The sequence below is a fragment of the Narcine bancroftii genome, chromosome 6 (genome assembly GCF_036971445.1).
Source record: "Narcine bancroftii isolate sNarBan1 chromosome 6, sNarBan1.hap1, whole genome shotgun sequence".
Lineage (NCBI taxonomy): Eukaryota > Metazoa > Chordata > Chondrichthyes > Torpediniformes > Narcinidae > Narcine > Narcine bancroftii.
The window spans coordinates 246,825,887-247,315,707 of NC_091474.1; the positions used below are offsets into that span (position 1 = coordinate 246,825,887).

At 41.4% G+C, this 489,821-nt stretch overlaps 1 protein-coding gene and 1 long non-coding RNA gene across 2 annotated transcripts; one reads left to right on the forward strand and one right to left on the reverse strand.

Moving 5' to 3' along the window:
* Positions 1 to 32,740: 32,740 nt before the first annotated feature.
* On the reverse strand, positions 32,741 to 40,021 carry LOC138735576 (uncharacterized). The gene is made up of 3 exons (XR_011339785.1): positions 39,873 to 40,021; positions 38,331 to 38,628; positions 32,741 to 33,739 (listed from the first exon to the last, which is right to left on the reverse strand). It is a non-coding gene; the product is annotated as an uncharacterized lncRNA (long non-coding RNA).
* Positions 40,022 to 40,893: 872 nt separating this feature from the next.
* On the forward strand, positions 40,894 to 487,228 carry LOC138737386 (dynein axonemal heavy chain 8-like). The gene is made up of 47 exons (XM_069888133.1): positions 40,894 to 40,934; positions 41,930 to 42,043; positions 87,487 to 87,653; positions 116,489 to 116,623; positions 124,304 to 124,388; positions 142,795 to 142,946; positions 145,024 to 145,213; positions 159,649 to 159,809; positions 191,403 to 191,579; positions 201,581 to 201,694; positions 222,480 to 222,587; positions 224,681 to 224,782; positions 244,810 to 244,956; positions 251,963 to 252,160; positions 266,323 to 266,399; positions 276,879 to 276,978; positions 287,674 to 287,793; positions 292,981 to 293,116; positions 299,862 to 300,049; positions 319,605 to 319,685; positions 325,619 to 325,735; positions 326,882 to 327,001; positions 331,915 to 332,050; positions 332,946 to 333,055; positions 340,147 to 340,247; positions 346,989 to 347,085; positions 379,276 to 379,417; positions 389,998 to 390,185; positions 400,115 to 400,241; positions 403,067 to 403,302; positions 406,693 to 406,797; positions 415,564 to 415,677; positions 422,371 to 422,433; positions 425,426 to 425,526; positions 427,460 to 427,597; positions 427,813 to 428,053; positions 431,963 to 432,162; positions 433,809 to 433,962; positions 441,136 to 441,299; positions 442,944 to 443,046; positions 450,827 to 450,931; positions 451,834 to 451,995; positions 457,849 to 458,073; positions 464,746 to 464,918; positions 468,860 to 469,038; positions 470,584 to 470,771; positions 487,115 to 487,228. Exons 3-47 carry the CDS (start codon positions 87,495 to 87,497, stop codon positions 487,226 to 487,228), a joined length of 6,333 nt encoding a protein of 2,110 aa, XP_069744234.1. The 5' UTR covers positions 40,894 to 40,934; positions 41,930 to 42,043; positions 87,487 to 87,494.
* Positions 487,229 to 489,821: the final 2,593 nt, after the last annotated feature.

Below are 489,821 nucleotides of genomic sequence, written 5' to 3' on the forward strand. Positions count from 1 at the left end.
CTTAAAAACGTTGTTATTGTCTGTATTTTGTATGATTACCAATAATTTTTCAAATAAATAAAGTTTGAAAAAACACTTTATCTATCCCTCTCATTATCTTAAACACCTCAATCAAATCCCCTCTCAGCCTTCTACGTTCCAAGGAATAAAGACCTAATTTGCTCAATCTCTGCTTGTATTCCAGATGCTGAAACCCAGGCAAGATTTTTGTAAATCTTCTCTGCACTCTCTCTATCTTGTTAATATCCTTCCTATAAATCGGTGACCAGAGCTGCAAACAGTACTCTAAATTTGGCCTCACCAATGCCTTGTACAGTTTCATCATTACTTCCCAACTCCTATATTTTATGCACTGATTTATATAGGCAAGCATACTAAAGGCCTTCTTCACCACCCTATTCACATGACCTTCAGGGAACAATGCACCATTATTCCTAGATCTTTCTGCACCACTGCATTCTTCAATGCCCTCCCATTTACCACATATGTCTTGCTTTGATTCTTTCCAAAATGAATCACCTCATACTTATCAGCATTAAACTCCATCTGCCATCTTTCTTCCCACTCCTCTAAGCAGTTTAAATCCCTCTGCAATCTTTGAAAACCCTTTTCATCATCCACAATTCTCCCTATTTTAGTATTATCTGCATATTTACTAATCTAATTTACTGCCCCATCCTCCAGATCATTAATATATATGACAAACAGCAATGGCCCCAATACTGAACCCTGAGGTACACCGCTTGTCACCGGCCTCCATCCTGACAAAACAATGATCTACTATTACTCTCTGGCACCTTCGTTCCAGCCACTGTTGAATCCATTTGACTATCTCCAAATTAATACCCAAGGACTTAGCCTTCCTAACTAACCTCCCATGCGGAACCTTATTGAAGGTCTTACTGAAGTGCATATAGACAACATCCACTGCTCTACCCTCATCAACATTCCTAAACACCACTTCAAAAAATTCCACAAGATTGGTCAAGCACGCCTGACACCAGGGCACTCAGCTGGAGGATGAGGAAGGCGGCAGGGGAGGGAGCGAGGAAACAGACGAGGGAGAAAGATGGAGTGACTGACAAGAGGATCAATGATAGGAGGCCTGACAGATGAGCAGCCCAGGAAGGGAGGACCAACAGCAAGAGGCCCAGCAAGAGGAGGCCCGACAAAGAGATACAAGCAGCTCATCAGGAAATACAGAAGAGACACAAACATAAAAAAGAAGAGACAAACACAGGTACTGACACAAAAGAAGAGGAAGAAGATGACCAAGATCTTCACAGAGAAATAGAAGGTAAAACTGATGGACAGAATATAGATGAAACTTTTTTTGAAGAACAAATGAGATAATTGAAAGAATGGTTGTCATTAGAATTTAGTGCAATTAAAAGGAAAATGAAAAGAGCAGAAGATAAAATGCAAAGTTTAAAGCTGGTCATGACAGAAATAGGAAAAAGACTAGAGAACATGGAAGAGCAGGAAATGGCTATAAAAATGGAAATAAATGATGTAAGAGAAAAATTGGAAGAAAGTGACAAAAAAAATTAAAGAGACACAAGAGTTGTTATTCTCAGAAAATCTGATAGGTTGGAAAATTATAGTAGGTGAAACAACATAAAAATAATGGGCCTGAAGGAGGGTGAAGAAGCCACAGACATGAAGGAATTTATAAAAGGATGGATTCCAAAGGTCCTGGGAATGACAGAAATGCAGGAAGAAATGGAAATAGAAAGGGCACACAGAGCACTAGCTCCGAAACCACAGGCACATCAAAACCCAAGATCCATCTTAGTAAAATTTTTGAGATATACGACATGAGAAAATATACTAGACCGGGCAAGGAATAAAGTTAGAGAAGATAATAAACCATTGGAATACAAGGGTCAAAAAATATTTTTTTACCCAGACATAAGTTTTGAACTCTTAAAGAGGAGGAAGGAGTTTAATACAGTGAAAACAATTTTATGGAAAAAAGGTTACAAATTCATGTTAAAACATCCAGCCATGCTTAAAATATTTATACCCGGGGAGCAAAACAGACTTCTCGGATTTGGAGGAAGCTCAAGAATTTGTAGAATATTTGCAGGACAGATGAAGAGATGTAACAAGAATGAAGAATGGTGATAAAGTATATATAAAAATGTAAAAACAATATATATGTAAAGAACTAAAGAGGGAAAAGAGAAGGGAAGGAAGGAAGTAAGGGGAATAAAGGGAGAGAGAGTTTTGTTATATGTGTTAAAAAAGTGTTTTCTGGGGGGCGAGGGAATAACCGTCACTGCAAAATCAGTTGATGCTTGCGAGCAAGATTGCAATCCAAATGGAAAGGGGAGTTGTGGTTGGCCAGCAAGGGATAAGGGGCAACTCAGAGAGGGGGGGGGGAGCATTTGGGGTTAAGGTATTATTGGGTGTGGGAATTGTTGGGTTATTTTATGTTTTTAATGTGTTGTCGTACATTGAGTTTAATATGAAAATGGGAAAAAGGGGGTTGGAGGTGGCGAGGAGGTGAAAAGAGGTGTAAGCAAGATATAAGATGGCCATGTTGAACTATATGACTATAAACATTAATGGAATACATAATCAAATTAAAAGGAAGAGGCTACTAAATTTATTGAAGAAGGAAAAAATATGTCTGTCTGTCTGTCTCTCTCTCCAACTGCCAGAAAGCCCATGTGGCTCTCTCACTTGCAAAATTCCTGTCCTTCTCCAGCAAACAATAGGAGTTAGACTTCTTGGTCAAGCTGTGGTCTTTAGGTAAACAAAAACCCAGGAGTTACTTTTCTGTACACTATGGCAAAACCCTTGCAAAGAGCTTTTAACAGCCAGAGCATCTCCTGCTTGTGATTTTAATGACGTCATTTCTACTTGTGAAATGTGCGCAGCATTCTCCATAGTTTCTGTAAAGTTACTGAATATGAATTATTCAATATTTCAAATGATCTTTTTTGTAAAATGTATGTATGTATGGAACCTACTCTAATTTTTACCAATTTATCTCCCAAATACATTTACCACATATTCTATTACAGAAACGCCGGCCTCGGATTGGTTGGCATTCCCACTGTTGCTCGTTGTTTTCCCGCCATGTGGGTTGTCACCTGGGATGAAGGTCATTGGCTCTTGTGGGGTCTGCATTGACTGGATTTGTCAGCCATCTTTTTTTTTAATTTTTTTATTTTTCACACCATAAACCACATTGACCAAGATACATACATTTTCCTTTTCAAATATATACAGTGTCATTTTCTCCCCCCCTCCTCCCATCCCACCCTCCCTACCTCCCCCTCCCATTCATTTAAAATACAAAATCTAAGATACATTAAGCCAGTCAAACAATGTGGTCATTCAATAAAAATAAACAAGAAATTCCACTGAGTCAATTCTTTTCATTTCCTTCCCCTTTCGTTATTTTAGGTGGTAGATGTCCCCGGTAGGTTTTCTCTATTGTGTTTCATGTATGGCTCCCATATTTGTTCAAATATTTCAATATTATTTCTTAAATTATATGTTATTTTTTCTAATGGAATACATTTATTCATTTCTATATACATTGTTGTATTCTCAAATTATCTTCTAATTTCCAGGTTGACATAATACATTTTTTTGCATTGCATCCCATAGTATAAACTTATCTTTCATTGATTCCGTATTTATTTCAAAGTACATTTTAATTTGTCTTTCAATGAATTCTCTAAAATCCTGCCTTTTAAGTAGCATGGTGTTTAATCTCCATCTATACATTCTTGGAGGGATGTCCTCTATCTCTATTGTCAAAATCAAGGGTGAATGATCCGATAATATTCTAGCTTTATATTCTGTTTTTCTTACTCTATCTTGCATATGAGCTGATAACAGAAATAGCTGTATTCTTGAGTATGTTTTATGTCTACCCGAATAATATGAATATTCCTTTTCCTTTGGGTGTTGTTTCCTCCATATATCCAAAAGTTGTATTTCTTCCATCGATTTAATTATAAATTTGGTTACTTTGTTCTTTCTGTTAATTTTTTTTCCCAGTTTTGTCCATATTTGAATCCAAATTAAGGTTGAAATGCCCTCCTATTAATATGTTCGCTTGCATATCTGCTATCTTCAAAAAAATATCTTGCATAACTTTTGATCTTCTTCGTTAGGTGAATATACATTGAATAGATTCCAAAACTCCGAATATATCTGACATTTTATCATTACATATCTCCTTGCTGGATCTATTATTTCTTCTTCTATTTTAATTGGCACATTTTTACTGATTAATATAACTACTCCTCTTGCTTTTGAATTATACGACGTTGCTGTTACATGTCCTACCCAATCTCTCTTTAATTTCTTGTGCTCCATTTCAGTTAAATGTGTTTCTTGCCCAAATGCTATATCAATTTTTTCTTTTTTCAGTAAATTTAACAGTTTCTTCCTTTTGATTTGGTTATGTATTCCGTTAATATTTAAAGTCATATAGTTCAACGTAGCCATTTCATACTTTGTTTATCTTTCCTTTCCGTTTCCTCATCATCACCTTTCCTTCTTATCCATTTCTGCTTTCTTGTTTTGAACACTTTATAAGACAATATTTCTAAAACATCAAACATTTTCCTTATTCTCGTATTTAAAACTTCTTTAACCCCATTCTCCCCTCCCCCTCCTGAGTTGCCCTTTATCCCTTGTCGGGCAATCACATCTCCCCTCTCCATTTGGATTTGCGAATTCACTCGCAAGCGTCAACTGATTTTGCAGTGACCGTAACTCCTCCCCACCCAGCCCCCCCGGAAAAGATTTCAATTTTCATATATAACAAAGGTCACTCTTTTAATTCCCTCCTTATTCCCTCTATTCCCTTTCATTCCCTTATTAATTCTTATTTATACTCTATATATTTTCCTCTAAATACGGATACACTCATCTATACACATATATACATACACATCTATCTATATATATATATATATATATATATATATTATACACACACATATACCCCTTTACACACATACATATAGTTCGTGGTCATTTTTACTCTCATTATATGTCTTCATCTCTCTGCTTGTTTTGTAGTTGTTCTGCAAATTTTCGTGCTTCCTCTGGATCCGAGAATAGTCTGTTTTGTTGCCCTGGAATAACTATTTTAAGTACCGCTGGGTACTTGAACATAAATTTATATCCTTTTTTCCATAGGATCGTTTTTGCTGTATTGAACTCCTTCCTCTTCTTCAGGAGTTCAAAATTTGTGTCTGGATAGAAAATTTTTTTTTGACCTTTGTATTCCAGTGGCTTTTTGTCTTCTCTTATTTTCTTCACTGCTTTCTCCAATATATTTTCTCTTGTTGTATATCTTAAGAATTTTACTAAAATGGATCTTGGTTTTTGTTGCGGTTGTGGTTTTGGGGCTAGTGTTCTATGTGCCCTTTCTATTTCCATTTCTTCCTGTAATTCTGGTCTTCCTTGGACCCTGGGGATTAAATCTTTTATAAATTCTCTCATATTCTTGCCTTCTTTATCTTCCTTAGGGCCCACTATCTTTATATTATTTCTTCTATTATAATTTTCCATTATATCTATCTTCTGAGCTAACAGCTCATGTGGCTCTTTAACTTTTTTATTAGATTATTCTAATTTCTCTTTTAAGTCCTCTACTTCCATTTCTACGATTATTTCTCATTCTTCCACATTATCCACTCTTTTTCCTATCTCTGAAATGACCATTTCTATTTTATTCATTTTTTCTTCTGCACTCTTAATTCTTCTTTTTATCTCATTAAATTCTTGTAATTGCCATTCTTTCACTGATTCCATATATTCTTTAAAAAAAGATATATCCATTGTCCTGCCTTTCTCTTCTTCTTCCATTTCTCTATGTTCTTCTTCTTCTTCTTCTTCTTCCTCTGGGTTGGCCATCTGTTGTTTCCTTGTTTTCTTTTTGCTCTCTTCTTTCTTGTTGTTGTTATTTTCTATGTTCTGCTCCTGTTGCTGTGATCGACTCCGCAGCTGTTCCCCCTCCTATCAGTGTGTTTTTTTCATGCGCGGTTGCGCACTTTTACTCGGCTCCGCGAGCCATTTTTGTAGTCCCGAGTTCGGGAGTTCCATTGACCTTAGGGAGTGGGCTTCTCTCTCCGCGGTGGGCCTCCTCGGACAGGTAAGGCCTTCATCTTCTTCTTCCGACGTTCTTTCATCTTCCCTTCTTTCCGTTGTTTTCGACTTTTCTCTCTTCGCTGCCAATTTATTCTCACCTTTACTTTTACTTTGTTTTAACTTTTATTCTTGTACCTTTGTGTTTTGTGCATTTTTTTTCAACTTTTCCGGAGAGGGCTGGAATTCCCTGACTGGCCACTACTCCATCACGTGACTCCTCCTGTCAGCCATCTTATGTACAGGGTCATGTTGCAATTAACAGGCTACTACTTCACCCAATTAATATACACTTTTCCCAGTCCAAATGTTTCCATTATTTTAAATAAGTATGCCATTCCAATCTATCAAAGGCCTTCTCTGCATCCAGATATATTATCAGACTCGGGTCCTTTCTAGACTGTGACAAATATATTACATTTAATAATTTTCTGAGGTTGTTAGCACAAAGTCCCTTGGTCCAGATTTATTAATTTTGTTAAATACTGGCCCAGTCTCTCAGCCAATGCCTTGGCTATTATCTTGAAATCTGAATTTAATAGCGAGATGGATGTATAAAATGAAGGATTTAATGGATCTCTATTTCTCTTAAGTAACACCATAACTATTGCTGTTGAAAAGATTAAGTGGGAGAGTCTTTTTATCTGTTGCTTTGTTAACCACATCCATCATGAGTGGCATCAACAAATCTTTAAATTCTTTATAAAACTCAAGCAGGAAACTCTCCTTCCCCGGAGACTTATTGGCTTGTAACAATCCCAAAGCTTTTTCAGTTTCATCCCAAGTAAAGGGGGCATTTAACCTCATCTGATCTTTTTGGGTCAATCTCGGCAGCTCGACTCTATTCGGAAAATCATCTATTTTTGTTTGGTCCTGTAGTAATTCTGATTGATACAGTTCTGTGAAAAACTGTTTAAAAGTGTCATAAATTATCATAAAGTATCATAAATCCAGAACCTGGGGCCATGGTTTGAGGATAATAGGCAAACCATTTAGGACCGAGATGAGGAGGAATTTCTTGACCCAGAGGGTGGTGAATCTGTGGAATTCATTGCCAAAGAGGGCAGTAGAGGCAGATTCATTAAATATATTTAAGAGGGAATTAGATCTATTTCTTCAGTATAAGGGTATTAAAGGTTACGGAGAGAAGGCGGGGACGGGGTACTGAACTTTAAGATCAGCCATGATCTTGTTGAATGGCGGAGCAGGCTCGAAGGGTCGAATGACCTACTCCTGCTCCTATCTTCTATGTTTCTATGTTTCTATGTTTTGGATCATAGGATATCATATCTGACCCCAGAAAAACTGCATTGATCGGTCTCCAGGTTTCTTCCACCTTTAACTGCCAAGACAATGCTTTATGTACTCTCTCCCTCAGTTCGTAATATTTTTCCTTCAATCATATTATATTTTTTCCATTTTGAATGTATTGTATTATATTTAATTTTTTAAAATTTATAAAGTTTGGTATATATCCATTGAACCGCATTTTTCTTTTTCTAGATTTATTGTTTTCTGCCTTGCGGTTTATCTTAATATTCTTGGTGTATAATATCATTTTCCCCCTCAAATAGGCCTTCAGTGTGTTCAATATCAAGAAAATGTTATTAGTAGATGGGCAGTTAATTTCACAAAATGTGTTAATTTGCTCCCTTTTAAACATACGAAAGTCCGCTCTCTTCAAAAGCATAGGATTTAGGTGTCACTCATACATCGATGCCTGTTTTCAGTCATGATTGTCATCAGTACCAAAGGTGCATGATCCAATAGTAGTCTGGCCAAATAATCCGATTTGACCATTCTGCTTTCCAACTGTGCTAACATTAAAAAGTATTCAATTCTGGTGAAAGAGTCATGGGGATTTGAGTGAAAGGAGTAGTCCCTCGCTTGGGGGGGTGCAACCATTTCCAGGCATCTATTAAATTTAGATCTTTCATAAAAGTTAGTGTAACTTTTGTCATTTTAGTTTTTGTCACTGTCTGCATAGATTTATCTAATATGAATGAGGTCTAGACAAAAATTTAAATCTCCAATTAAAACATTATTTTGCCCTCCTGCTGTTTTAAGAAAGGCATTCTATATAAATGTCTCATCATCTGTATTTGGTGCATAAAGATTCATAAGTGTCCAAGCCTCTGAATAAATCTGAAAGTGTGCTATTTTATATCATCCACCACCCCATCCTTCACCATCATTGGAACCTTTTTATTTATTAAAATAGCTACCCCCTTGCTTTGGTATTATATGAAGATGATATTGGTTGTCCCACCCAATCTCTCTTTAATTTGGTATGTTCTTGTTTTGAGAGATGTGTTTCTTGCACAAACACTATATCTGTCTGTAACTTTTTAAGGTGTGCCAAAACTCTCTTTCCTTTAATATTTCCATTCAATCCATTTATATTAATACTGACAACTTTAATGCCTTATTCATCGATGTCTATCATTATTTTTATCTTTATTTGATATTCCACATAACCCTAATATTGTTCTACAGCAAATATTTCAAATATTTCTTTCCTTCACACTGGCAATTCCACTGAAACAAAAACACAAAATGACAAAGAGAAAGGAAGACAAATCCCCACTTTATAGGTGCTAAATGCCCTCCCTATTATTTTGGCACTACTGGCTATTCCCTTGGTGCCATTGCTCCCCTTCAACCCGGGTATACGTGCTACGCTCATTGGAGCTTATAACATTCTAATTCTCATTCACATTCCTCATTGTATATTTATATTATATACATTGCCAGTCCTTATTTACTCTTACTATATTGCATCATTTCAACTCTATGTCACAATCATGGGAAAAAGATTTAGGTTTTACAATAGCTGAAGAAGCCTGAATGGAAATTTGTCAGAATAGTATTCGGAAATTGGTTAATGCTAGATTAGCAATGATTAATTATAATTTCATACATCAGTTATATTTAACACCGGAGAAACTAAAAAAGTTTGGCCTTAGTAAGTTGGATTGCTGTTTTTGCTGTGACCAGACGGCTAATACTTTTTTGCCTACTGTCTGGCTTTGTGATCGATTGCAACAGTTTTGGAAGGGAATTCAATCTATATTTAATAGTTTATATAATATTTGTCTTGTATTAGATCCTGGTATATTTTTATTAGGGAATATGCAATCATTAATTGATTTAGGCCTACAAGATTATCAGATTTCCTTTATCTATTTAGCTTTAGCTGTGGCCAAGAAATGTATAGCTCTTACTTGGAAAGATAGAAATATATTAACTTTAGATAGGTGGTATTTGGAGATGAAGTCCTGTTTGACTCTGGAAAGGAGATCTTTTTCAATTCAGGATAGGATGTCTTTTTATAGGTTGAAGTGGACTCCGTTTGCTAAATATATGCATTTAAGTTTGATTTAAATATGTTTTTAAGTTTGATATTTTAGTATTGATAACTTTTTTTTGTTGTTAGTATCTTTATTTGTTGTTTTACCTTTTTTTGTGTAAGTGGGCTTTTTTTTTATAATATTGTTCATTTTATTAACTCTTCACTCTTTCACTCTTTATTTTGGGGAGGGGGTTAGCCTAACTTTAAGCTAGGTCATTAATGTTGTGTACTAATTATTGGGGGGGGTTTAGTTTATTTAGTCTGCCGATGTAGTACTGTAATTTTTATTATCTTATGTTTAATCTTTTTACTGTAACTTTCTATTTTATTCATGTTATAAAATTTTAAATAAAGTTTTAAAAAAAAAATTATGTCACAATCCATTCTTTACATCATAAAGAAAATACCAAGGAAAGAAATTATCACTATTTTCCGTATCCCTTATACCCTTTGTCCCTTAGTCTATTTTTCTTGCTCTTCCATCACCCCTTCAGGCCTTCCTTTTATTTTTCTGCACCATCTCCATCACCTCTTGGGGATCTTTTAAATATTTTCTTTCTCCTCCTGTTCCTGGCTGCACATAATATCATCTCCCTATCTTGGTATTTAAGCAGTTTTATTAATACCGGGTGTAGGCATTGATTCAGCCCTGGTTCAGGACCGTAGGTTCAATGGGCCCTCTCAGTAATAATGGGTTCTTCATGCCCTTCCATTCCCAGGATTTTTGGGATCTACTTCCCAGAGAATCCCACCTAATTTTGACCCTCCGCCCCCTCTTTCAGTCCTATAATCCTTAGATTCTGCTGCCTGCTGAAATTTTCTAACGAGTTCAGCCTCTCCAGAAATTTATTTCTCTCAACCTTCCATGCATCTGTATCATGCTCAATCTTTTCCATTCTTTCTTCTACTGCCTCCATTTTATCTTGGTGGCTGCCATGCAGGTGGTTAGAGTGGTGAGTGCAGTCTTCAACTCTCTCACTCACTCCTTCCATTATCTTCTGAACCCTCCTGTCAAGGGTTTCAATCCTGATTGCTGTCATCTGTATGGCGCTCTTAACATTGCCCATTGTTGGCATCGATCTACTGTTTGTCAGGCTTGGACCCTCCGCCCTCGTGCCAGATTCTTCTCTCATCTTGTCCCTCCTTGTGATGGGTCCTATGGCATTTGTCCTTGCCTGTCAAGCCTCACCCATTCCCAGAGAAGCTGCTTTGTTCTTCTTTCCCATAGAACTGTTTTTTGACACTTACTTTTTTGATGATTTAACGTTTTTGGTCAATTTTCAGGATTATATTGTGGAGCTCCTTTGAGTCTGTCCACTCAGCTTCTCCACATCACATGATCCCCCCATATAAAATCTTACTTAACTCTAAACAACCCCACTATGCAAAAATGTGTGTGTGTGTGTGTGTGTGTGTGTGTGTGTGTGAGTATGCATGCGTGCGTGTGGCAAATCCCAACCCGTTACAGTTCAGGCACAATTCTGAAGAGATGATTTTAAAGTTCAGTCTTAGAAATCTTTTGTGTTGAAACTCAGTCTTTAAGCTGCTGTTCAAAAGTTCTCAAACTCATGAATTCTTGAAGATTTGCTTTCAGAGAAATATTTTTTCATACAGAAGACTTTTTTTCCCAATTCCCTTCCCTTGCATGGAGGTTGCAGAACTTGTATTTCACGTGATGATTTTATAAATCCAGACAAGGGTTAAACAAAGTAACTATTAAAAATGATTCCAGTGGCACTGCTCTCTCTTGATCAAGAGAAGCAGTTGAGTGGCCACCTTTTCTCAAAGCTACATTGATTCTGTGTCTCTTCCCTGTCAAAGGGAGAATACGCAACAGTACCTCTCTCATTGAAGGCTACTGCTTCTCTGACTTCAGATGAAGCATGGTTCAATATTAAAGATTCCATCTTTAAGTGTCTTTAATCACATGACTGCTTTAATCAAACACTGGCTCAGTTTTATTTCTCCAAAAGTATAAATCACGGCAGATGGCCTCCTGTTTGTTTATACATATTATACAGGTGTCTCTCTGAGTGTTTGAAATTCCAACTCTTCCAAAGGTTAATGAGAAAATGATTCCCGGCTGTCTGCTCAGACTAACAAGCAGAATGTCTGTGTGTGCACACAGGTACATCGGAGTAAACATCCATTGTCTCTGGACTTTCAATAGCACAATCCAAAATTCTTACTGCTTTGAATTGAGACACTTTATCTCTAGAAGACCTTTCTTATCTGCTTATGTGAATATGTGATCTGCCTTTGTGTAAGTGTCCCTGTATCCAACAAAGTCCTATTACTATGCCAGATAAGTGAATTTGCCAGTTGCTTGAGATTGTGTGTTGCATGGATTGGTGAACTAACTGCAAAGGCATCAATTTTAAATATTTGTATTTTTTACCTATTTATTTTTCATGACTTTTGCCAGTTGCTTGAGGCTGCTGGTTACTTGAATTCCGCACAATGGGGATTTTACTGTGTTTAATATTCACACATTTGAAAAAGTGAAGATATAAAAATAATTTGATATTTAATTAAGATGGCAATATTTTGGTTTTAGTCTTATTTTATCTTCACGGTGTTACATTTTCTTAGATTGTAAATCGTGATGTTAACCAGTGTGAATTGTGAAAACTTGACTTTTTGAAGTTGTTATTGTTGTAAATTTCGTGAAATTCTTCAGATCACATAAATAATTGGAATCTCTTCATCTCAGCGATGTATTTCTTACTTCAAGAGGAAGACCCTAAACCGAGCCTTCACAAATCAAGGCAAAGGAGAGAGTCAGACTGAAGAACGATTGATGAGCAGTGCTGGTCAGACCTATGTTGGAGCAGCAGGAACTGCGATTATTAATGCGTAGTATAGGCTGATGCACTTTCACTTTCTCCACCAGCTATATTTGACTTTGCAAAAATTGAATAAGGCTAAGCCAGAAATTTCAGACCAATGCTTCAGATGTGCATGGAACCTGGACATGTACCAAAGTGAGACCCTTCTGGGTGGAACTGGGAAAAAAAAACTAGAAAAAAAAATCTTGGGTGAAGAATTCCCACAGGACCCAGAGCTGTTCCTTTTGGGAAATATGATGGACATAAGGCTTAAGATGAAGCCGTCCAAATTCCAAATCCAATTTGCAATGATCGGATTGGGATTGGTCAGGAAGTGTATAGTGGTTACCTGGAAATCTGACTCACTTGGGCATTGTGTGCTGGAAAATGGAAATGCAAAGCTGTGTTCCCCTGGAAAAAAATTACCTGTAACTTAAGGAAAAAATAGAATTTTTTTCTAAAAATTTGGCAACCATATTTAAATTTTATAGGAGCACAGTTATAGTGTGGATCTGCATATCTCCTCACCCTGCCTACCCCCCTGTCTATCCTTCTACTGAGGGAGGGGCAGGGGGTCCGTTCCATCTCAATCAAGTAAAGTCAAGAAAAATGTCCCAGCCTAGGTGCCAGCTGTCGGGCCAGGACAAATCCCTGACGTGTCCTTACCTTTGTTATGGGTGTCTTGGATGTTGTGCATATTTTGGTCTGTTGAGTGTGGGGAGGGGGGAAGAATAGCTCTGACTCAACGGTGAATTTTGTACATAATGGATAACTGTAATTTGTGATTGAATAATGGAAATAGTTCGTTTGAAACTCTATAAAAATATACAAAAAATAGTGATTTGAATCTGATTAACACCAATAGCCAACTAATTCTATTATTACTATTTGGAATTAAAAATCCCTTTAAATAGAAATTAAAAAAAAAATAATTGTCTTGAATCTAAAATGCTGTCTTTTCTTGTGAGAATATCTTTTATAATGTTACTAATGACTTTACTGATGTTTCTTTAGCCCCTTTCACACTGCTTAATAACATGGGTTGAACTGGGCCATTTAACGGGTATTTAGTGGGTCACCCGGCAGTGTGAATGGTCCCAATCAGGTGTGGGGGGGGGGGGGGGGGAGACGGGGATGACACTGCCAACCCTCCTACTAAGTGGTGCATTTACTGGGAATGGTTACTGGAGAGCCTTTCCCACTGCAGCAGGATTTAACAGGTTTACTGGGAACTCAGCATTTTAAGGGTGCTTCCGCATCCAGGGGTGATGTCTTACATACTCACGGAGTCATTAATGGCAAACAGGAATGATTTTCAGATGCTGGCCCTACAACTCTGTGGCTATTACAAAACAGGCAAGTTTCATCAACATATTTATCAGTGGTATGATGGAAACACTAGAGCAATGTTGAAGGGAGAGAGACTACATGGACCCTTGTTCTGGTCAAATATCTAATGTAATTTTGATGATGAACAATAGTGGGTAAATTTTCGAATATCTAACAACACCTTCAGCTTTGTCTGTGAGCTCCTCAAGCCTCAATTGAGGCGCAGGTCGACAAACTTCAGAAGGCTTCTTGAATCTTGGATCTGACTTGCCATCATTTTGTGGTGGTAAGCCATCCCATGTGACTGTCAATCCATCAATGTCATCTTTGGTGTGGGTTTATCAACTGTGTGTTTAATGGTATCTGAGGTTACTTTGAGGTCGATCCTTATGAAACATTTCATCCACCTTCCAAGTGGTGCATGCCTCCAGGAAACAATCAATGGGTTTGCAGAGAAAGATTATCCAATGTGTGCTGGTGCCATCAACATATTCCCATCATTGGCCCACAGGACAATGGAAGATCCTTCTACAACCATAAAGAGTGGCACTCTTATTATTCAAGCTGTTGTTGACCACGAGTGCTGGTAAGGAACATCTTGACCAGGTCGGTTCGTGCCAATGAGTGTCTCTGGTATAACAATCAATGCATTGTGCTTTTGTGGTTTCAGCTTCACAGATGTGTATGTGGGTTGGCCTGGTCACACGCATAATGCTTGAGTTCTAGCCGACTCACCCATTTACAGGAAGGCTGAAGACGCAGTCAGGTACCTGTTGTACTGACAATAACCACAACAGCAGTGTGAGTATAAGACAGCTTTTAAAAATTAATATGTACACTGAGAGGTCTTGTCTCTCTGCAAGACAAACCTGGAAGGCTAGACTGTAGATCTGGACTGCTTTATATACAAGGTCACCGGGGTGACCTAGTGGTGTAATTACATATTACCACATTCACCCCCACTTAAAAAATTGTAATTCCACCCCCACCCCCACCCCCACCCCCACCACCCCGTCCTCCTTCCCTTGTTTGTAAGTTCATAAGTCCAAAATTTTTTGTGGCTTCCATTGCCTTCTGGACCTCCTCGGTAGTGGTATAGGGGTGGGGAGCACGGTCTGCCTTTCTTGGTGGAGGTGTGGGAGTAGGAAGTACTAGATGGCCATGTGAGCTGGGGATCCTCTTGTATAGCAATAGGTCCTGCCATCAAGTCTAGGGTGGTGATATTTTGTGGGGCGGGTGTACCCAGGGTCCTGATTTCCGGGGTGGGTGGTCTAGTCCTCTGGGGTGACTCGATGGACGACTGTTCTAGTGACTGCTGCTGCGCTCCTTGTTGATCCGTAAACATCTGTGTTTTCTCCATGTTGTTCACACATCCGGCCGGCGCGAGATCCCTGATGGCCACCGAGTCTTCTCTTCCATACGGGAATGTGACAAAGGCGTACTGAGGGTTCGCGTGCCTCAACTCCACTTGATCCACCAGCAGGTCCGCTTTGTGGGGTCTGCAGTGTTTCCGGAGGAGAACAGGTCCCGGTGTCATCATCCATTTAGGCAGCAATGTGTCCATCATGGCTTTTCTTGTGAAATAAAAGATACGTTCATGTGGGGTCATATTAGTGGCAGTTCACAACAAAGAATGTATAGAGTATAGGGCTTCTGGCAACACTTCTTGCCATCTAGTAACAAGCAGGTGTTTTGCTTTTAAAGTCAAGAGGACTGTTTTCCAGATAGTGGCATTTTCCATTTCGATTAGTCCATTCCCCCTGGGATTGTAACTTGTAATGCGGCTGGTAGCAATCCCTCTTTCATGCAGGTACTGCTGTACTTCTGCGCTCATGAATGCAGCTCCCCTGTCTGTGTGTATGTAGTTCAGGTACCCAAATATGCTGAAGATGGGTTGGAGGCATTTTATAACAGTGGCTGCTGTTACATCAGAACACAGGATTGCGAAGGGGAAACGGGAATATTCATCTATTACGTTTAGGAAATAGACATTTCTATTATTGGATGGGAGCAGGCCTTTAAAATCGAGGCTGAGGCGCACAGAAGGTTTGGTAGCTTTTATCAGGGTGGCTTTGTATGACCGGTAAAATTGCGGTTTGCATTCCGCACAGATGGGGCAGCTCTTGCTCACTGACCTCACTTCCTCTACTGAAAATGGGAGGTTTTGGGTTTTAATGAAGTGAAACAGTCTAGTGACCCCCAGGTGGCCCAGCTCATTGTGCAAGTTCTGCAACTGGGACATGTGGTTAAGGGTGGCACAAGTGCCTCTGGACAGCACGTCCGGGGGCTCGTTGAGTCTTCCAGGGCGGTATAGAATGTCGTAGTTAAATGTAGGCAATTCTATCCACCAGCACAGGATTTTGTCGTTCTTAATTCTCCCCTGTTCTGGTTATTGAACATAAAAGTCACAGTCCTTGGGTCCATGACAAGGGTGAAGTGTTTTCATGCCAGATAATATCACCAGTGCCTTACTGCTTCCACAAAGGCTAGGGCCTCCTTCTCTACTGCTGAGTGTCTTATCTCTGACCCCTGTAGGGTTCGTGAGAAAAAGGACACTGGTCGTCGGTTTAGGGTGGCTGCCAGAGCCACATCAGATGCATCCGTTTCTACTTGAAATGGGATCGACTCATCTATGGACCGCATGGTAACTTTAGCGATATGGAAAACTGAGGCTCACTCGGGCATGTGGGGAGGGCAAGGCGGTTGGGGACCCATTGGGTGTAGTAAGCGAACAGCCCCAAATACCTTTTTAGTGCTTTCAGCATGTGTGGCACTGGGAGGTCTAGGACAGGGCGCATATAGGCTGAGTCTGGGCTGATTTCCCCGTTCTGCACTATGTAGCCCAGGATTGGCAACTTTCTGGCGCTAAAGACGTATTTGTCCCAGTTGTACGTTAGGTTCCTTTCCTCGGCTGCCTGGAAGAAGAGTTTTAAATTTGTGTCATGATTCTCCTGAGTGTGACCACAGATTGTCACGTAGGGGAACACCGCTTTCAGTTGGAACTCATTTACTTTTCAGTCCATTTCTCTCTGAAACAGGGACACTCCATTGGTGACACCAAAGGGAAGTCGCAGAAATTGATACAGCATGCCGTCTGCCTCAAATGCCATGTAAATGCGATCGCTGTTTCTAATGGGCAGTTGATGGTATGCTGCCTTCAGGTCTATGGTGGAGAACACCTTATACTGCGCAACGTTGTTGACCATGTCTGCTATGCGCAGGGGGAAGGCATCTAGTTGTGTAAATTTGTTGATTGTCTGGCTGTAATCCACTACCATGCGCAGTTTTTCTCCTGACTTTACTACAACCACCTGGGCTCTCCAGGGGCTGGTGCTCTACTCTATGATGCCCTCCTGTAGTAGCCTGTAGACCTCTGTCCTAATCAAGGCTCTATCCCTCGGGCTGTACCTCCTGCTCTTTGTGGCTCTTGGTGTGTATTCTGAGGTCAGGTGTGTGAACAGGGGAGGGGGTTCTATGTTCAGGACAGACAGGCTGCAGTGTTGTTTCTTCGTAAGGCGTAGTGTGGGGTACGGCCCGTTGTGCACTATTGTAATGCTTTCTAACTGGCACTGAAAATCTAACCCCAATAGTTCCGGGGCACAGAGGTGAGGGAGTACTAGTAATTTGAACCCTTCGTATTTTGTGCCCTGGATTTCTAGAGTAACCTTGCAAAGCTGTTTTACCTCTGCCGCAAGGCTGCTGGCTGCTAACAGGATCCGGTGCTCACTCGGGCATATGGGGAAGGCAAGGTGGTTGACTAACCCCTGGTCAATAAAACTTTCAGTGCTTCCACTATCTATTAAGCAATTTACCCTCACATCATTAATTTTGATGCACACAGTGGCGTCAGATAAATTGTGTGGGCTCGCCTGATCCATGTGTAGGAAAGCAAGTCTGGCGTGTCCTTCAATCTGATAATACTCGGTGTCATATTCATCTCCTGAAGACTGTGTCCTCTGCTTTGTAGCATTTGTCCATAATGGCTGGCTGCACATGGCATTCTTCTTCTCCTGTTTGTCTGTGGAGAAAGAAGAGCTTTCTTGCCTCTCATTAGTATGAGAATGGGCCTTGGCTGTGGCCTTAGGGCTTCTGGAGACTTTTGCATAATGCCCACGTTTTCCACAGTTGGAACAGACATTTTCTCTGGCAGGGCAGAGGGCTCTGGGGTGCTTTCTTTGTCCACAGAAAAAGCACTTGGGACCCTCAAGGTGTGCTGCTGCTTTGAATTCCTGTGAGGCAGAATTCCTGTGAGGCTAGAGTGTGATGTTTGTCCCAGCCCCAGGGACAACAATTGGAGTACTCCTCCATTTCTTTCCTGGTGCTTTCTAAAACTTCTGCAAGTCTCTGCCTCATCTAGCCCCACCATTCCTTTCTCCAGCAATTGATGTTTCATTTCAGTGGACCGTATGCCCGCAACAATTCTGTCCCTAATAAGGTCCTCCGCATACTCCTGAACTGATACTCCTTTAAAGTTGCAGCCTCTCGCCAGGTCTTTCAGAGAGAGTATAAAGTCTCTGACAGACTCCCCTACTTGTTGTGACCTGGTCATGAGTCTGTACCGGGAGTGGAGTTCACTATGCCCCTTACTGTAATGCCTCTGTGAAATGCTCATTGCCTCTTGGTAGGACCTGGCATCCTGTATAAGGGAGTAAGGGTGGTCTCCCAGCTGGGCTAACAGCAGCATTAATAGCTCTTTATCCGATGCCTCAGCACCCTCCATGTAATTCATAAAGCATCTCTGCCAGCAACCGAAGTGCGTGCCGGCTTTGGGATTTCTGGGGTTGAGCTCCAGCCTGTCTGGTCGCAGCACATTGCTAAGCTGCAGTCTCTGGTCCCTTAGGTGTAGCAAGGGTGGACCCTGGGGTACTGGGAGCTGCTGGCAGAGCCTCTGTGGGCTTGTGTCTGCTGGAGGAGTAACCTGGGTGCTTGGGGCTTTTGGCTGAGTCTCTGGTTTTGGGACATTTCCAGCAGGCTTAGGGGGGGATCCCAGTGGTAGAGTCAGATCTCCGTGGTACTGGGGAAACTGCTGCTGGGGGAGTGATGGCAGCGGTGTCTGCTTTCCCTCGCTCTGGAGTGGTTGGGAATTCTGCACATATGTGGCAATCAGGAGCATGACTTGTGGAGATCCTTCCAACCACACGTAGTGGCCCCTTTCTGATCAGACCAGGGTTTATGGTCGGCAGCACCTGTACTGGCAAACCCACGGGCAGGCAGGGCTCTTGGCCATTTCTTACCTGCCCTATCATACTTCTGTGGTCTTCCCTGCATTCCACCACGATTCCAGTACAGCGGTTCCTCACCGTCTCTGTCTTCGGAAGCACGTGCGTGCTAGTTGTCCCCGGATTCCATTCCTCAGGAAGAGTCTCCAGGTGGTCGGGAATGTGCATTAGAGCAGAAGCAGCTTCCATCCAAGTAGCTATCATATTAGTTTATTAAATTGTACTGACAATAACCACAACAGCAGTGAGAGTATAAGACAGCTTTTAAAAATGAATATGTACACTGAGAGGTCTTGTCTCTCTGCAAGACAAACCTGGAAGGCTAGACTGTAGCTCTGGACTGCTTTATATACAAGGTCACTGGGATGACCCCTGGTGACCTAGTAGTGTGTAGTGTGCGTCAAAAGAACCAAAGACTTGTTGATCCAAACCAAGGCTTTTATTAACTAAAAGACAAGTAGGCCGACCAGTCCAGAATGACCTGGTCTGGCTAGGAGCAATCCTTTAAGACCTGCCAGTAGGTGTGGCTACGCTCTCAGCCAATCACAGTCATCCTATATCTGTACATATTGGTGATAGAATCTGTACTATCACATGATGTAATTACATATCACACCTGTGCCCACATGAAGTAAATAAATATACCCTGCTGGACAGTGACGTGTGTGTAGCTCTAACAAATGGAATGTCTCTCCTTGTGACATGAGCACGAATGGTCAAGAATATGTGAATGTGTAGACTTACAGAGGGGCTGTATGAGATACCTGAACATCTGCTTTGCTTTAACCACAGATATCCATGAACATTGACAGAGTGGAAATCCCTGCAATATGGTTGGGGACCCTCCCTACCCCCTCAGGAATTAGCTGATGGTGTTCATGAACCACCATGCTCTCAATCAACGGGTGCGCAAATACAACTCCTGTCTGAGCTTGGTCCAGATAGTGGTCGAGAATAGCTTTGGACGTCTCAAAAGACATTGGAGGCGTTTGAGCATATGACTGGACATCGGTACCGCTTCAGTGCCTGACATTGTTATTGCCTGCTGTGTGCTGCATAAAATATGTGAGATTAACAAAGATCACTTCTTGCCAGAGTGGAACGTTACTGAGGAACAGGTTCTCCCAGAGCTAGAAAGTGTTCCCTTTTGGGGTTCAACACCATGTGTCCCCCAGGCTATCCACGAGGCAATTATGTCCACTCTGTAAACATCAGGTAAACACTAGAGCTTTCTCGGTCCACTTTATTGCACTATTTAACAAGACACACATGTGAAAGAGGTAGCACTTCTGGCAGCACAAAGCTGTGCAACTCTAGTGCAAAAACACTAATCCCCCCCACCGTTGTACTGATAATAATCACACCAGCAGTGCGAGTACAAGACAGCTTTAATAAACTAATATGTACACTGAGAGGTCTTGTCTCTCTGCAAGATGAACCTGGAAAGCTAAACTGTAGCTCTGGGATGCTTTATATACAAGGTCATTGGGATGACCCCTGGTGACCTAGTGGTGTAAATACATATCACCACACCTGTTACCCTAATGCCCCTCTCAATACTCGTTCTGGCACTGAACCTGCTTAAAAGCTCTATTCTTTGCCTGATGTTTACAGAATGGACATAATAGCCTCGAGGATAGCCTGGTGACCTCGTGCTGTTGCACTCCGATAAGAAACTCTGGCTCAGGGAGAACCTGTTCCTCAGTAATGTTCCACTCTGGCAAGAAGTAATCCTCGTTAATCTCACATATATTATGCAAGACTCAACAGGCAATAACAGTGTCACATAATGAAGCGGTACTGATGTCGTCATTTGCTCAAGCACCTCCAGCAACCTTTGAGATGTCCAAAGCTCTTCTCGACTACTATCTGGCCTGAGCTCAGACGGGTGTTGAATTTGCGCACCCATTGATCGAGAGCATGGTGGTTCATGAACCCCTTCATCAACCAATTCCTGAGGGGATGGGCGGGGTCCCAAACCAGATGTGCAGGGATTTCTACTCCATTCATGTTCTTGGATACAAGTTAGCAGAGCACAGCAGAAGCTTAGGTACCTTATACAGCCCCTCCTTAGATCTATACATACACAAGTTTGTGGCCTGTTCGTGCAGATATCACAAAGAGACACATTTCATTTGTTTGAGCTACATGAACATCACTGTACAGCAGGGCATATTTACTTACTTTACGTGGGGTCAGATACCCACCTGCATCCTCAGTCTTTTGGTAAATGGGCGGGCGAGTTGGCTAAAACTCGAGCATCTTGCACGTGATCAGGTCAACCACAAACAGCTTTTGTGAAGCTGGAACCACAAAAGCACAATGCATTGATTGTCATATGGAAGACACTCGTTGGTGAAAACCAATGATTTTAGTCAGAATAATCCTTCCTGGAAGTTGTGGTCAACAACAGCTTGAAGAGTAATGGAGTGCCACCTTTTCCGATTGTAGAAGGATGTGGCGTTGTCCTGTGGGGAAATGATGGGAATATGTGTACTGTCAATGGCACCAGCATACGTTGGATAATTTTTTTCTGCAAACCCATCGATTGTCTCCTCGGCAGGTCAATGAAACATTTCATAAGGGTCTCCCTCAAAGCGACAGTAACTTGGGATACCACCATACCCAAGTGGGGACACCCACACCAAAAATACAACTGCTGGATTGATATTCACATGTGGCATACCACCACAAAGCAATGGCAAGTCTGAGCATAGGCTTTCTGCAATTTGTTCCCCTGTGGCTCAATTCTGGCTCGAGGAGTTCGCAGACAAAGCTGAAGGTGCTCCTAGACATTTGAAAATGTTTCCGCCACTGTTCATCATCAAATTTACATATGACATTACACCAGAACACAGGCCCCTGTGGCCTATCTCTCTTCCACATTGACCTATTATTAAATTGACATTCAAAATGCTTCAAAATAACTAGATGTCCTCGTCTACGGCTAGACAGCTCAGCTTGCATTTCCTCCTCAAATTCCTCCCTGTTTCTCCTCATATTCTCCGTGAACAAGCGGCCTTCTTCAGCCAGAGTTTGCATCATATTATTGATAAATATGTTGATAACATTTGCCTGTTTTGTAAGAGAGCCACAAATTTGCCGGGCCAGCATCTGAAACGCATATTAGTCTTCCGTGCTGAGCAATTTCACTTCCTCATGACATCAGCACTGGAGGTTGGGCCCCCTTTAGATCTGCAATATCCACATGAACCAGATAATTCATGGTCCAGTGAGAACAGCTTACCCAGTACTGCAACTCAGGTCGTTTACTCACCTTTTTGGAGGGTTGGTGGTGTGAAAAGAGTTATTTGCTCTTACCTTTACTGAAAGCAGAAAGCTGGGGAAACTGCACCTGAAGGCATTGAACAAGTCCGTAGGGATTCCAGGTTGCAAATAGGCATTAGGTGGGTACCAATAAGCTCCTGCATCCCAAACAGCTAGTAATTAGGAAAACTAATGAACCACTAGCTATTATTGCAAAGAAGTGGGCATTTTAAAGCAACTTTACAGGACACTGCTGAGAACAAACCTGAAGTAAAATGTAGTTTTAGTCTTTATGTTCATGGATTGATATATTTGTATTGGTAACTGTTTGATTGATTCCTGGATAAGGGGTTGATGTAGAAAGGAAGATTGAGCCAATACTCATTGGAAATTCTAAGAATGAGAAGTGATCTAATTGAAACAAATAAGGTTTAAAGAGAGATTGACAGCATAGATGTGGAGAGGATGTAGGACCATAGAACATTATAGCACAGAAATAGGCATCTTTGGCCCTTCTAGTCTATGCTGAACCATGTGGATGAGTTTAGAACTAGCTCATGGTTTCAGGAGTTTCCTGTTTAAGATGGAGATGAGGACAAACTTCTACTCTCTGAGGTGAGTATTTGGAATTTCCCACCTTAGAAAGGTGTGGATATGAAGTCATTTATTATATTCAAGGAAGAGACTGACATTTTTTAGTTTCAGGGAATCAAGTGGTGAGTGTGGAAAAGTGGTGTCGAGACCAAGACTGGAACAGCCAAGATCCTACTGAATGATGGAGTAGGTCTGAAGGATTGTGTAGCCTGCTTCCTGTGTTATTAACATGAGACAGTTTTTGTCAACTTACCATTATTTGAACTTTGAACAGTTTTAAAATCTTTGATAGTCAAATACATCTGAAAATTATTCACAGATTTAAATAATTAATATGTCACCATAAATACATCACAATTCTAACAAATAATTGAAATGATTACAATAAGGCAAAATAATTCAAGTATATTCCTGCACTTGCTCCTGACAGAGGTAATAACCCTATTGAAATGAACCTTGGCAGATTTTTATGCATAAAACTGAGGGGATGGATGCACATTGTAACTGTTGCTTCTCCTTTGCGCATCAGTTCTCCATCATTGGACTAAAAGGTGAATCCAGTGTTGAAATGGAGTCAGATTTACCAGCATCTGATCTGGGACTTCCGCATTTCCATACATAGGAACAGAAGTCCAAAGTATGCTGACATTGCAATGGCAATTTGGTAGGATGATTTGGCTTGTAATTTCTTTTTAACCCAAATGTAATTGTTATATAAACGATTAAATCTACCCTTTTAATCTTTCTTAATATTACAGCGTTTCTGGAGAAGAGAAATTTTATTTTTCTTCTGTTAAAATAAGGTCAATGGTAATCTTCTCTCTTTCTCTTTGGCTTGGCTTCGCGGATGTCAGCTGCAGGCTCGTTTGTGGCTGACAAGTCCAATGCGGGACAGGCAGACACGGTTGCAAGGGAAAATTGGTTGGTTGGGGTTGGGTGTTGGGTTTTTCCTCCTTTGTCTTTTGTCAGTGAGGTGGGCTCTGCGGTCTTCTTCAAAGGAGGTTGCTGCCCGCCAAACTGTGAGGCGCCAAGATGCACGGTTTGAGGCGATATCAGCCCACTGGCGGTGGTCAATGTGGCAGGCACCAAGAGATTTCTTTAGGCAGTCCTTGTACCTGTTCTTTGGTGCACCTCTGTCTCGGTGGCCAGTGGAGCCAATACTACATTGAGAATTTATGTTGTCACAACTCCTGATGAATCATCAACCATGGATTTACTAATAGCAGGGAAGTTTTCAGGGAGGTCAGTGAAACCAAGAAACTCAAAAAAGTAATGTTTTGGCACCCAATAAATAAGAAATGAAAGAGAATGGAGGGAATTCATTTCTAATGCAGAAGAGTTCCTCATATCCATCTTTGGCCAGTGATTTGTTTTACTTTTAAAGTGTTTTGACTATTGTGTATACAACTCAATAGTTTACATAGTGGTTATGGAATACAGGAATGGTTTGAAATTTGTTCAAGCTTCTTACCAATAAAAAGCAAAAATACAATGTGACGTGCATGTTGAGGCGTTACGACCAAGAAAAGTAGCGACGTTGAATGAAATCTCTGGGGAGCTAGAACATGTTGAAGTAAAATAATTGGGAAGGAATTGCAAGAATTGTTTGGAAGGAGGAACCAAAGTGAAGAACTAGAGAAAATGTTGAAATATGTGAATGAATGGGCCAGGCTGCTTCAGATGAAATCATTAGTGCTCTATTATTATACTACTAAATAATTACTTGAGGTGCAAAAAGCTCGCTGAGGGTGGATGTGAATGATGTGGATTGCTGAGTTCAGGCGATGTATTATTTTCTTGACATGGAGACATGCTCTAATAAAAGACTAAGAAACAAAACAATCATTTAAGAGGCTCTTAGATTAAGACCTGACCTGCCAAGGATATGGCATTATCCCTGCACTTAAACACAGCAATTGCCATCAGTTTTGCAGAAAATTATGAATTTGATTTAGCACAATGATTTTGGGTGAAAGGTTTGTGCATGGTATATAGTCTCAAAGCTTATGCATGCTCATTACTAACAAAAAGGTCCACAGTGTATCCCAGCAGTGGAATCCTGTTCATTTTATTCCCCTGCCCTTTTCTTCTGTAATTAAGGGGTGGCAAGGCTGGCGTAGTGGTTCCAGTGCCAGCGATAAGGACTGGGGTTCAAATCCCACATTGCAAGGAGCTTGTACATTCTCCCCATGTCCATGTGGGATTCCCCCAGTTGCTCTGCTTTTCTCCCACCATTCAAAAATGTACCAGGGATGTAGGCCATTGGGCAGCATGGGCTCATGGGCCAAAATGGCCTGTTACCATGCTGTATGTCTACATTTAAAAATACCCCTGCAACATAAGACCATAAGGCCATTTGGCCTGTCAAGTCTGCTCCACCATTCCATCATGAACTGATCTATTCTTCCACTCAACCCCACTCCCCTGCCTTCTCCTTGTAACCTTTAATACAGTCTATTCAGATACCTTATACACACCCAGCAATGGCCTCCATAGACACCCATGGCAGCAAATTCTAGAAGTTCCAGAAAGCTAAAGAAATTCTTCTTCATCTCTGCTTTAAATGGCACCCTTCAATCCTGAAGTTGTGCCCTCTTATCCTAGACTCCACAACTATGGGAAACAACACCACATCGATACTGTCCAGGTCTTTAACTATTCAAAATGCTTCTATGAGGTTCTCCCCCCCCCCCCCCCCCCCCACCATTCTTCTGAACTACAAGAGCTGTCAAACATTCCTCATATGCTAATCCCTTCATTTTAGGGATCTTCTTGTGAATCTTCTCTGCACCCTCTCCAATGCTAGCACATCCTTCCTTAAATGAGCTCAAAACTGTACCCCATACTCCAAGTGAAGTCTCACCAGTGCATTATAAAGCCACAACACCACATCTCTGCTCTTATATCCTGTTCCTCTAGATACAAATACTAATATTGCATTCACCTTCTTCACCACCGACAACCTGGAGGGCATCCTGCACAAAGACTCCCCAGTCCCTTTGCACAGTACACTTTGCAACATTGTATTTTATTTGCCACTTCTTTGCCCATTCTCCTAATCTATCCAAGTCTCTGCAGCCTCTCAATTTCCTCCTCACTACTTGTTCCTCCACCTGTCTTTGTATCATCTACAAACTTAGCCACAAACCCATTTATTCTGTAATCCAAATCATTTTAACATAGTACATAAAAAGAAGTGGGCCCTATACTGATCCCATGGAACACCACTGGTAAACTACAGTCAACCAGAATAAGATCCCTTTATTCCCACTCTGTTTCCTGCAGATCAGTCAATGCTGTGTGTAGTGGAAACATGGCCTTCCGGTCTGTCTAGAATGTGGTCTTGCAGGTGGTTATATGTCCTCTCTATCTGAAACTTACTTGGAAGTCACATCACCAGCCAATCAAAGTTGAACTCTGGCCATACATTAGTGCACACCTTGCTGTTGGTTAATTTAAATCACCTGGGGTCATTATTGGATAGAAGCACAGATTAGCATTGTATATAACACCAACACACAGTATGTTCTCGCTCTCTGCCTTGTGGTCCAAGCCCTGGACTCTGCTCGATGCCAGGTCACTAGTGTGGACGTCGCTGGAAGTGTCGTGGGTAAGTTGTGCACTACACTGAGGCTGAACTGTAGCATTGCAACATGTGCCGAGAGCCACATCTCCATTGGTTCAGGAAACTGTGGGCGTGTAAGAGTCCCTTTTTGTAGTGTGTGTACTCAAGTGTGTGAGCATGTCAAATATCAGTTCACTATTGTTGGAGTCCAACCGACGTCCGATGTGAATGTCCATATAATTGCTTAAGTGAAATAGTAATCAAGTTCGTTTAACACTCTCCCTGTTTGTCTCCCATTAGATTGAGTAGGCTGATGTCTAGAGGCCCAAAAGGTAAAGGGGCCTGAGACATATTATGGTCTGATTAAACTGACAACAAAAACAATGAGGTTTATTACTAAGCCTTTAATGGTTTATCTGCCACTGGTTGTAGAAGCATAAATTTGACCCCTTGTTACCATGCCAGTTCAGTAAAATAATGTACGTTAATTAACCACAGGCAGACTACAGCACTCGTGATCGGGACTGGGACTGGGGTTTGAATCCTGTGGTGTCTGTAAGTAGTTTGTACGCTCTTCCTGTGTCTACATGAGTTTTCCCCAGGGGCTCCATCAGGAGTTCTTAGATATTTATTTGTTTTCTTTTTAAAATTTTGTTATTGAGTTTAACATAATGATCCATATACAAACTATTTATAAAGTAAGGCAAAATAATATATACATAACATAAAATTAAAGTAAATGCACACTTCAACAAATTTTAATTCTATCCCTTATTATTAAATGTGATTGTTTGTTAAAATGTCTATATGCTTAAATTGATTAAATACTATTATAACAAATCACATTATACCTTAATAAAATCTGGAAAAAAAAGGGATATTATCCAGGATAATCATAATTAAACCCCAAAAATCCATTTATATCTAAAAAAAAAGAAAAAACCCCAAAACTAAAACGAATCTACCCCCACCCTCTAATGAAAGTTACAAGAAAAATACAAAGGTGAATCAAGTCACGACCTCCAGAAGATGGATGGATCAGCCCTAGTGAACCCAAATATTCTAAATCTGCCAGTTATGATAGTATTCTCTAAATGGGCCCCATACCTTGTCAAACTGAAACTTTTTATCTTTAATTTTCTCTAAGTTGTGCATGAGTTGGTGAGAGTTCATTTTTCCACTTCATTAAAACTGCCCGTCTGGTTATCAATGTGCTAAAAACTAAAAGTTTCTCTTGAAAAGCCGATTGGAAAAATTGATCCAGTTCACATGAAAAACCAACAGAGCGGTTAAAGGGCAAGGATTTCATTTAACTTTAAAAATTATTATTATTTTTTTTAAACTTTATTTAAGATTTTATAACATGAATAACATATAGAATTACATTTAAAAAAATTAAGAACAAAATAATAAAATTACAATACAGTATCAGTAATCTAAATAAACTATACCCTCCCCAATAATTATTACACATTAATAACCCAACTCAAATTAGTCCAACCCCCCCTTTCACCCCCAAAATAGAGTGAAGAATTAATAAAGTTAATAATATATGAGAAAAAAAAACCCACTTACAAAAAAACCAAAAACATAACCGATTAAAATACTAACAAAAAGAAAAGTAATTAATACTAAGATATCAGACTTAAAAAACATATTTAAATCAAACTTAAATGCATATATTTAACAGAGTTAAGATGAAACATATATTTAACTCAAACTTAATATAAAAAATTAGTAAAGTTAGTAACATTGTCTATCAAAAATTCTTAAACAATAATCAATTCTTAAAAAAAAATTGTAGCATGAGAAAAAAAAGATGAAAAAAAAACTTTCTCTATAGAGATAAACCTTCACCAAATATCAACTAACTTCACATCTATCATCATATTAGTCACATAAACCACCATCTTAAAACAAAATTCAAACCTCATTAAACATTGTACAATTCAATTTTAGTACTCCCACCATTTTTCCCTTTTACTCTTGAATAATTATCCAAGCTCCAATACCACATTTAAATATCCACAATCATTACGTTAAAATTCAGATATCCAAATAATAAAAACACATCTACAACGAAATCTATATCTTCAACAAATGGAGCATAAACCACAAACAAAATTCAAGCCTCATTAAGAATTGTACAATTCAATTTATAACTTTCACCATTATTCCCTTCGTTCTATAACTAAAATAGCAAAATAATATACACCAGAATTACCACTCCTTTCACCTTAAATTTAAAGAAAAAATATAAAAAAAAACTTATCCATCCCATTCACATTTAAATTTCAAATATTCCTTATCTACTGAATAAACTTTACAAAAAAAAATCACATCAATTTTTAGTTTTTTAAACAATCAAATACTTTCTTATGCTTTTTTTTATAAACACAATAAACCCTTCACTCTTTAATCTAATAATACAAAAAAAAACAGGTAGGAGGTTAAAAATACCCCCTCCCATCTAAACCACACAATGCGGTAACTCCCAAAAAAAAATGGGTGTGAGATAACTCACACGTAGCAGATGACTTTCAGGAAATAGTGCCCATCCAGTTCTCTCCCCCAACTCTCACTTCATCTTAAACTAACATCATCATTATTTAATATTCCTTTTTTTAAAAAAAACATTAGAAAAAAAAAGAACTCTTCTTTTAATCAGCTTCAACTGCCGAGTCACCATTACAACCATTCCTTCTTGAAGCATGGCTCTTTTCTTCCATCTCTTGTCTCCTTAGAGATCGCGGCGGACTATGTCTCTGTTGAAACTGAGTAATTGGCAGCTCTTGAGCAAATGCTATAGCTTCCTTTGGAGAATCAAAGAACTTTGGTTGGTAACCATCTTGAAAAATCTTCAAAACAGCTGGATATCTAAAGGTTGCCTTGTAACCTTTCTTTCACAACAACTCTTTAGCAGAGTAGAATTCCCGTCATTGGAACATAACTTCTTGACTCAAATCCGCATAGAAGAAAACTTGATTATTTTGAATCATCAAGGGTGATTTTCTCTGTTGTGCATTTCTAATAGCCACTCGTAAAATTATTTCTCTGTCATAATAATTCAAGCAACAAACCAAAACAGGTCTTGGTCTTAAATAGGTCTTCTACGCAAGGCTCTGTGAGCACGTTCCAGTATTATACCTTCCGGGAAATGTTCTTGACCCAGCACCTGCGATATCCATTCAGTAAAAAATTTTCTTGGGTCTGGTCCCTCCATTCCTTCCGGCAAACCAATAATCTTTATATTGTTCCGTCTGGATTGGTTTTCCAAATAATCAATCTTTTTCACCAAATTTTTATTTTGAGTTTGTAAGTCTTCGACCATTTTAGTCACATCTGAAACTTGATCTCGTATTTCGTCTATATCTTCTTCACACGAATTAAATTTATCTCTCACTTCAAGCTTAAAAGCTCCAAACTCAGCCATCTGTTGAGAATTTATTTCCATCAGAATATTGAACCTAGTACCAAGTTCAGTCATAACTTTAAAAATTATTGACAAAGAATTTAAAATATCCTAATTTAGGACACTCCCAAAACATATGAATCAGAGAGACTTCAAAAATTTTACACTTTTCACAAAATAGATCAACATCCATCTAGAAACGGGATAATTTAAGTTTGGACATGGGTATTCTATGTATCACCTTAAATTGTAATTAAACAGTGCCTTGAACAAAATGAAAATTCATTGGTCAAACTGAGAGTGGAATCTCAATCATTATCTGAAAAAGTTATATTAAGATCACGCTCCCAATTATTTTTAATTTTAGCTAATGGGGTTAATCTTAAATCCAATAAATCAATATAAATACATTGTGAACAAATTGTAGATAAAAAAAGTATTTCAAGAATATTTGAGTCTGTGATTCGAGGAAAAGCGTTCACTTTAGACTGAACAAAATTCCTAACTTGCAAATATCTAAAAGAAAGTGTCTATTAGAGATCTTGAACTTAATTGACAATTGCTCAAAAGAAGCAGTTACTTTGAATAAACAAATGTTTAAAATTTTAATACCAAATCTGTACCATTCCTTAGAGTCTTCATCTAATACAGAGGGCAGGAATAGATGGTTATCTATAATAGAACTAGCCAGAGAAAAATGATTATAAGAAAAAAATTTCCTAAATTGAGCTCATATTGTTATGAGCCCAGAGGACTCCAAAAACCAGTAGCAACAGAAATTCACCAAGACAAGGGTGACTTAAACAAAAACGTTTTCAATTTTAAACATAATAATAAGATCAATCTTTAACATTACATTTAACTTAACCTAACCTAATCCCCTTCTAATTCTAAGTGCATGTGTATGTAATGTTTATGTGTGTGTGGCACTACCAGTAACCACCAAAACTAGGCGAAGGGAACAATAGGCCTTAATAAACCTTGCTGGCCAGGATCCAGGTATAGGAATGGCGGGAAGGGAGAGGTGGCTCAACCTTTATGGCCCAGGATCATAGGGTATGAGTCATCAGTGGGCGGGCCAGCTCCATATACAGTAGTCAACAATAACTATATACAATGGAGGAAACATCATCACAATGTGTTTAGGAAAGTTCTTTGTTTCACTGTCCAATCATTCACATTTCACTTCTCCAAGTTCAATGGGATCAGGCAATTTTCATACTGTGAATAGAATTTAACATTTATGATCTTCACCAGGTTCCGATGCTTTAATTTAAATTGTTACCACAAAGTAAGGTCTTTGATGGCTTCAGAGAGAGAGATATTTGTCATTCGTTGGACACACATAAACTGATCCCCTTCAATCAGCCATTTCATTGTCTTGCCAAAGAAACTTGCCCCCTCATGGATTTGTAATGTTTTTCTCTTAACAGTAATGTCTGGACATCATAAAAATGCAAACTTTAACAAGGCAGCGGTATCGCTCAGGTCAAGGGCTTCCAGTATATGGATTAGATTGTCTATCGATATTGGATACACGATTGATCTGGAGAATGACCAGCATATGAAGGAATTTTGAGTCCAAATCAGGTTCCAGGGTAAACAGGTGGAATCGTTGGCAGTTAGTGCAACGCTTTTACAGCACTGGCAACCGGGTCTGGATTGGGGTTAGAGTCCCACACTTTCTGTAAGGAGTTTGTACATTCTCCCTGTGTCTCTGAGGATTTTCTTCATGAGCTCTGATTTCCTCCCACCATTCAAAATGTAATGGGGTGGCACGGACATGTGGGCTGAAATAGCCTGTTACCATATTGTACGACTAAATTTGAAAAAAAACAGAAGAAGATCGAGGCAATGCTCTTCGGTACCTGGCCAGCCCACCATCCCCTTCACAGTCAGTTCTGCCTACCTGAAGGTGCTGGAAATTTGGTTTGGAGGGGTCGAGGTGTGCAACAAGAATTGGTCAGAGCAGATTGCAAAGGTCCATCAAAAATTGGGACTCTGGGTATGATGCTCCCTCTTATGAATGGGGAAGAACCTAGTCATCAGGTGTGAGATGCTCTCAGTGCTGTTGTATATGACGCAGGTGTTGCCCATCCCCTGCACCTCTGCCCTGGCAATTACCAGAGCAGTTTTCAGATTTATTTGTGGTTCCAAAATGGATAGGGTGTGAAGGAGCACCATATACAAATTACCAGAAAATGGAGGCAAGGGCATACCCAATGTGCTGCTCATCCTGATGACCACCTTCATGTGTGGCTGCATTAGACTGTGCATGGAACCAAAATACAAGGGCACCAAGTGGTGCTATGTGCTGAGGTTCTACCTGCCCTGGGTGTTGTGAAGGATAAGCCTGGCCCCATTGCCACACAATGTCCCATATAGCTGGACTTTGCCATGCCACCGATCCTTCGTGAAAAGAAATAAAACACAGAATTCTGTGGTTGAAGTAAAAACGAAATGCTGGAGAAACTCAGCAGGTCAAACAGTGTCCTTTGTGTAGCAAAAGTAGAGATAATAACTGATGTCTTGGGCTTGAGCCCTTCATCAAACTTTTGTGGAAAAGTTTTTCCAGGACACCTTTGACCACAAGGCCATCAGGCAGAGGTCAGCATGGAACGTCTGCAGAAATTGAGAAAAGGGGACTCGATGGACAAGGTGGGGTGGTTCCCTGAGAAGATTGCCCAGGTCATCTGGCGGAATGACCAGAATCACAAAAAAGCACCAGAGTTTGTGCTGACTGGTGGTAGGAAAGCCCTCTCTCAGTGAGATCTTTCTTGCACAACCTCCATGCAGGTTAGCCTCGGGACAGCTGCAGTGGAGTGGAGACTGTTGCCCATCTCTTTGTCAAATGTCGGAAAGCGCGTGTGGAGAAGATGGAAGGGTCCTTGTCATGGTTCGTCCCCAGTGGCAGTGTGACAGAGGACTCTCTGATCTATGGACTGTTCCCAGGGATACACACTGAGTCCAAAATCCAGAACTGCTGGAAGACCATCAGCTTCGATCAATAAAAGAGTCGTTTGGAGGTGAAGTTGTGAGAAGTGCCTTCGCGTTCACAAAATATGCTTGAGACAAAAGTTGAGAACAAAGAACATTTATTTATATTTACAACATTGCAAGGTTGGGTACTCTCCCCTTACCTCGGGAAAGTACCCCGAGGGCGGGAAGCCTCTTTGTTTTTATACAATTTTCACTTCACCTCCCCTTACATTTGTCTTACGTTTGTCCTTCTTGGATTGGTTTGGCACTTTTCCCTATTCATCTGTCTCTTGACTGACTCCAACTTTCTCTTATCCCGTGCTCACACCTCCTTTCCCCACCCTCTATTAAACAAGCTCTTTGTGTGTACATGCATATTTCTATGTCTGCTTAAATTCCTCTGTTATCTTGTTTACTTTGTTCTGCTTTTTCATGCACCATTTTACACAAAGAACATTTTAGCTTTTTCCTTGCTTTTTTCTTTCCACCTTCTATAACTGTTTCAGAACTCCTACCATCCTGCAGTGAAATCACTTCCTTCACTAGAGGGTCTCCCGGTTTGCCTAATTTGGAGGCACAGAAGGGTCCCGGGCGGGGGGGGGGGGGGTGCAGGACAGGAAGAATCTATTTCTTGACCTACCTAGGGGAGAACCCTCTCCTAGACTTAGAAAAATGGTATATGGAGGCAAAAGAACAATTATCGTTCTTTCTTGGGACTACACAACCCTCCTTCATCCCCGTCCACTTCTCAAAATACTTAATCTCCCTAAGCTCAACTTCATTACCCGAAGTGCTGCCCCTCTTCCAAAAGGACTTAACACATTGGGAGCAAGACGGAGTGGAGGCGAAAGCAATGGGGAAAATAAAGAAAAATACAAACAAGGACATTATTATTATACACAAATCAAATTTTTCGTCGCAGGGTGAGCTTGAGATCGCTAGGATGTTGCTCCGACTGCCAATATGAGCCTTCTAGGTCAGTGGAGATATTCTTGAGGGGCTGGTTATAACGTTTCACCCTCTGGACATGAGTCCACCCTTTTTCACGTGTTCGTACAGCAGTATCTGTAACTAGAAGGACATAAAAAGGACCATCCCAGGTTGGCGTCAACTTAACATCTTTCCAACTCTTTATCAATTCCCAGTCACCAGGTTGAATGGTATGTATGGGGAATTCCAAAGGCGGCATCTGCGCCAGAATCCCCCTTCTTCTCAGATCAGCCAATGTGGTGGAAAGTTCCTGCAGATACTTAGATATAAATTGATAATTTGCCTCCGGTATTGGGAGGTATGCATGGGAGCCCAGATAGGGAAGGCTGAACATCATTTCATATGGGGAGATGGCAATATCATGATGGGGAGCGGTACGAATACGAATCAAAGCCAGGGGTAAACATTTAAGCCAGGAGAGACCTGTCTCAGCACACAGGCGGGTGAGCTGAAGTTTACTCCCATGGATGCCTCCTTTGCGACCTCATCTGTCTGTCTGTTACCTCGGGCTTCGGGGCTTTCCCCTATCTGATGTCCCCAGACATGGACCACGGCCACCTCCTTAGGCAGCATTAAAGCATCCAAACATTTGATTATTAAACTTTCATGGACTAATTTTTGGCCCTTTCCTGTAATCAACCCCCGTTCCTTCCAAATTTTTCCAAAGGTGTGTACAACTCCAAAAGCATATTTAGAACCTGTGTAAATTGTTCCTACGTTCCCCTGTAGCCCCTGGAGGGCTCGACACAGCGCATATAATTCGCATGTGTGAGCCGACCAGAGACCGGGGAGGCGACCAGCTTCGATAACAGAACCATCCTTGCCATCCACTATGCCATATCCACTGTAACGGGTTCCGTCTGTACAACGAGAAGAACCGTCTATAAACCATCTCTCTCCCTCACATAGAGGCTCATCCCCTAGATCGCTCCGGATCTTAGTCTGCAAATCTATTATTTCCAAGCACTCATGTTCCAGCTGATAATAGGCTGTCTCACTTGATGGAGATACTAAGAATACAGCTGGGTTCTGGTCCCGATTAGTAACCAGCGTCAAGTCATCTCGGTCCATCAAAATTGCCTCATATTTTAGAATTCTCGAATCAGTCAACTACCTCCCCGAAAGTTGTAACAGAATAGTTCGGACGGTGTGCGGGGTGTGGACAGCGGTAATCTTACGACCCTCTTCTACCAGGACAGCGGTGGCAGCAATAGCCTGGACACACTCTGGCCATCCACGGCAAACTGGGTCCAATACCTTGGACAAAAACGCCACTGGTTGCCGGAGCCCCATTCGCTCCTGGGTCAATATACCCGTAGCTGCCCCATCCTTTGCACTAGTAAATAAGTCAAATGGTTTATTCAAATCAGGTAATGCCAACACTGGAGGCTTGGCGAGACAACTCTTTATCCTCTTAAATCCCTCCATTTCTTTCTCTGTCTAGACAACAAGAGAATTATCTAGGCCAGCTAACTTATCATACAAAAATTTTACCAAACTAGAATAATTTTCTATCCAAATTCGGCAATATCCCACCAGACCAAGGAACTTCCTGAGCTCTCGGGCATCCTTGGGAGGTGGGACCTGCAAAATGCCACGTATTCTCTCCGGGCTTATTCGCCGACACCCTTGACTAATTAGATGGCCCAGGTATTTTACCTCTGGCTGCACAAATTGCAATTTCGCCTCACTTACTCTCAACCCCTTTTCTCCCAGAAAGTTTAACATATCCACCGTGTATTGTTTAACAGACTCTTGTCCTTCCCCCGTAATCAATAAGTCATCTACATATTGTATAGCTGACAATCCGATCTTTTTGGAGCTTCTTCCAACACTTGTTCTAATACCTGGCCAAACAGATTAGGGGACTCTGTAAAGCCTTGCGGAAGAACTGTCCAGCGATACTGGTTCTTTCGTCCAGTATACGGGTTCTCCCATTCAAAGGCAAACATGTCCCTATTACCCTCATCCAGGGAGCAAGCCCAAAAGGCGTCTTTCAGGTCTATCACACAAAACCATTTACTATTCGGATCTATTTTTCCCATAATAGTACATGGATTAGGCACAACGGGGCATCGGGCCAAAATTACCTTATTTAACTCTCGTAGGTCTTGTACCAGCCGATAAGTACCGTCTGGTTTTTATATTGGCAGTATTGGGGTATTAAAGGGGGATATACAGGGTTCAAGAAACCCATCCAATAATAGTTTATCAATCACGGGTTGCAGTCCCTTCCTTCCCTCCATTGGGATTGGGTATTGTTTTCGTCTAACTATCTGAGTGGGGTCTTTCAACATGACCTGAAGAGGAGGTACATCAAGCCCACCCCCTGTTTCCTTTTCTCGTCCATACCTTGGGGTCAATCAGCTCGCGATCTTCTTGTGTCAACATGTAGAACTGAACTCCAATTCCCTTTCCTTGAGGCCGGGTCCCAATACCCAATAGATCTTGCAAATCCTATCCCAGCAGGCAGACTCCTGCTTGGGGAACTAGTAAAATATCTCCCTCTATCCCATCTATATTCTGAGGCCTTTTAATTCTGGAACCTCAAAATCCGATCCCCCAACCCCTGAAATAACTACTTTCCCATTAGGCACCGTTCCTTTGGGTTTGGTTCGAATACTAGAACGAGCTGCTCCCGAATCTACCATAAAAATCATGTCCTCTTCGTGGGGTCCTATACTTAAGTTTACTAATGGTTCTCCATGCAGCCCCACGGCACTCCTTACGAGAGAACCTTGACTTCCCTAATCTTCTTCTTCCATCAAAACATAGGACCGCGTGTCCCTAATCCTCTGGGGACATTCCCTCTTAAAGTGTCCCTCTCTTTTACAATAGAAACAAACCTTGGGCCCTATCTACCATCCTCTATTGGAACCACCTCTTGGGGCCCCCGCTCATGGACGGGGACCTTGAGGTTCGTCCATCCTTCAAATCCTGGCCCTCCTCTTTCTCTCATTCCCATCCATCTGCCCGGACCGTTGGTCCGGCGTCTTTGACCTCCCTGCTGTCCATCTACGACTTGCTTCACCGCCTGCAACAAAATCTTCGCCTTCCCTTTTTGCTTATCCTCACTTCTCTGAACATAGGCTCTCTGGGCTATTTGTAGAAGTTGTGACAATCCCTGTTCATGCCAATTCTCAGTCTTTTGGAGTTTCTTTCTTATGTCCGGGGCTGAATTCATTACAAATCCTGTCAAAACTAACTGCTCACCAGCCGGTGATTCTATATCCAGCCCCCCGTATTGCTGTATTGCCACCCGCAGTCTAGTCAAGAAGGTTGAGGGAGTCTCCTCTGGGCCTTGAGGAACCTCAAATGCCTTTTTAAAATTTTGTCCCTTGGGTACCAATTCCCTCATTCCCTTTATTAAATTAACCCTATATTCTTCCATTCGAGTTCGACCTTCAGCAGTTCCTTTATCCTAATTTGGATTCACCAAGGGAAACTTATCTTCTCCCGTCACAGCTCCTGGACCTCCTTGGTGTTCCCGATCCCCTTGTCTAATCATTCCTCTCTCGTCCAGAGTAAACAAAAGCCTTAAATATGGACATCAATTCATCCCAGGTGTAAATATTTGGCCCCAAAATCTGATCCAATTGTTCTGCACAGGCCTGGGGGGTCCTCGATCAAGGACAATTTCTCGTTTAAAATTCCTCACTTCCGTACTTGTTAGAGGGACGTTAACAAATCCTGGACCTCCCAGGGGCACTTCACGAAGGGGACACATTTGCACCTGGTGCGGGTCCGATCCCCAACCTCTTGGTAGGGCGGGGTCCCCCTTCTGTCATCTAGGACTCAAATCAAACTCCCCGGCTTCCTCCTCACGGAGGGTTTCACACTGTTCCTCCGACAATAGCGTACAATCTGGGTCACCAACCTGGGGAGTAAGGGGTGGTGGAGGATGCTTAGCCTGTGATCTGGTCCTAACTACATTCTTCTGTTCATTTTCGTTAACAAGGTGTGGGGGGTGAAGTGGACGACATTGGGAGGGGAGGATAAAGTGGGTGGGGAGGAAGAGGGGGCAGCAGAGGAGCCGGCTCGGGATATGGAGGAGGTAATGCCTGTAAGGGGTCCCATTTTTCAGGAAGAGGAGCTGAAGGCTCCGGTTCCTTAGGCTTTGCCGGATCCCTTGTAGTCATCACCATTTGGTTTGATTCTACAAATAACCAACAGGCAGCATAATCCCCGCTCTCAGAGTCATCGGGTCTATTTTCATAAAGCCACGTATTCAGTGCCTGACATACCCAATCCTCATCCGAACTGTATTTTGGCCAAAATACCGAAGACCCTTTAATTGGATTCTTGGGCCACTCATGATAACAATACCGAATCATTTTCTTTTTATTTTTCCCGCGGGTCATTCCCGCACCCCAATTCATCAGTTGTCTCCCCAATGGGCTTCCCGGGGGAATTCTATCAATCGGTCCTGGACCTTTCTTTTTGCTCCCTCCCCCACCCATGGTGGAAAAATATTGCCTCCCCAATGGGCTTCCCGGGGGAATTCTATCAATCGGTCCTGTACTTGGACCTTTCTTTTTGCTCCCTCCCCCACCCATGGTGGAAAAATATTGCCTCCCCAATGGGCTTCCCGGGAGAATTCTGTCAACCGGTCCTATTCTCAGACCTTTCTTTTTGCTCCCTCCCCCACCCATGGTGGATATATAGATCTTACCTGGCTGTTGAGCCTTCCCAGCACGTCACTTATACGGCTGTCCCGATGTTTGTTCTCAATGCCTCTTCTCGGATATCACTCGCTACGTCCACTGGCACGACACTCGATGACCAGGAGTCCGGCTAAATCAGCCGGGGTGCACCGACCCCTCTTCAGACAAGCACCAGTCAGTGGAAGGAGTGTGATCCCAGAGGAGTCCCCAAGTTGTGAAATATGTCTTCGCGTTGGGAGGTGATGTTGAGATTGTATAAGACGTTGGTGCGGCCTAATTTGGAGTTCTGTGTGCAGTTCTGGTCGCCTAATTATAGGAAGGATATAAACAGAGTGGAGAGAGTGCAGAGAAGGTTGACCAGAATGTTACCTGGGTTTAAGCATCTAGAGTATAGGGAGAGATTGGACAGATTAGGCCTTTATTCTTTGGAGCGTAGAAGGTTGAGAGGGGATTTGATAGAAGTATTTAAGATTATGAAAGGGATAGACAGAGTGGATGTGGATAGACTATTTCCGTTAAGAGGAGGAAAGATTAGAACAAGAGGACATGAGTTAAGAATTAAGGGGCAGAGGTTTAGAGGTAACGTGAGGGGGAACTTCTTTACTCAGAGAGTGGTAGGTGTGTGGAATGAGCTTCCGGGAGAAATAGTGGTGGCGGAGTCAATTGTATTATTTAAGAAAAGGTTGGACAGGTATATGGATGAGAAGAAGGTGGAGGGTTATGGGCATTGTGCAGGGAGGTGGGACTTGAGAGGGGTGTTTGGTTCGGTGTGGACTAGAAGGGCCTAATGGCCCGTTTCCGTGCTGTAATTTTTATGTTATGTTCACAAAATATGCTCGAGACAAAAGTTGAGAACAAAGAACATTTATTTATATTTACAACATTGCAAGGTTGGGTACTCTCCCCTTACCTCAGGAAAGTACCCCGAGGGCGGGAAGCCTCTTTGTTTTTATACAATTTTCACTTCACCTCCCCTTATATTTGTCTTATGTTTGTCCTTCTTGGATTGGTTTGGCACTTTTCCCCTATTCATCTGTCTCTTGACTGACTCCAACTTTCTCTTATCCCGTGCTCACACCTCCTTTCCCCACCCTCTATTAAACAAGCTCTTTGTGTGTACATGCATATTTCTGTGTCTGCTTAAATTCCTCTGTTATCTTGTTTACTTTGTTCTGCTTTTTCATGCGCCATTTTACACAAAGAACATTTTACCTATTTCCTTGCTTTTTTCTTTCTACCTTCTATAACTGTTTCAGAACTCCTAACATTAAAATAATAACTGTTTCTAAACTCCTACAAAGTGACGCCTGTCTTGAGTGAATCAGTAACGAAGGCCAAATGAATGTTCTTAAACAGTGTTTATTAACAAATACAAAATGGGCAATATCTGTAGTAACATTCAATATCAATAGCAAAACCAAACTCCTGCAGAAGTAAGTAACTTTCGAGTGAAATACCGACTAATCATAACATGTAATAACAAAGCATGGCCATCTGACGTCTTAGGGTTCGAATAACGCTCGATAAGAAATTACAGAGGCCTAACTCACCCTCCTTGGATCACCCAACTTACGACGCGGGCCTCCCTTGAGCGTGATGCAGAACGCATGGACCTGGCTCGAACCGCTTGCTGCCAGGGCTGAGCCAAGCACGTCTCCAAACTGGCGGACATGCTGGCCTCCGTTCGAGCTGCCGCCAGCGGGGCTGAACCAACTGCGCATGCTCCGCCAAGCGGGGCCGGCGTTCGCGCATGCTCCGCCAAGCGGGGCCGGCGTTCGCGCATGCTCCGCCAAGCGGGGCCGGCGTTCGCGCATGCTCCGCCAAGCGGGGCCGGCGTTCGCGCATGCTCCGCCAAGCGGGGCCGGCGTTCGCGCATGCTCCGCCAAGCGGGGCCGGCGTTCGCGCATGCTCCGCCAAGCGGGGCCGGCGTTCGCGCATGCTCCGCCAAGCGGGGCCGGCGTTCGCGCATGCTCCGCCAAGCGGGGCCGGCGTTCGCGCATGCTCCGCCAAGCGGGGCCGGCGTTCGCGCATGCTCCGCCAAGCGGGGCTGGCGTTCGCGCATGCTCCGCCACGCTCCTTTGGCTCCGTCAACGGGGCCGACCTTCCCGCATGCAGCCAATGGGAAGAGGTCCAGGGAACCGCTGTAGCCCGTGGCCTCAACAGGTAAGAATCAAGCCTTCGGTCGCGTTCTTTCAGCACAGAGAGCTGGCGGTGAGGGAGTATGCCAGTCTGCAGGGGGATGTGCTGAGTCTTGGGGCAGACCCAGCATTTAGGGGCTGACACTGAAGTGAAGCCCCTCAACTAACGGGGCGGGGGGGGGTGGGTGGGAACGGAGTATTAAGAGAAAAATATAAAATGTATTGAGATGATTGACACTATGAATGTAAATATCTTGAACAATTCTTTTCTGTATTGAATATAATTTATTATGAATAAAGTAAGAAATTCTGCCGAGATGTCACCATTTTTGCTTCACTCAAAACCACACCCGTTGCCAAAACTTCTGGTTGTCACCAGGGGCCTCTGTGACGTCAGCAGATGACGTTAGATTTTTGGCAGTTAGATAAAGCGCGAGCAATGAGGCGCGAAGTCAGTCGAGGCGCGTGGTGGAGGTGAGATGGCGTGGGGTGTGGCGAGGCTCGGGACCGGCGGGAGGGGGCCCCGGGCGAGCGGCGAGGCTCGGGACCGGCGGGAGGGGGCCCCGGCGAGCGGCGAGGCTCGGCGGGAGGGATCGGAAAAGGAGAGGTGGCCCAGGGCGGAAAGATTCAACGAGAGGCGAGGTGAACGGCTGGAAAGTGCAGGGACCAGTGCGTTGAGTCAGTCTTGGGGCTCGGGGGGACGGGGCAGAGGCGCGTCAAGTGCTGGCGCGCGCAGGGGAGGGTGCAGCACGCGGCTGGGTGCAGCACGCGGCTGGGTGCAGCACGCGGCTGGGTGCAGCACGCGGCTGGGTGCAGCACGCGGCTGGGTGCAGCACGCGGCTGGGTGCAGCACGCGGCTGGGTGCAGCACGCGGCTGGGTGCAGCACGCGGCTGGGTGCAGCACGCGGCTGGGTGCAGCACGCGGCTGGGTGCAGCACGCGGCTGGGTGCAGCACGCGGCTGGGTGCAGCACGCGGCTGGGTGCAGCACGCGGCTGGGTGCAGCACGCGGCTGGGTGCAGCACGCGGCTGGGTGCAGCACGCGGCTGGGTGCAGCACGCGGCTGGGTGCAGCACGCGGCTGGGTGCAGCACGCGGCTGGGTGCAGCACGCGGCTGGGTGCAGCACGCGGCTGGGTGCAGCACGCGGCTGGGTGAGAAAGAGGAGGAGGAGGGTCCACCAAGCCTGAGGCGCGCCCGGTGGGAAAGGCACAACAATGCTCGGGTGCGGACGCGTCGAGACTACGGGAGGGCGGAGGCGGAGCTCGCACGGGGGGTGGGGGGTTGTTGGTGGCGGCGAGGTTCGGGGTGCGCACTTCACGCACTGAGGGAGGGGCTGGCAAGGCTCGTGGCGCTCACTGCGGGACCAGTGGAGACTTGGCCGTGCACGGTTGTGGGTGGGCGAGGCTTAGGCGTGCACCTTTGGGGGGGATCAGCTTCTGTATCGAGAGCGCCAAATGAGTTGTTTTAAAGCTCGAAGACCCGGTGAAAGCTTGCTCTGGGGCCATGTATGGCTGACAGGCAGAGAAGGAAGAAGGTGTAATTGAAGATTAATTTCCTGTTTAATCATCTGAAGAAAAAAACAAAGTGAGTTTCATTGCTGTGTCTTTTTCTTTCTTAGAGGATGCTTTAATTGCTGAAAATTAACACTAAAAAGGAATAAATTCACTTCAAGCTGTACAGAAACCTGCAAGACTCTCTCTGCATTTGATCCCTTTAAAATTGCATTCCCCACTTTGTACCACCTCCTTTGTACACCATTTTGTGCTACTCATACTACAGATACAGTATTTCATATCTGGTGTCCCCTGCAAATTTGGGATTTGTACATTGTTATAAATAGAAGTTACAAGTTATATACAAGTATATCTTCTTTTCTTTGGCTTGGCTTCGCAGACGAAGATTTATGGAGGGGTAATGTCCACGTCAGCTGCAGGCTCTTTTGTGGCTGACAAGTCCGATGCGGGGCAGGCAGACACGGTTGCAGCGGTTGCAAGGGAAAATTGGTTGGTTGGGGTTGGGTGTTGGGTTTTTCCTCCTTTGTCTTTTGTCAGTGAGGTGGGGTATATATACAAGTTATAAATATAGTCCTTTTATAATATTCATTCATTAATCTCCACTCCACTATTGATAAATATTAGAGTATCAAAGAGTCACAGTTCACTGTTGCCTGCATTATTACATCATTGCATATGTCCTCTTTTTAGGGGACAACTCCAATGCTCAGTCCGTGTTCTGAGATCAAGAGTCCTTAATAGTGCGACACCCAGACTGAAACCCCATAAAGACAAATACCGTATTTACTCCCTTACTGTGAAATGCAACGTGTTCACAATCACTACTCTGGAGACAAAGTCTTGGAGAACAAGTTTCATTTTATTTGCAGGTCTGCAGAGCCGGGTGTCTCTTAGTCCCAAGACACGCCAGAGATTCAAAATTATTACTCTTTTGTACAATTCTGTGCTTAGCAAAGATGCCTCCCATTACAGCTCCTCCCAATCGGAGCCTCAGTGGTTCACAGTCTTCCTATTACCCCCTCTCATCCTCCCTGATTCTGCAAGGTTCCTCCTTGTTTATACATCACATATTATGTTAATCAAGCATTTTTGTCATTGGTGGCATCCAAGTTAATATTTATATTCTCATTAAGCAAGTGCAGTAATGACTGCAGGTTACCCTAGGTCATTTTGACCAATTTAAACCAGAACTCATTATCCTTTGAGATTCTGACACATGGGGGGGAGGGTCGACTAACCGTTGGCTAACTACTCTCAAGTCCTAATCTAATCACATTCCACTACTTTTCACAATAGTGCTAGTTTAATCACATTCCACCACCATTCACAATTACTTCATCCACTGTTCTTTAACTTGCTGATCTTTCCCCTGCTAAACTCTCATGCAGCTGTTTACATGTCTTGTGGTCCTGGCCTTGGCACAATAAAAAGATAAGTAGTATTGGTACTGACCCTTGAAGAACTTCACTGTACATGGCCCAATTGTCTAAAAAATAACCTTTCACTTCTATTCCATGTTTGGTAACATAGCTAATTTTCTACTGCTCTGCTATAGCACCTTTTATTCTATGGCTTTCAATTTTGATGACAGGCGTATTATCTAGCACTTTATCAAATTTCTTTTGCAAGTCCATATATTATCACATCAACTGCATTTCCCTCTTTCATTTTCTGTTACTTTGTCAAGTAATTGCCCTCAGACAGCTCCAAGAAAAGTGCAGAGAACAAAATAAAGGACTCTACATCACCTTTGTTGACCTCACCAAAGCCTTCGACACCGTGAGCAGGAAAGGGCTTTGGCAAATACTAGAGCGCATCGGATGTCCCCCAAAGTTCCTCAACATGATTATCCAACTGCACGAAAACCAACAAGGTCGGGTCAGATACAGCAATGAGCTCTCTGAACCCTTCTCCATTAACAATGGCGTGAAGCAAGGCTGTGTTCTCGCACCAACCCTCTTTTCAATCTTCTTCAGCATGATGCTGAACCAAGCCATGAAAGACCCCAACAATGAAGACGCTGTTTACATCCGGTACCGCACGGATGGCAGTCTCTTCAATCTGAGGCGCCTGCAAGCTCACACCAAGACACAAGAGAAACTTGTCCGTGAACTACTCTTTGCAGATGATGCCGCTTTAGTTGCCCATTCAGAGCCAGCTCTTCAGCGCTTGACGTCCTGCTTTGCGGAAACTGCCAAAATGTTTGGCCTGGAAGTCAGCCTGAAGAAAACTGAGGTCCTCCATCAGCCAGCTCCCCACCATGACTACCAGCCCCCCCACATCTCCATCGGGCACACAAAACTCAAAACGGTCAACCAATTTACCTATCTCGGCTGCACCATTTCATCAGATGCAAGGATCGACAATGAGATAGACAACAGACTCGCCAAGGCAAATAGCGCCTTTGGAAGACTACACAAAAGAGTCTGGAAAAACAACCAACTGAAAAACCTCACAAAGATAAGCATATACAGAGCCGTTGTCATACCCACACTCCTGTTCGGCTCCGAATCATGGGTCCTCTACCGGCACCACCTACGGCTCCTAGAACGCTTCCACCAGCGTTGTCTCCGCTCTATCCTCAACATCCATTGGAGCGCTTACACCCCTAACGTCGAAGTACTCGAGATGGCAGAGGTCGACAGCATCGAGTCCACGCTGCTGAAGATCCAGCTGCGCTGGATGGGTCACGTCTCCAGAATGGAGGACCATCGCCTTCCCAAGATCGTGTTATATGGCGAGCTCTCCACTGGCCACCATGACAGAGGTGCACCAAAGAAAAGGTACAAGGACTGCCTAAAGAAATCTCTTGGTGCCTGCCACATTGACCACCGCCAGTGGGCTGATAACGCCTCAAACCGTGCATCTTGGCGCCTCACAGTTTGGTGGGCAGCAACCTCCTTTGAAGAAGACCGCAGAGCCCACCTCACTGACAAAAGGCAAAGGAGGAAAAACCCAACACCCAACCCCAACCAACCAATTTTCCCTTGCAACCGCTGCAATCGTGTCTGCCTGTCCCGCATCGGACTTGTCAGCCACAAACGAGCCTGCAGCTGACGTGGACTTTTTACCCCCTCCATAAATCTTCGTCCGCCAAGCCAAAGAAGATCAAGTCACATGGATGCAATTTTTTTTCCCCTCTTTTTCTTCTTTTCTCTTTTTACCAAGTTTATTCTGGTCTTCTATAATCATTCCACATCTGTCCCAGAGTCCGCTGATTCTGACTCTTATTTCATAACAGGTTAATTGATGAGCTTAGTTAAGTTTTTTGTGAAGGCAATGAAAGGAGGATAGTGGATGTGGTGCATATGGATTTCAGTTCGGAATTTGACAAGACCCTCCATGGTGGGCTTGTTCAAAAAGTCATATAGCAGAGGATCTATGGAAACCTGGCTCCATGAATTTGGAATTGGCGTGCCTGCAGAAGGCAGAGGGTGGTTGTAGGTGGAATGTATTCTGCATGGAGGTTGAAGATGAGTGATGTTCTGTGGCAAACTGGCAGCATTTGTGATTTCACTTTAACCACTTGGACAAAAAAGTAGAATAGGGTCAGTAAGTTTGTAGATGACATGAAGGTCAGAGGAGATGTGGATAGTGGAGAACAGTGGTTCTCAAACTTTTTCTTTCCACTCACATACCACTTTAAATATTCTCTATGCTATAGGTACTCTGTCATTAGGGATTATTTAAGGTGGTATGTGGGTGGAAAGAAAGTTTGAAAACCACTGTTTTAATCGTACCTAATTGATTCATTATGTGCATAGGGATTACTTAAAGTGGTATGTGAATGGAAAGAAAAAGGTTGAGAACCACTGGTGTAGATTGTTGTAGGTTACAAAGGGGTATAGACAGGACACAGTGTTGAGCAAAGTGTTAGATGAGGTTCAGTCCTGATAAATGTGAAGTGATTCACTTAGTACATAATTAATGGCAGAATTCTTAACAGTGTAAAGTAATAAAGGGATCTTGGGGTTCAAGCCCATAGATTAATGATGTTTGGCGCACAGATTGGTAGATAGATTGGTTAAGAAGGCGTGCAATTTGATGGCCTTCATTAGTCAAAGGGATAGAATTCAAGAGCAATGAGGTAATGAAGGATGTTGGAAGCTTGAGAGGATGCAGAGGAGATTTACCAGGATGTTGCCTGGATTGGAAAATCTATCCTCCGAAGCAAACTTTACTGAGCTAGTGATGAAGGATGAGAGGAGACAATAGAGGTATACAAGGTTATGAGAGGCATTGGAATGTATCTATATGTCTGTCCAAGAGTCTTTTAAATATTATTGTACCAGCCTCCACCACCACACATGGCAATGCATTCCAAGTGCCCACTATTTGTACAAAAAAACTGTACCACTGACTTCTCCCCTAAACTTTCCTCCCCTCACATTGTTTGCTACTCTCGCCCCAGTAAAAGGGTGCTTGCCGTCTACCTTATCTATGCAGACCTCCATTGTCAACTCTCATATTTCTTCATTCCAAAGAAAAAAGCCCTAGCTCTTTTGACCTTGCCTCACAAGACATATTCTCCCATCCTGGCATCATCCTCTCTAATCTCCTCTGCACTCTATTTATAGCTTCCACATCCTTCCTGCAATGAGTTGACCAGAATTGAACACAATATTTCAAGTGTGATCCAACCAGAATTTTATAGAGCTGCAACATTACCTCACAACTCTTGAACTCAATCCCTCTGACTAATATAGGCTAGCGGTACCATAAGCCTTCTTAACTACCCTGTGAACCTGCGTGGGAACCTTGAAAGATAACCTTGTTATCTGCAAACCATCTTTCCTCTTCTTTGTCCAGGTCATTTATGAAAATCACAAAGACCAGGAGTCCCAGAACAGATCTCTGCAGAATTCCACTAGTCACTGACCTTCAGGCAGAATATGTTCCATCTACTACTACCCTCTGCTTTCTGCAGGGAAAATTGACTGGATCCGGTGGATCCATTGTGATTTCCACTCGGGGAGACTGAAATGCACACTGGGAGATTGTTCTGTTGAGCACTTCCCTCTACCTGCAGCAATTATAGGGACCTCATCTCGCACTAACATGTCTATCCATGCACTGCCAAAACGAGGCTATCCACAAACACCTAATATTCTGTCTTGACACAAGATGCCATTAACATCGACCTCCAATTTCTGGTAACCCTCTCGTGCCCAAGTCTATCTTTGTCACCACTCACTTTCTCTCATCCCTATGACTCCTTCTCCCCCTCTTTCCCTACCCATCACTTCTCTTCCTACATCTTTTACTGTCCCTTCCTTCTGCTGTCAGAGAGCATCTTTCTCAGTCCACTGCTCTTTCCTCCTGTTACCTCCCAGCTCCCTCCTCTTCTTCCCCTTCCCAATGGCATCCACCCATCACATCTGTTCCACTACAACCCCCCACCCCCCTAAAAAAGACACCTTATTCATTTGTATGAATCCCTGATGAAGAGGTCAGGCCTGATACAGTGATTGCCCTTTGTTATGTGACCTGTTGAGTTCCACCAACACATTTATTGCATCTTAAATACCATATACTTTGGTGTACAAGTCAACTCTTGAAATACCCAAAAAACACGCCAAAAACGGGTCGTTTTACAGGCCAGATACAAAAATGTGACCTTAAAATACCACTCAATTGGTTCCGTAACACACTTAGACCCCACCCTACAACAAATTTTTAAGATACTGGTATATTAGAAAGAAATTTATATTGTTTAAAAAAACATCTAAAATCCTTCAAAAACACTATCACTGTCATCATCTGAGGCAAAGCACAACTGGAGTCTCACTAGGCTTTTTCAGGTGTATTCTATGCTAAGAATGCGCCTCAAGAAGCAGAAGCGGGCGTTTAAATTTCTGTTCAGATGGCAGCATTTAAAATGCAACGCTGGCCACCTGAAAGACACAGCTGCACAGGATGCGGCTCTGAGCACACGGCAGACGGAGCCACCTCATCGACAGAGAAGGTCGAAGCAATCCACCAGTTTGCCTGATCTGACAGCCTCAAAGGCCTGCATGAATTCACGGGTATGCTTAACTTTTATAACTGATTCATCCCAGCCTGCATCATGCGACCGTTGTTCACAACGATTGGCACAAAAAATGAAACCCTGGCGTGGACGAAAGAGGCCGAAGCAGCTTTCGTCACTACAAAGGATGCCCTGGCGAGAGCCACCCTACTGGCCCACTCACGGTACGACGACCACACCGCCCTCTCCATAGATGCATCAGCCACAGCCATCGGAGGCATACTAGAGCAATCGGTGGAAGGTCAGTAAAGACCTCTGATGTTCTTCAGCTGGTACCTGCACCCCTGGAACTCAAATATAGCACCTTCAACAGAGGGCTCCTAGCCCTTTACCTGGCGATCAGGCACTTCTGGTACTGCTTGGAGGGCAGGCCATTCATGGCCTTCACAGACCACAAGCCTCTAACCCAAGCCCTCACCATGGCTAAGGACCCCTGGTCAGTGTGCCAGCAAAGACATCTCTCCTACATCTCCAAGTTCACTATGGACATTCGGCACTTAGCTGGTAAGGACAATGTCATGGCGGATGCACTCTTTCGACCAACGATCCACACGTTAGCCCCTGGCCTTGACTACACTCGACTATCACAGGCACAAAAGAGGGATAGCGAGATGCAAGCATTCCGCACCACCTTCACCGGCCTTTGCCTCGAGGACCTCAAGCTGCCAGACAGTCCTGACATGCTGCTATATGATGTGTCCACCGGCACATCGCATCCAGAAGTGCCGCAACAGTAGAGGTAACAAGCCTTCAAAATGGTTCACAACTTGGCGCACCTGTCCATCAAAGCTTCGGTGCGCATGGTGGTGGAACGATTTGTGTGGCATGGCCTTAAGCAGGTTGTTCAAATGGCGTGCAACTACACAGAATGCCAGACCTCCAAAGTCCATTGCCACATAAAGTCCTCGGTGCAGCATTTTGACCCCCTGGCAAAGTGTTTTGAGCACATCCACATAGACATTATGGGTCCCCTGCCGGTCTCTAGGGATGCTTGTTACCTGCTTACGGTGGTTGATCACATGATGAGGTGGCCGGAAGCCATCCCCCTCAAAGACACTTCTGCCGAGTCCTGTGCCAGAGTGCTACTTCCCCATTGGATCGCGAGGTTCGGAGTTCCAGCGACAGGGGTGCCCAGTTTACATCTGCCCTCTGGACACAACTCGCGACCTTACTGATGTGGATTCTGGTTGTTTCGGTGGACTGTACGAAATGCAGAATTTTGAATTATCTGCACAGAGCCTCACAGAGATGCTCTCTCTCTGTGAAAGCTGGCAGAGAAAACTGAATATGTGTTTCAAAGCTATATCTTTGGTTCAGACATGGGTGGAGATACATTTGGCCCAATCAGAAGTTCACACAATACATTCTTACCCAATGCAATTGCTACTAAGTACAAATTCCATTGCTACAGATCATTGACAGCCTCTTATCAGACCTGCTTGTTGATTGGTTCAGAGTAAATTCCTACAGTTGGCCATTGTGCTAATTGGTCCCTTTGAATTTGCCATGCCCGTGTTACTAGAATGCTGCAAAATCTAGCGATTCCACTGCCACCTCATTTCAGCCCTCATGGCATGGCTGAATGGTCCAAACTGGATGGAAAAGCTTCCCTAGGTCCAGTTGAGTACAAGGAAGATCTGTAAGTATCCTCCGTGAAGCTGGTTTATGGTGCACCCCTTTCCCTACCTGGTGAGTTCTTCTGCCTGGGAGCTGACTCCAACACTTGTACACAGATGCTGCTAATGGAATTCCAGGACAAGTTGGCTGTGTTGGCACTTCTCCCACCATCCCACCACAGCATCCGGCCACTGTGTATCCAAGTCCCTAAGGACTTGGTCACCATGGACTTTGTGTTTGTGCGACAAGGCCTACACCTAGTCCTGCTCCAACGGCCCTTCGAAGGCCCCAACAAAGTCCTGAAACAGGCAGGTAAGACATTCATCCTGGAAATTGGGGATAGAGAGGAACTGTTTATGGCAGACAGGCTGAAGGGGGCACACTTAGACCCTAGCCAACCTGTGGTTACGGTTCAGCCCAAAAGACTGGGACAGCTGCCCAAAGCGGTGAGGCACTAAAACTGGCTTGGGGGGGGGGGGTTGGGGGTGTCGTGTGGCGGCACATATTGATACACAGGCGAACCGGCCCTGCGTGTCATGGCCGCGATAGTGGGACAGCCACATTAAGATGGCACTGTGGGGTTTTGGGTGTGCATCGTGGCTTCGGCCACAGAGTGCTTTTCGGTAGCATGGTGACGTCCATGCCTTAAAGGCATGTGCGTGCATTCGAATAAAGTCAGTTGAAACTGAAACTCACATCGACCTGTGTTTTGCTTTCAATCGTAATAGCTATTGCCACAATTTCTTCTTGAAACACTTCCTGATCAATATATCTTCCATATGCCAACAACAGAGCCTCACTGTCCCATGTGGTAGATTCATGCAGTTGAACTGAGAACTTCCGTAATTTCAACTTCTCAATAAGCTGTTTTTCAACATCTTGACACATCATCTATTCTGTTGCAGACAGTACTATTACTCAATGGCATTGCTTGGATATCTTTGTCATTCTTTTTCAGAACTGTTTTGAGAAACAATGATATTGCAAGTTTAATCAGTTCCTCCCCAATCGAATGATTCTTCCCATGTTTTGCTATCAGCAGAGAAATTTCATAGCTAGCTTCAAAGGTACAATTCAGGGCTGTAGTTTACGCAGCGAATAATGAAGTGATTTTGATCTAGTTTCTAAACTTCTCTTTCAGTGGTTTAAAATATTCCAAGTTCGAGTTGATGTGGTTAGGATGTTTTACCCTCAAATGAGCTTCAAGATGGCCTGCTTTCATTGATTCATTTGTCAAAGTCTGTTGGCATAATAGGCAAAAAGGTGCAAGTTCATCATGGACATGTACCCAAACTTCAAGAACTCCACTAAATATTGACAAACCTTTTGCTGGCCTCGTCTGATCATTTTGAATATACAACAGCGCGAGCTCCCTGAAACAGATTAATCAATATTTTATTATAGCCACTTTCAGGTGGCCAGAATACCCCGATGTAAAGCTGCATATTCTACACGAATGTGGCTGTTGGAAGGCCACCTGAAAGTGCAAAACCTGGCCCCGAAGAGTACTCACCCAACCCTCCTCAGGGAGGTATAATCTCAAAACGGAAAGAGAAGATAAACAAAATATAAAATGGCTACGCTGAACTATATGACTCTAAATATTAATGGAATACATAACCAAATTAAAAGGAAGAAACTACTAAATTTACTGAAAAAGGAAAAAATAGATATAGCATTTGTCCAAGAAACACACTTAACTGAATTGGAGCACAAGAAATTAAAGAGAGATTGGGTAGGACATGTAACAGCAGCATCGTATAATTCAAAAGCAAGAGGAGTGGCTATATTAATTAGCAAAAATGTGCCATTTAAAATAGAAGAGGAAATAATAGATCCAGCAGGGAGATATGTTATGATAAAATGTCAGATATATTCAGAGCTTTGGAATCTACTTAATATATATTCACCTAACGAAGAAGATCAAAAGTTTATGCAAGATATCTTTTTGAAGGTAGCTAATACGCAAGGGAACATACTAATAGGAGGGGATTTCAATCTGAATTTGGATCCAAATATGGATAAAACGGGGAAAAAAATTAACAGGAAGAACAAAGTAACCAAATTTATAATTAAATCAATGCAAGAAATGAAACTTGTGGACATATGGAGGAAACAAAACCCAAAAGAAAAGGAATACTCATACTACTCGACTAGACATAAAACATACTCAAGGATAGACCTATTCCTGTTACCAGCCCACATTCAAGGGAGAGTTAGGAAAACGGAATATAAAGCTAGACTATTATCGGACCACTCACCCCTGTTATTGGCAATAGAGCTAGAGGACATCCCTCCAAGAATGTATAGATGGAGATTAAACCCCATGCTACTTAAAAGACAGGATTTTAGAGAATTTATTGAAAAACAATTAAAAATGTACTTTGAAGTAAATACGGAATCAGTGGAAGATAAGTTTATACTATGGGACGCAATGAAAGCATTCATTAGAGGGCAAATAATAAGTTATGCAACCAAGATGAAGAAGGACTATAACCAGGAAACAGAGCAGTTGGAAAGGGAAATAATAAACATAGAAAAAAAATTAGCAATAAAGGAAGATACAACCAAAAGAAGAGAATTGGCGGATAAAAAAATAAAATATGAAACATTACAAACATATAAGGTGGAGAAGAATATAATGAAGACAAAACAGAAATATTATGAACTAGGTGAAAAAACACACAAAATCTTAGCATGGCAGCTTAAGACAGAGCAAACTAAGAAAATGGTATTGGCAACAAGGAAAAAAGACAAACAAATTACATATAATCCAAAAGAAATTAAGGAAAACTTCAGAGAATTCTATGAACAATTATACCGAACCGAAAACGAAGGGAAAGAAGGGAAAATAGATGAATTTTTGACTAAAATTGAACTACCAAAACTACAAATAGAGGAACAAAATAAATTAACAGAACCATTTGGAACAGTAGAAATACAAGAGATAATAAAAAATTTACCAAATAATAAGACACCAGGAGAGGATGGACTCCCAATAGAATTCTACAAAACATTTAAAGACCTAATAATACCGCCCCTCCTGGATGTAATCAACCAGATTGATGAGACACAAAACTTACCAGATTCATGTAAAACAGCAATAATTACAGTGATACTAAAACAAGGGAAAGATCCACTCTCACCAGCGTCATATAGACCAATATCTCTGCTAAACACAGATTATAAGATAATAGCTAAACTATTAGCGAACAGATTAGCAGAACAGGTACCGAAAATGGTAAATTTAGACCAAACTGGATTTATCAAAAAAAGACGCACAACAGACAATATTTGTAAATTTATTAACTTAATTCATGCAGTAGAAGGAAATAAAGCACCCGCAGTAGCAGTTGCTTTAGACGCAGAGAAGGCCTTCGACAGAGTAGAATGGAATTACTTGTTCAAAGTATTGCAAAAATTCAGTTTACCGGAGAAGTATATTAATTGGATTAAAGCATTATATAAGGGACCGTTAGCGAAAGTGACAGTAAATGGACATGTATCAAAGCAATTTAACTTAAGCAGGTCAACGCGGCAGGGATGCCCACTATCACCATTATTGTTTGCGCTAGCTATAGAACCACTAGCAGAATCGATAAGAAGAGATAATAATATAAAAGGAATAAAAATAAAAGACAGGGAATATAAAATCAGTCTGTTTGCGGACGATGTGATAGTGTACTTAACAGAACCAGAACTATCAATAAAAGAACTATATAAGAAATTGAAGGAATATGGAGAAGTGTCGGGATACAAGATAAACGTAAATAAAAGTGAAGCAATGCCTATGAATAACGCGGATTTCTCAAAATTTAAGGAGGAATCCCCATTCAGATGGCAAACGCAGGCAATAAGATACCTAGGTGTGCAAATAAACAAAAATCTAGGCCAATTATATAAACTCAATTACAATCCACTAATGAAAAAATTACAGGACGATTTAGAGCATTGGAAAGAGCTACCACTAACACTGATAGGAAGGATAAACTGTATTAAAATGAACATTTTTCCAAGGATACTATACTTATTTCAGGCATTGCCAATACAACTGACAGAAAAATTCTTCAAAGAGTTAAAGAAAATAATAAGGAGATTTTTATGGAGAGGGGGGAAACCGAGGATAGCACTAGATAAATTAACAGAATGGTATAAACAAGGAGGCTTACAATTGCCAAACTTCAAAAATTATTATAGAGCCGCACAATTAAGGTACCTATCAGATTTTTATCAAACAAGGGAAAAACCAGACTGGACGAGACTAGAATTAGATAAAATAGGGGAAAAGATACCTGAACACATATTATATAAATGGGACGAAAAATTGGTACAACATAGAACTTCTCCAGTATTACACCATCTCCTCAATATATGGAAGAAGATTCATGTAGAAAGAAATAAAATAAATTACCAAATACCAAAACTAATATTGACGCAAAATAAGCTACTCCCTTTTACAATAGACAACCTTGCCTTTAGAAAATGGGAAAAAAAAGGGATTAAAAGAATAGAAAATTGTTTTTCAGGAAGTAGATTCTTATCCTTTGAACAAATGAGAGATAAGTACAATATAACGGGAGATACAGCGCTGGCATATTACCAACTGAGATCCTACTTGAAAGATAAATTAGGAAGCAACTTGAGTTTACCAGAGGGAAGTAACCTTGAATATGTGATTACAGATACAATGTTAATCAAAAGATTTATAAAAAATAATAATATTAAACTGCAAGAAAAGGAAAATGAGGAAACAAATGGTAAAACTAAACAAAAATGGGAACAAGATTTAAATATAAAGATAAAAAAGGAAACATGGGAGAAGTTATGCTCTGGAACGATGAGAAATACAATAAATACGAGGCTGCGTATGATACAATATAATTGGTTACACAGACTATACATTACACCGCAAAAGTTAAATAAATGGGACCCAACAGTATCTGATAGATGTTTTCGATGTAAAAAAGAAAGGGGAACAACAATTCATGCAATCTGGACATGTGAGAGAGTAGAAAAATTTTGGGATGATCTCAATCAGATATTAAATAAAATAACAGAAAACAATATACCAAAGAATCCAGAGATCTTTCTCCTAAGTAACATAAAAAATAAAGAATTTGGAATTGACTTGGAAGATGCACAAAAAAGATTTGTCAAGATAGCCCTAGCCGTAGCAAAAAAATGTATTATGTCAACCTGGAAAATGGAAGATAATTTGAAAATACAACAATGGTATATAGAAATGAATAAATGTATTCCATTAGAAAAAATAACATATAGTTTAAGAAATAATATTGAAATATTCGAACAAGTATGGGAGCCTTACATTAAATACAATAGCGAAAACCTACCGGGAACAAACATTACCTAAGTTGATGGAAGGAGAAGAAAAGAAAAGAATGGACTCAGTAGAATTTCTGGTGTATTTTTGTTGAATGACAACATTGTCTAACTGAATTAATGCAACCTAGATTGTATACCTAAAATGGATGAGAGGGGGGGGGGGGGTGGGGGGGTGGCTTGGGAGGAGGGAGGGGGGAGGGAGAAAAAGTCACTGTAAATGTGTGGAAAAGAAAAAGTGTATATCATGGCTATTGTGATTTATGGTGTGAAAAATAAAAAATTTAAAAAAAAAAAAAAAGGGAGGTATAATCTCTGCATCTGAGCAGTCCCTGAGGCACCTGAAAACAGCAGCCTAAAAGCGGCTGCTAGGGAGCTAGGCGACCTAACTCCCCGCTGCCTGACAGCACCCCTCCCTGTGCCCAACAGCCCCCTGCTTCCTGACATCCCCCTCCTCCCCACTGCCTGACATCCCCCTCCCTGCACCTGACAGCCCCCTGCTTCCTGACAGGTACCCTCCCCGCTGCCCGACAGCCCTTCCTCCCTGCACCTGACAGCCTCCACCCTGACATCCTGTGCCATCTGTCCCTGCCCCGACGTCCTGCGCTGGCTGTCGCACCCCTGTCAGCAGGCAGGACTACGGTCAGTCGAAAGAAGCTGGCGTTTGCTCTGAGGCGTCTTTTCCCGCTGCGAACCTATCAGGTGCCAGAACAGTGCCTTCAGTGCTGCCACCTGAATGTTGCTTCGCACACACCCATAGCTGTCTCCAGAGCCGCATTCTCCCAGCTGTTACACCTGAAAGCGGCTTACGTTTTAGAATTGAAAAATGTAATAAAAGTATGATTGAATCAAAAGAATCTTTAAAAAAATGGAAAAAAAAACACCAGTGCTGTTTCTGACATTTTTTTCTCACAGAGAGTGGATCAAAACTGTGCTAGCCTCTTGCTTTACTTTCTAGGGAACCTACTTTTTTCCGATTTTGGCGTTTCCCCCCTCAGGCTCCTGGGATGAATCCCCCTGCCCTCTCCCCCCCCATCAGTACACTAGTGTACAATGATGCATTCAGATACAAGTCTCACTCACTACAGAACTGAAAAGGTAAAGGAGTATGGATGGAGTCATGATTGTTGAGATAATTTGGAATCCTTGTCGCCAATTAGGTAATTTGTAAAAGATGATGTGGTGATACAACACTAGCCTACTGCAAGGGGTGACCTGTGTACCTGCAGGAAGAGCACTGGAGGACAAGACTGGCTGGCTGTCAATTGGCCAATCTTTTTTTAAAACATTTTTTATTTTTCACACCATAAACCACATTGACCATGATACATACATTTTCCTTTTCAAATATATACAGTGTCATTTTCTTCCCCCCTCTCCCTCCTCCCATTCCCACCCTCCCTACCTGCTCCCCCATCCATTTAAAGTACAAAATCTAAGATACATTAAACCAGTCAAACAATGTTGTCATTCAATAAAAATAAACAAGAAATTCCACTGAGTCAATTCTTTTCATTTCCTTCTCCTTTCATTAATTTAGGTGGTAAATGTCCCCGGTAGGTTTTCTCTATTGTGTTTCATGTATGGCTCCCATATTTGTTCAAATATTTCAATATTATTTCTTAAACTGTATGTTATTTTTTCTAATGGAATACATTTATTCATTTCTATATACCATTGTTGTATTCTCAAATTATCTTCCAATTTCCAGGTAGACATAATACATTTTTTTGCTACAGCTAAAGCTATCTTAACAAATCTTTTTTGTGCACCATCCAAATCGAGTCCAAATTTTTTGTTTCTTATGTTACTTAGGAGGAAGAACTCTGGGTTTTTTGGTATATTGTTTTCTGTAATTTTATTTAATATCTGGTTTAGATCTTCCCAAAATTTTTCTACTTTCTCACATGTCCAGATTGCATGAATTGTTGTTCCCATTTCTTTTTTACAACAAAAACATCTGTCAGATACTGTTGGGTCCCATTTATTTAACTTTTGAGGTGTAATGTATAGCCTGTGTATCCAGATATATTGTATCATACGTAATCTCGTATTTATTGTATTTCTCATCGTTCCAGAACATAACTTCTCCCATGTTTCCTTTTTTATCTTTATATTTAAATCTTGTTCCCATTTTTGTTTAGTTTTACCATTTGTTTCCTCATTCTCCTTTTCTTGCAGTTTAATAAACATATTTGTTATAAATTTTTTGATTATCATTGTATCTGTAATAACATATTCAAAGTTACTTCCCTCTGGTAACCTCAGACTGCTTCCTAATTTGTCCTTCAAGTAGGATCTCAATTGGTAATATGCCAGCACTGTATCTTGAGTTATATTGTATTTATCTTTCATTTGTTCAAAGGATAATAATCTATTTCCTGAAAAACAATTTTCTATTCTTTTGATCCCTTTTTTCTCCCATTCTCTAAAGGAAAGGTTATCTATTGTAAAAGGGAGTAACTGATTTTGCGTCATTATTAGTTTTGGTAATTTGTAATTTGTTTTATTCCTTTCTACATGAATCTTCTTCCAAATATTGAGCAGATGATGTAATACTGGAGAGCTCCTATGTTGTACCAATTTTTCATCCCATTTATATAATATGTGTTCAGGTATCTTTTCCCCTATTTTATCTAATTCTAATCTAGTCCAATCTGGCTTTTCCCTTGTTTGGTAAAAATCTGATAGGTATCTTATTTGTGTGGCTCTATAATAATTTTTAAAGTTTGGCAGTTGTAAGCCTCCTTGTTTATACCATTCTGTTAATTTATCTAGTGCTACCCTCGGTTTCCCCCCTTTCCATAAAAATGTCCTTATTTGTTTCTTTAACTCCTTGAAGAATTTCTCTGTCAAGTATATTGGCAATGCCTGAAATAGGTATAATATCCTTGGGAAAATGTTCATTTTGATACAGTTTATCCTTCCTATTAGTGTTAGTGGTAAGTCTTTCCAATGCTCTAAATCGCCCTGTAATTTTTTTATTAGTGGATAATAATTGAGTTTATATAGACGGCCGAGATTTTTATTTATTTGTATACCTAGGTATCTTATTGCTTGCATTTGCCATCTGAATGGTGATTCCTTCTTAAATTTTGAGAAATCCACATTATTCATTGGCATTGCTTCACTTTTATTTACGTTAATCTTGTAACCCGACACTTCTCCATATTCCTTCAATTTCTTGTATAATTCTTTTATTGATAGTTCTGGTTCTGTTAAGTATACTATAACATCATCCGCAAATAAACTGATTTTATATTCCTTGTCTTTTATTTTTATCTCTTTTATATTATTTTCTGTTCTTATCAATTCTGCTAGTGGTTGTATAGCTAACGCGAACATTAAGGGTGATAGTGGGCATCCCTGCCTTGTTGATCTGCTTAATTTAAATTGCTTTGATATATATCCATTTACTGTCACTTTCGCCAATGGTCCCTTATATAATGCTTTAATCCAATTAATATACTTCTCTGGTAAACTGAATTTTTGAAATACTTTGAATAAATAATTCCATTCTACTCTGTCAAAGGCCTTCTCTGCGTCTAAAGCAACTGCTACTGTTGGCGCTTTACTCTCTTCTACTGCATGAATTAATTTAATAAATTTACAAATATTGTCTGTTGTACGTCTTTTTTTAATAAATCCAGTTTGGTCTAGATTTACCATTTTAGGAACATAATCTGTTTGCTAACAGTTTAGCTATTATCTTATAATCTGTGTTAAGTAATGATATTGGTCTATATGACGCTGGTGCGAGTGGATCTTTCCCTTGCTTTGGTATTACTGTAATGATTGCTGTTTTACATGAATCTGGTAAGCTTTGTGTTTTGTCAATCTGGTTGATTACTTCTAGTAGGGGAGGAATTAATAAATCTTTAAATGTTTTATAGAATTCTTTTGGGAATCCATCCTCTCCTGGTGTTTTATTATTTGGTAGTTTTTTTATTATCTCTTGTATTTCTACTATTTCAAATGGTTCTGTTAATTTATTTTGTTCCTCTATTTGTAATTTTGGTAGTTCAATTTTAGTGAAAAATTCATCTATTTTGCCTTCTTTCCCTTCGTTTTCAGTTTGGTATAATTGTTCATAGAATTCTCTAAAGTTTTCATTGATCTCCATTGGATTATATGTGATTTGTTTGTCTTTTTTCCTTGATGCCAATACCATTTTCTTAGCTTGTTTTTGTGCATTTTTTCCCCTAGTTCATAATATTTCTGTTTTGTCTTCATTATGTTCTTCTCCACCTTATATGTTTGTAGTGTTTCATATTTTATTTTTTTATCTGCCAATTCTCTTCTTTTAGTTGTATCTTCCTTAATTGCTAATTCTTTTTCTATATTTACTATTTCCCATTCCAACTGCTCTGTTTCCTGATTATAGTCCTTCTTCATCTTGGTTACATAACTTATTATTTGCCCTCTAATGAATGCTTTCATTGCATCCCATAGTATAAACTTATCTTTCACTGATTCCGTATTTATTTCAAAGTACATTTTAATTTGTCTTTCAATTAATTCTCTAAAATCTTGCCTTTTAAGTAGCATGGAGTTTAATCTCCATCTATACATTCTTGGAGGGATGTCCTCTAACTCTATTGTCAATATCGAGGGTGAATGGTCCGATAATATTCTAGCTTTATATTCTGTTTTTCTTACTCTATCTTGCATACGAGCTGATAACAGTAATAGGTCTATTCTTGAGTATGTTTTATGTCTACCCGAACAATATGAATATTCCGTTTCCTTTGGGTGTTGTTTCCTCCATATATCCAAAAGTTGCATTTCTTCCATCGACTTAATTATAAATTTGGTTACTTTGTTCTTTCTGTTAATTTTTTTCCCAGTTTTATCCATATTTGAATCCAAATTAAGGTTGAAATCCGCTCCTATTAATATGTTCCCTTGCGTATCTGCTATTTTCAAAAAAATATCTTGCATAAACTTTTGATCTTCTTCGTTAGGTGAATATACATTGAGTAGATTCCAAAACTCCGAATATATCTGACATTTTATCATTACATATCTCCCTGCTGGATCTATTATTTCCTCTTCTATTTTAATTGGTACATTTTTACTGATTAATATAGCTACTCCTCTTGCTTTTGAATTATACGACGCTGCTGTTACATGTCCTACCCAATCTCTCTTTAATTTCTTGTGCTCCATTTCAGTTAAATGTGTTTCTTGCCCAAATGCTATATCAATTTTTTCTTTTTTCCATAAATTTAGCAGTTTCTTCCTTTTGATTTGGTTATGTATTCCGTTAATATTTAAAGTCATATAGTTCAACGTAGCCATTTCATACTTTGTTTATCTTTCCTTTCCGTTTCTCCATCATCACCTTTCCTTCTTATCCATTTCTGCTTTCTTGTTTTGAACACTTTATAAGACAACATTTCTAAAACATCAAACATTTTCCTTATTCTCCTATTTAAAACTTCTTTAACCCCATTCTCCCCTCCCCCTCCTGAGTTGCCCTTTATCCCTTGTCGGGCAACCACATCTCCCCTCTCCATTTGGATTTGCGAATTCACTTGCAAACGTCAACTGATTTTGCAGTGACCGTAACTCCTCCCCACCCAGTCCTCCCCCGGAAAAGATTTCAATTTTCATATGTAACAAAGGTCACTCTGTTAATTCCCTCCTTATTCCGTCTATTCCCTTATTAATTCTTATCTATACTCTATATATTTTCTTCTAAATATGGATACATTCATGTATACACCCATATACACACACATACATATAGTTCGTGGTCATTTTTACTCTCATTACATGTCTTCATCTCTCTGCTTATTTTGTAGTTGTTCTGCAAATTTTCGTGCTTCCTCTGCATCCGAGAATAGTCTGTTTTGTTGCCCTGGAATAACTATTTTAAGTACTACTGAGTACTTTAACATAAATTTATATCCTTTTTTCCATAAGATCGTTTTTGCTGTATTGAACTCCTTCCTCTTCTTCAGGAGTTCAAAACTTATGTCTGGATAGAAAAAATTTTTTTGACCTTTGTATTCCAGTGGCTTTTTGTCTTCTCTTATTTTCTTCATTGCTTTCTCCAATATATTTTCTCTTGTTGTATATCTTAAAAATTTTACTAAAATGGATCTTGGTTTTTGCTGCGGTTGTGGTTTCGGGGCTAATGTTCTATGTGCCCTCTCTATTTACATTTCTTCCTGTAATTCTGGTCTTCCTAGGACCCTGGGGATCCAATCTTTTATAAATTCTCTCATATTCTTGCCTTCTTCATCTTCCTTAAGGCCCACTATCTTTATATTATTTTTTCTATTATAATTTTCCATTATATCTATCTTCTGAGCTAACATCCCATGTGCCTCTTTAACTTTTTTATTAGATTCTTCTAATTTCTCTTTTAAGTCCTCTACTTCCATTTCTACGATTATTTCTTGTTTTTCCACATTATCCACTCTTTTTCCTATCTCTGATATGACCATTTCTATTTTATTCATTTTTTCTTCTGCATTCTTAATTCTTCTTTTTATCTCATTAAATTCTTGTAATTGCCATTCTTTCACTGATTCCATATATTCTTTAAAAAAAGATATATCCATTGTCTTGCCTTTCTCTTCTTCTTCCATTTCTTTCTGTTCTTCTTCTTCCTCTGGGTTGACCATCTGTTGTTTCCTTGTTTTCTTTTTACCCTCTTCTTTCTTGTCGTTATTTTCTGTGTTCTGCACCTGCTGCTGTGTTGCAGGTGTCTCTCTCAGCTGTGGAGATCGACTCCGAAGCTGTTCCCCCCTCCCGTCAGTGTGTTTTTTTTCATGCGAGGTTGCGCACTTTTACTCGGCTCTGCGAGCCATTTTTGTAGTCCCGAGCCCGGGACTTCCACTGACCTGAGGGAGTGGGCTTCTCTCTCCGCGGTGGGCCTCCTTGGACAGGTAAAGCCTTCACCTTCTTCTTCCGACGTTCTTTCTTCTTCTCTTCTTCCCGTTGTTTTCGACTTTTCTCTCTTCGCTGCCATTTTCTTCTCACCTTTATTTTTACTTTGTTTTAAATTTTAATTTTGTACCTTTGTGTTTTGTGCGTTTTTTTTAACTTTTCCTGAGAGGGCTGGAATTCCCTGACCGGCCACTACTCCATCTCATGACTCCTCCTCAATTGGCCAATCTGAATGGACCAAGCCCCACCTGGTCAGCTGCCAATCATCCACCGGGATATAAGCTACATCCGGCCCCTCGAGGTCAGTCACACAGCACAGCTAACTGCAGAAGGGACATTGTGTAATAAAGCCTGTTGATCAGTCTTTAAGTCTTGTGTCTGCTTTCTGTCCGACAGCGCACCACAATTTATTCCACTTAAAATTTTAAGCTGCTATGGAGAAGCTCCCAAGTGTCGGGAGCCTCAAAGTCGACCACATCACCTGGAACCGCAAGCACGCTTCAAAATCTGGAGGCACACAGTTGAAGCAATCATCGAGGCACACGCCGACATCCTAGACTCTGACAGGAAAAAGCTCGTCCTGCTCCGCTCGAAGTTGGGTCTCCGAGCCTTCCAGGCCCTCAAGGACTGCGCTGAGTACTCGGAGGCGATGAACACCCTAGAAACCATGTATAAACCCCCAACGAACATGGTCTTTGCCAGGTACCTTCTAAGTATTTGTGCCTAGCAGCCCAGAGAGACAGCCAAGTCCTTCTTGGGAGCCCTGCGTGAGTTGGCCTGACTGCATGGCAGAACCTGGGGTGACCAAAAAGGTTGAAAGGTTGATCAGGGGCACCTGTGTCCTAGGTCTGTGCTTGAGAGCCATCAGGGAGAAGCTGCTGGAGGACAATATTTACTCCCTGGCCAAAACTGTGGAGGTAGTCTGAGCTCTGGAGGCAGCAGTCCTACATATTGAAGCCTTCGACTCCAGACTCGCCCAGGTCTCCTCGTGGACAGCACAGATGGCAGGTGTGGCCCAAAACCAAATGGTGGATGAGAGCATCGCTGCCATGAGTGTCCCACGTCCTTGTAAGTACTGTGGGTCCCGACGTGGGTCTGATCAATGGTCACGATGAAACTATCTGGCCAGGAATAAATTCTGCTCAAAATACAGCAAGAAAGGCCACTTCACCAAGATATGCCTTTCTAAGCTTGCCGGCAGCTCAGTGGCCCTCTACATCCAACCCCACTTCCTCCCAGTCCTGGCCATGTGCGATTGCCGGGTGGCGCAATTGCCTCCGCAGCTACATCCGTCCTCCCCAGCCTCAGTATCCCTACTTCCAGCTTCGCTGGCAACAATCGACGCGTGCTCACTATGCGTCCAGACCATCCCCCAGCCACGCCGATGCTGCCCCGCTAACATGCCATGTCCACGGACTACATCATGCAGCGATGTCACTTCCGCCACCCACGACGACGTCACCAGCATGGATGGACAATGGTATGACATCACTTCCTCCAGGGGAACCATGCTGTCGCCATGCACCCCAACGTGGCGCTGCCATCTTGGCAACACAGCCATCTGGGGCCGCCACGACCTTTCCCCTCCCACTGAGACGCAGGCAGCCTTCATGCGCATCAGGCTGGACATCGTGGATGTTACGAGGCATGCCTTGGATGAGGACCCACTTCCAGGTGGAGAAAGATGCCTCCAATGTGGCCCTCGCCACTACCCTTAACTAGAAGGGGCTTTCTTCTCCAGAACTCTCCATGGTACCGAACTAGGGCACTCCATTGAAAAGGAGGCCCAAGTGCTCGTGGAAGCGGTCCACCATTGGCACCACTACCTGGCTGGCAGGAGATTTACCCTGCTCACTGACCAGAGTGCAGTGGCGTTCATGTTTAGTACCAACCATAAAGGCAAGATCAAGGATGGTAAGATCTTGTGCTGGAGAGTTGAGCTAGCAACGCACAGCTATGATATCCAGCATCGACTGGGGAAGTTTAACAACTCCCCTGATGCCCTCTCCCGGACCTGCTTGTCGCTCCACAATGACCAGCTGCAGGCCCTGCACGAGTCCCTCTGCCACCCGGGCATCACTTGCCTATATAATTTTATCAAGTTCTGAAACCTTCCATACACCGTCCAGGATATTAGGACCATGGCTGATGAATGCCAGATCTGCGCAGAATGCAAGCCCCGCTTCTTCCGTCCGTCCCAGGCCCACATCGTAAAGGCCACCGGCCCTTCGAATGCCATAGACTTCAAGGGCCCCCTGCCTTCCACAAATCGGAATGTCTATTTCTTCGCGGTCATATAAGGTTAGTCCAGTTTCCCCTTTGCTCTCTCATGCCCAGACACCTCCGCAGCCACCGTCATCAGTGCGCGCAAATCTTCACCATGTTCGGCTTGCCCCCATATTCATCGATAGCAACTGGGATTCAGCTTCATGAGTGAGCAGCTGAGCCAGGACCTGACTGCAAGGGGCATTGCAACTAGTCGCATGACTAGTTATAACCCAAGAGGTAATGGGCAGGTAGAGCACAAAAAAGAGGAAATCTGGAAGGCAGTCCATCTGGCCCTTAAGTCCAAGGGCTGGTCCGTAGAATACTGGCTGGATGCGCTTCATGCCATCAGGTCGCTCCTGTGCATGGCTACCAATGAGACCCCGCATGAATGGCTGTTTTTGTTCCCCAGGAAATCGACGACTGGAATCTCACTCCCAGCATGGTTCACGTCCCTGGGACCGATGGTCCTGCATAAACACGTGCAGGCACACAAGGCTGACCCCCTGGTCGAGCAGGTGTTCTTCCTACACGCCAACCACAACTACGCCTACGTTAGGTACCCCAGAGGCAGGAAAGACACTGTCTTAACCAGGGACCTGGCACCAGCAGGAGCACCCACCGAAACTCAACAGCCTCCATCACCCCAGGACCATGCTGGCCCGATGCATCTCCCCTGCCCCGGACAGCTGTGGGGCACCCAGTATCACGTCGGCCTGCCGTGCCTTCCCGACCCCAGGCATACCGGACACACTCAAACCATGGGGGACGACCCTGCTCCTCCACCCATCGAACGCCTCACACATGCTTCAACTCTGGCCACCCCACTGTGCTGCACCCCACACCAGCCACTCTGGCCACTGCCCCTGCCCCCTGACTAGCCCCTGCTTACCCTCGCTGACCCTTGACCAGGAGCCAATCCTGCAATGGTCGCAGAGGTTCTGATGGCCACTGGACCTTCTAAATTTGTAAATATGTACACATGTTTGAGGCTTGCAGAATATTGGATGTAACCTACCCACCCTGGGACAGTTTTAAAGAAGAGGGTTAATGTGGTGATGCACCACTAGCCTACTGCTGGGGACGACCTGTGTACCTTCAGGAAGAACACTGGAGGACAAGACAACACCTGTCCATATCGGGAGTCAGAAAACTCTAGGCTCGCAGGGGTCACTACTACCGACTGCTACACAGAATGAAACACACCATTAACACTATGGGGGTTTCAAATTAACTTCAAACTTCGCAACCGGGTGGGGCTTGGTCCATTCAGGTCGGCTGATTTACAGTTGACGCTTTCCCCCCCCCCCCCCCCCACCCCCACTTTCTGGACGCCTTGCCCATGCACTTGGTTCGGGCAAGCGGAGGTGCAGTTTCACCTCAGACGCCACGATGTTCTACCACATGAGCGCGCTCGATGAAGAAACCGCAGTCAGGATGAATGACCTCATACACAACCCACTGGAGAAAGGTAAATACCTTGCTCTCAGAAGCCTCCTCCTCGGGACCTTTGGCCTCTACTGTCAGCAGCGCGCCACCCGGCTGGACAGATTGGGCAACAGAACCCCATCTGCCCTCATGGACGAGATGCTGGCACTGACAGAGGGCCACAGACCCTGCTTGATATTCGAACAGGCTTCCCTTGAGCAGATGGCAGAGGACATCCAACTCCTGCTGGCAGATGAGGATTTCTCAGATCCACGCAGAGTCGCAGCCCGTGCAGACTTGCTCTGGTGGACCAAGTGAGAAAACGAGGCCCCCCTCAGCCAGGTAACATGCCCAGGACCCATCGGCCTCAGGCGCCCCTAAGCACAAACCACCACCCCACCTGAAGTTTCTACCATCAATGCTGGGGGGGCCCAAGCCTGCACGTGCAGGCAGCCCTGTTTATTTCAGGGAAATGACCTGGCCAGCCATCGCAGCCCAACCCTACAGACAGCCATCAAGACTTTTGGCACATGCAGTGCACAGATTCAGATTGGCAAGGACAGGTTTCGCTGGAAGTTTGTACTGGCCTCAGTGGGCACAGCGCTGCTGGGAGCCAATTTCCTCTGGGCACACAGCCTGTTGGTAGACAACAAAGACAAGCAGTTGGTACATGCCTGCACCTTCAAATCCATCCGCCTTGATTCCACAAACACGTGCGACCCGGGAATGGCTTCCATCAGCACCCCCAAGGATGAGTATGTGAGCATGCTCATTGAATTCCCTGCCATGTTGCAGCCACAGTTCACTTCTGCCATGCCTCAACATGGGAGTTTGCCACCACATTTTGACCCAGGGCCTCCCTCCATGCCAAAGCTTGGCGGTTGCGTCCCCCCACCGAGAAGCTACAATAGGTCAGAGAGCCCTTGGGCTTCCCCCTTCCACATGGTTCCGAAGGCTTCTGCTGGCACCCATGAGGAGACTACTGCTGCCTCAATGATGCAACCATGCCGGACTGATACCCCATCCCGCATGTACAGGATTTTACAGCCAATTTGCATGGCACTTGAGTGTTCTTTTAAGGCCGACCTGGTATGGGGTTACCATCAAATCTCGGTCCACCCCGATGACATCGGCAAGACCACCATCATCACTCCGGCCTGTTTGAATTCCCGCTGACAGATACTTCCGCCGAGTCCTGTGCCAGGAACCTACTTGCCCACTGGATCACCAGGTTCGGAGTCCCAGCATACATGACGAGTGACAGGGGTGCCCAGTTGACATCTACCCTCTGGTTACGGTTGGTAAACCTTTTGGGGATCAAGCTCTATCATACCACCACATACCATCCCCATGCCAACAGTCTAGTGAAGCGCTTCCACCAACACCTCAAGTCAGCTCTCATGGCTCGCCTATCCAGCCCCAACTGAACAGACGATTTGCCCTGGGTCCTGCTCAGCATCAGATTGGCTCCGAAAAAAGACCTACAGGTAATGTCCATGGAGTTAGTCTATGGTGCACCATTGTCACTATCTGGGGAGTTCTTCGGTCCTAGCATTGGTTCTGAGACTGAGAATCAGACCTTGGTGGCAGATTTGCGAGGTAAGCTCGCCTCACTCGCAACCCAACCACCAACCCACCACGGCAGCCACCCATCCTGCATCCCTAAAAAACTGGCCACGACTGACTTCGTTTTCATCTGGCGAGGCCTACATCCCATGATGTGATCTGGGCACCCCTGTCGCTCGATCCAGTGGGTGAATAGGTTTCTGGTGCAGGTCTCGGTGGAAGCGTCTCTCAGTGGGATGGCTTCCACTCATCTCGTCGCGCGGTCGACCACTGTCAGCAAGTGGCGGGCATCCCTGGACACCGGCAGGGGGCCCACGATATCGATGTGTATATGCTCGAACCTCTTGGAGTCAAACTGCTGTACATGGCGCTGGACCTTGGAGGTCTGACAACTGTGTTTAGTTTCTCACTATCTGGGCTACCTGTTTCTTTAGGCCGTACCACACAAACCATTCTGCCACTATGCGAACCGAGGTCTTGACTGAGGGGTGAGCTAAGTTGTGGACCATGCTGAAGGCCTGCGGTCTCCATTGTGGTGGAGCTACTAGGCACAGTGAGCTGGTGGAGATGTCGCAGAGCAGCATGTCGGGGCTGTCCAGCAGTTTGAGGTCCTGGAGTAGGAGGCCCGTGATGGCGGTCTGGAAAGCTTGTGTGTCTGCATCCTCCTTCTGGGCCCGTGCTAGCTGCGCGTAGTCCAGGCCGGGGGCGAGGCTGTGGGTGGTGGTCCTTGAGAGCGAGTCTGCCATGACATTCTCTTTACCTGCTCGGTGTCGTAAGTTGGTGGTGAACTCTGATACGTAAGACAGATGCCGCTGCTGGCGTGCCGACCAGGGGTCCTTTGACATTGCGAGGGCCTGAGTGAGCGGTTTGTGGTCAGAGAAAACGGTGAATGGCCTGTCCTCCAGGAAATACTGGAAGTGACTGATGGTTAGGTTAGTGCCTGTTGGGGACTGTATTTCAGTTCTGGGGGACGGAGGTGCCTGCTGAAGAAGGCAAGTGGGCACCACTGGCATTGACTGATTGCTCCAGGATGCACCCGACAGCCATGGCTGATGCGTCCACAGAGAGCGTGGTGAGGGCGTTCGGCTGCGGGTGGGCTAGTAGGGTGACGCTTGACAGGGCGTCTCATCACAATGAAATCTTTCTCACCCTCTGCTGTCCATTCCTGGGTTTTGTTCTTGGTGGTGATCAGTGCGAACAATGGCCACGTGATGTGAGCCGCCCCCAGGATGAACCGGTGGTAAATGTTGACCATGCCGGCGAATTCTTGTAGACCTTTGAGGGTGTTGGGCTTCGGGAACTGGCGTACAGCTGTGATCTTCTCGGGTGCTGGGGCGGCTCCATCCGTGGAGATGGTATGGCCCAGGACATGGCAGGGACTGCTTGCTGAACTGGCACTTGACCATGTTGACTGTGAGGCCGAACTCTGCCAGGCAGGCAAATAGCGCATGGAGAGGGACCTTGTGTTCATCATGACCCCGACTGGTGATGAGGATGTCGTTGAAATAGATAAACATGAATTCTAATCTCTGCTCACTGCGTCCATCAGGCGTTGGAATGTCTGGGCCGTGATTTTAAGGCCGAAGGGCATCTGCAGAACTCGAATAGGCTGAACGGAATGATGATCGCGGTCTTGCCGATTGTCGTCAGGGTGGACTGGGATCTGGTGGTAACCCAGTACCAGGTCAACCTTTAACAAAACCTGGGTGCCGTGCAAGTTGGCCGTAAAGTCTTGTATGTGCGGGATGGGGTATTGGTCCGGCGTGGTTGCATCGTTGAGGTGATTGTAGTCCCTGCATGGGTGCTAATCCTTGGAAGCCTTTGGGACCATGTGGAGGGGGGAGGCCCAAGGGCTATCCGATCTGTGGACGATCCCCAGCTCCTGCAGTCAGGAGAACTTCTCCTTTGCCAGTTGCAGCTTCTTGGGTGGCAGCCGCCTGGCTTTGGGGTGGGGGTGTCCTGGGTTGAAATGTGGTGGCAGACGCCATGTTGGGGCATGGCGGAAGTAAACTGCGGCTGCAGGATGGAGGGGAACTCGTCGAGCATGTGAGAATACCCATCCTTGGGGGCGCTGATGGAAGCTATCCCCGGGCCGCATGCATCTGTGGCGTTGAGGTGGATGAATTGGATGGCGTGGGCATTTACCAACCACTTGCCTTTGATGTCTATGTGTGCCCAGAGGAAATTTGGCTCCCAACGGTGCTGTGCCCACAGAGGACAGTACAAACTTCCAGCGGAACTTGCCCTTGCTGATCTGGATCTGTGCACTGCGTGTGCTGAAAGTCTTGATGGAGGATCCATTGGCCACCCATAGGGTTGGGCCCCGTGCGCGGGTGCAGATCTCTAGGGTGGTTGGGGGGAAGTATGCTCAGTTCTGCTCCAGTGTCTACCAGGAAACATCGGCCACTGGACTTATTGATCACATGCAGGAGGCTGGTCGGGTCATTTTCCTGGAACGAACAGGGCTGCCTGCACTTGCTGGCTTGGGCCCCCCAGCGTTGATGGTAGAAACACCAGGTGGGGTGGTGTTCTTCAGGTTTGTGCTTTGGGGGCAATGTGGGCAATTGGGATCTGGGTGTGTGGCCTGGCTGAGGGTGGCCTCGTTTTCTCGCTTGGTCTGCCAGAGGACATCTGCGCGGGCTGCGACTCAGCGTGGATCTGAGAAATCCTCATCTGCCAACAGGAGTTGGATGTCATCAAGCATCTGTTTGAGGAAAACCTGTTCGAAAAGGAAACAGGCAACAGTTTTGGAAAGGTATTCAATCTATTTTTAACAGTTTATATAATACTCATCTTGTATTAGATCCCGATATATTTTTATTAGGGAACATGCAATCATTAATTGATTTAGGTTTAGAGGATTATCAGATTTCATTTATCTATTTAGCTTTAGTCGTGGCTAAGAAATGTATAGCACTTACTTGGAAAGATAGAAATATACTAACTTTAGATAAGTGGTATTTGGAAATGAAATTTTGTTTGACTATGGAAAGGATATCTTTTTCAATTCAGGATAAGATGTATTTTTATAAGTTAAAGTGGACTCCGTTTGCTAATTATATGCATTTAAGTTTGATTTAAATATATGTTTAAGCGTGATATTTTAGTATTGACAATTATTTTTGTTGTTAGAATTTTTTTTAGGTTAAGTTTTATCTCTTTTTTTGTAAGTGGGTATTTTTTTTCATATATAATATTGTTAATTTTATTAACTCTTCACTCTTTATTTTGGGGGGAGGGTTGGACTAATTTTAAGTTAGACTATTAATATTGTGTTACAATTAACGGGGGGGGGTTTGTGTAGTTTTCTGATGTAATATTGTAATCATACTATTTTAATTTTTAAAAAATTTTTCTTTAAATGTAATTCTTTATTGTATTCATGTTATAAAATTTTAAATAAAGTCTTCAAAAAAAAAAGAAAAGGAAACAGGGTTTATGGCCCTCTGCTAACCCCAGCATTTCATCCATGAGGGCATATGGGGTTCTGTCGCCCAGACCATCCAGGTGTAGGAGCTTGGAGGCGCGCTGCCGCTGGGAGAGGCTGAAGGTGCTGAGGGGGAGCTTTTTGGGAGCGAGGTATTGACTTTCCTCCGGTGAATGAGGTAGTCCACCCTGGCTTCGGTTTCTTCATCGAGCGCGCTCATGACTTGGTAGAACATCGTAGTGTTTGATGTGATATGTTGGAGGTGAAACTGCACTTACGCCTGCCCGAACCAAGTGCATGGGCGATGCGTCCAGAAGGGGGTGGGGGGGGGGAAGTTTCACCGTGACCACGTTGATTGCTTTGGAATCCATATCGGGATGCCAGAAAACCGTTTTGACTTGCTGGGGTCACCAATGACGCGACTGCTACACAGTTCGGAGGTTTCAAACAAACTGTTTAGTTAAACTTCATGTGTGAGCTCCGCCGCATGTCGGTGGTGACATCACCACGCTCGCCCGAGGTGCGCACCTTGTTCCAACCCACGCGGCATAGAGGTCCCCCGATGGAGCCATCTTTTCACGGCTGCCCCGCCGGCACGGCGGTAGAAGCAGGCCCGGTTCACCACGAGGATGTGTGCTGCCACACAATCACAGCTGCAGTAACTTCATGGCGGGATTGTTTACTGAGTCATTGTAAGTGAAAAAAACAATCACTTTTGGGTGTAGTCTATAGACTCCCAAAAAGTTTTTAAAAATTATTAATTTAAAAAATTATTTTATTTTTAAACAAGCTTTTAGAGCCACATTTATTGTTAGATCCATCCTGGCAGCTCATATTCAAATTTACTTACATTCCATTCTCATTATTGACTGCATACACAAGCTCACGTCGTTTCCAGTCCCCCCCTCACATCTAACACTGGACAGCTCATTCAGATTTCGACCAACAACAGAAAACTTAACACTGGGATAATAAATAATAATTGGGGAACAAGGATTGTCGCTGTTCGGTGGGCAATCGATGGGCCGATGTATATTCTTGACTTTCCTTGATCAGGATTAGTGTGTGGGAGAGGACACCACTGTAGGGAATGGGGAATCAATCACTGCCATATACCTATGTGGCGCATGTACGGCTGCCAAATCCTTTGAAAAATGTCATATTTGTTAGTCAAATTATATTGCCTTCTCCAGGGGTACACAGCTCTGCATTTCCATATTCCATACTAAGACTAGAGTCGGACTTCCAGGTAGCTGCACTCAATGCTTTCCCCAGCTCTTCCTCTCTAAGAGGAAGGTCAAGTCCCTCCTGTTTCACCGGGCTTAAAATTGGGAGATTTAATCTGGCCAGAAACTCATCCATTTGATAGAATCCCCAGTCAATTCAGATTTATACAATCTTTCATAGAATTCTCTAGAGGTGTCATTAATTTCTGTTGGTTTATACTAGATCTGCCCATTCCCTGTTTGTATTGCATTGATTGTTCTATGATTGTTTAACAGCCAAGCAAGGACTTTGATCTCTTTCCCCCAACTCTTAATATTTTTGCCTCAACCTTGTAAGGGCCTTCTCCATACTATACGTCTGAAGCGTATTCCAATTTCTTATTTGTAAGCGGTCTGTTGTGGTCCTCTGAGCCTGAGTTTTGAAAATTCTTCTCTAATTGGGTAATGTCCTTTTCCAATTCCTCCACCTCCCTCATATAATTTTTCTTGATTGTCTTTGTGTGCACAATTATCTGGTCCATCAAGGGTACCTTAAGGGTGTCCCACAGAAGGAATTTATCTATAGTAGAGGGGAAGTTGATCTGAGTAAAATGAGTAATCTCTCTTGGATGCTTTTTCCACCAACCATCTATCAAATTTAGCTCTCTCAAGCAGTCATTGGTGGCTTTTGCCACTCTAGTCCGAGTTATTCATTTTGTGGATTTATCCAGCACTGAATTCAGACATAGATTAAAGTCACACCTCATTAGAATATTTTCATTTGCCTCCACCAATCGTAGGAAAATGTCCTATATAAATTTTTCCTCATCATAATTGGGGGAATAAATATTCACTAGGGTCCAGGATTATGAATATATCTGACAGTGTACCATAACAAATCTTACCGTTTTGTCTGTTATCAATTTTTGTACCTGCACTGGAACACTCTTCCCCACCAGAATTGCTACCCCCTTGCCTTTGAGCCAAACGAGGAGGATATGACCTGACCCACCTATCTCATATTTAGCTTCTGATGCTCCCAACTCAGTTAAATTTGTCTCTTGGCGGAAGGCCAGATCTATCCTCATTTAAAAAAAAATGTGTGACAAGACCCTTTTTCGTTTCACCATTCTGTTTATGCTGTTAACCTTGAAAGTAGCATACTTTACACTTTTAACCATTACACAAGGGCTTCCTCCCTAAATGTTTTCTCTCCATCTCCACCACTATCCCCCATAGACCCAATCTCTTACTATCTGCCTGTTGCTCCACTCTATCCAAGCCGCGACAGACCCTGGGGGGGAAAAAAAGACACCACACATCCATTCTCCCACGACATTCAAACATACATATCCACTCTGAAGCATACCACTCCAAATAATAAAAGGGAACACATACCTCACACATATCATACATAAATCTCAGCCGCCCTCTGCTCATATCTCTGGAAGTCACTCTCCACCTCTCACCGCCATTACCCCTTTCCATGTGGTCGCCATGATTCTCCATTCTCACCCTTAGCACCCTCCACCCATTCAGTTCCAGAAACCCCAAACCCTTACATATAACATCTTTTATTGAAATCAGAAAACAGCCAAAAGCCCATTCTTTATATAACACAGAAATCCAAGTCCTCCTAGTCCTTGAAGCCATGCCAACTGGATTATCAATGATATTAACATATCTCCACTGATTTATGCATGAGACCATATCAATCTCAGTAATTCTATTAGCCACAAAAGTTCAAACTCGTTTTGTTGTTAATATATTTAAGTTTTGCTGTGTTATCAGTTTAAAATATGGAGTTTGTAAGTTTCATTTGCATCTCCCTTTTCAGCATTGTATCCATTCTGCTTGCCATGGTAGCAGCAGTCAACTCCATTCAAGGGATAGTAGCTAGCTTTAATGGAGCACTCTGGCTTTTCCCATTATAAATCTACAATGTACTTGACCTTGATTATCATGCAGTTACAGGTAACTAACCGTCCCATAACCGCCCCCACATGCATCAGCAAAGTGATGCAACTTTGTGGATGTTACCATTCCAAAGTTTGTAGGCTTAAAATATCTGTCAAGCATATCCAATATTGTATAATGGAATCTGGTATAGCGTCATCCCATCCAATTTTTTTCCTACACAAGTCTTGTAGGATTTTCTTGGCAGTTAGCACTACCAGTGCCTGTGTTTCCAAAAGATCATATATTGAACTGATTATTGAAAGAATTCTCTTTCTGGTTAGAGGTTTATCTTTCAAAATGATCTTGAACTTAAAAACGACAGACTGGACACACCATTGACACCTAATTCTATTTCAACGGGAAGGTTGTCATAGTCTAAATCCAGATCTTTCATTTACTCTTCCCCTTTTTGCTTCAGGTATGGTAGCCAGCATAGTCGACTTTTACTTATCCATTTGTTAAATAGAAAATCTTTGAAGCAGATTCCTTGCAACTCATGGCAAAGATTTTGCTTCTTCTGAAACTTCAGAAGTGAGACAGTCAACAGCATAAAAGTTATTCTTGATGGCACTTATATCTTGATCCACATTGTCCTCAGCACATTTCCTAAGGATAAAGTTCATACAACTTGGTGATGGAGTTGTTCCAAATAGATAGATGTACTTTCATCCTGTATTCCACCATGTTCTGACTGTAATCTCCAATGGCTACCAGAGGAATAATAATAAGACATGATCTTCTTCCAGTACCTTTACCTTTACATCATTTGGTGCTTTCTCCGTATAACATTTGAATATCATGTCAGACATAAAATTGGTGTATTCCAAATGGAACCTTCTCTTTAGGTTCAGTGTACTTTGTTCAGCAACATTCAAGGCATGCATATTTTACCAAATAATTCATGACGACATTGGCTATGAAGAGGAAATGGCCCTACTTTGACAGCAATATGGAGCCCTGATGAATGGAATGTATGCCTGATTCCATCTGGGCTCCCGACGCCAGGGCCCAGGTGAGTCGATCAATGATTTTGTGAGGACCATAGAGGAGCTGGGGTGACTGGGCAACCTACCAAGAGGAGCTCATCTGCAACAGGCTAGTCGCTGGCCTCTGCTCCCACCATGTAAGGGAACGGCTCCTGGAGAAAGGCAATCTGTTCCTACAGGAAGTGGTGTGGATGGCCCAAATGATGTAGACGGTCCAAAAGAACGTTGAGGCCGACTCAGTAGGCTATGCAACCACCAGGTGGGGAGAACGGTGACATCATCTTGGACTCATGGCCTCTGAATGCTGATGAAACCGCTGAGCACACAAAGTGCAACTACTGTGGCCAAAGCAAACACCCACGAAAGTACTGTCTGACCCACAGCTGAAGGAAAGGACACTATGCCAGGATATGTTGCTCTAAGCCTCTAGCAGTGCTGTGTGTGGACCATAACTCACGTTGCCATCTTGGGCCGACCCACTTCAGCCATTGCTGAGAACCAAATTTCTGGACCAGGGGCATGACGACACAGAATGATGTCACATCCTTCTTCTCTTCAGGACTCCACCATGTGCAATCCATGGGGGCAGCCATCTTGGGGGCAGCCGTCCCAGTGATATAGTAGCAGTGACTCAGTCAATGAGCAAACATTGGCTTCCATTGTACTAACCATATAACTACTTACAGCACAGAACAGGCCAGTTTTGCCCAACTAGTCCATGCCATAACAAATCCCCACCCTCCTAATCCCACTGACCAGCGCCCGGTCCATACCCCTCCAATCCTCTCCTATCCATGTAACTCTCTAGTCTTTCCTTAAATGTAACCAATGATCCCGCCTTGACCATGTCTGTCAGAAGCTCATTCCACATCCCCACCACCCTTTGCATAAATTTCCCCTCATGTTCCCGTTATAATTTTTCCCCTTCAATCTTAAACCATGCCCTCTAATTTGAATCTCCCCCACTCTTAATTGAAAAAGCTTATCCACATTTACTCTGTCTGTTCCTTTTAAAATCTTAAACACCTCTATCAAGTCCCCTCTCAATCTTCTACGCTCCAGAGAAAAAAGCCCCAGTCTGCACAACCTTTCCCTGTAACTCAAACCTTGAAATCCTGTCAAAATTCTAGTGAACCTTCTCTGCACTCTCTCTAGTTTGTTTATATCTTTCCTATAATTTGGTGACCAAAACTGTACACAGTACTCCAAATTTGGCCTCACCAATGCCGTGTACAATTTCATCATAACCTCCCTACTCTTGAATTCAATACTCCGATTTATGAAGGCCAACATTCCAAAAGCCTTCTTCACCATACCATCTACCTGAGTATCAGCCCTGAGGGTACTATTTACCACAACTCCTAAATCCCTTTGTTGCTCTGCACATCTCAATAGCCTACCATTTAATGCATATGACCTATTTAGATTTGCCTTTCCAAAATGTAACACCTCACACTTATCTGTATTAAATTCCATCAGCCATTTCTCAGCCCACACCTCCAGCCTTCCTAAATCACCTTTTAATCTACGGTAATCTTCCTCACTGTCCACAACACCACCAATCTTTGTATCATCCGCAAACTTGCTTATTCAATTCTCCACCCCTACTTCCAGATCGTTAATATATATAACAAACAATAGTGGACCGAGGACCGATCCCTGAAGAACTCCACTAGTCACCGGCCTCCAATTGGACAAACAATTTTCTACCACTACTCTCTGACACCTCCCATCCAACCATTGCTGAATCCATTTCACTACCTCCTCATTTATACCTAATGCCTCCACCTTTTTTCCTCACCTCCTGTGGGGAACTTTGTCAAAAGCTTTACTAAAGTCTAAATAGACAACATCCACAGCTTTCCCTTCATCAACCTTTTTTGTAACCCCCTCGAAAACTCAATCAGGTTTGTCAAGCATGATCTACCCCTGACAAAACCATGCTGATTACTAGACCAGAGTAGACCTCACCAGCTTGGGTGATCGATGATGGACATTTTAAACAATTATAATTTTTTTATTTTTCACACTGTGAACCATATCAACCAAAATATGTACAAACATTTCTCATTAAATTTACACAGTGGCATTTTTCTCCCCTTTTCCCCCTTTCCCTCTCTCCCCCTCTTCCCGCCCCCCTCCAAAACCCATAAATATTCAACATATACAATGTAATAAAACCATAAAAAATATCTTCACACAAAGGAAAATAAACAAGAAAAATATGTCATCTATTTGTTACACACTGAATCTAGTCGTTTTGTCTTCTTATCATTTTCATTTGAGATGATGGAGGTCCGAGGCAAGCACTTTCTGTTATGTTCCATGTATGGTTCCCAAATTTGTTCAATGTGACTTTATTTTTTAAATTATATGTTATTTTTTCCAATGGAATACATTCATTAATTTCCATGTACCATTGCTGTATTCTCATGCTCTCTTTTTTCAAGTTGACATTATACAGCTTTTTGCTACAGCTAAGGCTATCATAATGAATCTTTTTTGCACTTTATCCAATTTGAGGCCTAATTCTTTACTTCTCATGTAACTTAAAAGAAAGATCTCTGGATTTTTTGGTATGTTATTTTTTTGTGATTTTATTTAATATTTGGTTTAGTTCTTCCCAAAACATATTCACTTTCATACATGCCCAAATTACATGTACTGTTGTTCCCATTTCCTTCTTACAGTGAAAACATCTATCTGATAATGTTGAATCCCATTCTTTTAATTTTTGAGGAGTGATATATACCCTGTGTAACCAATTATACTGTATCATGCGTAACCTTGTGTTTATTGTATTCTTCATAGTTCCAAAACATAACTTTTCCCATGCCTCATTTTTTATCTTTATTTTTAAATCCTTTTCCTACTTTTGTTTAAGTTTATAGTTTATTTCATCATTTTCCTTATCTTGCATCTTCATGTACATGTTTGTTATAAATCTTTTAATTATCGTTGTGTCTGTAATCACATATTCAAAGCTGCTTCCTTCAGGTTATCTCAATCTGTTTCCCAAATTATCCTTTAAATAAGCTTTCAGTTGATGATATGCAAACATTGCCCCTGAGTTATTCCATATTTGTACTTCAAATGTTAATAAATTATTTCCCAAAAAACAATTTTCTATTCTTTTGATTCCTTTTCTCCCATTCTCTAAAGGAAAGTTTATCTATTGTAAAAGGGATTAGTGGATTTTGCGTCAATAATAATAATTTTGGTATTTGGTAATTTGTTTTTTTCCTTTCTAATTGGATCTTTTTCCATGTATTAAGTAAATGATGCAATACTGGTGACCTTTTATATTGCACCAACTTTTCATCCCACTTCTAAAGTATATGTTCCAGTACCTTCTCCCCTATTTTATCTAGTTCTATCTTAGTCCAGTCTGGTTTTTCCCTTGCCTGGTAAAAATCTGATAAATACCTTAATTGTGCGGCTCTATAATAATTTCTAAAATTTGGTAACTGCAAACCATCTTGGTTATACCTCTCTGTAATGCTACCCTCGGTTTCCTCCCTTTCCACAAGAATTTCATTATTATTCACTTTGGTTCATTAGAAAACATTTCTGTTAAAGGATTGGTAATGTTTGAAATAAGTATTGTATCCTTGGGAACACGTTCATTTTAATGCAATTTACCCTCCCCATCAATGTTAGCAGTAATTTTTTCCAATGTTCTAAGTCTTGCTGCAATTTCTTTGTTAGTGGCTGATAATTTAGTTTGTACAAGTGGCTTAAGTTATTATCTAACCTGATCCCTAGATATCGGGGATTGCTTGTGCTTGCCATTTAAATGGTGATTCTTTTTTAAATTCTGTATAATCTGCATTACTCATTGGGATCACTTTACTTTTCTTTGCGTTGATCTTGTACCCTGATATTTCTCCATATTCCTTCAATTTCTTATGTAATTCTTTTATTGATATCTCTGGTTCTGTTAGGTATACTATGATGTCATCTGCAAATAAGCTGATAATATACTCCTCCTTTATTTTTATCCCTTTTATTTTATTTTCTATTCTTATCAGTTCTGCCAAAGGTTCTATTGCTGAGGTGAACAATGAGGGGGATAATGGACATCCCTGTCTAGTCGACCAATTTAATTTAAATTGATTCAATACATATTCATTTACTACTACCTTCGTCAATGGTCCATTATACAATGCTTTAATCCAATTTATTTATTTTTCTGGTAGATTGAACTTCTGTAATTTTGGTTTCTTATTTCCTTGAAATGCATGAATTAGATTAATAAGTTTACAGACATTATCCGCTGTTCGTCTTTTCTTAATAAATTCAGTTTGATCTTGTTTTACTATTTTTGGTACACAATCAGCCAATCTCTTTGCTAATAATTTTGCTATTATTTTATAATCTGAGTTAAGCAGAGATATTGGTCTATATGATGCTGGTGTTAATGGATCCTTCCCTGTCTTTGGTATTACTGTAATTATTGCTGACTTACATGAATCTGGCAAGTTTTGTGTTTCTTCTACCTGGTTCATTACTTCCAGGAGAGGAGGAATTAATAACTCTTTAAATATTTTCTACAATTCTATTGGGAATCCATCCTTTCCTGGTGTTTTATTGTTCGGCAGCTTTTTTAATATATCCTGTACTTCCTCTATTTCAAATAGTTTTATTAGTTTGTTTTGTTCTTCTTGCAATTTTGGCAGTTTGGTATAATTGTTCATAAAGTTCCTTAGAGTTTTCATTAATCTCTGTTGGGTTATATGTAATTTGTTTGTCCTTTTTCCTTGATGCCAATACAGTTCTTTTAGCTTGATCTGTTTTAAGTTGCCAGGCTAATATTTTATGCGTTTTTTCTCCCAGTTCATAATACTTTTGCTTTGTTTTCATTATGTTCTAATCCACCTTATACGTTTGTAAAGTTTCGTATTTTATTTTTTTTGTCTGCCAATTCTCTCCTTTTCGTTATATCATCCCTTTTTATTAGTTCCTTTTCTGTACTTAATATCTCCCTTTCCAACTGCTCTATTTCCCGATTCTAATCTTTTTTCATCTTAGTTACATAACTTATCATCTGTCCTCTAATGAAGGCTTTCATTGCGTCCCATAATATAAATTTGTCTTTCACTGATTCTGTGTTTATTTCAAAATATGTTTTAATTTGGTGTTCAATAAACTCTCTAAATTCCTGCCTTTTAAGTAACATGGAGTTTAACCTCCATCTATATGTTCTTGGTTGGATGTCCTCCAGTTCTATTGCTAATAACAGGGGTGAATGATCTGATAGTAGTCTAGGTTTATACTCAGTTTTCCTAACTCTCCCTTGAATATGGGCTGAGAACAAAAACATATCAATCCTTGAGTATGTTTTGTGCCTACTTGAATAATATGAATATTCCTTCTCTCTTGGGTGTTGCCTCCTCCATATATCTATAAGTTTCATTTCCTGCATTGATTTAACCATAAATTTGACTACTTTATTCTTTTTGCTTGTCTTTTGTCCAGTTTTATCCAACATTGGATCCAAATTAAGGTTAAAATCCCCTCCTATCAATATATTTCCTTGGTGTGTCTGCAATCTTCAAAAAAATATCCTGGATCTTTTGATCCTCCTTGTGAGGTGCATATATATTGAGCAAATTCCAAAATTCTGAGTATATCTGACACGTTAATCATTATAAACCTCCCTGCTGGATCTATTATTTCCTCCTCTATTTTGATTGGTACATTTTTGTTAACTAATATAGCTACACTTCTAGCTTTTTGCCTCTCTTTAATTTGTTAAGTTCCACTTCAGTTAGATGTGTTTCCTGCACAAATGCTATATCTATTTTTTCCTTCAATAAATTTAGTAGCCTCTTTTTAATTTGGATATGTATTCCATTAATGTTTATAGTCATATAGTTCAACGTGGCCATCTTGTATCTTGCTTACACGTCTTTTCTACCTCCTCGCCACCTTCATCCCCCTTTTTCCCATTTTCATTTCTTAGTTTTCCATTAATAAACTCAATGTACGACAACACTTTAAAATATAAAATACCCCAACAGTTCCCACACCCAATAATACCATAACCCCAAATGTTCCCCCCCTCTCTGAGTTGCCCCTTATCCCTTGCCGGGCAATCACAACTCCCCTTTCCATTTGGATTGCAATCTTGCTTGCAAGCGTCAACTGATTTTGCAGTGACGGTTATTCCCTCTCCCCCCAAGCCCTCCCCAGAAAACACTTTTTTTTTAATACATATAACAGAGCTCTCTTTGTCTCTTCCCCCTTCCTTCCTTCCCTTCTCTTTTCCCTCTTTAGTTCTTTACATATACATTGTTTTTACATCTTTATATAAACTTTATCACCTTTCTTCATTCTTGTTACATCTCTTCATCTGTCCTGCAAACATTCTGCGAATTCTTGTGCTTCCTCCAGATCCGAGAACAGTCTGTTTTGTTCCCCAGGTATCTATTTTAAGCACGGCTGGATGTCTTAACATGAATTTGTAACCTTTTTTCCATAAAATCGTTTTCGCTGTATTAAACTCCTTCCTCCTCTTTAAGAGTTCAAAACTTATGTCTGGGTAAAAAAAATATTTTTTGACCCTTGTATTCCAATGGTTTATTATCTTCTCTATCTATTCCTTGCCCACTCCAGTATATTTTCTCTTGTCGTATATCTCAAAAATTTTACTGAGATGGATCTTGGGTTTTGATGTGCCTGTGGTTTCGGAGCTAGTGCTCTGTGTGTCCTTTCTATTTCCATTTCTTCCTGCATTTCTGTCATTCCCAGGACCTTTGGGATCCATCCTTTTATAAATTCCTTCGTGTCTGTGCCTTCTTCACCCTCCTTCAGGCTCACTATTTTTATGTTGTTTCACCTACTATAATTTTCCAACCTATCAATTTTCTGAGATAATGACTCTTGGGTCTCTTTTGTTACTTTCTTCCAATTTTTCTCTTAAGTAATTTATTTCCATTTTTACAGCCGTTTCCCGCTCTTCCACGTTCTCTAGTCTTTTTCCTATTTCTGTCATGACCAGCTTTAAACTTTGCATTTTATCTTCTGCTCTTTTCATTTTCCTTTTAATTGCACTAAATTCTAATGATAACCATTCTTTTAATTATCTCATTTGTTCTTTAAAAAAAAGTTTTATGTATATTCTGTCTATCAGTTTTACCCTCTATTTCTCTGTGAAGATCTTGGTGGTCTTCTTCCTCTTCTGTGTCTGTGTCTTCTTCTCTTCTTTGTGTCTGTGTCTCTTCTGTTTTTCCTGATGAGCTGCTTGTATCTCTTTATCAGGCCTCCTCTTGCTGGGCCTTTTGCTGTTGGTCCTCTCCTCCTGGGCTGCTCATCTGTTGGGCCTCCTGTCGTTGATCCTCTTGACGGTCACCCCTCCGTCATTCTCCCTTGTCTGTTTCCTCGCTCCCTCCTCTGCCGCCTTTCTCATCCTCCATCTGAGCGCCCTGGTGTCGGGCATCCTTCAGCTGTTCATGCTGTGGCTGCCCGCTCCTCTGCTGAGCCCCCCCTCCCGTCAGTGTCCTCTTTTTCCTTTTATTGCACACACGTGACTCCTTACACATGTGCAGTTGCGCACTTTTGTTTGGTTCCGAGAGCCATTTTTGAAGTCCACTGGTTGGGAGGTCGTGACTCCGCAGGGCAGGCACTAACCTCGGGGATCGGGCGCTCCTCGCAACCACAGCTCCCTGTTCCCTTCATGCAGGTAAGGCCTTCTTTCTTCTCCGGTGATTTTTCTACTTTTTTTTTCAGCTGTTTTTACTTTCTCCTTCTTGGGTGCCATCTTCTTTCTCTTCTCTGTAACTTTATCCTCTATTTCTTATATTTTATTTTTGTTGTGCTTTGCCTTTTTCTAACTTTTTTTCCTATTTTTTTGGAGAGGGCTGGTTTTCCCGACTGGCCACTACTCCATCATGTGACCTGCCAATGATGGACATTGAGGTAAATGGCCACACCATTGGCTGCCTGTTCAACATGGGAAGCACTGAGAGCTTCATACACCTCAGCACTGCCAAATATTATTTCCTGACCATGTCCCCAGCCAAGTGCAAGGTAGTGATAGCCTCCAAATCCCTCTCTGCGGAAATCCGGAGGAGTTGCACCATGACTCTAACCGTGTGGGGCATGAAATATAAGAACTTCAAACTGCTGGTGATTTTCCACCTCTTCACACCCGTCATATTGGGGCTAGATTTCCAAGGGTTTGCTGTTGCACTTTTACAGCCCACCCCCCCCCCCCCCCCCCACCGCTAGTTCTGAGAGGCTCCACCTATTTACCTCAGGAGGCCCAATCACACGCTTGAATGCCGGGTTGGCACTCAACCTGCGGCCTGGTCATCCTTTGGGTCCCTCCACCTTCGCTGTTCCAAAACCTCAGCCCGGACTGCAAACCTGTTGCCACTAAGAGCAGGTGGAGCGGTTGCTGGAGGAGGGCATTATAGAACTGAGTATCAATCCCTGGAGCATGCAGGTAGTGGTGGTGAAGAGTGAGGAGAAGTATTGGATGGTGATGGACTATACTTAGACCATCAACCCGCTCACCTTAATGGACGTCTACCCTTTGCTGATATGGTGAATTGAGATCGCCAAGTATTGGGTCTTTTTTAGCATGGTCCTTAAATTGGCATATCATCAAATCCAGATTTGCCCAAAAGACCAGCCTTATGCAACATTGGAGGCCAACAGCTGACTACCATTTCCTATGGGTTCCATTTGGCCTCATGACTGGGGTGTCGGTGTTCCAAAGGGAAATGGACCACATGGTAGATGACAATATCTTCGTCTGCGAAGCCAAGTCAAAGAATGTATCCCATACCTGGACAATGTCACCATCTGCGACCATGACCAGAAGGAACATCGACTCCGTAAAGGTCCTCAATCTTACATACAATAAGAAAAAGTGTGTGTTTAGCACCAAGCGGCTGGCAATCCTGGGGTACGTGGTGGAGCATGGTGTCATCGCCCCCAAGTGCATGTGGCCCTTTCTGGAATTACTTCTGCCACAGAACCCCAAGAGCCTGGGGCTCTTCTCGTCTTATGCCCAATGAATCCCCATTATGCAGACAAGGCCCAACACCTGGTGAAAACCACTGCCTTTTTCCCGTCGGTGGAGGCCCGAAAGGCTTTCAAAGGCATCAAAGATGAGATTGGTAAGGCGGGAATGCATGCCATTGATAAATCCGTCCCTTTACCAGTAGAAAGTGATGCCTCTGACCACTCTGGCTAGCACACTGAACCAAGCAGGCAGGCCAGTGGCATTTTTTCCTGCACTCCGCCATTGAGAAGGAGGCACAAGCTATAGTGGAGGCCATGTGCCACCGATGCACTACTTGGTCCGCAGATCATTCACCCTGCTGACGGGCCAGAGAGCCATTGCTTTTATGTTTAACATAAACAACTAGGTAAAATTAAAAATGACAAGATCATGAGGTGGAGAATTGAGCTGTCCACCTATAATTATGAGATACCGGCTGGGCAAGCTCAATGAACAACCCGATGCCCTGTCTAGGGGAACCTGCACCCAGGTGTAAGTTGATTACCTCCAGGCCCTCCATGATAGCCTCTGCCATAAGGCTCTACCATTTTGTGAGTACCTGTAATCTCCTCTACTCAGTGGAAAAAGTCTGGGAGCTGACTCGCAATTGCCCAATCTGTGCAGAATGCAAGCTCCAATTTTACAGACTGGAGAGAGCCCAACTCATCAAGCCAACTTGCCCCTTCAAACGTGTCAGCATGGACTTCAAGAGGCCCTCCTTCCAGGAGGACTGCTTACCACCAGGTCCCTGCTTTGCACTGCAAATAACGCAACGCCACATGAGAAATTGTTCTCCTTCTCTAGGAGGTTGGTATTGGGAACCATGCTGCTGGTCTGGCTAGTGACGCCAGAGCTGGTGCTTCTCCGGAAGCATATTAGTACGCACAAGGCAGACCCTCCTGCATGCAAACCCCCAGTATGCATTGGTAAGGAACCCGGATGGATAGGATGATACAGTGTCCATCTGGGACCTGGCACAAGCAGGGGCCCCAGCATGAGAGGTACACCCGATATCCCCGGGCAGTGACCAGTCAGCCCCAGGGATCACCCTGACAAATGAAGTAGTGTTCCCACTTCCAACACTACCCCCTGAGAGTTCCCCCCCTCCCACTTGACTGTTCTCCCTACTGTTACAAATTCCCCACCTCTTGTGGACTCAGTACACACAGACATATTTCAGCCCTCCAAGACCCAGCTGGTTGAACAAGCCACCATTCTGATGGAACCATTGATACACCCAGTAGTACTTTGGAGAGCTCAGCACTGAGTAAAACCGCCATAGCAGCTGAATGTATGGACTGCAAGACCCGTGCCAAAGGACATTGCTCCACATCACCCCACCGGACCATTCAAAAAAAGGAGGGGTGAATGTGGTGGAACACTGTACTAGGGGCATATCCGGGTATGTCCTCAATTGGTTGGGCAGGCTAGCCTGCCTTCTGTACCTGTAGCTCTTCCCCATAAGATCCCCTTATAAGGCTGAGAGCCCTAGTCTCCTTTCTCGCATCTGACAAAGTTCCCCACAGGATGTTAGGGAAAAAGGTGGAGGCATTAGGTATAAATAAAGAGGTAGTGAAATGGATTCAGCAGTGGTTGGATGGGAGGTGTCAGAGAGTAGTGGTTGAAAATAGTTTGTCCAATTGGAGGCCGGTGACTAGTGGAGTTCCTCAGGGTTCGGTTCTGGGTCCACTATTATTTGTTATATATATTAACGATCTGGATGTAGGGGTGGAGAATTGGATAAGCAAGTTTGCGGATGACACGAAGATTGGTGGTGTTGTGGACAGTGAGGTAGATTACCGTAGATTAAAAGGTGATTTAGGAAGGCTGGAGGTGTGGGCTGAGAAATGGCTGATGGAATTTAATACAGATAAATGTGAGGTGCTACATTTTGGAAAGGCAAATTTAAATAGGTCATATACATTGAATGGTATACAATTGAGGAGTGCAGAGCAACAAAGGGATTTAGGAGTTATGGTAAATAGTACCCTCAAGGCAGACGATGCCACTTTAGTTGCCCATTCAGAGCCAGCTCTTCAGCGCTTGACGTCCTGTTTTGCGGAAACTGCCAAAATGTTTGGCCTAGAAGTCAGCCTGAAGAAAACTGAGGTCCTCCATCAGCCAGCTCCCCACTATGACTACCAGCGCCCCCACATCTCCATCGGGCATACAAAACTCAAAACGGTCAACCAGTTTACCTATCTCGGCTGCACCATTTCATCGGATGCAAGGATCGACAATGAGATAGACAACAGACTCGCCAAGGCAAATAGCGCCTTTGGAAGACTACACAAAAGAGTCTGGAAAAACAACCAACTGAAAAACCTCACAAAGATTAGCATATACAGAGCCGTTGTCATACCCACACTCCTGTTCGGCTCCGAATCATGGGTCCACTACCGGCATCACGTACGGATCCTAGAACGCTTCCACCAGCGTTGTCTCCGCTCCATCCTCAACATTCATTGGAGCGACTTCATCCCTAACATCGAAGTACTCGAGATGGCAGAGGCTGACAGCATCGAATCCACGCTGTTGAAGATCCAACTGCGCTGGGTAGGTCACGTCTCCAGAATGGAGGACCATCGCCTTCCCAAGATCGTGTTATATGGCGAGCTCTCCACTGGCCATCGTGTCAGAGGTGCACCAAAGAAAAGGTACAAGGACTGCCTAAAGAAATCTCTTGGTGCCTGCCACATTGACCACCGCCAGTGGGCTCAAACTGTGCATCTTGGCGCCTCACAGTTCGGCGGGCGGTAACCTCCTTTGAAGAAGACCGCAGAGCCCACCTCACTGACAAAAGACAAAGGAAGAAAAACCCAACACCCAACCCCAACCACTGCAACCGTGTCTGCCTGTCCCGCAACAGACTTGTCAGCCACAAACGAGCCTGCAGCTGACGTGGACTTTTACCCCTCCATAAATCTTCATCCACGAAGCCAAGCCAAAGAAGACCCTCAAGGCTGATACTCAGGTAGATGGTGTGGTGAAGAAGGCATTTGGAATGTTGGCCTTCATAAATCGGAGTATTGAATTCAAGAGTAGGGAGGTTATGATGAAATTGTACAAGGCATTGGTGAGGCCAAATTTGGAGTACTGTGTCCAGTTTTGGTCACCAAATTATAGGAAAGATATAAACAAACTAGAGAGAGTGCAGAGAAGGTTCACGAGAATGTTTTCAGGATTTCAGGGTCTGAGTTACAGGGAAAGGTTGTGCAGACTGGGGCTTTTTTCTCTGGAGCGTCGAAGATTGAGAGGGGACTTGATAGAGGTGTTTAAGATTTTAAAAGGGACAGACAGAGTAAATGTGGATAGGCTTTTTCAATTAAGAAAGGGGGAGATTCAAACTAGAGGACATGGTTTAAGATTGAAGGGGGAAAATTATAAGGGGAACATGAGGGGAAATTTCTTTATGCAGAGGGTGGTGGGGATGTGGAATGAGCTTCCGGCAGACGTGGTCGAGGTTACATTTAAGGAAAGACTGGATCGTTACATGGATAGGAGGGGACTAGAGGGGTATGGACCGGGTGCTGGTCAGTGGGACTAGGAGGGTGGGGATTTGCTACGGCATGGACTAGTAGGGCCGAACTGGCCTGTTGTGTGCTGTATGGTTGGATGCGAGCAAGCAGCATGTAGAGACGTGCCTGGGTTTTCTTATTAATAAAACCTTATCTTGGTTTGTGTTACACTTGGGTTCTGAATTTTGAAATTCAATTTTCAGAATAACTATGCCTAACAATGCATAACAACCTAAAATTTTTATCCCCTCTGTTTTTTAGATTGAAAAATGAGTCGAAACAATGAAACAACTCAAGACACGATCCTTCCAAAAATTAGTGGGTCAAGTACCTTCGATTCATTTACATCTATTCCAGAGAGGAGAAGCAGAGTCCGTCGAAGTACAGTTGGAATGTTGGCCTTGCAGGAGACAATTAAAGAAAAGCAGGTATTTCCCGTTTTAACAATAACCATTCATAGAGGAATAGAATGATATCTGTATGTCCTTGTTACATTTTTATCTGCATTCTCTCCAGACCTTGATATCATCCCAAAATTAAACATAATAATGGGTGGGGGAGGAAAATTTAGCCAGTGCTCTTTTTTGCTTTTATGAATTCTATTTCTTCAATAGCCCATTGAAAGGTTTTGGCACGTTAGGGAGTTTCTCTGGAACAACAGAGGATGAGAGGCAACTGAGTAGAAGTGTATAAAGATTACATTGGACAACAAATTTTTTCAAAAGGCTGGCTTCCTGAGAAAAAAAAATTGTGCGTTATAATAGACGACTTATATATGAACACAGATAATTTCAGATTTGCTCTAGCATGTAGCAAGTTGAAGAAACATGAATTTTAATTGAATTTAGCTGCCTAATCGCATAATGATGCTGACGCATTAGTTCCACTGACCTAAAAATGTTTTGCTGCTGATTTTTATTTGACTCACATCCTGTTGGACCAATTGGCCAGCATTGATAAATTCCAGTTGCCCTGATTCCGCTTTTCCATGGTTGCAATGTCCGAGTGAAACTTTTCACCATTTTCATCATTGATTGGCACACAGATCATCAGGGAAGAAGTCTTAAGTGCGAATGCAGAAAATAAATTTTCAATGACATGTTTTTGTCTGCTTGAAGTACAACAAAATATGGCAGGAAATCATAAAAATAGATTATATCAAAAATATGGTATGTGATAGGAAGATTTTAAAGTGATTTTTGTGATCAGCTGCCCAAAATCTATAAAATACACCCATAAATGTTGAGGAAGTAAATTCTTCATTGTCCAGTGTTATGAGAGGCATGGGCAGGGTGGACAGCCAGCATCTTTTTCCTAGGATGGCAGTGAACAATTCCAGAGGACATCTGTTCAGGTGAATGGAGGAAAGTTTATGGAGATGTTTAGAGGAGGCAGGTTTTTATACAGCGTTGGGTTCTTGGAATGCATTGCCAGGGTTGAGGTGGAGGCTGATATAATATGGACATTTGGATAGGCACATGGATGCAATGGAAATGGAGGGTTATTGGACCTCAGGAAGAGAAAGTTTAGGTTTATGGTAGAGTAGTTTTGTATACTGTAGGTTGGCAGAAGATCATGGGCTGAAGGCTTTGTACTGTTCTATTTTTAAGTTAAGGTAAAGATTCAAAAGTTTCTTTAAAGATGAGCATGAGACCAGAATTAGCACAGATATATGTGGCAGAGAGCTAGAGAGAAAACCATACATAGATTCTGTTATAAGCATGAGATTTGTCAAATTGTGGTGTTGCTCAAGTGTTCATCAAGTACAGGTGTGATCATAAATGTAACTTTGTGCTTGTTGAAGACCAGCAATAGAGTTTTAGATAGCAAGTTTATGGAGGCAAACTGGATGACAGTCAAATCTAGGTAATGCATAACTGATGTATTTGCAGTAGGTGGAATCAGTTGGATTTTGTTATTGAGGTAGAGATAGTTGCTCATTGTAGAGATGCATATGTAGCATAAACTTAACTTGCAGTTCCTCATTTTCTGAATGGGCACCCTCCAACTGAATGGCATTAATATTGACTTCTCTGGCTTTTGTTAACCCCCCCCCCACCCTTCTTCCCCGTCACCTTTCCCTCTCTGTCTCTCCATTCCATCTCCTTTTGCTCAAACATGATGTATTGTCATATCCAATTAATACCTTTTGTTGGTCTGAATTCCTCCTTCACCCAGCATTGGTATAAATTCTGAGACTTCCTGAGATATCCTGCTTATTCCTTGAAGAAGGGCTCAGGCCTGAAACGTCGGCAATATATCTTTGTGTCCTATAGATGCTGAAAAGACTGGCTGAGTGCCTCCAGCATTTCAGTGTGTTAACTACAATCACAGCATCTGCACTTTTGTGTTTCAATCCATAGAGTTCTAAAACATGGAAACAGGCCCTTCACCCCAACATATTCGTACTGGAAAAAGCTAGAGCAGTTTGCCTGTGTTTTGCCCATATCCCTCTAAATCTTTCAATAAACCTTCCTGAATGTCTTTGAAAAGTTGCAATAGTCCCTCTGACTATCATGTCCTCTTGCAGTTTGTTCTATTTACCCACCATCCTTTGTGTGAAGAAGGTTCCTCTTGGGTCCTTTTAAATCTGTTTCCTTTCACCTTCTAGATCTCTTGTTATAGATTTCCTACCCTGAACAGGAAAATATAACTATTTACCATATTTATGCCTCATGATTTTATAAACCTTTTTGGCTTTCTACACTCCATGAAGAAAAATTTAAGCCAATTGATCTCACTATTGAAGCCTACCAGGCCTCATAATGTTCTTGTGAATATTTTCAGGTGGTGTTCCAGCTTAATAATATCTTTCTTATAGTTAGATGACCAGACTCTGCACAACACTTCAAGTGTTATTTCATCAACTGCTTGCCCAGTTGTAATATGACATTCATGCTCTTCTATTAGTGCCCTGACTGATGAAGCTTAGCATGCTATGCGCTGCCTTGCCTACCCTGTCTAACCTATATTGCTACTTCCATGGAATTACATACCCAGGCTCCCAAGTCTCCCTGTATACAACTCTCCCTAAGGACATTACATTCTAACATTCATTGTGAAGTTCTGCACTGCTTTAACCTCCCAAAGAGTAATAATTTCCTCTTTAAATGTAAAAAAAATTAGACATACATCACAGTAACAGGCCATTTCGACCCATGAGCCTGTGCCACCAAATTTACATCCCACTAACCTGCACACCCGGTACATTTTTTAAATGGTAAGAGGAAAGTGGAGCTCCCGGGGAAAACCCACGCAAACATGGGGAGAACGTACAATCTCCTTACAGAGAGCACAGGACTCGAACTCCAGTCCGGTCCCGATTGCTAGCACTGTAAAGGTGTTGCACTAACCGCTACGCCAACCATCTGCTATTCTTTGGCCCACTTTCTCAGTTCATCTAGATCCTGTGGTAATCTTAGATAAACTAAAATCAAGAACGATAAGGTGGCACGTTGGCGAATAGAACTCTTAACTTATAATTATGAGATCCAGTACAGACCGGGCAGGTTAAATGATCCCTCTGATGCATTGTCATGATCTGCTGCTGGTACTCAGCTGGAGGGGTTAAAAGCAGACTGTGCCACCCAGGAGTCACGAGATTCTTCCACTACATAAGGGCTAACAACCTTCCTTACTCTCTGGAAGAAGTCAGGAAACTGACTAAAAGCTGTTCTGTTTGCGCAGAATGCAAACTGCAATACTTCAAAGTTCCAGAGGCCACTCTCATCAAGGTAACCCGATCTTTTGAGAGGATTAGCTTAGATTTTAAAGGGCCATTACCTTCCAACAACAAAAATGTATATTTCCTTACTGTAATTGACGAATATTCCAGGTTTCCCTTTGCGATACCTTGCCCTGTCATCTCGTCAGCGTCTGTCATTAAGTCATTTGACTGAATTTTCAGCATTTTTGGTTTTCCCAATTACATTCATACGATAGAGGCTCAGCATTCATGAGCGCTGAACTGCGGCGAGCCCTGCTACGAATGGGGATTGGCACCAGCCGTACCATGAGCTACAACCTGCAGGGCAATGGGCAGGTTGAAAGGGCTAATGCTACAGTCTGGAAGACTGTTAATTTGATTACTCTGTTACCCGGTGGGAGGAGGTGCTGCCTGAGCCACTACATTCTATTCAGTCTTTATTGTGTACTGCAGCAAATCAAACACCTCATGAACGTATGTTTGCCTTTCCTAGGAAATGAGGAACTGTGATGGACTGGCCAGCCTGTTTATCTGAGCCTGGAACCGTGCTGTTGAAGAGCCTCGCTCGGGCACGTAAAACAGACCCCCAGTCCAACCAGTTCAGCTACTGCATACTAACCCCAACTACGCTCATGTTAAATTCCCAGATGGGAATACTGACACTATACCCCTAAGAGATCTGGCCTCGCCTGGTTCACCCTTTCCTCGCACCCCTACTCAGAGGGAGCCTGAGAGGTTGGACTCACCCCCCCCCAGCCTGTGGCCCCTAGTAAGCTTTAAGATGGTCATGCTGAGGCTCCACTGCCTCAAGCTGGCGATTCTGGACCGGGTCCAGAAGCCAGTCCTTCCCACAGTACAGACCCAGGACTTCTACCAGTTCCCAAGGTTGCAAAGGAGCCACCTGTTTTGAGACGATGCACCAGAATTCGTAAACAACTTGATAGGCTGACATATTCATAAAACATCTCATTATATTTTGATTGCTTGCTAGATATTGGCGAATTTTGGCTGTTAGACTATCTCATGGTCAAACATGGTATCCATGTATCGCTTGCTTCAATCTTTCCTTTTGATTTTAACCCTTCTTTTGCCAGGGGCAGACTGTGGTGAATGTCTGCCAAGCTTCCTGTCTCCCCTTTGGCGAGCCTTGCTGTACTAACATTGGCTGTGCATTATCTCTACTGTTGAGGACAGTCCCCTTGGGTATAACTATATGAATCTATTGCCTTTCATTATTGTACCATGAGTTTCTGCTAATAAAAGCCATGATTATTGTTTGACCACATTCTCTTGTCTACTTCATCAACTGGCACTTCACTTTACAATCCACTGTGTCACCAATTTTGGTGCCATCTTCAAATTTAACTAGCCCCATTATCTATATTGCCAGTACCACCCAATTTGTTAATGTAGATAACAATCAACAATGGCCACAGCAATAATCTTTGTGGCACACCACTGGTTATAGGCCCCAAATCTGAGTAACATCCTCTACTACCACTGTCTTGTCTCCTACCAAGCCAATTCACCCTGGATCCAATGTGATATGACTCTCTTAAATAAAGGCACAACATGAGCTACCCTCCAATCTGCCTAATGATGATGCAAGTACCTGTTCCAGGGTTCCTGCAGTTCTTTCCCTAACTTCCCACACTGTCTTGATCATTCATTGTCATGTTTTAAGATCTCAAGCACCTCCTCTTCTGTTACATGACTCTTCAAGGCATCACCATTTACTTCCCTGAGTTCCTTAGCCTCTTTGTCTTTCTGCAAGGTAAATACAAATGAGAAATGCTCATTTTGGACCTCAGAAAAATACAAAAACTACAGATGTTGGAATCCTGAGTGAATAAAGAGAAACTGAATGGACTCAGTGAGTCAGGCAGCATCTATGGATAGAAATGGTCAGAGACAAAACCTGAAGACTCTGGAACTTTGGAGTGAGAGATTGCAAGAGCGGGCTGCTTTAAATAGATCAGTAAAGTGCTGAGCAGTCCTTTCCAGCAAACAGGGATATGGAGTGAGAGAGTGTGAGAGCAGGCTTCTTCAAATAGGTAAATAAAGTGCTGAGCAGTCTTTTCCAGCGAATAGCCAAGATGCATTATGGAAGGTGAAACTTTTAATGGTAAGGTTGGCAAGCAGGTTGATAAGATAGTTAAGAAAGCCTATGGTATATTAGGCTTCATTAATCAGGGGATTGATTTCAGAAGTGCTGAGATAATGTTGCAGCTCTATAAATCTCTAGTGAGACCACCCTTAGAATATTGTATTCTATTCTGGTCACCTCATTACAGGAAGGTGGTGGAAACTATGGAGACGGCATGGAGGAGATTTAGCAGGATATTTCCTGGATCGGAAAATATATTTTATGAGGCAAGGTTAGCAGAGTCTGGGCTTTTCTCTTTGGGGTGAAGTAGGATGAGAGGTGACTTAATAGAGATCTATAAATTATGAGAGGCATGGATAAGGTAGACAGCCAACATGGGATTAGCAAACACTAGAGGGCATCTGTACAAGATGAAGAATGGAATGTTGAAGTGAGAATCAGGGATTTTTTTTACACACAGTGGGTGCCTGGAGTACATTTCTAGGGGTGGTGGTGGAGGTAACAATGGGGGCCTTAAGAGACTTAGACAGGCACATAGATGAAGGAAAAATAGATAGATATGAGGTAGAGAGGGTTTTTTTGGTAGATAAATGATATTGTGGGCTGAAGGACCTATACTGGCTATAATGATCTATGTACAATGAAACACCCTTACTGACCAATCTGTCATGGAAGAACATTGATCCTCCTAGTCACAGAAATTTACATATCAATGGCATCTTTTCTTCCTTCATGACTACAATGTGCTACTAGATAATATTTGAAATTACATGTTTAGCCTGAGATTTTGAATATTCTATTACCGTGCCTTCGGGGAATCTGAAACATTAACTATAATTTGCTATATGGTAAACGCGTCAGTGGACTCCATTTATCACCACCATAGTTAAAGTCATGTTCTTCAGAGTCAACAGAATCACCTGCAAAATATTGGAGTGGACTATTCCTGATCCTTGCTTTTTCATGCTCTTGTTCTGACAAACCTTACAATGTATATACATCAGGCTTCTCTTGAATGATTCCCTGGGTCTCATCAATGTGATATTTGGATCTGCTCTCTGGTGAGATGGAACACTAGATTCTGTTACCTTCCTCTCTTAATTTGATTACTGTACTACCTACCAGTGCAGTATTTTCCTTGTCCAATATATCCTTCCTAACTAACATACTATTTGTCTTTGTGGCAACAGTATTTAAACTGGTGTTTAAAAATGGCAGTGTTTATTCTCTATTTTTCTTCCTTAGCCCTTCTTTTCTTCATAATTTTTCAAGAACCTGCAGTGATAAAAGGCATTAAAAAGCACGATTATGTTCTTGAAAATGGCCAGACCACTTGGAGGTATAAATGTACAGAACAATTAATTCATGAAGGCAAGGAAGAATAATCAAGTGTATTGTCATCTGATTGCACAAGTACAAACTAATGAAACAATGTTTTCCGGTCCTCGGATTAAAGCACGCAGACATGCAACCAGACATAACTCGCAAACAGTACATATGCAGCACAAGCATTTCATCTATGCAAATAAGTAAATAGATAGATAGATATTGTTTCATTAATATGGGAGTCTTGGATGGTTAATGTGAGCAGTTCATTTGGTCGTTCACCATTCCCACCCTCTGTGGAAAAACCTGTTCCTCAGCCTGTGCTGGGTCTGTACTCCTGTATCTCTTTCCTGACAGGAGCAGCTGAAAGATGCTGTGTTCAGAGTGGAAGGGTCTTCAGTGATTTAGTGTGCCCTCTTCAGACAATGATCCTGGTAGATCACGCCGATGGGTAGGGGGGAAGGAAGATTCTAGTGATCCTCTTGTCCTGTGGATTGACCTCCAATCCATTTCTCTGTAGCAATTGTAACACACGGTGATGCAGCTAGCCAAGACGCTCTCGATAGAGCTCCTATAGATGGCTGACATAATATTGGCCGGTAGCCTTGCCCACTTTGTCTTCTCAGGGCGTGCAGTTGTTGTTGTGCCTTCCTGACAAATGATGAGATATTGAGTGTCCACGTAAGGTCACTAATTAAGTGAACTCTGTAGCGCTATCAATTAGACCCGACAGACCAGAAGTCGAGATTAATAGGCGTTAATCGCTATAAACGTACAGTTGTAGTAGCTACTACGATAGAGCTACTAAAGTAATACACACACACGCATGTGCACGCACCAGATTAGTCAACTCGAGACTGCCTTTATTCAGGTTTTACAATCTTTTTTATACCCCGCATGTCCTGGGCTCCACGGGACAAGGTGGGACATTGTTACTGGAGTGCTCTGATCCACGGGACTGGCAAGTTTAAATTGATCCTTGTGAGTGTCCTGCGCCTTCTGGCAGGACACTCAGCAGGATAATGCACCATTCTCCAGCACGCAGTACCACTCCGTTACTTGAGTATTCACCTGTTTGTATAGTTGTTCCGTGGCCCGCAGTATCATGCTGGCAATAGTTCGCGACACCGTGCTGTGCGCTCGCTTGGCCCACTACATGGTCATGACATCACCCCCCCCCCCCCGAAACAAATGCCAGTCGTTTGGGCTGGGGGCATTGAAGTGGGATCCATATGGGCAGGCTTGAGCCTGTTCACACTAAACACCTGCGAATGCCCCCCAATGTCCAAAGTATACACAACCCCGTCCCTCTTAATCATACGGAAAGGGCCCTCATATGGTCATTGTAATGGCGCTCCTGGGACCTGTCTGTGAACAAAAACAAAATCAGCGTCCAGGAGTGGTGGGGACACATGCTATTTAGGGGTTCCATGCCAGTTGGTAGAAACAAGTTTGCTGATTGTGATACTATGTCGAAGCTGCTGAAGGACGTCCAGGTCAGAGTTGGTTGTGAAATGAATGTCCCCTGAAACTGTAAGGACCGTACCATAAACCATCTCTGCAGATGATGCAGACAAATCTTCCTTTGGGGCTGTGAGTACTCCCAGTAGAACCCATGGCAATTCATTGACCCAATTGGGACTGGTGGTGAGTTGGGCCTTAAGTGTGGACTTTAGTTGCTGGTGGAAATGTTCAACAAGGCCATTGGACTGTAGATGGTATGCTGTGGTGTGGTGCAGGTGTGTGCCATAAAAGCACGCAAAGGCAGTCCATAATGTAGAGGTGAATTGTGCTCCGCATTCTGAAGTTATGTGCATTGGGACACCAAATCTAGTGGTCCAATTGATGATGAATGCCCTAGCAAATGTTTCAGTGTCACTGGATGGCCACATGATGGCCTCCGGCCAGCACGTGAAACGGTCCACCACCGTTAGAATGTATCTCATGTTTTGAGATACTGGCAATGGTCCGACCAGGTCCACATGCATACCTCCTGCATACCGCTGGAAAAGGCTGAAGTGGTGCCTTGGTGTGCCCATTGCGCAATGTCTTTTTTTAGTCCATCCCATATGTGTTTATTTGACATGAGCTTGACTGATATTCTGATGGATGGATGAGACAAGCCGTGTATCTGGTCAAAAAGGCGTCGCCTCCATGAGGCCGGAATCACTGATCTAGGGTAGCCCAAAGACACATCACAAAGTAGGGTTGGGCCACCCAGTTGTGGTGCCACCCGTTGTATGTCCAGGTTAGTAATGGCTGTACTGTATGCCTGAACATCCCGAGGTCTATGGCCTGTGCACTGGCTAATTCAGAAATATCACTTCCACTCTGAACATGATAGACAGTCGGTCTGGACAGCATATCTGCGACGAGATTGTCTTTTTCTGAAACATGGTGCACGTCCGTCGTGAATTCTGAAATGTATGATAAGTGACGCTGCTGTCTTGCTGACCATGGAGCCGTTATTTTGCTGAAGGCAAAAATGAGTGGCTTGTTATCTGTAAAGACAGTGAAATGCTGACCTTCTAAAACATATCAGAAGTGCTGTTGGCTAGATACAATGCCAACAACTCCTGATCAAACGTACTATATTTCATTTCCGCTGACCTTAAATGTTGACTAAAGAAAGTGAGGGGTTGGTAATGGCCATTGACCAGGGGTGGCCAAACCGTGGCTCGCGAGCCACATGCGGCTCTTTGACCTTTAATAGGTGGCTCACTGCCGGTCACCCCCCCTCCCCATTCACCTGCTCGACTCGCGCTACTGGTCTCCCCCCCCCTCGCCTGCCCGACTTGCACTACCTGTCTCTCCCTCGTCCGCCCGACTCGCACTGCCGGTCTCTCTACCGCACCCGCCAGACTCGTGCTGCCAGTCTCCCTCCACCCCCCTGCCCACCCGACTCGCACTGCCGGTCTCTCTCCCTCGCCTGCCCAACTCATGCTGTTGGTCTCCCTCCCCTCCCCCCCTCACCCGACTGACTCGTGCTGCCGGTCTCCCCCCTTGCTCGACCGACTCGCGCTGCCAGTCTCCCACCTCGCCCAACCGACTCGCGCTGCCGGTCTCCCCACTTCGCCTGCCCAACTCGCATCTTTAATAGCCTGATATTTGTAGCACTGTATTTAAGTCATAAAAAATGATTATAATAAGACTAATTTTATAAGGTGGAAATTTGATTAAAATATCTCTCTTTTGTTTGGTTTATTTTTTTTACATATTTGTGTCTTTGTGATTACTGAAACTAATACAAATTAACAGTTTAAAAACTGCATGCATGAATAAATTATTATTGCATTTAATATGCATTTCTTAAAATTTATATTTTTGTTACAAAATGTGTATGTAACAGTAAAAATGTATGTATGAATTTTTTTCTTATCCTGTGGCTCTCAAGCATCTGAGCTTTATCGTTTGTGGCTCTTAAATTAAGCAAGTTTGGCCACCCCTGGCCATTGACATACTGCTCAAGAACCACACCCATGGCCGTACTCGAGGCGTCAATGCTAAGCCCCAAGGTAGCCTCAGGATTAGGATGGGCAAACATTGCTGCTTTGGCCAAAGCTTCTTTGGCAGTCGTAAATGCAACCTCTGCCTCTGATGTCCAGGTAACGTCCCTGTGCTTGGTGGAGAGGATCTGAAACAGTGGTCGAAGAATGTCAGCAGCTGCGGGAATAAACCGGTGATAAAAGTTTATCATGCCCAGAAATTTCTGCAGTCCTTTTACAGTGGTAGGTTTGGAAAAAGCACGGACTGCGTCTGCCTTGCTGGATAAGGGAAATATACCATCAGCTGTGATCTTATGTCCTAGGAAATCGATGGTGGATCTGCCAAATTGACATTTTCCAGGGTTGTTGGTAAGATCAAATTCCTTTAGCCATTGGAAAAGACGGCATCAGTGCAGGTGATGATCCTGTTCAGTTCGACTGGCTATGAGGATGTCATCCAAGTAAATGTATGCAAACTCCAAATCCCTGCCAAAAGTGTCTATAAGCTGCTGGAAGGTTTGAGTGGCATTTTTCAATTCAAACGGCATCCTAAGAAATTCAAAGAGCCCAAAAGGGGTAATAATTGCCGTTTTAGGAATGTCATCCATATGGATTGGAACCTGATGATATTCCTTGACAAGATCAACTTTGGAAAATATATGGCAATTGTATAGATGGACATCGAAATCCTGTATATGAGGAATCGGGTACCTCTTGGGTTTAGTCACATCATTGAGCCTACGGTAATCACTGCAGGATCTCCATCCACCTGTTTTCTTGGGTACCATGTGTAATGGTGATGCCCAAGGACTGTCAGAGCGTCGAATGATACCCAACTTCTCCATTGCCATAAACTCTGCCTTTGCTTCAGGTGGAAGACGATGAGCCTTGGCGTGAATCAGAGGGCTGAATTGTGTATGTAATGAGACACACCATGGCCTGCTTTGGAAGCATTGAAATTAGGAGTGAGAATTCGGGGAAGTTCGTTGAGTAGGGCAGCATAGGTATCTTTGTGCAGGGTATGCACTCTGAGCTGGGAAACTCTCCCTTTGCTTCATGCCAACAGATATGTTTGAAAAGTGGTGGCATGAACCAATTTCCTCCATTGAGGTAATGCAGCCATTTACCTCAATTTCTTTTCTTTTTTTTTAAATTTTTTATTTTTCACACCATAAATCACAATAGCCATGATATACACTTTTTCTTTTCCACACATTTACAGTGACTTTTTCTCCCTCCCCCCTCCCTCCTCCCAAGCCACCCCCCCATCCCCCCCCCCTCTCATCCATTTTAGTTATACAATCTAGGTTGCATTAATTCAGTTAGACAATGTTGTCATTCAACAAAAATACACCAGAAATTCTACTGAGTCCATTCTTTTCTTTTCTTCTCCTTCCATCAACTTAGGTAATGTTTGTTCCCGGTAGGTTTTCGCTATTGTATTTAATGTAAGGCTCCCATACTTGTTCGAATATTTCAATATTATTTCTTAAACTATATGTTATTTTTTCTAATGGAATACATTTATTCATTTCTATATACCATTGTTGTATTTTCAAATTATCTTCCAATTTCCAGGTTGACATAATACATTTTTTTGCTACGGCTAGGGCTATCTTAACAAATCTTTTTTGTGCATCCTCCAAGTCAATTCCAAATTCTTTATTTTTTATGTTACTTAGGAGAAAGATCTCTGGATTCTTTGGTATATTGTTTTCTGTTATTTTATTTAATATCCGATTGAGATAATCCCAAAATTTTTCTACTCTCTCACATGTCCAGATTGCATGAATTGTTGTTCCCCTTTCTTTTTTACATCGAAAACATCTATTAGATACTGTTGGGTCCCATTTATTTAACTTTTGCGGTGTAATGTATAGTCTGTGTAACCAATTATATTGTATTATACGCAGCCTCGTATTTATTGTATTTCTCATCGTTCCAGAGCATAACTTCTCCCATGTTTCCTTTTTTATCTTTATATTTAAATCTTGTTCCCATTTTTGTTTAGTTTTACCATTTGTTTCCTCATTTTCCTTTTCTTGCAGTTTAATATACATATTTTTTATAAATCTTTTGATTAACATTGTATCTGTAATCACATATTCAAGGTTACTTCCCTCTGGTAAACTCAAGTTGCTTCCTAATTTATCTTTCAAGTAGGATCTCAGTTGGTAATATGCCAGCGCTGTATCTCCCGTTATATTGTACTTATCTCTCATTTGTTCAAAGGATAAGAATCTACTTCCTGAAAAACAATTTTCTATTCTTTTAATCCCTTTTTTTTCCCATTTTCTAAAGGCAAGGTTGTCTATTGTAAAAGGGAGTAGCTTATTTTGCGTCAATATTAGTTTTGGTATTTGGTAATTTATTTTATTTCTTTCTACATGAATCTTCTTCCATATATTGAGGAGATGGTGTAATACTGGAGAAGTTCTATGTTGTACCAATTTTTCGTCCCATTTATATAATATGTGTTCAGGTATCTTTTCCCCTATTTTATCTAATTCTAGTCTCGTCCAGTCTGGTTTTTCCCTTGTTTGATAAAAATCTGATAGGTACCTTAATTGTGCGGCTCTATAATAATTTTTGAAGTTTGGCAATTGTAAGCCTCCTTGTTTATACCATTCTGTTAATTTGTCTAGTGCTATCCTCGGTTTCCCCCCTCTCCATAAAAATCTCCTTATTATTTTCTTTAACTCTTTGAAGAATTTTTCTGTCAGTTGTATTGGCAATGCCTGAAATAAGTATAGTATCCTTGGAAAAATGTTCATTTTAATACAGTTTATCCTTCCTATCAGTGTTAGTGGTAGCTCTTTCCAATGCTCTAAATCGTCCTGTAATTTTTTCATTAGTGGATTGTAATTGAGTTTATATAATTGGCCTAGATTTTTGTTTATTTGCACACCTAGGTATCTTATTGCCTGCGTTTGCCATCTGAATGGGGATTCCTCCTTAAATTTTGAGAAATCCGCGTTATTCATAGGCATTGCTTCACTTTTATTTACGTTTATCTTGTATCCCGACACTTCTCCATATTCCTTCAATTTCTTATATAGTTCTTTTATTGGTAGTTCTGGTTCTGTTAAGTACACTATCACATCATCCGCAAACAGACTGATTTTATATTCCCTGTCTTTTATTTTTATTCCTTTTATATTATTATCTCTTCTTATCGATTCAGCTAGTGGTTCTATAGCTAGCGCAAACAATAATGGTGATAGTGGGCATCCCTGCCGCGTTGACCTGCTTAAGTTAAATTGCTTTGATACATGTCCATTTACTGTCACTTTCGCTAACGGTCCCTTATATAATGCTTTAATCCAATTAATATACTTCTCCGGTAAACTGAATTTTTGCAATACTTTGAACAAGTAATTCCATTCTACTCTGTCGAAGGCCTTCTCTGCGTCTAAAGCAACTGCTACTGCCGGTGCTTTATTTCCTTCTACTGCATGAATTAAGTTAATAAATTTACAAATATTGTCTGTTGTGCGTCTTTTTTTGATAAATCCAGTTTGGTCTAAATTTACCATTTTCGGTACCTGTTCTGCTAATCTGTTCGCTAATAGTTTAGCTATTATCTTATAATCTGTGTTTAGCAGAGATATTGGTCTATATGACGCTGGTGAGAGTGGATCTTTCCCTTGTTTTAGTGTCACTGTAATTATTGCTGTTTTACATGAATCTGGTAAGTTTTGTGTCTCATCAATCTGGTTGATTACATCCAGGAGGGGCGGTATTATTAGGTCTTTAAATGTTTTGTAGAATTCTATTGGGAGTCCATCCTCTCCTGGTGTCTTATTATTTGGTAAATTTTTTATTATCTCTTGTATTTCTACTGTTCCAAATGGTTCTGTTAATTTATTTTGTTCCTCTATTTGTAGTTTTGGTAGTTCAATTTTAGTCAAAAATTCATCTATTTTCCCTTCTTTCCCTTCGTTTTCGGTTCGGTATAATTGTTCATAGAATTCTCTGAAGTTTTCCTTAATTTCTTTTGGATTATATGTAATTTGTTTGTCTTTTTTCCTTGTTGCCAATACCATTTTCTTAGTTTGCTCTGTCTTAAGCTGCCATGCTAGGATTTTGTGTGTTTTTTCCCCTAGTTCATAATATTTCTGTTTTGTCTTCATTATATTCTTCTCCACCTTATATGTTTGTAATGTTTCATATTTTATTTTTTTATCCGCCAATTCTCTTCTTTTGGTTGTATCTTCCTTTATTGCTAATTTTTTTTTCTATGTTTATTATTTCCCTTTCCAACTGCTCTGTTTCCTGATTATAGTCCTTCTTCATCTTGGTTGCATAACTTATTATTTGCCCTCTAATGAATGCTTTCATTGCGTCCCATAGTATAAACTTATCTTCCACTGATTCCGTATTTACTTCAAAGTACATTTTTAATTGTTTTTCAATAAATTCTCTAAAATCCTGTCTTTTAAGTAGCATGGGGTTTAATCTCCATCTATACATTCTTGGAGGGATGTCTTCTAGCTCTATTGCCAATAACAGGGGTGAGTGGTCCGATAATAGTCTAGCTTTATATTCCGTTTTCCTAACTCTCCCTTGAATGTGGGCTGATAACAGGAATAGGTCTATCCTTGAGTATGTTTTATGTCTAGTCGAGAAGTATGAGTATTCCTTTTCTTTTGGGTTTTGTTTCCTCCATATGTCCACAAGTTTCATTTCTTGCATTGATTTAATTATAAATTTGGTTACTTTGTTCTTCCTGTTAATTTTTTTCCCCGTTTTATCCATATTTGGATCCAAATTCAGATTGAAATCCCCTTCTATTAGTATGTTCCCTTGCGTATTAGCTACCTTCAAAAAGATATCTTGCATAAACTTTTGATCTTCTTCGTTAGGTGAATATATATTAAGTAGATTCCAAAGCTCTGAATATATCTGACATTTTATCATAACATATCTCCCTGCTGGATCTATTATTTCCTCTTCTATTTTAAATGGCACATTTTTGCTAATTAATATAGCCACTCCTCTTGCTTTTGAATTATACGATGCTGCTGTTACATGTCCTACCCAATCTCTCTTTAATTTCTTGTGCTCCAATTCAGTTAAGTGTGTTTCTTGGACAAATGCTATATCTATTTTTTCCTTTTTCAGTAAATTTAGTAGTTTCTTCCTTTTAATTTGGTTATGTATTCCATTAATATTTAGAGTCATATAGTTCAGCGTAGCCATTTTATATTTTGTTTATCTTCTCTTTCCGTTTTTCCATCATTACCTTTCCTCCTTTTCCATTTCTGTTTTCTTATTTTCAACTCTTTACCAGACAACATTCCTACAACATCCAACATTTTCCTTATTCTCCTATTTCTATCTTCTTTATCCCCAATCTCCCCTTCCCCTCCTGAGTTGCCCTTTATCCCTTGTCGGACAACCACATCTCCCCTCTCCATTTGGATTTGCGAATCCACTCGCAAGCGTCAACTGATTTTGCAGTGACCGCTCTTTTCCCCCACCCAGCCCCCCCCAGAAAAGATTTCGCTTTTTATATGTCACAAAGGTCACTCTTTTAATTCCCTCCTTATTCTCTCTATTCCATTTATACTCTCTATGTTTTCCTCTAATTACAGATACTTTCACATATGCCCATTGTCTCTATTCACTCTTATACCTCTTTACCCGCATACATATCAATCGTGGTCATTTTTACCCTCCTTACCCGTCTTCATCCCTCAGTCTATTTTTGTCTTTACCCACATACATATCAATCGTGATAATTTTTGCTCTCATTACCCGTCTTCATCCCTCAGTCTATTTTTGTAATTGTTCTGCAAATTTTCGTGCTTCTTCTGGATCCGAGAATAGTCTGTTTTGTTGTCCTGGAATAAATATTTTCAATACCGCAGGATGCTTCAGTGTAAATTTATATCCTTTCTTCCATAAAATCGCTTTTGCTGCATTGAACTCTTTTCTCTTCTTTAGGAGTTCAAAGCTTATATCTGGATAAATGAAGATTTTTTGCCCTTTATACTCCAGTGGTTTGTTGCCCTCTCTTACTTTTTCCATTGTCTTCTCCAGTACCTTTTCTCTTGTAGTATATCTTAGGAATTTTACTACAATAGATCTTGGTTTTTGTTGTGGTTGTGGTTTAGGGGCCAATGCTCTATGTGCCCTTTCTATTTCCATTTCTTGCTGTAGTTCTGGACATCCTAGGGCCTTAGGGATCCATTCTTTTATAAACTCCCTCATATTCTTGCCTTCTACATCTTCCTTAAGGCCCACTATCTTTATGTTATTTCTTCTGTTATAATTTTCCATTATATCTATTTTTTGGGCTAGTAATTCTTGTGTCTCTTTAGTTTTTTTATTAGATTCCTCCAATTTCTTTTTTAAGTCTTCTACCTCCATTTCTGCTGCTATTGCCCGTTCTTCCATCTTGTCCATTTTTTTCCCCATTTCTGTTAAGGTCATATCCATTTTATTTATTTTCTTTTCTGTGTTGTTTATTCTTCTTCTTAAATCATTGAATTCCTGTGTTTGCCATTCTTTAAATGACTCCATGTATCCTCTAACAAGAGCAAGTATATCCTTTACCTTGCCTTTCCCTTTATCTATTTCACTGTATTCTTCCTCTTCTTCTTCCTCTAGGTTGACCATCTGTTGTTTCTTTGCTGCCCTTTCCTCCTCTTCTTTCTTGTTTCCATTGTCTTCTGTGGTCTCTTCTTGCTGCAGGTGTTCTGCAGCTGTCGTTGCCGGCTGTGGAGATCGACTCCCCAGCTGGTCCCCCCTCCCGTCGGTGTGTTTTTTTTCATGCACGGTTGCGCACTTTTACTCGGCTCTGTGAGCCATTGTTGTAGTTCTCTTTCTACCGACCTGAGGTAGTGGGGTCTTCTCTCCACAGCGGGCCTCTTCGGACAGGTAAGGCCTTCACCTTTTTCCTCCGTTGTCTTCTCTTCCTCTCTTCTTTCCGTTGATTTTGATTTTTCTCCTTTTGTCTCCATCTTCTTTCCACCTTTATACTCACTTTTCTTTAACTTGTATTTCTGTGCCTTTGTATTTTCTCTTGTTTTTCCCGACTTTTCTGGAGAGGGCTGGAGTTCACCGTCCGGCCACTACTCCATCACGTGACTCCTTCCATTTACCTCAATTTCCATGGTAGACCTTGCTAATTGATGTGGGCTGCACAGATCCAGAATGATGGATCCCAGTGTCAGTTCATAGTCTGACTCACTGCTAATGTATGTGCGCGTTGGCAGCCTCCAAGATGCTGCCCAAAAGATGGCTGCCCCCATGGTTTGCATGTGGTTGCTGGTGGATGTCGATCCTGGCCATTGGGTTTGGGCCCATGCCGTGCTGTTTTCCGTGACCTGAAGTGGGGCCAGAAATTATGTGGTCTAAGATGGCAATGGTTGCTATTTGCACGCGATGCTGCAAGGGGAAGGTCTGGACCTACATACCTTTGAGTAGTGTCATTTTTTTTTCTTCAGGTGGAATAGGTCGCATTTCTGGGATTGCCATTCTTCTATAGGTGCTTGGTAATAGTGGCTACTGTTTGGGACCCCACATCCCAAGATGGCATTACCCAAACTCCCCATGTGGTGGCCATGTTGCCAGTGGAGTAAACTTCTGCATTCTGTTGGGGCTTGGCGAAATTGGCCACTTCCTGCAGGGTCCAATCGCTTTTCTCCAGGAGCATCTTTCTGATATGATCAGACCTGAGACTGGCCACAGGTGTCTCTGATCATCACCTCCTGGTAGATGACTGCCGTAATGTTGGTGCAGCCACACGGTCTCTCCAGTTCCTGCAAAGTTTGAATGTATAAGTCACTGGACTCACCAGGTGCTTGTCGACGGCTGCCCAGGAGGTATCTGGCATAGATTACGTTCTTTGGGGAAAGATACTGCTTTTGCAGGAGACCCATAGAGGCTGAGTAAGTCTCGCAATCTCTAAACATCTGGAAAACGCGATGACTGACCTGTGCAAACAGCAGGTCTCTCTATCAACCTCTTCCTGAATTTTGTGTTGCCTCATGAAGGCGTTCAGCGCCACTGATCGAATTTTGCAAAGGCCTCTGCATCCTTGGGATTAGTATCCAACTTCTCTGATCAAATCGCCTTATCTATGGCACATAGTTGTAGTGATTAAATTGTAGCACTATCAATTAGACCCAACAGACCTGAAGTCAAGATTAATAGTGTGATGGAATATTTGGGAAGGTTTTTGGGAGATAAATTGGGAAAAGTAGAGAAGGTTACATATATAAACACACTTTAAAACAGATACTTTTTGAAATACTGAAGAATTCATATTCATTGATGACAGAAATTCTGGAGAATGCTATGGAGATTTCACAAGTGGCTGTTAATTGAAATGAATTAATGGACTATTGTCATTAAAGCCACAGCAAGAGACAGGCTATCTCCTAATAGCTCTTCACAGAAAGGTCATTGAGAGGTTATTGTTTACCTAAAACAATAGATTAACAAAAAGGCAAACTCCTATTGTTTGCTGGAGAAGGTCAGGGGTTTTGCAAGTGCGAGAGAGACAGACCTACTGCCTGGCAGTTTGAGTCCCAGAGAAAGAGAGAAAGAGAGAGAGAGAGAGAGACAGAAGGGAGTTTTGGATTGTGTACGATACAGAAAGCTGTAACAAGCCAGGAGAAGCTTGATGGAACTGAAACAGGAGCTCCAGAGTGGCGGATGGCTGGAAGTGCTATCTCTTGGAATAAGTGGAACAGAAAGGAACTCTGTGGTAGCATGAAAGAAAGAGGTTATCATCTGGAGAACCCTAATGGGGCAAGTTTCATCAGCAAGACATTAACATGACTAATGGTGGTACCTCAGTTGTGGAAATCCTGGAACCACACATCTCTATCTGCAAACCTACAAGAACCTTCCTCAGCAGTAACCATTTACCTTTTGAGCACCAATGCCTGGTGAACTTTATATATGTTAGATTCTGTGCACAGTGTAAGAATTGCCTGCAACCAATGAACTTGGAAGAATGAGAAGTGAGATTGAACCAATAACATTTCTTAAATTTTCACACATATTACATACACATGCGCTTAGAATTAGAATGGGGTTAAGTTGGGTTAGTTAAGTTAATTGTGATAAGTTAAAGTATGATTCTGTTTTCATGTTTAAAGATAATTAAAAACAACTTTTGTTTAAACAACCATTTGTCATGGTCAATATCTATTGCTGCTGGGTTTTGGGGTCCTTAGGGCTCGTAACATTTTATGGAGGCTCATCCTTTAGGATTTGAACATTGCAGTTTTATGATTTATTTGTTGATTGGGGTTTTTTGCAAGCTATTGTGTCTTGAATTTTTGCAAGTTTTTTTTGCATGCTAACTTAAAGGTTGTGCCTGGAAAAACAGCAGCAATGGATGTTGATAAATTTTTGTCACAACTATAAGCTGCGGAGCTGAAGAGCAAGAGAAAAGAGGAACTGATGGTTATTTCCAAGGCATTAAAACTGACTGAAGTTAAACATTGGATGAGGAAAGTACAAATACAGAGCATTATAGGGAAATATTATATAGATGACGGTAGATTTGTTGAGAAAGACTTAGATTTTCCAGAGGATAGATCTGGTGAGTTGCAAGTGGAATTGGAGAAATTGAGGGTGCAAGAGGAAAGAGAGAAACATAATTTTGAGACAACAATATCAGGCAGAACAAGCTGCAAAGCAAAGAGGAGGCTGAAAAACAGGAAATATCAGGCAGAGGAAGCTGAAAAACAGGAGATATCAGTTAGACTTAGCTGAAAGACAGAAAATATGACGGAAAAGTATGAAAGGGAAATACAGTTTCAATGAAAGAGGATGAAAATTGAGTGGTAGGAAAGTAGGAGAATTGAGGCTTTTGGCTAGCAGAGAGATAAATCTAGTTCCTCCTTTTGATGAGGGAGATATAGATACCTATTTTCAGCTTTTTGAAAAGGTTGCTGAGAGCTCAAGATGGCCAAAAGAAAAGTGGTCTTTAATACTGCAAAGTGTATTGAAGGGAAAAGCACGAATTGCATAGTCTAGCTTGACTGCACAGCAAGTGGCAAATTATGATACTGTTAAACAAGCAGCATTGAAAGCTTATGAGTTGGTTCCAGAAGTGTATAGACAAAAATTAGGAGTTTGGTGAAAATATGGAATCAGTCTTATATGGATTTTGCTCTGAAGAAATCAGTAAAGTTTTTACTGGTGGTGTGCTTCAAAAGGAATAAATAATGATTTTGACAGATTGAGAGAATTAATATTAATCGAGGAAATTAAAAGCTGTGTCCCAAAGGAGATTAAATTATACCCGGATAAGAGAGACGTGGGGATGTGGCGACAAACAGCTGGATTAGCAGATGAACTTGTCTCTTCAGAGGATTTTTATGGAGCAGGATAGTAATCTGGAGAGAGTGTAAAGAGAAAAGATGAAGTTAAGGTTGGAAAGGACAGAATCTCTGGATTTGAATGTCATTTTTGTAAGAAACCTGGTCATGTTATTGCAAATTGTCTCGTATTGAAAAAGAAAATAGAAAAGAAGGTTTTACCAGAAGCATGTATTCAAACAGTTGATTTAGGCAGAGCAGATGTTCCAAACCTGATAAGGGTGTCATGGGTGTTTTCAAACCTTTTGTTTCAGTAAAAGAGGGATAATCACAGGTTCCAGTTAAAATTCTTAGAGATACTGTGCTGCACAGTCATTATTGGTACAAGATGTTTTAACTGTGGATCAAAGGACTGACACAGGGGAGACAACTTTAATTAAAGGTGTTGGAGGTGAGGTGGAGTCAATATCGCTTCACCATATAGTGCTAAATTCAGAGTTAGTTAAAGGACCTGTTGTGGTAGGAGTAATTTCAAAGTTACTCATGCAGGTGGTCTCATTTTTATTAGGGAATGATTTGGCAGAGGATAAAATTGGGTCCGTTTTGAGATTAACAAGTAGGCCTAGGAAAGATGAAGTGGAAGAGAATTGTGAGATATATCCTGCATGTGCATTAACGAGGTCAGTGTCTAAGAAATTATTGAGAGGTGAAGAAGATCCAGTTGACAGAGATTTGCCCAGTGCTTCTGAAATGGTTTTGAAAGAGCAAGGTAATAGTTGAGAGTAAGGATTTCTCTTTGTCAAGGAGAGTTAATTCGGCAACAGAGAGCAGATACAACTTTTGTTGACTTAACAGACAAAGCAGTAACTGAACAGGAGATGGTCGGACTCTGGCTTTACCTTACCCTTAATTTAGTCTATGTGTTGTCTGAGTCCAGCGTGTTCGTTGAATGAAGTGATAGGAGAAGGTATTCGGTTCAACAATCAGTTTATTATACAGGACAAGAATAAAACTTAACAGAGCTCTGGGTCAGTCATTAGTTCATAGGTCACCTGCACAGTGAGCTATTCCCCAAGACTGACCCCTATTGTCCAGTCTGCTCAGTTTATATAGCTACAATTTACCATACAGAACAAAAGTTGGCTTCCTTTGCTAGATTTTTACATAAAGTATATCACCAGCAATTTCCTTATCAACAGTTTATCTCGGGTGTAGACCTCTTATCTTAAATCTTCCAGATCAGACCATCCTATTGTTTTGACCAGAAATCAATTCCTGCCCCAGATATTTCCAATCATCGTTCTGTTCCTGTCTGGCCAATGTCTTCTGTTCTCCTTAACACCTCCTCATGCCTTAATCTTCTTCCTAGACTGGCTTTCCATTCCCTTTGTTTCTTACAGGATACTCTTTGTTCTGGTCTGACCTGTGTCTCCTGTGCTACTCAACACCTCCTTCAGTTTGAGCAGAATCGTTTCATCCATTTCCTCTCCCTTGTATTTTGGGAGCAGACAATTCTCCCCCTACTGGACTCAGCCAACTTTCCTCCATGCTGTGATTGCCACTTAATTACATTACTCTTTTCCCTAACCATGAAGTAAATATAAAATTGTTACATAGTCATATATATTGTAAACATGAAGTAAATATAAGATTATTAAATAGTCATATATTCCATGATGTTTTAACTCTTAGATTCCAACAAGATTAAAGAAATGGCTTGTGGTTATTACTTGAAGGATGAATTGTTGAAACCTTATTCTGAGGATAAGGGTAATGGAGAACAATCTGTATCAGAGGTGTTAGCTGTTGACAGGGTTGACGAAATATTGGATCATAAGATTATGGAAATAAAATCTTGTGACGGTAACCTTAAAGAACCATGGTTCCTGTGCGCCTGTCTAACTCAGCAATTTTGGAAAATTTGGAGGAAAAGTTAGGCCATCTTAAGTCACAAGAACAGATGCAGTTGAAAGAATTAATTTTAAAATATACAAATTTGTTCCCTGATGTGCCATGAAGGACATAAATGATTTACCATGATGTGGATGTTGGGGAAGCAATTCCCATTAAACAACACCCATACAGAATAAACATTCAGAAAAGTAAAATCATGGATCAGGTGATGATATATATATGTTGAGAAATTATATTAGACCTTCAAACTCAGATTAGAGTTCTCCTTGTATTCTGGTAACTTAACCAGATGGAACTGTTAGGTTTTATACAGATTACAAGAAGGTTAATTCAATAACTAAAACAGATGCTTATCCTAATCCGAGATTAGATGACTGTATTGATAAAATTGGCAAAGCTAAATTTCTTACTAAGTTGGATTTGTTGAAGGGTTACTGGTGTGTGCCTTTAACTGAGAGACGAAGGATTATTTCGGCTTTTGTTACTCCATCCAGTTTATATGAGTACTTTTGGCATGAAAAATGCCCCTGCAACATTTCAAAGGATGATTAATTTGGTAATTCAAGGGTTAAGACATACAGATGCTTATATTGATGACTTGGTCACAAATAGTAACACATTGGGAAAAACATTTGAAGGAATTGGACAAATTGTTTGCAAGATTATCCAAAGGAAACCTGACTGTTAACTCAGCGAAGAGTGAATTTACAAATGCCACTGTGACATACTTGGATCATGTCGTTGGTCATGGCAAAGTTGCACCTATTCAAACAAAAATGAATGCAATTTCTGTGTTTCCTATCCCAATAACAAGAAGGCAGTGAGAAGGTTTTTTAGGAATGGCAGGATATTATAGGAAGTTTTGCAGGAATTTTGCTGAGGTTGCTCTTCCTTTAACCAATCTTTTGAAGAAAGAGGAGAAATTTGTGTGGACTAAAGAGTGTCAGACAGCTTTAGAAAATTTAAAGGATATGCTATGTCTTAAAACCCTGTGTTAAAACCTCCTGATTTTGATAAACCTTTTTCTGTAGCAGTGTTTGCGAGTGAGGGAGCAGCAGTTTCAGTTTTATTGCAAAAACATAGTGAAATTGACCATCCAGTTGTCTACTTTTCAAAAATATTCAATGTTCATCAAAGGAATTATTCCACTATTGAAAAAGAACTGTTGTCTTTTGTGTTTGCTCTGCAAAATTTTGATGTATATCTCAGTACCTCTCAAGAACCAATTTTGGTATTTAGTGACCACAATTTCTGGTGTTTTTGATTAAAATGAAGAACAAGAACAGAAGATTGTTAAACTGGAGTTTGATATTACAAGAATGTAATCTACAAATTATTTATATCAGAGGTTCAAATAATATTATAGCAGATTGTTTGTCAAGTTGTTAAAATTGATCATGTATAAAAATGCTCTCAACATTGTTACTTTATTATAACGTATATATTGTGAATTGTTATACCATACTGCAATCCACTGAAGAGGTACTGGGCTTCTCCTCCAGGAAAAACAAGGACTGGTTTGACGAAAACAGCCAGGAAATCCAGGAGCTGCTGGCAAAGAAGCGAGCTGCCCACCAGGCTCACCTTACAAAGCCGTCCTGTCCAGAGAAGAAACAAGCCTTCCGTCGCGCATGCAGCCATCTTCAGCGCAAACTCCAGGAGATCCAAAATGAGTGGTGGACTAGCCTCGCCAAACGAACACAGCTCAGCGCGGACATTGGCGACTTCAGGGGTTTCTACGAGGCTCTAAAGGCTGTGTACGGCCCCTCACCCCAAGTCCAAAGCCCGCTGCGCAGCTCAGACGGCAAAGTCCTCCTCAGCGACAAGATCTCCATCCTCAACCGATGGTCAGAACACTTCCAATCTCTTTTCAGTACCAACCGCTCAGTCCAAGATTCCGCCCTGCTCCAGCTCCCTCAACAGCCCCTAAGGCTAGAGCTGGATGAGGTTCCCACCCTGGATGAGACATATAAGGCAATCGAACAACTGAAAAGTGGCAAAGCAGCAGGTATGGATGGAATCCCCCCAGAAGTCTGGAAGGCTGGCGGCAAAACTCTGCATGCCAAACTGCATGAGTTTTTCAAGCTTTGTTGGGACCAAGGTAAACTGCCTCAGGATCTTCGTGATGCCACCATCATCACCCTGTACAAAAACAAAGGCGAGAAATCAGACTGCTCAAACTACAGGGGAATCACGTTGCTCTCCATTGCAGGCAAAATCTTCGCTAGGATTCTACTAAATAGAATAATACCTAGTGTCGCTGAGAATATTCTCCCAGAATCACAGTGCGGCTTTCGCGCAAACAGAGGAACCACTGACATGGTCTTTGCCCTCAGACAGCTCCAAGAAAAGTGCAGAGAACAAAACAAAGGACTCTACATCACCTTTGTTGACCTCACCAAAGCCTTCGACACCGTGAGCAGGAAAGGGCTTTGGCAAATACTAGAGCGCATCGGATGTCCCCCAAAGTTCCTCAACATGATTATCCAACTGCACGAAAACCAACAAGGTCGGGTCAGATACAGCAATGAGCTCTCTGAACCCTTCTCCATTAACAATGGCGTGAAGCAAGGCTGTGTTCTCGCACCAACCCTCTTTTCAATCTTCTTCAGCATGATGCTGAACCAAGCCATGAAAGACCCCAACAATGAAGACGCTGTTTACATCCGGTACCGCACGGATGGCAGTCTCTTCAATCTGAAGCGCCTGCAAGCTCACACCAAGACACAAGAGAAACTTGTCCGTGAACTACTCTTTGCAGATGATGCCGCTTTAGTTGCCCATTCAGAGCCAGCTCTTCAGCGCTTGACGTCCTGCTTTGCGGAAACTGCCAAAATGTTTGGCCTGGAAGTCAGCCTGAAGAAAACTGAGGTCCTCCATCAGCCAGCTCCCCACCATGACTACCAGCCCCCCCACATCTCCATCGGGCACACAAAACTCAAAACGGTCAACCAGTTTACCTATCTCGGCTGCACCATTTCATCAGATGCAAGGATCGACAATGAGATAGACAACAGACTCGCCAAGGCAAATAGCGCCTTTGGAAGACTACACAAAAGAGTCTGGAAAAACAACCAACTGAAAAACCTCACAAAGATAAGCGTATACAGAGCCGTTGTCATACCCACACTCCTGTTCGGCTCCGAATCATGGGTCCTCTACCGGCACCACCTACGGCTCCTAGAACGCTTCCACCAGCGTTGTCTCCGCTCCATCCTCAACATCCATTGGAGCGCTCACACCCCTAACGTCGAGGTACTCGAGATGGCAGAGGTCGACAGCATCGAGTCCACGCTGCTGAAGATCCAGCTGCGCTGGATGGGTCACGTCTCCAGAATGGAGGACCATCGCCTTCCCAAGATCGTATTATATGGCGAGCTCTCCACTGGCCACCGTGACAGAGGTGCACCAAAGAAAAGGTACAAGGACTGCCTAAAGAAATCTCTTGGTGCCTGCCACATTGACCACCGCCAGTGGGCTGATAACGCCTCAAACCGTGCATCTTGGCGCCTCACAGTTTGGCGGGCAGCAGCCTCCTTTGAAGAAGACCGCAGAGCCCACCTCACTGACAAAAGGCAAAGGAGGAAAAACCCAACACCCAACCCCAACCAACCAATTTTCCCTTGCAACCGCTGCAATCGTGTCTGCCTGTCCCGCATCGGACTGGTCAGCCACAAACGAGCCTGCAGCTGACGTGGACTTTTTACCCCCTCCATAAATCTTCGTCCGCGAAGCCAAGCCAAAGAAAGATATTTGTAGTGGTTTTAAAGACAGTTTAGTTATTATGGAATTTTAACTCAGAGTTAAAATTCCTTTAAAGAAAGGGAGGTGGGTGTAATGGATAAATATTGGGAGGAATTTGGTAAGATTAGGGTGGGTTACATACAGCACGGCAGGGGCCCGAACATGATAGCCAGGATTGATATCACTTCCGGCAGAAACCGCATGTGAACCATGGGGGAAGCCATTTTCGGGGCGGACATCTTGGAGGCCGCCAACGCACACACAGTAGCAGTGAGTCAGACAATGAACTGACACTGGCATCCATCATTCTGGATCAGTGCAGCCCACATCAATTAACAAGGTCTACCATGGACATTGAGGTAAATGGCTGCATTACAAGCTGCTTGTTCAACACGGGAAGCACCAAAATCATCATACACCCATGTACTGTGCAGCACGACACTATTCCCTCACAGTGACCCCAGTCCAGTGTAAAATCTTGTTGGCTTCTGAGTCCCATTCGACCGAAACCTCAGGAAGCTGCACGATTACAGTATCGGGCGGGTCAACCAGTACAATGACTGTAATACAGTGTTCCACCATAAACTCCAAGGAACAGAAGCTCTCTTTACTACAGAATTGTGGATGTGTAGAGGAGGGTGGTATTTCCTGGTCCTCCTGAAGTCTAAAATCATTCTTCGTCTTGTCCACATTGAGATTCAGGTTGTTACTCTCGCACCATTTCACGAGATTTTTACCTTTTCTCTGTAGTGCGATTCATTGTTGATGAGGCTAACTCCTGCAAACTTGCTGACACTGTTGAGCTGGATCTGGTGATGCAGCCAAGGGTCAGTCCTGTGAGCTGTGCTAGTGCTCAGCATGATGGTACTCGACGTTCTGCTACTGACCCGGATAGACACTGGTCTTTCCGTAGGGAAGTCCAGGATCCAGAAACAGAGAGGGGTGTTGAGTCCCATTCAGGACTCCACCGTCTCTTTCTTTACTGTTCCAACATGCGCCTAGATTTCCTGCAAATAAGTTCAGGAAGGTTTAACTATTATGCAGTCTATTTCTTATTTTGACATATCCAGTGAGAGAAGGAGATGTCTACAGATAGAGTGATTGTAGTAAATACATAGAGAAATGGTAGAGAAACTCAGCTGGTCTTGAAGAAAGGCTCAGGCCTGTTGGTAATATATCTTTACCTCCTATGGATGCTGCAAGACAGGCCGAGAACCTCCAGCATTTCAATATGTTTTTATATCTGATGAGATCACGGTCTTTCAAGCTCCAATCTGTATGTGCTTTTGTTCCTGGTTCCTTATCCTCTTGTAGATGAAGCCCTTGAGTTCCAGAATCCTGTGGTTCAAAGCATCTATGTCCAATTGATCAGTGAAAATCTGGGATGTAGCTCCTTTCACTGTCCTCCCTTTGCAAGCCCACGCAGTTGTGTATTGGCAGTCCCCAGGTTATGAATATCCGACTTAGGAACGGACTACACAAGGCTTCAGCGGTTCGTCAGCTTAAGAAAGGAGAATGCTGTTGTTGCCCGACAATTCATAGTTAGAGTTACCCCAATCAAATATCAGAGAAAGAGAGATTTCAGAGCACCGAGAGGAATAGGGCTTCGTTGTAAGTGAAGAGAAAGGAAGCGGTGTGGATCGTGGAGCAGCATGTGGGAGCATTTTGCCTACCTGGCATTGATAGCAGTGTCGGGCTGCAATCACTGGTCGTGAATAAACCAATCTATAAAGTGTGGCCTCGTTCAACATCGGCTGGATGCCTGCCGCCAGCATTTGGCATTTTGTCTGAGGATCGGTGCTGAAATCATGCAGGACTTCTGGAGGATGCAACCTCGGTATGCCATTTAATGTTGTGATGCCATTAAGTATACACCTCGATTATAAAAGAACAATGAATGTGCCCTATTTACCACTTCGAGGAAAGCAAATAAAGCTGTTCAAAAATTGCCTATTTTAACAGACATTAAAATACATTTATACTATATACTGTATTAAGACAAAGAATCGACTAACTGACACTAAATAAGAACCATATGTACCTGTTCTGACTTGCCTACAAATTTGAATTAAAGACAGAGTTAGCAATGGATTTTGTTTGTAACCCAGGGACTGCCTGTATTTCCTTGGAAATGGACCTTTAAGCTACCTCTTATGCTAGGCAATACTGCGGGCTCACGAGTCTGTCATCACTTGGCAGATCCGCCCGGGCACACGAGTCAGGGCTGGCCGAGCTCGTCATTGAACCGGCGCCATCTTGCGAATGCGCGATCGGCGCCGGTGTAATACTTAACCAAGCAGGAGTCCTCTGAGGCTTGGGAGCTCCAATCGATGACTCCGTGGCTTCAACTTGGTAGGTAGGCCTCAATTCTTCAACACTTTTATAAGGTAATTTCTTTTGCAATTGAGCTTTTGATTTCTTCACGTTTGTTGCCCTATTCCAAAGTCTGTAAATACTATTTTTAACCACTTTTACAAGTTTTAAAATCAGGTATTTATAAGTGTAACTGGGGGAAGGTGGAACGACACGTCTTCCCTCTACGCCATCTTGCCACGCATGCCCCCGCACTTATAATATTGAATGAGGATGATATTCTAACTCAAAATCCCAATATAAATTACATAATGTGGCTGTCTTGCTCCAACTTGGGAGTTAATGAATTTTTACTCAATTATGCTTCATGTATAACTTTTAGGGAAGGTACAGAGAAGCAAGGGAGAACAGGAAAAGGAAGTTCGATCAGGCTTATCAGTATATCATGGAAATCTTGGCCAGGTGTTTGAAAATGGAAAAGACTGATGTGGAAGAATTTGTTTTGGATTCTCTTTCTGTAAGTCATGTTTACTTGTACTTTTAAATAATTTCAATATATTTGTTGACCTTTTGGGAATTTTTTGAATATGCATCTTCCCAATTTATTGTTATTTGGCTTGTAATTTATTTAAATTTAAAGCTTGTAATTGGCAACTTTCCCATTCGTGCTTATGGAAGTTATTGCAATTCATTATCATGAACAATTCCATTTGGGTTGACCTGAACAAAAGGAAGAATGTTTGCATGTTCACAGAATAATTACAGCACAGAAGGAGGCCACTTGGCTTATGAAATCTGTATTATATAAAATCAGAAAATGTAGGAAACACAAAGATCATCAGAAACACCTGGACATAATAAATCTTAAAACTACATGTTTTTCTCATTTTTCAAGTTCATTTTAAAATCTGAAACATTAGGTCTATTTTTAAGGATTGTTGTTATAGTTTTGTTAATGGACAATCCAATCTCACAAACATCATTGAGATTTTTAGGAAATAACTAGACACCAATCCCTGTGGCATAGGCCTCCAGTCTGAGTAACAACCCTCTGTTTCCTACCATCAAGTCAATAATGACGCCATAGTGGTAGATTGGGTGTCAAGTAATAATGATACAGAATTAGATTGAGAACCTGCTGGCATCATGCCAAAATATAATCTCCAAGACACAATAAGAAAGGAGATGATCATTGACTTCAGGAGAAGGGACAGAGATCACACTTTTTTGTCCTCAGCGGCATGGTTAGCGGGACAGCACGGTTAGTGCAAAGCTATTACAGTGCTAGCAACCTGGGTTTGAATCCGGCGCTGACTGTAAGGAGTTTGTATGTTCTCCCCACGTCTACGTGTGTTTCTTTAAGGTGCTCTGGTTTTTGCTTGCCCTTTAAAAATGTATGGGGGTTGTGGATTAATTGGTGTATTTGGGGAGTACAGGCTTGTGGGCTGGAAGGGCCTGTAACTGCTGTACATCTAAATTAAAAAAAAATTAATAATGGTACTGAAGTCGAAAGAGTAGATAATTTCAAATTCTTCGGAGTAAATATCTCCAATAACTTGACTTGGGGCAACTATGTTGATGTGATGTTCAGAAATGTGTGCCAATGCCTCTACTTACTCAGAAAGTGAAATACATTTGGCATGTCCCCCTGTTCCTCAACATCATTAACAAGTACACCCTGGAAAGCATACTTGCTGGATGCATTACAGCATGGTATAGGAGCTGCCCTGCTCAAGTCTGAAGAAACTACAGAAAGTTGTTAATACAGTTCAACATAATGCAAACTTCCCTCTATTTCCTTTTTTGAATATTTTATTTAGTGTTCCAGGTTCGGACTCAACAGTTTACAAGTTTGTCATCAACAATAATTACAAATATGTATCATTTATAACTTATCCTTATCCAATCTATACGTTTTCGATTGAGTCCAAACCTGATATCCCTTCCCCTCTTTCCCTCTCCCTGCTCCATTCTCTGGACATCAGAAATTCAGCACATAAACAACCACAAATGAAAATTTAAGACATTAAAAGATTCACAACATGGGAATAAATCATATCGGGGAGTTATGGGTCTGGCCTGGTCAAGCGGTCAGAGATCAGGCCGATTTTCTTGTTTTTTTCCTGGCTGGGCTGAGGCGGACCTCTCGTGGGGAAGGATTGGGGAAAGCCGGACCCTGAGGCAAAGTTTTCACAACCATGCTCCTATATGGTTCTGGTACGGCTGCCAAATTTTTTGGAAGGTGCCGTACCTTACCCTCAGGTTATAGGTAATTTTCTCCAAGGGAACACAAGCTTGCATTTTCTTGCTCCATTGCACAATACTCAGTCAAGGGTTGGACTTCCAGGAAACTGCTATGTACTTCCTGTCCACTGCTAATGCGATAATTACAAATTGAATTTGGAATTTGGACAACTTCATTGTAAGTCTTATGTCCATAATGTTGCCCAGCAGAAACAACTCAGGATCCTGTGGGAATTCCTGACCTATAATTTTCCCTAGGACTTTGTCTAGCTCTGGCCAGAAGGGCCTCACCTTGCTACATGTCCAGGTTGTGTGCACAAAAGTTCCTGGCGCAATGCCACATCTAAAGCACTGGTCCGACCAGTTCCAGCTTAGAATTTGCGGTGTCAGATACAGCTGGTGCAAGAAATTATACTGCACCAACTTGTACCTCCATTTGCCCCATCTTGTCAATAACATCTTGCAGGGAGGGCTCTGAGCCCCCCTGCTTGCTTTTCTTTAGCAGAGTTCTCTTTCTGAGTCTCCCCACTCCACAGGACCTGTCTTCATCGCTGGAGTCTTGCTCTTGTAGATTTCTGGACCCCCCGCTGCTGCAGCTGCCGGTATTAGAGATCTCTTCTAGAGCAGCGCTGCACCTGCCAGCTGGTCTGTTTGCTTCAATCCCGCTTGCTGTCAGAGCTCCCGCAGCTCTCTGGAACTTGATCCTGAGCCCACTACTGGAGCAGAGGTGAGTACTGGAGTCATCCCGGTTGTTGGCACTGATGCTGACACCGACGCCCGGTGCTCTGCGGGACTCGATCCTGGACTCGCTACTGGGGCAGAGGTAAATATTAAACTTGCCCCTGGAATTCACTGTCTATGTATTGTTCAGATGGCTGGCTCCTCCCTTGGCTCGACCCTCATCTATTCCAATATAAACCCTGGGTCTCCCGCCTTACCTCAGATTCACCTGAGGACTATTGTGTCTACTGGCCATTGATTGTTAGCTATTAAAAGTGTGTTTTTACTTCTCACTTGTCTCTGAGTGCACTCAGTCGCGTTACAATTTTAATAGCGTAAGTTTGTAGAAGGATGGAGGCCGTGTTGAAGCCAGGCATGGTCCAGGTCGACCCTCTGTATCCTGAGGCCCTGGAGGAATTCACCTAATGGCTGGAGTGCTTCCAGTTCCACCTGACGGCCACACAAGGCGTCTTCAACTCTGATGGTCTCCGGAGATTGGCACTTCTCTCTTGAGTCGGCCCCAAAGAGTACACTGTCATCAGAGAATGTGCTACATATGAGTTGGCCCACAACATGAGGCCCCAGAACGACGTGCTGGAGAGGCACCAAATCTCTCAACATCGGCAGCTTCCGGGTGAGTCACTGGACGATTATGTTCTTGAACTGTGGGCTCTGACCAGAAAATGCCACTAGGAAGTGGCCACGGCCAGGCTAAGAGAGGAAGAACAAATCAGGGATACCCTCATGGCAGGAGTGAGGTGAGGTAGATGAGGCAATGACTGCTAGAGTTAGGGAAGAAAGGCTTGCCCAGCACCATGGTGCTGGTGAAAGCACTTGAGCAGGCCAACTGGGAGCTGACGGGCGAAAGTGGCACCTTTTCAGAGGATTGAGTCAAAGGGGCACCAGTAAACCCCGCAGCCCCAGTGCCCCGCGAAGGACTCTGTGCTCAGGATGCTGTAAGCGAGGGCACTAGGTGAAGGTCTGCCAGGCTAAGGGAATCCAAAGAGGACAACTGTGTGTGCAACTCCCGAATCGTTGCTCGGCCCGTGCCTAATTCCCGAAATGACGGCCTCAGCCTCTGCGTGCTGTTCACTGCTAGCACCTTGCTCCACCTCATGGCCGTACCCACCACCAGAAGTAAAGCATCGTGGGAAGCCACGGCGTACATGGTAAACAAAATTGTGCAGTATCAGATTTATTTGACCATCAACCTGAAAGCAATATACCATCAGTTCTGAGGACCACCCCTGCACAGCATTTGAGGCAGGCAGATGACTCTATCAGTTTCAGAGGGTCACTTTTGGCATCACCAATGGGGTCTTGGTCTTCCAGAGACATAGTCAAAATGGTCGACGAATATGGGTTGAAGGTCACCTTCCCTAACCTCGACAATGTCACCATTTGTGGACACTCTCTGGAAGACGAGGATGCCAACCTCCAGAGGTTTTACCACATGGTCAAGACCCTAAACCTCATATATAACTCCAGTACGTGCATGCTCTGGACAAAATGTCTGGCGATCCTGGGGTATGTGGTGGAGAATGGCGTCATTGGGCCTAACTCTGATAGAATGCACCCTGTTAGACCTCCCGATCCTGAAGGCCATGAAAGCCTTGTGTCTGGGCGGCTTCTCCTACTACGCCCAGTGGGTCCCTCACTATGCGGATAAGGTCCGCCCCCTCTTTAAGTCCACCTCTTTACCACTGTCAGCTGAAGCCCAGGTGGCTTTCAACAACATTCGGAGCTACATCGCAAAGGCCACCATAGGTGCGATGGACGAGAATGCACCCTTCCAGGTGGAAAACGATGCCTCTAATGTAACTCTGGCCACTACCCTTAAGTAGGCAGGCTGGTTGCTTTATTTCCCGCACCCAACAAGGCCACGAGCTTTGGAACCCATCTTTTGGAGAAAGAGGCTCAAGCCATCATGAAGGCCATCAGGCATTACTTGGCCAGCAGAAAATTTACACTGCTCACCAACCAGTGATTTATGTCATTTATGTTTAATAATGCAAAAAGGAGCAAAATAAAGAATGATAAGATCGCTACCTGCAGGATTGAACTTTCCACCTATAATTACGATGGAGCACACAGGCCAAGTACTCTCAACGAACTTCCAGATGCCCTGTCAAGAGGAAGCTGTGCCTCTCCACACACTGGCTAGTTGTGATCACTGCACAATGAGCTTTGCCATCCAGGAATAGCTCATTTTATCAAGGTACATTGAGGACATCAGGGAAATGACCAGGTCTGCGTGGAGTGCAAGCCACACTTCTACCGCCCCGACAAAGCGCACCTGATAAAGGTATCCTGCCCCTTTGAGCGTCTCAGTGTTGATTTCAAGGATCCCCTCCCTTCCACCAATGGAAGTGTGTACTTTTTCAACGTCTTTGACAAGTACTCATGTTTTCTATTCGTCATCCCCTGCCCAGACATGACCACCACCATGGTCATCAGGGCCTTGCACTCTTATTTACACCCTGTTCCTGTATCCCAGCTATATCCATAGTGACCGGGGCTCATCATTTATGAGCAAAGAGTTATGCCAATGCCTGCTCGAAAGGGGCATGGCCTCAAGCAGGATGACTAGCTACAATCCCCGGGGGAATGGACAAGTTGAAGAAAAGAACGTGATGGTGTGGAAGGGTGTGAAATTTGCTCTCTGGTCCAAAAGCCTTCCAGACTCATGCTGGCAAGAAGTCCTACCCACGCCCCTGCACTCCATAATGTAGCTCCTCTGCATGGCAACCAACACAATTCATGAGCTAATGTTTACATTCCAGAGGAAATCCACATCTGGGAAAATTCTCCCAGCTTGGCAAATGGCACCAGGCCCAGTCTGCTGAGAAAGCACGTGAGGAGGTGCAAGGCAGACCCCCCTAATCGAGAGGGTACACCTGCTGCCCGCCAACCCAACGTATGCCTGTGTGGCATACCCTGATGCCAGAGAGGACACCGTCTCGATCAGAGACCTGGCACCTGCCGAACTGAGGATCTGATGCCTCATGAGCCAGGAATTCCTAGTACCCCACTTGGGGCCCCAGAGGATGCTGCTTGGGAAGTGGTCCAATCCACCCCATGACCTGAGCCGGAGCCCTCGAGACCCACTGACCCTGTACCACAGGGGGTCCAGGAGGTTCAGGAAGTCCAAAGTCCTCCAGTACTGCAGTGCTGGACCAGACCAGAATTACCAGAGCCCCTGATAGATGTAACTTGTAAATATTTGTAGTATTAGTTTTTTTGAATGAATGGTCACTGTTCTTCACCCACAGGCTCAATTCTGAAGGAAGGGGTGAATGCAGTGAACTGGAATTCGCTGCCTATGTGTTGTATAGATGGCTGGCTTCTCCCTTGGCTCAACCCTCACCTACCCCAATATAATGTAAACCCTGGGTTTCCCACCTTACTTCAGGTTCACCTGAGGACTATTGTCTACTGGCCATTAAGCTTTTAAAAGCGTGTTTGTACTCCTCACAAGTCTCTGAGTGCAATCAGTTGCGTTACAACCTGCAACCCAACTTTTTGCAATTCATGCACAAGCCCTTCCTAGTCTTTCTGCACTACAGGATGCTGCAGTTTTTCACCATTTAAATAATAATCTGCTCTTCTATTTTTCCTACCAAAGTGTTGACCTTGCATTTACCAACATTGTACTCCATCTGCCAAGCCTTTGTCCACTCACCTAACTTAACTAGATCTTTCTGCAGCCTCTCCATATCCTCTATACAATTTGCTTCTCCACTCAATTTAGTATCATCAGTAAACTTGGCCACACCACATTGTCCCCTCTTCCAAATCATCAGTGTAAAAGGTGAACAGTGGCAGGCCCAGTACGAACCCCTGTGGCCCCCCACTTATCTCTATCTGCCTATCAGAAAAACACCCATTTATCCCAATTCTCTGCCATGGATCCTCAATCCATGCCAATATTCTTCCCCCGACTCAATTCATCTGTATCTTATTGAGAAGTCTCTTGTGCGGCACCTTATCAAAAATCCAAATATACAGCATCAACCTGTTCCCCTCTATCAGCCACACCCATTATATCCTCAAAGAACTCCAGCAATTTTGTCAAAAAAGACCTGCCTTTTCTGAATCCGTGCCTCATCTGCTTGATGGAACCCCTTTCTACTAAATGTCTCACTATTTCATCCTTAATGATAGCTTCAAGCATTTTCCCCACTCCAGATGTTAAGTTTAATTGGCTGATAGTTACCTGTCTTCTGCCTTCATCCCTTCTTAAAAAATGGCATGACATTTCGTGTCTTCCAATCTGCCGGGACCTGCCTAGAGTCCAGAGAATTTTGGACTACCAATACATTGACTTTAACTCCCTCCATTTCCTTCAGTACCCTGGGATGCATCCCATTAGGACTGGGGATTTGTCTGCTTTCAATCCCATTAGCTTGATTATCACTATCTCTTTTGTAGCAATTATTTTATCGAGGCCCTCATCTCCCTTCGCATCCCTATCACCACTCTTTGGCATGCTGGAAGTGTCTTCCACTGTGAAGACTGACACAACATCAGACTTCCAAGGCATAGGATTAATGTGAGAAGGGAGCGATTTAAGTGGGAACTGAGGGACAACTTTTTCCATGTGGAAGACGATCTGTATTTTGAGCAAGCTTCCAGAGGATATTTTAGAAGCAGGTATAATGATAACATTCAAAATGTATTTGGACAGTAATGGATAGAAAGGACAAATGGCACAAGCACAGTATGCCATCTTGATCAGCTTGAATGACTTGGGCTGAACAGCCTGTTCTGTACTGGTTGATGATTGTAATATTTTCTGTTTATATTTAATATTTTTTGGTCTGTAACTACTTTCAAGACTTGTTTTTTAAGGGAAATACGATATTGTGCGTGCTTGTGACACCCAGATCACTTAAATAAATCAAATCAATAAAAAAGAGTGGGGAAACAATATTGATCTTTAACTTCAATTAGAGGCATTTCTAACTTAATCAATTGTGAACATTTCTATGTGATTGCAATTCAGGTTCATGACAGCTCTCTTGATTCAGCTAACTCCAGATTCCTACTACTTTCATTTATGATTTCAGGAAGTAATAGAGTGCGAAAGATGATTAAATTTATTGGGGAAAAAAATCTGTTATGATTTTGATTTTTAAAAACTATTAATGACAAATCCAGTACTTAAGTATACTTTATTGGAAATCAATTCTGGTTTGAAAGTGTTATCACCATTAATAATTTTTGTTGACAGTTCCAACTTTTTGATGATTTCTTTGCGAAAGGAGGCAGTAAATCACTTGCGTTTTTTTGCCAACAGGCTGAACCACCACCAATAGGTAAAATTTATTTATGGGTTGAAACTCAAGAATTCTTATTGTTAGGTTGGAATTATGTAATATGCATGAAATATTAAACATAGAAAACACAGTATCTTTCAAATTAAGGTTGTTAAGAAAATATGCAGATGCTGCGATTGTAGTTTAATACACAAAAGTGCTGTAGAAACTCAGCAGGTCATGCAGCATTCTTCATGGCAAAGATTCATAACCAACATTTCTGGCCTAAGTCCTTTGTCAAAGTATGAGCAAAAGGTTGGCAGGTACCTGAATAAAATGGGATGGGGGAGGGAGGGATGGCAGCTTCAAATTTGATGGTTTTATCTGCATTGTGGTACATGAAGGGTGGAGAAGAAAGTATAACTGGGTGGGATGAGCTCTTATATATTAGCAACTTTCCTGAGCTAGCAGAAAGTGAAGAAGGATTTAATGGAGGGGTGGTTAATATGGGTGATTACTTCCATTGGACAGACTGAACATCTGTGCATGGTTTGTGAGAAGCACAAGCTGACACTGACATGAAAAAAATCTGTGTCCTTCTGATGAACATGCCCTCTGTATAGCTGTGGCCATGGTGAGGGGAACTCTATCCAAGGTGAACCCAGACAAGTCAATGGGACCAGGCAACAGACCTGGTCAGATACTGAAGGACTCTGCAGACCAACTGACTGACTGATGTTTTTAACACTTCACTGCACCAGTCCTTGGGTTTCAAGACAGCCTCCATCACCTCAGAGGGTGACAGTGACAGGCCTAGTGGCACTGACCTCCACCATTATGAAATGCTTCAAGAGTCTGATGATGGAACACTTCAAAGTACACCTCCCAGAGATACTAAACTTATTTTAATGAGACTACAGATGGAACTATTCCACTATGATGCTGTAGCCTTGTCCCTCTACTCCAGGGGTGTCAAACTCAAATTCACAGAGGGCCAAAATTAAAAACTTGGACTAAGTCGTGGGCCAAACTAAATATTTTTTGAAAATTTTCAACAACATCTGCATGTTTTCTCTTCTTTCAACATATGTAATGTTAAACTTTTTCTTATTAAAATAAATGTTTAATTATAGTTTTGGTTAAACGCTTTCCAGAAGAAGCATTAACAAATGAGAAATAAAATATTCAATAAATAATATTTCTCTATAGCCTTTAAGCTCCTTTTAAATGTATTTTTTTCACAAGCCAACAAGTCAAAAAAATAACAACTTGCTTCAATGAAAATCCAATCTTTCAACTATGAACAGTCCAAATTTAACCAAAGAAAATATTAATCCAAGCTTAGCTTGCTACACTGTGATTTACTCTGATGCACCTGGGTCTAAACCAGATACTTGGCATCTCTTCTTAGATGCAAGTTCATCAAACTCTGGGGTCAAAGTTTGCCTCCCACCTGTCTTGAAAGGTCCTGTTTTCTGTCTTTGGTTTGGCCATTTTTCGTAAGGGGTTTATTACGTGTGAGTTGGGCGACAGGTCGCAGATGCTAATGAAAGTAAACAGAGGAGGTGGGGTGATTAGCAGGCTGACGGGCCGGCGCCAATGCATTTGCAAAGCATTCTGGGATTTGTAGTATTAGCTGTGCATGCGCTATACTGGCGCGGCGGCCAGCGGGCCAGCTCTAATACATATTTGATATATTCTTGCGGGCCAAATATAATTATATCATGGGCCAAATTGAGTGTGACATATGTGCCTTAAGGGGAGCCAAATACAAAAGCAAAACAGAATATATAGAATATTTCAAAGTATTTTCAAGTAAGAAGACCACATATTAACAAAGAAGGAATAATTATCATGCAAGTTGCATGTAATTTTTTTTCCAACGGAATACAAGCTCTTTGTTCATTATGCCAATGTTATATATTAATCTCTACATTATCTTTCTAAGTACTAGCTACACATTTTCGTGCTACAGATAACGCTAAACGTACAAATGCAATTTGAAATTTATCCAACCCCAATCCCTTCAAAGAAACCATATAGCCCAACAAAAAAAAAATCAATGGGTCTAATGGTAATTTAATCTTAAATAATTTTTCCAAGACCAATCTAATTCCTTCCCAAAATGGTTGTACTTTAACACAAGACCATGTAAAAAAAAATTATGTAAAAAAAAAGTTCCAGTGCATAGTCCACAACGAAAACAAAAGTCCGAATTGCTAAACCCATATTTTTTCAATTTCTCTGGAGTCAAATATAACTGATGTAAAAAATTGTAATTAACCATTCCATTATCCATACTATCTTGTAACAATTGATAAATATCCGAAATATAACCTTTCTTTGGTCTAGAGCACACGTCAAACTCTGGCCCATTGGCCAAATTTGGCCCGCGATATAATTATATTTGGCCCGCAAGATCATTTCAAAAATGTATTAGAGGTGGCCCGCTGGCCGCCGCGCCAGTATAGTGCATGCACAGCTAATACTAAAAAATCCCAGAATGCATTGGCGTCAGCCCGCTAATCACCCCCACCTCCTCTGTTTACATTGCAGGGTCTCACCGTGGACTCTGGTTTTGGGGCCTGGCCGGTGTCAGAGGAAGCCAAGGCCGCTTCTCAGCGCCCGGAACTGGAGGCGTTGGGCCTGACCTCACCAGGACCGTTGCCCACTCCCCCTCCCTGCCGCAGGCCGACCCGCGACTCACGGTGACGGGGCCGCTGATCTGCTGAGATGCCGCCCTGCAGCGAGAGCCGATGCCCCTGCACTGTCGTTGTCCAACCCGATCGCCCGCAAACCCCGCCCTCCCGCACACAGGCCTGAGTAAGTATTATGAATTTTAATCTCAGGATAAAACGATTTTCCAATAGTTTCATGTCACAGTGATAAATATATTCCTGGTTAAAAATGGTCCTGCACCTGGATACAAGCTCATTAGGCATAAAACTTGAAAAGTGTGTAAATCAAAGGATATCTGTACCAATGGAAAAAGGGCATGGCAAATAACCCTGCTAGAGTTCATGCCCACAATCAGTCACCCATTTAATTGTTTCAGGAATCATGTTATTCTCCCACATTCTCAATAGCCCTCAGATTTTACTATTCGACAGCACACTAGCAACATTTGACAAATCCTCTATAGAGAAATATTATTTATTGAATATTTTATTTCTCATTTGTTAATGCTTCTGGAAAGAGTTTATCCAAAACTATTATTAAACATTTATTTTAATAAGAAAAAGTTTAACATTACATATGTTGAAAGAAGAGAAAACATGCAGATGTTGTTGAAAATTTTCAATAAATATTTAGTTCGGCCCTCAACTTAGTCCAAGTTTTTAATTTTGGCCCTCCGTGAATTTGAGTTTGACACCCTTGGTCTAGAGGAAATCAAAGACTCAAATTTTGTCAACATAGGTAAATTCATCTCTTTACCATAATTCTCTTTTATCAAAGCTCTGAGTTGATAGTACACAAATAAAGAATTTACAGATATATCAAATTTCTCCCTCAATTGATTAAAGGAAAGAAACTGTCCTTCTTCAAAGCAATCCTGAACCTTAGAACCCTTAGAATTCCATCTCTTTAAATGATTATTAAACATTGAAAAGGGAATAAGTTGATTATGGTATGATGGAGCTTGAATTGATAGTTTACCCTTTGATCCTAAAACCATATTTCTTTTACCCCATATCTTTACCAAGTGTTTTAATACCGGCATATTACATTCCCGCAATAAATTCATATTCCATTTAAATATGAACTGATGTACCTCAACTTCAGAAATACAAGCCATTTCCACTTTGGCCGAACTAGGAGGTTGTTTCATATCCATCAATCTACTAACAAATTTCAACTGAGCTGCTTCATAATGTTGAAAATGAGGTAATTGAAGACCACCCAGTGCATATTTCCATGTAAGTTTATGTAAAGCTACTCATGCTAATCTAATTCCCCCTTCCATAAAACTTCCCGTACCGTGCTATTCAAATCCTGAAATAAACTCTTTGAAAGTAAACAAGGTATTGACTTAAACAAATATTGGATTCGAGGAAAAATATTCATTTTAATACAGTTTACTTGACCAATTAATGTTAATGGAAGATCTTTCCATTTAATCAAATCCATTTTAATCCTTTTTAATAAAGGAGCATAATTTAATTTATATAAAGATTGGTAATCTGCATTTACTATTACTCCCAAATATTTAATTCTATCTGACCATTTCAATTTTATAATATTTTTATATTCCAAATAGTCTCCTTCCCCAACTGGTAATATTTCACTCTTATCCCAATTTACCTTATATCCAGATAACTCCCCAAATTTCAGCAAGCAATCTTGCAAATATTTCAAAGACTGTTCCGGTTCTCTCAAATAGACCAATACATCATCTGCAAATAAATTAATCTTATATTCATCATTTGCAATTCTCATCCCTTTAATCTTATCATTCTGTCATATTGTCTGAGCTAATGGTTCAATAGCCAATGCAAACAAGGCTGGTGATAAAGGACAAACTTGCCGAGTCAACTGCGATAATTTAAATGGTAAAGAAGTTTGACCATTTGTCACCATCCTAGCAATTGGGGTCCTCCATCAGCCAGCTCCCCACCATGACTACCAGCCCCCCCACATCTCCATCGGTCACACAAAACTCAAAACGGTCAACCAGTTTACCTATCTCGGCTGCACCATTTCATCAGATGCAAGGATCGACAATGAGATAGACAACAGACTCGCCAAGGCAAATAGCGCCTTTGGAAGACTACACAAAAGAGTCTGGAAAAACAACCAACTGAAAAACCTCACAAAGATAAGCGTATACAGAGCCGTTGTCATACCCACACTCCTGTTCGGCTCCGAATCATGGGTCCTCTACCGGCACCACCTACGGCTCCTAGAACGCTTCCACCAGCGTTGTCTCCGCTCCATCCTCAACATCCATTGGAGCGCTCACACCCCTAACGTCGAGGTACTCGAGATGGCAGAGGTCGACAGCATCGAGTCCACGCTGCTGAAGATCCAGCTGCGCTGGATGGGTCACGTCTCCAGAATGGAGGACCATCGCCTTCCCAAGATCGTATTATATGGCGAGCTCTCCACTGGCCACCGTGACAGAGGTGCACCAAAGAAAAGGTACAAGGACTGCCTAAAGAAATCTCTTGGTGCCTGCCACATTGACCACCACCAGTGGGCTGATAACGCCTCAAACCGTGCATCTTGGCGCCTCACAGTTTGGCGGGCAGCAGCCTCCTTTGAAGAAGACCGCAGAGCCCACCTCACTGACAAAAGGCAAAGGAGGAAAAACCCAACACCCAACCCCAACCAACCAATTTTCCCTTGCAACCGCTGCAATCGTGTCTGCCTGTCCCGCATCGGACTGGTCAGCCACAAACGAGCCTGCAGCTGACGTGGACTTTTTACCCCCTCCATAAATCTTCGTCCGCGAAGCCAAGCCAAAGAAGAGCAATTGGGTTTTTTATATAAAGCTTTAACCCAACCAATAAAATAAGGGCCAAAATTAAACTTCTCTAACACCTTAAATAAAAAATTCCATTCAACCCTATCAAAAGCTTTTTCCGCATTCAGTGGTTGGGTTGCTGTCTAGATGCATTAACCAATGTGATCAATCTAAGAATGTTATCAGACGCATTTATATTCTTAAAAAACCTGTTTGATCTACATGTATCAACTAAGGTAAATATTTAGCAAGTCTATTCGCTAATACTTTTGCCATAATTTTATAATCCACATTTAGTTAAGGAATAGGCCTATACAAAGATACCTTCAATGGATCCCTATCTTTCTTTAAAATCACAGTAATTATAGCACTCGAACAAGATTCTGGTAACACCTGATCCTCAGTTATTTGCTGTAGAACATCTCCAAATACTGAGGATAAATCTTCAATAAATACTTTATAAAATTCAGCTGAAAATCCATCATCCCCCAGTGACTTCCCATTTGGCATCTCTTGTATAGCTTCTTTAATCTTGAAATCTGTAAATGGAGCTTCTAATTCCCTAACCTCTTCCTCTCCTAAAGCAGGTAAACTTAATTTAAATAAATAAGAATCAATAGAACCAGCTTCCTGCTTTCCCTCAGAAGTATATAATTATTGATAAAATGAGTAAAACTGGTTATTAATTTCCTGAGGTTTATAGGTAATAATTGAATTCTTTTTAACAACATTAATAATTTGCGATGTCTGTTCTGTTTTTAATTGCCATGCTAACACCTTATGAGCCCTCTCACCTAATTCATAATAATGTTGCTTAGATCGATTAATTAAACGCTCATACTGATAGGTTTGTAGTGTATTATAACATAGTTTCAACTTCATTAAAGCTGCCTTTTTATCTTCTGTAACATTTTTCTGAAATTCCTTTTCCAACTCAGTAATTTGTTTCTCCAATGTTAAGCTTTCCACCACATAGTTTTTTTTAACTTTTGTAGCATAACTAATAATTTGCCCATGCAAATATGCTTTTGAAGCGTCCCATAATACAAAAGTACTACTTACTGTATTAATATTCTCAGCCAGAAATAAAGCAATCTGTTCCTTAACAAAAGTAACAAATTCTGGTTTCTTTAATAGCATTGTATTGAGCCCCACCTATAAGACAATTGCACCTCTTCCTGATTTGCACAAGAGAGAAACAACATAGAATGATCCGATATGACCCAGCTTTTATATTTGGCTTGGAGTACTCTAGCTTGTAAATGTGCCAATTCCAAAAAAAAAATCTATTCTAGAAAATGAATCATGTCTAAATGAATGAAAGGAGAAATCTTTCTCTGTAAGATTTAATCTCCTCCAAATATTAATTAAATTAAAATCTTTCCATCAAGGCCCCTATTTGTATTGCCGTCTATGATTTCCTTATACTTTTTGGAGACCTGTCCAACAAAGGATCTAAAACACAGTTAAAATCTCCCCCAACCAAAATATTTTCCTTGGCCTGATTTAACAAGAAAAAAGCCTCTGACATAAACCTTTCACAATTGTAACATCCTGAAAAACAATCTGCTGTCACATTATTTGTACCTCTGATATGATTAATTTGCAGATTATATTCTTGTAAATATTAAACTCCAGTTTAGCAATCTTCTGTTTTTATTCTTTATTTTATTTAAAAACACCAGAGGATTGTGGTCAATAAATATCACAGTTGGTTCATGAGTTACCAAGATTTACCTCAAAATTCTGCAGAGCAAATATTATAGATAACAGTTCTTTCTCAATAGTGGGATGGTTCCTTTGATGAACTGAATTTTTTTGAAAAGTAGGCAACTTGATGGTCAACTTCTGCTAATGAAAATAATCTGTTAAAATCAGGAGATTTTAACACAGGGCAATGGCATAACATCTTTAAATTTTCCAAAGCTGTCTGACTAACTTTAGGCCACACAAATTTCTCCCTTTTCTTCAAAAGGTTGGTTAAAGGAAAAGCAACCTGAGCAAAATTTCCAATAATATCCTGGCATTCCTAAAAACCTTCTCACTGCTTTCTTGACGTTGGGAATAGGAAACACAGAAATTGCATTCACCCGAGCTTATATAGTTGCAAATTTGCCATAACATAAGTAAGTCACAGTGACATTTACAAATTGAATTTTTTCTAAATTAACAGTTAATTTTGCTTTGGATAATCTTGAAACAATTTGTTGAATTCCCTTAGATGTTCTTCCCAAGTGTCACTTTTTGTGATCAAGCCATCAATATAAGCATCTGTATGTGTTAACCCTTAGATTACCGAATTAATCATCCTTTGGAATGTGGCATGGGCATTTTTCATGCCAAAAGGTAACAAATTATACTCATATAAACTGAATGGAGTTACAAAAGCCAAAATATTCTTTCCTCTGTCAGTTAGAGGCACACAGCCGTAACCCTTCAACAAATCCAACTTAGTAAGAAATTTAGCTCTCCCAATTTTATCACTACAGTAATTTATTCTCGGAATAGGATAAGCATCAATTTTAGTTACTGAATTAACAGTCATGTAATCTGTACAGAACCAAAGAGTTCCATCTGGTTTTGGTACCATAATACAAGGGGAACTCCAATCTGAGTTTGAAGGTCTAATAATATCATTTCTCAACATATATTCTACCTCCGGATCCATGATTTCACTTTTCTGAATATTTATTCTACATGAGTGTTATTTTATCAGATTTGGTTCTCCAACGTCTGCATTATGATAAATCATTGATGTTCTTTTTGGCACATCAGGAAACAAATGTGTATATTTCAAAATTAATTCTTTCAACTGCATCTGTTCTTGTGACTTAAGCTGGCCTAACTTTTCCTCCAAATTTTCCAAAATTGCTGAGTTAGACAGGCACACTGGAACCATGGATTCTTTAAGGTCACCCTCACAAGATTGTTTCTGTAATCTTATGATCCACAACTTCCTCAACCCTGTCTACAACTAACTCCTCTGATACAGATTGTTCTCCACTACCCTTATCCTCATAATAAGGTTTCAAAATATTTATGTGACAAACCTGAGTTTTATTTCTTTGATCTGAAGTGTTAACATCATTCAGTTTTGATTTAACTAAGTATGGTCCAGAAAATTTAGCTCTCAAACTATTGTCATGTTTTGGAAACAAAACCAAAACTTTAATTCCTGTCTTAAAATTTCTCACTTGAGCTTTCCTATCAAATAAACACTTCATTTTACTCTGAGCCATTTCTAAATTCTCTTGAGCCAAAGTCCACACTTTTTGTAACCTATCTTTACATTTAGAACATAATCCAGCAAATCCAACTGCACATCCTCATTAATCCACTGTTCTTTTATCAACATTAAAGGTCTTCTAACCTGATGTCCAAACACAATTTCAAAAGGGCTGAAACCTAATGACTCCTATACAGCCTCTCTTGCTGCAAATAAAAATAAATGATTACCTTCATCCCAATCTTTTCCATTCTATAGATAATAAATCCTCATCTTATTTTTAAGAATAGAATGAAATCTTTCCAAAGCTCACTGAGTTCAGGATGGTACGCAGGTGAAGTGATCTGTTTTATTCCCAATTCATAAATCAACTGCTGAAACAACCCAGACATAAAGTTAGATCCTTGATCACTCTGGATTTATTTTTTCCAGATCCTTTACCACCATTTTGGCTTTAAGATTCCATAATGGTATAGTGTGACAGAGTATATAGAGGTGTTTGAGAGATAAATTTGGAAAGGTTTGTTAGAGCAAGTCACACACAAACATTTTAAAACACAGAATTTTTGCAGGAACTTTTGCAAGAGTGCTCAGACTCATGATGGACTATTATTTGAAAAAGGCAACATATGTAACAACAGGCAGTAGCAGCTTTGTCTGGATAAGAGCATTTACTATCTGGAAGGTCATGTGATCTTTGCAGGCAGAGAGAAGAAAAAAGAGGCTTTTCTCTCAGAGAGAGAGAGAGAGAGAGGAGAGACACCGACATCAGTTCTTAAGTAGCTCGGAGTTTAATCTCCATCTATACTTTCTCGGTGGGATGTCCTCCAGCTCTATTGTTAATAACAGGGGTGGGTGATCCGATAACAATCTAGCTTTATATTCCATTTTCCTAACTCTCCCTTGGATGTGGGCTGACAACAGCAACAGGTCTATCCTTGAGTATGTTTTATGTCTACCCGAATAATATGAGCATTCCTTCTCCTTTGGGTGTTGTCTCCTCCATATATCCAAAAGTTGCATTTCCTGCATCGATTTAACCATAAATTTGGTTACTTTGTTCTTTCTGCTCGTCTTTTTTCCAGTTTTATTATTCTTTGAGTCCAAATTAAGGTTAAAGTCCCCTCCTATCAGTATATTCCCCTGTGTATCTGCAATCTTCAAAAAGATATCTTGCAGAAATTTTTGATCTTCTTCATTAGGTGCATGTACATTGTGCAAATTCCAAAATTCTGAATATATCTGGCACTTTATCATTACATACCTCCCTGCTGGATCTATTATTTCCTCCTCTATTTTGATTGGTACATTTTTATTGATTAATATAACTACTCCTCTGGCTTTTGAATTACATGATGCTGCCGTTATGTGCCCTACCCAGTCTCTCCTTAATTTCTTGTGTTCCACCTCCGTTAGATGCGTTTCCTGCATGAATGCTATATCAATTTTTTCTTTCTTCAGTAAATTTAACAGCCTCTTCCTTTTGATTTGGTTATGTATTCTGTTAATATTTATAATCATATAGTTCAACATGGCCATTTCATACTTTGTTTACCTCTCAATTCCGTTTCTTCATCACTACCTTTCCTCCTTATCCATTTCTGTTTTTTTTTGGAACACGCTGTAAGACAACACTTCTAAAACATAAAATACTTCCACTATTCCCACATCTAAAATTCCCTTAACCCCAAATGTCCCCCCCTTCTCTGAGTTGCCCCTTGTCCCTTGTCGGGCAACCACAACTCCCCTCTCCATTTGGATTGCAAACCCGCTCGCAAGCGTCAACTGATTTCACAGTGACTGTTATTCTCTCTCACCCAGCCCCTCCAGAAAAGACTTTTATCTTCACATATAACAAAGCTCACTCTCTTAATTCCCCCCTTACTTCCTTTCTTCCCCTTCTTAGTTCTTACTTATACACTATTTTTCTTCTTTATATGAAGTTTGTCGTCATTCTTGTTCTTGTTACATCTCTTCATCTCTCTGACTGTTTTGTAGGCGTTCTGCAAATTCTCGTGCTTTCTCCAGATCCGAGAACAGTCTGCTTTGCTGCCCTGGGATAACTATTTTAAGCACCGCTGGATATCTTAACATAAATTTATAGCCTTTCTTCCATAGGATCGATTTTGCTGCGTTAAACTCCTTCCTCTGCTTCAGGAGCTCAAAACTTATGTCTGGGTAGAAAAATTTTTTTTGACCTTTGTATTCCAGTGGCTTTTTGTCTTCTTTCATTTTTTTATTTGCCTTCTCCAATATATTTTCTCTTGTCGTATATCTCAGGAATTTTACTAGAATGGATCTTGGTTTTTGTTGTGGCTGTGGTTTTGGGGCTAATGTTCTGTGTGCCCTTTCTATTTCCATTCCTTCCTGTATTTCTGGCATTCCTAGGACCCTGGGGATCCATTCTTTTATAAATTCTTTCATATCTTTGCTTTCTTCATCTTCCTTAAGGCTCACTATCTTTATATTGTTTCTCCTATTATAGGTTTCCATTACATTCATCTTCTGAGCTAACAACTCCTGTGTTTCTTTAACTTTTAAAATCAGATTCTTCCAATTTCCTTTTTAAGTCGTCCACCTCCATTTCTACGGCTGTTTCTCGTTCTTCCACCTTGTCTACTCTTTTCCCTATTTCTGTCATGACCATCTCTAATCTACTCACTTTTTCTTCTGTACCTTTTATTATTCTTTTTATTTCATTAAATTCTCATGTCAGCCATTCTTTTACTGCTTCCATATATTCTTCAAAAAATTTTCTATCTATGTACAGTCCATTCCCTTCATCTTCTATTTCTCTGTGCAGAGCTTGATGTTCTCGCTCCTCTTCCCCTGTGTCCGCTCGAGGACCTGTGTCCTCTGCCTCTCTTCCTTGTATCTGTGTCTCTTCTGACTTTCTTGTTGGGCTGTTTATCTCAGTTTGCTGGGTATTTTTTTAATGGTGTCTTGATGTTGGTCCTCTTCCTCTGGGCTGGTCATCTGCTGTGCCTCTGATTTCCTTTTTTCATTCTCCTCCCTCCCGTTCCCGTTATTTTCTATATCTTCCCACTGGGAGCCCTGCTGTCAGGTCTTTCTCAGCTGTTCAAGCTGTGGAGTTCCACACCTGGTCCCCCCTCCCGTCGGTGTTGTCTTTGTCATACGTGGTTGCGCACCTCTGTTTGGCTCCGTGAGCCGTCCTTGTAGTCCTGCATTTGGTGGTCGCGACCCTTTGGGGTTTCCACTGACCTCAGGGAGTGGGCTCCTCTTTCCATGGCGGGTCCCTGCTTCTTCGTACAGGTAAGGCCTTCACCTTCCTCTTCCGGCGTCGTTCCTTCTTCTTTTCTTCCTGTTGTTTTTGGCTTTTCTTTCGTTGGTGTCATTTCCTCCACACCTTTATTTTTTATTTGTTGTGGTTTGTGTGTCTGTGGCTTTGCATTTTCTTTACTCTTTTCCTTCTTTTCTGGAGAGGGCTGGTATTCTCCTACCAGCCACTACTCCATCACGTGTCTCCTCGAAAAGTTCCTTTCTTAATGCGCGATGCGCTTTATCCAGTTTCAAACCTTCTGGAAAAAATTCAGCCCCCAACATATCTGGAATCCAATCCCAGAAAAATTTTGTCAGGTTCGTTCCTTCAGTATCCTCCGGGAGTCAAACTATTTTAATATTATTACTGGTTCTCCAATGAGTCAATTTTATCCAAAAAGTCTCTCTTCTGAACTTCCCATCCTGTTAATGACTCCTTAATTTGATCAACTCTTTCTTCAACATTCTTGACTCTCTCTTGTACAATATTAACAGCTGTCAAGCACTTATTGATATCCATTTTCATAGAAGCAATTTCCCCTGACATAAGTTATTTTCACTTTAATATTATGAAAGCTGTTTGACATATACACCATCATATTATCATTTTGCTTTGTCAATTCTTCAAACATGGTCACTATATCGGGACCCGGTGATGGACTCAATAAAACTGGTGAAGAACCTGATTTATAAGGTAAAGGGGCCTTTGATGTCCTGGGCCTACATTCAATCACATTAGCAGCAGCTATTAATAATTTCTGATCCTCTTCATCCAAGAATTCCAGTTGTTCTTCTTCCTCTTCAGGTACTAAGATCTCCTCCTTGGCGGCCTGGCTGCGGGTCTGGACCCCTCTTCACACCGGCCGACCTCGTTGGCGTGACACAGAACAGGCACCCCTGCTGCCTGGACCTGACCGAGGACATCGATTCGCGTGCATGCTCACAGCACTGACAGCGCGGTAATGGGCCTCTGACAACACGTCACTGCAGGCTGTCATGCCAGAAAATGCGCTGATGCGCTCATATTCACATCCCAAGGACCCCCGTGTACTTTGACGCCATGAGCTGCGCATGCCACCTCCTCCCTGAGAATGTCCTGGGCCGATGCCAGCGCGGTTGCACCGGCACCATCTTGCACCGAACTGCACAAAGATGACGCCAACATCTCCCCCAACCTGGCTGGAGATATACGTTGCATCTTCAGTTTTTTCTCAGCACTTTAAAAAAGTTTTTTTTTTGCTTGTTGTCCTTTTCCTTTCTTCATTTCTTTTATTTTCAGAAAATAAGGCACTTTCCCCAACTATTCAAAATCTTATTCAGTCCAGTAAAATAGGGTATTAAACAGTCTAGTGCTACGAGCCCAAAGGACCCCAAAATCCAGCAGCAATAGACATTCACCAAGACAAGTAGTTAATTAAACAAAATTTGTTTTTAATTATCTTAAACATGAAAACAGAATCAAACTATTAATTAACCTTAACCCCCTTCTAATTCTAAGCACACATGTGCTTAAGGCCAACAACAAATATCTCTCTGCAAACCTACAAGAACCTTCCTGAGAGGTAAACATTTACCTTTCAAGTACCAAAGCCTGGTAAACTTTATACATGTTAAATTCTGTGTACAGTATAAGAATTGCCTGCAACCAGAGAACTTGGAAGAATGAGAAGTGAGATTGAACTGTGAACCAAAGAACTTGCTTAAAATTTACACACATATTACATATACATGTACTTAGAATGAGAATGGGGTTAAGTTGGGTTAGTTAATAGAGATGTTAAAGTTTGATTCTGTTTTTATGTTTAAAGATCATTAAAAACAACTTTTGTTTAAGTAACTACTTGTCATGGTGAACATCTTGCTGTGCTTTGGGGTCCTTTGGGCTCGTAACAGTATTCATTGCTGCTGTTTTTCCACACACAACCTTTAAATTAATGAAAAAAATACAAAGTAACTAAAAAATCACAAAAACTCCAGTTTTCAATCTGACAGGACAAGCCCCCATAAAATGTTATGAGCCCAAAGGCCCCCAAAACCATCAGCAGTAGATTTTCTCTAAGACAAATGGTTACTGAAACAAAAGTTGCTTTGAATGATCTTTAAACATGAAAACAGAATCACACTTTAACTTATCACTATTGACTTAACTAACCTAACTTAACCCCCATCTAATTCTAAGTGTATGTGTATATAATGTGTGTGCAAGTTCAGAAAAGTTCTTTGTTTCACAGTCCAATCCCACTTCTTATTCCTCCAAGTTCACTGGTTGCAGGCAATTCTTATACTGTGTACAGAATTGAACATTTATAAAGTTCACCAGGCTTTGGTGCTTGAAAGGTAAATGGTTACCATTCAGGAAGGTTCTTGTCAGTTTTCAGACTGATTCATTCTTAATCAGCCACTTCAGTGTCTTGCTGTCGAAACTTGCCCCTTCAGGGTTCTCCAGATGATAACCTCTTTCTTTCAGGTCACCAAATAATTTATTTGTGTTTCTCTTATTCCAAGTGAAACATAATAGACAGCCAGTTCTCCTCTTGTATGAACCACAAGGGCTTTGACCAGGCTGAATTAAGCACTCTTAACCTTTCTTCCAAATGGGGTTTTCCACAAGCTTGCCAGCTTGTCCTGTTGCTGTTCCAGTTGCTGCTGCTGATTGTTTTTGTCTCTGTCTCTCTCTCTCTCACTCACACACACACAGAAAACCTGTTTGACTCTCTGCTTACCAAACCACATGACCCTTTTAGTCCCCTCCAGACTGTCTGTGGCTCTGACAAGATCTTTCATCTGTTCCCTTTTTGTAATCAACAATCCATTAGTGAAGACTCTTGGGCACTCTCCAAAACTTCTGCAAAGACTTTTGGCCCCAATATGTCTAGCATGGGGCAGAGCTCCAGTATTTTAGATATTTTATGTGACCTAAACTAAAACCTGCCCCAATTTATCTCCCAAAAACACATCTATATTCTGTCACAGGCTAAATAGTTTATTTTTGCTTCTATGTCTTGTGGTCTTTAGAGTTTTATGACCTACCATAAATTGTTTAAAACATCCATCCTATCACTGGTTCAACTTTAGAACATAGAAATCTACAACACAGTGCAGGGCATTTGCCCCACAGTGTCATGCTGACCTAATCTACTCCTAAACAACTGCCTCTAATTTTCTGACTGCATAACCCTCCATTTTTCACTGTTCCACATACCTTTCTAACTGCCTCTTAAAATAAGCTATTGTAGCTGGCTTCACCACTCTCTTTTCACTGTGCAAAAAGATTCTCTTATATCCCCTCTGTACTTATTCCCAGCCACCTTAAAACTATGCAGCCTCATGTTAGCCATTTCAACCCTAGGAAAAAAACTACTAGCCATCCACACAATCAATGCCTCTTCTTCCTGTACATCTCTATCATGCCACACCTCATCTTCTGTTGCTCCAAGGAGAAAAGACCAATTTCACTCAACCTATCCTCATATCCTCTCTAATCCAAACAACATCCTTGTAAATCTCCTCTGCACCTTCTGAATAGCATCCACATTTCCTGTCTTGAGTTGACCTGAACTGAACACAATATTCCAAGAGAGGTCTAACTAAAGTCTTGTATAGCGACAATATTGTAGTGTGGCTCTTAATTTCAATCCCTCAGTTAATAAAGGCCATCCCACAGTTAATAAAGGCCAACACACTATACTCCTTCTTAACAACTCTTATTAACCCATGGACACAGACCCCAATATATTTTATTTGCCCAAACTGCTCAGAGTCTTCCCATTAACATTGTATTTTGCCTTCAAATTTGACCTTCAGAAATGATACAACATTCTTTTCTGGGTTTAACTCCATCTGCCACTTTTCAGCCTAGCTCTGCATTCTAATGTAACATCTGACAACTCTCCAGACTATCCACAATACTTTCGTGTAATCTGAAAATTTACTCACCCTCCTTTCCACTTCCTCATCTTGGTCACATAGCAATTACAAAGAGGAGGAGGGGTTGCAGAACAGATCACCATTAGTCACCCACCTCTGCATAATACGAACCTCTACAACCACCCTCTGCCTTCTCTTGGTCCCCACACTGATTCCTATTAGAAATAAAATGTTTACACCACAGTACCCCATATAGCTTTGCTAAGTACATAATAGGGTGTTTGTACAACATCCACTTAGCATATGCCCAATTTCACAGAAGGTATTGTGGATGTTAAGCAGTACATACCTGTATAGGTAATAATCTTTCAGGAATCAATAGATTCTGGCATGGTTCCAGAGTAATGAGTATTATGACCATGACATCATATCTGCCAATTGCTTTAAGGTCATCTATTTTGTTTTGTACACTACATACATTTAAATACAACACATTCAGTGCTGTATTCATCACCCTTCTCACATTTGATCCCATGTTGCCTGTGGTTAAATTATTATCTTTTTCTAAATTTTCTATTAATTTTTATTCTGGAGATTTCAGTAACCTCTCCTTCCCTTTGCTTTACCCGTACTTTTCCAGTTGGATAAGTAGACACCTACCCCTGTCACCGGAGAAAATACCATACTTGTGTCCACTCCTCCTCCCTCATCACCATTCGGGGCTTCAAACAGTCCTTCCAAGTGAATTTGTTCACTTGTGAATTTGCAGGGTTATCAATTGCATTATGGCATTAACGTCGGTCTCTCTCTCTCTATTTTTGTTGTTCTACCCCCATTCCTTTCTTCCAAGTTTATATTCATAGAGCTATCCCCCTTCCCCAATCAGTGCTCAGCTTTTCTCTCCTGCCATGGATGGTCATCTCTACCTATGGCTTATTGACTGTTGGCCTATGCTCCTCCTCCTCTCCCTACTTTTTTTATTTAGGCGCCTGCCTGATTTTTGTTAATACCTTGACAAAAAACTCAGGCCTGAAGATTTGGTTATGTATCTTTACCTCCTATTGATACCATGGGACCTGCTGAGTTTCTCCAGGAATTTTAATGTATTTACATTGATCACAGCATCTGCAGACTTTCTTGTTTCACTCCACTGAGTTCAGGAGTTAAGATGTTATATTGAAATTGAATAAGACATTTATGAGACCAAATTTGGAATATGTACAGTTTTGGTCACCTACCTACAGGAAAGCTATCAATAAGATTGAAGGAGTAGAGAGAAAATTTACAAGGATGTTGCCAGGACTTGAAGAGTTGAGTTATAGGGAAAGGTTGAATAGGTTAGATCTTTATTCACTGAGCTTCGGTGAATGACGTGAGATTTGATATAGCTACAGTACGCTTCCGATTATCCAAAAATCATCCAACCGAAATTCTGTTAGCCAACTAATGTTGGTTATATCACGTTGAAAAAAATTTTGCATCTGATGTACTCATGTGGGACTCTGATGCGCTGTTAGCACCAGTTTGGTAACATCAGTGATCAACTGGAGGGTCAGATCAGGCAGCGCATGGGAAAATTGTCCTTGTTTCAGGTAATTCCTTCCTCTCTCTCTTCCATTTCTTCTTTACCCTCAATTGTACTTCTCTGCTGTCCCCAGAGTCAGCATCAGAACAAATCTAATCGGGGGCATTTGGGTAACCACAGAGGGGAGGGGACACTGATTTTTCAGAGGCGGCAGACTAGGGCCGGCAGTGGGGGCGGCAGGAGCGGGGACTTCAGGCTCCTGGGTAGGTTCAGTGATGGCAGTGGGGAGGTGTTGGGGATTGGCTACAACTGATACAAGAATTCTGCTTGGGCTGCTTAAAGCTATTTCTCAGTTATCTGAAAAATGCAGTTAACTGATACACGTCCAGTCCTGAGCATTTTGGATAATTGGAAATGTACTTTATATAAAATTATGAGGGTATAGATAGAGTAAATGTAAGCAGGCTTTTTCCACTGAGGTTATGTGAGAACTAGAGGACATGGTTAAAGGGTGAAATGTGAAATGTTTAAGGGGAAGATTAGGGGTAACTTCTTCACTTAGAGGGAGGTGACAATATGAAATTAAACTGCTAGTGGAGGTTGTGGATGTGGGTTTAATTTTGCGATTCAAAAGAAGATTAGGTAGGCTATATGGATGGGTGGGGTGTGGAGAGCTTTGGTCTGGGAATATGTTGATGAGACTACACGGAATAAATTATTCAGCGTGGACTAGATGGCCAAAATGCCTGTTTCTGTGCTATAATATTCATTGTTTCTACAGTTCCAAGGTATTCTGAATGGGAAGGGATGGCAGAGTTGGTTCCAGCATAAGTTCTGGGAATAATGTGTAATGTAAAGTGCATGTAGGCTTTGAAATATAGCCCAGATTGTAGTTCTAATTGCAGTTTGCAGCTGTGTTAGCTTTGAAAATTCAGTTCCATCAAAATCAATATAAATGCATTTCCACAGGAGAGTGAAATGTTCTGCTAATACTATAAAAATTTTAAAGCAAGGTTGAACTTTTAAGGACAATCATTGTTCCAATATTCAGTATTTCTAAATATGAAGACTATGGGTGACAGATGCTTTGATTAATTATATTTAGAATGTGGCCGAATTATTGCTGGAGTTGCGAAGGGGACGAAAATGAGGAGATTATTTCTGTCCAATTTATCCAGCGCTCGTCTCGGTGGACTATGTTTATTCTTTGTGAGGTACAAAAATGACATTCCTATCACAGAAAAAAATATTCATGAGGTATGGAATATATTTTTGCAATTAATTTTTTAAGTATTTTAGAGTCATAGAGAAAATCATACAGCTTGGAAGTAGCTTTTTGATCTTAACTTGTTCAAACCATCAATGATCCATTTACATGAATCCTATATTAATCCTACATTAACCCCTTGACTCATTTTCTACAGATAAACCACTCAGTTAACTATTTTTAAATATCTGAAGAAACCTACTATAGCTGTTTTAGGCAGCTACATCTCGAAATTAGATACCCTGCCACATTAACCATTATTTATTTATTTTTTAAAATATCCTGTACTGTATATTGATCTTCCACCCTATTTTACTCCAGAAGGATAATTTCCTTTATCTTTTTATGAATAACTGTTGATGGTGAATCCACCACATTGACTCCATTGCTCTCTGTGCTACTGGAATTTTATGTGGATGACTAATACAAAAATCAAAATAGCCATTGGCACTTTGTATTCTTGTGCTTAGGAACCTTTAGTTATATGGTGGTCCGAGATGTCCATGCTTCAGGCATTTTGTAAAACTTGCTTTTGTGCTTTTATAGATTCACACTTATATAACATGAAACAGGTCTTTTGACCCAACTCGTGAATGTTTACCAAGATGCCAAATTAATCCCAGTTGCCTGTTTTTGGCCCATAACCCTCTGAACCTTTCCAAATATATGTTTAAAATTGTAATTACCTCTACTATTCTTGCAGCTCATTCCATATTCTCACCACCCTCTGAAAAACTTACCCCTAAAATTCTCTTTAAATCTTTCCCCTTGAGTTTTAGATCCTCTTACTATGGTAAAAAGACAATGAATGTCTACCCTATTTGTGCCCCTCATTATTTTATAAATCTCAATAAGATAATCCGTCAGACCCCTCTGTTCCATGGAAAATAGTCCCAGTCATCTATTTTCTCTTTACAAGAGAAATTTGGCAACATTCTAAATATAATTAATCACTGTCCAGGCAGTATCTTTATAATCTTTTCTAAACCTTCTCAAGCTGAACCATATCCTTACCACAGCATTGTAACCAAATACACACAGTACGCAAGTGCTGTCGAGACCATGGAATCCTGCAGCATAGCCCTTCAGGCCACTATTTCTGTGCTGACCATGATGCCAATCTAAACAGCACATCTGCCTGTACATAGTCTATATTCCTTCATTTGCTATATGTTCAGTTCCTGTCTAAATCCCCCTTTAACCCTGCTATTGTTTCTGATTTACTTTTCAAAATGCAGTGCATTTCACACGTCTTAAATTCCTTTCCCCACTTTCCAGTTGATTAATATCCTGTTGAGGCCTGAGCCAATTTTTTTTCACTGTTTACTAAACCATGAATTTTTATGTCATCTCCAAATATTAATCATGTCACTTATTTTCTTTTCTCAATCATTTATGTGTATGATGAACATCAGTGGACCGAGTGCTGTTTGCTCTGGTGCATTACTGATCACAGGCTTCCAACTTGAAAAACAATGAACACTCCACTACAACTTGCCCACCCATTGCCTCCAACCACCAATCAACTTTGTATCCAGTTGGCTACTTTACCCATATGTTCTAACATTTTATGTTATGTTAACATGGGATCATTCTAATGGTTATGAGGAGATCTTGTAATCCTGTCATTCTTTAATTCAGATTTCACAGAAGCCAATATACTATGCAATTTTGTGAGAAAAGTTTGTGATTCAGATTGAATATTTTCATCTTTGTGTTCAAACTTTTGCTATCTTTGATTTTTTTTTTCTGTCCCAAATTCCTATAGTTCTAAAATACTGAAAAAAGTTTCATCAGGGTTTGCTTATCTGCCAAATGTAATCAAATAACTTTGTTTTATTAAATTAATGGCTCAATGCAAGTGCAGATTATTGTTTTAATCTCCCATACAATAAACATGATTTGATGAGAATACCAGTAAAATTTTGAATATTTTCGGATCTCAGAATGTCAAGTATATTTTGTTTAAAATCTGTATGCTTGCAAAAATAAAATAATGACTACTGTGGTTTTGCACAGCAATTTTGTGGTAGTTTTAAGAATAACTACAGACATTCTTTCTTGTAGGAGATATCCTTTTGTGTCTTGGATTGTTCTGATGGAATACTTAATGGTACGACGAATATGTTAGAAAATATATTTTTGCCTGCTGTTTGTGTATCTGAAAACTGGGGAGCTCTTAACCAGTCCATACATGGGAATAGAGAAAAGAAATATTTCAAGGAGATTGTTCGCAGATATATCACTTTCTTAAATGGTAAGCTTTTTTTAAACAGGTAAATCAGTGAGAAATAGACTTTGCATGTATAGTGAGTGTTCTTAAACTAGTGAACAAAAAGCACAGGAAATATACTTGTAATTGATGACATGAGAGAATAAAAACATAAACGTGAATAAAACACATAGATGAGTTAAGTTTTCAAAGTATACGCAGTAAAACTCCTGTTATCCGGAATTCAAGCAACTGGCAGCCTCAAGCAATTGGCAAAAAAAAAAAATCGTGGAAGATAAATAGGTAAAAAATACCAAAGTTTAAAATTGGCACGTCTTGCAGTTAGCTCTCCTATCATGCAACATGCAATTTCACTTATCCAGCATCTACCAATTCCTATAGATGCCAGCTACCAGGGGTTTTACTCTATATAAAAGAACAAGAAAAAATATTGATTCTGGCTTCAATGAAATTTTCAACTTGGCAAAGTACAGTAGCTTCTCAGGAAGTAGTACTGTAGGGATCAGTGCTTGGATCCCAGCAATATGATTTATAGCAATGACTTAAATGAGGAAACCAAATGCAAAGTTTCTAAACATGTCATGAAACTGGATGTGAGTTGTGAGGAGGGCATAAAGAGGTTTCAATGAAACACAAAAGTCTGCAGAAGCTGTGATTATAGTAAAAATACATTGAAATACTGGAGGAACTCAGCTGGTCTTTTCAGCGACTATATGAGTCAAAGATATGTTGCCAATGTTTTGGGCCTGAGCCCTTCTTCAAGGAATAAGCCAGAAGCAGGAAATCTCAAAGTCTCAGAATTCAGACGATGCTGGTTAGGGGGAAAATCAAGACCAAAAAAAAAGGTGTTAATTTGATATGATAAGGGATGAGGTAAGAATTTATCATGTTTGAGTGAAAGGAGCTGGAATGGAAAGACAGAGATGGGGAAAAGTGATGGGGAAGAAGTGGTGGGAGGGGTGGCAGGGTTCAACGAAAGCCATTGAAGTCGTTATTAATGCCATCCGGTTGGAGAGTGAGTCGAAAGATGAGTTGTCTTTTTCCAATCTGTGGGTGGTCTCAGTCTGACAGTGCATGAGACCATGGACAGACATGTCAGTAAGGGAATAGGATGGAGAATTGAAATGGATGGTCACTTGGAAATCCACGCTATTGCAGCGGACAGAGCTGAGATGCTTAACAAAGTGATCTCCAATTCTATGTCCAGTCTCTCTGATGTAGAGCAGACCACAATGGAAGCACTGGATGCAGTAGATGACACCTACAGATTCACAAGTGAACTGTTGCTTCACTTGGAAGGACGGTTTTGAGCCCAATGGTGGTGAGGGAGGAGGTGTGGGTGTAAGTGGAGCATATCCTATGGTAAATGGGACGATTTGTGGAGAGGGAGGAGTGACAAGGGAGTCACAGAGGGACTGCAGAAGAAGGAGAGGGGAATATATGTCTAGTGCTGGGATCATGTAATAGGTGGCAGAAACAGCGGAAGAGGATGTGTTAGATGTGAAGGCTGGTGGGGTGGTGGGTAAAGACAAGAGGAATCTGTCCTTGTTGTGCAAGGGGGTGGAGGGGACCAGGGCAGATGTGCAGGTAATAGAGGATATGCGGGTGAACGAGGAGTTGATGGCGGTAGAGGGAAAGCCATGTTATTTGAAGGAAGCAATCTCTCATGATCTGGCATGGAAGTCCTCATTTTGGGTGCAAATGTGATAGAGATGGAGGAATTGAGAGAATGGATTGGAATCCTTACAGGGGACAGGGTGTGAAGAGGTAGCTGTGGGAGTTTATAGAAGATCTGTCGAAAGTTTGTCTTCTGAGATGGAGATAGAGAGATTAGGCCCTTTCAGGTGGACCTTTTGCCTTGAGGGCAGCGGCAGGAGCGGAACTTAACTTGCGAAGTCACCTTTCAGGTGGCAGCCCTAAAAGGCTGCTTGCATTGTTGCCTGGTTCACCTGAGAAGGCCTATTCATATCCAGAGGGGTTAGTAGCACCACCGGATCTGGTGGAGGCAGGGCAGCTAGTGCCGCAGGACCATCCATCATAAATATGCGGTGTGGGGGATTATGGGTAGGGAAGACCACCATTGCTATGCTGTGTTTTACGCGCCAGAGAGAGGCCCCAGTGGAGGACTGGCCAGCTGGGCTGTGACAGCCTGCACCAGATGCCCCCTGTTGTCCCCTGCTGACCACCCCTGCCCCGCCAGCTGCCACTGCCCCTGTGTTCCCCACCGGCTGCCCATGCCACTGCATTCCCTGATGGCTGCCCCTGCCCCGATGGCCATCTCTGCCCCGATGTCCCCTGACAGCTACCTCTGCCCCGATGTCCCCCGATAGCCTCCCCTGCCCTGATGGCCCCTGCTGACCTCCCTCCCCAGTGGGGCGGGGGCTGTTAGGTAGTGGGATTGGGTCTGTCAGGTAGCGGGGTAGGGGGGCTGTCAGGCAGCAGGGAGTTGGGTCGCTGGCTAATGGAGTCATCAGTTTGCCTCCAGGCAGCCATTTACAGTGGCTGCACATTCAGGTGCATCGCCGGAGCGCAGTACTCTGCCGATTATCCCTCCCAGAGGAGGGTTGGCGATGGCACCTTGGAGGCACTTCTGCCGCATTCAGGTTAATATGTCTTTAGCCACAAGGGGGGAGATTATGTGGCTTTACAATGGGGTGTTCAGGCCACCTGAAAGGGCCTATTTGAGTAAAGGGAGAGCGTTTCTAGAGATAAACCAAGTGAATTTGAGGTTGTGGTGGAAGTTGGCAGCAAAGTGGATGAAGTCAACGAGCTCATTGTGGATACATGAAGCAGCACCAAAGTAGTCATTGATGTAGCAGAGGAAGAGTTAAGGGGCCTTGCCTGTGTAGGGTTGTAGCATGGACTGCTCCATATAGCCAATAAAAAAACAGGCATAGTTGGGACCCATGCAGGTACCCATGGCTACCCCTTTAACCTGGAGGAAGGGGGATGAGTTAAAGGAGAAATTATTGAGGGTGAGGACGTTTTTCCAGCTAGAAGAGGGTGGTTTTGGAGGGGCTGATTGATTCTATGTCCAGAAAGAAACAAGAGGCTCTGAGGCCTTCAGTATGGGGGATGGAGGTGGGTAGAGATTGGATATTCATATTAAATGAGGCAATTAAGTTCAGGGAACTGGAAGTTGTGGAAGTGAATGGAGGGCAGGTGAAATGTCCCAGAGGTAGATGGGGAGGGACTGGTCCAGGAGGACAAAATAGAGGTGAGGTGGACATGATGGGACTGATAGGACAATTGGGTTTGTGGATCTTGGGTAGGATGCAGAAATGGGCAGTACAGGGTTGGAAACCAATGAGATTGGAGGTGACTGGAAGTGATGAGCTCAGGGATGGTGTATGATACAGTGGTTTGATGAGTTTTGTGGGATCCTTTTGGAACGATAAGTAAGAGGTTATGTCTGAAAGTTGTTTGGCTTCGGCCAGATAGAGATCAGAGTACCAGATCACAACAGTGCTACCCTTATTTGCAGGTTTGATGGTGAGGTTCAGATTGGTTCAGAAAGAGTGGACGACCAGGCATTCATTCATATGGGGTGAGATTGGAATGAATGAGGGGAGTAGTGAAGTCAACACTGTTTTTTTTTAAATTTTTTAATTTTTTATTTTTCACACCATAAATCACATTAACCATGATACACACTTTTTCCTTTTCACACATATACAGTGCCATTTTCTCCTCCCTCCTCCCATCCCACCCTCCCTACCTCCCCCCTCCCGTCCATTTAAGGTACAAAATCTAGGATACATTAAACCAGTCAGACAATGTTGTCATTCAATACAAATACACCAGAAATTCCACTGAGTCCATTCTTTTCATTTCCTTTTCCTTCCGTTAACTTAGGTAGTGATTGTCCCTGGTAGGTTTTCGCTATTGTGTTTATGTAAGGCTCCCATATTTGTTCGAATATTTCAATATTATTTCTTAAACTATATGTTATTTTTTCTAATGGAATACATTTATTCATTTCTATACACCATTGTTGTATTTTCAAATTATCTTCCAATTTCCAGGTTGACATAATACATTTTTTTGCTACGGCTAGAGCTATCTTAACAAATCTTTTTTGTGCATCCTCCAAATCAATTCCAAATTCTTTGTTTTTTATGTTACTTAGGAGGAAGATCTCTGGATTCTTTGGTATATTGTTTTCTGTTATTTTATTTAATATCTGATTTAGATCTTCCCAAAATTTTTCTACTTTCTCACATGTCCAGATTGCATGAATTGTTGTTCCCATTTCTTTTTTACATCGAAAACATCTATCAGATACTGTTGGGTCCCATTTATTTAACTTTTGAGGTGTAATGTATAGCCTGTGTATCCAGTTATATTGTATCATACATAACCTCGTATTTATTGTATTTCTCATCGTTCCAGAGCATAACTTCTCCCATGTTTCCTTTTTTATCTTTATATTTAAATCTTGTTCCCATTTTTGTTTAGTTTTACCATTTGTTTCCTCATTCTCCTTTTCTTGCAGCTTAATATACATATTTGTTATAAATCTTTTGATTATCATTGTATCTGTAATCACATATTCAAAGTTACTTCCCTCTGGCAAACTCAAACTGCTTCCTAATTTATCCTTCAAGTAGGATCTCAATTGGTAATATGCCAGCGCTGTATCTTGAGTTATATTGTATTTATCTTTTATTTGTTCAAAGGATAATAATCTATTTCCTGAAAAACAATTTTCTATTCTTTTAATCCCTTTTTTCTCCCATTCTCTAAAGGAAAGGTTATCTATTGTAAAAGGGAGTAACTTGTTTTGCGTCAATATTAGTTTTGGTAATTGATAATTTGTTTTATTTCTTTCTACCTGAATCTTCTTCCAAATATTGAGTAGATGATGTAATACTGGAGAACTTCTATGTTGTACCAATTTTTCATCCCATTTATATAATATGTGTTCAGGTATCTTTTCCCCTATTTTATCTAATTCTAGTCTAGTCCAATTTGGCTTTTCCCTTGTTTGATAAAAATCTGATAGGTATCTTAATTGTGCGGCTCTATAATAATTTTTAAAGTTTAGCAGTTGTAAGCCTCCTTGTTTATACCATTCTGTTAATTTATCTAGTGCTATCCTCGGTTTCCCCCCTTTCCATAAAAATTTCCTTATTATTTTCTTTAACTCCCTGAAGAATTTCTCTGTCAGTTGTATTGGCAATGCCTGAAATAGGTATAATATCCTTGGAAAAATGTTCATTTTAATACAGTTTATCCTTCCTATTAGTGTTAGTGGTAAATCTTTCCAATGCTCTAAATCGTCCTGTAATTTTTTCATTAGTGGATAATAATTGAGTTTATATAGTTGGCCGAGATTTTTATTTATTTGTACACCTATGTATCTTATTGCTTGCATTTGCCATCTAAATGGTGATTCCTTCTTAAATTTTGAGAAATCCGCATTATTCATAGGCATTGCTTCACTTTTATTTACGTTGATCTTGTAACCCGACACTTCTCCATATTCCTTCAATTTCTTAAATAATTCTTTTATTGATAGTTCTGGTTCTGTTAAGTATACTATAACATCATCCGCAAATAAACTGATTTTATATTCCTTGTCTTTTATTTTTATCCATTTTATATTATTTTCTGTTCTTATCAATTCTGCTAGTGGTTCTATAGCTAACGCAAACAATAAAGGTGATAGTGGGCATCCCTGCTGTGTTGACCTGCTTAAGTTAAATTGCTTTGATACATGTCCATTTACTGTCACTTTCGCTAATGGTCCCTTATATAATGCTTTAATCCAATTAATATACTTCTCCGGTAAACTGAATTTTTGCAATACTTTGAACAAATAATTCCATTCTACTCTGTCAAAGGCCTTCTCTGCGTCTAAAGCAACTGCTACTGCCGGTGCTTTATTCCCTTCTACTGCATGAATTAAGTTAATAAATTTACAAATATTGTCTGTTGTGCGTCTTTTTTTGATAAATCCAGTTTGGTCTAGATTTACCATTTTCGGTACATACTCTGCTAATCTGTTTGCTAATACTTTAGCTATTATCTTATAATCTGTGTTAAGTAAAGATATTGGTCTATATGACGCTGGTGTGAGTGGATCTTTCCCTTGCTTTAGTATTACTGTAATTATTGCTGTTTTACATGAATCTGGTAAGCTTTGTGTTTTATCAATCTGGTTGATTACTTCCAGGAGGGGCGGAATTAATAAGTCTTTAAATGTTTTATAGAATTCTATTGGGAATCCATCCTCTCCTGGTGTCTTATTATTTGGTAATTTTTTTATTATCTCTTGTATTTCTACTATTCCATATGGCTCTGTTAATTTATTTTGTTCCTCTATTTGTAATTTTGGTAGTTCAATTTTAGTTAAAAATTCATCTATTTTCCCTTCTTTCCCTTCGTTTTCAGTTCGGTATAATTGTTCATAGAATTCTCTAAAGTTTTCCTTAATTTCTTTTGGATTATATGTAATTTGTTTGTCTTTTTTCCTTGATGCCAATACCATTTTCTTAGCTTGTTCTGTCTTAAGCTGCCATGCTAGGATTTTGTGCGTTTTTTCACCTAGTTCATAATATTTCTGTTTTGTCTTCATTATATTCTTCTCCACCTTATATGTTTGTAGTGTTTCATATTTTATTTTTTTATCCGCCAATTCTCTTCTTTTAGTTGTATCTTCCTTCATTGCTAATTCTTTTTCTATATTTACTATTTCCCTTTCCAACTGCTCTGTTTCCTGATTATAGTCTTTTTTCATCTTGGTTACATAACTTATTATTTGCCCTCTAATGAATGCTTTCATTGCATCCCATAGTATAAACTTATCTTTCACTGATTTCGTATTTATTTCAAAATGCATTTTAATTTGTCTTTCAATAAATTCTCTAAAATCCTGCCTTTTAAGTAACATGGGGTTTAATCTCCATCTATACATTCTTAGAGGGATGTCCTCTAACTTTTCTGTCAATATTAAGGGTGAATGGTCCGATAATATTCTAGCTTTATATTCTGTTTTTCTTACTCTATCTTGCATACGAGCTGATAACAGTAATAGGTCTATTCTTGAGTAGGTTTTATGTCTAGCCGAGTAATATGAATATTCCTTTTCCTTTGGGTGTTGTTTCCTCCATATATCCAAAAGTTGCATTTCTTCCATCGATTTAATTATAAATTTGGTTACTTTGTTCTTTCTGTTAATTTTTTTCCCAGTTTTGTCCATATTTGAATCCAAATTCAGGTTGAAATCCCCTCCTATTAATATGTTCCCTTGCGTATCTGCTACCTTCAAAAAGATATCTTGCATAAACTTTTGATGTTCTTCGTTAGGTGAATATACATTGAGTAGATTCCAAAACTCCGAATATATCTGACATTTTATCATTACATATCTCCTGCTGGATCTATTATTTCCTCTTCTATTTTAAATGGCACATTTTTACTAATTAATATAGCTACTCCTCTTGCTTTTGCTGCTGTTACGTGTCCTACCCAATCTCTCTTTAATTTCTTGTGCTCTAATTCAGTTAAATGTGTTTCTTGCACAAATGCTATATCAATTTTTTCTTTTTTCAGTAAATTTAGCAGTTTCTTCCTTTTGATTTGGTTATGTATTCCATTAATATTTAAAGTCATATAGTTCAACGTAGCCATTTCATACTTTGTTTATCTTTCCTTTCCGTTTCTCCATCATCACCTTTCCTTCTTATCCATTTCTGCTTTCTTGTTTTGAACCCTTTATAAGACAACATTCCTAAAACATCAAACATTTTCCTTATTCTCCTATTTAAAACTTCTTTAGCCCCAATCTCCCCTTCCCCTCCTGAGTTGTCCTTTATCCCTTGTCGGACAACCACATCTCCCCTCTCCATTTGGATTTGCGAATTCACTCGCAAGTGTCAGCTGACTTTGCAGTGAACGTAACTCCTCCCCACCCAGCCCCCCCCCAGAAAAGATTTCACTTTTCATATGTAACAAAGGTCACTCTTTTAATTCCCTCCTTATTCCCTCTATTCCATTTCCTTCCCTTATTAATTCTTGTCTATACTCTCTATATTTTCCTCTAAATACGGATACATTCATGTATGCACACTATACATATACACACATATACCTCTTTACCCACATACATATAAATCGTGGTCATTTTTACTCTTATTACATGTCTTCATCTCTCTGTTTGTTTTGTAGTTGTTCTGCAAATTTCCTTGCTTCCTCTGGATCCGAGAATAGTTTTTTTCCATAAGATCGTTTTCGCTCTATTGAACTCCTTCCTCTTCTTCAGGAGTTCAAAACTTATGTGTCTTTTTAGTTCGCAGTCTTTTGTACTCTCGTTACACATCTTCATCTCTCAGTCTATTTTGTAATTGTTCTGCAAATTTTCGTGCTTCCTCTGGATCCGAGAATAGTCTGTTTTGCTGTCCTGGAATAAATATTTTCAATACCGCTGGATGCTTTAGTATAAATTTATACCCTTTCTTCCATAAAATCGCCTTTGCTGTATTGAACTCCTTTCTCTTCTTCAGGAGTTCAAAACTTATATCTGGATAAATGAAGATTTTTTGCCCTTTGTACTCCAGTGGCTTGTTGTCCTCTCTTACTTTTTCCATTGTTTTCTCCAGTACCTTTTCTCTTGTAGTATATCTTAGGAATTTTACTAAAATAGATCTTGGCTTTTGTTGTGGTTATGGTTTAAAGGCCAATGCTCTATGTGCCCTTTCTATTTCCATTTCTTGCTGTAGTTCTGGACATCCTAGGATCCTAGGGATCCAATCTTTTATAAACTCCCTCATATTCTTGCCTTCTTCATCTTCCTTAAGGCCCACTATCTTTATGTTATTTCTTCTGTTATAATTTTCCATTTGGCCTGGAAGTCAGCCTGAAGAAAACTGAGGTCCTCCATCAGCCAGCTCCCCACCATGACTACCAGCCCCCCCACATCTCCATCGGGCACACAAAACTCAAAACGGTCAACCAGTTTACCTATCTCGGCTGCACCATTTCATCAGATGCAAGGATCGACAATGAGATAGACAACAGACTCGCCAAGGCAAATAGCGCCTTTGGAAGACTACACAAAAGAGTCTGGAAAAACAACCAACTGAAAAACCTCACAAAGATAAGCGTATACAGAGCCGTTGTCATACCCACACTCCTGTTCGGCTCCGAATCATGGGTCCTCTACCGGCACCACCTACGGCTCCTAGAACGCTTCCACCAGCGTTGTCTCCGCTCCATCCTCAACATCCATTGGAGCGCTCACACCCCTAACGTCGAGGTACTCGAGATGGCAGAGGTCGACAGCATCGAGTCCACGCTGCTGAAGATCCAGCTGCGCTGGATGGGTCACGTCTCCAGAATGGAGGACCATCGCCTTCCCAAGATCGTATTATATGGCGAGCTCTCCACTGGCCACCGTGACAGAGGTGCACCAAAGAAAAGGTACAAGGACTGCCTAAAGAAATCTCTTGGTGCCTGCCACATTGACCACCGCCAGTGGGCTGATAACGCCTCAAACCGTGCATCTTGGCGCCTCACAGTTTGGCGGGCAGCAGCCTCCTTTGAAGAAGACCGCAGAGCCCACCTCACTGACAAAAGGCAAAGGAGGAAAAACCCAACACCCAACCCCAACCAACCAATTTTCCCTTGCAACCGCTGCAATCGTGTCTGCCTGTCCTGCATCGGACTGGTCAGCCACAAACGAGCCTGCAGCTGACGTGGACTTTTTACCCCCTCCATAAATCTTCGTCCGCGAAGCCAAGCCAAAGAAAAAAATTTTCCATTATATCTATTTTCTGAGCTAACAGCTCTTGTGTCTCTTTAACTTTTTTATTAGATTCTTCTAATTTCTTTTTAAAGTCCTCTACCTCCATTTCTACTGCTGCTTCTCGTTCTTCCACCTTGTCCATTCTTTTTCCCATTTCTGATAAGGTCATATCTATTTTATTCATTTTCTCTTCTGTATTGTTTATTCTTCTTAAATCATTAAATTCTTGCGCTTGCCATTCTTTAAATGACTCCATGTATTCTTTAATAAGAGAAAGTATATCCTTTGTCTTGCCTTTCCCTTCTTCTATTTCACTGTACTCTTCCTCTTCCTCTTCCTCTGGGTTGGCCATCTGTTGTTTCTTTGTTGTCCTTTTCTTCTCTTCTTTCTTGTTTTCGTTGTCTTCTATGTTCTCCTCTTGCTGCTGCTGTTCTGCAGCTGTCATTGCCGGCTGTGGAGATCGACTCCCCAACTGGTCACCCCTCCCGCAGGTGTGTTTTTTTGCATGCGCATAGCGCATGCGCGACTCCTCACGCATGCGCGGTTGCGCACTTTTACTCGGCTCAGCGAGCCATTTTTGTAGTCCACTTTCTACAGACCTGAGGGAGCGGGTTTCTCTCTCCACTGATTTTTCTTTTTTTGTCGCCATCTTCTTTCCACCTTTATACTCACTTTACTTTAATTTTTATTTTTGTGCCTTTGTGTTTTCCTTTGTTTTTTTCGACTTTTCTGGAGAGGGCTGGAGTTCACCGTCCGGCCACTACTCCATCACGTGACTCCTGAAGTCAACTCTGTTGATGTCACAGTGGCAGTTGGAAATATAAAGATCTAGAGCAGGCAGAAGACTGGAACGAGATGTCCAGGATGAGGAAAAAGGTTTAAAGCTCGAGAAGGGATCTGTAGTGGAGGGGGGAGGGGGGGTGGGTAGAGAATCATGGTTGTGGAAGTAAGCATGGAGACGGATTTGACAGGAGGAAGTGTTTAGCATCATGGTGTGCACGGAACTCATTTTGGTGTGGGCAAAGGGGGACGAAGGTGAGGCCTCTGCTGAGAACAGAGTGTAGAGTCTCCAAGATGTGAAAGTTGGAGGGGATGGTGAAGACCAGGCAAAGACTTAGGGGGAGGTTCAGTGGGGTGGAAGGTGTTGGGTAGGGAAGGAGGATGGGGTGGATCAGGAGGTGGAGGGTAGGAAGAGTCCAAGGGAGGGTGGGGATGGTTGGGAATGTCAGAATGGAGAGAGAGGGTTGGAGCCAGGTTGGGAGTTCGCGATGGAGACTTGGTCCTCTAGGAGGCAGGGGACAAGGTGGAAACTCATGTAGGTCATCGAGTTAAGGGCGAAAGTTCATGTCGGACGCTTGATCCTGACGGTCACTGAGGGAGAAGAGGCTTCATAGCAGTTTAAACAAATTGGATGAGTGGTCAAATGAATGGCAAATAAATGATGAACTTCCAGATTTCTATTGGAAAAATAGCAAGGCAGAGTATTATTTAAATAATGGTAGTTTGAGAAATATTGACAAGTATAGCAAAGCAAAATGGTATCTTTGGCCTTTGTTCCACAATTTTGAGTATAGAAACATAGAAGTTTACAACACAGGAACAGGCTCCTTGGCCCTTGTACCTGTACCAAACATCATGTCCAAATCAAACTCTGTCAGCTTGCACTTGAATGATGTCCCTTCATACTTATATGTCTACCTAGAAGTTTCTTAAATGTTACTGTGGTAGTCGCTTCCACCACCACACCTGGCAGCCTGTTCCAGGCTCCTACCACTCTGTAAAATATTTCCCCCACACTTTTCACTTATAATTCCTCCTTCTCAACTTATACACATCCTGTCATGATCAATGCATGTGTCCTTTGAAAAAGATAGTGACTGTCTACCCTATTGTGATTCTATAAACTTCTATCAGCCTCCAATAGTCCAGAGAAAACAACCCAAATTTGTCCAATCTATCCCCATAACTCATATCTTCTAAACCAGCCAACATCCTGGTCAACCTCTTCTGTACCCATTCACATCCTTCCATAATGGGGTGAGCAGAATTACACACAATTCTAGTGTGGCATAATCAGTGTTTTATGTAATCATGATATATAAAGAAGCAGAAAACTATCAAGTACCATGAACTACATATTTCCTTTGCTTAACTCTGAAAAAAACTATGCAGATGAAAATAGGCATCTGAACAAAGCCAATATTACATGTCCAACTTGTTTATTTTCTGTTGTGAAATTCCTACAAATTAGGTAGCCTTAATGACTTTTTGCATGCAAATCTAAGATTTTCACTCTATCTTGGTCACATTACCATGAACTAATAAACTGAACGCCACAATAATGTAGGTAAGCTAGGAGGCTGCAGTTGTTGGAAAACTAGAATAATACACAGAAATGCTGGAGAAATTCAACAGGTTACATGGCATCCATGGACAGCATGAACCAGTTGATGTTTCAGGCCTGGACCCTTCATCAGAATTCCAAAAATTCCTATCCCTGTTCTCTTGTTTTCTTTCCCTCCTTGCTTTCCTTCATCCCCCTACCTCCTTTCCTTCTCTTTCCCCATTCTGTCACCTCCAGCTCCCCATTCCCTTCTTTCTCCTATGAAAGACCATCTTTCTCAGCCTGCAGCCCCCTCCCCCATTAACTCAGCTTCACTCTCCCACCTTCTTATTCAGGTGTCTGATGAAGAGACCCAGCTCGGTTTCCATGGATGCCACATGAACTGCTGAGTTCCTCCTGTATTGTTCACAATCATGTCATTAATTTTCAATGTGACTTTGAACTTGTGCAAAAGAGCAGTTTTTATTTACAGTGACAAGAACTAGGTTTTTTAAAATTTATTTTCACTGGAACTCTGCTGTTCATGAAAAACAGGAAAACCCTAAGGTAATCTATGTATATGTGAAGAGGAGGAAAACTTGAGTTTATTAAAATATTTGTGCTGGCCTCGTTTCCCGTTGAGTTCAAATTCTGTCCTGGGTATTTGCTGTGGGGGAAAGTGGATTTAAAATGGGCAGCTGAATTATTTTTATCGCTGGGTTCTGCAGACTGTAACCTGATGGTTTATCACAAGGAAAGGTAATTATTTTTGAAAACTATGAAGCACAATGTTAATCTATTGGCCTGTTAAGTCTAAACAAATCCCTCTTCTTGAGGATTATTGAATTTGACAGACAGATGGTCCAGTAATCTGCCCTTTCAGCCCACAAGCCCATGCTGCCCAATTAACCTACAACACCCAGTACACTTTGAAGGGTGGGAGGAAACCAGAGCCCCTGGTAAAAACACATGCAGACATGGGGAGAATGTATGAACTCCTTGCAGACAGTGTGGCTTCACTGGTTGCTATAATAGCGTTCTGCTAACACTGCAATGAAGATTAGGTGACCGCTTCGTACTCTGGGTCTAAGCTAGAATTCCCAGTAAGCAACTATTTCATTTCCCGTCACTATTCTGGCACAGACATGTCATTCCTCTGCCTTGTCCATTGCAAGGATGAAGTCAAATGTAAACTTGAGGTGCTGCCTTAACCAATGGCATGAATGTCATTTAAAAAAAAATTAGATAATCTCCACCCCACCTGTTGCTGGTTCTATTTTTTCCATCATTTTTTTTTACCTATTCCTGTTCTTACATTTCTTTTTAACTTCCCCTCACTCTCTAATGGTCCCCCGCCTGGCTACCCACCTCTCCCACCTTCTGTCCAATACCCTCTCTACCTCTTAGCTTCTCTTTAGCTTCTTCCCCTCTCCTCTTTTCCCCCTTAAGATACCTAATATCACTGTTCCTACTTTAGTCTCGATAAAGCATCACAGCCTGAACCTTTGGCCATTTCTTCTCATAGATTCTGACTTGCCCATTGAGTTCTTCCAGCTTCTCAGTTGGCCTTTTCACACTGCAGTGTAAAATAAAAAGTCTCAGGATATTTTCCCAGGAACCCTCCCTTGAACCTGCAAAGAGAAAGGTCGGCCCAGAAATTTTCTGCACCATTCTCTCCCTGCAATGTGAAAAGGCAAATAGCCAAGCACAGGAAGCCTCGTGGTGTCAGCACTTGAGTGCTGTGTCATGTAGGCAATTAAAATGAAAAGATACATACCTCCTGAAACAGCAGGCCACTTTGGTACATTGCGATGGCAGTACAATATGGGGTGAATGGTGGTCCTTTTTAACCATAATGCTTCATGTAGTTGGATTTCCCTGAGTGGTTCCAGCTGCATGAGGCATTATGGGAAATGAAGTCAGCCAGTCATCCAGCATTGTGCTACCGTTGCAACGTGCTGGTGGGGGGAAGGGGGTGGAGGAAGGGAGCAAACGGGTGGGCAAGTGAGCGACCGACGGATGAACAGGGAGTGAACTTGCTGTTGCTTCTGTAAGTGCGTAACGTGCCATCAGTTGGGGGAAGGACTCCCCCTAAATTGCCGTGGAGGACAAATTCCAGGGAATTTGGACCACAATGTGAAAGACCTTGGGAGGTTCTGAATTCCTGTGAATTTCACCGTGACAAAGTAAGGTCACCGCTCATCTGCGGTGTGAAAATGGCTATGGTTTGCTAAAGATTCCAGTTATCTGTAGTTTCCTGTTCTCATAGGGAGAATTTGCTTGTATTTGGAGCACAAAGATTAATTAAAATACAGTGAACTTTATCAAAGGTAATTATTAAACTTGTGATCATTTGAGTTGTGATTTGTTGGATGTTGTTTTCTTTAGGTGCAAAATCAAGCCTTGAAAAAGCTGTAGTACTGAAGAGTGAAACGGTTGATCTTTCGCAGCTACGCTCTTTTGAACAAATAAGGGCATCAGCATCAAATCCAGAAATGGTCTTGCAGCTTGAAAATTTACTTTTGCTATGGCTCAATCAACTGGAACTGGTTGGCATTTTAAGAAGTTTTAACCCCTGTTTGTTTTGACATTTTAATAGAGGAAGATTTAGATTTTATTCCATTTATTCTCTGAAATGTAGATGGAAAGTATAATTAATTTGTATTGCAATTTACAAACCACTGAGTCTTTAATTAATTATTTTTCTTTCAGGCTTTGTTTTCCCTGTTTTAGCTTTGGGACAATTGTATGCTGCTTAAAGGTAGCATTCATGGACCATTGGCAAGAGAGTCCATAATGCCATGGGCATTGTGCTTGATAGATAGGGCTTGAATACTTTGTGACTTGATAATTTGAAGTGATTCAGCTGTGGAAAATGGATGGTAATAGATGAAGAGAGGATTAAGTCAAGGTAGATAGATTATAGGATTATAATTATTAGAGGGAAGGTAGGATTGTGACAATAATAGTAGGGTCAGAAGCATTGGTTTAAGTGGTGTTGGGCATCATTTGGAATGGGGATAGTGATCATGAAGGCATTTGTGGAGATGACCTGGTCAGGAAAGATCAGAGTGGTCATCTGTGTGGAGCCTAACGAGATGGGGTAGATCTTAAACAGTTTTTTTGCATCAGTATTTACTCAGGAAAGTGATATAGTGTATCAGGGAAACAAACAGTCGTAGAATGTAACATATAGAAGCCCACTGAAAAGCCACGTTTTTGCTGTATACATGACCAATCTCTGGAAGCCAACTGGCTTGTTCACACAGAACCGAAAAAAGCCGACTCTGTGAGTCCAATATGCTCCACCGCTGAGACTACCTAGCTTGGCGGATCAAAGCCAGGTAAGTCGAGACAAACCTCCCCTCCCCTCACCAAATATGCCTTTGATGCTTTCACACAGTGTGGTGCACTGTTAGCCAGAATCAGACACACACAAAGATAAAGACTGTACAACAGGCTTTAATCCACAAAGACTTCCACAGAGCCAGGCTGGCTGTGGCTGCAGCAACTCTGAGTGAGGCCTCGGGAGGCTGGTGCTGGCTTATATCCCGGAGGGTGATTGACACCCGACCGGGTGGGGCTTGATCCATTCAGGCCAACTGATTCGCAGCCGTCCAGGTGTTGTCCTTACACTCCCAGATGGCAGAGGGACTCATGCAATGCCTGCAACCTGTCATCATGCGCAGGTGCAAGAGAGGGGATCGGGGAGTTGTTAAACTTCCCGGGGCGGTACTGGATGTCGTAGCTGTAGGTTGCCAGCTTACTATCCAGCGCAGGATCTTGTTGTTCTTGATGTTGCTCTTGTGGGTAGTGTTAAACATGAATGCCACGGCCCGCTGGTCTGTGAGGAGGGTGAATCTCCTGCCGGCCAGGTAGTGGCGCCAGTGGCGGACCTCTTCCACAATTGCCTGGGCCTCATTTTCAATGGCAGAGTGCCCTAGCTTGGAGCTGTGGAGGGTCCTGGAGAAGAAGGTGACGGGGCGCCCCCCCACCCCCACCCTTGGTTGAGGGTAGCAGCAAGGGCCACCTCGGAGGCATCGCTCTCCACCTGGAAGGGGGAATTCTAATCCAAGCCTGCATCGTGGTGTCCGCGATGTCTTGCTTGATGCGGGTGAAGGCTGCCTGCGCTTTGGGTGGGAGGGGAAAAATTGTGGCTTGGGCCAGTGGGCGGACCTTGTCCGAGAAGCAAGGGACCCACTGTGAGTAATAAGAGAACAGGCCCAGACACCTGCAGAGGGCCTTTAGTGTGGGGGGGGGGGGGATGACTCCATTAATGGGCGCATCCTTTCCGGATCTGGGCCGATGACTCCATGGGCCACGATGTACCCCAGGATGGCGAGGCGGGTGGTGCTGAACATACACTTCTTGTTGTAAGTGAGGTTCAGCTCCGCGGCCATCTGGAGGAATTTTTCCAGGTTAGCATCATGGTCCTGCTGGTCACAGCCGCAGATAGTGACGTTATCCAGATATGAGAACATCACCTTCAGCTTGTGCCGGTCTACCATGCAATCCATCTCCCACTGGAAGACGGGGACCCCGTTCGTGACCCCAAAAGGAACCCGGCAAAACTGGTACAGGTGCCTGTCCGCCTCAAAGGCGATGTAGGGCTTGTCCTTCGGGTGGATAGGGATTTGGTGATAAGCCGACTTCAGGTCAATCGTGGAGAAAACCTGGTAGCGGGCTATCTCATTGACCGTGTCGAAGATCCTCGGCTGGGGGTAGGTATCCAGCTGGGTGTACCGATTAATGTACCGATTAATGATCTGGCTGTAATCCACGACCATCCTTGGCTTACTTCCCCCTTTGACCACCAGGACTAGGCTCTCCAAGGGATGTTACTGGGCTCTATAATGCCTTCCACCAGGAGTTGCCGCACCTCCACCTTGATGAAGTCCCTGTCTGCAGTGCAATAGTGGCGATCAGCTTGCAGCCTAGCGCAAGATGTGGAAAGAGCGCAGGTGGGGTGATGCGCAGTGTGGAGAGGCCACAGGTTGGCTGGAGCTGATAGGTTGGCGTGCTGTGCAATGTGAGTGGAAGTTGGGGCCCCCCGAAGGCAAGGATGATACTCTACAGGTGGCACTGGAAATTTAGGCCCAGGAGGAGTGGTGCGCAGAGTTTGGGCATGACCAGGAGCCTGAATCCTGTGTAAGTCTCCCCTCCCACCGTTATATCAACTGAGCAGCGCCCGAGGGTACCAACAGTCTTTTCCTTGGTGGTGAGGGCAATCAAACAGGTGGTGGGGTGGACCTTTAACCTTAGGAGTGGGCCACGTTCGGGTGAATGAAGCTCTCGGTGCTGCCATTGTCCAACAGGCACTTTGCTACCTGCCCGTTGACTCGCACGTCCATCATCAAGCGCCTGAGATCATGGGGGATGTCCCTGGTCAGCGTGGTGGTGGTCAAGACCATCTCGGAGTCAGAGTCGTCACTGTCCAGAGGGATGGGGTGGCCTGTTCATCGCCCGTGTTGACCACGTCGACATTGGTTGTGAGATACAGCGTGCGGTATCTGATGGCCTCCGGAGGTGTGGGGAATGTCGGTAGGATGGCCTGGTCATTGCCCGTGTTAACATGTTGCTGTCGGTTGCTGGGTGTGGTGTAGCAGCTAATGGCACCCAGAGGCGTGGGGAGAGTCGGTAGGGCGGCCTGGTCATCGACCGTGTTGACCATGTTGTTCTCAACATCGTGGGGATCCGTCGTGTTGGGAGCTGCCTGGCCCAAGATGGCGGTGGCATGTGGGGGGCTGCTGCTTGGCTGGGCTCCTTCCCCAGCCGTGTCCGTTGCGCCATGAGAAGTGACATCATCACAGCCAGCGGCAGTGACGTCATTATGTCAGCCGGAAGTGACATCACTCCGTGAGCTGGAAGTGACGTTGCTGTAGTTCTCAGTGAGCGGCGTCGGTGAGGGCGGGGCTGGTGCAGATGCTTGGGGCACACGCTGTGACGGTCGCTAGCAGGGCCCCATGTTACGCGGTCAAAGTTGGGGAAGGGGGGAAGTCATCGCGGGGACAATGGTGCCGCCCGGCACGTGCATGTGGTGGGTCCGCAGGGAGGTGGGGAGGTCATAGAGGGCTGCTGATCTGCTGGCATAGCCCTTCAGTCCACTATTTCTGTGCTGACCATGTTGAAGCTGTATAAGGAGGCCAAATTTGGAATATTGTGTGCAGTTTTGATTGTGGAATTATAGAAAGAATATAAACAGAATAGAGAGAGGCAGAGGAGATGTACAAAATTGTTGCCTGGATTTCAGGGTTTTAGTTACAGGGAAAGGTTAAGCAGGCTGGGACTTTATTCCCTGGAGCATAGAAGATTGAGGAATGATTTGATAGAGATTTAAAATTATGAGGCGGACAGATATAGTAAATACGGATAGGCTTTTTCCATTGAGAGTGGGGGAGATTCAAATGAGAGGACATGGACTGAGATTGAAGAGGGAAATGTTTCAGGGAAACATGAGGGGGAATTTCTTCACTTGAGGTGGTGGGAGTGTGGAATGAGCTTCTGGCTGAAATGGTAGATGCGGGTTCAATTTTAATATTTAAGGGAAAGTTGGATAGGTATATGGATAAGAGAGATGTGGAGGGTTATGGGCTGGGTGGGGGTCAATGGGACTAGGAGGGAGAAGGTGTTCAGCATGGACTAGAAGGGCCAAACTGGCCTGTTCCTGTTCTGTAATTGTTATATGGTTATAAATTGAGACGCCATATATATACACTTTATTGTTTTCCCATTATTGCATTAGTTAATGGTGAATGATCTGATAGTAGCCTCACCAAATATTCCATTTTTACCACTCTACTTTTTAACTGGGCAGACATTAAAAACAAATCAGTCCTTGTATGTGAATCATGTAACCTTGAGTAGAATGAGCAGTCTTTTTATACTGGGTTAAGCTGCCTCAATATATCAATCACATTTAAATCTGTCTTTCTCCAAAGCTTTTAGCTTATCTTGTGTTTTTATTGCTTGGTTCATTCTTTCCATTTAGTATTCAATGATTTCTTTAATTTAAGTCATCCTTTCAGTGACGTCTCATTATATTTTCAACGCCAATAAATGACAGTGTCATTTTTGCAGCTTTTGGCCTGGCTGATTTATCCATTATTGGATCGAGACAGAAATTGAAGACTCTTCCGCCCAGTATATTTTATCCTCCTTCTGCTGTTTTTAAAAAGATATCTTTCATAAAGGCTTCATCATCATAATTTGGTGCATAAATGTTCATAAGCATCCATGATTCTGCAATGTGCCACTATAAATCTTCTGGCTTGGTCAGTCACTGTCTCTTCTTTTATTATTGGTATACTTTTGTTAATTACAATCACTACTCCTCTTGCTTTTGAACCAAATGAAGATGATATTACATGTCCCACCCATCCTTTTTAATTTAGCATGTTCTGATTTGGTAAGGTGCGATTCTTGCAGAAAGTTCACCGGTTAGCTTCCATTGATTCCTTCTTTCAGTCCAATAATTCAGACATTATTTCATCTGCTAAAATTCTCCATGTGATCGATCTTGTCCAGAAGATCTTGTATGTTTGACTCCCATTGCTTCACATCTTTCTCCAAAGCTTTTAGCTTATCTTGTGTTTTTATTGCTTGGTTCATTCTTTCCATTTAATATTCAATGATTTCTTTAATTTAAGTCATCCTTTCAGTGACGTCTCATTATATTTTCAATGCCAATAAATTGGTTGCACAAGTTTTCCTTTTTTTTTGAGGATAATATTTAGTTCTTGTCCTGACTCATCAGCTTTGCTGGGGTCTGCCGATCCCGAGGCCACTCTTGTGCTGATCTCTTTCAGGCTTTTGCTCAAAGTTCCTGGCTGAGTAGAAACTTCTTCATTTTTTGTTCTTGGCTGCCTTGGTTTCTTAGCTCTTGCTTTGTCCATTCTTTAGTGAAAAATTCTTAATTTAAAAATTGTAACCGTCTTTTTGATACTCTTCACTTAGAACTCAATCAAAACACATCTGTCTTAAGTCCTTCGCATGGTCATGCTCCCCAGCATATAGTTGCCTTTGGAGTCAAGGAGGTTGGTGAGATTTCAAATGAATATTTCTCATCGGTCTATATTGTGTTCATAGGTGAAGTTTGGGAAGGTTGGATACAGCTAATGTTGAACCATTATTTAACAAAGGCAGCAATGTTGGGCTGACCTATATATTTTTACCAAAAAAGAAACAAAGTCTTTTCTTCCTTATAACCCTCTAATTTGCTTTCATCTTTGTGTCTGTCTTTCGAGTTTCTGAAATGCCCCTATTGTTTCAGCCTCCACCACCACCCCTAGAAAGGCATTCCAGATACCCACAACTCTGTGTAAGAAAATAAAACTTACCTCTGATGTCTCCCCTAAACCTGCCTCCCTTCACTTTGTACAAATATGTGCTGTATTTGCGACTGCCCTGGAAAAAAGTTGCTGGCTCTCTACCTTAGCTATGCCTCTCAGAATCTTGTAAATCTCTATAATTCATTCAGTCCAAAGAGAAAAGCCATAGCTTTGCTAATTTTTCCTCATTAGACTTCTTTTACAATCCAGGCAACATCCTGATACATCTTCTCTGCACCCTCTCCATAGCTTCCACATCCTTACTATAATGAGGTGACCAGAAATGAGCACAATATTTTAAGTGTGGTCTCAACAGAGATTTGTAGAAAGCAATATGAATTCTTAGCTGCTTTCAGGTGGTCACAATACCCGATTGTAAAGCTGCCTATTGTACTCCAATGCGGCTGTCGGGTGGCCAGCTAAAAGTGGAGAACCCGACCAAGAGGTTTACCTACCTAACCCTTCTCCTGTAGGTATAATCTCCATCTCTGACAATCCCCTGTGGCACCTGAAAGCAGCGGTGACTGCCAGGGGGCGGGCTGATGACGTTGAGGTGATGACATCAGCTATCGCCTCTTGGCACGATTTTGAAACTCCTGTCAGTGTGCAGACTCATGGTTACCAGTGCAGTTTAATATATCATTACATTGCAGCATTATATTGAGGTATAGCATCCAACTGGTTAGATGCAGAGGTTAGACTGCTTCTTGACTGTGAGGGATGATCCCACATATGAAAGAGTGGCCACTGCACTCTCCGCCAGTGGCCTTATCCGCATGAAGACGCAGGTAGTGACCAAGCTGAAGAACCTCAGGAAAAAAATTCCATGTGGTGCTTGATCACAACCGCAGGAGTGGCAGAGGTAAAATGGAGTGGCAGTACTTCCAGCAATGCCACACTCTCTGGGGGTCCAGCTGCTCAGCAGAACCCTTGAGCATTGCTACATTGGAGGCACAACCGTGAGGGCTGTGGGTGCCTCTGATTGTGGGTGTGCCAGGAGAGTGGCTTTCACTGATTCTGTGTTTATTTCAAAATATGTTTTATTTGGCGTTCAATAAACTCTCTAAATTCCTGCCTTTTAAGTAACATGGAGTTTAACCTCCATCTATATGTTCTTGGAAGGCGATGGTCCTCCATTCTGGAGACGTGACCCATCCAGCGCAGCTGGATCTTCAGCAGCGTGGACTCGATGCTGTCGACCTCTGCCATCTCGAGTACCTCGACGTTAGGGGTGTGAGCGCTCCAATGGATGTTGAGGATGGAGTGGAGACAACGCTGGTGGAAGCGTTCTAGGAGCCGTAGGTGGTGCCGGTAGAGGACCCATGATTCGGAGCCGAACAGGAGTGTGGGTATGACAACGGCTCTGTATACGCTTATCTTTGTGAGGTTTTTCAGTTGGTTGTTTTTCCAGACTCTTTTGTGTAGTCTTCCAAAGGCGCTATTTGCCTTGGCGAGTCTGTTGTCTATCTCATTGTCGATCCTTGCATCTGATGAAATGGTGCAGCCGAGATAGGTAAACTGGTTGACCGTTTTGAGTTTTGTGTGCCCGATGGAGATGTGGGGGGGCTGGTAGTCATGGTGGGGAGCTGGCTGATGGAGGACCTCAGTTTTCTTCAGGCTGACTTCCAGGCCAAACATTTTGGCAGTTTCCGCAAAGCAGGACGTCAAGCGCTGAAGAGCTGGCTCTGAATGGGCAACTAAAGCGGCATCATCTGCAAAGAGTAGTTCACGGACAAGTTTCTCTTGTGTCTTGGTGTGAGCTTGCAGGCGCCTCAGATTGAAGAGACTGCCATCCGTGCGGTACCGGATGTAAACAAGATCGTATTATATGGCGAGCTCTCCACTGGCCACCGTGACAGAGGTGCACCAAAGAAAAGGTACAAGGACTGCCTAAAGAAATCTCTTAGTGCCTGCCACATTGACCACCGCCAGTGGGCTGATAACGCCTCAAACCGTGCATCTTGGCGCCTCACAGTTTGGCGGGCAGCAGCCTCCTTTGAAGAAGACCGCAGAGCCCACCTCACTGACAAAAGGCAAAGGAGGAAAAACCCAACACCCAACCCCAACCAACCAATTTTCCCTTGCAACCGCTGCAATCGTGTCTGCCTGTCCCGCATCGGACTGGTCAGCCACAAACGAGCCTGCAGCTGACGTGGACTTTTTACCCCCTCCATAAATCTTCGTCCGCGAAGCCAAGCCAAAGAAAGAAGATATGTTCTTGGAGAGATTTCCTCCAGTTCTATTGCTAATAAAAGGGGTGAATGATCAGATAGTTGTCTAGCTTTATATGCAGTTTTCCTAACTCTCCCTTGAATATTTCTTCTTTGGCTTGGCTTCGCGGATGAAGATTTATGGAGGGTATGTCCACGTCTGCTGCAGGCTCATTGGTGACTGACAAGTCCGATGCGGGACAGGCAGGCATGGTTGCAGCGATTGCAAGGGAAAATTGGTTGGTTGGGGTAGGGTGTTGGGTTTTTCCTCCTTTGTCTTTTGTCAGTGAGGTGGGCTCTGCGGTCTTCTTCAAAGGAAGTTGCTGCCCGCCGAACTGTGAGGTGCCAAGATGCATGGTTGGAGGTGATATCAGCCCACTGGCGGTGGTCAATGTGGCAGGCACACACCAGCACCAAGAGATTTCTTTAAGCAATCCTTGTACCTCTTCTTTGGTGCACCTCTGTCTTGGTGACCAGTGGAGAGCTCGCCATAGAACACGATCTTGGGAAGGCGATGGTCCTCCATTCTGGAGACGTGACCCACCCAGTGCAGTTGGGTCTTCAGCAACATGGATTCGATGCTTGCAGACTCTGCCAGCTCGAGTACTTCGATGTTGGTGATGAAGTCATTCCAATGAATGTTGAGGATGGAGCGGAGACAGCGCTGATGGAAGCGTTCTAGGAGCCATAGGTGATGCCAGTAGAGGACCCATGATTCTGAGCCGAACAGGAGTGTGAGTATGACAACGGCTCTGTACATGCTGATCTTTGTGTGTTTCTTCAGGTGGTTGTTTTTCCAGACTCTTTTGTGTAGTCTTCCAAAGGCGCTATTTGCCTTGGCGAGTCTGTTGTCTATCTCATTGTCGATCCTTGCATCTGATGAAATGGTGCAGCCGAGATAGGTAAACTGGTTGACCGTTTTGAGTTTTGTGTGCCCGATGGAGATGTGGGGGGGCTGGTAGTCATGGTGGGGAGCTGGCTGATGGAGGACCTCAGTTTTCTTCAGGCTGACTTCCAGGCCAAACATTTTGGCAGTTTCCGCAAAGCAGGACGTCAAGCGCTGAAGAGCTGGCTCTGAATGGGCAACTAAAGCGGCATCATCTGCAAAGAGTAGTTCACGGACAAGTTTCTCTTGTGTCTTGGTGTGAGCTTGCAGGCGCCTCAGATTGAAGAGACTGCCATCCGTGCGGTACCGGATGTAAACAAGATCGTATTATATGGCGAGCTCTCCACTGGCCACCGTGACAGAGGTGCACCAAAGAAAAGGTACAAGGACTGCCTAAAGAAATCTCTTAGTGCCTGCCACATTGACCACCGCCAGTGGGCTGATAACGCCTCAAACCGTGCATCTTGGCGCCTCACAGTTTGGCGGGCAGCAGCCTCCTTTGAAGAAGACCGCAGAGCCCACCTCACTGACAAAAGGCAAAGGAGGAAAAACCCAACACCCAACCCCAACCAACCAATTTTCCCTTGCAACCGCTGCAATCGTGTCTGCCTGTCCCGCATCGGACTGGTCAGCCACAAACGAGCCTGCAGCTGACGTGGACTTTTTACCCCCTCCATAAATCTTCGTCCGCGAAGCCAAGCCAAAGAAAGAAGATATGTTCTTGGAGAGATTTCCTCCAGTTCTATTGCTAATAAAAGGGGTGAATGATCAGATAGTTGTCTAGCTTTATATGCAGTTTTCCTAACTCTCCCTTGAATATTTCTTCTTTGGCTTGGCTTCGCGGATGAAGATTTATGGAGGGTATGTCCACGTCTGCTGCAGGCTCATTGGTGACTGACAAGTCCGATGCGGGACAGGCAGGCATGGTTGCAGCGATTGCAAGGGAAAATTGGTTGGTTGGGGTAGGGTGTTGGGTTTTTCCTCCTTTGTCTTTTGTCAGTGAGGTGGGCTCTGCGGTCTTCTTCAAAGGAAGTTGCTGCCCGCCGAACTGTGAGGTGCCAAGATGCATGGTTGGAGGTGATATCAGCCCACTGGCGGTGGTCAATGTGGCAGGCACACACCAGCACCAAGAGATTTCTTTAAGCAATCCTTGTACCTCTTCTTTGGTGCACCTCTGTCTTGGTGACCAGTGGAGAGCTCGCCATAGAACACGATCTTGGGAAGGCGATGGTCCTCCATTCTGGAGACGTGACCCACCCAGCGCAGTTGGGTCTTCAGCAACATGGATTCGATGCTTGCAGACTCTGCCAGCTCGAGTACTTCGATGTTGGTGATGAAGTCATTCCAATGAATGTTGAGGATGGAGCGGAGACAGCGCTGATGGAAGCGTTCTAGGAGCCATAGGTGATGCCAGTAGAGGACCCATGATTCTGAGCCGAACAGGAGTGTGAGTATGACAACGGCTCTGTACATGCTGATCTTTGTGTGTTTCTTCAGGTGGTTGTTTTTCCAGACTCTTTTGTGTAGTCTTCCAAAGGCGCTATTTGCCTTGGCGAGTCTGTTGTCTATCTCTTTGTCGATCCTTGCATCAGATGAAATGGTGCAGCCGAGATAGGTAAACTGGTTGACCGTTTTGAGTTCTGTGTGCCCGATGGAGATGTGGGGGTCTGGTAGTCATGGTGGGGAGCTGGCTGATGGAGGACCTCAGTTTTCTTCAGGCTGACTTCCAGGCCAAACATTTTGGCCGCAAAACAGACGTCATGCGCTGAAGAGCTGGCTCTGAATGGGCAACTAAAGCGGCATCGTCTGCAAAGAGTAGTTCACGGACAAGTTGCTCTTGTGTCTTGGTGTGAGCTTGCAGGCACCTCAGATTGAAGAGACTGCCATCCTTGCGGTACCGGATGTAAACACCGTCTTCATTGTTGAGGTCTTTATTGGCTTGTTTCAGCATCATGCTGAAGAAGATAGTAAAGAGGGTTGGTGCGAGGACGCAGCCTTGCTTCATGCCGTTGTCAATGGAGAAGGGTTTGGAGAGCTCATTGCTGTATCTGACCCGACCTTGTTGGTTTTCGTGCAGTTGGATAACCATGTTGAGGAACTTGGGGGGGCATCCGAGGCGCTCTAGTATTTGCCAAAGCCCTTTCCTGCTCCCAGTGTCAAAGGCTTTGGTGAGGTCAACAAAGGTGATGTAGAGTCCTTTGTTTTGTTCTCTGCACTTTTCTTGGAGCTGTCTGAGGGCAAAGACCATGTCAGTAGTTCCTCTGTTTGCGCGAAAGCCACACTGTGATTCTGGGAGGACATTTTTGGCGACACTAGGTATTAGTCTATTAAGGAGAATCCAAGTGAAGATTTTGCCTGCAATGGAGAGCAGCATGATTCCCCTGTAGTTTGAGCAGTCTGATTTCTCGCCTCTGTTTTTGTACAGGGTGATGATGATGGCATCACGAAGGTCCTAAGGCAGTTTTCCTTGGTCCCAGCAGAGCATGAAAAACTCATGCAGTTTGGTATGCAGAGCTTTGCCGCCAGCCTTCCAGACCTCTGGGGGGATTCCATCCATACCTGCTGCTTTGCCACTTTTCAGCTGTTCAATTGCCTTATATGTTTCTTCCCGGGTAAGGACCTCATCCAGCTCTAGCCTCAAGGGTTGTTGAGGGAGCTGGAGCAGGGCGGATTCTTGGACTAAGCGGTTGGCACTGAAAAAGGATTGGAAGTGTTCTGACCATCGATTGAGGATGGAGATCTTGTCGCTGAGGAGTACTTCGCCATCTGATCTGCACAGAGGGCTTTGGACTTGGGGTGAGGGGCCGTACACCGCCTTTAGTGTCTCATAAAAACCCCTGAAGTCGCCAATGTCGGCGCTAAGCTGGGTTCGTTTGGCGAGGCTAGTCCACCACTCATTTTGGATCTCCCGGAGTTTGAGCTGAAGGTGGCTGCATGCGAGACGGAAGGCTTGTTTTTTCTCTATCCAGGAAGGCTTTGCAAGGTGAGCCTGGTGGGCAGATCGCTTCTTTGCCAGTAGCTCCTGGATTTCCTGCTTGTTTTCGTCAAACCAGTCTTTGTTTTTCCTGGAAGAGAAGCCCAGTACCTCTTCAGTGGATTGCAGTATGGCTGTTTTCAGCTGATCCCAGAGGGTTTCAGGAGACGTGTCCGTGAGGCAGTTTGCATCCTCGAGCCTTGCTTGGAGGTTTGCCTGGAAGTTTCCTCTCACTACGTCTGACTGCAAGTTTCCAACATTGAACCTCTTTTTGTATTTATATATATATATATATATATATATTATACATATCAGCCTGAAGAAAACTGAGGTCCTCCATCAGCCAGCTCCCCACCATGACTACCAGCCCCCCCACATCTCCATCGGGCACACAAAACTCAAAACGGTCAACCAGTTTACCTATCTCGGCTGCACCATTTCATCAGATGCAAGGATCGACAATGAGATAGACAACAGACTCGCCAAGGCAAATAGCGCCTTTGGAAGACTACACAAAAGAGTCTGGAAAAACAACCAACTGAAAAACCTCACAAAGATAAGCGTATACAGAGCCGTTGTCATACCCACACTCCTGTTCGGCTCCGAATCATGGGTCCTCTACCGGCACCACCTACGGCTCCTAGAACGCTTCCACCAGCGTTGTCTCCGCTCCATCCTCAACATCCATTGGAGCGCTCACACCCCTAACGTCGAGGTACTCGAGATGGCAGAGGTCGACAGCATCGAGTCCACGCTGCTGAAGATCCAGCTGCGCTGGATGGGTCACGTCTCCAGAATGGAGGACCATCGCCTTCCCAAGATCGTATTATATGGCGAGCTCTCCACTGGCCACCGTGACAGAGGTGCACCAAAGAAAAGGTACAAGGACTGCCTAAAGAAATCTCTTGGTGCCTGCCACATTGACCACCGCCAGTGGGCTGATAACGCCTCAAACCGTGCATCTTGGCGCCTCACAGTTTGGCGGGCAGCAGCCTCCTTTGAAGAAGACCGCAGAGCCCACCTCACTGACAAAAGGCAAAGGAGGAAAAACCCAACACCCAACCCCAACCAACCAATTTTCCCTTGCAACCGCTGCAATCGTGTCTGCCTGTCCCGCATCGGACTGGTCAGCCACAAACGAGCCTGCAGCTGACGTGGACTTTTTACCCCCTCCATAAATCTTCGTCCGCGAAGCCAAGCCAAAGAAAAAAAAAAAGGCCAACAACAAAAACATATCAATCCTTGAATATCTTTTATGCCTTCTCAAATAATATGAATATTCATTCTCTCTTGGGTGCTGCCTCCTCCATATATTCATAAGTTTCATTTCCTGCATTAATTTTGGCCACTTTGTTCTTTTTGCTTGTCTTTTGTCCAGTTTTATCCAACATTGGATCCAAATTAAGGTTAAAATCCCCTCCTATCAATATATTTCCTTGTGCATCTACAATCTTCAAAAAAATATCCTGCAAAAACTTTTGAACCTCCTCATTAGGTGCATATATATTGAGCAAATTCCAAAATTCTGAATATATCTGACACTTTTTCATTATATACCTCCCTGCTGGATCTATTATTTCCTCCTCTATTTTGATTGGTACATTTTTATTAATTAATATGGCTACACCTCTAGCTTCTGAATTATATGATGCTGCCGCTACGTGTCCTACCCAGTCTCTCTTTAATTTGTTGTGTTCCACTTCAGTTAGATGCTTTTCCTGCACAAATGCAAAATCTATTTTTTCTTTATTCAGTAAATTTAATAAGCTCTTCCTTTTAATATTTCTTTTTATAGTTCAACATGGCCATCTTGTATGTTTTTTACACCTCATTTCCGCTTCCTCACCACCACCATCCCCCTTTTCCCCATTTTCATCTCTCAGTTTGCCCTTTTTAAACTCAATGTATTACAACACATTTAAAACATAAAATACTCCAACAATTCCCACACCCAATATTAACTTAACCCCAAACACCCCCCCTCTCTGACTTGCCCCTTATCCCTTGCCGGGCAACCACAACTCCCCTTTCCATTTGGATTGCGACCTTGCTCGCAAGCGTCAACTGATTTCACAGTGATGGTTATTCTCTCCCCCTCAAAAAAACAATTTTTTTACACATATAACAAAGCTTGCCCTTTTTTTTACCCTTACTTCCTTCCTTCCCTTCTCTTTTCCCTCTATTTTTTTACATATACATTGTTTTTACATCTTTAAATATACTTTATCACTGTTCTTCATTCTTACTACATCTCTTCATCTCTCCTTCGGTCCTGCAAACACTGTGAATTCTTGTGCTTCCTCCAGATCCAAGAACAGTCTGTTTTGCTCCCTGGGTATAAATATTTTGAGCACAGTTGGATGTCTTAACATGAATTTATAACCTTTTTTACATAGGTTCAATTTTGCTGTATTAAACTTCTTCTTCTTCTTTAAGAGTTCAAAACATATGTCTGGCTAAAAAAATATTTTTTGACCCTCGTTTTCCAATGGTTTATTATTTTCTCTAATTTTATTCCTTACCCTTTCCAATATATTTTCTCTTGTCATATATCTCAAAAGTTTTACTAAGATGGATCTTGGTTTTTTTATTTATCTGCGGTTTCAGAGCTAGTGCTGTGTGCCCTTTCTATTTCCATTTCTTCCTGCATTTCTGTCCTTCCCAGGACCTTCGGGATCCATCCTTTTATAAATTCCTTCATGTCTGTGCCTTCTTCACCCTCCTTCAGGCCCATTATTTTTATGTTGTTTTGCCTACTATAATTTTCCAACATATCAATTTTCTGAGATAACAACTCTCGTGCCTCTTTAATTTTTTTGTCACTTACTTCCAATTTTCTTCTTAAGTCGTTTACTTTCGTTTCTACAGCCGTTTCTCGATCTTCCACATTTTCTACTCTTTTCCCTATTTCTGTCATGACTAGTTCTAATCTTTGCATTTTATCTTCTGTTTTCATTTTCTTTTAATTACACTAAATTCTAATGACAACCATTCTTTTAATGCTCTCATTTGTTCTTCAAAAAAAGGCTTTATCTATAATCTGTCCATCTGTTTTACCTTCTATTTCTCTGTGAAGATCTTGGTCTTCTACCTCTTCTTCTGTGTCTGTACCTGTGTTTGTGTCTTCTTCTTCTTTTCTTTGTATCTGTGTCTCTTCTGATTTTCCTGATGAGTTGTTTGTATCACTTTGTCAGGCCACTTCTTGCTGGGCCTCTTGCTGTTAGTCCTCCCCTTCTGGGCTGCTCATCTGCCGGGCCTCTGCTGCTGCTCCTCTAGCCATTCACCCCTTCGACTTTCTTACTCACCTGGTACCTCACTCCCTCTCCTGCCGCCTTCCTCATCCTCCAGCTGAGAGCCCTGGTGTCGGGCGTCCCTCAACTGGTCTCGCCGTGGTTGCCCGCTCCTCGGCTGAACCCCACCTCCCGTCGGTGTTTTCTTTTACCTTTGATTGCGCACTGCTCATGCCTGACTCCTCGTGCATGCGCAGTTGTGCACTTTTGTTTGGCTCAGAGAGCCATTTTTGCAGTCCAGCGGTCGGGGGGGTTGCGACTCTGCAGGGCCGGCACCAACCTCGGAGGATGGACGTTCTTTGCCACCATGGCTCCCTGTTCCTTCATGCAGGTAAGGCCTTCTTCTTTCTTTTCCATTGTTTTTACTTTTTCCTTCTTGGGTGCCATCTTCTTTCTCTTCTCTGGAATTTTGTCTTCTATTTCTTATATTTTATATTTGTTGAACTTTGTCTTTTCTTGAGTTTTTTTCTTTTTTTCTGGAGAGGGCTGGTTTTACCCTACTGGCCACTATTCCATCACATGAATCCTCAAGCTGATGGCAGATTTAAAGACACGAGTATGCTGTGCGCTTGTCCGAGGTGACGCACATGCAGGCAGCAACATGCTTGTCATCTGTACTCAAGCATCTCAGTGCTGCATTGAACAGGCAGTCCTTCACATTCCAACGATTATTTACGCAAATTGAGGCCTGTCCATTCCAGTTTCCACACCCATATGGATCACCTTCCATGTACCTTGCCCCTCATGCTGACTTGCAATATAATTCAACGCCATCGAGTAACAGTGGAGGGCACTTGGAGAGGTTGGAGATGCTGGGTCCAAGAGTGTTTCCCCAACCCCTCCACTTCCTCCTCCTCCTCATTCATCTCATTTTTGGAATGATTTGTGTGTCTTCCTGTACTCTTGTTAATGCTGCCCCAAGTCACTAGCCACTTTTGATGCTAATGAAACCCATGAAATGTTCAATAGTTTATGCATTATGTGAAGGAATGAAACACGCATTAGTGGGTGCCGAGTGGTGCAGGTTGTAGTTCTAGTGAACCATTTTCTGTTCTTTTTGTGTCTGTTAGTTCAGCGACCTGCCCGTTTACCCATGAGGCATGAACAATGTCACTGCGAGGAGCATGTCAGGGTTATCACTCACGTCATGTGCAAAGAGGTATCCAGCCTGCTCCTCCGCCTTTCTGTACAGAGGGGAGTTGGCAAGCACGTGTGCATCAAGCGTGCAGCCAGGCCAACCCACAAACGTCCGATAAGCTGCAACATAACAAATAAAGTAGCCTGTACCTGTGGACATGGGCACGCGAGATGCCAAAACAAACAAAAAGTCAGGGCTCTATCTCACCACAACTTGTGGTCAACCACCGCTTGCAGAACCACAGAGTGCCACCTTTTGTGATTGTAGTATGCCGATGGATCCACGCTGGGGGTAATAATGGGAATATGAGACCCATCGATGATGCCAGCACACATTGGGAAGCTCCTTTCCGCAAAGCCATCAATTGTCTCCTGGAGGCATGTTCCACTTGGCAGGGAGATTAAATGCTTACCGAGGATGCCCTTCAAGGCTCTTGTCACCTGCCATAGCACCATGCACATAGTGCTGATGCCTATCCCGATGATGGTACTGATAGATCGATACTCACAAGGGGTTGCATACCACAACAGGGCCACAGCCAGTCGAATTCCCGGCTCCAGTGGATGCTGCGTATCTGGTCTATGAGGTTCAATGAGTTCCAGCATGAAGCTGAAGGTGCCATGCATCATACGCAAGTGTCTCCTCCACTCGTCATCTTCAAATTTGGTGAGGACGTTACTCCAGAATGCAGCCCCCTGGGATCTGTTCAACCTTCATAGAGATCGATTTGTTATCACGGTCAATTGACTAAAAAGCAGCATTCGCCTGCGTCTGCAGCACCTACGCTCTGCAAACCTTTCCACCTCGATCTGCTGCCTGCTGGCCCACAACCTTTGCAGGAATCATCCCCTGATCTCACTTATGCACTGTTCAGATTGCATGGAGCTGATAACCTCAACAGATTTCACAATCTCACTGAGGATTTTGCATATCTCATCATGGATGCTGACACAGGCTATCAGCATCCCCATAAGCATTTCTCTTCTGTCCTCCATGATCCTGATCCTGTGTTCAAGGCAGCATGTCCAGAGGAACCTTCATTCGCTCAGACGCTCAGACGTGGCTTTGCATCAGCAGGCACGTTCAGGTAACAGAAAGGCGTCTTCTCTGCAGCCACCTGAATGTCCCTGCTCACTCCCCCAGCCACATCTGCCAGTGCATTATCTGCATCCGTGCACCTGAAAGCAGCGCTTGACTCTTGAACTCAATCCCCCTGCATCCCATAGGCCTTCTTAACTATCCTATCAACATGGATGGCAACCTTGAGAGATGTATGGATTTGAACCCCAAGGCCCTTCTGTTCTTCCATATTGTTAAGTATCTGACCATTAATCCTGTACTCAGCCTTTATTAGGTTTTATTTTCCAATACTTTATGGACTGGGACTCCTCTAGTGATAAAGGGTTGAATGGATTAGAATTTTTCGGATGTGTTCAGGAAAGTTTTCAACTGGAGAGAATGCAATACTGGATCTCTGATTGGGGAGAGAGACAGGACAGGTGACAGAAGTGTGTACAAGGAAACACTTTGGATCTAGCAATCATAAAGCCATTAGTTTCAGGATAATTACGGAAATGGGTTGAGATTTTAAATTGGAGAAAGGCTAATTGGATGGAATCAGAAATTATATGGCAATTTTGGATTGGGGCAGAATGTTTTCTGGCAAATGAGTGTCTGTTAAGTGGCAGCCTTCAAAAATGAAATTTTGAGAATAAAGTTTGTATGTTTCTGTCAGAATTAAAGGCAAGACCAACAGGTATAAGAAACCTTGGTTTTCAAGAGTTATTGAAGCCCTAGCTATGAAGAAGGAGGTTCATAGCAGGTATATGTAGCAAAGAACAAACGATGTACTTGAGGAGCATGAGAAATTCAAGAAGTAAATCAGAGGGGCTAAAAGAAGGCCTAAGGTTTCTCTGGTACACAAGATGAGATAAAATCCAAAGGGGTTTTATAGAAGGAGCAAAAGGACAGCAGGAACAATGTTGGTCCTTTTGAAAATCAGAAAATCTGGTATGGAGTCAATTGAGATGGGGGAGATCTTAAATGTTTTTTTTTGCACCTGTATTTACTCAAAAGTTGAACACTAAGTCTATAGAAATAAATACGCAAAAACAACAGTGAGATGTTGGAACCCACACAGATTACAAAGAGGCTTTGCCTGCTCTCTTGAGACAATTGAAGGCTTGTAAATCCCCATACCTGACAAGATCTGGAAAGAGGCAAGTACAAAATATTGTAGGGGCTTAGCAGTGGTATTTCAAATGTCCTTAACCATGGGGGAGTTGCTGGATAGCTAATGTTGTTCCGTTGTTTAAGAAAGTCTCAGAATAATCAGGGAAATTAGCCTTCAGCAGTGAGTAGGTTGTTGGAAAGTATCCTAACAGATCGTATTTTTAAGTATTTAGATAGACAGGCACTGATTAGGGATAGTCAACATGGCATTGTGCATGGTTGGTCTTGTCCAACCAATCTTGGAGAGTTTTTCAACGAGGTTACCAGGAAAGTTGATGAAGGATTGGGGTGACGCAGTTGGTGTAGTGGTTAGTGCAATGCCTTTATAGCTCCAGCAATTGGGATTGGTGTTTGAATCCCCTGCTGAGTTTGTAAGTTCACTTTTTCCCCAGGGGCTCCAGTTTCCTCCCACCATTCAAAATGTTGGTTGTTGGTCAATTGGGTGTAAATTGAGTGGCATGGACTTGTGGGCTGAAATGATGCGTGCTGTATGTCTAAATTTCAAATTTCCAAGTGACACTAAGATTGGGGATGTGGTGGACAGCGAGGAAGACTCTCAAAACTTGCAGTGGGATCTGTATCCAGCTGGTAAAATGGGCTAAAAAATGACATAGAATTTAATGAGGTCAATTGTGAGGTGTTACACACTGTGAGGATGAACCAGGAGATAATTTATATGGGAAACAGTCAGGAACTGCAGAATGTAGCAGAACAGAGGGACCTGGGAATACAGATACATCATTTTTGAAAGTGGTTGTCACAGATATGGTTGTAAAGAGAGCTTTTGGCACATTGGTCTTTATAATTGAGAACAGGAGTTTGGATATTATGTTGAAGTTGTACAAAACATAATATCAATGAAACCAAATTTAAGGTATTGAGTGAAGTTTTGCTCACCAACCTGCAGGAAAGATATCAATAAGATCGAAAGAGTAGAGAGAAAATGTATAAGGATGTTGCCAGGACTTGAAGAACAGAGTTTTTATAGGAAAAGGTTGAATGTTAGAAATTTAATTACTGATATTTCGGATAATGAGGGGAGATTTGATGGTGGCCTGCAAAATTATTGAGCTGCCAGCAGTGCGTGTGGGTTCAGTTTTTACATTTAAGAGAAGATATGGATGGGATGGATATGGAACGCTATAGTCCAGATGGATGCTGATGAGACTTGGTGGAATAAATAGTTTGGTACACACTACATGAGCTTAAGGGCCTGTTTCTGTGCTGTTGTTCCATGGTTCTATGGATCATTTTACTGATTGAAGGCTTGTGACCAATGGTGTGCCACAGGAATTGGTGATGGTTCCACAGTTACTTGCTATCTTATTAATGAGTTGGAAGGCAACGCAGTTAACATGATTAGTAACATTGCAGATGGGTGACATGATTAGAGTAGTGGTTAGCGCAACATTGTTACAGCGTCAGCGATTGGGACCAAAGTTGGAATCCCATGTTTTCTGAAAGGAGTTTGTGTGTTCTCCCCGTGTTTGTGTGGGCTTCCTCCAGGTGCTCCGGTTTCCTCTCACCGTTCAGAGAAAGAAAAGTAAAAGCTGTAGAGCCCTTCACTGGTCTGCCACCATGGTCACCATCTATGGTGACATCTCCTCTGCTCCTCAACGGTGGGGGGGGGGAGGGGAGAGGTGTTTCCCTCATTTCTGGTGCTCCCATGGAATCTGTAACCCCTTGAGGCCACTGCTGAATACAGTGCCATCATCTTGGGCTCAGACCCAAAGGTTTCAGGATTTTCAAGAAAACACCATCTCTTATAACAGGTTTAAAGCCTATATGGGGCCATCAGCTGTAGGCCTTGGTGGTAGGACCTGGCGTGAAAGTGCTGTGTTCCCTGCTCTTCTTTGTTCCTGATGGTGGCAAAGAATGCATTTGGCACACTTGCATTCATTAGGCAGGGCATTGGATACAAAAATTGTGAGATACAGGTATAGGAAGTATTAGAGAGACTGTACTTGGTGAACTTTGTGCACTTCTGGGAGGATAAGTTGGAAAGAGTGCGGATCGAATTCACCAGGATGTTGCTTGATTTATAGGAGAGGTTTGATCAGTTGTGTTTTTATTCCCTGGAACATAGGAAGCTGAGGACTGTATATCATTTGGTGCCTATTATGTTTACTTCGGTGCATACATGCAGAAATGTCGAATGGTGCAAAGTACACTACTGTGTTGCTATGGTGACTCATAGTTACAATTCCAACCAAATAAATTCTGTTGAGCAGAGAAAAAGGGTACTACAGCTTCCATTTTCTAGTCTGTCCCATATAGTTTTTTTTATCATTGTAGAGCTGGCCAGAGCCAAGAAAGACACAGCCACCACGTTGAATGTCATTAACGACTGTTTTATTCAAATTCAGCGCGCGCCCCTTTTAGGGCAGTGTGAGCTCAGTCACCACTTGTGTGGTGATGTCATAATCGCTGCCCTAGGCACGCGCCAGGCAAGAGACGAGGCAGGGAGAAACACTGATGATTCCATCTTCCCATGGCTGCCCCGCCACGTGGTGTTACACGCGGGGCCGGTTTGCCATGAGAGAGTGTGCCGCCACAGTATTTTATTTTAAATTTTTAAATAAATATACATAGTAAAATCTTCAATATTACAATATTGTAATATTACAATTACAACCTTTTCATACAAAAAAACAAAGACCCCCCCCCACAAATAGTAAATTCACACATCATCAGAGCTCTAATTTATACTATCCATAAAAAAAATATGTGGGGAAGTCACACCTGTTTATATTGTAACAGCATTTGTTATTATCATTATTATAATTGGGTCCCTATATGGTCCAAATATGGCTGCCATATCTTGACAAATGTGTCATGCTTGTTTTTTAGTTTGTATGTAATTTTCTCCATAGGTATACAACTGTCCCTTGTGCTATGAGTAAGGGAGAGTTGGACTTCCAAGTATTTGCAATACTCTTCTTAGCCACTGCTAAAGCTACTTTGATAAAAGAAATTTGGAATTTAGTTAACTTATTACTTATTTCAATAAGATTACCCAAAAGATAAAGCTCCAGGTCGTCTGCAAAAGCCACTCCTGTTATTCTTGTTAACATTTGTGCAACATCCTGCCACAAAGGCCTCACCTTCACCCATGACCATGTAGCATGTAAAAACGTTTTTGTTTCAATCCCACATCTAAAACACATCTCTGATGTTTCAGATTTTGACCTATGTAGCTTCTGTGTAATTGGTGTAGGAAGTTATACTGAACTAATCCATATCTTGTATTTGTAATTGATGTCATACTATCCAAACACCTTTCTGATATTGCAACACCTAAGTCCAACTCCTATCTATCTCAACCTCTGTAAACCTGGTTTTGCACTTACACTCTGGAGAGCATGTTATATTTTTCTTATAAAGATTGTTCACTCCACTTCACTAATTTCAGGTGGGTCCAACGTTGGCCCCCATCTTTCAAGAGTGAAGAAAACAGAAGAAAATTCCATTAGATATTCCATATTTCTGTTTTAGTCAATCAAAAGACATAAGAGACCCCACTGTATAACAGTCTTCATTGTATCTTATTCCTTTGATATACCAGGGGTTTAATTTTCTGTTACCTCTATTCATAGGCAACAACACATTCTTTTATAATGGTGCTCTTTTCCCAATAACTCATTGATTTCTTGCAATACTCTAATCATATGTTTTAACAGAAGGTTATCTGTCTTTTTTGATATTGACTTAATATTCCACATAGATAAAATTCATTGAGTATAGTCCCATTTGAGTCTAAAGTGGGGGTGGTTGGGGGGGGGGGGAAAGAATGCCTTCCTCAAAGAAAGATGAAAGACATCTGGCTTCTGCTGATAAATAATACTATCTAAAATCTGGTAGCCTAAATCCTCCTAGTTTATAACCCCATGTTAATTTTTACAGCTAAATTCTTGGCACCTTATTATTCCATCGAAATTGCCTAATGCAATTATTAAATAATTTAGAGAACTTTTTCAGCAAAGAAACAGACAGCAATTGAAAAGGATGTAATTTAGGCATCACTTTCATTTCTGATCAAAGTAATTGGCAAATCTTTCCATTTCTGCAAACCCTTTTCTATCTTCCCCAACAGGGGAGTAGAATTCAATTTGTACAAATTCTGTAGGTTGTTATCAATCATGATTCCTAAATATTCTACCAACATTCCATTTAAATTGACTTCCTTTTTGATATCTTTAATAATCAAAATTCATCAATGGCATTATCTCATTTTTATCCATGTTAATTTTATAACCTGAAACTCTTCAATATTTTTCTAGTGTTGTTTGTAATTTCTCCAGAGACTCAGTCGGATCAGATAAATATAATAGCACATCATCAGCAAATAGGCCAATTTTATGTTCTCCTTGTACAACTTTGAAGTCTTTAATATCTGGATCTCTCCTTAAAATCTCCACCAGCAGTTCAATCGCAAGAATGAAAAGCACTTGGGACAGGGGACACCCCTGTCTACTTGATCGACTCAGAGGAAAAACAGCTTACATCTGATTATTAGTTATAATTTTGGCTTGTGGTTTATGATAAAGAGTTTTTATCCAATTTATAAATGTACTATTCCAAATTTCACCAACATTCACCAACATTTTAAATAAGTGGTTGAATGCCTTTTCTGCAACGCTTTAGCCATGTATTGAATAGCCCACCCAGATGATTTGAAGAGTGACCTCCTTTAACAAATCCCACCTGATCTGGATGCATTGATTTAGGTAAATATTAACCCAGTCTATTAACTAATGGCTTCACCAAAAGCGAGATAGTTCTATATGATGAGGTTTTTAATGTGTTCCTGTTTTTTTTTGGGCAACATTGTAATAATAGCTGTTGAAATAGAGTCTGGGAGAGTCTGAGTCTCCATTGTCCAGTCCAGCACTTCCATTATAAGAGGTATTGTACTGAGATAGAACTTAATAGGAGTGGGAAAGTGAAACATTTATTTCTTTGATATATTTGTAATTACAAGTAGGAACTCCTAAATTAGGATGTTATAGATTTAGGCAGAGATGGGAAATAGATTTGAATATTACGATCAACAAATTTCGGAAAATTTATGTAGAGATTCTATGACTAATGCTATTAATGTAAAGTATAGATTTGTTCAATATAATTTTTTACATCACTTATATCTTGCACCACAGAAGTTGAATAGATTGAAATCAGATTTATCAGGTGAATGTTTTAGATATGGTGAGGGTGTAGGATCTTTCATACATTCAATGTGGTCTTGTCCAAATGTGAAATCCTTTTGGGTGCCTATAAGTAATCATTTTACCAAAAGTTGCAGGAATTGTTTTTCCATTAAATCCTGATCTGTTTTTATTAGGAAATATTGAAGGTACAATTCCTAAATTGAAATTGTCAATTTATCAATTGAAGTTTGTCAAATTAGCAGTAGTGAGGAAATGTTTTGCAATTACTTGGAAATGGGATATATCTTTAACTTTACCAAGGTGGCATGCTGAAATTCAAAGTTGTATTCCTTTTTTAAAAAATTAATGATAATTTAAGAAATAAATACTCTGTTTTTAAAAATTTGGTGCCCATACACTCAAATAATGGGATTGAATTTGTAGTGATATCCTTTTATCCCTCAAGCCCTGCAGAATTATCCTCTGTATGCTTGTTAGAACTGATGAATTGCACTGCACGATATATCTCTCTTTGCAATCCAAAGATTCTTTTTACTTTCTCTTTTCTTCTTATTTTTGTATCTATCATTTTAAATTTTTTTTATATTGTAGCAAAGTATTCTATAAGGAGCTACTATAGATGTCAGCATACACATTATGGAATTGCTGGACACATTATTGAGTTGATGTATACGCAGGAAAGCCGATGTACACGCTGTGGAGTCTGGAGCAAGATTGACACCTCCAGGCTTGCATGCTGGGCTTGTATATAATCACTGCTTCTGTCACATGACATGAAGTGATATCATCAGCCCAGATAAAAACCTGTGTTGGATGCAGGTCAATTTCTTGCGTTTTCCATGGCACTTCTGCCATTTTGAGAGCCAATTTGCTTGCTGGTAAGTGAATTACTACAGTATCAACAAATCCTTAAATTTTCTATAGAACTCGGGTGGGAACCCATCCTCTCCTGAGACTTATTAACTTGCAGAGTGTACAGAGCCTTCTCAATTTCTTCTCTTGTAAAAGGGGCATCTAACTCCAGTTCTCCCTCATTAATTTTGGAAGTTCAACGCTTGCTAGTAGCTCATCCATCTTGTTATCATCTAATAATTCTGATTTGTATAGTTTTGTATAGTATTATCTAAAAATATCAATAATATCTTTTTGGTTGTACTTTAAAATATCAGCTTCCGTTTTAATTGCATTTATCATCCTTGATGATTCCTCTGACTTCACTCGCAAGATGAGACTTTATGTGCTCATTCTACTAATTCATAATATTTTTTCTTAGTTTTTAAAATAACTTTTTCCATTTTATACATTTTTAATATGTTATATGTCAGGTTTTTTTTATAAACCTGTCCTCTGGTATTCTTTCTCCAGTTCAGTCATCTCTTTCTCCAAACCTTCCAATTTTACATTATGTTCTCTTTTAAGATTTTTGTATAAGAAATATTTTGCCCTCTCAAATAAGCTTTAAGCATATCCAATATCAAAAAGCTGATATTGGTGGAGGGGAGATTTGTCTCACAAAATACTTCTATCTCTCATAATAAACTCACAGAAATCAACATGTGCGTTAAGAAGCCCTCTGTCCACATTTTCTTGTTTTTCCACTATCACAATAGTTAAGGTTAATGGTGAGTGGTCTAACAGTAGCTTTGCCAAGTATTCCGTTTTAAAATAAATCAATCCTTGTATATGAGTCATAGAGCCTTGAGTAAAAGGAGTAGTCTCTGAGGGGTTGAGCTCCCGCCAAATATCAAATCAGATTTAAATCTTTAATAAATGACAGCGTTGATTTCGTGGCCTTCACCCTCATTACTCTTCTTGCTGATTTATCCAATATTGGATATAGACATAAATTAAAATCCCCCTGACCAGTTATATTTTGTCTACCTTCTACTGCTTTTAGAAAGATAACCTTCATCATCACAATTTAGAGCATAAATATTCATAAACACAGGATTCTGCATAAACTTTACAATGTACCACTGCAAACCTTCCATCTTGGTCAATTACCATTACTGGTACATTTTTACTAATTAAAATTTCTACTCATTTTGCCTTTGAACCAAAAGAAGACGATATTACTTGCCCCACTCATCCTCTTTTTAATTTAGCATGTTCCAATTTAGTATGGTCTATTTCTGGAAGGAAAACTATATCTGCTTTTAGTTTTTTTAAGTGTGCTGAGACCCTTTTCTTTTTCATTGGCCCATTTAGCTCGTTAACATTCAGACTAATTAACATTCTATCCCTATCGATTTTTAAACAAATATTGTTCAGCAATAAAACCTTTTGATTATTCAGTAATAGTGATCTTTCCCCTTTAAAAAACATATATAGTGCCGGAAGCTTGCGAATAAAAGCCCACAGAATCTTCCAAGAAAGAAGAATCCCTCCCTTTAGTACCATCTTGCAAAACTGCTCCTCTCCCAGCATCACTATTCCCCTTAAACTGGAGTCTCCACCCTGCTACTATTTTTTAACAAGTTCTCACTATTTCGTGAGCTTTCTGTGCAAATTTCCATAACATTTAACAATAAATACAAGATGGTTCAAAAATACACTTTTTAATTGGCCCATTGTAAATATTTTTAATCTTCTTGTTTAATATCCTTAATCTGTTCATAATCTTTAAAAAAATTCTTCTAATTCTTCCTTAGTCTTAATAAAACGTCGATTGCCTCAACCCTCAGAGTTGCAGGATATATTATCGAGTATTTTATGTTCTTTGACCACAATTGCCTTTTTACAGCGTTGAAATCCTTCCTTTGCTTAATCAAATTCGGGCTAAAGTCGTGAAAGAATAACACCTTTCTGCCATCGATCTTAAGCAGGTCATTATGTTGCTTGGAGTAATGAAATGCTGTCCCCAAAACTGCTTCCTGTTCCTAATAACGCAACAGTCTTACCAGAACTGGCCATGATCACTGCTTGTCAGATCTTCTTGGACCAAAGGTCCAATGAGCCCTTTATATTTGTAGATTTCTGTTTAATTTATTTTCTCCCAACACTTGTGGAATCCAAGTTTCAAAGAAGCTCATTAAGGATTCTCCCTTCGGTCCTTTCCTTCAAACCAATAATTTGAACATTATTGCATCTGCTGAAATTCTTCATGTGGTTGATCATATCCTGTATAAATTGTTTATCCAAGTCACTTCTTCACTTCTTCTTCCAAAGCTTTCAGATTTTCTTGCGTTTTAACCAAGTTAACTTCCACTTAACTTCCAATTAATTTCTCAATTGCCTCTTCAAATTCAGTCATCTTTTTTGCCATAGCTCTTATTGCGATTTCAATTCCTGTGAAATGATTGCATAAAGTTTCCATCTTTTCCACGATTATACTCAGACCTCTCGTTGACTCCCCCTCCCTCCCAGCACTGCTGGGCTCAGTCAGTCCCACAAAACTACTCTTGTGCCACTCCCTTTTGGGCTTTCACTTAATGTTCCTGGCTGAGTTAGCGTCTCTTCCAATTTTGTTTTTTGCAGTCTTGGCTTCTTAGCGTTCATATTGTTCACAGTGAAAAAATTTTTAAATTTAAACTTTTAAATCGTCTTTTTAAAACTCTTCACAGAGAGCTCATCCAAGAAACATCTGTCTAGCTCCTTCGCATGACTAAGCCCCCTATTTTACATAGTTGACCCATTCAGAAGATTCATTATGTCCAATAAATGGGGATTACTTCAATAACCTATCAGGTGTTTGACGGATAGGTATTTTTCATTTTTAGAACTCTTTCAAAAATTGTGACATTATTTTCGATTTTATCTTTGAGCAGCCACATTTTTTTCCTTGAATGCATTTTGTTTTGAAAATTTTATTTATAGTTTTAAAGACTATAACCAAGTGTTTTAGGGGAAGAATCCTCCATTTTTATAAATCTTTGTTTGCCGAGTCCTCCCTTTTCCCTCCCCCCCCATTTGTTCATCCTCTGTCTCATTCATCCCAAGCAAAAACATTGAAAAAATCAATTATTAAAAATAGTAATACAAATATCTAAGGAATGAAAGAAAGGGGAAAAAAGGGGAGGGGAGGTGGCAGATTCCAAGTTGTCTCCTCATTCTCAGTGTTTCAGGGCTTGTGAGATCCAAATTTTCCTGTTGAGAAAGGCTTTAGGGAGGCTCATCACACCTGCGTTTCAATATGCTGCAGGTATGGCTGCCATAGCTCAGTGAATGTGCCATATCTCTCCCTTTAGTTATAAGTAATTTTCTCCATGGGAACACAGCTCTGCATCTCCATGTTCCATTTGCTATGTTTAGCTGAGAGTCAGATTTCCAGGTAACCATTATGCATTTCCTGGCCACTGCCAAGGTGACCTTCACAAATTGAATTTGATATTTAGACAATCTTGGACACATGTCCACAACAGCAGGAACAAGGCCAGATATTCAACCCCTGTGATAATTTTTCAAAATGTCCCCTAATTCTACCCGAAAGAGTCTCACCCTGCTGCATAGCCACATTGAATGCACAAAAGTTCCTGTCTCTATGCAACGTCTAAAACACAAGTCTGAGATTTCCAGTTTGACCTTATGTAATCTTTGCGGCATGAGATATAATTGGTGCAAAAAGTTATATTGCACTAGTCTGGCATTAATAATCGCATTCATGCTGTCCTGGCAAAGGTCAGACCAGCATCATTCAGGAATTGTTGTTCCCAAATCTGATTCCCATCTTTGCCTCACCTTATGGAGATTCAGTTTCAGGCTCTCATTTTGGAACAGGAGATATATAACCAAAATAGATTTACATGTGATTTCTCCCTTTGAATTAGAGCCTCCAAGCCGATACACAGTGGCAGGGAGATACATGGACCTAATTTGTCCTTCAAAAAAGATCTTAGTTGAAGATAGCTGAAAAAAGTCTTGTTTGATAAATCTAATTTATATTTTAGTTGTTCAAATGGCATAAGATGCCCCTTCTCGTATTAGTCCTCAACACATCTAATTCCTTTCTGGCACCATGTGTCCAGGATCTTATTACCCATAGTCATAGGGATTAATTTATTCTGAGTTAGAGGCATTTTAGGGGACTACCCTATTTTTACCCCTATAATCTGGTTTATTTTTTGCCATGTTTGAATTAAATACTTTAATATCGGGTTGTCTGTTTTTTGCGTTATTAACTTAGTGTCCCATTTGTAAATAATGTCTCCTGCTATCGCCTCCTCTTCTGTGTGTAGACAAATTTGTGCCCAATAGAGTAAATTGCTCCCCTCAAAGAACAAGGCGATAAACTTTGCGTGAGTCACCCAATAATATTTTTTTTTAAATCCGGGAGCCCCAAGCTGTAGTCCCAGGTCAGTTTGTCCATGGAGACTCTGGCTACCTTGTACTTCCACAAGAATTGTCTGACACATCCGCCAAGTGTTTTGAAAAAACTCTGGGGCAGCGGTATGGGCAAAGATCGGAAGAGGTATTGTAGCCTTGGCACCACTTTTACATTTTAATGCAGCTCACCCTGCCCATCAATGAGATAGGCAGGTGCATCCACCTACATAAGTCCTCAATGTTTCCAAGTAGGGAAAGATAATTAATTTTATTTACACTTTGTAAATTCTTATCTATCCATATTCCTAAATATTTCACCCCCTTTTGTAGTCACTTAAACTTGCTCTCCCATTGGTATTTCTCATACTCCCAGCTTGTTAGTGGCATTATTTCACTCTTATCATAATTAATTTTATATCCCAAAATTTTGCCATAGTCCTTCAGTATAGTCTGTAACCTGACCAATGACCCTGTTAGCTCTGTCAAATATATCAAAACATAATCTTTGAACATATTAATTTTGTGTTCTTCCTGGCCCACTCTAATCCCTTTAATGCCTGGATCCCAGTGAATGGCTTCCGCTAACAGTTCAATCACCAACGTGAATAGAGCAGGGGATAGCGGACAACCCTGTCTACTAGATCTGGTCAGTGGGAAAGCTGATGATGTCTGTCGTGGGTTTGTTGCACAATGCTTTAACCCAATTTGTGAATGAATGTCCAAATCCAAATTTCTCCAGCACTTTCACCAAAAAGTCCCACTCCAGTTTAGTGTCAAGTGATACGGCTATACTTGGATCCGTCCTTGAATGTGCCAGGTGTATTACATTAAGTAACCCACTTATATTGTCTGCTGATCGTCTTCTGTACATGAACCCCACCTGATCCGGATTTACTAGTTCTGGCAAATACAGAGCCATCTATTTGCCAAAGCTTTAGCTATTATTTTGTAGTCTGTGTTCAAAAGTGAGATTGGTCTATAGGAGGATGGCTTTAGAGGGTCCCTATCCTTTTTAGGAATTACTGTAATTATTGACATGGAAAAGGATTCCGGGAGGGTATGGGACTCAGCTGTCTGTTTCACCACATCCATTAACAGGCCTGTGAATTTTAAGTAGAACTCAGGGGGGAACTGATTCTCCCCTGGAGATCTATTGGGCTGCAGAAAACTCAATTTTGAAAAGCAACAGATGAAAGAACTTGGAAGAGTAGGTTTGGAGCTGCAGGCTGTCTGGGATTGCTGCTTGCTGTTCTACGAGGGTCATGTGGTTTTTTGCAAGCAGAGAGGGAGTAAAACAGGCTTTTCTCTGGGGGAGAGAGAGAGAATTCAGTTCTGCAGTTTTACAGTTAGCAGAAACAGCTGGGACTGGAACAGAACAAGCTGGTAAGCTTGAAAACCCCCATTTGGAAGATGGGTTGTGAGTTCAACCTAGTCAAAGGCCTTGTGGTTCATGGAAGAGGAGAGGACTGGCTGCCTAATGTTTCACTTGACATAAGAGAATTAAAAAAGAATTCTGTGATGACCTGAAAGAAAGAGGTTATCATCTGGAGAACTCTGATAGGGCAAGTTTCTTTGGCAAGTCACTGAAGTGGCTGGTTACAAGGGATCAGTTGTGGGTGTCCAGCAAACAACAAATCCTTCCTGAGCAGTAACTATTTACCTTTTAAGCACAAACCCCTGGTGTACTTCATAAATGTTAAATTCTGTGGACAGTATATGAATTGCCTGCAGCCAGTAAACTTGGAGGACTAAGAAGTGAGATTGGACTGTGAATCAAAGAACTTTTCTGAATTTACACACGCATTACATAGATGTGCGCTTAGAATTAGAAGTGGATTAAGTTATGTTAGTTAAGTTAATAGTGATAGGTTAAAGTGTGATTCTGTTTTCATGTGTAAAGATAATTAAAAACAACTTTTGTTTAAGTGACCATTTGTCTTGGTGAATATCTATTGCTGCTGGATTTTGGGGTCCTCTGGGCTCGTAACATAGGCACAGTGATGTACAACACTCAAGAAAATAAATCTCAAGTAAACTGTCTCAAACTGGTTAAGCACAATAAGTTGGATCTTTTTTAAACTTCCAAGAAATGAGGGAACCCACTAAATAGCACAGTTAAGGTGCTTGTGTATTAGTAAATTTCCTTTCATTGAGGTGTGGTTACCTGAGCTTGATTCATAGACTGTTAGATCTACAATTCTACATACGATTAGTCAATTGTGAAACAAAGAAGCAATACAGGAGAATTGATATCACGTTGGCAAGATTGATATTGTGCATTGCCACTAAACTGTGCTGTGCATTGCTGCAAAAGGCAAAGTGAGCTATAACATTAGTCGTCATGCAGAGCTATGGCAACTAACAAAACAGGTCATGGGGTGAATAGCACACCTTCTGTTGAATGAAAGGATGTTGAGGGAAAAGGAAGAGTAGGGAAAGTAACAATACATATAAACCTTAATTTTAGGTAAATAAGATAACAGCAGTAGAACACTGGAGATGGGACAAGAGGTGTCGGTATCATAATACACATAGTGGTTAGATTCATGTCTTTGCATGTTGAGAGCAGCATGCAAAGGCATGAATTGGGAGTGAAGGATGGATACTTTGGATCTTCTGAATAACCATGCAAAACTTTATGATTTTTATGTCCAGGTTCTGGCACAAAGTAATCAAGTGAGGAAAGAGGCTGAAGATTCAGGTCCCCTTACTGAACTGGAGCACTGGAAATGCACATCAGCTAAATTCAATTCTATCATTGAACAACTTAAAGGACAACATTGCAAGGCAGTAATCAATGTGCTAAATATCAGTCACTCAAAAATGTTAAAGGTAAAATAAGCAAGTGTTGGGATGTTATAATTATAAAATGCATTTTTGTAGATTTTATTTGAAAACTGGTTGGCATGGTTAACCTAGCCATTAGGGCAATGCTGTTACAGCACCAACGATCGAGAGCAGGGTTCGAATCCTGCATTGTCTGTAAGGAGTTTGTATGTTCTCCCTTTGTCTGTTTGGGTTTTCCCCAGGGGCTCTGGTTTCCTGCCACTATTCAAAAATGTACAGGGGTGTAGATTAATAGGGTGTAATTGGGCGGCACGGGCTTGTGGGCTGAAATGCTTGTTACCATGCTGTGTCCAGATTTAAAATTAAAAAAAAATGCAACATTTTAGAATAATCATTGACCTGCAATTGTTTGCATGGTTATGTGTATTTGATATAGTATTGATATATGCCACTCTTATGTGGCACCCAGATCAGAGTGAAGGGAAGAGAGATGGAGTGTAGGTGACTGGAAGGAAAAAGGATACATTTTCACATCATGGCTTTAAGCTGGAATCCTTTGCACCATTTTCAGAGTCCCTCGTTTCCATGTCACTCAAAAATCAATACACCAATTTGCTCTCCAGTGGTGAACACTGGTTTGCATTTGATTGTCCTTTTTATTGTGTGTTAAAAAACAAATATACATGGACAACATCAAGTGCAAATGAACTTACCTAGGAAAGTTGACAACTGTGAATGGAACTATTATTTGATGTAACTTTTTTGTAGATAATATTGAGGTAATCCAATCTTACCGTTCCTTTTCAAATGACTTGTGTCGCAGTGAGGGAAAGAAATCTGACTAGAGTGGGGTCCATTTGGAAAACTGTTTACTTGTTCACACACGCGTTTTAAACATTTCTCCCAGGAACCCCCACGCGCCGCAGGGCGGAAGTGATGTCACCTTACAGCCCATGGTTTGCCCTGCAGTCAGAGCCCTCCCATTTGTTGACATCATTGGTTCACCACAACTTTCCAGGCGGTTTGAATTGCATTTAGGCAAGCCACCACATGGCACCCCCCCTCCCCACCCAGAACCAGCGATCATAGGTGAAAAATCCTGTGCCTGCTCTGGTTGTTTTGTGGGTGTCCTCACCTTCATGGTGTGGGCACTGTTGTTTACTGCTGTCAGCACTGGCCCTGCCTTTCTGTTCCATGTATCGGGGCCTGAAGGAGGGAGGACACTGATTTCAGTTCTGGTGTCCACCAGAAACTTGCATCCAGTATGCTTGTCTCAGACATGGTGTAGGTTGCCACGGTGGCCAGCTGCTGTAGCCATTAGTGATGGCTGGCCATGGTATTTCCCGGAAAAAATAGAAGTCGGCAGTGATGCACTCTGGAACGCCATTGTTGGTGGTAGAAACACCAAGAATCTGCACTGGTGTCATCCTTGTTTGAGGGTGCGTTCGGCCTTGCTGCTGGGGTACATGGAACCAGGGCCTTTGGTATGACGCAGCACTAATATCAATGGGGTATTTGCTCTGCTGCTTCACGTGCCACAGGATGTCTGCGTGGGCACCCACCCTGAGGGGGTTGCTGAAATCCTTGTCAGCTCGCATGAGGCAGATGTCTTTAGGCATTTTCTCTAGAAAAATTTGTTCAAAGAGCAGGTAGGCCTCATAGCCATCTGTCAGCGCCAGCATGTCACTCATTCAAACTGATGGTGCGCGGTCACCTAGGTCCTCCCATGTGCAGGAGCCGGATGGCTTGTTCGCGGAGGGAGAGACCAAACGTCCAGAGGAGGGGAGCTTTAAGCACCTCATACTTGTCGTTAGTTGGTGGCTGATGCAGGAAATTGATCACACAACCTACTGTCTCCTGGTTGAGGCACTCATCACATAATAGTACTTGGTGGTGTCTGCGACTATCTGCCTGAATTGTAATCGTGCCTCAGCTTGTTCAAACCAGACTGCTGGCTGAGTCCTCCAAAAGGAAGGCAGTTTGAGGGAGGCTGCGAGGCTGCATTGTCCATGCCGGGTCCAAATTCGTTGGGCCTTTTGGGGTCATCAATGAAGTGGCGCTATGTTGCAGCGAGAGAAAGAAGGAGTCTGACTCAAGTGGCGTCCAGTTGGAAAACTGTTTACTTGTTTACATATGCATTTTAAACATTTCTCCCAGGAACCAGCGCAGGGTAGAAATGACATCACCTTCCGGCCCGTGATTTTCCCCACAGTCAGAGCCCTCTCAGTTGCTGACATCAGCAGTTCACCTGTGACTTTCTGAGTTGGTTCGAACTGCGCTTAGCTGAAGGGCTCCTAATAATATCAGAGGTGCAGAGTTCAAGTTGGCGAGGGTTTGGACTGGACTCTTTGTGGCTGTTGGAGCACTGGAGGCAAATCCACGGGCACTGGGTGACTCTGGGGTATCTTTCTTTTACTTCTTTCTCTTTCTGTTAGAGGCAATTCAGGCAATTTCTGCCGACATCGAATCTGATTGCCTTACAGCAGACAAAAGGTAATTTTTTGTAATATGACGCTTTTTATTACATGACAATTAATTGAAACTTGGGCCAAAAAAGGTGGGTCAAGTATTACATGGTATCAACAATTGCATGAGTATATATAGTAGTTACCGTAGCACTGCTATATGACTTACTTGAGATAAATTTGTATTTTTCGAGATTTTTTCATTAAAAATAAATAAGTGCCAAACTGGTCACCTCAATGAATTAATAAACCAAGCATGGTATTGTGGGGTGTAACACAAATATCTGCAGATGCTTTGATTTTTGTGAAAATATAGAAATACAGATTTCTCAAGTTTCAATTAATTGTCATGTAATAAAAAGCGTCATATTACAAAAAATTACCTTTTGTCTGCTGTAAGGCAATCAGATTCGATGTCGGCAGAAATTGCCTGAATTGCCTCTAACAGAAAGAGAAAGAAGTAAAAGAAAGATACCCCAGAGTCACCCAGTGCCCGTGGATTTGCCTCCAGTGCTCCAACAGCCACAAAGAGTCCAGTCCAAACCCTCGCCAACTTGAACTCTGCACCTCTGATATTATTAGGAGCCCTTCAGCGCTCTCAACACCCTCTTCTATCCTGGTTCCAATACCTGGTATCCCTTCAGCTAGTCTCGAGCCAAACTCCAGCAGTTCGCAGCCCGGTGTGAATTTCTCGACCACAGTCTCCAGCATGCCTCAGCTTGCCTGGGTTAATTGTGTTGAGTCATCAATGGCCCACCACCTGTGTGTTTTTCAGCTACAGAGCTCCTCACTGGTTTTCCGCCGTGGTCACTGTCCCCGTGGGTCATCTCCTCTGGTTCTCCTTCTCATGCGGGGGTTATTCTCAGCGTTTTCTGGTGCCCTGCACCAGTCCTCTACTTTTCCAAAGTCTGCAACCTTTTGTGGCTGCTACCGATCATAGGGGTTGCAATCTTGGGTGTGGGATTTTAATTGAAACCACCTTTATCTTCTTTAACATGACATTCATAGCTTGGCATTCCTATTGGGCGATTAAACCCTACGATGGAGTGATGTGACTCCACTCCTTGATCCTCATGGGTCTGTACTAGCAGCAGCACTGCCAATACAGCAGCTCTTGTAATATACTGATGCAGAAAAATACATTAAAAATACACTGTACAGAATTATGGTAGAAAAATAAACAGCCAAATGAAAGGTTCTGCTTAAGAGATGAAACAAAATGATTGGATAATTGTGATATTGGTCCTTAAATTTGGAATGCATTAAAAGCTATCTAAAAAGTCAAATTATGATTTTTTTAAAACTTATGGATATTGAATGTAGAGTAACTTTCCATTTAAAATCAATTGGAATATGCAGACCAATGGCATGTCTGGGAATGTGCCAGATGTCACCAGATAAATAAAGAATTGATACTGAGCTTGTAAAAGCATGGAAATTAATTGACTTTCCCAAGATGGGAATTGATTCAATTGAGTGTGCCTTAAAAATGGTTTAATCCAATTCCCTTGCCTCCGCTTGATTTGTCTGTCAAATATTTACAGGTATTATTTGCATATATTAGCAGTTTACTGAGTTTGTGAGACAAATATAATCTGGTTAAATAGAATTCTCCAGCATAGAAACAAGGCCTTCGGCGCAACTTGTCCATGACGACCAAGCCTGCATTTGGCCCATGACTCTCTAAGCTTTTCCTATTCATGTAACAAACGTTACATTTGTCTCTACTTCTACCACTTCCTCTGGTAGCTTGTTCCATATTCCCACTCATCAGTTGTGGCTATTCCTCAAGGTCGAGGATAATGGACTTTGTTCCATTTTCCACAGAGCGAAGACGCCTATGTGTGTATTTTTTTTAATGTGTACTTAATGTTGCACTCTGAGAAGCAAAAGATACTTCACAAATCAATCAACTAGTTCTAATGGCATGGAAACCACGACAATTGGAGATGTTGGATTTGTTGCATCCTTCAACCGCCTTTACAACCGTTGAGTTTGAAGTAACTTCGTCTGCCTGTTCCACCTATGCCCACTATCCTCAGCATGAAGAATGTGTCCCTTGGGTCCTTTTAAAATTTTCCCCTTTTCACCTTAAATCTATGACATCTAGTTTTGGATTCCCTTATTTTGGGAGAAGTGGAATACTATCTGTGCTTCATGATTTGTAGACCTCCATAAGGTCATCTTTGCTTCAGGGAAACCAGTCCTAGCTTATCTAACCTCTCCATATGATTGAAGTTCTGCAGTCCCAGCAACATTTTTGTGAGCCTTTTCCTGCACTATTTCTTAATTCTCAATCTTTTTATTAAGTTTCAGGTTAATAAAAATAACAATAACACAAAGAGATCAGCATTGCTTTAATGACTATTAACATATACAAACACATACATAAACTGAGCCTCCCAACTTCTTAAAAGCCAAAAATGAAAAGAACCAAATTTTATTACAAATATCCCCATAACTAAATAAAATCTTGGGCCATCATATTTCACTGGTTAAATAATTATTTTGTCGTTAACTCCACTCCTCTACACTCACATATAAGTTAAGAGGATTCGGAAAGGATCAACTTACATTATATGAAAGTGTTGAATAAATAGTCTCCATAGTTATTCAAATTTAACCGAAGGGTCCACTTTTGATTTTTTTCTAAGTTTAAACATGCTGTAGTTTGGGAAAAACATTGGAATGTGGTAGGTGGTCTTGGATCTTACCATTTAAGCAAAATAGATCTCCTGGCTATTATAGTAACAAATGCAATCATAAGACAAGCTGAAACAGATAAATGGTCAGAATCCAAAACCGGTAGTTCAAAAAGTGCAGTAATAGGATGAGGTTGTAGGTCAACAACCAAAACTGCTGTAATAACATCAAGGAAGGGAAGAACCAAAAAATGTGTCAGAGATGTCACCTCAGAATTATAATTAAGGTTTGTATGTAAGTAAAAATGAGCTAGTTTATTCTTAGACATATGAGCTCCTATACTCTTTCTAGCTTACTAATATATTTCCTATTGGTGGGTGACCAAAACTGTGCACAGTATTCCAAGTGCAGTCTTAGCAAGGTGCATGAAGTCCCTGCTCCCGCACTCATTGCCCTGATTGATGAAAGCAAGTGTGCCAAATATCTTCTCCATGCTGTGTACCTGTATGGTCACTTTCGTAGAACTATATATTGTACCTGTACCCCCAAGACTCTTGGTTCTATTTCACTCTGCGCCCGACTATTCACTGCTATGTCCTGACCTAGTTTTAACTAACTGAAGTACGACGACTTGAATTTATCAGTGTTAAATCCCATCTGATATTCCAAGTTCATGTAGATCCTGTTGTAATCTTAGATTACCGTCTTTGCTCATAGTACTACCAATTGTCTGTATTTTCGGTGTAGCATGGTTGGCGTAGTGGTTAGCTCAGCACTTTTACAGCACCAGCGATCAGGACTGGGGTTCGAATCCTGCCTTGTCTGTAAAGAGTTTGTACGTTCTCCATGTGTCTGCATGGGTTTTCCCTGGATGCTCCAGTTTACTCCCACCGTTCAAAACATACCGAGGCTGCAGGTTAATTGGGTGTAAATTGGGCGGTACAGACTCATAGACTGAATGGCTTGTTACCGTGCTGTATGTTTAAATGCTTTTTTGAATATTTTATATAAAAGTTTATCTATACATGTAATTAATATATCATCATACAATACAATAGATGTTCAAATTGAAAACATTTTCATTCCTTATATGATGGTTATAATCCCTCCCATTCCCTCCCACTCCCCCTCATAAAGAATTATATATTTAGGCAGTCCCCGACTTATGACCTTAATGGGAACTGAAGGATTGGTTGTTACTCGGGTTGGTTGTAAGTTGGGGAACAGGGACCTTGGTTGCCGGGTGGAATAGGGACCTTGGTTTCCGAGGTGGGGGGGAGGGAGGAACCTCAGGCTGCTGCTGGGAATGGGGACCTTGGGATGCTGTGGGGAATGGAACCTCAGACTCCCAAGAGGAATGGGAACCTTGGGCTGCCACAGGGAATGGGGACCTCAGGCTGCCGCAGGGAGTGGGGACTTCGGGCTGCTGCTGGGAGTGGGTTCCACTGTACACAGTACTTTTAATACAAAATATGTACTTGTACAGAAGTTTTAATAAAGATTTTAGAAATATTTTGGTCGTATGTGTGGGTGGACATAATTTGCCTAGGTCGGAAGTTGAGAACTACCTGTATAGTAAGAAAAAGTAAAGGTATAGTATTGTGGCGGGTGATTCTTATGCTCACACTCCATCACGTTAAAGTGTTAAGAATAACGAGACCATACCTGAAGTTGTCAGCCAGAGAAAAGTAGTAGCATTTATTGACGTGCTGTCAGGCTTAACATAGACACACAACATTTGACCTGCCATCCTGACATCTGAAGTTCAAACAACCTCATGATGAGGCTACATTGAATAGACCAAGGCTTCTCAGTAGACCAGTGTGTTCTGTTGAATCACTGTGTCGTGGCTATAATGGCTAATTGCCAGTAGATGGGAGGCTGTTGTATCAAGCCATCACAAGACTGGTGCTGTCAGCACTGGTTCTGTCCACTCCCTCTAAGTGTAATGCTCGCACAGCTCCCCCTATAACCAGCAGTAAGCGACCAACTGGCTCAGCAGTTCTGACTAATGTGGACGTTACGTGCAGAACCATGTAGCGAGAATGAAACCGGCTTGCCGTGTATGCCACCATGCCGGAGATTTGTGTATGAAGGCTGTTGGGGGATGAAGTGACATATACCAAACATATTAACAGTGCCCAATCAATTGAAAAGCCGAAAAACAATAGTTGACAACATGGATAAATTATAGTAGGAATCATATGAGACACTTAACCTCTGCAAAAGGCAATCAGAGGCAGTTGCAAAAAGTCAGAGTTGATTACAAATAATTATAGTCCAGGCACATGAGAAATCCAGAACAGTATCAAACATTTGAGATGCATTACCGAAACTGGAACTTCACACTGTAAGCAGGTTGTTGGTAATTGTGAGAGTCTATAGTGCTCAGCCCAAAATCTGGTAGGGAAGAGTTAACTTTAGAAAGTAGCAACTAAAGTCTGCAATGACACACAGGAGTTGGTAGGCGGTGCTCTGCAGAGTGACTGTCCATTGCTGCTTAAAGTCTGCTGGCTGGCCGCCCGGCCATTTGGCAGTGTTGTGCTGAGCGGGAGAAACCTGTTGTAATCTGCTTTGTCAGCAGTCAAAGGTCTCAGAATCATTATCGACAGGCAGCATTTAAAAAAAGTTTTAGTTCTCAGACTAATACCTGGGTCTCAGAGTCTTCCATTGAGGGGGTGGCTGGCTGCCTTCTGGGTCGCGTGATCTTCCCTTGGGGGGAGTAAGTGGTTGTCCTCCAGATCGCAGGCTTCTTCTCTTGAGAAGGGGTCACTGGTCATTCCAGGGTCGAGTGGTCTTCCTGGAGGAGTAACTGGTTGTAACATGGGTGGGGTTCTTCCCCCACTCCCGTTCACAGCTGCTGAGATACAAACTTCTTGAAGTTTGAAGAGGCAATTTTTAAAAGTCCGTGCTGTCAGCTGCAGGCAACTTGCTGATATATGACCACTTCAGCTTACTAGAGTTTGGGGTGCGTTAACATTTTGGAAAACCGAGGCTCCAATGCCATGCTATGTCAAGCAAATACACGCAGCCTTTTGATGTATATGAACAGTTTAAAATGTTATGGATACGTGTTTCCCCTGACATCGTGGCTAGGTGGCCCAACATGCTGCTCAGTTCGTGAGGCACAAAAACAATTTAGGTCTACTCCAAGTCACCAAAGTGACGAGTAAGTTGTAAAACTCATTGAAACTTGTTGCAAGTTTAGAGTTTTTCCAAAGAATTGTCTTCTACAACGCTGCACCTCTTGCTGTACGTTCAGTCAACCATGAAGGGAAAAGTGATTGGCCTCCTGGTAATTTATTTTCTGAATTTTGATGTCACGCTGATTGATTTGCAGTCCATCATAGCTATGGTTGACTGGAGGCAGTGCGATATGATGGTCAGCTGGGTTAGACAGTCCATTGTTTGTTGTTGACTCGTTGGCTCGTTGCTGTTTCTACAAGCAAGATGCTTGTTGCAGAAGCTTGCAGTGTTGCTTCAAGTAAATTAATTTGAGCTTGGGCTTGCAGAGTGTCCATTGTAGGGTCTAGCTACTGGCTAGACACGTCAAGGACACCAATGTGGTGGATGAAGACTTGTACTCACATGCCATCATGTTAAAGTGTTAGGAATAATGAGGTCACACCTGAAGTTGTCAGCCAGAGAAGAGTAGAAACATTTATAGATGTGCTGTCAGGCTTAATATAGACACACAACATGTGATGTGGTGTCATGACATCTGAAGTGTGAACAACCTCATGGCGGGGCTACATTGAAATGGCCAAGGCTTCTCAGTAGACCTGTGGGTTCTGCTGAATCACTATGCATCGTGGCTGTAATGGGTAATTGGCAGTAGATAGGAGGCTCTTGTGTCTAGCCGTCACAAGAAGGGAGCTGTTAGTGCTGGTTCTGCCCTCTCCCTCCAAGCATACCACTACTGTATCTTGGATTGCCTGGGTATCACTCCCCCACACACTGGAATTTAACAGATTTTATATGATCTTTATGTCTAAATTAAAAAAAATCTTTGTCCACCTATCTTAAATTCTCCCTCCATCTCATTTTTCCTATCTACTCTCACTTCTTGCTCTTCATTTTCTCTCCTGACTCCTCTTTCCCTACATATTCTTCCTGTTTTTTCTTACTGATTCTCTCTTCCCCAACCTTCCCTATCCTGACTTCCCATCTTTTTGTGTATCTCCTTTCTTCCCCTGCATTCTTTATGTAGGCAGGTCCATTTCAGTCAGACTCAGTTAACACGAGCATTTAGAGAGTGATTGGTGAACAAATGTATATTGGCACTAGAACAGTTACCTTGCTCCTCTTCCCAGGTTCCTTGCTCTCCTCCCCATCTTTAGTGAGTAAGCAAGTTGATAATGAGATAAATCGTGAGATGAAGGCTATCAGGGATGTACACGAGTCAGTATGGGTTAAATGTAGGTGTGAGAGTTACAGGATTGGAAGAGGTTACAAGATAGAGACTTAAATAACATTGAAAGTGAAATGATTTATTTGGACCAAGCAAAACATTTAGTTTTGAGTTTTGTTTATTCTCATGTGTACTGAGATACAGTGAAATACTCTGTATGGTATCAGAAAACTCACTCTGGCACCATTTTGGATTTAAAAATTCACTCAAAACATGACAAAAGCAAAGTGAACAAGCTTAATCATGACAGAAGAAACTGGGTTTCTGACATAACAAGCAAATTCGGCTCACTCACTGTAATTTCAGGAGCTGCTCAGTGGATGGGAATCCGTCACAAATAATCACTCTGAGCCATCGCCATAGTCCAGGTAAAAGTGGCCTCTGTGGCTGCAGTAATTGATCTGGCTTCAGCACTGTATGAGGTAACCATCAGTTGTATAATTTAACAGAATGTTTGAAGTAATTAGCTTAAACAGCTTTGACTCTTATTTATTAATGAATGGTAGTTTGTTTTACTTATTTTCAAGATGTGGCAAAGGATTGATTCTCAAATCACTGATGCAGCTAATGCAGCTAAGGACAATGTGAAGTTTCTACAGGCACTGGAGCAAGTCTGTCAGCCACTCTACAATTCTGACCCAGTAAGTTTTTATAGTAACTTTGCATCTGAAAGATTTATTCTATGGTAAATTTCACAGGTGAAAGGCAAGGTCCTCTATTGCTGAGTAAAGGTGTACTAATTTTCCAAAGATATGGTTTTACAATGCAGAATGGTACGAAATTAAACCTTATGGCAATGTTGAACAAAGAAAGAATTGCTGATGAAACCCAGCAGGACTGACAGCATCCATGAGTAGAAATGGTCAAAGTTTCAGGTGTGAACCCTTTATCAAGACTGGTATAGAAAGATTAAATTACAGATATAAAAGAGAAAGAAGGTGGGGAATGGACCCAGAGGTGAACATGTATAGGAGAGAAGGTGTGAGATGGGATCAGTGGAATCATATAACCACTAACAGCACAGAACAGGCCAGTTCGGCCCTACTGGTCCATGCCGTAACAAATTCCCACCCTCCTAGTCCCACTGACCAGCACCCGGTCCATACCCCTCCAGTCCTCTCCTCTCCATGTAACTATCCAGTCTATCCTTAAATGTAACCAATGATCCCGCCTCAACCACGTCTGCCGGAAGCTCATTCCACATCCCCACCACCCTTTGCGTAAAGAAATTTCCCCTCATGTTCCCCTTATAATTTTCCCCCTTCAATCTTAAACCATGCCCTCTAGTTTGAATCTCCCCCACTCTTAATTGAAAAAGCCTATCCATGTTTACTCTATCTGTCCCTTTTAAAATCTTAAACACCTCTATCAAGTCCCCCCTCAATCTTCTACGCTCCAGAGAAAAAAGCCCTAGTCTGCACAACCTTTCCCTGTAACTCAAACCTTGAAATCCTGTCAACATTCTCGTGAACCTTCTCTGCACTCTCTCTATTTTGTTTATATTTTTCCTATAATTTGGTGACCAAAACTGTACACAGTACTCCAAATTTGGCCTCACCAATGCCGTGTACAATTTCATCATAACCTCCCTACTCTTGAATTCAATACTCCGATTTATAAAGGCCAACATTTCAAATGCCTTCTTCACCACACCATCTACCTGAGTATCAGCCTTGAGGGTACTATTTACCATCACTCCTAAATCTCTTTGTTGCTCTGCACATCTCAATAGCCTACCATTTAATGCATATGACTTATAAATCAGATGTAGGAGTTACCTCAAATCAATGTTCATGCCATAAGGCTTAAAGCTGTCCAAGGGGGAAATGAGATGTGCCTCAAGTTTTTGTTGAGCCTCATCCTAACAATGGCTGAGACTAGGGTCAGACATCACTAGGAATGTAAGAACTCTGAAAATCACTCTACTTTTCTCATCTCTTCTATACATATTCCTGCATTTATTTTTTTTCTAACTTTTCTTTCCCATCCCCTTCCTAATTATTACTCCCTCTAACTTGTCTCTCAACCTCTTACAATGAGTATATTGTCACAAATAAATATAGTACATATGCACTGAAGTTCTTACTTGCTGCAGGTAAACAGATACTTTGTAAAACAATTCTTTTTTTTTACTTTCTTTTTATTTTTTTAATTTTCCATTTGCATCAAACATAAACATATGTTCATAATTTTGTTTTTATTCCCCTCTTCCCCCAAAAAGAAAGAAAAGAAAGCACAAAAGAAAAAAATGGAGTAGATTTTTTAAAGAGATTACATAAACCAACATATTTATAACATATCCAAATACGTAAATCTTATGTTTTAAATCAATTCTAAATGTTAAATTTCAATATATCTAATATTACTCCTAATTAATCATATATCTATTAAGAATTCCATATCTCTTACATTATCCAATTTAAATTCTGTGTTAAATAAAACATCAATGTAATCAATATAACTCCATTCATAAACATATATTTAGTAATAATAGAATTCCCTCTGTGGCATTAAGGAATATAGCACCACTCTCCCTCTATCATGTGAGATGTGGCTCATTGCCACAAACAATCCCTTAAATAGCAGCCGACAGACTCCGGCACCTTTCACCTCCCAGATATTACATCAAGACATAGTCTCTAATTTACTAGTCCATTGTCTCATTGCAAATAATTCCTTCACATTTACTCAGCTTATTAGAAGGTAAAGTTCCCACAAAATCTGATGCCTGTTTGTAATCCATAAAAAAATTTATTTTTGTCATCCAGTAATGCAATCTTCATCGTTGCTGGATATTGTAATGTAAACTTGTCTCTCTTTTCCCAAAGACTTGTCTTGACTTCATTAAACTTTCTCCTTTTACCCAACAGCTGTGCAATAATATCCAGGTAAAAGAAAACTTTTGAACCATGATATTCAAGTGGACTCTTCTTTATTCTTACTTTTTTTGCTGCTAAGGCTAAAATCTTTTCCTTGTCTCGATATTTTGAACACTTAATTACTATAGAAGAGGTTTCTCATTTGTTTGCGGATGTGGTCTGAGGGCTCTATGTGCTTTTTCAATTTCAGCTGGACCTTCAAATTGATTTACCCCAGAACCTTACATATCCATCCTTGGAGAAACTGAATCATGTCATGTTTTTCTTCTTCCTCAAAGCCAACAATCTTAATGGTTCTCCTAAAATTTTCCATCTTATCAATTTGTTCAGAATTTATCTTCCTCTCAACAATTTCTTCCTTAATTTCAGACTCCAAATTTTTCAGCTTCTCCTTTAAATGTTTACCCTTTTCATAAACCTTCATAATATTCTGATTTTCCACATTCTGTTGTTCTTGTACTTCCATCAAATGTGTTGATAACTGCTCGTATTTTTCATTCATATCTTTAACCTCAGATCTTAAATAATCTATTTCTTTCTACATCATTTTGATATAATCCCACATTTCCAAACCATCTGTTGCAATTCACCATCAGAGATCTCTTTATCCTTTCGTACAGCCTTTGTTTTGTGGCAGCCTAAATAGCGGAAATCGGGCTGGCACATCGCGTGGCAGCAGACGCGGACAGAGATTGCTAAATCGACTCCTAGGACCACGAACCGGTGAGGGTAGAAGCTGGGGCAGCATCAGAGCAACAGCCTTGAAATGGCGTTGGTCAAGCTGCCCAGCTAACTCAGCAGAACAGGCTGGGAAAGAAGGGCATTCATACACATGGATGTTCCTTCCACTATTGTTATCAATATGGGTGACTCAGCGTGCAGGTAGATGGGACTAGAGGAGAGTGCTTAGTTTGGTGCAGACTAGAAGAGCCAAAATGGCCTGTTTTCATGCTGCACTTGTTATATGGTTATATATGGTTATATGTAGGCTTTGTGGGGGAGGGGGTACACATCCAGTTGTGTAAACCTGTTAATGATCTGACTGTGGTCGATAACCATTCGGAGATTTTCCCCACTCTTAACCTCCACTACCTGAGCTCTCCAGCAGCTGGTACTCAGCTTAATGATCCCTTCGATCAGGGACCATCTCACCTCTGATTTGATAAAGGCCCAGTCCCCAGCATTGTATTGCCTGCTCTTGATAGTGACAGGCTTACAGCTGGGGATGAGATTGGCCAATAGAGGTAGTGGCGGAGGGTGGAGAGACTGTAGGTCAGGTGCGGTGGGTGGATCATGGGTTGTTGGTTGGACACATTTGGAGGAGAGGGCGGGCAGTTTAAAATCCGTTGGTTGCAGACCGTGAGGGGGAGATGGGACCCATCATATTCCATGGTGATGCTCTTAAGGTATCAATAACACCGTCATCCGAACCTGGAAAAAGATGGATTCTTGTACATTTTGGTGACAGCACATTCCAATTGTCTTTCACCCTCGCTTCGGTGGACCAACCCCTGTTCGGCATAGATTTCCTCTGGGCCCACTCCCTGCTCGTCGATTTCCAGGGTAAACGACTAGTCCATGCTTCCACATGGTGCCCCTCGGCAGATCCAACCAACTGTCCTCCCAGATCACTTCAGTGGAGACCAAACACGGCCAGTATGGCCAACTCTGCGCAGATTTTCCCTCCATTGTGCACCAACAGTTCACGGCAGTCATGCCCAAACATGGTGCCCAACATCATATTGGTTCATCATTGCATTCACGTGCTTGCCGCCTGGCCCCAGACAAACTCAACCTTGCCAAAGAGGAGCTTAGGTGCACGGAGGAGCTGAGCATCATCCGTTGTTCTGATAGTCTGTGGGCCTTACCTCTCCACTTGGTGCCTAAGTCCAATGGTAGCTGGAGGCCCTGCGGTGATTGCAGATGTCTAAACAATGCAACGACACTAGACTGCTACACAATTCCCCATTCCAGGATTTTGCAGCGAATCTTCACGGTGCAAAACTTTTCTTCAAAGGCGACTTAATCCGGGGATGCCATCAGATCCCCGTACATCCTAAAGGCCGCCATCATCACCCTGTTCAGCCTCTTCGAGTTTCTATGCATGCTGTTTGGTTTGAAAAATATGGCACAGACCTTTCAGCACCTCACGGACACAGTCAGGAGAGACTTGCCTTTCCTTTTCATCTACCTTGATGACATCCTGGTAGCCAGCAGTTCGCCTGCAGATCACATGTTGTTCACTCTCCTTGTACAGTTTGGCCTCACCATTAATCCAGAGAAGTGCCAGTTTGGCCTCACAAAAATAGATTTTCTGGGCCACAAATCACCCCAGCTGGCGCCACCCCCTTTATCAGACAAACTTGATGCCATCTGGCGGATGGCAGACCAATGACACTGAAGGGCCTTCAGGAATTTGTGGGCATGGTGAATTTCTACAATAGGTTCATCCCTGCAGCAGCCAAGATTATGCGCCCTCTTTTCATTTTAATGTCGGCTCATCGAAAGAGCTTCAATGGATAGAGAAGGCACACAGTGCATTCGAACAGACTAAAGAAGCTGTTGTCCACATCACGATGCTGGTACACCCACAGATGGATGTACTGACAGCCCTAACCGTTGATGCATCCAACACGGCCATGGATGCCATCCTGGAACAGTTCATTGATGATTCATGGCAACCCCTCACATTCTTCAGTCGACACCTGCGACCACCCAAATTGAATTACAGTGTATTTGACAGAGAACTGCTCGCCTTTTACCTGGCTGCCACCATTTCCTTTATTTCCTGGAAGGGCACTTGTTCACCATCTACACCGATCACAATTCACTTACTTTTGCCTTCGCAAAATCCTCCGACCCGTGTTCTGCCCGACAACAGAGATATTTTTTCTATGTCTCTGGATTCATCACTGCTATCTGACTGACACCTCTCTGGAAAGCACAACATGGTTGTCGACGCACTTTCCAGGCCTACAGTTAGTGCCCTGTCACAGAGCATTGACTACCATGATCTGACTCAGGTACAGCAGAACAACCCCGAGACACTCAACTCCAGAACAGCAATCAGAGGGCTGCAACTCCAAGACCTCTTGCTGGATGCTGTCGGCACCACGCTCCTCTGCGACATTTCCACTGGCCATCCCCACCCTCTCATCCTTGTACAATGGAGGAGAATGATATTCGCCTGAATCCACGGCTTATCACACCTGTCTATCCACATAACAAAATTTATTTGGCATTGCCTGTGCAAACAGGTCACTGAGAGAGCAAAGAAATGCACAAGATGTCCAAGGTTTAAGGTTCAGCAACACACCAAGCACAAACTCTAATAGCCCAACCTGAAGGATCCAAGAAGTACATCTCGGCAATAGTCAGGCCCCTGCCTGTCTCCCGGGGATCCCACTACCTAGTCACAGTTATGGACAGATTTATTCACTGGCCAGAGGCCAGACCCCTCCAGAGAAACATGCGGCAGGGCTTTCCTCTCCACCTGGATCACAGCAAATGTTACAATCAACCAGGGAGCACAATTCACCTTAGGCCTGTGGACACAACACTCCAGACTGCACCATACCACAATTTACCACCCTCAAGCCAATGGACTAGTCAAGTGTTTCCACCGCCACCTCAAAGGCTGATGGCATGCCTTGACAAACCTAATTGGGTGAAGGGGCTGCCCTGGGTTCTCTTAGGCATTAGCACAGCACCCAAGGATGACCTTGGGACATCCTCGGCCAAACTAGTCTACGGAGAGACCTTCACAGTGCCTGGACGGTGCCTTCCCCCGGCAACCAAGAATGATGCTGACGATGCCATCAGCTGCGGCAAGGATGGTGTCACGGGTCCGTCTCTTCCAGTCCAGACTGGAAGGTTGCATAAACGCTTGCATCATCTAGATGCAAGCTTCGGGACGTTGGGGGAAGAAGGGAATAAGGCTTAATGGCTGCAGTGTGAGATTCAAATTAAAGCAGTTGTGATACCAGAGTTCACAGCCTGTTGTCTCAATCTCTTCACTGCTCTCGCTCACAACACTCCACAGGGCAATATTTTTCTGGCCTTTATTTCAGTGCAACTAATATTTATATAGTTGGTTTAATTTCTGTGCATTTACACTTTTTAAATTTTCCATTGTTTGAAAGGAACATGCCTTTTATAAAAAAGTCAAAACCAGAAGTTTCACACAATTAGACCAGAAGGACCATAAGACTAAGGAGCAGAAATAGCTATTAAGCCCATCAAGTCTTCATTGCCATTTAATCATGAGCTGATCTATTTTTCCACTCAGCCCCACTGCCTGGCCTTCTCCCCATAACCTTTGATGCCCAAGCTAATCAAGAACCCATCAATTTCTGCCTTAAATACCCTCAATGACCTAGCCTCCACAGCTGCCTGAGGCAACAGATTCTACAGAATTATCACCCTCTGGCTAAAGAAATTCCTCCCCATCTTTGAAAGACTGGATCGTTACATGGATAGGAGGGGACTAGAGGGGTATGGACCGGGTGCTGGTCAGTGGGACTAGGAGGGTGGGGATTTGCTACAGCATGGACTAGTAGGGCCGAACTGGCCTGTTCTGTGCTGTAAGTGGTTATATTGTTATATGGTTATATGGATGCACTTCAATCCTGCAATTGTACCCTCTTGTCCTAGACTCACCCACCATAGGAAATAACCTTTCTACATCTACTCTGTCATGCTTTTCAACATTCAAAATGTTTCAATGAGATCCTCTCTCATTCTTCTGAATTCCAATGAGTACAGACCAAAAACTGTCAAATGCCCCTCATAGGATAACATAGAACACTATAGCATAGTACAGTCCCTTCGGCCTTCGAGGTTGTGCCAACCCATGTAATCCTTAAAAAAAGTGCTAAACTCCCTACCCAATAACCTTCTTTTTCTTCTATCCATGTGCCTTTCTAGGAATCTCTTAAATGCCCAAAATTTTTCAGCCTTCATCACCATCCAGGGAAGACATTCCAGGCATCTATAACTCTGCATAAAAAACTTTGCCCTGATGTCTCTCCTAAACTTCCCACCCTTCACTTTGTACTTGTGTCCTCTGGGGTGTACTATTCCTGCCCTGAGAAACAGGCATTGGCTGTCCACCTATCTAGGCCTTTCATAATCTTGTAGTCTCCTTTCATCCTTCTATGCTCCAAAGAAAAAAGTCCCGACTCTGCTAACCTTTCCTCATTAGACCTATTTTCCAATCCAGGCAACATCCTCTGCACAGGATGTGCTTCCAGATCCTTCCTGTAATGAGGTGACCAGAAGTGAACATAATATTCTCACTGTGGTCTCACCAGAGATTTGTAGAGTTGCAACATGACCTCTCTACTCTTGAACTCAACCCCCCCATATTAATGAAGCCCAACATCCCATAGATTTTCTAAACTATCCTATCAACCTGTGCGACGACCTTGAGAGATGTATCAATTTGGGCCCCAAGGTCCCTCTGTTCATCCACACTCTCAAATAACCAACCATTAACCCTGTACTCAGCATTCTGGTTAGTTCTAAAATGCATCACCTCACACTTTCTTGGATTGAATGCCATCCATCACTTTTCCACCCAACTCTAAATTCTGTCAATATCTTTTTTGTAACATTTGACAACCTTCAGCTCCATCCACAATTCCTCCAACCTTCATGTCATCCACAAACTTACCGACCTATCCTTCCGCCTCTTCATCCAGGTCATTTATAAAAATCACAAAGAGCATGGTCCCAGACAGATCCTTGCAGTACTCCACTAGTCACTGACCTCCAGGAAGAATACTTTCCTTCTACTTCTGTGCTTTCTACCTTCAAGCCAATTTTTTATCCTCACAGCCTCAAAACTTTCTGAATGAGTCTCTCGTGGTGGACCTGGTCAGATGCCTTTCTAAAATCCATGTAGACCACATCTCCTGCTATTCTTTTGTGGCCTCTGGAATCACAGTGGACATGACAAAATAACCACTCAAAGCGTTTCTAGAGTGAATCAAACGGATTTACTCTTCATCACCCGGGCAACCTTTTAAAAGCCATAATCACGTGCTCGACACGAGCTGACATTATCATGCACTGATGTCTTGTGGCCGGTTTGATGCCTCCTTGGAGTTGTAGTGCTGCAACACGTCCCCCCTCCCACACCCCAGAACCGACAGAAAAGTTTGTCTGTCTTTTAAGTGATCGACCTCTGCGATGGACTGTTGGCTGCTGCAGTGGGGAAGATTTGTCCACATAAGATGGTTTAAGCCTGTTAATAGTGAAAGACTGTGGCTTCCCTCCAATGTCCAAAATACAGGTCAACCTAGTTTGTCTGAGTATCCTATAAGGTCCTTCCAAGGCATCTGTAAAGATTGACCAAGTGTTCCCCTTTGGAGGAAGACATATTTGTAGTTTTTGAGGTCTTCAAGAACAAAAGAAGAGTGTTCTCCATATGAAGATAGTGATGTAGGGGTCAATTTTCTTATGATCTCCCTTAGCCTGCTCAACAATTCCTTAGGATTATTGCTGGAGTTAGAATGGTAGGGGGATGAACTCCCCTGGAACCAGCTCCACAGATGAAGCTTGGAGGTCCTCCTTTGGAGTTCTAATGCCCAATAATACCCAGGGCAACTCATCAGCCCAGTTTGAGCCATCTCACCGAGCCACCAAGGCTGACTTGAGATGTCGATGAAATCTTTCCACCATTCTATTGGCCTGGGGATCATATGCATTTGTATGATGAATTGTTGAACCAAACAAATGAGACAAGGCCGATCACATCAAGGAAGTAAATTGTGGTCCTCTATCCGAGTAACGTGCCGGTAAACCAAAACGAGACACCCAGGAACTGAGGAACACCAGAGCACTAGTGTCTGTAGTAGTATCTCCCAATAGGCACGGCCTCAGGCCACCACGTAAACGTTGTTGCAGGGTCACTCTGGTTATAGCTTGAGGTTGAAAGAAAATTCACACACTAAGGGAATGTAATTGACACTAGCTTTATTGGGCTGCAGCTCTGCCTTTTATAGGCAGCTGGCTGTGTCACCACTGGGGTGTGGGTTGACCGAGGCCGGCTTCTGATTAGCTAACTCGGATGCGTGGGCCTGGATTGTGCCCCCTGCGATCTGCTGGTGGTGATTGGTCGATTCAACTGCTATTCCTGCGGCCTGTGGGAGTGGGCATCTCAACCTGTGTGCTGTCTACTCGATCATTGTATTCGACATCTGTTTGCTGTGTCGATCCATGGAGTGGGCTGCGGGCCGCTACAACCTATCTATTACTGTAAAAAGATAACAGTGTAGTGGCTACTTCGGTAGAGCTACTAAAACAGTACACATACACCAGGTTAATCAACACAAGACTGCTTTATTTACATGATACAGGTTTCTTTTATATACCTCACGTCCTTGGCTCCACGGGATGGGGTGGGACATCATTATAAGTTTGCTGCTAATTCACGGGACTGGCAGGTTTAAATTAAGCACAGTAAGAGTCCTGGCAAGAGACTCCGCAAACCAACATGCCGTTACTCGGTATGCAGCATCGCGCACAGTCCATTAAATGGGTGAGTACCCACCTGTCTGTCTTATGGCTCTGTGCACCTGCCAAAGAACTGCACTGATGACAGTTCACAATACCGCGCTGTGTGCCCACTCGGCCCGCAACACGGCCACTACACCACCCCCCCAGAACCATTTCCAGAAACCAAAACACCAGTTCCATGCACGTACGTGGATGCCTTCGCCACCTGGGCTGGGGGAAATGAATGGGTGAAGTGGGATCCACATGGGAAGGCTTGAGTGTGTCCACACTGAACAGTTGCGAATGCCCAATGTCTAAAGTATACACAACCCCATCCTTCTTAATCACGCGGAAAGTACCCTCATACGGTCGGTGTAACGGCGTCCTGGGACCTGTCTGCTTACAAAAACAAAATCAGCATCAAGTTGTGGGGGCACATGCCATTCAGGGGCTCCATGCCAGTTGGTTGGAACAGGTTTACTGACTGCAACACCATGTTAAAGCTGCTGAAGGACGTCCAGGTCAGAGTTGGATGCGAAATGAATGTCCCCTGGAACTGTAAGGACTGTACCATAAACCATCTCCGCTGATGATGCAGGCAAATATTCCTTGGGAGCCATGCGCACTCCCAGTGGAACCCATGGTAACTCATCGTCCCAATTGGGACTGGTGAGTCGGGTCTTAAGTGTGGACTTGAGTTGCTGGTGGAAACGTTCCTCAAGGCCGTTGGACTGTTGGTGCTACGCTGTAGTGTGGTGCAGGTGTGTGCCACAAAAGCACATAAAGGCAGTCCATAATGCAGAGGTGAATTATGCTCCGCGATCTGAAGTTATATGTGTTGGGACACCAAATCTAGAGATCCAATTGACAATGAATGCTCTGGCACATGTTTCAGTGTTACTGGATGGCAATGGGATGGCCTCTGGCCAGTGCGTGAAATGGTCTACTTCTGTTATAACGTATGTCATGTTTTGTGATACTGGCAATGGTCCGACCAGGTCCGCATGCATGTGTTCAAACCGTCGGGAAAGGTTGAAGAGGTGCCTTGGTGTGCCGCTGAATTTTGGCAGTCTGGCAGGAGACTTCTTTTTTCAGTCCATGCCATGTGTATTCGACATGAGCTTAACTAATGTTCTGATGGGCAGATGGGCTGATGGTCAAAAAGGTGCCACCTCCAAGATGCCGGAATCACCAGTTTACCCAAATACATATCACAAAGTAGGGTTGGGCCGCCCAGTTGTGGTGCTACCTGTTGTATGTCCAGGTTAGTAGTGGGCATGCTGAATGTCTGAACATCGGGGTCCATTGCCTGAGGACTGGCTAATTCAGAAATATCGATTCCACCCTGAATATGATATACAGTTGGTCTGGACAGCATATCTGCGATGAGATTGTTTTTACCCAAGACATGGCGCATCATGAATTTGGAAATGTATGATAAGTGACGCTACTGCCTGGCTGACCATGGAACTGTTATTTTGCTGAAGGCAAAAACGAGCAGCCCTCCAAAACATATCGGAAGTGCCGTGTGGGTAGATACAATGCTAACAGTTCCCGACAAATGCACTATATTTCATCTGCGATGGCCGTAGATGTCAGCTAAAGAAAGCAAGGGGTTGGAAATTGTCATCGACGGACTGCTCAAGAACTGCACCCATGGCCGTATCCGAGGCATCAGTGCTAAAAGTGTTAGGGAAGCCGTTGGGATTAGGATGAGTGAACATCGTTGTGCTGGCCAAAGTGTCTTTGGCAATTGTAAATGCAAACTCTGCCTCTGTTGTCCAGGTAACCTCCCTGTGCTTGGTGGTGAGGATCCAAAGCAGTGGTTGAAGAATATCAGCAGCTGCTGGAATGAACTGGTGATAGAAGTTTATCATGCCCAAGAATTTCTGCAATCCCTTAACAGTGGTAATTTTTGAAAAAAAAGCATGGACTTGGTCTACCTTGCTAGATAAGGGAAAGACACCGTTGGCCATGATCCTGTGTCCCAGGAAGTCGATGGTGGACTTGCCAAATTGACATTTGCTATAGTTGATGGTAAGACAGAATTCCTCCAGCTGTTGGAACAAGCAGTGTAAATGCAGGTGGTGATCCTCTTCAGTGTGACTGGCTATGAGGATGTCATCTAAGTAGATGTAAGTGAACTCTAAATCCCTGCCCAAAGCGGCATTCTTCAACCCAAATGGCATCCTAAGAAATTCAAAAAGCCCAAAAGGGGCAATAAGGAATGGGGCATTTTAGGAATGCCATCCTTGTGGACCAGGATCTGATGGTATCTCTTGACAAGATCAACTTTGGAGAAAACAAAAATTGTGCAGATGGGCACTGAAATCTTGTATATGAGGGATAGGATATCTATCGGGTGTAGTTATATCATTGATCCTACGGTAATTGCCACAGGGTCTCCATCCACCTGTTTTCCTGGGTACCTTGTCTAATGGTGATGCCGAAAGACTGTTGGAATACAGAATGATACCTCATTCCTCCATTGTAGTAAACTTTGCCCTTGTCTGCTTCAGCTTATCAGGTGGAAGATGACAAGCCCTGGCATAAATTGGTAGGCCTGAAGTGTCTATGTAATGGGAAACACCATGGGCTGTTTTGGAGGTATTGATATTAAGGCAGAGAATACCAGGAAATTCGCTGAGAAGGGCAGCATTGGCATCTTTATGTAGGGTATGCACCCCGAGATGGGAAACTCCGTTTGCTGCATACCAATGGGTACGTTTGAAAAGTGGTGGCATTAACCAATTTCCTCCGCTTCACGTCTACTAGCAAGTCATGCGATCCTAAAAAATCTGCACCCAAAATGGGCTGTGCAACAGAAGCTCAGACACAATTCCAATGGAACATCGCCCGTCCTATCCCAATTGTGACCTGTCTTGTGCCAAAACTGGGAATGGTAGTCCCATTGAAGAGCCAAGTGTTATTGCTTATGTGTCTGTTCAAAATAGGTTGGTGGGAGCAAACTGACCTCAGCACTCATGTCTATGAGAAACGTGCACTTACCAGTGTCATCTTGAAGATACAATAGGCCGGTACTTGTGCCAGCTGCCGAGGCCACTACAGGCAGCTGGCCTTTTTTGTTTCCTGACTTCTTTTCTGTAATAGCTACATGGAGGGATACATCTATAGGCATTTTTTCCCCAACGGTGATGGTAAAAACACTATTCTCACTGCCTATCAGCGCGTTCCTCCTTCTTAGTCTGGACCGCAGACACAGGAGGCTCGTGGAACACAGGAGATGTATCTGCTATGAAAGCAGGCTGTATATGAGTAGACTCTTGCGTTCAAGTACAGTAGAGCCTGTCAGCCTCCTGGACCACGTCATGAGGATGGTGGAAATCTACATTAGCGATTGGTATTGCGACACGACCTGGGAGTTTGGACAGGAATAGAGCCTCAAAAAGTAAGCAATGAGAATGAACATCTGCTAATGCGAGCATCCCATTCATTAGATCAGATGGATTTCTGTCACCCAGGCCCTCCATATTTAAAAGCCACATGACACTCTCATATCTAGTCAATTCCAGCATGTCCAAGAGAAATTGACGAAACCTGGTGTACTGGTTGTCTGCTGGGGATTAGCAACTAATTCACTTATTCTAGATGCGGTAGCAGCGTCCATTGCACCTACGACATGCCAGAATTTCGTGTCCTCTGCTGTTATGTCACGAAGACGAAACTGGGTTAAAGCCATACCTGAGGTTGCTGGGTACAGAAATGAGGCAAGTGAAGCCCCACCGCATTAACTGCCACCATGGAGGCAGCTGCTGCTGCTGTAGTTGTGTTCATGATAACTGTAGATTCAAACTTCGGCTGAATCTTGCAGTCAGAGTCACCAATTCTAGTGGCTACTTCGGAAGAGCTACTAAAGCAATGCATATATATCAGTTTAGTCAACACAACATTGTTTTATTTAAACTTTACAGGCTTCTTTTATATATCTCGCGTCCCAGGCTCTATGGGATGGGGTGGAACATCTTTATGAGTTTGCTGCCGATCCACAGGACCAGCAAGTTTAAATTAAGCACAGTGAGAGTACAGCGCCTTCCGGTAGAAGACTCCGTAAACCAACATGCTGTTACTCGGCACACAGCACCGCGCACATGCTGTCCCTTAAATGGGTAATTACCCAGCTGTCTGTCTTATGGCTCCGCGCGCCCACCAAAGAACCGCGCTGGCGATGGTTCGCAATACCGCGCTGTCATCCACACGGCCGCTACAACAGTATCCTCTTGAAACATGAAGTGGACCAATGATATCCACGTGGACATGAGCAAAATGCCGAGTAACTGCTGGGAAGGACTGCAGTGGTGCTTTAGTGTGCCGCTGAACTTTTGCAATTTGGTAGGCAATGCAGGACCTCGCTATTTGTGTAATGTCTTTTTTAAGACCGAACCCCACGAATGTCTGAAACCATACGATTAGTCAATCTAATTGATGGATGTGAGAGACCATGCACTGAGTCAAATACTCAATGTTTCCTTGATGCCGGAACTACTGGGCATGGGCGTCCTGTTGATATAACACAGAGGAGCAATTTGCCACTAACTCCAAACTGGACATCTTTCAAATGCAGGTTCATGATTGCAGTTTGATAAGCATTCATCTCATGGTTATGCTCTTGGGCCACAGCCAAAGTTGTGTAGTCAATACCTTGATCTACAGATGAAACCTCAAGTGGAGCAGAGCAGTAAAATGCATCAGCTGCTACATTGTCTTTTCCAGAAATATGTAGTATTTTTATGGAAAATTCTGAAATAAATGATAATTGCCATTCTTGTCAAGCTGACCAGAGCTGTGCGACCTTGGAAAGTGCAAATGTTAAGGGTTTGTTGTTGGCATACTTAGTAAAATCTCTGCCCTCCAAAAAATAATGGAAGTGTCAAATAGGCAAGTAAATGGCCAAAAGCTCCTTATCAAAAGCACTGTATTTTTTTGCTTCACGAAGATGGCGGCTGAACAATGCTAATGGTTTCCATTGCCCGTTGACATTTTGATGAAGTGTACCTCCTACGGCCATACTGGAAATGTTGGCAGAAAGGGCAGTGGCTGCATTTAAAACTGGGTAGCTGAGCATAGTAGAATGAGTCAGCAAATCTTTCATCTTCAAGAAGGCGTTGTTTCCCTCTTCAGTTCAATGGATGGTTTCAGCATTTCCGGACAGTAAATTGAAAAGAAGCTTCATGATATGAGCTGCTTTTGGAAGAAACAAACAGTAAAAATCTACCATTCGCAAGAATTTCTGCAGGCTTTTAACCATAGCAGGTCTTGAGTACTTGGTAATGGCCTCAACTTTGGATGGCAGGGGGTCACGTCTTCCTGAATAATTCTATCCCCAAGAAATCAATAATTTCTTGTCTAAAAATGCATTTATCTGGATTGATGGTCAGTCCAAACTTTTGAAGATGAATAAAAAGTGTACAAAGATGTTCCAAATGTTGTTCTGTAGTCCCACTGGCCACTAAAATGTCATTGAGGTAAATGAAGACATTGATCATACGTCCTAAAGCATCCATCACCTGTTGAAATGATTGAGTGGCATTCTTTAATCTGAATGGTATTGTTAAAAATTCAATCAACCCAAATGGGATAATTATTTCTGTTTTTGGAATGTCTTCTGGCTCTACTGGTTCTGGATAAGAGGGGGCTATAACAAATAGAGTGAAAGCAAATCTGAAAGGCTTTTACAAATATGTGAACAGCAAAAGGAAAGTTTAGGATAGAATAGGTCCACCGGAAAATCAGAGCAGAGGAATGTGTGAGGAACCATATGAAATGGAAGAGATATTGAATAAATTCTTCTCATCGGTGATCACGAGGGAAAGAGATATTGAATTGTGTAGGATAAGTGAGGCAAAAAGGTTAGTTATGGAAAAGATAGGGATTAGTAAAGATGGGATTTTAGAACTTCTGGGGTATATAAAGGTAGATAAGTCTCCTGGCCCTGATGGGATTTTTCCCAGGACCTTAAGGGAGGTCAGGGAGGAAATAGCAGAGGCTCTGAAAGTGATTTTTCAACGGTCACTGGAGGAGGGTGTGGTGCCGCGGGATTGACAGGTTGCAAACGTGGTTCCATTGTTTAAAAAGGGCACAAGGTGTAGGCCAAGTAATTATTAGCCAGTAAGTTTGACATCAGTGGTGGGGAAATTAATGGAAGGAATTCTTAGGGATAATATGTTTAAATATCTGGAAAGGCAGGGATAAATCAGGGACATCCAACATGGATTTGTGAGGGGAAAGTTGTGTTTGACGAATCTTGTTGAATTTTTTGAAGAGATGACCAGAAAGGTTAATGAAGATAGAGCAGTTGATGTGGTCTATTTGGAATTTAGTAAGGCTTTTGATAAGGTTCCATATGAAAGGTTAGTGAGGAAGGTTCAATCTCTAGGGATTAATATAGAGATAATCAGATGGGTTCAACAGTGGCTGGAAGATAGACACCAGAGAGTCATGGTGGACAACTGTCTGTCAGGATGGAGGCTGGTGGTGAGTGGTGTGCCTCAAGGATTGGTGTTGGGTCCTTTGTTGTTCATCTCTTATATTAATGATTTGGATGACGGGGTGGTAAATTGGGTGAGTAAATATGCAGATGATACAAAAATAGGGGGAGTTGTGGATAGTGAGGAGGGATTTCATGGACTACAGAAGGATTTGGACTGTTTGGAAAGGTGGACTGAAATGTAGCAGATGAGTTTAATGTAGATAAATGTGAGGTGCTTCATTTTGGGAAGAATAACCAAAATAGGATGTATGCAGTGAAGGGAAAGACATAGAGGAACAGAGGGATCTTGAAATAACGGTTCAGCGTTCCTTGTAGGTGGATTCCTATGTAGATAGGGTGGTGAAAAAGACTTTTGGTCTGCTGGCCTTTATAAACCATAAAATGGAATATAGGAGCTGGGAGGTGATGTTGAGATTGTTTAAGGTATTGGTGAGACCAAGTTTGGAGTATTGTGTGCAGTTCTGGTCTCCAAATTATAGGAAGGATATAAATAAGGTTGAGAGGGTGCAAAGAAGGTTTACAAAAATGTTGCCTGGTTTGCAATATCTTGAATACAGAGAAAGATTGAATAGACTGGGACTTTATTCATTGGAGCGCAGAAGGTTGAGGGGATTTGATAGAGATCTTTAAAATTATGAAGGGAATAGATGGAGTAGGTATGAATAGGCTTTTTCCCCTGAGGGTAGGTGAGATTGGAACAAGGTGTCATAAGTTAAGGGTTAGGGGGTAAAACTTTAGGAGTAATATAAGAGGATGCTTCTTCACTCAGAGAGTGGTGGCTAAGTGGAATGATCTTCCAGAAAAGGTAGTTGTTGCAGGGTCAATTTTGTCATTTAAGAGGAGGTTAGATGAGTACATGGATGTGAGGGGGTTGGAAGGTTATGGGCAAGGGAGTGGGTAGGTGGAACTAGTGGAGTTTCATGTAAATCGGTGTTGACTAGAAGTGCCGATGTGGCCTCTTTCCATACTGTAAATTGTGTGGTTATATGGTTATTATTGGTACTTGGTGATAGGCACACACCATCTATTTTGGAGAAGATCTTCACTCCAAGCAAATTAGCCGAGAAATCCTGAACATGAGGTATCGGATAATGATCCAGGATAGTGGCATCATTAAGCCACCTGTAATCTCCACAAGGTCACCTATATATGTAATAGAGATGCCCAGGGACTGTTGGACCTACGAATTATGCTTAGTTTTTCCATCTTAGCAAACTCTTCCTTAGCTGAGCACAGCTTCTCTGGAGGAAAGCAGCATGTTTTAGCATGGATAGGAGGGCCCTTAGTACAAATACCATGAGTAACACCGTGCTTTGTATTGGAGGCAGAAAATTATAGAGTAGTAATCTCATGGAAATCTTCCAACATCTTGGAGAATTCATCTACTGATTAACTTAATGTTTGAAGGCGCAGAACAGAGGTAAGGGCGTCTGCCAGAGGAATAGTCTGAAAAGTAGTTCCATCTATTAGCCGACACCCTTTTAAGTTCATGAGGAATGAATGAACCTAAAGAAAATCTGTAAGCAAAGGCCCGGATACTGCTGCTATAATAAATGGGAAAGTGTAAAGATTATTTTGAAACTTGACATTCATCTTCTTGGTGCCTAAGGTCGGAATGTTGGAACTGTTAACTGCTCGAAGTTGTAGGTCCGGGGTAGGATGGCATGTGTAAAAATCGATGGCTGGAAATGCACTAACTTCTGAACCCATGTCCACCAGAAATTTTCGCTGGGACAACTGGTCACATACATACAGTAGGCTTGCAGGTTTCTCACCAACTGCCGCAGCCCTTACTAGGTTTTGGCCTTACTATGTTTCCTGCAAACACTTATGAGCATTTAATCCCCAATGCCTGTGGTAATAACACCAAGATGAGATGTCCACAGGCTGCTTGCTTATCTTGGGGCATTGCCTGATTGTAGGGAGTGATTTACTAAGAGCACTAGAGTGTGACATGGGGTCAATATCGGAGGGGTTGGTTGTGCAGACTTGTCTTTCCTTGCTTTGCTTTTTAGCCAGCCATAGAATGTTTGCCTCCGCCACTACAGCCCTTGGATCTTCAAATGAACACTTGGATAACAAGAGCCTAATATCATCTGGCATTTGCTAGAGCTGCTCAAATAACATATTGGGACTTCACCAGCTACCAGCAACAGCATTTCATCCATTAGTTCTGAAGGAGCACGGTCTCCCAACCCATCAAAATGGCAGCCCTTTTCCTATGGGACATAACATATACACGTAATAAAAGTATGACGTGGATCCCATAGGAAGTTGCCGACCCTCTTACTAACAACCTTGTTCAGGGCACTGACAAGATGGTAATGATGAGTGGTTTCCAATTTGACTTTGTGAAAGTGAAATTGTGCTTTAGCCTTTTGGAACCACAGTTTAGGCTCAGCTGTCTAGAAAGGTGGTAGCTTCACAGCAATGGCTGCAGAATCCATGTTTGTCCAAAAGTAGGTTTTTGAACTCATTGGGGTCACCAATTGTGGCCACTGGAATTGTGGTGGACATGACAAACTATCACACAAGGTGTTTCGAGAGTGAATCAAATGGTATTTACCCTTCATCACCTGTACAAACTTTTAAAAGCCAGAATCACGTGCTCTACACATGCTGACATCATCACACACTGATTTTACATGGCTGGTTTGATGCCTCCTGGGAGTTGTAGTGCTGCCATAGCACCACTACACTTTTGTTACCTTCTCAAAAAATTCAATAAGGCTCGTGAGGCACAACCTTCCCCTTCACAAAGCCACAGTGACTATCCTTGAGTAGACTGTACTTCTTCAAATGTTCATGGATCCTATCCTTAAGAATCCTCTCCAATGGCATAAGATTCACTGGTCAAAAATTCCCAGGCTTTTCCCTATTCTTTAAACAAGGAGACTACATTTGCCATTCTTCAATCCTCTGGTCCCCTGCGGCCAAAGAGGACTCAAATATCATAGCTACTGCCCCAGCTATTTCTTCCCTCACTTCCCATAGCAACCTGGGGTATGTCACATCTGGCCCTGGGGTCTTAGCAATCTTACTGTTTTGAAGAAGATCCAACACTTCCTCTTCCTTAATCTCAACACTGTCCAACATACAAGCCTGTTCTATTCTGATTGCACCTTGATCAAGGTCCTTTTTTTTTGTGAATACTGAAGCCATGTATTCATTTAGGACCTCCCCAACATTTTCCTCCTCCAGGCACATGTTGCCTCCTTTATCCTTTAGCGGCCCCACCATTTCATCATCCTTCTGTTCTTTACATACGAATAGATTGCCTTGGGATCCTCATTAATCCTACATGCCAAGGCCTTCTTATGTCCCCTTTGAGCTCTCCTATGTCCTTTCTTAAGCTTCTTCCTGGCTACTATATACTTCTCATGAGCCTTTCCCGTTTCCTGCTTCCTATTTCTAATATATGCTTCCTTCTTCCTCTTGACTAGCTGCTTCACCTGTTTTGTCAACCAGGGTTCGCTTTTCCTATCGTCTTTCCCTTGTTCTAGTGGGTCAAACTTATCCTGAACCCAGCACAAGTGGCCCTTAAAGTTTTCTACATTAGTTCTGTGCTTGAACATCTGTTTCCAATGTACTTTTGCTAGTTCCTGCCTCATCCTGTCATAATTAGCCCTTCCCCAATTAATCAGTTGGCCATTTTGTCTACTTCTATCCTTTTCCATAGCCTTGCTTAAACTCAAGGAGTAGTGGTCCCTCTCATTAAAATGTTCCCTACTGAGAAGTCCGCCATCTGACCAGTTTCATTACGCAGAATTAGATTCAATATGGCCTCTTCTCTCGTCAGCTGGTCCACATACTATGTCAGGAATATTGTTGGACACACCTGACAAATTCAGCCCCCTCTATCCCTTTTGCAGTAAGAGATGCCAGTCGATATTATGGAAGTTGAAGTCACCAATAACTACAATTCTGTATTTTGTGCACCATTCCAAAATATTCCTGCTGATCTGCTCCTCGGTGTCCCAAGGGCTATTTAGGGGCCTATAGACTACTCCCAGCACAGTGATTGCTCCCTTCCTTTCTGACCCACTCAGCGACTCAGTGGATACTCCCTCCACAGCCTCCTCCCCTTCTATAGCCATGATACTATCATGACCAGTACTGCTACTACCCCCGTCTCTTACCTCCCATCTTATTCTTTTTACCCCAGTACTTACATCAGCCAATACTTCTAGCATTGAAATAGAAACATTTCAAACCTCTAACTGACTACATTTATGATTTGTCTCCTGCCTGTCCTTCCTCACAAACTCAGAACACATGGCATCATACTTTTGACCTTCTGCCCTATTCTCTGCACTCACATTTTAGTTCCCTTACATTTCCGGAATCATCTTAACTTCAAAATATCATAGACAACTTCATCGACTTCAATTCTTGCTTTTACCTGAATTTATAACCATGGTTAAAAAGATGTCCACACAGAGATGATCAGTTGAGTAATGTGGCTTTTAAATCTGTATTATTTTAGAATAGTTTTGTCTTCTCCAGTCTTAGTTCTAAAAAAATCAATTCCTCTTCCAGGTCACAATGACAAAGAGTGTTCCAAATTTGATCAATACCATTCAAATGATTCACAATGTGTCACGGTATTATAATACTTCTCAACATCTGACATCACTCTTTATTAAGGTATGTGTTTTTATTGTTATGAATTTAAGAATGTGAAAGCTAAGTGGAGGACCTTCAAAGGTGACATTTTGAGAGTACATTGTATGTTCCTGTCAGGATTAAAGGCAAGGTTAGCAGGCAGAACAAATCTTGGATTTCGAGGGATATTGGTGATCTGGTTTGAAAGAAGAGAGAGGTGTATAGCAGGTATAGGCAACATGGAACAAATGAGGTACTTGAGAATAAAAATGCAAGAAAAACCTCAAGAAAGAAATCAGGAAGGCTAAAAGAAGACATGAGGTTGCTTTGGCAAACAAAGTGAAGGAAAATCCTAAGGATTTCTACAGGTATATTAAGAACAAAAGAATAGTAAGGGACAAAATTAATCTCCTTGAAGATAAGAGTGGTTGGGTTTATTTGAGCCAAAAGAGATGGGGGGGGGGGGGGAAAAGGAATCTTTAAAAAAAAATCAGTATTCACTCAGGAAATGGACAGAGAGTCGGGGGAAGTAAGAAAAACAAGATTAAAGAGGAGGAAATAAGGGTGGATGCCCCCGGGGCTTGACAGGGTATTCTCTCAGATCTTGAGGGAGGCTAGTGTAGAAATTGTACGGGCTCTGGCAGAAATATTTAAAATGTCCTTAGTCACAGGTGTGCTGCTGGAGGATAGGAGAGTAGCTCACATTATTTCATTGTTTCAAAAAAAGGCTCCAGAATTAACCCTGGAAATTATAGGCTGGTGATCCTGACATCAGTAGTAAGCAAATTATTGGAAGGTGTTCTAAAAGATCAAATATACGATTATTTGGATAGCCAGAAACTGATTAGGTATAGTCAGCATGGCTTTGTGCCTGGTAGGTCACGTTTAACCAATCTTACAGAGTTTTTCATGGCGGTTACCTGAAAAATTGTTGAAGGAAAGGCAGTGGATGTTGCCTTTGACAATGTCCTACATGGAAGGTAAGTCAGGAATATTCAGATGCTAGGCATTCATGGTGAAATAGTGAACTGGATTCAACTATAGCTGGATGGGAAAAACGAGAGTGTAGTGGTGGATGATTGCTTCTCAGACTGGAGGCCTGTGATTAATGGTGTGCACAGAGGGATCAGAGCTGAACTATTGTTTGTCAACTCTTTCAATGATCTGGATGATAATGTGGTAAATTGGATCAACAAGTTTGCAGATGACACTAAGATTGGAGGCATTATGGACAGTGAAGAAGGTTTTCAAAACTTGCAGAGGGATCTGGATCAGGTAAAATGTTCTGAAAATTGTCAGATGGAATTTAATGCAGACAAGTGTGAGATGTTGTATTTTGGAACGATAAACCAAGCAAGAAAGGACGTACAAGGTGAATGGTAGGACACTGAGGAGTGCAGCAGAGCACAGAGATCTGGGAATACAGATACACAATTTCCTGAAAGTGGCGTCAGAGGTGGGAAGGGTTATAAAGAGAGCTTCCGGCACTTTGGTCTTCATAAATCAAAGTATTGAGTATAGAAGATGGGATGTTATGGTAAAGTTGTACAAGACATTGGTGAGGCCAAATTTGGAGTATTGTGCAGTTTGTGCACTTTCCCTGTAACTCAATTTCTGAGTGTAGAGATGGTTTACAAGGATTTTTCCAGACTTCAGAAACTGAGTTACAGGGAAAGGTTAAATAAATTAGGACTTTATTCCCTGAAGCGTAGAAGAATGAGGGGAGATTTGATAGAGGTATTTAAAATTATGAGGAGGATAGACAGAGGGTAGGTAAGTTACAAACCAGAGATCATGGGTTAAGGGTGAAAGGGGAAAAAGTTTAGGGGAGCATGAGGGGAAACTTCTTCACACAGAGAGTGGTGGGAGTATGAAATGAGTTGCTAGCTGAAGTGAATGCAGGCTCAATCTGAACATTTAAGAAGATTTTGGACAGGTACATGTATAGGAGTGGTATAGAGGACTATGAACTGGATGTAGGTCTGTTGGACTACCCCAAAAAAATGATTCAGCATTGACTAGAATGGCTGAAGAGGCCTGTTTATGTGCTATAATGTTCTATAATTCTATAGTTATACTACATTTTTTTGGATTTCGTTTAATTCCTCCATGGTGATGTTTATTAATAATTTTAGGTCACAAATCAAATGGTTACAGCCTGCAAGGCATACATCACACAGGATGGTACACTTCGTGTGTGGGACCAGGATTCTGAAGTTGTTATTAATAAAATGCAGGTACAGCTTTATGAAACACATTGTATTTTTAGCAGATCCATCAAATGCATACTGATGTTAATGGACCATGTTGAGTATGTTGGTATGCAATAACGCACATGTCCAATTGTAGGAAGTTTCAAATGGGATGTTTTATTAGACACTTAACTGTGTGCAGCTTGTAGCCATGGAAGGCCTTCATCACGTACTAAAATGTAATGTAATGACATCACACATATCATTTGCATACATTACATGCCTCCCCCTGAAGCTTTCTTGTCCTATGACAGAAATATCTAGCTTCCCACAATATGTTTCTTACACCCCACCCCCATAGGAAACTAGATTAATTATCCATCTACCTGCATTACACATTTCTCATTTCTTCTTTTCTTTCTTTGGCTTGGCTTCGCGGACGAAGATTTATGGAGGGGGTAAAAAAGTCCACGTCAGCTGCAGGCTCGTTTGTGGCTGACCAGTCCAATGCGGGACAGGCAGACACGATTGCAGCGGTTGCAAGGGAAAATTGGTTGGTTGGGGTTGGGTGTTGGGTTTTTCCTCCTTTGCCTTTTGTCAGTGAGGTGGGCTCTGCGGTCTTCTTCAAAGGAGGCTGCTGCCCACCAAACTGTGAGGCGCCAAGATGCACGGTTTGAGGCGTTATCAGCCCACTGGCGGTGGTCAATGTGGCAGGCACCAAGAGATTTCTTTAGGCAGTCCTTGTACCTTTTCTTTGGTGCACCTCTGTCACGGTGGCCAGTGGAGAGCTCGCCATATAATACGATCTTGGGAAGGCGATGGTCCTCCATTCTGGAGACGTGACCCATCCAGCGCAGCTGGATCTTCAGCAGCGTGGACTCGATGCTGTCGACCTCTGCCATCTCGAGTACCTCGACGTTAGGGGTGTGAGCGCTCCAATGGATGTTGAGGATGGAGCGGAGACAACGCTGGTGGAAGCGTTCTAGGAGCCGTAGGTGGTGCCGGTAGAGGACCCATGATTCGGAGCCGAACAGGAGTGTGGGTATGACAACGGCTCTGTATACGCTTATCTTTGTGAGGTTTTTCAGTTGGTTGTTTTTCCAGACTCTTTTGTGTAGTCTTCCAAAGGCGCTATTTGCCTTGGCGAGTCTGTTGTCTATCTCATTGTCGATCCTTGCATCTGATGAAATGGTGCAGCCGAGATAGGTAAACTGGTTGACCGTTTTGAGTTTTGTGTGCCCGATGGAGATGTGGGGGGGCTGGTAGTCATGGTGGGGAGCTGGCTGATGGAGGACCTCAGTTTTCTTCAGGCTGACTTCCAGGCCAAACATTTTGGCAGTTTCCGCAAAGCAGGACGTCAAGCGCTGAAGAGCTTGCTCTGAATGGGCAACTAAAGCGGCATCATCTGCAAAGAGTAGTTCACGGACAAGTTTCTCTTGTGTCTTGGTGTGAGCTTGCAGGCGCCTCAGATTGAAGAGACTGCCATCCGTGCGGTACCGGATGTAAACAGCGTCTTCATTGTTGGGGTCTTTCATGGCTTGGTTCAGCATCATGCTGAAGAAGATTGAAAAGAGGGTTGGTGCGAGAACACAGCCTTGCTTCACGCCATTGTTAATGGAGAAGGGTTCAGAGAGCTCATTGCTGTATCTGACCCAACCTTGTTGGTTTTCGTGCAGTTGGATAATCATGTTGAGGAACTTTGGGGGACATCCGATGCGCTCTAGTATTTGCCAAAGCCCTTTCCTGCTCACGGTGTCGAAGGCTTTGGTGAGGTCAGCAAAGGTGATGTAGAGTCCTTTGTTTTGTTCTCTGCACTTTTCTTGGAGCTGTCTGAGGGCAAAGACCATGTCAGTGGTTCCTCTGTTTGCGCGAAAGCCGCACTGTGATTCTGGGAGAATATTCTCAGCGACACTAGGTATTATTCTATTTAGTAGAATCCTAGCGAAGATTTTGCCTGCAATGGAGAGCAACGTGATTCCCCTGTAGTTTGAGCAGTCTGATTTCTCGCCTTTGTTTTTGTCCCCTGAAACCCTCTGGGATCAGTTGAAGGCTACCATACTGCAATCCACTGAAGAGGTACTGGGCTTCTCCTCCAGGAAAAACAAGGAATGGTTTGACGAAAACAGCCAGGAAATCCAGGAGCTGCTGGCAAAGAAGCGAGCTGCCCACCAGGCTCACCTTACAAAGCCGTCCTGTCCAGAGAAGAAACAAGCCTTCCGTCGCGCATGCAGCCATCTTCAGCGCAAACTCCGGGAGATCCAAAATGAGTGGTGGACTAGCCTCGCCAAACGAACACAGCTCAGCGCGGACATTGGCGACTTCAGGGGTTTCTACGAGGCTCTAAAGGCTGTGTACGGCCCCTCACCCCAAGTCCAAAGCCCGCTGCGCAGCTCAGACGGCAAAGTCCTCCTCAGCGACAAGATCTCCATCCTCAACCGATGGTCAGAACACTTCCAATCTCTTTTCAGTACCAACCGCTCAGTCCAAGATTCCGCCCTGCTCCAGCTCCCTCAACAGCCCCTAAGGCTAGAGCTGGATGAGGTTCCCACCCTGGATGAGACATATAAGGCAATCGAACAACTGAAAAGTGGCAAAGCAGCAGGTATGGATGGAATCCCCCCAGAAGTCTGGAAGGCTGGCGGCAAAACTCTGCATGCCAAACTGCATGAGTTTTTCAAGCTTTGTTGGGACCAAGGTAAACTGCCTCAGGATCTTCGTGATGCCACCATCATCACCCTGTACATTTCTCATTTACATTTAAAAAAAAACTCAGAACATTACATTGCAAAAGTAACTTATCGACATTAACAATCTTCAGCTGTTTATTACATCTTTGCAATAAGCCTCGCTGGTTTTCTCCTTATCCTGCTAGAACGTCTCGGTAGCTGGGTAGCCTGATGCACAGACTCTCCAGAATTTTTGTCAAGTCTCTGAGGTTCTGATGTCTCAGATTCTACAATCTCTTCTCTGTTTGTGGCGATCATACCTCGTCTCCTGGTTCAGAAGATAACTCTCCTGCTTCTTGATTATCTGACTGTTCATTCAGCATTAGGTTACCTGTGCATTGTGTGGGGAAGACAAGTTGAATGAAATTGGTGAAACTATTCTGGGGTTAATTTTGTATAAATGGAATAATGAGTCATTTAAAGCAACTAAATATTTTACTGTATTGAAACATTTTAAACATATGGAATATAATTCATATTGAGAGAGCAATTAAACATTATCAATTATCAAAAATGTTGTTAAAACAAAATCAACTTCTTCCTTTCACTTTGAATCATTCTTTATTTGATAATTGGTATAGTAAAGGTTGACAGAGAATAAAAGATTGTTTCTTAGGGTCTTTTTTAACTTTTGATCAATTAAAATATAAATACAATATACATAATAATACAATTTTTGCATATTATCAATTAAAAATGTATTTAAAAGAGAGACTGGGAGCAGACTTGAGACTCCCTAAACAAAGTCAATTAAACAAAGTCAATTTGAAGATACAATAACATACATATGTTGTTAAGAAATTTATTATTATATGTATATAAAATTACAAGAAACTGTAAAGAAAAAAGATTTATATAAATCAAAAATCCGATGGGAGAAAGATTAAAATATACAAATTTGAGGAGATTTGGTCAAAATTATGTTATGAAAGTGTTACAAATATAGTAAATGTTAGATATCAAATAGTTCAATATAATTTTCTTTATCAATTGTATTATACTCCACATAAGTTAAATGGACTTGATCCTAATTATTCAAATAAATGTTTTCAATGTGCGAAAGAAATTGGGACTTTTTTTGCATTCAGTTTGGTCTTGTGAAAAAGTGGAAAGATTTTGGAATGAACTGAGTTTATTATTAGGGCAAATTATGAAGATAAAGATATCAAAGGATCCAAAAATATTTTTACTTGGAGATATTTATGAAAGGAATATAAAATTGAAATGGACAAATATCAAGAAATTTTTTAAATATTGCAATAGCAACTGCAAAGAAATGTCTAGTGATATCATGGAAAGATGAGAGAGAAGTGTTAATAAGTAAATGGTATAATGAGATGCAAAATTGTATACCTTTGGAAAAAAAATTACATATAATTTAAGGAATTGAGTTGAAAATGTTTATATTATTTGGAAACCCATATATGGATTTTATGGATATTTTTCTGTCCACCTGTCTTATCCACTCCTCTTAATTAGTAATTTTTAATAACAATCAATGATGCTAATATCATTGTATATTAAATGGTAGGTGTTTCTTTCTTTTCTTTCCTTTTCTTACTTTTGGGTGGGAGGGGTGATATAGAAAAGTACTTTTTTTTTGTATCATTGGCTATGGATATTTGATGAATGTTTTATGCATTTTGTCCTGTAATGATGCAAACAATTAAATAAAATAAAAAAAAAGAATCAAGCACACAACATTCCGGCCCATAATTAATAGAATAATATAATAATAATTACTATAAAGTATAAATTACTATCACAACTGAGTCACTTATTACAAATTTTGCTGATGTGTCTTTTACACAAGCAGCCAAAATATATTCCATTCTGCTTTAAAATGGTTAATTTCTCGTCATGCGACTTTTTCTCCAATTGTGAAAATCTTTCTAAAGCATGATTATCTTTGCAAGACAAACAGCTTTCATGAATAGTCTGATCTCCCTTTTTCTTTGTTTCCTTGTTCTTTCCTGTGTTTGTATCTGACACAGCAACAATAAAGGTACTTTCCTTTGGTTTCTGTTGAGACAATGACTTAGACTTCTTTACATCTTTAGGAACTATTGAAGTATCCTTAATATTTCCAAACACTGGCATGGTGTTAACATACACATGCTATTCCAAAAATTGTACAACATCCTCAAAGATGGCGTCCCTTCTGGAAAGCATCTTAAGCTATGTGACTTTAGTTCTCCATAAACCCTTTAGCTTATAACGCAAATTGTTTATAATATTCAACAAAATAACAAACAAATTCAACTCTTGCAAATGTACACTACTTCCCATTGTGTGGCAACATCCTCTCAGAAAGAGTGCATATTCTTGTAAAGCCTTTGTATTCTCTAATTTTATTACTGACCAAGAAAGGATCTTGTCTATGTGGGCCCTTGCAATTTTATGTTCACTGCCATAATGATGTTATAATAATTCTTTTACCCTTTTAAAACCTTGGATCTGAATTCATATATTGGCAACTTTTGACTAACTCCTTCACCTTTACTGTAGTATATGGTTCTATTTTACAAATAATAAAGGTGATCTTTAGCATTTTTTTGTAATTCTTTCAATGTGATGTTCAAAAGATTTGATGAACGTCGGATATTGTAATAGATCTCCATTAAAAACTGGAATTTCCTTCATAGGTAAACTGTATAAACCATGTAGCTGCGCTAACATTGCAATGATTTCAGTTTGTTTTGCTATAAGTTATATTATCTTGTCTTGTCCACCATGGCTTGTGACTGGTTTTCTTTTTTTAAAATTTTTTTTATTTTTCACACTATAAACCATATTGACCAAGATACATACAGACATTTTTCTTCTTAAATATTACAGTGTCATTTTCTCCCCTTTTTTCCCCATCCCTTCCTTCCCTCCCTCACCCTCTTCCCCATTTATTTGAAGTTCAATCTATAAGATACATTAAACCCGTTAAACAATGTTGTCACTTAATAAAAATAAACAAGAAATTTTACTGAGTCAGTTCTTTTCGTTATCTTCTCCTTCTGTCATTTTAGGTGGTGGAAGTCCATGGTAGGATTTCTCTATTGTATTTCATGTATGGCTCCCATATTTGTTCGAATATTGTAATGTTATTTCTTAAATTATATGTTATTTTTTTCTAATGGAATACATTTATTCATTTCTATGTACCATTGTTGTATTCTCAAGTTGACTTCTAATTTCCAGATTGACATGATACATTTTTTTGCTACAGCTAGGGCTATCATAACAAATCTTTTTTGTGCTCCATCCAAATCGAGTCCAAATTCTTTGTTTCTTATATTACTTAGGAGGAAGATCTCTGGGTTTTTTGGCATATTGCTTTTTGTGATTTTATTTAATATCTGGTTTAGATCTTTCCAAAATTTTTCCACTTTCTCACATGTCCAAATTGCATGAATTGTTGTCCCGTTTCCTTTTTTACAGCGAAAACATCTGTCTGATACTTGGGTCCCATTTATTTAACTTTTGAGGTGTCATGTATAGCCTGTGTATCCAGTTATATTGTATTATGTATAACCTCGTGTTTATTGTATTTCTCATGGTTCCGGAGCATAGCTTCTCCCATGTTTTATTCTTTATCTTTATGTTTAGATCTTGTTCCTATTTTTGTTTAGGTTTACCGTTTGTTTCCTTGTTCTCTTTTTCTTGCAGTTTGATGTACATGTTTGTTACAAATTTTTAAATTATCAATGAGTCTGTAATCACATATTCAAAATTGCTTCCTTCTGGTAACCTCAGACTGTTTCCCAATTTGTCCTTCAAGTAGGTTTTCAGTTGGTAGTATGCAAACATTGTATCGTGAGTTATATTATATTTATCCTTCATTTGTTCAAAGGATAATAATTTATTTCCCGAAAAACAATTTTCTATTCTTTTGATCCCTTTTCTCTCCCATTCTCTAAAGGAAAGGTTATCTATTGTGAAAGGGATTAGCTGATTTTGCGTCAATATTAGTTTTGGTAGTTGGTAATTTGTTTTATTCCTTTCTATATGAATCTTCTTCCAAATGTTGAGCAGATGACGCAATACCGGTGAATTCCTACGTTGCACCAATTTTTCATCCCATTTATATAGTATATTTTCAGGTATCTTCTCCCCTATTTTATCTAGTTAAAATCTGGTCCAATCTGGTTTTTCCCTTGTTTGATAAAAATCTGATAGTTATCTTAATTGTGCGGCTCTATAATAATTTTTAAAGTTTAGTAGTTGTAAGCCTCCTTGTTTGTACCATTCTGTTAATTTATCTAGTGCTATCCTCGGTTTCCCCCCTTTGCATAAGAATTTCCTTATTATTTTCTTTAACTCCTTGAAAAATTTCTCTGTTAGGTGTATTGGTAATGACTGAAATAGGTATTGTATCCTTGGGAAAATGTTCATTTTAATGCAGTTTATCCTTCCGATCAGTGTTAGTGGTAAGTCTTTCCAATGCTCTAAATCGTCTTGTAATTTTTTTCATTAATGGATGGTAATTGAGTTTATATAGATGGCCAAGGTTCTTATTTAGTTGTATACCTAGGTATCGCATTGCTTGTGTTTGCCATCTAAATGGCGATTCTTTCTTAAAATTTGTGAAATCCGCATTATTCATTGGCATTGCTTCACTTTTATTTGCGTTGATCTTGTACCCCGATACTTCTCCATATTCCTTCAATTTCCTATGTATTCTTTTATTGATATTTCTGGTTCTGTTAAGTATATTATAACGTCATCTGCAAATAGACTTATTTTATATTCCTTCTCTTTTATTTTTATCCCTCTTATCAGTTCTGCTAGTGGTTCTATAGCTAACGCGAACAGTGAGGGAGAAAGTGGACATCCCTGTCTTGTTGATCTGCTTAAGTCAAATTGTTTTGATATATATCCATTTACTGTCACTTTCACCAATGGCCCCTTATATAATGCCTTAATCCGATTAATATATTTCTCTGGTAGGCTGAATTTTTGTAGTACTTTGAATAAATAATTCCATTCTACTCTGTCAAAGGCCTTCTCTGCGGCTAAAGCAACCACTACTGTTGGAGTTTTATTTCCTTCTACTGCATGAATTAAGTTGATAAATTTACAGATATTGTCTGTTGTTCATCTTTTTTTAATAAATCCAGTTTGGTCTAGATTTACTATTTTTGGTACATAGTCGGCCAATCTGTTTGCTGATAGTTTAGCTATTATCTTATAATCTGTGTTAAGTAGAGATATTGGTCTATTTTTTTATTTAATTTTTTATTTTTCACACCATAAACCACATTGACCAAGATACATACATTTTCCTTTTCAAATATATAGTGTCATTTTCTCCCCCCCTCCCTCCTCCCATCCCACCCTCCCTACCTCCCCCCCATTCATTTAAAGTACAAAATCTAAGATACATTAAACCCGTTAAACAATGTTGTCACTTAATAAAAATAAACAAGAAATTTTACTGAGTCAGTTCTTTTCGTTATCTTCTCCTTCTGTCATTTTAGGTGGTGGAAGTCCATGGTAGGATTTCTCTATTGTGTTTCATGTATGGCTCCCATATTTGTTCAAATATTGTAATGTTATTTCTTAAATTATATGTTATTTTTTCTAATGGAATACATTTATTCATTTCTATATACCATTGTTGTATTCTCAAATTATCTTCTAATTTCCAGGTTGACACAATACATTTTTTTGCTATGGCTAGAGCTATCTTAACAAATCCTTTTTGTGCACCATCCAAATCAAGTCCAAATTCTTTGTTTTTTATGTTACTTAGGAGGAAGATCTCTGGGTTTTTTGGTATATTGTTTTCTGTAATTTTATTTAATATCTGGTTTAGATCTTCCCAAAATTTTTCTACTTTCTCACATGTCCAGATTGCATGAATTGTTGTTCCCATTTCTTTTTTACAACGAAAACATCTGTCAGATACTGTTGGGTCCCATTTATTTAACTTTTGAGGTGTAATGTATAGCCTGTGTATCCAGTTATATTGTATCATACAGGCTGAGTGTAGTGAACTGTGATTCACTAGAAGTGTCCTGTACTGATAACTGATCCTGCCTCCCGGCTCCTCCCTTGGGGGCCTGTATATAACCAGGGACGTCTTCCATACAGATGAGCTCTGGATGTCGGCGCTCATCTTAATGATAGGGACGAAAGGGTACACAGTGGTCTGAGACTGCCCGACATAAGAGACAACAGTGGAAGTGCCGAAGGCCCGCTACATGAAGGCCCGGAACAAGGTCCTAGCTAAGCACTGGCTCGCCCTACACTACCAACAGCCCAGAGAGTTGATTGACAACTATCTGCTGGATCCGCGGATGCTGACTAAAAAGTGCAGGTATGAGGCCGCTTCAGGCCATGTCCAGGAAGATGAACAAATTGAGGACACCCTGGTCGGAGGTGTCTGCTTGAGGTACGTAAGGCAGTGACTGCTCAAGTTGGGAAGGAAGGACCTCGCCAGCCACATTGAGCTGGCCAAATCACTGGAACAGGCTTGTCTCGAGAATGATGACCTGGAGGCCAGCGAACTCATGCTCTTGGATGAGAACCTCCAAGGACCAGCTGCTCTTGCTACGATGGACCCCGCTCTAACGGTTGCCGCTTCCTGAGCCCGGGAATGCTTTTTCTGTGTCGAGGGACAGCACCCTTGTGCCCATTGCCCAGCCAAAGACTCAGCGTGCTCCAGCTGTGGGAAGAAGGGACAATGGGTGAGGGTGCCGTGGAAAGGGAGGTCCAGAGAAGTTGATGAACTGTACCACCCCTGGCTCTGACTCCAGCCTCAAGTCGTCTGCGCCCGACTCACCCGAGATCGCCTGCTGCGCAACATGCTGCCTACAGAAATGGCGTGAAAATGCTCAGTGGCCATCTTGCAGCAGCCAGATTTTGAATTTAGGGCCATCATCAGAGGAGGAAGGAGGGTGCCCATCTTGCCATGCCAGAAGGTCGGCACCATCTTACCTGCACAGGTCAATTCAGGACAGAGGGGGCCACTTGACCGAAGAACAGAACATCTCCCCAGTGACCTGGCATTCGCTAGTCCTCGACCAGAATAGACCTCATCAGCTCAGCAACTGGATGGTGACGATGAAGGTAGACGGACATTCGACCGTTGATTGACACAGACTCCATGGAAATTTCATAGACTCACGGACTGTGCAAAAATATAACTTAAAAATCTACCTGTTGAATTACCGAATCTTCCTAGCATCCCAGCATGGTACAGAAACCTTGTATAGTTCATCTGTCATTTGAAGGGAGGGGGAGAATAATGTTGGGTCTGGACTTCCTGTGTCACCTTAAAAGCGTGACCTTGGAGTTTTCTGGTCCCCTTCCTCCGGTAATGGTTCGGAATGGAGGGCCCTCAAAACCTGGAGCCACTTGCAGCCTCTTCATGATGAACATCGACCCCCCCAGCTCTGTTCCCAAACCTGTCTGCTGACTGTAAGCCCATCACTGCCAAGAGCAGGAGGTACAGTGCAGCAGACAGAGTGTTTATAAAGATGAGACCCAGCGCCTGCTGGAGGAGGGGATCATTGAACCCAGCACCAGCCTGTGGAGAGTGCAACTGGTGGTAGTAAAGGGGGAAAACAAGACCAGGTTAGTGATTGACTATAGCCAAACAATTAACACACTCCTGGCCCTCACATTTTGGATATGGTGAACAATATCGCGTATCAGGTCTATTCGACCATTGACCTGAAAGCTGCCTATCACCAGCTGTCATTCCATTCTGAGAACCACCCATACACAGCATTTGAGGCTAATGGTCGACTTTTAACAGTTCAGGAGGTTCCCTTTCAGTATTACCAATGGGATCTCTATTTTCCAATGGCAGATGGACAGGATGAGGGGCGAGTACAGGTTGAAGGCTGTCTTCCCTTACCTTAACAATGTCACCATCTGTGGCCACACCGTGGAAGACCATGATGCCAATCTCCAGAGTTTTCTCAACATGGTGTGAACCCTGAATCTCACCTATAATTCTGACAAATGTGTATTCAGGACTATCCTTGGCTACATGGTGGAGAACGGCATCATTGGCTCCAACCCTGATAGGATGCATCCCCTGCTAGAGCTTCCCCTCTCTGGAACCACAAAGGCTTTGAGGAGATGGGTTTTTTCTCATAATTCGCCCAGTGGGTCCCTCAATAAGCTGACAAGGTTTGTCCCCTCTTAAAGGCCTCCACTTTCCCCCTTTTGGCTGAAGCCCAGACAGCTTTTAATTACTTCCAAAGATGCATTGCGAAAGCCGCCATGCACGCGGTAAATGAGAATGTGCCTTTCCAAGTGTAAAGTGATGCTTTGGACATAGCTCTTGCCGCCACTCTCAATCAGGCGGGCAGGCCGGTTGACTTTTTCTCATGGAGGCTTCATTGCCACGAACTATGGAACCTGTCTGTGAAAAAGGAGGCTCAGACCATTGTAGAAGACATAAGGCACTGGAAGCACTACCTGGCTGGTAGAAAATTCATGCTCCTCACAGACCAGTGCTCCGTTGCGTTCATGTTCAGCATTGCAAAGAGGGTAAAATCAAGAATGACAAAATTGCTAGGTGGAGGATCGAACTCTCCACTGACATTTTTGACATCGCCTACCGGCCAGGGGAAATTAACGACCCTCCAGATGCCTTGTCCAGGGGATGCTGTGCACAAACCAGTCAACTGCGAACCATACACAATGAGCTCTGCCATCCAGGGGTCACCCGCGTGGCTCATTTTGTCAAGTCCCACAATTTGCCAAACTTAATAGAAGACATTAGGGAAATGGCCAGGTCATGTCAGGTCTGCGCTGAGTGCAAGCCGCACTTTTTTCGTCCCGTGAAAGCGCACCTGATTAAATCATCCAGGCCCTTCGAATGGCTCAGCATCAATTTTAAGGGACCTCTCCCCTCCACGAACAGGTTTCACCCCGTTCAGGTAACCCGGCTATATTCATTGCGACCAGGACTACCAGTTATAACCCATTGGGGGAATGGGCAGGTTGAAAAAGAGAACACCACGATCTGGAACGCTGTCAAACTTGACCTGAAGCAAAGAGGCCTTCCAGACTCACGCTGACAGGATGTCCTCCCCATCGTGCTCCACTCAGTTTGGTCACTACTCTGCACTGTGACCAGTGCTACTCATCTTGAGCTCGTGTTTACATTCGACAGACAGTCGGCATCAGGGACTACACTTCCAGCCTGGCTCACTACTCCTGATCCGGTTCTTCTAAAGAAGCACTTGAGGAGAAGCAAGACCGATCCCCTGGTGTAAAGGGTGAAATTGCTCCATGCCAACGCCATGTACACCTACGTGGAATATCTGGATGGCAGGGAGAACACCGATTCATCTGGGATCTGGCACCCGCTGGGACCGAGGATCTGTTGCTTCATGAGCTACCTGGTTCTTTTTCTCCACCCTCGTCCACGGCCTCAGGGGACCTGGTTCAGGACGAGAGCGAACCCCTCTGTCATCGAACTGGAGTCCCAGCCCACTACCCTTCCATCACAGGTGGACCAGGAGGCTCAAGGAGCCCAAGGCCCACCGGTGCTAAGGCGCTCCACTAGGATCTCCAGGACCTCAGACAGCCTGAACCTGTAAATAGTATTGTAAATATTCTTCTACTGTGTCTATTATCGGCTGTTGATCCTTGTTCTCTTCATCCTCAGACCCTTCTGAAGGAAGGGGTGAATGTAGTGATCTGGGATTCACTAGAAATGGCCTGTACTGAATATTGGTCCCGCCTCCCGGCTCCTTCCCCAGAGGCCCGTATATAACCCTGATTTCCCGCCTAAACCCGGACACCTCTGAAGTCTGTTCATGAACCCTACTTGTGATGTAAGCTAATAAAAGTGTTAGTTCTCCCTCCAGTCGAGTGTGAGCTTTTATTTACATTACACCAAGTTAACAACCCTTTGGAGCATTTTCTTGTCCTGAGAGTTGGCGCCTCCATACGAGACAGTGATGCAACCAGCCAGAATGCTCTCTACATTACACCTGTAGAATTTACGAGAGTCTTCTGTTACAAACCGCATGTATCGAGCAGCAATAGAACACTAATTTTATTTCTAGCAAAACTTAAACTATAATCTTAACTTTTAAACTAGCTTTAACACTAAATCTATCCCCAACTTTGCACAGGTGTACTAGTGTGTGGGTGTGTGTGTGTGTGTGTGTGTGTGTGTGTGTGTGTGTGTGTGTGTGTGTGTGTGTGTGTGTGTGTGTGTGCGTGTGTGTGTGCGTGTGTGTGTGTGTGTGTGTGTGTATGTGAGAGAGAGATATACCTAAACCATTACAGTCCAGGCCAAAATCTAGAAAGTTCAAAACTTTCTCTTTCAAATTCAGTATTGAAGCAATCCTTTGAAATTTTATGCCCAGAATTATTGTTGAACTGATGGGAAGACTGGAGTTGTGGGTGCTACAGACTCACGAATTCTCCTTGTGTTGCCTTTGAAGAAATGTCCATCCACACAAACTGTGGTCAGAACACTCCTAGTCCTTTTGGAAGGCAAGACTTGAACTGGGCACCCTCCACGAAGCTTCCAAGTCACTCTCCAAGTGACTTTCACTGTTAGTCACAATCAAAATTAAGCACTTTTCTTTCCTAAACACCCTCCTGGCACAGATCATATTACCGAAAAGACCCAGTCACTCACAGAGCATGGTTGCTCTGTATTCCACAAATTGGCTGGTCACAAGCTGCTTCAGAAAATTGTTTCCAGCAGTCAGAGTGGTTCTCCCTTTGCAAAATCACAGTGTCTTTGCAAACGTATCAAATCTGGAACAGACTGACAAGCCTTCCCTCAGTTGGCGTATCATGGCATCATGGTGGGAGTGAGGGACGTGGGAAAGTGACCCCCAGAAGAATTAATTAATGACTGAACAAAAAAAGTTTTCTAAAAAATTTTAGTTAGTTGGAAGTCATTGTGAATCTTGCCTGCACAGTTTTAACTATGGCTGCAAGAAAGAGAAAACCTCCAACAACCAGAAATCTGGTTCTAAAATAATTCACAAGATTTGAAAAAATTCGGCCTAGCTCGATGTCAGAGCCTCGGGTTGGATTTTCTCCTCCTCCATGGGTTACGAGAGCATCAACAGCAAGAGTTCAGGTGACTCTAGCGCCTTCTCTCTGGGGAGCCGAAGAAGATGGCTCTGGCGATCCAAAGAAGACTATGGAACTACAAAGTTTACAAGAACGAGAGTGTATGCATGAACTTATGGATCAGGAGGAGGAAGATGAAAAGAGATTGGAGGAGGAGACAGAAGAACAATATCAACAGGCTCAAATTCAAGAAGAGGCTGTGCACGTAAAGTTATCTGAAATTAAAGGGCAAGATTGAATCAGTTGTAAGCAATGAGTCAGAAAATGGATTTACAGCATGGATCTATTAGATGGGATGTGAATACTCAATTTGAATTTGTTAAAGGAGAAATTAGAATAATTAAGGAGATGAAGACATATGTTAAAGTGCTTGATAAAGTTAAAATGTAAGTTCAAAAAGTTGAAAATTTATAAGAATATCATGATCAATGTAAAGAATATGTTGGAAGATTCAGTTATGGGCTGGAATGTTGAAAAAAAAACTTTAAAAAATTGACACTTTAGAAAATCATAGTCGAAGAAATAATGTGAAGATTGTTGGATTGTCATAAGGTTTTGAAGGTCCTAATGCAGTGCAATTTTTTCAAAAATGGATTCCGGAGACCTTAGGACCGGAACATTTTCCAAATGGTCTTGAATTGGATAGAGCCCATAGAGCGCTTAGAAAGAAACCGATATTGGGTCAAATGCTGCACTTAGTTTTGATCAGATTTCTTTGTTATCAAGATAAGGAGACTATTTTGAAAGATCAGGGCCCTTTGATTGTGTTTGACAAAAGAATTTTTCAATGTAGATCTTAGTGTGAATGAGGTGAAAAGAGAAAGGAATTTAATCCTGCAAAGTCTGTACTTTGGAAGAAGGCTATAAGTGTTCTTTTTGCTATCCTTCAACACTTAAAGTTTTTTTGGGCAATAATCAGACAACATTAATTTGCCAATTCTCTCCCAAATAATAAAATGGATCAACAGGTTGATTTATTAACAGCAGATTAAGAAGAAGCAAATGTCAGATAAGGAGATAGAGCAAGAAATTGCTCACCTTGATGATAATGATCAAGTTAACAAGGATCTTTAAGCTGCTGCCTTTTCCTGAAGATGATGAAATCTATTCTATTTTTTCTCTCCTCTGGAGAGGCGGGGTTTTTTCCTTCTCTTTCCCTAGCTGTGAGCCACCTAGTGACGAGAGTTGCTTCCTACCCAATTGAGGGCGGTTGTATTGTTTTATTGACAGTATTTTGGGGATTTCTTTGTATTAATTTTTCTCTTTTTTCTATATTTATTTTTCTTGACGGAGATGCCAGGAGTACTTAATGATTTTAGAATATGGGAGGTCCAAGAGGAGAGGCAGAGGGGAGTTATGAATTTTTTGAATTTAATATAATGGCAAATAGTAAAACTTTGAATTTTATGCTATAATGTTAATGGGCTTAATAATCCGATAAAAAGGAGGAGTGATCTTATTTGAAGAAAATTAGAGTTGATGTTGCTTCTTTACAGGAAACTCATTTATCTGAGAAAAAACATCAAAAATTGAAAAGGGGGTGTGGGGTGATTGTCACGTGACATGAAAGTACAACTCGCCTGCCAGAGTTAATTAAAAACCAAATAGAAAAACCTTTTTAAAAATAGAGATATCGAGACTTGTTTTAAAACTCATTTACAATGGCTATGAAGAAATAAAAAGCTCAAACTACAAAGAAAAAGGCCTATCAAACAAGGAACTATGATTGAAGGAACAGGGCCTTCCTCATCGATTGATCCTGCTGATTTGCTTCCTCTTCCTCCGCAAATGACAACAGTGAAGGTGAATGTTACACCAGCATCACTTCCTCAGAGAACCAACGAAGATGGCACTGGAGTACAGAAGAGACTACACGAATTCACGCCGCAGGAGCAACTGCGCATGCGAGAAACTTTGCATGTGCATTACCGAATCAGCATCAGAATAGAATAGTTGCTGATTTTTAAAAATGGAATAATTTACCTATTACTTTAATTGGTAGAGTAAACTGTTTGGCCTGGAAGTCAGCCTGAAGAAAACTGAGGTCCTCCATCAGCCAGCTCCTCACCATGACCACCAGCCCCCCCACATCTCCATCGAGTACACTGAACTCAAAACGGTCAACCAGTTTACCTACCTCGGCTGCACCATTTCATCGGATGCAAGGATCGACAAAGAGATAGACAACAGACTCACCAAGGCAAATAGCGCCTTTGGAAGACTACACAAAAGAGTCTGGAAAAACAACCACCTGAAGAAACACACAAAGATCAGCGTGTACAGAGCCGTTGTCATACCCATGCTCCTGTTCGACTCCGAATCATGGGTCCTCTACCGGCATCACCTATGGCTCCTAGAACGCTTCCATCAGCGCTGTCTCCGCTCCATCCTCAACATTCATTGGAATGGCTTCATCACCACCATCGAAGTACTCGAGCTGGCAGAGTCCGCAAGCATCAAATCCAGGCTGCTGTAGACCCAACTGCGCTGGGTGGGTCACGTCTCCAGAATGGAGGACCATCGCCTTCCCAAGATCGTGTTCTATGGCGAGCTCTCCACTGGCCACCGAGACAGAGGTGCATCAAAGAAGAGGTACAAGGACTGCTTAAAGAAATCTCTTAGTGCCTGCCACATTGACCACCGCCAGTGGGCTGATATCGCCTCCAACCGTGCATCTTGGCGCCTCACAGTTCGGCGAGCAGCAACCTCCTTTGAAGAAGACCGCAGAGCCCACCTCACTGACAAAAGACAAAGGAGGAAAAACCCAACACCCAACCCCAACCAACCAATTTTCCCTTGCAACCGCTGAAAACCGTGCCTGCCTGTCCCGCATCAGACTTGTCAGTCACCAACGAGCCTGCAGCAGACGTGGACCCCTCCATAAATCTTCGTCCGCGAAGCCAAGCCAAAGAAAGAGAGTAAACTGTTGAAATGAATGTGTTTCCTTGAATTCAACATTTTTTTTCAATCAATTCCATTCCAATTCCTTCAAAAATTTTAAAGGATTTAAATATGGCTGTTAGGAAATTTTTATGGAAAGATAAAAATGTTTCTTTGGAAAAATTGACTTGTAAATATGATTTGGTTTTCTGCATTTTAAGAATTATTATAAAGAAGCTCAATTGAGATTTATAAATGTATAGTTTAATTTAGATAATATTCCAGGTTGTGCTTCTGTTGAATTTAATTCAATAAGGTATAAGAATCCCCAAGATTTTATTTATAAATGGAATTCTAAATTGTTATTTGGAAGAAGGGAATCATCTATTTTGAAACATTTGATTGAGTTGTGGAATAATATTAATAATGAAATTGGAGGAAAGGTTTAATATCTAGAAAAATGCCTCTATGTCAAAATAGGCTTATTCCTTTTTCAATGGATAATCAATTCTTGAGGATTTGGAGACAGAAGGGTATTAAGAGGATTGAAGATTGTTTTGAGGATGTGAGATTTGATTTGAAATAATGAGGGAAAAATTTAATGTTTTTGTTATTATTAAGTTAAATCTTATTTCTCTGGCAAAATAGGTCCTAATCAAAGTGAATTGGAATTACTGATTTCTAAATCTACAGTAAAAACATACATTTCAGTAATGTATATCTTACTCCAAACTAAGGCTGTGATAGATTATGTTATATTTTATATTGTATATCGATATGTTTTAAAGGAGATAAATTGTGGCAGGTTTTTTTTTAGTGTGGGTCACATACAAACACTTCAAAACAGATCTCATTTTAAATATCAGAGCTCTGCTTAAGCCAGACAGTCCAGGCTCCAGGTGCCTTTGCAAAAACTTTGAAGGATGCCCATAAGGACTTCACAAGTAGGTGTTAATTGGAGTAATGCTGTGGAGTAATGGATTGTTGTTTTGGAAAGCAACGGAAGAATGAACTCGGAAGATTGAGTCTGGAACCGCAGTCTGAGTGCAGTTTCCTGTTCTAAGAGGGTCATGTGGTTTTTTCTGAGAATGAGAGAGAGAATTGAATTCTACAGTCAGCAGCAGCAGCTGGAACTGGAACAGGACAAGCTGGCAAGCTTGTGGAAAAACCTAATTTGGAATATGGGTTGTGAGTCCTTAGTTCAGCCAGGTCAAAGCCCTTGTGGTCCATACAAGAGGAGAGGACTAACTGCATAATGTTTCACTTGAAATAAGGGAAACAAAAAGGAACTCTGTGGTGACCTGAAAGAAAGAGGTTATCATCAGGACAAGTTTCTTCGGCAAGACACTGAAGTGGCTGATCTAAAGGAATCAGTTGTGGGTGTTCAACGAGCAACTGAAAACTGACAAGAACCTTTCTGAGCAGTAACCATTTACTCTTCAAGCACCAAAGCCTGGTGAAATTCATGAATGTTAAATTCTATGCACAGTCTAAGAATTGCCTGCAACCATTGAACTTGGAGGAGTGAGAAGTGAGATTGGACTGTGAATTGTTTTCTGATGTCCAAAAATTAGTCAGGAAACACAGAGAATTCTTCAGAAAGGATTAAGCCTTCATTTGCAAAAAGCTGAGACAAATGAAAGCCTGGACTCTAAAATGCCTGTTGCTATGAGACACTGGAGTCAGCAGATTCTACACATATTATAATCAACCAACTTTTCTACATACTGTGGCTGTTACTTCATTACATGAATATTTCCATAAACAGTGTAGTTGAAGTACATAGTAACTTGTTACATTGTAATGGATTAATGAATAGTGCATTGGTATATTTTTCATAGAATCAAAGAACTTTTCTGAACTTGTATACACATTACATACATGTGCACTTAGATTTAGAAGGGGTTAAGTTAGATTTAGTACATTAATAATAGTAATAAGTTAAAGTTTGATCCTGTTGTCATGTTTAAAGATAATTAAAAACAACATTTGTTTAAGTAACCATTTGTCTTGGTGAATCTCTATTGCTGCTGTTTTCCTTTGGGCCCATAATAAATAGATTAAGATGGGGAATAGATAGAAATGCTCAAATAAGTGAAAAGGATTGGTAAGATATAGGTTAGTTCAATATAATGTTTGACATCAGTTATATTTGACTCTGCAAAAATTAAATAAATTAAATCCTGCTGTTTCAGATTTATGGTTTAGATGTATATCTGAGGTTGGAACTTTTTTTCATTCAACTTGGCAATGTCCTAAAGTTAGACAATTTTCGTTCAAGGGAGGTAATTTTTTGGGACTAATTACTGATGTCAAATTCCCACAGGACCCGGTTATTTTTACTGAGTAATATTAAGGCTTTTAGGCCAAAATTAAATTTAAATATTTATCAAATTGAATTTGTGTTAATTGCTGCAGCAATTTCTAGAAAATGTAAATGTATAGCAAAATCACGCAAGTCAGAAATAGATTTAGGCAAGGAAAAATGGCATGCAGAACTTCATTGTATACCATTGGAGAAAATTACTTATCTGCGTGATAAATATCAGATTTTTTTGAAAATACGGACCCCATATTTACAAAATATTGGTTTGTATGTAGGGTTGACTCTCTGAAGACCTCACTTCTTGATAACCTCCAATAGATTTTTCTGTTGCAATGTTTTATTTTCTTGGCCTTCTCCAGTTTTTCTTTTTTAGAAATGGGGGTTGGGAGGATGAGTGGAGGGGGATGGGAATATATATACCACATGTATAATTTTTTTGAAATATCTTACATTTGAATTTAATGTAATTATGGTTTAAAAATTTATAAATAAAGTATTCAAAAAATAAGAACTTCAGTAAATTTGTCAAACAGGACCTGCTCTTCCTGAATTCATGCTCCATTTGCCTGATGGGACAAATGTCCAAACGTCTTGCTATTTCTTCTTTAATGATAACTTCAAACATTTTCCCAATTACAGATGGTAAACTAACTGGCCTATATTTACCTGCCTTTTGGCTACATCCTTCTTTAAAGAATGGTGTGACATTTACTGTCTCCCAGTCTGCTGGGAGCTGTTCAGAGTTGAGAAATTTGGTAAAATATCACAAACTTCAACCATTCAGGGCTGTACCATGCCCTCTATCAGAACCAGGAGACTAGTCTACTTTTATTCTTATACAAAATACAAACTAGTCTTTAAAATCCTGAATGATTTTCATAAACTTAATGCAGAGAAATTGATTAGAATGACATGTGCCACTTAACAAATGACACACAGAGATGTATTGGAGAAACAACATGATAAAACATCTTAGTGTGCATCAAGTTGTTGAATATGTTGAGTTAAAGATGGATGAAGGCAGGTGTAAAAGAGATCATTTGAAATATCTAATTATCTACAACAATTTCATTCTTCTTCAGGAATGTAAAAAATTATTGGTGGAATACCGCAAATATTTCCAGAACACCAATAAGCACACAATTGAAACAGCTCAAGATAATCCTTTCGATGTTTCAGAAATGTATATATTTGGAAAACTTGATGTTTTCTGTAAAAGACTAGAAAAGGTAAGGATACACTATGTTGCAACCACTGTAATATTTGTATTGTATGAGCTGGTCCACCCCCTGAACCTGTGACTCCTCCCTCCCTAAAAAGGCTATTATGCCCAAATTCCTCCCTCAGTACCTGCCTTGGAACTGGGCCAGCAACATGTGAGATGTGTTGGTCTTAATGTGATTAAGGCCTATTAATCACACTCTGTTTAATGTGGTTGATAGCGCTACAAACACAATTTGTTAACCTTTTATAGATTTATGATACCATGGAACACAAAACAGTACAGCAGATGAACATCTTTTCAGCCCATGTGTCTCTGGTCAACATGATGGTCTAATCAAACTAAAAATCTGCTGCTTCACCCCCTTTATGTTGGTAAATAAGAAAATTTGTAGATACTGGGGTCTAGTGCAGAGCACAAAATGCTAGAGAAATTTGGGTCACACAGTACGCATAGAAAGTAAAAGCAATTGACATTTCGGGCCTGAACCTTACCCAGGAGTGCCAAAAATCAGGCAGATGACTGAATAAAAAGGTGGTGGGGGGAGGAACACAGACTAACAGGTGGAAGGGTCGAGAGAAAGAAGCAAAAGTGATAAGGGGAGAGGCAGAGGGCTTAAAAAAAAGCTCAGAAGGTAGAGAATGGGGTAAGGAATTTGAGGAAGGAGACAAAGGAAAAAGAGAGAGAGAGAGAGCTGGGGAGGGGGGAGGAGCCAGAAATTGGAGGTTCATACTGATGCTGCCTGGTTGGACATTGTTGATACGGAATATTTGCGGGTGAATTGGCAGAGAAAAAAAATTAAAATATGACACATTACAAACATAAAAAGTGGAGAAGAACATGAAAACAAAGCAAAGATATTATGAATTAGGAGAGAAAACCCATAAAATATTGGCTTGGTAGCTAAAAGCAGAACAAGCAAGAAGAACTATCTTAGCAACAAGGAAAGAGGATAAACAGATTTCATATAACCCAACAGAGATTAATGGAAATTTTTATAAATTCTATAAGCAATTGTATCAAACCAAAAAATTCAAGGAAAAATGACAAAATAGATTAATTTTTATCAAACATTGAATTACTCCAATTACAATTGGAAGATCAAAATAAATTAATAATCCCATGACAATTGCAGAAATACAGGATACACTAATAACATTACTGAATAATAAAACACCAGGCGAAGATGGATTCCCTACAGAGTTTTATAAAGTATTTAGTAGTCTATTAATTCTGCCCTTTTTTGAAGTAATGAAACAGATGGAAGAGACCCAGAATGTACCTAACTCATGTAAAACAGCAATAATTACAGTTATTCCAAAAACGGGAAAAGATCCGCTGTCACCTGCGTCATAGAGAGCAATATCTTTGCTAAATACAGATTATAAATTAATTGCATATTTACCAATGAATAGATTGACAGATTATGTACAGAAATTAGTAAAACTAGACCAGACTGGATTTGTTAAAAATGAAGAGTGGCAGACAATGTCTGTAAATTTATTAATTTAATCCACACAGCACAAATAAATAAACACCAACTGTGGCAGTAACTCTAGATGCAGAGAAAGCTTTCGATAGGATGAAATTGAATTAACCATTTAAAGTACTACAGAACTTCAAATGACCTGAAAAAAATTATTAATTGGATTAAAACATTGTATAATGGATCTTTGGCAAAAGTAGTAACAAATGGGTACATTTCAGATCACTTTAAATTGACTAGGTCAACCAGACAGGGATGTCCACTATCACCTTCCCTGTTAGCTTTGGCCATAGAACCATTTGCAGAGCTGATAAGAAGGGAATCTACGATAGAAGGAATAAAAGTAAAAGAGGAAGAATTTAAAATTAGCTTGTTTGCAGGTGACATTATAGTATATATAACAGACCCAGGTAAATCAATAAAAAGGTTATATATAAAATTGAAAGAATATGGAGAAATATCAGGATACAAGGTTAATATCAATAAAAGTGAAGTGATGCCAATGAACAAACTCGATTATACAAAATGTAAAAAGAAAACCCCTTTTAAATGGCAATCATTTGTATAAATTAAAATACCAACCATTAATAAAAAAAATTTAGAGAAATGGAAAGATTTATCATTAACTTTAATAGGAAGAGTAACCTGCATCAAGATAAATATCTTTCCACGGATACAATATCTATTACAAACACTACCGATTCCCTGGACAGGATAATTTTTTATGAAACTGAATAAATTAATAAGAAAGATTTTATTGAAGGGTAAAAAAATCAAGAGTGGCTTTAGAAAAATTATGAGGATTGCAGTTATCAAATTTCAACAATTATTATAGGGCATCACAATTAAGATATCTATCAGAATTTTATCAGATAGGAGAAAAACCAAACTGGGTCAAGATAGAATTATACAAACAAGGAAAAAATGTTCCGGAACATTTACTTTATAAATGGGATGAGAAATTGATGCAACACAACAATTTACCAATACTACATCATATACGAAAAACATGGAAGAAAATACATCTGGATCGAAAGATGATAAATGATCAAATACCAAAAATGCTACTAATGCAAAACCCGTGAATTCCTTTTACAATAGACAATTTATTTTTTAAGGAATGGGTGAGAAAAGGAATTAAAAGAATAAAAGATTGCTTTTTGGCTTTTTGGGAAATAATTTATTAACATTTGAACAGTTAAAAGACATACGGAATATCACATCGTACAATATTTTCATACTATCAGTGAAAAACTTATTTAAAAGAAAAATTGGGAACTAGCTTAAGATTACCTGAGAGTAGCTGCTATGAATACTTAATTACAGACACAGCGATAGTTAAAAAAAAGTAACACAAATATGTACAGAAAATTGCAATACAAGTAAAATGATGAAGCAATATATAAACCCAAACAAGGTTGGGAAAAAGATTTAAAAATATGAATAAAGAACAAAACATTAGAGGAACTATGTGGAGGAACCATGAGTAATACAATACTTGGTTTTGTATGATACAATATAACTGGCTACATAGATTATATATGACACCACAAAAGTTAAAAGAATGGAATCCAGCAATATTGGACAAATGTTTCCATTGTAAACAAGAAATTGGAACAATATTACACGCAATTTGGACATGTGCAAATTACAAAAAATAAGATACCAAAAGATCCAGAAATCTTCCTGTTAAACAACATAAAAGACAAAGAATTAGGCCTAAAATTAGACAGGATTGAAAAAAAAATTATTATGATTGTGCTTGCAGTAGCAAAAAAATGCATAATGATAATTTGGAAAATAAAGGCAACCTTAAAAATACAACAATGGTACATATAAATGAACAAGAGTATTTCATTAGAAAAACATTACCTACAATCTAAAAGACAAATATACTTCATTTGAACAAATTTGGAAACCATACATAGAGTATATTAGAAACCATTGATTTCAGACCTACATCTCTTAAAATGGTAAGCTACAAGTATGAAAATACTTAAATATGGAATTTTGGATGACACAATTTCTTTTTTTCACTCGAATTCTTGTTTGTTTACTTTTTCTAATTTCTATTATTCTTGCTTTATGTTGTGGGGTGGGTGGGTAGGGGGGTAAAGGGGAAAAATGTCACTATATTTTAATGATGAATGTTTGTATATATTGTTATTGAAATGGTTCACAGTGAAGTATTAAATAAAAAATTATATAAAAAAAAGAGGCTACAAACTCTAGCCCTCTGTACCCCATTGCAACTGGACCTTTGACTTTCTAATTGGAAGACTTCAGTAAGTATGAATTGGAAACAATGTCTCCTGTTCACTGATTATCAACCCAGGCACACCCCAAGGATATGAACTTAGCCCACTGCTCCACTTGTTATATACCCATGACTGTGTGGCCAGGCACAAAATCCAATTTCTATCTTAAAGATTGGTGATGACACCACAGTTGTTGGCAGAATCACAAATGGCAATAAGGAAACATACAGGAGGGAGATAGACAAGCTCGTTGAATGGTGTAATGACAACAACTTTCCACTCAATGTCAGCAAAACCATGGAGATAATTGTGAACTTCAGGATGAAGTCATTTTTCATCGAGGGCCCAGGAGAGGAGAGGGCAAGAACTTCAAATTCCTGGGTGTGAGTATCTCTGAGATCTGTCCTGGAGCCTCCATATTGATGCAATCACAAAGAAGGCTCACCAGCAGCTATACTTTGTGAGGTGTCTGAGGCAGGTTGGTATGTCACTGAAGGTGGACCGTGGAGAGCATTTTGGCTGGTTGCATCACTGCCTGGTATGGAGCTGCCAACTCTCAGGGCAAGAATAAATTCCAGAGGGTTGTTTAGTCAACCTGTGACACCACAGGCACCAGACTTCACTCCACTGAGGACATCACCTGGAGATGGTGTCTTAAAAAAGCAGCTCTATCCTGAAAGACCTCCTCCACCCAGAGCATACCCTCTTCACTCTGCTACCATCGGGAAAAAGGTACAGGAACCTAAAGACGAGCACTCAGCGGCACAAGGACAGCTTCTTCCGCGCTGCCATCAGATTCCTGAATAATCAATGAACCAAAGACATGGCCTGACTTTTTGTGCCATGATTATTGTTCTTATTTTCTTTTTTATAGAAATGTTGTAAGATGGTTATGTATGTTTGCACTGTGATGCTACCACAAAACACCGGATTTCATGATTTGTTCACGAAAATAAATCCTGATTCTGAGATCAAAGTGATTGGCTACTAGGATGTCCTTGCTGATGCAGCAGACAGAGTGAAGGTGCTCAACGAAGTGATACCCCAGTCTGCATTTAGTCTCCCTGATTTAAAGGAGGCTGAATTGGAAGCAGCGGATGCAATAAATGACCCCTTCTGATTTAAAGGTGAAGTGTTCTCTGGTGAGACTACACTTAGAGTATTGTGAACAGTTCTGGTCACCTTATTGCAGGAAGTATATGGAAGCTATGGAGAAGTTGCAGAGGAGATTTACCAGGATTTTACCTGGATTGTAAAATAAGATTTATGAGGCAAGTTTAACAGAGCTGGGAATTTTTCTTTGGAGCGTAGGGGATGAAAGGAGACTTAATAGAAGATTATCCCAGAGCAGGAATAGCAAACACCAGAGGACATGAGTACAAAGTGAAGGGAGGGAAGTTTAGGGGAGACATCAAGAGTAAGTTTTTTTATTCAGAGAGTTCTGGGTGCCTGGAATTCCTTGCCAGGGATGGTGATGGAGGCTGAAACGTTAACGGCATTTAAAATATTATTAGACAGACACAAGGATGGAATATAAAAGGAATATATGGGTCAGCACAACATGAAGGGCAAAGGGCCTGTACTGTGCTGTACTATGTTGCTTCACTTGGAAGAACTCTGTGGAGCCCCAAATAGTGGTGAGGGAGGAGGTTTAAGTGCAAATAAATATAGCATAGAAGTAGGTATGAAAGTAAAGATTTGTGGGATGGGATGAGTGGACAAGGGAGTCACAAAGGGAGCAATCCCTCTGGAAAGCAGAGAGGGGAGCAGGTGGTACCTCTAGTGATGGAATCTCATTGTAGGTGGCAGAAATTGCAGAAAATAATATGTTGGATGTGGAGGCTGGTGGGGTGGAGGTATGGACAAGAGGAACACTGTCCTTGTTACTTCTGGGGGAGAAGGTGCCAGGGCAGAAAATAGAACACAGAACATTATAGCACTGAACAAGCCTTTTCCCATGATGTTATCCTGACCTATATAAACGTTCACAACTACCTAATCCTTCCCTACCTCACACCCTTTACCCTTTTGTTACATCCATGTGCCTATCAAAGAGTCGTTTCTATGTCCCAATTGCACCAGGCTCCACCAATTCATTCCAGTCATCCACCACTCTGCATAAAAAACATATATCCAACATCTCCCCAAAACTTTCCTTCATTCACCTTATTGTTTGCTATTGTTTTGCAAGGAAAAATGTGCTGCCTGTCACCCTATCTATCCCTCTTACATACTTCAATTAAATCACCTCCCACCCATTGTCGCTCCAAAGAGAAAAGCTCTGTCAGCCTTGGTTCATAAGTCATATTCTTTAATCCAGGCAACCTCTGCACACCCTCTAAAACTTCTATAAGACCATAAGACAGAGGAGCAGAAATAGGCCATTCAGCACTGTCATTTAATCAAGAGCTGATCCATTTCCCACTCAGCCCCGCTGCCTGGCCTTCTCTCCATAGCCTTTGATGCCCTGGCTAATCAAGAGCATATTAATCTCTGCCTTAAATACTCCCAATGACCTGACTTCCACAGCTGCCTATGGAAACAAATTCCATTGATTTACCACCTCTCACTGAAGAAATTCCTCTGTTCTAAGTGGACTTTCTTTAATTCTGAGTTGGACCCTCTTGTCCTAGACTCTCGCACCATGCAAAACAGTCTTTTTACAACTACTCTGTCCATTCCTTTTAACCTTTGAAATGTTTCAATGAGATCCCTCTCCTAAATTCCAACAAATACAGGCCAAGAGCTGTCAAGTGTTTCTCATTCCCAGAATCATCCTTGCGAACTTCCTCTGAACCCTCTATATCCTGAGGCAACCAGAACCGAACACAATACACAAAACCAGAACTCGAACCAGAGTTTTATAGAGCTGTAGCATTAACCCTATTTCTGAACTTTTGTACTCTATACCCAGCTAAAGTGTGCCAAACACCTTCTTTACCAACTTAGGCAACTGAGTTTCCATTCTCTTGATGGGCATGATTGTCAGGTTAGATAGAATGGACTGAAGGGCTATGCTGTACAACTTTATTTTCTTTAGAGCAGCAACTATTCTGTGATTCTAGAGTATTTGAAAGTAAAGGAAAACATTGAATTGCTCTGGGAAGAGGGCTGGGGAGTGGGAATCAGATTATTCTTATAGATTGACATGGACAACCAAACCTTTTCTAAGATTCTAAGATTTCAAATTTTGCATTTAATAAATGAAATGATTTCATTTAATTATTTTGGTGCATGCTTTAAGTAATTCTGTCTCATTGAAATTGCAGATCACTGAAATGGTTGACACAGTGAAGACCTTCTCAGCTTTGCAGAATTCAACAATTGAAGGAATAGAAATCATGGCAATCAAATTCCACAATATTTGTCTGAATCTGAAAAAAAACCATTATGACATTCTGAATCCTCGTAAGAAGGAGTTTAATGCAGACTATACTACATTTATGAAGCAAATATCTGATTTAGAGGTAATGTTATTGCATTTCAATTTTTATTATATATATTACTCACTCACTCTCTGTTTTTACTGTGGTAAAAAATGCGAGGACTGTGAGACTTGGGGCAGTCAATGGTAATGTTCTGAAATCAGTCAGTATTACAGTTGTGGAAGTTCTCTCCAATCAGATGGTATTAACATCAATTTCCATTAAACCTTTCCTCTGAGTCTTTCTGTTTCCCTCTCCTTCTACATCCTTTCCTCCAGCTCCCCACTCAAATCCCTTTCCTTTCTATTCAGAGAGCTGCTTCTTCCCCATCATTTCTCGGCTTTTATTCTTTTCTACCCTTTCATCTGTTGACCTGTTGGCCTGTTCTCCCTGCCCATTCCTCTCTCATTCCCCACACCTTTTTATTCAAGCACTTGCCTGCTTTTTGCTGATACCTTGACAAAGGGGTCAGAACTGAAAATGATGATCACCATTTACTTCCTTTAGATGCTGAGTTTCTCCAGCACTTTTGTGTATTGCACTATAATCCAGTGAAGTTCTATTGGTAGAACTTAGAAACAAGAAGGGAATCATCACTTTGATGGGACTATATTATAGGCCCCAAAATAGAGTTGGATGAGCAGCTGTGGAGGGAAATTGCAGATATATGTATGAATAACGGGGTAGTATAACTGGGAGAATTTAACTTCCTGAATATTGACTGAGGCACCCATAGTACAAAGGATGTGGAATTTGTTAAATGTTTCGAAGAGAACCCTCAATTATTGATGGTCAAATACTAGAGAAAGTGCAACATAGGACCTCCTCTTGGGGAGTGAGATAAGAATTGACTGAAGAGACAAGAAGCACTTGGGTTTCAGTGACCATAACTGTATTAGTTTTAATATAGTATGGAAGAAGATGGTATTGGTCTGCAAATTAAAGGTCTTAATTAGAGCAAGGCTGATATTAGAACAATTAGGCACCACTTTGTAGAAGTTGGAAAAGATATTTGTAAATAAGGACATCTGGAAAGAGGGATATTATTAAAGGTGAGATAGTAAGAGTTCAGGCACTGCATGTTCTTGTCAGGGTTAACTTAAAGAACCTTGGCTGATAAAGATTTTGAGGATCTGGTGAGGAAAATCAGTCGTGTCTGATTTAAAAAGTCTGAATCAAATGAATCCCTTGATGAGTACAAGAAATGTAGGAGTATGCTTAAGAAGGCAATCGAGGGGAAAAAAGAGGACATGAGATAGAACTGACAGGCAGGATAAAGGAGAATCCCAAAATATTCTACAGGATATTAAGTTGACTACAGAGAAAATTAGTCCCTTTAAAGATGATCAAGGCATTTTTGTGTGGATCTTCAGGAGGTGGGTAGGATTTTGAACAAATATATCTCATCAATTTTAACTGGGGATGATGAATTGGCGAGGTGCTGAACCATATTAGAACTACCAGGGAGGAGGTCTGAACAGCCTTGGAGTGCATTAAATTGGATGAATTCCCAGGCCTGATGAAGTACATTTTCACACCTTGTGGGAAGCCAGGGAAGAATTGTGAAGTCCTTTGCTTAGATCAGGGGTGTCAAACTCAAATTCACGGAGGGCCAAAATTAAACACTTGGACTAAGTCGAGGGCCGAACTAAATATTTATTGAAAATTTTCAACAACATCTGCATGTTTTCTCTTCTTTCAACATATGTAATGTTAAACTTTTTCTTATTAAAATAAATGTTTAATAATAGTTTTGGATAAACTCTTTCCAGAAGCATTAACAAATGAGAAATAAAATATTCAATAAATAATATTTCTCTATAGAGGATTTGTCAAATGTTGCTAGTGTGCTGTCGAATATTAAAATCTGAGGGCTATTGAGAATGTGGGAGAATAACATGATTCCTGAAACAATCAAATGGGTGACCGATTATGGGCATGAACTCTAGCAGGGTTATTTGCCATGCCCTTTTTCCATTGGTACAGATATCCTTTGATTTATACACTTTTCAAGTTTTATGCCTAATGAGCTTGTATCCAGGTGCAGGACCATTTTTAACCAGGAATATATTTATCACTGAGACATGAAACTATTGGAAGATCGTTTTATCCTGAGATTAAAGTTCATAATACTTACTCAGGCCTGTGTGCGGGAGGGCGGGGTTTGCGGGCGATCGGGTTGGACAACGACAGTGCGGGGGCATCGGCTCTCACTGCAGGGCGGCATCTCGGCGGATCAGCGGCCCCGTCACCGTGAGTCGCGGATCGGCCTGCGGCAGGGAGGGGGAGTGGGCAACGGTCCTGGCGAGGTCAGGCCCGAGGCCTCCGGTTCCGGGCACTGGGAAGCGGTCTTGGCTTCCCCTGACACCGGCCAGGCCCCAAAACCAGAGTCCACGGTGAGACCCTGCAACGTAAACAGAGGAGGTGGGGGCGATTAGCGGGCTGACGCCAATGCATTCTGGGATTTGTGCATGCGCTATACTGGCGCAGCGGCCAGCGGGCCACCTCTAATACATTTTTGAAATGATCTTGCGGGCCAAATATAATTATATCGCGGGCCAAATTTGGCCCGCGGGCCAGAGTTTGACATGTGTGGCTTAGATACTTGAATTGTCTTTAGCCTTGGGTGAAATGCTTGAAGAATAGAGGATTGCTCATTGATGTGCCGATATTTAAAAATGGCAGGTAAACAAGAAATATCCAGATGTTGGAGTCTCGTGTAGGAGACAAAAGTTTTCCATTTACAAACATCAGCAAGGGCAAACCAGTGGGCTTGATATCTGTGGTGATATGACCACTAGCCTACTGCAGGTGACGATCTCTGTACCTGCAGGAAGACCACTTAAGTACTGACTCCATCTGGCCGGTTGTCAATCAGTCGACCCGATTATAGCCAGTCACTCTGGAGCCACCACAGCTGAAACTGGTGTATACAGACTTTTAGCAGAATAAAGCCTGTAGTTTTGTGTGTTCGTGTAATTGGAAAATTGCTGAAGGGGATTCTGCGGGACAGGATCTACTTGTATTTGGATAATGGGAGGTAGTCAAGCATGGATTCGTGCGTGGTAGGTTGCCTCACAAATTTGATATTGTTTTGAAAAGATGACAAACAGGATTGATGAGGGCAGTATAATGGGTGTGGTATGTATGGATTTTATATCCCCAGCCATCAGAAATGTTTTGAAGGTCTGTAAGAACATTGCTGGAATTGAAAACCTTTCAAGCTGTTTCTCAGCAAAGGCAACAATGTATCAAATAAAGCCTGGAACAATACAAAAACAAGCCTTGCTGTAACCAACAGACTGTCGAGCACACAAGGCCAATAAACACAGTACTGGGAGGCTTTGGAAATGCTGTTGAAGTGAAGCATCAAGTAAAACTGAAAAGCAAGAGTCGGCTCCCCCCTCCCCCTTTCTAGTATTGTTTGTCTCTGGAGAAGAAAACTGAAGACCTGAGATCACCATTGCTAAACCAGCGTGTAAGAGTGTGAGCGCTGCTGTGAAAATAATTCTGACGTAAAGTCCACACACTGTACAACAGGCTTAAACTTGTACACACCAGCCTTAGTATCTTTACTTGCTCCACATGTCTGACTGTCCCCGAAGGGGCAAGCTTGAGTCTTTATATGGGCTAGTGATTGACAACTGGCATGTGGCCTGCAGGTACAGTGGCTGCCCCCTGCAGTAGGCTGGTAGGAGGGTAGTAGTTGTATCACCACATAGAGAGACTTAAGGAATTGCACAGAAACATGGCTCACCGTGAACTGTCCAGACTCAGCCCTTCAGCCCAAAAGGTTCCCCCATCGCATGGACTGCACAGAATAAAGGAAGAAGCGGCACTTTCTGCTGATGATGAACTCTTTGCGAGCTGCTCCTCTCATCTGAATTCATCTCCTTTCACCTGACTGCAGTCTACGTACCTCCACAGGCAGACATTAAGCTTGTACTGCAGGATTTAAACACTGTGATCAATAAACACCATTCTTCATATCCCTATGCTTTCTTAGTCATTGTGGGGGATTTAACCAAACCAGCTTAGAAAAGGTATTCCCAAACTACCACCACCATGTTTCCTGCAACACCAGGGGATTGAACAATTTCAGTCACTGCTACACTACCATCAAGAAAGCCAAGATTGTTGGGTGAGTAACTGGAAATGATGGAGATCATAAATCTAGATAGGTGGTGCTAGAACAACAATCTTGCTCTCAATGTCACCAAAACCAAGGGGCTTATTGTTGATTTTACGAAGGAGAGGCTGAGGGACCACATTGATGGGAAGGAGGTGGATAGAGTCATAATCTTTGTTTCTGGAGTTCATAGCTCAGAAGACTTTTTCTGGAGTCAGCACATTGAGACAACACCTGCTCCTCTGGTTAGTGCACAAAAAGGCACACCATACCAGACTATAGTCAAAACATGCAGACGGTTGCTTCATTGAGTGGCATTGGTCTTCTGCCTTCTCTTTGAAATTGCTCAGTCCCCTTGAGCGCTGTGAGACCTTTAACTCTTTTGATTGTATCTTCATTGCTTTCTTGAGCTATCTCAAAAGATGCTGCAATGATCTTGTCATTTGAGAAGCTGAGAGGCTGCCTCTTATAATTACCACAGATGGTATCTGTATCTCAAATTTAGGAACATCAAGTCCCGCATCTTTATTATTAGAATATAGACCTCATCTGCTGTCTCTGGGGAAAGATAGAGAATCTTTTTGCAGTCTCCTTAATTAGACTGTCCAGACAGTTTTGCAAGGCCTCTGTTAATGTAAGATGAAAGTAGGCCCTTGGAACCATGTGGTTCTTCAATACCTCAAACTTTTGTATGGGTTCGATTTAGGCTTTTCATAAATTTTGCAACCAGCGTTCAAGTTTTATTTTCCAATTTTCCATGGTGCCCCTGCACCATGGATCCACTCTCACACCAAGAATATTTTCTCTCTTTCTGAGTGGAATGTATCCGACTTCTGATTCATCAAAACCCATTCATCACGGCTGCTATAGAGATAGATCATGTGGAAACCTCTTGTTTTCTCAACATTCATTTTCAGTGCTGTGGCAGGATTTTGATGTTTTTCACCATTCTTTCATAGGAAGCATTTAAGATGGCAATGTCATCACCAATGGCTAGGCCTGAACAACTGGTCAAGCCTTCATTTGTTGTATTTTGTACTCCCATGTCTTCTCTCTCTAGAGTGCAAATTATAGAGTCGATTGTGATATTAAACAGGATGGGTGATAGGAGGTCTCCCTGCTTGACACCCCTTTTGATCTGAAAATGCTCAGAACCTTGAGGAAGGGCTCAGGCTCAAAACATCGGCAATATTTCTTTCTCTCCTATGAGCACTGCGAGACCGGCTGAGTTCCTTCAGCATCTCAGTGATAGATGCTGGTGACCACTTATCAAAGTTCTTCAGTAGATCTCTATCCTCAGTTTTCTGGATCAGGATTGTTCTACTGGTCTTAAGGCATCTTGGAATAGAGCCCACTTTTAACCACAGGGAATGAGTTTTGGTCGTATGCTCTCATTGTAGGTTGTTATTCTCTGCAGGTCCTTTTGTAACCCATCTGGAACTGGAGGACTGTCTTCCCTGATCCCTTTAAGTGCGATTTCCACATTGTCAACCTTGATTTTTTTTTGAGGAGCAACTTACCCTCAACCCTTCCACAGTAGGCTGCCAACTTGTTCAGGTTTGCCTTTTTATTCGCTATACCCAGTCTACTGAGGAATCGATTAAATTCTCCCTCTTTATTGAGGGGGCATTCCTGTCATGTGGGAACTCCCATCATTTGTTGCCCAAGTCTTTTTCAGTCTTTCTTAAACATAATTTGGATGTTCTTATATTTGGCTCGTTTCCTGGCATACCTTTGGGGGTTACTGGAGTGTCTATTTAGATTTAGACATACAGCATAGTATCAGGCCACTTTAGCCCACGTGTCTGTGCCAATTTACATCCAATTAACCTACACACCCAATAGATTTTGAATGATGGGAGAAAACTGGAGCCCTGAAGGAAAACTCACACAGACATGGGGAGAACATACAAACTCCTTACAGCACGCGATTCAAACCCTGGTTTCGATCACTGACACTGTAAAAGCATTGTGCTAACTGCTATGTCAATCATGCCACCCAGTCCCTTGTGAAAGAAACTGTCTTTGTGCGCTTTGTAGCAGGCTGTTTGCCATAGTCTCAGAGAAGATCTAAGATGATATTTTTAATCAGACTGATTCCCATGGTGAAGTTGTCTTTTACCCTTTTGATTCTCAACAAACTTCTTGCCAGTTCTACCTTATCCTCAATATTTCTTCTCTTCGGGTTTCCTCCCAAAGGTAGGGGTGCCATGGGTTTTTGTGGGGAGACAGTGTCACTAGTTTCTTCAGCTTCTTAAGCTATATGTTCAGCCACCTCAGTCCGATTCTGGGGTGCTGTCTCTGTGGGCTTATTAATATCCTTCTCTTGTCAGAGATTTCCTTATTATTGGTCTTTGTTGTTAAGAGCGTGGCAATCTTGATGTTTACTCTCCTCCCTTCCATCAGTTTTGCATTCAGTTCCAACAAGGCTTTAAGAATCTTGTCTACTTTGTCTTTTGACTAGAATTTTCTGATTAAAAAATTCACTTTGTTTTTTCTCAATTCTGATGTCTGATCTTTGTGACAAAGGACTCCTTGCACACATCGCAGACAATATTTTTCCTCCTGTGCTCATGGCCCCATTAATTCCTATAATGGAGTGCAATGGTATGCTAGTCCTAAATCCTACTGCACCTACAGCAGGCTGTTTCATTGTCTGGATTTGGTGCTGTTTTCTCAGATGTACCTGGAATGTACCCAAAATAGGATAAATTTTCTTGCAGCCTTCTTGGATACATTTGAGTCTCCTGTGCTCTGTTTAATTGTTTCCAGGATCTGGGCTTTGCTGGCAAGCCTAACACCTAGAGTCACAGTCTTAAAGGACAGAAATAATCCCACGAGTCTACCATGACCGTGCCATCCATCAAATCCCCATCCATACTGATCCTATTTACCTGCACCTGGTCCATAGTCTTACAGTGCCTTTTATGCCAGGAAACTGCATTCAGCTTTGTTCTTGCGTTGATCAGAAATGTGTTGAACTATTATTCTGTCTTGACCCACTGACCTGCACCCAGTCCATAACCCTCCATACCTCTTCCATCCATGTACCTGTCCAAATTTTCTTATGCGTGAAAATTCAGCCCATACTTCAGCTGGCAGCACATTCCACACTCTCACCACTCTTTGTGTGAAGAAGTTCCCCATAAATGTTTGCCCTTTCACCCTTAAACCTTATCCTCTGATTTGTATCTTACCGAACTCAATAGAAAAAGCCTACTTGCATTTACTCTGCTTATGCCCCACGATTTTGTACATTCGATCAAATCTCCCCTCATTCTTCTACGCACAGTGGAATAATGTCCTAGCCTTTTTAACTTTTCTGTTACTCAGTTCCTTAAGTCCCAGCAACATCCTAGTAAATCTTGGCTGCACTCTTTCAATCCTATTGATTTCTTTTGTGTAGTTAGGTGACCAAAACTTTACAAAATACACCAAATTAGGCCTCACCAATGTCTTATACAACTTTACCATAACATCACAACTCCTGTACTTAAGAGTCAAATCAAGTCAAGTTTATTGTCATCTGATTGTACAAGTACAACCCAATGCAACTGCATTCTCCAATCCTTGGTGCAAAACATGCAGGCATATGGGGTGATATGATTGTAAGCTGGCCTGCCCTCCTGCCTTAGCTCCTCCCTTACTCCTGCCGATGTGACCCCGGTCCATAAAGGTTGAGTCCCCTCTCCTTCCTACTCCTTTTCCTAGCCTGAACCCGGGCCAGCAGTCTCTAGCTCAATAAAGCCTATCGTTTCCCTCAATCTTCTGTTTCCGTCATTATTGGGGCTACCGATAGCGCCCAACAATTTATTGAGCTAGATTTTTGGAACTTTCCAGTTATGGAGAAATTGCTGTGCCCTGAATGGCTGAAAGTAGACCCCCAAGTCCTGGGTGCATCGATGCTCTTCGAGCAGTGGGTGAACTGCTTTAACAACTTCTTCGACGCCGCTGCAGAGGTGGTCGACTCGGGACAAAATGAAGCTCAAGATCCTTCAGGCATGAGTCGGCCAGAAGGCCTATCTGACCATCCAAGGCAGCGCGACCTACACTGAGGCAATGGCTGAGCTGCGGGCACTGTATAAGCCGAAGGTGAACATGGTTTACTCCCGTTACTTGTTTGTCCCGGAGACAACAGCCTGGTGAGTCCACTGAAGAGTTTGTTCAGTCCCTGGTTTGGGGGATCCCACGGGCATGATATCACTGACCCAGTGTATGGAAGAGCTGATCAGAGACGCCTGCGTGTCGGGGTTGAGGTCTGACTACATCTGGCAGAGACTCCTTGAGGAGGACCCGCTCCCACTCAAGGCTATCGACTTGATCAGAACTCTGGTTTCGGCCCAGTGCCATGCGGTGTCGATCGTGGGCAGAAGCAGGCCATCTGTGTACGTTCCACCATAAGGGCCGTCGGCCTGGGACTCAGCGTCGAGTGTTAGCGACCCGACCGTGCAGGCAGGCCAGGCATGCAAGGAGCCTCTGCCCTGTGAAAGGAGCAATATGTTTGGGCTGTGGAAAGAAAGGCCATCACCACAAAGTCTGCAGGTCCCAACCGCAGTCCGCGAGCAATGCAGCGTGTGTTCCTGAAAAGCTTCCAGCGTTGACCGCGTGCACAGTGAGGCGAGCCCCATCTTACCGGCCATCGCTCCCAACCTTGGCACCTCAGCCTACTGCTCCAATGACATCACTTCCAACTGCCACAACTCCACTTCCGCCTTCTTAATTCGATGCTGCGAGGTCAATGTGGAGGTCGCCATCTTGGGCGGGCCTCCCCACTGATGATGACAAAGAAGAAGCGCCAGTCTTAGCTTCATTGACACCCGATCTTGAACTCAATGATGCAGATCAATGTAAATGGGCATAAAATGAATTGTCTTTTCAATAACGGCAGTACGGAAAGTTTCGTCCACCCCGACTTGGTCCAGAGACTCTCCCTCCTGATCTGACCCATGACCGGGATGGTTTCAATGGCAGCAAGGGACCAACAGACCAGTATCCAGGGATATTGTGTAGCGTCGCTGATGGTGGGGGTGTGGTGGGGAAGTGTTATAACGACTTTGTGTTAATTATGCCCTGCCTCTGCGCGCTGATCCTCCTAGGCTTGACTTTCAGAGTCAGTTTAGGAGCATGACGATGGCATTAGGAGTCCCCCAACCACCCCTGACCATCCACATCCTGCAGTGTTCGGATGTCCATCCCCGACTGGAAGCCCAGCCCTCGGTACCGTCCTGTGGCCCCAGCACGGCCTCCGGCACCGTCCAGTGGTCTCGGCACTCAGCCCCCTCCACTGTCCTGTGGTCTCACCACCTTAAGGGTGCCCCCTCCATCACTGTTCACAAACCTCACTCCAGATTGCAAACCTATCACCACCAAAAGTCAGCGCTATAGTTCAGAGGATAGGCAATTTATCCGGGCTGAGGTTCAGCGACTCCTGACAGAGGGGATCATAGCCCCTAGCATTAGTCCCTGGAGAGCGCAGGTCCTCGTGGTCAGAGGGGTGGGAAAGCCCCGGATGGTAATTGATTACAGTCAAACCATCAACTGCTTCACCCAGTTGGATGCATACCTGCACCACTGTATAGCCGACTTGGTCAATAAGGTCGCCAGGTACAGAATTTTTTCAAAAATTGATCTTTAGTCAGCTTACAACCAATTTCCCCTCCGTTCAAGAGATCGAATCTATACTGCATTCGAGGCTGATGGAAACTCTTCCATTTCCTGTGGGTATCCTTCAGTGTTATTAACGGTGTTTCTGCCTATGGACCAGATGGTGGAGGAACACGGGCTGACGGCAACATTCCCTGACCTCGACAATGTCACCATCAGCGGCCATGACCAGCAGGACCACGACGCAAAACTCGCAAAGTTCTTGCGTACGGCCAAGTCACTCAACTTGATGTACAATAAGGACAAATGTTTTTTTTAAACTTTATTTATTCGTTCAAAAAACAAATAATATATGACATATACAACAATTAACCATAAACATGAACGTTATTTTTTTTGTATAGAAAAAAGAAAAGAACCCCCCCCTTCAGCCAACTCTCCTAAGGAGAGCCATAAAGAAAGAAAAAAGAAAAAATATTAAAGAAAAATTAAATATACATATTAACATCTAATCAATGTAAATTGAAATGTAAATATTCTGAATATAACAACCACATTAATAAAAAAATTATAATTATCACGCAAAACATACGTAATTTTTTCCATTATTAAACAATATTTCATCTCATTATGTCATCTATTAATATGAATCATATTTGTATCTTTCCACGTACTAAAAACAACAAGGACAAATGTGCGTTCAACACGGAGCATCTGGCCCTTCTTGGATGTGTCGTGGCACATGGTGTCATTGCCCCCGACCCTGACCGCATGCGACCACTTCTGGAGCTTCTTGTCCAAAACACCCTGAAGGCACTAAAAGGGTGCCTGGTGCTATTCTCGTATTATGCACAATGGGTGCCCAACTATGCTGATAAGGCCCACCCCCTAATTCGGTCAACCACCTTTCCATTATCGGCGGAGGCCCAGGCCGCTTTTAATCAAATTCGAGGAGACATCGCTAAGGCCATGATGCATGGCGTGGATGAATCCGTCCCCTTTCAGGTGGTAGGCGATGCCTCAGATTTCGCACTGGATACCACATTAAACCAGGCAGGCAGGCCGGTAGCATTTTTTCTCTGCACACTTCACGGTCCTGAACTCCGGCACTCCTCCGACGAGAAGGAGGTGCAAGTGATCATTGAGGCAGTGCGCCAAATGGCACACTACCTGGCCGGTAAAAGATTTACCCTGTTGACTGATCAGAGGGCAGTGGCCTTCATGTTCAGTGCCAAACAATGGGGTAAAATCAAGAATGACAAGATTCTGAGGTGGAGGATTGAGTTATCCACCTACAACTATGACATCTTGTACCGGCTGGGTAAGCTCAACGATTCCCCCGGACGTGCTATCCCGAGGGACGTGCACAGCGCACATCTTGACCATCTCCAGAACCTGCACGGTAGTCTGTGCCACCCCGGAGTCATGAGGTTGTATCACTTTATCAAGTCAAGGAACCTCCCGCACTATGTTGAGGATGTCCAGTCCTCAACCAGACGCTGCTAGATCTGCGCCGTGTAAGCCCCAGTTCTACCGGCCAGAAAAAGCACACCTCATCAAGGCCACCCGCCCTTTCGAACAACTGAGCATCAATTTCAAGGGCCCCCTCCCGACTACAAATAGGAACGCCTACTTCCTGACGGTGGTGGACGTATTTTCCAGGTTCCCCTTCGCAATCCCCTGCCCGGATATGACCTCAGCTACAGTCATTAAGGCCCTGAACAGTATCTTCACTCTTTTCGGGTACCCCGACTATATTCATAGTGACCGGGGGACCTCGTTCATTAGTGAGGAGCTGCATCAGTACTTTTTGACCAGAGGCATAGCCACCAGCAGGATCACCAGAGGTAATAGCAAGTTGGAAAGGGAGAATGGCACCGTCTGGAAGGCGGTGCTCCTGGCCCTTAGGTCCAAAAATTTGCTTGTGGCCCGCTGGCAGGACGTCTTGCCCGAAGCTCTCCACGCCATCCGGTCGTTACTGTGCACCGCTACTAACACCACCCCGCATGAACGCCTCTTTGCTTTCCCTAGGAGGTCGGCGAATGGTTCTTCCATCCCTCCCTGGCTGACAACCCCAGGGCCGGTTCTCCTTCGGAAGCACGTCAGAGGCCATAAGACAAATCCACTGGTTGAAGTGGTCCACCTCATACATGCAAACCCTCAATACGCATTTGTGAGATACCCGGATGGCCACGAGGACACTGTGCTCATATGAGACCTGGCAAGGGCCGGAGACCCCGAGACTGTCTTGCCAGCTACTGACCACGCCACAGACCTGATGGTGATACATCCGAGCACGGTCCTGGAGTCCAAGCTGCCTGTCTTGCCACCAGATGTTCAGGCTTCTACTGGTCATGCAGCTGCGGAGGACCCCCCAGCACTCCAGGAGTCCACTGCCAGGACCCCAACCCCCACAGTTCCTGTAGCAGATACTCCCCCATCAACCTCCTCTCCAGAGGAGCGCCCTACGGGACACGTCTTTTCCCCGGTGGTCCGGCAAACAGGGGAGGCCGTCTGTGCGGCTCAACTTCTAGCCGGTGGGGGCGTCTGCTTCTCCGGCCACTTATTGTTAAATACTGCTGTACTGTGGAATTGCTGCTGTTATCGCCCCTGGTTTTGTTGTTTACCAGTGGGTTCTTTTTAAAAAAAGAGGGGGCGAATGTGGTGATATGATGATATGATTGTACGCACTGGCTGGCCCGCCCTCCTGCCTTAGCTCCTCCCTTAGTCCTGCCAATGTGACCCCGGTCCAAAAAAGTCGAGTCCCCTCTCCTTCCTGCTCATTTTCCCAGCCTGAACCCAGGCCAGCAGTCTCTAGCTCAATAAAGCCTATCGTTCCCCTCAGTCTTCTGTCTGCGTTATTATTGGGGCTACCGATAGCGCCCAACAGCATTTTTTTTTCTTTGGCTTGGCTTCGCGGACGAAGATTTATGGAGGGGGTAAAAAGTCCACGTCAGCTGCAGGCTCGTTGGTGGCTGACAAGTCCGATGCGGGACAGGCAGACACGATTGCAGCGGTTGCAGGGGAAAATTGGTTGGTTGGGGTTGGGTGTTGGGTTTTTCCTCCTTTGCCTTTTGTCAGTGAGGTGGGCTCTGCGGTCTTCTTCAAAGGAGGTTGCTGCCCGCCAAACTGTGAGGCGCCAAGATGCACGGTTTGAGGCGTTATCAGCCCACTGGCGGTGGTCAATGTGGCAGGCACCAAGAGATTTCTTTAGGCAGTCCTTGTACCTTTTCTTTGGTGCACCTCTGTCACGGTGGCCAGTGGAGAGCTCGCCATATAATACGATCTTGGGAAGGCGATGGTCCTCCATTCTGGAGACGTGACCCATCCAGCGCAGCTGGATCTTCAGCAGCGTGGACTCGATGCTGTCGACCTCTGCCATCTCGAGTACTTCGACGTTAGGGATGTAAGCGCTCCAATGGATGTTGAGGATGGAGCGGAGACAACGCTGGTGGAAGCGTTCTAGGAGCTGTAGGTGGTGCCGGTAGAAGACCCATGATTCGGAGCCGAACAGGAGTGTGGGTATGACAACGGCTCTGTATACGCTTATCTTTGTGAGGTTTTTCAGTTGGTTGTTTTTCCAGACTCTTTTGTGTAGTCTTCCAAAGGCGCTATTTGCCTTGGCGAGTCTGTTGTCTATCTCATTGTCGATCCTTGCATCTGATGAAATGGTGCAGCCGAGATAGGTAAACTGGTTGACCGTTTTGAGTTTTGTGTGCCCGATGGAGATGTGGGGGGGCTGGTAGTCATGGTGGGGAGCTGGCTACCCAACAGCATACAAGCAGACATAACGCACAGACAAACAATACGTATGCAAAACAAGTATTATCTGTACAAATAAATAAATATTGTTGCATGAATATAAGAGTCTTGGGTGGTTAGTGTGAGCAGTTCCTTTGGTTGTTCAGCATTCTCACTGCCCATGAAATCAATTCTGTGCTTTGATTTATGAAGGCCAATATGCCAAAAGCTCTTTTACAACTCTATCCATCTGTGATGCCACTTTCAGAGAATAATGTATCTGTAGTCTCAGATCCCTCTGATCTTCTACACTTCTCTATGCCCTACCAAAAAATAAAAATGATTTTCAAAAATATGTTGCATTACCACATGGAATCAGACATATAATATTAAATTTCACTTTTTTACATTTATTCTCTGTTGTTTGCACTTACACTTCCTGAAGAATGAAAAAGCAGAAAAAACTTCAGGAGCTGCAATGCTTGTGTAACAACTAATCCTCAGGGCTATTGTACTCTATGTGTAATATGCTCCTACATATGAAGTAATGGGGGATTTAGGACTGAGAAGGAAAGGATCGACAAGAAATTGTTTTGGAAGTTTGAAGGGATTGACAATAAACAGGTATGCTTTGAATGAAATAAAAGAGTGACAAAGACCTCTGATAATTTGTGGAAATATTGCAAGTGAAACTCATTCAAATTTAACTTCTTGTTTTATAATCTTTCAGAGCCTGCTTGGTGATTTTATGAATGGTTGTTTTACTAAAATTATTTCTTCACAACATTCTTTACAACTTTTGAACCGGTAGGTCTTCAATCAATTGAATTATCAGTGATAATTAATGCAGGAATAATTTAATTGACCAATTTACATAAATTGGAGATGGAAATATTATATTGTTAATCTTTTTTTCACAAAGTAAATAAAGTCCAGTATAACAGCAGGAAAGATCGTTCCTTTTGTTCTGATCAAGTTTGAAATGTAGTACGAGTTGTTCTAGTATTAGAAAAAGGAATAACCTTAAGAATGCATCTGGCTCTGACATAGGGAATCCAGTTCATGGAACCCCACCGCCCACATGCTTCCACATCAGCACCTTTCCATCACAGAAATATATTATTTGAAGCAAAAATCAATCTGCTGGATTAACTTACCAGGTTGAGCAGTATTAGTAGGAGAAAAGGAACTACTGATATTTGTTTGGAAATCTTCATAAAGACTGAGAGTGCAGAGAGGAAATAGCAAGAATAACGGACAAGTTTGGGGTTGGTGAACCATGGAAGGGTGAAAGATGCTACTTGACCTGCTGAATTCTTTCAGTAGGTTTTATGCTTCATATTCCAGTATCTCAAGACTCTTATATCTCTATAATTATTTGGAGTTTTGCAGCAGATTGATCTATGTTAGAGGAAGTTTTGGGTCTTTTATCCGTCTCATCACAGTTTGTTACCAGAATATTGATAAAGTCATTTGATAAAGATTTTGGTCAAAATTGATCCCAAGTTTTAGATGGTGGTGGCATGAGACCAGATGCTAGGATCTGGAGCACAAGATGTGAGATGAAGCTCAGACCAGGTGACTGCTGAACACCTGTGGAACGGTCATCTTGAGCTCTCAATTTCAAACCATTTAAACTGCCCTCCCTATTCTCACATGAAAACCTGTGTGTCCTCTGCACCCTCCATGATCAAGCTGATGGCCTCAGCTTGTGACCCGAGGAACCACATTTCATATTCTTTCAAAATAGTCTACAATGTCATAAATGGCATAAATATTGAATTCTCCATTTTCAGGTAACCTGTTCCTTAATCTTCTGATTCACCGAGATTATCTCTCTCTCTCTCACACTCACGCACAAACACACACACACACACACACACACACACACACACACACACACACACACACACACACCACCTTCTTTGCTCCTCCAGCAACCCTGTTTCTTTCAACTGTTCCTGGTTCCATTAGTCTTTTATTGACACATGCAACCCACTGGGTCCTGTCCCTTTCCTCACAGTTCCCATCTGTCCACAATCCTCATTGTGTTCCTTTCTTATCAGAATCTGTAATCTGCAGCCACTTGTTGTCTAATTAACAGTTCCCAGCCTCTGACACTTTCTTCACGCTTCCCTTTCCTTACTTACCTCCATTAGTCCATCAACTCCTCCTTTCCTGCTTATTGCTTCCTAGTTCCTGCTTTATCCCTCCCTCTCACCTCTTTACACTGGCTATCTTCTCTTTACACTTTGTGTCCACAGATGTTGCCTGAGGTCTTTCATTTTTTTGAATTTAAATGGCGGAGTCTTGACATTGCCTTGCCATTGAACTTCAGTGAGAAGAGTTAAGACTCTATTGTTGAAGTTGGCATTGTCTGGTGCTTGACCAGCATTAATATTATTTGGTACTTACCAGCCCACACCTGATTATTATACAGCTATCGCTGCAAGCATGTATGAATGAACTGCTGCTTTATCCAAAATGGACATTTTCAGTTTCAATGAAAGGGAGAGGCCAGAGAGTGGTAGTGGATAATTGTCTGTCAGGTTGGAGGCCGGTGACCAGTGGTGTGCCTCAAGGATCTTTATTGGGCCCATTGTTGTTCGTTATATACATTAATGATCTAGATGATGGGATGGTGAATTGGATTAGTAAATATGCAGACGATACTAAGATAGGTGGAATAGTGGATAATGAAGAAGGTTTTCAAGGATTGCAGAGGGATTTGGGCTGCTTAGAAAAGTGGGCTGAAAAATGGCAGATGGAATTTAATGCTGATAAGTGTGAGGTGCTTCATTTTGGTAAGAAGAATCAGAACAGGACATACGTGGTAAATGGGAGAGCATTGATGAATACAGAAGAGCAGAAAGATTTAGGAGTACGGTACATCGTTCCCTGAAGGTAGAAACTCACGTGAATAGGGTGGTGAAGAAGGCTTTTAGTATGCTGGCCTTTATCAATCATTGCATGGAATATAGGAGTTGGGAGGTGATGTTGAGATTGTATAAGACGTTGGTGCGGCCTAATTTGGAGTTCTGTGTGCAGTTCTGGTCGCCTAATTGTAGGAAGGATATAAACAGAGTGGAGAGAGTGCAGCGAAGGTTTACCAGAATGTTACCTGGGTTTAAGCATCTAGAGTATAGGGAGAGATTGGACAGATTAGGTCTTTATTCTTTGGAGCGTAGAAGGTTGAGAGGGGATTTGATAGAAGTATTTAAGATTATGAAAGGGATAGACAGAGTGGATGTGGATAGACTATTTCCGTTAAGAGGAGGAAAGTTTAAAACAAGAGGACATGAGTTAAGAATTAAGGGGCAGAGGTTTAGAGATAACATGAGGGGGAACTTCTTTACTCAGAGAGTGGTAGCCGTGTTGAATGAGCTTCCGGGAGAAATAGTGGTGGCGGAGTCAATTGTATTATTTAAGAAAAGGTTGGGACAGGTATATGGATGAGAAGATGATGGAGGGTTATGGGCATTGTGCAGGGATGTGGGACTAGAGAGGGGTGTTTGGTTCGGTGCAGATTAGAAGGGCCTAATGGCCTGTTTCCGTGCTGTAATTGTTATGTTATGTTATGTTATGCTATGTTATCACATTAAGGTAGGAATTGTTGATAAAGCCACAAAGATGGTTTCCTGTATTCCTGTGGAAATAAAGACCACTGTAGCACAGAAACAGACCCTTTTGACCATCTCATCCATGTAGCTATCCAATCTTCTTTTAATGGTTGAGATTGAACCCGCATCCACCACTTCTGCTGGCAGCTTATTTGAACACACTCACCACCCTCTGAGAACAGAAGTTTCCCCTAATATTCCCCTAATACATTTTCAACCTATGATCTCTAGTTCTTATCTCTTCAACCTCAGTGGAAAAAAACCTGCTTGCATTTACACTATATATATATATATAATATACCCATCTTAATTTTGTATACCTCTACAAATCTCACTTCATTCTCTAATACTCCAGGAAATAAAGTCTTAACCCATTTAACCTTTCCCCATAACTCAGTACCTCAAGTCCCTGCAATACCCTTGTAAATTTTCTCTGCACTTTTAATGTTATGATATCTTTAGTGCAGGTGGGTGACCAAAACTGCACATAACGATCCAAATTTGGCCTCATCAATATCTTATACAAATTCAATATAGTGTAGCTGACCGCTACAAAGAAACACATACACACAGTGTGGCAGGTTAAGCTCACTCCTTTATTAGGGCAGGAAAGGCTGCTTTTATACTGTTCAAGTTCCCTGTTTTTGCTGATTGACTGAGTCATCTATATGAATATCAAAATAGCGGGTGGAAACATCCATACATATGAATGCCCATATTCCCTAGCCTGTTTCTGCTGAGTTAGCTGGGCAGCTTGACCAATGCCATTTTAGGGCTGTTGGTCTGATGCTGCCCCAGCTTCTACCCCTGCCGGTTCATTGTCCTGGGAGTCATTTTAGCAATCTCTGTTCACGTCTGCTGCCACGCGATGTGCTGGCCCGATCTCAGCAATTACGGGCTGCCACATGACCTCTTCCCCCCAGAACTGGCATTACAGTCTATAGTGTCTGTAGGTAGAGTCCTCAAAGTCTTGTGTGGTGCTGGTGTCTCCACGGATTCAGCTGGGTCTGTTTGGGTGGGCTTGAGTCTATCTGTAGAGAAGACCTTTGGTTTACAACCAATATCCAGCTCGAAGGTGGCTCCTTTGTTCTGGATGACTTGAAAGGGACCTTCATATGGCTTCTGCAGTGGTGAACGATGGGGTCCTCTGCATACAAACACATACTCACAGTCCTTGAGTTCCATTGAGATTAGGAGAGATAAATACAAGAGGATATGGCTTTAGAGTGAAAGGGGAGAGGTTTAAGGGGAACATTAGGGGGAACTTCACAGAGAATGGTGGGAGTGTGGAATGAGCTTCATTTTGATGTGGTGACTCAAATTCGATAGATGCAAGAATGGGAGCAATCTGGAAGGTTATGGAATGGAAGCAGGTGATTGGAACTAGCTGAACAATGGTCAGCACAGACTAAAGGCCTGAATAGCTTGTTTTTTTTGTGCTGTAGCATTCGGCGGGCAGCAACCTCCTTTGAAGAAGACCGCAGAGCCCACCTCACTGACAAAAGACCAACCAACCAATTTTCCCTTGCAACCGCTGCAACCGTGTCTGCCTGTCCTGCATCGGACTTGTCAGTCACCAACGAGCCTGCAGCAGACGTGGACATACCCCTCCATAAATCTTCATCCGTGAAGCCAAGCCAAAAGAAAGGAAGGAAACATTCTATGGTTCTGTTTGCAGTGGGAGGGGAACCGGAATGCCAGAGTAGATAGAGGAGTGCAGAGGGAAAAGATGATGTTAAAATTGCATGCAGCTTTAGGTCAATGGGTTGAATGTGGTGAAAATGTTCTCGGGTGTATCTATTTCAATGCAAGGATTATTGTAGAAAAGGCAGAAACACTTAGAGCATGGATTGGCGCATGGAATTATGACATTGTAACCATGCTCTACACGAAAGAATGATTCGTGATCAGGTTAAGCTCTGCCTTATTAGGGCTCTAGCCTGATCTTTTATATCATTCAAGTTCCTGCCGTTTGCCCCAATTAGTGATGTCACATTCTGCATGACAAAGATGGATTTTCCAATGCGCGGGTAAATCCTTGCATGACACTTCCTCCTTCCCCGTGTGCTACCCCAGTCTGTTGGCTGTACACTGGGCCCAGTGCCATTTAAGAGTCACTGGCCCTTTGGGCTGCTTTAGCTTGCTGGGGCCAGTGCTGCTGTGCAGTCAGCTGGCATTATTTTGTGCTCCAGGTGTGCCGGCTCCAACCTGTCCTTGGTAAAGACCTTGGTCTTGCCTCTAACCTCCAACTCAAATGTGGCCCCGTTGTTGCGTACAACCTGGAAAGGACCTTCATATAGTCTTTGTAGTGGAGAGCAATGCAGGCCCCTGCAAATAAAGACATATAGTCCCACAGGTCCTTGGGTATGTTGGTCCTCACAGTGCCATGCCAGGATGGTGGAGTTGGGGCTGTTACGAGCCCAGAGGACCCCAAAACCCAGCGGTAATAGATATTCACCAAGACAAATGGTTACTTAAACAAAAGTTGCTTTTAATTATCTTTAAACATGAAAATAGAAGCAAACTTTAACTTATCACTATTTACTTACTTAACCTAACTTAACCCCCTTCTAATTCTAAGTGCATATCTATGTAATGTGTGTATAAGTTCAGAAAAGTTTTTTGGTTCACAGTCCAATATCACTTCTCATTCCTCCAAGTTCACTGGTTGCAGACAATTCTTATACTGTGCATATAATTTAACATTTATAAAGTTCACCAGGCTTTTGTACTTAAAAGGTAAATGGTTACCACTTAGGAAGGTTCTTGTTAGTTTTCAGAGAGAGATTCGTTGTACGCTGACATTCACAACTGATTTCTTTTTTAAATCAGCCACTTCAGTGTCTTCCCGAAGAAACTTTACCCATCATGGTTCTCCAGATGATAACCTCTTTCTTTCAGGTCACCACAGAGTTTTTGTTTTTTTATTCCAAGTGAAACATTATACAGCCAGTCCTCTCCTCTTGCATGAACCACAAGAGCTTTTTACCAGGCTGAATTAAGCACTCACAACCCATCTTCCAAATGGGGTTTTCCACAAGCTTGCCAGCTTGTCCTGTTCCAGTCCCAGTTGCTGCTACTGATTGTAAAACTGTAGAACTGATCTCTGTGTCTCTCTCTCTCTCTCTCTCTCTCTCTCTCTCTCTCTCTCTCTCTCTCTCTCCTTCCCTCTCTCTCTCTCTCTCTCTCTCTCTCTCTCTCTCTCTCTCTCTCTCTCTCTCTCTCTCTCTCACACACACACACACAGAGAAAGCCTGTTTTACTTTCTCTGCTTGCAAAACCACATGACCATCCTAGAACAGCAAGTTCCACTCCAGACAGAATATGGCTCTGACAATTTCTTTCATCTGTTGCCTTTTTGTAAACAAAAATCCATTAGTGAAGTCTCTTGGGCACTTTCCAAAGCTTCTGCAAAGACTGTTGGCCTTAACATGTCTAGCTAGAGCTCCAGTATTTTAAATAAGATCTATTTTAAAGTGTTTGTATGTGACCTACACTAAAAACCCCACCCAAATTTATCTCCCAAAAATATATCTATATTGTCACAAAAGAAAGTATAGAAGGCGATGAAGTCTCAAGATTAGAAATAAAAAGCAATAAATCATCAGCATAAAGCAAAACTTTGTGGGCTCTGCCTTTCCTTAAAATGCCAGTATTATCATTAGATTCTCGAAAAGTGATAGCTAAGGCTTCTAAAGCCAGGTCAAAAAGCAATGGATTTAAAGGGCATCCATGTTTGGTTCCATGCTGAAGTCTAAATGGTTTAGAATTCTGTAAGATTAGTAAGAACACAGTCAGAAGGGGATAAATATAGTAACTTTAATGAATAAAGCCAGGCCCAAAATTAATTTTTTAAAAAGTCTTAAATAAATAATTTCATTCTACCCAATCAAAAGCCTCCGCATCCAGATATTTCACACAATCTGAAATCCCCTTAGAAGGAGAGTATATAATATTTAATAAATGGCATTTATTGAAAAGGGAATACCAATTTTTAATAAATCCAGTCTGATCATCAGATATAAATGATAAAAATACTTTCAAGTCTATGAGCCAAAACTTCAGATAGAATTTTAGTGTCAACATCCAGCAGTTGACGGGATTTTTATTCTTTTCAAGAATTAGCAAGATCCAAGCCTCATAAAAAGACTGTGGCAACTTGCCATGTTTAAAAGAATCAGAAAGAACAGAACATAAATATGGTTTTAATAGTGAAGAAAAAGCCTTATAAAATTCTGCAGGAAATCCATCAGGACCTGGTGACTTCCCAGAGTGGAAGTAACGTACAACCTTGACAATTTCTTCATGGGAAATAGGTTGATCTAATTGGTTTTGATTAGAAGCATATAATATAGAAATGTTCAATTTATCTAAAAATTATTAATTACAATATTATCCTAAGGAGAATTGGAACTATAAATAAATTTCTTTAAAGGTATCATTTGTTTCTAAATGATCAGTTGTCATATCATCATTAGCTTTGCAAATTTATTTGAATTGATTAGCCAATAGTTTACCTGCTTTATCTCCATGAATATAAAATTGAATTTTTCCTTTTGATAGTTGGCTTTCAATTTGATACGTTAAAAAAGGTCATATTTAGTTTGAATTTCAACACACTATTTATATAACGTAGGATCTGGAGCCATAGCATCATTTGATCTAATTGTTTCAATTGGTGAGCTAAATGTTTTCTCTTGATTAGCCTTTTTCCTAATGCTTGCAGTGTAAGAGATAATTTGTTCCCTAATAAAAGCTTTGAAAGTATCCCATACAATAAGACAAAAAGTCTCATCCACAGTATTTTTTTTTAAAAAGAGAGTAATTTGTTCATCCAAGAACTTTAAGAATTCCCTATCTGATAGCAAGGTTGAACTAAAATGCCAGTGTTTATTTATTTGAGGAAGACCAGGAAAATATAAAGATAGTAACATAGGAGAATGGTCAGAAATAACTATATATTTGTATTCACAAGAACAAATTAATGGGATCACTTGACTATCAATAAAAAATATTCAATCCATGAGTATATGGTGAACAGAAGAAAAAATACAAATATTCCCTGTGTTCTGGATGGGAAAAAAAAAGACATCAATAATAACACATTTTAACAAAAAGATTGAATAAATAAGGCCAATTTGTTCAAAGTGCTGGTTTAGGAGAAGAATGATCTATAAACAGGTCTAACCAGCAGTTAAAGTCTCCCCCCATCACTAATGAATAACTAATGAATAAAGATTCAGATCAAGCAAGAGTGAAAAAAAAACTATCAAAAAATCCAGGGTCATCCACATTTGGAGTATAGGCATCAGCAAACACCACCATTTTTTATACAATTTCCCTGTCACAATAACAAAACAACCATTTGTGTCTAAGACAACATGTTGAACAAAGGGGATTGTATGATCTATAAAAATTGATACACCTCTGGGTTTAGCCTGAAATGAAAAGTGATACTACAACCCATTCCACTGTCTAAAAAGGAGTGTGATATCACTTTTGCAGAAATATAATTGGGATCTTAAATTATTAACATAAGCAAAAATCTTATTTCATTTAAATTTGGAGTATTGTATGCAGTTTTGGTCACCTAACTGCAGGAAAGATTTTAATAAGATAGAAAGAGTGCAGAGAAGATTTGCTAGAATTTTGCCCAGACTTCAGGAACTGAGTTACAGGGAAAGGTTAAACAGGTTAGGATTTTATTCCCTGGAGTGTAGAAAAATGAGGAGTGATTTGATAGAGGTATTTAAAATTATGAGGGGAATAAATGTAGTTAGGTTTTTTCCAGAGGGTAGGTGAGATACAAACCAAAGGACATGGGTTAAGAGTAAAAGGGGATATAATTAGGGGTGTTATGAACTAAATCAGCAATGGTAATAACCAAGACAATGGTATTTCAAAAACAATAATTTTTTTATTATAAATTATTAATAACATTACTTACTTAACTCTAATCCCATCATGCGCAAATTTGTGTGTGTTAAAAATTAAACCTAAACCATTTGCAGTTTAAGCTTGAATCGAGAGATGATTTAAAAGTTCTCTCTCAGAAAGCTTTTGTGTTGAAACTCAAAGTCTTTACTGCTGTTCAAAAGCAATTAGGAAGTAAGTGTGAGGCATCAAATTTCTTTAAATGGTTGCTCAAAAGCAATAATGAATTATGTTGAAGCATCAAGTCATCAGACCTCTTTAAAACTCATACATTTCTTTTGTAGATTTGATTTCAGAGCAATGTTTATTCATATGAACAATTTTCTCTTCTTTTGCTTGGAGATTTTGCAATGACTGTTCCACACAAATCATCTGTCTCTTTCCCAAAGAGACAGTGGAGTGGCTGTTTTTTTCCACAATTAATTCACAAACCCAGATAAGGGCTACATGAAGTGGCCATAGGAAAATGGACCCAGTTGAATTCTTTCCTCTTTTCAAAAGAGACAGCAAAGTGGTCTTCCTTATTTCAAAATTCACTTACTCTGTGTTTCCCTTTTTACAGGAGTAACACATAACAGTACCTTTTCAGGTTACTATATCTTCAATCCCAAAACTGTCCTCTTTTTTCAGAGTCAGTGAAGTGGCTCTTCTTTATTGCCACTGATTTTGTGTTTCTCCTATAATAAGGATAATACAATACAGAACAGCACGTCTCTCTCTCTACAGAGGCTACTATTTTTCAATCCTGTCTCTTCCAGGATGGTTGACCTCCTTCTAGTTTCAAAATGTCATTTGTTCCAGTAATATGTTTCTCCTAAAATTCTCATCACATGACATATGACATCATTTCTGTTCTGTTTCATTTCTCCAAAAGCATTAATCATGCCAGATGGCCATTTGCAGCTCTTCCAAAGCTAATCCACATCTATATGCTAAAAGCATCTCTTCCAGAAATTTAAATGGATCAGTCTCCAGACGGTCTGTTAAGCAGCTGCTCCTGACTAAGCACCTATTGTTTGTGAGTTTCACTTAAGAAACTACTTCACTCTTTTTAAACAAACAAGATTCCAGAAGGACAATGGCTTAACAGACTCTTCGTCTTCACAAATCTAGCAGCTTTCATTTCAAAATGTGTAAGGGTCTACGGTGTCTGTAAAATGCTCTGTCCACCCAAAACTTACTTTACTAAGAAAGATATATTTTATAATTAAAGATTTTAACTTTAAAGATTAATAATAACACAAATCATTTTCAGGGGGTACATGAAGGCTGACTTCTTCACTCAGAGAGTGGTGGGGGTGTGGAATGAGCTTCCAGCTGATGTTGTGAATGTGGGCACAGTTTTAACATTTAAGAGGAATTTGAACAACCACATGGATGGGAGAGGTATGGAGGGCAATGGAGTAAGTGCAGGTCAGTGGGACTAGGCACAAAAAAGGTTCAGCACAAACTAGAAAGGCTGAAGAGACTCGTTTCTGTGCTATAATGTTTTATGGTTCTAGGATTTGGTGGAGGCAGATTCTTCAGTAATATGAATAGGTACATGGATAGGGGAGATTGAGAAGGACATGGGCCAAATGGGACTGGCATGAGTAGGCAACATGTTCAGCAGTGATGTTGGGCCAAAAAGTCTGTTTCTTTGTTGCTAAGTTCTGATTAACTGCAGATTAAAAAAAATATTTTAGAAGTATTGTACTGAGTAATAATGACAATATTGAATTTGTTTTTTTAGATTTCAGAACTTAAACATTCCATCACTTGAGACAGAAATTGATGCTACAATTGAACGTATTATTCATCACTTCTCAGGAGAATTAATATTCATAAAAAGGGTAAGAACGACTTCATTAAGGGTAAGAATGACTGCATTAAGTTAGATTATTGAAGCATGCATTATTGCATTCATGGAAACAACTTATTAAAATCCCACTCTTCAGGTCATACTGGGAATACTGCAGAATTGGGATGATGTTATTGCTAAAATGGAAGACTAATCCAATCAATCTAGCTGGTGAGGAAGTCAGTCAAATAACCTGCTTTGGAGAGGGGCAAAACTACCGGCAGTTGTAATATTTAAATAAGAGACAGTGCTAAGATTTTGCAATATGTGTTTCCAGGGCTTGAAAATTTCAGAACATAATGGAACTGTGAATTGCCAGATTTAGCACAATTTCTTTTCTACACTTGTTCAAGTGGAACAGGAGATGCTTACTCAATGATCTACCTCCCAATCCACACTTTTCACTCTTCTCTTTACCTGTGAAGATCTTCATCTACTGCATTCTGTTTGGTATTCTTTGCATAACATTAGCTGTACTTCACCTATTCATGCTGTCTTTGCAGATAGTGAATTCTAAAGTGTGTATAATCATTTTTTACTGAGAGATGGCTGCTGAGACATGGGTAGTTGGCAAAATTTTTCCTGCGATGGTATTGAGAACGTTATGTTCATGCATTTGGAGCACAGAGAAATCCTTTGCAAGCAGAAGGAGTGTATCACCTTCAGAGTTATCCATTTGCTCACCTCATCAGCCAGTACTTGCCTTATCTGTGGAAGAGTCTGTGGTTCTCACATTTGTTCCATAAAACACTTCAGAATCCATAATACAAAATGATCCTCAATCCTAAGATGAAGATTTGTAATTTAAAAAAAACAATTGAGTTTATCAGAAACAATAAACCAAGGAGTAATTCTATTAGAGAGGGAAAGTTCTTAAGCTATATTGCTTTTATTTTGGATCATTTTCATTAAAGCAGATTACTAGTGTACTGAACTGGGATGTTTAATTTCAGGAAACAATCCACTTCTTTCTGCAAACTACATGCACAGACTAAAGACATTCTCAATGATTTTGTAAGATTCACAAGACAAAGGAATAGAACTAGGCCAATAGGCCCATCGTGTCTATTCTGTAAAACTTTACTAAGCTACTTTACACTAGTTCCAATTTCTGGCCTTTTCCCCATATCCCTTGATGCCCTCGCTATTGAGATACTTGTCTATTTCTTGTTTAAATACTCCCAGTGATCTGGCTTCCACTGCTGTATGTGGCAGTGAGTTCCACAGATCCAAGGGCCTCTGGCTAAAGAAGTTCTTTCTAATCTTTGTTTTATATGGATAACCTCTAATTTTCAGACGATGACCCCTTGTCCTTGATTCACCCAGCAAGGGAAATATCTTATCATCCTCCCTATTTAAACCTTTCAAAATACGAAATGTCTCTATGAGATCTCCTCTCATTCTCCTATACTCCAATGAATACAACCCAAGAGCTGCCAAATGCTCCTCTTATGTTAGCCCTTGCATTCTGAGTATCATCCTAGTAAATCTCCTCTGCACCCTCTCCAACAACATCACATCCTTTCTAAGATAGGGGGCCCAAAACTGCACAAAGTACTCCAAATGAGGCCTCACCAGTGCCCCTTAGAGCCTCATCAACACTTCTTTACTTGATGGCTTATTGATGATTTAGAGTAGAGGGCTTTGAACAAAACTGGTAATGGCATTGCCTGCAAACTTGTCTTAGAATGTTAAGACTCAGGAAATGATGAAGGTATTTTTGGATCTGATTCTGGTGAATTAAATAGGCAAAGAGAGCCGTTCTTGTGTAGGGGAATACAGAGGAATAATGCTGATTATATAGGCTTAGAATGGTAACAGAAAAGACCAAGGGACAATCTAAAAAATGTTCACCCACTGAGAGATCTGTGACCTAATCCAGTTCCTTACCTATTATTAGACCTAATATGGCATTCTGTCATGCTGTCAATTTCTCACTATGCTTTGTCTACACTACTGGCATTGGACGTGGATTATCTCTACCACCAAGAGCACTCCCCTTGACTATAATTGTGTATGCACCCATTATCATTCATTATTGTGCTACTGAGTTTCTACTAATAAAAGCCATGATATGTGTTTAACTGCTCTGCATTTGAGCTCTTCATTATCTGGCACATTACATTCCCCCAAGTTGGCCTGTCAACACACCGTGACAGGAAACACTTAACAAACTCAACCCTGTCTATGGTGCTAGGCAGGTGCCAGTCAATACTAGAGAAGTTGAAGTCACACATGATAACAACCCTGTTATTTTTGCACCTTTCCAAAATCTGCCTCCCAATCTGCTCCTCAGCATCCCTGCTACAACCAGAGGGCCTATAATATACTCCCAATAGAGTAACTGCTCCCTTCCTGTTCCTAACTCCACCCATACTGACTCAATAGAGGATCCATTACCCACCCTTTCTGCAGATGTAATAGTATCCCTGATGTCACCCCCACCTCCCCCCATACTCTATCTATTTTAAAACCTTGAAATCTAGGAATATTCAGAATCCATTTCTGCCCTGGTGCCAGTTAAGTCTCTATAATGGCCATTACATCATAATTCAATGCTCTCATTGAATGCTAAGCTCTCAGTTAATCACCCTTATTCCTGATTCTCTTGCATTCAAGTACACCATGCACTTTAGCCATTCTATCTTACTACTTTTATACCCTATATTCTGCTTCTCCTTCTTCAATGCATCTCAGGCACCCCTTTTATACAGCAATCCCATTTAATTGGTGTGAACAATTCAGGTTTAAAGCCAGCTTGGGTCATTTACACTGAACCAAGAAAAGCCGGGTCAGTTCAACCTTTTACATAGGAACCTGGCAGCCTAGTGCAAAAGGAGGCAGGACCTGCAGCATTACATCGTTGGCATCCCAGGAAGGTGGGTAAGCCTTTTACACAGGAGCCACTGTGAAACTATCGGCTCTGGTCCAACCGACCTTGTCAAGCAATTACCGGGATGAAAATAACCCCCATTCTGCATTCACAAAGGCAAGTGAAGCAGTTAAATTCCTGTCTTTTAAGGGCTATAAAATGATCGATCTGGCTTTACTCCATGCACTTCTTCCACTGACCTATCGCTCTGAGTCCTATCCCCTTAGTTTAAACCCTCCAATTTCCAATTAAAGTCAAGTCCTCTCAGTGAGTGAACATTTAGGGATGGACCATTGCTTCCTGGCCTTTAACATTGTCATGGATGAAGATAGAGGACAAGAAAACATTTAATTGGGGAAGGGTAAGTTATGAGGCTATAAGGCTAGAACTTGCGGTGTAATTGGGATGACATTTTTGCAAGGAAATATACTATGGAGATTCGGCGATGATTAGGAATCTCTTGCAGGTTGTTAAGGATAAGGCAGAGAAAGAGTGGTAGGAAGAAGGAACCATGATTGACAAGAGGCTGGTCAGGTAGAAGAAGACAGCATACATGAGATTTAGTCAGCAAGGATCAGGTAGGTCTCTTGAGGAATATCAGATAGCAAGAAAGAAGCTTAAGTGGGGGCTGAGGAGAGCAAGAATGGGAGATGAGATGACCTCGATGAGTAAGGATAAGAAAAACTCAAAAGCATTCTTCACTTGTGTGAAGAACAGAAGGATGACAGGAGTGAAGGTAGGACCGATTAACGATAAAGGTGGGATGATGTGCCTGGAGGCTGTGGAAAGGGGTGAGGTTCTCAATAAATACTTCAGTATTTACGAAGGAGGGAGACCTTGATGACAATATGGATGGGGTTAATAGGAACAACATAGGAAATAGGAACAGGAGTAGGCCAAAAATGGCCCATCGAGCCTGCTCTGCCATTCAATATTATCATGGCTGATCTAATTTATGACCTAACTCCACCTACCTGCCTTCTCCCCATATCCCTTAATTCCTCTATCATGTAAAAATTTATCTAACCGAATTTTAAATGTTTAATGAGGCAGCCTCAACCACTTCCCTGGTTAGAGAATTCCAAACATTCACTACTCTCTGGGAAAAACTATTTTTCCTCATCTCTGTCCTAAATCTACTCCCCCGAATCTTGAGACTGTGTCCTCTCGTTTTAGTTTCCCCGGCCAGCTCAAAAAACCTTCCTACATCTATCCTATCCATACCCTTCATAATCCTATATGTTTCTATAAGATCTCCTCTCATTCTTCTGAACTCGAGCGAATACAATCCTAGACGATTTAATCTTTCATCATAAGTCAACCCCTTCATCCCAGGGATCAACCTAGTAAACCTCCTCTGGACCGTCTCCAAAACCAGTATATCCTTCTTCAAATATGGAGACCAGAACTGGACACAGTACTCCAGGTGCGGTCTCACCAGTACCTTATACAGTTGTAACATTACCTTCCTACTCCTGAATTCAATTCCTATAGCGATGAAGGCCAACATTCCATTTGCCTTCTTAATAACTTGCTGCACCTGCAACCTAACTTTTTGCGATTCATGCACAAGTCCTCCCAAGTCCCTCTGCACAACAGCAGGCTGTAGTTTTTCACCCTTTAAATAATATTCAGCTCTTTTATTTTTCTTGCCAAAGTGGATAACCTCACACTTACTAACATTGTACTCCATCTGCCAGACCTTTGCCCACTCATCCAGCTTAACTCTATCCCTCTGCAGACTCTCCACATCCTCATTACAATTTGCTCTTCCACTCAATTTGGTGTCATCCGCAAACTTGGCTACACCACATTTTGTCCCCTCCTCCAAATCATCAATGTAAATGATGAAGAGTTGTGGGCCTAGCACCGACCCCTGGGGCACCCTACTTACTACTCTCTGCCAACCTGAAAAACTCCCACTTTTCCCGACTCTCTGCCTACTGTCAGACAACCAATTTTCAATCCAGGCCAATATATTTCCCCGGACTCCACTTTCCTGTAACTTACTGAGAAGTCTCTTGTGCGGCACCTTATCAAACGCTTTCTGGAAATCCAAATATACAACATCAACCTGTTCCCCTCTATCCACCGCACCCATTATATCCTCAAAGAATCCTAACAAGTTTGTCAAACAAGATCTTTCCTTTCTAAAACCATGCTGCGTCTGCCTGATTGAACCCTTACATTCCAAAATTGAACCCTTACGTTCAATTTAGGGCATGTTGATATTAAAATGGTTGGAGCAATTAAAATGCATTAGGGCAGATAAGTCCCTGGGGTCTGACGGAATATTTCCCCAGGTTGCTCCACAAGGTGAAGGAGGAGATCGCTGAGCCTATAGCTAGGATCTTTGTGTCCTCTATATCCATGGGAATACTACCAGAGGGTTGGAGGGTGGAAAATGTTGTCCCCTTATTCAAAAAATGTAGTAGGGAATATCCAGGTAATTATAGACCAGTGAGCCTTATGTCTGTGGTGGGCAAGCTGTTGGAAAGGATTCTTAGAGATAGGATCTATGGGCATTTAGAGAATCATGATCAGGGACAGTCAGCATGGCTTTGTGAAAGGCAGATCATGTTTCACAAGCCTGACAGGGTTCTTTGAAGAGATGACCAGACATATTGATGAGGGTAGTGTGGTGGATGTGGTCTACATGGATTATAGTAAGGCATTCAACAAGGTTCCACATGGTAGGCTTATACAGAAAGTCAGAAGGCATGGGATCCAGCGAAGCTTGGCCAGGATTCAGAGTTGGCTTAGCTGTAAAAAGCAGAGGGTTATGGTGGAGGGAATACATTGATATTGGAGGGCTGTGACTAGTGATGTCCTACAAAGATTGATTTTGGGACTTCTGCTTTTCGTGATTTTTATTAACTGCTTGGATGAGGGGGTAGAAGGGTGAGTTGGCAAGTTTGCAGATGACACAAAGTAGGTGGTGTTGTGGATAGTGTAGAGCAGGGGTGTCAAACTCAAATTCACAGAGGGCCAAAATTAAAAACTTGGACTAAGTCATGGGCCAAACTAAATATTTATTGAAAATTTTCAACAACATCTGCATGTTTTCTCTTCTTTCAACATATGTATAATGTTAAACTTTTTCTTATTAAAATAAATGTTTAATAACAGTTTTGGTTAAACTCTTTCCAGAAGAAGCATTAACAAATGAGAAATAAAATATTCAATAAATAATATTTCTCTATAGCCTTTAAGCTCCTTTTAAATGTATTTTTTTCACAAGCCAACAAGTCAAAAAAATAACAACTTGCTTCAATGAAAATCCAATCTTTCAACTATGAACAGTCCAAAGTTAACCAAAGAAAATATTAATCCAAGCTTAGCTTGCTACACTGTGATTTACTCTGATGCACCTGGGTCTAAACCAGATATTTGGCATCTCTTCTTAGATGCAAGTTCATCAAACTCTGGGGTCAGAGTTTGCCTCCCACCTGTCTTGAAAGGTCCTGTTTTCTGTCTTTGGTTTGGCCATTTTTCGTAAGGGGTTTATTACAAGTGAGTTGGGCGACAGGTCGCAGATGCTAATGAAAGTAAAGAGAGGAGGTGGGGGCGATTAGCGGGCTGACGGGCCGGCGCCAACGCATTTGCAAAGCATTCTGGGATTTGTAGTATTAGCTGTGCATGCGCTATACTGGCGCGGCGGTCAGAGGGCCAGCTCTAATACTTATTGATATGATCTTGTGGGGCCAAATATAATTATATCACAGGCCAAATTTGGCCCACGGGCCTGAGTTTGACATGTGTGGTGTAGAGGATTGTATAAGATTGCAGAACTGGGCTGAGAAGTGGCAGATGGAGTTCAATCCGGAGAAGTATAAAGTGGTACACTTTGGAAGGACAAACTCTAAGGCAAAGTACAAAGTTTATGGCAGGATTCTTGGTAGTGTGGGATCTGGGAGTCCATAGCCACAGTTCCTTGAAAGTTACCTCACAGATATCACGGTAGTTAAGAAAGCTTATGGGGTGTTAGCTTTCATAAGTCGAGGGATTGAGTTTAAGAGCCGCAATGATCGAGGTATACAAGATGTTAGGAGGAATAGACAGAGGGGACATGCTGCGCCTCCTTACCAGGGCACCACTGCTCAGAACAAGAGGGCGTGGCTTTAAAGTAATGGGTGGGAAGTTCAAGGGAGATAGAAGGTTTTTTACCTTCCTTTACTATAGTACCCAGATAGTGTGTGGAATGCACTATCTGGGTCAGTGGTGGAGGCAGGTGAAATTCAAATGACTACTGGACAAACATATAGATGAATTTAAAGTGGAAGGTTATGTGGGAAGCAGGGTCTAAAGGTCGCACAAAATTGTGGGCTGAAGGGCTTGTACTGTGCTGTACTGTTCTATGAAATGAAATAAATTACAAACAGTCATCCTGGAAGACACTTGGAAGGTTTGGAAATGACATGGGAAGCATAATGAATTGTGAGGTCATGGGTTGGGGTTTGGATCATGAACCCTCTCAAGGCATCAGGTCCTAATGGCAGAGTACTGAAAATCTATGACAACTCATTAGCTGGAATGTTCATGGGCATTTTCAATCTCTCATTGCTACAGTTGGAGGTTTCTACCTGCTTTAAAAGGGTATCAATCAATCATTGCCCAACAAGAACAAAGTGAGCTGCCTCAATGACAATTGTCCAATAGCATTCACATCTGCTGTGATGAAATGCTTTGAGAGGTTGATCATGGCAGAATTAACTCGTACTTAAGTAAAGATCTGGACCCACTACAATTCACCAACTGTCACAATTGCTCCACAGAAGATGCACTAACACTGGCTCTCCACTCAGCTCCAGAGAACAACATGTACATCAACTACAGCTCAGCTTTCAACACCATCATACCTTCAGTACTGGTCAACAAGCTACAAAGCTTGGGCCTCTGCACCCACCTCTGCAACTGGATCCTTGACTTCTTCTTCTGACCAAAGTCAGTATGAATCAGAAACAAAGTCTCCTCACTGATAATGAACATAGGTGCACCTAAGGATGCGTGCTTAGCCCACTGCTCTTTTCACTCCAAACCCATGACTGTGTGGCCAGGCACAATTCAAATGCCATCTATAACTTTGCCGATGGTCATTGGCAGAATCACAGGCGGCAATGAGGAAATGTGCAGGAGGGAGACTGATCACCCAGCTGAGTGGTGTGACAACAACAACCTTGCACTCGACTTCAGCAAAACGAAGGAGCTGATTATGAACTTTAGGTGGGGGAAATCAGGAGAACACGAACAATTCCTCATCGAGGGGACAGTTGTAGAAAGGGTTAAAAACTTCAAATTCCTGGGTATCAACATCTCAGAACATGGAACACCAGCGTAGTTCAGGCCTTTCGGCCTGTGATGTTGTGCCAATCAATATTGAGTACAGCTACCAAAAAAAATCAGAATATCTGTCCTGAGGCCTCCACATTGATATAATCATGAAGAAGGCTTGCCAGTGGCTTTACTTTGTGAGGAGTTTAAGGAGATTTGGTATACCACCAAAGACTCTTGCATATTTCTACAGGTGTACCGTGGAGAGCATTCTGACGGGTTGCATCACTGTCTGGTCTGGAGGTGCCAATGCACAGGACAAGAAAAAAATTGTGAATTTGGCCAGGCCATCATAGGCATCAACCTCCATTGAGGTCATCTGCAAGAGGCAGTATCTTAGGAAAGCAGCCTCTATCCTCAAAGTTCCTTACCACCCAGGCCATGCCCTCTTCATACTGCTATCATCGGATAGGAGGTACAGGAGCCTAAGGATGAACACCTAGTGGCACAAGGACAGTTTCTTCCCCTCTGCCATGAGATTTCTGAACGGACAATAAACCACTAATTTATTTATTTTTAAATGTAATTTTATAGCAACATTTTCACTGTAATTGCTGCTGGAAAAAAACCAAATTTTATGACATGTTCAGGACAATAGATTCTGATTCTGATATCAACGGAACCCAACCGTGCAGTAGTGAGTCAGCAGCGTGAGCAGTAGCAGGGAAAGCGCACAGTCCTGAGGTGCGCCAGTGTGATGGGATTTGAGATTTTGCTACCAATCTGGACTAACTGTGGTCTTTTGGTCAAGAATTCCAGAATCCAGTTGCTGTGAGGGGCATTGAGTCCCAATGAGACCATTAATCCACCAGCCTCTGAGGTATTAAGGGGCAGAGGTTTAGAGGTAACATGAGGGGGAACTTCTTTACTCAGAGAGTGGTAGCTGTGTGGAATGATCTTCCGGGAGAAATAGTGGCGGCGGAGTCAATTGTATTATTTAAGAAAAGGTTGGACAGGTATATGGATGAGAAGATGGAGGGTTATGGGCATTGTGCAGGGAGGTGGGACTAGAAAGGGGTGTTTGGTTCGGTGCGGACTAGAAGGGCCTAATGGCCTGTTTCCGTGCTGTAATTGTTATGTTATGTTATGTTATGTTATGTTATGTTATGTTATGTTATAATTGTGTTGAACTCTGAGCTGAAGTTAATGAACAGCAAGGTGGGTCAGGACTGAATGAAGGGTCAAGGCTATTGAGCCATCTGTGGACTGGTTTGGATGATAGGCAAACTGGAATGGGTCCAATGTCATTGGAGGGCGTGATTTGATGTGTTCCATTACCAGTCGCTCAAAGCACTTCGTGATCGTGAAGGTCCATGGCACTGGGCAGCAGTCATTTAGTCACAACTGAGTAAAGCTGTAATGTACTCATAAGAGATGTAAAGGATATTTATGCATGAAGGAAGTCATTGAAATTCTATCTTGACTGTTTTGTTTCTCTGGACTACTGGAAGTCTATCAGATGTACATTGGATCCAGAAGAAACAAAGTGGACTTCTAGGAATTCAGTGTAAATCAAAATCATTACCTTCTGAATGAATGTTCATTGAAATTTCTTTGCTTGGAGTGCAAAAGTATGATGTGGTGTGGTGCAATATCCAGACACCACTCTTAGTACCTTAAATATTTTACATTTAGATACAACAATTCTCATTCCAAAACTTTCTATAAGACCTAACCCTAACCCTAACCCTAACCCTAACCCAAGCACAACAGGTTGTATAATATACCTAGAAGTGTTAGTTAGTTGGAAACACTACAAGTAGTGCATATTTCATAGTTTTACGTGTTACATCCACACGCCGAATGGGTCCCTACTTTTCTCCAGGAACTACACCGGTCACGGGCAGGCTTTGATCTTATCTGCCCAAAAGACTTCCACAACTAGGTGGTCAGTCAGACTCAGATTCGATCAACAAAAATACCATACCTACTCTGTTAAAGTACCATTTATATAGTGGGGACTCACAAAAGAAGGAGTTTTCGGTCCTGGATCTCCAACCAGGTTGTGGCCCTTAGTCACTCCGAATCTCTGCCACCGAGAGACGGGAGTAATTTGTCCAGGAGCCTCTCCAGTGCAGGAGAATCATAGTGCTTCTCTAGCAATATCATGCAAACCCTAGCAATCTAAGTCACCGTTTCTGCATTTAAAGCTGAAAGTGATCTGTTGAAGCTGTCTTTAGGTTGGTTCTCACCCTTTGGCTTGACCTGTGTCACGTACGGCTTTTGGGGTTGCTTTGAGGGATCGATTTTTTCCACTGTCATCTCTTCATGCTGGCCGTTTCCAGCGGGACCTCTTGGAGATACATCCACCATGGCATATAACCCGTAAGAGTACCGTGGATTTCGTGGTGAAGCAGTGTGATGGCACTGCGGTAATCTCCCTCTTCCTGAGGGACAACTTTCCTAAGGGAGTCATAGTTATTCCAGCCGTGTCAGATGTGTCATCTGCTTACTTTGTTTTGAATTCTAAATATCTTTTTACAGCATTATCAAGCCAATAAGGATGATCCTCCACTTGCTAGAAACATGCCTCCATTATCTGGAAAAATACTTTGGGTGAGACAGCTGTTTCGCCGCCTACATGAGCCCATTGACTATTTCTATGTAAGTAATTTCATTTTTTATTTTATGACGCTTCAGAGTCAGAGAGCCGTACAGCTTGAAAATGGGTCCGATGGCCTGATGTCTATACTGACTGAGAATCCATTCTACAATAATATTTTTATTTTTTCATTTGGCCCATATCCCTCCATTTTCCTATCTATATACCTGCCCAAAAGTTTCTTAAACATCATGACTATACATCCTTCTTCTGGCAGCTTGTTCCATATACCCACTGTATGGAAAATAAATACCCCTCAGATCTCCCCATGTACATGTGTACTCCAGCGATCATAGAACAATACATCACAGAACAGACGTTTTGACCTTCAATGCTGTACCAACCCATATATTCCTTCTTTAAAAAAAGTACTAAACCCTCCCTAGCCCATAACCCTCTATTTTACTTTTATCCATGTGTCTGTCCAAGAGTTTTTTTTAATGCCCCTGATGTTTCAGCTTCCATCACCATCCCCTGCAAAGCATTCCAAGAACCCACAACTCTCTATGTAAAAAAAGTACCCCTGATGTCTCCCCTAAACTTCCTTCCCTGAACTTTGTACATATGTCCTCTGGTGTTTGCTGATCCTGCATTGGGAAACAGATGCTGGCTGTCCACTCTGTCTATGCCTCTCATTATCATGTAGATCTCCATCAAGACTCCTCTCATCCTTCTATGCTCCCAAGAGAAAAGTCCCGGCTGTACTAAGCCTCATAAGACTTGTTTCCCAATCCAAGCAACATCTTGGTAAATCTCCTCTGCACCCTCTCCATAGCTTCCACAGCCTTCATATAATGGGGTGACCAGAACAATACTACAAGTGTGGTCTTAGCAAAGATTTATAGAGTTGTAACATGACCTCTCTACTCCTGAATTCAGCCCCTCTATTAATGAATCCCAGTATCCCATAGGCTTTCTTAACTATCTTATCAACCTGTGCAGCGACCTTGATAGATGTATAGATTTGAACCCTAAGGCCCCTCTGTTCAGCCACACTCTTAAGTAGCTGACAATTAACTCTGTACAGCCTTTTGGTTAGTCCTTCCAAATTGCATCATCTCACACTTATCTGGCTTGAACCCCATCTGCCATATTTCTGCCCAACTCTGGCATCCTGTCTACATGATCTTGTAACCTTCAACAACCTTCAGCTTCATCCACAACTCCTCCAACCTTCATGTCATCTGAAAACTTACTGACCCATCCATCCACCTCTTAATCCAGGTCATATATAAAAATCAATAAGAGTAGGGTTTCCAGAACAGATCCCTGCGCACGCCACTAGTAACCAATCTCCAGGCAGAATATTTTCCTTCCACTATTATTCTCTGCTTTCTTCCTACAAGCCAATTTTTTTATCCATACGGGTAATTTTCCACTGATCCCATGACTCATGACTTGCTGCATGAGTCTCTTGTGGGGGACCTTGTCAAAAGCCTTGCTAAAGTCCATGTAGACCACATCTGCTGCTCTACCCTTTATATCCTTGAGTAGACTGTACTTATCCAAACGATCATAGATCCTATCCTTAAGAATACTCTCCATCAATTTGCACACCACTGATGTAAGACTCACCACTCTATAATTCCCAGTATTCTTCCTGTAATCATTTTTAAACAAGGGGACCTCATTTGCCATTCTTTAATCCTCCAGTACTTTCCCTGTGGCCAAAGAGGACTCAAAGATCATAGCTATTTCCATAGCTTTCTCTTCTCTCACTTCCCATAGCAGCCTGGGCTCCGGGGACTTGTCTATCTTGGTGCTTTTAAGAATATTCAACACTTCCACTTCCCTAATCTCCATATTGTCCAGCACACAGGCCTGTTCACTTTCGACCTCAGTGTAATCAAGGTCCTTTTCTCTTGTGAATACTGATGCAAAGCATTCATTTAGGACCTCCCCTACCTCCTCTGCCTCCATATACTTCTCATGAGCCCTTCCTGCTTCCTATATCTAATGTATGCTTCCTTCTTCCTCTTGACTAGTTGTCTGACCTGATTTGTCAGCCATGGTTCTCTTTTCCTTGCATCTTTTCCTTGTCCTAGTGGGTCAAACCTATCTTTAACCCTGCACAAGTGGTCCCTAAACTTCCTCCACATTACTCCTGTGCTTTCAACCTGAAACATCTGTTTCCATCTTATTCTTGCTAGTTCCTGCCACATCCCTTCATAATTCATTTTATCCAGTTTTAGAATCCCCCACTCTTTGAAAAGGACTGTAACCATCTATCATTCTATGCCCCTCATAACTTTATAAACAATTACAAGGTCAACCCCCACCCTCAACCTCTTGTGTGGTACCACCTTGTATTCATCAATTTTATTAGAAACCTGTGGGTGGTGAAGCAACAAAGAACACAAGAGACGCTATGAGTTGATGAGCTGACTAGTTTAATGGCATTCCTATAGTTGTTTAAAATAACCGAGATTTGCGCACACTCCTTGTGCCACTTGACTCCTGGAAATGACGTAGCTTCCTGAAGCCTTAGCGTCATTAGTCCCTGGGAAACTCCAAGGCCTGTGGAGACCCGTGATTCTGAAGCTCTGGTGTGGTAAATAGTGGTGCAGTATGCCACAGGCCCCCCACCCCCCACCACCCTGAGAACCGGATTGAGGAGTTGATGCCCCAATCCTGTTTTCATTGTTCAGTAGGCATCCCATGTGCCCGGGGCATATCACCTGTACTGGCCGAAATAGGTCCACATGTGCCAGCTTAAAGCGATCTACCAAAACCATTTCTTGCCTGCAGCCAAAATATATAACAAATGTGGAGCCATCATTCCATACCACCTTGAAAGGACCTTCATATGACTGCTGCAACGACGTCCTTTGCACATCCCTGCGCAGGAAACCATAAAGGCAAGCTTTGAGTTCAGGCAGAATGTATGAAGTTGTAGAACCATGCAGGGTGGTCGGAACAGGTGCCAGTGTACCCACTTCCTCTCTCAAGCGTATGAATACTTAAGTGGGAGATTCCTATGCCGGAATGAAATCTCCTGGGATTGGTAGGTGGGCTCTGTACACCAATTCTGCAGAGGTCGTAGCCAGTTCCTCCTTCGGCGCGGTATGATACCTAAAAGTATCTGTAGCGTAGATAAAAGCTGACACTCGACTAGAGGGAAAACTAACGCTTTTATTAGCTTACAACACAGGTAGGATGTTCATGAACAGGCTTCTGAAGGGTTCAGGGTTTAGGCGGGAAACAAGGGTTATATATGGGCTCCTGGGTGAAGAGCTGGGAGGCAGGACAAGTCATCATACAAGACACTTCTAGTGAATTGCATTTCACTATATTCACCCTTTCCTTCAGAATTAAGGGTCTGTGGATGAAGAGAACAAGGATCAGAAGCTGGTAATAGACACAGAAGAGAAATATTTACAATACTATTTACAGATTCAGGCAGTTTGGGGGTCTTGAGATCCTAGTGGAGCACCTTAGCTCTGGGGGGCCTTGGGCTCCTTGAGCCTCCTGGTCCACCTATGATGGAAGGATAGTGGGCTGGGGCTCCGGTTCAACGATAGAGGGGGGTGGGGGGTTCAATCTCCTCCTGAACCAGGTCCCCTCAGGTCCTGTATGGGGGTGGAGAAAAAGAGCTAGGTAGCTCTTGGGGCACCTGAGGCAATGGATCCTCAGTTCCAGTGGGTGCTAGATCCCAGATGAAGACGGTGTCCTCCCTACCATCCGGGTTCTCCACGCAGGCATACATGGAGTTATCATGGAGCAATTTCACCCTTTCCACCTGGGGTCTTGCTTCTCCTCAAGTGCTTTTTGAGAAGGACTGGACCAGGAGTAGTGAGCCAGGCTGGGAGTGTAGTCCCTGATGCCGACCTTCTGTCAAATGTAAACATGAGCTCATGAGGAGTAGCATTGGTTACAGTGCAGGGTAATGACCAAATTGAGTGGAACACGATGGGAAGGACATCCTGCCAGCACAAGTCTGGAAGGCCTTTTTGCTTCAGGGTAAGTTTGACAGCCTTCCAAATCGTGGCATTCTCTTTTTCAACCTGCTCATTCCCCCGGAGGTTGTAACTGGTAGTCCTGCAGGATGCGATGCCCCTCACCAGCAGGTACTAACACAGCTCGTCAGTAGGCTTATCCTTAACATGCTCCAGCACATAAGTCTGTTCTATATTGACCTCACATTGACTAAAATCCCTCTGTCTGGTGAATCCTGAAACAAAGTATTCATTTAGGATCTCCCCTACCTCCAGCCACATGTTCCTTCCTTGACCTTTAAGCAACCATTCAGCTTGGTCATCCTTCTGTTCTTCATGTATGCATAGGATGCATTAGATTTTTCTAATTCTACTTGCTAAGGCCTTCTCGTGCCCCCTCCTTGAGTCATTTCTGAAGTTCCTTCCTGGCTACTATATAATTCCTGTGTGTCCTTCCTGACATTTGCTTCCTAAACCTTATGCATGCTTCTTTCTTCCTCTTAACTAGCTGACTCACCTCTTTTGTCAACTATTTGTTCCCTTTTCCTCCCATCCTTTCCCTGTCTCAGTGGCACTAAACTATCCATATCCACATGCAAATGATCCCTAAACATCTTCCACATTACTTCTGTGCCTTTCCCTGAGAACATTGTTCCCAATTTGCTTTCCTCAGTCCTGCCTAATCCCACTATAATTAGCCATTCCCCAATTAAACACTTTCCTATTATGTCTACTCCTAACCTTGACCTTGAGTCTTCTAAAAGTTTGGGAGATGTGATTACTGTCATCGAAATGCTTCCCCACTGAGAATTCTGTCACCTGATCAGGTTCATTATCTAGTACTAGATCCACTCTGCCTCTCCTCTGGTCAGCTTTCCACATACTGTGTCACGAATACTTGGACACACCTGACAAATTCTGCTCCTTTTATCCCTCTTGAAGTAAGGAGGTACCAGTCAATATTAGGGAAGTTGCATTCTCCCATAACAAAAACCCTATTATTTCTGCACCATTCCAAACTCAGCCTATTATCTTCAACTTACAACCCTGTACGTTTTGGAGGGTGGGCCAAAACTGAAGCACCCAGGGAAAACCCACTGAGACACTGAAAGAACGTACAAACTCTTTACAGACAGCGCTGGATTCAAACCCTAGTTGCTGGCACTGCAACAGTGTCATGCTAACTGCTACTCTAACTATGCTGCCCTACAGGTCTGGTCCTAAAAAGTAAAATAATCTTTTTTTTTTAAACAGAAAAATTCTGACATTCTGAAAAGCCCACAGGGCAAGTCTATTGTGAGGAAGTACAACAAAATTGCTTATGTGTTGGTAAAGTTTGAAGTCTTGTATTATAAGGCATGGAAAAAAGAAATTTATGCTATGAAATATGGTAAGTATGATTCATTTTCACAAGACTCAGTAATATTTCAGATTTATTGTTAGAGTATATACATGACATACATGAGATTCTTTTACCTGTGAGCAAGGCAGAATTACCACTTATTGGTTGTGCAAAAAAATATAAACTATGCACACTTTTAAACAAATAAGGAACTGTAAACATAATAAATATTAAGAAACTGACTGTAATATAAAGATATTTTTAAAAATCAATAAAATGCCTAAGTAAGAGTCCTTAAATGAGTCCCTGATTGAATGTGTTAAGGTGTCTGATGGTGGAGGGGTAGCAGCTATTCCTGAACCTGGTGGTACAAGTGGCACTTGTACTTCTTTCCTGATAGCAGTATTGAGAACAGAGCGTGTGCTGGGTGGTGTGAATCCTTGATGATTGCTGCTGCTCTCTGATGGCAGCGTTCCCTGTTGATGTTCTTGATATTGGGGAGGGTTTAGCCTGTGATGTCCTGAGCTGTGACCACCATCTTTTGGAGGGCTTTACGCTCATGGATATTGGTGTCCCTATACCTGATAGTTATGCATCCAGTCAGCACATTTTCTACCAAACATCTGTAGAAATTTGCCAGGGTTTCTGGAGTCATACCAAACCTCTGCAAACTCCTGAGAAATGTGCTTTCTTCATGATGCCATTTGTGTGTTGGGTCCTGGAAAGATTCTCTAAGATATTGATTCCCAAGAACTTAAATTTTCTCACCCTCTCCACCTCTGATCTTTACCTCAAGTTTTCCCTTCCTGAAATCAACAATCAGTTGCTTAATTTTGGTGACATTGAGTACAAGGTTGTTGTAGGTGCGCCATTCAGCCAAGATATTTGTAGATTAATAGAAGAACATATTGGGAATTTGATTACAGCTACTAATATATCCAGATTTTCTTTGCATTAAAATTTAAATCCATTGCATATTTGGTAGAACACTCGATCTCAATAAAATACTGTGTTTAGATGAATATCCACTTGGGGTTGGTAGTTGGACACAGACCACATAGGCTGAAGGTCCTGTTTCTATGCTGTAATGTTCCATAGTTCTTAGAACCATAGAACAACAGCACAGAAACAGGTCCCTTCGGCCCTTCTAGTCTGTGTCAAACCATTTTTTTTGCCTAGTCCCACTGACTTACACCTTGGCCATAGCCATCCATACCTCTCCCATCCATGTACCTGTCCATATTCTTCTTAAATATTGTGTCTGCATTCACCACCTCAGCTAGCAGCTCATTCCACACACCCAACACTCTATGTGAAGAAGTTCCCCCATGTTCCCTCGTAAACCTTTCCCCTTTCACTCTTAACCCATGTCCTCTGGTTTGCATCTCACCTAAACTCAGTGGAAAAAGCCTGTCTACAAACTTAATACTTTGATTTATGAAGGCCAATATGCCAAAAGCTCTCTTTACAATCCTATCCATCTGTGATAACACTTTCAGGGAAATATGTACAGTGTCTGTATTCCTAGGTTCTTCTGTTCTACCACACTCCTCAGTGTCCTGCCATTAACTGTGTACATCCTTTCTTGGTTTGTCCTTCCCAAATGCAACACTTCACACTTGTCTGCATTAAATTCCATCTGCTCATTTTTCAGCCCATTTTCCAGTTGGTCCAGATTCTTCTGTAAGCTTTGAAAAACCTCTTCACTGACCACAATACTTCCAATCTTAGTGTCATCTGCAAACTTGCTGATTCAATTTACCACATTATCATCCAGATCATTGAGATAGATGACAAATAACAATGGTCCCTGAGGCATACCACTGGTCTGAGAAGCAATCATCCACCACTACTCTGGCTTTTCCCATGCAACAATTGTCAAATCTAGTTCATGACTTCACCATGAATACCTAGTGTATGAACCTTCCTGACTAATCTCCCTTGTGGGACCTTGTTAAAGGCCTTAGTGAAGTCCATGTAGTCAACTTCATCAACTTTCCTGGTGTAATGTACATATATTTGGGAGAAAAATTGGTAAAATTAGAGTAGATTACATACAAACAGACATTTCAAAACATCTTATTTGAAATACTGAAGAATTCATATTCAGTGAACTTTACAGAAACTATGGAGAATGCTATGCACATTCCACAAGTAGGTGCTAATTGAAATTATGTCATCAAATGAATGGACTGGAGACAGGTCATCTGTGTTGAAAATTTTTACAAGGCTACTAACCTTTCTGCAAGGTGCTCACTCAAAGGACAATAAGAAATTTTGTTTACCTAAGACACAGATGGGAGCAAAAGACTAACTCCTATTGTTTGCTGGAGAAGATGGGGGTTTTGTGGCAAGTGAGAGAGTCACGTGGGCTTTCTAGCAGTTGGAAGATGAAGAGAGAGAAAGAGACTGAACAGACAGCTGAAGCAAGCAGAAAGCTTGCTGGAACTGAGACAGAAAGCTCCAGAGCGGCGGATAGCTGGAAGTGCTATCTGTCTGATGTTGTTCTTGGAATAAGTGGAACAGAAAGGAACTCTGCTGGCCTGAAAGGAAGAGGTTATCATCTGAAGAACCCTGATGGGGCAAGTTTCATCAGCAAGACATTGAGGTGGTGTAAATCCTGGAACAACAAATCTCTCTCTCTGCAAATCCTACGAGAACCTTCCTGAGCGGTAAACATTTACCTTTCGAGCACCAAAGCCAGGTGAACTTTATACATGTTAAATTCTGTGCACAGTATAAGAATTGCCTGCAACCAGTGAATTTGGAAGAATGAGAAGTGAGATTGAACTGTGAAGCAAAGAACTTTAAAAAAATTTACACACATATTACATACTCGTGTGCTTAGAATTAGAAGGGGGTTAAGTTGAGTTTAGTTAAGTTAATAGAGATAAGTTAAAGTTTGATTCTGTTTTCATGTTTAAAGATAATTAAAAACAACTTTAGTTTAAGTAACTGCTTGTCGTGGTCAATATCTATTGCTGCTGGGTTTTGGAGTCCTTTGGGCTCATAACACTGGTAATGTCCTCAAAAAACTCTATAAGATTGGTTAAACATGACCTACCACACACAAAATCATGTTGACTATCCCTAATCAGTTTATGGCTATAAAAATAATTGTATATCTGATGTCTTAGAACACCTTCCAATAATTTACCTACTACTGATGTCAGGATCACTGGGCTATAATTTCTAGGGTAACTTTTGGAGCCTTTTTTCTAAACAATGAAACAAAGTGAGCTAACCTCTAATCCTCCGGCACCTCATCATGGCTAAGAACATTTTAAGTACATCTGCCAGAGCCTCTGCAATTTCTACAATAGCTTCCCTCAAGGTTTGGGGAATATCTTGTCAGTCCCTGGGGATTTATCCACTCTTATTTGCTTTACAACATCAAGCACTTCCTCCTCTTTAATCTTTATAGGTTTCATTACCTCACTGTTTGTTTTCTGTACTTCACATGTCACTGTTCACTTTTCCTGAGTAAGTACTGATGATAAAAACACATTTAAGATCTCCCCCATGTTCATTATTGTGCTTAAAATAATGAGTAGAGTCGGTAGATGCAGTGAACCACAACAAATGCTTTACTGAACAAGATAAACGTATTTACATTACTGGGAAGGGGGGCAGAGTTGCAGCTTGCATCCACAGTCTTCTGTATTTTCCCTACTAACCAACCAGGTACCCCCCCCCCCCAACATGCGCAGTACCCCACTGTAAATAGGGAGGCTGCAGCACGATTGCAGCAGGAGTAGAACAGCCATAACGACAGCTGCCTACAACCCCTTTCTTGAACTAGCCCCCACACATATTGTATTCCACATCTACTTATATCAAACCAACAGCAACTAAGCAAAATATATTCACATGTCTGGCTCAGTCCTGATATCGCGGGTTAGGCCTGCAAACATGCCCCGCCCGTGTCTTATAGAATCCTCCTTCGGAAGCTGAGGTTTGTGGCAGCTCCACCAGAAACTCACCCTCGTTTGCAGTTGGTGGGATACTGTCTGTGTCGCTCATGACTTCCTCTGGAATAGAGATGGGGTACCCTATTATTTGTGTCCTCTGGGTCTCTATATTGTTACGAGCCCAAAGGACCCCAAAACCCAGCAGCAATATACATTCACCACGATAAGTAGTTACATAAACAAAAGTTGTTTTTAATTATCTTTAACCATGAAAACAGAATCAAATTTTAACTTATCTCTATTAACTAACACAACTTAATCCCCTTCTAATTTTAAGTGCACGTATATGTAATGTGTGTGTAAATATAAGAAAGTTCTTTGGTTCACAGTTCAATCTCACTTCTCTTTCTTCCATGTTCTCTGCTTGCAGGCAATTCTTATACTGTGGACAGAATTTAATGTGTATAAAGTTAACCAGGCTTTGGTGCTTGAAAGGTAAATGTTTACCGCTCAGGAAGGTTCTTTGTAGGTTTGCAGAGAGAGATTTGTTGTTCCAGGATTTCCACAACTGAGGTACCACCCTTAGTCATTTCAATGTCTTGCTGATGAAACTTGCCCCATCAGGGTTCTCCAGATGATAACCTCTTTCTTTCAGGCTTGCACAGAGTTCCTTTCTGTTCCACTTATTCCAAGAGAAACATCAGACAGATGGCACTTTCAGCCATCCGCCACTCTGGAGCTTTCTGTTTCTCACCAGCTTTTCCTGGCTTGTTTCAGCCATGACTGTTTAGTCTCTTCACACACACACACACACACACACACACACAGACTGAGAGAGCTTGTTCTCTCTCTCTCTCTCTCTCTCTCTCTCTCTCTCTCTCTCTCTCTTCACAGTTCTTTGTTAGAGATCCAATTCTTTAAAGTGACAGTCCAAAAGGTCAGTCCATGGTCCATAACAATAGGAGTTTGTTCAGATCTACCAGTAAAAGGAATTTCTCAATTGCTAAGCAGTGATTTGGCTGAAGGAAAAGTGGTTCGTGCAGTCCAGATGACAGCAAAATGAGTCATTGTTACATTAGAGAGACAGTCTGATATTTATCCCGCTTGTGTAGTTATGAGAACAATGTCTAAAAATATTGTTGATGCAGATAGGGCTGTGGAGAGTAATTTGATTGAAGATGGCTTGGAGGAGATTGGGCAATTTTCTTTGGTCAACCTAAGGTTGCATTTTTCTCACTAACCAGGCAGGAGTTGATCTCAAGACAAGATAAAGACCCTGATCTTGATGAACTGAAAGAGAAGGTTCTCACTGACGAGGAGATTAAGAAAGTGCTGGAAGGTTATTATGTCAAGGATGAAGTATTAATGAGAAAGTGGAGACCACATGATTTCACTCCCAGTGAAAAATGGGCAATAGTGCACCAGGATTTGATCCCTAAAGCCTATAGGATAGAATTACAGCTTTGGCACATGGTATACCCCTCAGTGGCCATCTTGGGGTGAAGAAAATTATGGATAAGATAATGAAATACTTTTATTGGGCTAGTTTCAGAAAGGAAGTGGTATGTTTTTGCAGGGCCTGTCACACTTGCCAAATGGTGGGTAAACCAAATCAGGGTCCCCCAGTGGTATCCTTACAACCTATCCCTGCTTTTGGGGAGGCCTTCTCTAGAGTGATTGTGTACTGTGTTGGCCCATTGCTTAGAACCAAAGCTGGGAATCAGTATTTGTTAAACATTATAGGTTTCCAGAGACTATTCCTCTGAGAAACATTAAAGCGAAGGCAATTATAAAGCTATTGTAAATAATTTTCACTTTGTTTGGCATGCCCAGAGAGATTCAGTCAGACCAAGGGAGTAATTTTATGTCAGGCATATTTCAACACATAGTTTATGAATTAAGATTTAGGCAAATAGTATCTTCTGCATACCATCCCAAGAGTCAAAGGGCCTTAGAGAGGTTCCATTCTACTCTGAAAAACATAATGAGAACTTATTGCTTTGAGAATAACAGGGATTGGGATGAAGGAATTCATTTACTTTTATTTGCAATGAGGGAGTCTATTCAAGACTCACTTGATGTCAGCCCATTCAAATTGGTTTTTGGACATAGGATGAGAGGTCCTTTGATGTTATTAAAGGAACAGTGGGTTAATAACGACGTGCATTTAAATTTGAAATGACAAAGGAGAGTTTAAAAGCCACTCAACAGAAGATAAAGGTTTGGTATGACTGCAAAGCAGAGATGAGAAATTTTAAAACTAATGACAAAGTGTTGACCAGCAATCGGCAAGGAGCCTCCAGGAGACGATGACATCTAGGAATTTTAAGTTCTTGACCCTCTCCACTATTGAGCCTTTGATGAGGACTGGATTGTGTTCTCCTGACTTCTTCCTAAAGATCACAATCATCTCTTTGCCTTTGCTAACACTAAATGCAAGATTGATGGTGTGACCCCACCCAACGAGCTGATGTATCTCCCTCCTGTACACTTCCTCATTTCCATTTGTGATTCTTTTTATATATTCAGTGTTTTCAACTATTTCTTGACATCAAATTTATCAAACTGGCTGAAAATTAGCTTCTCTGGTAGGATCCCATATGAAAATCAGGATGGATTATCTATTTGTACTTATGCATGAAGATGATTGCAAAAACTTAAGTCTTGACATTAGCACAGCTTCCTCCTCACATTCACTTTTGCCTGTTGACTAAATAGGTTCAAAATTAATTGTAAAAGTGAACTAGTTTTGTATGTTCACATATGAAAATTACAAAAAACAATTCAAAATAAAAACATTATTTCTGCAGATTAAATTTATTTGAGCAGATATCATAACAATTACATTATGTAGCTGTTGATTATAAACTTAATTTTCACAGTTCTGCAAGCACCTCTTTTGCTACGTGATCCAGATACTGGAAAAATTAGCATGAACTTTGATCATAGGATTACTGAAGTTGTTCGAGAGGCTAAATGTATGCTAAAGATGGATCTGGAAGTGCCTGAGACAGCCAAACATTTGCTAAAGAATGAGAATATCTTAATATTCAACCATAATTGTATGAAGGTAAGTTACTCATATATTTCAGTGTATAAGTTAAGTCATAAAACACTCAAAAACTACTCAAATGAGGGTCGACAATGCTAGATATACTTTTGAGACCTTAATATTACCAAAATAAACCAGATTGATGTTGATTTGGCGTAAAAGTTGATGTTGGGAGCACCTCGCCACTGCCGGTGCCGCCGCTCCCCACCACTGGGCACTGCCATAACCACTCCTACCTGGGACCCTGACATTGCCGTTGCCACTTCTGCCTGGTAGGCCGTGGTTCCTGCTCCCACCAGGAGCACGATGTTGCTGCTCCAGCTCAGTGCTCCATTGCTGCTCCTGCCTGGTAGGCCTAGGTTATTTTTTTTTACTTAATTTAGAGCTTTGTTACTTGTGATTGAGGTGTTTTAAAATTTTTTTGGGTTGTTCCTGGGAGGCTTGGACAGCCTGTTGAATGGAGGTCGACTTGTACACTGGATATACCATAAAACCATTAAAATGAAGCTAAAAAATGGGTTTGACCTATCTGCCAGTCAACCTATACACCAAAATATGTGGTATATTTATGATATAATAGAAAAATGGAATTGTTATGACACGGAGGATTATTCAGCACTATGAGTAGGATGTGCATTCAAAGAATTAGCAATAACCCTCAAAGAATATACTACACTGTTTCCAACTTAATTAGCAAGTGTGCAGAGGACTGCATGACCAAGAAAACAAAAAGTTATTTGGAGTCCATGGGTGAATTGCAATGGCAGGAATGACTTATGAGGAAAGATTGCGCAAATTGGGATTGTACTCGCTGGAGTTTAGAAGATTGAGAGGGGATCTCATAGAGACCTATAAAATTCTGGCAGGACTGGACAGAATGGATGCAGATGGGATGTTTCCAAGGATGGGAAAATCCAGAACCCGGGGCCATGGTTTGAGGATAATAGGCAAACCATTTAGGACCGAGATGAGGAGAAATTTCTTTACCCAGAGGGTGGTGAATCTGTGGAATTCATTGCCACAGAGGGCAGTAGAGGCAGGTTCATTAAATATATTTAAGAGGGAATTAGATATATTTCTTCAGTATAAGGGTATTAAAGGTTACGGAGAGAAGGCAGGGACGGGGTACTGAACTTTAAGATCAGCCATGATCTCGTTGAATGGCGGAGCAGGCTCGAAGGGTCGAATGACCTACTCCTGCTCCTATCTTCAATGTTTCTATGTTAGTGATAGTCAAGACAGAAGACCTGGCCCTTGACAAGAAATCCAAGTACAATCTTTGCAAGGACATCAGGAAAGCTAAGAGCAGTACCCCACACAAAACTGGAGTCCCATGAGGACATCACAGATATACAGATATTGTGGCAGGATATACATACTATCACAAAATATAAAGCAATGCCTAGCCAGATGTATCCTGAGAGTCCATGTAGATCAGTTGGATGGCATATTAACAGTTATCTTTAATTTATCCCAGCAATAGGATGCAGTCCTACCTCTTTCAATAAGTCCACCACCATCATCAGACCAGGACTGAATAAAAGCACAGTCATAGTCCAAATTATCTCTTTACTGCTGCCTCTGATGTGAACTACCTTGAAGTGCTTGGAGAGTCTGATCATGGTTCACATCAGCTCAAGCTTCCCAGAAGTCTTGACCCACTTTAATTTGCCCACTGTTCCAACAGGAACATTTAGATGTTACCACTTTGAGGTTCCACTTGGTCTTGGAACACTACTGTTCATAAACTACAGCTCTGCCTTCAATACTATGGTCCTGAAGAAACCAATCTACAAACTTTGTGATTCAGGCCTCAGCACCTCCCTCTGCAAATGGATCCTTCCATCATTGAAGATGGGAAGCAACACCTCCACAAACATACTCAAATGCCAGCATTCAACTTGGATATCTACTCAGCCTGAGAACTAGAGAAGCATAGACCATTACAGCACAGAAACAGGCCTCTTTGGTCTGTGCTGAGTTTTTTTTGCCTAGTCCCACTGACTTGCACCCAGTCCATAGCGCTCCATACCTCTCCCTTCCATGTACCTGTCCAAATTCTTCTTAAGTGTTAAAATGGAGCCCACATTCACCACTTCAGCTGGAAGCTTGTTCCACGCTCCCACCACTCTCTGTGTGAAGAAGTTTCCCCTCATGTTCCCCCTAAACTTTTACCCTTAACCCATGTCTTCTGGTTTGTATCTCACCTACCCTCAGTGAAAAATGCCAACCTACATTTAATTTGTCTATACCCCCTCATAATTTTAAATACTGTTCTTCTATCAAAGCTCCCTTCATTCTTCTATGCTCCAGGGAATAAAGTCCTAACCTGTTTAACCATTCCCTGTAACTCAGTTCCTGAAGTCTGGGCAATGTTCTTGTAAATCTTCTTGCACTCTTTCTATCTTATTGATATCTTTCCTGTAATTAGGTGACCAAAACTGCATACAAATCTCCAAATTTGGCCTCAGCAATGCCTTATACAACTTTACCATAAACATCCCATCTCCTATATACTCAATACTTTGAATTATGCCAAAAGCTCTTTTGACAACCCAATTCACCTGTGACACCACTTTCAGGGAATTATGTATCTGTATTCCTAGATGCCTCTGTTCTACCGCACTCCTCAGTGCTCTACCATTTACCATGTATGTTCTTTCTTGGTTTGTCCTTCCAAAATGCAACACCTCACACCTGTCTGCATTAAATTCCATCTGCTAGTTTCCAGCCCATTTTCCCAGCTGGTTGAGATCCCTCTGCAAGCTTTGAAAACCTTCACTGTTCTCAACACTTCAATTAGTATAATCTACAAACTTTCTGATCCAATTTACCACATTATCATTCAGATCAATGATATAGATGACAAACAAAAATTGGACCCAGAACCATTCCCTGAGGCACACCAGTAGTCACAGGCCTCCAGTCTGAGAAACAATAATCCACCATTACTCTGGCTTCTCTCATCCAACCATTGTTGAATCCATTTCACTACTTCACCATGAATACGTCGTGTCTGAACCTTCCTGACTAACCTCCCATATGGGACCTTGTCAATGGCCTTACTGAAGTCCATGTAGACAACATCTACAGCCTTTCCTTCATCTACTTTCCTGCTCGAAAAACTCTATAAGATTGGTTAAATACAACCTATTACACATATAGCCATGTTGACACTAATCAGTTTCTGGCTATCCAAATAATTGTATATCCAATCTGTTAGAACACCTTTGAATAATATACCTCACTAGCCTATCATTTTCAAGGTTACGTTTGGATCCTTTTTTAAAAAACGGAACAATGTGAACTACCCTTCAATCCTTTGGCACCACACCCATGGCTTAAGGACATTTAAAATATTTCTGTCATAGCCCCTGCAATTTCTACACTAGCCTCCGTCAAGGTCTGAGGGAATATCTTGTCAGGCCCTTGAGATTTATCCTGTTATGAGCCCAGATGACCCCCAAACCCAGGAGCAATAGATATTCACCACATCAAATGGTTACTTAAACAAATATTGCTTTTAATTATCTTTAAACATGAAAACAGAATCAAACTTTAACCTATCTCTATTGACTTACTTAACCTAACTTAACCCCCTTCTAATTCTAAGCGCACGTGTAATGTGTGTGTAAGTTCAGAAAAGTTCTTTCGTTCACAGTCCAATCTTACTTCTCATTCCTCCAAGTTCACTGGTTACAGGCAATTTTTATACTGTGCACAGAATTTAACATTTATAAAGTTCACCAGGCTTTGGTGCTCGAAAGGTAAATGGTTACTGCTCAGGAAGTTTCTTGTTGATTTTTCCACAACTGATGTACTTCCATCAGCCACTTCAGTGTCTTGCTGATTAAACTTGCCCTGTCAGGGTTCTCCAGATGATAGCCTCTTTATTTCAGGTCACCACAGAGTTCCTTTTTGTTTCTCTTATTCCAAGTGAAACATTAAATAGACAGTCCTCCCCTCTTGCATGAACCACAAGGGCTTTGACCAGGCCATCTTCCAAATGGACTTGCAGCTTGTCCTATTCCAGTCCCAGCTACTTCTGCTGGCTGTAACACTGTACAATTGATCTCTGTCTCTCTGTCTGTCTGTCTCTCTCTATATTTCAGAGAAAGCCTGTTTGACTCTCTTTGCTTGAAAAACCACGTGACCCTCTTACAACAGCAAGCTCTCTTCCAGACAGCATCAGCTCTGACATACTCTTTCATCTGTTGCCTTTTGCAAACAATCTATTAGTGAAGTCTCTTGAGCACTCTTCAAATCTCTTGTAAAAGCTGTGTAGCCAATATGTCTAGCGTAGGGCAGAGCTCCAGCATTTCAAATAAGATCTGTTTTAAAGTGTTTATATGTGACCTACTCTAATAAACCTTTCCCAAATTATCTCCCAAAAACATATCTATATACTCTGTCACAATCCACCCTTATCCCTTATTTGCTTTAAGACAGCAAGCAATCCTCCTCTTTAATCTGTATAGGTCCATGACCTCACTGCTTGTTTTCCTTTTTTTCCAACAACTCTGTTCCCTTTTTCTGAGTGAATACAGTTGAAAAAAAAACATTTAAGACCTCTCCCATCTCTTTTTGGCTCCATACAAAGCCAACCACTCTGATCTTCAAGAGGACCAATTTTATCCCTTGCTATTATTTTGCTCTTAATATACCAGTAGAAACCCTTTAGGTTTTTCCTTAATGTTGTTTTAGCTTCCCTGATTTATTTATTGAACTTTTTCTTGCATTTTTTATACTCCTCAAGTACCGCTTGAGGAGTTGCCTATCGCTGTTATACACCTCTCCCTTCTGAACCAGATCCTCAATATACTTCAAAAACCAAGGTTCCCTATGCCTGTTAACTTCGCCATTAATCCTGTCTGGAACATACAAACTCTGTACTCTCAAAATTTCACCTTTGAATGCCCTCCACTTGCCTTACATATCTTTGCCTGAAAATAACTTATTCCAATCTACACCTTCTAGATCTTTTCTCTCTCTCCTCAAAGTTAGCCTTTCTCCAAGTTAGAATCACAACCTGAGGCCAAGACCAGTGGTTCTCAACCTTTTTCTTTCCACTCACATACTACTTTAAGTAATCCCTGTGCCATTGGTGCTCTGTGAGTAGTAAGGGATTGCTTATGGTGGTATTTGAGTGAGAAGGGTAGGTTGTGAATCACTGCTCTAGACCCAGTTGTTACTGAAATATTTTGCTTGAGAAAATTGTCACTGGCCCATTTTCTTCGGAGTTATGAATCTGTGCACATAATGAGTCAATTAGGTATGATTAAATCGGTGGTTTTCAACCTTTTTTTAATACCCACATACCAACTTAAGCAACCCCTTACAAATCACAGATCACTTTTGACATATGAAAGAAAAAGGTTGAGAACCACTGACCTAGACCTATCCTTCTCCATAATTAATGAAACTAATGGCATTGTGTTCACTGGACCCAAAATGTTCCCCTACACATAGTTCTGTCATCTGTCCTGTCTTGTTCCCTCATAGAAGATCCAGTATTGCACTCTCTCAAGTTGGTACTTTTATATATATTGATTTAGAAAACTTTTCTGAACACATTTGACACACTTGGCTTACTGGAAGAAAGCAGAGAGTAGTAGTGGAAAGTAAGTATTCTGCCTGGAGATTGGTGACTAGTGGAGTGCTGCAAGGATCTGCTCTGCAACCCCTGCTCTTTGTGATTTTTATAAATGACTTGGATAAAGAGGCGGAAGGATGGGTCAGTAAGTTTATAGATAACACGAAGGTTGGAGAAATTGTGGATGGAGCTGAAGGTTGTTGACGGTTATAAGTGGATATAGATAGGATGAAGAGATGGGTGTCAGAGTGGCAGATGGAGTTCAATCCGGATAAGTGTGAGTGATGCATTTTGGAAGGACAAACCAGAAGGCTGAGCACAGGGATAATGGTCGGTTACTTAGAGTATAGATGAACAGAGGGGCCTTGAGGTTCAAATCCATTCATCCCTCAAGGTTACTGTACGTAGTTAAGAAGGCCTATGAGATGCTGGGCTTCATTAGTTGGGGGATTGAGTTCAGGAGTTGTGAAGTAATATTACAGCTCTAGAAATCTCTGGTGAGATCACATTTGGAATATTGTGTTTAGCTCTGGTCACATCATTAAAGGAAGGATGTGGAAGCTATGGAGAGAGTGGAAATGAGATTTACCAGATTGTTACATGGATTGGAAAGGAAGTCTTATGAGGCAAGGTTAGTAGAGTTGGGACTTTTCTCTTTGGCATGTCGAAGGATGAGAGGAGACTTAATAGAAGTCTACAAGATTATGAGAGGTGGGGGGAGTCACGTGATGGAGTAGTGGCCGGACGGTGAACTCCAGCCCTCTCCAGAAAAGTCGGGAAAAACAAAGGAAAACACAAAGGCACAAAAATAAAAATTAAAGAAAAGTGAGTATAAAGGTGGAAAGAAGATGGCGACGAAAAAAGAAAAATCGAAATCAAGGGTAAGAAGAGAGGAAGAGAAGACAATGGAAGAAGAAGGAGAAGGCCTTACCTGCTCGAAGAGGCCCACGGTGGAGAGAGAAACCCGCTCCCTCAGGTCGGTAAAAAGTGGACTACAAAAATGGCTCGCTGAGCCGAGTAAAAGTGCGCAACCGCGCATGCGCATGCAAAAAGACACACCGACGGGAGGGGTGACCAGCTGGGGAGTCGATCTCCACAGCCGGCAATGACAGCTGCAGAACACCTGCAGCAAGAGGAGAACATAGAAGACAACGAAAACAAGAAAGAAGAGAAGAAAAGGGCAACAAAGAAACAACAGATGGCCAACCCAGAGGAAGAAGAAGAGGAAGAGGAAGAGTACAGTGAAATAGAAGAAGAAGGGAAAGGCAAGATAAAGGATATACTTTCTCTTATTAAAGAATACATAGAATCATTTAGAGAATGGCAAGTGCAAGAATTTAATGATTTAAGAAGAAGAATAAACAATACAGAAGAGAAAATGAATAAAATAGATATGACCTTAACAGAAATGGGAAAGAAAATGGACAAGATGGAAGAGCGGGAAGCAGCAGTAGAAATGGAGGTAGAGGACTTAAAAAAGAAATTAGAGGAATCTAATAAAAAAGTTATAGAGACACAAGAACTGTTAGCTCTGAAAATAGATATAATGGAAAATTATAACAGAAGAAATAACATAAAGATAGTGGGCCTTAAGGAAGATGAAGAAGGCAAGAATATGAGAGAGTTTATAAAAGATTGGATCCCCAGGATCCTAGGATGTCCAGAACTACAGCAAGATATGGAAATAGAAAGGGCACATAGAGCATTGGCCTTTAAACTACAACCACAACAAAGGCCAAGATCTATTTTAGTAAAATTCCTAAGATATACTACAAGAGAAAAGGTACTGGAGAAGACAATGGAAAAAGTAAGAGAGGGCAACAAGCCACTGGAGTACAAAGGGCAAAAAATCTTCATTTATCCAGATATAAGTTTTGAACTCCTGAAGAAGAGAAAGGAGTTCAATACAGCAAAGGCGATTTTATGGAAGAAAGGGTATAAATTTATACTAAAGCATCCAGCGGTATTGAAAATATTTATTCCAGGACAACAAAACAGACTGTTCTCGGATCCAGAGGAAGCACGAAAATTTGCAGAACAATTACAAAATAGACTGAGGGATGAAGACGTATAACGAGAGTACAAAAGACTGAGAACTAAAAAGACACATAAGTTTTGAACTCCTGAAGAAGAGAAAGGAGTTCAATACATCGAAAACGATCTTATGGGGAAAAAAAAACTATTCTCGGATCCAGAGGAAGCAAGGAAATTTGCAGAACAACTACAAAACAACCAGAGAGATGATGATATGTAATAAGAGTAAAAATGACCACGATTTATATGTATGTGGGTAAAGAGGTATATGTGTGTATATGTATAATGTGCATACATGAATGTATCCGTATTTAGAGGAAAATATAGATAGTATAGACAAGAATTAATAAGGAAAGGAAATGGAATAGAGGGAATAAGGAGGGAACTAAAAGAGTGACCTTTGTTACATATGAAAAGTGAAATCTTTTCTGGGGAGGGCTGGGTGGGGAGGAGTTGCGGTCACTGCAAAATCAGCTGACGCTTGCGAGTGAATTCGCAAATCCAAATAGAGAGGGGAGATGTGGTTGTCCGACAAGGGCTAAAGGACAACTCAGGAGGGGAAGGGGAGATTGGGGCTAAAGAAGTTTTAAATAGGAGAATAAGGAAAATGTTTGATGTTTTAGGAATATTGTCTTATAAAGGGTTCAAAACAAGAAAACAGAAATGGATAAGAAGGAAAGGTAATGATGGAGAAACGGAAAGGGAAGATAAACAAAGTATAAAATGGCTACATTGAACTATATGACTTTAAATATTAATGGAATACATAACCAAATTAAAAGGAAGAAACTGCTAAATTTACTGAAAAAAGAAAAAATTGATATAGCATTTGTGCAAGAAACACATTTAACTGAATTGGAGCACAAAAAATTAAAGAGAGATTGGGTAGGACACGTAACAGCAGCATCGTATAATTCAAAAGCAAGAGGAGTGGCTATATTAATTAGTAAAAATGTGCCATTTAAAATAGAAGAGGAAATAATAGATCCAGCAGGGAGATATGTAATGATAAAATGTCAGATATATTCGGAGTTTTGGAATCTACTCAATGTATATTCACCTAACGAAGAACATCAAAAGTTTATGCAAGATATCTTTTTGAAGGTAGCAGATACGCAAGGGAACATATTAATAGGAGGGGACTTCAACCTGAATTTGGATTCAAATATGGACAAAACTGGGAAAAAAATTAACAGAAAGAACAAAGTAACCAAATTTATAATTAAATCGATGGAAGAAATGAAACTTTTGGATATATGGAGGAAACAACACCCAAAGGAAAAGGAATATTCATATTACTCGGCTAGACATAAAACACACTCAAGAATAGACCTATTTTTGTTATCAGCTCGTATGCAAGATAGAGTAAGAAAAACAGAATATAAAGCTAGAATACTATCGGACCATTCACCCTTAATACTGACAGTAAAGTTAGAGGACATCCCTCCAAGAATGTATAGATGGAGATTAAACCCCATGTTACTTAAAAGGCAGGATTTTAGAGAATTTATTGAAAGACAAATTAAAATGTATTTTGAAATAAATACGAAATCAGTGAAAGATAAGTTTATACTATGGGATGCAATGAAAGCATTCATTAGAGGGCAAATAATAAGTTATGTAACCAAGATGAAAAAAGACTATAATCAGGAAACAGAGCAGTTGGAAAGGGAAATAGTAAATATAGAAAAAGAATTAGCAATGAAGGAAGATACAACTAAAAGAAGAGAATTGGCGGATAAAAAAATAAAATATGAAACACTACAAACATAAGGTGGAGAAGAATATAATGAAGACAAAACAGAAATATTATGAACTAGGTGAAAAAACGCACAAAATCCTAGCATGGCAGCTTAAGACAGAACAAGCTAAGAAAATGGTATTGGCATCAAGGAAAAAAGACAAACAAATTACATATAATCCTAAAGAAATTAAGGAAAACTTTAGAGAATTCTATGAACAATTATACCGAACTGAAAATGAAGGGAAAGAAGGGAAAATAGATGAATTTCTGACTAAAATTGAACTACCAAAATTACAAATAGAGGAACAAAATAAATTAACAGAGCCATTTGGAATAGTAGAAATACAAGAGATAATAAAAAAATTACAAAATAATAAGACACCAGGAGAGGATGGATTCCCAATAGAATTCTACAAAACATTTAAAGACTTATTAATTCTGCCCCTCCTGGAAGTAATCAACCAGATTGATAAAACACAAAGCTTACCAGATTCATGTAAAACAGCAATAATTACAGTAATACTAAAGCAAGGGAAAGATCCACTCTCACCAGCGTCATATAGACCAATATCGTTACTTAACACAGATTATAAGATAATAGCTAAACTATTAGCAAACAGATTAGCAGAGTATGTATCGAAAATGGTAAATTTAGACCAAACTGGATTTATTAAAAAAAGACGCACAACAGACAATATTTGCAAATTTATTAACTTAATTCATGCAGTAGAAGGGAATAAAGCACCTACAGTAGCAGTTGCTTTAGACGCAGAGAAGGCCTTTGACAGAGTAGAATGGAATTATTTGTTCAAAGTATTGCAAAAATTCAGTTTACCGGATAAGTATATTAATTGGATTAAAGCATTATATAAGGGACCGTTAGCGAAAGTGACAGTAAATGGACATGTATCAAAGCAATTTAACTTAAGCAGGTCAACACGGCAGGGATGCCCACTATCACCTTTATTGTTTGTGTTAGCTATAGAACCACTAGCAGAATTGATAAGAACAGATAATAAAATAAAAGGAATAAAAATAAAAGACAAGGAATATAAAATCAATTTATTTGCGGATGATGTTATAGTGTACTTAACAGAACCAGAACTATCAATAAAAGAATTATATAAGAAATTGAAGGAATATGGAGAAGTGTCGGGTTACAAGATAAACGTAAATAAAAGTGAAGCAATGCCTATGAATAATGCGGATTTCTCAAAATTTAAGAAGGAATCACCATTTAGATGGCAAATGCAAGCAATAAGATACCTAGGTGTACAAATAAACAAAAATCTCGGCCAACTATATAAACTCAATTATTATCCACTAATGAAAAAATTACAGGACGATTTAGAGCATTGGAAAGATTTACCACTAACACTAATAGGAAGGATAAACTGTATTAAAATGAACATTTTTCCAAGGATATTATACTTATTTCAGGCATTGCCAATACAACTGACAGAGAAATTCTTCAAGGAGTTAAAGAAAATAATAAGGAAATTTTTATGGAGAGGGGGGAAACCGAGGATAGCACTAGATAAATTAACAGAATGGTATAAAGAAGGAGGCTTACAACTGCCAAATTTTAAAAATTATTATAGAGCCGCACAATTAAGATACCTATCAGATTTTTATCAAACAAGGGAAAAGCCAGATTGGACCAGATTAGAATTAGATAAAATAGGGGAAAAGATACCCGAACACATATTATATAAATGGGATGAAAAATTGGTACAACATAGAAGTTCTCCAGTATTACATCATCTCCTCAATATTTGGAAGAAGATTCATGTAGAAAGAAATAAAACAAATTATCAATTACCAAAACTAATATTGACGCAAAACAAGTTACTCCCTTTTACAATAGATAACCTTTCCTTTAGAGAATGGGAAAAAAAAAAGGGATTAAAAGAATAGGAAATTGTTTTTCAGGAAATAGATTCTTATCCTTTGAACAAATGAAAGATAAGTACAATATAATTCAAGATACAGCGCTGGCATATTACCAATTGAGATCCTACTTGAAGGATAAATTAGGAAGCAGCTTGAGTTTGCCAGAGGGAAGTAACCTTGAATATGTGATTACAGATACAATGTTAATCAAAAGATTTATAACAAATATGTATATTAAACTGCAAGAAAAGGAGAATGAGGAAACAAATGGTAAAACTAAACAAAAATGGGAACAAGATTTAAATATGAAGATAAAAAAGGAAACATGGGAGAAGTTATGCTCCGGAACGATGAGAAATACAATAAATACGAGGTTACGTATGATACAATATAAATGGATACACAGGCTATACATTACACCTCAAAAGTTAAATAAATGGGACCCAACAGTATCTGATAGATGTTTTCGATGTAAAAAAGAAATGGGAACAACAATTCATGCAATCTGGACATGTGAGAAAGTAAAAAAATTTTGGGAAGATCTAAATCAGATATTAAATAAAATAACAGAAAACAATATACCAAAGAATCCAGAGATCTTTCTCCTAAGTAACATAAAAAACAAAGAATTTGGAATTGATTTGGAGGATGCACAAAAAAGATTTGTTAAGATAGCTCTAGCCGTAGCAAAAAAATGTATTATGTCAACCTGGAAATCGGAAGCTAATTTGAAAATACAACAATGGTATATAGAAATGAATAAATGTATTCCATTGGAAAAAATAACATATAGTTTAAGAAACAATATTGAAATATTCGAACAAATTTGGGAGCCTTACATTAAATACAATAGCGAAAACCTACCGGGGACAGTCATGACCTAAGTTAACGGAAGGAAAAGGAAATGAAAAGAATGGACTCAGTAGAATTTCTGGTGTATTTTTATTGAATGACAACATTGTCTGACTGGTTTAATGTATCCTAGAATGCATACCTTAAATGGACGGGAGGGTGGAGGTAGGGAGGGTGGGAGAAAATGGCACTGTATATGTGTGAAAAGTAAAAAGTGTGTACCATGGTTAATGTGATTTATGGTGTGAAAAATAAAAAATAAAAAAAATTAAAAAAAAGATAATGAGAGGCATAGATAGGGTGAACAGCCCTCGGCTGTTTCCCACGGCAGGAATAGCAAACACCAGAGGATGTATACAAAGTGAAGGGGTAAGATTTTTTATGCAGAGACTTGTGGGTGCCTGGAATACCTTGCCAGGGATGGTGGTGGAGGCTGAAACTCTTAGGCACATCGATGGAGGAAAGGTGGAGGGTTACAGGGTAGGGAAGGGTTTGTACTTTTATTTTAAGAATATATGCATTGATACAACATTGAGGGCCGAAAGGCCTGCCCTGAGCTGTGGTGTTTTATGTAAACCTACAGGAGAAGCACAAGCAAACCTTCTCGCAAGGATATCAGTCCTTCTCGAGTTCAAATGCAAACTGTCCCATCAGAACAGGTCTTACCTTTCCTGGAAGAGAGCACAATGATCCGGAAACCTGAAGCTCTCCCTCCTGCACCATATCTTTAGCCACGTGTTCAGCTGCATTATCCCATTTCTAACCTCACTAGGACGTGGCAAAGGTAGCAATCCTGAGATCACTACCATTGAGGTCCTGAACTTTCAACCTGGCACCTAAATTTCTGAAATTTCCTTGCAGCACCTCCTTACCCTTTCTATCCACATCATGGTCCCTTTATGGACCATTTGACATCTGGCTGCTTACCCTCCCTCCTGATAATGCCGTCAACGCGATCTGAGATATCTTGGACTCTGACACCAGGGAGGCAACAGACCATTCTTAACCACAGGTCTATGTCAGAGACCAGATCGCTGTGGCTTGGTTCAGGTAGGTTAACTCTCTGCCTCCCCAACAAAAAAAGTATCCAAAATGGTATACTTGTCATTGAGGGATAAGGCTACTGAGGTGCCCTGCACTGCCTGCCTGTTCCCTTTCTCTCTCCTGACTGTCACACATCTACCCTCCTTCTGCCTCCTAGGTGTGAGAGTGTCCCTGTCACTCCTAATTATCACCCCCTTTGCCTCCCAAATAATCTGGAGTTCCTCCAACTCCAGCTCCATTTCCTTAACTTAGCTTATCAGGAGCTGCAGCTGGATACACTTCTCACAGTTGAAATCTTCAGGGATGCTGCTGGCTTCCCTGACAACCTTCATTCTGCCAGAAGGGCATTCGCTTGCCTAGGCTGCCTTTTCCACTATTTATGACGAGAAAAAAAAATGGTATCTAAAAGCTGCCCTTGTGCCTACCTGCTGAATTCTTTTTGTTCCTCAAATTGGGTGGCCCTTACCTACTTCAACTTTCGCACCACCACTTAGTCTGACGATAACTACTCCCTCGATGACCTTCTAATGTGCTCCCTCTGCACCCATGACTGTACAGCCAAATACTGTTCCAGCTTTTATCTTCAAATCCACTAATGACTCCACAGTCTTATGCAAATATAAAATAATGATAGGAACATAGGAAGTAGGAACAGGAGTAGGCCAAAAATGGCCCATCGAGCGTGCTCCGCCATTCAATAAGATCATGGCTGATCTAATTTATGACCTAACTCCACCTACCTGCCTTCTCCCCATATCGCCTAATTCCTCTATCATGTAAAAATTTATCTAACTGAATTTTAAATATGTTTAATGAAGCAGCCTCAACCACTTCCCTGGTTAGAGAATTCCAAACATTCAATACTCTCTGGGAAAAACTATTTTTCCTCATCTCTGTCCTAAATCTACTCCCCCGAATCTTGAGACTGTGTCCTCTCATTTTAGTTTCCCCGGCCAGCTCAAAAACCCTTCTACATCTATCCTATCCATACCCTTCATAATCCTATAAGTTTCTATAAGATCTCCTCTCATTCTTCTGAACTCGAGCGAATACAATCCTAGACGATTTAATCTTTCATCATAAGTCAACCCCTTCATCCCAGGGATCAACCTAGTAAACCTCCTCTGGACCGTCTCCAAAACCATTATATCCTTCCTCAAATATGGAGACCAGAACTTGACACAGTACTCCAGGTGCGGTCTCACCAGTACCTTATACAGTTGCAACATTACCTCTCTACTCCTGAATTCAATTCCTCTAGTGATGAAGGCCAACATTCCATTTGCCTTCTTAATAACTTGATACACCTGCAACCTAACTTTTTGTGATTCATGCACAAGCACTCCCAAGTCCCTCTGCACAACAGCATGCTGTAGTTTTTCACCCTTTTAATAAAATTCAGCTATTTTATTTTTCTTGCCAAAATGGATAACCTCACACTTACTGATGTTGTACTCCATCTGCCAGACCTTTGCCCACTCATCCAGCTTAACTCTATCCCTCTGCAGACTCTCCACATCCTCATTACAATTTGCTCTTCCACTCAATTTGGTGTCATCCGCAAACTTGGCTACACCACATTTTGTCCCCTCCTCCAAGTCATCAATGTAAATGATGAACAGTTGTGGGCCTAGCAACGACCCCTGCGGCACCCCACTTACCACTCTCTGACAACCTGAAAAACTCCCACTTATCCCGACTCTCTGCCTCCTGTCAAACAACCAATTTTAAATCCATGCCAATAGACTTCCCCGGACTCCACTTTCCTGTAACTTACTGAGAAGTCTCTTGTGCGGCACCTTATCAAACGCTTTCTGGAAATCCAAATATACAACATCAACCTGTTCCCTCTATCCACCGCACCCATTATATCCTCAAAGAATCCTAACAAGTTTGTCATACAAGATCTTCCCTTTCTAAAACCATGCTGTGTCTGCCTGATTGAACCCTTACGTTCCAAAAGTTTCACTATTTCATCTTTAATGACGGCTTCAAGCATTTTTCTAACTACAGATGTCAAGCTAATTGTCCGATAATTTCCAGTGTCCTGTATACATCCCTTCTTAAAAAGAGGCATGACATTTGCTGTCTTCCAGTCTGCCGGGACCTGCCCAGAATCCAAGGAATTTTGGTATATGACCACCAATGCATCAACTATAACTTCTGCCATTTCTTTCAGAACCCTTGGGTGCATATCATCAGGACCTGGTGATTTGTCTGTCTTTAGTCCCATTAGTTTCTCCATCACTACTTTCTTTGTAACAACTATTTTATCAAGGCCCTCCCCAACATTCGCATCCTTAACTCCGCACTTGGGCATGCTGGACGTGTCTTCCACCGTGAAGACTGACACAAAATATTTGTTCAATGCCTCGGCCATTTCCTCATGTTTTGCTACCAGTTTTCCCTTCTCATCCTCCAAGGGTCCTATGTTAACTCTGGCCACCCTCTTTCTGTTTTATATATTTATAAAATTTTTTGCTTTCTGTTTTTATATTTTGTGCCAATTTACTTTCATAATCCTTCTTCCCATTTCTTATTACCTGCTTTGTAACCCCTTGTTGTCTCTTAAATATATCCCAATCTTCCAGTTTCCCACTGCTCTTTGCAGCTTTGTACACCTGCACCTTCAATTTTATACTCTCCTTTATTTCCTTTGTTAACCACGGTTGATTTTTCCCTCCCTTGCTGCCCTTTTTCCTGACTGGAATATATTTTTGTTGAGCATTACAAAATATTTCTTTGAAAATCTTCCACTGTTCCTCAACTGTTTCATCAATGAGCCTGTGCTCCCAGTCCACTCTGCCCAATTCCTCCCTCATCCTATGGTAGTCACCCCTGTTTAAGCATAATATATTAGTTTTAGATCTAACTACTTCTCCTTCCATCTGAATGAGAAATTCATTCATACTATGATCGCTATTTCCCAGATGGTCTCTGACTATTACATCATTTACTCTACCTATCTCATTGCACAACACTAGATCCAAGAGAGCATTTTCTCTTGTGGGTCCCTTATCATGCTGCTCAAGAAAGCTATCGCGGATGCATTCTATGAAGTCCTCTTCCAGACTCCCACGACCAACTTGATTTTCCCAATCTATGTGGAAGTTAAAGTCCCCCATGACGACTGCCGTATCATTATTACATGCCTCACTTATCTCTCTATTTATTTCCTGTGCCACTAAACTATTGTTATTTGGTGGGCGATAGATAACACCCACCAATAATTTTTTCCCTTTGTTATTCTTTATTTCTACCCAAATGGACTCAACATTATGCTCTTCAAATCTTATATCATCCCTCACTACTGCCTGGAGCTCAACTTTGATTAAGAGTGCAACTCCACCTCCCTTACCATCCTGTTGATCTCTTTGCACCACCTGATACCCTTGAAAGTTTAATTCCCATTTAGGGTCACCTTGTAGCCATATTTCCATGATGGCGACCATATCATAGGCATGGGTACCGATTTGCATCTCAAGTGCACTAACCTTATTTCTAATACTGTGGGCATTCAGATAAAGTGCCCTTATGCTCTTTGTCCTTTTAATATCTAGCGACTTCTGTAACCTTTTCTTTTGATTTTTTTGCCCACTATTTTTCTTTGTAATTTTCTTAACACTATCATTGACCCGAAAACTCATTGCATCATCTGATTTTTTACTTTCTCCTCCCATCATTACTTTTCCTATTTTACTTTTCCTGGCCATTACTTGATCTTCCCTACCCTTTTCCCTATCACTCTGGTTTCCATACCCCTGGCAAATTAGTTTAAACCTTGCCCCACTGCTGTACCAAACTTACTTGCCAAAATGTTGACACCTTTTGAATTTAGGTGCAACCCTTCCCTCTTGTAAAGATCATGCCTTCCCCAAAAGAAATCCCAATGATCCAAGAAGCCAAATCCTTGCCCTGTACACCAGCACCTCAGCCACACGTTCATTTTCCTTATCCTTACATTCTTTTCATCACTTGCATTTGGAACAGGTAGTAATCCCGAGATCACCACCCTAGCGTTCCTGTCTTTCAGCTTTTGTCCCAGCTCACTGTAATCCCTTTTCATTACCTCCTCCCTTTTCTTGTCAATGTCGTTTGTACCCAGATGTACCAAGACATCAGGCTGCCCTCCCTCTCCTCTCAGAATATTTTGGACCCGATTTGTGATATCTTTTACCCTTGCACCAGGGAGGCAGCACACCATGCGGGTATCTGGCTCACAGAACCTCCTGTCTGTACCCCTGACAATGGAGTCCCCAATAACTACTGCATTTCTCCTTTTCCTTTTCTTTTGCACCACTCTGCCAGGCTCATTGCCATTGACCGTGGCCATCTTCTGTCCGGTCATCTCCCTCAACAGAATCCAACACAACATAACTGTTGCTGAGTGGGATAGTCACTGGTGTGCTCTCTGTTTTTTTTGCTTTTTTCTTTCCCCCCCCTGACGGTTTCCCACTTACGTGACACGGGTTCTGGAGTATTTATCGCCCTGAAAGTTGAGTCGATTAACTCCTCACTCTCCCTTACAAGCCGAAGGTCATCAATCTGCAACTCCATATCCCTAATTCGCTCCCTTAGTAACTGCATCTCGGTACACCTGGTGCAGATATGGCCATTTTGGAGGGTGGAGGTCACACATTGTTCCCATATCTGACACCCAGTACAGAGCACTAACCCTATTGGCATGACTCTGAATACGAAGGCAAATAACTCAGCTTACCTTTTCTCCTTGCCTGCTTTTCACTTTCAGCAAGCTCCTCCTCCTCTGACTCACAGCCCGACTCTCTCCAAACTCCTCCTCCGACTCCCAGCCGAATCAAGTAGGCCCAAGCCCCGGTAAGCCCCCGACTTTAATAGCCAGCTTATAGAAAGGATTGAGAAACTCATGGCCTATGCTAAAATAACCCCTCTTTCAATGTCAGTAAGATGAAGGAACTGATTTTAGACTTCAAGAAAGGGGGGGTGGGGAGAGCCCACACTCCTGTGCACATAAATTGTACTGTAGTGGAGCAGCAGTAGATAGTTTCATTTTCCTTGGAGTAAATATTTTGAATGACGGGAGCTGTTCCTTGCATGTTAAAGCAACAGCCAAAAAGGCACATCAGCAGTTCTATTTTCCTAGAAGACTAAAGACGTTTGACATGTCCATCAAGTCACTCAATAGCTACTACAGGTCCACCATCAAAAGCAGGTTGCATCACCACTTGGTTTGGGTGCTGCCTCTGCCCAAGATGGGTAGAAGCTGCAGAAGGTGGTGAATACAGCTCAGAATATCACGCAAATATCCTTTTTTTCCATGAACTCCATCTAGACTTCCTGCCTCCTCAGTAAGGCAGCCAAAAAATTGAAGAACCCACTCCACACTCTGCTCTTCTCTCTCTCCAAAGAAAAGGTTCAAGAGTGTAAAATCATACACCAACGGGCTTAAAGACATCAAGCCATTGAAAGGACCCCACACCAGTGCTCTCATGCAGCCGTTGTAATTTATCTTTTTCATTGTAACTATGCTCTGTAACTGTGGTCTGCTCTGTTACTTTGAACATCTGCATGAATTTAAAAAAAAACTTAAATACAGCAGCGTAACAGCCCTTTCAGCCCATGAACTCACACTGGCCAAATATACCTGAATGACCAATGAGCCTACTTACCCTGTACGTCTTTGGCATGTGGGAGGATACCAGAAACCTAGTCAGATAAGGGGAGAATATACAAACTCCTTACAGAAAGCATCAGATTTGAACAAGGTTTCCTAGTACTATAATAGTGTTGTGCTAACCACTACATAATTGTGCCAAATGTTAGAGTTGACTTGCAAGTTTGCTTGCGGAAGAACCCTTCTCACTGTACCAGATATTCTTGTGACAGGAAATTTGAACTTGAAAAGTCCCATCTCACCCCGGTTACATTCTTTTCTCTTATCTCTCCACTGTTGATACACAAGACCATAAGACATAGGTGCAGAATTAGGCCATTTGGTCCATTGGGTCTACCCTGCCATTCCATCACAGCTGATTTACAGTCGTCTTCAAACCCATTCCCTTGCCTTCACCCTGTCCCCTTGATTCCTTCCTGATCAAGAACCTATCTACCTCCACCTTATACCCAGTGGCCTCCACAGCCATCCACAACAACGAATTCCACAAATTCACCATCCCACCCTCTGGGTAAAGAAATTCCTCTTCACCTGTGTTCTAAAGTAACATTTTCTATTCTGAAGCGACCATCTGGTCCTAGACTCCCCCACCATAGGAAACATCCTATTGTGTTTGAAAAAAGCTCACCATCAGATTCAAGGACAGTTTCTTCCTTGTTGCCATTAGTAAAATGATCTAATTGTTTTTAACTAATTAATTATCTGAATTCACTCTGTTTTCACTTCTAACAATTTATTTTTTGCTTATTCCAATAATCAGCATATTCTTCAGACATTTGAGGACACGTGCCAAGGAATTCCTCCTGAATTTGTGACATTGATAATACCTAAAGTTAAAAAGGTGAGAGGTGAATTGCAGTAAAATATAATTGTTTTAGTCAATGAAGGAAATATAATGCATATAAATAGGGTGACAGAGTCTGTTACTGCCTTTTAATTATTCATTGACATTATACAGTTAAGATGTGAGCAGTTTTAAAATGGGCAGTATGCAGTCTATATTTATTTATATACCTGACCTATGTTATGATTGAAGAGTTCAGTTATGAAGACCGACTACAATGTATTTATATTTTTTTGAGTTTAGAAGATTCAGCAGAGGTTTAACCAATGATGTTGAAGCTCTGGAAAATTCTCAGATGATTTCAGAACTTAAATTCACAATTTAACAATGTTTCTTAACTGGATCAGTGGTTTTCCACACCAGCTTTCTGCCTTATTGGCTGAGGGAGGACTGTCAATTTTATAAGTTATGTAGTGGAGGAACCAAGTTGAATTGTCAGAAGTACTGTCTCGAAATTCATGCGAATCAAAAACTTCACCTCAAATACCCTGTCTAGTTTACACTTGATCAATTAAGGGCATAAACTTTTTTGAAGTATACACCTGCAACACTGTTTAATCCTATTAATTTATGATATACAATGATTAGTAGCACAATACAATACAAATGCCAAGTCTTCCCTGTGCTGAGAAAATGGTGTGACTCAGAATTAGGCAGCATCCATGGATAAAAATGGTCAGTCAATACTTTGGATCAGAACCTTTTATCGAGACTGCTTGATGCTGCCTGATCTACTGAATCCCTCCATTTTCTATGTTCACTCCAGATTCCAGAAAATTTAACTTGAACAGTGCAAAATGTTGCATTTTGGTAGATTGAATCAGGGCAGGACTTAACAGTCGGGCCCTGGAGAATATTGTAGGACAAAGAGATCTAGAAGTGTAGGTATACTTGAATGTGGGAAAAGAGAGTATCTCTTCATATTTTGACTCTATCCTCTCCCCTTGACCAGTCCTTTCCTGCCTACATCCAGGATACCTTCCTTGCCATCCACTACTTTGACAACTTCTGGTTCCCTGGACTTTATCTTCACCTCCATCCCACATTATTCAGGGGAATGGTCACAGAGGTGCCCTGCACTACCTGCCTAATCACTTTTGCTTTCCCTCTCATGACAGTCATCTTACTACCTGCCTCCCGCAGCTTTGGTGCGACTGTATCCACGTAGCTCCTTTCTGTGAGCTGAAGGTCATCCAGCTGCAGCTCCAGTTCCCTAAAACAGTCTGTAAGGAGCTGAATCTAGATACACTTTATGTAGCTGTAGCTATTAGGGAAATGGCACTTTTCCCAGAATTACCACACCTCACAAGATGAGCATTCCACTAACCCTGTTGCTGTTATGACTATCCTACCTTGGCATTAATAGAAACTCAAAGAATAAAAGATAGAAACTCACTTAATTTAGCCTCCACCTCTTATCACCAAAACCTCTTGAGCCACAGTTCACCACTATAAACCTAGTCCACTCACACAATAGTCCCTTTGCTAAATGCCTAATTTACCAGTGATCAAAAGTATGCTGGAAGTCCAAACAGAATGTTTGCTCTCCTTTTTAAACCTTGCACTCACTCACCCATAGCTTGCTTGATCAAAAGTTAATTGAAACTCCCAATGAAGGCAAGAATGTCATATGCTCTCTTTATCACCCTATCTACTTGTGTGGCCACTTTGAATGAACTATGGATCCTCCTGCACATCAATGATTTTGTGTTTTGCTGTTAACTGTATCTTTCCTTCATAAATGACTGCCCAGAGGGCAACATCCCACACTAAGATTAAGCTACTTCTGCTATTCTCTGCCCATATTTGTAACTAATCTATATTCTGTTGTATTTTCTGATAGTCTTCTAGTCCACAAGCTCATCAGTCTTGGTGACATCTGTGAATTTATGAACTCACCCAACCATTTTTTCATCCGCCATTTATATAATATTACCAACAGTGGTCCCAACAATAATATCTGCAGAATACCACTGACCATGGGCTTCCAGCCAGAATAATACCCTTCACCACTATCCTTTTCCTTGGACCCCATATATTTGTATCTTCTGGATTAGTCCCATGAGGGATCTTATCAAATGTCTGACTATGTAGACAACATTCACTGCCCCTCCTTTCAACTATCATTTGTCACTTCCTCAAAAATCCTAGTTAAAATGTTAAGACATGACCTGCACCTCTCAAAACCATCGTGACTGTCCCAAATCAGCCCATGATTTTCCAAATGTAAGTAAATTCTATCCCACAGTATTCTTTAATTGTTCTCTACCACTGATGTGAGGATTTCTGGCCTATAATTCCCTGGATTATCCTTATTTCCTTTCTTATCAAAGATACTCTCTAATCCTCTGGGACCTTGCTTTGTTGCTAATGTAGCAAAGATCTTTGTCAAAACCTCAACAATCTCCTCACTTTCCTTTTTCAATAATACTTCTCAAAAGACCTTGCACCTGCTCGTTCTTGATCTTGATCACCCAGCACCATCTCATTCTTGTCTTAAAATGGCCTCACACATGAGCATTCTCCACATTCTTCCTTTGTATTTGAGTAGTCCTGCCCTTTCCCTAGTCATTCTCTTGTTTTCAATGTAAGGATAAATGCCTTGGGATTCTCTTTATAAGTAAACAAAAGGTGGCATCACAAAGGTCCTGAGGCAGTTTTCCTTGGTCCCAACAAAGCTTGAAAAACTCATGCAGTTTGGCATGCAGAGTTTTGCCGCCAGCCTTCCAGACCTCTGGGGGGATTCCATCCATACCTGCGGCTTTGCCACTTTTCAGTTGTTCGATTGCCTTATATGTCTCATCCTGGGTGAGGAACTCATCCAGCTCTAGCCTTAGGGGCTGTTGAGGGAGCTGGAGCAGGGCGGAATCTTGGACTGAGCGGTTGGCATTGAAAAGAGATTGGAAGTGTTCTGACCATCGGTTGAGGATGGAGATCTTGTCGCTGAGGAGGACTTTGCCGTCTGAGCTGCGCAGCGGGCTTTGGACTTGGGGTGAGGGGCCGTACACAGCCTTTAGAGCCTCGTAGAAACCCCTGAAGTCGCCAATGTCCGCGCTGAGCTGGATTCGCTTGGCGAGGCTAGTCCACCATTCATTTTGGATCTCCCGGAGTTTGCGCTGAAGATGGCTGCATGCGCGACGGAAGGCTTGTTTCTTCTCTGGACAGGACGGCTTTGTAAGGTGAGCCTGGTGGGCAGCTCGCTTCTTTGCCAGCAGCTCCTGGATTTCCTGGCTGTTTTCGTCGAACCAGTCCTTGTTTTTCCTGGAGGAGAAGCCCAGTACCTCTTCAGTGGATTGCAGTATGGTAGTCTTCAACTGATTCCAGAGGGTTTCAGGGGACGGGTCCGTGAGGCGGATTGCATCGTCGAGCTTTGCTTTGAGGTTTGCCTGGAAGTTTCCTCTTGCTTCGTCTGACTGCAGGTTTCCAACATTGAACCTCTTTCTGGGGGCTTTACTGTTCCTGGGCTTTGGCTTGAAGTGAAGGTTGAGCTTGCAGCGAACCAGCCGGTGGTCAGTGTGGCATTCCGCACTGGGCATGACCCTGGTGTGGAGCACATCTCGTTTGTCACTTTCTCGCACCAGGATGTAGTCCAGGAGGTGCCAGTGTTTGGATCGGGGATGCATCCAAGTAGTCTTAAGGCTGTCCCTCTGCTGAAAAAGGGTGTTTGTAATGACAAGCCGCTGTTCTGCGCAGAGCTCCAACAGGAGGCGCCCATTGTCGTTGCACTTGCCGACGCCATGCTTGCCCAGGATTCCTGGCCAGGTTTCTGAGTCTTTGCCGATGCGAGCGTTGAAGTCGCCAAGGATGACAACCTTGTCGTCTGTAGGGGTGCGTTGGATGAGGTTGCACAGGTCAGTGTAGAACTTGTCTTTTTCTGCTGGTTCCGCCTGGAGCGTTGGAGCATAGACACTGATGAGGGTGATGCAACGCTTGTTTTGAAGGGGGAGTCGCATGGACATGATTCGGTCCGAGTGGCCTGTCGGAAGGTTTTCGAGTTTGGAGGCAATGAAGTTCTTGACCATGAAGCCTACACCAGATAGGCGTCGTTCATCCGAAGGCTTGCCAGACCAGTAGAGTGTGTAGCCCGCGCCGCGTTCTTGGAGGCTGCCTACATCTGCCAGGCGGACTTCACTGAGAGCGGCTAAGTCGATGTCAAGTCTGAGGAGTTCATGTGCAATGAGGGCAGACCGACGTTCAGGTCGGTGGCTGTCAGCCTTGTCTAGCATGGTTCTGATGTTCCAGCATGCCATCATCACCCTGTACAAAAACAAAGGCGAGAAATCAGACTGCTCAAACTAAAGGGGAATCACGCTGCTCTCCATTGCAGGCAAAATCTTCGCTAGGATTCTCCTCGTCAAGGGATGCCAGTGATACTGTGGCCATTGTAATGATCATTTTTGATTGACCAATGTCTGGGCAAAGAAAATAGGATCAATCCTGTATTTGGATTGTGATCATTCAAATGGTCATTTCATTTAATCTTTGCCTGGGTTTGTGGAAGTAATGCATCGTGGAAGTCACAAGTTTAGTAACCTTTATGCAAGGAAGAGAGGAGTTGTGACAAATCATTTGTTCGAAGAAACATTTCTCTGAAGGCAACTTGACAAGAATTTGTGAGTTTTGAGAAGTCTGATGACTCAGTGTATCACCTACTTCATAATTACTTCTGAACATCAGTTTAAAGGTTCTGAGTTTCAACACAAGATTTCTAAGATTGAACTTTGAATTGACTTTTCAGAATTGTGCCTAAGCTGTAATGGTTTGGGTAATCCACGCAAACACATTTATGCATATTTGTGGTTAAATTTAGATTTAAGTAAGTAAGATGTTATATTATTAATAGTTATTAATACAAATTTTTTTTAAGATACCATTGTCTTGATGAATTTCTATTGCTGCTGGTCTATGATGTAACACTCTGTCAGGATTCCTGCCATGTCCTAAGATTCACTTGATCAGGCCTTGAGATTTTATCTATGTGTTTTAAGACTTCCAGCCCCTCCTTTTCAGTTTATTAATGTATTAATGTATTTTAATCTCTACATAGCCTTCTCATAGAAACTGAGGTCAAATTTCTTCTTTGAAATTTCACTCTTAAGTTTTTGTTCTTTGCAATTTTAGATTTCAATAAGGTGAAACTGGATTTCTTTTTACCTAGCCACGGAAAAAGTTAGTCCATCTGGAGCTGTTTTATCTTTCACAATATCAGTTTGTAATGCTTGTTCCCTTGATCACGGCCAGTTAAAATTGATAATGGACCATTGCTGTTTAAAGCTGCTCTGGATTGTCTGTATTTCTTGTCATATTTGCCAGCCTTTTACCATCAGCAGTCTCTTTTAATACCTTTTTCCACCCAATCACAGATCCTTCCCTTTCATTCTTTCTTCCACTTCCTTCTTTTTCCAACTTTATACTTGCATTATGGTAAACAATCAATACCTTCTTCCGAGGGTAAAAATGTCATATCAGAGAGGAGGTTAATTTAAAGTAAAGGGGAGAAAGTTAAAGGAGGTGCGTGGGGCCTGTTTTCTTTGAAACAAAAAGTGGTACATGCCTGGAAAGGGCTACTGGGGTAATGATACAAGTGTTTACAAATGTAGTATTTAAGAGGCATCGATCTGGATAAATACATGATAGAAGGACATTCATCATGTGCAAGCAGCAGAGTTTTAGTTTAATTTGGCCATTATGTTTAACATATATGTCCTGTTCCTTTGCAGTACTGTTGCTTTTCCCACAGGTGCTGCTTTACTTAGTATTTTGGGCTTTTTCTGTTCAAATTGTAATATATAGTGTCTTAAATATTTTGATTTATATTTTAAACCAGTTCAAGGTTTTATATTGTGTAGAATGTACGTTACCTGAATAGTAAATGCAGCAAAGTCATATTGAGAATTTCACATTTGATCACTCCTGTTTCTTTCTTTTAGATTGAATTTGTTCTGAAACAAGGAGTCACTTTCCTGAATTGGTCATCGATGACACTCAAAACCTTCTTCTCCGATGTGAATGCAGCTATAGATGAGTTGGTTGCAATGTTAAAGACAGTAAGCAGATTTATCTCAAACTATCAATTTGTTGATTAACTGTAGTGGGTAACCGATGATCACATTTTCCGTCAACACATTATCTATTCCCCATATACTCATGGTTGCCTAGGTGTGTTCTGCTCCAATGCTTTCTATAAATTCACTAACATCACTGTCGTTTGCCACATGATGGGAAATGAAGAGCCACAATGTAGGATGGAGATTGAGAATCTGGTTGGGTGGTGCCAGAACAACAATCGTGTTCTCAACATCAAGACCACGAGGCTTATTGTGGACTTTAGGAAGGGGATACCAATGAACCACACATTTGTTTTGATTGACAGCATGGAGGTGGAGAGGGTCAGATTCTTCAAGTTTCTGAGAGTCCACATATTGGAGATCATCTCCTGGAGGCAGCACTTTGAAGCACCTGTGAAAAAGACACTCCAATGTCCATAGAACATTACAGCACAGAAAACAGGCTCTTCAGCCCTTCTAGTCTGTGCCAAACTATTATTCTGCCTTGGTTCATTGAACTGTATTCAATCCATATCCCTCACATGTACAGTATGTACCTGTCCAAATTTTTCTTAATATTAAAATTGAGCTTACACTCAGCACAGCAGCAAGCAGCTTGTTCCGTACTTCCACCACTCTCTCTGAATATACACTCCCCTAATGTTCCCTCTAAATATTTTCCCTTTCATATCCTTTCCCATATCCTCTGGATTTTATCTCACCTAACCTCAGTGGAAAAAGTCTACTTTCATTTTACTGTGTCTATACCCATCATAATTTTGTATAGCTCTACCAAATCCTCCCTCATTCTTCTATGCTCCAATGAATAAAGTCCTAAACTGTATAACCTTTCCCTGTAACTCAGTTCTTCAAGTCCTGGCAACATCTTAATAAATCTTCTCTACACTCTTTCAATTTTACTGATATTTCTCCTATAGTTAAGTGGCCAAAACTGCACATAATATTCTACATTTGGCCTATTCATGGCCTTACAGAATTTTACCATGCCAATTCATTCTCTTAGCATCTGCAATCCCTTTACATTTGTTTTTCTTTTTGTTTTATTTTGGCTCTCTTCCTTCCAAATATTTTGATGAAATATCAGTGTTTTAATAAAATAATAAAAATGCAAATGGTTGTTTTCAGCTAGCTGATTTGCGAGAGATGCAAATAGATGGTGTATTGAATGAAATAGCAACAAAAGTTTTTATCCAACTGCCAGAAGATCATACAATGACTTTGGAAGACATGCTTATATCTAACGAGGTAACATCACTGATTTTTTTAGAACTTTTGGTTTAATTCAAATTAAAGAGCACTGGCAAACATTTGGCTTAATCAAAGTCCATAAACAAAGTTTGAATACAATTTATTTTTGATGTATTTAATATAAAATTTTGAAGAGGCTGAGAAATTTTTGAAATGCTAGAGCTGTGTATATTGTTGCTCGTTTGCTATTTGAGAAAGCTATCAATAATTGTGAAATGATAGTCTGTGGCACTAAGCGAAGCTGAAGATGTGCGCTGGAACCCCGCATCGAGCGATCCACTGACTGACCAGGTTCCTAGCACACGTCTCCGCGGAAGCCTCTCTGATAGGGATGGCCTCGGGCCATTTTGTAGCTCGGTCCACCACCGTAAGGAGGTAGCGCACTGGTAAGGGACCAACGGCATAATTGTGGATGTGCTGGAACCTCCACGCCGATGAGTCAAAGTGTTGGATTGGAGTGTGTGTGTGCCAGTTGACCTGGTACTTGGTGCAGTTTCTAGCCAACTCCGCCACCTCCTTCTTGAGCCCATGCCACACGAACTGCTCCACCACCATCCGCACAGACGTCTTCACCGAGGGGTGAGCTAGGTCATGGACTAGGCTGAAGTCCCTCACTCTCCAACACGGTAGGCTGGTGGAGATGTCGCAGAGGAGCGTGTCTGGGCTGTTGGGCAACTGGATGTCCATGAGGTCAAGGCCCGAGATGGTGGTCCAGAGGGCTTGTGTCTCTGTGTTGTGCAGCTGGGCCTGGGGTAGCTGCATATAGTCAAGGCTGGGGGCGAGAGTGTTGATGGTCGAGCGCAAGAGTGCATCCGCTACCACATTGTCCTTGCCCGCTCTGAGGCTGATGTCGGTGGTGAATTCGACACGTAAGAGAGGTGGCGCTGTTGCCTGGCTGACCACGAGTCCTTGGCCATTGCAAGTGCCTGGGTGAGGGTCTATGAGTCTATGAAGACCGTGAAGGGTCTGCCCTTCATGAAGTTATGGAAATGGCAGATGACTAAGTACAGCGCCAGGAGTTCCCGATCGAACGCGCTCCAACGGGTGCAGCTGCTTACTGAAAAAGGTCAGTGGGCGTCATTGTCCGTTAAGTCATTGCTCCAGAACTCCCCCGACCGCTGTGGCTGAAGTGTCCGCCGTGTGTGCCTCCGGGTGTGGGTGCACCAGTAGCGTCCCACTGGCTAGGGCCTCCTTCGTTGCCATAAAAGCCCTGTCTGCCTCTTCCGACCAGGATAAAGTCTTTTCCTTTGCAGTGATCAGTGCGAACAGTGGACGCATGGTATGGGCGGCCCAAGGGATAAAACAGAGGTAAAAGTTCACCATCCCCACGAGAGTGGATAGTTTGGGGAAATGTTGGAAGGTCGCCACCTTCTCTGGTGCCAGAGCGGCCCCAGCCGCTGAGATGGTGTGCCCCATGAATTGCAGCAACTGCTTGCTGAACTGACATTTGGCCACATTGACAGTGAGGCCGAAGTGTGCCAGCCAGGCAAACAGGGTGCGGAGATAGGCCTTGTGTTCTTCATGGTTTCGGCTGGCGATGAGAATATCATCTAGGTAGATAAACACAAAGTCCAAATCCCTATCCACTGCGTCCATGAGGCGCTGAAAGGTCTGGGCCATGTTCTTTAACCCGAAGGGTATCTGGAGGAATTCGAAAAGCCCAAAAGGGGTGATGATCACCATCTTTCCCACGTCGTTGGGGTCCACTGGAATCTGGTAATAGCCCCGCACCACAAAGACTTTGGAAAAGACCTGTGCGCTTTGGAGGTTGGCCGTGAAATCTTGGATGTGAGGGATGGGGTTCCTATCGAGGGTTGTTGCGTCGTTCAGCCGCCGGTAGTCTCCACAGGGTCTCCAGCCCCCAGATGATTTGGGGACCATGTGAAGGGGTGATGCCCAGGCACTTTCCGAGCACTGGACGATCCCCAACTCTTGCAACTTTGAAGATTCCTCCTTCGCCTGTTGCAGCTTTTTGGGCGGCAGCTGTCTGGGTTTGGCGAGTAATGGGGGGGCCTTGCATGGAGATGTGATGGAACACTCTGTGTTGGGGCAAGGCGGAGTAGAAGCGTGGCTCCAAGATGGCAGGGAACTCGTGGAATATACTCGAATACTCATCCCTTGTGGCGGCAACGGCGGCGATCTCTGGTTTGCAGGCATCTGCGGTGTCCAAGCGCACTGAGTGGAACGTACGGGCATTGACCAGCCTCTTGCCCTTCATATCTACCAGCAAGCTGTGAGTTCTCAGGAAGTTGGCCCCCAACAACCCGGTGCCCACCGAGGTCAACACGAACCTCCAGTGGAATTTTTCTTTGCCGATCTGGATCTGTGCTCTGCAGCTACCGTAGGTCTTGGTGAAACTATTGGCTACCCGCAGGGTTGGATTGCGAGATCGGGTGTGAGTCTCTAGAGCTGTGGGGGGGGGGGCATGGGGTGGGGGTTGGATGCTCAGCTCAGCCCCTGTGTCCACCAGGAAATGCTGGCTGGTAGATTTATTGGTGACATGAAGGAGGCTGTTCACGTGGCCAGCCGTTGCAGCCATCAATGGCGGCTGGCCTGGTCGTTTCCCTGGAAGATGCAGGGTTGCCGACACTTACGGGCTTGCGCTCCCCAGCGTTGGTGATAAAAGCACCAGGTGGCTTGTGCTTAGGGGCGGCTTGTGGTCGGCTGGTTCCTGGTCGCGAAACCTGGTTGAGGGTTGCCTTGTTCTTCCTTTTCATGCACCAGAGGGTATCCACCCGGGCTGCAACTTTATGTGGGTCCACAAAATCTTCGTCTGCCAGAAGCAGCTGGATATCCTCAGGCATCTGCTCGAGGAAAATCTAGCGAAAGAGGAAACAAGGGTTATGATCCTCTGCCAGGGCCAGCATTTCGTCCATTAGTGCTGATGGGCTGCGTTCCCCAAGCCCGTCCAGGTGCAAGAGCCTGGAAGCCTGCTGCTGGGGGGTGAGGCCAAAATGCCTAGGAGCAAGTTCTTGAGGGTGGTATATTTACCCTCTGCCGGTGGATGGTGTATGAGGTCGTCCCCTGTAGCTGCTGTTTCTTGGTTCAGCACGCTCACGACATGGTAAAACATCATGGCGTCTGCTGAAATGTTTCTGAGCTGGAATTGCGCTTCCTCCTGTCCAAACCACATCCGCGGGCGATGGGTCTAGAAGGGGGGGACGCTTGATTGCCACTGCATTAATCTCAGCTGAATCCATGTCACGGAGACCAGAAAGACGTTGTCATCGTTGGGGTCACCAACGTGGCGCTATGCAAAGCTGAAGAAAGCACAGCCACCACGTTCAGGGTTGTTAACGACTGTTGTTATTTGAAATTAGCATGCGCCCCTTTAAGGGCAATGTTGGCTCAGTCACCACATGTGTGGTGACATCATAATCGCTGCCTGAGGTGCCTGCTGCATGGGAGGCTTGAGTCAGGAAGAACCCCTGACGGTGCCATCTTCCCATGCCCTACCACATGGCATTACACGCGGGGCCGGTTTGCCATGAGAGAGTACGCCACCACAAGTCATTGCGAGACAAAACAGATAGGTTTAACAAATTTTATTTGGAATTAAAGATTATTGATTGTTGGGAACCAAGGATTCACTGCATGGTGAAATGGGAAATGTCTTTTAGCTGACCAACTGATTTTGGATTCTAAGAATCCAATCTGTTGATTTGAAGTTCAGAGGCAAATTTGACTAAGTCATCTGGGCAATTTAAATCTGATGAATTTAATAAGCTGTAATATGAGTATGCCAATCATGAAACTATCAGATTGATAGCTAAGAGGGACCTGAGAGGTAAATGATTTGATCTGAAATGGTAGGTTTATGGAACAAGTTGCCAGAGGAAGTGGCAGAGGTGCTTTAGATGCATGGTTTAGTGATTGGAAAGATTGAGTGGAATGTGTCAAATGCAGGCAAATGGGACAAGCTCAAGAAGGCATCTTGATTGGCATGGACTTGTACTGAAGAATCTATTTTGTGTTGTATAACCTTATGACTGTAATATCTGGGATTTAACAAGAAATTGATACAAGCATTTCAAGCAGTGTAAATGGGATCAATTTGTGGACAACAATGTGATGTGCTCAAGATACACAGTGTAGTCCCTGGAAAAATATGGCTGGTAAAATACCAAAAAAGTATATGAATTCAGGAAAATAGATATGAAAATGAGAATAGCAGAAGAATAAAGCACTTGAATGTTATTCAGATAGCAGTTTTTCTGAAAGACTGAGATTAACAGGATAGTTTTCTTAATCCAAAACAGAAAAAGTTGAAAGCACTTATCAGGTCAGGTGACATTGAACTTTCTTCAGAACTGCTTTTTGATTGCTCACTTTATCATTCTAAAATAGAGCAAGGAGTAGAAGGTGGAGGTAGAGGTTCATTTATCTTTACACCACTTCCTATGCTTGGAGATAGGTGTAAAAGAATTAATTTAGAACACAAGAAATAGGAGCAAAAGTAGGACACCTGACCCATTGAGCTTGCTTCACCATTTAATAAGATCATGGGAAATTTAGCTGTGGACTCAGTTCCCTTAATCCCCTACTATTCAAAAAATAATTTATCTTTATCTTAATTACATTTGATGAGGCTGTCTCTACTGCTACAGTGAGCAGAGAATTCTTGGAAGAAGTATTTCCCCATAATCTTGAGGCTGTCTGATTCTAGTTCAGCTATAACTTTTTTTAGGTAAGATCACTGAAAAGTTCAAATAACTTGTTACAAAATTCTTACTCATATTTTATCACGAGTCAAGCTGTGATGTACAGATTGCATCTGTGTTGAACCGCAAATAAATTCATCCATCATTTCTATTCTGATGGTAATTTTGATAAAAGGTGTGAAATGTTTGTTGCTTGTCATAGAGTTTCACTCATACTTGGTTTACACTATGTGATTATGTATTCTACAGGTTTGTAGCAAAAAATGGTCAGAGACTTTATTTCCAAAAGCCAGCGGCATTGAAAAAACTGTGGACAAATTAGTTGAAATATTTAAAGAAATCTCTGACAAAGCTAAAGAAAGCATAAAGCCTGAGGCTGAACCAGGTAAAGAATATTGATGTTTCAATACTATTCGAGTAGGCATTTCAATTAACATGCCTGACACCTTTATGTGTGATCCTGATTTATTTGCTGAAGCATAGAATAAAAATCAGAGAGATTACATTTAAATCACTGCTTAGAGCCCAGAAAAGTACAGTATAAAATTCTATCACTTTGTTACTGGAAGTATATGATAGTGTTAAAGCACCTATATTCCCAGGGCTTTCTGTTCTGCAATACTCTCACACTGCCATAATCAAATGGCACCAGTGACCTATGACAATTCTGTGGGCTGCAGAACCCCTTTTAAATACTCCTTTAAAATACTCACTTTCCCAGCTGCTGTCATTACAGTCAACTGGATGCCATTTTTTCATGACCAACCAGATTTCAGATTTTTGGCTGCAGAAAAAGAATCTCAGGATGATATGTGATATCATGCATGTATTCTGACAATAAATATTAAATCTGATACACTGCACATGTGCCAACCAAACCAATATGTTAACTCACCGCGCATGTGCCAGCTGTACTCCAATATGCGAACCCACCATAGGAATCAAGATGACCATGCCCAGCCTATGAACCCCAGAAGGCCAACTAACAAGGTAAATATGCACATTTTGGCTCTTACATGCCCTGTATCCCTGTTATAGTTCATCAAATACAACAAAAATTTACGATGAAAAAAATATTTGATTAAAAAGTTTGCTTTAAGACTTCGGTGCTCCACGCACACGGGGGAAATTCTGACTTGCATCCATTCCAAAATACGGCTGATCCTTCGGTTCCAATTGTGGTCATAAGTGGTCTACCTGTATAACAGTAACAAACCCTTCCGGTTATGTTAGTTACAACTTCCTGCCTCAAACATTTTGTTTTGTATTCTTCAACACAGAGCGTAGAAGAGTTGCTTTTTCAGAAGAACCCGAAGAAGAAATGAGCCTCATCTCTCACTCTTTTGTTAAAGATGACAATCAGGACAAAAGGGATGATGAATTTGAAAAGGTACATCGAACTTTTTGTAATGGATTAACTTTTAAAAAAGAAACACATGAAATATAATTTAGTTCTATCTTGTTAAAGTCCATATAGACAATGCCTACCACTGTGTCCTCTTGATCACCTATTCCAAAATTAGAGCAAATTCAAGAGACATTATTTTCCCAGTCAAACTTATGAAAATTAAAATCACCAACTATTACAACATGAGACATTTCTCTTTCTCCAATGTTCAATTTGACATCCTTTGTTATCGTTAAAGAACTGAACTTGGACATTGAACTTCGAGATTGAATTCTGTGGACTATGTGTTTGGACTGACTTACTTTAACAAGACTGACCTGGAGTTTGGGGCATTTTTCCTTTTTTGAATATTGGGCACAGACTATAATGGTTTTTCACATAGACATTGTTTATAAATATATATCAGTATATTTGCTATAAATACTTATAGTGGGTTAATTTTGTTAAGACATTATATTGTGAACAGTAATTAATAAATATAGAGTTAAAATTTAACCCTTTTGAATTGCATCTTCTGTTGTTGCTGGTATGAGACTTAACATCTGTCTTTTGCAGCAATCTCTCTCTCACTTTATTATCATTAATTCCAAACACAATTTGATCACGGATCATTGAATCTTGCAGCGATCCAAAATTGCATGTTCTTGCTTTTAAAAAGAGTATCAAAGATCTCTCTTTGCAGCTGGGTGCATAAGCAAAACACATACCTCTCGAAGGTTTCATTTTTCTTTGGTGAACAGTGTTCATCAAACATCTCGATAACCTTATCAAATTTCGTCTGGTCTTCTACCTTGTCAAAAATAAATATGTTGAAAACCTCAAGAGCTTTAGATCCCTCACGGTTAGTAGCATTGCAATCTTCCATGTATCCGGTTTGCTATCAATTCCAATGGCTTGCAGGTACAGCATGTATCTTTGTTTAAACAGTCTTCACTCATGGTTGAAATTTTCAGTTCATTTTACAGCATCAAGGTATTGATGAAGGTATGGAGAAAACTCTCCATATTTTTTCTGCTGAGATCGACTGTTACTTAGTATACATAATGTCATGTTTCTTTCACAGCAGTATACTCCTGGTTGTTTTTTCCACTCCTGGTACCATGTGATACTTCTTTTATTACAGTAAAAAAACTTGGGTTCTTTTTATTAACTTATCATACAGCACTAAGAACGGAACACACACATGCAGGTCCTCATCTGGAGGCATCCATCTTGAATCTACCCAAGATGCAACAGTATTCCCAAGATGCAACATTCCCCAGATGCCACACACTCTGTTTCCAACTCCTCCTGGTGGTAGCACTCAATCATTACACACACTAACCCAGAATGGACCTCCCAAGCAGAACTTGCTCAATGAATGTTGTTCCCTCCATAACATGGATATGAAGCACAGTCAGGGCTTCCATCAAGATTTTTCTAAATAATCATTCACTCTGTCCACTGTCCTTCCATCATGACACAAATGTCATCATTTGACTTCAAAGCAATGTTTTTTTCGAAGGGAAACAAGACAGAAGTAAAGTGTACTCATTATAGAAGATTAAAGAAGAAACTGCTCTCAGTGTTGCATTTTTTATGGGGATGGTAGTTCAGGAGATGAACAGTGTCAAGCAGGACAAATGGACTGTGTCATTGCATATAAATGGAACAAATATTCTTTTCAAGCTGGACAGAGCAGCAAAGGTCAACTAGATTTGTGAGCGTGACATCAGGGCAATGAAGATTAAGCCATATCTCCATGCAAATCCTGTACTGCTCAAAGCATCGACATGAAAGGTACATGTAAACTCAAGGTGAAAGTTAAAGATAAAGAGCACCATCTCAGGTTCACAGTAGTCCCAGATGGATATTATTCACTACTTGGTGACAAAACATGCAAAAACGTGCCTAGTCAAGAGAGTGTACCTTCTTCTAGCTAACCATCCCATATGATGATAATGGTTCTTTTCAGTCAGTTTGTGGGGTTTGATTTGAGGATACCCCACTCCTCAGAAAGGAACAGTGTGTGAGTAGGGGTTGCACAGGTCCAGACACACTCTCTTGACATCCCCTTCCAGATGCAGAGTCATTGTGAGGTCCACTGGGGGAAGTTTTGTTGCAGTGAATGGCCAGACCAAGCTTTGATGTACCACATTAACAGGGACAATGCACAGAATAGTGCAGAGGAAATACTGAATCAATTTCTAGACATCTTCAAGGGTTTGACAGTTCCACCTTTCACCTATAAGATACAGTTAAAGGAGAATGCACAGCCAGTAGTGAATGACCTGAGGCAGGTTCCAGCGCTACTAAAAGAAAAGCTTAAGCAGGAACTCAACTGAATGACAGCATGAGGGGTCATAAAGAAAGTGGAGGATCCCACAGAATGGATGAATTCAATGGTGTTTCAAAAAAAAACAGTGACCTAAGCATGTGCATGGACCCAAAAGACTTGAATTCTAATATAATTGGGGGGGGGGGGGGCATGGCAAGATGGTGTAGGGAGTAGATGTGAGATTCCACCTCTGCCCAGTTGAATAATTAATACCAGAATTTTAAAAATTGTTAAAATATTAGTGTTTTTTTTATAAGATTTTAAAGAATTTTGACAGTCATAATGAAAACTACTAAAACTCAAACTTCAAAAAAAAGGCACTGTTTAAAAGAGCAAAAAGTGCAGAGGAGTTGAGGTCTATCTCATTGAAGGATCCCCAGAGATCGATTTTTGAACAGCCGAAGATTCCAAAGATCAGCCAGGCAAAGGTAACTTTAACTCCAGCACTCTCGACGCAAGATGGCGCCGCCGCTGGCCATCTGACTGAGGAGAGTCACGCTCGCGATTCAGAACGCACTCCCAGGGATGCAGGGTCCTCTGTGAGCAGGGGCCCGACACCCGATCGAGGTCTTGAGCACGTCGGACTAACTGCCGACGTGCTGAGCCCGACGGTGGAAATGTCAGGCCTCTGTCGCGGGGCCCACTCGGTACTGGGCATGCACGAAGATTTGTGCATGCACATGATGTCGGAACAGGTCCTGATGACAGGCGCCGACCCTCTCCCAACAGCCCAAACATTTTGGGCCTGTGTGGGAGGGGATGCTGACCCGGAGTCGGGAGGCCCGGGCAGCAACATCTGCCTTATCAACTGAGGAAGGGGAAGAAGAGGAGATAGAAGAACATTCTGAAGAAGAACTGGAACTGATATTGAAAGCTGCCAGGCTTCAAATGTTTCAAAAACTTGTAAAAACTTCCAGAAGTAAATCTCCAACTTTACAAACTTTTAAAACAGTACAGGTGGAAGAAGATACTACGTTGTCTGTTTCAGAGGAGTTTATGTGACGTATGGATAATATGGCTGTTCAGGTTATTCAGGGTTTTCAAGAAAGCAAGCTTCAATTTACTGAATTAAGAGGTGAAGTGGCATCGATTAAGCAAGATGTGGTTAAATGTTTAAGAGAAGTGGATGTGGTGCAGGGGGAATTTAAGGATATCAAACGAGCATTTCGTGATTGTACCGATACTGTAGATCGATTTACTGAACGAATAGACTATTTGGAACATTGTTTAATAGATTGGAATGTTCAGAAGTGTGAATTTTTGCAGAAGATTGACTCGTTGGAAAACCAAAGTAGACATAATAATGTCAAAATAGTGGGTTTGTCAGAAGATTTTGAAGGAACGGATCTGGTGAAGTTTTTTCGAAAATGGATTCCTGAAGTGTTGGGAAAAGAAGCTTTTCTAGAAGGATTGGAACTGAATACAGCACATAGAGCATTACAAAGAAAACCTTTCCCTGATCAATCCCCACAGGCAGTTCTTATTTGTTGTTTAAGATGTCAAGATCATGAGTTAATTTTCAGAAAATTATTGTATTGCATTAATTTCTGTTCAGAAAGCTCGACAAAATCAAGGCCCTATGATGATTCAAGGATGTAGGGGTTTTTTTTAATGTAGATTTAAGTCAAGATGTGATACAACACTAGAAGGAGTTTAATCCTGCAAAAGCTGTGTTATGGAAGAAGGGAATTATCAGTTTGCTTTTAGGTACCCTGCTGTGTTGAAGGTGTTTTCTGGAGATTTTCAGGCCAAGTTTTTTGATGATGAGGCTGAAGCTTTGTCTTTCGCTAATTCTTTGCCAAATAATTCTCATAGTTTTGAGTTACAGAAACAATCAAAACCAAATGGTTCTCCAAAACGTAATGGCAATGGAAACGGGAATAGCAAGAGAAATAGTCAAGATCAACATCCGATTTTGAAAGGAGAAGAGGATTTCTCTACTGTTGCATTTGGTCTTCAGGATCAATCTGGTGGAGTTTGGGGGTAGTGGATTGAATTAATATAATTATTTAGGTGAAACATTGAAATATATGGGGGGGGGGGTGGATGACACTATAACTTCTGAAGTCATCTGTCACTAGTGGTTTAGACCACAGCTGGTCAATAGAGGGAGACACTACTTTTGTGGGTTTTTTTTTTCTTTTTTAGAGGGCCTTAAAAAGGGGGAAGGAGCGGAGTGGTTTCCCCCCCCCCCCCCTTTTCCAGGACAATGAAGCAGAGTGAAGTAACCAATGAGGGTTCCACAGAGACGGATTTGAATCTCTATCTGAATCTGATCACTAAACCTCTTCCTGTGTCTGACATGAAATCCAAGTAGATCGCAGCTGAAACAGAAAAGTGCACAGTTTTACAGAAGGTCATCGAGAATCTGAATGAAGGATATCCTGGAGGTGAATGTCGTCCAAACTACAACAGAGCTGAGCTGAGTGTGGTCAATGAGCTTCTACTCAGACAGAGCAGAATTGTCATTCCTCAATCATTGAGACAAGAAATGCTGAAAAGGGTGCATAAGGGGAACCTTGGAATAGAAAAATGCAAGAGGAGGGCCAGAATTGCTATTTATTGGCTAGGGATAAATGCTGATATTGACAGAATGGTTTCAAGCTGTGAGAAACATCAGGCAAAGAAACCCATGATGGTAACTGATGTACCAGCAGAACCTTGGCAGAAAGTTGAGATTGATTTGTTCCACATGGATGGAAAGAATTACTTGCTGGTTATTGATTATCTATTGAACTCTCTGGAGATTGCACTGCTTCCATCATATCTGCTGCTTGTGTGATCCAATATATGAAATCGATCTTTGCAAGACATGGAATTCCTCAAATTGTCTACAATGACAATGGACCATGCTACAGTTGTAGAGAATTCCAGAGCATTGCAGAAGAGTATGATTTCTGACATGTGACTTCAAGTTCTTTGCATCCACAGTCAAAGGGCAAAGCAGAGAAAGGAGTTAACATAGTTAAACAGTTTCTCAAGAAATCACTTGACAGTGGCTCAGACCCGTATCTCGCTCTATTGAGTTACAGAGCTTTGCCACTTGAACATGACATGTCACCTGCTGAGCTTCTGATAGGATGTAGACTATGCACATCACTTCCCTACTCCGCAGACCCAAACAAGAACAGAGATGAAGAAGATGTCAAATGGAAACAAAAGCATCTGCAATGGAGACAAAAAGCAAACTATAACAAGTTAGCAAAAAGCTTAGGGCCACTGGCTCAACATGACACATTGAGATTCAATGATTCCAACACTTGGGACAAAAAGGCCACTGTTCTGGAGGAAGTAAATCCAAAATCCTACACTGTCAGAACAGACGAGGGTCAAATACTGAGGAAGAATCGAAAGAGCCTGTTGAAAATGCCAGAGATACTGCAGGAACAGACAGATGCAGAAGATCCAGCCTGCACAGCGACAGAGGAAACACCACACATGCTAGAAAGTAGTGGACCAGCAGAGTGGACACAAGCACCTGCAGAGCGAACACAAGTACATGTGTTAAGAAATTCCACATGAGTTGCTCTGCTCAAGCCAGACAGTCCAGGCTCCCAATGTCTTTATAAAGACAATGGAAACTGCCTTGCTGAAGGACTTCATCAGTAGTTGTTAATTGCATACCCCCTCCATAAATCTTCGTCCGCGAAGCCAAGCCAAAGAAGAAGAAGAAAGAAGGAGTAATGGATTATTGTTTTGGAAAGCAAGAGATGAATGGACTCAGGAGATTGGGTCGAGTGCCGCATTCTGTCTGAATGTAGTTTGCTGTTCTAAGAGGGTTATGTGGTTTTCTCAGAGAGAGAGAGAGAGAGAGAGAGAGAGAGAGAGAGAGAGAGAGAGAGAATACAGTTCGACAATTCAGCAGCAGCAGCTGGAACTGGAACATGACAAGCTGGCAAACTTGTGGAAAAACCCCATTTTGAAGACAGGTTATGAGTTCTTAGTCAGCCTGGTCAAAGCCCTTGTAGTCCATACAAGAGGAGATGGCTGGCTGTATAATGTTTCACTTGAAATAAGGGAAACAGAAAAGGAACTCTGTGGTGACCTGAAAGAAGGAGGTTGTTATCTGAAAAACCCTGATGGGTCAAGTTTCTTCGGCAAGATACTGAAGTGGCTGATTGGAAGAAATTAGTTTGTGTCTAACGAGCAACGAATCCCTCTCTGAAAACCGATAAGAACCTTCCTGAGTGGTAACCATTTACCTTCAAGCACCAAAACCTGGTGAAGATTCATAAATGTTATATTCTGTGCACAGTATAAGAATTGCCTGATACCGGTGAACTTGGAGGTGTGAAAAGTGAGATTAGACTGTGAATCAAATAACTTTTCTGAATTTACACACAAATTATATACACGTGTGCTTAGAATTAGAAGGGAGTTAAGTTAATAGTAATAAATTAGAATTTGATCCTGTTTTCATGTTTAAAGATAATTAAAAACAACTTTTGTTTCATTAACCATTTGTCGTGGTGAATTTCTATTGCTACTGTGTTTTGGGGTCCTCTGGGCCCATCACATTACCTTAAGCAATCCCTTACTAATCACAGAACACCGATGGCATAGAGTTTACTTAAAGTGGTATGTGAGTGGAAAGAAAAAGGTTGAGAACCACTGTTCTAGGCCAATGTAAAATGATTGAAAACGGGCAATGAAATTGGATTCAGATAATCCTTGTGTAATAAAATTAATAGCCTAAATGTGATTGTAATATTTCAACTCTTTCCAAGATTTACTGTACGTATTTTGTATTTTCTAGGATATTACAGAACTTTATGCACATTTTAGTCATCAGTTGCTGGATGCTTTAGTGAGATCTGCACACCTGTCTTTAGAAACACTCAAAAGAAGAATTTTCAAGTAAGTGTTTTTGTATTCTGAGCAGTTAACAGCGAAGCAGAATTAGATTCAAATTAATCAGCCAAGCAAAGCAACTGAAGATCTAACTCTAACATTAACTTTTAATATGCAACTTATTTCAGCTAAATCAGTAGTCCAATAGAGCCAAAATTGTATTTATTAGCTCTGAAAATAATAATCTGTGCAATAGAAAATCACATTAAAATGCAGTGGATGGCAACTGTGACCATTTTCAGGTATTATTATTCCACCATGCAAATTCAACCTAGGATGTTTCCTGTTGAGATTTGCACAGCCATGGATGTCATGTACCCTTCATAGTCTCCATGATCTCAAGCTCACACAACCTCTTTCCTACTCCATAGCTCCTTGAATGTGGCTAGTCAAGAAAATAGATATGATATGATATCCTTGATTGGGTAAGGCATTGAATACAAAAGTAAGGAAGTCATGTTGCAGCTATATACAATTTTGGGTTGGCCATACTTGGAATACTATGTACAATTCTGGTTGCTTCATTACAGGAAAGATCTGGAGGCTTTGGAAAAGGTACAGAAGAGATTTACCAGAATGTTGTGTGGTTTAGAGTGAATGGGTTATGGGAAAAGGTTGGACAAATTTGGATTGTGTTCTCTAGAATAATAGAGGCGCCGGGGTTGACCTGAAATTATGAGAGACATTGATAAAATATACAGTCAGAATCTTTTCCCCAGAGTAAAGATGTCATGTACTGGAGGATATGCTGGTAAAGTGAAGAGAGTTGTGGGTGGTGGAGGAGTTTAAAAGAAATGTACAAAGGATGCAGGAACCCTGGAACTGGCTGCCAGGGGCAGAGGTGGATGTAGATGCAATCGTAGCATTTAAGAGTGTAGTGCGCATCGAAAGAACCAAAGACTTCTTGAACCAAACCAAGTCTTTTATTAACTAAAAGACTGGGGCATATCACAAGTAGGTTGACCAGTCCAGATTGACCTGGTCTAACTAGGAGCAATCCTTTAAGACCTGCCAGTAAGTGTGGCTACACTCTCAGCCAATCACAGTCATCCTACACTACCATATGTACATATACATATTGGTGATAGAATCTGTACTATCACAAAGAGGCAACTAGAAGAGTTATAATGGAAGGATATGAATCACATGCATGCAACAGACTTTTATTTTAATTTGACATCATGTTCTGTGCAGATATGTGGGCTGAAAGGCTTGTTCCTGTGTTGTACTGTTTTATATTCTATGTACACAACGATTTCCATCATTCTCAGAGAACCTTGAAACATACACCTTTCATTCTAGTTTTCTCTCTGTCATATTTTCTCAATAAGTTGAATCTGAGAAAAATTGGGTGCATGAATCTTGTTGGAGCCAGAAGATGCAATTTACCAACTGGTAGTTGCTCAACATTGCAATCGATCAAATCATGTACTAAGGCAGAAAAATAGCATGCTTCAATTAACAATCCAATAATGCAATTCAGAAAGGATTATAAAGGATAGCAATCATCCCTGAATGTTTCAAAATCACACCCAAATTCATTCTCCTAAGAGTATATTTAGGCCATTGTCTCTTAGCTTGTACTGTACAGGGACCTCAATATGCTCAATGTAGGATGGATGTCAATGACCCAAATGATTGCACTCTGGGAGCTGGTGAAGGTGAGGTTGGAGTTAATCATAGAACATGGATCATGATAGCACAGAAACAGGCCCTTCAGCCCACCCAGTTGGTGCTGAAATATTCTGTTGAAACCCATTGCCCTGCATCTGGACCATAGGCCTCCAGATACCATCCATCTCCATGAACCAAAACAAAATTTCTCTTAAATATTTAAGTCAAACAAACATCCGTCTCTTCTGCTTGTTGCTCTCTCTCACCAGCCACAAAATGAAGAAAATCCCCCTATGTTGCCCTTAAATATTTCATTTTTCAGTTAACCTATGTCTTCTTGTTCTTGTCTCAGCCAACTTCAGTGGAAAAGACTACCTTGCCTTTAACTTATCTTTTCTTATAATTTTCTATACCTCTATCAATTCTCCTCTCATTTTCTGGCATTCCAGGGAATAAAGTCCTAATCTATTCAACTTTTCCAGCTCCTCAAGTCCAGGCAATATCCTTGTAAATTTTCTCTACACTCTTTCAACACTGATATCTTTCTTGTAGGTAGGTGTCTAAAACTGCACACAATACTCCACATTTGGCCTCGCCAATGTCTAATACAACATAATATCCTAACTCCTGTACTCAATACTTGGATTAGTGAATGCCAATGTGCCCAAAACTCTCTTTACAATCATATTTACGTCTCACATCCTAGATCTTTGTTCTCCCACACTTGTGCGCTTTAAATTCCATCTGCCATTGTGCAACCCATTTTTCTAGCTGATTCAGATCCCAATGCAAGCTTTGAAAGTCTTCCTTCCTGTCCCAAATTTTGGTGTCATCTTCAAATTTTCTGGTTCATTTTATCATGTCATCATCCATATTGAAGATTATAGATGACAAGCAACTATGTAACCAGCACCAATCCCTGAGGCAAGCCATTAGTAACAAGTCTCCAGTCAGAGAGGCAACCCTCTATTTTACCACTCTTTGGCTTCTCCCACAAAGCCAAAGATTAATCTAGTTCACAATCACCTCCTAGATACCCAGCAGCCAAACCTTCTGACATCCTTTCATGCGGGATCTTGTCAAAGGCGTTACTAAAGTCCATGTAAAGCTGCCTCTCCTTCATCAGCTTGTCTTGTAACTTCATCGAAAAGCTCTGCAAGATTGGAAGACACAACCTACCACACACAAAACTTTGTTTACTATCCACAATCAGTCCCTGTCCATCCAAGTACTTGAATATTCATCTCTTTGGATACCTTCCACCAATTTACCCACTACTAATGACAGGTTTACTGACTTATAATTTCCCAGATTATTCTTAGAGCCTTTCTTAAACAATAGCTATCCACTAATCATCTGACACCTCACATTTGGCAAAAGATGTTCTCAATATTTCTGCACAAGCCTCCCTCAAGTAACAAGGTTTATCTTGTCAGGCCCTGGAGATTTATTTTCCCTTATTTCCATTAAAGTCAGCAAGTACCTCCTCTTTAATCTGTACTGTCCATGACCTCACTGCTGTTTTGCCTCACTTCTTTCACAGTTGTCCATCTCCTGAGTAAATGCAGAAGCAAAATATCCATTTAAGATCTCCCCCATCTCTTTGGTCCCACACATGGATAACCACTCTGATATTAAGACAACCAATTTTGACCCCTACTGTTTTTTTGCTCTTTCTGAAGAAGCCTTTGGGATCTTCTTTCACCTTATCTGCTATCTCTCTACAAATTTGGTCGTTCAATTCCACCAGATTGTAGGGAGGTTGATAAAACCCCATTAATGTGGTCATCCTTTTCTCATTCCTCTGATGCAACCATATAAACCTCTAGTTGTCCATCCTGTCTAAAATTTTCTGTGACATTTTCCCTGTCTGGTAATGCTACCTTTAATCCTCCCCCTCTCCCTTTCATCCCTCCCTTTCTTTCATGACAAAAACAGAACCCTGGAACATTGAGCTGCCAGTCCTGCCACTCCTGCAACCAAGTTTCACTAATGGCTACAATGTCATAACTCCAGGTGCTGATCCATGCTTGAAGCTTAGCTACTTTTCCTACAATACCTTTGCATTGAAATAGATACAACTCAGAGCATTATTCCCATCATGCTTAGCCTTTCTATTTCTGTCTTTGTCTTCAGGCTTTATAACATATTTTTCCACAACCACTTCACTATCTGCTCTTAGGTTCTAGTTCCCATCCTCTTGCAACACAAGCTTAAACTTTCTGAAGCAGTATTTACAGACCTACCACCAAGAATATCGGCCTCCTTCCAGTTCAGATGCAAACAGTCCTGCCAGCATTGAATGGGGGGAAATTAGATAGAGGTACACAAAATTATGATGGGTAGAGATAGAGTAAATGCAAGTTGACTTTTTCCATTGAGGTTAGGTGAGATACAAACCAGAGGACATGGTTAAGGGTAAAAAGGAGAAAGTTTAGAACTTAGGAAGAATTTCTTCACACAAAGTGGTGGGAGTATGGAGTGAGCTGCCAGCTGAAGTGGTGAATGTGGGCTCAATTTTAACATTTCAAAAACATTGGACAGGATGGGAGGGATATGGACTAGGTGTGGGTCAGTGGAACTAAGCAGAATAATAGTTAAGCACAGAGTAGAAGGGCCAAAGGGCCTGTTTCTGAGTTGTAATGTTCTATGATTCTACACATCCCACCTTGTGTGGAAGAGAGCCCAATGATCGAAAAATCTGAAACCTTCACACTTGCACCATCTCATAGCAACATATTAAAGCTGTATTATCCTCCTATTTCTAGCCTCATTTGGCATGGGTAGTAATCCAGAGAGCACATCCCTGGAGATCCTTTAACCTAGTACCTTTGTCCTTGTACTCATTTGACAGGACCTCATCACCCTTCCTATCTACGTCATTGGTCACAACATCTGGCTGCTCACTCTCCCACTTGAGAATACTATGAAACATCCCTGACCCTAGCACTTGGAAGCAACATACCAACTGGAAGTCTAGATCTCATCCACAGAACCTCCTATCTGTTCTCCTAACTTTTAATCTACAATCACTGCAGCTCACTTATTTTCCTCCCTTCCTTTCTGATCTACAGGACCAGGCTCCATGCCAGAGACCTAATAACTGTGGTTTTATCCTGGTAGATTGCTCCCTTAACAATATTGAGGAGAATAGCCTCAATAACATGTACACAGTGCAGAGGGATACGCTACACTGACTGCCTATTCCCTTTCTCTCTCTGAACAGTTACCTTTCTTCTTCCTCCAAGGTGTGATTGCTCCCTGTCTATCCCCACTGCCTCTCAAATGATCTGTGTCGCTGCAATTCCAGGTCCATAACACGATCTGTAAGGAGCTGCAGCTGGATGCACCTCTTGCAGGTGTAGTCATTAGAGACACTGCTGGCTTCCCTGATTTCTCATAGTCTACAAGCAGGACATACCACTGCTCTGGCTGCCATTCCTACTGTTCATAGTGGGAAATTTGGAAAAGACCTTGCCTGACCCAACATTCTTTTACCTGTGCATACCTACTGAAGTGTTTTTTTCCCCTATAGGGTTGCTGTTGCTTGAACCACTTCCTCAGCCTCTGCTCGCTGAAGCCTCTCAAAGCAAGGCTTCTAAGCCTCCACACTGACATTGGGCCAATCTCACAATAGCCTCTCCACTTGGGCTTCCCCTCTTTTTCTTTTTAAAATATTCTTATTGAGTTTAACAAAAACCCTTTACTCAAGGTAACATAAATCAAATCATATCATGTACATATCACATATCAATTGTAAATTAGAAGCCTAGCCATAATTATTACATATATTCTATCATTATAAACAATTAAATCATAACTTGTACTATGTCCAAAAATATTATTGAATACAAAAATTATACCGACACTACATGTAAAATTCCCTTACGTAAGATACTTTATACTTCCATAATGTGATCATGTTGTTCCATGATCAGTAGTTAAAACCCCCTTATTAGTCTTAATAATAGGAAGGAAAAAATATCCCTAATAATCTACTCCCCCTCCCCCAAACAAAGTTATCTGTATATATTATAAATATAAATTGAATAATGGCCCCCATACACCAGACAGGAAATTCCTGGAACATTCACACCACGTAAATCTTCAGTTTATGATAATAATCCGTGAATGGGCCCTACATCTTATCAAATTCAGACTTTGCATCTTTAATATCATATCTAATTTTTTCTATACTTAAGTAAGACATAACCTGTAACTATTGAATGTGAGTGGATGAAACATTATCTTTCCACTTCATCAAAATTGCTCATCTAGCTATCAATGAAGCAAAAGCAAGGATTCTCTTCTTGGTTGAGGACAGAGATATATCCTCAACTAGAGAAAAATTAAATAAAGCAATCATAGGACATGGTTCTAATTTAGTCTTAAGAATTGTTGCTTAAGTTTGGAAAATACCTTTCCAAAAATGTTCTAAGGTCGTACAGTTCCAAAACATATGAACTAATGAAGCTTCAAAAATTGTACATTTATTACATAATGGATCCATATCAGGATAAAAATGAGATTTTTAACTTTAGACATATGTATTCTATGGCTTCTTTTTATTGCTGCTATTTATTTTATTGCTCTCAGTCGTCTCTCACCAAACACTGAATCCTACCTCCTGCTCTTTGTTTAAATTTAAGGATGACTCAAAGCTTCCAATTATGAGGGGCATTGATCAAGTGAATATTTGCATTTTGCTTGAGGCTGTATGATTCAAGATTATAGAGGGCATAGATTCAAGGTGAAAAGGGAGAGATTTAAGAGGGACCCGAGGGGAAACCTTTCCATTCAGAGGGTAGTTCTTGGATGGAATAAGATCCCAAAGGAGGGTACAGAAGAGGGTACAATTTTGACAGTTCATATGATATTTGGATAGATGAAAAGGATTTGCAAGAGATGGACCCAAAGTATGCAAATTGGACTATCCCAGAATGATGTTGACCTGCATGGATATTGGGCCAGAGGGCTTGTTCTGTTTTGTGTAGCTCTTTGATTATGTAGAGGATATGCATGATGTATTGAATGAAGATAAAGCAATGTTCCAATTATATTACTGTAAATTTTATGAATTTTGATTAAAAAGAATATTTTATACATAAATTTGATTTATTTTGTTTGGTCCAGCACCTATGGTCGAAAAGGAAAATATGGCTACTCAAACAACGTTGAAGAATTTGCTCCCTTTTTGAAGGTTGAAGTTCACTTGGCAATTCCAAATGTGGTATGTAATTATTGCAGTATATGAAAACTTGTGCACAATTATAAAGAGCAAAAACATCTTCCAAATCTACTGGAGTTCATATGGGTATCTCAATGTTTCTATTGCGTTCATGAAGATGCCTAGTCCTTATTGACAAATTTGTGGATGACGTAAGCATAGCAAATTGCACAACTGACTAATTGTAGTCACAGAGCTTGATTTGAGGAATACCAATCCCTTCTGCTATTTCCCTGCATACCTACAGTTTTTCCTATTAGTGTTTACCATTTTTCCTTTGAAAATCCTGATTCATTGTTTCCACCTCTCCAACAGAAAGTCAATTCTAAATCATCAGTTTATTTATTCAAGAGCATAGACAAAATTTGTTTTGCAAGCTATCCAGATAGACATTTCAGTATGTTCAGTATGGAGCCTTGTACCTCCACTGTCCTGACCCACCTGGAGAATGGCATCTCATATGCCAGGCTGCTGTTCATTAACTTCAGCTTGACATTTAATATGATTATTCCCCAGAAGCTAGTGGAGAATCTGTCCTTGCTGGGACTCAACACCCTGCTCTCTAACTGGATTCTGGACTTCCTAATGGAAAACCACAGTCTGTTTGGATCAGTAGCAGAACGTGGAGCACCATAACACTGAGCACTGGTTCATCTCAGGGCTGCATACTCAGCCCGCTCCTGTTCACACTACTGAGCCATGACTGCAACATCAGATTTAGCTCAAACAGAGTAATCATTTACAGATGATAACATAGTAGTTGGCCTATTCGGCAACAATGATGAGTCTCATTACAGAGAAGAAGTGGAAAATTTTGTGATATGGTGTTTCAACATGGACCAGGAACGAACACCCTACACTACTCGGTAGTGGAAAGAGTAAGAGCATCAAATTCCTTGGAAGCCACTTAATAATTGAACGTACATCATCTCACTTGTAAGGAAGGTGCAACAGTGACTACACTTCCTTAGAAGACTGAAGCAGGTAAAGCTACTGATCAACATCATGCTAACATTCTATAGGAGATGTATCGAGAGCATCCTGGCTAGCAGTATCGCAGAGTAGTATAATTGCTATAGCGAATGGATCGGAGATCAATCCACAGGACTATAAGAATGGCAGAGAGGATCACTAGGGGCCCCCATCGATATAATTTACTGGGACATTGCCTGAACAGGGCACGCAAAATTGGAAAGAGATATAGGAGTATCAGACCCAGAACTACCAGGCTGAGAAACAGCTTCTTCCCATGGGCAGTGAAAATGCTGAATGATCGAAGGAACTTCTCACACAAACCATCCAAGACTCAAGGAAACAATATTCATTTATTTATTTATCTATGTATATTTATTCTGCATATGTATTATCTGTCTGTCTGTATGTGTAGAATGTTTGGTTGTACATTTTCATGTTTTGCACCGAGGACCAGAGAACGCTGTTTTGTTGGATTGTACTTGTGCAATTGAATGATAAAAAATTAAACTTGAAGTAAAACACAATACGGTACAGACAAGGAGAGTTACAGAGACACAGCCTATTGTACAGAGCAAAGTCAGCATATTTTACCTATGAGGTTCATTCAGGAGTCTGATAATGGCCGAAAAGATACTGTACTTGAATTTAATGGTGCGTAATTTCACACGAGTCTTTTCCTGATGGGAAGAAGAAGAAAGTATGGCTGAGATGGTATTTTTTTAATATGTCGGCTGCCATTCCAAGGCTGTGGAAGTTATGGATGGAGTTGATATAATGGAGGGATGGAGGGGGGTATATGTGATGGATTAATCATAACCACCTAGTTTCTCGTATTCCTAGGTGGAGCAGTTCCTGTACCAAGCAGTCAAGGATAGGATACTTTCATTGGTGCATCTGCAGAAGTTCAGGGATGCAGGTGATATGCCAAACTTCCTCAGGCTAGGTGAACCAGAACAAGTCTCTAGGAACTTAAAGCTGTCAACTATCTCCAGTTCACTACCTGGTCAATGTGTAATCCTTAGAATATAAACTCATATAACATAACATAACAATTACAGCAAGGAAACAGGCCATTAGGCCCTTCTAGTCCGCACTGAACCAAACACCCATCTCTAGTCCCACCTCACTGCACAATGCCCATAACCCTCCATCTTCTTCTCATCCATATACCTGTCCAACCTTTTCTTAAATAATACAATTGACTCCGCCGCCACTATTTCTCCCGGAAGCTCATTCCACACGGCTACCACACTCTGAGTAAAGAAGTTCCCCCTCTTGTTACCTCTAAACCTCTGTCCCTTAATTCTTAAGAGGATTCTTAATCCTCTTGTTTTAATCTTTCCTCCTCTTAACGGAAATAGTCTATCCACATCCACTCTGTCTATCCCTTTCATAATCTTAAATACTTCTATCAAATCCCCTCTCAACCTTCTACGCTCCAAAGAATAAAGACCTAATCTGTCCAATCTCTCCCTATACTCTAGATGCTTAAACCCAGGCAACATTCTGGTAAACCTTCTCTGCACTCTCTCCACTCTGTTTATATCCTTCCTATAATTAGGCGACCAGAACTGCACACAGAACTCCAAATTAGGCCGCACCAACGTCTTATACAATCTCAACATCACCTCCCAACTCCTATATTCCATGCAATGATTGATAAAGGCCAGTATACTAAAAGCCTTCTTCACCACCCTATTCACGTGAGTTTCTACCTTCAGGGAACGATGTACCATTACTCCTAAATCATTCTGCTCTTCTGTATTCATCAATGCTCCTCCATTTACCACGTATGTCCTGTTCTGATTCTTCTTACCAAAATGAAGCACCTCACACTTATCAGCATTAAATTCCATCTGCCATTTTTCAGCCCACTTTTCTAAGCAGCCCAAATCCCTCTGCAATCCTTGAAAACCTTCTTCATTATCCACTATTCCACCTATCTTAGTATCATCTGCATATTTACTAATCCAATTCACCACCCCATCATCTCGATCATTAATGTATATAACGAACAACAATGGGCCCAATACAGATCCTTGAGGCACACCACTGGTCACCGGCCTCCAACCTGACAGACAATTATCCACTACCACTCTCTGGCCTCTCCCTTTCAGCCAATGTTCAATCCATTTGACTATCTCAAAATTTATACCTAAAGACTGCACCTTCCTAACTAACCTTCCATGTGGTACCTTATCGAAGGCCTTACTGAAGTCCATATAGACAACATCCACTGCGCTACCCTCATCCACATTCCTAGTCACCTCTTCAAAAAATTCAATCAAATTGGTCAAACAGGACCTTCCTCCCACAAATCCATGTTGAGTGCTCCTGATCAGACCCTGTCTATCCAGATGTTTATAAGTACTATCTCTAAGAATTTTCTCCATTAATTTACCTACCACAGACGTCAAACTTACAGGCCGATAGTTGCCAGGCTTCCTTCTTGAACCCTTTTTAAATAACGGAACCACATGCGCAATGCGCCAATCCTCCGGCACTATCCCCATATCTAATGACATTTGGAAAATTACCGCCAGAGCCTCTGCTATTTCCTCCTTCACTTCTCGCAATGTCCTGGGGAAGATCCCGTCTGGTCCCGGAGACTTATCCACCTTTATATTCTTCAAAAGCCCTAAAACTACATCTTTTGTAATCTCTATATTCCCCATATTTACCCAATTTGCTTTTTTACCTCACATCTCCCAATATCCTTCTCCTTAGTGAATACCAAAGAAAAGAAACTGTTCAATATCTCCTCCATTTCTCTAGGCTCCACACACAGTTTTCTGCTCTGATTTTCTAAGGGACCAATTTTGTCTCTAGCTTTCCTTTTACCATTAACATATTTGTAGAACTCTTTTGGATTAGTTTTCACCCTGCTTGCCATAGTTTCCTCGTACCTTCTTTTAGCTTTCCTAATTCCTCTCTTAAGATTCCTCTTACATTCAATGTATCTTTCAAACATCTCCTTAACTCCATGCTTCTTATATCTAATGTACGCCTCCCTTTTTCTTCGAACCAAGTTTCCAATATTCCTTGAAAACCACGGCTCTCTCAAACCTTTTTCCCCTCCTTTTAACCTAACTCAGAGACAGATTAAACCAGCAGAGACATCAGGGATTGCTGTGTGATGTACTTCACTGAGACATGGCTGAACAAGGGCATTCTGAACATACTGATACATCCCAAGGGCTTCACCTTTCACTGTATGGACTGGACACCAGCGTTAGGAAAAACTGGAGGCAACGTTTATAGTGCACAAACATGACGGTTATGTCCCAGTCTTGTTCCCCCAACAAAGAACATCTAGCGGACAAGTGGCACCCCTTCTATTTGCCAAGGGAGTTCACCACCTCTGGTCACAGTATGCATTCTGCCCCAGGCTATCATCAGGCCAGCACTGGAGGGGCTAAGCACTGTGATCAGCAGCCATGAGACAACACAGCCTGATCATCAACCAGGCCAACCTAAAGAAGTCTCTAATGAACATAGAAACATAGAAGATAGGAGCAGGAATAGGTCATTCGACCCTTCGAGCCTGCTCCGCCATTCAACAAGATCATGGCTGATCTTAAAGTTCAGTACCCCGTCCCCGCCTTCTCTCCGTAACCTTTAATACCCTTTTCCTGAAGAAATAGATCTAATTCCCTCTTAAATATATTTAATGAACCTGCCTCTACTGCCCTCTGTGGCAATGAATTCAACAGATTCACCACCCTCTGGGTCAAGAAATTCCTCCTCATCTCGGTCCTAAATGGTTTGCCTATTATCCCCAAACCATGGCCCCGGGTTCTGGATTTTCCCATCATTGGAAACATCCCATCTGCATCCATTCTGTCCAGTCCTGCCAGAATTTTATAGGTCTCTATGAGATCCCCTCTCAATCTTCTAAACTCCAGCGAGTACAATCCCAATTTGCGCAATCTTTCCTCCTAAGTCATTCCTGCCATTCCAGGTATCAGCCTGGTGAATCGCGTCTGCACTCCCTCCATTGCAAGAACATCCTTCCTTAGATAAGGTGACCAAAACTGCACACAATACTCCAGGTGGGGTCTCACCAAGGCCCTGTACAGCTGAAGTAAGGTATCCTTGTTCCTAGACTCAAACCCTCTTGATATGAAGGCCAACATACCATTTGCCTTTTTAACCGCCTGCTGTACCTGCGTGCTCGCCTTCAGAGACTGGTGGACAAGTACCCCTAGGTCTCTCTGCACTTCCCCATCTCTTAATCTATTACCATTCAAATAGTAATCTGCCCTCCAGTTTGTATTACCAAAGTGAATAACCTCCCATTTATCCACATTGTAGTGCATTTGCCATGGATCTGCCCAGTCCCTCAATTTATCCAAATCATACTGGAGCTTTCTGACCCCCTCTTCCGTGCACACAACCCCTCTTAGCTTAGTGTCAGGTAAATTTGGAGATGTTACATCCAATCCCCTCAACCAGATCATTAATGTAAATTGTCAACAGCTGGGGTCCCAGTACAGATCCCTGTGGCACCCCACTGGTCACCGCCTGCCACTCAGAAAACGAGCCATTTATCCCAACTCTCTGTCTTCTACCTGCCAGCCAGTTCTCAATCCACATCAATACTTTTCCCCCAATCCCATGAGCCTTGATTTTGGAAGCCAGTCGTTTATGCGGGACCTTATCGAAGGCCTTTTGGAAGTCCAGGTACACCACATCCACTGGCTCTCCCCGATCTATTTTACCTGTCACCATCTCAAAGAATTCCAATAGATTTGTCAAGCATGATTTACCTTTTGTAAATCCATGTTGACTCTGTCCGATCCCTTCTCTGCTAGTCATATGCTCCGCTATTACATCCTTAATAATGGATTCCATCATTTTGCCCACTACTGATGTAAGGCACTACTGATGTAGATTATCAGGCCCTTGGGATTTATCTGCCTTCAATCCCATCAATTTCCCCAAGACCATGTCCTTAGAGATACTGATTTCTTTCAGTTCTTCCCTTCCATTAGTCTCTATGTTTCCCAACATCCTTGGGAGGTTATTTGTATCCTCTCTTGTAAAAACAGAACTAAAGTAAGAATTTAATTGGTCTGCCATTTCCTTATTCCCCATTATATATTCCCCTGATTCGGACTGCAAGGGACCTACTCTGGATTTCACCAATCTTTTCCTCTTGACATATTTATAAAAGCTTTTGCAGTCGGTTTTTGTATTTTCTGCAAGCTTACTTTCGTAATTTATTTTTGCTCTCTTGATTAATCCCTTTGTCCTCCTTTGCTGCATCTTGAACTGCTCCCAGTCTTCGGTTGTGGTACTTTTTTTGGCCAATTGATATGCTACCACCAACAGGTTACCTGTGAAACCAGAAGAGCCAACACACTTGACCACTGCTACACCACCATGAAGAGCGCCTACCGAACCATCCCACAACCTCTCTTCAACAGGTCTGATTACCTGGCTGTACTTTACTCCCAGTCTACAAGTAGAGACTGAGGTCTACAGCACCAGTGTTAAAGACAGTGAAAGTATGGTTGAGGGAGGCAGAGGAGCGCCTGCAGAACTGCTTTGAATTGGTGGACTGGACCAGATTCAAGGACTCATCAAGTTGAATGAATATGCACGGCTGTCACCAACTTCATCAAGACCTGTGTGGATGAGTATGTGGTCATGCATGCAAACCGGGAATACCCTAATCAGAAGCAGTGGATGAATTAAAAGATTAGTAATCTGCTTTCTTTTCTTTTTAATATTTTTAAATTCAGTTTTTTTTTATTTTTTATTTTTCACACTATAAACCACATTGATCAAGATACATACATTTTCCTTTTCAAATTAATAGTGTCGTTTTTCTCCTCCCCCCTCCCTCTTCCCATCCCACCCTCCCTACCTCCCCTCCCATTCATTTAAAGTTCAGAATCTAAGATACATTAAACCCGTCAAACAATGTTGTCACTCAGTAAAAATAAACAAGAAATTCCACTGAGTCAGTTCTTTTCATTCTTTTCTCCTTCTGTCATTTTAGGTGGTAGATGTCCCCGGTAGGTTTTCTCTATTATGTTTCATGTATGGCTCCCATATTTGTTCAAATATTGTAATATTATTTCTTAAATTATATGTTATTTTTTTCTAATGGAATACATTTATTCATTTCTATATACCATTGTTGTATTCTCAAGTTATCTTCTAATTTCCAGGCTGACATAATAAATTTTTTTGCTACAGCTAGGGCTATCATAACAAATCTTTTTTGTGCACCATCCAAATCAAGTCCAAATTCTTTGTTTTTTATGTTACTTAGGAGGAAGATCTCTGGGTTTTTTGGTAGATTGCTTTTTGTGTGATTTTATTTAATATCTGGTTTAGATCTTTCCAAAATTTTTTCACTTTCTCACATGTCCAAATTGCATGAATTGTTGTTCCCATTTCCTTTTTACAGCGAAAACATCTGTCAGATACTGTTGGGTCCCATTTATTTAACTTTTGAGGTGTAATGTATAGCCTGTGTATCCAGTTATATTGTATCATATGTAACCTCGTATTTATTGTATTTCTCATAGTTCCTGAACATAACTTCTCCCATGTTTCCTTCTTTATCTTTATGTTTAGATCTTGTTCCCATTTTTGTTTTGTTTTACCGTTTGTTTCCTCATTCCCCTTTTCTTGTAGTATAATATACATGTTTGTTATAAATTTTTTGATTATCATTGTATCTGTAATCACATATTCAAAATTACTTCCCTCTGGTAACCTCAGACTGCTTCCCAATTTGTCCTTCAAGTAAGATTTCAGTTGGTAGTATGCCAACACTGTATCGTGAGTTATATTATATTTATCCTTCATTTGTTCAAAGGATAATAATTTATTTCCCGAAAAGCAATTTTCTATTCTTTTGATCCCTTTTTTCTCCCATTCTCTAAAGGAAAGGTTATCTATTGTAAAAGGGATTAGCTGATTTTGCGTCAGTGTTAGTTTTGGTAGTTAGTAATTTGTTTTATTCCTTTCTACATGAATCTTCTTCCAAATATTGAGCAGATGATGTAATACTGGAGAATTCCTATGTTGTACCAATTTTTCATCCCATTTATATAATATATGTTCGGGTATCTTCTCCAATATTTTATCTAGTTCTAATCTAGTCCAATCTGGCTTTTCCCTTGTTTGATAGAAATCTGATAGGTATCTTAATTGTGCGGCTCTATAATAATTTTTAAAGTTTGGCAGTTGTAAGCCTCCTTGTTTATACCATTCTGTTAACTTATCTAGTGCTATCCTCAGTTTCCCCCCTTCCATTAAAATTTCCTTATTATTTTCTTTAACTCCTTGAAGAATTTCTCTGTCAAATGTATTGGCAATGCCTGAAATAGGTATTGTATCCTTGGGAAAATGTTCATTTTAATACAATTTATCCTTCCTATTAATGTTAATGGTAAGTCTTTCCAATGCTCTAAGTCATCCTGTAAATTTTTCATTAGTGGATAATAATTGAGTTTATATAGATGGCCAAGGTTTTTATTTATTTGTATACCTAGGTATTGCATTGCTTGCATTTGGCATCTGAATGGTGATTCTTTCTTTAATTTTGAGAAATCCGCATTATTCATTGGCATTGCTTCACTTTTATTTGCTTTAATCTTGCATCCCAACACTTCTCTATATTCCTTCAATTTCTTATGTAATTCTTTTATTGATATTTCTGGTTCTGTTAAGTATACTATAACGTCATCTGCAAATAAACTGATTTTATATTCCTTGTCTTTTATTTTTATCCCTTTTATTTTATTTTCTGTTCTTATCAGTTCTGCTAGTGGTTCTATGGCTAACGCAAACAATAAGGGCGATAGTGGGCATCCCTGCCTTGTTGATCTGCTTAAATTAAATTGTTTTGATATATATCCATTTACTGTCACTTTCGCCAATGGCCCCTTATATAATACTTTAATCCAATTAATATATTTCTCTGGTAAGCTGAATTTTTGTAGTACTTTGAATAAATAATTCCATTCTACTCTGTCAAAGGCCTTCTCTTCGTCTAAAGCAACCGTTACTGTTGGAGTTTTATTTCCTTCTACTGCATGAATTAAGTTAATAAATTTACAAATATTGTCTGTTGTTCGTCTTTTTTTAATAAATCCAGTTTGGTCTAGATTTACTATTTTTGGTACAATGTCGGCTAATCTGTTTGCTAATAGTTTAGCTATTATCTTATAATCTGTGTTAAGTAAAGATATTGGTCTATATGACGCTGGTGCGAGTGGATCTTTCCCTGTGTTTGGTATTACTGTAATTATTGCTGTTTTGCATGAATCTGGTAAGCTTTGTGTTTTATCAATCTGGTTGATTACTTCCAGGAAGGGTGGAATTAATAAATCTTTAAATGTTTTATAGAATTCTATTGGGAATCCATCCTCTCCTGGTGTTTTATTATTCAGTAGTTTTTTTATTATCTCTTGTATTTCTAGTACTTCAAATGGTTCTGTTAATTTATTTTGTTCCTCTGTTTGTAATTTCCGTAGTTCAATTTTAGTTAAAAATTCATCTATTTTGTCTTCTTTCCCTTCGTTTTCAGTTTGGTATAATTGTTCATAGAATTTTCTGAAGTTTTCATTAATCTCCATTGGATTATATGTGATTTGTTTGTCTTTTTTCCTTGATGCCAATACCATTCTCTTAATTTGTTCTGTCTTAAGCTGCCACGCTAGAATTTTGTGCGTTTTTTCTCCTAGTTCATAATATTTCTGTTTTGCCTTCATTATTTTCTTCTCCACCTTATATGTTTGTAGTGTTTCATACTTTATTTTTTTATCTGCCAATTCTCTTCTTTTAGTTGTGTCTTCCTTCATTGATAATTCTTTTTCTATATTTGCTATTTCCCTTTCCAACTGCTCTGTTTCCTGATTGTAGTCCTTCTTCATCTTGGTTACATAACTTATTATTTGCCCTCTGATGAACGCTTTCATTGCGTCCCATAGTATAAACTTATCTTCCACTGATTCCGTATTTATTTCAAAGAACATTTTAATTTGTCTTTCAATGAATTCTCTAAAATCCTGCCTTTTAAGTAGCATGGAGTTTAATCTCCATCTATACATTCTTGGAGGGATGTCCTCTAACTCTATTGTCAATATCAGGGGTGAGTGGTCCGATAATATTCTAGCTTTATATTCTGTTTTCCTAACTCTGTCTTGCATGCGAGCTGATAACAGGAATAGGTCTATTCTTGAGTATGTTTTATGTCGACCCGAATAATATGAATATTTCTTTTCCTTTGGGTGTTGCATTTCTTGCATCGATTTAATTATAAATTTGGTTACTTTGTTCTTTCTGTTAATTTTTTTCCCAGTTTTATCCATGTTTGAATCCAAATTAAGGTTGAAATCCCCTCCTATTAGTATGTTCCCTTGTGTGTCTGCTATCTTCAAAAAATATCTTGCATAAATTTTTGATCTTCTTCGTTAGGTGAATATACATTGAGTGAATTCCAAAGCTCCGAATATATCTGACATTTTATCATTACATATCTCCCTGCTGGATCTATTATTTCCTCTTCTATTTTAATTGGTACATTTTTACTAATTAATATAGCTACTCCTCTAGCTTTTGAATTATATGACGCTGCTGTTACATGTCCTATCCAATCTCTCTTTAATTTCTTGTGCTCCAATTCAGTTAAGTGTGTTTCTTGCACGAATGCTATATCAATTTTTTCTTTTTTCAGTAAATTTAGCAGTTTCTTCCTTTTGATTTGGTTATGTATTCTGTTAATATTTAAAGTCATATAGTTCAACATAGCCATTTCACACTTTGTTTATCTTTCCTTTCCGTTTCCTCATCATCACCTTTCCTTCTTATCCATTTCTGCTTTCTTTTTTTGAACATTTTATAAGACAACATTTCTAAAACATCAAACATTTCCCTTATTCTCCTATCTAAAATTTCTTTAACCCCACTATCCCCTCCCCTTCCTGAGTTGCCCTTTATCCCTTGTCGGGCAACCACATCTCCCCTCTCCATTTGGATTTGCGAATTCACTCGCAAGCGTCAACTGATTTCGCAGTGACCGTAACTCCTCCCCACCCAGCCCCCCACAGAAAAGATTTTAATTTTCATATACAACAAAGGTCACTCTCTTAATTCCCTCCTTACTTCCTATCTTCCCTTTCTTTCCCTTATTAATTCTTATCTATACTCTATATATTTTCTTTTAAATACACATACACTCATGTACACACATATATACATACTCACACACACATATATATATATATATATATACACACCCATATACACACATACATATAGTTCGTGGTCATTTTTGCTCTCGTTACATGTCTTCATCTCTCTGTCTGTTTTGTGGTTGTTCTGCAAATTTTCGTGCTTCCTCCGGATCCGAGAATAGTCTGTTTTCTTGCCCTGGAATAACTATTTTAAGTACCACTGGGTACTTTAGCATAAATTTATATCCTTTTTTCCATAGGATCGCTTTTGCTGTATTAAACTCCTTCCTCTTCTTCATGAGTTCAAAACTTATATCTGGATAGAAAAAAATTTTTTGACCTTTGTATTCCAGTGGCTTTTTGTCTTCTCTTATTTTCTTCATTGCTTTCTCCAATATATTTTCTCTTGTTGTATATCTTAGGAATTTTACTAAAATAGATCTTGGTTTTTGTTGTGGTTGTGGTTTAGGGGCTAATGTTCTATGTGCCCTTTCTATTTCCATTTCTTCCTGTAATTCTGGTCTTCCTAGGACCCTGGGGATCCAATCTTTTATAAATTCTCTCATATTCTTGCCTTCTTCATCTTCCTTAAGCCCCACTATCTTTATATTATTTCTTCTATTATAATTTTCCATTATATCTATCTTCTGAGCTAACAGCTCTTGTGTCTCTTTAACTTTTTTATTAGATTCTTCTAATTTCTTTTTAAAGTCCTCTACTTCCATTTCTACGGCTGTTTCTCATTCTTCCACCTTGTCCACTCTTTTTCCTATATCTGACATTACCATCTCTAATCTATTCATTTTTTCTTCTGTACTTTTAATTCTTGTGATTGCCATTCTTTTACTGATTCCATATATTCTTTAAAAAAAATATCCATTGTCTTGCCCTTCCCTTCTTCTTCCATTTCTCTGTGTTCTTCCTCTTCTTCTTCCTCTGGGTTAGTCATCTGTTGTTTCTTTGATTTCTTTTTACTCTCTTCATTCTTGTTCTCGTTGTTTTCTATGTTCTCTTCTTGTTGTTGTGCTGTGGCTGTCATTGTCAGGTGTGGAAATCGACTCCTCAGCTGTTACCCCCTCCCATCAGTGTTTTTTTTTGTCTTGCACGGTTGCACACTTTTGCTTGGCTCCGCGAGCCATTTTTGTAGTCCCGAGCTCGGGACTTCGACTGACCTGAGGGAGCGGGCTTCTCTCTCCACAGTGGGCCTCCTCGGACAGGTAAGGCCTTCACCTTCTTCTTCCGATGTCTTTTCTTCTTCTCTTCTTCCTGTTGCTTTCGACTTTTCTTTCTTCGTTGCCATTTTCTTCCCACCTTTACTTTCACTTTATTTTAATTTTCGTGCTTGTGCCTTTGTGTTTTCTGTGTTTTTTTTAACTTTTTCGGAGAGGGCTGGAGTTCCCCGACCGGCCACTACTCCATCACGTGACTCCTCCCTGAAATCAGTTTAATAAAATAATCCTACATTCAAAGTCTACTAATATTACAAAACCATGTCATATCATATATATATAAATGTAATTTCAAAAAATCCATCTATTTTTGTTTTTTGAAAATTTTATTATTAAATTATGGTTAAACATACAATAATGGATGCAACAGAAAGATAAAATACATACATGATATTTTTAATGTATTTAAAAACCCCGACATCCCCCACCCAACCTCCTCTAATCTACCCCCAAAAAGAAAGAAGAAAGAAAGAAAGAGGAGATCACATAGCATAAAATTCATCAATTAATTTTGGAGCAATGTGCGGAAAGGAGATTTAATAATTCAACCCCATGTAATCCAAATACAGGTTCCAAGTTTTAGCAAAAAAGGGATAATTATTACTTAATTATTATGTTTTCTTTTCTAATGGAATACAAGTTCTCATCTCCATATGCCATCTCTGAATATTCAAATTAGTCTCATTTTTCCAAGTAATTGCCCAACATTTTCTAGACACAACCTATCTCAAAAGAGCAATTTGAAATGTATTTAATTTTAACTCTAAACTCAACCTTTTAATATTACCCAACAAAAATACTAAATGATCTAATGGAAGTTTCACTTTAAAAATAGCTTCTAAATGTTCATTAAATCTATTTCAAAAGGGTTTCACTGTCTCACATAACCAATTAGAATGTAAAAAATGAATCTACTTCCTTATGACATCTAAAACTTAAATCCAAAGAAATAGACTTATATTTCCTTAATTTCTCCAGAGTTAAATATAATTGGTGAATAAAATTATAATGAACCAATCGATACATTATATTTACAATTTTAGTCATACTATCCTTACATAAATTCATCCAGTCATCCTGAGAAATACATATAGCTAAATCTTTTTCCTGTTTTAATCTGGATTTATGAATATATGACTTAAGAATTTTTTCTGTAATAAAGCTTACATCTCAGATATAAATCCCTTCTTGCCACCTTCACATTATTAATAACAAAGAATGATCAGACAAAATCCTACTCTTATATTCAGCCTTTCAGTACCCGGGCTTGTAATTGTGTTGATACTAAAAATAAATTTATTCTAGAATAAGAATCATGTCAAAATGAATAGAACAAAAAAATCTTTCTCTTTAGGATTTAACCTTATCCATATATCTACTAGATTCATATCTTTCATTAAAGCCATCATTGGTTCAGCAATTTTAGTCCTAATTACTGATTTTGGAGATTTATCTAATAATGGATCCAAACAACAATTAAAATCACCTTCCACCATAATTTTAACATATGCCTGATTTAAATTAAGAAAAGAGTCCAACAAAAATTCCTTATCATCTATATTAGGAGCATAAATATTCATTAAAGTCCAACACTCAGAAAAACATTTACAATTAACAATAAAAAGCCTACCAGCTGACTCAATAACTGATTCCAATTTAAAAGATATCTTGTTATTAATCAAAATAGCCACTCCTCTTGCTTTCAAATTTTAAAAAAAATGCCATAACTTGTCCAACCCAATCTCTTTTTAATTTCTGATGTTCCTTCTCAGTCAAATGTGTCTCTTGCAAAAAAGTAACATCAATCTTCAATTTTTTGAGAAACGCCAACGCTCTTTTTTTCTTAATCAGATTATTAAGCTTGTTAACATTAAAAGTAGAAAAAATTAAATTAGCCATCATTAAAAAAATTTCAATAACCACCTCACCACACTTGACAAAACATCTCTGCATGGCAAGCACACAAAAAGGACAAAAATATTTCCTCAAAGAAAAAAAAAGAAAGAAAACCCATATGTATGTGTGTGTATATATATATATATATATATATATATATATAAAAACCCAAACAAACAAAAAAATATACTGTAATACAGCGTTTCCCCCCTCAATTATATGGGAGTGACCAATGCCACAAAGTGGCCGACAACTTCGGAAGAATCAGTAGCTAAACCACCTCCCCTGAACAGAACAAAAAAAAACAAATTATTTCAAGCGTGAATTGCTTCCTCCAAATCTCTATTGACTTGATCATCATCAATATCAATCAACTGCTGAGATTCCATCTCTCTCCTTCCATTCTTCCTCTTCTTGACTTTGCACCTGTTTATTATCCGGTAAAGAATTGGCAAATGTAAGAGCTTCAGCATCAACACTAAAGAACTGAGATTGAAAATCTCCATAAAAAAGTTTAAGTACAGCAGGATACTGAAAAACAAACTTATATTCTTTTTTCCACAGAACAGCTTCAGCTGAATTAAATTCTTTATGATGTTTAATAACAGCTTGACTCAAATCAGCATTAAAAAAGGACTTATTTTTAACTACTAAAGGGCCTTGATTACTTCTCGCATTCTGAACAGCAACTCTTAAAATCAATTCTCTATCTTGATAATGTAAACATCTAATCAGGATAGAACGTGGAGCATGAGCAGGAAGAGGTTTCCTTCTTTTCACTCTATCAATTCTATCCAATTCCAGACCATTCGGAAAGTATTGAACATGTTGCTGAGATATCCTAGATGTAACTATGGAGAAAACAAAAGCACAAACAGCAAAGAAAAAGATTCCTAAACAGCTATCAAGCACAGAAGAATTTGGGCCTACCTTTGAAATGGAGCCTCCAGAGTCAATTCCTCCTCATCCCAGTCCACAGGGCTAGTCCTCCGGTAGGATTCACTTGCACTCGTGCAGTGCTGTGGAAGATGGCACTGGCACCGGCACCCGACGTTGTCCTCCTCCAGATCAGGAGGAACAATTGAGCATGCATTACATGGAAAGTGGCCCATGCTGCGATTCTGGGCTTATGTGGTGGGGGGGTGTCCACACCCACATTCGGGTTGAAACGGTTTCAGGATCAATGGAGGTAGAGGAAGGAGACACTGGAGGTCTGGAAGAAGAAGATCAAGGTATGGGGAAGGAAGAAATTGCTATATATATAAGGGTAGGCCTGTTATATACTGTGGGAAGGTCTTTCACTGAGAAAAGATGTGTAGATCTGACACAAAAAGAGATAGAAAACAAGAATACAAAAGGGAAGTGCACCACGTCAAGGGAAGTAACAGCAGTGACTTTGACTCACTGATGCTTGGTATTGAAACAATATTCCTCCATGAGATGTCCAAGAAAGGGAAGGGAGAAAAAAATGAATTGCACACCATGATCCAAGTTAAAAGAAAGATCAGAAACAAACCAACAATATTCAACTTGAAAATAAAGTTGGATACTGGATGTCCTCCCACTTAGACTGTACCGCCAGATGTTCCCCGAGTACATAAAGAATGGGTACCTGGAGGAAGGCACACAGCCTATGGTTGCCCCATGATTAAACAACGAGGAGAAGTCCAAATAAAAGGCAGACATAAAGAAAAGAGCATCATATGCACATTCTTTGTGGTTGATGCCGATGGACCAGCAATCCTAGGCCTGAATAGTTGTCAGGAATTACAGCTAATCTCTATAAACAATGAGATCATGGAGAACAAAATGTACAAGAGGATTAATACTGACATCCCGCTTGAGCAACGCTCTCCGATCAAACAAGGCTGAGCTCATGGACATGTACCCTGAATGCTTTGATGACATAGTCCGATGCTTTGGGAACTTTGAATACCACATTACTATAGACCCAAAATACAAAACAATAATCCATGCTCCACAGAAGGTGCCAATAGAGCTGAAACAAAGGCTAAAGCAGGAGCTGGAAGAAATGGAAGAAAAATTAGTAATAGCAAAAGTAGTGGAGCCAACTGACTGGGTAAATTCTATAGTAGTAAAAGAAAAACCGAATGGACCACAAAGACTTAAATCAAGCAATCAAAAGAGGGCATTATCCAATACCAATGCTGGAAGACATCACTTCTGAACTAGCGGGATCCAAAATCTTCAGTAAGCTAGATTCCAAGAATGGGTATTGGAACGTGAAGCTGGATGAAGAATCAACACTGCCAACAACATTCAACACTCCATTCAGCCAGTACAAGTTCCTGCACCTTCCTTTTGGCCTAAAGGTGAGCCAAGACATCTTCCAGCAAAAGACAGATGAGACCTACAGGGGATGCAAGGAAGCTGTCGGCATCGCAGATGACATCCAGATCTTTGGCAGAGATGGGAAAATCCACGATCTCCACTTACATGAGGCCATGGAGAGAACAAGAGGGGCCGGCATCAAACTCAATGCAGACAAATGCATCATTAAGGTGGAGGAGAACTGAGCTACTATGACAGAAAAAAACTGTCACAGTACAAGTAGATGCTTCCATCAAAGGCCCTGGGGCAGCATTGGTGCAGGAAGGAAAACTGATAGCCTTTACCTCAAAAGCCCTGACAACATCAGAGACCCAATATGCCAATATTGAAAGGCAGCTGTTGGCAGTCGTATATGGATGCGAAAAATTCCACAAATTCCTCTATGGGAGACAGTTTATGATAGAGAGTGATCATCGCCTGCTGGAACACATCCTGAATAAGAACCTAAGCAAAGCACCAGCCAGATTATAAAGACTACTCCTCCAGCTCCAATGTTATGACTTTACCTTGAAGTATAGGCCAGGGAAGGAAATGGTGCTTACTGATGCTTTGTCACGTCTTTCCCCAAATGAAATATACGAAATGAAGACGTGGAGATCAAGATACATCACCTCATCAGGGTAACCAGTAACAAACTAAACCTGATTAAAGAAGAAACTGCTAAGGGTGAAGAGCTGTAGCTGCCCTCACAACAAGTGATACAGGGATGGCCAGAAAGGATAAAAGAGGTACAGCCTACAATACATCGGTATTGGTCGGTCAGGGACGACATATCCTTGGAGAATGGTGTACTGCTGGCAGGGTCTTGGCTGATAATACCAGAGACAATGAAAAAAGAAATTCTCCAGAAAATACATCAAGGCCACATGGGAATAGAGAAATGCAAACTTAGAGCAAAGTCAGCAGTTTAATGGATAGGCATGTATAAGGACATCGAAAACATGGTGGCTACATGTCCGGCATGCCAGAAATACAGAAATACACAACAAAAGGAAGAGATGATACCCGTGGAAATACCCGGCAGGCCATGGCTCACAGTGGGAGCAGACCTGTTCACAAAAAGCCAAGAATTGTATCTGATTGTGTCCTGCTACTACTCCAAATTCCCCTTCATCAGGAAAGTGAAGGTCATGAAAGCATCGACCCTCACTGCTGCAGCACGTGCACTCTTCACAGAACAGGGGAGACCCGAACAATTGATATATGACAATGAGACCCAATTCACATCGCGTGAATTCAGAGAAATAGCTGCAGAATATGGGTTCACCATCACTACATCATCACCACATTACCCTAAGGGTCATGGATTAATTGAGAGGCATGTACAGACAATTAAACGGACTCTCACAAAGTGTCGAGAGACAAAGGAAGATCCCTACCTTGGTCTTCTGTCACTGTGAGCAACACCCTTGAGGGCCGACATGAAATCACCGGCAGAGCTTCTAAATGGCAGAAAGTACAAGAAAACCCTGCGAAGCAAAATCCATCCACCAGATGACCAAGAGGAAACAAGAATAAAGTTGACTAACATACAAGAGGTAAGTCGTGCATGTTCAAGACCCAGTAATAAAAACTTGGGAGTCCAGCAAAGATTGTTAGAAAAGCTGAGACGCCAAGGTCATACATCATCGAGACAGAATCTGGCAGGCAGCTGAGACGAAACAGGATCCACATTCGCCCAACACCAGATCGGACACAGAAAGTTCCAGAAGCATCAGCAGCTTCTAAAATTGAAACAACTTGTAAGGGAATGCGAAGAGAAACCCCACCAACAACACTGTAATGACTGAACAGCAAGCAACAGGAGAACTGAGGCAAACACCACCACCCACAAGCGAACCAAACAGATGCAACAAGGTCTACGAGGTGGAGAAGCAACATCCTACCACCAGTGCGATTCTGCTGAAAAGAATATAGAACTTCAATTGTGTAATTAGAATAATTAATTCTTAATGGAAATTGCAGGTAAAGAAGCAGTAACAATTTATTTTTAAGAAATTTTAAGTCTTAATAAATCTTTGAAATTTTTAATAATTTTTTTAAAGGAGGGATGTTATATACTGAGGAAACTTGGGACTATTTTATGCTGGAGCGGAGCATGAACACTGCAAGACTGTAAGAGCCGCATCACACTTGAGTGGTGAGCATGCTCAATGTGACATTGTATCAATACATGACCAGTAACCTAATGTGAGTAAACTTACAAGCCTTCCTAGTGTTTATTAAGATCCCCAATGGTACAACGAGAACACAAGGCTCAAAGTTAAATAGGCTTTAAAGTTTAAATCTGATCATCATCATTCAGATTTAACTTCACAAATTGATATATCTAAACAGATTGTGACCGCTGTCACAGGCCTTCGGCTTCAGGATATTCCAGTCGGCATGGGTACTACCACTGTCCTGTGCGAAGTGGCTACCGGCTGGTGGCCAACAAGTATGCGTGGCATGGATTGCAGAAACAAGTCCAAGGGTGGGCCAAGGCATGTACGCAGTGCCAAACAGCCAAAGGTCTCCCCACAGCCTTTTGAGCCAACGGAACGCAGGTTTGACAACATTCACGTGGACATAGTGGGACCCTTGCCAGTCTCTCAGGGTTTCCACTACCTGTTCACAGTGATCGACCGCTTCACCCGGTGGCCAGAATTAATCCGCCTGGACAACACATCCACCAGGTCCTGTGCCAAAGCACTCCTCTTGTCCTGGATTGCAAGATTCGGACTGCCACAGCACATCACTTCTGACTGAGATGCACAGTTCACCTCCAATTTATGGACTGACATTGCCAACCTGTGGGGCGCTCAGTTACACCATACGACAGCATACCACCCGCAAGCCAACAGCATGGTGGGGCGTTTCCACAGCACCTTAAGACCGCCCTCATGACCAGACTCAAGGGCCCAAACTGGGTGGACGAGCTACTATATGGGCACTACTGGGCATCCAAACAGCACCAAAAGAAGACCTCCACGCATCCTCCGCTGAACTCGTCTACGGAGCACCACTCATGGTTCCTGGGGATTTTGTTCCACAGGCCAGAGGACAGCAGGCGGAAACAACCACCTTCCTGGACAGGCTGTGCGAAAAGGTTGGTAACCTGGCTCCAATCCCACCCTCCAGGCACGGACAAGCCAAGTCCAACATCCCCAAAGAACTCAAAGACTGTGAGTATGTGTTGACCCCACTGTTCACCACTGCAGAAGCCATATGAAGGTTCCCTTTCAAGTCATCCTGAACAACGGAGCCACCTTCGAGCTGGACATCAGTTGTAAACCAAAGGTCTTCTCTACAGATAGACTCAAGACTACCCACACAGACTGAGCAGAACCCGTGGAGACACCAACACCTCAACGTAGAGGAAGACCTCAAAAGACTTCGGGGTTGATTCATATGGACACTATAGACTGTAACGCCAGTTCTGGGGGGGGGGGGGGGGGGTGTGGGTCATGTGGTGGCCCGCAATTGCAGAGATCAGACTGGCACATTCTGTGGCAGCAAACACGGACAGAGGTCACTAAAGTGACTCCCAGGACAATGATCCGGCGGGGATAGAAGCTGGAGCAGCATCAGACCAACAGCCCTAAAATGGCATTGGTCAAGCTGCTCAGCTAACTCAGCAGAAATAGGCTGGGGAAGAAGGGCATTCATATGCATGGACATTCCTGCCCGCTATTGTTATTCATGTGGCTGACTCAGTCAATCAGCAAAAACAGTGGGAACTTGAACAGTATAAAAGCAGCCTTTCCATCCCTAATAAAGAGAGTGAGCTTAACCTGCCACACTGTGTGAGTGTGTTTCTTTGTAGTGGTCAGCTACAAGTTCATATTGTTATTAGACTTGAAATTAAGGAAGTGTCATTCAAAATTGTTCGTGCCTCTGCCATCAATTGCAGAAATTCCTTATGATTGTAGTTGTGGGTGATCCGCAAATGAGCTGGATCTTTCTTGCATAGTTTAGCCATGACGTCTTTGTATTCTTTTCTCATTTTCATCACTTCGGGACAGAGATCATCAGCAAGTCTAATTTGTTGTCCCAGGTAGTTCAGATTTCTCTTCTGATGAGCCTCATGAATTACACGATCCTTAACTTGATAATGATGGAAATGGAGGATTACTGACCATGGTCTTTGACCACGGGCTAAGAAGAAAAGAACTCCCTTCCGAAAATTTCCAAAATTGAATTGGAAAAGAAGTCAGTCATTGTGTGCAGTTCTGATCTCCAAATTATAGGAAGGTTATCAATAAGGTAGATTTACTAAAATGTGCCTGGATTGCAGTGTCTAGAATACAGAGAAAGATTGAGTAGACTGGGTCTTTATTCATTGGAGTGTAGAAGGTTGAGGGGGGATTTGATAGAGGTTTACAAGATTATGAGGGGAATAGATAGAATAGATGTGAAAAGGCTCTTTCCCTTGAGGATAGGAGAGATTGGAACGAGGGGTCATAAGTTAAGGATTAGGGGGCAAAACTTTAGAAGTAACATAAGAGGAAGCTTCTTCACTCAGAGAGTGTTGGCTGAGTGGAATGACCTTCCGGAAGAGGTGGTTGCAGCAGAGTCAAATTTTGTCATTTAAGAGGAGGTTGGATGAGTGCATGGATGTGAGGGGGTTGGAGGGTTATTGGCAGGGAGCAGATAGGTGGAACTAGTGGAGATCACTTAAATTGGTGCGGACTAGAAGAGCCGTTATTGCCTGTTTCCATACTGTAATTGTTATATGGTTATATTAACTTTCTTACATTATCTGCTAATTTTCTTTTTTAACAAATCCAATTTGATCAATATTTATTAATTTAGGTAAATATTTTGCTATTCTCTTTGCTAACATTTTAGATATTATTTTATAATCTACATTTAACAATTAAATAGATAGTCTATATTTGAAGATTGAAAAGAGGGTTGGTGCGAGAACACAGCCTTGCTTCACGCCATTGTTAATGGAGAAGGGTTCAGAGAGCTCATTGCTGTATCTGACCCGACCTTGTTGGTTTTCGTGCAGTTGGATAATCATGTTGAGGAACTTTGGGGGACATCCGATGCGCTCTAGTATTTGCCAAAGCCCTTTCCTGCTCACGGTGTCGAAGGCTTTGGTGAGGTCAACAAAGGTGATGTAGAGTCCTTTGTTTTGTTCTCTGCACTTTTCTTGGAGCTGTCTGAGGGCAAAGACCATGTCAGTAGTTCCTCTGTTTGCGCGAAAGCCGCACTGTGATTCTGGGAGAATATTCTCGGCGACACTAGGTATTATTCTATTTAGTAGAATCCTAGCGAAGATTTTGCCTGCAATGGAGAGCAGCGTGATGCCCCTGTAGTTTGAGCAGTCTGATTTCTCGCCTTTGTTTTTGTACAGGGTGATGATGGTGGCATCACGAAGATCCTGAGGCAGTTTTCCTTGGTCCCAACAAAGCTTGAAAAACTCATGCAGTTTGGCATGCAGAGTTTTGCCGCCAGCCTTCCAGACCTCTGGGGGGATTCCATCCATACCTGCTGCTTTGCCACTTTTCAGTTGTTCGATTGCCTTATATGTCTCATCCAGCATGATACTGAACCAAGCCATGAAAGACCCCAACAATGAAGACGCTGTTTACATCCAGTACCGCACGGATGGCAGTCTCTTCAATCTGAGGCGCCTGCAAGCTCACACCAAGACACAAGAGAAACTTGTCCGTGAACTACTCTTTGCAGACGATGCCGCTTTAGTTGCCCATTCAGAGCCAGCTCTTCAGCGCTTGACGTCCTGCTTTGCGGAAACTGCCAAAAATGTTTGGCCTGGAAGTCAGCCTGAAGAAAACTGAGGCCCTCCATCAGCCAGCTCCCCACCATGACTACCAGCCCCCCCACATCTCCATCGGGCACACAAAACTCAAAACGGTCAACCAGTTTACCTATCTCGGCTGCACCATTTCATCAGATGCAAGGATCGACAATGAGATAGACAACAGACTCGCCAAGGCAAATAGCGCCTTTGGAAGACTACACAAAAGAGTCTGGAAAAACAACCAACTGAAAAACCTCACAAAGATAAGCATATACAGAGCCGTTGTCATACCCACACTCCTGTTCGGCTCCGAATCATGGGTCCTCTACCGGCATCACCTACGGCTCCTAGAACGCTTCCACCAGCGTTGTCTCCGCTCCATCCTCAACATCCATTGGAGCGCTTTCATCCCTAACGTCGAAGTACTCGAGATGGCAGAGGTCGCGAGTCCACGCTGCTGAAGATTCAGCTGCGCTGGGTGGGTCACGTCTCCAGAATGGAGGACCATCGCCTTCCCCAGATCGTGTTATATGGCGAGCTCTCCACTGGCCACCGTGACAGAGGTGCACCAAAGAAAAGGTACAAGGACTGCCTAAAGAAATCTCTTGGTGCCTGCCACATTGACCACCGCCAGTGGGCTGATATCGCCTCAAACCGTGCATCTTGGCGCCTCACAATTTGGCGGGCAGCAACCTCCTTTGAAGAAGACCGCAGAGCCCACCTCACTGACAAAAGGCAAAGGAGGAAAAACCCAACACCCAACCCCAACCAACCAATTTTCCCCTGCAGCCGCTGCAACCGTGTCGCCTGTCCCGCATCGGACTGGTCAGCCACAAACGAGCCTGCAGCTGACGTGGACTTTTACCCCCTCCATAAATCTTCGTCCGCGAAGCCAAGCCAAAGAAAGAAGATAGTCTATATGATGATGGTTTCAAAGAATCTTATTATTGCTGTCTTTAGTGATTCTCGTATTTTGTAAAGAACCCAATGATTCTTTAACATCCTTTTGAGTAAATGGAGTAGCCAATACTCTTTGATCATCCATATATAATTTTGGTAAATTTATTTGAGACAAAAATCCTCTATTTTATTACCATCTTTAGCGATTGTGACTGATATAGACTTTTACAAAACTCCTCAAAATTTTCATTTATTTCTTTTGATTTATAAGTTATCCAGTTTGATTCTTTCTTAGTTGCTATAATTGTCCTAGAAACTTGTTCTGTTTTTAATTGGCATGCAAGAACCTTATGTGCTCTCTCTCCTAACTCATAGTATCTTTGCTTAGTTTTCATTATATCTCTTTCAATTTTATGTTTGCAAAGTATTATACTTTATTTTATTATTTAACAACATTTTTTTTTTCATTTGATTGTATATGTAATTTTTTTTCTATTATTTCTTTCTCGTTGCCTTTATTTTTCTTATGTTCTTTACATGTGGAATAGATGATAATAATAGTCCCATATCAGTTAAAGATACTATAGTTAGAAATGTCTTTCAAATTGCACACTGGTGCTCTCGATGAATACCTGGCAAAGAGTCAGCTACTGTTTAGCCTTCTTTGGTTCAACAAAAAATTTGTTTTGACTTCCTGGAACAAAAACATTCAGGGTGGCAGGATATCTTAAAACAAATGCATAACCTTTATTTCCACAGCATGTTTTTTTATTAGACTAAATTCTTCAACCATTCAAAACTTATAACTGGATAGAAAAAGATCTTATTTCCATTATATTCTAAAGGTACCTGTTTTTCCTTAGCTTGCTTAGCTGCTAGTTTCAAAATTTTCTTTCTTACTTGATAATGAAAGAATTTAACCACAACATTTGATCTGGTTGTGTCGAGGTCTTAAAGCTTGGTATTCTCTTTCTATCTCAATATCTCCCTCAAATTCTTTGACTTTAAGACTTTATGGAATCTATCATTGCAAAAACTGTCTGATTTCATCCCCTTCTTTGAGTCCCACAATTTTTATATTAAGGCATCCAATTTTTGAGCTATATGATCTTGAGTAGTAGTAAAATTAGTTTTAATATTCTGCATCTGATCTTTGATTGATTCAATTTCAAATTCTGCTCCTTTACCTCTGTAACACGACTGATTGCACTCATTAAACACAAGTGAGGGGTACAAACATGCTTTTAATAGCTTACAATACACAATAGTCCTCGGGTGAATCAGAGGTAAGGCGTGAAACCCAGGGTTTATATTGGTGTAGGTGAGGGTGGAGCCAAGGGAGGATCCAGCCATCTGGACAACACACAGTCAGTGAATCCAGTTCACTGCTTTCACCCCTTCCTTCAGAAGAGAACCTGCGGGTGAAAAACAGAGATCATACGTTCAAAACAAAACTAATAGTTTACAGATATTTACCAGTTGAATCTGTCAGGAGGACTAGTTATTCTGGTTGAGTGCCTCAGTACTGGAGGACTTTGAACGTCCTGGACCCCCCTATGGTGCAGTTACTGGGCCTTAAGGACTCCAGCTCTGGTCACAGAGTGAATTGACCCACATCCCGAGCTGTGTTGTCCAGAACCTGGGTGGGGTACTTGGTGGTTCCTGGCTTGTTTGAGGCACTCTGATGGGTGCTAGGTCTGATTTACTTAGTCAGTGTTATTACCGGGTCCTGGAATTGTCCTTTCCAGCGAGTTTCCAATTTCTTCCGATCCAATTCTTTACCAGAACAAAATTCTTAGGTTAGACATTAGGGTGTTCACCACTTTGATCTGTTGGATCAGTCTCCTTTAGGTGTATTTGTTTTACCTGTGAATACATCTCTCAAAAAATTTGCACACCCGGCAATTTGCACATGTTGCAATTTGCACATTCCTGCTGGCTAGGATTAATGGGAGTAGTGGAACCACTGTAATCCCCAATTCCTTCATCCAATTCAACCCAGTTTCTACTGAAAATTTAGTCAATTTGTTCTTTAAAGACCCAGACAATTCAATAATAACAAGACAATACTTATAGTTACGTACTTAATTCTATAAAATCAATCCATATACATATGGTAGGCATTCAATTTCTTTACCAGGATCATGCTGTAGACAGATAATAATTCTTTCCTTTGGAATGTCCTACTTTCTTAGATTAGTGATGTGCCCCTCCTGTGCCACTCATCCTTAGCCAATCTACATTATTGCATATATATAAAAATAATCTCTCTCTCTCTCTCTCTCTCTCTCTCTCTCTCTCTCTTTCTCTCTCTCTCTCTCTCTCTCTCTCTCTCTCTATATATATATATATATATATGTCATTCTCGTAAAAGAAATTGCATTTGGTACAGAAATTGTCCAGCAGGGGCAGTTCATTATTTGATTCTGGCACATCCCTACTGTTTACAGAGCTTAATTGTAGTGCCAATTGATGAAGTAGACAAAGACAATGCAGTCAAACAATATTCATGGCTTTTATTAGCAGAAACTTCTGGTACAATAATGTGCATAAACAGTTATACCCAAGGAGAGTGTCTTTAACAGTAGAGATAATGCACAGCCAATGTTAGTACAGCAAGGCTCGTCAGAAGGGAGACAGGCAGCTTGGCAGACATTCACCACAGTCTCCCCCTGGAGAAGAAGGGTTAAAATCAAAAGGACAGTTGCTAGGTAAAACTTAAACAAGAAATACATGGATACCATATTTGGCATTGCAGTGTTGTTGCACATTGACTGCCCTGACATCACATTCATTTGCCAGTGAGTCGAGGGCTAGTGCATAGGCAGCATCACTCTCCCCGGGTTTCTGGCATCTAGTCAGCAACTGGTGTCGAGCAAGCACCACGTTCCATGGCGCCATGTAGTAAGCATTCAGACCCTCTCTCATCATACTTCGCGTGTTATGTTAATCAAGCAGTCTCATCATTGGGGGTGTCTGTTAATATTCATGCCTTCATTAACCAAGTGCAATGGTTACTATTGGATACCCTGGGTCATCTTGCCAGTTTAAACCAGATTCCATTATCCTTGAGGCCTCTGATAAGAAAGGGACCCACTAGCTTGTGGCTAACTATTTTCAAGCTCTAATCTACATAGTTTGCATTCCATAACCCTTCACAGAAAGGTATTAGTTTAATCATCTCCAGCCATTTTTCACACCTTCTATCTCTTTCTTTTTTTACACTTTTTAAAAACCTTTTGGAAGAGCTAGGTTCTCCAACCTGATGCAACAGCATCACATGACATACCCTGAGTTTGATACTGTTGTGTTCAAGGTGGAGCTAAAGTCAATGAATAGTAGTCTGACAGAGGTTACCTTGTCCATGTGTATTATGGGTTATATTTCTTTAAAAGAGATAGATTGTGGGGGTTTAGTGAAGGCCACTTCACAAACAGATACTTACACTTCACATCTCATTTAAAATGCAAAAGCTTTGCTGAAGCGAAACATTTAGGCACCAGTGGCTTTGCAGAGACAATGGAACTGCTTTGGTAAGAATTTCAAAAGGAGGTGCAAATGGAAAAGTCTGGGCTCAAGTGCTGATTAAAGATCTTTCAAGGATTGGGTTTGGAGCCTTGGGAGGGATTCTGGTTTTTACAAGCAGAGAGAGGAAAAACAGACGGGTGATTTCTCTTTTGGAGAGAGTGAGAGAGAGAGAGAGAGGGAGAGAGAAAGAGAAGTCAGTTCTACAGTAGCTTTTGAGGCTGTAACATGGCAAGTTGGCACGCTTCTTGAAAAACCCCATTTTGAAGATGAGTTGTGAGTTCAAAACCCTTGTAGTCTTTAGAAGAGGAAATGGCTGGCTAGAGTGTTTCTCCTGAAATAAGGGAAACAAAAGGAACTCTGTGGGGACCTGGAAGAAGAGGTTATCATTTGGAAAACCCACGATGGGGCAAGTTTCTTCAGCAAGACACTGAAGTGACTGATCGGAGGAAATCAGTTTGTGTGTGTCCGATGAGCAACAAATATCTCTCTGAAACCAACAAGAACCTTCCTGAGCAGTAACCATTTAACTTTAAGCACCAGAGCCTGGTGAAAATTCATAAATGTTAAATTCCATGCACAATATAAGAATTGCCCGATACTGGTGAACTTGGGGAAGTGAAAAGTGAGTGATATGACTATTAAAACAAAGAACTTTCCTGAACATATACAGATTACATGCACGTGCATTTAGAATTAAAAGTGGGTTAAGTTAGGTTAAGATAATAGTAATAAGTTAAAGTTTGATCCTGTGAGTGTGTGCTGGGTGGTGTGGATCCTTGATGATTGCTGCTGCCCTCCAACAGCAGCATTCCCTGTAGATGTTCTTGATAGTGGGAAGAATTTTGTCTTATTTCCTTGGCTGTCTCCACTACCTTTTGCAGGGCTTTACACTCAGGGGCATTGATGTCCCCATACCAGACTGTGATGAGCCGGTCAGCAAATTTTCCACCACACATCTGTAGAAATTTTCCAGGGTTTAACGTGTCATACCAAACCTCTGCAAACTCCCAAGGAAGTAGAAGCGCTGGCGTACTTTCTTCACGATGCCATTGGCTTGTTGGTTCCAGGAAAGATCCTCCAAGAACTTAAATTTGCTCAGCCTCTCCACCTCTGATCCCCCAATGATCACTGGATTGTATACATCTGGCTTTTCCATCTTGAAGTCAACAATCAGCTCCTTAATTTTGGTGATGTTGAGTGCAAGGTTTTTGTTGATCCACCATTCAGCCAAGTTTTCATTTTCTATCCTGTATGCTCACTCATCACCTTTCTTTATAAGATCTGCTACAGTGGTATTGTCAGCAAATATGTAGATGGTTTTATTGTCGTTCTGAGCTACAGTCGTAGGTGTAAAATGAGTAGAGCAGCATCCTAAGAATGTAGCCCTGTGATCCTCCAGTACTGATGGAGATTGTGAAGAAATGTTCTTGCCAATCCTCACAGATTGTGGTCTGGATGTGAGGAAGTCCATGATCCAATTACACAGTGGGGTGTTGAGTCCCAGGTTTTGGAGTTCGTTGATAAGTTTTGAGGGGATAATGGTGTTAAATGGCATATTGTAGTTGATAAAGAGCATCCTGATGAATGCATTTTCACTGTCTTTATGTAGTGGAAGGTGATCATCTCTGGTCCTCCTCAACACCATAATTATCTTATTTGTCTTATCCATGTTGAGACTCAGGTTGTTATTCTTGCACTATTTCATGAGATTTTCCAGCTCTTCTCTGTGTTGCTGATGAGGTCATGTTATCTTCAGACTGTATGACTGTTGGCTCTGGATCTGACAGTGCATTTATGGGTTAGTGGTATGACAGGAGCAGGCTTGACGTTCTGCTGCCAATCCGGAAAGACAGGTCTTTCCGTTAGTAAGTTAACAATCCAGTTATTGAGAAAGGTGTTGAGTTCCAATGACAACTTCTCCATCAGCCTCTAGGGTATGATTGTAGTAAATACTGAGTTGAAGTCGATAAATGAGGTGTCATTCTCCAGATGGGTCAGGATGGAGTGGAGGAACAAGGCTGTAGCATAATCAGTGGAATGGTTTCTTCTGTAGGCAAAATGAAATGGGTTTATTGACTCTGGAAGATGTGTTCTGATGCATTCCTTCACCAAAATATTCTAAGCATTTTATAATGGAGGAGGTTGATGCCACTGGGTGGTGGTCATTGAGGCCTGTAACTGTCGCTCTCTTTGATACCAGGATAATGGTGACTGGCTTAAGATCTGCAGGGATGATGGACTGCTGCAATGACATGTTGAAGATGTCCTTAAAGACCTCCGTCAGAAGGTCAGCATAGTCCTTCAGTACTTGACTGGGTGTGCTGTCTGGTCCCACTACCCTGTGTAGGTTCACCTGGGATAGAATTTTCTCACCTTGTCCGTGGCAATGTATCAGGGAGACATGGAACTTTCTTTGGTGTCAGCCTGTTATCGTCAAACCATGCAGAGAAGATAGTTCGGAAGGAAGGTGTCGTTGTTGTTGACTTGCAAGGTTGTCTTGTAATCTGTTATTGTTATGACTCCTTTCCACATGCACCTCGTGTCACCGGTATCACACATCTGTGCAAACCTACCCTTTTCTTTCCGAATTGCACGGGAGAGTTTAGCCTTGTCAGGTCTGAGTGCCAACTTGTCTCTTGTTCTTTGAAGACTGATTCTTGAGCTCTGAGAAATATACGGACCTCTGCATCCACCCATAGTTTCTGGTTAGCTCTGATCGTATAGCACTTGATCTCTCTGACATTCTCGATGCTCTTTCAAATGTAGCCTGTCACAGTTCATGTACTCATTAGTGTTTATGTGGCAGTTGTAGATGGCTGCCTCCCTGAAGCAGTTCCATTCAATAGTCTCAAAGCAGTTTTGTAGTGCTTACTGGTATCTCATGCTTTCTGAACCAACTCTTAAAGGAAGATTGATGATGATGAGTTTATCGTAATATAAATTGTCCATTGTACACATGGGCAGAAATTCTTGCTTGTAAAGAAAGAACTATAATAGTAAACTAACTGAATTAAATTAAAAGAGACAATGACAAGGTGATGGGGTCCTTTATGTTGTTGGATGCTTTCAAATAGATGTCTGCAATGGATGGGTGGACAGAGCACGTGATGCACCTGGCTATTTTTACTACTTTCTGCAGCCTTCTATATTTCTGGCCACTTGAATACCAAAACCAGGCTGTGATGCAAACAGGCCGTAGACATTCCACACTGAACCTGTAGAAGTTTGTTAGAGTATTCAACACCATGTCAAATGTTCTCATTCTCGGAATGTAAAGGAGCTGGTGTTCCTTCTTCACAGTTGCATTGATGTTCTGGTTTCAAAAAAAATCTTTTGAAATATGGACTCCCAAGAACTTGAAGATTTTGACTCTCTAATTCCCATCAATGCAGACAAGTGTAAACTCTTGGTCTCTCCTTAATAAAATAGTTAATATACTCCTCAGTCTTGGTGATGTTGAGAGTAAAATTGTTGTTTTGGCACTACCCAACCACATCTCCATCCTGCATTCTGACTCATCATTTCCAGTTAATCAGCTAAGAATGGGGGTGTTGTCAGCAAATTTGTAGATTTGTTTGATGCTGAACCTGGCTATACAATCATGGTGTACAAAGAATAGAGTAGGGGACTAAACTTGCAGCTTTGAGGTGCTCCTTTGTTAAAGGTCAGAGAAGAGGAGGAGATATTCCTGGTCCACACTGATTGGGGTTTGCTGATGAGGAAGTTGAAGATTCAGTTGGAGGGATGGACAGGGTCCCAAGTTCTTTAGCTTGATCATAGGTTTTGCTGATCTAATGGTGTTGAACACCGAGCTATAGTCAATGAAGAATAGCCTGATGTAGGTGTTCCTGTGTTCCAGGTGATCTGACACAGAGAAAAGGGCCAGCGAGGTGGTATATGCCTTTGACCAGTTGTGATGATAGGCAAACTGAAGTTGGTTCAGGTCCTTTCTGAGAGGTTTATGAGTGAGTTGTGGTATTTTACAAGCACTCTATATGAAGAAGGCCTTGCTAATATTTCAATTTACTGCAGTCAATAAATTCTGCAATAATTGCCATCTACATTTTGCATGTTGTAATGGATAAATATTTGGAGGAATTTGGTAAGATTACAGTGGGTTACATACATACACACATTTTAAAACAGATTTTATTTGAAATATTGAAGAATTCATATTCAGTGAACTTTACAGAAACAATGGAGAATTTTATGCACATTTCACAAGTAAGTGCTAATTGAAATGACATAATAAAATGAATAGATCATTGTCTTGGAGGGGACAAACTGACTGCAAGTACCTACAGAGTGCTCACAGAAAGGTCACTCCTGGGTTTTGTTTATCTAAGACAACAGATGAGAGCAGAAGAATAACTCCTGTGGTTTGCTGAAGAAGGTGGGGGTGTTTGCAAGTGAGAGAGTCACATGGGCTTTCTGACAGTGGGCAGTTGGAGAGAGAAAGAGAGAGAAGACAAACTCAACAAGCTCTTTCAGCCGTGTGTGTGTGTGTGTGTGTGTGTGTGTGTGTGTGTGTGTGTGTGTGTGTGTGTGTGTGTGTGTGTGTGTGTGACACTGAAAGAGATTGAACAGTCACGGCTGAAACAAGCCAGGAAAAGTTGGTGGGAAACAGAAAGTTCCAGAGTGGCGAATGGCTGAAAGTGGGATGATGTTTCTCTTGGAATAAGTGGAACAGAAAGGGACTCTGTAAAAGCCTGAAAGAAAGAGGTTATCATCTGGAGAACCCTGATGGGGCAAGTTTCATCAGCGAGACATTGAGATGACTAATGGTGGTACCTCAGTTGTGGAAATCTTGGAACCACACATCTCTCTCTCTGCAAACCCTACAAGAACCTTCCTGAGCAGTAAATATTTACCTTTCAAGCACCAAAGCCTGGTGAACTTTATACATGTTAAATCTGTGCACAGTATATGAATTGCCTGCAACCAGAGAACTTGGAAGAAAGAGAAGTGAGATTGAACTGTGAACCAAAGACCTTTCTTAAATTTACACACACATCATACACGTGCGCTTAGAATTAGAAGGGGGTTAATTTGGGTTAGTTAAGTATAGAGATAAGTTAAAGTTTGATTCTGTTTTCATGTTTAAAGATAATAAAAAACTTTTGTTTAAGTAACTACTTGTCTTGGTGAATGTCTATTGCTGCTGGGTTTTGGGGTCCTTTGGGCTTGTAACAATGTGCATTAACAATTTAATGTTGGGAGTGACTGGGAACTTTGCATAATACATCAATATATATTCTCAATGAATTATACTACATTGAAGTTAACTTTCCATAAGAAATAGAGCATTTTGATTCCAAAACAACTTATTTCCCAGTGAATTTGCATTTCTTATGATTTGTAGATTTTGCGACCAACTCTGGATAGCATTCAGCATGGGATTAACCAAACAATCCAAATGATTTTGGAAGTGAACCGCAACGTTCATCAGTGGAGGCAATCGAAAAATCGTCATGAAAGTATTTCTGATTCAGTGAAGGCAACTGGTAAGTGATGCTTGCAAAATCAATGAAGCTGAAAAGACATTGGAAACTGCAGATACTAGAATCAGAAGCCAAATACAATTTGACGGAGAACTCAAGCAGGTCAAGCAGCATCAGTGGGAGGAAAAGAATAATCAACATTTCAAATTGAAAACCTTTATCGAAACCAGACTTAATAAAAGATTAAAGCTCGAAACTATGACCATTCTTTTCCTCCCAATAATGCTGCATGACCTGCTGAGTTCTTCCAACAGATTGCATTTGAAAACAATGGGGCTTCTGCATCTGGTGATTTTTTTAAATAACATCTGTTCCTAATATAATTTTTGCAAGGGAGAAAGTGGGCCAGGTTTTCAAAATAATTATACTCTTGTAGTATAGCTGCTTTGAAAATATCTGAATACCATTATTTTCTACTTTGTAACACAGTATTTAATATGCAAATTGTAACACTGCTAATCTATCTTTTTCTTTGGCTTGGCTTCGCGGACGAAGATTTATGGAGGGGGTAAAAAGTCCACGTCAGCTGCAGGCTCGTTTGTGGCTGACCAGTCCGATGCGGGACAGGCAGACACGATTGCAGCGGTTGCAAGGGAAAATTGGTTGGTTGGGGTTGGGTGTTGGGTTTTTCCTCCTTTGCCTTTTGTCAGTGAGGTGGGCTCTGCGGTCTTCTTCAAAGGAGGCTGCTGCCCGCCAAACTGTGAGGCGCCAAGATGCACGGTTTGAGGCGTTATCAGCCCACTGGCGGTGGTCAATGTGGCAGGCACCAAGAGATTTCTTTAGGCAGTCCTTGTACCTTTTCTTTGGTGCACCTCTGTCACGGTGGCCAGTGGAGAGCTCGCCATATAATACGATCTTGGGAAGGCGATGGTCCTCCATTCTGGAGACGTGACCCATCCAGCGCAGCTGGATCTTCAGCAGCGTGGACTCGATGCTGTCGACCTCTGCCATCTCGAGTACCTCGACGTTAGGGGTGTGAGCGCTCCAATGGATGTTGAGGATGGAGCGGAGACAACGCTGGTGGAAGCGTTCTAGGAGCCGTAGGTGGTGCCGGTAGAGGACCCATGATTCGGAGCCGAACAGGAGTGTGGGTATGACAACGGCTCTGTATACGCTTATCTTTGTGAGGTTTTTCAGTTGGTTGTTTTTCCAGACTCTTTTGTGTAGTCTTCCAAAGGCGCTATTTGCCTTGGCGAGTCTGTTGTCTATCTCATTGTCGATCCTTTCATCTGATGAAATGGTGCAGCCGAGATAGGTAAACTGGTTGACCGTTTTGAGTTTTGTGTGCCCGATGGAGATGTGGGGGGGCTGGTAGTCATGGTGGGGAGCTGGCTGATGGAGGACCTCAGTTTTCTTCAGGCTGACTTCCAGGCCAAACATTTTGGCAGTTTCCGCAAAGCAGGACGTCAAGCGCTGAAGAGCTGGCTCTGAATGGGCAACTAAAGCGGCATCATCTGCAAAGAGTAGTTCACGGACAAGTTTCTCTTGTGTCTTGGTGTGAGCTTGCAGGCGTCTCAGATTGAAGAGACTGCCATCCGTGCGGTACCGGATGTAAACAGCGTCTTCATTGTTGGGGTCTTTCATGGCTTGGTTCAGCATCATGCTGAAGAAGATTGAAATGTATACTGGACTAGAAATTGGCGTGGGTAGCACCACCTTTTTGTTCACTTTGCAATCCAACCTCAATGAAAAATTAAACGTTCTTGAAAATTGCTGATTTCATGATTTTCATTCTGGATCCTTTAGGAATCATATACACTTAATGTTCACTTTCTTATTACATTTTACCTCCAAAAATGCAACATCCCACATTTATCAGGATTAAACATCATCTACCATATCTCCAACTGATCTATATCTTGCGCTATCTTGTAACAATTTTTCTCATTCCTCTAATTTTTGTGATGAATGCAGACTTACTGATCATCCCATGTATATTTATATCCAAATCATTTTGTATATATATCAAAATTAGAGAAGTTCCAGCACTAATTGCTGTGAAACTCCTCTGCAGGGAGAAATCCCTCCACCAATATCCTCTGTCTTCTATGCCAAGGCCAGTTTTGAATCCAATCTATCAAGTCTCCATCCATCTTAATCTTTTGGATCACCCTTCCATGAGGAACCTTGCTAAATAGAATCATGTTCAAGTTCATGACTTCAGGATGAAATCGGGAGAATACGATTCAATCCTCGCCATGGGCTCAGTAGTGGAGAGGGTCAAGAACTTCAAATTTTTGGGAGTCAACATCTCAGAGGATCTGTCCTGGAGCCTCCATGTTGATGCAATCATGTAGCAGGCTTGCCAGCAACTATACTTTGTGAGGTGTTTGAGGAGATTCAATATGTCACTGAAGAATCTCAAAAACTTCTACAGGTGTACCGAGGAGAGCATTCTAGCTGTTCCATCACTATCTGGTATGGAAGTGTCAACACTCAGGACAAGAGAAAACTCTAGAAGATTGTTAACTTGGCCAGCGACATCATGGGCACCAGACCACTCCATCGAGGACATCTAAAAGAAGCAGTGTCTTAAGAAAGCAGCCTCTATTCTCAAGGCCTCTCACCACCCAGGCTATGCCCTCTTCACTCTACTACCATTAGGAAAAAGGTACAAGAGCCTAAAGAGGAGCACTTAGCCACACAGGGACAGCTTCTTCCCTGCTGCCATCAGATTTCTGAATGATTAAGGAACCAAACACACTGCCTTACTTTGAACTTTTGTGCATTATTTTTATTTGTTTTTGTAAGGTGTTTATATGAATGCTTGCGCTGTGATGCCTCTGCAAAACAACAAATTTTGTGACTTGTTCGTGACAATAAATTCTGAATCTGAGATTCTGACTCTGATATACAACCAGTCCATGATGCCTGACAAAAATTCAATGCACAGTATATTATGAACACGTGTTTTGACCGTTGGTGCGCCTCAAAAGGAATAAATAATAATTTTGACAAATTGAAAGAATTAATATTAATTGAGGAAATTAAAAGGTGTATTCCAAATGAGATTAAATTATATCTGGATGAGAGAGACGTGGGAATGTGGTGGCAAGCAGCTAGATTAGCTGGCGAATTTGCCTTAATTCACAAAACTACATTTCAGAACAGTAAACCTGTTCAGAAAGTTAATGTGGAGCAGATTAATAAGCCTGAAATTAAGTCTGGGGAGAATGTTAATAGAAAAGATGAAGTTAAGGTGGGAAAGGACAGAACTTCTGGATTTGTATGTCATTTATGTAAGGAATCTGTGCATGTTATTGCGAAGGGTCTAGTAAAGGTACACAATCCTTTATCCGGACATCTAAAATCCGGAAAACTCCAAAATCTGGCAAGTCGGGAGAGAGGCGGCAGTGCAAGTTGGGCGGCCGAGGGACCGGTGATTGGGGGAGGTGGCTGAGGGACTGGCGCTTGGGGGAGGTGGCCAAGGGACCGGCGGTTGAGGGAGGCGGTAGAGGGACCGGTGGTTGACCGAGACGGCCGGGCGGCCGAGGGACCGCGGTTGGGGGAGACGGCCAGGCAACTGGAAGGGGGTGCAGGTGGATACGGCAGCACAATTCGGGTGGGCTTTCCGAAATCTGGAAGATTCCGAAATTCAGAACATACTGTCCCCCAAGGGATCTGGATAAAGGATTGTGTACCTGTATCGAAAAAGAGATGAGAAAATGAGGTTTTACTAGAAGCATGTATTCAAACAGGAGAGCAGATTTTTCAAACTGGTAAGGAGGTCATGGATGTTTTCAAACCTTTTGTGTCAGAGGGCCTGGTTTCAGAAAAGGAGGGAGAATCACAGGTTCCATTTAAAATTACTGGGGCTGCTCAGTCACTGTTGTTGGAAAGTATTTCAACTCTTGATCAGAAGACTGACACAGGGGAGACAACTTTGATTAAAAGTGTTGGAGGTGAGTTAGAGTCAATATCTCTTCACACCATAGTTCTAAATTAAGAATTAGTTAAAGGGGCCTGTTGTAGTAGGAATAATTTCAAAGTTACCCATGCAGGGTGTCTTGTTTTTATTAGGGAATTAATTTGGCAGAGGATAAAGTTGGGTCAGTTCTGAGATTAACAAATCAGCCTAGTAAGGATGAGGTTAAAGAGGACTGTGATATATATCCTGCATGTGCTGTAACAGGTTTTTGGCTAAGAAAAGGATGAGAGCTGAAGAAGATCCAATTGACAGAGACTTGCCCAGTACTTCTGAAATAGTTTTGAAAGAGCAGGGTAATTGTGAGAGTAAGGATTTCTCTTTGTCAAGTAAAGAGTTAATTCAACAACAGAAAACAAGATACAGATCTTGTTAACTTAAAGGAGAAAGCAGTAAGTGAACAGTAGATTAAAGAAATGGGTTCTGGATATTACTTGAAGGGTGAATTGTTGATGAGAAAATGGAGACGTCTTGATATTCCTGCTAATGAAGAGTGGGGGGGTGATTCAACAGGAGGTTGATCCTAGAAATTAGCATAATGAAATTTTAAATCTAGCCCACAGTATACCTTTGGGTGGTCATCTTGGTGTAAAGAAAACCATGAGTAAGATTTTGAGATAATTTTTCTGGCCTGGTATGAGGAAGGATCTTGTAAATTGAAGCAGGACATGTCACTTTTGTCAGATTGTGGGGAAACCTAACCTGTGTCTTCCAGTGCTCCATTGCAACCTATTCCTGTTGTTGGAGAACCTTTCGTAGGGTTATTGTGGATTGTCTAGGTCCTCTGCCTATAACTAAGTTTGGGAATCAGTACTTATTAACAATTATGTGTACACCGTCAATATTTCCAGAGGCTATACCATTGAAAGATATTAAAGCCAAAACAGTGGTAAAGGCTCTGGAAAGATTTTTCACAGTTTTTGAATTACCTAAAGAGACCCAGAGAGATCAAGGATCTAACTTTATGTCTGAATTGTTTCAGCAGTTGATATATAAGTTGGAAATAAAACAGATAATTTCATCTGCATACCATCCTGAAACTCAGGGAGCTTTGGAAAGATATTACTCTACTCTTAAAAATATGATGAGTGTTTACTGTACGCAGTTTGGAAAATATTGGGATGAAGGTATTCATTTATTGTTGTTTGCAGCAAGGGAGGCTGTGCAGGAATCATTAGATTTTAGCCCTTTTGAAGTTATGTTTGAACATCAGGTTAGAGGACCTTTAATGTTGATAAAAGAACAGTGGGTTAATGAGGATGTGCAGTTGGACTTGCTGGATTATGTTTCTAAATTTGAAGTTAGGCTACAAAAGGTGTGGACTTTGGCTCAAGAAAATTTTAAAATGGCTCAGGGTAAAATGAAGCATTTATTTGACAGGAAAGCTCAAGTGAGTAATTTTAAGACAGGAAGTAAAGTTTTGCTTTTGTTTCCAACACATGACAATCCTTTGAAAGCTAGATTTTCTGGATCATATTTATTAAATCAAAACTGAATGATATTAACTATGTTGTTAAAACTCCAGATCGAAGGAAAAAAACAGGTTTGTCATATAAATATGTTGAAACCTTATTATGAGGATAAGGGGAGTATAGAATAGGCTGTATCAGAGGTGTTAGTTGTTGACAGGGTTGAGGAAGTTGTGGATCATAAGATTATGGAAACAGAATCTTGTGAGGGAACCCTTAAAGAAACCATGGTTCCTGTGCACCTGTCTAACTCAGCAATTTTGGAAAATTTGGAGGAAATATTAGGCCATCTTAAGTCACAAGAACAGATGCAGTTGAAAGAATTAATTTTGAAATATACAAATTTGTTTCCTGATGTTCCAAAAAGGACATCAGTGATTTATCATGATGTGGATGTAGGAGAAGCAAGTCCCATAAAACAACACCCATTTAGAATAAACATTCAAAAGAGTAAAATCATGGATCAGGAGGTGAAATATATGTTGAGAAATGATATTATTAGACCTTCAAACTCAGATTTGAGTTCTCCTTGTGTTCTGATACCAAAATCAGATGGAACTGTTAGATTCTGTACAGATTACAGGAAGGTTAATTCAGTAACTAAAACAGATGCTTATCCTATTCCAAGAATAGATGACTGTATTGATAAAATAGGCAAAGCTAAATTTCTTACTAAGTTGGATTTGTTGAAGGGTTACTGGTGTGTGCCTTTAACTTCGAGAGGAAAGAATATTTTGGCTTTTGTAACTCCATCCAGTTTATAAGAGTATAATGTGTACCTTTTGGCATGAAAAATGCCCCTGCAACATTCCAAAGGATGATTAATTCGGTAATCCAAGGGTTAACACATACAGATGCTCATATTGATGATTTGGTCACAAAAAGTGACACATGGGAAGAACATCTGTGGGAATTGACAAATTGTTTGCAAGATTATCAAAAGCAAACTGTTAATTTAGCAAAAAGTCAATTTGTAAATGTCACTGTGACATACTTGGGTCATGTAGTTGATCATGGCAAAGTTGCACCTATTCAAGCTAAGGTGAATGCAATTTCTAAGTTTCCTATTCCCAATGGCAAGAATGCAGTGAGAAGGTTTTTAGGAATGGCAGGATATTATAGGAAATTTTGCTGAGGTTGCTTTTCCTTTAACAAACCTTTTGAAGAAAGGGGAGAAATTTGTGTGGGCTAAAGTTTGTCAGACAGCTTTAGAAAATTTAAAAGAGATGCTATGCCATTGCCCTGTTAAAATCTCCTGATTTTGACAGACCATTTTCTTTAGCAGAGGATGCCAGTGAGGGAGCAGAAGGTGCAATTTTATTACAAAAACATAGTGAAATTGACCATACAGTTGCCTACTTTTCAAAAAAATTCAATGTTCGTCGAAAGAACTATTCCACTATTGAGAAAGAACTGTTGTCTATAAAATTTGCTGAACAGAATTTTGATGTGTATCTCAGTGCCTCTCATGAGTCAATTGTGATATTTACTGACCACAATCCTCTGGTGTTTTTGAATAAAAACAGAAGATTGTTAAACTGGAGTTTGCTATTACAAGACTATAATCTGCAAATTAATCATATCAGAGATACAAATAATATGATAGCAGATTGTCAAGGTGTTAAAATTGATCATGTATAGAAATATTAAATCTCAACATTGGGTCACTTTATTATAACATGTTATATTTTGTGTATTGTTATCTCTAGTTATTATGTTTTTGGGAGATAAATTGGGAAAGGTTTGTTAGTGTAAGTCACATACAAACACTTTAAAACAGATCTTATTTAAAATACTGGAGTTCTGTTAATGCTAGACATATCAGTTCCACAGCTTTTGCAAAAGCTTTGGAGAGTGCCCAATTGACTTCAACAATGGATTGTTGTTTACAAAAAGGCAACAGATGAAACAGCTTGTTGGAGACCCCTTCTGTCTGGAGCTGTTCAAAGAGTGTCATGTGGTTTTGCAAGCAGAGAAAGTCAAACAGACTTTCTTTCAGAGAGAGAGAGAGTGTGTGTTATAGCCAGCAACAGTAGCTGGGCCTGGAACAGGGAAAGCTGGCAAGCTTGTGGAAATCCCCATTTGGAAGACGGCCTGGTCAAAGCCCTTGTGGTTCATGCAAGAGGAGAGGACTGGCTGTCTAATCTTTCATTTGGAATAAGAGAGACAAAAAGTAATGTTGTGGTGACCTGAAAGAAAGAGGTTATCATCTGGAGAACCCTGAAGAGACAAGTTTAGTCAGCAAGACACTGAAGTGGCTAATGGAAGTACATCAGTTGTGGATGTCTTGGAACAACATATCTCTCTCTGAAAACCGACAAGAACCTTCCTGAGTGGAAACCATTTACCTTTAGGCACAAAAGCCTGGTGAACTTTATAAATGTTAAATTATGTACACAATATAAGAATTGTCTGCAACCAGTGAACTTGGAGGAATGAGAAGTGAGATTGGACTGTGAACGAAAGAACTTTTCTGAACTTACACACACATTACATACATGTGTGCTTAGAATTAGAAGGGGGTTAAGTTAGGTTAGTTAAGACTATAGTGATAAGTTAAAGTGTCATTCTGTTTTCATGTTTAAATATAATTAAAAGCAATTTTTGTTTCATTAACCATTTGTCTTGGTGAACATCTATTGCTGCTGGGTTTTGGGGTCCTCTGAGCTCTTAACAATATAGACAAGTACTTGTAAAATGCACAGATGAATTTACCTCCATTATCCTTAGGGTGTGAATCCTGGTGGCTCATCCCTTTTGAAACCTGTTTTGTGGCAAAGTGAGATGCTATAAATTTCTTTGGAGCATTTTGGAAAATTGAGGACATATTGGAATGGTTGAGAATTTATGATTAGGAATTTATTGTCATACTTACACAATTAATGGCACATAGTAATCACATAAATACATAAATATATAATTTTAAATAAATATTTTGAATGATTTACTTGGTTACAGGATACTGTGCATCAATCTCAGTTTGTGGGTAGAAGCTATTTTCTAACCTGGTAGTCCTTATTGTGATTCTCTTGTACCTCCTGCCTGATGGCATTAGGACAAAATCATACAGCACAGAACCTACTTTTTGGTCCAATTCATTTACGATGCCCATTTTGACATTTTTGGCTCATACTATTTACCTGCATCTTATCCATAAATGCTCTACCAAATTCATGTAGACAACATCCATTGCCCTACTTTCATCAATCCAAACACTCAATTTGTAAGACATGATGTCTCTTGCACAAAGCCATGTTGACTATCCCAATGCTTGCCCTAAGAATCTTCCCCAATAATATCTTTACCACTGTGGTAAGGGCTCAGCGGCCTGTAATTTCCTGGTTTGCCTCTATTGTTGTTCTTAAACTAAGGAAAAGGGTTGGCAGTTCTCCTCTGCCTTGTCTCCCATAAGTATAGATGATACAAAGGTCTCTAATAAGGTCTCAGCAACCTCTTGCTGAGAAGACCAGGCCGTCTTCCAAATGGGGATTTCCACAAGCTTGCCAGCTTTCCCTGTTCCAGGCCCAGCTACTCTTCTCAATATCCAAGGATAGATCTCATCAGAAAGTGGGGGTATATTTACCTTAATATCCTTAAAAAGACCCTTCTTCATATCAACATGTCCCAGAATATCATTTGATATTTGACCTATGACTATGATGTCATCAATGAACTATTTATGGAGTTCGAACAATATTTGGCTGCATAGGAAGTACAGTAGGGTATTCCACTAATTTTGGTATCATCCATAAACTTAAAAGTTGTGTTAATGACATTTTAATGGGTCTTAGACTTGTAATGGATATTGGTTGCTAAAGTATCTTCTAGTTGGAGATGGAGAAAATGAGAAAGGGAAGAATTAGAATTGGACCATGTGAAAGGGACAGCAAGGTAGAAATTGGCAGCCGGGTTATGAAATGTTTGTTTTGAACAAGACCACAATGCAAACCACCTTACAACAATAAATAAAAATAATGCATGAAAAATCAAAGTAAGGCAGTGTCTTTGGTTCATTAATCATTCAGGAATCTGATGGCAGCGGGGAAGAATCTATCCTTGTGCCACTGAGAACTTGTCTTTAGGCTCCTGTACCTTTTTCCCGATGGTGGCAGAGGGCATGGCCTAGGTGGTTAGGGTCCTTGAGGATAGAGGCTGCTTTTTTAAGACGACGCCTTTTGTAGGTGCTTTTGATGGTGTGAAGTCTGGTGCCCATGATGTTGCAGGCCTAGTTAACAACTCTCAAGAGTTTTTACTTGTCCTAAGCATTAGCACCTCTGTACCAGACAGTGATGCAACCAGCCAGGATGCTCTCCACGGTACACCTTTAGATGTTTTTGAAGTCTTCTGTAACAGAACAAATCTCCTCAAATACCTCAAAAAGCATAACCACCGGAGAACCTTCAGTTGTCTTCAGAATCTTTATGATTCCATTGACACGGAGGTCCTGGGATCGATCTTCAGAGATGTTAACACCCTGGAATTTGAAATTCTTTGCCTTTTTCACTTTTGGTTCATGTTCTCCTAACTTCCCCTCCTGAGATAGGTATGACTTTGAACAAATTGAGCAACTTCTCTTTTAAATTACTCCCTCTGAATCATATTATTTAAGGAATAATCAAAGATACAGAAAACAATAAACCAATTATCCTGGCATCAGCCTTGGAAATATGCTGTTACTTAATATTCAAAAATGATCATGTGCTTTTTCCTAGTTTAGAACAGCCTGACCTATTGGGAAAACATGCCATTTTTTAATCCTTCATTTTGCACTGGGATATATGTATTGACAATATTTGTTGTCCAGCATGAATGTGGAAATATCCTGGAAAGTATACTTATAAAATGAGTTTTGTTGGGAAGAAACCTCTGTATGCAAATCACCTCAGAAATTAGATTTCTTAATTTAACAGTTGGGTTAGGAAAAAGAACCTTGGATCATTCCTGGCAGAGATGCAAATTGATGTGAGTTTCACCTTTAGGCGGCAACCTGCTTAGCTCTGCAAACAAGCTAATCCTACAATTCGAGCCCATCTTTCTACCATATATGCATCTGCCGACCACAAAAAAAATTACTGATCACTAGGTACTTAGTGTACCTAGATTATAGGTAAATTGGCTTGAAGCTATGTGAATACTGTAAATATTTTTTTATGATCATTAATTTTCTGTAAATTTATTCTCCAAAACAGATCAAACCAGGAGTTTAAGGAAGCCAAAGAATTTTTATCACAATGTGGCAGAACATAAAGATGTAACCAAACTAGTTGTGATGCTGTCTACCTCTGCGGCCACTATGAAAAATACAATCACGAATGTGCAAGAAAAGTTTCAGAAATTCAGTGTACTATGGTTGCAAGACAGAGATACAACTGTTAAGGTGCAGTAAATGTTTGTACACATCCTTAATTTTTCCAAGTGAAATTATCTCCCTTTCTTTTTATGACAAGCCAACTAATTTGTAAAACATGTTGGTCAACCTTTGTTCGTCCAGTTCTTCTGGTTGTGGGCAACAGACAAGATAATGGAACTGAGGCCAAGATCATATGAACCAAGATCTTATCCACTGGCAGAGCAGGCTAGAGGTCCTGCTCCCATGGCTTCCACCTCATCTCCTGGTGATCATTTAATGTTAATGGTAGCAGCATTCAGTTGCCCCATTTGGAGAACAAGTAAGAGGTAGAGGTTAAGGAGGAAAATGATAGCCCTTATCCTTCAAGTCTCCAAAATATGATGTTAGAGAGTTTCCTAAAGAATATATAGTTACAATCAGGATTTACATGATCATAAATTTCTTTCCTCAGAGTTGATAAACGTGCGAAATGTGGCTTCAGGAAGTACCACATTTGTGCTTACACCTCCTCCCTCACCGCCATCCGGAGCCCCAAACAATCCTTTCAAGGAAAGCATCACTTCACTTGTGTATCTGCAGGGATCATCTATTGCATCTGGTGCTCCCTTTGATGCTTTTTCCACATCAGAGAGCCTGGGCAAAGACAGGGAGATCGCTTTGCTTAGCACTTTTTGCTCTGTCTGCACCTGTGTCAAGGATTTCCCAGTGGGAAATCACTTTAATTCTGCACCCCATTCCCATGTTCACATGTATGTCTATGGCCTCATTGCTATTCCACCATGATCACCCGTAAACTGGAGGAAAACACTTGATTTTACATCTGGGGATTCTCCAACCAGATGGCATTAACTTCCCATTCCATTCAGAATCATCCCTCCTCCACCTTCTTGCTGGTGTGCCTGACCTATTCACCTATGATTCCTAATTTTGGGACTATGCTCCTCCTCCTGCCCCTTCACCCTACCATTTTGTTCGGGTGCCTGCCGACATTTGTCCATACCTCAATGAAGGGCTCAAGCCTGAAACATTCATTGTGTATCTTTATCTTGGCTACATAAATTATACTGTTTGATCAGCTGAGTTTCTCTAGCATCAGACCAATCATGCATCAGTCTTACCTGTGGGCAAATCTAATTGATAGACACCCATAGGACCAATCATACATCAGCTGCAAGAACCAGTCACTAGGTGACACATCAGCCTCACAGGTGGTCAGATCTAACCCTGATTGGCAGGTGAGGTAACTTCCAATCTCAGGCTTGCTGGAGAGATCACGTGACCCTCCACAATCCACACTACAGAACATTTTGGAGACAGTGCTAACAACTTTCTGACCTTTAGCATAGCTATGGATCAGAATAGGAGTAGATAAAATGAATGTGTTAATAGGGAAGGGCTAATTACAATGGGATGAGGCAGGAACTTGGGACAGTAAAATGGAACTAGATGTTCTCAGGGAAATACACAGCATAAATGTGAAGGATGTTTACAGATGAAGAAAGGACATACACCATAAATGGTAGGGCACTGAGGAATGTGCAGATCAGAGGGATCTGGGAATACAGATACATAATTCCCTGAAAGTGGTGTCACAGATGGATAGAATGGGGATATGGGGATAGTGCCGGAGGATTGGCGCATTGCGCATGTGGTTCCGTTATTTAAAAAGGGTTCAAGGAGGAAGCCTGGCAACTATCGGCCTGTAAGTTTGACGTCTGTGGTAGGTAAATTAATGGAGAAAATTCTTAGAGATAGTACTTATAAACATCTGGATAGACAGGGTCTGATCAGGAGCACTCAACATGGATTTGTGGGAGGAAGGTCATGTTTGACCAATCTGATTGAATTTTTTGAAGAGGTGACTAGGAATGTGGATGAGGGTAGCGCAGTGGATGTTGTCTATATGGACTTCAGTAAGGCCTTCGATAAGGTACCAGATGGAAGGTTAGTTAGGAAGGTGCAGTCTTTAGGTATAAATTTTGAGATAGTCAAATGGATTGAACATTGGCTGAAAGGGAGAGGCCAGAGAGTGGTAGTGGATAATTGTCTGTCAGGTTGGAGGCCGGTGACCAGTGGTGTGCCTCAAGAATTTGTATTGGGCCCATTGTTGTTCGTTATATACATTAATGATCTAGATGATGGGGTGGTGAATTGGATTAGTAAATATGCAGACGATACTAAGATAGGTGGAATAGTGGATAATGAAGAAGGTTTTCAAGGATTGCAGAGGGATTTGGGCTGCTTAGAAAAGTGGGCTGAAAAATGGCAGATGGAATTTAATGCTGATAAGTGTGAGGTGCTTCATTTTGGTAAGAAGAATCAGAATAGGACATATGTGGTAAATGGGAGAGCATTGAGAAATACAGAAGAGCAGAAAGATTTAGGAGTGACGGTACATCGTTCCCTGAAGGTAGAAACTCACGTGAATAGGGTGGTGAAGAAGGCTTTTAGTATGCTGGCCTTTATCAATCATTGCATGGAATATAGGAGTTGGGAGGTGATGTTGAGATTGTGTAAGACGTTGGTGCGGCCTAATTTGGAGTTCTGTGTGCAGTTCTGGTCGCCTAATTATAGGAAGGATATAATCAGAGTGGAGAGAGTGCAGAGAAGGTTTACCAGAATGTTGCCTGGGTTTAAGCATCTGGAGTATGGGGAGAGATTGGACAGATTGGGTCTTTATTCTTTGGAGCGTAGAAGGTTGAGAGGGGATTTGATAGAAGTATTTAAGATTATGAAAGGGATAGACAGAATGGATGTCGATAGACTATTTCCGTTAAGAGGAGGAAAGTTTAAAACAAGAGGACATGAGTTAAGAATTAAGGGGCAGAGGTTTAGAGGTAACATGAGGGGGAACTTCTTTACTCAGAGAGTGGTAGCTGTGTGGAATGATCTTCCGGGAGAAATAGTGTCGGCGGAGTCAATTGTATTATTTAAGAAAAGGTTGGACAGGTATATGGATGAGAAGAAGATGGAGGGTTATGGGCATTGTGCAGGGAGGTGGGATTAGAAAGGGGTGTTTGGTTTGGTGTGGACTAGAAGGGCCTAATGGCCTGTTTCCGTGCTGTAATTGTTATGTTATATGTTATGTTATGAATTGTAAAGAGAGTTTTTGGCATATTGACTTTCATAAATCAAATATTGAATATAGGAGTTGGGATGTTAAGATAAAGTTGTATAAGACATTGGTGAGGCCAAATTTAGAGTATTGTGTGCAGTTTTGGTCACCTAATTACAAGAAAGATATCATTAAGGTAGAAAGAGTGCAGAGAAGATTTGTTAGGATGTTGCCAAGACTTCAGGAACTGAGTTACAGGGAAAGGTTAAACAGGTTAGGACTTTATTCCCTGGAGTGTAGAAAAATGAGGGGAGATTTGATAGAGGTATTTAAAATTATGAGAGGCATTGACAAAGTAAATATAGATGGGCTTTTTTCACTGAGGGTAGGTGAGATACAAACCAGAGGACATGAGTTAAGAGTGAAAGGGGGGATTTCACACAGAAATTGTGGGAATGTGGAATGAGCTTCCAGCTGAGGTGGTGAATGCAGGCTCAATTTTAACATTTAAGAAGAATTTGGGCAGGTACATGGATGGGAGAGGTATGGTGGGCTGTGGACTGGGTGTAGGTCAGTGGGTCTAGGCAAAAAAAAAGTGGTTCGGCACAGACTAGAAAGACCGAAGGGGCCTGTTCCATGGTTTAGGGATCACTCACATAAGTTTCTGGATGTGTGTTGCACTGAGACAGCAAGAAGAATGTAGGGTAAAGGAGCCATCGTTGACAAGAGAAGTTGGACAGCTAGTCAAGAGGAAGAAGGAAGCACACATTAAGTTTAGGAAGTAAAAGTCGATAAGCACTCATAAGAATTATATGGTAGCTGGGAAGGAATTTAAGAAAGGACAAGAGATCTAGAAGAGGGCATAAGAAGGCCTTGGAAAGTAATATTAAGGAGAACCCTACGGCATTTTACATGTACATGAGGAACAAAAGGATGACGAGAATGAGGGTAGTGGCCACTCAGGGATAAAGTGAGAAACAGTGCCTGGAGACAGAGGAAATTTGGAAGTCCTAAATGAATACTGTGCTTCAGTTTTTTCCAGGGACCTTGATGAATGTGAGGTCAGTGCAGAACGGGATAATGTGCTGGAGAAAGTTAAGGTTAAGAAAGAGGAAGTACTGGATTTTCTTGAAAAAAAGATGGATAAGTCTCAGTGACTGGATTCATTATACCTTAGGTTACCGCAGGAAGCAAGGAATGAAATTACTTGAGCATTGGCAAGGATCTCTGGCCACAGGGGAGACTGGAGAATGGAAAATGTGGTTCCCTTATTTAAGGCAGTTAACGGAGAATCCTGGGAATTTAAAGATCCTACCATCTGTCATCCAGTATATTTGACCTACTACCATTAGGCAGGAAGTACAGGAGTATCACAGTCAGGGCTGTTCGGCTGTGACATAGTTTCTTCCCAAAGGCTATGACATTGACGAATGGTATACTGTAACTTTTGGTCTCTTCAAAATGCAATTGAATAAATTATTCCATAATATTGATACATATTCAAGAGGAATCATGTATAATAGTAAAGAGGTGTTGATAAGGCTCTATAGGGCACTGGTGAAACCTCATTTAGTATGCAATTGTATGCAATTTTGGGCTCCTTATCTTAGAAGGGATGTAATGATGTTGGAGAGAGTACAGAAAAGATTTACCAGGATGATTCCTGGAATGCAAGGGCTAACATATGAGGAACATTTAGTGACTCTTGGACTGTACTCACTGGAGTATAGAAAAATGAGAGGGGATCTCATAGAAACATTTTGAATGCTGTAAGGATTGAAAAGAATAGATGGTGGATGAATCCAGGACAAAAGGGTACAGTCTTAAAATTAGAAGGTACCCATTTACAACAGAGATGAGGAGAAATTTCTTTAGCCAGAGGGTTGTGGATTTGTGTTATTTGTTGCCATATACAGCTGTGGAGGTACAATCATTGGGGGAGTTTAAGGGGGAGATTGATAGGTATCTAATTAGTCAAAGTATATGGGGAAAAGGCCGGAATTTGGAACTGGATGTGAGAACAATCTAGCTCAGGGTGGAGTTGCGGACCAGACTCGATGGCCGAATGACCCACTTCCGTTCCGTTATCTTGTGATATTATATTTGTATGTGATCATGCTGTGTTGTATGAGAAATATATTATGTATGCCCACCATAGTCCCGAAGAGTCCTGTTCCATTTGGTCATACATGTACAGTCAAATAGTAATAAACTTGAACTTGATAGTGAGTCTTGTATCAGGGGATTCCAAACTATTGGAGAGGATTCTTAGGGACAGTACAAACATTTGAAGAAGCCTAGTTAGAATAGAATAAAACATTACAGCACAGTACTGGTCTTTCAGCCCAGATGTTGTGCCGACCTATATATACTTACCCCAAAACACACTATATATCCCCTACCTCCCCAGTTCATAACTCTCGATTTTTCTTTAATCCATGCACCTTTCTAATAGTCTTAAATGTTCCAGTCTCCACCATCATCCCAGGCAATGCATTCCAAACATCCACAACTCTCTGTGTGTAAAAAATAATGCCCTGATATCTCTCTTAAACTTTTTTTCCCTTCACTTTATGCAGATGCCCTCTAGAGTTTTCTATTTCTGCCCTGGTTAAAAGGTGCTGGCTGTCTATTTCATCTTCTCATAATATTTCTCATCCTTCTTTGCTACAAAGAGGAAAGCCCTAGCTCTACTAACCTTGCCTCAGAAGAAACGTTTTCCAATCTAGGCAACATCCTGGTAAATCTCTTCTGCACCCTCTCCCTAGCTTCCATATCCTTCCTGTAACAAGATGACCAGAACTGCTCATGGATAGTCACCATGGCTTTGTGAGGGTCAGGTCATGCTTCATGAGCCTATTTATGTTTTTTGAGGAAGTGACAAAAGAAATTGATGAAGGAAGGTTGTGGATGTGATGTATATGGATTTTAGAAATGTGTCTGACAAGGTCTCCCATGGTAGGCTCATTCAGAAAGTCACAAGACATGATCCATGGAACCATAAGACATAGGAGCAGAAATAGGGTATGCAGCCCATTGAGTCTGCTCCATCAATAATGAGCTAAACCATTCTCCCATTCACCCCCAGTGCCCAGCCTTCTCCCCATAACCTTTGATGCCCTGATTAATCAAGAACCTAACAATTAGTCCTTTTAATAAACCCAATGATGTAGCCTCCACAACCACCTGTGGCAGTAAAATTCCATAGATTTACCATCCTCTGGCTTAATAAATTCCTTTGCATCTCTGTTCTAAATAGTTGCCCTTCAATCTTGAAGTTGTGCCCTCTTGTCCTCTACTTTCCTACCGTGAGAAACAGTCTTTCTACATCTACTCTGTTCATGCCTTTCAATATTCAAAATGTTTCGATGAGATCCCCATTCATTCTCATAAATTCCAATGAGTACAGGCCAACAGCTGTCAAATGTTCCTCATATGTTAACCCATTCATTCCCAGAATCATCCATGTGATCCTCCTCTGAACCCTCTCCAAGGTCAACCCACCGTTTCTTAAATGAGGAGCCCAAAACTACTCACAATACTCCAGGTGCGGTCTCAACATCACACCCTAGCTCTTATATTCTATCCCTCTTGAAATGAATGCAAGCATTGCATTTGCTTTCTTTGCTACCAACTCAATCTGCGAGTTTACCTTCAGGCTATCCTGCACAACTCCCAGGTCACTTTGCATTTGGAAATTTTTAATTTTCTCTCCATTTAAAAAAATAGTCTGCCCATTTATTTCTTACACTAAAATGTATGACCATACACTCAAACATTATATTTAATTTACCACTTCTCTATCCATTCTCCTAAGTCCTGCCGCCTCCCAGTTTCCTCCTCACTACCTGCTCCTTCACTTGCCTTTGAATCATCTGCAATCATTTGGCTACAAAACCATTCATTCCATGATATAAATAATTGATAATCAAGGTAAAAAGAAGTGGCCCCAACACCGACACCCATGGAACACCATGAGCAACTAGCTGCAAACCAGAATATGATCACTGTATTCTTGTGGCACCTTGTCATCGGCCTTCTGAAAATCCAAATACACAACATCCACTAAATCTCTCCTATCTAACCTGCTTGTGACCTTCTCAAAGAATTCCAACTGGTTTGTCAAGCAAGATTGATGGCTGTGTGGATTCAGAATTAGCTTGCCTGGAGAAGCCAGAGGATTGTAGATGGAACATATTCTGCCCGGAAGTCGGTAACTATTTCAATACACAAACATGCTGGAGAAACTCAGCAGGTCACACAGTATCCATAGGAAGTAAAAGGTAACCAACATTTCAGGCCTTGACGCTTTGTCAGGTTTGTCATGTTTTCAGTAGATTGAAGATTGGTGTTCATAATGGACTCGGCTTGGTTTGCCAGTCAATGCAGCCTTTTGCGTTCTTAGATACTTGAATTTCTAAAGCAGGCCATGATGCAACCAGTTAGTGTGTTTTCTGCAGTATGCCTGAGGAATTTTGAAAGAATATTCAATATTATACCTGATATCTTAGAAAGTAGAGGCATTGGGGTGCCTTCTTCACAGTGGCCTCGATATGCTGGCTCCAAGAGAGGTCCGTCAATATGTGGACTCCCAGGAACTTGGAGGAACTCATTCTCTCCAGTTAATAAAGACAGGTATTTGTTCCCTCAGCATCCCCTTCCTAGAGTCCACAATAAGATCCCAATGCTGACATTGGGAACATGATTGTTCTTAAACCACATAACCAGGTTCTTGATTATCCTATATTCTAACTCATGATTTCCCATCATTTGGCCAAAATTAGTCGTGGAGTCAGTGAATTTACAGGTCATGTTGGAGCTGAACTTAGTAATGCAATCATGAATGTATATGGAAGGACTAAGCATACATCTTTGAGGTATCCATGGTCATCAAGGAGGAGCTGCTATACCAGTTAGCACTGAATTGGGTCTGCAGATGAGGAAACGGAGGATCCATTTGCAAAGGAGTGAGCAGAGTCCTGGATCCCTGAATTTAATTTTTGATTTAGTTGGTAAGATGGTGATGAAAACTGAGTTGTAGTCAGTGAATAACAGCCTAATGTAGTTGTGCATGTGGTCCAATAACAGCCTGATGTACTTGTGCATGTGGTCCAATAACAGCCTGATGAGGTTGTGCATGTGGTCCAATAACAGCCTGATGTACTTGTGCATGTGGTCCAATAACAGCCTGATGTACTTGTGCATGTGGTCCAATAACAGTCTGATGTACTTGTGTATGTGGTCCAATAACAGTCTGATGTACTTGTGTATGTGGTCCAATAATAGTCTGATGTACTTGTGTATGTGGTCCAATAACAGTCTGATGTACTTGTGTATGTGGTCCAATAACAGTCTGATGTACTTGTGTATGTGGTCCAATAACAGCCTGATGTAGTTGTGCATGTGGTCCAATAACAGCCTGATGTACTTGTGCATGTGGTCCAATAACAGCCTGATGAGGTTGTGCATGTGGTCCAATAACAGCCTGATGTACTTGTGCATGTGGTCCAATAACAGTCTGATGTAGTTGTGCATGTGGTCCAATAACAGTCTGATGTAGTTGTGCATGTGGTCCAATAACAGCCTGATGTACTTGTGCATGTGGTCCAATAACAGTCTGATGTCGTTGTGCATGTGGTCCAATAACAGTCTGATGTAGTTGTGCATGTGGTCCAATAACAGCCTGATGTAGTTGTGCATGTGGTCCAATAACAGTCTGATGTAGTTGTGCATGTGGTCCAATAACAGTCTGATATAGTTGTGCATGTGGTCCAATAATAGCCTGATGTACTTGTGCATGTGGTCCAATAACAGCCTGATGTACTTGTGCATGTGGTCCAATAACAGCCTGATGAGGTTGTGCATGTGGTCCAATAACAGTCTGATGTAGTTGTGCATATGGTCCAATAACAGCCTGATGTACTTGTGCATGTGGTCCAATAACAGTCTGATGTAGTTGTGCATGTGGTCCAATAACAGCCTGATGTAGTTGTGCATGTGGTCCAATAACAGTCTGATGTAGTTGTGCATGTGGTATCATGAGAGAATAGTGTACCGCAAATCGCAACTCGAAATTGAAAGTACAGATTTGAATCATCGTAACTTTGAAAAATCATAAGTCGGACCATTGTAAGTTGGGAACTATCTTTACATGCACATTTAGAAACATAGAAACATAGAAGATAGGAGCAGGAGTAGGTCATTTGACCCTTCGAGCCTGCTCCGCCATTCAACGAGATCATGGCTGATCTTAAAGTTCAGTACCCCGTCCCCGCCTTCTCTTTAGAAAGGCATGGACAGATTTGGGACAGTCAGCATAGCTCTGTGAGTAGCAGATCATGTCTTACCAATTTGATTGAGATTTTGAGGAAGTGACAAAGATTAAAGGTTATGAGCTACAAGGAGAGGTTTGACCAACATGTTTTTTTTTTCTGGAGTGTCACAGACTGAGGGTGACGTGATAGAAGTTTATAAAATTACCACAGGCATTGATAGTGAAAATAATTTGAATCTTTATCCCAGGGTAAAAATGGTGCATAATAAAGCATGTGTGTTTAAGGTAAGGGGAGGTATGGGGAGCTTAAAGGAGATGTGTGGGGTAAGTTTTTTTTTAATCACAGAGGGAGTGGTAGATACCTGGAATGGCTGTCAGGAGTAGTAGTGGAAGCAGATACTAGCATTTAAGAGGCTTCTAGAGAGAGAAATGAAAATGCATGGAAAAAGAGATGCATAACATTGGCAAGCAGCAAGGTTTTAGTATAAATTAGGCATTATGTTCATTGCAGACACATGGGTCAAGGAGTCTTTTCCTATCCTGTGCTTTTCTAAAAGTTGTACGTTTTTCAAAAGTACTATTTGAAAATACATTGTTTATAATTTCTTTCTGATTATTTATACAAAGACATTTATGGATAGTAACCCCAGTCTATATGAACTACGAACAAAAATAGAATACTATGCTGCTTTTCAACAAGAGATTGAAGAAATTAGCTCCACGATAACAGTTGATTTTATCGAACTGAATACAGGTAGGAACTAGTGCAGCTTTGTGTGATAAAGTAATTAATTCAATGTGCAAATAAAGATTGGGGTCTGCTTATTAGGAAGTTTAAGATCACCTGCAAAGGGTCAAACAGAGTCCCAGATCACTTTGACAATCTCCAACTGGACTGCATCAATATCAACTTCTCTGATTTCCAGTAATCTGTCCAAATCATTTCACCCAGAGGGTTAGTGGGGTTCTGGAACACACTGCTTGAAAAGGTGGGGGAGGCAGAATTTCTCAGAACATTCAGTGTTGAAGATGGAGAAATCTTTGAAGGATGATCCATTTAATATGGAAGTGGGTGGAATAGAAAGTGAGCTCATGGCTGTGTGAGAGAAAAAGTGTGCGGAATTGAAAAGATGCAATTTAGAGCTCTGTGTACTCTGGTAGAGGGGGAGCCATGGTTCAAGAAACAGAGACCCCAGTGTCAATCTTTCCTGGTCCCACAACACCTCATTATTCAGGAAGGTGCAGTAGTGCCTCCACTTCCCAAGGAGTTTGAGGAGGGCAAGGCAACTACCATCCATCTTGCCCACATTCTACAGGAGCACAATTGAGAATGTCCTGTCTGGCTGCATCATTGTGTGGTGTGGGAGGTCGATACAGAGGATCATCCAAATGGGTGAGAAGATCACTGGGCTCTCCCTTTCCTCTATTGATGACATTTACTAAATAGCCACAAAGAATTATAGAAGACCTTTTCCATCCAGCACACAGTATCTTTGACCCACTACCATCAAGAAGGAGGTACAGGAGCATCCAAATCAGGACACCCATGTTGATAAATAGCTTCTTACTGCAGGCTATGAGATTGATGAACTGTATCCTGTAACCGAGTGGATCAACTTAAAATATTTATATCTATTTATTTTAAAGTCTATCTTTATGTATATATGTGATTATTACGAACTTTGTGCATTGTGTGTATAAGCGTGAGCACTGTGGTTCAGAGAAATGTTGTTTCATCAGGTTGTATATGTATGGATGATAATAAACTTGAACTTGAAAGTCTCAATCATCAGAACAGAGAAGGAGAAACTGGAAGAATTGGGATAGCTGGAGGAATTATGAGCTGGTCATAGAAATTGGTGAATGGAGATAACAAAGTAATGAGATTTAAAAGTTCTGTGTCAGCTCACGAAAGAGCACCAATATTCTGGAAAATGGGGTAGGTTTGTGCGATAAATTGAAGAAAGGAAGCAAGGAAATGTGAATGAATATGGAGATATAAGATAACTGCTTTGGCCTCTGTTCAGGGAATAAAGATTATCCTGGTGTAGCAGGTTTGAATGTTCATGACAACATGAGTTGGTTAGGAAATTGGAAACTGTTAATATGGAAAGGTGTCACAAATGTAGCGGGAATGGATGGAATAAGAAAAGAAAGAGTGAAGTTGAAGAAAGAAGTATTCTGTAGGCCATAAACAGGTGAACTAATTGTTCTACCCAGGCAACCCATCTTGTGGATCTTGTGGATGAAGTAGAAGCTCTAATATTAGAAGATGAGAATAAGTCAATTGACAGAAAACATTCTAAGTTAGAAAATCAAGAAGTAGAATTGGTCTGGGTGAAGTTATAACATTGGTTCAGTTGTATTCTATCCACTAATTAGTCATGGCCACATACTGGCCATAAAATTAAAGTGCTTGTATATATATATATATATATATATATATATTGGCCATCCTTTGGTTTAATAAGAAACATGGTTGTACAGTTCATCTGTGGACACAAAGGTCTGTTTTTGTAATAACTGGCTGCTGCTTTGTGACACCGTTCATGGTTTTCCTTCAGTTTTTGGCAGCATCTGTCTTCAAAACTGGTATAGTCTTCATAGCACAGGGCTCGCCAATGGGATCTGTCAGCAGCTGCAACTTCTTGTTCTCTTGGCTGGATACCACAGTTGCATAGGGTTTCCTTTATAGTGCTCACATGGATGACCTTGAAGTCTCTTTCTGGTCTTCAGTTCACTGTAGAGCAGCTGGCGAGGCATATGGTAGTTATCCATTTTGATGACAAGTCCCACCCTGATGATCAGGGACTTCATGCTGGTGGACTTTGCATGGTTGGAGACATGGTAGTGCAGTAATTATGGCAACCTTAATTTACATCCTGAATGGTAAACAAAATTCCGTCAGCTCCTTTAATAGACTATTTAAAACCTGTACGGATCTGTTGAAATTAGGACTGGGTGGTAAAACCTTGCAGAGCAGCACTGTGTCTGCGCTTCCCCCCTCCCTGTTTCAGCAGTTTTGGTAGCATTGCCATTTTTTTTTAATCATGAGTTGAGCAAAGAAGATAAAGTTTCAATGGGAAGTGCCCAAGAAAATACTAAATACACTATCAAAGTATATTAAAAAAGTATAATTCTAGAGGTGTAAGAGAAAATTGGTATGGGATAAATTGAAGGACCAGCAATTCTCAACAAAGTGAGGTCCACATCATTTGGTAGTTGCAGTTTGTTGAAACTTTGTGCACAAATTAACTGCTGCATTTCCTAAATTAAGACACAAACTAAACTTGAGAAGAGCTTTACTGCTACAATGTCTTCCTTAGTTTCATAACATTCCTCTTCATTTAAAGTAAATGCTATTTTAACTACTTGGAATTAATTTGATCAGTTGTCCGATTATTTCATAATTTTACGCCAACAACAGATTTGTATTGCTTACTAGGTGGTTGCTGGAAAACAAACATAAGTGATTTCAGTATAACCACTTCAAGATTTTTGGACCACAGTTTTCTTTATTTTTATACTAAATAAACAGAGCAGATAACTATTCATTAACTCTTCCCTATCCAACTCTAGAACCCATTAAAATGGCTCTTATGATAGAAGCCAACTCTTGGAAAATGGTACTTTGTCGATTCTTGAATGAACAGTACAAGGGAAAAATGTCAGAAATAACAGCATTTATCAGTGAACAAATGAAAAATTTGGCCCGACCAATTCAGGATTTAGATGACGTTAGATTTGCCATGGAGTCTCTAGCAGAAATACGAAATAATGAAATAAAGATGGATATGACTTTGTCACCCATTGAGGTATGTACCATTCTGTTTTAGTTAATTTCATCTAATTTTTTTCTTAGCTGGGTTGTGTTCTCAATTCTGTATCATGGCTTGAAAGAAAATTTTAATGGTGAGTGGCCATTTTTACTTCCTTTGCTGTGCACAAGTTAGGAAACAGGAGCTGGAAGACATGATGATAGTGTAAATTGCTTCTTCATACCAAAGACAAATCTGACCTGATTGGTTGTGGATTAACTGGGACTTAATAAGTTTGTTTGGCATCACAACTGGAGACCACACACTATCCGGCAGTCTCAGGAGGGAGACTGCAGGCTGCAGACAACCTGGCCCTGAAGACCAGGGAAGAAGTCCCTTAACCACTCTAAAACTCAATAGGTAAATAAATGAAACCTTGCCAATGGTTTCAATCTGCCCTGTCATTGTAGGGCTGATGGTTGAAAAGGTTTTTCTTGTGTTTGTTTTATGGCAGGAGATGGAAGAAGTTGAGAGAGAGGTGGGGTGAATGATGCATGTTTGCTTAAGTCTTGTACTACCACATTAAAGGCAGGAAACAATAGGTAGAAACATAACATATTCCACCCTGGCAGTCTCCAACTAGACAGCATCAAAATCACCTTCTCCAATTTTGAGTACTCCTCCCCCCCCACCCCCATGTTTTCAAACTCCCCCTTGCTTTCTCACAGCTTTCTGGCCCCAGTGCTCTTTTCACTCTCCACTCTTGTCTATCTGCCTATCACCAAAACCTTCACCTTCCTTCCTCTAGCACCCCAACCTTTTGCTTCATTCCATGATCTATTGTCCTATCAGATGCACCTTTCTCAGCTCTCTGCCCATTCTTCTTCTTACGAACTTTTTTTTACCCATTTCTTCCCTTTCCCACCTATATTTGCCAATCACCTCCCAGTCTGTGCTCCTACTCCTTCTGTCCACCATTTTATTCAGGTCTCTGTCCTTTTATTGGTATTCCTGATTAAGGCATAAAATGTTGACTGACTGTTGCCTTCCATAAATGCTGCCTGGCCTGCTGAGTTGTGTTTTGCTCCAATTTTACAGCATCTGCAGTTTTTTTTTATTTGTCATCCTTCCAACACCCCCTCTGTCTTTGTTCCAAACACAAACTATCAATACACCCTTGTTCTGGATTAGCCTACCTTATCAAGTTAGCACCCGGGACCAGAGTTTAAATCCCAGACTGTCTGTAAGGAGTTTGTATATTCTCCTCGTGTCTACGAGGGTTTCCTCTGGGAGCTCCGGTTTCCTTCCACCATTCAAAATGTATTAGGGGTTGTAGATCATTTGGGTGTAATTTGGCAACACATGCTTGTGGGCTGAAAGGACCTGTTACCCTGCTGTAGTCTAAATTTAAATTTATCCACTGCTATACCCTCATCAATCATTTCCTTTAAAATCTCAGCAAATTTGTAAGACTGTTACTAATCTTTCCAAATGTGCATAAATCATATTCTTAATATCCTCTTCAATAGTTTTCCTACCACTGATGTCAGGTTCACAGAGTATAATTTCTTGAATTTTCCCCATTTCCTTTCTTGAACAAAGGTCCCACATTAGCTAATCTCCAGTCTTTTGGGAGCTACTAGTCTCAAGTAAGTTTGTAATAGCTACAAAATTGTCATTGCAATAATTAATTCTGGTCCAAATTGCATTTCCGAAATACCTTGTAAAGAAATAGATACACTTCAGGCCATCAGCCTCCTCATCCTGCCCTCTGTCCAATCCCTCCACTCACTGAACAAATGATCTTGTTCCCATCTTCTGCCATGCTTGCCTTAACTCTCCTGAACACCACTAGCAAACTTGCCTGCAAGATTATTGGTGCCCCTCCAGTGAAGCATCAATCTATCCTTTATGTGAAGATCCCACCTGTCATGGGATAGAACCATGCACCTCAAGCCCTCCATCCTGCATCAGTTTCTTAACCCACACATTTAATTATACTATCTTCCTGTTTCTTGCCTTGCTAGCTCATGGCTTAGGAAGTAATTCTTAGGTTACAACTCTAGAGTCCTGCTTTTTAGCTTTATTTGTTTTATTCCCCAAGTTTTTTGTAAGACCTCACCTATTATTTATGTTGTTTGTACCTATATGTGTGGTGCGCTGTCGTACAGAAAGCAGACACAAGGCTTAAAGACTGATCAACAGGCTTTATTCCACTTCAAGTCCCTGCTGCAGTTAGCCGTGGTTAGCTGTGCTGGCTCCGTGTGACTGGCCTCGAGGGGTCGGATGTGACTTATATCCCGGCAGGTGATTGGCAGCCAACCAGGTGGGGCTTGGCCCATTCAGAGCTGATTGACAGCCGGCCAGGTGTTGACTTGTCCTCAGTGCTCTTCCTGCAGGTACATAAGTCCCCCCCTGCAGTAGGCTAGTGGTGTATCACCACAATATGGATCACAACCTCTGCCTGTCACCTTCCCTTTAAGAATGTCCTGTTCCCAATCAGAGACATTACTCTTATCACTAGGGAGGCAATACTTTCCTGGAGTCTCACTCACAGCCACAGAAACACCTATCTGTGCTCCTGACAGATCACTGTCTTCATCTTGTCTTTGATGCTGTACAACAGAGCAAATTTCAGTGCGGTTTCACTGAACTGGTTACTGTTGTCTTATTCTCATGAGAGGCTATCCCCCACAACAGAACCAAATGGTTTACTTGCATGAGTGGGTAACAGCCACAGGAGAATCCTGCATACCTGCCTACCCCCACCTGCTGGTCACCTATCTGTCTAACTGATCCTTTGGTGTGACCATCTCTCTGAAATCCATGTCTAAAGCACTTTCTGGCTCCTGTATTCTCTTCAGTGAGTTTAGGAGATGCTCCAACCAATCATTAAGGACTGAGAGGAACTGTAGTCGGCCACACTTCTTATAGACATAATATCTGAACACTCTTTAATCTCCCAAATCTAACAGAAGCTGACAGCAGGTGCATACCACTCCACTAACTGCCATCGCTACCCTTTTTAACATCTCATAAAATTGAGAAAATAAAAAGGAAACAAAAAAAATCTTACCTTTTCCTACCATTTTTCTGTTGATTCTCCTCATTGGTGTTCACTGAAACCTGCATATTGACCTCAACAGCAGAACTTCAACCTCAAAGCAGCCCTTGTCAAATTGGTTACCCCACTCATTTTTGTTGCCATTTAATTTTCTGCTGGGCCACATATTAGGCAATCAAACAGCTCAACACCTGATACACAGTGGTCACTGCTGCTTCTCTGCCTTTCTGTGCTTCACAGCAAGGAATCAAACTCGACCTCACCAGTTCCACAGATATAATGGGACATCCTACTTGCTTACATATTTAATAACTTTTATATCCAATCACATTTGATGTCACAGATACAGTAATTTTTCTGAACTTTATGTTGTTTTCATAAAGGAAGCATATAGTATCCTGAATAAGTATGAGGTGGAAATTTCAAAGGAAGAAGCAGAGGGAGCTGACACACTCCGTTATTTCTTCAACAAAATGCAAGTTAGAGCTGTGAGTATTATAATTTATGTGATTCAAATCTAATAATCAATTGGTCATTACTTTGTTTGTATGTTTTCGAATAGTTATGGATAAAAGTAATATTGGAGCTAGGGGAAAGTGCTGAATTGGGGAAAAGATAATAAGAACAGTATTCAGCAGGAGCTAGGAGTAGTAAATTTGGAGTAGTTGTTATTGTACAAGTGTCTGTTTGATTTGTGGAAATCATTGGCCAGCTGGTCAGAATTCAGGCCGTTCAGCTTGAGCAAGAAAGACTAGGCCTGGGAACCTTGCATAACGAGAGATGTGCCAAATTTAGTCAAAAAATACTGGAGAGATTTTATTTTTGAAGCCTGAAGAAGTGGGCGAAGTACTAAATGAGTATGTTGAATTGGTACAGGTGCCTAACCTTTTATCCGGACTCCGAACACTGGCAACCTCCAACAACGACATTTATTTCGGTAGATGATATTTGCTTATATCAAATATGCTTTCTACACTGCCGCTACAATATGGGAATTTCTCAGAAAATTCTTGCAATGCTGACTGTGTAAAAAGTTCCAGACGGGAATTAGAAGCTAATTCTGCTCCGAAATTTTTCCTGCAGCAACCCTAGACATTTTTGTAGTCAGCCTACAGTCTAACTGAACTGCAGGTTGTCCGCAACAATACGGTAATGAATACACGTGACCACTTCGCTCCTATCCCAGTCGTCTATCCACCCTGGCCGTCCATCCGTCTATTGCCCCACCTCCACCATCCATCTATTTCCCCCACCATCCGTCACTCCCCCCCCCCCGCCCCCATCAAACTCCTGATGTGACAGTAGGGGTGAGGGGTGCAGTGCTGCTGAGCCTGGAATTCATTGGGGACCCTCACCGGCGTGCGGTGATGGCTCAATGCGGGAGCAGTGGCTGTCTTCATTACCCATAATCCCCCACACAGCTGGAACCACTCTGCCAGCGCCAGGAATACACAAAGCAGTTATAGCTCCGTGGAGGATTGTGGGTGAGGAAGACGGCCATTGATCCCACATTGAGCCAGCCACTGCCTGCTTCTCCCACTGGGGGCTCAGGCCAAGAGTCACCTTTCTACTGAAGGTAAGAGAGGGTGCCGATGGGGAGGGGGTCCTCCCTCTGAACATGGAGAATATTTGCAAAACATTTTTAAAACTCAATGATTTGGAGACAACTTTCATGGCAATGAGAGCTGCAGAGTCCTCTATGGGACCCTATAGAAGAAGTCTTTAAAAAGACATTAGTCTGATACGATGTTTGAGCGGTAATGTGCATTTACTGTATTTGCGCTGTTTGAGATGGCTGCGATGTCTGAGCCTGTTTTATTTTAAAGTTTTACTTTAAAATTAAAAAAAACATGCTAGTGATATTATGGTTTTTATTTACTAAAATTCATTTAACACCCATGCCCCCTGTTTTTGAAATCTCGCATTCGCTTAAAGGGACTGCCATTTTAAAATGATTCTGAAATCTGGAAGATTCCCAAGAAAGGCAGCTGTCTGGTCCTGACGATCCTGGATAAAAGGTTAAACATCTGTATTTATCATAGAGAAGAACATGGGTAAGATTAGGGAAAAGTGTGCTCCAGCACTTATTGTCTAGTGACATACTGATATCAAGATGGAGAAATTGGGTTCTTGACAGACCAAATGAGTCTTAGCTAAGAGTTCAGCACACTATGAGAGAATTCTTAGGGACAGAATTCACAAACATTTAGAGAAGTTTAGTTTTCTCAGGGATACTCAGCATGGCTTTGTGAGAACAAGCCATGCCTCACAAGCCTACTTTAGTTTTTTGAAGAGATGACAAAAAGAAATTGACAAAGGTAGTACAGTACATGTGGTGTATATGGATTTCAGTAAGATTAATCAAGAAAGTCATGAGACATGGGATATGTGGAACTAAGGCTATTGGATTCAGAATTGGTTTGCCTGCAGAAGACAGAGGATTGTAGAAAGATAAGATGCATTCTGCTGGAGCTCAGTGACTAGTGGCATTCTACAGTGATCTATTCTAGGAACTCGGCTCTTTGTGAGTTTTATAAATGACTTGGATGAAGAAACAGAGGGATGGGTCAGTAAGTTTACAGATGATGCAAAGGTTAGAGGTGTTGTGGATAGTGTAGAAGATTCTACACAGGATTATAGAAAGAATCCAGAGTTGGGCAGAGAGTGGCAGATGGAATTCAATTTGGATAAGTGTGAAGATCAAACTTGAAGGTGAAGTACATAGTTAATGGAAGGATTCTTAATATCACGGAGATGCAAAGAGAACTTGGGATCCAGGTGCATGAATCCCTCAAGGTTACCACTCAAACTGATAGGATAGTTAAGAAGTTGTATGATGTGCTGGCCTTCATTAGTTGGGGGATTGAATTTAACCATCATGAGGTTATGTTCCAGCTCTTCAAAACTCTGGTTAGACCACACCTGGAATATTGTGTTCAGTTCTGGTTATGTCATCACAGGAAAGGTGCAGAAGCTCTTCAGAAGGATTTACCAGTATGTTGCCTGGATTGAGAGGGATTTACCAGTATGTTGCCTGGATTGAGAGGGATTAACCAGTATGTTGCCTGGATTGAAGAATGTGGCAAGGGTGACAAGGCGGAGCTTTTCTCTTTGAAGCAATGATAGATGAGAGGTGACTTATTGGAGTTATATAATATTATGAAAGTCATATATAGAGTGGCCAGCCAGCACCTTTTTCCTGGGGTGACAATAGCAAATACAAAAGGACATCCATTTAAGGTGACTGTAGAAAAAATTGGGGGAGATGTTAGAGGTAAGTTTATTTGCACAGAGAATGGTGGGTGCCTGGAATGTATTGCTAGAATGGTAGTGGAGGCTGGTACAAGAGGGACAATTAAAAGACTCAGGTGGCACATGGATGCAAGAAAAATAGAGGATTAAGGGTGTGAGGTAGGTCGACATAACATCGTGGGCCAAAAGTCTTGTACTTTGTGATAAAGTTTTATGTTCTGATTAATAAGTCCCGAGGACCTTATGGAATCGATTCCAGATTAATGTGAGAGGCAAGGGAGGATATTGATACAGCTTTGACAAGGATCTTTGTAAAAAAAACAATGCTGGAGAAACTTAGCTGGTCAATCAATGTACTTTTATGTAGCAAATATAAAGATACATAACCAGTGTTTCCCTTTATCATGGAATGGTAAAATGTCGGCAGGTGCCGATCAAAATGGTTGGGGGGAAGAAGATGGTCCCAAAAGCAAGGTAGGGAGGGCATACCAGCAAGTAGGTAGAGAATGGATGGCTCTGTGAATGGAGAGGGAAGTGGATGGAGAGCTGGAGGAAAGAAGTCAAAGGGAAAAAGAAGGAAGGGAGAATGGAGAGTAGGCTAGCAGAATCCAGAAAAGTCAATGTTAATGCCATCCTGTTGGAGTGCCCAGACAGAAAATAAAGTGTTGTTTTTCCAATTTACATCTAGTCTTGGAAGTCATTGACAGACATGCGAAGGTGTGTGTGGGGTGCGGAATTGAAGGGTTGGACACTGGGAGATCCCTGTCGCTGATACGGACAGAGTGAAGGTGCTCTGGGGACAAACTTTGAGTTGACTGAAATGCTTGAGCATGTTGACATTAAGAAAGAGGATGTGTTGGAGCTTTTGAAAAGCGTGAAGCTAGATAAGTCACCAGATTTATCCAAGGCTACTTTGGGAAGCGAAGGAGGAGATTGCTGAGCCACTGGCGTTGATCTTCGCATCATTACTGGGGACAGGATAAGTACCGGAGAATTTAAGGGTTGCAAATGTTATTCCCCTTTTCAAGAAAGGGAGTGATAACCCAAATAATTAGAGACTAATGAGTTCAGTAGTGGGCAGGCTGTTAGAGAAGATCCTGAGAGATAGAATTTATAAAAGTTAAGACAGGCAAAATCTGATTAGGGATAGTGTGACGGATTATGTTATATTTTTATTTGTACATATGTTTTAAAAGGAGATAAATTATGGCAGGTTTTTTAGTGTAGGTCACATACAAACACCAAAACAGATCTTATTTTAAATATCAGAGCTCTGCTTAAGCCAGACAGTCCAGGCTCCGGGTGCCTTTGCAAAATCTTTGAAGGATGCCCATAAGGACTTCACAAGTAGGTGTTAATTGGAGTAATGCTGTGGAGTAATGGATTGTTGTTTTGGAAAGCAACAGAAGAACGAACTCGGAAGATTGAGTCTAGAACCGCAGTCTGAGTGCAATTTGCTGTTCTAAGAGGGTCGTGTGGTTTTCTCTGAGAATGAGAGAGAGAGTTGAATTCTACAGTTCAGCAACAGTAGCTGGGACTGGAACAGGACAAGCTGGGAAGCTTGTGGTAAAACCCCATTTTGTTGTGAATTCTGAGTTCAGCCTGGTCAAAGCCCTTGTGGTCCATACAGGAGGAGATGGCTGGCTGTATAATGTTTCACTTGAAATAAGGGAAACAGAAAAGGAACTCTGTGGTGACCTGAAAGAAAGAGGTTATCATCTGGAAAACCCTGATGGGGCAGGCTTCTTTGGCAAGACACTGACATGGCTGTTCTAAAGGAATCAATTGTGGGTGTCCAACGAGCAACAAATCTCTCTCTGAAAACTGACAAGGACCTTCCTGAGCGGTAACCATTTACCTTTCAAGCACCAAAGCCTGGTGAACTTCATAAATGTTAAATCCTGTGCACAGTATAAGAATTGCTTGATACCAGTGAACATAGAGGAGTGAGAAGTGAGATTGGACTGTGAATCAAAGACCTTTTCTGAACTTAAACACACACATTACATACATGTGCGCTTAGAATTAGAAGGGGGTTAAGTTATGTTAAGTTAATAGTAATAAGTTAAAGTTTGATCCTGTTTTCATGTTAAAAGATCATTAAAAGCAACTTTTGTTTAAGTAACTATTTGTCCTGGTGAATTTCTTTTGCTGCTGGGTTTTGGGGTCGTCTTGGTGCATAACAATAGTCACCATGGTGTCACCAGGGGCTGGGGTTTGAAGTCCACACTGTCTGTGAGATGTTCTCCCTGTGTCTATATGGGTTTCATCAAGGGGCTCCGGTTTCCTTCCACTGTTGGACAGGTTGATAGTGTTGTTAAGAAGACTTTTTGTATATTGGCCTTCATTAACTGTGGGATTGAATTCAAAAACTGACATATTGCAGCTGTCCAACAGCTGGGTTAGACCCTACTTGGAATATTGTGTTCAGTTCTGATCACTTCACTACAGGAAGGATGTGGATGCTATAGAGAGGGTGCAGACGATATTTATGAGGCTGTTGTGTGGATTGGAGAGCATTTCTTCTGATAATAGGTTGAGCAAACTTGGTCTTTTCTCTTCAGAGCAATGGAGGTTGAGGGATGACCTGACAGAGATTTACAACATGATTAGAGGCATTGATAATGTGGATAGCCAGAGGCTTTTTCTCAGGGGTAAAATGGTGAATATGATGGGCATAATTTTAAAGTACAAGGGGGAGGTACGAGGTAAGTTTTTGCTCAGAGCATGGTGGGTGCATAGATTGTGCTGCTTGTAATGGTGGTGGAGCAAGGTACAATAGACCTTTTAAGAGATGATTAGATAGGTATGTAGAACAGAGAAGAATAGAGGGTTAATGCCGTAGGAAATTCTAGACATTTGTTGGAGATTAGGTTGGCATAACACTATGGGCTGAAGGGCCTGCACTGTGCTATAGACTTCTATGTAAACTTGGGTTGTTTTCCCTTGAGCGTCAGAGGCTGAGGGCAAACCTAATAATATTTCTATTTTATGCAGTTCAAGTTTATTATTAAGTTTAAGATTATCATTTCATTGTATCTGCAAAGGGTTCTTCCATGCGCAATTGAGCAAATCAAATCTTACATCCGTACAGCTATACAAGTATTAGGGAAAAATACACAGTTATGGAGCTGAGAGATATTGTGAAAAAGATCAATTAATACATCATAGGGACAGCATGAGAGGAATGTGGCAGAGTTCATTCAATAGTCTGATGGCTATGGGTAATCAACTGTCTTTAATCCTGTTTGCATGCAATTTCACACTCTTAAACCTTTTTCCTGACTCGAGGAGGGATATGAGAGCATGTTGGGATGGGCCTTTCAGTAAGGTGTCTGCTATACCTGGACAGCAGGAGATTCAATGGAGGGAGGGAAGTTTGTATAATATTATGAGCTGCATTCCTATTTTCTGCAGATTCTACTGATCTTGAGCAGAGCAGCTCCTGTCCTCACTCTTTCAATGGTGAACCTGTAGAAGTTGTTGAATCACATGGGGGGGCATGCTGGACTTTCTTAGTGTTCTAAGAAAGTAGTCAATGTGCTTTCTTGACTGTTGCATCTTGACTGGTTAGTCCAGGTCAGGTCACTGGAAATGTTTATTCCAAGGACTTGAAGCTATCCATTGTCTCTGCTTCAGGAGTGTGGGCTCTAACCCCTCTCCAGATGTTTATGATTAGCTTCTTTGGCTTCGAGATGTTGAGAGAGAGGTTGTTGCCTTGCCACCATGCCACTTAACTCTCAACCTCCTTTTTCTCTTCCGATTCATCATTATTTGATATTCGACATACAACAGTGGTGTCTTCAGTGAATTTGAAATGGAGTTGGACTGGTATGTGGCTATACAGTTGTAAGTATGGAGTTATTACAGTAGGGGGCTGAATTCACATCCCTGCAGAGTGCCAGTGTTAATAGTGTAGACAGAATCTTTTTCCCAGAGTAAAAATGTCACATTAAAAGTGTGGTGATGGGTGGGGGGGGTAATTTAAAGGAGATGTTTGGGGCAAGATTTTTTTACACAGAGATTGGTGGGTCTCCAGAGCAGGCAATAACAGCATTTAAGGGGCTTTAATATAGACACATGAAATGCAGGGAATAGAGGAATTGGTTGTCGTGTTTGGACAGACATGGTGGGCCATATAACCTGTTCCTGTGCTTTGTTCTGCAGTCAGTGAACTGTCATCCCCAAACTCAAGTCTGACTGCTGGACATAATTACCTGAGGGCTGCCACAGATCTGAAGATGATCTGTTCTTTCAATTATCTTTGGTAGTAGGCCATTTTGCTGTGCTAGCTTCTAGTTCTTAGAATAGTGTTAAGTCATAAATACTAATGCATTTGTAACTTGTTCCTTTGCTGCATTCTACTTGGCATATTCCACTTGGCTGTTCTACTTTGCAACAGTGATGCTTCCACTCTCCAAGTAAAGCCTTCATGATGCCACCAATTAGCTGTCACCACACTTTTCTTTTGCTTTTGTCTGATGTGCCTTCTATATTTCAAGAACAATGACATATTAAAGAGTGGCTCTTGTAAAACAAAGGGTTTTTTTCTAAGCACCTGGCTTTTAGCTCCAGCCTGTAATTCACATAAAATGATAACATGTGCCAGCAGCAAGAGTTGCACAAATACCAGCAACTAATGCCTTGCCCATTTTCACTTGTGGCTTCAATCAAATTTGCAAGATCTCTGGAATAACTTCCAGTACAGATCAAACTATATCTTTCAAAAGTTCAAATTGTGCTTAATTAGCCCCAGTTTGCTTTTACCTGGTGCAACTGTAGTATGAATTGTGAAGGGTATTGTGTCCTCTCCATTTGGAACCTGGTGGGAGTGTGGATTGTGAGGATAACATGACCTCTCTGGCTGGAACCTAGTAGGAAGTCACCTCACTTGCCAGTCAAGGGTTAGATGTTCCCACAGATGAGGCTGATGCACAGTTGGTCCTTGCAGTTCTCGTGGACGGGTTTTGCATTGAAAAAGCCAAGTACATGCAGACTCTACCCTCTCTCTCTTTACTACTGCTGCTTGGAGATCATCACTGAACTCCAGGCTGAGGTCACAGGCAGTCCTGGATCCTGAACTTTGGGCAATGCTGGAGGCCAGGTTCATTTGATGTACTGTACTTGTTAGTTGTAATTAATTTACTGTTTTTTAGGGTGCTGTACCTGCAAGAGATAGAGTTGATGGTACTGTGTGTTTAATCCTCATGTTTCCAATCACGCTGGGAAGGTGTAGTAGTGATTTATTGGTACCCAATATATAGTAATTTGTGTATTATTCAGGATTGATCTCTGTGAGCGTATGCTCTTGTGAATTCCCCTGTGTGTAAATAAAGCCTACTGTTTGTTGATAACATGTGTCCATCCTTGATTGTCTCTGAACGCATCAAACCTATTCTTGAAAACAACAGCAACCTGCTGATGGAACCAAACCTGGTGTTACATGAATACTAGGAATCTAGTGCTAACCTGCTGCTAACACTAGATTCCTAAATTTTGTGTCAATGTGACCAATTTAACTTTAAGAAAAATTTGGAGGGCTGCTGGCTGGGTGGTGGTCGATGGGATGAATCTGAAAAATTGTTTGGCACAGACTAGATGGACCTTGTCCTATGATTCAATTATCCATACGTAACTTGGCTGTATATCTTTCATGGTTGTCCCTTCATTTTGTGTGGTTTGGGGGCAAGAATTAGGATTGAATAATTTGTGCTCAACATGCGACATAGTATTTCTATACATTATGCTCTTTTCTGGAAATTCAGTCCTACTGACTTGGGCAGAACTGAGTTTTAAAAGCAGAATACTATGTAGCTATGAGTTTTCTTAGTTTTGTTGATTTGTAAGCATTTCTATTCAGTCTTTCTGACTTTTACAGTTTTCTTGATCTTGACTAGCTAGATCAAATAATTACCCGGTAACTGTCTTCAAGATTACACAAGACCAAGCTGCATAATGCCACCAGTTGCCTTACTTTGTGGTATAATTGCTTGTTTGAACAGAAAAATGTCCAAGATGAATTGGTACAAGTTCAGCCCAAGTTTAAAGCAGCCCTGCTGGAGTCAGTGGATCTTTTCCAGAAGGAAGTGCTCAAATATGGACGACAGTATGAAAAGGTAATAATTTATTTGAGGATATTTCATCAGATGTAGAGGGCAGTAAAAGATCAATATAGTCCATGTGCTCAAGTTCCAAGTTTTGAACTTTACAATAAATCCTTCACATGAATCAGTTACGAGCATGCATGTAATTTCTTGAATTTGGAAGCATTAAAATAAAACCACTGTCTGTCTCATCAAATATAAATTATTCATAAACCTCTGTCTAAAATAGTTGTCATAATAGTTACTATTTCACTGTTGCTTTGTTTACAAAATCAGAATTAAATAGAATACAAGGGTGGAGATTCCTGAACCCTGATGGAAATATTCAAATCTTCAGCAAAACATGAAGTGCTGGAGGAAATTAATGGGTCAGACAGACCATGGATAGAAATGGTCAGTCAATGTTTTGGGTCGGGATTCTTTATTAAGACCACAATTTTTTTTAAAAAAAGGAAAAAGTAAAGTTAGATGGCAGTTGAAAATGCAGAAGGTGAGCAATGTAAGAGAGCTTCCCTCTGGAGAGGGGAGGAAATCTTCAAAATAAGTATACCTTGAGAATTTGCAGTGGAGTAGAAGCACAATCAAGAAGCATGAAGACTGTAGTGCTAGAATCTTGAGCAAATAATGATCTGATGGAAGAACTCAGTGCACCAGATAGCATCCATGGCTAGAAATGGTCAGTCAACATTTACAAGTTTATTAATTCCTGATTGTTTACATGCTACAACCTCTGGTCCATGCTCTGCACTGTGACAGATAATGTTGTATTTTGTATTGTATGTAGATATGTTTTAAAGGAGATAAATTGTGGCAGGTCTTTTTAGTGTAAGTCACATACAAACATTTCAAAACAGATCTCATTTAAAAGACTGGAGCTCTGGTCAAGACAGACAGTCCCAGCTCCGAGTACCTTTGCAAAAACTTTGAAGAGTGCCCAAGGGACTTCAGTAATGGATTGTTGTTTCGAAAAGCAACAGATGAAGGATTAGGTCCAGAGCTGCAGGCTGTCTGAGTGCAGTTTGCTGTTCTAGGAGGGTCATGTGGTTTGGCATGCAGAGAGAGAAAAAACAGACTTTTTCTCAGAGAGAGAAGGAGGGAGAGAGAGAGAGAAAAAAATTCAGTTCTACAGTTCTACAGTTCAGCAACAGCAGCTGGGACTGGAACAGGACAAGCTGACGAGCTTGTGGAAAAACCCCATTTTGAAGATGGGTTGTGAGTTCTTAGTTCAGCCTGGTCAAAGCCCTTGTGGTCCATACAGGAGGAGATGGCTGGCTGTATAATGTTTCACCTGAATTAAGGGATATAAAAAAAATTCTGTGGTGACCTGAAAGAAAGAGGTTATCATCAGGGAAATCACTGATGGGGCAATCTTCTTCGGCAAGGCACTGATGTGGCTGATTTGAAGAAATTAGTTTGTGTCCAGCAAACAACAAATCTCTCTCTCTGAAAATCGACCAAGAACCTTCCTGAGTGGTAACCATTTACCTTTCAAGCACCAAAGCCTGGTGAACTTCATAAATGTTAAATTTTGTGCACAGTATAAGAATTGCCTGATACCAGTGAACATAGAGGAGTGAGAAGTGAGATTGGACTGTGAATCAAAGACCTTTTCTGAACTAAACACACACATTACATACATGTACGCTTAGAATTAGAAGGGGGGTTAAGTTAATAGTAATAAGTTTAAAGTTTGATCCTGTTTTCATGTTTAAAGATAATTAAAAGCAACATTTATTTAAGTAACCATTTGTCTTGATGAATATCTATTGCTGCTGAGTTTTGGGGTCCTCTGGGCTCGTAAAAGCCCAAAAACACACAATACAAAGTACATAAAGGTCACATGAATAATGAAAATATAAAAACATAAAATGGTGTAGGTATAGTGTAAATGTGTAGATACACACACGCACAATATTTGGGATGATCGTTACAGAATACTGTCTGTTAGTTTCACAGCTTCTGGGAAGCTATTCTCTAGCAGCCTGCAGTCCTTATATTGATGCTCCTGTACCTTCATCTTGATGGTTGTGGGTGCGCTAGATGGAAAGAGCCTTCTATAATTCCTTGAGCCTTCTTTAGTCAATGCTTCTAGTAAATGTTCAGTATAGAGGTAAAAGTGACCCCAGTGATCCTGTCAGTTGTTTTGATGATCCTCTGTACAGACTGATTGTTTGCAGCTATCATACCACACAATGATGCAGCCAGACTGGACACTTTCAATTGTGCCTCTGTAATAGGTTGTCAAGAAGAGGCCGGTAGCCTTGCCCGCCTCAACCTCCTTAGGAAATTTTGGGTCAGGACAAAGGTAAAAATGATTTGAAAATATAGTGGCTGATTCATGCTACCTGATTGGTGGTAGAGGCAAGTATACACAAAACATAGAAACCATAGAGAACTACAGTACAGAAAACACACCATTTGGCCCTTTTAGTCTCTGCCAAATCATCATTCCGCTAGTCCCACTAACTTGCACCTATTCCATAACCCTCCAGACTTCTCCCATCCATGTATCTATCTAATTTATTCTTCAAATTTTAGAGCCCACATTTACCACGTCAGATGGCAACTTGTTCCAAACTTCCACCACTCTCTGAGTGAAGTGGTTTCTCCCTAATGTTCCCCTAAACCTTTCACCTTTCAACATAAAGCCATGTATTTATCTCTCCTAATCTCAGTGGAAAGAGCCTATTTGCATTTACTCTGTACAAACCCCTCATAATACTGTAAACCTCTATCAAATCTCCCCTCATTCTTCTACACTCTAAGGAATAAGGTCCTAACCTGTTTAATCTTTCCCTGTACTCAACTCCTGAAAACCTGGCAACATCCTAGTAAATCTTCTCTGCACTCTTTCGATCTTACTGATATCCTTCCTGTAGTTTGGCAACCAGAACTCCAAATCTGGCCTCACTAATGTCTTATACCACCTCACCATAACATCGCATCTCCTGTACTTTGATTTATGAAGGCCAAATGCCAAAAGCTTTCTTTATAACCCTGTCTACCTGTGACACCACTTTTAGGGAATTATGTATCTGTATTCCCAGATCTCTTTGTTCCTCCACATCCTCAGTGCCCTACCATTTACCACGTATGCCCAACCTTGGTTTGTCCTTCCAAAATGCAACACTTGTCTGCATTAAATTCCATCTGCCATTTTCTGGCCAATTTTTCCAGTTGGTCCAGATCCCTCTGCAATCCTTATGAAATCCTTCCTCAATGTCCACAATGTCTCTAATCTTAGTGTCATCAGCAAACTTGCTTATTGAATTTCCTACATTATCATCCAGATCATTGAGATAGACAACAAACAACAATGGTCCCCGCACTGATAATTTTATTTTTTTAAATATTTTTGGCACACCATTCGTCACAGGCCTCCAATCTGAGAAGCAATCATCCACTACCACTCTCTGACTTCTCCCATTCAGCCAATTTTGAATCCATTTTGTGGTCCATTTTACAACCTCTCCATGGATACTTCTGATACTTCTAATATCCATGTAGACACCATCCACCATCTTTCATCTACATTCTTGGTAACCTCCTCATAAAACTCCATAAGATTCATTAAATACGATCTACCACATTCAAAGTCATGCCTACTATGCTTAATCACCCCTTGGCTGTCCAAATACTTGTATATCCCATCTCTCAGAACATCCTCCATTGAGTTACTCACTACTGATGTCAAGCTCCTGGTTTACTTTTGCAGCCTTTTTTAAACAACAGGACAATCCAAACCTCGACCACCTCACCTGTAGCTCTCTTGGAAATTTAAGTGTTTGCCTAGATACTTAAGTCTATGTGAGAAGTGAACTATGAGTTACAGCTGGAAGAAGAAAGGACATGTCACAAGGATAACTTTAAATTAATTATGGGGGATTTTAACATGACAGGGAATTGGGAGGGCAGGAAATTACTGGATCCCAGGAGAGAGGGTTTGTAGAAAGCCTAAGAGATGGCGTTTTTGAACAGCTTGTTGATAAGCCCAGCAGGGGATCCTCAATTAATCTGAGATCATTATGGAATTAAAGGTATTTTTAAAGATATAGAGCCTCTAGGAAAAAGTGGTTGAATTTAGTTTCAAATTTGAAAAGGAAAAGAGTTAACGGGTGTATCAATTTTTCAGTGGAATAAAGGAAATTACAGTGGCATGAGAAAGGAACTGGCTCAAGTTGACTGGAAAAGTAATATAGTTGGAGGGACAGCAGAGCAGAACTGGAAGCTATTATTGCGAGTAATAAAAATATGCAGGATAGATATATTCCAAGGAAAATGAAATTTGTCGATGGAAAGATGGCACCAATGTGGCTAACAAAGGAGGTGAAGGCTAAGATAAAAACAAAGGGGAGGGCATAAAGATTTAGTGGGAAAACAGAGCACTGGGAATCTTTTAGAAACTTACAGAAAGAGACAAAGAAAGTCATTAGGAAAGAAAAGATGAATTATGAAAGGAGATTGGCAAACAATATAAAAAAGGATACTAATTTTTTTTAAATACAAAGAATAAAAGAGAGACACGCATAGACATAGGACTAATTGAAAATGATGCTGGGGAAGTTAAAATGGGTAATAAAGAGATGGCAGAGGAACTTAATCAATATTATACGCCAGTCTTCAATGTGTAAGATATTACCAATATACCTGACAGACAAAGGTTTCAGGGAGTAGAATTAGATGCAGTTAGGAGATAGTGCTAGGCAAGCTGAATGGATTAAAGATTGATGAATCTCCTGGACCAGATGAGGTGCACTCATGGGTTCTAAAAAAGGTAGCTTTGGAGATTATGGACCCATTGGTGATGATTTTCCAGAAGTCAAAAGACTCTGGCATGATTTCAGAGAATTGGAAGGTTGCAAATGTGGTTCTGCTGTTTAAGAAAGGTGGGAGACAGATAAAAGAAACTATAGGGCTACTAATCTGATGTCGGTAATTTGGAAAGGTATTAGAGTCGATCCTCAAAGACGTGGTTATGAAATACCTAGAGATGCATGACAGGCTAGGTCCAAGTCAGCATGGTTTTTTGAAGGGTAGATCCTGCCTGATCAACCTATTAGAATTTGTTTGAAGAATTCTCAGGTAGGATAGACAAAGGGGAGGCTGTAGATGTTGTATATTGGGATTTTCAGAAGGCTTTTGATAAGGTGCTGCATGTGAGGCTTCTTAATAAGACGAGAGCCCATGGAATTACAGGGATGTTATTAGATTGGATATAAAATTGGCTGATAGGCAGGAAACAGTGTTGAAATATAGGGATCTTGTTCAGGTTGGCTGCCTGTAACAAGCAATGTTCTGCAGGGGTCGGTCTTGGGGCCTGCTGCTGTTTACAATTTATATTAATGACTTGAATTGTGGATTGAATTGTTTTGTGGCCAGATTTGCAGATGACACCAAGATAGGTGGAGGAACAGGAAGTGTTGAAGAAACCGAAAAGTTGTAGAAGGATATAGACAGCTTAGGGGACTGGGCAATAAAATGACAGATGAGATACAATGTTGAGAAATGTATGATTCTACATTTTGGCAGAGGAAATAAACAGGCAGAGTACTATTGGATGGGGATAAAATTCAAACCTCAGAAGTGCAGAGACCTGGGTGTCCTCTCGTGCAGAGAAACCTAAAAGTTAATGACCAGATTGGATTGTAGTGAAGAATGCAAATGCTATGTTGGCATTAATTTCAAGAGGAATATTGTAGAAGAGTAAAGAGGTGTTGATAATGCTGGATGGGGCACTGGTGAGACGTCATTTGGAGTAGTGTGTGTAGCTTTGGGCCCCCTATCTTAGAAAGGATGTGATGTTGTAGGAGAGGGTGCAGAGGAGATTTACTAGGATGATTCCTGGAATGCATGGGGCTAAAGTATGAGGACTTTTTGGCAGCTCCTGAATTGTATTCATTGGCGTATAGAAGAATGAGAGGGGATCTCGTAGAGACGTTTCAAATTTTGAAAGGTTTTGACAGAGGATGTAGGTAAGATGTTCTCCTTGGTGGGTGAATCAAGGACAAGAGGGCATAGTCTTAAAATTAGTTTTCCATTTAAAACAGAGATGAGAAAAAACTTCTTTAGTCACAAGTCGTGGATTTGTGGAACTCATTGCTGCATACAGCAGTGGAGGCCTAATCATTGGGAGAGTTTAGGCAGGAGATTGATAAGAATCTAATTGGTCAGGGCCTCAGGACTATGGGAAAAAGCTGGCAGTTGGAACTAGGTGTGAGTATAGTTCAGCTTAGGGTAGAGTTGCAGAACAGACTTGCCAAGTGGCCTACTTCTGTTCCTTTATCTTATGATATTGTGATCTAAATTGCCAAGAAAGCTACAGATAAAGTGGTAGAAAATAAGATGTGCACTTGATGGTCCAAAAGGCCAGTTTCTGTGCTGTGTGTCTTAATGACTTGCTTCCATTGCTGTTTCTTGTGTTCTTATGTGGTTATTTTGCTTTTAGTTTCAAAAATGGATGAAGATCATATTCTCCATTTATCTTAATAAACCTTTGACAATCAACCTGTAATTTGAAATGGGTATGAATAATGTTTAAATCACTGTTATTGGATTGTAAAATAAGGTTTTAAGAGCAAATGAGCTTCCCTTTAATCCTATTTCTGTTAATGTTCCTTGATTGTTGAATTTTATGTTGAGGTCTGTATTATCCTATGCATGTATAAATAGATATTTCTTTAAGCATGTTCCATTCTGTTGTTGTAGGAAGGTCCAATGGTACCAGGCATTCAACCTGCAGAAGCAAGTACCAGATTGCAAATCTTTCAGGTATTATTAAATATGATAGGATAAGAGTAATTAAACATCAAGAAAGATTCCAGTCATTAGTGTATGCAGATATGTTACACTCCGATATTTTCCTTTGTTAAGATTAATTTTCCATATTTTTCTGTTTACTAATGCTAGCTTTGCTTGGAGGATTTGACGTCATACTCCTTTTTCTGCCCTTATTAACAGCACAGATTTCTCAGTTATGAATCTAATGGCTCTTTTGACCATATCATCAGTAAGTTTACAGATGACATGGAAATTGGTGGATTCAGATATAATAAAGAACATAAATAGCTGGAACATAAATCAGCTGGAAAGTTGGGCAGAGCAGTGGTAGATGGAATTTAATTCAGACAAGTGTTAAGGTAATGCATTTTTGGATATCAGATACTAACATATGGACAGTTAATGGCAGCAACGTCAACATTGTTGATGTGCAGAGGGATCTTGGAATACAAGCTCATAGCTCCTGAAAATAGGGACACAGGTGAAAAGGACAGTGAAAAATACATTTGTTTTGCTTGCTTTCTTAGGCCAAGACATTGAGTAAAAGAATTGTGAAGTCATGTTACAGTTATACATTACATTAGTGAGACCACACTTGTATTGTGTGCAGTTCTGATATTACACTACAGCAAGGATGTGGTAGCATTCGAAAGAGTGCAGAAAAATATCTCAGGGGAGTAATCTGGAATAGAGTGCTTTACTTATCAGGATAGTCTGGGTTTATTCCTTCTAGAATGTAGGAGGGGTGACGTTACAAGGTTTGTAAAGTTGTCAGGGGTAGAATCTTTTTTCCCAGGGCAGTAATGTCTTGAACTTAAAGGCTCAGGTTTAAGGTGAGAGAGAAGAAATTTAAGTAAGTAAATTTTTGCACAGAAGGTGGTGAATATCCCAAATGAACTGTTAGAGGATGTAGTTGATGCAGATACAATTACAAAATGTAAGAAGCATTTGGACAAGTACTTGAGGTTATGTGAAATAAAGGTTGTCCTGAATAGCTATGCAGTATGTTTCTATGATTCTCTTCCGTTCTGTGACTGTTTTAAGAAACTGGGTTAGTGACAAGATGTATCTATTTCAGTCAGATCAGAAATGGAAATAAATTGCCCATCATTTTCAGAATATTAATTTTTGTAGCACATATATTTGACGGTGTGAAATTACTTTTTCTTGCATGTTACTTTAATTAAATTGTTGTACTTTATTGAAAAGTTTGCAAAATTCTTGGAATGTATGGCTGAATATTTCAAGATCTACATCTCTGGCAGGATCTCGGTGAAATTTGGGAAATCATTGATGCAGTCACCTAAAAATCTCTGGTGGGCTAAATGTGCAGCGTAAACTGCTATTGTCCTAAAATAATAGGGAAATTGACCAGAATATTTGAAAAGTAGTCTAAGCATTTGGCACATGAATTCATGTACTGAATGCAGCCTCATTGCAGAGCTTCCACATGTTGCATTGTTGCCACACTCAGTGTTACTTGGTGAATCACTGTTGAAAGAGCACTGTCCATGGCTGTGATGGTTGCTGTGATGTTGAGGGACAGTACAGGAAAAGTGGGACACAACACTACCCAGTGTTTCCCCATGTGATAAACTAATTAGATCAATTCCCATGTTGTGAATGGCTTGAAACAGTTGTACAGCATTAATTGCAACATGCAGGTCATAAGTGACTGTGAAAAGGCTATAAGCAATGATGGAATTCCCAGTGAATTACTTAACATTATACTGGCTGGGAAATTGATGTAGGACATCAATACGATAGTGCATTCTTTAATTGAAGTCTCATTCCCATATCCTTGATAATATACCAAATGACAATACACCAAATGATCCCACATACTCCAAATATTTGTACCAGTACTGGAGAAAATACATGCAATGTGACCTGTGATCTCATCAGCAGTACAGTTGCTGCCGGGCTTGATGGTACAAGTCAGAGGATGGTTGTGGAGGGTTGTTATTCAGGTTAGTGGCCTCTGAAATGTATGAAGATCATATTCTGTTGTTTGAGCTGTTTAGCTGTGTATTATCATTTTGCAAATCATGAACATGGACATTAAATCCATCTACAACTCAGAGCTCTGCAATCTCTCAACATTTAGATGATTTTATTAGATATGAAAATAATATTTCCAAGATTTGGGTGGGGATTTGCTACGCATGGACTAGTAGGGCCGAACTGGCCTGTTCTGTGCTGTAAGTGGTTATATGATTATATGGTTATTTGTCAGATTGTCACCCACTCATTTAACCTACCTCTATCCCAGTGGTTCTCAACCTTTTTCTTTCCTCTCACATACCACTTTAAGTATTTCCTATGTCATAGGTGCTCTGAGATTAGTAAGGGATTGCTAAAGGTGGTATGTAGAAAGAAAAAGGTTGAAACCCACTGTTTTAATCGTCCCTAATTGACTCGTTATGCGCAGGGTTTCAGAATTCCAAAGGAAATGGGCCAATGACAATTTTTCTCCAGCAAAATATTTCAGTAACAATTGGGTGTAGAGCAGTGATTCTCAACCTTCCCTTCCCACTCACACATCACCTTAAGCAATCCCTTACTAATCACAGAGCAATTATGGCATAGGGATTACTTAAAGTGGTACGTGAGTGGAAAGAAAAAAGGTTGAGAACCACTGCTCTCTCCCTTCACGTTTCCATCATCCACAGTTTTTTGATTTTCAATAATCTCATTGTAGTCTATAGCGATATAATAACCTACCTATCTGCGTCACCAACAGATTTAGCAACCACATCTTTGGTGTCTTCATTCAAATAATTTATTTGAATAGTAAAATGTTCTACTTAAAATTGAAAGCAATGTGCTTTGTTCTTGGATATCATGAAGCACCTCTGCACATCATGAAGTGCTTCTGAAAGTCCATGGGGGGGGGGGTGAAAGAATAGGAATTATAACCCATAAATAATACAAAAGATCATTAAAATAATTAATGACCTATATATAAATTGATTTGTTTCAGAGTTGGTTTGATGAGTTATGGGGCAAGTTTGGGACATATTCATCAGGAGAGCGTTTATTTGGATTGCCAATTCAAGATTATGAAATACTACAGAAAAATAAGTAAGTTGAATTTCACTAAAGAAAAGACTGATACAGGTACTCCATCTTGCAACCTATGAGACTTATATCTATCCGTACATATGACCAAAATTTTAAAAAATATGTCATAAAAATAAAATTTACTTGGTTATAACAGGGCATGTAAGAGCCAAAATGTGCGTACTTATTTTGTTAGTCAGCATCACGGGATCCATAGGGTGGGCAAGGCCATCTTGATTCTGGTCCCCATGCGCTAGTCTTCGGTTGACGCATACGCAAGAGTTAAGGGTGTGAATTCAATGTTGTCATGTGCCAACCAAACTCCAGTACCCAAATCCATCACTCACGCACCAACTGAACACCAGTACACAATCCCATCACGCATGCGCCATCCAAAGACTCGCGCATGCACACAGGAATCAAGATAGCTGCGCCCAGCCTATGGATCTCTGGAAGCCAACGAACAAAGTAAATATCCACATTTTGGCTCTTTCGTGCCCTGTATCCCTGTTATAGTTTGTCAAATTCAACATTTGATTTAAAAAATTTGCTTTAAGACTTCAGTACTCCATACACATGGGCAAAATTCTGACTTTTGATGTACGACCAATCCTTTGGTCCCAATTACAATTATAAATGAAGGAGTGCCTATTGATTATTTGGTGCATGATAGATATGCTGTTAATAATTGAAATATCTTGAATCCATACCTTGTAGAAATTAGAAGAAATTACAAATAGGAACAAGGATAGAAACTAGTTGGGTTACTTTTTCAATGAGCCCACTCATTGATACTGTTAAAGCATGAAGGATAACTAGGTAAATAGTTACAGTCTTTTCTCCAAGGAAGAGGAGTGGAAAATGAGAAGCTGTAGGTTTATGGTGAGGGTGAAGTGGGATCTGTGGAATTATGCTGATTATTTTTCAAATGGTAAGTCATTGTTTATATTCAAAGGGACCTCTACATCTGACCAGAAGCCATCATGTAGGAAGAGCAAGCTAGTTGCAAAACATGTAATGGCTTTGATTGCAATGGAATGAAGTACATGAGGAAATTTCTGTGCTGTGCATTGATTCCCGAGTACAATTATATAAAGCCAGAGTGAGATCGCATCTGGAATACTATGTACAATTTGGGTATCCTGATCTAAAGAAAAATGCATTTGTTAACAAGCAAGTACTGGAACTTACTTGGAGCTTTCATGGCAAATGTTCACTGATATACAAATGTTCAGCCCTTAGTACTTCTCTACATGACAGCATGGATAGAATAGCAATGAGCACAATGCTACTATCATGCCAGCGACCCCGGTTTGATTCCAGCGCTGTAAAGAGTTCATACATTCTCCCTGTATCTGCATGGGTTTCCTCAGGATGCTCCATTTTCCTCTCACCCATCAAAAATGTATGGGTATGTTAATTGGTGTAGTTGGGGAGTATGGGCTTGTGGGCCAGAAGAGCCTGTTACTATGCTGTACTTGCAAATTTAAAATTTAAATTTACATCTCAAGCATCTTGTGATTATCACTGATTACCCAATCAAATGTGGCATTTTGAACTTCAGGGCAAAACACACATGGTTAATTATGCACCAGTGAAGTGGCATTAATCTTGCCCAAGTTGTGAATATCATTCATTTGAAGAGACATGGTGACTTGGCAAGGGACTGGTCTCTAGGAGGGTCTGGAATACAATTTCATTGAGGGATGTCTGCAGGCTCTGCCTAATGAATTATCAACACTAGGTGTTGCAATCATTTGATGATTTAACCAGCCAGAGCACATTTGGTGCTGGAAAGTTATGAGGAAATTATCTGAATCTGAAAAATTTAGTAACCCTCTTAAGTAATTTTAAGTTAAATAATTGAACAGGATTGACTCCATGACTCCACAACTGTTCATAGATTTGACATTGGAAGAAAGGTTGAAATGTTAACTTCTTGTTTAATTCTCAGAAAGGAACTGGGGCTTTTGCAGAAATTGTACACTCTCTACGATACAGTGATGAATAAAATTAATGGTTACTATGACTTTCTGTGGAGTGAGTTGGACATTGAGAAAGTTAATGCCGAGCTCTTGGAGTTTCAGAACAGGTAACTGACCTACACCATCTTTTTAGCTAACTAATTCTGAACCACTAAAAGAGGGAAGTACATTTTGGCCTGCATGCTCTGCACTTTGGTGGTGCTGGACCTCATCATATTTAATGTTCCCAGCATATTCTGTTTTTATTTGTGTGGCTCATATGTTTACTGATGAGGATTAATTTCGATTGGCTAATCCATTCCTTTATATGATATATTTCTAGGTGCCGAAGGCTGCCCAAAGGTTTGAAGGAATGGCAGGCATTTTTGGATCTGAAGAAGAAAATTGATGATTTCAGCGAGTCATGTCCCCTCCTGGAAATGATGTCGAGCAAATCAATACACCCTAGGCATTGGGAGCAGATATCAGCAATAACAGGCCATAAATTTAATGTGGCATCAGAATCATTCTCTCTGAAAAATGTCATGGATGCTCCACTGCTTCAGTTTAAAGATGATATTGAGGCATGTTGATGTATTAAGTCAAAACTTGCAGAGAAATAATTTTGAGCAGTTGTGGATTGGATAATGTGAAAGTTGTAATAATGATGAGCTTTTTGTCATGTATATTGTATGAGATCCTTTAGTATGGTATAAGTTTTGTAGGTATGGTCATATTGAATGAACAACAGCCTGATAGAGGTGTTTCTATGGTGTAGATGTGAGAAAACCCATCACATGATTGTGAAATGGTACCCACCTCCATCCCTGAATTGCTTCATCTTACCTTTATGCTCCTGACATGATTTCTTCTTGTTGAAAGCTTGAGAGGAGTACAAACACGCTTTTAACAGCTTACAATCAATGGCTGGTAGATATAATAGTCCTCAGGTAAATCTGAGGTAAGTTGGGAAAACCATGGTTTCTATTGGGGTAGGTGAGGGTGGAGCCAAGGGAGGAGCCAGCCACACAGTCAGTGAATTCCAGTTCACTGCACATAGTTGTCTGACAATTAAGTCAAGATTTCTTTCCAGCATTACTTTATATCTGTCACACTTATTAAAGCCCAACATGTACAAGTTTTCATAAAGATTGCTTATAACACTTAAAAAATCTGGCTTTGAAAAGAGAGAGAGAGAGAAAACACCTGTTCTAGTTGTCCTAGTTCCAGGTCTTCACCATATTTAATTTCTCATCCACTCTATCCCACCTTAGCAGATCCCTTCCCTGCTCTCTCCCTTGCTCGCCACTCTTCTTCTACCTCCATAATTTCTCCACTGTGCTCTCACTGCCTCCCACTGGTTCTCATCCTTTTTCTTTTCACTCACATACCACTTTAAGCAATCCCTATGCCATAATTGCTTTAGTAATTGATTAGTAAGGGATTGCTTAAAGTGGAATGTGGGTGGGAAGGGAAGGTTGAGAATCACTGCTCTAGACCCAATTGTTACTGAAATATTTTGCTTGAGAAAAATTGTCCTTGGCCCATTTCCTTTGGAGTTCTGAAACAGTGCACAAAATGAGTCAGTTAGGTGCGATTAAAGCAGTGGTTTTCAACCTTTTTCTTTCCACCCACATCCCACCTTAAGCAATTCCTTAATAATCACAGAGTACCGATGGTGGAGGGAATACTTAAAATGGGATGTGAGTGGAAAGAAAAAGGTTGAGAACCACTGCACTGGACCTTACTTTCTCTCACCTTCCTTTCTCTCCTACCATCATCTGAATGCTTTACTGCCAAGCTTCTGCACTCTCTTTGCCTTACCCTTTTAAATTGCTCCGACAGTTACAATGCTAGAATTAAACTGTCACTAATTATGCATGAGCCTGTCCAAGAATCGATAAATCACAATAAACCAGAATCCCTTATTTTAACCTCAGTTTGAATGTTAAAGTCATTTTAAAGGTACATACGTGGAGGGAAATGAGGAGCAAGGGTCAGTGGGTCTTCGCTCTGTTACTGAGTAAGTTCAAGGCTGGTATGAGGTTGTCATGACAATTCCACTTTCCCATAAACTTTCAACTGTTTGTTTATCAAGTACTTGAAAAATATTCAGATTCTTCTATCACTGCTCTTTGAAGAAAATATTTCCAAAGAACCACAGAGATTAAAAAAAACACTTCATTTCCCTCTTAAAAGGTGACCAGATAATTTTAAGTGACCACTCATTCTTGATTCTCCCAAAAGAAGAATGATCTTCTCTACGTCTTCAGAATGTTATACATTTTAGTGATGGCATACATAAAATCCGAGACTGATGCAGCAATGAAATATGTCCTTCAGCCCCACTAGTCTGTGATGACCATCAAGATCCATTTTTACATTAATCCTATCCTGACACATTTCATTCTTGCATTTACATCACCCTCCCCTCAACTTTCTGAACTCTTGAGAGATTCTACCACAGGAACACAAGCTAAGGTATGGATAAGCTGCAGAATGCAGAGCCCTGTTACTGTCGACATGTGAGATCGTACAAATTGATACAATATCATAGATAAGATGCCCCAGAGGAAAACTAACCTGTGCTAATAGAGCATAGAACTTTATAGCACAGTACAAGCACTTCAGCCCTTGATATTGTGCCGACTCATATATTCCTAAAAAATAAACCTTCCTTACTCTGTAACCCTCTATTTTTCTTCTATCCACGTGCCTTAGAGCCTCTTAAATGGCCTTAATGTTTCAACCTCCACCTCATCCCTGGCAAGGCATTCCAGACACCTACAACTCCCTCTGTAGAAAACTTACTCCTGATATCGCCCCTAAACTTCCCTCCCTTCACTTGGTAACATATGTCTTCTAGTGTTTGCTATTCCCGCCCTGGGAAAAAAAAGGTGCTTGCTGTCCACCCTATCTATGCCTCTCATAATCTTCTAGAACCTCTATCAAGTCTCCTCTCATCCTTTTACACACCAAAGAGAAAAATCCCAGTTCTGATAACCTTGCCTCTTAAGGCTTATTTTCCAATCCAGGCAATATCCTGGTAAATCTCCTCTGCACCCTCTCCATAGCTTCCAAATCCTTTTTATATTGAGGTGACACAATACGCTAAGTGTGGCCAAGTGTAGAGTTACACCATGACCTCTCTACTCCTGAACTCAATCCCCCTATTAATGAAGCCCAACATCCCATTGGCCTTCTTAACTATCCTATCAACCTGTGTGGCGACCTTGAGAGATCTATAGATTTGGACCCAAGGTCCCTCTTTCATCCACACTCAAAAGTAACTGACCGTTTAACCCTGTCCTCAGCCTTCTGGTTTGTTCTTCAAAATGAAATAAGGCCATGCTTTTAGAGTGCCAGCAATCAGGACTGGACTGGGGTTTGAATCCTGTGCTGTCTGTAAGGATTTGTACATTCTTCTGTGTCTGCGTGGGTTTTCTCTGGGCCTCTGGTTTCCTCCTACCATTTAAAACCTACCAGGGGTATAGGTTGATGGGGTGTAATTTGGCAGCACAGATTAGTTTGGGCTGAATTGGCCTATTGCAGTACTGTATGTCTAAAGCAAAATTTAAAAGGAGAAAATGAATTAACTGGTACTATAGCACTCGATATTGAGTACAAAGACTGTATTGATGGAAGATGAGATGATTATCCTCAAGTTGATGTCAGACCTCATTGTTAATACTGCAGATAAATCATACCTGAGTAGAGACTAAAATAACCCTAATGCTGGTGTGGGGCAGGAGTATTGGGATTGTAGTTGATGCACATGTTTGGGAGAATAGGTTATGCAAAGATAAATGGACAAATAGGATAGATGGGATTGCACTGAGAGCTGGCATAGACTCAATGGACAGAAAAGCTTCTTACTTTGTTGTAAGGAACTATAAGTTATAAAGAAATGTTGTAGCAATCTGGCATATAGCAATCTCCTTAATGCAGTGTCATATTTAATAGATATTTGTTTTTGAAAATTAAATACCATGTATTTATCCAGGTAGAGAGAAAACACAAACTTCCAGTCCTCCCAAACCTGATTCCTCTTCTCACCTCTTTCTAAAATTTAATCACAGAGACATAAGGATCAATTGTAGCTACTGCTGGGGCAGCGCTACGCAGTACGAGTATGAACCAAAAACTGACTTTATTGTTTGAATTTGCCATGTCGCCCCGTGGGGAATGCACACTATAAGCTGGCTTCCAGAAGTGATGTCAGCATGTCACTGCGTCACTCTTCGGCTGGTGGCGTGCCACATGGAACCAGGGAGGGGGGAGTTCCTTCAGCTTGCACGTGGCGTAAAATGTGAGCTTTTTTCTTAGTAGCCTCTTGGGATGGTCGACTGTTGCAGCAATTCAGCCTGTCCACCTGTGCAGTCTCTTAGCCCACTACACAATGATTCTTCAGTTGATCAAGAATTTAGTTTAACCAGTGTTACCAAAGAAAGTGATACCAGCTGATATAACTTCTATTTTGTAATGTCTTTCAGGATATTTGCATATCCTCTGTGAAGGAGAAGGACATTGAGGCAAAGTTGACTCAGGTGATGCAGACCTGGACCAGTCAGGTCCTGAGTTTCTCTTCATTTAAGAATCGAGGAGAGCTGCTGCTCAAAGGTCTGGAAACCGCAGAAACCGTAACAATGATGGAGGACAGTTTAATGATCTTGAACTCTTTACTCAGCAACAGGTAGCATCGAACATTTTTAGACATTTACATTTGCATAGTATCCAATATATTAGCATATTAATCGAGACAACATTTGTCAGCTCCTGTTCACTGGATGTGGCTATTACAGGAACATTCAGAATTTCTTGTCCTTTCCTAGTTTCCTTTGAACTGAGGGGTGTACCAGGCCAATTTATAACTTCATTTTTTCAAATGGGATCAAGGATGACTTTCTTCTCCAATTCTGTGGGTCAGAGTGGGTAATGAGGTCATTGCTGCAGGTGGGGTAACACTGTGGCACAGTTGATGATGCTACCTCACAGTTACAGCAAGCCAGCAGTAAATCTGACCTTGGATGTTGTCTGTGGGGAGTTTGCCCATTTTCCATGTGACTAATGGAGTACACAAAAATGCTGGAGAAACTCAGCAGGTCATATATCTATAGGAAATAAAGGAGTTTCCTTTAGGTATTCCAATTTTCTCCTGCACCCAAACACCAGCTGTTGGGTTAATTGGCAACTGCGAATTCCCTCCAGTAAAAGTGGGTGGCAAAACAATCCAACGGTCGCTAATGGCCGTGCAAGAAGGAATAGGGTTGCATTTATCAGCTACATTCTCTTGGCTTTCATATGCTTCCAATAGCTACTATGGTTTGAGGGCATATAAATTTATACCAATGTTTTATGCTGCTTGCTGTTTCTTAGCTCCACTCAAACTGATTCTCCTTCATGATACAGTATTCATATGAGAGAGTCTGACTGATTCACAATCTTCAGCTCACTTTTCTGCAGAATCAGAAAAGTGAAGCCGATAGGTTTTTTCCCTTTGAGTGAGGGTTTCAAATTTTCATTGGAATATGGAAATTGCCATGTTAAGATCATGCATACATTCACTATCTCACCCCTTCAGTGATTTTTATTTGGAGCATTTAAAACAGTGGTTCTCAACCTTTTTCTTTCCACTCACATGCCACTTCAAGTATTCTCAATGCCATAGGCTCTCTCTGATTAGTAAGGGATTGCTTCAGGGTGGGTGGAAAGAAAAAGTTTGAAAACCACTGTTTTTAATCACACCTAATTGACTCATTATGTGCACGGTTTCATAACTCTAAAGGAAATGGGCCAATAACAATTTTTCTCAAGCCAAATATTTCGGTAACAATTGGGTCTAGAGCAATGGTTCTCAACCTTCCCTTCCCATACACATACCACTTTAAGCAATCCCTTACTAATCACAGAGCTCTGATGGCATAGGGATTACTAAAAGTGGTATGTGAGTGGAAAGAATAAGGTTGAAAACGACTGATTTAAAACATCGAACAGGTCCTTCGTCCCATCATATCTGTGCTGACCAGGATGCCATTCTAAATTAATCCATCTACCTGCATATGGTCATCACCTCTCCCTCCTTCCCCCTCCCATTCCCTGCCTGTTCATGTGCCTGATTAAATGACTTTCAAATGTTCCCAAACAGTTTTATAATTTTTCAAATGGACTTCCATTTGGAATAACTCAACCAAAAGATTTCAGGACTATAGAATTACAGAACAAGTCCCTTCAGCTTCAATCTATATTTTATTCTATTTAATACTCTAAATAGTATATTGTTCTTTAAAAAAAGAGACCATTTAAGAATATTATTATTTGTGGAATTATTTTCTCCAACAGGTATAATGCTTACTATAAGAAAGATATTCAGACATGGGTGCACAATCTGACAGCATGCACAACTACAATAGAACAGTGGCTTTTAGTTCAAAATCTGTGGATCTATCTCGAAGCTGTCTTCATTGGAGGAGATATTGCCAAACAACTGCCACAGGTAACATATAATTAACATCGATGGTCTCAAGCTTCACATTGGCTGAACATTATTCTAGTTGTAGAATAGATCAATTTTAAAGGAACATAAAGTAAAATTTAATAGATCATTACAGCACAGTACAGATCCTTCAGCCCACGGTGCTGTGCTGATGTATATAAACCTACTCAATTTGATGGTGTTGCACTTTTTTAAAGGTGCTGTTGCAGTGCTTTATGATGTTCATAAATCTGTTTCATTGCAGTCATCAGTCCACTGTAGGGATATCTTTTGAAGATGTGGAGGTGGAGATTGTAGACAGGAGGCCTATAAGCTGGAAAGGGTGCAAAAAAGATTCATGAGAATGTTACTGGGATTGGTCGACTTGAATTATAAAGAGATGCTGGATAGGACTTTTCTCCCTGTTGTATAGGAGGTTAAGAAGTGACCTCATAGACTTTATAAAGTCTTAAGAAAGCAGCCTCTTGCCTCAAGGACCCTCACCATCCAGGCCATGCCCTCTTCACACCTATTAGAAAGTAGGTACAAGAGCCTGAAGACAAATACCAATAGTACAAAAACAGTTTCTTCCCCTCTGCCATCAGATTTATGAATCAGACACGACCTCACTTTCTGTTCTTTTGCACTAATTTATTTTTTAAAAGTATAATTCGTTGCAATATTTGCACCTGTAAAAGTGCTGCAAAACAACAAATTTCGTGACATGTTCATTGTAAGAAATTGTGATTCTGCCATGAGGTAAATAGAGCCCTTTTTTAAAACAGGAGGCCATAAATTTAAGTGGAGAGAGGAAAGATTTAAAAGGTACTTAAGGGCTTCCTCACATAGAGAGCAGTGGGTATATGGAATGAGCTGCCATCTGATGTAGTGAATGCAGATTGATGTAGTGAATGCAGATTCAATCTTGAGTTTTAAAAATAAATTGAATAAATACATGGATAGGAGTGGTCTGGAGGGTTATGGAATGAGAGTAAGTTAGTGGAACTAGCTAGTGTTATTGGTCAGGACAGACTGGAAGGGTCAAATGGCCTGTTTTTCTCTGCTGTAACGTTCTATGGTTCTGCAGGCCCTTCAGCCCTTGTGCCAATCCATATATTCCTTCCAAAAAAAAAGTACTAAACCCTCCCTACCCTATAATCTTTTATTTTTCTTTCATCTAAGTGTCTGTCTAAGAGTCTCTTAAATGCCCCCAATGTTTCAGTCTCCACCACTATCCCCAGCAAGGCATTCCAGGCACCCACAACTCTGTATGTTTATATATATATAAAAAAACCCAACAACAACATCTTACCTGATGTCTCCTCTAAACTTCCTTCCCTTAACTTTGAACATATGTCCTCTGATGTTTGCTGATCTTGCCCTGGGAAACAGATGCTGGCTGTCCACTTTATCTATGCCTCTCATAATCTTTTCGACCTCTATCAAGTCTCCTCTCATCCTTCTACACTCCAAAGTGAAAAGTCCCAGCTCTGCTAACCTTGTCTCATAAGACTTGTTTTCCAAACCAGGCAACATCCTGGTAAATCTCCTCTGCACCCTCTCCATAGCTTCCATATCCTATCTATAATAAGGTGACCAGAACTGAACACAATTCTCTAAGTGTGGTCTCACCAGGGATTTGTAGAGTTGCAATATGACCTCTCAATCCCCATATTAATGAAGCCCAGCATCCCGTAGGCCTTTTTAACTATCCTATCGACATGTGCCGCGAAATTGAGAGATGTATGGATTTGAAACCCAAGGTCCTTCTGTTCATCCACACTCTTAAGTAACTGACCATTAATCCTGTACTCAGCCTTCTGGTTAGTCCTTCCAAAATGCATCACCTCACACTTACACAGATTGAACTCCATCTACCACTTTTCTCCTCAACTCTGCATCCTGTCTAAATCCTCTTGTAATCTTCTACCACCTTCAGCTCTATCCACAACTCCTCCAACCTTCGTGTCATCTGCAAACTTACTGACCCATCCTTCCACCTCTCCATCCAGGTTATTTATAAAAATCATAAAAAGCAGGGGTCCCAGAACAGATCCTTGTGGCACTTCCGTTGTGACCCTTTTGTTCTTAATGTACATAAAATCTTTTTGGATTCTCACTTTGTAGTGAACTGGGATTTCGCTACTGATATGACGTTCAAAGGACTGGCTCTGCTCCCACATATCCCGATATAAACCCTGGATCCCTGCCAAAACCCCAGTTCAGTCCAAAGACCATGCATGCTATTCTTGCTGAATAAAAGTGTATTGGGACATTTCTTTCTATCACGGTGCAATTTTATTCAGTAAGATAAAGGATGGAAGCCCTGTTGAAGCCTGTGATGCTCCTAATTGACCCTCCCCAGAGGCCCCAGAAGAGTTCATGTATTGGTTGGAGTGCTTCCAAATGTACCACCAGTTGCCAATCCATTCTGAGGACTGTCCCTATATCACTTTTGAGGCTAACAGGAGACTTTATCAGTTCCAGAGGGTTTCCTTCGGTATCACAAATCTTCCAGAGACAGATGGACAGAATTTAAGTTGAAGGCCACCTTCACCAACCTCGACAACGTTGCCATTTGTGGCCACTCTCTGGAGGACCATGACTCCAACCTCCAGAATTTCCTCCACACAGCAAAGGCCTGGAATCTCAATTACAACACCAATAAGTGTGTGTTCAAGGCTAAAAGCTTAGCCATCTTGGGCTACATGGTAGAGAATGGCATCATCGGCCCCAACCCTGACTGGAAGTGCCCCTGTTAGAACTCCCAATCCTGAGGACCATGAAAGCTTTGAGGAGTTGCCTGGGCTTCTCATATTATGCCCAGTGGGTCTCTCAATATACAGACAAGGTTCAATCCCTCTTAAAAACCATTTCCTTCCCACTGACAGCTAAAGCTCACTTTTATGAAGAAACCTGTGTTCACTTTTATGAGAGAATTTTTGCTTTTATGAAAAAATGAGGAAAGCAGCGAGTTATTACAGATGCTGCACATGGATCCCAAGCAGCTCTTCCTCTCTCTCCTACATTCCAGTCTGCTGTACCTCCCACCACCCCAACCTCTGAAGACTCAGTCTAACTACACTGTATATACATTATTTATACTTTATAGGCTGTGTATTTATAATATAATTCCTGATTTTAATAAATGTTAGTGTAATTTTAGGTTTTAACTGTTAATTGGTATGATTTGGTAGGTTATTATTTTGGTCTGGGGACACTCAAAATTTTTTCCTATAGCTATCAATGGTAATCGCTTCTTCACTTTACACCATTTCGGCTTACTAAAGGTTTTGTAGGAACACTCTAATTTCATGATTTAGAAAACTTTCCTAAACACATTTGACAAACTATCCAGCCCTTTTACAAATGGGAGTCCCAGTCAATATGTGTAAAGTTAAAATCTCCAACTAGCACAACTTTATGTTTCTTGCAGCTGTCTGCTATCTCTCTGCAGATTTTCTCCTCCAATTCTCGCTGTCTATTGGGCTGTCTACAATACAACCCCATGAGTGTGGACATACCTTCCCTGTTCCTCAGCTCCACCCATATAGCCTCAGTAAACAAGCCCTCTAGTCTGTCCTGCCTGAGCAGAGCTGGGATATTTTCCATGAGCAACAATGCCACTCCTCCCCCTTTCCCGTTTTATCACATCTAAAACAATGGAACCCCCCCCCCCAGAACATTGAGCTTCCCTTCCTGCAACCAAGTTTCTCTTATGGCCACAATGTCATAATTCCACGTGCCAATCCATGCTCTAAGCTTGTCTGCCTTTCCTACAATAGTTTTTGCATCGAAATTGATGCACCTGAGAACTTTTCCACCACATTTAACCCATTGACTTCTAACGGTTCATGCAATTTTTCCATCGTCTTTTCCCTCCTCCATTCCTCTATCTGCTCTGGCACCATGATTCCCCTCCTCCTGCAAATCTAGTTTAAACCCTTTGGAGCAGCTCCAGCAAACTTTCCCACAAGGATATTAGTCTCCTTCCAGTTCAGATGAAAACCGTCCCCTTGAAACAGGTCCCACCTTCCCTGGAAGAGAGCCCCAATTATGCAGAAAACTGAAGCCCTCCCTCCTGCCACTATGTCTTTAGCCACGTGTTAAGCTGCATTATCCTCCTATTTCTAACTTCACCAGCACGTGGCATGGGTAGCAATTCTGAGATCACTACCCTGGAAGTCCTGTCCTTCAAACTATCACCTAACTCTCTGAAATCTCCTTGCAGGACCGCCTCACCCTTCCTACCTATTTCATTGGTCTCTAAATGGACCATGACACCTGGCTGCTCACCCAATCTCCTGTGAATGCCTTGAACTTGAGCTGAGATATCTCAGACCCTGGCACCGGGGAGACTGCATACCATCCAGTATACTCAATCTCTTCCACAGAACCTCTTACCTGTCCCCCTAACTATTGGAATCCCCTATCACCACAGCTCGCCTCTTCTCCCTTCCCTTCTTAGCCACAGGACCAGACTCCGTGCTTGAGACCTGATCTCCATGGCTTGTGCCAGGTAGGTTGTCATTTCCACCCACCCCCCAACAGTATCCAAAATGGCATACTTGTTATTGAGGTGAATGGCCACAGGGGTGCCCTGCACTGCCTGCCCGTCCCCTTTCCCTCTCCTGACTGTCACACATCTACTCTCCTCCTGCCTCCTAGGTGTGATAGTGCCCCTGTAATTCCTGTCTTTCACCCCCTCTGCCTCCCGAATTATCCTGAGTTCATCCAATTCCAGCTTCAATTCCTTAGCTCAGCTTGTCAGGAGCTGCAGCTGGATGCACTTCTCACAGATGAAGTCATCAGGGATACTGCTGGCTTCCCTGATGACCCACATTTTGTAAGAGATGTATTCTTCTGCCTTGGCTGCCATTCCCACCATCAACAACTAGATGAACAAAATATATGATATGTAAAAAACCTGCCCTTACCTGTGCCTACCTGCTGAATCCATTTTGTTCCTCCAATCGGATGGCCCTTTCTAACTTCAACTCTGACTATTCATCACCTCTTAATTGTTTTCGCTGAAGTCTGTTGAGCCAAAGCCTTACCACTGTGACTCAACCCACTCCCATGATGATTGCTCCCCTCTTTGTCTTCCCTTCTTGAACTTGATTGCCCAATCACCTGCCATCTGAACTAATTTCATTGCTCTACTACAGAATGTTTAAATCAGAATCAGAATTTATTGTCATCAACAAGTGAGGTACCACAAGCTTGGTACTGGGACTGCAGCTATTACAATATACATTAATGATTTAGTGGAAGAGATTAAAAGTAATATTTGCATATTTGTAGGTGGCACAAAGCTGGGTGGAAATGTGAAATGTGAGGAGGATGTTTTGAGAATGCAGGGTGACTTGGACAGGTAGGGTGAGTGGATAAATGTGATGCAATTTAATGTAGATAAATGTGAGGTTATCCACTTTGGTGGCAAGAACAGGAAGGCAGATTATTATCTGAATGACGTTGTTAGGAAAAGGAGATGTACAATAAGATCCAGGTGTTCTTGTTCGTCAGTAACTGAAAGTAAACATGCAGGTACAACAGACAGTAAAGATAGCTAATGGCATGTAGGCCTTCATAACAAGGCGAGTTGAGTATAGCAGCAAAGAGGACCTTCAGCAATTGTATAGGGCCCTGATGAGACCACACCTGGAGTATTATGTGCATTTTTGGTCTCAAGTTTGAGGAAGGACATTCTTGCTATTGAGGGACTGCAGCATAGGTTCACAAGGTTAATTTCTGTGATGGCAGAACTGTCATATGTTGAAAGATTGGAACGACTGAGCTTGTATACACTGGAATTTAGAAGGATGAGAGGGGATCTTTTTGTGGCATCAACTGGAGGCTCCAGGACAGATCCTTGGAGATGTTAACACCCAGGAATTTGAAGTTCTTGACCTTTTCCACTACTGAGCCCTCAATAAGGACTGGGTTGTGTTCCCCTGACTTCCTCCTGACGTCCATAATCATCTTCTTGGTTTTATTGACGTTGAGCTCAAGGTTGTTATTGTTACACCATTCAATGAGCTGATCTAACTCCCTCCTGTTTGCTTCCTTATTGCCATTTGTGATTCTGCCAACAACTGTGGTGTCATTGGCAAACTTGTAGATGGCTTTGGAATTGTGCCTGGCCACACAATCATAATGTTTCTCTTCAGGTTATATATTCTGAGATTGATTCAGATCTTGGGTGTTATCTTGTTGTTCAGACAGTTTAACAACCACTTCCCTTATATTACAGTATCCAGCAGTGGTTTTCAAACTTTCCACTCACATATCATCTCCGATAATCACTATGTCATTGGTGCTCTGTGTGCTAAGTAAGGGATTACTTAAAGTGGTATGTGCGTGGAAAGAAAAGGGTTGAAAACCATTGGTTTACAGCATTGGACAGATTTAAATTACATTTTACCACATTGGGCAGATTTTCATACCTTTGTAGCCCCAATGCATGCACTTGCCTCTCAAGAATTCAAAATCTGAAAGTTGGCATCATACTATCCATCTGCCACTGTTACATGGGGTTACAGATTTGGAGGCAATTGAATGGCAACAGAACTTCAATAATTATATTGCCCGATCATTACCTTCTATCACATGCAAAAATAGTCTCTTGCTTCAGCAACAATGATACAGACAAATTAGATTTTGCTGTTTGGTAATAATTAAATCGAATGCAATACATTTTGTTAATCATAAATAAGAGTTATAAAGGAAGAGGTATCCTTATGAGATGCTAACATTTACATATCACCATAAGACCATAAGATATAGGAGCAGAAGTGGGTCATTTTTTTGCTTCACTCTACCATTCCATCATGAAGTGATTTTCTCCCTCTCAGCCCTACTCCACTGCCTCCTCCCCATAACCTTTTTATACCTTTGATCTCTGCCTTAAATACACCACAGCTGCTCGTGGTAGCAAATTCAAAGTGTTCACCACTCTCTGGCTAAAGAAATTCCTCCTTTTTCATTTGTTTTTAATGGGTGCCCTTCAATCCTGAATTTGTGCCCCAGACCTCATTGTAGTGATACATTGAAATATTTATGAATAGTTAAGAAGAATACTATGGTATCATAATGTGTTTAAAACTGAATTGATCTGAAGTTATTCAAGGAATTGTTTTGATGTGATTCTTTAATTTTAAAACTTTGATAATGTGGGTACTTTTGTTTCTCAAGGAAGCAAAACGTTTTCAAAATGTGGATAAATCATGGATAAAAATTATGCAGCGAGCACATGAAATTCCAGGTGTGGTCCAGTGCTGTGTAGGAGATGACATTATGGGGCAGCTTCTGCCCCATTTACAAGAGCAACTGGAGGTCTGTCAAAAATCACTAACAGGGTAAGAATTTCTTTCATTTTTTATTCATTCACTTGGTGTGAATGCTGCAGGCAAAGCAGCTTTTATTGTCTCTCCTAACTTTCCTCCTAAACTAATGGCTTGCGAAGTGTTGTTCAGTCTAGCCAACATACAGCTCCAGACCCACCAATATGATGGTCGACAGCAAACCACTCAGTTCATCTCTCTGAAACCCTCTCAGTTCTTTGAAATTTTACTTTTCTTGGCCACATTATCAGCCTCTCCAAATAATCCTTATTAGATACCCTCAATGCACCAGGGACCTGCCCTGGATGTAATGGCTAAGAAAGCACACGTGGGTCTCTACTTCCTCAGCAACCTGAGGGAATTTAGCATCTTTAGCATCTTCTACAGGTGCACTCATGAAAGCATCCTATCAGGGTGCATCAATATGCTTTCTAAACTCTCACTGATATTTGTACCTCATAGGTACCCCATGACCATTTTTTAATACCTCTCTTCTAATTTCTGACTTTATCCTTGCATGCTTTTCTGAAAAAAAAAGATTTCGACGAAGGCTTTGGCCAAAATGTTGATTGCCTTTTACTTCCCATGTATGCTGTGTGACCTGCTGAGTTTCTTCAGTGCTTTTGGTGCACTAAAATAAATGTAGATTTTCCTTGGAGTAGAAAAGACTGAGGGGGATCTGATATAGTTATCAGTGGCCAGAATTAATTGGAGTTTAGAAGGATTAGGGATGATATACATGCAAAATAATGATAGGTATTAGATAAAATAGAAACAGGTAGATTTTTTCGACTGGTGAACTAGGGAACTGCCTCAGGATTTGGGGGCCAAGAAAGCAGTAAATACTGCCTCATTGACTTATATGTTTTGAAAAGTAGGACAATTAAGGTGATGGGAACAGGCAGGTAAATAGAGCTGAGTCAAAGGCCTCATCAGCCATGATCGTTTTGAATGGTGGAGCAGGCTAGATGGCAGGGTCGGCGCCAAGGGGAGAAATCTGTGGGCATTGCCTCCCCAAATTGAGGTGCTATGCCCCGCCCCCGCACGTCGCAGCTATTGCTCGCTGTCAGACCCACCCCAACCCCCTCCCACATGACTAACGTGCATGAAGCGTCACTAACACCTTGCTTGACGCATGCTAGCGACTCTCCACCTGCCTACAGCCACATCACCAGCATGTGTCAAGCAGCAGTAGTGTCTAGTGATGCTTGACACAATAAAAGTAGCACTTCATCTTCTATGTCGGAGAGGAGAAGAGTGTCAATCTCTGCCACTGACCCTGCTAGATGAGCCAGATGGTCTATGCCTATTCCCATTTCCTTATGTTAGGATATGCAAGAAACACATCATCTTCTAAGAATTTCCATTTTAACAACATTCTACCCTTTATAGAATTGCACCTCTTGCATCTTGACTTTGGTAAATTCTTTAATAAAGGCAAATGCAAAGTGTGCATTTAGAACTTTTGCCACATCCAGTGCTCCCTGAAAAGATCTCCAGTTTTGTCCCAAGTTGATCCTGCCGATTGTGAATGAATCCATTTATAATTCCTGCTTACTTTACATTTACCTGGAGAAGTTCTTTGGATTTTTAAAATTTAAAACAAAAAAAAGTAGAGTAAATTGAAGTTAAAAGATGCTCTTATTAATATTTTTACAGGTATTTAGAAAAGAAGAGGTTGCTATTTCCAAGATTCTTTTTTGTCTCTGATCCAGCTTTACTGGAAATACTTGGACAAGCCAGTGATTCACATACCATCCAGGTTTGTTTGCATGGATAGAGAAACATAAAAGCAAGAAAGTCTGTGTCGAGTGCAATACATTAAAATACTGGTCATATAGCATCCACTGGAAGGAAAAACCCAATCAATGTTTCGAGCCTTTGCCCTTCTTCAGTATTGCCAAACATCAGACAGACATCGGAATAAAAAGGTGGGGTGGAGCAGATGTAGTAAGGTAGAAGAGAAGGAAGCTGTGAAGTGATAGGGAGAGAGGGCAGAAGGTTAAGTGTCAACAAAATTAGCAGATGGGAGACACATCTCATTTCACAGACTTTATTTCACATGATGTATCTGGAAAGTAGGCAGCAGTCTCCATTGCTATCCATCTGAAATTTACTTCTACAAGCATGTATATTAATACCAAGTGACAAACAAGTTGTTACAAAAAGCACAAAGGATTACAATATGGGATAAACTCTTGAGAACTACATAAAGACCTTCATATTTTTTTAATTAAAATTTTAGTTACCATAGAACACTACAACACAGAACACAGGCCAGTTAGCCCTTTTAGTCTGTGCTGAAATATCGTTCCGCTAGTCCCACTAGTTGACCTGCACCCATTCCATAACCCTTCAGACCTCTCCCATCCATGTAGCTATCCAATTTATTCTTGAAACTTAAGAGTGAGCCCGCATTTACATCAGGTGGCAGCTCGTTCTACACTTCCACCACTCTCTGTGAAGTGGTTTCCCGCTAAACCTTTTACCCTAAAGCCATGTCCTCTTGTATTTATCTCTCCCGATCTAAGTGAAAAGAGCCTACTCACATTTACTATGTCTGTTCCCCATATAATTTGATAATCTCCCCTCATTCTTCTATGCTCTAAGGAATAAAGTCCCAACCTGTTTAATCTTTCCCTGTAACTCAACTCTTGAAGACTCAGCAACATCCTATTAATCTTCTCTGCACTCTTTTGATCTTATTGATATCCTTCCTGTAGTTTGGCAACCAGAACTCCAAATTTTGCCTCACCAATGACTTATACAACCTCACCATAACATCCCAACTCCTGTACTCAATACTTTGATTTATGAAGGCCAAGATGCCAAAAGCTTTCTTTACAACCCTGTCTACTTGTAACACCACTTTTAGGGAATGATATATTAGTATTCCCAGATCCCTTTGTTCCTCCGCACTCCCCAGTGCCCTACCATTTACCATGTATGTCCTACCTGGGTTTGTCCTCCAAAATACAACACCTCAATACAACATCTGCCATTTTCTGGCTGATTTTTCGAGTTGGTCTAGATCCCTCTGCAAGCTTTGAAATCTTTCCTTGCTGTCCACAATGCCTCCAATATTAGTGTCATCAGCAGACTTTCTGATCCATTTTCCCACGTTATCATCCAAATTGTTGATATAGACAACAAAAAATAATAGTCTCCGCACAAATCCCTGAGGCACACCTCTAACCACAGGCCTCTAGTCTGAGAAGCAATCATCCACTACCACTCTCTGCCTTCTCCCATTTATCCAATTTTGAATCCATTTTACAACCTCTCCATGGACACCTAGTGTCTGAACCCTCTGAACTAACCTCCCATGTGGGACTTTGTCAAATGTATACCTGTCCATGTATACACAGCCTTTCCTTCATCTATTTTCTTGGTAACCTCCTCAATAAACTCTATTAGATTTGTAAAACATGACTACCATGCACAAAGCCATGTTGACTGTCCAAATACTTGTCTGTCTGATCTCTCAGAATTTCCCTACTACTGACGTCAGGCTCACTGGCCTGTAATTTCCTGGTTTACTTTTGGAGTTTTTTTTAAACAACAGAACAACATGAGCTACCCTCCAATCCTCCGGCACCTCACCAGTGGCTAAGGACATTTTAAATATTGCTGCCAGGGCCTCTGCAATTTCTACACTCATCTCCCTCAAGGTCTGAGGGAATATGTCAGGCCTGTGGGATTTATCTTCCTTTATACATTGTAAGGCAGCAAGCACCTCCTCTTTAATCTTTATATGTTCCATGTCACTACTGCTTGTTTCCCTTCTACTATTCCAGTTTCCTGGGTAAATGCAAAAAAAGATTTCCCCCTTCTTGTTAGGCTCCACACATAGACAACCACTCTGATCTTCTAGTTTTATCTAATGTGAAGGAGAAAGTATCAATAAACAATGGTTCAGGCTACAGCTTAGTTTCTAAATAATATCTTGGTGAAAGATGCTGTATTAAAACATGTTGTAGTGTCAATGTCAAAGCTGTCAGCATCAACTTTCTTACACAGATTTGATGACAGTTTATGTGAGTGACAGCATCAATCATCATAAAATTTCTCCTGCTAGGAAAAGGCAGAGAAAGGGCTGGGGAGCTGGAGACTGGGTATGGAATGAAAGAGACTGGGAGAAGGGGTTAACGGAATTGAAGGTCAATATTGATGATGGATACAATTTTGGAGACTGCCAAAATGGAATATGTCCCTCTGTAACTTCATCATTCACCTTATCTATGCCTCTTGGAATCTTGTAGACCTTTGTTAAGTCACCTCTCATCCTTCTTTGCCCCAGAGAAAAGTCCTAGCTCTGTTAACCTTGTCTCATATGACTTACTTTCCAATCCAATTCTGGTAAATCTCCTCTGCACCCTCTCCATAGCTTCCATATCCTTCCTATAATGAAGTGACCAGAACTGAAATGTGGTTTCACTAGAGATTTGTAGTATCTTATCATGACCTCTGGACTTTTGAACTCAATCCCATGTCTAATGAATTCTATCATTGTATAAGCCTTCTATCCTATTAACCTGCATGGCAACCTACAGAGATGTATGATTTTGGACCCCAAGATCTCTCTGTTCTTTCACATTGTTAAGTATCTGTCCATCAAACCTGTATTCAGCATTCAGGTTTGACCTTCCAAAATGCATCACCTTACAATTAACCAGATTGAACTCCATCTGCCACTTTGCCATCCAATTATACATCTGTTTGTATCTTTTTTGTAACCTATGGCAACCCCTCCAACCATTGTATAATCTTCAAACTTATTACCCATCCTTCTGCTTCTTCATCTAGGTCATTTATAAAGGTCACAAAGAGCATACACTGCTTCCTATATTTCTGAATCCACCCAGGCAAGGTCCCATTGATCCCATGCGTCATGACTTTCTGATGAGTCTCTCATGGAGGACCTTGTCAAATTCCTTACTGAAATCCTTATACACCACATCTACACCACCCTTCCTCAATTTCTTTTACCTTCTCAAAACACTTATTTAGGCATGTGAGGCATGGCCATCTCGTCACAAAGCCATGCTGACTATTTCTGAGAAGACTGCACTTCTCCAAATGCTCATAAATCCTGTCCTTAAAAATCCTCTCCAATAGTTTGAACACCACTGATGTAAGGCTCACCAGTCTATCATTCCCAGAATTCTCCCTATTACATTTTTAAAACAAGGTGACCCTATTTGCCAATCTCCAATCCTCCATCACCTCTCCTGTGGCCGAGGTGGATGCAAAGATCATCGCCAGCCCCCCAGGTATCTCTTTCCACCTTTCCCACATCAACCTGGGGTATATCTGGTCCCAGGGTTTTATCTTACCTGAAAGAAGCATGTCCTCAGTTTCTGCTCACCGAAGTCTCTTGAACCAAAGCATCAAATCTCTACTCCTACATTGGGCCACTCTTCACTGGCCGCTCTGCTGAGCTTCCCTTTTTATTGGCCAGAACTCATTGGCCATTGGAGAAATTTTAAAGAGCCATAAAGCAGACTAAAAATTCGAAAGAATCAGCAGAAATTGCCCTGTGCCTCTCACAGTCAGAGAAGGAGAAGCAAAAAAGAGTCCCCCTCAGAGCTGTTGAGTGTGCATGAATTCACCTCCAGCGCTGACACAGCCTGGAGACCAGATCGTCAGCAAATTCAAGCTCTAGATAAAACCTCTGACATGATCATGAAGGTTTCACCACCCTACAGGACTCTCTTGTATCCATTCTTTTGGTTTAACTCGCTGTCCACTCCCGTTTGTCCATTCCACCTGCTTACTTCTCTGTAGTTCTCCAAGTATTGTCTTTCATATGCCCATCAATTCCACTTGATTTTGTTCTCACTTTCACACTCTAAGGAGTCATTCACAGCAGTACGTTATCTACTGTAAATTACCGTCACATTTTTGTCTTTTTAAAATATCTTTATTGGGTTTAATTTAAAAAATACACACATATACAAACATAGATCTAATGCATTTGCTAGAATATAAGAAAAGACAAAAACATTTAAACATTTCAAGTAAAACCTTGGTTATACCTGTTATAAATTGTGTGCACTCTTTCAAATCAAACCCACTATATCAAAAGATTGAAAAAGAAAAAAAAAACAAAACAAAAGGAAAAAGAGAACCCTCCCCCCTAATTATCAAATCCCTGCCTCTAAACAAGGCAAATTTGCATATCTAACAAAAATAGGAAACGAAGGACAACACTTGGAGACCAGACAGTGCTGTTCAGGAGTATCCAAATACCCTAATTTGTTACATTATGGTAACACTCCATGAATGGGCCCCACATCTTATAAAAGTTCACCTTTATATCTTTGACATGATGTCTGATTCTTTTTATAAACTTAGGAAAGACATAACCTCCTGTAACCAGAGTATGGGCAGGTGGAATACTTTTTTTCCATTTCATCAGAATTGCCCATCGAGCTATCAATGAGGTAAAGGCTAAAATTCGTTTCTGAGATGGTCAATAATATTTTCTCCTTTTTTTTGAATGTTTATAGTTTTTACACTCAAACTCCAACAATTATTAATATCATTATCAACAATATCAACATTATTTCCATTTCATACATGTTAATTTTCTCATAGAGTTTAACTTCTTTTTATCCCTTCCCTACCCCACAACATTGAACACTTAATACCAGACTAATTATACTTACACACAATAACCAAAACTCTCACATCAAAGGTATGAAACTTATATTTGAGGGATTATGAGTTTGTTGCATCGCGGCAGTCAGTGCATAGGCTGCCTTCCTTTTTCCATGGCTTTTCCTGGTTAGACTGAAATGGACTCCCTCTGCTCCCCCGCCAATTGAGGGGTGGATTAGAAGAGTAGGGTAGAGCAGCAAGGCGCGGTAGTCCAGATGACAATTGTGACCCTATATAGTTTAAGTAGGTTTAGGTAGTTTTCTCCAGGGGAACACAGCTCTGCATTTCTGTGTTCAATGCTCAGGTAGGAGTTGGACTTCCAAGCAACTGCTATGCAATTCCTGGCCACCACCATTGCGATCATGACAAACTAAATTTGAAATTTGGACAGCTTCATTGTAAGTCCATTATGTTTCCCAACAGGAACAGCTCTGCATCCTGTGGGAATTTTTTAACTATGAATTTCTTCCAGGGCTTGGTCCAATTTCACCCAAAAGGGTCTCACCTTGGCACATATCCAGGTTGTGGCTATGTTACAATGTCACGTCTAAACATTGGTCTGATAATTCTGGTTTAGATCTGTTCAATTTTTGCAGCGTCATGTACAGCTGGTGCAGAAAATTGTATTGCTTACTTGATAAATTATACTTATTCTTAAGTTGCTCAAACAATTTTAGCTGCCCCTGCTCATAACACTCCTCTACACACCTGATGTCATTACGATGCCAGGTGTCCAAGATCTTGTTACCCGCCCTCAATGGTATTAATCTATTTGGAGTTAGGGGTGATTTTGGAGACAGCCCCACTTAATATTTCCTCTTCTTTTTTTAATTTTTTTTAAAATTTTCACACTGTGAACCATAGTAATCAAAGTACATACAAACATTTCCCTCTTAAATATACACAGTGGCATTTTCTCCCCTTTTTTCCCCCCTACCTTCCCTCCCCCCTTCCCACCCCACTCCAAACCCATTTAATGTTCAACATATACAATACAATAAAACCATTAAACAATGTCATCACACAATGAAAATAAACAAGAAAATTGTGTCATCTACTTTAGCACACTGGATCAAGTCATTTTGTCTTATCATTTTAGGGGATGGAGGTCCGAGGTAAGCTCTCTCTGTTGTGTTCCATGTACAGTTCCCAAATTTGTTCAAATAATGTGACTTTATTTTTTAAATTATATGTTATTTTTTCCAATGGAATACATTTCCATGTACCATTGCTGTACTCTCAGGCTCTCTTCCGATTTCCAAGTTGACATTATACATTTTTTTTCTACAGTTAAGGCTATCATAATAAATCTTTTTTGCACTTCATCCAGTTTGAGGCCTAATTCTTTACTTCTTATATTACTTAGAAGAAAGATCTCTGGACTTTTTGTTATGTTGCTTTTTGTGATTTTATTTAATACCTGATTTAGATCTTCCTAAAACTTTTTCACTTTCTCACATGCCCAAATTGCATGTACTGTTGTTCCCATTTCCTTCTTACATCGAAAGCATCTATCTGATAATGTTGATAATGTTAATTTTTGGGGCGTGATATATAACTTGTGTAACCAATTATATTGTATCATGCGTAACCTCATGTTTATTATATTCTTCATAGTTCCAGAGCATAACTTTTCCCATATTTCATTTTTTATCTTTATGTTTAAATCTTTTTCCCACTTTTGTTTGGGTTTATAGCTTATTTCATCATTTTCTTTCTCTTGCAGCTTGATGTACATGTTTGTTATAAATCTTTTTATTATCGTTGTTTCTGTAATCACATAGTCACTCTTCTTGAGGAAAAACCAAATCGTGTAATTAAGGGTCATGGTTCTAATTTGGCCTTATCAATGATTGATAAAGTTTGAAAGTAATTTTTCTAAATTAGGGCAAGTCCAAAATATATGCATCAATGAAGCCTTCAAAATTTTACATTTATCACATAAATGATCAATATCAGAATAGAAGTGAGATAACTTTTGAAAAATGTGCTCTGTGTACAACCTTAAAAAGTAAGAAACAATGTTGCACACAAAATGAGGATTAATTAATCAAATGTAGAACAATATCTGGAAGTGACAAATCCAAATCATGTTTCCAATCACTCTTAATCTTTCTTAACAGAGTGTTGTGAATCTTTGAAATTCTCCAACCCAGAGAACTGTCAATAATGTATTCAAAGTGGCTTGGTTTTTGAACCTAAGGACAATCAAAATGGCTGTCAGGCTTGAAGGGTTCATTGTGGTGCATATTTCTTCAGTTCTTTATCAGTTATGATAAAGCCACGCAACCTTTTTTTTAAACAAATACCATGTTGCCATTTAGGACGTGGAAAATTAATATGCTCTGATGATTCAAGAAACCCCTTGTCCCTGCCTTATACTTTTTTTCCTGCAGAGAATCTGATCTTATTCAAAAAGATTTAATCAGGTATAAAACAATCACACAGAAAGTCATTCTTCAGAACTCCTTAAACCTTTAGGACATTATTTTAAATCTAATTCATCATGGATAGCAAAATTAAACAGTGCCTAAAATGGGTGACCCTTCAGTACCATAAATTGCATTAGGTTAAAATCGTGCTTAAAACAGGATAAGATTATCAGGTGTAGAAAGCCTGTTGTTAAAAAAGAGGCATTGACAGACTGGGCCATTTTCCACTGAAGAACTGCCATAAAATTTCAAATCAGATCAGTGTCATTTAAACCATAAGTTTCTTTCTTTGGTCATATAGTTAAATGATTATTCAACTCTCATCTGAACATGGGTTTGCGATACAATCCATGGAACACTATCGTAAGATATGGGCAGAACAACATTTTAAATGTGATTTTACTTTATCTCATATTTTCTTTTTTTCATATATATATATATATACAGGCTCACTTAGCAGGAGTGTTTGACAATGTAAACGAAGTGGTTTTCCATCCAAAGGATTATGATGCCATGTTGGCTGTCGTTTCTAGAGAAGGAGAGAAAATCCATGTAACTATACATCAGAGTTTAATTCAAATTAAGTGAAACATGAATTAAAGCTTTTTAAAAAATATTTAATCTATATATTGTCTTAATAATGCCTTTGTAACAGTCAGATATTAAAATACAAAAGCCAAAACTTTTATATCCTGGCATTAAGAAAAACTCTGAATTGATGGCAATGCAACCTGCAAACATTTTAGTTTAATATATTTCATCGGAATTGTTGCAAGATAGAAATTGATATTTTCCCCCATTACAGAGGAAGAAAAATGGGGGAAAGAACAAAAATGGTGTCACACAAAATTATATCTAGATCATTATTCTTTTGTTATTTACTGGTAATATTTGTGTTTCACTTTATTTTAATTGTTTTTTTTTGCAAATGTTATTTATTAATCAAAATAAGTAATACAATAAAAATACAAGTAAATACATATATCCTATATAACCCCCAACCCCCCTCTCAACTACCCCAGAAAAAAGAGAATAGGAGATCAACTTACATAACAACCTTCAACTATTGCCATGGTTTAGTGCAACCCCAACAACTGTGGCTGACAGGATAGTGAAAATATTTGTTGTGGCCATTGTTGGCTGCCATAATTAGCCCTAAACTGAAGAGGCAGTTAAGATTCAACCATAAAGGTTGATCTAGTGTTACATATAAGCCAGACTGGGTAATAGTAACTCATTTCTTATTTTGACTAATATTAGTGAACTGATGAGGTTACCATTGTTTACCAGTAGTTTTTTGGTTACCCTTCCTGGGACTAGTTTATCATTCTTTTGCAAATGTTTCTGAGAAATTTTCAAATACTGGATCTCCTATTGCTACAGGTCAGATCTTTAGCATAAGCAATAATAGATCTCAACATTCCTTCATGGCCTTTTTTTTATTTCACTTCCAGTTGAATATTCCAGTCATTGCAAAGGGCCCTGTGGAACAATGGTTAAATGACTTATTGCATGTCCAAAAAGCCTCATTACACACTGTGATTAAATTAGCATACTACAGTTTCAGTGAAGCAGAATTCCAACTAATACCATTCCTCTATGAGGCTCCTGGTCAGGTAATCATGGTTTTGTTTCCTACAATTTCAATTGTCAAGATCTGTGAATTGGTTAACTTATGCAGATGAAAAGATTATAATGTACTAATTTTGTAGCAGTTTGTAAGACTGTTCTTTTTGCACAACATGTACTAGAATTTGCAACATTACAGCACAATGTAAGTCCTTCTGCCCACAATGTTGTACTGACCTGTAAACCTACTCCTCAACACTCTAATCATTCCCTACCTCATGCCCAGAATTCTCCTTTTCTTGCATCCATGTTATTATTAAAGTCTTTTAAATATAACTATTGTACCAGCCTTCATCACCACTAACCCTGGAAATGCACTCAGAACTCTGTGTAAACTCTGTGTAACTCTGACGTTTACCTTAAACTTTACTCACCTTAAATAGTTGTTGTCTGGCATTTGCTATTGTTGCCCCATGAAAAAGATCCAGGTTGTCCACAATGTCTATGCCCCTCATGATCTATAAATTCATGTCTCATCCTTTGTCACTCCAAAGAGAAAAGCTTTAGCTCTGTTAACGTTGCTTCAAAAGGCATGCTTTCCAATCCAAGCAATATCTTGATCATCTCCATTACACACTCTCCAAAGCATCTACATCCTTTTTTGTAATGGGGCTAAGGTTGAGATTCTTGATTGGAATAAGGCTAATTTCGAGGAGATGCGAAAGGATTTAGAACGTGTGGATTGGGATCATTTATTTTCGGGGAAGGATGTAACAGATAAATGGAGGATATTCAAAGAGCAAATTTTGAATAGAGTCGGTATGTTCCTGTGAGGATTAAAGGAAAGGTTAGAAAACATAGGGAACCTTGGTTTTCAAAAGATATTGGGAATTTGGTTCAGAGGAAGAGGGATGTGTACAATAGGTATAGACATCAGGGAATAGATGAGGTCCTTGAGGAATATAAAGAGTGCAAAAAAATCTAAAGAAAAAAATTAGAAAGGGTAAAAGGAGATATGAGGCTGCTTTGGCAGGGAAGGTACATTAAAAGAATAGTGAGGGATAAAATTGGTCCCCTTGAGGATCAGAGGGGTAGGTAATGTGAGGAGTCAGAAGAGAGGAGGGAAATTTTAAATGATTTTTATTTCTTCAGCATTCACCAAGGAAAGGAGTATTGAGTCAGGTAAAGTAAGCTAAACTGGTGGTGAGGTCATAGATCATGTACCGATTAATAGGAGGTAGTACTGGCTGTTTTAAAGAGAATAAAGATGGATAAATCTCTGGGTCGTGACAAAATATTCCATAGGACCTTGAGAGAAATATTTAAAATGTCATTAGCCATGGGGGAGGTGCCAGAGGATTGGAGGGTAGATCATGTTGTTCCACTGTTTAAAAAATGGTTCTAAAAGTAAACCTGGTAATTATAGGCCTGTGAGTCTAATGTCAGTGCTAGGTAAATTAATGGAGAGTGTTTTTAGAGATGGTATATACAATTATTGGATAGACAGGGATTGATTAGGAGGAGTCAACATGGCTTTGTGCATGGTAGATCATGTTTTACAAATCTTATAGAGTTTTTCAAGGAGGTTACTAAGAAGGTTGACAAATGGAGTGCCTCAGGAATCAGTACTGTCTCCATTGTTTTTTGTCATAATGATCTGTATGATAGGGTGGTAAATTGGATGAGTAAGTATGCAGATAATACGAAAATTGGTGGTGTTGTGGACAGCGAGAAAGGTTTTCAAAGCTTGCAGTGGGATAAAGACCAGTTAGAAGAGTGGGCTGAAAGATGGCAGGTGGAATTTAAGGCTGATAAGTATGAGGTGCTACATTTTGGTAGGATTAATCCGCAAAGATCATACACATTAAATGGTAGACAATCGAAGAGGGGAGTAGAAGAAAGGAATTTAGGAATTCTGGTACATAGCTCCCTGAAAGTTGAGTCACATGTAGATAGGGTGGTGAAGAAAATTTTTGGTATGTTGGCCTTCATAAATCAGAGTATTGAGTACAGGAGTTGCAATGTCATCTTGAAGTTGTACAAGACATTGGTGAGACCAAATTTGGAATATTATGTGCAGTTTTGCTTGCCAAATTATAGGAAAAATATCAACAAAATAGAGCAGAGAAGATTTACAAGAATGCTTCCTGGGTTTCAAGGTTTGAGTTACAGGGAAAGGTTAAACTTTATTTTCTGGCGTTTAGAAGATTGAGGGGTGATTTGATAGAGGTATTTAAAATTATGAAGGGGGACAGATAGAGTCAATGTGGACAAGCTTTTTCCATTGAGAGTGGGGGAGATTCAAACAAGGGGGCATGGATTGAGATTGAAGGGGGAAAAGTTTAGGGGAAACACAAGGAGAAATATCTTCACTCAGAGAGTGGTGAGAGTGTGGAATGAGCTTTTGGCCAAAGTGGTAGATATGGGCTTGATTTTAATATTTAAGGAAAAGTTGGATATGTATATGGAGAAGGGAAGTGTGGAAGGTTATGGGCTAGGTGCAGGTCAATGGGACTAGGTGGGAGAAGGTGTTCAGCATGGACTAGAAGGGCCGAACCAGCCTTTTTCTGTTCTGAAATTGATATATGGTTATAGAACTGAACACAATACTCTTAGTGTGATCTAATCAGAGTTTTATCGAGCAGCTCTTGAACTGCATCTCCTGACCCCAAGATCCTCCTTTTCCTTCACACAGTTCAGAATCATGCCATTAAGCATGTACTCTGGCTTCAACTTTGATCGTCCAAAGTGAAAAAAACACACAGGCATTGCTGATGTATCTTGACCTTTGCTACATAAAGGCATTGACCTGCTGAGTTTCTCCAGTATTTGTGTGTTTTTTCACTTAATCACGGTGTCAACAGAATCCTGTGTTTTACCTTCAATTGTCCAAAGTGCATCACTTTACATTTATCTAGATTGAATTCCATCTGCCAATTCTGCGCCCAACTCTGCATCCAGTCTGCATCCTGCTGTAATCTATAACAACCTTCTACACTATCTACAATACCATCAACCTTTGTATCATCTGCAAAGTTTCTGGCCCACTCCTCCACTTCTTTGTCCAAGTAATTTATATAAATCAAAATAAGCAGGGACCCCAGAACAGATCCCTGCAGACCTCCACTAGTCACTGACATCTAGCAGAATATGTTAATCTCCTACCACCCTCTGCCTCCTGTCGGCAAGCCAGTTCTGAATCCAAGCAGCCAATGTTCCATGGATCCCATATCATAAGAGATATGACACCATTACTAAAATTATTGTTCCTTATATCAACTGTCTTACCTTCATCAATTTTTTTGTCACATCCTTCAAAAGCTCAATTGGGCTCATGAGACATGACCTGCTCCTCACAAAGCCATGCTGACTATTCCTGAGAAGCTATACTTATCTAAAGCTTGTAAATCCTGTCCCTAAGAATCTTCTCCGATAGTATGCCCACTACTGATGTTGGATTCACTGATCTGTAATTCCCAGAGTCTCCCTCTTACCTTTGCTAATCAAAGGGACTACATTTGCCATCCTTCAATCCTCTGGTACCTCACCTGGAGCCAGGGAGGATGTAAAGATCATCGCCAATGGCTATGCAATCTCTTCCCTAACTTCCTCTAGTAACCTGGGATGCATTCAGTCCACATCCAGAGTCTTACCTATCCGCTATTCTTCTGCAGCAGTAGATTTGCATCATTTGTGGTCTAGGAGATAATTTTTTACTTCTAAGAAGAAGCCATAAACTAGATAAGAATAGATGGGTCTGTGCAGGATTATTAGGAAGGTAGTTTTTAATAAATGAGATATTTTTTTTTTTAAATTATTCCAAATCATTTCAAGTTTATTTGTCATCCAATTCTACCAATATAACATGACACAACAGCATTCTCTAGTCCACAGAGCCAAACAGTGAAAAACACACTTTCTGTCATAACATACTTTACTGGGCACATGTTTATCTGGAAGTATGAGAAGCTAGAAGATGTTGCATGCAGAGTGGTAGGGGTCTTGTCTGATTTTGCGAGCCTTTTTTAAACAACAATCCTGGTAAATTACATTGATGGGGGAAAGGAGGAGGACTCCAGTGATCCTTTCTGCTGCTTTTATGACTCTGTGGATTGACCTCTGATCCGATGCTCTATTGCAGTGGTTTCCACCTTAAGCAATCCCTATGCCAAAAATGCTCTGTGATTAGTAAGGGATTGCTTAAAGGTGATATGTGAGTGGAAAGAAAATGAATATTTTAATCATACCGAATTGACTCGTTAGGTGCACAGTTTCATCCGAAGGAAAAGGGTGAATGACAATTTTTCTCAAGCAAAATATTTCAGTAACCTTCCCTTCCCACTCACATTCCCATTAAGCAATCCCTTACCAATCACAGAGTACTTATGGCACAGGGACTTCTTAAAGTGGAATGCAAGTTTTTTTTTGGGGGGGGTAGTTTGAAAACCACTGCTGTACAACAACTATATCAAACTGATGCAGCTGGCCAGGACATAGAGCTCCCATAGAAAGTTTACAAGATGATGGCCGGTAACCTTGCCTACTTCAGCCTTCTAAGGAAGTGTAAGGTTTATATCAGTTTAACTAATACCCTTTAGAGAAGAAAATACTTGATTTAATTTTAGCTTTCACTTGAGGAATGGAGCGACAACTGGATGTTACAAATTAAAACTGAGAAATCAGGAATTGAAGAAGAATATAATAGACTATAATTATAACAGTTTTCAAAGATTTGAGGAATAAAAGGACTGATGGCAAAAGAGTAAGGGAGCATTATGCTCCAACAATATGAAACATGTCAGACCTCAGATGGAGTACTGTGTACATTTTTGGTCACCATATTATTGGTAATATTGGAGAGGGTGCAGAGGAGATTCACCAGGACATGACATGGGATGGAATGGAGTTTTTTAGTTTTATAGAGAGGCTGGCATATAAGGTTATGAGAAGTGGACAGGCATCATTGTTTTCCTGCGGTGACAATAACAAATACTGGAGTGATACTAACAAATACTGGAGGACATTGATTAAGGTGAGATGTCAGAGGTAAGTTTTTTCACTCAAAAGAGTGGTGGGTGCCTGTAATATACTAGGTAGTGGTGATGGAGGCAATTGCAATAGGGGCATTCAAAAGACTTAAATAGACACATGCATGTCGGAAAAATTGAGGGTTATGGGTGTGAAGTAGGGAAAAATTAGATTGCTGTTGAGTAGGTTTGAATAGGTTAGCATAACATTATGGGTGGAAGGGTCTGTACAATGCTGTAATGTTCCATGAGTGGAGAGGATGGATCTATTTTCCCTGGAGCAGAGAGGTTAAGAGAGGGATGATCGAGAAAAAGATAAGATAGACTGCAGGAATCTATTTCCTTTTCAAATGTGATTAAAATTGGAGGTGATAGATTGAGACTAAAGGGTAGGAGATTTAGTGGAATCTGAATAAGACATTTTTTACCCAGGAAATGGTGAGTTCCTGGAATATACTGCTGTAGATTGTGTTAAGAGGTACAGTAAAACCCCTGGTATCCAGCATATGCGGGGATTGGTAAATGCTGGATAAGTGTATTTTCTGGTAGCTTGAGGTTGCATGATTGACGAACTAACGACAAGGTTTTAAATTAAATGTATTTTTGACCTATTTGTTTTCCTCAATTTTTTTGTCAGTTGCTTGAGGCTGCCGGTTGCTTGAATTAGTACTTGAATTGCCTAAACATTTAAGGCAAGGTGGGATTAGTACAAATGGGTGCTCACTGGCGGTGTGGATGTGGTGAGCTGACTGTCCTGTTTCAGTGCTGTGTAATTCCATGGAAATGTTTTCCCATCTCTTAAATAACTAATTGGGTATTTTCCTGGTCTGTCTTTTGTGCATGGTAAACCTGTGCCTCCTTTGCAACCTACAGGTCGGAATATTAGCAATCCAGATCCTTTGGACTCGGGACTCAGAGGAAGCACTTAACATGTCAAAAGATAGCAAAAAGATCATGCAAACAACTAATCAGAAGTTCCTGGATATGCTGAACTCACTTATTGGCCAAACAACCCGTGATCTAACGAAGTTTCAGAGAATCCAGTTTGAAACTCTTGTCACTATTCATGTTCACCAGAGGGACATTTTTGATGACTTGGTATGATAAAAGAGTATATACTTGTATTTTAATTTCAATTTATTGGACTTCTTTGCTAATGATTTATAGAAATTTTTACCCCGCTGCACATTTTTTAAAATTGAGTTTGCTTTTCCATCGGCTCAGTAGAAATCTGGAATCTTTCAAGGCCCATTATAGAACCATAGAATAATTACAGCAAAGAAACAGGCCACCTCGGCCCCTCTAGTCTGTGCTGAACCACTTTTTCTTGTCTAGTCCCGCTGACCTACACTCAGTCCATAGCCCTCCATATCTCTCCCATCCATATACCTGTCCAAATTTCCCTTTAATGTTAAAGTCAAGCCCACATCTACCACTTCAGCTAGCAGCTCATTCCACTCCCCCACCACTCTGAGTGACGAAGTTTCCCCTCATGTTCCCCCTAAACTTTTCCCCTTTCACCCTTACCCATGTCCTCTGGTTTGACTCTCTCCCACCCTCAGTGGACTCTCTCTGTCCCCCTCATGATTTTAAATATGTCTATCAAATCTCCCCTCATTCTTCTACTGATCCCCTCTCAATAACGGCAAAAGTCTGGACTTACTAGATGACAAGCTTTTATTGACGACAGAACACTTGCTCGTGTTGCTGGCCTGATTCCAGGATTCATACTGTGGGAGGGATACGGGCATAATCATCTTTATTGCAAATTCCGGGGGGAAGAGGCGGGCCAGCCATACATAGAGATAACAGCATCACAGTGGTATTACCACCTCTACCAACCTGTTTAACATTTCCCTGCAACTCAGTCCCTGAAGTCCAGGAAACATCCTAGTCAATCTTCTCTGCACTCTCTCTATCTTATGGATATCCTTCCTATAGTTAGGTGACCAAAACTGCACACAATCCTCCAAAATTGGCTGAACTAATGTCTTATACAACTTTATCATAGCATCCCAACTCCTGTATATTTATATATCTTTGGCTTGGCTTCGCGGACGAAGATTTATGGAGGGGGTAAAAAGTCCACGTCAGCTGCAGGCTCGTTTGTGGCTGACCAGTCCGATGCGGGACAGGCAGACACGATTGCAGCGGTTGCAAGGGAAAATTGGTTGGTTGGGGTTGGGTGTTGGGTTTTTCCTCCTTTGCCTTTTGTCAGTGAGGTATATATAAAACCATATAACAATTACAGTATGGAAACAGGCCAATTTGGCCCTTTTAGTCCACACTGATCCAAGTACCCTCCTCTAATCCCACTTACCAGCACTCTGCCCATATCCCTCCATCCCCCTCCCATCCATATACTTATCTAACTCTTTCTTAAATGACAAAATTGACCCTGCCTCCACCACCTTTCCCGGAAGCCCACACAGTAACCCCTCTCTGAGTAAAGAAGTTCCCCCTCATGTTACTCCTAAACCATTGCCCGTCAACTCTCAACCCATGACCTCTTGGATTCATCTCTCCTATTCTCAATAGGAAAAGCCTTTCCACATCAACTCTATCTATCTCTCTCATTATCTTAAACACCTCTATCAAATCCCCTCTCAGCCTTCTATGTTCCAAGGAATAAAGACCTAATTTGCTCAATCTCTCCTTGTATTCCAGGCAACATTTTTGTAAATCTTCTCTGCACCCTCTCTATCTTGTTAATATCCTTCCTATAAATCAGTGACCAGAACTGCACACAGTACTCTAAATTTGGCCTCACCAATGCCTTGTACAGTTTCATCATTACTTCCCAACTCCTATATTCTATGCATAATTTATATAGGCAGGCATACTAAAGGCCTTCTTCACCACCCTATTTATGAGGGCCAATATGCCAAAAGCTCTCTTTACAACCCTATTCACCTGTGACATCTCTTTCAGGCAATTATGTGTCAGATTTCCAAGATCCCTCTATTCTACCTCATACCTCAATGCCCTACCATTTACCGTGTATGTCCTTTCTTGGTTTGTCCTTCCAAACTGCAACTCCTCACACTTGTCTGCAGTAAATTCCATCTGCCATTTTTCAACCCACTTTACCAGCTGGTCCAGAGCCCTCTGCAAAATTTGAAAGCCTTCTTCACTGCACGCAGCACCTCCAATCTTAGTATCATTTGCAATTTTACAAATCAAATTTAAGAATTATCAAGGGAAATTTATTTCTAACGATCATCCAGATCATTGATATTGATGACAAACAACAATGGTCCCAATGTGAACACTGGAATCACAGTGGACTCGGTGAAATAACTACACAAGGCATTTTTAGAGTGAATCAAATTCATCATCCGCGCAACCTTTTAATAGCCAGAATTACGCATTGGACACATGCGGAGGTCATCACATAGCCAGTTCAATGCCTTCTAGGAGTTGTAGTGCTGCCATAGCGCCACTACATGCCCCCACCCCCAAGATTCGTCAAAAAGGTTTGTCTGTCTTTTAGGTGGTTGACCTCTGCAATGGACTATTGGCTGCTGCAGTGGAGAAGACTTGTCCATATGAGCTGGTTTAAGCCTGTCAATAGTGAAAGACTGTGGCTTCCCTCCAATGTCCAAAATACAGGTCGACCTAGTTTGTCTGAGTATCCTATAAGGTCCTTCATAGGGTGTCTGCAAAGGTGCTCCCCTACGGACGAAAACATACTCGCAGTTTTTCTCGAGGCTAGCAGCGTGCTTTAACATGGATAGGAGGGCCCTTAGTACAAATGCGGTAAGTAACACTGTGCTTTGCAGTGGAGGCAGAAAATTGTAGAGTAGTAATCTCAGGGAGATCTTCCAACAACTTGGAGAATTCATCTACTGGCTTAATGTTTGGAGGCGCAGAGCAGAGGTATAGGCGTCTGCCAGAGGAATAGTCTGAAAAGTAGTTCTATCTATTTCTTGACGCCCTTTAAAGTCGACGAGGAATGAATGAGCCCGAAGAAAATCTGCACCAAGCGAAGGTTGAGATACTGCTGCTATAATAAATAGCCAAGTATAGAGATGATTCTTGAACTTGACAATCATCTTCCTGGTGCCAAAGGTCAGAATGTTGGAACTGTTAACTGCTCGTAGTTGTAGGTCCAGGGTAGGATGGCGTGTGTCAAAACCAGTGGGTGGAAATACACTAACTTCTGAACCCTTGTCCACCAGAAATTTTTGCTGGGACAACTGGTCTCATACATACAGTAGATTTGCAGGTTTCTTGCCAACTGCTGAACCACTTACTGCAGGTTGGCTTGGGTGTTTCCTGCAAATGAGTAGGGTGGCAGGCACTTGCGAGCATTTACTCCTCAGCGCCTGTGGTAATAACACCAAGATGAGGTGTCCACAGGCTGTTTGCTTGTCTTGGGGCATTGCCTGCTTATATTATAAAGAGTGATGTGCTAAGAGCACTAAAGTGTGACATGGGGTCAATACCGGAGGGGTTGGTTGTGCAGACTTGTTTTTCCTTGCTTTGCTTTTTAGCCAGCCATAGAATGTTTGCCTCCGCCACTACAGCCCTTGGATCTTCAAATGAACACTTGGATAATGAGCCTAATATCATCTGGCATTTGCTAGAGCTGCTCAAATGACATATTGGGACTTCACCAGCTACCAGCAACAGCATTTCATCCATTAGTTTTGATGGGGCACGGTCTCCCAATCCATAGAGATGTAGTAGTTTGGCTGCCTTTTCCCTATGGGACATACCATATACACGTAATAAAAGTGCTTTTAAAGCATCATAGTTGCTGGATCCCGTTGGAAGTCGCAGCCTCTAAGCGACGGCCTGGTCCAGGGCACTGACAAGATAGTAATAATGAGTGGTATCCAGTTCAACTTCGCAAAGGTGAAATTATGCTTCAGCCTGTTGGAACCATAGTTCAAACTCAGCTGTCCAGAAGGTGGTAGATACACAAAAATGGCTGCAAAGTCTGTGTTTGTCCAAAAATACATTTTTGGCCTCGTTGGGGATCACCAATTGTGGCCACCAGAATCGCAGAGGACATGACAAAATAACCACACAAGGCATTTCTAGAGTGAATCAAACAGATTTACTCTTCATCATCTGTGCAACCTTTTAAAAGCGAGAATCATGTGCTCAACACACGCTGATGTTATCACACACTGATGTCACAGTCTGTTCGATGCCTTCTGGGAGTTGTAGTGCCATCATAGTGCTGCTACACTAGTACCAATCCCTGAGGCACACTGCTAGTCACAGGCCTCCAATCTGATAAGCATTTATCCACCACATCTCTCTGGCTTCTCCCATCTAGCCATTGTTGAATCCAATTCACTACTTCATCATGAATGCCTAACATTTGAACTTTCCTGACTAACCTCCCATGCGATACCTTGTCAAAGGCCTTCCACATAGACAACATCCACAGATTTTCCTTCATCAACTTTCCTAGTAACCTTGTAAAACATGATCTACCACACACAAAACCATGTTGACTACTCCTAATCAATTCCTGTCTGTCAAATAATAGTATATCCAATCTCTTAGAACACCTTCTAATAATTTACCTATTACTAGTAGCTCACCGGGCTATAATTTCCAGGGTTACTTTTGGAGTCTTTTTTTAAACAATTGATCGACGTGAGCTACCCTCCAATCCTCTGACATTTTAAATATTTCTGACAGAGTCCCTGTGAAGAATTATTAAGGGAAATTTATTTCTAATGATTATTACTAAAATCGTTAACTGCCAATGTTCACATCTCCAATACATTTGATTCAATTAATGTCAGTAAAATAAAGTACTGTGGAAGTTATTTGTGGAATTCATCCAATGATCATCAGGTTTTTTTCATTTTATATCATACCTTTCTGAATGTGAGAAAGAAGATAGTTGATGTATAATTCATATTAGGTGAGAATAATTGAGAGAATCTGACAGACTATAGTGAGCAGAAAGGGAAGGTGAGAATAGCAGCATGTTAACAATTAGGAAGTAAAAAGAGAAGATACAGGTCTAATTCTCCTTTCTTTGGCTTGGCTTCGCGGACGAAGATTTATGGAGGGGTAATGTCCACGTCAGCTGCAGGCTCGTTTGTGGCTGACAAGTCTGATGCGGGAAAGGCAGACACGGTTGCAGCGGTTGCAAGGGAAAATTGGTTGGTTGGGGTTGGGTGTTGGGTTTTTCCTCCTTTGTCTTTTGTCAATGAGGTGGGCTCTGCGGTCTTCTTCAAAGGAGGTTGCTGCCCACTGAACTGTGAGGCGCCAAGATGCATGGTTTGAGGCAATATCAGCCCACTGGTGGTGGTCAATGTGGCAGGCACTAAGAGATTTCTTTAGGCAGTCCTTGTACCTCTTCTTTGGTGCACCTCTGTCTCGGTGGCCAGTGGAGAGCTTGCCATATAACAGATCTTGGGAAGGCGATGGTCCTCCATTCTGGAGATGTGACCTTCCCAGCGCAGTTTGATCTTCAGCAGCGTGAATTTGATGCTGTCGGCCTCTGACATCTCGAGTACTTCGATGTTGGTGATGAAGTCGCTCCAATGAATGTTGAGGATGGAGCGGAGACAATGCTGGTGGAAGCATTGGCTGCCGCCTCCTTCTTTCTGCCCGGACCGGGGCCTCCGCCTGCTTCACTCTACCAATGCCGGGGCCACCGCCTCCCCCTCACTTTTGCCCGGATCAGGGCCGCCGCCTCCTACCTTCTGCTCGGACTGGGGCCGGGGCCGCCGCCACCTACCCTCTGCCCGGACCGGGGCCAGGGCCGCTGCTGCCTTCCCTGTGCCCGGACCGGGGCCTCCACCTGCTTCGCTCTACCGAGGCCGGGGCCACTGCCTCCCCCTCGCTTTTGCCCGGATCTGGACTGCCACCGCCTACCTTCTGCTCGGACTGGGGCCACCGCGGCCTACCCTCTGCCCGGACCGGGGCCGGGGCCACCGCTGCCTTCCCTGTGCCCGGACCAGGGCCGCCGCCTCCTTCTTTCTGCCCAGTCCCGGGCCTCCCCCTGCTTCGCTCTGCCGAGGCCGGGGCCACCGCCTCCCCCTCGCTAGTTTAACAATACAGCTTTACAGGTCTAATTAGGGACTGAGAAAATAACCTGCATGGCTAGAATATTTTGGATGGGTCTTTACCACTATTTTAGTGGAAGGGCAGTTTGTTCATATTTTAGTGGGTAAAAATTTATGAATAGGCTTTAGAAAGGCTTGTTGTATTTAAAGTAACTAAGTCAGCAGTGCAGGTTTAACCTTATTGGTGGATATCAGTAGATTACAACTCACTGACTTGGCTTTATAACACCTTTAGTGTTAAAAACCAATAAATGTGTTCACAAAATTTAGCTAGGCAAAATAATCTTCTATAGGCATTTAATAGAGAATAATGTCACTTTGTTATTCACGTTAAAACAATTTTCTATTTGAAATTTTCAGTTGGTAAATCATGTTTATGTTTTAATTTTAAAGAATACAAGGCAGCATAATTACCGTAGCAGTTAGCAGAATCCTATTACAGCGCCAGCAACCCGAATTTGAATCTGGCTATGTCTCAGGAGTTTGTACTTTCTCCCTGTGTCTGCACAGGTTTCCTCTGGGTGCTCTGGTTTCCTCCCATTCTCCTAAAATATACAGCAGTTTGTAGGTTAATTGCTGAATTTGGGTGGCACGGGCTTGTGGGCTGGAAGGGCCTATTACCATCCTGTATCTCTAAATTGAAATACATTTGTTATTAGATGTCTGTTTTCTGATCATTATACTATTACTTGAATATTAATTATATATCTTTTCTTTATACCTGAAGGTTAAAATGCATATTAGAACAGTGAATGACTTTGAATGGTTGAAACAAAGTCGATTTTATTTCAAAGAAGATTCACAAGATGTGCGAGTGGGTATCACTGATGTGGAATTTGTCTATCAGAATGAATTTCTTGGCTGCACTGATCGTCTTGTTATCACACCTTTAACAGACAGGTGATGCTATGATGTTGACATCATGTTTAAAATTTATTGCATTAATATAGCAATGATAGAATGATTGAATTTTATATGCTGGGTTCTCCTCTAAGTGGATTGGTACAATGACATCAAACTCACAGAAGTAAGACACGAAAGTCTGTAGACACTGATTGAATTAAAAACACAATGCTGGAGAAACTCAGCAGATCAGTGTACTTTATGTAGCATTAGGCCCTTTTACACAGCCCTTGAAAGATGATAATTAACTGCCATTTAACTGGTTTACTTACCTGTGTGAACATGACAAAACCGGGAAGGGGATCATTTTCATCCTGGTACTTACCCTCCAAGGCAGGAGGTATCAGAGCCGAAGCATTTTGCATTGGCTCCTGTGTAAAAGGCTTACCCGCCTTCCAGGATGCCATTGCTGCAATGTTGCAGGCCCTGCCTCCTTTTGCATCGAGATGCCGAGTCCCTATGTAAAAGATCGCACAGACCTGGCATTTATTGGTTCAGTGTGAACAACCCAACCTGACTTGACCTGGCTTTAAATATGGGCCATTCACATACCAATTCAGTGGAATCGCTGTGTATACAGAACTAAAAATAAAGATACATAACTTTGGTTATGTATCTTTATTTTGCTACATAAATTACATACAGTCCCCGGGCTACGAACGAGGTCCATTCCTAAGTCTGTCTTTAAGTCAAATTTGTAGGTAAGACGGAACAGGTACATTTAGTGTCAGTAAGTCAAATGTTTGTTTTAGTATCTAGTACAGGTGGGGTTCGGTTCCGGGATTCCCATCCTAAGATGAAAATACCATGTTGAAAAAGTGCAAGAACAGGTTGAAAAAATTCAAGAACAGGCAAAAACATGCAAGAAGTGGTCGAATAAATGCAAGACCAGGGCAAAAGAACAGGCAAAAAAACCCACCATATGTCATTGTTGCTATGGAACCATCGTAACTTTAAAAATCATATGTCAGACCATCATAAGTAGAGGGTCTACTTTTTATTTTACCTTTCTATGCATATAAAACTACTGGAGTCTATTTCTTGAAGTAGGCATCAAGGGAGACAATGTGATCCAAATTAAAATGGCTGAAAGCGTTCTCCTTCCTTGAACCGCTGAATAGTCCATTTGTAATGGATAATCCAAAAGCTTGGGACTGGACATGTATCGGTTAACTGCATTTTTCTGGGTATCTGATCTGTAGCTGAGTTTAAGCAGAAGAATACTTGTATCAGCTGTCACCGATCCCAACACCTCCCCACCTCCGTCACCGATCTTTCCTTGGTGCCCGATTTCCCTGTTCAGATCCTCGACACCTCCCCATCACCATTGTGGAACCTGCCCAGACATCTGAAGTCCCCACTTGGATCCCCAACACCTCCCCACTGCTGAGAGAGAGAGAGATCAGTTCTACAGTTTTACAGTCTGCAGCAGCAGCTGGGACTGGAACAGGACAAGCTGGCAAACTTCTGGAAAACCCCATTTGGAAGACAGGTTGTGAGTTCTTAGTTCAGCCTGGTCAAAGCCCTTGTGGTTCATACAAGAGGAGAGGACTGGCTTTCTAATGTTTCACTTGGAATAAGAGAAACAAGAAGGAACTCTGTGGTTAACTGAAAGAAAGAGGTTATCATCTGGAAACCCTGAGGGGGAAAGTTTCTTCGGCAAGACACTGATGTGCCTGATGGAAGTAAATCAGTTGTGGGTGTCAATGTACAACGAATCTTTCTCTGAAAACTGACAAAACCCTTCCTGAGCGGTAACCATTTGCCTTTCAAGTATCAAAGCCTGGTGAACTTTATAAAAATGTTAAATTCTGTGCACAGTATAAAAATTGCCTGAAACCAGTGAACTTGGAGGAATGAGGTGAGATTGGACTGTGAAGCAAAGAACTTTTCTGAACTTATACACACACATTACATACACATGCGCTCAGAATTAGAAGGGGTTTAAGTTAGGTTAGTTAAGTTAAAGTATGATTGTGTTTTCATGTTTAAAGATAATTAAAAGAAACTTTTGTTTAAGTAACCATTTGTCTTGGTGAATATCAATTGCTACTGGGTTTTGGAGTCCTCTGAGCTCGTAACAGTACCCTTGAATACACTTGAGTGCATGAGAGCTCTGTTGGATTCAAAATGACTTTAACAGTGCATCAGATTCCCACTTGTGCATGACAGGTAAAAAAGAATCAACTTTTTTTCAACTTGTGCTGTCATGTTGCCAGCGAAAGTTTTCGCGGAAAGATGGCTTTCAATAATCAGAAATACATTGTACATGTCCGTAAGTTGGACGTTCATAACCCAAGGACTGCCTGTACACTGTTTGACCTGCTGTGTTTCACTTGTGTTGTGTTCAGACTCACCAATACCAACCCCATAATTCCAGTTTGTACAGCAGTTTTTCATGAGCCATTTTGACCTCTGATGTATGATTTTCAGAAGTGTGCATGGTTAATCTGATGTTTTGTACCAAGGCTTGGTGTAGCTGAAACAAAACTTCATCAAATTTATACTCTTGTTGTGCAGGTAAGGGTTTTAATTAATTTTGACTTTTGTACCTTAATGTTCCAAGAGCCATTAGAGTGCCATTTTCTCCAGCATTTTGCCACTTAACTATTTGGACCTATTCATCTTTGATTCAAGATGGATTTATTTACATTGAAAGTTATCTCCCACAAATTTGTCACTATTTAATTTATCAATGAATTGTTAACATTTTTATGTTTCTGTCTTCCCCGTTCCCATCAGTTTATGTATCATTGTTAAATAGACTTTTTTTTGTCTCTTTTAATTCTTCTCACTTGTTACCAATCAAAGGTGTAGCTATGGGTGTTCACATGAGGCCCAGCTACATCTGTCTTTTTGTTGGCGAAGTGGAACATTGCTTGTTTCAAACTTGCTTGGATACCCAACCCCAACCAATTTTTTTTTGTTCCATTGATGGTTGCTTTGATGCTGCTTCCTGCACTTGTGTTCTATTTTATTATTATAATAAAATTATATAAGCACAACTGGACAAAACAGCTTTCTTTGGTCCTCAATGTAAAAACATGCAAATACATACTGTATATAGACATAGTGCACATATTGACAAATGATTTATAGGGAGTACATAAATAAAAATAAATGAATATAGTTAAATAAATAGTAGACTCTCAGAGGGATTGTATGAGCATTTTATCAGTCATTCTAGCAGTCTTATTGCTCGTGAGAAGAAGCTGTTTCTCAACCTGGTGGTTCCGGCTCTAATACTTCTGTATCTCTTTTCTGATGGGAATAGCTGGAAATATGGAAAATTCATGAGAAATTCAAACTCATGTGGAACTCATCAACTGTTATCAATTTTCCCACCAACTTTCATCCTGTGCTCAAATTCACCTGGATTATTTCAAATGTCTCTCTTCCTTTTCTGATCTCTCTGGAGGTCTCAAGAGACAAATTGTACACTAATATCCAATATAAACTAATGGACTCCCTCAGCTATCTTGATTATATCTCCTTTAACCTTGACTCCTGTGAGGAAGTCATCCCTTGCTCTCAGTTTCTTTATTTCTGTCATATCTGTTCATAAATGCTAAAGGATGTTGAAGTCATTTTACCATGGAAACTGATATGCAGACATATTTTGCAGAATCAGGTTAATTTGCCATCCAGAAAGAGGTCAGTGGTGGGTTCCAACATGTGCACACCAACTCAAAATGCATTCCACTTTCCAGAACTTGATCCATAGTCCAGGAAATTATACCTCTAGTGCTCATCTGGGTTCTGTCTCAACTATCTTCAAACCATTTCCACGACAACTCATTATTCGCCATGACTGTGATAGCCAACTCTGTTGACATTTGGGATGAAACATAAAAGTCTGCAGACACTGTGATGGTAATTTTAACATTTTCCTGGAGGAATTTTTGTCCCCACTGATGATAAACTATTTCCAATTGTAGATGCTATATTACCTTAGCTCAAGCTTTGTGGATGAATATGGGAGGTGCTCCTGCTGGACCCGCTGGCACTGGCAAAACAGAGACCGTGAAAGACATGGGCAAAGCTCTTGGAAAATATGTCGTTGTGTTTAATTGTTCAGACCAAATGGATTTCCGAGGATTAGGAAGAATCTATAAAGGTAAGAGTAGATGAAAATGTAAAGAAGAGTAAGTGATGGCAGCACTAGTGACACAGGTAGACGCCCTTCACTGTCCACAGAAAATATGGGAAAGTAATTTGTTATCCTTTGCTGCTGGAATCGACTCACTTCCCTGATGCACAAAAGCAGGTGAAGCGTACTGAAAGACAAACCTATGTAATATTGAAAGGTGTGCTGGGATACCTCGGCTAAATGAATGAATGTCTTCAGCCAAACCTTTGGGATTGTTGAGTGAAAATAAGTTGTTGGAAAAACTCATTCATAGACTTTCTTGGGATGGAAGGAACCAGAGTACGCAAATGCAGATACGAGGAGTATGAACAAACTCCTTGCAGACAGTGCCGAATTTAAACCCAGGTCACTGGCTCTGTGATAGCATTGCACTATCTAGTACACAAAATTAACCGGTGTGTATTCTTTAAAATGAAAACATAAACATGATTTACCAACAGAGAATTGCAAAGGAAAAACTGCTTTTCCTTAATGTGAATAACAAAATCACCTATTATTCTCCATTAAATGCTGGTAGCAAATTCTTTTGCCTGGAGCTGATAAATTTTGTGAAGACATTTGTGAACACAGTCATAGAGGGTTGAGATCCTGCAGTCAAATCGCCTCTCACTTTTCTAAGCTCCACAACTATAACCGGAGCAAGCCCATCATTCCTACAAGATCATCCACCATTACAAGCCCTATTCTAATCAACTTTTTCTGAACTGCTTCCAGTACATAAACACCCTTGCTTGAATAAGCTGAACAATTCTGCACAGCGATCCAGATGAGCTCTGACCAATGCTCTGTTTAATTGAAGCATAACCTCCTACTTTTGTATTCAATTCTTTCATCAATAAACAATAATATTCTGGAAAATAAATGTATAATATGAATTAACAAATAATATTTTGTTAGTTCCTGAATTACTTGCTTACTGGCCTTTAATGAATCATGCTCTGCACTTGCTCATTATTTAGAAAATACTAAGTTTTTATTTTCTCTTATCAAATGGATAATTTTGTTTTCCCACTGTATGTTGCACTATTCTGATATCTACTTACTTAACTACCTGTATTTCTAACCTTCTCATGTCCTGTTCACAACTTAGACTTCTTCCTATCTTTGTGTCATCAGCAAATTTAAAACATTTATGTTTTCATCCAAAGCACCTTTATAGATTGTAAAACATTAAAAATCCACGTCACCATTTCGTGTGACAGCTGAAAACGTGGAAAAATTGTACCAATCCTGGTATTTTTTACCCAATCAATCTTCTCTCACTTATCAGTGATGCCTGCAGCTTGAACAATTAATAAATTAAAAACATTGATTGGAAGTAACTTTTAAATCTTAATCATACAAAAGGAAAAAGTTCTAATGTTATCCCTCAAAATTGTTTTTCTAATGCTTAGTTTGCTTCATGGGCCTGAACCAGTTAATACAAGGATTTTTCTCATGTCCATCTAATTGCACTTTTAGCTAACTCTGAATATTAATTTTGATCTGTATTGATTGATTCTTGCCTTTTAGGTTTGGCACAGTCTGGATCTTGGGGCTGTTTTGATGAATTTAATCGCATTGAGCTGCCTGTGTTATCTGTGGCAGCACAACAAATATATATTATCCTTATTGCAAGGAAAGAAAGAAAAAAGTTATTTATCTTCACTGATGGAGATAGTGTCTCACTTAACCCAGAGTTTGGCATTTTTATCACAATGGTAAGAAAGCAAAATTATAGTTGTGAAATAGGATGCATTTGAATGAATTGCTATTGCTTTGTTTATTTGTGGACAAAATTAAGTGAGCAGGTAGTTTGTGACTTTTCCAATTTTGCTTTCATTCATAGATCACAAATTAACCTTTCAGTTCTGGTGCCTCAATATGAATATAATTTTGTAGATTAAAAATTGTCTCTATTTCATGATCCAGTGTGGTTGAACTCAGCTGTTTGAATGATGAAACCTCAAATCTCTTTGGCTTGGCTTCGCGGACGAAGATTTATGAAGGGGTAATGTCCACGTCAGCTGCAGGCTCGTTTGTGGCTGACAAGTCCGATGCGGGACAGGCAGACACGGTTGCAGCGGCTGCAGGGGAAAATTGGTGGGTTGGGGTTGGGTGTTGGGTTTTTCCTCCTTTGCCTTTTGTCAGTGAGGTGGGCTCTGCGGTCTTCTTCAAAGGAGGTTGCTGCCCGCCGAACTGTGAGGCGCCAAGATGTGCGGTTTGAGGTGATACCACTGGCGGTGGTCAATGGGGCATGCACCAAGAGATTTCTTTAGGCAGTCCTTGTACCTCTTCTTTGGTGCACCTCTGTCTTGGTGGCCAGTGGAGAGCTCGCCATAGAACACGATCTTGGGAAGGCGATGGTCCTCCATTCTGGAGACATGACCTACCCAGCGCAGTTGGATCGTCAGCAGCGTGGATTCAATGCTGTCGGCCTCTGCCATCTCGAGTACTTCGATGTTAGGGATGAAGTCGCTCCAGTGAATGTTGAGGATGGAGCGGAGACAACGCTGGTGGAAGCGTTCTAGGAGCCGTTGGTGATGCCGGTAGAGGACCCATGATTCGGAGCTGAACAGGAGTGTGGGTATGACAACGGCTCTGTATACGCTAATCTTTGTGAGGTTTTTCAGTTGGTTGTTTTTCCAGACTCTTTTGTGTATTCTTCCAAAGGCGCTATTTGCCTTGGCGAGTCTGTTGTCCATCTCGTTGTCGATCCTTGCATCCGACGAAATGGTGCAGCCGAGATAGGTAAACTGGTTGACCGTTTTGAGTTCTGTGTGCCCGATGGAGATGTGGGGGGGCTGGCTGATGGAGGACCTCAGTTTTCTTCAGGCTGACTTCCAGGCCAAACATTTTGGCAGTTTCCGCAAAACAGGACGTCAAGCGCTGAAGAGCTGGCTCTGAATGGGCAACTAAAGCGGCATCCTGTTTTGCGGAAACCTCAAATAACCACAAGGGAAATGTGGGTTATTCATCTAATGATATTTTACTTTCATGAGATGATGCAGAACCAGACATTTTGCTCAAACACTTGATGCTGATCTGTGCAATTAAATTTAAGAGCAGGGAGGTTCTACTACAACTGTACAGGCCACATCTGGACTTTTATTTGAGAACTGATAGACTGGCTTTGTAGGGGGTGCAGAGGAGGTTTACCACATTGATTCTGGAAATGATGGGGTTAGTTTATGAGGACAGATTGAGTAGTTAGGACCTTCGATAAGATCCCGCATAAACGACTGGCTTACAAAATCAAGGCTCATGGGATTGGGGGCAAAGTATTGATGTGGATTGAGAACTGGCTGGCAGGTAGAAGACAGAGAGTTGGGATAAATGGCTCGTTTTCTGAGTGGCAGGCGGTGACCAGTGGGGTGCCACAGGGATCTGTACTGGGACCCCAGCTGTTCACAATTTACATTAATGATCTGGATGAGGGGATTGGATGTAATATCTCCAAATTTGCAGATGACACTAAGATAGGAGGGGTTGTGTGCACGGAAGAGGTGGTCAGGAAGCTCCAGTGTGATTTGGATAAATTGAGGGACTGGGCAGATCCATGGCAAATGCACTACAATGTGGATAAATGTGAGGTAATCCACTTTGGTAATACAAACCGGAGGGCAGATTACTATTTGAATGGTAATAGATTAAGAGATGGGGAAGTGCAGAGAGACCTAGGGGTTCTTGTACACCAGTCTCTGAAGGCGAGCATGCAGGTACAGCAGGCGGTTAAAAAGGCAAATGGTATGTTGGCCTTCATATCAAGAGGGTTTGAGTATAGGAACAAGGATACCTTACTGCAGCTGTACAGGGCCTTGGTGAGACCCCACCTGGAGTATTGTGTGCAGTTTTGGTCACCTTATCTAAGGAAGGATGTTCTTGCAATGGAGGGAGTGCAGAGGCGATTCACCAGGCTGATACCTGGAATGGCAGGAATGACTTATGAGGAAAGATTGCGCAAATTGGGATTGTACTCGCTGGAGTTTAGAAGATTGAGTGGGGATCTCATAGAGACCTATAAAATTCTGGCAGGACTGGACAGAATGGATGCAGATGGGATGTTTCCAATGATGGGAAAATCCAGAACCCGGGGCCATGGTTTTGAGGATAATAGGCAAACCATTTAGGACCGAGATGAGGAGGAATTTCTTTACCCAGAGGGTGGTGAATCTGTGGAATTCATTGCCACAGAGGGCAGTAGAGGCAGGTTCATTAAATATATTTAAGAGGGAATTGGATCTATTTCTTCAGTATAAGGGTATTAAAGGTTACGGAGAGAAGGCAGGGACGGGGTACTGAACTTTAAGATCAGCCATGATCTTGTTGAATGGCGGAGCAGGCTCGAAGGGTTGAATGACCTACTCCTGCTCCTATCTTCTATGTTTCTATGTTTCTATGTTCTCATTGGAGTTCAGCAGCATGAGGGGATCTCATAGAAACATAATATTTGAAATATATAGATCAGATAGAAGTTATTTCTTCCAACTAGTGAACATAGCTGCAAAATTCAAGAGAATTTTTTAAAGACAGATATGGAAAAACTGCTTCTCCCAGAGGGTAGTGAATTTGTGGAATTCTCTTTCAATGAAGCAGGAAAAGCTGTCTCACTAAATGCATTTTGATAGATAGATTGTTGAATAATCAGGAAGTTAATAGGGAAATTAAGAATTATCGGGAACAGTTGATAAGTGGAGCAGAGTCCACGTCTAGATCAATCAGGATCTTTTTGAATAGCAGAACAGACTTTTTGGGCCATATTTCAATTGTTCCTATTTCTTCTTCTTCTGGAGCCATATAACCATATAACCACTTACAGCACAGAACAGGCCAGTTCGGCCCTACTAGTCCATGCCGTAGCAAATCCCCACCCTCCTAGTCCCACTGACCAGCACCCGGTCCATACCCCTCTAGTCCGCTCCTATCCATGTAACGATCCAGTCTTTCCTTAAATTTAACCGCATAAAGGTCAGTGGATCTAATTCCCTCAAGGGTGGCAAAGTTATAAAGTACAATCCATAATTTCTAGGTCACCATGACTGAGTCAGATTTTTTAAAAAATGACAGAATTATTTAACTACTTGAATTGAAATTCCCTATCCACCACCACTTCAGATCATTGACCCAGAAGTATAGCTGGTAGTTCAATAACTTACCTACTTAGAACAAACCTTCAACAAGAAACAAATTCATCTGCACATAAAAGTAGCTGTTGAAACAGAGCTACACATTGGCCTACACCCGTTTCAGTTGAGGCTATGGGAGAACACTATTCAAATACTTCAATACAACGTTACAATGTTAGTAAGTGTGAGGTTATCCACTTTGGCAAGAAAAATAAAAGCTGAATATTATTTAAAGGGTGAAAAACTACAGCATGCTGTTGTGCAGAGGGACTTGGGAGTGCTTGTGCATGAATCGCAAAAAAGTTAGGTTGCAGGTGCAGCAGGTTATTAAGAAGGCAAATGGAATGTTGGCCTTCATCGCTAGAGTAATTGAATTCAGGAGTAGGGAGGTAACGTTGCAACTGTATAAGGTACTGGTGAGACTGCACCTGGAGTACTGTGTCCAGTTCTGGTCTCCATATTTGAGGAAGGATATACTGTCTTTGGAGACGGTCCAGAGGAGGTTTACTAGGTTGATCCCTGGGATGAAAGGGTTGACTTATGATGAAAGATTAAATCATCTAGGATTGTATTCGTTCGAGTTCAGAAGAATGAGAGGATATCTTATAGAAACATATAGGATTATGAAGGGTATGGATAGGATAGATGTAGGAAGGTTTTTTTGAGCTGACCAGGGAAACTAAAACGCGAGGACACAGTCTCAAGATTCGGGGGAGTAGATTTAGGACAGAGATGAGGAAAAATAGTTTTTCCCAGAGAGTAGTGAATGTTTGGAATTCTCTAACCAGGGAAGTGGTTGAGGCTGCCTCATTAAACATATTTAAAATTTGGTTAGATAAATTTTTACATGATAGAGGAATTAGGCGATATGGGGAGAAGGCAGGTAGGTGGAGTTAGGTCATAAATTGGATCAGCCATGATCGTATTGAATGGTGGAGCAGGCTCAATGGGCCATTTTTGGCCTACTCCTGTTCCTACTTCCTATGTTCTTAACTTAATATGTGGCTGAGGATTTGGTGGAAGAGGTAGGTTCAGATTTCTGGATTATTAGCCTCTCTTCCTGGGAAGATGAGACCTGTAACAGTAGGACAATTTGCATCTGAACTGGAGTGGAAGTGATATCTTTGCATGAAAATTTGTTAGTGTTGCTCTGGGGGGACGAAAACTAGTAATGCAGGGGAATGGGAACCAGAGTTCCAGAGCAGATAGCGGAGTGATTATGGAAAAAAGATGTTGTTAAGCCTGCAGACAAATAAATTGAGCATGGTGGGAATAAAGTTCTGAGCTGTGTCTATTTCAATGCAAGAAGTATTGTAGAAAAAGAGAATGAGCTTTGAGTGTGGATTGGCATGTAGAATTATGAAATTGTGGTCTTCAGTAGGACTTGGCTACAGGAGGGGCAGAATTGACAGCTGAATGTTTTGTGGTTCCATTGTTTTGGATGCAAAAGAGGGAGAGGGATGATCTGAGGGTGGTGTTGCCACAGGGAAAATGTCCATCAGGACACACACAGTACAAATTAGAGGGCTCATCTACTGAGGCGATATGGGTGGAACTGAGGGGCAAGAAAGTAATGGAATTATATGAGATACCTGCTGGAGGTAAATCCACGAACATTCAGTGTCGCTGAAGGGACTCTCTTTTGCTTATCTCTCCTATTGTTGGGGGCATTAGGCAATGCTCATGGCAACTATTTCTCTTACAGCAGGAAAAATCTGAGGTATATCATGTATATTACATTTTTATGTATTATTATGTGACAATAAAAGGTACCTTCATTTAAAGCAGTGGATCTCAACTTTTTCCTTTCCACTCACATACCACTTTAAGTGTTCCCTATGCCATAGATACTCTGTGATTAGTAAGTGATTACTTAAGTTGGTATGTGGCTTGAAAGAAAAAGTTTGCAAACCACTGTTTTAATTGTACCTAATTGACTCGTTATGTGCACGGTTTCATAACTCCAAAGGAAATGGGCAATGACAATATATCAGTAACAATTGGTTCTAGAGGAGTGATTCACAACCTTCCCTTCCCACTCACATACCACCTTATGCAATCCCTTACTAATCACAGAGCAATGATGGCTTAGGGATTACTTAAAGTGGTATGTGAGTGGAAAGGAGAAGGTTGAGAACCTCTGATCTAAAACCCAAACTCTCCCCGAATCATTTTCTACTGCCATAATTACTGTGATTTAAAATAAAAACAGGGACCCATTGAAATGCTTCTCATTTTGACCCATTTCTTTACTAAATTCAGATTTCTAAGGCCTTGGTTAACAGGCTTGGCCAATACTTGCCAAAATTAATAAATCCAGACCAGAGCAGCTTTAATTTGAAACGTCAGTCAGCCAACAACCTATGTAGGCTCCTCAATATTATCTACTATGCAAAGTCTCAGGATAAACTAAATGTCACTATGGCTCTGGATGCTGAGAAAGCCTTTGAAAGGCTGGAATGGCCATATTTATTTAGGGTCTTGGCCAAGCTAAAATTTGGGAAACTGTTCATTAATTGGGTTAAAACTCTTTATTAAGACCCAAAGTTAGAGTCACCATTAATGGACAGTGTTCCCTTTGAGCAAATCAAACCAACAGTGTAGGCTCTTGTCTCTAGGACTTTTTATCTTGGCTATTGATCCCTTGGCAGAGGCAATTAGACAAGATCCAAAGATAAAGGGTTTTATGGTGGGTTAGACAAACCACAAAATTAATCTTATTGTAGATGATGTACTTCTGTATTTAACAGATCCGATGAATTCCCTTACTAAATTATCAATTCTATTAAAAGCTTATGGCAAAGTTTCAGGAGACAAGGTAAACTAGGGAAAAAGTGAAATCATCCCACTAACAAATTTTGATTACACTGAGTACCAGCGAAAAATTCCATTCAAATGGCCCTTGGGTGGGACTAAGTACCTGGGTATAATGGTGGATGCTGATCTTGAGAATTTATACAAACTCTGTTACCTCCTGTACTTAGTAAAATTGAAGAAAATTTAAGTAATTGGATGAAGTTGCTATCACTCGGATTGGCATGGTCAACTGTGTAAAGATGAATAGGTGGGCGGGGGGGGGAGCATCACATGATGACGTAGTGTCAGGTTGGTGAAACCCAGCTCTCCCGAAATAAGTTAAAAAAAAGTGTAAAAAAAGGAAAGAGACAGAGGAAAAGGAAGGAAAAAAATAATATATAAACCAACAGAAAAGTTCCAAAAGAAGGACAAAGCTGCTGTGAGCTCATAAGAAGAACAAGAAAAAGCAAAGCAAGACAAAGAAGAAAGGCCTACCTCGAAGAGGGATCCGGGGGACAGTTCAGAAAGTAGTGACCCGTTCAATGAAGGCGATGACTGAGGTGGCTCGAGATTTTGTAACGTCAAGCCACCTCCAACAATGGCCGGAAGACCCACAAGAAGAAACACTTCTGCGCAGGCGTGAGGAGTTGCACTTGTGCAGCATACATGAGACGGGAACAGAGTTGAGAGAAGGAAGCAGGCATAGAATGCTCCAACTGCAAGAAGAATCAGATGAGGAATTGGATCCAATGATCATGAAGGAGTTCTACATTTGGAACAAGAAGGAATGGAAGAAGAAGACTTAAGAAGAGCCAGGAGATTGCTAAAAGCTGGAAAAGGTAAAGCTGTCAAGTCTCTAGATTGCATAGATCAATGAAGGCTTTGATTAAAGAAATGAAGCAAATTGGAGCTGTGGTATTGAAATCAGAAGCTAAATCTAAATATGTAAAAGAAGTATTGGTAAATATGCAAAAAAGATTTGAAGAAGTTGATATGTCATAGACATGGATCAGGCAAGTGTTGTAGTAATAATGGGCTTTTATTAACAGACTATAACCTCCAATCAAGTGGCCAGTGGGGAGAGCATCCATCTGTTATACCAGTAGGGTGGATTATCTCTACAGCAGTCAGTATAATATGCCCCCTCTTCCATTATGTCATCACATTCAGGCTCCACAAAAATTGATCAATTTTAATAAAATACAATATTGGCAAAAGCAACAAAAAAAAATTACAGAAGATTAAGGGTTACAAATAGAATTAATGAGAACACATAGCAGAGAGAAAAAAAGCAAGACTGCAAGTCTGAGATAATACAGGGTGATTCCACTCACTGTAATTAGAAATGGGTATAACAGAGCCTCTGAGGAGGCTTTGAGATTCATGTTGATCTTCATAGGGGCACAGATGGAGGAGTCCTATCTCTAACCGAAAGGACTTTTGTCGCCAGGTGTGGAAGGGAGTGGAAAGTGGGAGGAAACATTCTCATAAAAAGGGGTATTGTTCCTCAAGTATTTCTCGTAATGGGGAGGGTAGAGAAGGAGTCAGGTCAGTGGAAGGGTTAGCAGGCTGTAGACCAGGTGAGGCTAGATCCCTAGGAGAAACAGTGTCCTTCCATCAGGAAAAATAACATGAGGATACTGCGGATTAGCATGAAGCAGTTGAACACACTCTACAAGCAAGTCAGCTTTGCTGGGTCTAACATGTTTTCTTAATAAAACTTCTCCGGGGTTAGATAGCCAAGTCGACAAAGTCGATCTAGTTTTCGATTTTATCATCATCATCATCATGGCCCATCCCTTTGCAAGCGAAGATGAACACGGTGTTTTGTAGCTCTTCTACCCTCATAGAACTTTTTGTAGTTGTTAGCACATTGTGATGTGCCACTGCGAATCACTTAACGCCATGCAGTGCGATTTTTTTGCGAGGCCCTCCCAGTCAGTATGGTTGACATGGAATGACTGGAGATCGTGGTTGATTACGTATTTGTAGCGAAGACTAGGGCGGCCAACAGGGCGGGGAGCATCTGGTAGCCCACTGTAGAGGACATCTTTGGGCAATCGGCCGTCTTCCATATGGACAATGTGTCCAACTTACCACAGGCAGCGAGTGCGGACAATTGAGTAGAAGTCCATACTTCCAGTCTTCTCCAGGATTTGGACATTTGTGACTCTGTTGCACCACGAGTAGCCTAGGATGGACCTGAGGCAGCAGAAATAGAATGCGTTAAGGCGGTGTTCTTGCTTTCTGTATGTGACCCAGGATTCAGAGCCGTAGAGAAGACTACTCAGCACGCAGGCCTCGCAGACTCGGATCTTCAACTTGGTGGAGAGGTAGCAGTTATCCCACACGCAGGCATGGAAGCTTCCGAAGATAGTGGATGCTTTTCCCAGGTGTGTGTGCAGTTCTGCGTTGAGTGAGTCCGTTGTTGTCATGGTGGAGCCCAAGTTGCAGAATTTCTCTACATTGGTGAGCACTGACCCATTGATGGTAATTGATGGAGTGTCGTAGGTTTGTTGGCTAAAGGCGACTGTCTTGCCCAGGTTGATTTTCAGACCAAATTCAGTGCAGGCAGATGCAAATATGTCGCACAACACTTGCAGCTCTGGTTGAGAGTGAGCCACGAAGGCAGCATCATCTGCATAGAGCAGTTCTTGAATCATAACTCTTCTGATTTTGGTCTTGGCCCGGAACTGTGACAGATTAAAAAGTTTTCCAGAGCTCCTTGTGTGCAGGGCTATGCCTGAAGCCTCTGGAAAGGCATGGTGCAGAAGAGCAGAAAAGAAAATGCCAAACAGAACTGAAGCTCTATTTTACGCTGCAGTGGATTGGGAACTCTTCTGATCTTGAGCCGTCGAATTGGACAGTGGCCTACATGTTGTTGTGGAACTGGACGATGATGGACAGTAGTGTGTCAGGGCAGCCAAGACGTTTTAAGACATGGGATAGACCTGAGCGACTAACATAGTCAAAGGCCTTGGTGAGGTCAATGAAGCACACGTAGAGGGGTTTGTGTTGTTCAATGCATCTCTCTTGCAGTTGGCGGAAGGTGAAGACCATATCGATAGATGATCAAGCTGGTCGAAAGCTACATTGGCTTTCAAGCTGTATTCTGTTCGCGATGGTTTGGAGGAGAGGGAGGATTGCATGACAGAGTATCTTGCCTACAAGGCTGAGCAGTGAGATACTGCGGTAGTTGTAGTCTTGGCATTCACCTTTGTTCTTGTAAAGGGTCACAATGTTCACATCCCGCAGATCTTTGGGGATGCAGCTGTTGTGAGCTCGGAGACAAGCGCTTCGCCGCCAAGCTTCAAGATCTCAGAGGGGCTACCATCGATTCCAGGTGATTTGTTATTTTTCATACAGTGGACTGCTTTTCTGACGTCAGTGATGGTAAATTCAGCATCTAGCTCTGCTAGGACAGGTAGCTGTGGCAGGGTGTTGTTGATGATGTCAGGGTCCACATCGACTGGTGTTGCGTAGAGAGAGCTGTAATGTTCAACCTAGCGGTGTAGTTGCGAGTCAAGGTCTGTGAGGAGACACCTGTCGAGAGTGCAGAATGGAGCAGTTTTCTTAGGTACTGGACCTAGATCTTCTTTGATTCCGCTCTTCATCCCTCTGATGTTGCCGCGATTCACGCTGTTCTCGATGCACACGCTGAGATCTCTCCAGTATTCCTGCATCGCAGTCCTGGTGGCTCTTTGAACTTTCTATTTAGCATACTGGTAAGCTGCCAGTGTTGAGGCGGATTTGTCCTGCTGTAGTGCTTGGCGGGCTGCTCTTTTCTCGAACAGTATTGAAACAAACTTGTCCACACATGCACAAAACCAGTCAGGCTGGTTTCGTTTCTGGATTCCGAAAGCGGTTTTTGCACGAGCAGATACAGTGCTTTTCAGTCTCGTCCAGTTGTGGACTGCCAGACAAACTCCATGCTTAGGCCTCTCTCCATCAGGATGGCCACTCCAGAACAGTGAAGTGTTCCTTGCCAGTGAGCCAAGTCTCACTGAGGGCAGTGATGTCAATGCCCAGATGAGAGAGTTCCAGATCGATGATGCCAGACCTCCATGGGGAGGTGGCGTCTACGTCCGAGTTGACACCTAGACACCGAATGTTCCAGGTGGAAATAACTGTAGAGGCAGTAGAAGAATGACAACCTGGTCGCACGTGCTGGAAATGACAACCCTGCCGCGCAATGACAGCCTCCCAATGAGGGGGCTCCCAGGTTGCCAGTCGCTGAATTCTATTTGTTCTGTTTTCCATAGGGCTTTAAGCACCATGTGCTGGAGCAAGGACTTGGAGGCGAGTGCTTGCCCAGGACAAACGCCTCCCTCTGGGTCCCACGCCACTGGGCCTGGCTGAGTGCGAGGCATGACAGCCAGAGTGACACGGGATTGCCCCGCAGTGGTCTGTTTCATGACCATGCTTGCTGGCTGTTGTCCTTACAGATCCATCCCCCACCAAGTTTGCTGCTGCAGACTGCTAGAGAAACTGTTTCCCGCGCTCTGTCACAGCTGCCAGAAAACAAAAAACAAAAAGAGTTTGGTGAGGAGTCTCATTGGGAGCTGGGCAAAGCCGTGTACGGATAATGCTTCTGGCAGCACATCTCGCCAGCTGCTGGTGGGGAGACCTTTCGATTTTAATGCGAGAGTCATAGCTTTCCAGATTGTACCATTACTGCCCTCCACTTGACTATTACGCTGTGGGATATAGCTTGTAGTATGACTAGTAGCTATCCCCCTATCAAGAAGGTATTGCCTAAGTTCAGAACTCATGAAAGCTGACCCTCTGTCACTATGAATGAAGTTAGGATAACTGAAAATACTAAAAATCATATCAAGACATTTAATAACAGAACTAGCAGAAATGTCAGCGAAGGAAAAATGAAAGAATTCATCAATGATGTTAAGGAAGTAGGAATTCTTATTATTTGAGGGTAGTGGTCCTTTAAAATCCACGCTGAGGCGTTCAAATGGTCGAGATGCCTTAATCAATGTGGAAGCGGAAAGTTTGTAATAGCATGGTTTGCACTCCACATAGACAGGACACTCATTAGTCAGTTTCTTGATGTCTTCTAGTGAGTTCGGCAAATTGAGGGACTTCATATAATGATAAAATCTAGTGACTCCTGGGTGACATAATTCCTCGTGAAGGCATTTCAAATGGTCTAGCTGCAGACTTGGACAGGTCTTGTAAGAAAGCGTGTCCAGGGTGTCATTGAATTTTCCTGGGCGATACAGTATATCGTAATCATAAGTAGAAAACTCAATTCGCCAACGCAAGATCTTTTCGTTTTTAATCTTGCTCTTCAATTTAGATTTGAACACGTCGGCAACAGATTTTTGATCAGTCAGTAAAGTGAATTTCCTTCCGGCTAAAAAGTGTCTCCCAATAGCAAATGGATTCGACAATAGTTCGCGCTTCCTTTTCGATAGAGGAATGCCTGACCTCTGGCCCATGTAATCTCCAAGAGTAAAAGGCCATAGGTCTACCAGCTTGATTTAGTGTAGCTGCTAAGGCCCAATCTGATGCATCAGATTCTACATGGAATGCTAAATCCTCATCAATAGTTGATATTGTGGCCTTGGCTATATCCTGTTTGATGTTTTCAAAATCACGGGGAAAACTAGTAGGAAAACGTTAAACAGTGGCTGCGCTTTATCTGCGTAATTGGGTACCCAATGAGTGTAATAGGAGAAAAACCCCAGGCAACGCTTGAGGGACTTATGTGTCAAAGGTAGGGGTATCTCCATGAGTGGTCCCATTCTCTCTGGGTCTGATCTCCCCTTTACTCACTACATAGCCTAGTATAGCCAGACATTTAGTGCGGTATGCACACTTTTCATTATTAAGGCTTCAGTGCAGATGCTTGGCCACCTGGAGGCATTTTTGTAAGTTCCATTTGTGATCTTTCAAGTCCTTGCCACATATAGTGACATTGTCCAGATAAGGATAGGTAGCTTGTAAGTATTGAGTGTCTACTAGCTTATCCATTTTTCTTTGGAAAATGGATACACCATTGGTAACTCCAAAAGGAACTCTTTTAAACTTAAAAAGTGTGCCATCTGCCTCAAAAGCAGTAAACTGCCTTTCATCTTTGTGAATAGGCACCTGATGATAAGCTGATTTCAGATCAATTATGGAATATATTTTGTATTGTGCAATCTGGTTTACCATGTCTGAGATACGAGGCAGGGGATAAGCATGTAGTTGCGATGTAGTCCATGACCATTCTATGTTTCACACCATTTTTGATGACTACAACTTGTGCGCACCAAGAACTTGTACTGGATTCGATGATTTTTTTCTTTCAATAAACGTCTAACCTCATTCTTAATAAAGAGTCTGTCCTCTTTGCTATAGTGTCTACTCTTTGTAGCTATAGGCTTACAATCCGGGGTTAGATTGGTAATTTTTAGAGTTGATAACCCGTAAACAGCCTCTTGAGGTACCGTGATCAATGGTAATGGGCTGTTAAACACCAATATGATATTTTTCATTTGGCACTGGAAATCTAATCCTAAAATCATTGGAGCACAGACCGGGGAGCTCGTGCAATCTGAAATCTTTATATTCATTTCCCTGTACCTCAGGGTTACTTTACAGCAACTTGTAATGTTTCGTTTTAGTCTAGAACAAGCCATAGAAATTTTGCGCTTAGATGGAATCAAGGTTAGATTCAGGGCGCTAGTGGTTGTAGGGTGAATATAGCTATCAGTACTGCTTGAATCAAACCATCAATAGGCTCCCCGTTTACCTCCACCTTCATCGTGGAATGCTTCAGGTCGTGGGGTTCATCTTGATTTATCGTCATCGATGCCAGAACAGGGTCTCTCTGCAGCAGCGATCTGTCAGAGTTCGCCACGTTGCTGGCAGTTCACTTACTATTTCAGAAGAAGAGGGAGAAGAACTAGATGAATCGTTGGCTCTCCAGGTCACTTCTTCTTCTTACTCTTCAACTCACAGCGTGAGCTAGGTGAAGACTCTCATGCATGGCAGGCTCTGGCCCAGTGCCTTCGCTTTCCACAATTGGTTTGTCATGCAGGGCATTCAGAGCGGACATGTAGCACCAAACCGGAGAAGTAGCGCCTTCTGTACTGGCTTTTATGCTGTGGTTTAGTGGCCCTCAGCAGTGGATCATCACGGCGGCCGGGCCTTGGGTACTTCAGTACCTCTTTCTTTCTCGAGGGCTTCAGCACTTTGTAGTGCAGACTTAAGGACCTTCGCTTGTTGTAGAGCAGCATTAAAGATCAGGCCCAGGGTTACCAGTAAACATTGCTGATGTACCCCGACTCCAATCCATTTATGAATGCATTCAGCATCAGGGATTCTTGGTGGGCTTTGGCCATGACAGCAGCACAAGCTGAGGCTCTGGATAGCCCTTTTAGTGCAAACACAAAAGCATCTTTGCTCTCTCAAGCTTGTTGTCTTCGAGTGTAAAGTTGATGTCTTGCAAACAAAATGTTTTGTGGCATATCATAATCAGTTCGGAGGAGATTCAGTGCATTCTGGAAGACAGCTGTCTCTCTAACTGAGGAGAGCCACAAGATGTTCCAGTTTTGTTGTGTCTTGCACAACATTATTTACTCGCATGTTTGCTTCAAAACACTGGAGCCAGTAGTGAAAAATTTCTCCAGCTCAGGTGGCATTTTGATCTATCTCGTGTCATCCAGGTTTCAGGGAAGTATCCATGATTAAGAGTCTGTTAATAAAATTGATGTGCCATAGATATGGACCAGTCAAGTATTATACTAATACTGAGCTTTTATTAACAGACTATATCCGCCACTAAACTGGCCAGTGGGAAAGCATCTCCATCTGTAATACCAGTAGAGGGGAGTATCTCTACAGCCTTAGCCAATAGAAAGCAATCAGTATAATACAGCCCCCCCCCCCCCATTACATCATCACAGAAGAAAGAGTTAAAGGAACAGAACTTGAAATTGAATCCTTTAAAGAACAAATGGAAAATATGCAAACTAAATTTGCTACTGTTCAAGATAAATTGGCCCAAAAAATGGATGCTTTGGATAATTTTAGCAGAAGAAATAATATTTAAATTGTTGGTGTTAAAGAAGGGGATGAGGGAGATGATATCAGACAATTTTTGCAACGCTGGATTCGCAAAGGTCTGGAGTTAATGAATTTCAGGGAGATAGAGAAAGCACATCAAGGTCTAAGACCTAGACCGCAACCAGATCAAAAGCCACGTCTAATACTGGTAAAATTCCTTCATTATCAAGTAAGAGAGAAGATTTTAGAATTGGCAGCAAGACAAGCAAAGGAAAGACAAAGTCTTTTAGAATATAATGGAAAAAATATTTTATTTTATCCATACACAAGTTTTGAATTGTTGAAGAAAAAAAAGGAATTTAATCTAATTAAAAATATACTGTGGGAAAAAAAGGCTATGCCTTTGTTTTGCGATATCCAGCGACACTGAAGATCTTTGTCCAGGAGGTCAAAACAAGTTTTTTGTTGAAGCAAGAAAAGCAAAACAGTATGTTGACTCTTTGCCAGCTATTCACTATGAAGAAGAGATGATTTCTGAGCAGCAAAGTGCAATTTGAAGGACATTGTGAATTACAGTGATGAGGGGTAAATAACATTGTCTCTTTCTCTTTGGCTTGGCTTCGCGGACGAAGATTTATGGAGGGGGTAAAAAAAAGTCCACGTCAGCTGCAGGCTCGTTTGTGGCTGACCAGTCCGATGCGGGACAGGCAGACACGATTGCAGCAGTTGCAAGGGAAAATTGGTTGGTTGGGGTTGGGTGTTGGGTTTTTCCTCCTTTGCCTTTTGTCAGTGAGGTGGGCTCTGCGGTCTTCTTCAAAGGAGGCTGCTGCCCGCCAAACTGTGAGGCGCCAAGATGCACGGTTCAAATAACATTGTAATAACATGGATTCATGAGAGCAGGAAAGAAGAGGCTGATAGCTACCAATTCATGTGTGCATTTGTGACAAAGGCCACTGCCCATAATATGGAGAGGAGTAATGTTGTTTTATATATTAATAACAACATTAATAGGGGGATTTTTATTTTCTTTCTTTACAGGATATCTTCTTTTTATTTGTGTTTCATCTGGAATAGTTAATAAATAGCCTATATGGCGAGCTCTCCACTGGCCACCGTGACAGAGGTGCACCAAAGAAAAGGTACAAGGACTGCCTAAAGAAATCTCTTGGTGCCTGCCACATTGACCACCGCCAGTGGGCTGATAACGCCTCAAACCGTGCATCTTGGCGCCTCACAGTTTGGCGGGCAGCAACCTCCTTTGAAGAAGACCGCAGAGCCCACCTCACTGACAAAAGGCAAAGGAGGAAAAACCCAACACCCAACCCCAACCAACCAATTTTCCCTTGCATCCGCTGCAATCGTGTCTGCCTGTCCCGCATCGGACTTGTCAGCCACAAACGAGCCTGCAGCTGACGTGGACTTTTTACCCACTCCATAAATCTTCGTCTGCGAAGCCAAGCCAAAGAAAGAATAGGCACATGGATGGGAGAGCTATGGTTCGGTGCAGCTCGATACAACTAGGTAGACCCATACTTTGGAACAGACTAGATTGGCTAAAAGGCCTATATCTGTGCTATAAGGTTCCATGATCCTAAACCTATGAAGCTTGAAGTAATTTTTCACAATTGAAATGTGATTCTTCTCTGTACCCTCTTCTGTGCTATCATGACCTTTTCTACAATTATTTATTATTAACGAGAATTCATTTAAGGGAGAAAAAAGGATATTAATTTTAAGGGGGAGGGGGAATTAAGGAAAGAGGAAAATGGCCAGTGGAGTGCAGTCATTTGCAGTTGGATCAATGGATCCAAATAATGGATATTCTACTCTGTACATTTTGTATATTGGTGAAAACTAAAGTAGTTCCTTGCCTATGGAGTTTTTTTTGGTGACAGTCATTGTGAAGCAGAGCCAGTTTTCATTCCATTTAAATTGAAACTTCTGTAAATTTCACTAAGAAGCTTTTCTCTCCATGTCCCACTTAACTAATCCTTTAAGATCATGGTCCAATGGTGAAAATAGAGTACTTATTGAAATAGGGAATGGATTAATTAAATAGTGTTATTTTAAGGATGATTAATTAATTAATTTTCTGTTCAAAGTTGCTGATTGTCTTTGGCTCCTCCTTGTAGAATCCTGGATATGCAGGACGCCAAGAGCTACCAGAAAATCTGAAAATCCAATTTCGGACCGTGGCTATGATGGTGCCAGACAGACAGGTGAAAGAAATTCTAAATAATATTTAAAAATAACACATTTGGGAATGTTTTAATTTTGTCCATAGAATCTAGATCGGCAAGTAAAAAGGTTAATACAAAACCAAAGATGTGACATTCGTTTCACCAGGACAAAGTTTGCAATTATCAACAGAGCTCATTTAAAAGGCAATAATGTGGGCAATCAAAAATTTCAAAATGTAGAATGTAATTAATTATTCAACTTTTTCACTTTTCATTATTAATTTCACGGAAGCAATTTGGTTTGTCCAAATTTCCAGTGCTTCTTTATTGTACGTGGTTGTTTTACCTATAAATCTGCATCTTCTGGCTGTTGACCCAGTAGTACTTTCTTTTTATTTTAACTGAATTCTTCAACATTTTAAACACTTCTCATCTCCTGAGCATTTATGTTAAATAAAGATCAAACTCCTCTGCTTCATCTCTGTATGTGAACCTTCATCCCTGGAAACATTTCAGTACCCTTTATTCTGTTACGGGAGGAGGGGAGTGAGAATGTCAGGGTCACCCCTGTGACAGTGAGCCAATGAGAAGGTGAGAGCAGTTTAATGGGCAGTGTTTGGGGAGTTAAAAATGCAATGTTGTGTTGAGTAAATAATAAAAATAAAGTCAACTTCATGCTTTGCTGAAAGAAACAGGTGAGTGTATTCTTTGTTTGTAAGGTGTAGAAGATCAGTGCCATTATAAGGCCAAAATGGCACAGTTGTAAGTTTAGCTTATCTTCCAGGGTTAGGTAGAACCTATGCAAATACCAATGACTACACCTTGGATTTGTGAGGGGAGTTTAAAAAAATCTCTTCAAGTTCATTATCATTCTACTTTACAAATACAACCTGCCGAAAGTGTTTCTCCAGACCATGGTGCACATACATACACACAATTTATAGCACATAATAGCACATCTTAATGTAAATACAATTTTAAAATAGTGAAAAATATCAATTATTTTGGATGATTTACTTGATTACAATCTCACAGCTTGTAGGAATAAGCTATTTCCTACCCTGGCAGTCCTGATTTTGATGCTCCTGTACCTCCTTCTTGATGGTAATGGATCAAAGTACTGTTTGCTGGATGGAAAGGGTCTTTTACAATTCTTTGATCCCTATTTAAGCAACACTCTTGGTTAATGTTGACTATAGAGGAAAGGGAGACCCCAGTGATCTTCTTGGTCATTTTAACAATCCTCTGTATTAAGAACAAGTTTTGCCATGCAGGTGAATGTTGGAGGGAATTGGTTGGATTCTTGTTGCAGAAAGATGCAAAGTCTTTACATCTTTTATGATGGAAAATGGATGTATATCAATACTGGACGTGAAAACATGGCGATATGGGAAAGGGAATAGGAAGATATCAAAGTGGTGGAGGACACGTGAAGATGTCCTGGATGTAGGTGGAAAGTGACTAGACAAGGAGAGACGGGTTTGAATTAAGTTGGAATCAGTGGCGGATTAACTAAAACCTGGGCCCCTAAGCTAAGGTTTAGTAAGGCCACTCCCAACCTTCTTTAGCCACCCAGGTGATGCCTCCCCCCACACATATTATAAATTTATCCACCAGGTATGTACTCGGGGTGTGCATGTATACACTGTGCTTGGAATTGATGGGCTGGGTGACAATAGCCCAATGGAGAAGGGTGCATGAAAAGGGGAGGGGTTGGGCTGGTAGTAGGGTACCTTGGTGACAGTTGCTGGCGGGGACCTCATCGCCGGGCTCTGACTCAGAGCTGCATTTGGGGAAGTTTGTGCACTCCTTCTTCAGCTCTCTGCTGCGCAACACCACCCCCCCCCACTCCTAGCTTGTACCAGCCAAAGCCAGCTACCTCACCTTTCAATCATTTACAGCGATCATTGCAATTTGCATCTCTGGGTACAATTTCCAGAAACTGTTCTGTCGTTCATAATTTAAATAGCATGAATAATTAAAGTGATCACTTACTCTGCTCCTGTGGCATAGAGTCCAGAGTTAATTGAATCAGTTGTCCCTGACTTTTCTGTCAACGATGCTGGCACAGCATGAGCTGCGATCTGTTGCAGGAGGCAGACCTCAGACTCACACGCGCTTTTACAAATGCAAGAATTGATTGACAGGCAGCATTTGGACCGGCGGAGCCCAAATTGATAGATGGGACTGAGACCCTGCTGCTGATTGGGTGAATGCAGAACTTCTGCACCCGCAAGGTGTGAGCCTTGATTGAGCAACTAGTAGGACTACACTTCATTGCTATATATATTAAATATTGTACGAGCACTATGTGCATAATAAAATATCATAAAAACAAGTTATAGGAATCAATTACAGAACTTTTATTCCAGACTTGCATAATAAATAACTGCTCCTGCTGGTTAGCAAATTAGTATCTGTATGGATCATGATAGGGGAATGTGGTTATTTTGTTTGTGATTTATCCATTACATCATGCTGCCCCAGATTATTTAGTAGATGGTATTGTTACGGGCCCAGATTATTTAGAAGATGGTATTGCTGCCCCAGATTATTTAGTAGATGGTATTGTTATGGGCCCAGATTATTTAGTAGATGGCATTGCTGCCCCAGATTATTTAGTAGATGGTATTGTTATGGGCCCAGAGGACCCCAAAAC

What these genes read in the sequence shown, in the direction of transcription:
- LOC138737386 (XM_069888133.1), top strand. Translation starts at nt 87,495, where the DNA reads ATGAGTCGAAACAATGAAACAACTCAAGACACGATCCTTCCAAAAATT. An exon ending in TCTGTAAAAGACTAGAAAAG is followed by an intron (nt 244,957 to 251,962) that starts GTAAGGATACAC and finishes TTGAAATTGCAG; the next exon opens with ATCACTGAAATGGTTGACAC. An exon ending in TTGGCATTTTTATCACAATG is followed by an intron (nt 470,772 to 487,114) that starts GTAAGAAAGCAA and finishes TCCTCCTTGTAG; the next exon opens with AATCCTGGATATGCAGGACG.